Below are 576,716 nucleotides of genomic sequence, written 5' to 3' on the forward strand. Positions count from 1 at the left end.
TTGTTTTGCTTTTTTTTTTTTTTTTTTTTTTTGGCTTGTAGTTAAGTCTCAGCAAAACCAATTTAAGTATTACAGGATTCATGTTATATTGCTGTTTTCAGAGCCTATAAATTGTGTGTCCAGGAAGAAATAAGAGGAATTGAAGGGCAGAATGACCAGCGTTTGCAACCAAGACATGCTACAAAAAGATGCTGCAGATTTTTACTTTCTTTACACACAAAGAGATGACCTGTTGTCCAATCATGGCAGCTGCAAAGGGATGCAATAATTCATTTGACTTTAAGTTCATGCTGGGCTTACTGCATTCCTGTTAAATGCCCTCAGGCACATGGTGTAATTGTTAGGTTTGTCCTGTGCAGGATGGGGAGTTTGATAATCTTTGCGAATCCCTTCAAACTAAGGATATTCCATGATTCTATGCTGAAACTAGGCATGTGGCTAGGGCAGGGATTTTAGAAGTATAACACTCCTTTGGGTATTCTATGGCTCCAAAAAACCCCAAGGAATAGGTATTGTTGCAAAGCAAAAACATGGGTGAGTTGCAAAGTGCCCTCCTTCTTCAGCAGAACATCCATGAAGCCATGCCCAGCATGGACAACTGCCTTTAACTGGAGCATAAGTCCCTGTGATGAGTAAGTGGTCTAAGAATGCAGTTTTACATCATTGATACCAGAAGGTAAAATTCAGCTGGACTGATTACAGTTCAGAAAGCAAAGTCCAGACTCAGTCTGCAAGAAGTCAGAGGGGTTACTGTCATCAAAATGAATAGACATTCAAAGAAAGTACCAGGTACAAAGCTGGTCATATGCTCTGTGTGCTGTAGCTTCTGTGACAGAGTATGCATATTTCTTTCAGGTACTTTTACACACAAACTCTTGATGCTCAGTTTTTATTCTGCATAACTACTTGGAAATGTCCCATGCTGTTTCATAAAACCAGATGGTAACCAGATGGCTGCATGTGACTCTTTGGAAATGCTGCTACAGACAGGGACTAAGAAACTGAAGTAAGTCTTACAAATATCTCCTTCTCTTTTCCATGATCCATTGAGAGAGAGAAGATTACAATACTATATTCCCTCTGGTAAATAATGTCAGATGTTGTGGGAGTTTGCAGATCATACTCCCATTTTAGGAAAAGCAAAAAAATTTGACCCAGAGTCAAGACATTTTCCAATAATGACTAGTTTACTTACTTGATCATTGCCAAACTTGGGACAGTTTTAAAAGTTGAAATTACTATGAAAATCCATAAATATTACACTGTCTTCAAGAACACAGTAAAATCTGCTCTAGCTACTTCCTTTCTGAGAGCTCTCTCTTAGACCAATTTAGCAGCCACCCCTCTGTTTCCTAAAGGAAGAGGTACACTCTCACATTACTAACAAATGACATACAGCCTGTACTCTTCTCCAAGTCACCATAATCTTTTCTAAACATAACAGAAGGCTCTTATTATACAGATTTAGCATAACCTGTAACACCATACATCTCTGTCTCTCACACGTTTGTCTAGTTTGCTGTCTGTGAAAATATGCTGGCATGAGGATTTAAAGGTACCAACAGGGCCTGGAGTGTTTAAGCATTGTTATTCTAATATTGCTACAATGTCATGGGGAGTTAACACATCCCAGTTTCTACCTTCATGGAACTACTATGTTTTTGCATTAATTTCTTTTGGAAAATTCTTCATAGAGATTAATTTGGCTCTAGATGGATTGTGTCTGCTCACTCTGTTAATGTTTCCTAATGTTGGTCAGCTATTTACTGTAAAGTTTCTGGTTTACCCCGATTTTAGCCCTTCTATTTTACCCTAGTGCAGTCATCCCTTCTGTGTGATAAAATACAGTAACATACCTTCACAATGATGTGTATTTTCAATGTATCTGAGTTCATGGTACCAAAGCTTCTTGGCATCAAACTCTATATAATCTGTGAGTAACAAATTAAGTGACTTTCATCTCTATAGGCAAAGCACACACTATGTTGGTTTGTAGCTAAGCACATTAGATATTTATTGGGTCAAAACAACTGGATAATGTATATGCATTGATAGGAAAATGCACATGCATTACTGATAAGACAGAGAAGCAAAGGGATAGAAGGGATACATCTGTGGTGGGGAATACATTTGAATGCAGGAAAATATTACTACTCAGAATGAGAATAAAGACGTTCTTTTAAAATATCATAGTTGTTATTTTGATGGGAGAAGCCACTCATCATTGCAGCTGAAAGATTTGGTAGGAATTCACCACAATCTAGTTTATGCTAATATTTTTCTGATGTGGTATTTTTAACTGTTAACAAACTTCTGTCAGAAGGTTCATTGTTTCACCATTATTCTATTTTTAATAACACAGACGTTAATGATTTCCCCCCTCTTCTTGATTATTTACTCTCTGGGTGGTCTTCATTGCCCACCGTTCTGTGCTTCAAACTGCTCAGTCTTATTGAACACAATGCAATAAAAAGAATAGGGAAGAGCCAGTGGTGCTCTGGAAAGTCGCCACTGAAGCATTTATTTTATGTTTTCGTGCTGCCATCCCGAGTACAAGTATTAAAACTACACTTATTATGCACCCAGCCAGCCAGGCCTTTTCTTCCTGTAGCACATGATCTTGCATGCTTGAATGAGGGTTTCAAATATGGCCAAAATGAATCAACTGTGCACTTTATATACAGGGATGTAAGTGAGTAAAGGTAACCAGGTAAGGTAATCATCTGTGATGATTGTTGAGTACTACCAAAACATCATGTTGAACAAACAGAAACTGGTACCAGACATTAAGATATTTATTTGCTATGTTTATTTTCACCAAAACCCAGGAAATAAAACATTTAAGCATTATGTGTTTTCTTTTTCATCACGAAGATATTTTTGTAGGTCTCTGAACTCCAGTAATATGATGAGAGAATACTGGTTGGTAAGTACTGAACATTCATTCACCCTGATTTTCATATGCTCATATTTTACATAACACTCTGTTCTGGTCTTTTTTTCTGCCCATTTCTTCAGGAATTAAGGATTAACCCCACAACATCTAGCTTCCATTGTCCAAACTGGTTCATGATTTTGAGACTAACATGACCTGATTCCCAGGAAGTTTTTAGCCACTTGCTCTGCCTTCATACTGCCTTCAGGATAGCCAGACTGCTGGCTGAGGAGGCTGAGATAGTGGCTTAGTTAATTACTGCTTATGATTTGAATCTTGCTGCTCATAAGGGCCCATTGAAATGGTTGATCCCGTGTTTACAAGGACTCTTTCAGTGTAGCATGATAATGGCAATTCACTGATAAATGTATATAAGCATAAAGGCTTACAGTTCTTATGTCTCAAAGACCTAGCTGATGGTGTATCACCTGACATACATGAATCAGGATCTTCAGAGATTTCCAGCCATAAAAAGGGAATAAGGCCTATATTCTCTATGGTTATAGTGATTTGATAGAGCTTTTTGCCCTTTAAGAAGCAGTATTCATAAACAGATAATCCCTTTCAGGAAAAAAAACAAAACAAAACCAACCCAAATAACTTAGCTATATTAAAGGAAAGGCTTGTTTACAAGGAAAAACCATATTTTAGGACTCAAAAGATCAAAAGATTTCACCTGGCAAGTTCCCCATTTATCTTCTAGTCAAATATAATGACAGCTTTTAGAGAATGATTGTGATTTTTGTGGTCATTCTGACTTTGTAATAGACAATAGATAAACAGATATATTTTCTTAATCAGTCTTTCTTTGCTTAAGTGACACACAGAACTTAAATTACATTCATGTCTGCCTATTTTACTTGTGATTGTGCTTAAGGCAGGCACAAAATTATGATTAGACTTTACTCGTATAATCAGACAATCAATACTTGACTGAGTGGGAAGAAGAGACAGATTATATCATTATATCATTATCCTTATATATCCTTATCTCCAAAAAAGAGAAGAATAGAAAAATATTTTGGTTACAGGTTAATAACTAGGGACCACTGAAAAATCTTCCTGAAAGAAGACAACAGGCATTGTCCTAAAAACCTGTGGTGTCAGGTTCACAGCAATGGGTCAGATTTAGGCACATTTCACTGTACCTCAGAATCTGTGACACACCTTCAAATGCTCTTGTCCTTAATACTTTCATTTCAAAACCACCTATATTTTTTTTCATTTGCCTTCTTTTTTATTTTATCTGTTAAAAATTTACCTGAAAGTTAACCAATATTCTCAGTTTCCTGTATTTGAGAGTCCAAAGAAGAATAAGATTCTTAGAAACTGAATGCAAAGGAAGTAGTATAGTTAAATCTAAGGAAGCAAAATCAAATGGTTCAAATGAAGACTATCAAAATTATCATACACTGTGTAAAACAGCTTTTAGTAGAGAAGATGATAATAAAAACAAGACAATAATTTTTATTCTACTGACACAACTGTCTAATTAAGATGATACAGCACAGAAGCCCAAACATTCTATTAAATCTCCAGCATCTGGATAAAAATATCCCTCCTAACCCTTTCTCTTATTTAATTCTCTGATGTCTATTTGAGGACATACTGAATGAACAGTAATTTTCAGACAATTTGATTTACTACTCAGCAATTTAAATTTGGACAAAACGATAAGTTGTCTGTATATAAACACATTTCATTCGCATGGCAGGTTTTGGCTGTGGGGGGCTATAGGTGTGAGAAGCTGCTGGAAGCTTCCCACGTGTCCGACAGAGCCAATGTCAGCAGGCTCCAGGGCAGACCTCCTGCTGGACAAGGCTGAGGGATGACAGAGCTAAGAGAGGGGGAAACCCACCTGCCCAGCTACAGCTGGAGACTGTGACAATATGGAAGAGAAACAGCTCTGCAGACACCCAGGTCAGTGAAGGAAGATGGGGAGAGAGGCACCAGAGCTGGGAGTCCCCTGCAGCCCGTGGTGCAGCCATGGTGAGGCAGCCGTGCCCCTGCAGCCCAGGGAGGACCATGAGGCAGCAGAGATCCACCTGCAGCCCCTGGAGCACCCAACACCAGAGCAGGTGGATGCCCAAAGGAGGCTGTGACATCCAAGAAAAGCCTGGGATGGAGCAGGCTCCTGTCAAGATCTCTGGACCAATGGAGAGAGGAGCCCACATTGGAGCAGGTTTGCCAGCAGAGTTTGTGATCCCATGGAGCGGCTCATGCTGGAGCAGTCTGTTCCTGAAGGATTGCACCTTGAGGAAGGGATCCACACTGGAGCAGCTCAGGAAGATCAGCAACCCGTGGGAAGGACTCACATCGGAGCTCATGGAGTTCTGTCTCCCTCTGGAGGAGGAAAAGAAGCGTCAGCCCCAGAGGAGGAAGGAGCAGCAAAGACAACATTGTGATGAGATGACCACAGCTCACATTCCCTTGTCCCCCTGTGCTGCTGCAGGGGAGGAGATAAACAACTCAGGAATAAAATTAAACTTGGGAAGAAGGAAGGGGTGGACAGAAAGTGTTTTTGTTTTATTTCTTATTATCCTATTCTGAATTGATTGGTGATAGATTAATTTTCTCCAAGTCTGCTTTGCCGGTGACAGTAACTGATGAGTGATCTCTTCCTGTTCTAACCTCGACCCATAAACTTTTTGCTATATTTTCTCTCCCCATCTAGCTGAGGAGGTGAGTGACCGACCATCTCTGATGGACACCTGGCAACCAGCTAGTGTCAACGCTTAGCAATGAGGAACTTTAGAATGAAAGGAGGAGGTGCAATTCAAGAAGAAGCTTAGAGATGTACATTCAAGTGATCTATATATCTGTTTTCAGCATGTGCTGCAGATTCAAACCAGAACACTAAGGCCAAATTAGTTAAACATCAGGAGTGTGTAATCTACACTGGAAATGGCAGCAATTTCCCCTTTGCTGAGAGTTGGTGAGAAACAGAATCCAGCTAACCCCTAATAAAACTGCCAGGCTATGCAGGATCAAGTCAAGTCCTAGACTTCTACTCACATATGTTGACTCTTAAGTGACATAACAAAGATGCTATGTAGATTCTTTCATAGCATTTTTCCCCTGTGGAAAGACAGAGGCTAGGAAGTTTTGGAAAGGGAAGTCACATTAACACATGCTGTCTAAAATGTTCTGAATGATTTTGCTCAATACCATGCATTTCTAGGAGTAAAAAAAGAGCAGTATCACAGGTTACCAAGCAAAATAGGAAAATGGAGCTAACAAAACCATACACTAAGCAGCATCCAAATGCGCTTCAAACAGAGGGAGCAATGGAATAAATCTTTACAGGGCACCAGTGGGTAGGCCTCCACAGAAAAAAAAAAGTAGAGAAATATTAAAACCATAATTCTCTGCAGGACACTGTGGAAAGGTCAGTAGTGAAAAAGCAGTTTGTCACACCTGGAGACTGCATTATCTGCTCTTTATTTATATGCTCTTAACTTTCATTTTTGATGTGGAAAATTGATATAGATAATGGGGAAATGAGAAAGAGCAATAATTTTAAAAATCACTGGTCTAATTAGACTGTGTATAACCCAAATGTTATGTTTTATATAGAACTAGTTTAATTACAAATAGTTATCTTGCTTTACAAATATGAGAAATAAACTCGCTGGTGTTTTTGATTGAAGAACAATGTTTGTGGAATCTGTCATAAGAAGGGAACTGTGAAACATGAGTGCTTTCTTAAGGTAAAGTCTCATTTGACATTTGAGAGACATTCTATTCCTGGAAAACTCGTTAACACTATTACTGTCAGTAACATTATTCCCGTTTTGGAAGGGCTGCAGTGCAGTGCTGTGGAGCAGAGACACTTGATGGTGCTGTTGTACAGCAAGAAGCAGCTCCGGGAAGCTGCTCCTGCTCACACTCTGCAGTCAGTGCATCGGCGTGAGCCCAGGAAATCCCAGGGCTCCCACACATCACGCATAGCGCTCCCGTCTAATTAATACTTAATAATAATGCTACTCAGTTGTGTTAATAGCATTAATATTAATACTAATTAATACTCAATACCAATAATAATATTAATAAAAATAATAATAATTGACCAACCAATATGCTACAGACCCCGCTGAACAAGGAACAGTTTACCCTTAGTTTGAAATCATTTAAACAAATCCACTACCATGAGTGCAATGCCAGGCAGTTGGACATGGCTTCAAATTAGGGCATCCCAGGTATCATAGTGCACTGGTAACTGATGCTCAAAAATGTGCAGTTCCTGGGAGCAGCAGGTCCTGTAAAATCTCACTGAAACTGCATCATCTCCGTGTCTACTCTGCCAGACGAAAAGATGCATGATTTTTCTAAGTCATCGTCAGCCTCTTATGTTTTTTTCACATAAGGTGGTAAAAAAGGTGAGCAAAGGTTTAAAGCAGAACAGGTACCCAACTAGCCAGATCTGATGTTTTGGGTGATGTCTATCAGATGTTCTTGTGTTGCAATCTCAGTCTGAACATGCACAGAGGTCAGACACAAGTGTCTGAATGTTTTTGGATACCCTGTCTTCCACTGAACTGATCTCCATTTCCTCACAAGTCATCATTAATAGGTGAATGACTGAGCAAAAAGATACCTGGTTTACTTCACCAGCTGTTCAGTTGCTAGCATGTTCCTCCTAACCAGAGCTCTAGACCTGAGCGGGTCTGAATACCTCTTCTGCGTTTAATAGCAAGTTGATAGTAAGTCCTGGACTACTGTTGCCAGACTAAATCTTAATCCAGATAAAAGTGAAGATAATGTCAGATTGTGACAAGATAAGGAAAAATCTAGAAAGAATTTCTATGATTTTATAATACAGCAGTACATTATTTTATTTTAAGTCCAGGTAGCTGCTTGGTCATTCTTAGGTGGCCTTGGATGACAAAAGGTCCCCCTAAAGACCTCTTTCTAACTTTGTGGCTACTTTTGGAGTAAATTATGTTCCATAATATGTTAGGATTTATGGAAACCCAAGAAATTCTGTGGGCTGTTTAGTCAGAAAGTCTGTGATTTACTAGAGTGGATGCTTTGTTTGAGGGCACATTTGAAGTACTTTAAATATTTTTCCATACCAAAAGCTACAATTGTGAGGTAGAGCTACCACCAGATTTGTTTGCAGGTCAGACTTTTAACCTCTTTCTGTCCTAGCCAAGCACAGAGTTTATCCGCCCCATCGGTTTTAATCTGCAATTCTTACAGTGGCGTGTGTTGTATAGTAGGTCTGTATTGTAAAACACAACTCTTCTGAATGGTATGGTTTACACTTTCAATCTTAAACTGCAGCCAGTTAAATTTTCACACATTGTCAAAAGAAGCCACCACAATGAAAATAAATTCCCAGCAGCAGCATGCTATATAGACACAATCTCCTTTGCTGCTTTAAGCACAAATAAACTTCCATAGGAGTCACTTTAATTTACTGGAGTCCAATATCTAATTCTAGCAGCAGCCACTAGGAAATATTTCAACTCAATCATGAATCCCTTATTCTGTGTGAATTACTGCACAGAAAGCAAGTAAGCTTGCAGTCCAAATTCTTTTACAGACTTTCCCTCAGATAATGCTTTATTGTCCAGAGGGCAGTCAGGGAATCGAACAATCAAACTAAAAACCACAGAGCACCCAAGGCAGGCAGAAAGGGAACACACTCTTTCTAACCCTGCTTCCCTTTTCTTTTATAATCCATCCCCCAGCTATTAGGACACACTACTGGGTCCTAGCAGCCATCTACTAATTGGATGCTGTTATCCACTATGTTTCTCAGAGAGGAAGTTTCTTTTTAATTGTAAAGGTTTTTTACAGTCATAAACTTTTTCAGCTTCTCTATAATTCTGTTATCTGATTTTGAGAACAATATTTTCTTCATTTAAATCTAATGAGCAGAAAATGCTCATTTTCCCCAATTTCCTTTCTTTATGTTCACATCACTAAACCTTTTCTTCAGGCTTGACTTGATCCCACCTGACCCTTTTCCTACCTTTCCTTTAAACCCCTTCCTCACCAGGACTTTGCAATGAAGACAGAAAATAATAAGTAATGGATGATAAAAACTCTCTGATCAGTTACATAAAAGCTGAGTTTTACAGCCTATGAGGAAAGGGTTCCATATACTACAAAGTTTATACAGAAATATTTGCAGCATCAATGACATTGGTGATTTTGCAGTTTGCTGGGGGAAAAAAACAACTACAGCAATATTTTTCTTTAATTTGATATAGCTCTATATAGAGCCTTTACTTATTGTATCCTTGGAAAGAAAATGAGTTTTTTAATTAAAAAAATATAAAAAAATTCAGAAAATGTAAAAATCCTCAATTAATTGGGATAGAGTTTCTTTTTATTACTTGTTAAGTAAATATACCTAAATGTAAGTATATAAGGACAGAGGCAGTTCTTCTTCTGTCCTTATGTTAAAAAGATTTTCAGTTCTATTGCTATAAAATGGACTGAAATTCTTCTGTAAATAAACTAAAAATGTATGAATATTACTTAATAATTACAATTAGTGTAGTTTAATATCATAATAATGAAATGCATAAACCACAGCTATCAAGATTGTGTAATAAGTAGAAGGTTCCTTTGGCATGTTTTTTCATGCCGTTGTGCCTGGTTTAGCCTTGACTTAGGCTCCCAGTGGGTTTCTCTAGCTCTCCTTTACTTTCTTTTATATTGGATTTTTTCCTTGAGCCCATCGGTGGACAAAAAGCAGTCTCAGAAAAAATTGCTGCTTAACCCCAGGTTAGAGCTGCAGCTCTCATCTGCAGAAACAGAAAGACCTCAAAAGACACTGCCAGGAAATTGGAGCCATTATAGCATTGACATCTCACTTCCCCAGATGTATGACTTGCTGGTGGATGGTTCCTCCAGCTGCTGACTGAAGGCTGACCTTGCTGGACACCTACCAGAGCTTAGGAGGAGCATGTAACACAGAATCATGTAACACACATCATATAACACAGAATTCTGTGATTCTCTGATTTCCAATTCATCTGACTTTGCCAATGGATTTAAATTTGATCGAGAAACAGCTATGTACACTATCTGAAATGTTTTAATTATTAAAAAAAGTTGCTTTAAATTTGCTGGTAGCTGTGGTGAGCTAATCAACCAGATGACATTGTGATACCTTTGCAACCAATGACTTCCTCAATAAGTTGTCTGCCTGCTTTTGGTTTATGGGCTTCTTAGGAGTGTCAACTGCAGTTTCTCTAGTCCCCAGTCTCAGCTAACTTTTAAACCACCTTGTGTTAACCATTTCCTTGGTTTCTTCACTTTTCTTGTGTTGTTTACCTGGGGTGGACACAGCTCCTTACAGCCCGTGTTCAGGGACAGTGAAGCTGCATCCCCCAAGACCCCTATGGCTTTGTGGTGCCAAACAGGGGCAGCAGCAGCTGACTTTGCTCACATTGGTCTCTTGGACAGAGTAAGAAAGATGCAAAAAGAGGAAAGGGCAAGCCTCTCATGATTTCAACCCTCCCAGAGGTGCAGGAAGATGGCTGCTCTTTTGTGTAAAGGAGTTTGTGAAATGGAGGCCAAGACCAGGAGGGCTGCCCACATGCCCTGGTGGTAGCGGCCTCAGTGTGAACTGTAGGCTGGTGCTATCCCGTAAATGCTTTATCAAGAAGTTGAATTAATGAGAAGTAAACCGCAGGAGTTACAAGGAAAGGCAAGTTTTCCTTCCCTGTTGACCCCTAGTTAGAAAATTTCAATTTCTTAAATGACAACCCTCTTGCAGCAGCTTGACCTTTGTTACAATACATTGATTTATTGGTGGGCAGGGCTGCGCCTCCCTTTCCAAAGTCTGTTTGAATTTATGTTTTAGGCAGGCCTTTGAAAAACAAAAAAAAAATAGATTTCAGAAAGTGTTTAGGTCTTCTTTCATTTAATTACCAAAAAAACCCCCAAAACCAACAAACCAAACAAACAAAAAAACCCAAACAAAAACCAAAACAAAACAAAACAGAAAACCAACCAAACAAAAAAAACTCAACCAACCAAACAAACAAAAAAAAAAACACACCCAAAACCCCAACAAATGAAACAACTAATGTTTTCATGTTTTCACAGGGAAGGTTTATCACAGATTTCAAGAGAAAGAGGCAGGTCTAGTGCAAGTGCTTCTGAAGGTCCTGTAAGAATATTTTGGTACTTGCTGCATGTGTCTGCCCTGCACAATTCAGGGCATGTTCACACAGGGCTGCTGTCTCTATAAGAAAAGTGAGAAATAATGGAGCACCTGAAACTCTATCGGTGCAGTGATAAAACCTGGAGTATCATTTCCATGTGCCTGAGATCTGTCAGCCAGAGCTGCAGCCGGGGAAAGATCTGTTGCTCAATCTTATACAATGAAATCCAATTTCACTTTGAAAATGGCTCCATTCAGAAAGCTTGGAGAAAGGATTTTTGTTATATGCCTGCAACAGCTTGGTGCTTTTCCCCAAATTATCCTGGCATATAGAAAATGGTACTGAATGTGTATGAAGGGTGTCATATGTGTCTAGTGTAGTCACACTGGACCTTCTGAGTCTGTATTTGATGTTGCCTATGCAGATTGAATCAGCACCATGAACACAGACTCTGACTGGAATGGCTCATTGCTGACTCATGTGTCAGGAAAGAATTCTGTATATACTTTTCAACAGATGTGGTTGAGACTTCTTTAAATTTACATAGGGAAAACCAAATCTCTCCAAATTCAGGCTCTCCAAATCTTCTGAGTAGGCACAAATCAGTGTCTTCCTAGTGTCACAGATACTATCTGCTGCGATCTACTTCAGTCTGCCCTAAATAAATAGCTTCCTCTGTGAGGCTTTTATAGGCTGGAGGTTTACAGATGACAAAGATCTGGAAACCAAAATCTGTTTAGGTCAGGCTGTTGCTAGTTGAAGGTGGGAGGGGCATGGAGGAGTTAATTTATTTATGTGGGAGCACATATAATCTTAAGTTATGGTGGATATTTCTGGAGCCCTAGGTAAAGGGTGGGGAAAAAAATTGCAAGACTTTGCATTTACAAGGGCTCTGTCTCATAATGCTTAGTCTTGTATGCCTGAACATGTGCTTTCCCAGGTTTATTGAGCTCCTTGAAGTGTTATTGCTACTGCTGGCTAAAGCTGAGCTTCACCTGTTGCCCTCAACACAGTGAGATGGCACCTGAACCCTTTTCTGGCCCCACCATCCCTTTTTGGTAGCATCCTGTGGTCCACAAGAACTTCCTGGGTAAGAAATGGTGTAAGGGAAGTAACTCAGGAAATACCTGGATGTTTGACTTCCTTTCATTTTATGTAGAAAACCAGATGTGCCAAGAAACTCACTCCAGTGATGATGATTGCAGTACAGCAGATAAGATACTAAACCCAGAAAAAAATATATAAAAGAATGGTTTTCTACTGATTTAGTTGCTATAATTGTCTGGCTTTACAGTCAGAAAAGATCTTGTGCTGCCCCACTGAAACCTCTGGAAATGTAGGTGGCTGGCTGAAAGCAGCCTCAAATATCACCATACATTGCTCTAGGGGTGTTGAAATAAGGAGTTAGTGCAAAGTAGCAAATATAATGAAATTTATACCAACATTTGAATTCTGCCAACTTTCCTATGTAAAAAAGTCCCAAGATTATTATATATAAAGTTCAAAGAATAGGTCATAAAAGGTGTAAGCACCAAATACTGTTTGACTGATTCTCACATCTAGTTAAATTATTAGTAGATAAAACTGTCCTGTCTGTAATCTCAGCTAGGGAAAGATAAAAGCAAACAGGAAAAAAAGCCCCCAAAATAAAGAAAACCAAAGATTTTTTTCTTTTAAGATACTGCCTTATTTTCTGTTCAGTCAATGAGAAGGATATACAAACCTGTCACAAATCCTATAAAACAGAAAAGTGAAATTGAGGTAGATACTTCAACAGACTGGGGAACCAAAATTTTATATTTCTGTCTCCAAAGGAACACTTTCTTGCTACACAGTGTTTATTACTGACACTACACAAATATTCCATGAAATATGAGAAGTAAACAAACACAACAGCTATATTAAAAGGGTACTGTTCAAAAAATCTGAACCCCATTGGAAGTGGCAAACAAAAGCACCCAGTCAGCTCCATCCTACAGCAGATGAGTATAATATTAGTTGCAGGTGCTCAGCTTTTCAGAGTGCTCAGTTTTTCAGTCTCTCTCAGCCTGATGTGTCCTTTAAGAGGCAATGGCACACATTGCTGCACGTGTTCAGTTGTTCTACCTTTGTGCTGCAGTTCTTTACTCTGTAAAATGTTCTTCTCAGTACACAAAAGCAGCTGCTGAAGAAACTGCTTCAGACCGAGGGTGAAAGAACTGATGGCAGGATCACTAAGCAAACTCCAGTAGAGACTGAGAGAACGAGACGGTGCAGACACCGAAGGAGCTTCTGTGAAAAACAAAAATACAGCATTATTGCCTGTCATCTAACCCCAGGTGAGACTGAAAAGCCACTAGAGCCTTTTTGGATGTATATCTATGGACCTGAATTATGCTTGACTCAAAGTGGTTCACCTTAGATGAAGAGAAAGAATACTTTGCAGGCATGATACCAAAATATTTTTCTATTTTCTTTGCTTCACCAGTGATGATTTTTACCCTAGGAAAAAGAAAATAGTCATGGGGGGACTTGTATTCTTTTAAAAGTTTCATTGCTCAATGTTTAATTAATTAATTAAAAATTCCAATTGACAGAGACTTCAGGAATGTCTATAGCTGGCTAAATTATCCAAGGACTACATTAGTGCCTCTTGGAAATGGTGGCAGAAAGCCAAATGGACAAAAATGGATGCTTGGCTACTTAATTTACTTTCGTTAAAATATATTATATAAAAATATAATCATTTGTAGTGAGAAATTTACCCTGGAAGTGCCCCAAAATCTTTATGTGAAACATGCACAGCTATTTCTGTTAGTGCTTTATTTCAGGCAAAGGTTTTCTGCATTGCTCTAGCCATGCAGCAATCTGTAAAGGGAACCTACTCTGATACAGTTTGAAAAGTGCATTTTGTACTTGGCTCTCCCTTTGATCAAATTAATCTGGTCTTTTTTGTAGTTCTAAATGAGGCCTATGGGCTGACAATGTAGCTGTTTAAAGGGGATTTTAGGGGATAATAGCCAATGCAAATAGTGCCATGAGAATGGCAACTTGCTTTTGCACTTTCAATCACATAATAACAACAGAGAAAGCTTTTAAAATGAATTGAAATTTTGTGGCTTGCCATCTGGGATTATTTGGGGAAACAGTTCTGAATACTATGGTTGTGTAAAAGAATGGTACTATGGGACACTCTTAAGCTGACATGTTTCAGATGGCACCCTTATGCTAACTGCTGCAAAGTTGGCTAGCATTTTTTTTTATTATTTTCTTTCTTCTGGATTATCTGCAAAAAATTCTCTTTGCTGGTATTTGGGGCTGAAAAACTTTTCTATTGTTAAAGAATTCAATTGAAACCCCTTGCAGCTGCTGATCCCTTTATTGTTCCAAACGTTATGTATACGCGTCTTAGATGAATGTAGCCAAGCCTTTTAGTGCCTTAATAAGTGTCTGTATAAAGGTCATTTATTCTGCAGTACTTGTTTTAACAAAAGTTTATACACAAACAACAACTACAGCTAAAACACTCACATTAATCAGTGTTCCTTGAAGTGTAAAACGCAGAGGGAAAGAGCCTAAGTGGAGAAAGTAAGTCTAAACACAAGAACTCTTTCCTCATTTAATTCTGACGGAGCATATATTTTAGACTCCATCATCAAAAACCAAAGGAGAAATAGCTTCAAAGGTATTCTGAGCAAGTATTGGCAATTCCAGACTTTTCAGGAAAAGTGTAGTTTTGATGAACTGAAAGTTATTATACAGAGGAATCAGTGAATATAAGGTATATATATATATATACATATACATATATATATGTGTGTGTGTGTGTGTGACTTCTTCTCTCCAATTAGTTTTGGAACTGAGCTTTAGGCTAGCCAGCACCTTGACATTTCAGTTGTCATAGTTGCCTTCCTTTCTCTTCCTATTCCTTTTGTCTTAGCTCCAACTGGCTGCCCTTATAAATGATCTTAGAGGAATTAGGGTGCATATCAGATGTTTCAGATGAGAAGAACTGAATACACTTCTCTGGCACACAAGATTTTTCCTTTTATAGAAATATTAAAATACCATCTGTAAGTTTTAGGAATGTAGGTCATGTCCATGGAGAGTTGCAATTTGAGGTTATGACAGATGCTGGGTGGTAAATTAAATAATTGGATCCAAGTCTGTAAATCAGCTTGGTTCCATCGACTTCCGTGGAGTTAGTTCTGCTGACACACATGGAATGAGATCAGATTTTGACTATCTTAACTTCTCAGTTGAGCTCAGCAGAATATAAATCTATCAGTGATATGAGGGATGAGGCATGTCAGGAAAATAATGTGCAAGCTATGTTGGGGACACATAAAGAGCAGGACCAGAGTACCCCAACTGCTTGATCTCGGATAGAAGAAAATAGAGAAAAGAAAAAATAGAGAAAAGAAAAAATAGAGAAAGCTATATTTCCTTGTTGGCTGTTTAGTATTTAGTATAAATGTATAACAGTGAATTTATTAGTGTTGCTATTAGGGGTGTTATTATATACCATGACACAAGTCTGTGTCAAGATTTAAACATGGATTGCAGTAATTCAGCACTAAAACCTGAAAAATCAATTGTTACAGCAGAGGTTTGTGAAAAATTGACATGTATTCCACTGTGTTGATAATTTGATCTACTGCTGTGGGCTCTGCCAGATGGGTGTGGACTGTTCTGTCAAGGATTGCAGTGAGACTGCCCTGTCTCCAGTCTCAGATTCCAAGCAAGCACAGCTCAGCTGCTCTAAAATGCTATCTCTGCCACAGAGACAGGCTGTCTGTGGCTGCCTCACACATGGCTTGAAAGAGTGTCACTTCCACTTTGCAGCCATATGAAAGTAGGTGGAAAGTTCAGTGTTGGGAAAGTTGTACTGTGTGCCTCAGAGCCAACTCTGTTAATCTCATGGATAACTACATACTGCTCTAGCTGAAGCTTCCAGGTGGTCTTCAAACCAGCCACACATATAATGTATTGTAATAATCCCATTTGGCAACAGTACAAACTCAGCTAACTGTGCCTAGGTCCTCATCCAAGCAAAATGACTGCAATTTTGCCAGAGAAGACAAGGTGCCAGTGCACTTGACTGGTGAGATGACTGGTCAAAATCCCGTATCAGAAAATGCAAATCCTTCTTGCTTTGGCAGGTAAATCCTATTGCTATAAATATTCTAAATATTTCATAATAACAGCTCAGTGATTCTGTGGGTGAGATACAGAGTAGCCATGGCATGTCACCGCAGAATCCACTAGAAGAATAGCAGGAGGGATAGGGAATGCCATTTGCAGAAGTGGAGGGAAAATTTCCTCCTCACAGTAAATATAGCCTTAATTAGACTAATAAAGTATAAGGAACTAATAAACAAACCCAAGCAGAATCTGCTGTCAGTCACAGGGGCATGTTTCCTACATGGGAAACAGAATTTTCTGCTAAGTTCATCCCACCCTGAATGGTGAGGAGCACTAGGCAGTGTCCATTACAGAAGCAGCAGTCCACTAATCAGCTGCTTGGCTGATCAATGCTCAGTTCCACTGAGAAGTAGCAGGCTCCGGCCAGCAAAGCTGCTGCTGTGTGCAGAAACTCTGGGAAGGCAGCATCTGGCACCAGCTTCTTGAGGACATTCTTAATGAGGTAGTTTTTCCTGAGAACAGGAGGAAATCCAACACTATGCTTTAGATTGACATGATCATGCCATTTGGTAAATATTACTCTTCTATTTTAACTCAGGCAATGGCTTCATCAACACTGTTAACCATATTCATTGTTCTGGATAGCTTAGTATAAGAGCATTCACAAAATAATTTGATTTTTCTTAAAAAGGTGAAATATTTGCAGGATACTATTGTGCCCAAATCAGGTCCAATTTAATAAAATGAGTCATCAGTCAAATATCTAAATGGCTTTTGAAATGCATGTGCCTTTTTGCAATCTGCAGATTGCAAACCTTTAGCTGGTTAATATCCTTTTACCTTGCACTTCAAATTGCAGACCTGATCTCATGAATCTCAGATAATGACTCTTCAATTTTTTCCCCTGCTTTTTAAGAAATTCTGTTGCTTCAATTTCTACCATATTCATGACTGCACGTATGTGCAAAATAGGTGTTTCCATCAAATTAGTGTTTAATACTGCATGATGCAGCAGGTATAAGAGCAAAATGCATCTCTGTTACCCCTGAGCAACACCTACAGTCCTTCAGCTCGCTTTACCCCTAAATCAGCTGTAAGAGGCTTTATAGCAACAACAAACCAATATTGACATTTAATATTATATTCTGAAGTAGTGATTCTGACTTAAAGGCTGGAGTGACCACTAACAAAAAAAGTCATGGATCATGAGGAAAGCTGGTCATATGATTAAGAGTTCAAAATAAGCAAGGTTAATAACATCACCAAGTGCTCAGAAACATGAATTTACTGATTGGTTTCAGGCAACTTTTTAATTTGGTGGACGATCTACAACAAGAAAGTTGCATTCTTGTGTATCAACTCACACAATATTCTTAATCTTTGAGAGCACTCTATTCTTCCTGATGCAGCAAAGTTAGCAATTATAATACAAAAATAGCTAAATACCCAGAATATATATAATTATTTTGTCACTCACAACTCAATTATTTTAGTTCAGCATGAACTGTGCATTTTGCCTTTAATACAGTACTTGCAGAGTTGCTTTACTAAAAACCCATAACCTCAAACTCAAAACCCTGTGACAGTAAATGTGGTGAAAGCTTTTACACAAAAGACCTACACCAATGTTTGTAGTGCTTTGGAGGAGTTGGCAGGCTGTGCAAGAACTGCAGAAGTGCTGGGACTTAATATCTTCACTGGTTTAGTGTCTAGATTCTCTGATTAGATTTGTAGATAAATTATGATTGTAGCTGTTTCACAGACATGTAGGAATACATGGTCTCTGTACCAATGAGTGTAAAACTCTGCTAATGTTGTCAGTGTGTGTGAGGGTGTTTTCTCAGCACATAATCCACTAGTACTTTTCATGGGAGATATTACCAGTTGGCTGGAGATTTTTCAGTCTTTCCCCAGTTTCATTTGAAATGTTTCTTCTCCTGTGAAAGAAGCTTTTTTTTTTTTTTGTTTGTTTGTTTGTTTGTTTTAATGGGCAAGGTTAGATTAATAGGTTTGAAGTTACTGACTCCTGTGATTTGGGGCTGGAATGCCATGTTCCCTTGTGACTCAGAGTTATCATGCTGGATCCATATTTACCAGAATACACTTCCAGTATAGAAATAAAAAATGAAAGTGGTTATGCCATTTCTCTGTCTTTCCTTCTGTTTAACTAAACTTAATATTTTATTTGTCTGGTGTCATTCCTAGATACTATACTCTAGAACTCTGAAACAGACTGAACTACAACAAAGAAAATCTTGCTTGAAGTCTTTATCACCTTGAATTCAGGTGAATCTTAGCCATTTTGTACTTCCTATCTCAGATACAAATGACTAGCACAGACAATTACCTCAGAATAAATCAAGACATAGCTGGGAGGGGAAGAGCCCTGTGAGATGATTAAGCCTAGATCTCACACTGAACACAGTTCAGTTTGGCTAATCATGGTCTGCCAACCTAACATGCTTTTTTGCTAATTTGAATATCCAGGCTGATCCTATCCCTTGTTTTCTTTCCTGTGAATGCTGGCATCACAGTAGTGCATAAAGCACATCTAGGAGTTAGTAATGTGTTGAGGAGATATAATAATCTTTGATCAAGCCACCACTCCTCTGAGCAAAGAAGGGCACACAGGTCACAGGGAGAATGCTGAAGGCCATACATGACACAAACTGGGAACTGGAACGTTTTTTTGACCTCTCATTTACGTTGGAAGAAACACAACTTTTTTAACGTGCTGAAGGCTGAATTAACTGTTGAAAAAGAGCCTACCAATCACCAAACAAATAAAGACAAGACTGTTGTGACCTTGACTGGCTACAGGATTTACTGCCAGTTCAATTTAGTGTTCAATTTGTTGCTAATGTTACTTCTTTCCAAAAATGCTGGAGCTATACAGTAGAAAACACAGGGCATGTACTGAAACATTGCTTCTCAGGTCAGCAAGAGTTTAGATGGCTGTTACTAATGTGTCACTTTGCTTTGCTAAATACACTCTGGAACAGGGTCATGAAAGTTGGCTTTGTCATTAGGTGCTGAACTTAGCCTCAGTTCTCAAATCACACAACTCTGTTCTGGGGTGTAATTATAGTAGGTGATTATAGTAGTAAGTCTTTATTGTCTGTGAGGGCAACCCATAGGGCAGTAGAGAAGCTAGTTTTTACACTAAAAAGCAAGCAGATCCAGTTGCCTCTTTGCCTGTTTTTTTGTAAAGTTTACCTCCTCTTCTAGCAACTCTTCATAAAAAGCTCAGCCCACTGCTAGGATAGGAGGAATGCTGCAGTACAACTTCACTCTTCACTCACCTCACTTTTTTTGTAGGAAGGGAGCAATGGAAAAGATACCAAATTGCTAGTTAGTTCTTAGACAGCTTTCATTTAAGCTGCTGTTTTCCTGAAGTCTGGTATTTCATTTCCAGGTTCCATCTTACCCTTCAAGCAATCCAGATGGAAAAGCTTTTGTGTTTAAATTACACTAAGTCTTTCAGTGCTTTGCAGGATGCATTGCTTACTCCGGTTGACATGCGGATCTCAGGAACAGTCTCTAGACATGCAATATGTGCTGGTGTCTATTTATTTGTTGGAACTGTTGTTAGACATCAGCTGCACATGGATGTCAGCAGATATGGATATCTACTTCCAGAAAGACTGGGCATCTAATCTTTACTTCTTGTCTTGCACTTGGTTCTTCATATCCAGGTGACTTACACGTGGAGATGTAGGTGTATTAATTTAGTTTGAACTCTTGGATTTTCTGAAAATGTAGGACTGTAAAGATGCTGTCACGGTTTGGCACACTTATTACCAACAGGTGTCAGTGTTGTAGTGTGCTTTTATTGCCCAGGGTCTGCTCCTGCTCTGCTTTGCCAGAGAAGCTTTGCTTCAGATGCTTCAATAACACACCACACTGATGCACATATGGCTTTGGCACATCCTGTCTTCAAGAACTTCTACAAAAAGAAGTAGTTTTTCCTGGTCATGCATGGTAATGAAGGCTATTTGGAGAATGTTTCATGATGAAGATTGCTAAATTAAACAAAGCCCATCTAGTGATACAGTAATAGATAATGTCTGTTTGGGAAGTGAAAGGAAGGATATAAAGCACTGTAAGTGTAGCTGATGGCAAAGAAACTTGCAGTACTGGCAGCTACTCTCTTCTTAAATAAGTGTTAAAGTGGTCTATAGTCTCTTGGTTTGATGCTTCAAAGGAAAATGGTTAAGTATGTTGCTTTGAGATATAATGGAAAAAACAATTTCCTTATTTTCTGTAAAGCAACAAGTAAATATTTTTTTCTTTTATTGATAGTGACAAAAAGAATCTAATCATAGAGACTTTAAAGTGAAGTTAAGGCTACATGTGACAGGACTAAGATTTGCCTGATCATTTCCAAATGTCAAAGCCAAAATATTTTAACAGTGGTGTCTAAACTAAAGATCAGCCTTCACAGTTAAGCCCATAAATAATAGATTTATAAGGAGTCTTCATCTCTTCCTCACAAATATTTGCCTTACTGGGTCTTCATACAACTCATAGAGCCTCTGATTAGTAGCAAAACCTGGTTTGGTGCCTACATTTCTGATGGACAAGAGCAGGTAAATTCCCATATTAGAACAGCTCAGCATCTATTTCTGTCCAGAGGCCTTCAGAATTCACACACTGAGTGTCTGTATGCCACAGACATGTGGTAGGGATGTTCTGAGCATATCTAGCCCACACTGGCATCACTGAAAGAAAAAGATAAGGACATCCTCATTTCACATATTTCTTATATGCACGAGATTTATTTCTTCTTTTTTTTTTTTTTTTTTTGTTTTCAGGGACAAAAGAATTTTCTCCTTACTTCATCATCATATTGAGACACCTTTCCTCATTTTTAATCCCATCTGCTATGACCTATCAAGCATTTAACAATCTTCTGTCTAGATGAGTCAGGGTACTATTAATTTTTCAAGTTTTATGACTTGCCGAGGGTACTGTTCTGAAAAAAAGACACAGGGACACGTTTCTTTAAGATATTAAAGACTGACTTTGGAAAATCCTTGGTGGGGGTAAAAATGGGAAGTTTCACTGAGTGTTGTGCATAAAAGCAATATTTTTAGTACTATAATATTGCGAACCTAAGAAGTGTGAAAGCTGCATCTAAGAAAGTATAGACTCTAAATAGTGTCTGACTCAGAAAAAGAAAAATGTTTATGTGTAGTACATTACAATCTCAGAAATTATTATTTTCTCAATAGGTCTTCCTTATTTATGCAGTTGGGTGATGCAGGACTGTCAGTCTCAGTTGTTCAAATTCTAGAAGCTGAGGTCCCAATGCTTTGTCTTAAAATCATGATTTAAAAGATAATGGGTTTGTTGTGGTTTTAAGTGCAACTGAAGATGAAACACCACACAGCTTCTCACTCACTCCCCCTTTTCCTCCCACCTCGGTGGAATGGGGAGGAGAATCAAACTAAAACTTGTATGTTGCAATAAGAACAATTTAATAATTGAAAATAAAGTAAAATACAGTAATAAATGTAAATAACAATGATAATGAAAAGGAAAAAATTCCAAGTGATGCACAGTGCAATTGGTCACAACCCACTGACTGATGCCAGATCCCCTTCCTGAACCCAGATTGGCCACCCTTGGGGGTAACAAGGTAACCCCCCCAATTTATATTCTGGGCATGATGGTCTAGGGTGTTGAATATTGCTTTGGTCAGTTAGGGTCACCTGTCCTGCAGTCCCAGCTATGCTTCCTCCAAAATTAGTTTCTTTATTTGTGTATCTCCTCACTGGCAGAGCATGAGACTAGGGACAAAAAGTGCTTGACTTAGAATAAACATGAATTAGCAAAACCCCAAAACATCAGTGTGTTATAGCACCATTCTCACTATAAATCCAAAACATAGCACTGTAAGACCTCATGAAAAGAAATTAACTCTACCCTAACTGAAGCCAGGACAGGGTTATATTTGCTAACTTATTCAAACTTTTCTTTGTCCCTTTGAAAAAGAGGATTAAAACAGCAAAGTGCAAAGCAGACAAGATACCTTATTTCCCCCCAGAAGTGGATAAACACACAAGAGTAAGATGGTGGATATCTAGTTAAATTTGCCTTTTCCAGGAAAACTGTTGTATTTGGGAGCTAAGTAATCACTACTGCCTAAGAGTTACCTGCTGCAATGTGCTGACCAGGTGCTGTATACAATAGTTATAAGGAAGTAAAAATCACTTTATAAAATAAAATAAGTAAATGTAGTAAAACATGTAAATGCTACATGTGCACAGTGTTCTATTTGTTGGCTCCTTGGACAGGAAAGGTAGACAGCCTATTGCATGTTTGTGTAAAGTAAATGAATAAATATCTCTGATTCAGTGCTACAGAACATGTGAAAAAGCTGAATTTGAGAACAGAAATTGATAGCAAAGGATTTTTGTTGCATTGTTTAGTGTAGATGTCTGTGAAGAAATACATGGAATGAGTAGGTTTATATTGGTACTGCTGATGCAGAGCATATTTGCATTGTATACACTAAAGAAACCATTTAACAGAAGTTAACTAATGAGAGTCTAACACTGTTGCTAAGTTTAGCAAGAAATCAGTCACAGAAATGTTGGCCTTGTGACACACCTGCAAGTGTCTTACTGAGTTGATATAATGGCAGCTGTTGCTGTTTTGTGTTGGTGGTAGAAACAAACCCAGGGCTGAACTGTAGCCCAGTATCAGAGTTGCTCTGGCTTAGATGAAGATCATAAAGCTTATGCAGTTGGTTGACCCTAGACAGCAACTGAGAACCCACTCACCTGATAGTTTACTCCCCTTTCCCCATAGTATGAGGAGAAATTACACAGTGGAAATACTTATGGATTGAGATCAAAACAATATAATAGTTGAAGCAAAAGCTGAATTTGCAAGGAAAGGGAAAAAAGGCATTTATGCATTACTTTTCTGTGCTTGAAAAGCAGAACCTCAGCATGTATAATGCCATACATACAGATGTCACCCTTTAGCCTTTCTTACTTGAGATTTATTGCTGAAAATAATTTTCTGTGGTAAGGAATATCCCTTTGGCTAACTCAGGTTGGCTGTCCTGGCTCAGTCCCCTCTTGGCTTCTCACTTACCAGTAGCCTTCTCACTGTGCAGGAGATGTTCCGCCAAAAGTGGGACACTGTTATGTCATCAACTGGTTTAGTCAGAGATCCAAAATGCATCAACATACTGGCTGCTATGAAGGCAGATAACTCTATCATAGCCAGACCCAGTATGAATTATCAAGACAGAAAATGTGGGGCATGAAGGTTTAATTAGAAATTTGTGCCCTCATTTCTCCTGCTGCCTGCCCCTCCCTCTGCTTACTGTCTGTTGCTTTAAAAATTAGTGGTCTGGAGAAAAAAAAAGCATGGTCCTCATCACTACCTGTCACACTTCTCTGACAGAAAGTGACAGAGGACTATATACTGGTTTGTTGTGGCAAGACATCCTGTTTGCAGTCATCTAAATTCTTTCTGCAGTATCATATGTCACAGCTCTTCTGAAGTAATTCCATAGGAAATGCTGAAGCAAATTAAACAAGAGTGTAGGTTCAACTTCAATAAAAAAGATGGCAACAATGTTTGAAATGTGTCATACTTTATATGGTGTATGAATGAATATCAAATACCATCTATGACTTCAATTTATGTCACTAGAAGTTACAGACAAAAAACTTTTCAAATGCTCAGCACAAGTAAAATGCATCAGTTATTTAATTCTATTAGTATAAAAGATGATTGGCATGGTATTAATGATTATTACAGATGATTCACATTAATATAAAAGATGATGAAGTGTAAGTTTCACAATTTAACAGTAGGTTTTATTTATTTTAAGGTTCCAAATACCATCTAAATCTTTGTACAGTCTATTAGGGCATAATGCACCTCATGTCTGTAGTGAGTACACAGTTGAGTGTAAACACAGGAAAATCATTGATATCATGAGAATTTAGCATAGGACTATTTTTAGATGACTCTGCTGGGAAATGGAACATGATATAATCGCCAATGTAGCATGAGGGACTGAATTTCCTTTCTCAGATTTGGGTCTGCCACCCAGGGCTTCCCTGATGGCACAGAACTCAACATAACCTTGCCCTGTTCCTAGAGTCTACCATTGGGCCTTCCAGATAGATGTTCATCTGAGGTTTCAAAATGCATCCTCCAAACAGAAACAGAGCTGATTCCCTGAAATTCACATTCTAGGAAACATTAAACTTTTTTTTTTCTCAAATTAGCAATTAAATTAACTTGTTAAAGCTGATGTGAAGACACAAGTTCACAAGGCAAATTGCTGATTGATGGTCTGTTGTCTGTTCCTGGCCCCTGATACCTTTGAAGTTTCAAACTTACAGTGAGGTCTGTGAAGTGCTGCTTCTTAAAGCAGGGATCACCTCACTCACAATAACCCTCAAGTGTGTAAACAGTGTCTCCTGAAACCAAAACTCTCTGGATATGAGTAGCCAGGAGCTTTGTGCTTTTGCAGACGCCTCCTTCAAGGTGCTACCCATGAGAGTTAGGTTGATTCTGTGGATATTTGCCATTGGGATCAGTGCAATACATTCCTAACTCCTGTTCTGTCATGTCCACATGCTGGCCTTGAATCATGTCAAGTAGAGAGCCTGATCTGTCCCATTCATCTAGTTTTGTTTGAAAAGCTAATTTGACAGGTAATGCATTGTTTCTGGTCAGCAATTTGTAAATGTGGACTAGTTTGATTATTCCTTCTGGTTTTAGCTACCTTAAAAAGTTTATAATCATCTACTTTGACCAGGTAAAAATTAAATGAAACATTGAAGACGATAGATCGAAGACAAGATGAACTGGCTGCAGAGAAGTACAAGGGAAAAGGCAAGAAATTAATTTAAAATGTCAAGAGAAATACCCTGAAAGAAGGATTTTAAAGTGTTTCAGGACAACAGTTTAAATAACCCAGAACCAGTGCTCGTGAGGGGCAGAAAGCAGTTGCACAGATAATACCTCTAACTCCAGCACTGGGCACAGAAACCATGGCTTAACCTGAGATCTGTTGCAGAGTCTACCTCCCTTCCAGCCCCTAAAGCCTCCAGCAACAACATTTTTTTTCTCTTACCTGCTGGCATTGAATGTAAATGTTATTAATGGCTTGGCTGCTAAACTTGCAGTGTCAGTAGTGGTCCTCCAAAGGGCTGTACCGCACATGCAGCTCTCAAAACATGCACAGCTCACCTGCTAATTGGGAGAATGCAAAAGGTCATTGGATGTGTGTTATATAAACAAGAGTGATGTGAAACATGAAGTCAAGGTGCTAGGAAATGAGCTATATTCGGAACAGTCTATACTGAAATTTGTACTGGCACAAATTCAAGCAAGCAGAGTTAATGCAACAGAAGAAATAACAGTTCATTCTCCAGTAAGTTACTTCTCTTCACAATTCACTGACCATGAGCTCTTAGTCTGTTACATTGGCAAGAACAATGGTTTATTTAAACTTAAATGCAATCTTTATGGATTAAACTGCCACCTGAATAGGTCACAGCCTTAAGAGACTTTCATCAGATGACATATATTTTAAAGATTAATTTCCTTGCTGAAAGAAGGTAACAGTAATACTGTTTTTAAAACTTAGTTATAATTGAAATGCTTTTTTTTCCTATGTATCTTGGTTAATATAATTTTCTTGACACGTCTTCTCATCTTGACTATTTTTAGAGTGTATAATCCTCCATAAGTCATGCAATAACTTTTTTTTCATGGCTACAGACTGTGACATTAAAAACTTGATACTGTGGTCTATTAATGTCATAATCTGATGAAACATATTATAGACCTGCCAATTAAAAATGCAGAATACAAAAATCAATTAACCTGAGAACAAAAACCTTTCTTCACTTACAAAGAAATAAAAGAGTTTTTTTTACAATAATCAAATATTTTTCAAAAGGAGGTAAACCATAACAATGAGATAGACATAACAATTTCCTGGATAAAAAGTGTTCAAGCTCACAAGATGTTACCATAGCTTTTCTTGAGACTTTCATTTCTTTTCCAGATGGAACTGGTAAACAGGATTCTCCCTTTAATTTTGTTGGGCATGTATTTTAGGTTAAAGAAAGAATCTGAAGGGAAATCTATCTTGTAGTGCATAAAAGATAAATTGTGAAATAGGTGAAAAGGGAAGGAAGAAAACATTCTCCGTATTCATTGCATATAAGAAATAGCCATAAATGCTAGCAAGGGAAATTTGGATTTATCATGGAGAAATTTTTAACAGTCAGAACAAATAAAACCCTCAGAAAGTTGGCCAAAGGCACTTGCTGTGTTAGGAATTTTTAAGTATGGGCTAAATAAGAGGTTTAAAGAAGTTAGACAAGATTTTAAAGATGAGGTTAAACTACTGTAAGAAATTATTTGGGTACAGTTGATTCTGCTGAAAGAACTAGCTTGGGTAGGTGGCCAATTTCAGTCTAAAATTATTTGTTGAAAACGCTTCCAGACAGGCCTGTTCTGTCTATTACTGTGCCCTTCCAGGATAAGACTTAATCAGAGGCTCCTTCTCTCTGGGCTTAGGACTGGCCCTGGAAATCCCTGTCTCCCTAAATGAAAGTAAAATGGGGATATTTTTGTGCTGTCTTTGACCCAAGACAGGCCAGCAAAATGTAAACCAGAATATGGGACAGATTTAAAAAGAAATTAGTTTAATCTATAATGTGTCATAGGCTAAACCTACCGGAGTTAAATATGTTTAACCAATACTGCATTATTTCTTTGATGTTGACAATTTGCACTGTAGGAAAGAAAATGATCTTTATCTACCACCTTTCATTCTGCACAACAAACATGCATGTTTGGTTATTGAGAAATAGAGTCACCCGTAATGTAGAAATTTTCAGCATCAAAATTTTCCTTTATTTTCTTGATGATATGATTTTTAGAGAAATTGGAGATCTTGGGGCCTGGTAGCTCGAGAGCTGAACATCTGGGCTTTTTTCTGAACTTTTGTGTACTCATACTGAGGAACAGAAAATTCAGTGAGCTAAAACTCCTGTCTACTTCCTCTGAGGATATTTTTTGAGCAAATGAAGATAGAAGTTACAGCAGTTTGAACATTCCTTGACTTAAGTGACTTCCTTTTCTCCAGACAGAGATTTGCTGCTTATGCATTTATTCTTCCTGGGCAGGTGGTATGACTGCATGGTGTAGAAGAAATTATACCACAGGCGTGTTAACCCCAATTTCGACTTTTCTGTGATCCTGCCACCAGTTTCATTTTAGTAATGGTCTTGCCACTGGTAGGTGACTTAGTTGAAATTCTCCAGAATTTTCCTGGAGAATAATAGGGAAATGAGGTAGATTCTAATTTTTTCTATAATTTTTTTCTTGGTCTTCTAGGGCTAGCTGTTAATTCGTTGGTAGCTCAGTGCTGATTTTATTTTTCTTGTTCTAATGGTGTTATTCTAAGTATTACCCCTACTCATACCACATATGGATAATTCTGAAAGGAAATGAGAAAAGGAAAAGGACAAGTGAAAAAGTTATCCTTATGGATAAGGGATTTTTTTCTTTATCATATAATAATAATATTAAGTCTGGTTCCTTTCTTGGGCTTCATCTAAATTTCTGATTTTCTTTGATGAAGACCTAAGATCTGCTTTGCTTCAAGGAGGACGGGTTTACATTTTAAATTCAAATATTAAACTTTGAAAATAATGCAACCTTAAAAAATACACATTTTCCTACCTTCAGAAATTTTACAAATTTTCCATTCCTAAATGTAGGGTACACCATGTACTCTTGAAGAAAATGGCACCTGAAATCTTCAAAAAAATGTGTAGGAGGGAAAAACTATAATTTTAATTGTCAAAGCACATTTGAGTGCTTCAGTATTTAACTGTATCTACAGTGTACAGAAAGTGAGTGTAGGGAAAGCAGATCATTGCTCAGATATTTTCACATTATTTATATGCCTTTTTCACTTAAAGTTTAGCATTTGATGTTAACAAATATCTCACATCTACTCCATAAATATATGGTGAAACTAAAAAGTGGAAAAAACTTAAGACATTTTTGTTGCTGGTGCCTTGAGATTATTTTCTGTAGTCTTTTGAAAAGGCATGAATGTTCACAGAAATGTTGTTGGAGAACAACAACAATCTATGCTTTGAATTTGCAAGTAAATCTTCACATCACATTCTGGATTCTAAGAGCAATACTCATACTGGCACAAGTCAGATCCAATCACACATGACCTACATAAGCATTGAAATTTAATTGAAACTTTTAAAATTGCAGATGTTGGTAAGAGCTGCTTGGGTGAGCCTTCAGAGCAAATATCATTCATCTAATTATCCACTGAGTGACTCTGAGCAACGAATATTATTGTACAATTAAAGAAACTGGAAGCTACTCTTCAACAGCTCTTGAACAGAAACAAGATTGATCCGTCCAGTTATTCACAATGTATTTATTCAACTGTAAGAGAAGTGGCATCTGCAGAGGTTCCCTGCAGCAAATTATATCACCACTAATATGATGGCCCCTTGCCTGCTAACTTTATTCATATAAAGCTTCTACTAATATTTAACATGTCCAGAGAAGGGCAACAAAGCCAGTGAAGGGTCTAGAGAGTAAGTTGTGAGGAGTGGCTGAGGGAGCTCTGGGTGTTTAGCCTGTAGAAAAGGAGGTTGAAGGGAGACCTTATTGCTCTGTACAACTGCCCTAAAGGAGATTGTAGGGATGGGGGTGTTGGTCTCTTCTCCCAGGCAACAAGTGACAGGACAAGAAGAAATGGCCTCAAGCTGTACCAGAGGAGGTTCAGATCAGACATCAGGAGGACTTTCTTCACTGAAAGGATCGTCTGGCAATGGAATAGGCTGCCCAGGGAGGTGTTGGAGTCACCATCCCTGGTAATGATGACTGGACATGTCATTTAATACTACAGTTTAGTTGACGTGGTGGTGTTTTGTCAAAGGTTGAACTAAAAGATCTTGAATTTTTTTCCAACCTAAATGATTCTATGATTCTATGATCTTCTAACGTCTATAGAAATCTGAAGCCAAGGCTGGGGCCTCAGGTGTCGTGGCTGTGGTGGAGATGTGCAGAGAAGTGTGCAATGTCTATTGCTGCACAGCTTTTTGTGCCTGTGAATATGAATGCAATTTGTATTCAGTGACAGATTATCAGGCCTTTCTCAGTGTGCGCTTCACCGTTACAGATATTATGAATGTTCTTCTCCTTGCAATGTTTCCATATATCCTGTTTTGATTCTTTAATTATGTTATATATTTAGCACAGGCCTATGGGAATTTCTTGTGCTTTCTATGGGTGATGTATGAGTGATGAGTCCAGTCTTTGAGATCATCAGGTCCAAATGTCATGCTCAGCACACTTGGGCCATGTGGACCCACTTCTGTACCTGACCTGCAGGGATCCATGTGTAGGATGTTTCATTCTTGGTTCCTGACTCTCGTTATAGGTCTGTCAGCAGGACTAAATCTGCTCCAACTCCAAATCATATAGTTTAGTGTGGACCCTATCAACTTTCTGCTATTTTCCATCATATCAGAGATGCACCTCACACTTTCATATTTCACTGTAATGGTATTTATTCTGGTTTATAAATGTTTAGATCATATAAACATATAATTTTCTTATCATTTCAAGATAACATACATCAACTTATTTCATTGTTACTCTCCTTGGTTATCTTGTCTGGCATCATGATCTGAAGCCTGGTATTCATGTTCATTATTCCTGCCCTTTAATTCCCAATTGTTTTCATTGTGACAGCATTTGAATGGAAATTGTTTTAATCTGAGAAGGCAAGAAGCTAGTCGTGTTGGCAGCAGAAAACATTACTTATTCTGGAAGCTCTGAGCTGTCCCAGGTGCAGGTGCCCAGCCCCTGGCCATATGGGCTGTGGGGTGGTGTCTGGGAGCAGAGGCTGTGGCTGAGCTGTGATGGACACAAACTCCTCCAGGTGCCCCCATCTGATGCAAACAGGCCATAGCTGAGCCTCTCAGCCATGCTGGCAGTGCCTCTGGGAAAATGTATTTCAAAAAAGGGAAAACACTCTGTGGCAATGAAGAGTGAGGAGAAAAGTGTGATGAATAGCCCTGTGATATCATGGTTGAAGAAGGAAGAGGGAAGGAAGTCCATCAGGTGCTGGAGCAGAGACTTTGCAACCTTTGGAGGACCATTGTGGAACAGATGGATATTTCCTGAAGGATTGCATCTTCTGGAGAGCCCACATGGGAGCAGATATTTCTGAAGGAGTGCAGCTCCTCAGAAGGACCCACATTGAAACATGGGGAAAGTGTGAGGAGTAAGAACTGGCAAGGAAAAGCTGTTCTGGTTTGACTGTGACTACAGCCCCCAGTTCTCCATCTCTGTGCAGCTTGAAGGTTAAGATGGAAGAATTGGGTATAAAGGAATGAAGCTGAACCTAGGAAAAAGGTATGGGTGGGGAGAAGGTGTTGTTTTAATTTTTTAATTGGCTATAAACTAAATTTCTCCCAAGTCAAATGTGTTGGGCCTGTGATGGTACTTGGTAAGTGATCTCCCTGTCCTTATACAGACTCTTCAGTTTTCTTTTTTTCCACTTAACTTTCTTCCCTTGTCCTGCTGAGAAGGAGGAGGGTGAGAGCACCTGGATGGGTGTCTGTTAGGTAGCCAAAGTTAACTCACCATACATGTGACCTCATGAAGCTAAAGTACTTTCAATTATTTATATATAATATAAGCATTTTTTCTGTAAGTAATGCTGAAAGTAAAATGATGATGGCTATTTTAGAAATATACAAAAATCTGCATACCCCTAGGATCTCCTGTGGATTGTGTGGATCTTCCATGATTTCACTTTCCACTATATTTCTCCCTCTTGAGTTATCAGACTTCTTCAAGTTTATGATGCTACTTACAAAAGAATTATAAGTTTCTCCTGTATGAATTGTTCCTCACTTGGTTCTGTCAATGATTATTTGAAGACCTGCTTTCAAATTAAAATACAGTTGGCAAATAAGGGCATGCCTTTCCACTATAAAACCTACATGACTTTTCTTCATTGTATATTGCAACATGGGGTTTGCTACATTCTACTGACAAGAAAATTTCCATGTTGAAAATCTCTCTGTGATGTCAACGAAAGCAGGAACTGTGAAGAAAGATTTACTTTCCTGGTACAGGAAAGAAGAAGAAAGCAAGAACAAGAGACTACCTCCACTGACTCTGAATACTGAATCAAGGTATTTTAAGAACAACTGCTGTAGGCCTAATTCATGAGGTAGGTGATCCATTATTTAATCTGTATAAGATTTTATTTTTTAGTGTTTGTAATTCTTGATTTCTATTTCTTTTTCTCTGTTTAGATACTTTTTGTAATAAAGAAGACAAGACTGGGAAAACAAGGAGATGCATGACTGCCCTGTGAAAAGCACATTTGGGAAGGGAAGAAGAGAAATCCTGAACCTGCTAGAGACTTGAACATATATAACATGAATATGTAATTTCATATGATTTATGCCAACTAAGCAACAATTAGTAAGATATTCTCTTCATACACTGAAAAGCTTGATGAACTGGCAAAACCCACCTCTCTGAAACATCACAGACTTTTCAAATATGCCATAGGGCTACCACAGAAATATATAACTTATGTAGTATGTTATATATGTAATATGTAATATATTTAACCTGCAGTCCTCACAAAGACTGACTTTAACAAGTTTTACAGATCTATTATTACACTGGTATAATTGCAGGTATAAATAATGCAACTACTGGCCTTGAAACTTCTGTTTCAAAGCCTTATTGTTCTTTTGGATATGGACTTTTTCATTAAAAAAATTAAACGTTACTTGACTGACTTCCTTTTCTTTTGCGCCAAGGCCATTTTTTATAGAATTACAAATGGTGCTGGATTCTCTGTGTGGTTTATTAATTAAATGGCTGGAGGATATTTGACAAAAGTCTTGCTTTATAAAAAAAAAAAATTGTTTGTATTCAGAAATATAAACTATGATAGAGTATAAGCTTATTGTCAGAAATGCAAAGTACCAAATCTTTCCCTCTGGAGTTTGAAAAATGCTATGGTTTGATAAAAAGCTCATCAGTTAAGAAGGTGGTATATAGGGTGTTACAAATAATGTAATTCTGCTTTTTCACTCAGCCTGTGAACTCCTTAGTGTGACACCAGTACTGGCTTTGTTCATATAAAACTGAAGGCATTTATGCATTAAGGAAGAATTCTTATATCTGGTGAACTGCTGCAGACACCTCATCCTACTGGAGCTAGTGAAACAGATCAGAATCACACATGGTGTACCCAGCTCCTGGCCTAACTTTCAATGAAAGAGTATTTCATTTGGTTTTACTCCTGTGAGTGGTGTTTAAGCTTCTAAACAGTAAAGCCAATAAATACTATAAAAAAAAAAAAAGAAAAAGAAAGAAAGAAAAAAAAAGCCTATCCTTTGGAAGAAAGGTTTTACTCAAAGTATACACATTGTTTGGGAGGAATCATCAGCGAACTCCCACTCCACCGTTCCTTGGTAACACCAAATCATCCTTGTCATTTAGGTTTGGGAAACAGGCTGGATGGAGTCTTGAGAGGTATCACAGTCCTTAGATTTGTAACGATTGTCATCAATAGAACTGAAGTAAAAGTGTTGACAACTTGTGTCAAAACAGTTGAGTGATTCTGTAGAGCCTTTGTGCTGCTGTATAAATAGCAAGGATATCAAGAGATGTGCTTTCTGCTTTATATACTATAGATGTTGTCTGTGCACATTTGAAAAGTATTTATAATGAATATTGGCATTTAATAATCCCTGATACTTCCTTATGCGGCCCTTTTTCTGTTTAAATTCAGGAATGTAGTGTACAGCTCTATATTGCTACAGTACACAGGATTCAGGGTATCTTAGCTGTGGTATGTGTATTTACAGATGCGCTCTCTAAAGCTATCAGCTTCCCCTGTATTTTTTTCATAAATGAAGTTCTGCAGCACAAGAGCAAATGGAACTTGATGGTGGAAATGCCTCATAAGTTTAAAAGAAATTAATGGAATTTTTCTTCATCTTCAGGATAAAGGATAGCATTTTGAACACTGTGCAGGATTAATTTCTGTAAATCTATTGCAAAAAAGATGTTGACATTTTTCAAAAATTAAGGATAATATAATCCAAGGAGACCTAAGGCTTTATCATACCTTTTCTTATCTGGGTGCTGAGCAGGGGCTAAACTAGACTAGGAACCCCACAGTGAAGCCTATATTGTCCACAATACACCACAACAAACATCTTTAGGAGCTGCAATTAGTTTTGCTTTAGTTTTCAGAAACTCAGCACCAAATCAGAAAAAATCTTAAAAAATTGGTGTGATTCTGTTGAAAAAAAAAATTATTTTATACATATGACTGGCTCAAATTCAATTGGGAGGTTATGGGAAGCAAACATAAACTCTGCCAGGATTCAGTGTAAGAATGCATTACATCATTTTGAAGAGCTATAATATCCTGTATCTTTCAAAACATTACTGTTCATTTGCACAGAATAAAAGCACAGAGCTTTATAAGCTTTATGCATGCTTATTTTATGCAAACATCTTTTTGAGAATAGCATTTCTAAGTTAGACTGATCTTAAAAATTAGACAGGACTGTCTACAGATAGGCCTGAGGTGCTAGTAACTCATAAGATTGTACTGTTCAGGACAGTAATTTTGGGTTTTTCTCAGGTAAAGTCAGTAAAGAGCTTTTCAGTAAAGAGCTATTAAGAAAAGGCTTTTAAGATACTAAAGGTATTTTCCTTGATGCGAGCAGCAGGCATGTGTGCTGATTTTGTCTGGGATAGAGTTAATTTTATTCTAGTAAGTAGTATGATGCTGTGGTTTGGATTTATGCTGGAAACAGTGTTGATAACACAGGGATGTTTTTATGTTTTTGCTATTGCTAGGCAGAGCTTACACAGAGTCAAGGCCTTTTCTGCTGCTCACCCAACCCTCCCAGCAAGGAGGCTGGGCATGCAGTAGGAGCTGGGAGGGGACACAGCCAGGCCAGGTGGCCCCAGTTGACCCAAGATATTTTGCAGACCATATGGTGCCATGGTCAGCATATAGAGCTGTGGGGAAAAGAAAGGAGGAGATGCTGTTTGGAGTGATGTTATTTGTCTTCCCAAATAACTACTAAGTGTTATGGAGCTGTGCTTTCCTGGGAATGGCCCAACACCTGCCTGCCCATGGGAAGCAGTGAATGAATTCCTTGTTTTGCTTTGTGTGCAGCTTTTGCTTCACCTATTAAACTGTCTTTATCTCAACACACGAGCTTTCTCGCTTTCACCCTTCTGACTCAGCCTCCTATCCCACTGGGGGAGTGAACAAGGGGCTGTGTGGGGCTGAGCTGCCAGATGGGGTTAAGCCACACCACCATGGAATACATCAAGACCTGGCTTCTGCCAACATCAAGTGCAAGAGTTTATGCTCCATAAATTTCAAATTATGCTTAACTTCTCAGTCCTGATTCATGGATTGTTATGGAAGGTGTCCTTTGGGCTTCAACCACAGAATGAGTTTGGCTTTTGCAGAGCATATACACAAAAATGTGGCCAGCTGGCCTGGAGTTCTGTTATGTCTCACATTGTCTAAACCCTGCACATTGCACATTGTGCTAGGGGAAAGGAGGCTGCTTGTAGACAGAAACATTTGGATTGCCTTTGAAATTCAGGCCCTTTCTTGCAAAATGGAGAACATTTTTTGATTTTCATTACAATTAAAAAGCATTAAAGAACTCAGCACCTCACAAAGTGTATTATGACAAATTTCAAAAGAACTTTTATAAATGAAATTTAATGTGGAAACATATTGCCAATGAGCATGCAGAAGATTTCTTGGGTACCTCCTATGGCTAATCTGGTCTCTTTCTGCCTTTCTCTAGGTTTGCCTGGGTTCTAGGTTCTTCCCTCTATTGAAGCCATTGGCAGGAGCCAATGTATCCTCTCTCATGCACATCATGCTGACACCTTTTTTTGTCCACTGTCCTTGTACAAATCAGAATACCAGATGTGTCTGTAGTAATATCCCTCCTCTGACTAAGGAAATTCTAGGGTCTAAACAAATCCCTCAAACTGTGGCTATATATTAATATGCCAAGTTGCAGCAAAAGATAACATTTTTTATTAGCTCAATAAATGTTAGTACAAACTGATAGGAAATGCCCAGACATTTCTTCAAAATCAAAGAGGGATGATACTTCACTCTACACTTCAGAGACTTGTTTTTATCTTTAGGATGTCACAACTACTGTTTCTGCTTCTTGCGGTGTATGCTTACTATTATAATGTCTTTTATATTTTAAATAGTCCTAACATGATCAGTTTATGATCTAGACTGAACTTTTAAAAAATACATAGGATTCAAATAGTACATGTGTGTTGTGCTAATTCGTGATATTAGGTAAATTTAGTCAGATATTACATTTGTTTGAAAACCTCAAGAGACTCTAAAAACAGCCACAAAGGGGCAGCAGACATTTGCATTCAAATGTTATGATGCTTGTATGCTTTTTTCACCAGTTCTGTTTTCTGTTTAACAAAAAACTCTCCAACAATTTGGGAAAACAGTGCGGCTAGGCTTTCCTTTTGGTAAAGACAATATCCACTTTCTTCCTGAAAATATCATAAAAAGATGCATACTTGCAGGCAAAAACCTTTAAAATATTTTTTTTAGTGCTTTTTTTCAGCCATTTTTTTCCAGGAGGTATGATGCCTAATATTCAAGACTAGGCCTATTTTATTGCCCCCCTATCTTTTGATTTTCAGAGATAAGGTTAAAAGAACACACAAGAAATTACTGGTCCTCACTGGAAGAGAAATTGATAACTTTTGTTGTTTCTGCACTAAAGGCATCAAACAAGAGCTCTGAAAACTTGTGGAACAAGCAATTTCCTCTATAGTAGATGATTTTTTACTATTGATAAGATTGGATGTCAGTTCTAATATAAGCCTTCTACAGTGTAAGAGAAACAACAAAAAAATCACATTTCTGAGCAACACTGCCTATTTCCTGGTTTTCAGGACAGAATTTGCAGATATTTTAGTAAACATCTTGCACAGATATACACATAAAATTTAATATTTATTATGTGTTTTCTGTCATTTTCATTGTGATTTCTTTGTTATACGATTTCATTGTGATTTCTTTCTTTGTAGAAACTCCAATTTTCATTAGTAGGCATGCAACTAAGATGTTATTTAAAAGAATTTCAGATAATGGCAGCCCCATTAAAAAGAGTAGCCTATGTACATGTATATGGAAGTATCAGTAGTCTAACTTGATAGGATCTTATAATAAACTTCAATTAGTATAGCAGCTTGCATATCCTTTTCTGAAACAGAAACAATTGAAACAGCAGACATGCAACATTTTTTGGTTTTGTATGTGATTTATTGCAAAGTTTGTATTGCAGTTACAGATCTCTGAATAAAAGCATCCTGGAATTTTAGTCTTTCATTTTCAGCAATTTAATTTTTCCAGAATGTGACTATATAAGCTAAAATTCTCACATTTGTTCCCTCAGATATGCATATTTCTCCAACTTTAAAAGGAAATACATTCAGTTTATTTTTAATTATCTGAATATTGTGAAAACCCTATGGTTTTCATATTTACAGAAAATTGTTTAGTTGTTTTTTTCCTCCTGGATGATTCAGAAATGTGTTAAATGTAGTTCTTCCAATTTTCATGAACAAAATTACTGAGCTGAAACATGAAGTTTACTAAATTTAAACTGTGGCAAACCCCTTCAAACTCTGTTTCCAATATCTGCATCTAACACATTCCACACACTCAGCATGTAGTTTTTTACTAATATCTTCAGATTTTGATTCTGCAGGCACTGATACCCACATATTGATGCATGACAGAGTCATAGCTGTGCACAGAGAGGCAAATAGTAATCTTATTATTGCTCCTGAGCAGCTTGGCTGGTAGAGTTCTTGCGGTAGGTACTGCCCTTCTCTTAGCAACAAAATTACACCATAGGTATTTCCCCAGTCTAACTGTCCTCATTTTTGTGCTCCCCGTATAGAAACTCTGTACAAGCTAGAAGAAAGGAAAGACTTACTAAGAAGGACTTTCACTCTGTTTAAACTCTGAGGATCCTGACAAAGATACTGACAAAAAGGAAGAAAAGATTCCTTTTCCAATACAAAAAAGAGTTAGCTGTGCTGAAGGTACAACTTGTTTCTGGTATTTTCCCCTCTATTTTTTAATACAAAAATCACACCACAGTCTAAATGTGATATTGTACCACAAATTAAAAGACAGGTGAAAAATCAAGTGATGCATTTCTCCTGACCTGCTTCAGAAGGGTTGTTTCAAGGTTTATCTTTGCTGAAAGAGTCAGTTCAGATAAATTTAACTTTCTTCCTCCAGGCAGCTTACCTACTCTAAGTAAGGAGCAGTGACCTACACCAGCCTTGCTAAAGTAGGAGTCACCACATTTTGTGATGATGCAACTAAACAGAGTCATTTGATTAGCAGCTCAAAACCTTAGCAGATGGATTCAACTAGCCCCTGTTGGTACAACCCCAGTACGTGCATCCATATGGATACATCCATATGGACTTACTGTGCACCTGCTCCTCTGCAGTATATCCATGAAATGATTTCCCAACCTCTGTTGGTTTCGCACTTGTGCTATGACTCTGGCTTTTTTGGTTCTCATGGTAAACCAGGCTAGTGCATTGAATAGCTGCTCTTTCTGCCAAATTGTATATCAATTACATCAGTGAACCAGTCCAGTTTCTCACACAGCCTTACAAAACATTGGGTCGGTACAATGAAGAAGATAAACAAATGTCTAAGGCTGGTGAAGATGATTCTACAAGGCCTCATTGCTGCATGGGGTCACACTCCAAATGAGCTTTAAAAGCATGAAAAAGCTGCCAGCCAAATCCCATCAAGGTTATGGCACCAACAGACACATAAATGATAACTTGATGTATAAAAATGGAGCAAATCACGTTTGTGGCAGCTGCTTACAATAAAGCTGTGCATCTGAAAGCATGAGAAATAAACTGGCTGTGTCCTTAGAGGCATACAATTAAAATGTGACAAAATTACCTCTGATTTATCCAAAGGTAAATTTGTCATTCCTAAAGCAGGGCCACACTTCTTCTAGAGGATGGATCTTGTTTGTGGCTTCTAAAAATTTGGACAGCTAAACTAGTATTTTACTAGTTAATCCATTCAAATGTTCATGGCTTCTGCTGGATCTGTGGATGCTGTATTAACCATAGGAATACTAAATTACTGGTAAGGTAGCCTAGCCCAGGTACTTTCAGTTATCAGGGCATTCAACCAGTGATTTTGTGAATGCTATCCAATTAAATGCATATCCAGCAATTTTAGCTGTTGTTAATATATGGAAAAGCATCAAACAAAAGGGAAAATTGCTTGCAGCTAGAAGTAAATGGAGGAGGTGCTCAGAAATGAAGGGAAAAAGTAAATATTACAGAAAACGATGCAAGAAGTATACGTGACTCCATATATTATGACTTGTGAAGGAACATTAATACTCAAAGTATTTCCAATGAAGAAATTCAGTCCAAAGCCCTCAGTTTTTATGCATCAATATTCAGAATTAATAGAAGCAGAGGAGAGGTTTGTAGATACAAAAAAAAAATAGTGGTAATAGAAGATCTCACATGCCTATAAAGTTTTCTGGTAGGAACAGGAGCATGTTTTCCACAAATGCATACTGGTCATGAGTGGGGCATGCAAGTGGGTTCACTAGTTTGAGGATCACTGCTGAATCATAAATGGTAAAAACAGTGCTACTGTTATAGATAATAGATATAAATAATGTGCATTTGTTCCTGAATCACTTGCCATTCTTTCAATATATACATGTTATTTACTAAATGGCTTGGGTGAAGAGATTTTATTGTACCTTGTTAATAACCTATTCAAACATTCGTTGTTAATTGCTTCATATTTGTGAGAAACAAGTTTCTTCATTACTGTGCCACATGATAACTGTAACTGTTTTACAAGTTCTTACCAGGAGCAGCCATTTCTCAAATACCGCCATGAATAAAAGTTCCTTTCCTCAGATGCTAAGAAACAGTTAATAACAAGGGGCACTAAATGCATCACAAAATCCAAATGTTTGGAATTTAGATGAAGACTCATGAATACTGCCTTACTAAATGCCATGCCGCATTTATGACTTCAGGGCAAAATATATGAGCACCAGACAATGTGAACATATTAATTAATGCTAATTACATCTCTGCAGTACAGATGGGTTCTATTCTCTTGACATGAGTATGTAATATGTTTGGCATAAATGTCAGTTAACATATTTATGCATAAAAACCCCTGTAGTTTGCAAATACACAATCATCTGTTTTCTAATTGTGAAGACATTATGTGCTACCGCCCATACACGTTGACCTGCAATGTGAACGGTGCAGATCTTCACCATCATGTGAGCTTTTTTACAATGGCTCTTGTGAATCCTTAGGGTTTTTGCTGCTCCTGCTAGGTGACTCCTAGTACAGCATGGATGCACGTGAGATATAGGCAAGGTTTGCATAGCCTCCTCTGTACCACGTAACTGAGGATGGAGGGGAGGAAAGATTTTCTCCTTCAAAATTCGCTCTGAAATCCACCCCTGATACACATACTAAGAGTAACTCAGAGTATATTCCTATGCCAGAGGCACAGCTGTTTGTGCCAGCTGGTTATACTCACTGGTGTGGATAGGAGGTAGGATTTCTGCTTCCACCCCTCTCATCCCTCTAGAGTTCTGAGCATCACCATTAGTAACCTCCAACAAGTATTCTACTCATTCAGAATCAAAGGAACACAGAACCATAGAACCATACTGTGGTTGGGGTTGGAATGGTCCTTTGAAGGTTATCTAGTCTAATACCGTACACTGTAAGCCAGGGACATCTCCAGTTTGGTCAAGCCACTCAGAACTCTTTCCAACCTGACCTCGAATGTTTCTAGGAATGGGGCCTCTACCACCTCTCTGGGAAACTTGTTCCAGTGCTTCATCATATAAAATATCCGAATAAAGCCTCTTTTAGTCTAAAACAATTTCTTCCTGTCCAATTGCTACAGGCCATACTTAGAAGTCTGTCCCCATCTTTCTTTAAAGACACCTTTTAGTACTAAAAAGCAATAAGATCTTTCCAGGATCTTCTCTCCAGGCAGACTAACCCCCATTCCTTCAGCCTTCCTTCATATATGAGGTGTTCAGCCTATGCACTGACGTTCCTCCTGATATCCTTCATTATAGTAGAGGTGTTCCATCCCTTTGTTCAGTTTTATGGCCTCTTCAGGACTCCCTCCAACAAGTTCACATCTTCCTGTGCTGGCAACACCAGAGCTGGATGCAGCACTGCAGGTGGGGTGCTCAGGTGTCCCAGAGCAGAGCAGTGGGACAGAAACACTTCCCTGGCCCTGCTGGCCACGCTGCTTTTGATGCAGCCCAGGACACAGTTGGCTTTCTGTGCTGCAAGTGCACATTGCCAGGTCATGTCTGGCCTCTCATCCAACAGCACCCCCAGGTTCTTCTCAGCAGGGCTGTTCTCTGTCCCTTCATCCCCCAGCCTGTATTGATAATGGGGCTTTCCCTGACTCACACGTAGGACCTTCCACTTGCACTTGTTCAATCATGTAAGGTTCACATGGACTTGTTTCTGGAGCTTGTGCAGGTGTCTGGATGGTATCCCATCCTTTGGGAGTGTCAACGGCATCACTCAGCTAAATGTCATCTGTGCAGAGGATCAGGGACTGCAGATTTGTGCAGCAGATACAGTCATTTGCATGCAGATACAGTCTGGTTAAAAGCTACCTGAAAATGAATTTAGATAAAGGCCAAGAGAAAAAAGAGTCATTTTTACAGTTTACTTTTCTATTTTCTAAGGTTTGGGATTGGGTGGCTATTTCCTATGTGACTGAGGGCATTGACTTTCATCTTTATTCCAGATTCTGCCATAAGAACATACACTAATTGTCCAAGATAATTAATACTGTTTCAAGGGAAACACCTTGATTTTGAGACAGAGGTAACCAGTCCTTGTCCCTTGCATACCATCTTCCACCTCAGTCCCTTGTTAGGCCACTTCAGAGCTCTTGCATAGTCCTGGAATTTGTCTAAAGCTTTCCACTGGGAAACACCACTTTCTAGCTCAGTTAAAGAAGAAAAGAAGGCAAAATCTCATGGGATTAGGGAAGTTCCTGCATCTGATGGGGTAAAGGCAGTGCTTTGAGCTGCTCCAATATTATTGTCTGAAGATTTCCAGCTTATAACATTATATTTCTCTATCACATTGCAAATATTAACGGCTCGGGCTCCAATTCTCAAATTTTGTTGCCTAAGACTGACTAATAAAAATCTTATATTATCAGAGGAAGAAACCTTTTGTTACAGTTATTTCTTCAAGTCCTTGGTGTGGTGAGAAACAAAACAAGGATAATTATTGCTGTAACCTAATTCAGACCCATTCTGCAATGACTAATGGGATCCTTAGAAAACTCTTATTATGTCTTGCCTGCCAGTCATCCTACAGTTCTACAAGTCTTCTTACTCGACCACTGTTGGCATTCAGTTTAAGGAATCCAAAAGTTTGGTTATTCTTGGTAGAGAATGATAGAAAACAAACAATAAACAGTGGGAAACAGTGCAGGAAAGAGAAAGAAGGAAAAACTGGACTGGTCTGATGGGACAATCTTAGGAAGTTACTTTTACTTTCTGTCTCTGTCATATAATTAAATATTATCCAAGGCTTCTCTTATCTTACATGATCATTAATTTTGCATTTGTTTTCTGGATATTGGACTCGAAGCACTGCAATTTAATTTGAGAGAGTGCCCATAGCAACCTCTGAAGTTAACAAATGCACTTAAAAATTAATGAAGTCAGTATTCTGCTGCTTACACTAAAAAAATCACATCAGGAGAGTTTCAAATTGACTAGTGAAAATTAGTAAGTACCTTTGACCTTAATGTCTCTGTGTATTTAATAGTTGGTAAAAGAAGAATAGTAATCTCTAATCTCATTTGTTTGGGAAGTATTCAACTCCTATACTGATGTTATTATGGAAGAAAGAAAATTATTAATTCAGAGCAGGAGTTGAATTGAGTACAATAAGTAGGGCACAAACTACACTGCACAGGGAGGAGAAAACAGTCTATTGGAGATTTGGTTGTTAAAAGAGCTCAGTGCATTACAGGCACTGGGTGCACACAAGCTTTGCAACTTCACTGTTCTGCTAATGTAGTTTTTATGTTTAATATCTACAACAGTAGTCTGTAGTACATCTAGCAGAATTAAGCTCAGGGCTTTAGAAGATGATATTAGAGTAGAATAATTTTACATTATAGAAATTATGGTGGATAATTTCATGACCTGTTTTACTGTATGGAAATTGCTATTTTATACTGTAAAAGCAATTTCTGAAATCCCTCTTATTGTCTATGCATATTTTAGAGTTTTGTGATCTGTGCAGAAAACCAAAGGTATTCCTTTCTCTTAAAAAATTCAGAGAATTATTCAGAAAAATAATTTTCTGAAAATTTTCTTAGTTTCATCTACAGAGACTTGTAAGTGAAATTATGATAAGTGAGAAAAATTAAACAGTCACAAAGCAAAGGAGCAGTTTTGTTTCCATTTCTTTCTTTTACTCTTTTAATCTTGTTGTTTACTAATCCCCATTTACATAGCTCCAATAACAAATATAGATTCAGGGGAAGGTTTGATGCCTTTTTACATTCTCTCTATTCTACAGCAGAATCAGGCAACACCAGGACTGATATTTATATTGCTAATTTGTCAAAATCACATAAAATTAAACAGCAACAAATGTAGTTAAAAACATTTCAGGACTAACAGGGAGAAAACCCAATAAAAATATTTATTAGCTTTGAGAGTCAACATGAAGCAGTGGCTTGGATTTGATGTCTACAGTTACACTTTTCCTGGGCATAAATGAAAAGAATCAGAGGCCTGCTTAGGTCAGCTCCTCCTCCACTGTATTTCAGTGATTATAGGGTTGGTTAGTGCAGCCAAGGAAAGAAGGGGTGCCATGAAACCATATGGGACATCTACAAGAACTCTAAATGAAATTGTTTTTTTAAAAAAGGGGTGAAAACACTAGGTTAAATAAACCCAGCTTCACAGAATCAAAGAGAAAACAGTCAAAGACCTTGATCATAGCTGCCTGCAACAAGGGAACAAATTGCAAAAAACTTTAAACCTCTTCTGGCACAACAATACCACTGCCAATCACCAAAAGGCAGAAACAGCATATATAATCAAGGAACATTAAGCATGTCAAAGGATTATGTACATTGAGAGGGACGACTATAAAAGGTCCTTCTGGTTCTCTAGTCTGGTGATAGTATTCTACAAGGTAGAATGATAAAGGTTCAAGTTTGATGGCTCATTTCTGATACCAATGCAGTTATCTTGGACTACTCTTGGTCTACTTGATCCCTCAGAGCTATTTTGCCCTCATTTGATGCATCTGGGCTTATTCTAAGGGGAAGGATGAAGTGACACATTTCTGAACAATCCTATTGTAGTTTAATGTGTCTCCTTACCTTTGTTTCTAGGAGATGAGTTCATCACAAGCCATTTGAAAGCTTTGTCCAATTATGAAGAAAAAGATATGTGACTTTAGAAACACTTTGGAATATAACAGGTAAAGAGCTGTAACCCACCTGATACTACTGCACAAAAAATATAACTTTGTTGGTTTAAATGACAGTTTGTAAAAATGACACAGCTCACTCAGGCCTTTACTCTGCAGACAGGTCTGAGTGAATGGATAATTGTTCTTTCAAATAATAGTCAAGATTGTAATATATATGAATAATTTTTTTGGTCTGTCAGAGCTAGAATTTCAGAAAGCAGGGATGAATACCTTTGAAAAAGGTATCATCTCCTCATCTCCTTTAAGGGTCTTGCATCCAAAGGAAATAGCTAATGTTGAAGATTCTAGAAAGGTTATCTCAGGTTTTCTTCTGTGAAAGAAGGCAGGATGTGCATTTCCTCCTCTGATGAAACATGGGGCTTGCTTCTGCTGCTGGACTTTTGTACTCTTATATCTGCTGATACAAGTAATAGGAAGTAGACTTTCCTGGAACATCCTGTGTGCTCTGCTCTAGTGATCCATAATCCACAAAAAAATTCATCCTGTTCCATTGAGCAGATGTGAGCATACAGAACATCATGAATACTAGCTTGCTAGGTTCTCAAAACCCATCAGGTATTTTGTTTGCAAGCAAGCATTTAATTAAGTGTGGACTCAGGTTTTAGAACTTTCTGGAAGAAGAAATCTGGTGCCTGTTGAGGACCTCCTTGCCTGGTAAGGTTCTACCTGCATGGGCTGGCTCAGCCCCAGGCAGAGAACAATGTGCCTCTGTGGAAGTACCATGCTAAGAGAGTGCAGGGTCTGCTGTGGTACAACCACAGGTGGCAGCTGCCAGTGTCAGGGATAAAGAAGCACATATAGGTCCTTGTCATTTTGGCTCCTTGTTCCCTGCCTCATCCTCAACTGCAACCTTAGAGTACGAACGCTGCTAACACATTGCCCTAAATTTAAAGTAAAAAGTATTTCTCCTGCAAGCATGATTAAGCAAATATTTGGGCAACTTGACCTGAGCTTTTCACCAAAGGAATAAATATTTGTTGAGAGAATATATTGAATCAGGGGATGGTATTGATCTTAGTATAACATGCTCAATTGTTACATATCACGCTTTTAAAAATAAATAAGTAAAAAGAAATTTGAAATTGTCCTTATAAAAATGAGAACAAATTACCACTGGCTGTTTGAAAAATGAGCTAGGAGAACATGACAAACATGGGGAATGACATTAAACAGTGAGTGTCAAGCCAGTGGAGAGGGATTTGACTGTGAGAAACAGTTGCTGAGCATGTAAATAAAATTATAGATGATTAGAGGTGGAGTGAGAAAGAAAATAAATATACACAAAGACAGCATGAATAGCTGCATGCCAGCATGCAGTCAAAATAATATGAATTGATCACACACATTTCAGAGAAGCCATTCTTCAAATGTCAGAAAAGAATAGGACTCCAGTGAATGTAGAACACATATAGCCCACTTACTGCAGTCAAACTGTAAAGATATGAGTCTAACCAATGTCTTAAAACCTGAGGATGATAGAGATTCTACACTTCCTCAGTCAATCTACATAAGTATTTGGGATCATCCTGTTAAAAAATACTCTCTGTGGCCTAGCTCAAATCTTCTTTGTAACAGCTTTCTACATTTTACTCTTTATTCTTATGACCCAGTAAACTTCTTTTCTTCCTTGTTAGATTCTACCTAATACATATGGAAAATTTTCAGTGCATTAAAGATCTACAATGCTTTTCATGTTTCTTATAGATCATATTCTTTGGACTATTTTTATGGTTAGAGATTTTTTTTTTTTTGCTGGGCAATTTTGCTTGAAACACATTGCCAAAACCTAGCCAGTTTTCCAGCTAGTGATTTACCAGAGTTGAACTGAAGAGAAATATTCCTTCAAATTCATGTCTGTACTTCACCATTTGATATTTTCCATTTCCCTCTGACATTCCTGACACTTGCTCCTCTTGGCCCACACTAGATTCCCAAGAACCTTTCCTGCAGAACTTCTGTGTAGAATATCACAAGCATTTCATAAGGATAAGTGGCTTCTGTGCTTGTTTGAAAGGCAGTGCAATCCAGAACCACATTCAAAGCTGAAGCCAGAATGCAAAACTGCCAAGAAAAGCATGACAGTGATCCTACCTGTAATGTCTTCTCCGTCAAAGAGCTTCCTGGACTGAAGGCCATAATATTTTAGAGCTACAAATGGACTTTTCTGCATCCATTTATCCATCAATCCATCACTTTTGGAATTCATTTGTCCTTTTAGTTTCCCAAGTATTCTGTGACAATGAGACCCACAATTTACTCAGGTAACATATTAAGATTTTGTAATGTTTACATTGCTCCAAGATAATGTCCTTAAGGGCTTGATTTTGTGAGCTTAGAAATGATTAATAAACACTCCTTACTCATCTTATTCAAGCCATTTAAAATTTTATAACTCTATACCATATCCCTCTCTGGGATGGAAAGTCTTACCACTTTTTCTTGTCCCTTGTACAGAAGCTGCTGCTTTTCTCAGTGACTGTCCCTCTTCTGTAGCATTTTTAAAAAATTCTCAAACACCTCTTTTCAAAACATCTTATTAGGTATGAAGTGTTCAAAAGGAGGACCAGGATGAATTGACAGTGATAAATGGGATTTTCTGTTTTGTTCTCCCTATACCTAGCAATTTCTAACATTCTCTTTATTGTTTTTTCCCCACCTCCAATGGTTTCAGATCTCTGTCTGAAAGATAATAGATGCCATACCTAGAGGCAGCTGTTATATATTTATAATGACAGCATTTTAACCTCATGTGCATGTTATTATACTTGTCCCAGTTTTATGTGATTGTTTTTACTGAACAGACTTTCAGTATTTTGAGACTTCCATGGATTCCTTTACAGTCAGTTTTATGTTGGTCTAACATGCATAATACTTCGTCATCTGAAAATTTTGTTCTTTCACAATTCCCTCCTTTTCCAGATGGTTATGACTGTTTTACACACCAAATATTCTAACTCAGATTTTAGGGGGATCTCTGCTCATAGTTTCTTCTAATTGTAAAATCTGATTATTTAACTTTATTATTATTATTATATCTTATGTATAATATTGTAAGTTATTTAGGCACTTTGGATATCTATAAAAATATTAAGCTGATGAGAGCTATCTTATTTCCTTCAGAAATCTCTAACAGATGACTCAGAAAGCATGACTCCCAAACAGACATTCTGCTGGTTGTCTGTCAGTACGTTGCATTTATCTATGTATCTTCTTGTATAATATTTAATTAAATAGAAAGGCAACTGATTGAAAAGATAAATCAAATTTATGAACTAGCAGTATACAGAATTTTTCTTGGAGCCTGTTTTAATCTTGGTGTAACATTTTTTAATTGTCCAGACCACTAGGACTAAGAGGCTGAATTAAACCACAGGTTATATATTTGAATACTACTGCTCAGCAGCTTCATGTTTGAATTTTGTTACAACTCTGGGCTGATAACCATCTTGTCCTTGTTACTTAGGATGATTAATTTAAGTGGTTCACTCTAAAGACTTTTTTGTTAATATTTGAATTGAGACAGTTCCTCAAATTAATCACTTATAAAGAGGGGTGCTAAGAATTGAAATGACCTTCTCTTCAGTGGAAACTGATGCAAAGAATTAGTTTAGCTTTTTCTGATATTATGTCTGTTGAGTGGTGCCTGTGATCACAGATCTGTTGCACTAATGGTCTGCTCAAATGTTTCCTTTCAATGGGGTTAAGATGGCTGTGAACATCTATCTAGGGCTTCAAAATAGTGATTTTGGACTTATCTGTGATTATACCTTTAGCATCATAGAAATTATTAATCTTGTTTTTCCCCCCTCATGTAGGCATGACTACATTTTTCAAAAAAGTTATTTCTATATTTCAGTATCTTTATTTGTAGCTGAATCACAGCAATACTATTTTGGTTTCAAATGCTTTTAATTCTTTTGATGTCTTCCTAGTAAATGGTGTTTATTGACATTTGGTGTATAGCATGATGTTTTCATAGTGTCCAATCCAATGTAAACTTTTTTAAACTTCTTCTTTCAAGTTTTTAATTTCTTCTTAAAATTAGAATGTTACTGTTGGAGAAGTCTTGTCTCATTTTCACCATAACCTTTACAATCTCAAGGTGGGCTATTCACTCCTGATTGCTGGAAATCTTAACAGCATGACAGCAGATAATTGAAGACTGCAATTTTTAAAATTTTTGACCTCACTAATTTCTTCATCAGTTTGTGGTAATGGTTACCATTCTGGTAATATGATAGACTGCAACACTAGTATTGTACTTCTTTTGGGGAATATAATTCACAGAGGTTCACGTACACACATACTCTTAGCATCCTTACCTAATTCCTCAGCATTTTTTTAAAATTACTAATGCCTGCTTGCCACCCACACAGTGTCTATTCTTACCTGAGAGCAGAATTTCACATTTCCAAACATGAAATATGTCTAGTGTCAAGAGGATAGAGCCAGGTTCTTCTCAATGGTGCCAAGCAATAAAACAGGCAATGGGCAGGAACTGATGCAAAAGAAGTTCCACCTGAACATAAGGAACAACTTATCTACTGTGTGGGTGATTGACCACTGGGACAAGTCGTCCAGAGAGGCTGTGGAGTCTCCCTCACTGGAGATATTCAAGAACTGTCTGTACATAACCCTGTGCCATTCTGGGATAAGCTGCTTGAGCAGGGAGGTTGCATCTGATGAACCACTGTGGTCCCTTCCAATATGACCTATTCCATGACTCTGTGGTTCTTTTGTGGACTGCTCTTTGAATTAATCAAAATAATTTTCAGTTCTCATGTTGTACTTCTGCATGCTTGCAGATCCTTCAACTTGAAATAATCTGCAAACACACACAGTAATAAATAAACAAACATATTTAATGGTATTCAACCAGGACAGAGTCTTAAAATACTTTTCTTATTTGTTAGCAAACCATTCTTAAATTCTCTTTGCATGTAGTTTTCTAATCACATTAACTTGCCTATGAAGGAGAATCCCACATAACAAAACATTAAAAGTCTTCTTGAAATCCTGTAAGATTCCATTTTTTGGCTCCTTGAGGCCTATTACTCATTAAGAAGGAAATTAGGTAATCTGTTGAGTACTTGGCAGGCATAAGTTGGCTTTTACATATCCCCTTTAACTTCTAAATGCTTAATAATAGTGTCTTTCACTCCTTGCTTCGTTATCTGGAGGGACCAAAGGTAAACTGTCAAGTTTGTTAAATTCTTCTCTTGTCTTTTTCCTCTTTTTAGAAATATGAATACTGAGTTCACCCTATTCCAATGCTTATATCTAATAGTACAGAAAGAGTTAACATCAATAATGAATTAATGGAATCCAACCACTCTTTTGCTGTGCAATAGCCCAGGGCTACCACAATCCTCTATGGGCTGTAGCTTATTCCTTTGCACATAATGAACTGAACTCACTAGCTGTCTAGGATGAAGTCTGCGCTACATAGTCTATGCGACAGTAAAAACTGTAAGACAAAAATGTTTACCAGACTAGTGATAAGACCAAATTCACATGGCTTTCAGAAACATTTTCTAATATCTATACTGCTTAATACCATATGATTACTAACTCTGCAGTAGTTCAAGGAGATATGGTATAAGCAAAATAAATGACAGAATTAATTCACCTGAGAGGCAGCTGGCATGGTGCTTGGATAATATTTTGAGTGGCCAATTAAATATCACATACTAAGTTAGCTTGAAAGAAATAACAGAAAAGCTTGCCAAGCTGATGAATGAAAAATTATGATCTGCTCACCAACTTTTTCTTTAACACATTAAAATACAATTAGTAGACGTTGCAGGACAAGAAGTTTTAACAAGAGTCATGATTGACAAAATATCCTGTGCCAAAATATCCTCTGCCAACCTCAGTTCAGTTCAGTTTCATTAGAAAAAATTTCATTCACTCCAGTACTGTCAAAATGTGGAAGAGAAAGTCAGTACGTCAGTGTCAGTGCAGATCAGTCCTGCTCATGACAGGGATTGATTCTCTGTTTGAGGTTTGATTCCTTGGGACTGTTTGTCATTGCCATCCATACTCAGCTTCAATGGAGGTTGCTGAAATATACTGACACCTATAGAACTGCTCTTTTTTATTTCTGAATAGTATTTATGGGAACATACTGAATAAAATACTGAATACTATTTATGCAATCACCTCTTAATCTTCTGATTCCTGATCTTCTAGTGCATATGTTTCTTGAGCGTTTGTGAATTTTGAACACTGAAATAGGAGTACCCTTGTGTCACAATCTTGTCTGTCGCATTTGCTGCACATTTTCTTTTACCCAGAATTGTGTTTTGCTTTGTATCTCCCAGTTTGTACTTTTAGTTAATTGTGTTGTGCATTGGACTTCCCATTTGTACATTTAGGTTACTGTCATTGACTTCATTTTGATGAATGTGTCCTTTATTTTGGATTTATAATCCAAATTAACATGTCATGTTCTGCCATCCAAGAAGCAAATCTAATTTGTGGTGCAAATGTAAACTGCATTTAGCTTTAAAGTAGTGGCAATCAACAGGCTATCTATATCTTTTTGCTCTTCAACAGGTTTTGCCTCCCTTCATACGGAAGCAAAATTTACTCTGTTGCACATTCTGTCAGTGAAAATCTTGTAATAAGCTTTGGAACCTTCTTGAAAATTTAAAATTATTTTGACAGTGCTCAAGGTCTCAGTGTTACAATATTCCCACAAACTGAGTAGAACCAGGCAGAGTGTAGAAACCCAATCATCTCCCACTGAGGGCAGAGCTGCACCACTATGTATTCACATGGATATTCTCTGCATTAGACAATGCAGACTAGCTCACTAGCTGCCTATCACCAGTTTTCTTTAGGCCATGAACCCTTCATTTTTCTTTCAGTTCATTCTGTGATTTATCATCTGTAGTCTTTCTTTATACAAAATAGTAATTTTATGCCGATTGGGTTACTTGTACATTGCATCACTACAAATACTTGTTTTTGGTACTTTTGACAGTATTATTTCTGGTGCAGATTGCCCTTTTTTGTTTGTTTGTTTGTTGGTGGTTGTTTTGTTTTGTTTTGTTTTGTTTTCCTGGCTTGTCCTCAGAGAACTTGAAATATATGCATATGTTCCTTGATACTGAATAATATTGTATGAGTTTACTGCTGGAATCATAATATCTCAAAATTTGAAGGATTCTTATTGTCCTGCAGTACAGGACTTGATTTACATACAGACACATACATAAATGACCTTACAAAAATAGTTGCTTCTTTTTGAATAGAAATGTTCTTATTCCAGGATTCTATAAGCATTTTTGCCCTGATTAGACCCAGGACCTGGATGTTTATGTTTACACTTCCTTGCTTTTACTACAAAGCCTAAGAAAATGGTCAGCAAATGGGAGACAATCTCATCGCAAGTCATAGAACCCCAGGAAACCTGGCTTAATGAATTCTACTGCTTGCTTTTTTTCTTGACTTCCTACTTCTACCTCCCCTTTTCTGCTATGCTTCTTGCTGTCAGTCTTGCCTGCATTACTTTTCAGCTACTACACCTTACTGCATCCTTTAATTCTGAATCTTTTCTGTGCCTTCCTTCTCCCCTCTTCTCATGAATATCTGTCATTCTCCCTTTCCTTATCTAAGCCTACTTCCAGATATATTTCCCTCACTCTCCTATTTCTCTCACTTACCTCTCTCACTCTACTGCTTCCCATCCCTCCCCATGCTATACCTTTACAGTTGTGTGCAGACATACACCACATATGTATATACAGAGAAACTGAAATCCTTGTCCACTTTTCTGCAGGACCTTCCCCTCACCAACACATTTGGAGATAAATTTAGGAACGTGGTCCTTCACATTTTCTTCTGAAAGACTTAGAAATTCTTACATCTTCTCTTTACACTCCTCTCTTCTGTCCTTAACAGTTTAGATCCTTTTCCACCACCTATCTAAGAAAGAGACAACTGGCAACATTTTATTTTAAACTTCACTAGATTCATAATTAGGAATAGGTTTTAAATACATTATTTGGTAGAGAACATGTTCACATTGTGACTCAGCATGCTTGACCAGGTCTACATTTGGCTTTGGTTTCCTTATCCAGATGAATTATCCTCCATTTCCTAATGCACATCATAAAGCCTTAGAATATATATGCCTCAATTAAACGATTTCTGAAAGCATGAAACTCATTTTGTTGCATATCTGTATGTGTTTTGTATTAATCAGATTAATCAGGGATGAGAACATGAATTAAATTAACTTTATGTTCACTCTACAGGAAGAGTGTACAGGAAAAAACCACTGGACTGGAAGAAAACTGAATGTGGTAAGAAGATGCAAATTCATTATATAATATTGTAAGCAAGTCCTTCATTTTTCCTAATATATTTTGCTAGATTAATTATTTTGTTAAGTAAACTTTCTGTCCTGTGAGAAGCATACTTTTTTTTTTTTTTCCCAGCCAGGGAGGTAAGCAAAAAAGGCAAGAGTATTTACACAGAGTAATGGCTTTCTCAAGGAAAGGTATGCAAGATAAATTATTTTAAAGTGGCACATTATGCAGGACTTGCTAGTGATCTATAAGGAAAGAAGAACACTTTAACTTCTTGGCTAGTTGAAGCTGAGTTCCCAACAGCACAAGTGTCCAAATCCCACTTAAAACACCCAAACTATATAATCAATTCAGTTCGACTCTTCCCTGTCACTTCTAGGACAGGGTTATTGGCCACACTGATCTGATGATGCAGAATGTCTTCTTGGGGCATTACAATGGCCAATTCTTGTCACCTCAGTTGTTTCCAGCTGCACAGACTTTTTCTCAAAAAGAGGATTTGCTCCGTATGCTCCACAACTCCTCTGCCAGAACCCACTGTCAGAAGGTACACCACTGAAATGGGTAGGCTGGATTCCAGCCCCCAGGTAGCCTTGCTGATGACTGAACCACCAGCTCATACTTTCCACAGAACTGCGGTAATCACAAGCTAAATACTTTTAAGCCAGAAAATTTTTCCTGCCTCTCTGTGAAGCTGGGTCACTGTGCAGCCAGGAATCAAAGCTGAAGGGTGTAAAGGGAAAACAACAGAATAGGTTGAATCCATGATCAAATGATGACAAGGACCTCCAGGGGAGAGATGCAATGCAAATTGTTCCCCTTGCTAAACTTTATAGTCATGCATCAGAAAGCACAGAAGGGAATTAGACCTCATGAGAAGTCTAATTAATTATGAGTTTTAATAACTTTGTAAATAAATGAATTATGGGTAAGACAATACACATAGCAGGTTTATTTTTTTTTTTTATCCCAAGAGTGTAATGAAGATTTATGTTAATTGGGGAACAGAGCATGAAGATGCAGCTCCTTGTTATACTGGAATACACATTGACTAAGATTCAGAATTATTCTAGCCCAAGGATTTTCTGTAAGATATTGTCAAGGCTAAGGTATAAGAATAGTGTAAACATTGCAATTATGCAAATGTGGATTTGATGCAAATATAACTGAATTTAATTTTAAGATTTCAGCAAAAGCATGAAGCACATAAGTATGTACAGTTTAAATACCGTAAGCAAGTTGCATTGGATTATAAAATTATAGCATGATAACCAGCTCACATAATTTCATTTCTAGTGCATAGAAAACTTTTAATGTACTTTTTTGAGGTGACTGATACAGGAAAAAGCAACACAGAATTGTCTCACCTTTATCTGAAAGTTAACATATCCATGCTCTAAAGGCTAGTTTATTAATTTCCCATTAACGCATCTTTGGATAGAAAAAAATAAAACTTTGGGAATTGCAACCAGAACTCAATACTGTTTTTATTAAGTTCACTCACAGTAGAATCAGGCTGTCTTTGTTAATTTCTCTACAGTCCCCCAGCTCTTGAATTCCTGATTTAACTATGGCTTGTACTTAAAAGGGGTCTCAAACTTATAGTTTAGAATTTTGAAATCAAGGTATTCTACTTCCTTGGCAAGTGTTCTACCCATTTGGCCATCATTGTCAGAGACTCAAACACAGGAATCTTAATGTTCCCAAATCATAGAATCATAGAATATGCTGAATTGGAAGGGACCCATCAAGTCGATTGAATCTGAATCCTGTCTCTGCATAGGATTGCAGAGAAGAATTGCACCATCTGCCTGAGAGTGCTGGCCAAACACTTTTTGAACTCTGTCAGTCTGATGTTGTGACCACTTCCCTAGGGACCCTGTTCCAGTGCCTGATCACCCTCTTGGTGAAAAACTTTCCTGATATCCAACCTAAATCTCCAACTCAGTTTCATGTTATTCTCTCAAGTCCTGTCCATTACTTACAAGAGTGAAGAGATCAGTGTCTATCCCTCCACTTCCCCTTGTGAGGTTGTTGAAGACCATAATGAGAACTCCCCTCAGTCTCCTTCAGGCTGAAGAGATCAAGAGATCTCACCAGCTCCTCATGTGACTTCCCTCTCAGAAGCTTCACCATCCTTGTGCCCCCCCTTTGGATGCTCTCCAATCTGCATCATCTTCTTTAAAATGTGGTGCCCAAAACCGCACACAACACTCAAGTTGAGGCTGCCCCAGTGCAGAACAAAGCAGGACAATCTCCTCCACTGCCTGGCTGGAGATGCTGTTCCTGATGAACCCCAGGACACAGCTGGCCCTCCTGGCTGCCAGGGCACTGCTGACTCATCCAACTTGCATCAGCCAGGGCCCCCAGGTCCCTTTCTAGCTGCTCTCCAGCCTCCTGTTCCCCAGCCCATGGACACAACCAGAATTGCCCTATCTCAGATGCAGATTCCAGCACTTGCACATGTTAAATTTAATACAGTTGGTGATTGTCCATCTCTCTAATATGTTGAGATCTCTCTGCCCTTGGAGTTTGAATTTCTCTCAGGCTTCTATGTCTAAGTTTTGTTTAACACGGAGTTTCTGAATATACAGTTTTCATGAGATGCTTTCAGTAAGGACATTATATGAAGCCACATCAGTAAATAGACTAAGAGTGATATATTAAGGAATGCTGGAATATCTGTATTTGCTGTGAAACTCTTTATGACTATGATTTGTGATACTTCTTGATTAGCACATATTACACATGAGATCATGGTTAATGCAACTTTGCCTCTGCAAAACTGAACTCTGCTCAGTGCAGCATTGCAGCATTAACTCACTCCAACTTACAGTTATTTTCTCCTAGGAAAAATGGCTATGAAGCCAGGTGCTTCATCCAAAATGCATCTCAAATACAGAAAAAATGTTAGTGGTCATAGCGTATAAGGAAAAGTTTAGTAATCAAATCTTACATCTCTTATATGTATAAACAGATGGCAAGGTGTCTCAGCAGGTGTTACCACCAGCCCTTTGGCAAGACAAAACCTCTCAGTGGATACTAAACCTACTATCACAGCTGCTTGAGATAACGCTTCAATATCCTCTACCAAAAATATACCTCCCTTGTTAGAATACTTCGTATATTTTGGAAGCACAATCCAGTAACTAAGAGAAATTGTTCTGATTTTTTCATTTTTCAAAGCCATACCCACGACTGAGAAACAATTAAAAAATAATTTGATCATGAAGCTGTAACAGAAGCCTCAAATTGTCCAAAACTTCTCACCAGCTACCCATCATCTAGAAGACAATGAATAAAGATTCTACTTCAAACTCTGCTGCTTGACAACATTAGCCAGAGAATGAAAGCTAAACTTAAACCTCCTCCCCTAATAATATATTTTATGCCTAGAATTTACCCTAAATTGATCAAATATTTTCATCCTTACCTTTGTAATACACAAATACATCCTCTACATTTTACACTGTATTTGGTTTCACTGTGAATTTCCATGTTCCCTGGATACAAGCTAATTGTGAATTATATGAAGAATTGTGCATTGTTTTAGAAATATTTTTCATTTTCATTGAATCTTATCTACATAAGACAAAAGGAAAGTTATTATAAATTTTAATTATTCATATTTTACAGAGGAATACTCTATTTTTCAAAGTCAGGCAACATCATATGCTTGTTCTTTTTTTACACAATGAAAACAAATTGGATCCCAGCTCCAGTTCAACCTCCTGGATGAGCAACAGCAGCAGTGGGTTGTGAAGTGAGCTTTACCAGAATCTTTGCTACCCGGATCCGAATTTCTCCTATTCAATGGCCGGCTACTGGCTGAAAGGACTCCACTCTGCAAGCACCCTCCTGAAGGCACCTTCTGCTAGGTCAGATGGAACTCCTGATCTGTGCTGGCAGCTTTTATCAGTCCCAGAGAAGCTTTGCACATGACTGGCTGACTGGTCAAAATTTGGGTGTGGTTGTTTGCCCAGGTTACTAATTAGTTACACTGTAATTGTAAACTACCTGCGGAGTTCAACAGCAATATACAGATTAGAGTCTTCCACCCACAAACCGGCTACAAGGTTAGCTAAACCCCTAAGATTTACACATGCATGCAACAGTGCCCATTTAAGATCTTCCTTTATGTGGAACACAAAAGTTATGAAAATGCATTTAAGACAGAATAAGATTTCAGTTGCTGTTTGGCCATCTTCCAAAAATACACATTTCCACCTCCCAAAAATACAGCAAGAGAGAACTTGACCTTAGTTGGAATTTCTAAAATTGGAGAGGGGGAAGGTAGAAAGGCCCATTTGGTATAACCTTTGTCATGGTCTTTTATGATGAAATGAGTGGCTGAAACCGGGGAGTGTCTGACATACTGGAGGACAGCTTGAATAAGATGAGAACGTTCTGACAGGATAAAACCTCAGGTTTTTGCACCCAGGGCAAAAACCCCCAAGCAATGGTATAGGCTGAAGACTGACTAATGAGATAGCAGCTCTGCACAAAGAACCTGTAGGTCCTAGTCAAAAAGGGAAATGAGGGTCAACACTGCAACTTTGGGGTAATTAGGACTAATCACTGTACTGCGCCCCATCCACGCCACAGAGGGTGAAGGAACGTGATTATTCTCTACTTTCATCTTGCAAGGCCACATCTGCAACACTGTGTCCAATTTCGACTCCTAAGTAGGCAAGGAATACTTAGAAGATGAAAAGTATCCAGAAGAAGGTAACCAACAAGGCTCCAGGGAGCATGTGGCAGAAGGAGAGACTAAAGGAACCCCGATTGTCTGTCGTGAAGAGAACATTGAGAGGAGATCATAACCCAAATGCTTCACTGAATGGGGGGTTATTAAGAAGGAGGAATTTGACACTTTTGTGGAGGCGAATAGGAAAAGGACAAGAAAGAATGGCCATTGGCATTGTCTGGACGCCAGTTTCCCTCCAAAGCTGCTCTATCCCTTCTCTCCTCAGCTGGACGGAGGAGGGAAAATATAATGACATCTTATGAGTTGAGAAAAGGATGGGGAGAAATCTGTCACTGTCACAGGCAAAACAGACCCAGCTTGGAGAAATAAATTGAATACAATCAAAATCAGAGTAGGATAATGAGAAGTATAATGAATTTTAAAACCACATTTTCCCTACTTCTCACTCCTTCCAGGGATTAACTTTATTCCCAAATCTTCATCTCCTCCCCAGCAGCAGTGCACGGGGGACAGGTTACGGTTACGGTCAGTTCATCCCATTATTTCTGCTGCTGCTTCCTTCTCAGGGAGAGGAGTCCTTCCCACAGGCTCCAGTTCTTAATGAACTGCTTCAGCGTGGGTCCTTTTCATCAACGGGAAAATCCTTCAGGATCATACTTCAGGATCCAGCATGGGTCCCCCATGGGATCACAAGTCCTGCTGGCAAACCTGCTCTAGCACGGCCTCCTTTCTCCACAGGCCACAGATCCTGCCAGGAACCTTCCCACAGGGTCACAGCCTCCTTTGGGCATCCACCTGCTCTGGTGTTGGGTGCTCCAGGGGCTGCAGGTGGATCTCTGCTGCCTCATGGTCCTCCCTGGGCTGCAGGGGCACGGCTGCCTCACCATGGCTGCACCACGGGCTGCAGGGGACTCCCAGCTCTGGTGCCTCTCTCCCCATCTTCCTTCGCTGACTTGGGTGTCTGCAGAGCTGTTTTTCTTAAGTATTTTCACTCCTCTCTTCTCTGGCCACAATTACCTCTATGCAGCAACATTTTTTTCTTAAACGTACTTTAAAAGAATACATTGTGTACAAATTGATGGCCACAGGTGGTTAAGCTCTCTCCGTGTCTGATTTGAGAAAGTGTGAGACATCTTACTCTCGAACAGACTGTAATGTGACTTGGAACTTTGAAACCATCAGACCTATCTCCATTAAGTGATGTTATTACAATACAGAGCTTGACAGATTGTTTCTGTGTTAGTACTATCACTGCATTTTTCCTGTAATGGTGTGCTTATTCCTGACATTACCTTACAGAGTTTTCTTCAACGGCAGAAGTTTTTCCTGAAGTCTAGGAAGACTTAATCTTACCCTTCTCTTTGGCAAAAGCTAAGTATCACCATTTCAACAACCCGAGGTGCCCACAGAAGTGCACTAAGAGAGCACAGGAGTAAGCAGGACCCTGTGGAAACGTATCTGGAGCCACCGGCTGCCCTTCCACTCACTGCACTGCACCGACGTCCTGTGGGAGGTATTTGCCATAGAGAACGCACAACTTTCAGAACCCGAGTTTTTCCTCCAGGTGTTCAAAACATTAATGTATCCTTTTCCTCGGTAGGTCTAGTAAAACAGCTGGTGGTTTAGTTCATTTTCTTTTACACCGTAATGGCTGAAAAGGGGGCAGAAACGCCAGCTCCAGGGATGTCGGCTGCTCCCACTTGTCTCCGGGCACCGGTGCCCTCAGGGCAGCGCTGCGCATCACAGGCGCGCGCGGCGGTCAGCGCGGGCCTTTCTCCCCGCCGGGACAAAGGCGGCGCCGGCTCCCGCCGCGCTCTCCGCCCGCCGGCTCGGTCCCGTGGCAGGCGCCGCGCCTCAGCCCGCCCGCCTCGTCCCGCGGCCCGGACCACCCCCGCCCCGTCCCGCAGCCGCCGCCCAGCACCTGTGCGGCCGGGCCGGGCCGGGGAGCGGCGAGCGCGGCGCCTGCGCACTGGGCGGGCGCTCGCCGCCAGGACCGCAGTCACTTCCTGCCCCCGTGCCCATCCGGCTCCGGGGTCAGCGGCCGCCGCTCTGGCGGGACAGGGGCGAATAAAGTTTAATTCGGGGAGGGAGAAGCCGCCCGTCCTCTCCAGGTAGGGCCGGCCCGCGGCACCCGCCCGTCGCGCCCGCCGTCACCTGCGGCCGCGCGCCCCTCCCGCCCGGGCTGCGCGTGGCGGGCGGCGGGAGCGCCCCGCTCCGTCTCCTGCAGCCCCGCGGGAGCGCCCGGCCCGGGCTGTGGGGGACGCGGCTTTCCCCTCGGGAGCCCAGGGACGCCGTGCCATCGGCGGGGCCGCGGGACGAGGCTGCGAGGTGGGGACGGAACGCGGCCGGGCCGCCCACGGGAGGGGGCGCGGGGCCGTGCGGCCGGGCCGGGCTCGGTGGGCAGGGCGGCGGCCGGGGGCTCTCCGCGCCGGCCGAGGCGCAGGTGGTGGCGGGGCGGGAGCGGGGCCGCGCTCGCCGCGGCCGTTGCAGAGGGCGTCGTGAGACCTGCCGAAAACAATGGGAACTTTCTCCTGCGCCAGGGGTGCCGCTGCCTCCGGCCTGCCCGGCCGTGATGCCGTAGGAAGTGGGTGTGCGGGGTTGGCGCGCTCCTGAGGCGCCTGTGCTTCGGCGGTGACAGCTAATTTGCTTATTTTAGCGGAAACGAGCTGCTGGATGTAGAAGGAAAGTAGGTCGTGCGCACGGAAAATGCCTCTAAGGGACAAGTGTTGTCAGACTGACCACCATCACCATGGATGCTGTGAAACAGGTATAGTGGTGTGTGATGCTTCGGCTGTTTTGCATATCTCCTGCATTGAAAGCTCGCAGAAACTGTTGTGAGGATTGCTAATGTGTATCATTAGTGTGAGCTCTGGGTACAAGAAGTTTCTGAGTTTTGGTTGGAAATTTTTTTTTTTTTTTGTATCCTTGAACTGTCACCTTAAAATCATTTCAGGAAGCGAATATTGTAGTTCCTGGATGTGGGACAATCCTCAGGCTACCACATGGGCATTGTATGCAGTCAGCAGAGGAAGGCAAGCAGTTGTATGAAACAACTGACCATTTTGTTTCCAAACGTGAAACAGTGTTCTCAGGTTTTTTTATATAAAATGGGGTTTCTGACAATCGTTTGTGTTTTTTGTTTATATTTCTGCTCTGTCTTCTCTGGTGAATTCTGGTGAAATTGAACGTCGTATTCTCAGAGGAGAAAAATTCCACGAAGTCCCAGAACAACTCCTTAACATTTTGTGCCTGCATGAGGTGAAAGATGCCATCAGTGGAAACTGTAATGAATATTCTGGAGATTCAGCCAACCTATTAGATGCTTTTGAAGTTATTCTGCTTATTGTTATAGTTGGTATTTTTAAAGGCAAATTTATTTCTTTTTGCCTTGTTACAGAGTTTATTTGGATGCTTTCACTTACATTTTTGAAAGAAAGGTGCTATTTGGATGCTTTCACTTTTGTTTTGGGAAGAAAGACAGTTTGGGGAATTGACAGATGGAAGTGTGAGCATAGTGACTTTGATTATGCCCCTTTAGGGAAATGTTATTTGAGTGCAGATATTGTTCAGTTAGTAGAAACATTTCTTGGTGTTGATGAAATGGTTTTGAGTTGTTCTCATGCTTTAAAAAAGTGAAAATATTTTTCTTGCCTGACAAATTAATAGTGATGTGTTAGGTCTGCTTCACCAGTATTACTCCTCTTGATGTCAGTAGGTATTTCACATGCATGTTAGAGACCGTATGCAAACCAAAATGTTTTATTTTGAAGTGTAGGGAGTAGGCTAGTAGAATACAATATGTCATTGTGTTAGAAATCCCCAAATGATTAGTTGATTTGTTGTGATTATTATGTGTTTGTATAAATGATATATTACAGAACCAGCATAGTTGGGTAGTGTTCATTCTGTTGTCCTTTTTTACAGTGCTTTGTTTTCTGATGTTCTTTTCAGCTAGAATTTATTTATAACCTTTTATCTTTTAGCTCAACGTTCCTGTCAAAATTTGTTTAGTCTTTTGCACTTATCACCTCTAAATAGTTTTATACTATGCCTCAACTGGCCTTTATTAAAAATAGTTTTCTTAGAGATCTCAGTGCTTAATTGAGAAATTAAAAGCCTAAAATGGGGTTAAAATCAAGCTAGATTGTTAAGATGGGAGCCAGTTTATGAAGTGCAAGGCTGGCTGTTTAGTCAATAAGAAATAGAAAAGAAAACTTAGCTAATAAATTTGCATACACATGTTTAAAGGTGTGTTCTTATTCCTGCAAATGTGGGTTTCCCTCTGGGCAAAGCTTAATTGCCATACCTATATACAGCAGTGAAGGGCTATTAATTTTCATGTGCATAGATACTGCATATTGGAATGGCTAAACATTTTGATTAATATATGTTTTAGTTTCAATAACTTCTGCAAAGAATGTGATGTGGAATGAAACATCAGAAATAAAGTATTCCCTCAGCAGTTTATTTGAGCCTGAAGAGTTTATTGAATGTAGTTTTAGTGGTTAAAAATACTATGGTAGTATTTTTTTGGAATATGCTATGTAGCTATGCGTTTTTCTGATCATTGCTACTTTAAATTTGGCTTCAGTGTTTAGGTGCATACTGGTAACATTGAAATAATATAGTGTGCTGTGAAGTATTTGGTAATGCTGGTAGTACAGTATTTGGTAATGCTCATTTGGTTTTAACAATGGGAGTAAAGTAGACTGTTCTAGGAAATTATATTAATGGACAGACATTTCTAATGAGTTAATTCGGTTTTATGTATTTATGTTTCTGTGTTTCTAACACCTAGCTTTGAATACATGTTTTTTTAGGTGATCAAAATGACAGCAAACTGTCAGATGTTATCATGGCTGGAAAATTCAATGTTGAGCGTTTTTTAATTCAATATAAGTTTTAGAGTAAGGCTACTTTTACTTACATAGAGTAAGTAGTCCTGACTGTTCTTTTTAGCTAGCTTACTGTATGTATGGAAAATTCCTGAATTACAGAAATCACCAGAGTGTTTTCTAATGGCTCATTACCCTTTTATGTATTTCAGTGCATCTGTTGGAACCTGGTGATCCTCCATTATTACAGCAGCCTCTGCAAACATCAAAATCTGGTATTCAACAAATCATCGAGTGTTTCCGATCAGGTAGGAAACCATGCCTGACCCTTAAGAAGTTCATTACCTTGTTAAAAGAGTTATGTTTATTTAATATATTAAAATAACCAGCACCTGACTTTATGCATATTTGTAAAATATTTGTAGATTTTTGGAATGTGTTCCTTTTAATAAAGGTTTTCATAGAAAGTAATGAAGATACAGTTACAGTTATCCTTCAAAAACCTTGGAAATTAAGTTTGTTGTTCTGCTTTGTGTAATTTCTGCTGCTGTTGTCCATGAGTTTATCATAGAACTCCTGAGGTGAAGAAAATATTTCATTTTGAATGTCTTAAATTGCTTTATCATATTACTTTTAAGGTGTTCCTTGATTGATTTTGGGAGTTGAAATACAATATAATAAACAATTAGCAATAAACAGCTAAGCATTTTGGGGGGCATGCCAGAGAGGATTGAAACCTTCAGAGATATGGCAGCAAACCAAACATTTTATTTTCACAACTCTTGGTCTTTAGTGCTACTATCTATGTGTTTCTAGATTTTTTCACATAGAGCTTTTAAGTATATTAAATGTGTCATGTATAAAAACACTGCTGCTGTGTAATGAGATGCATGGCTGGTCTGAATCTTGTAAAAGGGCACAGTTTTAGTTGTCCACTAGCATTTCAATAGCTTAATAGAAAAACAGAATGAGAGATTATTCATTAGTAACCTTTCTTGGTTTGCTTGAGATTGCTTGAAGCCTTAGATATGAGTGACAGGCTTCTTTTGCTTGAAGCAGATTAAAGGACTATGTACTGGTAGTGGCACAAACTAGTTGCATGTACTTTGTCACTGAGCTGCTTCCAGGTCATCCTCACTGGCACGTGTTAAGTTGGTAGCTTACTTTGATATCATCAGTCACCTGCATCAGGGAGATTGGACAAAAGGCAAGAGGACTTAGACAAAGATTTTACCAGCTAGTTTTGAGCAAGCAACATTTCATTATGGAGAGTATTTGATTCTTGTGGTCAAGGAATAGAAATTTTGGACAGAGTATTGTACATAACTGTTTAAGTAATTTTATCAAAGGATTCTGTCATTCAAAGCATTAAGAATAAAAAGTGAATTTGAATCTATTTTTTTGTAGAAAAGAAACTGCTTGCGGTAGGCATAAATTTAGGTATTTCTGATAGAGAGATATTTATTGCTGGTGTTCCTGTACCAGTTTCTTATGACTTTGATGTTATTCATCAACGTTTACAAATTTTAACAGAATTTAAAAAAAACACCTGCGTTCCCATCACAATATACAGTTAAATGTAACTGCAAAATAGAGAAGACTTCAGTAAGTCTTCTCCAGGAAGCTGGAGGCAGCATGTACTGGCAGAAGATTGACTTGTTGCCACTGTCTGCCATTGGTGAAGAATAAGGAGATGATTTTGCTTTCCTCTGCCTGTTGTGTCCGCAAAATCAGTGCATGTTTTAAATTTTTGCTGTTTCCAGAAGTTTCTGAATGTTTGCAGTTTAATTTAAAAGGACCAATTATTTTTCTTTACTCCCACCTGTGAAGTTTCACAGTTGTATAAGGATGATTTGAAGCCAGAGTGACTACCATGTCATAGAGTATGATCTCCAATATGTCATAAATCCTTTAATCTTATCCAGTAATTCTTAAATCCAGTAATTTGTACTGGAAAAAAACATTTCAGTCCTGAACAGGAGACTGAATACCAATGAAACAGAAGAGAATGGAGAATGAGGAGCCTGTATGTCCCTTGATTGGGTAGTAGTGGAGATTATTTTATTTTGAGACTGAGGTTTGTGGCTAGGGCATGTGTGAACAGCATGGAATTTTATCTGCATGGAGCATCTTCATCTTTGTTCATCTGTATTTTCTTTATATGCAGAAATTCAAATGTCTGTTTATGAGATCTGAGTAAAAAACTTGATTTTAGGGAAAACTCAACAACAAATAAAAATTGTACAATATCTAAATATTTGTCCAGTCATCTGTTTGTAAAAACACAGGTCAAATGAAGGTGAGGTTAGTAACACTCAAAGAAAGCAGTGGATATGACTTGGGCATAGGAGGGGACAGAAACTGTGGTAGCCTCAGATGGTCAAGTTTGGATACCATTTTTAAGGAACTGTTGAAGAAGACACTGTGCTTTGCTGAAACTCAGATTTGAAAAGCTTTGTAGTACTATTATTCCACCAAGAAATATTTTCTTGGTAAGGTCCATTTGTATTGAACTATTACTTATTATGAAATTATTAATATTTAAAATATTTTAATTTAGAAAATAGATCTGGAGTGTGAGTTTGAGCTTTGAAAGGAATTCTTAAGAGTGTGATGAGTTGTCAGAACACTTGACCTTTTAATTCAGTCTGAAGAATGTCTTGATGCTGCTTTCCTTAGGTGTTTGATATTCATGGTCCCGTTTTGTTACATTTTTGTTTGTTTCATTAGTTTTGAGTGATTAAATTCTAAGAATAATCAAGATAGATAAATTAGCTGAATTTGTTTAGTTAGTGCTACTTTCTAATTTGGAGTGGGTAAGTATCATTTAGTAATCTATTGTTAATTTTAGGCCTTACATTCATAATTTTCATGAGATGAGAAATGAAGGAGTAAGTTTGAAGTGTAAAAAAATGACAGGAGCTGGAATACTTCAACAATGCTAGATCTAACTATCTTTGTATACAATGCATAATAGTCTGGAAAGCTGGCGTATTTTATCGTGCTCTCTGTGTTTTAATAGAGATCTTTCAGATTTAAGTTCTATGTATTTTCCTTTCATCAGGCTGAGAATATGCCTACACTTCTACTATCTTGCCTAAATGTCATCATTTTGGACTTGGGTCAGATATCTGTGCATAGTAACATTTCTTGACCTGTTGGTTATTCTCATTGATCTATTTTATATTTTAGTTTTTTGCCTTATCAGGTGCCATTTCTATGTGAAATAGCTGTATGTGTCTTGTTTCCTTAGAACTGTAGGGTAACCCTAAAGAAAAAATACTACAGGCTTCTTTACATGCTCTAGGTGCTTATTCTTTCCTATTGGGCAATTGTATTGCAACAACCAAATACCACAGTAAGAACTCTTTTCTAATGTTAGATGTTAGTTTTTTATTGTAATTCGTTGCACTTTCTCTGTAAACTGTAATGTGTATCATCCTTGAGGGGTTTTTTCATTATAGTCTTGTCTTCACAGTGAAATTTGGAGCATGTATCATAAACTTACAGTACAAATGATGAAGTAGCATTAACAAAAGATAAAATGCTGTTATAATTACTCATGGTGTAAAATATTTCCGCTTTCATAGCATGATGTGCATTAAGAGATGAACAGAAAACCTTCCTTAAGTGTAACATTTCTTTTATTACAGGAACGAAACAACTTAAACATATCTTGTTAAAAGATGTGGACACCATTTTTGAGTGTAAATTGTGCCGGAGTCTCTTCAGAGGATTACCAAATTTAATTACTCATAAAAAGTTTTATTGTCCTCCAAGTCTGCAGATGGATGATAGTAAGTATTATTAATTTAAATGTTTAATAAAGCTATGTGGATTTGAAAAACTTATTTTTCTTTACCATTTACACAAATATAGCTGAAACAAAAATGGAATTAAAAGATGGGTCTAAATTTTTCTAGAAATGTATGTTGATCACTTTTATGTTATTGGAGGAGCTGCAGCAATGACTTTATATGAATTAACAACCAAAAGCCATGCAAATATCCTAATTTGATAGCTAGTTTATGCATCTAGCCTTTTATTTGTCACTCTTAACACTTTCCATTCCTTCATCTACTTTTTCTTTCCCATCTGTACTTTATTGTGAAAGATACCAAAAACATGTCAAAGGACTGGGAAACTCATCTCACAGAAGACTGGCTCTAACAGGGTGTTTTAGTTTTAGTCCATCATAGCTCTAATGGACTTCGGCTGCACCTGTGAAGTGACCTGGGTCAATATTCTTAATATTCTCCTCTACTGAGGAAGCCCTTACAGTGGTTGTGTCATGGATACAGTATTTTGGTCTTAGTCAGTATGAAACACCCACTAAAAGTTTACCCTTTTGTTTAAGGGTCTGTGCTTGAATAATGCTGTCTCTTTTCCCTTACTTCACTGTTTGCTGCTTTTGCATATGTTATATGATCATGCCTAGCCCAACATCTTTGTTGTAGAAAATAAACTTTATTATTTAAAGAAGTAACTTAAATGATGACGAAATAGACAACAACTATATTTCTTATGTAAAAAGAAATTTGTTACAGTCTCATTCCAGTGGTGACTTTTTGTTAATCTGAGTAAAGTTGATTAATTTGGAAATGTGTCAGCCTTCAAAAATATTTTGTGAAGCTAATTATCTTGATCTCTTAACTAGATCAATATAGGTGCAATGAGGAGTTTTCTTTCCTGATTAATGCCTTCCTGCCTCAATATTTCAAAAATTAGGAACAGAGATATACTTTGATGATTCTTTTAGCACATAGTGTCAGCTGAAAGGAGAATGTGAAAAAGGCTGGTACTGTCACCTTCCTTAAATGAGTTTGCTTGGCCAGTAAAGAGTCACAGAGCTTCTGTGTGAGAAGTGGTGACTTGTGGCTTCATAGTGAGGTTAGAAGTGAATGTGACTTTAGATGCAAGAGTTTCTAAGCAAAGCAAGATTACCCTGAGGAAAGACTTAATGTCCAGCTCCTGATATTCTAGCCTTCATTTAACTTTCTGATTAACTTTAATATGTTAATATGAAATAACATGCAAGCAACATACAAATAAAATAACTTCTACTGTTCACTATGAGAGGTGCAAATAAAAGGAATAATACTGCATGCTCTGAATAAAACTGTATAAATACTTGTGCTTTATATGAAATTGATTGTAGTTACTGAACTAAGTGGGAGTTTTTTAATAAATATAGGATAGTGAACAAGAGGCAGGAATAAAAGTTCAGCACACGGTGGTGAAAAAATTCATGCGCTCAGTATAGTCATGAAGTAGTCTTAAAAGGTGGTATGAAATAGGAAGGACTTTTTACTCTTGGTGAAAACTACACAGGTAGGCTCCTTTGAAACTGACTGTAGAAGTTGTTAAAAATTCAGTGTTATGAAATGGGTTTGGAGCAATCAAGCAGCCTATTTTTTTTTTGTACTGCCACTTTCCATATATTTCTGGGTGTGTGGAAGGAATAACTGACTGTGGTTTTTTAGTTAGCTGTTACCAGGACTCACATCTTTAAAATTATCCACAATAATTTGAACTGTGTTATCTCACCTTTTTGCTGTAGGACCCTGGCTTCCTAGTTGTGCCATTGCAGATGCTTTGAGTGTCACACAGGGAACTAGAGCAATGAACTAATTTGGCATTTAAAAAGAGAATATTACTGAGAGCTGTAAAATATTATCTACTTATATCTTCATGCAGTGCTCAGGTTACACAGATGTTTCATTCTTAGGTGAGGATTGTTTAGAATTCACAGAGAAGAGCTTATTTCCAGAATTAGGTTCCTTTATTGAGAGTGCCTATAATTCCGCAGTAGGAAGACTGGTTTTTAATGATACTTCAGGCTTAGTTGCACACCTGCAGAACAAGCTCAGTTGAATGATGTTATTTTTGCCAATTGACACTTTTTTTAAAGACCAGCTTAATTCCAGTCATAAAAATTTTTAGTTCAGGTGGCTTTCACATTAGCACGCAGGAGGTGCTAATTCTGACATTGACTTTTAATGAAAAGGCAACTTGTAATGATTATTCAAAGCCTTTGAGTGGTCAGAGAGTACAAAAGAGGATTTGTGGAAATTTGGATACTGAATTTGTGTAGTGGCTAAAATCTACTTTGAAATTTAAGTAATTGGAAATTACCAAATCATTAAAAAATACCTTTTCCTTTCTTCTCAGACCTCCCAGATACAAAAGATAAGCAGAGTCAAGCCATAAATGACCTTCTTGAAGCTATCTACCCAAGGGTAGATAAGCAAGAATATGTCATTACATTGGAACCTATAGAAACTAATCAAAATGCTGTATTTCAATATGTGTCAAGGACTGATAGCCCAGATGAGAGCACAGAAAGTAGCCATACACCCGATCAAGCTCCGCTACAGATACAGGAACCCAGCACTGAGCAACCCAAGACTGTTTCAGCTCCAGCCCCAGTCCCAGCTGGGGAGACTGTAGAATTACCTCCTGCTGATCCTATTACAAACAAGGTGATACCTACTCCTGAAGAACAGCCACCAGCAGTAAATCCTGACTCGGACTCTCTGGATAGTTCTGATTATGGCCACCAGTTGATTTGTTGCCTATGTAGGAAGGAATTTCATTCAAGACGCAGTGTACGCCGGCACATAAGAAAAGTACACAAAAAAAAGATGGAAGAGCTAAAGAAGTACATAGAAACAAAAAAGAAACCAAACCAGTGCTCTGCAAAAGGACGAAATAAGAATGTTCTCGTAACCTTAGGTAGAAGTTGTCCTGTGTGTTATAAATCATTTGCCACAAAAGCCAATGTAAGGAGGCATTTTGATGAAGTTCATAGAGGATTAAGGAGGGATTCCATTACCCCTGATATAGCTACAAAGCCTGGGCAACCTTTGTTCTTGGATACAGTTTCTGCTAAAAAATCTTTTAAGACCAGAAAACAAAAGTCGTCTTCAAAGGCTGAATACAATTTAAGTGCATGCAAATGCCTTCTGTGCAAGAGAAAATATAGTTCACAAATAATGCTGAAAAGGCATATGCAAATTGTTCACAAGATAACTCTTTCTGGAAAGAACTCTAAAAGAGAGAAAGGACCCAACAATACTACCAATGGCACAGAAGTAAACGTTGAACCAGCAGATTCTGTAGAACCTTCACCCCCTTCCATTGCGCTTTCTCCACAGAGTGAATTAAAGGGAACAAATCATTCAAATGAGAGAAAGAACACATCGTCGGCACAGAAAAATAAAGTCAAACAGGACCCTGAAAACCCTAAATCAGCTTCTAAATCAACCACTAAATCAACCTGCAAATCAACCACTAAATCAACCCCTAAATCAACCAATGCATCTGCTGCAGGTGGCCAGCAGAAAACCAGGAAGCCGAAACTTTCAGCTGGCTTCGACTTCAAGCAGCTTTATTGTAAACTCTGTAAGCGCCAGTTTACTTCTAAACAGAATTTAACAAAACACATTGAATTACACACAGATGGAAATAATATTTATGTTAAATACTACAGGTGTCCACTCTGCTCTTACGAAACGCGTCGCAAGCGCGATGTGATAAGACACATAACTGTGGTTCATAAAAAGTCACCACGCTACCTTGGGAAAATAACTGCAAGTTTAGAAATAAGAGCAATAAAGAAGCCAATTGATCTTGTTCTAAATAAGGTGACAAAAAGAGGCTCTCAGAGAGATGAAACAAAACAGATTGGTTCAAAACAGGATGTCACCTCTAATTCTCCCAGTAAAAAGTATGAAGGAGCTGATGTTGGCATTGAAGTAAAAGTAACAAAAAACTTTTCTCTGCACCGATGCAATAAATGTGGAAAAGCCTTTGCCAGAAAAGCTTTTCTAGAACATCATAAGAAAACCCACAAAGCAAATGTATCTCATTCACCTGAAGAAAGTAAAACCAAAGGCAGAAGTACAAGATCTAAAGCTGTTGTCTGGTGAGGAAAAAGAAAAAGTCTTTTGTCCTTTTTTTTTTTTTTTTTTTTATAAAGAGAAAACCCCAGCAATACCACTGCATTTATTTTGCTTTTGTTGATTTTTTGCGGAAAACATATTTTCCCATAGATTTTGTGGTTTAGTGGCTTAAATGCAAAAGTAGATGTCAAATTTGTTTGGGTTTTTTTTAGCATTTTGGAAAAGAGTTAAAATCTAAATTTGTCATTGTAGAAAGGTGGAATGTAGACTAAACTGTACTAAGTCAACTCTTTAATCTGTCTTAAGGCATCTGTTGTAATCAAGCTAATATACATACATTTTTAAAATAGTAATTTTTTAAAATTAACAGTAATTTTGTTTGGTTTGAATAACTTAACTCTAATTAACTTTGCTGTGACCTCTTGAAGAAGTACTAAAAGTACTAAAGTAAAAGCTGATAACAGAAAAAAAATCTCTATGAATTTATTGGCATTAGCATTTGTGAATTTAAATTTTTATTTTGTATTGTCTACACACTGTCAACAAAAGTGCATAGAACAGGTTTTGTAAATGTAATTTGGTTGCTTCGTCACTTTGATTTAAAATAATTTTGGGTTAGGTGCCTGCAAATACCTTTGAATTAATCAAATTTACAATTTCATTTGTTTATTGCTTATTCATGTATAAGCCTGGGTTTGGAGACTTGTGGTCATTCAGTTTTTTTAAATTGTTCAAATCTTATCAAAGTTTTTGCTTTAAACACTGATATGTATTGAAGTCTGGCCTAGAATTTTTTAAACTTCTCCTTATGTGGTACTCTGGAAATTTTTTATATTTGGAGGGGTTATATTTGTAGTTATTCTGTTTTCCATAGCCTTCTTAAAGGTGGCCTATTTTTAGAGGACCTTTTAAGAAAGAAAATATTTGTGTGCAGTCACTTTGTATTTCAAAATGACCAACTGATGGCTGAAGTTTGGGGATTGTACAAAAATATAATGGAGACTGTAGTGATACTTGTAGGAGTTTTCAACATACTTACTCAGAATCATCTTTCTAGCATATTTGGTAAAAAGAAAAGTAGGTATGTGTGCCTTGTTCTATATTTCAACTCTGGTGCTGTTTTCTGGGAGGTGACTTGATTTGAGTTCAGCTTTCACAGTGAATAACCACCTAGTTATGTTAAATTGTGATGTGGTACCTTTGTGACTTTCTAATAAATCCTGACCAAATTAGGCAGAACTTCAAAAATGAACTGAGTTCAACCCTGAATTTTGCTGAATTCTAGAGGGGGAGTGACTTCTGCATTTTGAATAATTAAAAATTTAACCTTATAAATTATTTATGTTGTGTAGTTTAAAACAATTATATGGGTAAACTCAAAGTATTAATTTATTCCCATTTCTCTTCAGATAGGTTCAAGTGATGTTCGGGAAGTTTGAAGTTCATTTGAATGAAAAAGACTTTAGTTTGTTGTTGGAACTGCTAACTGTTGATAATGGTACTATAAGGAGGAAATACTTTCATAAGCTGATTTTTTTCATATTACATTAATCATTCTGACTGTTTGTAGGACAGTTCAGCTTCCTAAAACACTGAAACAGTTGAAGTGAAATGCACATGCTTCTAAATTTTCAGTTATCTCTATGCAGTTTTAGTTTGACCCAGTGTAGAACAAACTTCCTGAAACCGGAAAAGAGTATACCAGAGACAAGTTAATGAACAGCAGCTGTGGAAGAAGGTGATCTTTCCCCCCTTAGGAGATCTGCAGAAAATTCATCATGCATCCTGGTCCTCCCTGTTAGTGCTAATTGATGGACAACTCAGACTTTGATGTGATATCCTACTTTGGTACATGTTGTGTTATATACTGTTTTAAATTTATTACAAATGAATGTATAAGAGCAAACAATGTAGTGTTATTGGCTGAATTCTACTAATTTTTAGTATTTGCCATAAATTCAGTTTGTTCCTATTGACTAATTTCCCAGTTCAAGGACATTCTGAATTTCACTGTGCTGAAGTTGCTTCAAAGACCTCCATTTTGTTTCCATATGTGATTCGTAGGAAAACTTTGTAAACATCTAGGAAGTTTACAAGAATACCCACATTCCTATATTCTTTAATTTTTTAAAAAAAATTATACACAAGCACTTTAATGATAGTTGCAGTTTATTTTTTCAGTTTATTTTTTGAAAGATCAACACACTAATGTTAATATGAAGGTAGTGAATATTTGCTGATGTATTATAGACAATCTGTGCACAACCACTTATAATGTTAGCTTATTTCATTAAATATTAATAAAAAGGGAGGATAGTTTGGGAGAAACTCAAATTATATTTTCTCTCAAAATCATAAATGACCACTGTGGGTATCACTTGACCTTGTGTAATTGGAAAATGTTTTAGATACCTTTTTTTTAACCTTTTAATCAAGATTGTAGTAAAACAATTGCATGCCTACCATTATGAAGTTCTTGGCAGGTTTCATGCGATCATGGATTTTGTTTGGGGTTTTTTTTTGTTGTTTGGGGGGGGTTGTTTTTTTATTTTTTATTTTTTACCTTTTAGAAAATATTTTTGTTTAGTGATTTGTGTCAAATTGCTACAATTTGAAAGGTATTGTACATCAGAAGAAATACCATGTTTTTTATATTGGTTCACTCCCTTACTTAGGGAGGTGCCTCGTGTTCATATATACTTTTTTGTATAAAATATATCTAAATGTTGATCACAAGATCAGGAGTAAAAATGCTTTTTTATGGATAGAGAACTATTTGGCCCTGTTAGTGCTTTGCACTAAAAATACTGTGAATGGGAACTAAGATTGTAGCTTTGCTCAAAATGTTCTATATTGAATGTACCTGCTTTTGTTTGGATAAATGTACTGTATCTGATGGAAAATAAAGCAGACTGGAAATGAGTTTTTAAGTGGGCATAAACAGAAAGATGCTGTGTTTGTAAGCTTGGGATATCTGTCACTCCACAATTGAAAATTACATTGTTTGCATTTTGTAAAGTTTTGTTGATCATTGAAGCTAGTTGTTTGTAATATTCTGTTGTAATAAATTTTTTTTTTTATTATTAAAAAATTTGGCACATGTGGAGTGAACACTTCACACTGGTGGTCAACCTTTGCTGTATTTTTGGCAAATACTGCTCATACTGGCATTTTGTTCTTTGTAAAGAAATCTCCTCCTTAACTGAGGAACTTGTTACCCTTTCAGAACAAAATATTGAAGACAGGCTATGCTGAATTTTGTTTACAAGAAAATATGATTACCTAGTTTTCCATTGGAAATAACATTGATGGCTGCTGAAGGTTCCTTGTTTCCATGTTTGGATATAAAAAAGAACTTCCATAACCATTGTTCATTCTTTTGTAAAAGAAGACATTAGGCTATTAATATAAGTTCATTTTAAATCATATTCCTGAGTGCCTGCAGATTAAGATTGGGAAATTAAAATGCAAACACAGGGATAGAATAACTGTTCTTTTCTCAATTTATCTTTGTAGTTTCTGCTGTCTGTTCTGGGTTAGTGTGTAATTTGCATGTTGAAATATGTGAAGATGAAGTTATTCCTATATCAGAGGTATGCTTTCTGCTCACCAGCACACTGGATATGAGTTTTTAATTAACATGCAGTCTTGCATCATTGATGGGGCACACGGTTTGGCTTCTTTCACTTAAACTAGCCAAAGACAAATGCAGCCTCTTTAGTGGACCTTCAGAATTAATGCTGAGTCTTGTTTAAAGAGTTTTTTTATTTAGAGTGAATGTGAGATACTTTACAGAAGACTTTTGGTATTATCTAAATATTTTGTGTGCAAGTCTGTCTTTTTTCAAGTGATACGTGTCTTCTAATGCTCTGGCTTGAGGGGCTAGCCTTCAGGGACATGAACTCCTCTACCAGCAAGGGAATCTCACTAATAATGGTGGCACCAGTCTTGCTGAAGTCTAATATGGTGTTGTGTGTCTCAGAATCATCTTTTCTTTAATAGTCTCTCAGCTGAGGTTGCTGGTCTTCCTGTTTGGTTTTTTTTGTCTTTATTTTTAGAGTGGTTTCTGGTTTTACGTTTTATGTGTCTGTTCTGTCTGAAATGTTAGATTTCTGTCTAAAATGTCTGAAATGTTAGGCTTGAAGTCCTTGTCGTGTTTAGTTTCCTCAATTTTGTAGGAGAATAAAGAAATCCATCTTAGATAGTTGATGGTCATTACCACCATTTGTTTTTGATTGGATTCTGTTCGGATGAACTTAAATCTACTGTGTGATGGATTTGTGTAACTATTCAGGTGCTTGAAGTACTTAGAAAATAAGGTCAGTTTTGAGTGGTGGCTGAAAGAGCTGCGGGCAGTTATTGTACATAATTCCTGTTTGGTAAATAGTGAAACAACAGTTGGGTAGCCAGAGGTAGAGCAGTGTTGTTTGGAGCGTGATGGGTAGAGAACAGGCCCCCAATGATTTTATTAATGGAGAAGCTGCGGTGTTTGTATTAATGAGGAGACTTGCAAGAGGGACTGCTGGCTGGGTATAATGGTTCTCTGCTCATCTTGAAAAGGGCATCAGAGGGGAAGCTTTGGGTCCCTCTTTCATGTAGCTTGCTTCACTGTATCCATTAGTTACAGTCTTAAAGTAGTAATTTCATAGACACAAGGTGGGATGTAATTTGAAAAGCTAGTTGTTTGGGTTCATCCATCCCCTTGGGTATTGTCAAGGTACTGGTAATCTTAATAGAAATGTATGCTTGAAATAATGTCTCAAATTAGGAAACAATATCATTGACTTTGGATGATTTAGTGGGAAATAAAGATCACCTGAGCCTTTGATAGTTTGTGGACCAAGCACATTTTTCAGCAAAACAGATGAAGCTATGTATAGTTTCACTGCATTGCTGTTTCAGTGTCACGGTTGTTTCAAAGTCTGGATGGATGGGGAAAATGTGCTTTTTCATCTTGCTGTAATATTACTCTTCAGAAGTAGATTTTATGGTGGTTTTCCCTCAGTTATAGATAGGATTGAAGTTCTCTGTGTCAGTAATCTACTGCACTAAATTTCTTAGCATCTGATAATACTGATATTTTTTTGTTTTGATGCTTTCCTGCCATTTCAATCTAAGGGAACTTGGATGTAACTGGTCTGTATTCTCAGTGTAAGCCTTTCCAGTGCTAGCTGGTTCAGCTCTCTTAGCTGAGCTGAATTTGCTCTTTCACATTACTTATGTGCTTTGAGCCTGAGAATAAGCTCCTTTATTAGCAGCAAAACAGTCTGCTTTGATGATTTTCAACAGCTTGATGTTATCTGAAAGAGTTGAGGGGGCTCGGTGGCAGAGCAGAGACCAAAAAGCACAGTCCAGGGTTTGCAGCAGATCTTACGTGTACATGTGCTTACATTTTTTTCATTCTGTTACTCAGATGTTTTCTTCCCCAGGATGTTGTGGTTTTGCAGTTCTCAGCTTGTGACTTTCTGCAGCAAACAAAGAGATTGTTTGAAGTTACTGTCTTGTGGCAAGGCAGGTGGGATGAATCTTAGACTGAAATAGATGTGTAAATTGTAATCAGTTTCCTTCATAACATACATCAAAATTTCAACTGCTACTCTCTCTTTAAAGAAACAGCTACCTAGGACTGAGCAAGCCTAAAATAGACTCATCATCCTTTAAATATGTGAAGCTGCATTTTCCATCAAAAATACATTAATGATACTGACAGATAAGGAGTTCACTAATTTGTGTCAGGTATAAAAGTGGTAATGGCTTTCCAAATTCAGTGAGACATTTCTCTGCAGGGTGCCAGAGTGGTAGTAGATTAGGTGGTGACTGGGTTGATAATGCCTAGGGTTGGGTGTCTGTGCAGTTTCAGAGTACTTGTTCCCATTAGTATAAGCAAGGAAAACGAGGTGCATGACTTGGTTGATCTCGCTCAGAACTGAACAGATTGTAACTTCGGTCTTTTTTTATTAAATCTCAATACATAAATATTGGCATTTGCTTCCTCAAGAACACTTGCATATGCAAACAAGTTAGGCATTGTAAAAAATGTTTGACACTAAAAAGATTGAAGGGACTGGTTTTTTTTTTAAGTGACAGTAATGTCCTGAAGCTCGGGCTGGAATTGGTTTGGTTTGTGCAAGTCATTGTTTTTGCAGTGTAACAACATGCAAACATCTCATAAATTATACTTCATCTGGCATTTGCTATTCTGAGTTACTGTTTATTTATCATTATTTCATTATTTTAACTCCAGAATTTGCTTTTCTGCTATTCAGAATGATACTGGACATATTAACTTTGAAGAGTTATTTTCAAATTTTTGTTTTCAGTAAGTTGTCTTTCAGTTTAGTTACCTTATCTGGGTGCAGTGGTAGGATTTTTGCTTTCCTTGTTTTCTCTCTGTGTAAATATTGAGGCAAATAACTAATCACAGCAATTCAGAGTCAGGTACTCAGTTATGTTTTGACTGAGACTTTCAGAAAGAAATTTTGTCTTGGAGGAATGTATTGAGAAGTGTGGAGGATGCCTTTGAAACTCTTGAGTGCCTGCACAGCTGTGGGCTGACCCACAATGGTTGGAAATGGTCAGCAAACTATTAGCATTCTTGGCTTCAAAACAAGACTGATAGCAAACAGACTGAGATACTACTGCATCTTGAGAAACAGAAAAAAAAGTTTTTGTATCTTAGAGCTAATTTTCTCATCCTAGTAGATTGTTTGCCTATGCCAGTATAACACAGAGGAATATCATCCAAATGTAGTAGAATTCCTAGTATATTTTTAAACATTTTTGAGGGGTAAGGCTTAATACGCGAGTAATGTTCTGTTAAAGAAGGAAAATGCAAAACTATGTCACTTTGATAGCTACATTAGCACAGCTAAAAGACAATTATCTTATTTTTTCATAAAAAAAATCTTTACCCTTGTGGAAGGTGCTTGCTGTCATTTTTGTTTCCATTATTCACCTGTGTAGTTCCCAGTTAATTTTTTAATATTTTACTGTTTGGCTGTGGCTCAGTTATCCTGAATTATCTATGTGCTTATCATGTTAGCTTCTTTAAACCCCTAATTTTTCAAGTAATTTTTTTGTTTGTTTCTGTTTTGAAAGCTGATTCAAAAACGCTTGGCATTTGATAGTGCTGGGTCAGTGTTTTTGGGTTTATTTTCCTGGAGGATGTTGTGATCCAAACATCACTGATTTAGGTGTTCAGATGTTAGTTATGGAGTGTTCTAGAGGGTGATTTTGAAAAAGAGATCTAGGCAGGAAAAATGTCGATCCTGTTATATTTATGCCTTTAAAAATAGATTAAAGAAACAACTGCCAGAAGTAATATTTCTCTCCCTGCACTAGGCACCTGATAAATGGCTCAAGAACTTCAGGCTCTGTCCAGTTAGTTCTATTTTCTTACTATTTCTGTGTGCCTGAATTAGAAGTGAAGTGTTTCTTTTTCTTCTCTTGTGTTGTTGTTTGTTTGTTTGTTTCCCTTTTGTATTTGCAGTTTGGTGTGCTTGGATTGTTTTCTCCTTAGTCATTAAGTTGTTTGGAGAGGTTGAAGGTAACATGTAACTAAATTCAAATAATTTCCAGATCCTGGTGTCTGCTACAAAGGGCTTGCTGCCTTTGGAACTACACTTTCTAACTTTGGAGTAAAAAATAATGAATCAATCAATAAGAGTAACAAGGTAACAATGGTAACAAGGTAACTCATGAAAGCACTTGAGGCTGGTGCTTTTGTTTTGAACTGCCTTATACTACCTGCATGTGAGAGGAACAGGGTAATTCCTATAGCATTCACTGCCTTAAAAAACAATTTTTGTCTTTGCCTTGGTATAAAGAGTGAAATGCTTTGGGCAAGTGTTTGTGTGTGGACAGGAAGGGCAGTAGGGCATACATATGTAAGTATATATGTTATATATATACTCACATAGACAGAAGTATAGTTATGGCAGTGTACAGTCACAGCCTAATAATAATGGCACATCCTCTTCCCTGGACCAGGGAGACTTTGGAAGAGGAGTCAGAAGACCCTGAGCCTAGAAGAAATCTCACTTTTGGAGTGGTGGATGCAAACAGCAGCAGAAAGAAAATCTTTCTGTAGGGGCAGCTCCGGGTTGGTGAGGAATAAGGTTTTTCAGGTTTGCATTGGCTTTTGAGGAGGGAGCCTGAGTATCTCCCTGGGTCAGTGCCAAAGAAACACAACAATGCCCGGAGCACACCTCGGTCCTTTTCTGGGATGGAAAGGATGAGGTGGGCAGTCACCCTGCGCCGCCTGAGCTGCTGCTGCTCTGGCTTTCGGAGAACGGAATGCACATCGGTGATCTCAGTTTGTATCGCAGCTGTTTTCAGACAAGGCCTTTCGGATGTTCCCTTTTCCCTTAGTCCGGCTGCCGGCACCGCGTGGACGTGCGGGGCTGAGCGGGCGGAGCTGCCGCGAGATGGCAGCGCGGGCACGGCAGGGGCCGGGCGCGGGAAGGGGCCGGGCGCGGGAAGGGCCGGGCGCGGGAAGGGGCCGGGCGCGGGAAGGGGCCGGGCGCGGGAAGGGGCCGGGCGCGCGGGAAGGGCCGGGCGCGCGGGAAGGGGCCGGGCGCGCGGGAAGGGGCCGGGCGCGGGAAGGGGCCGGGCGCGGGAAGGGCTGGGCAAGGCGCGCCGCGAGCGGCTGCGGTAGGGACTCCTTCTGCAGCCATCCTTGGGAGAAGAGCGGGCATTCAAAAAGCCAAGGCAGGTCACTGGGGAGAGGTTGGCCTTAGGCCTTTGACCCAGGACTGAGTCATTAACGGGATGTCTGTAAGCAAGTTCGTAGGTTGTGACATTTGAAAATCTTGAATGGTGTTTGTAAGGGTGGAGACTCAAGGTTTGCTTGATTGCGCTTGCCCTTTGTCCCCAAGGCTCTGGAATAGCTGGGGACGATGCACTATAGTGGGATTATGTGTCATCTACCGAGATGCTATCTCAAAATTAGGGCATCAAAAACTCGTGCAGCTCAATAGCACCTCAGCTCTGTTTTTGTTATTTAGTCCCTTACTGAATATCAAGAGAGAAATTGTACTTTTCTAGTGTCTTTCACCTCCTCTAAGCTTCATTTAACCTACCTTTATATTTAAAAAGCAAAATGCTGAACACAAAATTACTTCGACCTTTTAAAATGCAGAAACTTTACCTTGGGAATGGTGAAAGACATATTGTAAATAGAAATTTCTGCACTATTACGTTATTCAGCATTTGTTAATGTGTTGTTTTCAGACCCTAAATCCTAATCTATTGCCAGACTTATTGTTTGGAAAGGAGAAACATGGGTCATGTCTACAGATAGATACCATCTCTTTTATACTTTTAGTATAGACGACCACCTAATTTCAAGTTAATGCAGCTTCTGCCAAAAGAAAGAGAATATTATTAATTGAAAAGCAGTTAGTGTGTTTTCCAAATGAGCATTTGTGTGGTTTTGGTATATTATTTTGTCTTGAGGTGATTGTTGTTGTTGTTGTTGTTACTGTTGTTTGTTTTTTTTCTTCTTCAAAAAGGAAAAATTATCCATATCTCATATTCTGAGCAGTGACTGCAGGGAATACAATACTATGTTGGTAGATATAATGAGGCATATACTGGTCAGTATACAGTATAGTGACTGTTCTGGACTGTGTTTTGGATGATGTCTTAAACCAGTAGTGCCACATCAGAGCCCCTCTTTTTCACAGCTTCTAATTCTGCCTATAAAGAAATTTGTGTGTATACTAATCAAAACATCTGCAGTGAATTTGGTTATTTTGGTCATACACAGTCAAATCAGACCTCTTCAGGACTTACATGATTTAATGTGTAGGTGGCAACCTGTTGTCTGTGGACCCATTTATATGTGCAAGTATTCTGTAGCCCCTTGTGTCAGATTTATTGGATTCACACAGTGCACAGTTTAATGTTCATGTGAAATGATGAGTTTGCAGCAAATGAGCTCTCTGCAGTGGCTATTTCTGCAATTCTGAACATCCAGAAGTCTTGAATGTCTAAATTTCACACCAAAACCTAGCATGGCATGGGCACTGTGAGAGTTCATTGAGTCCACTGCCTAGCTCACTGGTGACATGATCACTCCAGGTCCCAGCCTCTGTGCTGGGGTGTTCCTGCTGTACCCCAGCTCTTCCCTGCATGCAGCACCTGCAATTAATGCAATATCTTAGCCAGCTTCCTTGACACTGTGACCCTTTCTGAGCAAAAGGAAAGATGCATTTTATGCTATTTCCAGGAATGCCTTTCCTCTTTTGACCTTTTTATGTCTGCTTGCAGACAGCCCCTTTCAACCAGGTCATATCTATTGCTCTTCATAAGCCTGGAGGCAAGCAAGTAGCTCAAGCTTCAGCTCCATAAAGAGTATGCTGCAGGCTCTGAAGAATTTTAGATCATTCCATCCTCATATCCATCCCCGCTTTGCCCCTGTACAGCTGCTGCAGTTACACAACATACACGTAACAACCAGATGTCTCTTAACAGACATCTGACAGCATAGAAAGCTATTTGAGTTTCATCAGTGCTGGATTCGTTCATTTTCTTAGTGCAGTCTATATGTTCTTAAGGTGAGCAAAATGCTACCAGTAACACCATGCCATGAACTTCCAGTCCTTTGTGTTTGCTTGGGATTTGCAAAACTTTCTGTTTTAGCTGAAAACAGCAGCTGAGTCTTATAGATAAGTGGCATCCTGCAATTTTTTTAACAAAGATGACACTATTCCATTAAATTCTGTTGTGTCTGAAGAGAAAAGAGAAATGATGTGAGAATAGGCCCTTCTTTTAGGGCTATTGTTGTGAATCTGGTGATATCAATTGTAATATCAGTGATAGCCAGATAGAATTGTTAGGGAGAAGCTGTTCGTCCAACATACAGACTATTTTTATCTGCAGCAGAGATGAACTAACAGGATGCTGCACCTGCCAGATTGACTGTCAAGTTTTCATGGTCAGCTGATCCACTAAATTAGTCACTATCCTTAAGGAACTCTTAGGTTTTGATGATCCCTGAGAAGCTCTGTGATGCCAGCTTTCCTTTCAGTCACTGAGAACACATGAGTTGCGGTGAGGTGCACAACAGCACCTGTTTTAGGATGTGGTCTCTCATGGAGCTACAGGCAAATAAATCCATCCAAGGTGTTGTAGGATGTGTTCATCAGTGCGGTTCACAATTGCATCTTTCTGTCAAAATGGATTTTTAAGTAGCTCTAATACGTAATGTAATATCAGTGTTCATGACAAGACCTTTGACAACTCTAGCAGTACATGTCAAAGGATGTTGGGACCCCCTGGGACTTACTGACCTTCTAATGAGTTCATAACTCCCTTTCTGACCCTTCCTGATCCAGCAGTTAGTAACCACTGCAAGAGAAGACTTTCAGATACATGCCACCTTTTGTGGGGACAGAAGTAAGCCAGTTAAGACGTATTGCAATTTGTCATAGGGCAAAAGGCCTGGTTGTATGAATAAGTTGAGACTTCCACCTCCATCAGATTGTGCCAGAATATAGTTTGTTAGATCCACTCAGTCAGAATTGTGCTATTTTTATGGCTTTTAAATAATGTTCCAGTGCTAGAAATCTGTATAAGGAGATCATGTGTTACAAAGCCAGGGTTACCCTAAGGTAGGAGAGTCAAAGAGGATGGTAATTTTGGCAGAGTTGTCCTGTAGTCTTTCTTCAGAAAGATGCCAAGCAGCTACTCCCTATGAGACATAGCACTTCCTGTAAAGACTGATAGAGGGATAAACACTTGGCTAGAGAAGTCAAGAATAAAGTTAGTGCCTTTTGCATATTTCTTTTTCTGTCATGATAATAATGTAAGGGTTTTAGTTCAACTTAGATTTAAACCTTTCCTTGATTTTGTGCTTGGTGTTCACTTTTGTCTTTGTATATGTGTAATTTAGATTTATGAGGGGGAAAAGGACCATTATGATCAGGTAATCTGACCTGAACAGAGTCCACAGACTTTTGCCTAAGCCTGTGCTTACGTTACAGTTATCCCCTCTGGCTGACTTCCAACAGGTCAAAGAAAAGATCTCCAGTTGTGATTTTAATGTTAACCTTCTGTTGCTCATTCTCTCCTTCTCTGCCCCACTTTTGTTATATCCGCTGTTACCTGTCTCCTGCTCCTTTTGGCAATTTCTATCATGCTTCATGCAGATGGAGCCCCTTTAATCTTTAGTTAATTGCTTTCCTGTTCTTCTAATAAAGCCTGAAGACTCCCTTTTCAGTAAGGAAAAAGGATTTTGTGTTAATTAGCCTCTGTGCATATGGTTAGAGAAAAAAATACTAATGTTTTGTGTGGTGGGATAGTAGGAGTCTGGAATCTAATCTGTGCTGTATGTCAAAGATTCATGAAGCTTTTATATACCATAATTAATTTCAACTTTTATTTTTCGTAGTAGGAGCTATGCTTTTATTATAACCTGAGAAATGAGAACTAGTTTTTTAAAATAGTGACCCAGCTTTAGAAGAAACTGTTTTTTTGATTTCTGATCCAACTGTCTGATACCAAGTGTCCCTGCCTGCTGAAATAATAAAAAATTTAAATACTCTAAATTATCACTTTTCTCCTTGATAGCTACACATGGAGTCTGAAATGCTGCCTCTTGAACATACTTTCCAAGCTCAGTAAGTTTAAAATATCTTGCCCAGCTGCCCCCCTATTTTATGTTTCAATGACAAGCACATCAGGACTCATAAAGGTGGTCCTAAATTCCCTATCTAGTCAGCAAAAGTGGATGGCTTTGACAGCTTTTAGAGAAATTGTCTTTGTCCTAAGTTTGGCCATTTAAGTAATCCACAAAGTACAGTCGGGCACCTTTCCAGACAGGCAACACAGCGATGCCGACTTGGGACACAGTTTTACCAAGTGAAAATAGAGGTTTAAGTGGAGAACAAGACCATTTTGTGTAATGCAGAGGGGTATGGTGATTGGACTTGATATCCTTTACATGTTAGGCAAATAAGGGGCTTGTGTTTTCCTTGAAGTAATTGTTCAGAGTCTCAGAAAAAAAAATCAAGTTTTTGATGTCATCTTTTCCCATAAGTGGGAGCCTGTAGGTATTTCACAGGCAGGCTGGGTTTTTGAAGTGTGCAAAAGTTGCTTATAAATGCTAGATCCTTATTTTGACACTTAATTTACATAACCACCATATGGCAACAGTCCATCTACCACATACTGGCTGTAACTAATTTTAACATTATTATTCATCTTTTTTTCCAGCAACAGAAGGAAAGAACTTCTGCCATTTGGAATTGTATACATTACCTAATGTGTAGTAAAATGATGTGTTCTTCCTTAGATAAAATGCAGTCTCATCATTGCAGAGCAGAAAACTGGAAAACAAAACACACAGAACTGTAAAATAGGACTAATTCTTGAACTGTTTCTGAGTATTTAGTGACTGTTTTGATTAAGTTTTAAGGTTTCTCTGCTTACCCATCGGTAATGTGATGGAGATGATCTGTTGAGTAAAGTGGTGCAACTTGTGAGTAGTTGTCTGAATAGATGGTTGATAATGGAGAAAAATGACTGAAAACAGGAGAGATGTTGAGCTGAATATTCAGTCTGTCTCTTGGAAAGAGCAAAGAGAGCTGGCCAAGGTCTAGATTAGCTGACTGATCTATAAGATACAGTTTCTTATTCAAATCATTAAGCCTTGAAAGATCCCCATTAATCATCCAGAAAGGCTTTAGTGTCCTCTCTAGAGCTTGCTCAGGGAAAAGAAAGACAGCCCGGGCACATGCACAGGGTACCAAGAGAGGAGGGAGCTGCTCCGGACAAGGCACAGCCTGTGTGCTGATCTAGGGAAGGCATAGTTGTTTCATCTGTGAAAGAGGCCAGCTGGTCATGATGAGGAGATTGCTTTTAACAATGCAGGATTCTAACTCTTTGTCTGACAATATTTAGGCAAGCTGAGAATGATGGGGGCGCAAGGAAGATGTGGAGCCTATCTTTACTCTGAGGCAAGGTCAGTTGACTTTTTCGAGGAAGAGGCCTCCTCTTCAGGCAGTTCATTCTTACATTTCATTATTCTTGCCAACAGAAAATTCTCTTGGCTTGAGGTGGAAACCTTGCTGTTAAAATGTAAGCCTGTTAGTTTTTTCCTTCTCCTGGATGAATGTAGGTAACTAACTGTTCAGTCTCTCCCTGTGTGTTTTATATGTTTGAGGGCTGTTAACATGTCCTGTTTAGGTCTTAAGTTGTTTGGACTCAAAAATTCATTGCTTTGTGTTTCCTCCAGGGTCATGTTTCTGGAACTGTTCTTGCAACTCTCCTATGCATTTTTTCCAGTTGGTCCACTTGAATTTTTATTTATTTATTTATTTTTGTATTGTGAGAACAAGGCAGTATCGCAGCTGTGCCTTGCAGGGCAGAGGGCTTTTACGGATTTTGAATTCCATATTCTGGCTGATGAATATTTCTGTTGATACCTTAAGAAATCTGCTATAGCTTGATGTTGACTTCTGTTTGGCTTCTCTTTTATATCATTCAAGGTCCTTTTCTACATGACTGATTTCTAATTGGCTATCTTGTGTTCCGTATTTGTGTGGTTGATTTGCTCTTACACTATCTTTGACTCGTCCCTGTTGAGATGCATTCTGTTTTCTTTTTCCCAGATATTATTGTCCTTCTTTGTCCACAGTATTTTTTCCTTTGCAATAAGTTAATTTCCTTCTAGGTTCTTGCCATCTGTAAGTTTAATATGCACTCTCTGAATCATGGAGTGTGTTGCAGCCAGGACAGACCCCTGGTGAACCCCATGTGACACATCCTTCTGTTCTGATACTTACACATGTATGGTAATGCTCTGGGAGAAAATGCAGATCTAGATTCCCAATTTGAGAATTTTTTGGCCACGTGATTGTAATTTTTACTTTCTCCTGATTTTATGTATTACATTCTCTCTACTTAGTTTTGAGAAATATGTGTACAGTAAGGTTATCTAAAAGAATGCAGAAGTTGAAAACTGTTACTTGCTATTGCATATTTTTCAGGTCTGTCTGCAGAGGAAATACTGGCTGATATATTGAAAGAAAAGGAAAGAAAGACTGTGATGCTGTACTTTCCCCCAGATATATCTTTTTTGAGGTACAGTTTATCTCAGCTGGCAGCAGGCCCTGCAAACTTAAATGAAGACAAGCTTTGTGATTAAAGAAAAAGGCACTTGTTAACTCTTTTTTTGGTATAAACTAATTCTTTTAATGTTAAAATCGGAGTTGCACCAACAACAACTGTGCTTACCTTACAGCATTCTAACTTTCATTTTTCATGGGGAGATCAGAGGCATTAGAAACTGCTTTTTAAGAAGCACTTCTCGTTTCAGGGTGCTGAGGGTTAAGGAGGAGTTGAGCATTTATGCCATCTTCTGTTTTAAAAATTTTTTTAAAGACGGTATTTCAAGACAGACTACTTTTGATGTATGATGTGTATTTTTACCATTTCCAATTGCAGTGGAACATTTTTCTCCAAATTTATCACTTGTCTTGGGTATTCTCATGTCATCTCATGAGGGCAGTAGCTGTCTCATTGCTCTGGGACTCAGTATCACAAGAACTTGATTGACTCAGTTTTGGATGATGCAGTTGCCTGGATGATGGGAAGACCTTCTTGGGTAGTTCTGTTTTTTTTTTTTTTTTTCTTTTGCTACCAGCAATGTCATGATTCCCAGCTTTCCTTTATCCTTCATTTCCCTTTTGACTGCTCTTTGATTTTCATCTTCATTCTCTTTTGTTTGTTCTCTTTTGCACCTGTCTTCCCTGCAGGAGGACATTTGGTGTGTAGGGAGGTGAGGAAGCCTGTTACCAGTCAAAATACCTTGTATTTTTCCACTCCTTTCCTTCTTTCACACTTCCTGCTCCACTTGTGACAGCAGTGACGCTTCCCAGTGTGAAAGCCTCCCTCCTTGCTCTCATGGTGTGGACAACACTAAGGGCAGTCATCTTTCCATCCCTGATAGGACTCTGCATCAGGCGGTCTTTTTTTATATTATGCTGTATAACTAAAGTTGATTTTTTTTTTAATTTCAAACAAGGCAAACTTTATTTGAATAAAAACTAGAAAATTAAGTTTTGAAATTGAGAAAACTTACTCTTAAGAAAGGCAAAGAGGAAGTTAATCCCTACAATTTCTGCTCTTTTAGGTGAGTTTTTGCTTTAGCCAATTCAGTAACTTCCTGAGTTACAGCAAATTCTATCCAGGCTCCTTATGCCTGGCAAGTTCTTTTTGTTCTTCCCTGAGCTGGCAAGCTCCTTGGTGCTCCATGGCATGTTCTCTTTCTATGCAATGATTTCATTGCTTCATCTGTTGCCTTAAGCATCCCATAATCACAATAAGCAACTCTCCAAGGATGTCCTTCCCTCTTCAGTTCTGGCTGATACTGTGTTTTCAAAAGAAAGTAACAAGAACTTAGAAGCAGTAAATAGAAAAGAATCTGTTACACAGCATTTGAGCAAGAGAGATTGTCTTGGGCATGGGTGAGTGCGTGGGGAAAGAGTAGATGAGCAGGACATGCACATTACAGTTGTTTTGTTAGAAGGAAACTCCTGATAAGATAAATGTAAAATAGGATTCTGAATATCATTACTCATCTGGGATTTTGGAAGAGGAACTTCACAGTTAAATCAGAGTATAATTTTAAGTGTCCCTAGTGACTGTGATGTCATTATTTATTTATGCCAGTGTCCACACTTAGCTGACCACTTTCTGTACATTCAGGAAAAGGCAGTCCCTGGCCTCAGAAATTGCAGTCTAAGGCTGGAGAGAGGTGAATATATACAGATTAGCTATATTTGTTGAATTCCTAATAAAACAAGAAGATGGCTGCTTATCTGATACTAATGGAAAAAATGTGCTTAGATTGATCTATACGATCTAAGAGGAGGCGTTTTTACCTAGATTAAGAGAGATTTCTTATACTGTAATAGTGTTTTACAATTTGATCTGTATTTACTAATTGGTCTGCTTTCATGAACCATGGGTTATGCAAAGATTAGCAGTGTGCAAAACTGTATATCTTGATCTGAAGCCCTAAGGTAAAACCATTATTGCTATGGATTTAAGAGGAACAATTTATCAGGCAAGCTAAGGTTGCGGTTAAACTTGCAGAAAAACTGATTGGCAGGGAGGAATACTAAGGTGCTGGTGGTCTATATGGAAAGGGGTCTTTCTTGTGCTGTCAAATGTTCAGTGTGTTGGAGGAGGGTGTGTGTTGATTCTCTTTCCCTTTTAGTTCTCTGTACTTCAGGTTTTGGCTTGTCCTCTGCTCCCCTGGAGACATTACTGAGTTGTGAACTGAAATAATTCTGCCCATTGGGTCCTGCTCAGACAAGTTTCCCTATAATCTGATTTGTTAACGTTAAAAAAAAATCTGCTTATATATTTTTTTCTTTTTTTAGCACTTGCATAGAAAGGTTAGGTGCTTTGCCCATAGTATGGTAGGTGGTATGGCTGTGCATGTTTCTCAACATCTGTGCACATCATCTCTTGTCTTCAGTGAGTGCTTCACACTGCAGGCCATGGCCCTTTTCCTCCCTGTCAGACCCTTTGGTAAGTGATGCTTATTCTTGCAAACATGTATTGGTTACAGAAGCCAGCTGCCTGACCACAGCAGTGACCTGAGAGCTGCTTTTTTTCTTTTCCCGTGCTCATGGGCTTAAACCCAGGAGCTGTGAGAACCTCCTGCACAGTTCGAGCTGCAGGACATCCCTGCAGAAATTCAGTATTATGTTTGTAACTGAGCTGCAAGCCTGCATTCTAGGAAAGTATGTCATCTGAGAGGCTGCAAAAATTAGTGATTTACAGTAATCTCAGTTTAGTTGTTCCAATGGGTAATAAATGTTCCCTTCATTTTATTAGAATTCCTTTGGGTAGTGATTTTCATGTTAGGTTTTGTTATGTTTCTGTTGGTCTAATAAACTAAGAAAACATCTAAACGCTTGTTTCCAAACTGTATATTTAAGACAATACAACTTTGGAACCTCCTTGTGGTTTGTTTATAACATTTCTTGGCTTTTTCTCTTTCTAAAATACTGACATTGGACTCAGGTTCCAATATCTGAATCTCAGCTGACAGAATGTATGGATTTTCAGAGAGTCTTTCTCCCAAAACAGAATCGAAAGAGAAGACATTGGCAACTTCTATAAGTTCAAAAGTAATCTTAGAGCAAACTTGAGGCATTTCATTACATTTTTACTTTTAATAGGTTTTATTTTTTAAATTTTTATTACTTAGTGATGTCACCAAATATGCAAAAAGCATATTAAATTTAAAACCAAATCACATATATTTAAAAATACAAGAGAAGTGTCATGAAAATCAAAACAGCTTCATCTTCTTTTCTAAAATTCTTTTCTTATTTAAACTTCACCTCCCTCTGAGAATGTTGAATTTTCTGGGCAGTATCCAGTTGTCATACTTGTAACAGATTCGTTCTTATTTACACATCTGAAGACCACATTATCCCTCATAATCACATGGTCATGTTATGAGCTTTTTTTTATCCCCTTGGCTACTTCTCTTAAGCCAGAGTTCTTCTCTAAGTTATTGAATTACAGGATACTGCCTTTCCAGATCAGGATGTTTGACCTATATTCTTTGTTTGAATGAAACCAGCAATTCAAGCACCACAGCCTCTGTGTGGAGCTGACCCTGTCTTATCACTTCTGGCATGCTACTGGAGTTTGTACACTAGCTGCAGTGATTCTTTTGTATTCAGGGTATTTCTTATAGTTGAGCCAAGAACAGAAACTCTGGGCAACACCATTTGAAATACTTCTGTTTAGAAATGTATAAACCAAATTTTCAGTTGAAATCCATTTTATATTCAAGAATCTGCAAGTGGGTGATGGCTCTTCAATACTCATGTGGAGTTTTTTCATCTTATATTCTCTATACTTGTTTTTAAACAGAAGGTCCTTCACCATGATGTAAAATAGTTTGTCAAAGCCTGTTATGTCAGTATAATTTACTTTATCACCTAAACTTCTAATCTCTTGCAGTAATGGTATTTGTGTGACAGAGCCTGTTTTATATAATTCTTACTGAATGACCTTAATTATGCTACTATACTCATGGCAAATGGCATCCCTATCAGCCTTCCATCATTTTGTGAGCAATCAATACCAGTCTATCCCTTTAGGTCATCCCTTTTAACCTTCTTAATATCTAATTAGCTTTTTGCCATTTTTTTTCTTCTTTCCACATTATACCAATATTTCTTAAAAATCAATGTTAATCTTCTGTCAAACTTTCTTGTTTTTTTTAAGAAACTCAAGGACAAGGCTGTTCTAGCTCCTGTGAAATGCTGAGGGCTGTCTGAACTATTCACACATTCTTAGATGCTGGGGGGCTGTTTGAGCTAAAGTTGTGTTATACCTGGACATACTCAATGGGCAGAGGTGTACCTTTATCTTTGTTTGACTGTAATTTGGAGAAGTGGGTTAGACTGTAACCTCTGTAAAGTTGTAGAGTGGTCTAGGTGAGACCTTACACGTTTGCTTCTCATGTTTCATGGCATGTGATCAGCTGGACAGAAGGGTAAAGCAGCATGAAAGGCAGCCTGTGGTAAGTCCATGAGCATGGCCCCAAGCTGGGAAGCAAGAACTGCCCTGTGTCCCAGCTCATTCTGCCATGCCTGTTTTGTGTACCTTGCAGGTAACAAACTTGCTGCTTCCTTTTCTGAAAAGCAAAGGATGGAATCTCTGCTTGTTTGTAATATATCAAATAGCTGAAAATTTTATAAATGATTTTACAATTTTTCAAACAATTTTGCAGTTTAAAAATTGTAAAATTGTATATCTACCTCTTAGTCTGGTCGGGCTTCTGAGCTACAGCCCACTACCTCAGCTATGGCAGGAAAATAGGGAAAGCATGCAGTCACTAAATGTGTGTGCATGCTTGGAGAAACCTGGCTGAGGATTGTCTTTCACAACAAAGGCATGAAGAGAGTAAGGGAGAGGAATTTGCTTTACTTTGAGTTTCAATAAACTTTGCAGCTTCGAATTTTGTTTGACCCACTGCAGCAAGGACCTTTGCTGTGGTAAGTTAAGGTATACTCACTGTCACCTGCAATTTGAGATTGGTAAGAAGATGACACTAAAAGGACACCAGGTAGCTGGTGGCCCTATTGGACTCAAGTATCAGAATGGATATGTTAATAAAATAAAAACCAAACGTACAGCATGAAGTCACATGGCAGAAATGTACAATGATTTTCCACTTTTCTTATTGTTTTAATGAGCTGTACATATACAGGCTTCTTAATCTCCTCTGGCCTGAGAAACTGGATTTGTGACTTGTTAAAACTACAAACAATAAAGTTTGTTAAGTAAAACAAATCCATTTTAGTCATAAGTATCTGAATTGATCATAGCATCATTTATCATTTATATGACAGTATGATTGACCAGATAAAGATTACATGCTATGCTTTGGACTTCAGAATGTGCATAAAATGCTGGCTTTACAATATCCAGGATTTAAATGTTCAGATCTTCAAATATCCAATATTCCTGAAGCACATGGGATTAAATTATTGTTTTAGTAAACTGATCCCCTTCAAGACAACAGGAAAAAAAGCCTTAGGCTAGTTGGCCAAATTCCTGTTGGTTTCCAGCTGGCAAGTTGAAATCATCTCCTTCTTCCTGCTTTTACATAATGCAGTCACTAAAAAATAATGTCTTGCTTTCTGTTTTGTGATTGCATTTGATTTCTCTGAGAGTCTGTTATAGCAAATGTGTGCAATATCATCCTTTGTGACAAAAAAGTCCAATTTTCTTGTATAAAGTTGGATATAATTGCATCTTTGATTTCACTATATCACTAATACATATCTTTAAAAGAAATGTGAGATTTTTTTGATACTTTGAGGGCAATAGTATGCAAAGCTATCATTGTCACACACTATTTCAACTTGTTTTATTATACTCTAGTCTTCCACAGCCCATTTTATATCAGCTCTGGAACTGTGTGTGTCATCTGGCTTGGGAATGTATTTGCTGTGACTACCCTTGCTGTGGGGTGTGCCAAACTAAACAGCAACTGGCAAAAGTCTTCTCCGTCCTGCATCCAAAATAAACAGCCTGCTGTGGTAAGCACTTAGTCATGTCATTATTTAGATGCTTATTTTGCTTACAAATCTCATTGGGTGGGCTTTCACTCTAAAACTAGTCGATTTTCTCAGGAAGACCCATTAACAGATTTCTCTGTCTGTACAGCTGTAAACTTGTGTATGGTCTGATTGGTCTTAAAAAGAGAGTGAAATTGGAGGCAGCCACATCTATCTTTATTCTATTCCCACTTCCCAAAGGCTTCACAGTGTGAAGCTGCACAACCAGGTCTGTGCTTTGGGATGGAACGTTTTCCATAGCATTTTATTCATGTAGTAGAATATATAGGTGAACTCATGTTTTCAACTGGTTGTCACCTCTAACTAATTGGTATTTACTGCTGCTGACAGTATCTTCTCAGTGTACCAAAATCCCAAAAGCAAGGTAAAAATTTGCTCTTGCTAATGTGGGATTTGGTTATTGTATAGGCTTATTTCAGTTGCTAAAACTTCGTCACCTCTTTCCATTTAAGATGCTACAGTGTACCTGTTGGCCTCTTGCTGCCACTCCAGAGAAGTGAATGTCTCCTGCATGGCCAGTAGTGATCTCCCACCTGCACCTCCCTTGGACAGGACAAACATTCCTAGGCACCTTTTACAGTTGGATAACTGGACCGAGCTCTTGGTGCCTTTTATCCAAACATCCTTTCCAATGGCTGCTTAACCTTGAAGGTTTCTAAATGTCTTCAGAGATCTTCAACTCAGTCTGCAATGCTGCCTCTCTACCAAAGCTTCAGTGGATCCCAAAAAGTAGGCAGAAGAGCATGCAAAATCCCTTGAAATGAACCTGCCCGGCTCACTGCCAAAACAGCTCACTGCCAAAACGGTGTCCCTCCCTAGTAGTAATTACCTGTAAAGTGTTTCTAATGGAACTCTTATACCTGTAGCACTCAACCAGGAGGCAGAAACATGCATGACATGCTCTCTTCCAACTGAGGGACTTCAGGTTCACAGCTGTAGCAAAGCACTGTAGTCATGGGGGAACATGAAAAGAACATTTTCTCCTGGAGAAACCAGGAGAGTGTAGCTCAGCAACCTCACAGGGATGTAGCTGTGAAGAGGCAGCATGCAGTGGAATGGGGAGAGCAGGGTTCTCACTGCTCTTCAGGAGTCTTGTTCCCCACTGTGTGACCTATTTCAAATTATGGAAGGAACTCAGGCATTTTACTCTGAATTTCATTCTGGGAGTCTGCCTAAAAGTTAGGTGTTGGCACCTTTAAATCTGTCACTGGATCTAACCCGAAAAGGTAGAAAAAATATCTGAACCATCCTTCCATACTTCTAATGATTTCATACGTATCTTTGCAATTGTGCACCCTGTAATGTTGATGGGTAAATGTCAATGCTGACAGCTCTTGTGATTTAAGCCATAACTCTTGTGAAATATGTGACCATTTGTAAAGACCTGGAAGGTGGATGGAAACCAGGATGCACTAAGTTACCATTAAAAAAATAAAAATAATTTTTTCTTTGGTTGGTATAAAAACCTTGGGAATTTTTCTTCAGTGTAAAGCTGAGGACTAGAAGATAAATATGACTCCAAGTGTAATAAATGACCAACATTCCTAATTTCAGCTAATACAACTCTGAGCCCTGACATGACTTTTTGATTGAATTGTAGCTGCAGAACTGAACCTGGCAGAGTTATAGAACAGTCTGCTGAACATTAGAAGCAGTAAATGGATGGTATGGGTATCAGACTGATCAGGCTTGAAAACAAGAAATCTCTCAGGTCATTCCAGAATAGATCAATTATTCATTCACCTGGCATTACAGATCACTTAATCATATATAAACTACTGTCTAGAAAACTTTTAAATGAGGCTTTATTGCAAGCCTAAAAGGCCTGTTAACTTTTTCAACTCTAAGAGAATATTTCAGCGTGATTTTTGCAAGGAGTCAACGTCCACAGAAAAATTCTCTACTTTTCCCCACAATATTTTATATAATTTTCATTTCATGCTTTTTTCTGCTGAAGAACTATTGTGTTACATGGCACATACAGGCACCATGATATCAAATACAATGCATCAGGATGGAGTAGTCTTGTTGGTACCAAGTATGTCCTCAATAGCTGCTGATGACTGCATAGCTTGTAAATTAAAAGAAAAAAATGCTAAACCCCTCTAGTCTTTATGCAAACAAGTAGTACCAGACGATTAAAACATGTTCTTTTAGCAAAGCTATTTCTCAAAGTAAGGCTGTTAATAGATGCAAATGTAATAACCTGGGGCTTATTTTAAGTTTTTAATAAGTTGTATGTGTTCTAAACACTCAGTGAAGGCAGTGCTATTTTGAAGGGGTGATTGTTAAGAAAAAAAAAATCTTTGAGCAAACATCAAATGTATGAGAGGAAAAAAAATCTTAATGTGTCTATTAGCTATTCATTTAATCCTAAAATTAAAATTGGCTCCACTGAGAACTTTAAAAATTACCTACGTTAACCAAATTAACTTCTCTAGAGATTTTAAATTTAATTGTAAAAGCATATTTTTAACTGGCAAATACCAGATTAAATTACTTTTTTTAAGCAAATGTTTATATGTTTTAGTCTTAACTTCCTTTCAGTCAATTAAACTCCTTTCATGGCTGATGTGACAACTTTATATATTTCAGTTCAGAAGCAGATGCATTTCAGAATCCCAACGAGGTGTGCTTGAGTCAAACACAAGGCTGCAGTTATGAGTGTTAAGCATTAAAATCCTTATTTTATCCAATAGCTAGTTCATGGGATACAGCTGTATTGCACTGAGAAAACTGGACCCAAATGGAACGCCTTCTGGAAATCTTCTACAGAATATGGATGTGTTGTACACCAGCATAAGCTTGCTTCAATTTCTGATTCCTCTCTGGAAGGTGGTGTGCAAGATTTTCATGGCCCCTGTGGGCTTGCAGGAAGAAAAACTCATGTGCTGAAGCAGGGTAAAACCCTGTTTCCAATTAAGTTTTGTGAGTACAAAAAAAAGTTTTGTGTTGGTATTTCCTTTCCCCAGAGTATGTGAGGCTGCAGAACTCCTCTATTTCAGCTGTGTGAATACCAGTATATCTGTGGGGACAGTGCTCTAGATTAGGCAGAGGCTGGATTTAGGTGGAAGTGATCAGATAAGATGCCTGCACTGGCACAGACACTGATGGCTGTGTAATCAGAGCACACCCTGCCCGTCTGTGCAGTGGCAGCCCCAATACCCACTGAGACCCTCTTGCTGGACTGACAGGTGTGCCCCATGCATGGTTCTGGTGGTGCTGTGAGTACTTCTTCCTAAGCTCCTGGAGGAGAGGTAGCCCTTTCACATGAAAAGGCAGAGAAACCAAGGCTCAGAGCAGGAGCATCTGAGCTTTCTGTTCTGAAGTTATGGAGGGGGAGATTGAGAGCAGTGAGGTCTAGTCTAAAGCTAATGCCTCTCTTGTTAGTCTCCTGAGACTCCCTCCCTCTGTAGTCAGTGGAGAGAGACTGTGACATCTGTCAGTCCATTTACCACCTTTTGTAAGTCACCTGTTTCGGGATGAAGTGATTCCTCTGGAGAGGACTATTTCTCCTCCTGGTTTAAAAAAAAAAAATCTTTGAGTTCCTGTTACATGCTTAATCCAATAGGGCATGTGAATTTTGGCTCCTGGACTTCCTGGATGAGCTGCAAAACTTTGTCACAGATCATGGTGCACTATTCAGCTTAGTGATAAATACCTTTAGCATCTCATCACCTGTGATCTGCAAACCCCAGCCTGAAAACCACTGATGTAACCAACACTTGTTAGTTAGATGTTGTAAAGGCAGTTATTTTGTAATATGGACAAGCTCATTCAATGTGTGCTAAAGCTACTGAAGTTTATTTTTGCTCATTGCTTCATGTGTTTGAAATTTTAAACAAGAGTCTGTGCTAAGGTGTTAAAAGCTCCTAAATAATAAAGATACATTAATATGCTGAACATATTTTAATCCAATCTTACTGCATTTAAAAATGAGCATGCGGTGCTAATTTTGTGTAAGTGTAACTTCAGATTTTAGTGAGTACAGTTTACACTTCTACTGGAATACAGTGTAACTGCAAGAAAGAAAAGTGATTTTTAAGTCTTTGACTCATAAATCCAATGAAATAATATGATTAATAGATCAACAAACTAGTATTTTTATACTACTATATACTCTTTATATTATTTTCCCCCTGATATTAGGAAATAGGAGTGGCAGAAGTGATTTGCAGCCATTTCTTCTATGGGCTCTCATCCAACACTTATCAATAGTGCTTATGTGGATCTATCCCCACAAATAAATGATTGATATTTTAAAACACATTTCTTTTTTCTTTTTTTTTTCTGATTTAGAATGAGTACAATATTTTAAATTTTTCTGTGAAGCAAAAATAATGAAAAGAGATGTTAGTGACACGTCAATACATAATAATTGCATGATAAGATATCTCTCCTGGCCTGAAACTGATTTAAATCTTCATTATTTTCTCAATGTTTATGCAGCATTTCTGCAGGTGAAGGGAACTGGGGCATTATCACTACAGCCTCCTGAGCTGCTTGATCAAAAGACAGAATATTGCCCCCAGTCAGCACATCTGTTTGGGTTCATTCTTAAACACACTCTGCCCCAGTGGGTGTTTTTTCACCTGAAGCAGGAAACTGCGCAAGAGAGGAAGAGATGTGCAGAGCAAGTCACTTAGCATAACAGGAGCAGATCCATGGTGTGGGCACTGGGGCCCTGTGTCCACACTGTCCTTGCTGCAGGGGTGTCACCTGGGACTAGGACTGGTCTGGGGATGAGGTCTGGCTGCCCGATGGAGCTGGGCCATGGCTTGTGTTTCACTTTCATCCAAGGGGGTGATCCTTTTGGTTTGGTCCAAGACACCTCTGTCATCCAATCTGAGTGGTGTGAAAAAATCTCAGCAGTGGTGAAAAAGAGGCTTGCATCAAAGTAACAGCCCTAAGCTAAAATGCAAATATAGACATGTGCAATGAAACCCATCCTGGAGCATGCTTGATATTAGGGCAGTTTCTTGATGTCAGGGTGTGCTGGTTTCAGCTGCTGGGTGCAAGGAGTCAGGAAAAGGATGCCTTCATATGCTTCTGTCATGGCAAATGAATGGCACAGCTACAGGGTTGGAGCTCCCATCAGTTTCTCCTCCTACATCACTCCAGCCCTTTATTTTCAAATTTCATTTTTTTAAGTGTTGAATACAGACTAAAAAGAAAAAAACAAAACAAGATAATAAACAATCCAAACCAGCAAAACCAATAACAAAGCAATGTAATAGCACCTAGGGTAATAAAAAAACAACAGAAGAATAAATATTTTTTGTTGGATCCTCATTTATTTTATGCTTATGTCATTCATTACTTATTTCATCTTCCTTCAAATGTTTGAGCATTCCCAATTTAGTCTGCCAAATAAGATTTAGACTATGGACTTTCTGACTAGATCATCCCCAGTCTAAATGCAGAGATACTATGTTCCCAGAGGAATGTTTTATTTCTTGAAAGCTCTTGGCTGGATAGTTGAATTAATTCTTCTGCTGAGGGAAAGGGCTTCCGTTTGACTTCAAAAGCTTTTTCTTCAATTTTGCCTATTTTACTGGGCAATGGGCACTCATATTTCTGTAATAACACTTTTGTGGGCATTGAGAGTTAATATTGAGGGCAAACACAAGGCAATATGGGAGAAGCAGCTAGAGACATTAATAAATACACAAAATTTTTGTCAAGTTTTACAAGTAGAGTTGCTGTAGTAGTTGTATTTCACGCTGAAATAGCTCTATGCCATTCTCAGGTTACCCAACAACACCAAAGAGGTAGCATTTAAGAATCTGGAAATGTTTCTGCTGCGAAAGCATCATCAGTGTCTGGTATAATACTCATCTAATTATACCATTAGTGGTTACCTGTCCTCAGGTGAGAGTTAAGCAGTGAAGCCCAGGAAAATAAATCATTTACCTTAATAGCAATGACATGACTAAGTGGCTTTTAGATATCCTAGGTTATCTCTTTTTAATACAAAAAAATGCCACTATCATAAGAGTACATTACAATTGCTCTTTCTTGATTGAACTACTACCATTCATTGTTTTGTACTTTACTTACAGTTTAAACAATAAAGGGTTTTATTAAGATGACCATCATGATCATTGACAAATGAATGTAATTCCCAAACTAGAGATGCAGAGCAGAACACTGGATGAACGTTGTGTCACTGTACATTTAATCTTCCCCCCAACAACATTGATAGGGAGTTTGTTGCTTCAGTTGCACAGAACCTACAGCAAGTACAGTTGTGCACAAGTTTTCTGATCCTCCAGTGTATTAAAAAAGTTCTGCCTTCACTTTATAAACACAAGATAGAATTTGTGTACATTATTTACAGTTGGTAACTATTAAATGTAGTTTGAAACTTCCTCATGAAACATGCCATGCATCATGCTAGCCTTTAATTAGTTACAAGGTCTAGTTGTCTTAGAGCTTCAGTGCAGTCTTTCAGCTCTGGCCCTCAAGGCAATACTGGGACAGTTTTCAAAACTGTAACCTCAGTCTGGCATGGGCTATATATATATCTTAATAAGTCACATGGGCCAGCACAGGTCTATAGAGCAAAATATTTGGTGCTGATGAGTTGATGACCACATCATATGGATCACCTTGTATTGGCTCTAGCTTGGTCTGCCAGTGATTGTAACACTTTGGGTGCAGTCCTGGAGTGCAACTTCAGCTTCTGTTTTTCCTTGACAGGAATCCAGTCCATGACCCCTTATGCTCCTCTGTTACATCAACCAAAGCACATCATAAGAAGGGACAACTGGAAGGTTTACTTCAAAAGTGTGCTCATGATGAAGAGTTCATGTTTAACATGATCTCCCCCACAAAGTACCATATGGATGTAAAAAGTCATCATGTGTGAATCTTGAGCAGCAGCTTAACTACATGTTGTACATGTAAAGGTCAGCAAAAAACTGAACCCTGACTTTTTTCACAGGCAATCAATTAAAACTATTGCTTAATTTTGTACAAATTCAGTTTTAGGTAAAACTATGCAGAATTGTATCCTTATAAATATATAACTTCTTAATAAATACAACTTTTTTTGCTAAGTATTTTCCACTTTTAAATACTTGGCACAGAGTTGATTGACTTCTAAGACAATTCTGAATATCTGTCAGCAACTCACAGTGGGAAGGGTAGAGGAAGGACTCATTAATGCTGGAGCATTAGCTAACACCAGAACAGGCACGGTGAAAAACTACTCATGGACTGGTGGTGTGTACTGCCAGACCCTAAGCCTGACCTGTTGTCTGTCTGCATCTTCCCATACTCCAGTGGTGGATATACCTCACCTGACTTTGATCAACTACACTGCAGACATTTACATCTGAGCTGGTTGTTTAAACTCTTCTTATAGTTCATGGAGAGAAAAAGACACTTCTGATGCATGATTTACATGTTCTATTTAGGCATCTGTGCTAGGATCAGGTGACTCACTGCCTGAAAAGGAGTTATTTCTTTTCATTTCCATATTTTTATTTTACACAGAGGAATGTTTTAAATACAGGGAGTTTACATCTTAGATGTTTGAGAATCTCACCTGAAGACCTGTGTATTTTGCCCAAGAAAAGTCATCTCTGAGAATGAAAGTATATTTACATGATTCTTACCAAACTATTTCAAGAGGAATTGGCTAATAGGGCATGCTCACATGCTTATTCCGATGGATCTGGGCACATGAAGTGGCACTATAATGTACCTAACATCAGCCTTGTGAATTTACATACCCACTCAGAAAATAACTTCAAGCCAAATGAAGGGCTGGATATACATCTACTGCCTGTGTGGACACTGTATGGAAGCCATGGTTTTAGGGGAATTCTCAAAGACTCATCAAAAATCAATCCCTGCTGCATGAAAATGGGTCTTGCAACATTTAAACTCACAATCACATTTAAGCAAAGTCTTTTTTTGCTTCAAGTGAATCTTCATTCATGATTTTGATGATTCCTCAAGCTACAATTCTGTTGTTTCTGCAACAAGCCATGAAAAGAAATGGCTGTGCAAAATAACACCTTGAAGTCTAGACAATGGATTAAATGTTTGTTTTCTGGTTGTCTAATAGGCAGTATTAAAAGTAGAGTCAAAGTTTACTTTATATCGAGCCTTGAGTTTTTTTATTTTTATCGAGGGAATGCACAGAGACTTTGCATACTTAGCTTAGAAAACAGTCTTCTGCCAGATTCTGCTGTCCACAAAAAAATGATAGGAATACCAAGGTTGAAGATTAGCTAATTACATGCATTGCTAAAAGCCAACAAGGTGGCTGGAATAAGGCAGAGCCTGGTCAGCTCCGCTTGCCTTTTTACAAATGACATTGTATGCAAATAACTTATTTGTTAAGGTGTATAAATACAATTTTTTTTTTACAGCTATGTAAAATAGCTGTATTCATCTGCTGTCATTTAAGAGGAAAGGTTATGGCTCACATGTTGAAAAGGTAATGTGGCTTGGCTTTCTGATTTATAAACCTTTTTTGTACCTCACCTCAAAGATGACAGCATTTCAAAGGCTGGTGAAGTAATCACTAAATATAGCTTTTTATCAGTTTTTGTAAAGTGGCTTAGAATGAAAGGTACTCTTAAATATGATTTCCTTTTTCTTTTACTAAAGGACAAAATGATGGATTAGGGGTTTAGAAGCAGCTGAACTTAGTACCTCTGTAGGCACTTGTCATTATACTAGAGGACATGCTAGTGGGGACTGTCCCCATTATAACGGTGTAAGAATGGATAACTCCGTTTGGGGTTGTTGCAATTTTTAGTTAATTAGCATCAAGTCTCTTCTCTTTAGCAAAAGTTTTACTTCACAACCCTCTCTGCTGACTCCAGTGTTCTGGCTGGTACGGGAGAGTATTTTGCAGCCTCATCATCCACTTGTATTTTGGAAACACTGTATCTGATTAATAAATATACTATACCCTTCACTTGAATGTAGTATGTAGCCACCATTTTTGGCTTCCAGATATGTCTCCTTCACATTTCAATCACATTTAGAGGCAAATTCTTATACTGTGCATTAAGAAAATCTGTCAGGTTTTGTGACGTGTTTGGGAGAGATGTGTCACTGTCATCCTTCAGCTCTGTGCAGAAAAAGGAGACGTAAGAGAATATGACACAAGACTTTGACCACTATATAAATGAGGGCTAAGAGCCCTACTCAGCTCCCATGGCTTTGGCAGCCAGTGGTAAAGGCAACTCAGATGTGATGCAATGGTGTGACACTGGGTGAGGCTGCTGAGGAGTTTTTGTGAGAAAGCTGCAAGGAATCTCCTTTGGGCTCCCCAGAGCCTTTTAAAGCTCTAATATCCCTTCTTTGCCCTTTCTGGAGCTGTTTCAGCCATGCTTTTACATCTCCTGTTCACTGCTGAAGGATTTATTTGAAATAAGCCTCAGTTGGGACCTTCTAAAGGTATATTCTATTAACAGATGGTTTCACACTTTATTTGGCCTCCAGATAATGCTTTCTGTCATAGTTACTGATGTGAAATGTCTTTTCTCCACCTTTTCTCTTTTCTCCCCATAATAAAATTTGTAAAAATTTATTAGTCTTAAAGAAGTACACACAAAGCACACAAGTTTCAAGTTCTTTTCTTTAATGATTATGTTGGTTGAAAAATTCAAACACACTTTTTCTGTAGCACCTTATAACTCAGAACCTAGCAGTATCCACTATCACTTTAATGGAAGTCAATGACTTTGTGGTTCTGTATTCTTTAATGGCTATTAATCAGCAGGCTTTTGCTGTACAGTGTTTATTCAAGAGGTTTTATTGCCTTTGTGGGTTTAATTCCCATGTTTGAATAACTCAGAAAAATCACATTTCTCACCTAAGTAGCAACAAAAACCTCATCCAGATCTCAGGGTCTTACTTCACACCATTTCAAAGTTAAAAAAAAAATCAGCTCCATTTGAATGTCATTAAAGACTGTACTTGTGATTGCAGTTACAGATGAGGGCCATTAGAACAAAAGCTGCCTTGCCGAAATCACTGCTTGGATACACAGGAGTTCAACATTTTCTGTGTAAGAGAAAAAGAGGCACAGTGATTGACTGATGCATTTGGTTTTGCTTGGCTTTAAAGAGATGTTTACGGTAAGCATTTATACCAGGCAGCAGTTAAACCTGCAGCCTCTCAGGCCATGCCTCTATGATGCCATCTTAGCATGGCCCTGCCAGTCTTGTAATGTATCAGATGCTGCCCGTGACAGTCAGGAGTTCACAAATAAAAAAAGGTAATTTAAGATCTCTTTTATGACAGCTTGGTCTCCAGGACTGGATTTCTTGTCTTCCAAGTTACTTGTGCAGGTAGTAGTTGTCATCAGCCCTGACATTAGCCTTCTGTACAAACTGACATTAGCTACTGTTGGGTTTGAATCAGAACGAATCCTTCTCAGAGAATCATGGACGTGTTTCACGTCTCTTCTGTGTCATCTATCCTCCCAGAATGGCCATTTTCATGTGAAGCTTCTTATTATCTTCCCTTACTCCCAATTAATTTTCTCTGTTTGCATTCAGTTAAAGCACACCTATGCATGTATTTATCATATTCCCACGAAAACGTTATTGTGGTACTCACTGTAAATATAAATAAAAGGTATACCCTCAATGCCCTCAAAATGGTGCTATAGAAAAGATGTGGCTAGGAGAAATAGGGGGAGGCATCAGGTTACATTCAGGTTGGTGGCAAAGCTGGAAGCACATTGGAGGCTTCTGTATCCTTGTCTTTTGGTCTCAGCCTGCTTCTCCAGCTGCAAGACTCACAAGAGTTCAGGCATCACCTGATGCCCTCAGGACATCACTTGGTTTTGCTTTGCTGAACTTTCTGTTAAGATGCTGGAGAGGCAAAGTATAAATGCAGTTGGAAATTGGTCTATCCAACCCTGATTGACCACTGCAACTCATGCATGGCTAATTTTCCTGATGGGAGTAAAGGAGGAACGGAATTTAAATGGAATTTTACTCATGGTTGAACATCAGGACATAGACTCACCTATATGACTATATTCCTGATTTCTGAGATAGATCATTGAAACATCTGCATCTTCTGTCATGGAAGGTTTTGAGAAAAAAACAAATGCAAACATGAGATAACACATCCTTCCTGAGACCTGGCTGTTTTCCCAGTGCCATTTTGCAATTCTGAAAGACCTTTTCCTTAAAAGAAGTTACAGGCTTGAACGACTCATCCAGCATGGCCTGAGTCCTATGGTTTGCCTGGGGCATACTTTTAACATAAATACAAACAGTAACACACAACAAAGATGATCATGGAAACACTGGCTGGATGTACTTGAGCACTCTTGGAATTCCTCCTTCCAGCAATGATGTTCTAAGTGAGACAGCCCCGGGCAGAGCAAAGCAAAAGTTATTCCTTGTAAGGAAAGTAGTTCAGCCTAGCGGTAAATGGGAAGATGGAAAGGATGTGGTTGAAGTCAGGAGCCGGACGAACCGGCCCTCCCGCCCGTGGGGTTTGGAGCCCCGTCCTCCTGCGCCGAGCCCGGCCGAGCCGTGCGGGGCCGGCGCCGCGGGTGCAGTTGCGGGCAGCGCCCTCGAGGTGGAACCTTCTCACCGAGGCTGAGCGGGGCATCCCGAGCCTTGAGGAGCGGAGCAAACTTCCAGAGCCTTCCGGCGAGGTGCTCCCGGCAGTGTCCCTTACCCTCCGGGATTGCCCCGGCTCCGCACTGCCGAAACCTCCCTGGTGCCTGGGGATAAATGGGAATTCCGCCACCCGGCATCGAGCTGCGAGCCAAAACCGGGATCTCGTGTCATCGGTCCTGTGGCGGGGGACACGACTCCTCCGCCCGCGGAAGGCGGGACGGGGATGGGGACGGGGACGGGGATGGGGATGGGGACGGGGATGGGGATGGCGACGGCGATGGAGGCTCCGCACCCTGGGGGAGAGCGCGTTAAACAGACCCGGCCCGCGGCGGTGACCCCCTCTTCGTCCCCTTCCTTGCGTTCGCGCAGCCTTCACTGGGCTCCTCCGCTCAGAAATCCCGCGGCACGCGTTCGCCGGGCACCGCGCCCCGGACGGAGCGGGTGTGCGGGGAGGGCGGTGCCGACCGCGGGCGGGCGGGCCCGGAGCCGCAGCCTGCGACCAGCTGGGGATTCGCGTGGAGCCGAGCCGAGCCGAGCCGAGCCGAGCCGAGCCGAGCCGAGCCGAGCAGCGTCGCCTCCTTCAGCACCAAGAACAGCTACACGTGTGGCTGCCCGCCCTCCCGCTGTGCCGAGCCGAACCGTGCCCTGCCGCGCTGAGCTGTTCCGGGCCGTGCCCGTCCTGCCAGAGCCGCGGTAAGCGCAGGCAGCGTCGCTCCGCTCCCGCCGGCTCCCGGGGGTTCCGAACCGTGGGCTCCTGGCGCGGAGCGCTCCGCCGGCGCGGGGCCCGGGCCGGGGGCGGGGGGCTGGGGTTGTTTTCTTACTTGGCTGTGAACGGCTCGGTGCCGGTGCGTGTGTCCACCCCCGCGACTGAGCGGCAAGGCAGCGGAGGGTTGGTGTCGTCACGGGAGCTGACCGACTGACCACAAAAAGTTACCTTGTGGATTTTTTTTTTTTTTTTTAAGGCGAGGGGAGGAGAAGTGTGGAAGGAGTCAGTGGAGCAGGCTCAGCTTGGCTGTTCGCGAGTATTAAACAGCATGACTGAAACCGCTCTCCTGCATACCTGTCCCGGGCTGAGCTCTCGCATATTAAGCTAACGCTGCTGAGGGAAGCTGTCTGAGACGAGGCTTGTACAGAAATTATCTCATGCTATTTCCGATCGCCACCGAGTATAATTCCAGGGACCTCCACAGTAACATGGATATGCAACTCTTTTCGATCAAGGTATTTGTTTATCTGTGTATGTCGTCTTTAATTCTTTTAAGCAGACTGGAGAAGGCAAATAATGTGCGTTTTGCCCAGTTAAGATTTTTGGACTGGGAATCCCGGACAATCCAACCCGCTTGCTTCGTGGCGCCGGGAGCTTTTATTTTTTTTGCGTTAATTATTTATAATTTTTATTGTCGATATCCTCCCCCAATCAGATCTACCGAAAGAAATCCCGCTGCCGTCACAGCAGCGAGCAAAAAGGAAGAATCTCGGAGCTCCCGAGCAGTGAGTGAGGTCTCCCCCTGGCCGTCTTAGCCGGGTCTTCTCCCACCCCCAGGGGGAGGGGGGCACAGGGGTTCCCCCGCGCTCCCATCGCCTTGTTCACGTTTCGCTGGCCAGGAGGGAAGAGGGGGCCGGGGCCAGGGCCAGCCCTGCCCGCCGCCGCCAGGTTCTCGGGGGCCAGGGTCGGGCGAGGTGTCGGCCGCCCGCCCATACCTTGCCGGGTGGGCTCAGCTTCCTTGGCTCCGCCGGGGACACCCCCGCGTCCCTGGGCAGGGAAGGGGCAGGAGGATCCCCGCCGAGCTCCGGGGACTTCTTCCCCAGAGGAAAGCGAAAGGCTGTACCGGCTCGAGGCAAGGGCTTAAGTGTCCTCGGCGTGGAGCAGCATCCCCAGCGCTGGCATGTGCTGGTTGCAGGAATGCGAAGTGTTGGCAGGTGAATGTATGGCAGGGTTAAAAAACCCAAACGAAACAAGACAACCAGCAGCAACAGCAACGAAAACCAGAGAAATAAGAAAACCAAACCCAAAAAGCGTACAACAAAACTTAAGTAATAAAAATCAATCAGTGACCCAAAGTGCATGGAAATACGGCGTTGGCATTTTGGAGTTGGCAAGCTTCTGACCTCTGGGACCAGGGATTCATTAAAAGAGACTTAGGTTTGCATCGAGGGGGGAGCAGAAGCGCATTAAAGCTGACCGGTTAATGCAAGGAGAGGAGGGAATCACCGGCGGCTGGAAATAAAAGGCGACGCTTGTTTTTGCATCGGCCCTGACGGAGGTGCAGAGCTCCCGGCCGGGGACCAGGGTTCGGAGGGGACCGGCGGAGCCCTGGCTCCAGCCAGGAGATCCACATGTGCTCTCCGTCCCCCGCCCACGGGTCGCCTCGGCTGCAAGGCCGCGGCGGGAGGCAGCTCAAACCCGTCCTACGGCCGCTCGCTGGAAGGAGCGAGCCTGCGAGGAGAGCCGCGACGAGGCTGTGCCGGAATCCTTCCACAGCACTCGCCAGCTGGGGTACGGATGAGCCTGGGAAGAGACGAAAAATACTAAATCGCTCGGCTAAGTAAAGTGCAGAACAATAGGGGGCTCCCTTCAAAGGAGAAGCGCAGCGGTGATGGGCGATGGTCGCGGAGTTGCGCGGGGAGAGCCGGCTCGCCCAGCCCGGGGGCGCTCCCCGGGCCCCTCCGCTGGGCGGGGCCGGCCTGGCTGCGGTAGCCCTTCCTCGGACCGGGAAAGGTGCCGAGCGCGCGATGAGCCGGGAAAGCACGGAGGAGCCGCGCGGAAAGCCGGTGCGTGGCCGGCTGCCGGCTGTCGGCGGTGTGCGCCGGAGGCAGGCGGAGCGGGGCGGAGGGGCAGAGAGCGGCGTGCGGCGCGGGGCGGTGCGGGGTCCGGGGAGTTGTGCGGTGTGCTGTGCGGAGGGCGCGGGTGCGGTTCGCGGAGCGCTGTGCGGAGCGCACGGGCTCGCCATGCGCCAGATACGGAGAGCGGGATATGGAGAGCGGGATGCGGAGCGATGCTCGCCCGGGCCACTCGCCGGGGAACTCGCCCGGTCGCCGGGATCGGGCGTGGACACAGTGGGGGACTTTCCTGCAGGGTGCCCCGGGACGATATCGGCGGGCGGCTGCGTTTCTGGGGGCAGAGCCGTTCTTGCAGAGCACCGGACTGCACCGGCAGAGCCTGCTCTGAACACAGCTGTGCGGACTGGGGAGGGAGTCTAGTGGGGAAGAGGGTCAAATGAAAGCAGAAACGTCAGAGAAAGCTCTCCTAGGGTGCCTGGGAAAATCTCGATTTGCTAGACCAGGGGTGAAACCTTTTCTAGAAGGTGTTAATACTGATGGGATTCATTAAGTTCTAAGTCCAGCCAAGGGCAGAGGAAAACATTCAATGTAGTTTCCTTTTAAAACATTGTAGGCTTCTCTTAGTCTCACCCCAGCAGAAGGACATGTGCTGGATTTTCACAGGTTAGCTTGTTTGGTAAATGGATATTTGCAGGGTAGGAAGTGAAGGCAGGTGTTTTGGGGTATCTGAAAAGGAGCTGATCAGACTAAGGGTAGACATCAGACTGCACAGGGAAGAAATAGCTCCTGTAAACGAGATGCTGAGAGTGATTCGCCTTGAAGTCCTGATTATTGTGTAAAGGTTGCCTTTGTGGCAGGGGCACAGCAAACCATTGCAGAAGAGTAGAGGTAGATAAGACTACTTACATCAGTGAAGAATTCTCTTGCAAGTTACGAGTTGCGATGTCAAGGCCAAAGGTTTTTCAAATTCCCTTTTGTTGTCAGCAAAACCTATTAATCTTCTATATGTGTCAGACTACTGTGTGCAGGTGGCAACTTTTTACCTGTTCTGGGTGGAAATTCAGCTATTTGCTTCCTGTGGACTCTGTACAGGATAAAGAAGCAACTTTGTGAACATTGAAATGAATGTTAGCAAGATAATTCTTTCATAGTTCAAAGGTGTCAATAGTAAAACATAAAAAAATAAAATTTGTTTTTTTTTTCTCCTCAGAACTTAATAATGGATTTTTTTTTCTCATTCAGTAAAACCATATCAGTTTTGTATTGACCGGACAATCTGATACTTTGTGAATGGGTTTTCACTCTAGAACTTCTCGTATCCTAATTCACAGAATATTTGCTTTATTCTATCTTAGTGCAGTTCCAACCATGCTCTAAATCTAATAACAGATTAGTTTTTTGGCTCAAACAAAATTTTAAACATTTTTTCTGAGGTATTTTTTCCCCTCACTTGATAGCTTTTTTTGTTCCTCAGTAAAGGGTTCATGTATGTCTGCCTAGCAATGTCAGCTGTAAAATGCCCATCCTGTCTATGCTGCACAGAGTATGCCTTGCTCCTGCTGCTGTCTGTAATTGTGAGATTTTAAAAAACTCTATTTTCTGATGAACATATTGAGTCTTTTTACACGTTTTCAGCGAAAACTTCAGTGCCAGCTGAAGATGGCTCTTTCAGGAACCTCGTTAACAAAATAGAAACATTTCCTATATTTATTTAAGTATTTATCTGTCACTGAAATAATTCTTTAGACCTCTTCATTAACATAAAGAGGTTCCATAATGAGCCTGTCTTTTAGTGCAATGAGTCTGTGGCTGGAGTAATGACTGGACTGGGTTCATTCTGATGTTCTGGTTCTGGCAGTGTGGTACAAAAATACACAACCTTGAATGCCAAATATCTGATAAAGCTGAATGATTTTGTGAAGGAAGTAATTTCAGAACCAGACACTACATGCAGAAGTTTCCATCTCCCCTGTCTTGCAGTACTCCGCCTCCTTAGGTTTAAAAATAAATATATATTCTAGCAGAACAAGTGGAGGTTTGTGCTGAAATACTGACTTTAAAAATAGCAATATGTTCTGATAATGCCAGATATTTTTAATGAAATAAACCCAAGAGAAGCATGTATTACAAGGTGACTGGAAGAGATGCTTTGTGATGTGCTTACTGTTGTGCTGTGCTGGGGAAATATATGAATTCTTTCTCTGAACTCAAGTGTTTAGTGAACACCAACTACTACAGTGGGGAGCCTGGTAAATCATATAAATATACTTGCATTAATTCAAACTTTTATGGTCGTTTGGAAAAGGACAGCATTTCACTTCAAATGAAATCTCTACACATGAGAAAAGTTCATTCAGGCTTTATAGCCCAGAGGCCTATGCTTTTTCACTAACATTCATTGATAAAAATGGAATTAATTTAGATCATATGCTTTCTGCTTAGCTACACAGACTTGAAATATTCTGTAAAAGGTAATGTTAATCAATATATAAAAAGCAGTGTGCCATGAATAAATTAGGCAGTATAATAGAAGCTTTTATTTCTTAGGTAACATAAAAAAAAGACTAAAAGGTCTTAAATTTTTAAAAAGAACACTTTAAAATTTTATTTCTGTTTTATAGACAAGCAGTGGACACTTGCAGCTAAGAAACATACTTCTTCAGGAAGCCATGCAAGCTGAGGCAAAGCAATTAATGCTTATGACGACTATAATGTTGAAAAATGCTAATTGCCAATTCATTTGATTTTCAGTCGGTTCCAGATAAAGTATTAGACTGATGATCTTGGGCTCACTGTAGCTTCTCTGTTGTTGTTAGTATTTGGGTTACAATAGCTGAATTCATCACTATTTGTTTGCATGAAGACTGACACTTGCTTTGATTTCTGGACATTCTTTTGCTGTAAGGAATTAACCTGCGGCTGAGAAAGAGAAAAAACAGCATTTTTTTCTTTCAGGGATATTTCCCCTTTGTCAGTGGTGCTTTCTTGTTGCCCATATAGTGTTAAATAAGAGTAGTTTTTATCTTTTATTCCCTTAGTGAATTTCTCCCTGCCCGGTTTGTACATACATGAATGGACTAATGAGTTCATTGTGGAGCCATACAGCAAATTGCCTCCATACCTATTTTAGGTCTATTCTTTATTATTTTGAACCCATAACTGTGGTTTTTTTCTACTAAAATAATCAAAACAACATATAATTGTGGCTAGTTAGTGGTTCAATCTTTTCTCTATAGTGTGGACCGTATGAGAAACATCCTATGGGTCTGGATCAAATTGCACTGTAGTGTGAGTCAAGTTCAGTTTGTGGATGACTCTGAGTTTGGCTCACAGGGCTGAAGCCTAGGCAGCTTTATAAACTCTGTGCCTGAAAAGAGCCAAGGGAGAATGATGGGATTATCTCATAGAACTGCACAGATTTTGTACCACTTGGATTGAACTGTGAGCCAAATTCAAGCCAAACTAAATGTCAAGAGACATGGAAAGTCCTGTGTGATGTTATCAATTGCAGTAATTTTATTCACACCCATTAAACATTTCATTTTAAACTGGTTCTAATACCAGATCACAGTAAGATAGTTTCACATTCAGTAAAAGACTTTCCACTGTGAATATTTTCAGGTCTTCAAACAGCCATCATTTGAAGACTCTACTTTGTGAGCTTAGTGTTTTCATGTAAGGAAAACATGCAACAGAATTAATGTTAAGAAGAGGATTATCAATTTAGAGCATTATCAAAGTGCATTTTGAGTTTTTTTATCACACGATATATAAGAGTTTTGTGGTTTTGTCTGTAGTTGTCTTCCCCTGTGGTCATATTTTTGATAGGAACCAGTCAGATCACTAAGGACAAAGGAGATATTTACAGATGAGCCTGATGTCTGGATTTTCTGTAGAGGCATTGATAGAGGCACTTGTTCAGTGTGATCAATTTCATAGTAAGTAAAACTTCTGCAAAGAAAAGGATGAGGTAAATTGTACCCTAGGATGTCCACTGCTCTCCATAGCCTGTAACAGATGTATTGAGAGATTGGTTCAGATGCAATTGCCCACAGTGTGCCTATCTATCAGGTAAAATTAGTTCTCCCTTTCTCTTCTCAGAGGTTTAAAAATTCATTTAGGCATGTATAATTTTGTTAAGAATTGAAGTAAAATAAATGCCTTCATTTGAGAATTAAAGTGTGGGCAATTTGGAGGTATTTGTAACAGTCAGTCAGGTGTTTAGATATGTAGGCTGAAATCCTCCTCTCCTTAAAATCAGTGGTATCTCTCCAAATGTCAGTGCAGGCACAACATTGTTCCTATTTAATGTGGTCCAAATGCAAGCAGAAAACAGAGACCTTGTTAAAGTTAAACCTCAGCTCAAGTCAAATGTTGGAAAAAGAATGTTGGATGTTCAGCTGGTTTCCTAACATAATATGTTGTGCTCTTTTTACTTGAGAAATCAGCTACCTTTTCATAAAAATAATTTAGTGTTAGACATTATCTTGAAGGAGATTTAGATATATAGTTAGCCACCTCCCGCCCTCCTCCCAAAGTGAATTCCATGGGAGAAATAATCAGTCTAGCATCCAAATGAATTAAACGTGCTTGTACTGCATTGGATGAAGGGTGTACTTAAATTCAGGAGCCCTGATTACTCCATTGTCATAAATGGGACCTCTTCAGGAGCCAGAGCGTAAGTGGTTATTGCACTTCTGTAGGCTGGGGCAGAATAATAAAGTTGAACAGAATAATGCAGGCAAACAGAAAATACAACACGTTATGGATCAGGTCTGTTTCGGGGTGTCATGAAACACGAAGGTAAATATGGATTACTGTTCAGAATCTGAACACCAAGCTAAGTTTAGTTCCCCTGATTCGGCTCTTGCTCTGCTGGCATCATCAATTTCCTGGCTTATAGTGCAGTGCAGCCAGGTGTTCAAATTCACTGAAGGCCAAGATTTGCTAACTTAAAGAACATTGAAAGTAAAACCTAGGTGATGTAACTGCTATTCAAAAGTAAATACACTCTGTGAAGGTATAAAAGTGCTGAAGTAAATGGTATTTCTCACTGGTTTTTAATTTATTTTTTTTTCAGAAGTACCTCAGCTGTAGGGCAAAATACAAGGACATAAGCTACTGACCTCCTTTTAGCATCAGGACCAGTTATACTACCCTACTCCTCACCATCATTTAAGAGCAACTGAAAAACCGTCTCAGAAAAGCTGGCCAACCCATTCCATCAGTGGACATCTTTTGTAAAACACATTTTATGTACTTCTGCTGAGATCTTTTTTTCTACCTACCTACCCCATGGTTCTATATTACTTATTGGGCACTGATGGTAGCCTCCAGAAAGTGCAGCTTCAAATGGTCAGCCTCATCCTTTAGCAAGAAGAAAACCTGGATACTGGATAGCAACGTCTTCAGAGAAAATGGTATACGAAGGCAAACGATTGGTTTCCTGCCATTGTTTCTTCCTGTTAACAGCCAAATTCTACTGGATACTCACTCTGATGCAAAGAACTCATGGCCAGGAATATGCCCACTCCATTCGACTGGATGGGGACATCATCTTGGGAGGACTGTTCCCCGTTCATGCAAAAGGGGATAGAGGGGTGCCTTGTGGGGAGCTCAAGAAGGAGAAGGGGATCCACAGACTAGAAGCAATGCTGTATGCAGTAGATCAGATTAATAAAGACCCTGATCTTCTTGCCAATATCACCTTAGGTGTCCGTATCCTTGATACGTGTTCCAGGGACACCTATGCATTGGAGCAGTCCTTAACATTTGTGCAAGCATTGATAGAAAAAGATGGTTCAGACGTGAAGTGTGCAAACGGTGACCCACCGATTTTCACTAAGCCAGACAAGATATCAGGTGTGATAGGTGCTGCAGCAAGTTCTGTGTCCATTATGGTCGCAAATATTTTAAGACTCTTTAAGGTAAGTAGCATTTTATGTCTTCTTTTTAAATTTCAAGAACAATGAAATAAGTGAAGCAGTTGTGTTGTCATGCCTTCATAAAAGACACTTTTCACATTAAAATATCTGAAATGACTGGTTCGCCCTTTCACAGCAAAGGGGGTAAAAATACCTAAAAGCAGTGTTTGCAGACCCTATTTTAAGGTGCCAAGTGCTTCTCTTAAAGTTCTGAGCAATCTGTGCACATTTTAACTCTTTAGGGATTTGTATCCTTACTTCTATACTACTCATATTTGCTCCATGTTGAGTATTTATGCTCATCAAGTTTAGGTTGGGATTAATTTCTCAAATTTCTAGGAGAATGAAAAATAATATTTTAACACAAATAAATTTTTTGGAGGGCCAGATAATTTCCTTACATAGAAAGATATGCCAGTAATATTATAGTGCTATTGATGTGCATGTCTAACCAAATGAAATGTACTGTAAAATCTTTGATTTTCTTGAAATTTTACCTCCTCCATATTTTCTGCAAGGTGGTATTTTTTTCAGACTTTGTTATCTTTTTGTGAGTGATTATTTTTAGGCAACAGTTCTAGTGGCATTTGTTTCCAAATACTTTATGAAGCTCAGACATTCTAGATAATGGAAAATAAAGCTGCCACCTTTAAATTTGCTAAGTTAGATGGGAAGATGAACACATTCTAATCAATCAACTTGGATAGAAATGATCAGGCAGGACACATTTAATTTCTAATCCTTTGCAGTGGCAAACAGATGATGGCAAGTTGAACACATTTCTGCGCACAAAACAATTGTAACTTACGTCTGAATGTATTACCGTCCTACCACCCACTGTTCTTTTCACCCATTCAGAAATCTCACCTTATTTCATACAATTTTGCAATCACCAAAACCCACTTAAAGACCATTTATTTGACTTTGGTGCAGAAGATTCTGGTAATGTTCAATATTGCTGTTATGTGTTTTGAAAAGTGTTGCACTTGTTTTCTAATTGTTTTTCCTGAGATTGATTAGTAGTTGAGAAAGATTGGTCTTTTTTATGGTTTCTCAGCAAAGTGCATTTCAGTTATTTGAAAGGAGATTTTAGTCCTTCCCTTTGGTTCTCCCTCAAAGGAAATAAGGAACTGGATTTACAGTTCAGTGGAGGAGTAAAATGACTGCTGGTTTGTGGTCAGGTGGTCCTTTCAGTCTCAAAACTGATGCTCAGCTGCAGTTATTGCACAGGTTTGAGAGTAGGGGACCAGTTCTAGCCATATGTTTTACTTGTGAAAATCAAGTATACAAAACTGGGCTAAGACTTAAAAAATGTTCCATATGGACAGCACCTCTGTAGTTGTGCTTGGTGGGGAGGTTTATTTGTCCTGGGAACCATCAGGCGTGTTACAGGAGATGTCTATTTTTCAGTTCTTCCTTTTTTGAAGTTGTGTTATCCTATTAACTAACACATATTTCTGAAATACTGATAGACTGAATGGTCACTTTAATACCCATTGTAATGCAGGGCCATGTAGACTATGACTTACACCCCGTTTTGAGTTGAATAGGGTTCTATAGACTGATTTAAGAAACTAAGCCTGGTAAGACATGCATTAACTGTGAATTAAGAGCAGCAAGAAGGAAAGAGGCCTATGAATTGTCTAAGATAGCAGCAATTTGTCTTCTGAAACCTTGACAGCTACCTCCTGATTTACATTATGCAATAAGATTGCAAATAACATTCTACTGCAGTCTTAATCAATAGAGGGTCATGTGATATCCCCTCTAGGGAAAGATCTTATTTACCCATTTAATTGATGTAACACAGCTGCTGGCAAAAGGAGGAGACATCTCTTTTAGTTTTAAATATAGATCCTGTACAAATGTTCTTAATAATGTAAAAAAAGGATAAATTATACCCTTTAATGTTTGATGATGGGCTAGCATGTGAAATCTGTTTTTACTCTTCTCAGAAGTGAGTCTCTTCATGAGTAAAGGCTTCTGGATAAGGCTCTGGGTTAGAAGCACAGTAGAAACCTCTCACAATGGTTCTAGTCAAGAGGATTAGGAAATTAAGGGTCATTTTCCCAAAACTTAGATGTATAATCCAGATTGGTTGTACTCAGACCAAAGACACAGGCTGAAATTCTCAGCTGATTCATCCCCACAGCTTTGTAGCTGAGAACCTGGACCTTGGCTTGTGCTCATAGAGGCTCGAGGCATGAAACTGTGTTTACTGTATCTTGGTGTATGTCAAGGTGGAACACTCAGATGGGCTAAATATCTGTACTTTCGGTGGAGTCAGCAATCACCATCATGCTAATGCCTGTTTCCATTTTATCCAGGATGAGTGTGATTCATCCATATTTCTGTTTAACAGTACTATGAAGAAAGTTGAACCTGTAATTTGAAGTTCACTACTGCTTTAATACCTGCTCTGAAGTTCCTAAATTTCAGGGCTACATATTTTAAAGAACATTATTATCTGGCGAAATTTTAATTTGTAATGAAATTGTGAGATATATCTCTCAATGTGAATACACAACCATAGCCTAAGAAATGCTGCTCTCAGCAGCTTGAAATTTCATGCTGCTATTTTTCTTTTTCTTGCAATTTTCTTTTTCTTTCTTTTATCGATTTTACAACAGAAAACATACAGGTCAATAGTTCTATCTGATGATCTGGTGGATAGCATAAACTGATAGTAAATGTATTCTTTTATCTAAGTGTTTCCATGAGAAGAGGTGGGGGAGGCCACCGCAGAAAATTACCTCTATCTATAGCCTTTCTCCTGATCAAATGGCTTGCCTTGAATTCTTCTCTGTCCTTTCTCCTTCTGTGAATTTTCAGGTGCCTTGCTGCTTAATGGGTGATTTTCCATTGGTTTTACCCTTAGCAGATCCAAAACATTAAGGTATGAATTCGGACACACTAAATTTCACCTGTTGATGGTTTTTGACTTTCCAGAGGCACTTTACATACAGAAAACACTGGAGCATGGAATTAATTATGTGAAAGCGGACCTGGACTTGCCATAATTTTAAGTTGTTTTTATCAGTAAACATCAGGAGTGGGCTGCTTCACAAAGAAAACAGACAAGGCATTGGTAGAATCTACTGAAGAGCTGGCTGTCTCAGTTAAGCAGCACTCACTATCATCAAGGACACACTTCTATTGACTCAATCTGTCAAAATATTACTCTTAATATTACTCTTCCTTTTATTTGTTTTACACAAATTCTGTTTTCCTGTAGACAGCTTAGGCATGACTAGATGGGAACTTTTATCTGTTTTGTGTGATGCTTATGAGCATCTGGGTTGTTTCCCAGGCCCCCCAAACTTGGCTTGCAGGTAACAAGAGACTGTGCAACTTAGCTCACTTCATGAGTTGTGCTCCCTGTAGTCAAAGCTTCTACTTGTTCAATGTCTGAATAACTTATGTCAATGGTTAAAATCTGCTGGAAAAAAGAGAGGCGTTTGTTTATGCTTGCGTCCTCACATCTAAACCCCACGTACTATTTCTGAACTCCTTGGTACACTCCATCTGTCACCTTCACACATCTTCTAGCTGGTGTCACACTGGGAGCAGCCTAGGGATGATGGTTTGCATGCAAATTGAGACGGGTGGACAGTATGCTTGGTGAATTGTGATTTCAAGCTTTCATGTATATATTTATGTACGTGTGCATGAGGCCAAATATTCATCAACAGCTTTATTCCTTCCTTGCCTTACTTACTACAGACCTTGCCAGGCCTTTCCTTGTCTCGCCTTCTGTTTTCACCAGTTTCCCAAGGCTAAATTACTTATTGCCTCTTCTTGGTCAAATTTCCTTTTTGCTGCAGAGCTGTAATCCATTTTCATAGGTGCTGTCTGAAGGGACTAATATTCACTTCATGCATATTTGCCTTATACATTTCATACACGTTTACCTTTATAGAAGTACAAGTACAAATGACATTATGGAGTTACACTTTCAACTTTATGGCAACCATCCAAAATGCAAGAGATAGTTTCTTTCAGTAAATCTAGGAGTGAATATATTAGTTCCACTAGCATTTCGCTTATTTGCTTTAATTGTTTCATTGCCTCATTTTGGATTTTAGTGTATATCTTTCCCTGGTAGCTTTGCACAGCTACTAGGGCTATTCTTGGATGATGCTATTTTTATGCTTAGTTGCAGGTCTTTTTATGTTTGGCTTTTTATGTTTGCCATTTGGCACTTTTGCTGCCTTGTGTTCTAGACATGCACAGAGCAGCAGACAGGCCTCCCAGAAATGAGGGCATTACCATAGTACAGAGGCTTATCTCACTGAACTTCATAAATGCTGGGCTTTCGATTTAAACTGTGGCAATGGAGTGCATCTCCTGAAAGTAATATGATGTAAATAAAATGTGATACTATTTTACCCCCTAATTTCAGAGACCAGAAACATATTTTTGTGAGGCAGCCTGAGGGATACACAGATCCTGGTCTAGACTCTATATCTGCAGAAATGTTTGCACCTCATGAACATTACAGACTTCAAAGGCTCTAGGAAGATGCAGGAGTCAGTCTGTTCCTTACGTGACTGTGGGCCCTTTCCATAATGCAAAAGCTGTATTATATACTTCAAAGAAGTAAAGAAGAGTCTCAAGAATTTTACGCAACATATTAGTTCTCATTAATAAAAAAATGTGCTGCACTGATTAAAATATATACATTTTATGTTTGCTGTGTCCTGATACATGTGTCAATATTTTCCACTGTGTACCATTTGAAATGTGTAATAGGATGATTTTTTTCCTGGTGGTTAAAACATATGTGGAAAATTTTGTGTAAAATATGAAGAACATTTGTTGTATGTAGGGAGAAGATGACTAAAACATTTGGAAACAGGTTTCAAAGATGAATGTATTTATTTTTACTTTTGTTCTAGGTAGTATTTGCACTTTCTGAATAATTTTTAACTGTAAAAGAAACCAATGCATTCAATTTAATTTTACAGTGCTTTTTTGTAGCTTACTACATGCATAGATCTGTTTAGTGCCAGAGCATCTTGTCTTGTTATTGGCTGGAAAATATCTTTATTATATTTTTTTCAAAATTGAACTTCTTTTATATGGAAGAAACATTCATCTCTCTTTATATTTCCATGGCAGTAGACACTTGATTATGCAGAAAACCTCTTTTAACTCAACCATGATTCTTCTGTCAGTATCAGGTTAAATGTGTGTGGTCAAGAGAGGCAAATACCAGGTCAACACCAAGATAAAATTATAGCTACAAGAGGTACTTTGCTAGCATCAATAATGAAATAGTTGCCAAATTTTTTAGTTGCAGCCAGAGGAAATAATAGGTTTTCAGATTCTGTGAAAACTGCTAGTACTGATTAGCATCAAATTTTATTTGTGCTAAGCTGCTTGAGGCAAGAGAGTACAGAACCAACTTGATGCATTCATTCATTATTTTACAGTATATTAGTTCCTTAAATACTCCTCTAAAAGTTCAAGAATTTCGGTTTCTCACATTCCTAAATGGAACTATAACCTGTGGTTAGAGCAAAATGATAATCTGCTTTTTTGTGTTACTTTCATTTGTTTTTCATTGGTTTGCTAAAAGGCTTGAGAAGCATCTTCTGACCTTTTTGTTCTCTTTTGTCATTTTGATTTGCTTGCATTTAAGCATTTCACAGGAACAATCAGAAGCTTGATTAACATTAGTTAAATGTTTGAGATGTCTTCCCTGCTTTTGTAGGCATGTTGAAACTGCCTAAAATGTTGAGGGTTTTAGGTCATTCCATAAGTACAATACATGAACACCTTTCAAAGAGTGCGTAGGTGTTAAAGACAAACAATCTGATTTTCTAATTCCCTGAGGGTAGGGAATACATATATCTATATATATATCTACACATGTTTCCCTCACATGAAGGGAACTGCATATGCAGATAAAATGATTTTGCCCTTTAATGGCTGAGGTCAGGTGACACAGACAATCCACACCCATATCACATACTCCTTTATTCCCCCAAATCATGGATCTGCATGCGGATGACCAGACGGGAATGATTTCTGACCCATGATGACTCCTGAAGCCTGTCAGAAAATTAGGGGAAACTTGGCTGGCACAGGTCATGGCCAAGTTATGGACTGTCCTGACAGTCTGACAATGGAGGTATCTGAGCTGTTGCTGAGAGATGTGCTCTGAAATGATGTGATTTACGACCATAGACATTGCTGCTGATTTATCAGGATAGAGCTCCTCTGCTCCTACATCACACTGAAGGGAAGCCAAGGCACTGCAAGGATCATTGACACTTTTTCAATGCTTTACTACAGTAATGTTAGTTTTATTAGCTACAATGAGAACCAAATTAAGACGACTTTCCCCCCCTGGTGTTTAATTGTTTCAGTACAGTAGCAGTTGGGCAATATGTATAGTCCTGCATTCTGACTGTCATCAGAAACCTGGCACTATTGTGTTACAGCCAAGTGGTAGCTTTTGTGTGTTTGCTTATTTCCATTCTCATTATTTTCCCTAAAGCATGTTGTGCTTTTAGGATTAAACTGGTTTAGTGTGCTTAAATGTATATCTTTGTGCTTCCTAGCATTTATCAGAGAAAAGTAGTCGTCAGAACAAAAGTCTTACTGGAGGACACTAATTCCAGGGGAATGCATTAAATAGCCAAAAGCAAAAAGGTTCTTCTGGGCTGGAATCTGTATGTACTCCCAGCAAGATATTATGTCCCCTATCTCTCTGACAGGAGAATGAAGCATTTAAGTGAGGCCTTAAATTAGGAGGCTGTTGGCCCTTGGCTGTATGTGTCCTCAATAGAAAGAATAAAATGCTTTCAGAAGGGGACAGGATCAGGTCTTTGAGTGTGGATGCATCTTTCTTGTTTACAGAAAGGTTATGGGTCGATGCATGCTTGCACTTGCATCAGAACCTCTTCTCATTGGAAGGCTTTGGAAACCTGTGGTATAAGTGGTAGGAGGTTTTGTAAGATCTCAGACACCTGCAAGGGTGGTGCCAGTTTCTTAAAGCCTTCCTCACTTTTCTTTGGAAGGAATTTTACTCATCTCCTTTTCTCTTTCTTTTCCCAACATTTATTTCTTTCTTGAGTTTAATTAAGAAGAGCTACTTTTTGACCGCTGTTGCCAGTATTTTTCAAGTGGCTATTTCATTCCATAGTCTTCAACGAAAACTTTTTCAGACTTGCTTAATGAGCAAGACTCTGACTGAGTCCCAGTTTCTGCAGTTTATGAGGTTAAGTGTGTCAGCAGGAGGAAGAACTGTAAATTAGGAAACTTATGAGAGGGATCTATCTATGGGGATAACAGGAAAAAAGGGAAATGCTTGTTGAAAGATCGAACTCTAAAGGGACAACGGTCTCTATCTTTTTGTACCTCCCTGTAGGATTTCTTGTCTGGCACTTCAGATAGGTACTGAGCTCTAACTCTTCTCTGAAGTAAACTATTTCTGATAGCAATGCTGAGATAGTCCATGGTATTGTGAGATCTCTCTTCCTATTGTATTTCTTTTACAGCTTGGGAATATGGGTCACAAGCGAAAGTGATTTTTCTGAGCTGGAATAATTCATCTTTTCAGTTTTGGCTTATGTTTTTTTCACTAAAGGTGCCTCCAGCATTTAGTTTTGTAGCAATGGTATTTGTAGAGGCAGAATCTCTATTCCTTCTTCACTAGTGCATCTTGCACATAACTCTTCTAGAAATTGGGAAGTAGCAAAAGTATGATAGCCCATTTTGGGTATCATTCTATGAAAAGTGCCTAACAATTTCCATAAGATTTTTACTTTGAGAGTGGCTCTGAGACATTTAAAATGCCATCACAGTTGTCTTCCAGAGAGGGCACAATTTTGTTAAGCAACTCCATTGCATTACAGGAGCACTGATCCCCTAAAGTGATGGTTACTCTTATTCAGATAAAATTTCTTTGTTTTTTACTTGCAGAGTGCTGTGAAATATTAAGGTCTATGTTCAAACTTATGGGCACTGTTTTACTTAGGCAATTCATTGGAGAAGCTATTGATCCTACAGTGGTTCTCTAGGACTGATGCTTGGGAAACAAAGCCTGGGAAATGAACTGGTAAAAGGGCTGGTTTTCTTGCCATTCTGGTTTCTTTTCTGGGTTCCATTCTTTGGTTTTATGAGTAGCACTGAAATACAGAAAGTGTCCTAGAAGAGTTGACTTCCTTGAGGGCTGCCATCTAGATGAGGACTTACCAGTTGAGAAGGTGTGCGGTGTGAATGTAGGTGAGGTTGCAGGAGGTCTCCAGGCTGACCTGCCTATTTGGATGATATGCAAATGGACTATTTAATAAAGTGGAACATGTTGAAATTCAGTGCTATATTAAGATAATACCTATTGGCTGATAGTAGAAAAGAGAGAATATATAGTGTGTATATGAGTGCTTTTGTAAAAGATGTTTGCTATATTGTTATATTACTGTAAATTCATTGGCTGTGGACCACATAGTCCAAGCAACCTTTCAAGACAGTGCTGTGGAAGAAGAGAATATATCTTGGCAATCTGAGACAGGAACAAATTTATCATTAGGAACAGCATAAAAAAACCTGGGGAATTCGGACTGTGCTTACTGCTATGGTGTCTGGGACTAGACCAAAACCACAGAAAGAGACAAATAGGCTGTCAGGGCTGGTATCATACACTGAACAGAAAGTGCAAAGGCCTTGGAATCCCAAGGCTGTGGATGTCTTGCTGCAGGGGCATGACTTGTTTTAGGATTCAGATTTCTGGCTTGTTATGTGTTCATGAGATGCAGACAAGTAGTGTAATGGCTCTGTTTTCCTATAGCTGGCTGGATAGGACCTACTTGTTGAATTCTGCTTACTCCAAAGGGAAACAGAGTCTGATTTTTGTGTGACTTTTAGCGTTGCTTATGTGAATAAGAATCCCTGAGAGAACAATGAATTATAAGGAAGCCAGTGAATTATATCACTCTTAAACTGGAGGCAAATAATGCCCTATGTCCATTAAAATATTGTTAGTAGGCTTTGTATTTGATTAGAGTTTGTCCAGCAGGCACATAGAAAAAGTGAATAGGGATCCTCTGTTGCTTTATGTAATTTTCAGATATGATCATGTTGATCCATTATTGGTAGCAGTCTGAAAATAGTCAGGGATATGTTCAATTAAAAGATATTATTCTTTTTTAATATGGGACAATAATTATCTTGGGGGAGCTGGCAATTTGATCTCCACTGACATGCTTCTCCAAATAATTTTATAATATGGATAAACTACAAACCTAAAACTCCAAATTCTAATCATTAAGAGGAGTTTGTAGAGCACAGACATATATAGCTAGAGCTAGGATATTGTTTCAGGGATGAAAATATGGGCTGATTATAAAAAAAATTGTTGCCAAGAAGTACTCTTTTATATGTTGTCTAAAGTTTAATCCAGTTGTGTGTGATGAGAAAAGTGCCAAATTTTCTACTTCTAGCTTTCTGAAAATTAGACTGGATAGAATCATAAAAATATACATTTTTTATACCAGTAGGAAAATGATCTAGGTAAAGTAGCCACTGGTTTCCACTGCTAAATTTGATGGTTCTGCTTTCCATCTTTTGCACAACAAAGCACAGGATTTAAAAGTTACCAGCTGCTATATTTGCTTTCAAAAGTGTGAAGAAAACATGTATTGTCCTGAGGATTAAAGGGCTGATTGTCTTTGTGCTCAGTTCAGGCAGAACTGAAGTGTTTGTAATGAAAGTAAAAGCCATTAAAAAGCATGAAACATGAGAGAAAAATAATGTGTTTATGTCTTCTTTGTTGGATAGGATTTGATGATGCCCTTAGAAAGTTTTAAGTGTAAACATTTGCCTTATTACCCAGCATCTCTTTGTGCATGTTGCAAACACTTCCACTTTCAAATCCTAAGTGCAGTCAGAGCTGTTGTTTCAACCCACTGGGAAGTGTTTTGCCAAATACCATCTGAACAACAAAAACTCATAATCTGTGAGCTAGTTCACATCTCCAGTACTAACCAAGCAGCATTTTGGAAACTGGATTTGTAGAATATTAAAGACTGCAAAGAAAAAGTAATATTTCTAGTGCTAGTTTTGGTGACTGGAATAAGACAGGAAGGTAGCTGTGCTGTGTATGGGAGCATGAAAAGCTTGCAGTTAGAACAGATGCTGAGAGTGCCCTGTGACTCAAGGTAAGATTTCCTGCCATTCCTGCCAAGTTTCAAAGCTGGTAGATTTTCTTCTCTCCTTATTTCTATTTTTGGGCTGAATAGCAAAGAACTTGTTCTTCGGGAATGAAGATCACCATCCTAGTTATACTTATTTTGTTGTGTCTTTGCATGCACATCAAATACTTATTCTGGCCTGCAGGAAGGAATGAGAGTAAAGATGTAAAAAGCTGATGAGAATGCAGGGTATTTTTGGTATGGATCACATAATCACTTGGCTCAGTGGCAAGCTGCAAAGCTTTGTGTGAGTGTGACAGGCTTCCCTTGCTGTGTGGTAGTGCTCGTTGAAGCCTTACGTCCTTTGTCTTGCTTCAGTACAGTTTTTCTCTGTGACCTTGGGCAAGTCACACAGCAGTGAATCCTCAGCCTGACGGATGATGCCCGTGGAGCTGAGCACCCAGGGGCTCTGGAGGACTGGTGTACTGGGCTCACTGTCCCTGCTTCCCTGGTTAGAGAACTTGTGTGGCTGAAGGGATTTGTGAATATAAAGGCTCCTTGATAATCAGATATAAGAGTAAGGGGTGGGGGCATATAAGTACTTCAGATAGCTAGTCCTTAATGAGGGATTCCTTGTATCCTCTTACATAGTTCTCTCCCCTGGGTTTTGCTATGAAAGGAGATTATCCAACTCACAGTATGATTTAAATATGCAAGTCATCAGTCTCAGGAGCAAGTGGTGAAGCCTGCCTGACCTGTAATCAGAGGCTGTACATCCCCCTTAGGAACCATGACAGTCAAAGAGAGCTCCAGAGTCAGGAAAAGATATTGCCCAATAATATTAAAATTGTTAAAATTCATATCTGCAACCTATATTAGAGTGATTGGGAAAAAACCCGAATGTCTATCATTCTTATGACAAAGCATGAGATTATGTAGTGTAGGATTAAAGAAAATTAAGATAGGTGTGTGTGCAAATATATGTTCTACTAAGTTGAGAGGATGTCTTGTGTTCTTAAATGTTTGAGAAGAGAAACAATAAAAACAGTTTTGTAAAAGACTTGCTGGCTGAACATTATGGCAGTATGTTTCTTGGTGTCTCAGGGACTTTTTTTTATTATTATTTTTCATGATGACTTCATTAGAAGTTTGTTTGCTTATCTCTAAATTGAGTTGCCTAAGAATAGGCAACTTCTGGCAGCTCTGTGGTGAATAACTGTCTCATCTATTTACCAGGATGATTCCACCCCTTTTAGAAAAGGTGATTATTAATTTTGAATGTCGTCCTTTTTCACTTGTTTTTAACCTACCCAAAGCATGCGTGCAATATTATGAGCAAGGCTCTGCAAATAATTAGTTAGTTTAACAGCTGAACTGAACATAAACATTCATTTTATTCCAAACCAAAATGATAATAATTTAATGAAACTTGGAGGCTTCTTATTTGGGTTGGGTTTTCTTTTTATTTTTTATTTTTTTTTGTTTCTTTGTTTTCTTTATATTTTGGGGATTTTATAATGTAAAATAAAAGTGATAGGTTTGAAATGTCAGTCTTGGGTACCATTCATTAAGTGCTGGTGCTCCTCTTACCCCACTGTTTATTCATGACTTAAACAAGGTTCTTGGGCAGATTCTTTTGGATTCAGAGAAGGAAACCAAGTATAATTTAGGAGATGGGATAGCTCAACTCTAGTCCCCACAGACACAGCTAAGACTGCTTTATGGTAAAATTATAAGTTCTGGACACAGAGGGTGAGAACTCTGTAAAAACAGGGCTGCCTGGGCATGCTGTGTACAATGAACTTCCACCCTGTGACTTCTTTCTGCCAGAACAGGTCCTGTCAGTCTGCTGTGGGCAGGACTTTCCCTGGAGAGCTCTAATCTCAGAGCCGTTTGTTAAAACAGGTCTCTAATGGTGCATCTTCTTGAAAACTCTTGCCTGTTCTTCTACCTCTATACAGCTGGATGCATGTGAACGTTGCTGTTGCCAGATGCTGTCTATTCACTGATGATAAGCTTTCGCAATGGGAAAATTTTACTTCATCCATGCTAAAATTCATTAAATGTTCATTAGAGTAATGATTTGAACTTAGCTATTTGCATTCCTCACTGAATACTGGACTATACAGTGAATTACTCTCAGGCGGGTCCAATGGAAGTTTAATTGTTTGTGAAAACATGAACAGCTTCAGCAGGAGAGACTTTCATGTCCAAAACCCCTATAACTCAATAGTTAGTTGTTCCCAGCTGGGTACTTTAACCACCAGGCTATTAAGTATAATTCAGGCAGCTACTGCAGCCTCATTTTTCCTTTTGGAATATACTTGTGCATTGAGAGGATAAAGTGCAAAAAAAAATTATATATATGTGATGACAGAGACCAGAACCAAAGAAAAATCTTTTAAGAGGTCCTGATAAATGCCATGGGGAGACTTAAGAGTAAAGCACGTTTGAATATGAAACATTCCATTATATGCTTTAGCCATGGATTGCCAAGATTTCTCTTAAAGACTTAGCTTGAAAGTCTTGGCCAGAGCAGTGACAAAATTCATCTCACTCCCATCTTCAACTGCGTAGTCTAACACAGATCTCAAGGGCAGACCCTTGTATTTGTATGAATGACTGAATTGTCCCACATGAGTCTGAAGTGAAGTGGACTTCTGGAAGTGCCTGTGTATGTTTGCTAGTCATTAATGAGGACACAGTGATTTTCAAAGACTGGGAGTTTCTAACCACCTTCTGCTATACAGCACTAGCCATCTCAGTTCTGAATTGCCTAAATGCCAAGCAGCTCCTTCAGTATTTAAGCCTGATATCTCTGCAGTGCACAAGTTTTGCCATGAACTGTCTTATTTACTTACTCTCATAAAATGTAGATGGTTTTTGTTCTTGGCATACAGGCTTGCAATTACATTTGATTTGTTTTACATGTAGGACTTCATAGAAGGAGTGTAAAAATTTTTATTTTTAATAGAGAACATTGGAGGACACTCCCACAGCAGCTATTGAGAGTGATATTTGCCATTCTTTCCTTCTTCAGACTGTTGTGAATGTTGTAGTTGCTACAGTTATTTAGGAAGACTGATTCATAATAATAAATAAGGTATTTAATTTCACAGTTTTATTTGCAGCAGTGCTCCAGATTTCTCCCTATAATACACTACAAACCATTAAAATATTGGAACACACAGAAAATGAATCATAAAAATAATGCAAAATGGAAAAATAAAATAACTGGACTATGATGGAAGCTTTTTATTTTTTTTTCCAAATCTAACATACTAGTCTTTCTAAGCAGTGATGTGGCACTCCTTAACTGAAGACTCAGGATGTGGAAAGGTCAGGAGGAGGCAAGGGCAGCATACAGCCAACATTTCTGCAAATCCTAATTAAATAAACGACGTTAGGAAAAAGTGAAAGGAATATTTAAGTCTTTTCATCACATGGGCCAATGTACCACTTTGCCGTAGATGATGATCATAAGAATGACTTAAAATTCTCTCTAACAAACCTTCATAGTAATACTGCAAAATGCAAAGTGCAGCTACAGACTTGTCCTAGAAAATCTTAAGAGCATTTAATATATTCTTAAACAAAAGATTATCAAGTAGGCACCAGTAGAAAAGCAAAGTTAGTAAAATTCTGCTGCTGAAAAAACCCAAAGTAACATTACTTCTATGTATCCTTGATCATTTTACAGTGCTACATGTGGGGGGTTTTTTTGGAAATGATTTAACTTGCTGCAAATGATGTCTGAACTGGCCATCTATCACTGCACAGTTTGTCTGCAGTGCTTAGGAATTAAACACACAGAATGACAAGTGTAATTACATGCTTGTGAAACATATGCCATAATTTATGGATATTAAGCAAGTATAAACAAGAGATCAAATCCTAGTGTAAGCAGTCATCCAAGAAATCATCTTGACATTTATTTCATTAAAATCTTTCTTTCAGTATGACAGTGAGAACATACCTGAGTTGCACTCACAACACATCTGCAGATACTTGCCAATTATTTCATGTTTGCAAAGCAAAGGATCAGATACATGCATGCAACTAACATTTAATTTTCAGTTACATTTTACACATGTAGTTATGTAGGTATTTATCATGCTTATTATTATCCCTTATTATCATCGTCATCACTATTATTACATTATTATTAATTTCCCACAGGTGATTAATACACAGGACTTAAATAGCAGCAGCCCTTTGCACCTGTTTACACTGTGTGTTAATATTCACTGTAATTTAAATTAGAAAACTGAGTAAAAAAGACTAAAGCCCTAGGGAGCTGGTGATTTGTTCACTTGAGATCCTGCTAGGAAGAGAAGTAGAAAAAGGAGTCAGATGTGCTGGGTGAGATGTCCCCACAAGATTGGTGCTGTATGTGTTAGGCATGCTCACAGGTGTGAGCAGGCTGGGCACTCAGACTCCCAGCTGGGGTCGTCCACACCCTCTGTCTTACTGCAGTGCTTAGAAGGCAGTGGGGTTGCTAATATTATGTAGATTGTAAAATTGATTTTTATTTCCTGTTGTCAGGAAATGTCTTTGTCTGCTTTATCCCTTCTGCTAAATGGTGCTTTATTCCATGAACACTGCCAGGGACCTAGAATAAGCCAATATTTTGAAAAAGAGGGAAAAAGAAGGTGGATCTGGTACCAGTCCCTGCCAGGGGCAAATCAATATAACTGATATAAACCAGTATTAATGTACAATGAAGTGTCTTGAATGCCAGTCCACATGGAGGGATGGAAAACAGGTTTTGCAAAAAAACCCTCAAACATCTTTTTAGCAAGACTTTGAGTTGTAAAGGTAACAGCATTTACTTCTGTAAATCTCAGAATCACGTCCTTCTGTGATGAATACCTTAAGCATACTTTACTTAATGAGACCATCATAATTCTATTTATATGCCCTTTAATTTTTATTTATTTACTTTGATAGTGAATTAGGTAGCTTGGGGTTTATCTGGAAGAAGGTCCATTGGGAAAAGTCTTTCTCTGCTAGCTACTGCTGATACTGCTCTTATGCCAATGCCTGTTTCTGTTAAGGAAATATTTTCTTGCCAGGTTGCCAGTGCTCCTCTACAGCCACTCTAGACACTCTTTTTCTGATTATGATCCAGAAACTGTTGGTTGTTGCAGCCAGTTTTCTTTGAAACATTTTACTCATCCAGCTTGTTTCTAAGGTTTTCAAGGAATATCTGTGAGACATAAACAAAGCATGCTGCTGGGAGCTGAAATCTCTGTATTAGCCAGAAGGTCTCCGATGGCCTTCATGTGAGATGAGTGATTGGGAGGAAGAAGAACATGTGAAAGGCAGGAAAACAAGACTGTGTCAGGGAGGAAACCTACAGAGAAAATTACAGCAAATATACCTGGTCTCTGTTGGCTGTGCTATCTAACATTCCTGACATCTGCTTAGCAAGGTGATACCAGTTGTATCATTTGAATGTATTGTTTTCCTGTTAGTTCAGTCACCCAAATTATTTCAAGGTATGCACACTTAGACAAAAGAAATAGAATGTGTAGGTCAAGACATGTTATGTATCCTGCAATAAAAAATACTGTCTCTATAACTAAAACCAAAAGTAATTTAGCAAATACTGATGTGATCCAGAAGTTGTTGCTAAAATTGTCCTGTAGTCTTATCAAAAACATGATGATTTATCATGAGGTTAAGAGAACAGCTACTTCTTAGTTTGTGCTTTAATCCTAACGATTGGTAGTACATGCAGAGTTGTAAAAATGTAGTCTGGAAAAATATTTGAAAATTAGTCATAGGATCACAGAATTGAAATTCACTGGATAGAAGGCAAAATTTTCATGGCACAGTACTGTCAGGGCAGTGCTATTGCAGCAGGAGGCTGAGGACAGAAGACACATCTGTTTCAGCTTGCAACCACCATGTGAGCAATACTAACTTACTACTGCAATATTGTGGCCTGCAGGGTCCCGAGCCAGAGGACCATTTAAAAGATTAATTGGCTGGAAAGCATTCGGCACCTGAAATCTATCTCTGCTGCTTGACTTTCAGATAGATAAAGTCTCAGGCTTCTTTGCACTTGAAATGTCTTTTTGGGCTGGAATCACTCCATTTCCCCAGACAGACAGAAAGTATACTTGTTTATAATGGAATATAATATTGTAAAGGATGTAATGGAATAGCAAGATACAAACTCCCATGCTTATTGTTTTCTTCACCATACCTAGAGTCTTGAACAGATATACTAGGCATCAGAAAGTTATTTGCCCTGACATTTTCTACATTTATTGGATGTTTTCAAGAATACAGTTATTCCTGAAAAGGGTATTAACATCTCATTTGATTATTCATTTCACCTGGGAGGTTTCTGGTACGTGCAGGGTGATGGGAAGATAGGAGGTTGCAAAAATCATAGTCCCCCCACAACTTTCTTTTGCAAGGGAACAAATACTATTAATGTGGCTGTCTTAGTCCATTCCCTGTAAGATTATAATATCAGCCCTTTTCCAGTACCATGAGCATTATTGGAACAAACAAAATTTGCTTTGGGATTCCCTAGCCTTAATAGGGCCTACTCATTATTCTTCAGCTGTTCTCCTAAAAGCTGTTGGGCTTTAAAGCACTTTGCACCACTCTGGATTTGGATGAAGAGCAATCAATCATGGTATAATTTGCCACCAGGGTCATTACTTTTTTGGTCTTCAAGATCTTTCTCAGTTACACCTGTGGTATGCCCCAGTATTACTTTTAAGAAATCCATGACATGAGCCATGACTGGATCCATCTGTATGTGCCACAGTTTGAGTCTCACTGCAACCAAGTGCATGACAGTGATGCAATAATTATGTTCAGAACATCATCCTGTATTTCAGAAGACTCAGAGGCACTGGTGTATGATGGGCTTTTAAATACCTTTTTTTCTGCTGAAACAGTGTTTAGACTTCATGGTAATAAACACTGAGGTTGTTAGGTAAAGAGGAGATTGGTCACAGACAAGTATTCCTGTGTGATGGGGGACCTGCTTTTGATCTTGTGAAAATCTTGGCAGTCCAAAATTTCCAGAATCCCTGTTTCAGACATGCAGTTCATTTTTTTTCCGCCCCTTTTCAGTTCAAAAACCTAAAGAAGCTAGGAATTAAATCTGAATTTAAAAATCAAATACATACTGCAGTATCTATACAAATTCACCCTTGCACTATTTACTAAGAAATCACAAAAAACTGTTCAGTTTAACTTTTCTCATAAGCCAAGGAAACTCATAAGTCTTTATACCTCTTTATACCAACCTTTCCTATCTTTGATCTTCAGCATGGTTTTTAATGTTTGCTTGCTTTATAGGACCCATTTGAGCAGCTTGAGTAGCAGAACGTCTTTTTTTTTTTAAGTTTTAAAAATGAACCAAACAAATACTGTCTGTTTAGTTTGTTCATGGAAATTTATACATGAATGGAAAAGAGAAATTTCAATGTATGTGACTAATAAATTAGCAGTCTGTGGTCCAGAGAGAAATGGAAAATTGCAGCAATAAATCAATTTAATATGATAACATAACAAAACAACAGATTGTTTGGGGTACTTGAGGTAACCACCTTTCCCTGATAATATATGATTTTCAGTAGCACTGAGCAACACATTCTTCATCAAGTTTATAGTGAAAATTTCTGACAGTGGCAGGTGAGGAATTAGTTTTGAGGATGGTGTCCTTCTGGTGGCTCATGCTGAGAATGATATTATTTATATTAACTGGCAAAATAGCCTGGCAGCACACAGGCAATTACCTCAATTTTATGTTTAGTGCTCTTCTCATAAATCTGTGTAATGATGGCATCTCTGTTATGAGCTTACATTAACTTACTGGTTACAGTAATTCTATTGAAACAAGTAGATGACCACTCTATGATGAAGGTAGTACAATTATGGTATTCCAAATAAATAATTGCTTGAGCTATATATATAAGAAGAACAGATCAGGACCTTATGAAGGAAGCATTAATTGCACAATTAGGTAGAGCTTTGGTAGTGATTTTTCTTGCATATGTGTGGATTTTGTTCTCTGTAAGGTTTTTTTACTTGAGAAGGCAAAGTGCTAATTATTAATTATTTTTTTTGGCTGCATCCTGTCCACCAAAGTGGTGTTTAAAGTCATTCATGGAGATGAAGCAAAATGCAGTGTATGTCCCCTTGGTATTATCAAAACCCCTTTATTCCCCATAATAGCTTAGTCTGAGATGATCAGTTGAGATGCAAAGGCAGAAGATATGCTGATTATCTTGCTCTTTCATGAGGTGTTTGCTACTGAACAGTGCCCAAGAAAGACCTCTGGTTTGTCCCAGCGTGCTACTGTAAGAGGAACTGCAAATGTTTTGTGTGTGATTTGTGTTTGGTACGAGGCTGGATTTTATGAGAGTTGAAATCCAAAGTATTAGAACAAGTAGTTACTGGAGTCACAAGTAAAATTAACAGATATTAGATATTAGATAACAGAGAGGAACTTTAGCTTCAGTTGTCTTAGGGGAAAAGTTAAGTTCCAAAAATATTTTCTTCTTCCATGAACATGATAAATTTATCTTAACGTGCTGACCTTGGCTGTGCACGCTTAAAGCAGATCCATTAAGGTAAAATTAGCTTACGAATTACCCAATCTGATAGACTACCTGACCTGCTAAGTACCTGGAAATATTCATTCAGGTGTTTCTTGTCCAGAGTGCTTCATTATCTGATGATAACTGCTTGGGCTGAGCTGTCAAAAGATTTTAACAGATAACATTAAAAAAATTCAGAAATCATCAATTGCAGGTATTTGACCTACAATTCAAACTTGGCCAAAACCTTTGCAAAATGAAGCAATGAAGTTATATTTGCCACAGGCAGGGAGTGAGACAGACCACTTGAAGACCCTCTGCCTAGACCTAAAAATAGTGATAGTCATTTACTTGTGAGTGCTCCTGAACAGATGGTTTTTACGCTCTTGAGATGAATTTTTAAGTGTGGCATTTGAGCAGTACTGCAGTTCATGGGTTACTATCAATGGGAAAGGTTTGGAGTTGCACACTTTTAATAAGCAAACCCATTTTTTCCTTGCCAATAGCCTCAGGTGCATTTCACTGTTCAGTAACAGCCCTATTAGGATGAACTTCTGGCTTGATGCAGTAAGGGCATTTGGTGTGGCTGGGAATGCTCTGTCATCACCTAGGGTTATTCTGAAGGGATTGGAAGCTCTGGAAGCAGTGTAGGAGCCTCAGGTATTCAAACATGTGAAAGGAGTTTGAAAGCTTTTGCTTTCGTCTTCTCTCAGCCTTACAGTTCACATGATGGCTTTGGAAAAGGTACAAACCAAAGATGCTGACCTCTTTTAGAGGAATGAGTATTAATAGGGATTTTGGCTATCGCATGTGTCCAGGACTGAAATTCTGGCTGTTATTCACTTTCTGGGTGGCAGCTGGCAGATGAGTGAATCATAGGACCATGCTGAAGGGTATGTTCTGTATTTCCTGGGCAAGGTAGCTTCAAACATGGAGAGGAGTGAGAGAAGATGAAAAGAAAAGCAGTAAAGAAGAGGGAACACATTTAAATTCACACATCTTAGAAAACAGTGGACAATTTTTGGTTTACTCCTGTCTGATGATAATGATAATAAAAATGATAATATTACAGCTGCAGTTTACATGGGAAAAGTGTCACTGTGTCAAATGACATAGCTTAGAAATTAGTTACTGATGTCTTTGACAGGAGTGAAGTTTTTTCCTTAAAGGGTTCCCTTTTGAAAACAGATTTATCTCTGCAAAAGCAGAAAAGAAGATTTAATATCCTACAATATTCAGAGATACTGTGAGGTTATTACAGTAACTTGTTTATCATTTCATCAAGAAATGTTATTCACTGAACTGTCTGGGCTTCTTCTTGTCAAAGGAGTTTGTCTCTGAAATAGAAGCACAATGGGACTCGCCAAACTCTGCTTTATGCAATATCTGGTTCTTCTCTGGTTTTATTTCTGTTGTGCTTTTCTCCCTAATCAAATGAAAAAGTCTTCCTACACTAGGAGATCCTTTCCCATAAAAGATCACTTAATAACCTTAAGCATTCCGTATTAGTCAAGTGATTGGCTTGTACCTGCATTACTGCATGTGATTTGAAAAGTTACTGCACTTTCTACTGTTGATGTGCCTAGAATCTGCCAGTCTCACAAATGAAGTTTTTTTAAAACTCTTTTGCTTTTTTTGACAATCATGATTTCTGGGAAACACCAATACAAAGACAAAATTAAGGGAAAGGGAGATTGTAGGCAAGTGTTCTTTGACTTAAGATACTGTACAAATAAGACAGGGATAATAGTATGTGTTACTAAATACCTGTAAATCCCTGACATCTATTTTGGAGCTATATTAAATTGCATTAGCTTCATTATTACCTTCACCCTTGCCAACATGTCTGTGATTGCTGCGGCACAAAAGCCCAGACTGGTGACAGACAGTACTATGAAATAATAAGTAAAAGGTGAAATAAAAAGAGAGTATTGTCTGGAGTAGTGGTTGCCAAGCTGGAGAAGGGAAAGCTTTTGAGCTGAGGATGGCATTGAAAGATAAGCAGGTGAATCTTCACACATGAAAAGTAGAGCAAGAAATGTATTCCTTCCAAATAGCATAATTGCTTCCAATTTTCGAGTCTGTGAGATCCTAAAAAATGATCTAAAGTAGAAAAAATAGAGAATTGGAAGGGATAGCTATCCAGTTTGACTCCCAGAAATGACTCAGAGTTATACAAGGTTTTCCAGAAGAAACTAAGATAACTTGAAAAATAGATTAGAGACAAAGGGAGCTAAAAAAATAAATAAGACACATATAAAATTAAATGTGACCTAAAAATACTCAGGGAATTGAAGTCCTTTCTTAACGTTGCCTTTAGCAAGAAATGGAAAGAAAAGGAAGGCTTGGCAATTAGAAGACATTTGTGATCATGTAATAACAGCTACTGATAAAAAAACCAGATTTGGGAGTACTTGGAAAATGCAAACAGAGACAAATCAATCATTGCAGATGATATGTAACCACTGAGAGAGACTCTCTAAATGTCTGATGCCTTACAAAGACCACTAGCAATGGGGATGGCTCCAGAGGCTCAGGAAAAGAAAAGGCATTGCCCAGTACCAGGACAGGAAAAAAAAGGGATGAGTGACAATAGTAACTACTATCCAGTAAGGACAGCAAATAGATAAAGTGGGCTGTGTGATAAAGCTATAGAAAAGAACAGGGTGTTTTCATTGTGCTCTCATGAAAGCATCACAACACGGAGGATAGAGACGGTAGTTTATGTCAAAATTTTGTATGATCTTTCACCTATATTCTTCTTACTATGTGAACAAATCAGAGCAACATTTCTAAGGTGAACAACAGAAATTGTTGTGGTCTGGAGAAATCATTGTTAGGAAAGATTTAAAGAGTTAAAATAGTATGGCAGTTATACAGTGACTGAGAGGGGAAAATGAAGCAAAAAAAAGACTACTTGGAACATTTGAACACTGAGATGAAAGAAGAACAGAGCTATGTCACCTTATAGGAGCTTATATTACCATGAGTCTTTGTCCTGGCTGAGAAACAGATAAAGAAATTCTGTAAATCTTATCCATTCCTACTTTCAGTAGGTCATATCTCTCAATATTTAGTTCAGCTTAACCAGCAAATATCAGGATTGAGCATAAATCCTGATGGTGAATGAAATTGGATGATCTTGTAAAATATGTACAAAATTGGTTTGGACCATTTCTCTCTGTTTTCCAGTCTTTGTATTTTTATCTTTGTCCTCGGTGCCAGTAGCTCACACCTATACAGCAAAGTATGGTGCTCTGGATGGCCAGCCTGTGGCCCAGGTTATTCTCAAGTTAAGACTGATCACAGCTGGTAGCTGTTGAATGAAGCCGAAATTGTGCCATGGGACTTGCTGTGGTTTCTACCATGTAGGTGATTGTATACCAGGACGAATCTATCCTCAGCCTTGTTATGTCTATTCCAAAATTTGCAAAAAGACTTTTAAGTAAGAGGAACTGGTATAATAGCATCCGGATTTTGGATGGTGCTCGAGCACCCTTTGTGTCATATAGCTGCTTGACTCTTGGGGAAAAAAAGGAAGGAATTTGTGGTGTCTGAGTGAAAGAAAAGAAATTGTATATGAGTGATGAAGTGAGATAGATCCACATAAAGATAGGGTTCATGTTCTCTCTTTTAGAAAGCTGCTGGGAAATCCATATGCACTCCCAAAATGGAGACACTTTCTACCTCATTCCTCCTGAGTCTCTCAGTGAAGACTGTTGTATCTCTACTGTGCAGCAGATCTGCAGTTTCCAGTTTAAAAGCCTAAAATAGTATTTAATGGTCTGTAAAACTGAAGAGATCTTGTAATGACAGCTGCACAAATTTGTTGAACTTGGCAAAACTACAGCCTGATATAATGAATCTTGGTATTAGTAAATTTTCTGACAATGTCTCATGAAATCCTGATATTCATGCTAATTTGAATAGTCTTTTGACATAAGTTATAAATATTGGTAAATAATAATAACAACAATAACAGTATAATAAGTGATAATAAATAGATAAAATAGTTATAAATATATCACAAATATATTTGAAAATATTATAAAAATATGAAAATACAATACATATATTAGTTATAATTATACATAATAAATTAGGGGTAATTGTCTAGGAGAAGGCCAGAGATATTATGAAAATGAGCATGAAAATGAACGAAATTAGGTTTCTTTCCCTAGTTCTCAAACTTTAATGGATTCCAGTTCAGGGAAATATACTGGTATTCTATGCGATGTAAAGCAGAAGAATGACAAGATTAAATAAATACCTTGGAAGACACAAGGATGAAACAGAAAGCAAATCTGATGAGTGATTGCAGTGTTGGAAAAGAGCAAAAGCAGCCCATACAACATGAGACTGAACAGCATCAAACAACTCAGGGGAGTATGATGTCTCCTTTTCTGGTCCTGTTTCAGCAGTGTGGCTGGCAGCCTTTCCAATCATGTTGTCTTCACAAGAGACTTGCACGCACAGAAGCCCCAATTAAGAAACAGGAAAAGATCATAGAAACAGAAAGCTAATCAACTTGAAATTAAAGTTTACAGGAGTTTATAGGCCTGAAGAGTGTGTGTCAAAAAAGTCAGTCATTGCAGGCTATATTGAAATTGGTTGGATGCAGCAGTAATTCCAAGAAGGCCTGTGACTGAATCCATGTGATGGGATGAGATTTTGGCCCTTTTTCTTTATCAACAGGAAAGACATGATTTCATTTTATGTATATATTTGCAGAAAAATGATTCTGAATGATTTAGGGTGGTCTTAGAGTTTATAACAAGTAATAAAATGAAATAAAGTAAATAGTCATTGACCTTGACTATCTTTTTTTTTTTTATGTCTGCAGTATTTTCTGAGACCAACTGGCCTTCTCAGGAAAGAATATGTCATATCTCGTGTGACATCTAACCTGGACTGAGCAAAGTGGCAGAAAATGCCCTTTTAAAAGATAATCCTGGCCTGACAGATGGGTGGACTAGATAGATAGTAATAGTAATACTTTTATTGATATATGATCTGCTTATAACAGATAATAGCTCTTTTTGTTTTTAATTTGTCCAAGTCTTACAGTTCAATATAATATAGCTCTTGAAGTAGCAGAGGATTGCCCAGGCAATCCCAAGGACAGAATTAGGCCCTCTTATTCTATCCTGCTTCTTTTGTTCACTCTAGGCACCTGTCTCAGTGCTTACAGTGCTTAAATTGAATCATATTAAGGCATGTACTTCTCAACCTGGTTGTAAGAATTGTCTGAAAGCACTAGATCCAGAAATGATCAATTTCGAATCAATTTTAAGAAATAAAAATGCCTTAAAAAATTTGGGAGTGGGCTAAAATACCAGCTCAAATATAATATAAAATACCAAATTTCTTTTAAAATGTTTCAGTATTTGAAAACAGCATGACATGGGCTAATTTATTTGTAAATTTTAAGCCTTTAAACTGCACCAGATATTTGCTCACTGTCAGTCTCCCAGAAGAGTTATGTCTGTTTCTCACAGAAGGTATGTACATGTCAGTAGTAGATCAGAGAAAACAATTGTGAGTCATGATGTGGGGGAAAGGAGCTGTTGGCTCTGCACTTCTTTTTGTTTAATGATGCAGAGAGTAGAGATGTGGTTGAAACATGAAGTCTGGAAGACTCTTAGAGTTGATCAGCTTTGCTCTGAGGTTGCTCACCTTGCTAGTAAAGCTTTTATTGGAAATAAGTGTGTATTATATACTTGAGATTAAAGAAAGAAATTAGAAAGTGCAGTTCTGAGTATTTGCAGATGCATAATTACATGAATTGCTTTAATTTCTTCTTTTCTTTTTTTTTTTGAAATTGGAATGTATTTATTTGAATTGTTGAACAAATGTCACAGCAGAGAGGATCTAAATTTATATGGTCTTAAGAAGTTAAATCTTAAGAAGTTAATTCTTAAGCAGCTAATGTCTAAGCTTTTTAAGTTTCCTAATCAGAGTGGCTGTAGACTCTGTATATAATGGAAAAAAGCTGAAGGAATATGTGAATAGAAACCTTTCTATTGATCACAACAAAATCCAGTAATGGAGGGAAGAAATCCTAACTCTCAATTGTTTGAGGAGTCTTACCCAGCAGTTTACATAGCTTTTGGCTTATAAGCAGTAATACTTCTAAAAGAAATATTCAGATGACATTTGGGCTTTGGATTCTAAAATCTCACTCTATCATCCCCTCGAAGTGTTCTCTTCATAAACTTCAAATTGAATGTTGAGTCTTGTGTTTCTATGGTGTTGCCATCGTAGACAAACTATCTGCAAGCAGCTGGGTTGTCTTCTACTGGGACTTCCTTTTTCTGTCCAGATAAATAAGGTGGCTCATTCTGAGGTGCCTGTGAGGGAACTTGGAAATTTAAAGAGAAGCAATGCCATTTATAAGTAGATAACCTAAACCAGGGACCTCAGCTAACCTCTTCTACGCTAAGTAATGTACCAGCTACCTGTGAGCGTGTATGTGGGACGTAACCAGAGTATCTGCATCCACATTATCTGGAATGGGCTCAGCACTGCTGCAAGAGGAATATTGCCAGTTACTAGGTACCAGACAGCTCTGAAAATTGGCTCAGCTTTCAAAGTTTTGAAACAATCTTATGAGAACTTATTTGGAGTCCTTGTGAGTTATATTTAGAACAAAACAAAATATCTTTGGGTGTAACAGCATCTGTGATGTACAGTATTTAAGAAAATCCATTTAAACTGAGGGGCAAACCGTCTGGCCTGATGAACCTGCTAAACCCTGCCTTTGCTGCAATATGTTCAGGAAGAGAATGTTACCTGAGATAAACTCAGCCAGCTGGTACTGGAGCAGCTAGGAGGGCCACCCGCACACCCCTCAGCCATTGCCCATCTCAGCCACACCAGCACACATCCTCTTATTAAAGCTCCATCTTGCCTTTGCTGTTCCAGATGAAATTTGTGTTTCCCTTGGAGATTTTCCTGATGAAATGCTCAGGGTCCTGCTGATGTGTGCAGTTCTGTTCTGCTGAGTCTTCCCTAGCACAAGCATCTCACACAGTTTTAAAGCAGAAGGCAGTTTTTTTTTTTACTGTAAGGCAAAGGTTTAACATTACTTTGTAAAGAAATTCCCCAAGCAAAACTTGCATGGTATGATATGGATGGGATCCCCCATAATTTTATGGGTATTTTAAGCTCCTGTTTATATTTGCTATAACAAGCATGCCTATACAGGAACAGATCACAAAAAAAAAAAAAAAAAAGAAAAAAAAAAGAAAAAAGAATGTTTTTGCAACTACTTATAAGCTTACAGAAAATATTTCAAAAATAGCTGTATTTATGTTTAAAAAATTAGCTGTATTTGGGAACAAATATAAAAGATAGTGTTTCCAAAAATGATCTCTGTGCATATCTGCTGTGGGTAACATTTAAAAAAGAGACACTGCTCCCATTTTGGAAGATACATGCTTATGTTTTACTGTCTCCCTCTTAAATTTGAAATAGCTGTTCATTCATTTATTAATTTCATGTCAAGGGAAATAATTGCAATTTTAAAAATTGCGATGATGTTTATAAAAATGCTACTGGTTTTACAATCATTGCATAACATCTACTCCAATGTCAATATTCCAGAAACCCCAGATACTAGATCACATCCTAAAGTGCTTGATTACTATTTTTATGCACCGTAATCAATAGGAATGTTGCTTGCACTTAAGACTCTGTTGGCATAGCCATAATAAAGCATATTCGATTGCTGAGAATGACAGAAGAAAACCATCTAAGTTGTTTAGCTGTAAAATTAAAAAGTGCTTTCCAAAGTGCAATGAGCTTATCATTCTCTAATGAAATGAAATGAATAGCACTAGGAGATGACAATTGTTGTATTTCAGGATATACTTGGAAAAAAGATTAGTCATTTGTTGTAGGCAATATAATATTAATAAAATTTATCTGATTCTGTCATTCTGTGTTTGTTGTTAGCCTTTGTAATTGTTCTTTCAAAAGGTAATTACATTCACAGAAATTGAGATTCAATTTAAGTATGCCACATTTTAGAACACTTGGACAAAAACAAACTGCAGGCCGATACCTCACATCTCTGATTAGTGCAGTATATGAAGCTTAATGCTTTGATACTTGGGCTTAGATAAAATGGACAGCTTTTGGTACAATGTTGGTTTAATTAATAAAACCATATTTAAATTAGTAGTAAGAACAGCTTAAGCTTACAAGTGGTGTGAACACAGAAGGCAGTTGTGCAACACAAAAAGTGTCTTCTGACATAAATAAGTAACTGCTTATGTGAATAAGCATTAAGACTGGAGGATAAAGATCTTACCCTTCCTTTAAGGAAGGAGTTCTCCATCCTGTTTCTATCTTCTTTAAGAACTCAATAAAGCCACTTGATGGATTGGAAAGATCATAACCTTTACTCTGTCTTGCTTAATTTGACTCCTTTCTAACATAGACAACTTCCTAGATGACCCATTTAATGTATTTGCTCTGTCTTGCCTAGGATTCTCATTTTTTTTTCTTTTATCTCCCCTTTCTGTAAAATATGTTTGCTCAAGCTGCCATTTCTATTATTTTCTTAAAATAGTGATAAAAATCTATAATTACAGTGATGGAATGAAGTTAAAAGAAAAAGCAATGAAATTGAAGTATTCATTCCCAAGAAAATTAGTAGGCTAAGCCAGCCTTTAAGCAAGAGTCTTTAAAATTTCCCATGGATAAATGAATGTATGTTGCTAAACTCACTCTGGGATACAGATTCCCTGGGAGTTTTCTAGGTGCAGGAGTGATGCTTAGATAAATTGGAGACATAAAGGGGTGTTTGGGAACCTCACTTTCTGCGCTGAGCCTTAGAGATGCACTCAGCTGCAGTGGGACCTGTTCAGGTGGGCTGTGAGAGAGGTGAGAGGTTCAGATCATTCCTCTCCTTTGCTGTGTCTACAGAACAGTTGTGACTTTTAACAAGGAGCCAGCCTAAAGGGTCTCTCTTGCTAAAGTGTCTGTCAAATGATGAGCAACCACGATGTCAACAGATGCTTGGTGAAGATTACAGAGCTCGTATTAAAGATAGGTTGAAGCCTTCTGGTATATGAGATGGTGGTCAGCAGTGTGCTGTGCTATGTGTTTTTTTACCAGTCTTTGCTGACACAAAGGCAGAGCGTGCATGTGGACAGTCTGTACGACAGAAGGAAGTGTCCTTTCTGAACCCACTCTTATGGCACATGGACAGAGCAGAGTGAAGGAGTTATATTTCTCTCTTCCTCTAGCACAAAAAATCCCTCTTCTTACCCCAGCATCCCAGGCACCATCAAAGTAATTGGCCCTTGCCTGTGGGTGGGCTGCAGGAAGCCTGTGTGGCTGTTCCCCGTACAAGAACCACTGTTAGATTGGCAGTGTTGCTTGATTTTGTGCTTCACATCCATCTGTAGGGCTGTCTAGAAAAAACAGCATTCTCAGACACAGATATAATAATGCATTACTATGTTTAAATTCTACGCTTAAACTACTTTTGATGAAGGTAATTAGGTGCTGAAAATGAGCTTTGCTCCTGACACTGAATTAAGGTAGGTAGTACACTTCATGGGTGTATATTCATACAAGTTGAATTTGAACTAGAGAAAACTCTCCTAAAGGAAGAAAAGCTGCATCTAGGTTAAGGATTTAATAAGAGCCTCTATCCTGAAACTATGAAAGACAGGACCATACTATTCTCCATTTATATAAATATCAATGAAATTAGCATACTTTACGATTTTTAATTGTACATATGCAATAGTGGATTATTGTCCCTATATACCCTGCTTAAGTTTTGATGCTTTAAAAATGCCATTTTGGCCACCAGAGGGCAATGATTTCTTCTATTCCTGAACACCTGAAGTAATCTACTTGGATTGAGAGTCAGATGTTAATATAACTCCCTGACATTTTTGAGCTTTGTAGTATGTGCACTTTCACCTCCAAGTTCAAACTGGTTGCTGTTTGTAGTGACTCGGAATTCTTCACTTGTGATAGATAATTAGTGTATGTGAAGTGACCACGGTCTTTTCGGTTCAGTTTTTTAGATGTCTACAACACAGAATTGATAGTTGGCCCCTGTTCTGGCAGGTCATTTAAGATCAAATAAAAACATTTATGGGAAAAGTAGGCAAAATCTAAAATCAAAAACAGCCTCTCAACACCAAGGATTAAAAGTGTATGTGTGTTCCTTGACTCTTCTTTATCCACAGGACTTACATTTATATAGCTGTCTATCTAATTGCACACAAACATCATCTAAGCTTTTTGTCTTTACACTGAATAGATATAATTTTTTAGTAAAAACTGTAGTGAAATTATTTTCATTTGTAATGTCTTAATATGAATTAGTTTGAATAAGATTTATCCTTATTATGCTGCCCATTGAGTAATTTTTTCAAACTGGATGTTGAGACATTATCAGAGCTTAAGTTTACAATTTCAGAAGAGTAAGTTAGAATTATTCAGAAAAAAAACCCCAACAATTGAAGGATGTCTTGTAAACAAATTTCATGCCAAAACGAAGATTTAGTAGACAGGCTGCCAGAAGGCTTCTGAATTTTTTGCTACAAGGCTTACAGAGATACCACTGAATAACTGGGGTCAGCAGGCTTGCAGCCCTTTTAGGTTTTTAAATTATTTTGGGTGAAGACACTCTTAAAGCATGCATGATTGATGGATTCATCTTGACCAATGTCTATTCTTCTTGGCCTGTTTTGCAGAGTATCTGAGTGGTTTGCTGTCCCATTGTGACGACCAGGCTTTCACAAATCAGACCACTGATCTGAAGTGGAACATATATATGGATGTCCTTTGATACAGGTCCTTAGTATTTTGATGGAATTACGAACTTAAGATATGTGGAATAGATATAAATAGGACCAGCATGCCCCTGCTGTTTCTATTTGCACCATCTACTAGGACCTCTAGACAGAGGAGTGTGTCTAGCTTTAGAAAGCTTTAGCATCTGTTTCAGAGCAGATGCTCAGCATCATGTGCTACCCAAATTAGCTGGCCACCAGCCTCAACCTTGCTGGAGTCAGGTCCTGTCTTAATATATGAAAGAACAATCCTTTGCAGTAGGAACTCTTGCTGAGTGACCTGTGGATTTATTAATTACAAATCAAGCTGAGCTGTCACATGAACCTTCTGTTCCTGAGTCCAAAGCCATAAAAGTTTTCACTTAGTAAGTATTGATTGCAGCTAACATATTTTGTGACATCATTCATAGGTATTATTCCTAAAAAAACATTAGTGATACCAAGAGAAGTTTGGAAGAGTATTTGGAGTATTTGTCATATAAAAGCATAACAGATTGCAAAACCAAACCAAACCAAACCAAACCAAACCAAACCAAACCAAACCAAACCAAAAACAAACAAACAAAAAAACCAACAAAAAACAAAACAAAGGAAGAGGGAGTAAGCATTTAGACTGTTATTGATTTTGAGACTTAACAAACAGTGTAGTTTGTAGCTGATGCATCAGGTTTGGAGTCTTTAGCCTTCTTTGTTAGCTCTTTTGTCACCTTGAGACTCAAATCTGTATAAGACTGGTTGGGTCATCCCCAGCCAGACTGTGTGCCCAGTCTCAGGGCACATTGATTTAATTTTATACAGTGGGATTAATAAATTTTCCTCCTAGCACTAGCTCTGCTCCTGCAGCAGAAAGCTGACAAAGCAGTAATGAACGCTTTGCAACTATTTTGAAGGGAAATCCCCAAATGCTGGGAAATCTCTTCCAGGAATGCAGCTGTTTTTCTGCTTTCATGTCCATCCCATGATGCTGGGAGTACTAAACACCAGTGCCCTGGTAAGAGTCTGCTGCAAAGGAGGCAGGCAGAGAACAGAGAGGACTGTAGGCAGCAGAAGTTATGACAAATTAACTTCTGAAATATATCCTAGTTTGTTTTACTCTTTCCTGGGGATGGGAGCTGGTGGGATTACAAGCATGAAAAATGAGGCACCACAAGTCTGTCTTAACCTGGTAAGAACTGTCCACATATTTTCTTTTTCTTCATATTTAGTGGTTGCCAAACCTCTGGCATGGTTGTCAAGCATTGGAGCAGACAGCCCAGGGAAGTGGTTGAGTCACCATCCCTGGAGTTATTTACAAGGTGTGTAGGTGTTGTGCTTAGGGATATGGTTTTAGTGCTGGACTTGGCAGTGCTGGGTTAACAATTGGAATTGGTGATCTTATAGGTCTTTTCCAACATAAATAATTCTATGGGGCAAAGCCATTTCAACACATTAGAGTGTGGTCCTTTGGGGACTACCAGTTTCGTAAGGCAAAAGGAGCCTCTGCAAAGACAGCTTGATTCTAATTGGAAGGAGTTAGATGATGCTGCGTTTATTTTTTATGTATTTTTTTTTTCACCAATGGTAATGTCAAGCAAAATGAATAGAGAGCTACCTTCCTGAGCTGCACCCTGCTAGACAGCCTACTGACCCCACCTGTCCTCTTTGTCAGTGCCCTAGTGCTGGGTGGCAAGGGCACTCACCATAATGTACAAGCTGTGTTCAAACCTAGTCACACTGATTACGCTTGAGTTCAGCAGGTACTAGAAATGTATGTACACCAGTGCCTAAATTAGTCATTCTGGGGGTGGGTTTACATTCTATAACAAGAAAGGAGCAGATTAAAATAAATCAGTGTAGAAGTAAATTCAGAATATTAACTATGCATTAATATTCCAGATGCTTAATTTTAATGAAGGTTTTCTCTCAAAAAAAAAAACCAAAAAAACAAAAACCCCCCAAAAAAACAAAAAACAAACACAGAAACCCTCATGCATTCCTGGAACTTTTCCTAGCATTTTTTAATGATAGGAAAAATGCACTAAAATCTGAACTAAAATCGGTTTTCAGGAATTGGTGATGCCAAGAAACCATGGCATACTGATGTTATACCCACTATTATTTTGGTGTATAGGCATGAGAATTGTAACTTTTTCAGTCTTGTGGGAAAGTCCTTTGCTATGTCTACAAGTTAGCTTTTGTCAAGGATAAAATGGAAAGTTTTATTTCTTTTCAATGTAAGAAATGAATGAAAGAGAAATTCTGTAAGTGATTTTTTAAAATGTTTTTCCAGTATCATATAAGAACTCACAATTTCCTAATAAGATATTATACAGTTAGTTTATACAATGCATATGGAATAGACCCTTTTAATAAATTACTTTTAATCTCATGATTACTGTGGTCTAGTGTTCAAAGTGGGAAAAAGGTTTCTCAGGTGAGGTAAGCCCTATTCGTTTTTGAAAGATTCAAAAGGGGATACCTCATTAGTTTATGAGTCATGATGCTAACTACATCGAATTAGATATCTGGTTTGAGTGAGCACCACAGTCTGAAATTGACTGTAATTTTATTTTGATTGACCAATGATTCACTTGTTACAAAAAAATAATAATAATAAAACCCACAAGGATAAAACGAGTTAAGATGAGTACTCCATCAACATTTGGATACTAGCAACTACTCCTTGCCTGGAATTTTATGATGAACATTTCCTTTTTTCTTTGTAAATTGTAACCAGTTAAATCAAAATTTTTAATGCAAGTGTGTAAGTTCACTAAAATTCTCATCTGGAAAGTTTTCCAGACCTATTAAGTAGTTTCTTTGCTTATAAATACATATAACTTCCAGATAGTCTCCAATCCCAACTTTTTGGTTGCTAAGTAGTTATTTAAATTTTGATTTTACACCTTTTAGAAACATCTCCTATGTTAAAATAGAGATTTGTTTTATTTTTGGTGGAAAAGTTGGGCATGTTGTGTTTCCATCCTCATGCAGAACAGAAAATATTTTGAAATATTGAAATTATTGTTGGGGTCAAGAAACATTTTTCCACCCAGCTCTGATGGCACCTAGTTATAAACTATTTGAATAAGCATGTGTCTGAAAATGCTGTATTCATTGTCTTTAGTATTTCAAAGCACTTCCTTAGGGTTTTTTTGTAATTACCTTCAAGTTTCATCAGTGATACTTCTGTTTGCAAAGATCTCTGTGCTTATAATTTCTTCCTGGTATTTATACACTAACAACAGAAAAGAATGGCACAACATATACAGAAAAGCAAATAGACAGTGACCATGTAAGAATAACATACTTTGGAGTGTCATTAGGAAATATGAGTGTTGTAAACCTGATGCTAGGAATCGAAGTTCCTTGCATTGTGAGGATAAATGCTGTTTTCCCAAACAAGGTCATTAGAAATAATAACAAACTATTTCATGATAGATATGTTCTAATGGAAGACTTACTTCAAATGCCAAAGAAAATTTCAGACAAGCAGAAAAATACTTAAAGGATTATGCTTGCAGTTTGGAGGGCTGGATTGCTGTTGGAATTATAAGGGAAATTTGTGCACTTGCATTCTGGTAGGATTTGGGAAACAGGATCTGGCCTCAGGTCTAAACTATGATGTGACCAGGTATTCCAGGCTGTCAGCACATGTTAACACTTTCAATATTATGTGCAGAAAATTCCATATATCAAATATTTCCAGATTGATCATTAAACAGATATGCAAACACTTTAGGTAGAAAAGTTGTGAAAAGGCCTAATCTTTTGTAAAGTTGTACTCCCTGCCTTTCCCCAGCCTGCCTTTTACTGCAATGCTAAAAAGCAAGTGTTGCAAAGCTCTTTATATGATAGTGACCATTGTGAAGAGACAAGGAATCTGAAATAGTGGAAATTGATCCTATTAGAAAGTTGTCAGTTTTCTAGCCCTAAAGGGTTTAATACAAAAAGCAGGGCTACTAATTTTAGTTATGGAAGTATGCTTGAAACATGATCAGTCTATTTTAAAAGAATGACGTTTTCCGAATATCTGTACAGCATGTCTACGTGTGTGTGCGCTCTGATCTCCTTATTCTGTGCTCTAGTGAGTATAGTCGCTTCCTACTTTTTTCTTTTCAGTCTTAGGTGGCACTCACAGGGACTGAAAAGGCTGTCCTCAAGAGATGTAGCCACAGCAGGAGGATAGTGAGAGAGTAAATAGATTAGTGAGGAAGAGGGGAACTACAGTAGTCTTGTTTGTTGTGAGCATATGATTTATGATTTCTGTGGCACAAGAATTTCTTAACGGATACACTTAACAGATAACACAATGAATGTGAAAAACAAGATGAAATTTCCACACTAGTGTAATGTCAGGATTTTTCAGATTACTATATACTCCTCAGAAGGAGCTGTCTCTCAGACAGGCAGAGCTCAGAGCTGCATGTGTATTACTCCACATTTGTAATCACATATGCAAATCCTTACAGTAAGATTGGTTGATGAGGAGTAATTTGCATAACTCCAGTATGATTATTTCTCAGTTACTCTGTCACACATAAATCCCTTAGTTCTGACAGTTATTTGTCACTATTACCTAATCAGAGTATAAATATTTGTAATAACTGTGATTATGGAAATCTCTGGCTTTATAGTCATTGGGATACAGGAAGTAATTGGTTCCAGTTTTTATTTTTCTTGGTTAGAGACAGTAGGTATCCCACTGCTGGGCTGCGCCTTGCTGTGATGAAAGCCTGGCTTTGGACACTCTGAGAGAGAGAGCCTGGGTTTTGTCAAGAGAGTCATCACCTTTCAGAAGCATTTTACCAAAAGCATTTTGCCAGAGGCATTCTTAGCAGGAGATTTGTCTAGGGAGACATTCCCTGGAAGCATTTTCCTTGCAGGGACTTGTCTGTAAAACTGTTCCCCTGAGGCTTTTTCCCAAGTAGAAAGAGTTATTTGTGTCATAATTCAAATGTTTTAACAACTTATTATTTTTGTATTTTTAAAACATATTTTTATGTATGTCAATATAAAACAGACTAGCTATAGTCTTAAACTGATGGATGTAATATGTGTCACAAACAGGTTTCTCCAGCTACCTTTTCAATAGTGATATGCTAGCTACAAAAATGGCCACTTCAACTTCCCACTTCTTTCATTTAGAGCAAATTTACTGCTAGCTTCTCACACTCCAGACGGCATATACAGAGCCAGACTTGTTCTACCCTCAATTCACATACGTAGCACTCATTTCTGCTGATGGGAGTCACACATACAGTCCAAGCAGGAAGATACCATACTACATTTAGTTCTTTCAGGCATCAGAAAAAAAAAAAAAGAAATCATGGTATCATTTTGGGCTTCTGATTTTTCTTGTAAATGATCTGGGTGAAATCTTCTGTTGCATTTTGCCGTTTCTAGAAACTCGTCTGTCACCTTTTAGTGAATATGAAACATCTTTGCTGTGTTTTTACCATTTGATGCTTTGCAAAAGCGTGTATACATGTGATGACAATTGTTAAGCAAATCTTTTAAGTGAAATGTGCACCTGCTGTATTTGCTTGCTGACTGCCTTAACAGAGCCTTAATCCACTGATTCCTACAGACTCACTCTTTATTTACACCCTTACAAATGGAGAATTGAAGATTGCTTTCAGAGTAGGAAATAGGCCATCTCTTTTGTAGCTTCTGGATCACCTGAAATGGGTCAGAGGGGCACATCTTTCCTGTATTGAAATATGTGAAGTCTGGGAGAGGACCCATGTGCTTAGAATGTGTGTAGAATCAGGTAGCTCCTACAGGTACCTACTCTTTCCTGGACTGGACTCCTAAGAGTTTTTGACTCCAGTCCTTGAAACAGTTAACTGTAGATAATGCTTTAATTTGGGAGACAAAGTACAGCCAAAAGTAAGGTAGCTCTCTTTTCAGTGTGCTGTACGGGAGTGATGTTTTAGACAGCTGCATCTTTTCATTGCTGCACAGTATTTACCACTTTCCCAAGATGCTCTTGCCCTATTTTTCGAAGTTTCCCTTGAAGTACTACTGATTTTCTTTGGCCTTTAATATTATGCATTATAAATATGATTTGCTTGGAAGTTTGTAATGCCTTTTTATCAGTGGTTGGTATGACTTGTGCAGCTGTTCTGCAATTATATACTATGGAGCTGAGCAGAAACTTTAAGACATGAAGCATTTCTATGGAAGTTTGGTAATTGAAAAAACCTGGCTTGAAAGTGAAACCTCAAATACTGGAAAATGGAAATAGACTTGTCTCTGAAAATGTTATGATGATTTTGAATGTCACTGCATTTGAAGGAATATCCACAAGGAGAGTACTAGGCTCAGGACCGATTTAAATCATGTTCTCTCCAGTAGAGAAAATTAGTTTTAAATGTCATCTGTTTAATTGTTTGTTATGCCTAATTAAAAACGGTAATTTATTTGATTTATTTATAGCATAGTTGGTATGTTGCTTTATTAAAGAAATTACAGAAGTTTGATTTCTAATTACAAAGACTGAGGGTTTATTGAAGTATGTATTTTGAAATATTTTCCTTTGGAAAAAAAGGAGACCATTTTATTAATACAGAATTCTATCATTCTTGAAAAATGGATAATGGGCAAAGGGAACATTATATTTTTATGAGATTATTCCTGCTTCCTGGATGGTAAGCAAAATAGCAAGTAAATGCTCTTTCTTACCTGCAGAAATATTTAGCAATCAGACCCCTGACTTATTTTCACAATGGCTTAGCCAAAGAGCTTTTGTTGTGGTCTAGGACACACAGTGCAAGGGAAGGCTTATCATGGTGAGGAGGCTAGAGCTGAAGTGGCACTTGTGCTGGAATGGTAGCTGTATATGATGACGTTGGAAAGCAAAATAAATCTGTCAGTATGTATTCTGGAGGAAGAGATAAATGCTCATGAAAATTAATAAATTTTTTCAAGAGCTTTTAAATGTAGCAGTATTTAAGAAAAATAAATTGATTATATGAGATGGACTTTTTTACAAAATAAAATCTTCAAAATCATGAGGAAAGGGGAGAAATACAGATACAGTTTTTCATCCCTTTGCTGCAGTGAAATTGACCTTTTTAGCTAGTTGGTGGAATTTTTTTTGTTTCTTTATATTTTTTTTTCTTTCAAATTCATAAAGAGCATGTTGCTAAAGTATCTTGAGTTGTCTGTATGGTGGAGACTCATTCTCAGTAAGACACTGCTTCTGTATATAAAATAGAGAAGGAAGATGTGGAAATCATCTTTCACATTCCTAGAGGTCTTTAGGGCTAGTGGTGCCCCTCACTCGTGGGAGAGCACCATGTACCTCTGGGAGCTGGACCTTAGCAGAGAGAGCTGCACACATGCCTAATGTTATTTCTCTGCCCATGTTATAGTATCAAAATCAGGATGCATGAGAATGCAAAAAGTTCCTTGGCATTGTGCTAGTGAGGAATGCTGCAGAGACAGTTACCACTTTTGCCAACAGGAAGTGGACCTCACTTTTTGCTCTAGTTTGTTCTTACATGTGCATAGATGCATTTTTAGGTAATCATGGATGTTTATTTCTTGGTTCAATGCAAATTTCCCGTTTTGTGCTGTCATAGTATCCTATTCTTGCCCATACAGTTGGAGCCTCTTTATTTACTATGAAAGCTTCAATGTGTGTTTGATTTTTAAGGTTAAGCAATATTTTGTAAACTTCCTTTACAATTTTCATGATTTACTACATGACATTTTGTATACTTTCTTTTCTGCACAGGAAGTCTTAGAGAAAGTAATCCCAAAATCTGACTGCAGCTGCAATTCCTAAGGTAGCAAAAAATCTGCATAGGTTTAGGTTCTTGCATATTTTCAGTGACTGTGTTATATTTGCTTTCCTCTGTTAGGACATATCAAAGGACTAAAATTAGGTCAGATGATGCCTACTTCCATTTAACTTCGATATTTAAATGAGAATTCAAGGCAAATATTTGCTGCTTCTTTGGTACACAGAAATATATCTGAATATTATTGAGGCTGTGACTTTAATCTCTACAGTTCCTGGGGACAAATAGGTCTCCAGTAGAGGTTGATTAGTCCATTTAGATGTGAGCTGCACAACAGAGGTTCTGGTCTCTCTTCATGATCTACAGAGAGCACTTAAGTCAAAGCTCAGTAAGGTAGGATAACCCAGGCTCCTGCTCAAAGCAAGGTCAGCTATGAGATCAGACTACTTGTTCAGGTCTTTATCTGGTTGGGTCTTGAAAACCCTCAAGAATGGGGAGATATTCCCTGGGCAGTGTGTTGCACTGTCTGACTGTCTTCTTGTGGTATAAAAGTTTCTCCTAATGCTAGTCTGAAGTTTTATTGTTTCAGCTTTTTGTCTGATGTCTTTCACACTGCCACCTCGTAGCTGGGAAGTCTGGCTGTATCTTCTGATGCTGAAGGACTGGTGTTTAGTTCCTCTGGAGCCAGCTGGGCTTCAAGATGAATAATCCCACCTCCCTCAACCTCTCCTCACAGGACAAGGATTTCAGCTCCCAAACATTTTGGTGGCCTTTTGCTGAATTTGGTCTGGTGTATCCATTTCTATCTTTTACCTGCGTACCCAACACTTAGCACAATATTCCAGTGTGCATCATCATCCACCATGATAAATGGAGAGTGATAATCCCTTCTGTGTCCTGCTCCTGTTACTACAGCTCAGTATATTTCTCATCCTCTTTGCTGCCAGGGTGCTGCTGTTACCTTCAGGAGTCTTTTCTGCAGAGCCTCTCCCCATGCATCAGTTTCCAGCCTGTGTCATTGCAAGGACCATTTCCTTCCTAAATGCAGGGATTTGTTTTTCCTCTTATTAAACTTCATAAGGATTCTTTTTGGCCCTTTCCTCAAACCTGTATAGGTCTTTTTATATGACAGCCCTGTCCTGCAGTGTATCCACTGTTTCCCCCAGTTTGATGTGAAAGTGCAATCCATTGTCTCAGAAACCCACAGACCACTGGTGAACATGTTAAGCAGGATGAGTTCCAGAACAGACCCCTGTGGTAGTCAATTTTTTAACCAGCCTCCAGATGGTAGTATGGCCCCTTAGTCATGACCCTTCCCAAATAGTCTGACTGGATTTTTGCCTCTCCATTTGTTCACCATCAGACTTTAAAGTTGTAACTTGGACACAAGAATACTGTGTGAGACAGTCAAAAGCTCAAGCCAATGTAAATTATATATCCTGCTCTGTCCTTGACTACAGACTCCATTACTATACTCTAGAGAGACAGCAGGGTGGTCTGGCATGAATTGTTTCTAATCTCCTGTTCCTGGCCCCTCCATCCTCCTCCTGTGTATTGCCTTTTTATCTTTCTATGCCATAAGTTCCCTCTTCAGTCATGCAGATTTTCTGATAAATTTGACGATCTTCCTGACTATTCTTGCTCTTACACTTATATGACGCTGTCTGACAGAACTTACCAATTTCCCTGACCTCTTTTACTTCTCAGACTTGCCATAAGATCACACCTGACAGTTTCCTGAGTAAGTGAAAGTCTGCTGACCTGAAGTCTGGACTCTGTACTCTGCTGTTTTACAAGAGATATCAAGTACAGTCCCACAAAGTTTTGCTGTTATTTGTTAAACTCAACATTAAATATCTTTATCTTATTTCTAGTCCTAATATGCCTTCTTTTCTCATTTTAGCCATTGGATCATGTCATGATTTTATTTTTATAAGGAAATAAGTTTTCTGTTCAGTGGAAGAAACTGATATATTAGATTTTCAAATCACCTCTTGATCTTTAATTGTTGAATTCACTCTTATCTCAGCTGCAAGGCACTATCATTAAGAAGCAGCTGTACTAACAGGTGACTCATACAAACAGGTGCAAATTATCTCAGATATAGGACTCTCTCCCTCAAGCAGATATAATAAAGTATTAGAGTAGGGATGGTTTTAGGGAGCTGCTGTGGCTGTAATCGGTGGAGGGAAGCTGAAGTTTTTATTTTGTTATTGTTTGAGTTAACAGTAAAAATCAAAACTCAGGGAGTCAGTAAGTTTGGACTCTGTAGAACATCTATTGACTAATCAAAGCAGGTATTGCAGGCTCTACCTTCCAGCTGTTCTTTAGATGTAATATTTGCAGTCAATAAAAAGGAGAATCTAGTTTTTCACATTCGGAGAGAAAGTTCAGTATTTAACATGCTGCTTTTTGCATTCTGAACAGATAAAGCAAATTAATATGTTCTGACTGCACACCAAGAATTTATTATTAATTGGTAAGTTTGAGCATTTCTTCTTAGATTTCATTTCTACAGCAAGTATGAGCTGAAGTAAGATAAGATGTGGAAATTGATGTATTGTGAGAAAAAATCTCAAGTTCTTATTTCTCTGAAATATGTAGGTGAGGATATGGAAGTTTTTTTTTAAAAAAGATGTGTGAGACGATTACATTTCTGATAATTTGTTTTATTTTGATCTTTTAACTGCTGCTTTCAGGTGAAGTTCCACATCTGTGAAAAGCTTCCTTGATCTTAATAAAGACTTAAATAGTGAAATTAAACAGTTCGAGACTTGAGCATTTTATTATCTGTAAAATATAGGAAAATTACATTATTTTGTTTTATACCTTCAAGGATATAAAGGAGAGATTAATGCTTACATTATATGAGAGCCTGATTCTTAATTATCTTTCTGGAAGGTTATTCTGTATACCTGAGACTTCCATAGTCTATGACAAAATGGTAGCATGAGGACAACCCAATAGTTCCCATGCAGAAAAGCTGCTTCTGCTTTTTTTATTGTGTATCCCAGATGCATGCAAACCAAAGCAGAGGTCTGAAGAGGGTTTTTCTGTTTGCTTCTTTTCTCGCAGGAAAAGATGTGAAAATAACACTAATAATAGCAATGATTTGCAGTTTGAAGTGAGCACTCCTCTTGTGGGAGGGGGGAAATAAAAATCACCATGTGGAAAAGTGGTGGCATAATATGGTTTGTCTAGCTCCTGTGCAAAGATTGAAATAATCTCCTGTCTAGCCAGCTACCAGTAATTGCAGAGCTTTTTTGTGCCCCTTTGACTTAGTCTATAAGCCTTAAAGCGATGATACTACCCGTGCACTAAGTGACTCATTCTCACTGCTGTATCTCTGGCTAGAAGGACGTGTCCCACAAGTGCTGTTTCCTTTCAGCTCTGCAGATGTGAGGTGCTCCATAGTCCCACGGAGCATCTCTCTGCTTTGCACAGCTCCTGGCTGCAGCCCCTCAGGGCTGAATGGAGGGGAACCTTCCCCAGTGCAGCAGCTCAGAGGGAGGGTTCCTTCCCAGGATGCTGAGAGAAATGCAAAGCCTTTGCCTGCACTCTAGTGGGGTAAGCCGTGCAGCTCCAGCCTGCTGTGCCACTGTGGCTGTGCCCTGCCTCCAGGCAGGCTGTGCTGGGATGGGCATCCATGTGCTGCTCCCACCTGTGGTTCTGCAGCTGCTGGCTGGGAGGGCGCAGGGCACCAGGGCCTGGGTTTCTGCAGCCTGTCTGAGAATCGGGTTTTTCTCTGCAGTTGGCTGTGTCCAGCAGGCTGTGCAGAGGGTCAGCTCTGAGGGTGCCCTTTGCTTTGCCACCAGGGTGGCAGAGGGGTTCTGGAGCTATTGGCTTCCAGCACAGGCGCTGGAAGTATCTCTGCTTTTGCTCTTGCGTGTTTTGCACAAAACTCTCCTCTGTGCATGCAGAAGTTCATTTGAAACAATTCACTCTTTGTTAGTCTGATTGTTGTAACACCTGTGTACATAAAGCTAAAATTTTTCTCTCTCAAGTGAAATTTTGTTAATTATTGGCTCAGCTGTCTCAAGTGAGTGGAAAGGATATCTGCTATAAAATGGAAAAGGAAAAATGGTCAGAGATAAGAAACTGATTGATGTACACACATATAGAAAATAACTTATTCTCCTAGTACAGGGAATTCTGTCAGACAGAAATTATCTTATTCCAATAGGGAGTGAAATTGCCATTCTTTAGAAATCTGACAAAGAAGATTTGCAGGTTCATTTTGAAACTGCATAATACAACTGTATCCCTTAATTGTTTTCATAATTCTGAAGAGTTATATTTCGACTATCAAACCCAGGTAGAAAAAAATAAGACCTCACAGAACCCTCTTACATGCCTAAAAGGGCACTTGGGCATCTCAGTCTGTGATCTGTAAAGATGTTTTTGGATCTGTAAAACTTTTCCTGCCTGATTTTGACCAGTGATTTTCTCTTATTCTGTGGTTGTATTTCCTCATGGGGGCTGTTACCTTACTTCCTGCATATCTGGCAAATATTTTATTCAATGTCAAACACGCCTCAAGAAGTCAAGGCCAGATCCTGGCACCTGCACCAGGTCAGATATACAATGAGCCTCTGCAATTCTGCACTTGTCTTCCAGCTTTATGGTACCAATCCATGCAGGGCCTTGCCACCATGGAAGGTGAGAGTCCTTCCTATCTCAGTCTGGCCAGTGTCTAAGTGTTACAGCACCCTTTGGGAGATCTGGCTCTGGCTGCATGCATGCTGAAGGTGACATAAGTGCCAAACTCTGTCCCTAGTGGTTTCTAACCTAGAGGAGAGGGACTTGATGATCTCCCATTAGCCCTACAGAGAAGAAATGAATCTCAAGTGAAGATTCAAGTGTATAAATGTGGGCTTAGTGGCAACTAACATTTGTTAAGAAAAACTAAATATAGTTGTCAATGTTATCCTCATCTCCAGACTTCTTGTTAGAAAGGATATCTGAACCACTCTGATGTGTTGAAGATGACTTTGTGCTACAAAAGGAATATGATCTTGGACCTCTTGCTTGGTATTTTGATTGGCTAGCTCAGTAAATATCATATGAATCCCATTCCCAGGTAATGAACTTCTGCTGTGTAGGCAACCCACATGTTGACAGAACCCACAAATTCTGTTTCAATAAACCTCAGTGCTTTGTAGCCTTTGTGATTAAAAAGTAACATCTACAAGCTGTGAGAGAGAAGACAAACTAAAAACATCAAAAACAAATACTTCAAAGTTGCATGGGTTGTTTGTTTTTTTTTCCCCCCACTCTTTGAAAGATATGTAGATGACATTGATATTCCATGGGAAAAAATGTGTTGATATCTTTCAGTTGGGAGTTTTAAACCAGATTTTCCAGTGCCTGAAACTGGATAGGAGATGCTGATATGCAGAAATAGATTTGTGAAGCAATTTCAGTAAGCAGATACAATTCCTTTTCTATCAGGCTCAGCACAGGCTGGCGTTCCCACACCACTTGTTGTCAGGAGCATCCACTCAGGCTTTTGATGTCTCCAATGTTTATTCAATGCACTTGACACTTTCAAATCTAGTTTAGTGTAATTTTGCTTTTGATGGGATCTTTTAACATATGCAGCAACAGACTGAGGGAGGACAATTTCAAAATAAAAGATGTTCACTCATCAAAAGCTGCTGTAGTATTCAGAAGTGGTACAGTGGCACTTTAGTCCCTAATACAAATAATTTGTGCGCAGTGTACAAGAGATTTCCAGAAACTACACTGATGCACTGCATACAGTACTGCAGGCTGAAGCGCTGTCAGGAAAGCATGGGGTTATCTTCAGAAGAGCTGTACTAAAACTGGGTTTAAATAGCAACGTTTTGTATCAGTCATAGTAAAAATCTTGAACAGCTGATGAGTATTAAGGTTCCCAATATTCAGGCAGAGCAGAACCAATTGGTTTTGTATTCTGCTAAAGAAAGACAGTTCTGTGAAATACACTGGGCTGAAATGGGTATTTCAAGTGCTTCAGGTGGAAATAAAGAGGTTTATGTGCAGCCCAAGGCCATAGTTTACTTGGCTGCCAGCTGAAGCACTGCCTAGCCATGTTGAATGGCAAAGGTGAGACGATCCCTGCAGGTGGGAAAGCAGGCAGCAGAGCTGCATCTCAGGGCACAGGAAAGTGGTTATCAGCAACCTCTGCCTGTGACTACTGACATGCTGTCAGAAATGTGAGTTGTTGCTGGGATTGCTGAAACGGGAAAAAATTTGAGTGGGGGAGCTTTTGAACTTATTGAAGACTCCTCAGGCCCTCTTCTTTCATCATCCTGCTGAGCTGCTGAAGTAGGGTGTTGATGGTGTGGCCAGACTTACAGGATCAAGTTAACTGAGAAGGACTTTCAAGAACCTTCAAAAGGACTTATATATCATTCTGTATTTGGACTTAGAGATATTGGAGAGTCAGAGCTAGGGAGGAAATCTCCATTACACTAGCTAGGAAGGCTAAGGTAAACACAGTCAAACAAGGCTGTATGGTGGTGATAACAGTGAACTGATTTGTAGTTAAATTGCAGTGAAGACAAATGGGGAAAAGGAGAATTTGCAGAAATTGTGAAATGCTCATCCAATATAGGCTTTTTTCCTATATCAAATACTGCTTTTGCTGACTTTGTGCATGTGGTCCCAATGCAGTTGGAGAGCAAAAATATGTATTGTGGGAAAGGAAGCCTTACTCAGTAGATGAGAGTGAGGAGTGACCCTGTCCAGCCATATTTTACAGAAGGTGAGTTCCCCTTTGCCCTTTCCAGTGGGTATCTCTGAACATGAGTTGCCGAAGAAGAGAAGCAGAGCTCAAACTGAGTATCCTAAATCATTCTTTAGGAACCAGCTACTGTCTATTTTTTTTTTTTCTGAGTTCAGTCAAGTTGTGGTTGAGGAAGAGAGTGAGAAGAGGTAGGGAAAACAGATGTGAAGAAAAAAGGATAATCTGGGAAGAAGGTGATCATGTAGAGAAAATAGAGAGAGCATCCTGAAGGGAGCAGGAGGGAACTAGAGGCTGTTGAAATGTCTGAGGAAAAAAAGTAAGAATGAGATATAAGAAAAAAAGGAGAAAACATCAGGTATATATAACTATATATAGAAATAGGTTCAATAAGAAATAACACTATTAAAAATATTTCCTCCACATTCTAATTATTTATTTTAAATGGAGAATATATTGCTGTGCGGGTAAGAAACCTCTGGAAGGTTTCTGTTTCTTCAGGTGATCTTATTCCCCTTAGGCTGTGCTTTTCTTAAAGCTCATCTTGTTCAATTTGAGTCGGCAACAATATCAGTTTAGAAATAAAATTTGGGTAGCCTCCTAAGGGAGGAAGTATAAACCAGTAATTACTCTAGAAGAAAAAAAATGGACCCAACATACATAAAGTACTTTTATATAAAAATATAAAATATATTTCTTCTTAATTCCTGACTTTTATGGCAATCATTACTTTTTGGAAACTTTACTTGTGGCTGCTGACAGGGTCAAAACATGTGGTGGATAAGTTCAGACTTCAAAGGTATCATACCTCTGACCATGGGCACTCCTGTGCCATGAGCCTCCTTGTGTTGTGATCTGTTTGTGTGTGTTGAGTATGATTTGTAAAGCTGTACCTATCCTATCAGATGGTTGATAATGCAGTTACATTTGCTTTTCTGTGTTGCAAGCCTGGGATTTTCAAAAGGGACAAGTAAGATTAGCCCCTTGGCAGCTAGGTTGTGCTTTGCAAAAGTTAAGACACTGACACTGTTAGGTAGGAGGAAGGAGAACACTAGGTTTTTCCTTCTATCTGAATCATTTTTATCACATGATTAAAACATTTTTGCTTTGTTTTCCTTCCCCTCCACCTAATTCTCCTCCATAAATGTTTTGCTTTTTTCAACTGTTCTACTGGTAGCAACTGGACTTAGCATTTCACTGTGGTAATACAGGAAATATTGAATTTTTTGGAAATCACTTGGCACTGGCTTATGTTTTATAACTTTTAAGGTTAAAAACTCAAGGTAAAATTGTTTATCACCAAGTCTGATTTAAGAATGAAAGAAAGTTCATGTGGACACAAACAAATCAGAGATACTTTTAATTTTTCCTTCTTCTAAGTCTGTAGCATAGAGGTTTAAGATGATGCTTTATAGTCCCATATGAATTGTATGCTGCAAAAGGAATCCATAGCTATGGTTACTCACAGGGATTTTCTTAATGCATTCTGATACGTGGTATCCAAGTCTTTAGCATGGGACAGAGAGGTTGTTGGAAAGCTGGGCTTTCTGAGCCATAGCTGAAGTGTAGGCAGGGTACTGTAGAACATGTGAAAACACCCACTAAAGCACTGCACATATCTCTCTGGCCAGCTGAGCCCTGTTTGCATATTTTCATGTTGTCCACAACGGTTGAGAGAGCTGTCAAGAATACAAACTTTACTTTTCATGATGTTTTTTGATTGCTTGTATCTCATGATATTAAGGTGGCAGCACGGGTAGCAAAAGGGCAGCGCTACTGCTCCGGCAGTGGTGTAAGCTGGAGTGGCCTTGCAGCAGTAAAAATGAACTCAAAGATCAGAGTTGTTCCTCTAGCAGAGCATCCCATCTTGCATCCTGCCGAGAGCACTCTCCACAGAATCGTTAAGGTTGGAAAAGACCTCTGAGGTCATTGAGTCCAACCTTTGATCACCACTCTCTCAACCAGAGCCCAGCACTTACTGCCATGTTGTGTCTTGAACACCCCAGGGATGGTGACTCCACCACCTCCGTGGGCAGCCTATTCCAATGCTTTTCCCTTTCTTCCTGCATCTCATACTTCCTTCCATAGTGATGGTTTCCATAATCAGAAAAATTTCCATGGATGAGTGCATGTCCCCATGGGCAAGTCTCTGAAATTACTTGCTCTGATCTCTATGGTACAAATTATCAAAAAGACATAAAGGAAACCTGGTTTTGGCCGAGGGATACTTTGACCTACTAGGTAAATTTGTTACTGCTGAATAATAATAAAAAGTTGTCTTTCTTAGTTCAGACTGAAAAGAATGCACATTTTTGTATATTTTTCTCAAACTCATCAAAAGAGATTAGCGTTCCAGACACTGACATGACAAGCTCTAATGAGGAAAGTAGAGCTAGAAAAACTGAAATATCAGAGTTCACACTGCTCTCAGCAGTCTGACACAAGTCTAATATATTGATACACATAATTAAGCGTGGGTTTCCCCGACAAGTAGAAAGGGAATTTTAATAGTTTAAGAAGTCCCTGAAGCTATCTGACCATCCTTGGCTTTCTGTTTGATCTGATGATTGGAGAACAGAAGGTTCTGTAAAGGAAGAGCTCCCAGCAATTCCCAAACTCAAGGTCCCCTCCATCCCCCCTCCTTGTGATTTGATCTCAGTATGAATATTTTTCATTTGATCTGCTGCTTCTTCAGTTTATCATTCAGTGCCTGGACCTCAGCTGGGCTTAAAATATTTAGAAAGAGCCTGCCTAAAGATGGTGGATAATTTAATGTGCAACTGCTTAACCTGGTTGGTTTTAAGAGAGGAAAACCTGAGGATTTAAAATTATGTGGAAATACTGATATAGAACTCTCATACTGAGGAAATGCCATTGTTTAACATTTATCAATAGACTCCCTTGCACAGAATATTGATGGCAATTCAAGCTGTGCTTAGATGGATTCTCATCCTTCTGGAGTTACACAGCGTTGCACAGTGTGACTAGATGTACTTCAATTAGAAAAATGTTCTTAATGCAGAAATATTCTTTTAATGTTCTGCCCTAAAGTGCACCCCATACTTTCTGTAGTGGTGAATATGTTTTGTAGATGCTGCATCTATTGTGGGATTTGAGGTTGGGGTATCATATTATTATTTTCTATAGTGTACCTTGTGTATAAGTAAAAGTAATGACTTCTAATGAGTCCCTGACCTACTTCAACCCACTGGAATGAACCTAATCAAATTCAAACACTTTTTATTAGGTACTTTATATTATACACGCTCTTCCTTTGTCACATCCTCTTCTACCAGGGCAGAATGGCAGGTCATAAACTGAAATACACTTGCTGTAGCATGTCTTGTTAGACTTTGTGAAAGATACTTTCTGACAGGTGGTGATGCAATGCAGCTTTAATAGTTTATCAGCCCATTATCTGTCACTATACAATTACATGTGTTAACTATAAAAATTACTTTTACTAGGGTAATTCAGTTTATTCAGGCTACTGTAGTTGCCAGTCCATTTGACCACCAGCAATAGCCTCAGAAATAAGTATGATAGATAATTACTGTGTTTGTAGTGGAGAGGGGAAAAAAAAAGAGAAAATCAGTACTGAAAGAGGATTTGAATGTTTGATTTTAACCCCGTATTTCCACCAGGCTAGCAATTGCATCTGTCTGCGATTTTTCACATACCAGACTAGCTTACAATGGTTGCAGAAATAATTTTGTTGGCAACAAATGGAGCTGCATTGATCCTCATTTATGTGCTTTCATGAAAATATCAGTGCTGATCATTGAAGTTATATTCTGTTCAGGAATATGTCTTCAGAAGGTAACTGGCAGCAGGAGTAAACCCAGTGGAAGCCAAAGAGAAAGAACAAAGTAAAATAATCTACCCGTTCCAGCTCAGAAGCATTTAGGGATGATAGATCCCTTTTCTTTCTGTTTTTGGGGCAAAAAACAGCTATGTTGCATTTTGTCACAAAACCTCATATCTTTGCACAAATATTTGCGAAATATTTCAGGTGACCTAACTATTGCCTCCTTATCATTAGGTGTATGAATTGCAAGCACCCTTGCAAGCAGTTGACAGGAACTGCTGTGATATTTACTGCAAATAGAATGACTTGGAATAATTCAAATGGGTTTAAGAAAATCCTGCCTACCAAGTGAAATCAGCTAATGACAGCTTTCTGACTGTACTTTTCTTCTTTCTGTTTCCAAAGCTATTTAAATTCTACTAAACCTTTTTGAACTAAATGCATTTTAAATTGCATTCATCTGGGTGAAAAACATATTTATGTTTTCTTGCTTTTGCTCAAGTAAATATCAACATATTTTTTGGGGGGCGAGGTAGAAATCAGTGGTAATTCCTGAATGACACACATTATTGTTCAGGAACACCACATGATAAATATTGTCATTGAGGGTCCTTAACATCCAGGGAGAATGTATTCATCTAAATAAATATCTATTATAATTGCCTGAGTTTATAAATACAATGAATACATGAATTTATCTACTGGGAAAATACATTGTTGTAGATTATTCCTCCTCACAGTAAAATCCATGCATGGAATGAGGCACATTGAAAAAAATTCATATGTTGAAACTTTTCCATAACATTAGCTCTAGCAGAGTTGATTTGTAGCTGGTACAGTTGTTGAGGTGTCCCCCTGCTCAGCTGCTCTGAACATTGCATGGGTTGTCTCACATCTCCAAAGACATTGCTGAGTCTTAATGTGCTAGGTCTTCACAGGGTGATTTAATATTGGTTTATTCTGAAGTGGATGAGACGAGGTATCTAATGATGACATGGGTGACCTCTCCAGTGTTTGTCATAGAGGGAAGGATGAGGACATCATAGGAGGAAGTTGAATGTAAGGCATCTTAATAATCATGTGTAGCCAAAGTGAGTGGGATTGTGAGATTCAATGGGAGACATGTTGCTGTTTATGTTATTGTTCTGCATAGTGTGTAGAACAGTTGAATTAATCTCCCAGGGTCTCTTTATAGTCAGTGGAGAAAAATGTTCCAGGGTGCATTTCACCTTCTCCTGTAGTTAGCAGTAATAAGAGAGATTTTCACTATTGTTTGGTATACAGTAGGATGTTATTAAGCTTTATCATACTCTTTTGAATCTTGAATGTCTTTCCTGAATGACTTTGGCATTACTGTGTTGAAGATTGATGTTTTTCAGAAGCAAGAGCAAACTAAGTTGGTGTTCTGGCTGATGGCAATTTAAAAATTTTACTAATGGCCCAGGTATGGTAATCTTGGCTCTCCTCCTGCAAATGTTCAATATCTAGGCCCTGAGGATTCCTTTCATTGCTGTGAATTTTTTGTACTCACAAATAACTCTTTCTTGCTGTACAGAAAAGGGAATAAAAATCTCGAAGAGACAGGGCCATTAATGATTAATGACAGACATTTAAAATTCAAAAAATCATCAAGTTGAAAATATGTTTCCACAGTCAAATTTTGTTCGAGTACTTTAACTCATTTGCAAGCTGTATTAGTTGGTAGTAAAATTCCAGTTGATATTGAGTAATCATTAGCTTAAAGTTTATTGACTTTAGTTTTTTAGTTGCAATTATTACTATTTTTAATGTGCTATTGCTAATATACCTAAAAAAAAGAAAAAGAAAGATGGCTCAGTGATGAAAGAATGGAAAAGAGAAATAAAATGCTAGTTGATACCTTAAAGTCAGTAGGAAAAGACTGAGTGGGTAGTGAAACTGAAGATGTGAGTGATTTAAACCCATTACTCTGGGTGACTGTACAACATAGTTACTGCTGTGAGTGTAACTCATAATGTCTAATTTTTAAAATTGATAGTGATTCCTTTCTCCAGTCTTTTTCCTTATGAGCTTTGCTCATTTCACTGTCTGCTATTTTGTTCCCAAATCATGCTTTCAGCTGGAAGGCTGTGTAAAGGAAGATGGCATATGAAATGGCCAGCTGATGCTTTACATTGTCAAATGTAGCATGCAAATGGATTTGAAAGCTCAATAAAAGGGTTCTAGTGAACTTTTGCCTTAAACTTGGAGAGCATGTAATTCAAGAGAAAGCATGCTAAAAACTCCCTGCTTTGGTGAAGACACTCTCCTGGAAGGGCACAACTAGGTCATGTTGTTTCCTCTGCCATCCTCAGTGCAGCTCTTCTGTATTTTAGGGTTTGGACCCCAGCACTGGACTCCCCAGACAGATTCATAGGAATGTTCCTCTATAAATAGTCCTGGATTCAGGAGTAGTGGGTGGCTTTTGTTTTCAGTGTATGAGGAGCTGAAAGTGGTTTGCCACTTGGCTGAAATAAATGGAAAGTTACAATAGCTGCCTTTGACACTCTTGAAGTTGTCCACACTTCCTCCACAAGGAAGTACAAGTCTGTTTTGTACTAACACTTGTCCTGTACTGATGTCATTCCTCGTTTGAAGAGCTTCCACGGCCACGCTTGTGGATGGTCACTTCTGCCTCTCTAATCCTTTTGGAAGAGGAGAACTTTAGAAACAGGTTTTAAATCAGCTAGGAGATCTATTCAGATAGATCCACTAAAAAGAGACTCTTCTGGACTACTGCTTTTGACTTGAACATATCTTCAAGGATTAGGTGTTCTGCTTAGCTATCAGCAGTTTTGTGTGTGTGTTTGGTTTAGTTTAGGTTTTTTGTTTTTCTCAAAGTTGTTTTATTTTTTAAGCATGCTGACTTAGTTATTTGATGCCAATGACTGAAGAATAGAATGAAATGAGCAACCACTGACTTAGATTAAAGGACTGAGGGATCACGAGTTGTTTCAGTAGTAGTTCAGGATGAAGATCAGTATGAAACTAATACTGGATATTGTTTTAAAACATCACACTAAGATTTTTTAGTTTTCAACATTTAATAGACAGCTTAAGGTTTAAAAATAATAAAAATAAGGCTTCTATGAATTAATCTATATAATAATTTCAAAGACTTAAATCTGTCACCATCTAGAAGCTGAGTTTATCAGCAGGTTATAGGTTATTGGATGACAGTGGCCAAACCATAGGGCAGGAAAGAAGAATCATATCAATGAACAGTCAAACATGAATGCTTTTAGCAACTGTCAGTGAATGTGACAGATGTTGTGCAAGAACCAATTCAAATGTGGTTATATAATCAATATTTTTCCCCCAGGAGAGAAGGAAATGCACTATTAACACCAATATATACTACTTAAATACAATGTAAACGTTACAGGTATTGTATTTAATTTTGAAAAATTAGATGGAGAAACCTAGAATGAGAAATAAAACTCCTTCTTTGCAGGTTTCTTTCAAAATGTAAATTTATGTCTCAAGAGACTAGTGGAACTTAAAGTAGAAATACAGTCTGTATTTAGGGAGTTTTAAAAACACACATTACTGAATTGATAGAGCATAACAGTTCCCTTGCTTAGGCAGCATTATGTTCCATCTTGTAAAATGTACTTGGGGAAATGTAAAATGCTTTATTAAACCTACAGTCCATAACTAGAGTTGTTACATTTTAATGTATATATTTTTCATTCATGGATTATTGAACCACTAAATCCAAAGAATTTGACCTCATGCCAAAAAATTTCTTTAAGTCTCATTCTGAGTTTTCACTTCCTAAGTAACTGGAGCATAAACCAAATGCTCAAATTTTAAAACTATTTTCAGAGCTCGCCTATATAAAATTGTACTTTTAAATGCAGGAAAGGAAGAACGTTACTATTTTCTTTTGCATAAACTTCTTTCAAGAAGGAAGTCCATGAAGTATTTCTGGGTGGGAGTTCTGCAATTTTGGGGAGAAATTCCTTGAAGGTGGTGTTGTTTATAACCATGAGGGATATATACAAAAAGAAATGAGGAAAATAATTATATGTTTCTTTGTAAGAACCATTTTTTTCTCCAAACTTAAGGTTGGTTTACTGTTCAGAGAGTGTCCTTCTCCCTACTTTCACATGGCGTATTCTTTCCTGCTAGTAAAAAGCTTGCAGATGTTATAAATCAGCTTACTTATTTAAGCTTACTAGTGTGCCAGTGATTTTAGAGTATTGTGTTTGTGTTGTATTTGCCTTCTGTTTTCTTCCACTGTTATTACAAATAACTCTGGGGAAGAAGTTAGAACTGCAAAGAGATGAAAAGTAGGAAAGGAACATCTCTCTTCTTTGCATTTTCCAAAAAAATGATATTTGTAGCACATAAAATATCTCTATTGATCTGAAACATCTCATTCCTGTGGTTGATTCTCTCAACAATTCTCTTACAAACACACATCTAGGATTTGTTATTCATCTCATACCTGCAGGAAAACGAACTGAGAGAGTTAATGGGTATAACTCTGTGGTCTAGTTTCAAGATTTTCACTGCCAATGTATCAGTCCAAAGATTTCTTACTGGTGTTGATTGTGTTGACATTATTGATGACATAACTTTCAGCAAAGGATCAATGACTTAATATTTGTGTAATGGAAGACCAAGGAGTAAAATGAGTAAAATCATAAAGGTTGTCTTTGTTGTTTTTGCATCTGTAAAAAGAAAGGCCTGCTTTAGAGAGTAATAGAACAAGTTTAGAAAGGCATTGATATGTCCTCTAAATATGCATAATTGTATTATTACAGGCCAAAAATATTTTGTCTGTAAAGAGGTAAAGATGTTTCAAACACTTTATTAAAGAAAGGGAATTTATACAAGGCAAATTTTGTAAGAACAACTTATCCTTTAGTTTTACTTGGCGTAATTTTTTGTGTTAGTAATATTGATTTCCATGAAATATAACCTCTAACTATTTCTGTGATCCTCCCTCTCCTTTTCATTTGTGTTCTCTTTTGTTTTTATTATAACAACATTTCAGATCTTTATTCCAAGACATTTCCATGTGTAGGAGATTTGTTAAAGAAGAATACAGCCAAGATACATAAGAGTTTATTTTGTTAGCTTCTGACTGAGAAATTATTGTGCTAACACTTAGGCAATTAACTGTTTATTCAGGCTGTATGAATATATCTGCACTGTCCATGCAGGTTTGGTTAATGACCAGACTTTCTGAATTCCTTACATTTGCCCCAAATCTGTTATTTTAGTTTGTATAGATGAGGAAGCACTGTACAGGACATAACAGTTACACTGAAACTTTCTACTCTAACATCTGATATGACAGAGAGTATTCACCAGATCACTTGCTGCCTGGTGCTCTTCAGTTTGGCTCTCAACAGAATCAACTTAGGAATTCTGTTCAGATTGCTTTCTTGAAGACTTATATATTTTGTGACATGAATTAAGCATCTTTTATTAATATAGATCACAGTGCAATGCAATAATTGGAGTATCTTTTATTTCAAGCTAATGACTGTTTAATCAGTTTTACCTTTTTAAATAAGAAAATAATTATCTTTTTAAGTTATCATAAATATTAATTAAATTTTCTTCCCCAAAAATATACTTCAAAATAAGAGAGTATTGTTTACAATGTCTCTTGTGGACATTGCTGAACCATCTGTATAAGACAAGAGTTAACAGAAATTCAGCCTTGTTTTTTTTTTCCTAATATAATAATAAAGCATTTTATAATGCATTCGAGTTATTTAGGTTTGTTTCTACTAAGAATGTTGAGATGTTTTCTATAAAATTTACTACCCTTGGAGCCTTTCTCCTTCTGTATATGGGTATCATATACAGGTAATTTTTTTGGGTCTGGGTTTTTTTTCATCAGATAGCTTTTGCTATTTAATACATAGCCTTTGTGTTCTTAAATCATGCACAATGAACTATTAAAATTGAAAAATGAAAAACCTTTGGCAGAGAAACCTTGAAAAAGTTATAAAATAGGAATACACATCTTCATGTACATGAATAAAGCAAAGAAATGGAAATAACCCACATTTTACTTGTCAAATTTCAAGAATAACAGTCATCATAACTGACCTTTTCATTTTCTGTAGTAATAGTAAGAATTCTTCCCTTTTCCCCCCCATTTTTTTTTACCTTCACTTATTTCTATTAGGACCAGAATAAAAAGAAGTTGTTATTTTTACATGTCAAGAATCATGACATCTGGAGCAAAGCTGAATGCATTATTTCTTGGTGAGAGTGTTACACAATAAGGCTTGACTGACATTGTACAAAATCCGAGACGCTTTCTGATCAGCTGATTTAATTAAAGCAAGATATTTGGTTCTGCACAATGCCTGTGTATAATCTATTACAAGCCTTTCAAACGTACAAGTATGTGCTGTAAAATGTCATGAGATTGGCTTGCATGACTTGTCATTCTGTTTGCAGATACCTCAAATCAGCTATGCATCTACAGCTCCAGAGCTGAGCGATAACACCAGGTACGACTACTTCTCTCGAGTGGTCCCACCAGACTCCTACCAAGCACAGGCCATGGTTGACATCGTGACGGCCCTGGGGTGGAACTATGTCTCAACGCTGGCTTCTGAAGGCAACTATGGGGAGAGTGGTGTGGAGGCGTTCACCCAGATCTCCAGAGAAATCGGTGAGTGTATTTTTACCAGATTTGGTATTTATAGGTGCCGAGTTACAGAGCATGGCTGAGTTCTGACTAGGTGCGTGCACTGTGATGAGAACACCCCTGGGTGTGTTACCCGGACTCAAGTGGGTGATTTTGCTTCTTGCATGTATGTCAAGGTGGCAATTCTGGCAGCTATTTAAGAAGAGAGGCAAAAAATATATGTCATTTGGCCCTTTTGGGAAGGGGCATCTCCTTGATGACTTAGAGGCGAAAAGCAATGAGATGCTGAACTACAGCCAGATTTGAGGAAATGCAATTTTTGATCAGGAAAATTATGGTCCAGTGAGAGCCTTCTCCATGTTTCAGCATGGATAAACCTAGAGGTTTTAATTTTGATGAATTTTAAAAACAAAACCCCTGAACAAGGCATAACCTTGCCATTTTTCCTTCATAATAAAATGTGCTGTACAAATACAGGTACTATGAGAAGTATATTTAAATCCTTTTTATCCTTTAAAAATTTCTTTTTTACACTTTCATGTGTTTTTTCTGACCTGAAAAAATAGCTGTTTCTCAGGAACAGTAGGTTTTGGGCACCAAGGAATAAAATGATGAGTAGCAGGTGGTTTGAAAGAGGGTAAAATTGGTATTTCACACAGTACAATGTTAAATGACAACACCCTCCCCCCTCCAAACAATTTTCTTGTCCTTCCTCAGAAAGCTGGTTCAATCTACTAGATTTAACTTTCAGGAAATGTAAATATAAACTTTGGTTGTTTTGAATCGGCTTGGGTGTGAAAATATAGTATCTCCCACTTTCACTAGCTGCCTGTGAATATAGAGAGCATCTCTGTCATGTAAGAAGGCACAAGTGTGTGCTTCAGGTACTTATGTTTGAATTGTAAAGGTAAGTGATTACTTGCAACAGCCCGGTTGTAGAACGAAACTACAGCCATTCTTGACATTAAGGAACCAGTGTATGTAATATGCTTACTTATTTAACTGATAAATGTTCCTTTTCTAGCTTCTCTTCATTGCTGGCAGCTCCTAGGTATCTTCAAAGACAAAGCTGTCTACTGTACGTTACTTTGTTCCGGGGTTAGTAAAGGCATGGATAATTCTTTCACAGCCCATATCTAAAAGAAATGGTTCATCTGTGGCAAATAGATTGGTTTCCCCAGATACTCACTAAATTAATTGGCTGGAAAATAATTTTTTTCCTGAAACCATCTGCAACACAGTTCTGAAAGCAAACGAATAAAATTCAGGACTTTTTACTGTTTCCCATTTCCAGAAGTATGAGAGAACTTCAGATGGGTGCAAGCAAAAACCTTAATTAACTTATACTCACAATTACTTGAGTTTGTCTCAGGTGGATCTTCACTGATCCTGGAAAAAAATAAAGACCATTGTAATATGATAAATAGTTAACGTGAATAAGATAAATTAAATAAATGTTACTAACAGGATTGTGAATTCAAAGCAGTTGGACTCATGAATAGGTGTCTTAAACATTACACAATCCAGTGATTGTAAGTTGTGATTTGTGGTTTGATTTCTTTTTTTTTTTTTTTTTTTGTGATTTAAGTTTCTATTAGAACATTTGATTTTTGGCAACCTCTGTGCTCCCAGCAACTTACCAACTATTTTGGGTATCAGGGACTCTCATGGTTCTGAAGAAGGAAAGCAGAGGGAGGCAGGACAGACAAGTAATTTTTATTTCCTAGAAAAATACTTGGGTAAACAGTCAGGTAAATAATATGTAACCACAGGGACATGATTGATAACCAGTGCAGAATTGTCAAGAAGAAATAGTATCAAATCCATCTAATAATTTTCTTTGACAAGATAACAGCTTATAGCTGGAGAAAAGCACTTGATGTGTCACATCTCTCAAATTTTGTAGTGTTATCTCAATTGTCACATGCGGTATTCTCCTGAGCAAATTTGGCAATTGTGATCTAGGTGTAAATAGGCTGGATTCAGACTTACTTAGAAAACTTTTCTCAGATCAGAGAGCCATTAACAATAATTTCTGTTTAAATGAAAGAACGTGTTGTGTGTGTTTTGGCAGTTGTTTAAGCTGGATCATGTACTGGCCAATATTCTCATGTTTAACCCATATGGACTTGGAATGAAGGTTACTTTAAAATCTGGAGGTTACTTTAAGGTCAGCAGGACTAAGACTAGGACTAGGAGAGTATCTAGAAGAAATCCTTGTAGTCCAAATCTGAAAATACTGTCTGGAAAAGGACAAATTTAAAACACCAGCAAGGCTTCTGCAAGAAGGATCTGTGCAATGAGGAATTCAGACAGACTGATCAGAAAATACTATTTTAAAAAATTATGTAGGGTTGATACTAAATAATAACTTGCATTCCTCATGTTTTGATGGAACATGCAGGTGGACACACCATCTGTAAAATAATTTGAGTAATCTTCCAATTTGCCTGTCAGTTGTGGAATGTTATTTTTGACTCAGGACAGGTTTTGTCCCTCACTTCAGAAAAGGTGAAACTCTTCAAGCAAGCAAAAACAAAGACAAATCGCAAAAGCGTGGTCTGTGAGGAGCTGCTGAGCGGGGGGACTTATTTCACCTGAAGAAGAGTTAGCTAAGAAGAGGTGATAGAAGATAATGTTTTCAAAAAGGCTTTTGCAGAGAGGTAGAGGACCACTTGTTTATCAAAATACAGTGTATGTAAACAGAAATAATGGATATAATCTTTAGCATGATTCTGTCTAGGTTTGGAGAAAGCAAGCCCCTTTTAATGTTTAAGACATTAAGTATTACTCCAGCTTGCTTGGGGACATTTTGGAATCTCCATTGATAAGGATACACGAGAATGCATTAGACGAACACCTGCCCACTGATTATGTAAGTGTACTTAGCTCTTGCTTGGGGCTGGGAGGTGGAATGGATGATTTCTTAATGTCCCTTCCAGCCTGATCCTATTATCCATTGTCTTCAGACATTTCGTCTGAGCCATAGGGCTGGAAATGATTTTAAAATGGAAACTAAATAGCATCTAACTCTGAGGTCTGAGAGTATAGAGTCTACGTAGGTTTACAAAAATCATCTCATAGGGTAAGACTGCACACAACAGCAAAACTTGCCAGGTCTGTGTTAATAACCTGTGTGTTGAGAGAACCTGGTTGGGGCACTGTGCCTCTTGTGCAGCTGACATACAAATGTACAGGACAGCTCAACTCCTTGTTGAGTAATTTGTGTCCTGCTTAAGATAAGTAGCCAACAACGGGAAGCAAAATGAATGTGAAGATCAGCATAATGAAAAGCAGAAAAATTGAGGAAAGGATGTGAAAAATACTGATATATTCATTTCCAAAAAAAAAATACTGTATGAGAGGACATGTGAGATTGCAGATTTGAATATAAAAATAGGAAAGCTAGTTTCTTTGGTTTATTATTTGTGCTGTTTTATAAAGGAGAGATGAAAAAGAGCTAGGGTTTTACCTAATTTTAATAGACAGATTAATTTAATGTACTTAATTAATATCATTTTTACCCTCTGTCTCTAATTTCAGTTTGATTGGCCCTCTGTTCAACTTCTATTTCTTTATCAGTAACAGAAGCAAAAGGAAGAAACAGGCTCCAAAATGAAATGTGGAATACTGAAAAGGTCAAAGTGGTGCCACCCTGACATGTCACCACATATATCTCATATCAAAATCTGCTCTCATTTTAGTGACAAAGACCCTGTCTGGGAAAAAGCAGAACTGGAAATTAAATATTTTCCATGACAACGATTGGAAGGAGATTATTCCAACTCATTCTTCCATGCATTGTTTGAAGACAATGATTAAATTTATAGAATTTTCTACTCCCATTATAAAGTTAATGATACCACTGTAATCATTTTGACATCATGATCAAACCATTTTGGTACATTGACCAAAGGAATGAATTAATACTAATTCTTTAAGAGTTTAAGCATGAAACTGAAACTTGACTTACAGGTACAAACTAAAATGAGGAAAACAAGAAAGCACATTTTACCAAGTCTTTATTAAACTGTCATGCTAAAAATTAGTCTTCTATTTACCTTCTGTTCATTATCTTTGACCAAATAAATGTTGGAAAGTTTCTGATCCAACTTTCTTTTAATGGTTAATTTTGCCTGTTATTAGAAGCAAATGAATTTACCATTAGAGAAAAAATCATGGGATGATTTTGTCCCCTCCCCACCCCCCTAAAATACAAAACCACTTGATTCAGACAAATCTCTTTGAGTTCAGCTTACTTGCTCAGTACGATGTTTGTGCTGCAAAATGTAACAAATCTACAAACAATAGGTGAAATGCTATGTGACAGATTTTATTCACTGCTGTTGGTTGGCTGCTGATAGCTATGGCAGTGAAAATTATTAAACTCTTAGAAGAGGAGGTACAAATGATTAAGGCAGATTTGCAGAGCTGATCATTAAGAACAGGTGAGAAACTTCAGCACTGCTTGCCCCTTTTTGCTCATAAGTTGATTTTTCATGTCTTGACAGAGGTGTAAAGAAAACAGCAAAGGGCAGTTAACAAAGAACATTTTTTGATCTTTGACTGGTCAAAATGACATCTTCATAGCAGCAGTATTCCAGAAGAGAATGATGCATTTAATATCAGGGTGTGACCTTGAATAAATGTTTTTTAGGAACAAGGTTCTGTAATTTTAGCTACTTATTTTATACTGGTAAATTGCAGTTAACAGCATTTTTCCAAGGAGGGACTACAATTAACTTTTAATTTCATAATATTGTGTCATTACAGTGACAATGAAAACTATATACTAATGATAATGAATGCATGAGCTGAATGAATGCTACAGTAGCTTTGTCTGTTTCAGACTTCAGCACAGGTATCTGTATTTTGCTTACAGAGGGAATGGTCTGTGACATTTCTTTGACATGGTTTTTAAATCATGTTTGTCTCTTGTCAGTTCATTCAGGGTGTTTACGGTTGTGCATTGTACCTCTGCTTTTATCCAAAGTATTGGATTACTTCTTTGCAGAAGAATCATAGAATAGTTAGGGTTAGAAGTGATTCTGAGGATAATCTAGGCAAACCCCCTTCCAGGCAGGGTCACCTAGAGCAGGTTACAGAGGAATACCTCCAGGTGGATTTTGAGTGTCTCTACAGAGGCAGAATCACCTTTCACAATTTTTGGACCTTCAAATTGTCAGTGGGGAAAGTGGAAGTCTGTTGGGAAGTGGGGTGGGAGCTTTGAGCAGGAAAATAAAACTTAAGGGGTGTAACATTTCCTTTCCACTTAGACTTTGATTGATAATTTAGAAATGGGTTGTTGTTAAGATTAGTTCACATTTCCTGCAGTAATCATAACAAACCTTTGATATAAACCTAAAGCTTTTTGTATTTTGTTAAGTAAGATGAATGGACTTCTCTCACACCCCCAAGATAGCTTTTAATAGAAGATTAAAAAATCTTGCAACATGAAGATGAAAGAAACACAATACCTGAAATGTAACCTTTTCTCCAGAGATATTTCTGCTTTAAAGTCTGTTTTCAGGCATAACAAATTAATTTTAACAACTAATAATATTCTAACATACCCTCACTAAGGGTAAACAGTTTAATTCAATTTTAAGTTTTATTTTAATATTTATGCAGATAAAATTCTATTGATAGCACTGTATTTCAAGCTGCAAGCTGTAATTAATAATAACACTATATAATTAGTTACAGGAGCTTCAAAGTAAAGTTGAAAAATTACAAAATCAGATGGTAGGTGTATTAATATTGCAAAAGCCTGAAATTACTCCAGCAGTTTTTAATATTTGTACCAATTAGTACCTAATAAAGATCAGTATAATTTATAAGTATTTAAAATGAAGAAGTATTTTAATTTCTCTCAGTGGTGCTAATCAATGTGATAGTCTTTAACTATAATTATTTTTTTTCTCTATAGTTTTAGGGAGATATCTCAGAGCAGTAAACATACTTTCTGTCTGTGTTCTCTGACCCCCCAGTAATTGTAGGAAGAGAGCCTTTCATATTCTTGAGGTGTTTCTTCTTCAGTCAATTAGTTAAGTCACTTTTAAATGTCCTATAGGAAGCTCACTAGCTGTTGAACTATAAGTACTACAGAAGTCTCTGTAGTAGGACTTTTTTTCTTCCTTTTGCTTCGTGTGAACACCAGATGTTTGCCTTGGTTGTGAACACAAATGAGAAGAATAATAAAGATGTCCGTGAACGTTTTTTTCATCAGTGCTTTTAGTGCTATGACTTCTTTGTAGCTGTTTCAAACCTCTTAACTTAGTCGTGATATCTAGTTCAATTTTTTAAAATGTATAAATACAAACAAAATTATAAATGTGATGATGCTACCTTTTAGCAAAGTCTTATTAGATTAAAAATTAGATTCAACAAAAATATATATTTTTTAAATATAGTATGTGATGCCCATAACAAACATGCTTTTTCATGAAGAAAACTGTTCTTCCAAATGAGGAGCACTTTCCTCTTTGCAGACTGAAAAGTCTTAGTGTCTAAGCTGAAATCAGTAGTTTTAGGGAAGCCATTTCAAAGAAGATGTAAGGTGTGCTTTTTAATATTAGATGTGAAAAGGCATTTTAAAAGTACTTAGGAATAGTGGTATATTTACTTGAGGTTTAAATAATTAGGTAAAATCTTTCTAAAAGGAAAGGGCAAATTTAGAAATCATTGATTAAACTGTAGTCTACATTGTGCTTAAGACATCTATTATTATAAAGGATCTTTTCCGGCCATATAAACTGTTATTAAAATTCCTGAAGTAAAGCAGATAAATACATAGGTTTTAAGCTGTCATCCAATCACTGAGATGGCAGGAATAAAATTTCTCGAGTGTTGCTCTTCTGTGTATTGGTATGTATTACACTTGAGCCTGTAGCTCCTCACAGACTTTGTGGCTTTTTTTGCTTGGAGTCCCAGAGCAAACAATTCACACAAAATTAAAAAGACTCATGTCATAGCAATGTTAGGAAATGTCTAAATCAAAATGTAGTCATTCTAATTGTTTATGACCAAATTTCACATAGTCCCATTAACAGGAGGGGATTTTAAACTCAATTAATACCAGTGGATTTTCTTCTGTTAAAGAAAAGTATTTGTTAAGTGGATACTAGAAGGATAATCAAGGATACACAATAGGATTTGTGGTCTGAATAAAGCTACCCATACTTAGTTTTTGTATTATGGCGTTTTTGTGGTGAAAGAGGAGAACTGTTAGAAAAAAATTGACAGCTTATCTTCCATGGTGGTTGTGCTTAATTTTTTAAAAAAAAAATCAAAAATCTCTTTATAATAAGTCCCAGAAGCTTTACAGATTTTGCCATAAGTGAGATTCCCCTCCCATGCACCAGCCCTTAATGGAGAACTGAGTTCCTCATCCTCTATTTTTATGCAGAAACTTCTGTTACTGTCCATTCTGCAGAAAGCTTGTTCTTGCACAAGATTCAGCCAAGCACCTTCTGTGTTGCTGTGGTGTGAATGAATCAGGGATCAAACAGGCAGACTATGGCATGGCCTTGATCAGAGCTTGTGTGACTCAACTTTGCCAAGATTTAATGGTTTTGCTTTCCTGGCATGCAGACTTTTGTAAGGAAAGCCTGTATTTAAGGACACCATCTGAGTAAAACTGACTGGAAGAGAACCATGGTGATGTGGACTTGGGCTGTATTTACATGATCCTTTTGTTAACAGATCAAAGGGTTCACAGCATTTGAATTATAGTCTTGGTTATGCTGCTGTCAGGAAGAACTGTTTCTGATGTCACAGAATGTTCTGGGTTGGAAGGGACCCACAGGGATCATACAATCAATTTCTTAGGTGAATGGCCCCTGCAGAGATTGAACCTTCACAACCTTGCTGTTATTAGCAACATGCTCTCACCAGCTGAGCCAGTCTCAGGATATTCTGTGATCGAGAATCAGTCTCAATCATGTTAAGAAGGTACACCTGATAAAGAAAAATTGTTGAGGCTCTTGAGTTTTCTGAGAAAAATTATTTTGTCTCTCTGTGTGTCTTTTTGTCTTGAAATGGTTTTTATTAGTTTTAAATATTTAGCATTTTTTTAGAAGGCTGTGCTTTCTACCTGGAGAACTTTAAGTTTTAAAAATTGTGTGAGCAATGCCTCATGATCGATAATAGCAATATACTCTCAGTATCAGCTCATTTGTGATCTGTGGCTGCAGTTAAAACCAAGAAGCACTGGAGCTGTCAGGCTGAGCCAGACACTGCAAGTCAATATCTTGTCTCCAGTGGTGGCCTCAATACGTGGAACAGAAAGACACCAAAATATTACTTAGTCACTGGCAGAAATACTTATCCAAGGAGTGTTCTGTAACCCCAGGTCTTTAGTGGTGGATACTTAAATTTCCTGAAGCATGAAAATATATATCCATTATATTTTTTTTCTGTTACCATTTTAACCTCACTTGTTAAATATTCTCTTGTTTGGATGCTGCGAATGGTATGTAGGAGAATCCAGTTAACCGCCTTCATAATGTGCTTTCTTACACTCGGGGTTATAAGATATGAAGAAATTGCAGTCTAATGGCTTCTGTTGTCACTTCCTGGATCTTTTATTTAATTTATATCTCTGTTAAGCTGTGTAGCCATGACTGAATACTCCAAGCAAAGCTTTGCTGTTGATTTATATAGTGTCATTGTAATTTCATTTTTATTCTCAGCCCCAATCTTTATGCATCATGACAAATGGTAAGCTTTTTCTGTTGGCTGCTGGGTATCAAGCAAATTATTTCAAAAGCAATCTGTTCTGACACTCAAAGTTTATTAACAAATGTCAACAGCTGATTTAGAACCCAATGATGTGTGTGAACGATTCCAGGTATTTCTGCCAACCTGTTCTTCACTGTATTTGTCAATAGCCAATGTTTTTCTGTGACATACTTGTTTATCTGTCTTTCGGAATACTTTGTCTCTTCTCTCTGCTCTTTTTTATTTCAAATAGTTTTATATGATTTTCAAAATTTCCAGTCTTTCTATTCAATACACTCCCTCTCCTTTCAAAGTGAGTTGTGTTATACAGATCAAACCCTAGCAGGCATTTCTAGAGCACATATTTATTAGCCTTTTCCAGTGCTAAGTTTTGGCTGTTTCTGTCTATTCCTTCTACTCATTGTTTTTGATCCATGGGAGTCCCTTCCCTCTCACCACTGCCCAATTTCATCCAAAAGTCTTCTAAAAACTTTATTATGAATGTTAATATTCATAAAGACGTAAAGATGATACATCGATTTTGGTAATAACTACTATCTAAGTACTAAGAGCAGAATGCAGAGAGATTTGAATTTTCCTTATAAATGTATCTTGTACAACTGTCTGTCCCTCCTGAATGCATTTGTTCTTCAAGGTGCTTTAAACTGTGTAGGATCATATCTGCTGCTAAGCCTCTGGTACTGGTAGTTTGAGGGTGAAGGTTAGTAACTTTGCTAAGTTGAATTTTTGTGATCATCCAGCTGCACATGAAGCCACTGACTCAGTCACATAGCCCATGATCTAGAATAGCCCTAAATGCAACTTGGAATTTCTCTTTCTTCAGAACTCTTGACAACAGACAGTTTATTAATTGAGACAGGGGGAAATTGCATTATGATTTTTGTGGAAACTTCTGTATTACAGTTGAAACATATTTTGTTCAGATTTCAGTATCATTTTAGTTTTCAAAGCTATAAAATGAAGCATAAAATGAGTATTTCATCTGATGGCTTTGCAATTATGCCTTCTGATATTAAAAAGAAAAAATGAACAAATGCAACTGAGACTTTGTTTTCAAGATTTTTCAACAGTTTTGTCTGAATGGTACTATCTGTCAGAAAACAATAATCTTAAACCTCAGTGCTACCCAATAATTATCTTTCCTTCCTTCCATAGCCTGAATGTTGTTAATAAATGGTGTATGTGCATGATACATAGTCTACTTTCCTGGCCAATCCTATGGATATCTGGGAAACAATTAAAGCAGACAATGCTGTTTTTTGTGTGTTTTAAAAATTTTGTTGTTCGGTTTTTGTTTTGTTTTGGTTTTTTTCTTTTTCTCTCTGAAGAGAAAGCAAAAGTGAGAAAACAGCTATTCATCATATTGTATGTTTAAGTAATAGGTATGTGACTTTGTGCCCACTGTTATTTACTGTACTGTGATATATCTACCTTGATAGCAAGAGATGCCCACTATTTTTCTTCCTTTATATTATGGTAAATTTCATGTTCTGGGCTTTACCAGTGGGATTTTCACTTCTCATTTTACTTCTTTATGACTTTCCCTACTTGTTCTGTTTGTGTTGTCACTGGCTTCTATTTTTAATATGCCATGCTAATGCAAGATTCTTGAGTTTTGTTGTTCTGAATGATGTAGGAGGGTTGACTGAGTTGAATGTTACAATGCTGACAATATTCTTGCAAGATTAAATGCAAAGAATGTCTGATTTTAAATGTCAAAGAGATATTCTTGTTTTCATTTTACTTATTTTCTTTCTGTTGTTGAAGGGCAGGGGCCCACATTGTGCCCTGAGTCACAATAAGCATGTTTGCTATTAAACATGTAGTGGGGTAGCTTAGCAATAACAGCTCTCCCTTGGATGTTCACACTGGGGTAACCCTTCAGGTACAAGTCATTCCCAGAATTCGATTAGCTAATGAACTTTCCACAGAGTTCCAGAGAATTCTTTTCAAATAATAGTGTTTCGAAGAATTGCTCTTACTTGTTTCAGAAAAAACAGCCATATGTGTATGCCTCACTAATATTTGGAAAGATTCCTGCATTGATTTTTTTCCATTATAAATGCATTATTTTTATGCAAATTGCAAGCTGTGATACCACCACTTTAAACTGGGATGGCAGAAATACACATATTGTGAAAACTCACAACTTATTAAAAAAAAAAGAAATTATTTTATCTTGCCAGAAAACAAAGTGTTACTTAGGTCCTCTCAAGGACAGTTTTGTGTGATGAAAACAGAGTTGTTTATTTTTCTACTTTCTTAAATACATAATGATTAGAGACTTTTCATCAGTTTCTAGAAGAAACAGATCTTATTGTTTAAAATGCTGACATTCTAACAAAAATGGGCACCAGTCTGTCTTTAATATTCTTCATAAAAGCAGGATATTTTGACTAGACAATTAATCAAGAGAGAGAATGAGTTACAAAACAATACCCTTGAGTAGCACAGGTGTCATGCAGATAAATCCCTGTGTTGCTGTGTCTGTAAGCATCCCAAAATTTTCCTGCCACGTCCATCTGGAGCATACTCTGCCATAGTGTACAGGAATGCAGATTGGCCTTCTCATGCCTGCGTAAGTCATCTTCTCCTTGGGATGCTTGCTCAAGTGCTGTGATTGGTTACCATAGAGAGAGGAACAAAATTTCAGCCTCCTTGCAAACACAAGAACATGGGGCTGTAGATTTCAAAACTGAGGACTGAGTCCATTGAAATGCATTCATCTGTGTAATTTGTAGATGTTAGGGGAGGGATGGAGGGCTAAGAAAAGCAAAATATATCTCAACATTTTGATGATTCCTGCAAACATTTGTGCTGGAAATGTTTAACTGTCATTAAGTGATCCATGAGAATTGTATGATGTAATTTATCCTGGGGATGTTAAAGCTCTCTAAGGTAAGATCAGTGACACCTGTTTACAGGAGTACCAAGTCAAGATCTGTTTTCTTTTAAAAATAGGAGCAAAAGGTCTTAACTAAACTTGTGGTAAAGTTCTTTATTTTATGTAGTGATTCCTATTTTCCTTTTAACCTATTTTCCTTTATTTTGAGAGTGGGTGGGTGGATGTCTATTTATCTTCAGCATGGACCTCTTCCTTTGATACAGCATGCGGATCCCAGGAACATCTTGGGCCTCAAAATGATGAGAGAGAATGGTATTTTGTAGTCCCAGGAAATAAGCAACCTTCATTTTATAAAAGTTTAAGCTGAAGTTTGGTATGAGTACCATGAAACCCTGCTTTCACAATAGAATGGGAGGCTATATAACTCATCAGAGCCTGCCCAGGTATTTGGTGACTTTGCAGAGGTCCCATGGATAAGGGGAATAAGGCACAAACTGAGCCTCTTTTTGCTGCTCCGTTCAGACAGGAGCCAGATGAAGGCAGTACTTCTGTACAGAAGTCTGCCTGCACTCTGCCACGTGTATCGTCGTACATTCTGCTGGCCTGTTGGATTTGCTGTGAGATGCATTACAGCATTTCCTAGGGCCAGTCAATTGAGTTCTATGATTGTAAATATTTTACCTAATATGGTAATGCACTTAATAAAATGCAGATAATAATTCTGGCCAATTTATACCTATTGTCAGACCTCATAATTAATTCCATTATATTGTGGTATTTTATGGATTAAATAATTTCAAAGCTTTTTCAGGAGGTAGAAATATTAATAATCTTTGATTAAAATATTTTGATTAGTTAACATTTTTGATTTTTTTTTTTATGGAATCATTAGCTTTGTAAACTATAATTCCCCTTCCACAGAAGTGAAAAGTTGGAGCCAACCTGAAGATATTCTTTCTCTTGTTAAAATACATGCAAATTATTTGTTTTTTTTTCTTTTCTTTTTTTTTTGTTTTTTTTTTGTTTTTTTTTTCCTCCAGTTAAGTGCAAAGAATTTGGTTTAATAATTAAAATGTAACCTCCAGAATGGTGTTCATGGCATAAGACTTTGCAGACTTAGTTAGGAAATTTTTATTGCAGTTAATGTGCATTTCATTGTTAAATCCCTTAATTGTTTCGATATTTTAATTAATCAGATGTACATGAGTTGGCAGTGATGACTGCACAGAAGTTTTTAAAGCCATGCAGCTTTGGGGATGCTTTTCTTCCTATGTGTTCCTTTGCAGAATCTAAACTCTAGGTCAGCTGGGGAGAGGAGGATTTCATGCGATGGGAAATGTTCAATTGAGATGTAGAACGACTTTTCAAAGAGAGAGCAGTGGTAATGGCCAGTTTTTCACAATAATGTCCATGAAATTGTAAGTTTCATTAACTAAGGTCAGTTTAACTGGGGTTGTCTTATCTTTTCTTGTCTTTCTGTGATAAACAATTTCAAAGGCGGCAGCTTTTTGGAAGAGGACATTTGGATGTGTTCAGGAAATGTGTTAGTGATGGAAGAGCATTAGTTCCCATATGTACACTTGCCACAGGCACCGAAAGCTTGTGATAAGCCCCTCTGGGCTACCTACACATCAGGTGCCTCTCAGAAGGAATGGTGAAAGGCATTCAAGGACATCTGTGCTGGCTAGAGAATCACTTTCTGTTTCCTTCTAAATAACTCTTTCTGCTCATTTGTTATTTCAGCTGTTACACAGGCATAGAATACCTTGTGTAAGAAAAAGGTTATGTACAGGCTTAAATGGCAGAATACATAGCGTTCAAATGCTTTTTTCCCCCTAGTCCAATTACATAGTTTACACAGAAGAAAATAGGGTAAATGAAAAGTGAAAGAGAGGAGAGAAAGAACATAAAAAAATAAAAATGCTTGGTAGATATCTTCTGTTATCTGTTATCAGCTTTGTGTTTACATTATGTTCAGTCTAATAAAGTGCTTAACAAAATACAGTTATGTTAGGAAGTGATATTCTAGGCAGTGTAATATATTCGCTATTGAACAGGCAAGTAAACCCCTGGATTCTGTCCAGTTTGATTTGATTTATGCACAGGAAGGGAAGGAAAACAAAGCAAGATTCAAGAGTGGACTTGAGCAGTTTGTGAAAAGGACTGTTCGATGCATTTGCTTGAGACAGAGCAGAATCAGATTCAGAAACCCAGATGATCCTTTTGCACACTCTCTTCTTGGTCTTAGGATTTGCTCAGGCTGAGGGGCAGAACAGTTGTGCAGGCTCAAAGCTTGAAAGTTTTGTTTGGGTTCCCTCTGTCCCCTCAAATCATCCTTTCTTGCTCAAGAAATCTATCACTTCTTTAGGAAGGTATTTTGATTAATGACTCTGTAATTTTATCCATTTTAAATGGATTTATTCAAATGAAACACAAGTCTTGAGTAAATGTTTCTTTTGATGGTGCACAAAATCCCTATGCTCTACCTCACTTTGTCTTAAATACCAGAAATGAAATGCATCCACAAATATTTTATTTTCACTCCAATTTTGAGATATAATTTTTCAATCCAATTAAAAATGCACCTTTTAGCTTGGAGAGTGTGGTTTATACTAAATCATGGTTTCAATTAGAAAAGGTTGCTCTTGAATCTTTTGTAGCTTTATGGGTTATTTGGTGTATCAGATGCTTTTTTTTGAATTCTGGTTAATTAATTTAAAAACCCCATAAAACAATAAAAAAGGTTAATGCAATATCAAACATTCACCAGTGTAACTGAGCTCGAATCTTAGTTTGTGCAAAAGCTCCTTTGCTGTCTCCAAAAGAGAGGAATCCCAGTGTTAAGGGATCTTCATGACTCACCATTTAGCAGACTGTGCCATGAGCAGTTGTCAGCATGGTGAGAGAGTTTGCACAGTGCTGTTGCTTTTGCTTACCCAATATTGTTAATTCTTTGCTTCTACAATCAATGAATTCCCCCACCATTCTAATTCATTCCTTTCCATACTTCTGAATAAATAGATTTTTGACAATTAAACAATTGAAAGAAGACTGACACCACGAAAATAATACATGATGAGACACCAGTATTAGCCTCAGCCCTTCTCCAATTAATTTGCTCCATCAACATTTTATTCTTACTGGAATCATTGTTCACTTCTAACCAGATCAAAAATAAAGCAATCATTCTATCACAGAGGCAGTGGGAGGGGATGGAGGGCAAGGACCTGTAATTTTTTTATTAAAGTAATCCTAATACCACTGAATCTGTAGGAATACGATAATGAATATAACAATGCTAAAATGGTATGTATTCATCTTATCTTTTGCATTTACTATAAGTTAGTTATAAAACTTTACATTAGGTTTAATCTCTTGATTATTGATCAATACTATGAATCAAGAGGAACAAAACTATTGAAGTGAACAACTTTTGGAAGACAGAAACAAACCTGGTATTTGTCCATTTCAGACTTACGAGAAGAAAGGAAGTAAAGGTATCTCATGGACTTGCACTATTTTACTACATTAAACTAGTGGCATTTAGTAAATGAAATGAGAAAATAGTTACTTTTGATTTAGTTTTAGATGCAACATAGTATGTTTTTCAATAACTGAGTGGCTGCTGCTTTTTCAGGTTTATTGATTGTGTCGAGTTGCAGAACTTAGGGTATGTATATATGCATATTTGTGGTGGCAGTGGGGAGTAGATTGAGTGGTCCTTGTATAAAAGAAGAGAGAGTGATCAAAGTGCCAAAGCTGATGGCAGAGTACTAGGTGAAATAAAAGCATTACAGATGCTGTATGCTACCACAGGATCTTTGTGGGCGGGGAGAAAACTTTTAAAAACTTCTCATAACTTGCTCATGAGAGCCTTTCAGATTAAGAAAGGGGAGAAAGGGAAAACAAGAGATGCAGTTGCTTGATGATAAAGGAAAATTAAGGATGAATAATAGATAACTAATTATGTAGTATGACATGAGGTCAGAGCCCCAGATAGCCTTCCAGCTGTCATTTTTTTCCAACTTAACTCTTAGATATCCAAATTAATTCCTTTGAAAGTTCTTGCTTGAGGCTTCTGGTAGCAAGCATTCCATATCCTCAACACTTCAAAAATCCTCAGGCAAATCTGAAACAGTGGCTGTGATCAGGAATTTGATTTACATCAGTTGATGATGTGATCATCATCACAGTGATCATCTCTGGGGTTACTCTAGCACCAGTGGATGCTGATTTTTGGAGATGTGTGAATGACCTTCCTAGGCTGACTGCATCCAGAGCCTACTAGTCAAGAATGGTGCCTTTACCTGTAGGGTTGCTCACATGCACCCTCACAGAAGGTGCAAAACATAAAAATTACTTGGGGAAATTTTTTCAAGTGGTTCCTTTTAATTTGAAATCCCTAAGATTGAGAGTAGCAGGTGAGCAGGTTTAGACCCACAATTTCAGATATACAAATAGAAAAACAATATTTGTAAATTCAGAACTTTATCTGGCAGAAAATAAAATACAAGAATACAAAACTACAAACTTACTTTCTCATAGCATGCCTTAAAAATAGTTGCTGTTTAAAAAGGGTTTCAACTATGAACAGACTATCGCATCTGTAGTCAGTCTTTTGGTAATTTAGCTGCTCTTAGTCTGATCAAACAGGAGTTTTCCAGGATTACCTGTGGTAAAGGAGTTAGCCCAAATGTGGAAGATCATCCAATTGCAGTTTAAAGAAACTTAAAACGAAGACAATTAACTAAAGATACAAGTGTCTGTGGGCATCAGGAAAAGGGAATGAAAAAGTGTGGCATGGTTTGTGTGAGAGCAAGAGCTTCTCTTATGTTTGTGATTAAAACAGGGGGAATTATCCTTCTTGATTATTTTTGGAGTAATTGAGGTCCCTGGTGCTGGGACACCTGCTTGCCTTCCTTCCTTTCTTTTTTTACCTCTTTTTTCCCATTTCTCTCTCAATTTTGCTATCAACAGACACATAGGAAAAACTGAAATTTGATTCATATGGAATGGTTTTAGATTTATGCATGTTAACACAAAGGGATCAGTGGTGTGCTACAGAAGGAGGGAGGTGTAGTAGGATAATGAAATTTTTCTCTGCATTTTCTATTGACTTCCTAAACTCTTTAGAGAGTAAATTTCAGTGGGCTGAGATGTCCCCATTTGGGTCCAGAAACTTAAAGTTTCAGTCAGAGAACGCCTAACTTGATCATCCCATTAACAGGATTGTATTTCATCCCATGTGTATTCTGTGACAATGGAAGAACTATTATAGGCAGGAAATCAGGGAGTTTTGGGCAATCCTTTATTTAATATTAAGGAATGTGGACAGCATTTCATTTAAGGGATGTGGTTGCAAATACCTGATTTTTTCTTGTAAAAGTGGTCAGTGAAATTTTATTATTATTAAAATAATTAAATAAAAATAAATTCTAATTATTGAAAATTCACAAAACATAAGTGCCTTAATGCACCTCAGCGGGGTCTAATAAAGGGTCCAGAAATTTCAGGTCTCTGTCTGTGGCAAAGGCATTTTGTAGAAAAAAAATCTCTAAGGTTTTATATATGTAGATATGTGCAGAAACTGATTCACCAGCATTTCCTAGACCATGAAGTGTAGTTGGGCCATTTTATTTAAAGCCATTTGATCAATACATGAATTTATTTGTTCTTTTGTAAAAGACTGAGCATATAGAAGGTTTTGGGATTTTCTAAGCTGCAAACATCTCTGGTTCTAAAATTAAACAAAGAAGAATTTTGATGAGCAGGCGCATAATGTAATCTTGTTAGCTATGGCTTAATATGTTATGGTTGAATTGGGTGAGAATTTTTTGATTAAAGTTTTATCTGGTTTTGGAGCATTTGAAGTAACTGTCCTGTGTGGATGCTATGGTGTCTACCAAAACCTGAAATTAGCCTTTCCCCAAGGGATACCACCTAACCGAATCTCGTCTCTAATCAGCCTTGTGCTTTCACAAAAGATGAATGTACTTAATAAGCTTTTGGACCTCTACCTCTCTGTCAAATTTGGCAAAACTGTGAAAAAAGCTGGTAGAACTCTTGCAATATGCCAGAAAAAAGGTACATTGATCCACACAGAATACCATAGCCTTAACTGTATAGGTTTTATTTCTTTAAGAAACAAAGAAAGAAGAAAATAACTGGAATGTACAAAGCATACCGATAATGTTGTCAGAACTCAATTTGGGGTTTTAAATTAATACCCTCTTATTTACCTCTGAAATTAGGGTTCTTGCACTAAATACCGGGTTTTCCCCTCTTAGAAATTATCGGAAATAAAAAGAGGAAAAAAGTTTCTTTCCAAAATTATCTCCCTCCTTGCTCTCCCCCTCTTGCCCAAGAGAAAAATAAAGGCATCAGGCAAAGACTTTTATTTTTGATGATTTATACGTTGTTTATAAAACGCCATCAGTACCTACAACTTTAATGAATGGTAATATTTGCCTTCATATAGTATTTGTAACATTCAGAACTCAATGTGGTAAACTGCAAAGATCACAGTAACTGTAAGTACTGTGTGTGGTAAATGTCAAGATTTTAATCGCACCTAAGCCATAGGCTTCTTATTGCTTTTTTGGAGGAAGCGTGTAATGAGCATCTCCCCAGGACGTTACGTGATGAAGGGATTCATCAATGTAGTTTACCTGCTGCTTCTCTAAGAGTGGAGTAGTTAGTGTGTAGCTTGAGGCTGTAAAAAACAGATCCTGAGAAAAAGAAAAAGGATAAATGTGTTTCTGTGATAGTATCTCTCCTACTTACACAGCAATTTAATATCACCACAGTTAAACATATTGTCAGTGCCATAATGTGTTTTTTTGCCCAGGTGCTGTCTAACCTTTGCGAGATATAAATAAAGAGGCCATTGTCAAAGACTTCAGATAGAAACAAATAGTGAAGGAATTTGACTCTCTGCACTATTTTCAGCTGGTTTAAGAGTGTTTTCTTCAACCGTGAACAGAAATTATTTCTTAGTATGCAAGTCCGACACAGTCCCTCACAGTTAGGGCATTTGTGGGCAATTTTCACCAAAATGTAGACAGCCCAAGACCTGCCTGAGGAACTGGCTGATTTGGACTAGGACAGGTAAAAGGTCTCAATGATGTGCTAAGCAAAAGCTTCCACATCAGTTCATCCACTGTAGTTATCAATGCCCAAGATGCATTCATTGTGGGGGTGTGCTTGACATGGAGCTGTAGCAGGTTCAATGTTATCTCCTTCCTCTGGCACCACAGATTAGAAGAGAAAATACTCTTTTATCTCAACCATTTTTACAGCACCCTTCTCAGTCTTTTCCTTAATTCTGCAGCACCAGGGAATGTAATGGTTTTCCTCTGGATGGATCTTGTCTTATGCAAATATTTATTGAAGGGCTAAAGTGCTTAACCCTCTTCTCCTTCACATTTGCCCAGGATGTGCTGTTCAGTGTTCCTGTGCCAGCCGTTCATACATGCAGCCTCAACTCCTGCAAAGCAAGATTCGGAGTGTTGAGCTATGGACCACCAGTGGATTATTTTGTGTTCGCTGTGACACAGCATAGGGAGAAAGAGCTGAGTCTTCTCCCTTGAGGGTGTTTCTTTCCCTGCATATATCTCCCAGTTATATGAATAGAGATGTGAATGTGAATTAGCTCTGGATGTAAGAAAACACAGACCTGAACCAGAGCACAAAGATACCCTAGGAAGCAAATTTGCTACTGTGCTGTTGAAAAAATTTTCCCTGAAAGCTCTCAAGCCCTGTCAGTGGGTTTTAGGTATTAATTTCAGAAGCAAGATTGCTCTGTAAGCATTTTATATTCTGTTGCATTGTGTGAATTGCTGTAATGTTTGGCTGATATTTCTTCAGCTTCCTGGTCTTTTGAGTGTTTGGAGACAGGCCTTAAACTTTTGGTTGTTATTGAATGAAGGCCCAAAGTGATGTTCAGTGAATCTGTTGCCAGACAGCCTGCTGCCATGGGAATGGGCTTGAGGACCCATCCAATTCCATCTAATATCATATTCCTGTGCACTCGAGCGTAGTGTCCTCTGAATGACAGAGAGATTTAGCAAAGCTGTCCTTTTCTAGGCAAGCAGAGATTTTCCATCTTTGTTAGGATTTCTCAAGAGAATTAGTCTGTTACAGGTGACTAAAGAAATACTTATGTTGGTCATATTTTCCAGTTAGCGTTTTATGAGACCTTTCATAACATTAAAGTGATAGTATTACTCCTTTTTCCAGAGCTCTTAATTGCATTATACATTATCTCACTGCATAGAAAAAAATATGCTGAAATCTGGAAGTGGATGAAATGAATGCTTGAATTAGTCCCACAACAAAATCTTCTGTTCTAGAAAGAAAAGAACGTCTTTAATTCTTTACACCGCAGGAGAAAAGGAAGAGATGGTTTGGATTTACATCCATTATAATTCTGCCCCAGTAACTTCAGCACATTGTATTGTGTTAGGCACTCAAGTTCAATTATGGAAATGATGCTTTAGAAGGAGCTTTTTTAATAAAATGCATAGAAGTTATGAAAGAAACAGGCTGATGATCACTGTAAGGTGACAGATGGAGGGAGAATAAACAATTCAGAAGTAACATTATGGTATTCTGTGGGTTACAATTGGAATCTGGGTCATAGACAGCCTGTCTAGTATACATATTTGAATAGGCTTTGCAAGTACTTCTTGCTGTTGACTGCATAAGGATCACAAGGCAATGACAGCACTGAAGAAATTGGCCAGACAACTTGGATGTGTCTGTCTCAGTTTTTGCAGACCAGCAAGTATATCCTGCTTTTCAAAAGCTAGTAGAAACAGAGCTGCAGTATAAAAGTAGGTACTGCTTAGTTTAATTAAGAATAATTTTTGATGCTCAGCTGTCGGGGTGATTTTTTCAGACTAATTATTCTGGTAGTGTGAAGAACAAGAGACACAATGCACTCTTGTGCTGTTCCAAACTAGATACAAGCACCTCTAATAGTCACTCTCTAGAAAGCAATGTGTGATCAAAAGGGCCTTCTGAGCCTTATTGAAATGAGAGGGGAAAATTGGTATCTAAAAGCCTTTCTCAGGTTGTCATGACGGGATCCAAGCATGGCAATGAGTTAAAAGGCACATCCTGCAACTGCCTCTTAAAGGCAGCACGACAAATGTTAATGATGATATCTCCTGACTTGATAACTGCAAAAGAGCAGGCATGTAACATTAATTTTCCTTCCTGCAGAGACACATAGTATTATGTGCAGAACCACCTATTGCTTTCTTGAGGATTGTGACCTCTTGATGACAGCAGTGACCTAACTCTACACTGGAGTTTAGAATATCTGACATCATGAAATGGGCCAGACTGGAAACATTTTCCTTCAAAGCTTGTTGAAAAGAATCTGTTCCATCTGCCTGTTGAAACTCTGATACTGTGATATTTTCAGTAAGAACAACTCGTTTGCAATCTGCCTATCAAGAAATAGTCAGGAAAAATAATTGGATGCACCAGTTTTGAAACATGAGTCTAAGAACTGCACACTAATTGTGTCAATGTTCAAGCACAAGAAAATATAAAATTCAGTGAATAAATGATTCATCATTAATTACTGCCATTTCATGGGCACTCAGACTATGATAAGGATATAGAAAACTTTGCCCAAAAATCATCTGATAAAAAAGACAATGTTCCTGATGATTGCATGTATATTAGGTGTAGGCCTCATCAGCAATGCAGTAGTAGCATTTATTTTTGTGAGAAGTTTGCATTAGCCTCTCTTCAATCTAAATCTCACAGTTATTCTCTAAAGTCCATGATCTCTTTTGCCTCACCCAGCCGAATATGGTTTCTTCTAATGTGCCCACCTGTTCTTTCAAAGTCCCTCCTGAGATATTTCTGCAATTCTGTGAGGAGTTCATGCCTTCAGAACCAGGGCAATGTAGCTCAATGTGCAGTCTTTTTTGTGGATGTGGGAGAAGAAATGGGTTTTGCAGATTTATGGGATACTAGCCTTGTGTGTCCACCACTGCAAAACAATAAGAGAGTTATCTTAATAAAATAATAATTTTGGAACCTTATCCATGTCTTTGTAGAGATTAATTTATTTGCCATTATATAATAAATTGAAAGATTCATGCCCTTAATGAAATTTCTGCTCTTGAAATCTCTGCATTTGTATAAAGTGGTCTCAAGACCCTTCCCTGATAGCAGGTACAAGGTTACAGAACAGAAATGTCACAAATTCCAATATTTCACTGTCTTTAATGGTACTGTCATTTGAAAAAAAATGAACCAACTGCATGCACTTCAAATGTGTACCACTCTGTAGCATTAAATTTTGTTGTTAGTGATTACAACAGACAGTGGATGCAGTGATGCCATGTGTAGCAGCTGTCTCACAATATCATTGGGAACAAATTTTCCTTTGACTGTAGAACATGAACTGCAGCTAAGGAAAATGTGGAGCTGAGTGTCTGGAACAATACAAACTGGGATGTATTTGGACAGTCCTTTCTGGCAGTCAGAGGAATTGCACACCTGTTGTATCTTTTAATTCAAACTGAAATTTCTTTCTGGATGTACTACATACAGATGATTTACAGCTTTATAATCTGTTATGACAGTCCCTGAAACAATTCAGTAAAGAAGCAGAACTGGTTGGGTTATGGACTATGATGAAAGAAGTTACATTATCTCAATTTTAAATCCTATTCTTTCAGTTTAATTCTACAATTAAGATATAAAGAACAAATCGAGTCAATGTTTTAAATCTGTGTTGAGACAGCTAAACTGTACCATAAAAATGACTATGGAAGGAGATGTCATGGTTAAAAAACTACACTTCTTCATGGGAGTGAATTTTAAGAGATATTAAAGACTGTTGGACTGTATAAAACTGAGGTCGTATCTGCTACTGCAGAAATCAGCCAAGGTGCCCATCTGTCAGACCCACTGGGGTGACCACAGAGCACAGTAATAACCCAAAGGTTTGTGTGAGCTGCAGCTCAGTTTGTTGGTCACTGAGCCAAACTCTCCACTACCAAATTTGAAGGATATCTTTTTAACAGAAGAATCAGCATGTAGAGCATATTCATGTTTTCTCTTTTTTTGAATAATTCGGAATGCCATTCATCCATTGCTTGCAGAATTCAGAAACATTATAAGGGTAAGAAGTAACTGTAAATTTTTTTCTGAATTCAGAAGATCTTAGGTTTTTGATGATTATTGGCCTGTATCAGGGTAATAAATAGGGACCTTATTATGAATCCCACCCCCCCAGACCCTTTTTATTAAATTTTTTATTATTATTATTTATTTTTTTTTGTTGTTGTTGTTAACTTCTGGATTATAGAACCCCTGGGTTGCGTGAGGATATTTAGACTGGAGGGAATCCATCTGAGTAGGATGGATTTTGAGTAGGACTGTGAGAAGACACTTGACCATCTTGCCTTTGCATCTCTATCTCTTTATTCGCTTATAAAAAAACAAAGCTTCCAACCCCTTGGCCTACTGAGAATATTTACTTCCTCACTGTTTACTGAGAGGAAAAAGTGGCAACCCGCTGTGTGTAGGAAATAGTGGTGGTTTTGATATTTGTGGTTGTATAAGGCTTATAGAAACTGCAGCTAATCACAGATAAGTTGTGTCTGTTGTAGTTACTTCATGTTTTCCCAAGTTGCAAAGAAAAAGCTGAGGTTTCAAACTGTACTTCAAATATGGTGAAGTTTTAATAATACTAAACAGATCATCTTTCTTTGAGGTGAGAAAAGTCTGTGAATGAAAACAAGCACTCTTACAATTACTGAAAAAGGGAACTTGAAATACTGGTAAAAGCTCTAATATTTGCAAGAAAATACCTTAAATTCTCTGAAGAGCAGACCATACATGTGTTCTTACAGTATGTCACCTGTTGATAGGATAACTGTTCTTTTGAAGATAGTCTCTCCAAAACCAAACTGCTAGAAGATGCAAATTGAAATGTCTGCAGGTATAGAGGTGAAGTATGTACTGAAGACTCACTAAATGCAAAATCTTCATAGTGGTCCTTGTGAAAGCCTAAAATTACCTCTGTAATTTGTTAAATTCATTAGTCCTTTTTTTTCCTTATTTCTTAAAATATATTTGAGAAAACAAGCCATGTGATATATGTTCATTTTATAATTATTTTAAAATTATTGCTAAGACTATTTTAATCAAGAGGGCTATTAAAGTGGGCATATGAACAATGAACAAAGGCTACAAAGATTCTCTCTGAGAGAAAAATGTAACTTGAAACCTAAGGGATTTGTTATTTCAGTTTTACTTGTGGTGTGTTACAGGAAGCTACAAAGATATGAATTACTGAAGAACATGAAAATTTAGTTATAAATGGTTTCAACAAGCAAAAAAATTTAGGCTGTCTAAGCATAACGTTACCTGTCTTATTCAAGTGGAAGTTTTACCATTTGGGCTACCTTCTGTTACTCCTGGCTGTAGATCTTCAAAGTGACACACGAAAATTAAACACAGACAGTGCTTTTAAGTTCCCTGAAGCAAAACTAACTGATAATCTGTTTTGAGAACATCTTCTCTTCAAAATAGGACCTTTAAATATTTTCTGAAGTATTGTGATTTTTTTAATATGTTTCATGACCATATATAGGGCTGCCTCCCTACTGGAATGTTTTAGTCTTTTTAATTTGCAAGAGGGCAAATTTCTACATTTCCAGAATGCAGATACTTCAGGGGTGGAACCTGCCATGTTTTAAAAATTAGATCACCTAAAGCAATGATTTAGGAGGAAATGATATCTTATACTCTTGTGATGGGAAAAAAAATCCTGAAGCAATGGGAGAAGTGCTTTAGCAAAATTTGGCCGAACTACTTGTTAAATAGGTAACCTAATAGCATATATTCAAGCATATATCAGAAGTATAAAATAAAAGCTACCTGTTGAAAGAGGATAGACAATGTTATTTCTGAGGTTGAGAGAGATTTTTAATTAAAAAAAAAGAATAATAGGAAGCTTTTGTTTTTAAAGGTCTAAGGTAAAAGAGCACTCTGACCTTTTAGGTGCATGACTACTGCAATTAATACCATTCACGTGGCAGTGAACTGGCAGCAGAGTAATAGAACTATTAAAGCTGAGACATGAAAGAAGGACAAAATGGTTCTGTCTTCCTTAATATTTGGGTATTTAAAACTTTTATTATTTTGGCTTCACTGTGTTAATAGTATTAAAGTATTGCCAAAAACTGAATAGAAGTTGCAGCAGTGAAATGAGAATTGAGCTGCTGTGGGTATTGAGAATATCTTTATCAGATAAAGGCATAATTTACATTGCAAGAAAGAGGAAAAGATGCCTCAGATAATATGAATAGTAAATAGGTCTGTTTCCCAAGGGACATACTTTGGCTGTTCCAACCATGCTCGTGGTCATCCTGATGTTTAGAGGGTGCTTGAGAGTGGCAGGAACAGCAGTAGACCAAGCTGACAGTAGACAAAGAGGTGTCTGTGATTATATCCCTTTTCTCTATGCTCAGATCATAGGCATATTAGCAGAAAGGTCTTCTGCACATCCTTCTGGAGCAGACCTGATATCTGGAAGTGCCAGAACTTGTCTTGCCTGTAGATGAAAGCCTTTGTTGTGTGATAGAGAAACCCACTATCAGCCCACTGACCGTTCATTTCACTGCTGGTAAGAGGCTGCTCTGAATGCACTGAACAGTGAAATCTGATGCTTTCATGTGACAGACTGTGTATTTATTCCCACGGGCTGTCTTGTCCTGTTATTCTCACTGCCTGTCCTTTCTCTTGCTCTTTCCTTCCCTCATTGTCCTCCTTCCATACTCTTTAGCTTTCTTCTAACTTTTCTTTCTCCTCCTAACTGGCATACCAGAGGCAGTTGATATATCACTAGGCTGTTTTGTACGATGTATAAATTCTCCATGTTTTTGTTTTGATACTTTTTTTTTTTTTTGGCTCAGGAGTTGACAAGGCAGATAGTTTGTCCAAAATATACAGTAAGATGATATAATCCTGTAGATGTTACCAAAATGTAAATAATAATTTGAATACTGGTTCCTCTATTTCTTGTCTAAAGGTCAGAAAGCTGTGATCACTGTGAATGCACAAGGCATCTGTCTGTGTACTGATACTGTTAGTATACAATCTATTCTAAATCTCAAAATTAATTAAGAACTATAACAGAAAACAATATGAAAACAGGGTGACAGTGACAAAATTATAGTGGTAGCCTTGTTTTTTTTTTTGTCTCATTGGTGTTCCTATCAGGAGAATGTAGGGTGTTGTAGTTTAACCCCACCTGCAGTTAAGCCCTATGCAACTTCTTGCTCACTCTCCCACCCTGCAGCAGGATGGGGGAGACGATATAAAAGTGAAAATACTTGTGGGTTGAGATAAAGACAGTTTGATAGGTAAAACAAAAGCTGTGCACACAAGCAGAGCAAAACAATTAATTAATTCACCCCTTCGTATGAGTGGGCAGTTGTTCAGCCATACCCAGAAAAGCAGGGCACCATCACTTATAACAGTGACTAGGGAAGCTAAATGTCATGAGTCCAAACATCCTTCATTTTCTTCTTCACCCAGCTCTAAATGCTAGGAATAGCTCCATATGGTAGGGAATGTCTTTTGGGTGAAGTGGGGTCAGCTTCCTGCCTGTGTTTCCTCCCATGCCCTTATACATCCCCAGACTACTCTCTGGTGAGCTGGGCTGAGGAGCAGAAAAGGTCTTGACACTGTCTAAGCAGTGCTCAGGAATAACAAAAGCATCCCTGTGTTATCAATACTGTTCGTAGCACAAATCCAAAGCATAGTCTCATACTATGGAAAAAACTCTACATCCTAGTCAGAACCAGCAATAGGATAAGAAATGAAGCTGCTTATATATATAGTGAGCATTTTCAAGTTTAAGTTGCATGGCGTGTGCAGTAGAACAGGTAGGCAGGCAGTGTGGTGCTCACCTGTCCTAATTTAAGGTTTCAAACACTGTGTATTTATGATGGTGTTTGTTATCATGACCTGCCTAACATTCAGCTTAGAAAGATGAAGGCAGCTTCAGAAACCAATTTATTTGACTTAAGTATTTGAAAGGGGATGAGATTAGCACCACCCTGGTAGGGGCTAGTTTCTGCCCAATGATAAGAAACAGAGCCTGAATGGCTACTTTGCATTTTAACTTTTAGGCACTGAAATTTCGGTGATGCTGTTGTCATTTGTGATTATCTGATTTATATATACTTTTTGGAGAAGAGACAAAATATTCAGGCCTAAGGCTAGTGGAAAATTTTGACAGTTTGTTTTTGCTCCCTATATGGTCTCATTCAACTCATACTGCTTCACAGCACAATGAAAATAAGGGCAATGAGGTCTACATGGAACAATCACATGAGTGCCTCTTGGCACTAACAGATGTTCAGTAGTGATTCTGATTTTGATTTGCTTAGGATGCACTCTCCTGCTTTCTACAGCTGTCTGCCCAACCCTACTGCTGTACAGCACAGTACCCATAATAGAAGTAATAGAAAGGGCTGTGTTTCAGGGTCTCAGTAATCTCTAGGGTACAATGATGCCATATCAATAAATTTCTGATAAGTATACATTGTATTTCTATTTTATCCCTGTAGTGAGTGGTGTAACCATAGCACAGACACATGTTATCTAGCAGAGAAGAAGGGTGATCTAATGCAGTGATCTCCAAAGTGGGGTTTGCACACCACAGAGGGTATGCAAACCAACCTGTTGGGGAGAAAAAAGATTTTTTTTTTTTAGTATTAATAAAATGTAAAAATATAAAACCCAAACACCAAATGTAACAGTAGTGTTATATTTCAGCTTTAGCTTACCCTTTTAAAATTTTTGTTTCTGGGTATTTTTATAATAATGATAATAATTCAATATTATTAGCAATAATAGATTATATAAATACACACAGCACAAATGTAGACATACAGTAGGACATGTATATAGTCTATAAATAAATACATATTGGGATGTGTCCTTGAAAATCTTTTATTGATAAATGTGCATGATCAAAAAAATCTTGGGGACTACTGGTGTAATGGATATGAAAATATTTAAAATTTGACAGCAAGATTTGCTAGAGGATGTCTGTCAGAGCCCTTCATGGTGTTTTTGATGGTTTCATGAAACTAAAGACTTCTGCTGTTCTCATCAGACGCAGAAATTGTCTCCTGTTTATTTGTGGTAAACAGAACCTTGAGCAATGTATTCTCAAGGTGATAGACCTGTCACCACTTAATGGAAAACACAGTATGGCCTCTAATGGACTCTAGACAGAGCAGAAGGTAGGCACATTAAAGTAGAAGTTTTAAAATATATTTAAAGTGTGAATCATGAAGAAACAGACCTTTCTAAGGAGTCCCTGTTATGAGGTTTTAAAAGTAACAACTTAGTCTTCTTATTGAGAGGGTTACCTATGGGGCAGACAAAATCAATTGGGAGGCTACCTGCACCTCTGTCATTTCAGACAGGCAGGCTAGCATCAAAATGATGCCAGTGGTTTTTATCTTCTTCTTTGTGGATTTAAGCTGAGGCTAAAACTTGGTGTTCCGCCTTTTTTATCACATTATGGGTTATCATAAATTATTTGTGTTTAAAGTTTGGGAACTAGGACCATGCTGGGATCAAATAGGCTAGTAAAGGATGATAGGAAGTGGTGTGTACAGTTCTTATCAAGTGTCAGAAGTTGTCAAGAAAAATCAGTGAAGCATCTTGGAGGAAGAATAAGAAGGGTACACACAGTGGTTCTGTAAAGTGTGGTAAGTTGTCACTGAGCTATTTGTGAGTTTGCCTGTGTAGGAGGAGTTGTTCTGTTCAGCCAGCAGCAGAGCCTATCAGTCCCAGTTTCCTACCAGGACAACTGTCAACCATGTTGCATAGCTTTCCAGTCTTCTGGTGTAGGAAGAGACTGAATTTTTTGTAACAGAGGAGAATGTACCTTCATATTGTTTTATTTAATGTAATCATAACATTTTTAGAGCAGTTTGGGATCTTTGAATGGTGTTTGCAGGACTGATTTTCAGTCTGAGAACTTGAATTTTCAAATGAAGCCTTTAATAGGGATAGAACTTATCTAAAGGTCCTCAGGGATCTGAAATTCTCGGAGTTCCTTTGTGTGTCAGTCATTAGTTTTGTTTATTTCTTTAGAGTTTATTTTTTTGAAGAATAGTTATAAAAGGACTGCTTTCCTCATTTGGGGTAGTCTCTGCATTTTATCAGTAATCTACTGTTTAAAGCTACAGGATGTTGATGTGGCTCAGGAGCCATTTTCTTAGAATCATGGACATTACTTTTGGGTTGTACTTGGAAGCTGATAACATCCGACAACCTTTCCTTAGGTTACTTCTGCAAATTTCCCAGCTCTGCCTTCATATCTGTTCAAATTTCTTAATTGTGTTTTTCAAGATTTGAATGATAAAATTCCACCTGGAAGAGTTGAAAGCTTTCCAGCAAGAGTCTCCGTTTTTGTAATTTCATCATTACGAGATATCACTTGAGGTAAATGCACATTAGCAAATTATGAGGGGACATAACTTTAGTGCATCACTTATAATACTACAGCATCAGCCTCGGTATGTTCTTCTCTCTTACTGTGATGTAGCTTGTCTCCAGAGCATGTATGTGAGTATCTGTTGTAGAGCAGTGGATTTTTTTTTTTTTTAACGTGAATGTACCAACATATCTGATTGTAATTTGTCTGTGTTGCAGTTCCATGGATACCCAAATGACCTGTACAGTCCAAGCCTGAACTTTTTGTATGAAACTGTTTTCACGCTACTCAACTCCTTTGTTTTTAGTGTCATGATGGCTTGGTTTGGATTCTAATTTTTGCTTGGCACAGTTCTCTTCTTGAAGTGAGAAACACTCATTCTCTGTCTGCATCTGTACTGGGGAGCACTGATAGCATCTGTGTGAGAATCTGTAGATAGATAACACCAAAAAAAAAGTGGGGGGTGGAATCAAAGACTATGAAGCAAAAAAGAATCTTAAAAATGCATAAAATACACATTGAAAGAACAGCTGACAAACTTTATTGCTGTTCTGAGTTCTGTTGGAGGGTATTTAGGACATACACTTGGTTGAAGTGTTTATGGCTTCCATTTGCCAAGTGTGCTCAGGGATCTGACATTTCGTATTAACACATTTAACCCAGGTATGAAATGTACTGTGTATAAAGCAGTGATGGAAGACACGGTTAATGTAATCTGGGAAGCAAAGTGCATCTTAACTTGGCAGTTGTCTACCCTAGTCTGTTCTGAGCCTCTTCCAAGTCATCCACACCCAAGAAAGATCTTCATGGTATGTTTTTATGACATTTATGCATAATCAAACTGCTGGTTTTCTTGTGTTGCTTCATGCTTCATAAGATTGCAGTCTTGTTTTTTTTTTTTCCTATCTTAATTCTATGAGCTAGTTTTAGTTCTTTTTTACTCCTGATAACTCCCAAAGGTTTCAATAAAAGTTAGGTTCCCCACATATAGCCTACTGTATTGATGAACAGAGAAGGTGCCTGTCCAAAGACTCCACAATATATGGAAACAGGATGTGAATTATAAATCGTGGCTGGATGAATTATGATACTGAATATTGAGAAATATAATTGCTGTCACTGAATTTCAGTTCTTTTTAGCTAGATATAGTCAGATAATCCTTTCTACTGAGATTTGCATTGGTAATCAACATGATTTCACAGAGGTTGTAGCAAAAGTATACACTGAGAAGGTCTGCCACAGGGAAGAGGGAGAAAGTTATTTGGTTTTTTGCCTTATGGAGAGGTAAAAAATATAATAAAATTTGGCTGAAGCATTTCTTTTTAGAGTGGGCTTTTAAAAAATGAACAGCAAAATTTGGATGCCTTGCTAGAGTTGAGAAATTAAAAAACATTCAATGCCCTTTTTTCAGAAGGTACAGACTGTCATTGACTTATTCTGAGTCTGCCCAGCAAAAATGCTGCCATTTTCTACACTCATTACTGAAGCCTCAGGATGACCTGAATCACAACAAGGGTCTTGCAGTGGAAATCTGTAAGGAAACTCTAGTTAAGATTGATTTTTATGCTGCATTATAAGGCAAAAATTGATACATGGTTTTCTGCAGAAAATTTTAAAACTTTAATACTGAAAAATAATTTCACAAAGTTCAGAAAGGAAATCACAAGTAAATAAAGGAGAATTAATTATCTTGTTTGTTCAAGTTGCAGAGAAGTTAGAAGGGTAAAGCTTGAAATCAAAATTGCTTTGCCAGAGAGATTTGTCAAAGTAATACATCTGATAATAATATCACCATGTTGAGAAACAACTTAAAAAACCCCAACCTGTTAAATCTGTTTCTTAGAGTAGGTTGATTTTGGATCTTTTTTCTTTTCATATAAGTATGCATGTCTCCAAAAATACAAGGTTTTCACAGTCCAAAAGTAAATAAATAATCAGAATTTGTTTTGCAACAGTAAAAATTTGACTGATTTTACATTGCAACTACAGGGGGTCTTTATGGAAATGAGCGTGCAAAAACTAATGTGTTCTGTGTTTCATGGTGTTAAATAGGATTCTGTATATCTTCTGAGTTTCTAAGTAGGAGGGTTCCAGAGATGAAGGGACTATCTGGCTCAGCAGTTGGTTCTCTCATTCCTTGCTGTTACTTCACAAACCTGTGGTTTTCTGGTGTGGCTTTCTCAGCTTCTTGCTTACTCAGTGCTGTGCCTGCTGTGACCTGGTGATAGGGACAAGGTCATAGTGCAAACTTAGTGTGGGCTGAGCTGTGCTATTCACACAAAGCCTGAACTCCTCTGCATGTGGAAACTACAGGAGCAATCCCACTGGTTTTCTGTAATTCAAAAAGGTGATACTGGTGGCAAGGGACTTTCTAATCCTTCTCTATGCCTTTGAATCATGATTTTCTGTTCCTCACTAAAGAAATTATCTTTATTTTACCAGGAAAGAATGAGAAAATGGCAATTATACATACACAGACTCTATGGACTTTTTCATGTAAAACCGCTGAAGAAGCGTTTCACAGAACTGTACTGGCAGGATCCTGGAAAAGATTTAAAGAATGGGCAGGAAATAGGATTGATTGTATCTGGAGAAAAAGTAATCCCAAACAACAGGAAGAAGATTGATGGAAATCAATAATGGTGAAAAGCAGACCTATGAGCAATAATAGACAATTAGATATAAGTTTGTTATAAAATATGGCAGCAAAAAGTCAAAGCTGTTTAGATTTAGAGGTATCTCAGAACAGGAGGTGACAATGCCCCTTTCTGCTAACATGGCAGTTAGAAAAACATGTTACAGCTCTGGGTACTTTTGAACTAGAAGGGTACTAAAAAAAATCAGGAAAGTGGCATGGATAGACATCGAGGTCTTTAGGAACCCAAAATTATTACCTTGGGAAGGAACACTAAGGACTGAAATTTGTTTTTGATTAATACAACTGGAAAATTTGGTCTTTATTTGTGGTGGTTATGATGGCTGTTGGTGTTGTTTCCCCGCCCTCAAAAAATAGCTTTATAGATGCTGAAAAAAAAGGTTGATATTATGAAATCTTTAGTTTTATCAAAATTCATTTTTTATTTTCCTCCATTTTTTGCATCTTTATACTTTAATTTTGTTGGAGTCATATATATCATTACTACATTAACAGAAATTGCATTGATATGTGCTGTTTTTATTTGTAATGTTGCCATTTTTTATTCTGCGGAGTGATTTCCTATTATCAGAAAAAGGGCAAAGTTCAGTGGCTCAAAGAAAGGTTCTTAGTGATATTTAGGTATTTTTGGGTAGGTCATTTTGCCTGCAGCGGTGGCTCCCAAAAGACATGGGTTGCCTCTTGCCCCTGTGCCACCCCTGCAAGGGTAGATTTGGTACCTCAGGTGCTGCTGTGCCCACAGGAGAGGAGACATTTGCAGCCCCTAAAACAGCTCTGGATGCCCATTTTTGTTGAATGAATTCTGCATACAGAATTTAATAAAAAAAAAAATCAATGTTTTCATATTTTTTACTTAATTTCTGTTCTTAGAGAAGATGGTTAAAAGAACCCTCTTCAGAGAGTAGAATTTGTCTCTATTTGTGATAGAAATATAACAAAAACGTATAAAGATACAGAAAATAAGAAAGGGTAAGAATGCAGCATAGAATCAAAGAAGGATGTCTAAGACTTGAGAAGGATTTTGATGACTGTCAGGATAGCTTTAGAGATGCTTACCTTCCTGGAGTATCAACCTGTATGTTAGTTGCTCAGCCACCACATGGAAGAAATGCTGGAATTAAATGACTGTTTTGTGTTTCACTCGATACTTCTACAGTAAGCTTAGAGCATGCCAGCCAAAGCAGACTTCAGAGGTGGATTTACTACTGCTTTAAGGTGACATGGGACCCATAACTGGGTCTGAATCAGGCACGTCCCACTGCTTGAGCATGATACACGTGTTCAAGAGGGATGTAATTTTAGAAATGCAAGGAGTTTTGATCTCTCGCTTACAGGACTTGGTGTAAGACTGGTTTTCTTAGTTGCAGTATTTGTACTTGAGATACTGAGTGCCTAAAATCTCAGTATTTCAAATGAGGATGATATAGGATAGCCTGGCTCTTGTTCAAAGTGAAAGATAAGATGAGGCTAGGCACCTCATCTACAGTTGCCCTAGTTTTTTACCTGTGAAAAATCCAGAATATTGTTCACTGATTCTTTGACAAGCATTTCTGGGTGACTGGAAGTGGACACCCTACTGCTGTATCTGTAATATTCCAGTGTGTTAGAAGGGAAGAGATCGTAACAGTGTTATCAGGAACTTAGTGATAAAGAAAGGAATTAAAGGATATTATATGCACAGACACAAAATGACACCTTTTTCCTTTTTGTTACAACTGATCTACCATGTAAAATTGTCAATTTAAGAACATAGGTTTTATGAAAAATCCTTCAAAAAAGCAGCATAGCATCAGCAAATAAAAATGTTCTGAGAAATTAATTAATTATTCAGAAACAAATTGTTCTCTTTCTCTCTCTGTAACTGAGTTTCTCTGTGTAACTTATGTCCGCTTGAATTCTCTATGTGATTGTACTCTTGAATGTTTGATCCTCTTTACTTTAAATGGAATTAAGGTTGATCCTGATTTTTTTTTTTTTTTATTTTGGTACCTGAATGAAAGGTAGTAAATTAATATTAGCAGCATATAAACTTGTTTTCTTGAAAATCTTGAGGCAAATTATTATAACAGAAGTTACTTAGACTAACTAGCACTGAAATATTTGCTTTGGACATTAGAAGTCATATCTGCTAAATATCTTTAACAGAAAAATATTTCTCCAGTCAACAAATCTTTCCATGGATGAGGACTGGAGAAGAGGAATAAACTGTGATGAAAATAGAAATGTCTTTTCCAATTTTGCTGCATGAAACGCTATTAATGCAAGGAAAAAAAATATTCATGTTGGTTTAAAAAACATTTAAAAAAGCATCAAGATGTATGATGACTTGTGACAAGGTGGCCAACTGAACTGTAAAAATGTAAAGGAAAAAATGTAAAGGAAAAAAATGTAAAAATGGAACGTATCTCTATTTTGAAAGTTTTCATGTACATAACAGCAACTGGAAAAGCAGTTGTTTTGTTATGTTTGTGTGTTTTGTAATGTGCAACATGAGCTGTTTATATAATCAGACTGTACAATTGTTGTAGTTTAATCCCAGCCAAGAGCTATGTACCAATGAGCCGCTCACTCCTTTCCCAGTGGGATGTGGAACAGAATCAGGAGGTAAGAATGAGAAAACCATGGGTTGAGATAAAGACAGTTTAATGGGTAAAGCACACAGAAGCTTTACTTCCCATGGGCAGGCAGCAGTCCAGTCATCTCTAGGAAAGCAGAGCCCCATCACGTGCAATGGTTGCTTGGGAAGACGTAATTCCGCATGTCCCTCTCACTTCCTTCTTCTTCCCCCAACTTTATCTGAGCTGACCATGAGGCCACATGGTCTGAAATATCCCTTGATTCAGGTGGGGTCAGCTGTGCTGTGTCTCTTCCCTCCCAACGTCTTGTGCACCCCCGGCCTCCCCACTGGTGGGGTGAGGCCAGAAAAGGCCTTGACTCTGTTTAAGCTCTGTTCAGCAATAACAAAAACATCTCTGCATTATCAATGTTTTAATCACAAATCCAAAAAAGAGGTCTATATAGCTACTATGAAGCTCATTAACTCTATCCCAGCCAAACCCAGCACAGCAATATAAAAAAATAAATATGATTTTACTTATAATTTTTGACAATCTGTTGAATTACTTACAATTTATTCACAATCTGTTCATATAATTTTATGTAACTACACCAGACTAAAGATCTGCAATGCAGCATACAATTATTTAAGGTGCTGGTAAGATCATTCAGCATCATCAACTCCCACTGACATCTTCTCAGCTTCAGGAAGATTCTCAGCTTAAGGAAAAACTGTAAAATGCTGTATGCTGCCAGTCAGAATCACTGGGATGAGCAAGACTAGGAAGATGTTGAGAAACATAGTTTTTTTGGAAGTTTTAACCTTACTTTTTATCTTCTTTGAATAAAACCAAACAAAAGTGTATTTGCTTAATAAATTCTCCATTTCTATGTCTTTCCAGTTTTTTTGTGGTTAAACAAATGCTCATAGATGGAAAGCATGTTTGTAGCACTTAAAAAAATCCTGCATGTGCACATGTAGTAGCTCTTAGTTCAAGCTCATAGCTTGCTTGAACAGCATTTAAGCAACACTTTAGGTTCCTCAAAATGAGTAGACTTGTATTTAAGAGTTAAAATAGGAATCCAGAATTGGGAGAACTTGTCAGGCAACCTTTCTTCCCAAATCTAATTCAACTGTGTTCCCATCATGAAATGACCAAATATGTTTCCTGAAGTGCTGACATTGTTTTGATCAGGTGAATAATCTGATATATAAAAGGTAGTTAATAATGTGTATATAAAAGGTTTATAGTAGATAACATCAGACCCCCCTCCCCCCAGTGTAATTGCTTAAGCTTAATTGTCAAATTCCACAGAAATGTTACCATTCTGTGTGTGTGTTTGTGCACATAAGCACATACACATAGCACAGGCATTTGCAGATATTTTGACTGTGTGGATATTGCAAGAAGATTCTTCAAATATACTAATCAGAGCTTGAAATTGGAATTTTCATTCCAATATGATTAATTCAAAGACTTTCAAGTCAGAAAAAGTACCAAGAGGATTTGTCTTATTAATAAATTGTGCAAAAATTGTATAAGAGTCTGGTGAGACAGTTTTGTGTTCTAGTTGTTTTTATGCTTGGTGTTGCCTTTTGCACCTCACAGTGAGTCTCTTTCAGACAAACCCTAACTCCTTTCTCATCCAGCTGCAGAAACAGGAGCGCAGACAGTGCCACAGAACTGTGATACTACTCTATGGATGTCTTGTCGCATGAAATAGACTGCAGGTGGAGGTAGGATGAAGAAAGGAGAATCCTGTGGTCCAACTTTCATCATGTTACTTGGTGAAGGTGCAAGGCTAATCTTTCAGGTGGCTGTGAAGTCTGGAAAAAAATCTGGTGTCTTCTGGAAGGTCTTTGGTACAGAGAGTTTAGCCCCCTAGATGGAAACCTTACACTGGTATGTAAACTCAGACATTATGCAAGGTATACAGTGTAAAACTGAAAGGGCTATAACCCACTTAATTAATTCAGTGAATAAGCTATTGAAAATTTGTTATAAAGACCCTATGCATGATTTGGACAGAAGGCGAGATGTATTTCCCATGTATATATATAAAATATTAAGATTGAGGTGGGCAGGACTTGTTGGGTGGGGAGCTGTTCATGTTTATAAGTAATACAAAGGATAATGAGATGGTAAAATAAATTATAGAATATTCAGAACAAGTTATGCCAATGACAAATATTGATCAAACAGAAAATATGTATGCACCTAAGCCACATGATTTTGAGACATTTAAATGCAGGGTAGTACAGGGAGAAAATATCCAGTAAGGAGCTTTGGCTAGTTGGGTTAAAGGCATTGTTAGGTGTATCAATGAAGTATTAGAATAGCAAAGAGATATTTCCTCTATATGTGCTAGTGAGGCCAATATTGAAATAGTGTATTCAGTTTTGAGTCCTGCAGTTAAAATAGATGGTTCAGAGAAAGAAAATATTTAAGAGTTGGAAAGTATATCTTATAATGGGAAACATAAGAAGCTCACTAAAGAGAAGGTCAAGAGGTGCTTTGAACTAGTCTGTGTTTCTCTTCTCAGGAAGTGAAGATATCCTGTGTAGAACAAAAACATTGAATATTTAATAGCTAAAACAGTGCTGCAGAAATTCAGGAAGGCTTTTTTAATCAGTGTTATTATCTAAGATATGAAAAGTACAGCAAATATAAGATAATTCCACCTCTGAATACCATCAGTCATATCAAGAAATTTCTTTACTGAAAGCTGTAGACTGCTAGTAGTGTGGTAACTTGTGCAAAAAGATGATTTCTGCATGTAGTAGTATGAGTTTGAATTGGAAACTTTTATGTGATGTAGAGTATAATGTGCAAGAGATAATACCAGGTGTTAATGATAAATTCTAGATTATCTTTGAATTAAAATATTTGCATCTCATAATAAGAACTGAATGGAAAAGGTCATATAAACATTTTCATTTTACAAAACATTCAATACTGAATGCTGAAAGAAGAGAAAGATCAGACATGAAAATCTTTCTGATCAAGTAGGTTCTCTAAATAAAGTGCCACACATTCTCCAGTTACCTGGAAGAGGCCAGAATGCTGTTTCCACCCAGAATTTCCTCAAGTACCCTGCCAGATAGGGGCATAACATGGGGAACCTCTGTACAAAATATCAACGTGACTCAACAAGAAATTTGTAATACAATTTCTTTCTATTGACATAATTTCTATTCAGAGATATCTGAATCAAGAAGTGGTGCTGTAATATGCTGCCAGGTATTAATTGTCCAGGCATCTGTCCAGGCATGAAATATTGTATTTGGTCACACATTGTGGCATCAGAATTTATCCTGGACATAGTTGAAATCCAAGTAAAAAAGCCCTCAGGAGGTGGAAAAGGCAACAATTGGGCACTAGATAAGTGGGTAGAATTAGTATACTTTGAAGATGCTGTAAGCTAGGTTCTCATTGCTTTAATACCTGTGCTCATGAAAACAATTTCTTGTGTCATTACATTCTATGTGGATATCAAGAAAGGGAGAATTGGATTAATTGTGTATAGGCCAGAGTTCCTCTCCTAGCTCCTCAAATGGAGATCTGCAGTGACATGCAGACCATGTTTACATGTACAGGTTTGGACAGTTGTGCTCCTCTTCCATCTGTGCTCTCATACAGCTGAAAGCAGTCCAGCAGCATGTGTTATCATAGTGCTAATCCTAAAATAATAACCAGGTAACATGGTTTTGTAAGTTTTGGACTGGAGTTGGCCTATATCCAGCCAGCTCAGACCTCAAGTGAACAAGTAACTGCATCTGCTTCTGTGGATGTGCTTGTACAATCACACAGGATTTCATGCATTCCCAGGATGTTCATATCTTTTGCTTTCTTTCCATTTGTTGTTGAATTTAGGTGGCAAAAGCAGGGCAGGAAAAAAAAAAAGAAAAAGGAAAAGTCATTCACTAATGTTTTGCTGACAGTAACTCAGGTATTCCTAAACTTTTTATTTTTGTGCATTATGCTTGATATTAAGTATGGTGCATTTCATCTCAACAACAGCTCTTTATCATGCTTTCTCTTAGTGGAGGAATAGGAGAGATCAATAAGCTCCTGGTTATCTTCGATTGTCAATGAGCAGCAAATTTCTAGGTCAAAATATTTCAAATTATGTTCTTGGAGATGGAACGTGAATATGTACACATAAAGGCTGCAGATTTTGTTTATTTTTCTTTTTTAAATTGTCTGTTGGTAGGGTTTCTTCAACTGAGGCTGGAAGAATTAGTGATGAATAAAGAGGCAGTTTAATCAAGGCACATAATACAGCTGCTTACTTTTTTCTTCTCTAATATGTGGATGCAGAGTAGTTTTTCTTTAGCCAGCTCTAAACTCTGACCTCCAGTGAGAAATTAAGGCTTTTGCCTTTAGTCTGTTCTGATCATCAGCTGTCACAACTGGGCCTGGTTGATGACCCTAAAGTGGTTCCCAAGATAGGAAAAGAGGGTTTTTAAAAGGTGTAGAAGAGAAAAGCAGGCAACCAAATAACTGTGCATTATGTGAACTGGCTTACAATCTTCTCTGCATATCCTTCCACGAAGGTAAAAAGGGTCATCCCCGGAAGCAGCAAGGTAGCAGGTAGAAGAAACCATATGAGTATTAACTGTTTGACCTCTTGTTCCAAAAAGAAGGAGAGACTGGGCTAGAGCATGGGAAACTGAAAAGTCCTGGACTTAGGGTCAGCACTGCTTAGCAGCAACTAAAACATCAGCACATCCTCAGCATTTACTGTTGTACTGAACCAAAATGCAGCACTATACCAGCCACTAGGAAGAAGTTGACTCTCATGGCCAAAACCAGAGCAATACATATTTCAAGTCTTTTCTGTCACAGCATGAGAAAATCTGAAAGCTCGTGTCAGAGAAGTACTGCAAGACTTAGATTAACACACTGACTTATGCTAAGATATCCCAATTAAGGAAAGTTACTATCCCCATTATAAAAGTCATTGCCAATGAATGTTGTTGGACCTAAACGTGTTCACTGGGAGACATCCTGATTAAGCAGATCTCCTGAGTGTATATCCTAATTAAATAATGCATCCAATAATAGATGTTGCCACAGGTCACTGGCTGGGTGACAGGATATTCCTCCTTAGCAGGAATCTTGAAGTCAGGTTTATTCATTCATTATGAACCACTGAGAACAAGAAAAAAAGTCATACTATATAATGAATTCTGAATTTCTCAGAAAATATTCCAATTTCTTTATTGGATTCAGTGCATTCATAGAACTTCATAAATAAAATAGAGAGAAACTTCTAAATTAGCGATTAATTATGTAAGAAGTTAATAATAGAAATTTCAGCCAAAAAGATTGACACAAAGTGGTGAATCAGCAATAACAGACATGGTTGTTAATAGGTGGGTGGAAAATACTGATTTTACTGACACTACCTGTTGGGAAATGTAGAGTAGGTGACACAACTCAGGTAGTAAAATATTGATTTAATACATTTATAGAATTTTGAGGTAACATTTCATGGAAGAAAGTTCAGAGCAAGATAGAAGGAAATCTCTGTGTTTTGCAACTTTCATTGGATGTCACAACTGTCTGTTACTGCTTGCTCCTAAGTACTGAGGGAGACAATGACCCAGATCCTACCAGAAGGCTGAGTGCCACCAGGAGCAGCACCAGCCCCAGCAGGCTTTTTCTCCCCCAGAGAGAAAAAACTATTTTTTCTATACTGTGCTACCTGATTGCTTTGAGATTTCTCTCTGTAAAGAGTTAGTTATAATAGAATAAGTTTTAATGTTCCTGGCCTTTTTGAGTCTGAGAGATGTAACTTCTTTTCTTATAGCCCTGTAATACGGAGAAATTCTTGATAGATCCACCCCAGGCTCTGCCACATGAGGAAGGAACAGCAGATGTTTCTTCACATTTCCAGAGCTCACACTTAGAACAGTTTTCTAGAAAACAAGCAAGTGGAAACAGGAGGAAAGAGGGAAGATATAAATTGTAAAAGCATTTCAAAGACAGAGTGGTAATGGAAAAAAAAAAATCAAATATTGAAATAGAAAAGTATTTTGAAGTGAAGCACCTCCAAAACTGTTACAAAGTGAATGATGAGCAATCGACCAAAAAAAAAAAAAAAAACAACAAACAACCCCCCAAAAAACCTCCCAATATTAATCTTACTACTGCAAGCATTAGAAACCATTAGAAAAGCATGAGAAAAATGAAGGACTTCTAAGTGAAGTGCATGTTTGCAAATGAAAGCAGCTGCCTTCTGCTAGAGCTGCTTGCCATGGTTTGCAGAACTTGAAAAAGCAGCACAGTTTCCTTTCCCTGTCTGGTTACACCTTTTTTTCTTTCTTTCTTTTTTTTTTTTTTTTTTTTTAAATTCCAGATTCAAGAGGTTTCTATTCTTCTTCAAGCTACTTGTGCTTTTGATACTTTCTGCTTGTCCAGAAAACTGTAAAATTGTTTGAGTCTATCTTTTCCACAGTACTATTTTCAGGTTTTAAGGATCATACCCTACCTATATTAAATCTTCTTTTTGTTGTAAAAAGTCTTTTTAATGCATTCAGGAACAAGGTTTCAGAGTGTTATTTTTTTTCATTCTTATCCATTAGCTGAGGTATACAACTTCAGCTTTTTTATGAACTAAATTTTTCATGCCATTGACATTTCCTCTTTCCTAGGTGTCTGGAATATAACGTATTGTTGTTTTACTAAAGCTGTTGTGTTTTAGTTATTTCTTATAATTTACTCTTTTACACAGGGTAAGATGAAGTGAGCTGTTTATGATGTCCAAGGAGTTCCCCTTTTAGCTGACATGAAAAGGGAATGTCCTCATTGTCCTGATAGGCCTGTGCATCACATACTACCCACGGTGGGAAGTTAGGTGAAGTTTGCATTGTTGATCCTCTGCTCAGAAATATGTTCAACATGGCAATGAATAAAAAATGCAATTGAAGAGGTATGGGTCTGTTAAAATACCATTTTCTAGGAAAGTGACTTTGTGGGTGTAGTGCGCAATTAAGCTGAGAAAATTCAAAGGATAGAGTATAAGTTTTCTTACACTTTTAACCTGCAGAGATCAGCAGAAACTCTCTGTGCATTTCTTTTTCCTCCCTAAAAGAGCAAAATTTTATGCTTATTACAGAAGAACATACTGTAGTTCACAATGTGATGAGGCATTCCCTGAAATATTCTTAATGTAAGTGCTGCTAGTTTGAGAATCAACAAAACATCTTTATTAGAGTATTTAAAGTAGTCAAATTAATTTGGATCTTTGATCAACTCATCTTTAATCTTATCATTTCTCTAATAGAAAATCTAACATTTAATTATAGAGGCTTACATTAAAGTATTAAATACCAGAGTGTTTTACTGATCTTTCCATGTGGCTTTGAAGATTGGAACCTTGCTTCTTTTGTAACTGTCATCAGAGAACTTTTCTTAGCTTCCTTGTCCCCATAAAGCAGGCAATTTGTCCATTAATCTTTTTTTAAACACAGAGGTTAGATGTCTTTTCTTAACTTTTAAATCTTATGGACTACTTTGTAACCTGAAAATAGAGTTAGAATTTGATTATAGCAGCTTTTAAGTGGCGGGGGCTAGAGTAGACTAAAAGAAGTAATTTTTTGCTGAATAATTTTCAGTAAAATATTCTGAAGTGATGAAAGTAAAAGGGGTGTTATGTGAAAAGGGGTGCACGTGGGGATGACTGCACAATGGTGATTCTCTTTGCCAGAGTGGAGCAAGCTGTGTGATTGCTGCCGTGGTGCTGTGGTGCTTTGGCTCCCTGGAACATGGATCCAGATTTCTCTGGATTACTTCTCCTCCTGGATATGTGTGTGCTTTTAAGGTTCTTCTTGTCTTACTACATTTCAAATGTTTCTGATATTAAAATATGTAGCTAATGGTATGAAGATAATCCCTGGAGAAATTGAAGCCATGAGTACAGGAGATATGTCTAAGCTACTTTGCTATATGTCAGCAGCATTTTCATTAATATTTTAATGAGATTTTGCTGTTAAGAATGAAAAGAATATTAAGAAATGTTGAACTATGTAACTTTTCTTTATAATTCTTTTCACCTAAGCCATGTGACTCACAACTTTTATGAGTTTTAAAATCCCAACTGGGCAAGAAGAATAAAAGTGAATGTCTCATCACTTGTACTGCTGGTTATATTTTATGCTTTTACGTTCCCTTGTATTGTACCACTTTCTTCTTAAGAAGTATCCATTCCTGAGGGATGTGCTTTTTGTTAACAGGTGTTTAAAGTATGAAGTAGGTTCTAGAGATAAATTCAAATAGTAATTTAGATGGTAGCATAAACTTTTTTTGCCTGATTTTTGAATTTTGTATTTTCCATGCTTCTTCTACATTCTAGAATGTTTGCGGTAGAAAGGAGTACAAGAAGTTACTTGTCTCACCCACAGCAAGATTGACAAGACCTGTAACACTTCAAGGGATATTTTTGTTTATGCTTTTAAGTATTTCCAATGACAGGTGTGTCACAGCACCCCTAAGCACCCTGCTTTGAGTGTTTTAGGTGCCCTGGTTCTTTGGATGATTTTCCTGTTTCTAACCTGAATCTTTCTTGCTGAAATTTAATCTCATTGCTTTGTGTCCTTTATACCATAGGTGTAGAGAATATACTGTCTTTTGTGTAAGATGTTTCATATAACATTGCATTTCATCTGTCATTTAGAATTGTGAATTAGCAGATAGGTGTAAGCTTTTTAAGTATGACTAATTTGATTGGAGGATTATTGATTTAAATGTCAGAAGGAAAAACCAGTAGGCAAGATATCTGTTAAAACCAGGAGACTTACATGGACATTTAAAGATAAGAAATGCCACTGGAAATGTAAGATACTGCTGTTTGACAGAAGTCTGCATGATAACAAATACTATTAAGAGTATCTTGTACTTGACCCAAGTAATTTGCTGGGAACAGGAGAGAGTCAATACAAATATGCAGTCATGAAGGGAAAGAGAATTTGGCTTTTTTGTTTATTTGCTTTGTTTTTATTGTTATTAAAACCACTAAATACGTGTTTTCAATAAGTAGCCAATGTGAATATAAAAGATAATATACACACATTTGATTATTGTTGAGATGTTCAGACATAAATTGTGCTACTATAACCCACACCAAGTTCTCTTTCATTTGTATTTTCAATGGTGGAAGTACTTTTACCAAAATTGTCATGAAAATTTGTCATTTCTGATGTGTGAGCATAGTTGAGCTTTTTAACACTGGTGATGGACAAACTCCTTTGTAGTGGTTTCAAAAATACCAGTAAGATGATTTGCCTACAATGCTGCTTAGTTGTTCGAGGGTTGTAGAACACGCTGCAGGCAGACAGTGAATGCTGCCAATCTCTGGAATAGATTTTAAAGAAAGAGCAATTGATAGCAAAGAGCAGATTAAATGTGTGTTCCAAGAGTTGCCTTCCCTTGCAGTCGTGGTGCTGAAACATGCCTCATCACAACTTGGCTTGCACAGTGGAGCTTCTGTTATCTGTGAAGAATAAAAGTAACTGGTTTATTTTAAAGTCTGGTGAAGGGATAGTTTCCGGCAATTTTGCTCTTAATGTGATATTTTCAGGAGGCATTGTGGATCTCACAGTTGTGTTCAAAGATAAAAGATCAATTATGGGGTTGTATAGTTAGCAAATTTTTTTTCTTTTTATTTGATAAAGAATTCTACAGCACTTCTGCAGAGCTGTTATGAAGCTGAAAGGTTGTTCATCAAGAAACATTGGTCCATTTCTGCAAACTGTTGTAATTTCTTTAGCTCTACCATGCAGCTTCACAGTAGTTTTCCTGAGAAAGCTGAAAATAGTTTGTGGAGATATTTCTTGTGCTATTTCTGTTTTTTCTGCTGATGTGACACTGCTTTGATGTCCCCTGGTACATAACAACTTAATGTCATCTGCAATGACTTCCCAATGCAGAGAAAATACGGAAGTTTGCAATTGTTTACCTGCTGTGCATATTTGATGGAAAGTTTGCACTGAGTTAACTCATTCTGTTTGTCATGGCTTCCATTAATCTGAGATGCACTCTGCAGCTGTGCTGGCAGCACTTCAAGCAAGGGAGATTCAGACCTCTGTAGTATGAAATGAAATACTGAATTTTTGCTAATAATATAAAATTATAAAGTAATGTAATCTTCATTAACACATTTCCAGCATGCATTTTATGGAGGAAAAAATAAATAAAATATCTGAAGCACTTTGCAAAAATGTCACTGATTATGATACCTGTGTGGGTGCTCTCACCTTGGAAAGGTGATAAAGCCAGTATATATTAACAATGAGGGAATCGTTTTGCTATGCAGCTCTGTTTTAATACAGTGCTGACAAATGTATTCAACATATTTTCATGCTGTCCTATATTTAGTGATCCTCTGTAGCATTTGCAGCCAGGAGCTGTATGCCTTTAGATATGCTGTGCAGAAAAGAAAGGAAAATATGAAAGTAAGGAAGAAGACATTTTTTTAAAAATAAAATTTCTTAATGGAAACAGAACAATTCTGTGATGGTAAATGGAGCAAATGAAAGTGATGTGATACAGAAAGATTGTTCTCATCTCTCTTGTGCATTTGCCTTTTTAATTAAAATAAGTTAACAACTATGTACTATTTAAATCTTTTCTGCACATGCCACAGGGCTTTCAGTGTCCTGTCATGATGAATCATCATGTATTAAAACATTGCTATGTCAGACAGACTTCGCTGTTTTGTGATAGTGTTGATTCAGCAAATGTAGAGTTTGGGGTCAAGCAGTACAGTACCATTAAAATATAAACCAACTCTTTTCAGAGGTGCAATGTCACCTTAATGACATGAGCAGCTGGCAGAATGGCCTTGCATTCAAAATATGAGGGGTAGGTAGTCACTCAGTCATCCTGTCAATCCTGACTCACACCTTCACAGGCCTCATGACATTCAACTCTTGGTGAAGAGTGTGTTCTCAAAATAAGGAGCAAAACGAATTATTTCAAGGATCAATATGTTTTGTTCATGTATAAGGAATAGAAATGCATTGACTCTACAAGACATAATGTTGACATTACCTACCTCTTTTTTATGTATAACTCTGTGGTGTTAAAAGAACATGAGTAAAATCTTGAGATATGCCTAGGCACTTCTCTAGCAGTCGTACTTAAAGCTACCCTACTGCAATGAATTTGCTTTCAGATCAATAGATAAACTGTGACCTAATCATGCATAAATATAAGAGTATGTGTGCATGTTGAGATAATATAAACTCTGTGCTCAGTTTGGGGCACTGTGATTGATATCCCCATTATATGACACGTGTACAGCAGAACCTGGGTTTATGTGTCTTTGGCAGCACTCCGATAGATTGATTTAGTGTAATTACCATCATCTGTGTAATCAGTGGGAGTTTTATGTAAATAAGAGAGAGATTGAGATGGACAGAGTGTGAAGAAAACAATTTTTAAAATTAATTATGTGATTAAGGTTGAATTGCTCTGTTTTTATGTCTTCTGCATTTGCTTTCAAAAATGCTGCACTGGACATCATGAGTACCCATATAGAGAGCAGCCACCAAAATCAATGCTGTGATCAAAGTAGAGGTGTGTCTTGTATGTTAACCTATAACAAGGTCAGGAAATTACATGGCACAGTACACTGAAAAAATAAAAAAAAACCCTGGAGCAAAAAACAACTAGAGATGACTTTATATCTTTATTGCATGAATACTGCCATGGCCTCCTATTTCCTCTGACTTTGACTTATCTGGTTAAGCAAAGCAGAAACATTGCTGTTTTTCTTTATGCAGCAGAGCTGCTGAAAGGACCACACAATCTTCTGTTAAAGATCACACATACTTCCAGAACTCTTAAAAAATTAAATAAACTGATAAATAAACATGGCCACTGACAGTCATTGACTTTTAGAGCAGACATGCAGAGAAAGAAGCAGATGTATACAGCTGCCCTGTTTACCAAGTGTGATTAAAAATGCAGAAAAAAACAGTCCTTCCTGGAAATTTCCTCAGAACATAAAATCATTCCTCATCATAAAATGTCTGTTTGTTTAGCTCACACTGCTTCACTCAGAACAATGTTAGCTTAAAAATTTTTGAGTGAATACATTTTTTAGCTCAAAAAGTTAAGGTTCATGCCTAGCTTCTTGTTGGACTTCACTGTTGTAAACTTTTGGGGTTTATAATCTCTGATTATGGGACCAATTCAGTAACTGGACTTCCTCCCTCTTAGAAATGACTGCTTCCTGAGAAAATGGGCCCCATGAAAATGCTCTTCACTACTGCTATTAGCAGTAAAAATGGTGGGAACATAAGTTTCACTGAGCAGATGCACTGTCTGTTCACAGTAAGCAAATATCAGCTTCAGCCCCAAATTTAGATAAGAAATTTAAATTTCTTGATAACCAGACATATTGTGTTTATCTGTCTAGTCTCAGCTCCTGTCATTAGAGTAAGTATTTCAGATAAAAAGAAGCATGTGCTTTCCATGTAAATAAGAGATTAATGGCAGGTTTTCAGTTTTGAAGATCTTCTTCAGTTTGTGAAAGCAGTCAAAGTGCTCCTGCAATTTGACTTCTTAATATAGCTTTTCCTCTCCCTCTTGTTCTTCCATTTCCTCCCCTTACAAATTGAGTACAAGTGTCTATGGTTTGTACCCAGCTAAGAGCTCTTCTTCAGATACACTTGTATTGAATGCAGTTTTTCTAGAAGAGATTAGTCTCAGCATATGGCTGGAATGTACGAGTTCCTTCCCATCATATTTAGCAATCCTGGTTTTATTTGGCATTAATCTAAGTGTTGTTTTCCTGTAAGGAATGTTTCTTTCTTCTTCCGTCTCCATCACAAATGTTTTTATATTCCTATGCAATTTACTTAATTCTTGGTCTACAAGATAGTGTGGTTTGTTCAGAGGTTGAATACTAATTATAAAAGTTTTTCATTAATAAATGCTCAGTTTTCAGGAAGTTCAGATGAATAACCAAATCCCAATATTCAAGAGCTATTCCATTGATAGCACTTGCTATTAGTCCTGTTTGTGATGATTTTGTATTTGGAATAATAAAGTCAGTAGTTTTGCTCCCAAATTAAAGCATGTTGGCAGATTTTCTGGGTGCAAGCTGCAGTTTTACTGAGTTGCTTATGATATTTTGAATTCTTCTTTTGCATGAGGTCGAATCTGCAACACAATCTGTTCTCAGAGAGAGATACATTAAAAGCTGCCTCTCTTTTCTCAAAATGGGAAGACATTAACAGGTATAGAAGGCTGCATACTTTATTGCCAGTTCACATGGCAACCAGTTAAAACAAAACAAAAGAAAAATCCCAAACCTGAACATAACATAAACTGAAGGAATGAAAAAGGAATTTAGCGTCTATCTTGAGGGATAGTCCATTGTCCTCTGCCACTTTATTCTGCTACTGTATAGCATGGAAATATTTCTGAATGTAAAAATATATTTCAATTGACAGGAGCAATATGCAATATAACCTATTCCTTGTAGTAACAATGGAAATACTAAGTTTTGGAAAATTAGGAAAATAATGAAGCTTAAACAGATCTTGCAGGACTGCTTCATATTTCTCAATGGGATTATTAATAGTGAAAGGAAAGAGTCTATACTGCAGTCACAGCAGAGAGCTTCTCATCATTTACAGTGCAGGGGCAGAACAATCAGAAGAAATTTAGAACATTAACTAAACTGCAATTGAACATATTTTTGAGATTTGCAATATATGCTGAAAATATTAACAAGAAAATCCCTTGAAGTTTATTCATATGTGAGTATGGTTGGTGGTACAGTGAGTAAGAATAAATTGTTTAGAAAAAAATCAAAGTTTGTATTTTAGCTGCAAATACTTTCCCCTGCTGGCAGGAGCTAAAATTAGAGTAGATACATTTATACTGTTATATAAATGCACATTTTGTAACAACTGCGGATGCTGTCTGTCCTTGCAGCAGCTCAAAGAGATATCAGTAGGTACATAGGATGGTTAGGGGAGTTTGCATATGCTATGTGAATTCCAATCAATATTACAGAATTATTCTGTAGTTAGGAAAATTGCTGTATTGTGAATATTTCTTGGCAAATATTTATCTACATTTACTGACAAGTTCTCCAAAATATACCCTTCAGCCTCGGGACAATACTTAAATTTTAGTGACTGTCCCTTGACCAAAAATGAATACACTTTATCAATCTGCAGGAAGAAGGTAGAATATGATTAAACACAGAATAAAGAAGCCAAAATTTTTATATCTAGAGAAAATCCCAGGATCACCTCGAAAACCTGTCACAGAGCACTGCACGTAAGAAGGGATGAACTGTGTGTACATGGTCTTGTTACAGGACTCTTGGTCTTGCTAGGGTGAGCTGGACTGAAAAGGCTCGAGGGTTCAGAAGTAACTAAAGATGCACTGAGATGTCATGAAGATACTTAAGGTACAGCTTAAAAGGATGAGATGCTCTGCATGTTTGCAAGACTTACCCATCTCCAGATTCATGCATTTTTCATACTTACATAGCGAACAGTTTTGCTTTTAATTCTATGTGTTGAATACCTCCAGTGCAACATGGTTAGGTTGAGGAATAGTTCTGTCTTTTTGGCATGCAAACTGGGGAGACAACTGGCTGTGGAGTTGGTGTAAGGTTAGCACAGGGACACAAGAAGGGAGTTTAATCATCAGGCAAGTCCTGGATGATCCCTGGAAATATGAGAGGAGGGAGCAGCCTGGTGGAAGTCGTATGAAGCAAAACTTGATCAGATCTGGTGGAAATAGCATGAAGCAGAGCTTGATCAGACCAGTGATAGAGCTGGCTAGTGAAACTACAAATGCTGAAAGCTTGAACGGCTCTAAAAAGTTAAGCTTTATGGACTCTTCATGATTTTTGCTAGTGTTTATTTATCAGTCAAGAGGGTCAGAAATATTCAGTTAACTTGTATTTCTTAGTGAAGATTTGTACTGTCTCCACACCTCAACATCCTGTTTTCTGTAAAAAAGGGGGACACTTACAAGTACTTGTTTACAGTACTTTCCAGCAGCATTTTCCAAAGTGTTCACTCATTGCTTTACCCTGCTTGAGTAGTGCTTTCTGATAGGATGAACATACTGTGTTTCATGAGTAACTAGGCTCAGTGGGGTGGGATGGTGAGTCTGTAGCTCTGTGATTCACCTGGGAGAGAAGAGGCTTTGATCTTAGCATTTTCTCTGCTTACCTCGATACATAGAAACGTGTATGCACCTGGGCAAAACTGCATAAGTCTTGTTTGAATGTGCACTGGGGAGTGCAGGGGGCTAAAGCAGGTTGGGCTTATTATACTGTGTTGTTATGGTGTTTGCACACAAGAATTGGCCAGGAAAAGGCATTGAGAACAGTAAGCAAACTTCTGTAAACACTGGTTGTCTTTGCAAACTGCGGCAAGTGGGACTGTCAAATTGCTCTCGTTCTGCTTTGAGTTCAGCTCATCTCCAAAACAGTGAATTCTCATCTGAATTACCTTGATCTACATGTGAGACAGACGGATGTCTCGCATCTCACAGTCTCATTGGACTCTGTTTGAAATCCCAATTGTCTTCTTTTCTGAGACTTGCAGCTCATACTCGAGGAATAGGAAAATACATTCTGAGCAAAAAGTGGTTGGGGTTTTTTTTGTCCGTTTCCAGTTGTGGTTGGGTTGTTTTCTGTGGTTTCTTTTTACATAAATATATATATTTATTTTTTATTTTTTAATTTTCAATTTTTTTTATTTTTTTGAGTGGGAGGAGAGCAGAGTAGAGGTATGGTATGGTTCGTTTTGGTTTGGTTTGATTTCTGGTTTTTGTTTGGGCTTGATGGGAGAAATATCCGAAGCCTTCAAAATAGTTTTTGATTTAAAGCCGATAGATTATAAGTAGACATAGGTTTTAGCTTTTATTTTGCATGTTTTCCTGACCAATAATCAGATGCTATTCACTCACAGTTACAGACTTCAGCGTGATTAGCACACAACTCTAACACCATTCAGGATCCTCTGTGGTTGCCTGCAGCACTGTTTAAATGAAAAGAATGGCCTTTTACAAGGTCACAAACATTTTTTCACCTTTCTTATGTAAACTTTAATATGCAGAGAAGGTCATTCTTCTCAATACCACCTTCACTCAACAGAACTAAGTCTTAAGTGAATGCTTATTTAGCCTAGTACCTGAAGCTGAGCCAATATAGGAGTGCAAGAAAAAAACTCCATGATGTGTGTCTCTGAAGATGAAGAAAATAGACTGCAAAGTTTTTCTTTTAAAATTCTACAGTAAATCTGATGTTACATTGGCTTATTTAAATAGTATTTCTTTTTTTAATAAAATTGTCTAATGGTGATATGAAGCACAAGAGCTGAAACTGCTTGCAGAAATTAGCTATTCTTGTTGAATCACATTTTTGCATTTCCTTCAAAGACGTATAGAAAAATTTTTGTAACGTAGTTAGTTGGGCATTCTTTTTTTGGTATACTAGTATAGTGAGTATGGGATCTATAAGGTTATTTGATTGCTGGCTTTCTCACACATTGCTATCCTTACATAAAGGTGTGTTTGTATGACTGACTGTACTTAAGACTGCTTATTAATGATTAAAATTGCATTTACTCTGTAGTGGTTTAACCCCAGCTAGCAACTAAGCTCCACAGAGCTGCTCAATCACTCCCTGCTCCAGCAGGACAGGTGGAAGTGAATTGGAAAGGTAAAAGAAAACTTCTGGGTTGAGATAAGAACAGTTTAGCTATTTTTCTTTTAATAATAATGGTAATAGTAATGAAAAGAAAAATAACAGAGAGACAGGAATAAAACTCCAAAAAGACAAGTGATAGAAATGGAAGCAGTTGTTCAGCACCAACTGCCTGATGCCCAGCCAGCCTCTGAGCAGTGGCCCCTCAGCCAACTTCCCCCTAGTTTTACTGCTGAGCATGATGCCATATGGTCTGGAATATCCCTTGTGTCACTTGGGGTCACCTGTCCTGATTGTGTTGCTTTCCACCTTCTCATGCACCCCTGGCCTCCTCGCTGGCAGGACTGTGTGAAAAGGCGTTGACTCCATGTTAAGTACTGCTCTGCAATAGCTAAAATAACTCTGTCTTACCAATCCTGTTTTCAGCAGAAACCAAAAACACAGCCCCTAGTAGCTACTATGAAAGAAATTAACTCCATCCACGCCAAAACCAACACTCTCAAATGTGTTTTAATTATATTTCCCTGTGGGCCACACTACAATATCAAACTATATAAGTCTTTCGTGGTCTTCTTTTGTTTAATTAGCAGAGTCAAAGTCTTTAGCACAAATGAATTACAATTCCCAGTACTAGATGAGACTGCTTTAGAACCACAGCATGCTTTTCTTTTGTTTGACATCCCCTTCTCGTCAATGTTTTTCTAATCCTATTATTTCCTTTCTTCAGAACTACAGAATACAGTAGTTGCATCCCTTAGACGAAGGGACAGACTGACAAGATGACTTTTTTTTCTTGTGCTGAATTGATAGGTTGTTTAAATCCTACATTTGTAATGCAGATGGAAATAAACAGTTTCTGAGCAAAAGCTGATTAAAGAATTTAGTCAGAATTTTGTATTCAAAAGAAATTGCTTATTTAAACAAAATGAAAAGATTGATGGGGCCCGAGTGATTAACCAAAAATGCTCACCAACCCTCCCAGCAACCAAAAACAAACCACAAAACATCATAAAACCTTGCCAGATGCAAGACCCCCAAATGACCACTTTCATGATGAAGTCACTAAACGTTACTAATTTAACATAAGGGTAAAGGATTTTAAAATACTGACACCGTTGTATCACATAGCATTTCAGAGACTCAAATGTCAGTTCTGTAAAGGCAAGGAGGCCTTATGTTGAGAATTACTTAAACAAGCCCCAAAGCAGGATGTGTTTCAAGGTAAACAATCCAGCGAATCAGTGTTCAAAACAATTTTCTTCCTTCCTTTTCTGTTGTTATGCACATGTAGAAACTATCGATGTAAATGAGATCCTCAACTGCTAGTTAGAGCTAAACCCTTCTATACTCTTGACCTTTTGCCAACTTTGGGCTTAGAGTCCAAATCCGACATTCATATTTTGATTATTTGAGTTAGACTTGATTTCTGTATGGGGATAAGAGAATTACAGCCACATATTGGTGTGAACTCTTATTAGCCAGACAGTGATCTGTTTTCTAAGCTGTTGTTTCTGCAGTGCTGTCTACTCTCCACTAACTCATCAATAAAGCATATTTATTGAATTTAGTCTATTGTCTTGAATTTTCTGTGGCCTTCCATTCTTGCCAGTTTCTGTGAATTTATAATCTTTTGTGATAAAGGTCTGTTCTTTAATATATTGCCTTTGGCTTATTTAGAGTCATCCTCTGAAATGCCCCACAGGGAGCTGTAATTTAACTTCACTTTCTAGAAACAGAAATCTGAGTATCCTGTTAAAAGTGAAAGTTTAAACACTGGAGGCAATCTGTGAATTTTAGGCTAACAAGCTGGATGTATGACTCCAACTGCAAAATATGTATGAAAAAGTCTTAATTGAATAATATACTATAAAATCAGAGTTCATAGGAAAAACACAGAAGAGTGTAGACCCCTTTGGGTAGCAGCAGATACAATTTATACATTGCTTTTTTTGATATTTTGGCTGACTGTTAAATACAGATAAGCTGCCTACTAATCCCAATGCTTTCTTATGGGGATGCAGTCATCAGACAGCATCCACCAGGCAGTAACAAAGCAGCAGACATGCAGTGTGCCAGCACCTGAACTAAAAAGAGGCTGTGACGGTGTCAGTGGCAGAGCCATTGTTTGATGTAGCAGCCAACAGCAGCTCAGTGCCTCCCAGGAGAGCAGGTGAAACTGATTTTGTTCCACCAGAGATGGCAGAAGAGCCCTGGCCAAAGTCGTGCTTCTCTTGGCATGGGAAGGACTGGAGGAGGATGGAAGTGAATCAGGAGGCAGGGGAGAAAGACACAGAGAAGTAACTGTGCTTCTCATGCTGGGGGCTGTGGGAGGCAGAGGACAGCAAATCCCATATGTCCAGAGGGGTCCAGTTCTGCCCTCCAGCCTGACCCTCCCCCCTAACACCCCCACAGACACAGACAGACACACTCCCTTTCCCCTCGGTGCAGCAGCCGCAGTGCGGTCCAGGCTCCAGGCTGGTCTCAGTAGGCAGCAGGACCACAGGCACTGCGTCATCCCTGGCTGCCTCCTGCTCTCTGCTGTGAGCTGCCTCACTTGCTGCTCTCTGTCCTCTCAGCAGTGCTTCTGTCACCTGGCCTGGAATGCAAATGCCTCATAGGTGTGCTAACAGAGCTGAGGAGACTGTGCCCATAAAAATGGAGATTTTGGAATTAAAAGCATCCTGTAAAGGTAGTTGAATGTTTGCTGTTACTCTGGTATCTTAAATCCATACAGTATTGATTCTTGTACCTACCTCTGGTGGTGGTAAGTGTTTATTTCTGTCACAGATGAAAAGCTTCTGGGATGGTGATGTGCCTGAGGAAACATGAGAGATGAATAGCAGAGCGGTGAACTGAATCCAGGTCACAGTTCAGCTCCCTAGCCAGGAGCATGGCCTTTGTTAGCTTGCAGCATCACAAGTCCTCCCAGGTCTGCAGTGAAGGACTATGGTTCTCTTGTACTGCTTATTTATGAAGCTGACTTGAGCTCTGGGAACATCTCTCAACTCTGTGAACGTACCTGATTGAAGAAATTATGGGCACTGATTAGAATGGTCAGGATGTATGATCCCATGCAAAAAGTGTCTTAGATATCTCTTAAAACCCCTGGGCTTTATTGTTCTCCCTAAATCTACTGAAATAATCCTCTCTCTTTCACAGCTAATTAAGAAGCTTCTAATTTCTAGCCTAACCATGGTCATGCCTCCTTTTCTTCATGTCTTAACATTATAATTTATGTAAATAGCTCTTTTGTCTTGCAGTATTTTTTTCTGTCACTTCTGAGAGAACCAGATTACCATAGTAGGACTGAATGTGAGTAGTTTAATGCAATACAGAACTTTATCCTGAGTATTGTTTTTGCAACTGTTATACAGAATTTGTGTAGACAGAGATCTGAGGTACTTCAAAAATATTAATTAGGATATCCTGTCAGCTTCACCCTTTGGTGGGTAAGTGTTTTGCCATTTCACAGAGTGTGGTCAAATGCAATAGTCTCGTGTTCCACCCTTGAGAGGCCTTCCGTATTTGACTTTAATGTGCTGCATTTTAAAATATGTAACCTAGAAGCATAACAGAGTACAAGATTTGAGTATAATTTTGTACCTGGTTTTATGTTTATTCCTGCAGTATATGACCTTCTAAGGTCACTGGGAGTCTGAGTCTTTTTTGCATGCCTCCACTTTCAGGGTTCTGAAAGATGTCTTAAAGAAGAACCTGACATTAGAAAACACTTAAAAAAGCTTTGTTCACTTTTGCAGGTGAACTACCATCTGTCTTGTCTTTCCCTCTCCTAATCTGAAAACATCTTGATGAATACAATCAAATTCTTTCAGGCTATGATTTGATTCTAAGAATGCATACAGTGAGATTGGATTGTTATTTCCATCTTCAACCAATCTAAAAAAGTTACATTCACAAGTGTGTTATCAAACATATCTGTGTTGACAGTCAAGGAGCTATGTTGATTGACACCATCCAGGCTTTATTCCTGTTTTGCCTAAACAATACCAGTGTAGGACTTTGCTAGAAACTTAAAGAACTTCTTCCCTGCTTAGACTGTGTTTGGTACAATACAGTCCTCCATGAGGGTGGCTGTCATGCAGTAATCATGCATTTGAAGAATTATTAGAGCAATGTAAACATCTTCAACCTGTGTTATTTGGCTACATCGGCAATGTCAGAACCCTGGAATTGTTTAGACTTCTTTTTAATGACTGCAGACCATAGACTGTATTCTGCACCTTGATAGTTGCTCATAATAAAATGCAGCTCTGATAGTGAGAAGGAGTATAATGCATTGAATACATAAATCTTTAAAATATTTTTGGCTATTGTTGTTAGTGTTGAGGTCTTATGAGTTTAACCTTCTGATACCAGCAGGACTTATTTTAAATTTAAGAGTGTTTCAGGGAAAAAAATTGTTAAAACAATCCTTATGGCAGCAGATACAGTATTATTTTAATATTTTAGGGTTTTCAATATAAAATATATTATGTATTAAAAAACTATATAATCAGTATAGTTTGTAAGGTATTTTGAAAGAAGCATATTTGATAGATTCTGATTTATTAGTTTAACCCTCCAGCTGTTGGTATACAAGAAATCGTAATGTAATGTAAGCACACTTGGATCCTGGTTTGGCTTCTACATATTGCCCATAGGTGCAAAACAATTTCAAACAATTGAAAGGAAGAAGCAATGTAATGAGGAGGCTCCTAAATTATGCAGTGTTAATATTCTTGCTCCCAAGATTTTGTGTTGCAAGAAATTTGCCAACTGTGCTAAAGCAAAATTGGATGATTGAGGGAGACGTGACTGGGAGTGAAACTTTCCCAGAAGAAATCCAAAACAAGAGGGAAAGGTGAAGAAAATAAAATGAAACACAAAAGTTTTGGATGTACAATTAAACTGTCCCAGGAGCTGCTTCTCATGGTGTACAATGATCACTTGTCTAAATCCTGATGCAAACTCATCTGAAATGTGTGAGAGTTTAGCATGCATATGAGAGACAAGATTTAGCCCCATATGGCTTTTCGCTTTGATCTTCAAAGGTCAGTTTTGTATTGCTGAGCCAGTATTGAATAAGTCCCCAATTAATTAGGAAGGGAAAACACTTCTGTTCAGAAAAAAGGTGCATCTGCTCAGTGTTACTTTTTTTGCAGCAGAGAAATTAATGACTGCAAATAAAACAATGTTTCCTGTTCCATTCCCTCTGTCCTTACAGAACAGCAGTAGTGCAGGATGCACTCTCAGTACCTATTCTGAGAGTTTCATCATCTACCCTTCCTGAATAACAACAATAAAAGGTATAAGCCTTGCATGAGGTGGACTTCGTTTTCTTTGGTAAAAAGAAATTAGATTATTCTTTGCTTGTTGTATAACATCTTTCATGTAAACTACATTCCAAAAGATATTCTAGAGGAAGAGCAGCAACAACAAAAAAAGCAAAAGGTAAAATAGCGAATACTAGCTATAGACGAGAGAAAATGCAATCTAAAAAGAAATTGTGTGTTAATGAGATTGGATTTCAATTCCACATGACAGAAAAGACATTCACACCTAGAAACAGTAACACTAAGTGAAGAAGCAGAGAGACCTGTGTTAAATGAGCTGAGGAAAAAGAGAACTAATAATACCTTTCGCTGTATTTGTTGTATGAATAATTAAGCAAAACCCCTTTGAAATCTCAAAATCCAACTCACCAGTACCTTTCTGCTATATTGCAATGCTCAGGTGGTTTCTGTGGTGGCACAAAATAAGCCTGGGAAAAACTGAGGATTTGTTTTGCTGGTTATTATTTTTTGTTTGGTTGGTTGTTTTTTTTTTAAAATTCAGATGAAGAAGCTCATTTACTAATATTTTTATTGTGGATACTCTATTTCGCTTCTATAGCATCAGAATTCAACAAAACTTTAGTCTGCTTGGTCTACAAGTGAAATAGGAAACACTGTTTTCTTCTACAGACAGAGGAAGAAAAGGATATGATTCTTTAGAGTTGCTTATGGGTCAGCTAGAAACACATCCTCAGTGTTTTGACTGGAATGACATGAAAAAACAATTTCTTCCACCACAGATCACTCTCCCAATTGGTTTTGCATGTCATGTGAGTGAAAGAGAGGGTTGTTAGCAGATATATTTTGCATTTAAAAAGCTGAGAATTTGCATTTTGTTTATGTCAGACTGCAGAATTTCGACTTTAATGAAGCCTCTGCAGGAATCCTCATGCACTGCAAGTCAACTTGAAGCAATGGCCTGAACAATAAAAGCTGTAGATTTAAGACCCATTCAGCAGGAGACCGATGTGCACATTACTTCAGATGTACTCAGAATCCCACAGATGCTTCCAGAGCCTGCATGTTCACATGCTGGGAAAAGATCAAATAAGGAAGTCACTTTGAGATTTATGACAATACCAGTACTGCAGACTTCAGAAGGAGTGGTGCAACATGTCCTTAACATTATGCTTAAATTCTCAGGAAGAAAATACTCTGGGGAATTCTGTGTAATCAAGGCCTTTGGTTTTCCTTGCCCACAAAATATGTAGGGAGGAGTAAAGGGGATCCAGGTGGATTAAAAGAGAACATTCACAGTTCAACTGAGCACAGCTGGCTGCCATAGCTAATGTGATTTACTCTAACCATAGATATTTCAAAGAAAGGAATTCTAGGTCCTTTAGGAGGCATTTAGCAAAAAGATTTGACGGCAATAGGATTTTACTAATTATTATTATACAAATTGTTGCTAAAAGAAGAATTAAAAAACCAATGCGGAGCAAATGCAGAAATAAACTGAATTTTGAACCAGTGGAGTCCTTGGGTTTTTTGTCTTTTCTTTTGTGTACTGTATACTTGCCAGGAACACATGGGTAAAAAATGAGCTCCTAAGCACAAACCATTTTTGTATGATGTGAATGTTATAATGATGAATCAAAGATAATTTGATTCATATGGCATTTTTCCACACACCTACTCATCTTGAGGAAGAAGGAGAAACGAATCTGCCTTTCCACCTACATAGCAACACAAGGCGCCTGAACTTAGGTAAAATAAGCTCCTAGTGTTGATATAGTTGCTTGGATAGATATATTTATCGTGTTCTAAGTAAATGTGAAAGAAATGGCAAAGAAAGAATTTGCTGTCCCAAGGACAGGTTCAGAAATACAAAATGTCAATACCTCTCCTTGTGCTTTCCTTTCATTTACCATTGGCAGGATAATATTGGATTTTCAGTAAAAAAAAGTAATTGAATAAGTTTTGTTTGTCATTTGTCATCATACTGGGAACTCTTTTTTGCTATTATCATTAATTGTTCTAAACCACAGTGAACCTAAAGAAGGGTCTTTCAACCTCTTTTCCTTAAAACACAGCTCTGTGACAAAGGCTTTCTGTTATTATTTAACAGTGTTTTTGCATTACAGTTCAAACGGCAGGATTTGCCCTAACTTCAGAGAGCTATGATTGCACACTGTATACCAATGAGGTAGAGTAGCTCTTTATAAAGTAAGTGGGTATCTCACACACAAGGGTATTTCAGAAATTGAATCATGCTGCTTCATTCTGAAAGCAGAGTTTTCTTAAATACCATGCAAGAATCACAATTAATCAAACACATTCTGTGTCTGTGCAGCATTTAATTTTTTTCTCTTACCGGGCAGAGCTTAACGTACAGTCACAGAAGATTTTCCTGATTTAAGCTAACGAGCAGTTTATGCCTGGGGACTTGTTAAAGCAAACTTTTCTTATTCCTTCTCTCAGAGGAGTCTCAGCTCTGGGGAATGGGAAAGGCTGCAGGGTAAGTAGGTGTCTGCAGACACAGTCTCCAACCTTGACCCACCTGGACAAGGTGGATTTTCTGTCTCTGGACAGGATTGGGATGCTTCCACGGCAAGTGTCCTGCCTCTGTGGTATGTGCCTTCTGAGGAGGCAGGGGGGAGGCCAGTGTATGGCTGTCACTCCTGACACCTCAGGCTGCTCCTGTTCTCTATCTTGCTGGAAGTTCATGCTTGTCTCTTCATGAGGAGCTGGCACCAGCTCATTTGATACTGATGAAATGGTCCACAGGACCTGCTTCCAGCCCTGTCACCCATAAAAACCAGCTGCAGTGATTACTGCATGGCTATTGGATAGAAATGGGATAGAACTGAGGGATGAGAACAAATTCCCTGCCTTATTTATTGCATTTAAAATTGGAAAAACTCATTGTTTTCTCCAAGAAATGAGGAGAAACAAGAAGAGTGGATGTTTCTGCTTCTAATGGCCAAGTCTTCACAGTTCATTGTGCTGCAGTCTGAGTCTGAATTGTGGTTTTTCACTATATTAAGTGAAAGGCCCTTATGTTACTGCGTGTATTCACTTTGGAGTCTCATGGACACTTTAAATCACTTTCTGCTTTATTTTTATTCCTTTCCCACTACGTGAAGCTGAACCTATTTAGCAGGCGTAAACCATGACACAACCCAAAGGGGAAGGAAGTTATTGATGAGAAGTTTTGTGAGATATATTCACTGAAAAAATGTTGCAAAAATGTAATGATGTTAAATGATAAGGTACTTGGCTGGTAAATTGTGCTTAAACAAATGCAACACACCTGTAAATTAAAAGGACAATCAGAATAATGATCACTTTAGAGACAGTTAGATCTTGTGACTTGTAAAACCTCTTTAATAGTGGTTGTGGTGAGCAAAGGGTTTTGCTTATTCCAACATTTTTTCAGAAGTGTATTAATTACAAGGTAGATAATTGTATGTATTTTATATGTTTAGCATTTCTACATTTAAAAACTATTTTCCTTTATCTCCATTTACTGCAAGTCTTGGATAAACTTGATCAATGCAGTTTTAGATATTGCACATAAGAGTCCATGTGAAAATGAGGGAAGAAGATAATTTATGCTTTCAAATGTAGGTGTATTGCAGGGTGGTATATAAAGAATGAAAGCCATACACAGAGGCTTTGCCTTCCTCACTTGAAACAAAATGGTCATTTCACACCTTAAAGAAAAATGGTGTAGGAAATAGAATAAAGTAAAACAAAGAAGTAAATAGGCTAGGAAGCACATTTTAAATCCTAAAAGACATCATCATCTAGTTCAATTGATGTCTGACTATGTGAACTGTAGTGAGAGCAGTCTGGACTGAAAAAGATTGCTGTGGATGTCACTTGAGCAAGGGTGGTAGGAAGGGAGCTGGTTTCACAAAGATACAGGCAAAGAAATTGTGATACCATATTTTGTCCAGTTTACAACTGAATGGATGGTTTGATGGAAGGTACTTAACATTTAATTGTATTCTCTTCAAAATAATCTGTCCATGAGCAAAGCTTCTGCCTAACCCTATAAATTACTAGTTGGGTTATGCCCTGGAGTATGAGAGTTTACTGCCCTATGAAATTGTTTTTGTTCTATTTACTGTAGCATAGTTTATTCTCATTTTTCATATAAATATCTAATGAACATTCCAAACTATGAAAAATGAAACACTTTCGGTGACTTCAGAGGGAGCTATGCCATATGAAATAGGACTTCTAGAAGCAAACTTAATGGAATTGGTGAACTCAAATCAGTAACCAATTTTGCCTTGTTAAATTTATTGTTATAAATACAGTTATTTTAGGTGCATGGGAAATGATTTTTCAGCATCTAATATGAGAACTTTAAAATAATACAGTTACTGTATAGGTACAGACAGATGTAGGAAATCTATATTTGAAACTATATTTGAATATATAGCAAGAAGGGGTTTAGTGTGTACCAGATAACTGCTAAGCTATTGTAAAAATCACTAAGAAAATGTATCTGGGATTATTCCGTAACTAGTGTTTTGAATCATTGATTAAAAAACCAAAAAAGTCCTCTTGATTCCAGAGCACTGAATTGCTTGTCAGGTATATCTGGTCCTTGATTTCAGTTGTCCTAGAAACTAAAGAACTTGTTACTTCAAAAAGACTTTCATACAGCTTTTAGAGATGTGTGTATATGCCTGTACATTCAGATTCTTGCATATGCTGTTTTTCTTGGCCAGTTTTCTGGGGTCCATGAAAAAAAATCTGCAGACGCACATATGGGGATATAAAAATATATCTACAGTTTTAGATTACTAGAATATTCTGGGAAGCTACATAGAAATGTATCTAAATATACTTGGCAGATCTGTTCCTAAAAGAGGGCGAAAAGTGGTGGAGATATATATGATGAATAAGACCACCAGCTTAACAAGGAGGTAAAGCTGCAAAGTACTTGCCACATTGGGAAGACTTTGCCATGGCATTAGGATCAAACTATGTTTTTTGGAGCTTAAGACTATAATAATGAAAAAAGTAAAAGGAAAATTGATCTTTAGGCACTGTAAATTTTAGGCTTATTGATGTTGAGGGAACCCGTGGACCACATACTGTAGCTTTTACACACAGGTTCAGGGGGACTAAGTGTACTAATGAAGAAAAATTCTAGCAAGGGCTTTTCATGAGCATAAGGGCACCTTCTCTCAAAAAGCCCTTGAGCTGGAGATTATTGAAGGCTAGAACCATGTGTCAGTACATATGTTTATTCTTCCACTGTAAGTCATAGCCAGAAAAGGACTATCAGGGAAGATGAACCTTTGGTCAGACCCATAACAGCTCTTCTCTGGTAGAGATTCCCTTGCAACTGGAAATCTAGTGATCTTGGTTAGTAAAATTTAATTAAATAACAGCTGGCAGGGAACTTTCAGTCACAAATCGGGGGGGGGGGGGGGAATAAAAAGGAGATATTTATTCCAAATATTTATATTCCAAGTAAAAATATGGAACTAAATCCTTCTGCAGAGATGCAAAAATGTATCATGTCCTGTCATAGATACAATTTGATTAGAAGAAGAGAGTTTTGTCCATTCTTGACTTCAATCATAATAATAATATTACTTTTTCCTTGTCTCTCCAGTGACAAAATGCAACAAATAATTTATTCTTTGAATTTCTCCTTTTTCATTATTAATTATCAACAAAGTATGTAGAGGTGATTGCTGCCCATATGTGGTCTGAGAAGCGATGGTGAGAGTTTTCATCTTTTTGTGAAGATTCTGTAAAATCAGTGAAGGAATGAATTTATGCTCAAAATCCACTGTAACTGCCCAGGGACATGCTGCTTTCCCATAATGAACAGGGTTTATTTCTGACAGAGTATTGGTATCCATCTCTCAGTGGGGTGGAACTCTTCATACCCAAACTTACATTACAGTGATTTCTTTCCAGTTGCATCCTGTCTGTGAAAACTTGATTTTGGATGAGTCATTTAAGTCCCACCGTACTGGTTCATGCTTGGAAAGGAGGACCCTGGCTTTGTAGACAGAAGTAACTGAGAACTGAAGAGAGGATTTGACAAATATTCTGGAAATTGTTTGAAGGTGCTCAATGGGAAAATACCGAGAGTCTAGGGTATAATTAAAATATTTTCTTATCCCCTCCATTACTAGTCACTAGGTTTAGCACTTGAGAGAACCTGGGCTTCCTCCTGACTAGCTCTGAGAATAAAATCTATGTTATCTATTAAGACATGATCTTGATAATTTCTCAGAATTTACAACTTCAGAAGGCAGCTACTGTGTACATGTCATTGTGTTAGTTTTTTGATAGGTCCTTGCTTGTTTAATTTCACTGCCACTGTCTCAGGGACCTAGACTGACTGTAAATCCTCCAATGCTGTAGGCATCATTTTACTGTTTCTTGTTAAAAAAAAATTGTCTGTTGGCTTTGATTTTAAATCAGACTCTCACTGTGCCTTAGTCGAGCTTGGCAAGCAATGCCAATCTGAGGCATGCAACTTGGAGGAAAGCATAGCAACACTGTGAGAGCAGGAATGCAATTTAGGAAGTCCCATGTGGCATTGCCTCTGGACTTTTGTCATCTGCAGCATTGCCCTTCAGCTTCTAAAGGACTAACCTGAGTCTAACAGCCACACAGATGGTTAAAGGTGATTTCTAGGCTATTAGTATATTATTTTCCAATAAAAAATCAGCATCAAAAGAAGCCGATCAATAGCTAATTCTGTTGCACAGTTTTGTGCTATTAATGTCTATTTTCCAGATAGGATTTCACAACAAAGACTTGCTGCTGGAATCCCTTTAGGGCCATGACAGATGTATTTCCTTCCTTGTGTAATTTTGGTCTCCATTACAGTTATGGTGGCAAGGAGACTAAGCATTCCTGTTCTGTTTCACACGTGACAGCATAGGACAGTTCTTTCTCATGGGATGGGAGGAGGTATGGTGTGAAACACACACAAGGTCTGTGAAGCACTGGAAGTCTTTTGTAGGTATTCTCATGCAGAGAGAGTGTCCAGAGAATAACATGGTATTGTGAATGTATTTTTTTGGAGATGAGAAGCTGAAGTCCCTTTGAATCCCTTTTCTGCTCCTCTCCTCCCTACCAACTGTAATCTCATGCTTCATGGTTTTTTTCCTATGCAAGGCATGAATTGTAAGTCAAGGGAGTAGAAGTTTCACAGGAGAGGAAAATCTGTGAAAGTCTAAATGGAAAATGGCTAGACTTTGGTTACTAGGATAGCTATGTGCTGTGTAGTTCACTTCATATGGAAAACCTGACAATCATTAGTTTGTGTATCAAGAAGTAAAACTGTCATTGTGAAAAGTCTAGCTCAGGATAAACATTTTACAGTTTTACAAAAACTCAGATGGGTTATATCTGGACACTGAGGTCCTTATGCATTTACCCCAGGAGCCCAAATCTGAAGCCTGAGGTTGGAGCATGTCTTGCAGATTGTACACAATGTCTGGTATGGGTTCCAGTAGACCTCGTGTGCACATGCCATTGTGTGGAAATGCATGAGCACAGCAAGGTCACTGTCCCTGACTTGTTCTGTAAACGGGTGTTCTACACAGTGACTTGGGTGTCTTTAACTGTTATATGTATATAATGTTGCTGTCTTCATTGGAATTAAATTTATTTTCAGACAAGCTATCAGGAGCAGTATTCCACAGTTAATATCTTCTTTTTCCCCTCCCACATTCCTTTTATTTTCATTTTTTTGGCTGCTCTGTTCTAAAATAAGTTAGTCCCTCTGCAAGAAACAAGCACAAGAAAAAAGAGAGCAGAAATTATTTGTGCTCTTCAGAGCTGTCTTTTGCTTTTTGTTGTTTGTTGTGGTTTAACCTCAGCTGGCAGCTAAGCCTTGCACAGCCCTTTGCTTATTCAGTCTTGCAGTAGGGTGGGAGAGAGAATCAGAAGGGTAAAAGTGAGAAAGCTCACGGTCTGAGATAAGGACAGTTTAAAAGGTAAAGCAAAAGCACATGCACACAAGCAAAGCAAGGAATTCCTTCACCACTTCCCACAGCAGGCTGGTGTTCAGGCATCCCCAGGAGGGCAGGGTCCCATCATGACCTGAGGAAGACAAACACCAGTACTCCAAATGTCCCTCTCCTTTTTTCTCCCCCCCAGCTCTATATGCTGAGCATGACATGACATGGTCTAAAATACCCCTTTGGTCACTTGGGGTCATCTGTCCCTGCTGTGTCCCTTCTCAAATCCTTGTACACCCCCAGCCCCCTCCCTTGGGGTGTGAGGCAGAAAAGTCCTTGGCTCTGAGTAAGCACTGCTCAGCATAATGAAAGCATCCCTGAGTTTTCAACATTATTCTTGTCCTAAGTCCAAAACATGCACTTCACAGTCCACTGCAAAGAAATTTAACTCTATTCCAGCCAAAACCTGCACATGATGGAAACTGATTTCCTTCTTTTCCATCTTTCCATCACTGAAAACTTTCTAAATGGTGGGAAAGGGATGGTGTCTCTTCAAAGACTGAATCCAGTGGAACTTTGTACATCTTTGGCTGATTATGATCTTTCTATTATAGAGAAAAATATTCTTAAAGTTGTAGTACTTCGGCTGCTAACAGAAATCCAAATATGAAAAAGTAAAAATTTTAATACTTAAATTTCTGGTAACTTTTGTAGTATTCTTCTGGGATTTGAAAATACGCATTTGACTTGAAAATTCCAGTGCAAACTCTCAAGGGTTTGGAAGACCCTTGTTCCTTTACTTTTTCTTATAGCAGAAGTATGCATGTCACTGGGGAAACTTCTTTAAATAAGCAGAGCAGGAAAGTTCTTTGGAAGTTTGGAGAATAAAGGATTTGTTCCTATTACTTTTTTCTTTTTCCCACTTCAAAACCTGACAGTGATTAATCACAAAGCATTGCAAACAAAGGTGTATTATTATTTTAGCAGTAGGCATTTGCCAAAGATTTTGTTTTAGGATCAGCGCTATTATTTGTGCATTACACTGAAAAATGAGTGATTGTAGCACATCTCTCCAGTCCTTATTCCTTTGTTATCTTCTCGTTGTCTTCTGTGTTTTCTTCATTTTTTTATCCTCACTTGCTACTTTTGTCAAAAAATATAGAATGGATTTTTTAGTTACTGAAAGGTGGAGTTTCTTTCTCACGAGTCCATGGGGCTAATCATATATCTTTATTCAAGGTTTAACCCAGAGTAAACTTAAGGTCCTTCATTTTCCCCATTACATCTTTTGACAGATTTGATGGGTATTACATTCCAGAATTAATTAATTTTGAAAACATGTATTTCCATATTTTTCTTTTATAATGTGGGAGATATAAGTGCTCCATGAATGATAGATTTTTGTCTGGTATAATTTTTGATATGGAAATCTTTTGGGAAAAAGAAAAACATAATGGAGGATGCTTAAAAATATTACATGGGATGAATTGTCTCAAATTACTGAAACCACATGATCAGATGAGTAGTGTGGACAGAGAAAAATCCTTCAAGCCCTTGATAAGATAGTTTGTTCATCAAAGGTCTTTGTGGAGGAGACTAGATGCACACTGAAATAGGCTTTTATTTCATATTGTATTAACAGCATAATAGCGTCCACTATTGTGCCATGCTCATAAAAGCAATTTTGTACTTGGTGACTATATTTTTTGTGTCATTGTTGGCATGATTTTTCATCTCATTCTCTGAAAAATATGGTGGATCTATCAAACCTTATATTACAACGGGGGGAAATGCGGACATCTTCTGTCAGTTGCTGTATACCATGAATACATAATCTATGACAAAGCAACCATTTCGTTCAGTTTCTTTTACAGCTAATGGTGACTTATGTAGTACAGGTATTATTTGCACTAAGAGTTAGATCTGGAGTATTCTAATACTAAATCAGATGGAAATAAACCTATACTGCATTTGCAAAGTTTTCATCTCTGGTAAAACAAAGAAGAGTTCTGCTGTGTGGCAAGGATTAAACTGTGGTCCAACCACCTTCCTAGAGTTTGAGCTATTTTCTATGTGTTAAACCTTTCTTCCATTTGATAGCTACATTCGTAGAAATATCTGGATTTCCCTTGTACTGTGGTGTTAATTCTGAACAGAGCTGCATTCATTCATCTGATGTCACTGAGCAGCTCGGCTGGGGCTGCGTGAGATCCATGTATTCTAGCTGAGACTTTCCAAGTTTTGGCTGGGAGAACAAAACCTCTTCTTCCCACTGGCTGCCATTGTTTCCAGGGGATTTTACTTTAGCTATGCAGTTGCATGGAATGAGCAGGTTTTTCTCCTTCTCCCAACATGGATAGCAGCTTTCTTGCCATGTTTTTCTGACTTTGAAGTTATATAGAGCCTTTGTTCCTTTCATGATGTTAGTGAAAAAGAAGCCATGTTTCTGGCATCCAAGCAAAGGATAGGTAAGGTTAAAACCTGTCCTAGTACAACTACTGACAAACTACATAACATTTGATTCTGTTTGCTAGTCCTTTCCCAGTAAGGCATCCCCACTGTAACACAAATAGTTATCTGTATCAGATAACTCATCAGATCTCCTACCCAGAATCCTTAGTACATGTCTGCTGTATCATTTAAAAGGTAGGATTAATTCCGAAGATTAATTTGATATTTGTGTCCTCAAACAAAAAAACAGATGTGATTAATTAGGTATTCAATAAAAGTAAACACTCCTGTATTTCTGCAATTTATTTTATATGTTAAGGAAACTTTCCTGTCTGGCCATCCCAGAGCCTCTCTGGCAGTCACAGTCAGACGACCTGAGCTAGGTCTGAAACACCTGCACAGAGGGCAGCTCCAGGATGCCCTGCTTCACATACTGTGCTCATTCCACAGTCAGACAAGGATTCCTCACCTTTTATATTCTGAGTGCCCAGTCACCTGGCAGTGACACGAGTCCCCATGCCCTTTGTTGTGCAAAAGGTTGGTACCAGCTCGATGCCTCTTGGCTGAGGCTCCTGCCCCATCCTGCTCCACCTGAAGCTCTCTGCAGCTGCCCAGGGAACCACCTGCATTGTTGCAGGTACATAGTATCTTGTGTCCAAGAACAGGGACCTACCTATTCAGCATTTGTTATACTCCAGAATTAAAACTATTTCAATGCTTTTACTCTTGTCCCAATGTTTCTGCATTGTTGTTACATGCCTTACATGCCTGTGTTCAGTTTGTAGTCTCTCTTTGCATGCATGAGCTTGTGTTCATCGAACCATTTCCAGTGGTTTCCTTCAGCTATTAATTCTCAGGCCTGTTGCAACTGTCTGAGGATGTCTCCTGGTTAGCCATTTATGTCCCAATGCTTTTTTTTTTTCTCTAGGCCTTTATGAATTCAGTTAATAATCCTTTATCCCAACATGCTCCAGGAAATGACCAATTATCTGCTCTGCTCACTCCTGAACTTCTCAAGAGACATTTTACCACTTGTTACTAAATGCATAGATACAGAAGGCTCTTGGTATTAAATGCATAGAGACAATGCAGCAAACTTTCTTAGATCTACAGGATCTGTGCGGCCAACTTGAATTCAGTTACATTTTTAAAATTAAGGTAGACTTCTGTAAGTTTATATATGTGGATGACTGCAGAGTCACTAACTCTTTCATTTTACTGCTGTGTTACAGAAGAAGAACTGCTGATTCTTAATATCACTGTATTTTCAACTGGTGTACAGAAACATAAAGATCTGAAGCAATATCTAAGATTTTGCTTTATTCTCTCAATTTTTTGTTACCCACAATGATTTTACCCAAGTGTCCAGCTTTCAAAGAACTTTGAAGTCAGATAAATAATTAGGTGCTAACGTCAAAATAGATATATATAGATATATGAATTGTGAAAATGTAACTTTCAGTCTAGATACTTTAATGAAATAAAGCCAGCCTTCATAATTTTTAATGTAACTTGATAACAAAATTATATGCAAGTTATTGTGCTTGGGAGAATGAGAGAGGTGGATGTCTGTTTTTGATGAAAAAGATGTAACCAGACTGAGTTGTTTACAAACTGAAGTTAGAAACATTAAAAGTTAAACTGATTAAGAGAGGCTTTTTTTTTTTTACTTCAGTAAAGATGATTCTAAATAATTTCAGAAACTTCTACAGCAGTGTGGGACACCCTTCATGCCATAAAATGCTTATATTTTAAAACTATGTACACTTCACCTCACATGGAAACCATTTGATCCTGACATTTCAGGGTAGCAGTCTTTGACTCACAACATATGCAACTACACAGAAATTGTATTTCCATTATATTGAAAATTCGGATACTAAAAATAAATTAAAGCAATTATTGAAACTTGTTTTGTGAAATTCAGAAATATATAGAGAAAGCAAAACATTTATTTCTCAAGTATTTAATTGCTTTGTCTCAGAAGTGCTGACATGTTATTATGTACTGAGTTTAAAAAACCAAAAAAAAAACAAGTAACAAACCCTCAAAGCTATCCATAAAAAAAAAATTAAATATTATCTTAATGTTTTAACATTGCTAAGGTAAGAAATCCAACCACTAAATTATTTCATACTTTAAAATATTTTCAAACAAGTGCAAAATATTTAATTTTTAATTAAACTGCCTTTCCAAAAGTTAGGCCTTTGAAAAATATTCTGATCACCCTTGAGTGGAAGAGGCCAAGGTAGATGGTGACAATTGTCCCTTAGGCTTGAAAAGATCTCTTCTAGTCTAATTGATGAACTGAGCCCTTTTTATGTGATGCCATCTCTGTTAGATAATCATGATTTAAAAGGCAACTTCAGCTTGTTCCTGCATGGAAGAAGTCATCATGGCTCCTGATGAAAATTTCCATGAAAGTAGGCAAATGTCTTGAGCACCAGGCTGCAAGTGGGCACTTGAAGAATGTTACAAAGGGCTTAACTTCCCTGTAGGCTATGCAGAGAATTTATGCAGCAAACCCCATTTTATCCCTGTGCATCTTCATTTTGTTGTAGGAGACTGTGAATCTATATCATATTTAATTTCTTGGCATTAGATTTACCTACAAGATTTCCCGTCAGAAGTGATCCCTCCTTGCTTTTCCTCACAATTTTGTGCCTGTAATTTCATGTTGAGAAAACCACAGAATTATCTTTTCGCAGGTTCAGAAAAAGAATTAGACAACGGTTATTTTTTGAGGCTGTTTTTTAAAATTTCGAAGTTGAGGCTTCTTTGGAATATCACACTGAAGCTCAAACATGACTAGTCAAACTCAGACTTCACTGAAGTTAAGTAATACTTTATATGCGAATCATTTTGATAGTTCAGATTACAAGAAAAATATTTGAGATATTAATAGAGATAACCTAATCAAAATAACACATACCTAATTTTAAGAATATTTTCCTCATATTGAACTTTAGGGCTGCAGAAATACGTGAAGAAAGATGAAAAGTGATTTTACTACATATCTTCTTGAAGATAGCAAAAATCAGAAGGGATTTTTTTTTTAATACTAGAGAATTGGGATTATTTTATGACCACAAAGAAGAAGAATGTCTTCATAAAGCAGACCAAGAAGTTTCAGGGGGAGAACATTAATCACAGCTGCTATTTTTCTTCGAAGGCATAATTAAAAGTAGGGTTCTCCTTCCTATGTACATAATTTCAGTTCAAAGGAGGTGACTGAATGTAGTCCCTGAACACCATTACAGATTAAGAAGTATGCAAAGGAGAAGTAGGGTAGCAGCCTACTATTAAAATCAGGCAACCCAGAACAACTTAACTGAAAACAGTCTTTTATACCTCCAGTAAAATATTTAAAATAAACAAGGTGGGGAATGGAATAAAAACTGATAAAGAGGTCTGCAGGGAGAAAAATGTCATAAAAGAAGAAAGATTGTATTTATTTAGAAGTAAATGTTTTAACAAAATTCGGGTCTTCTTGTTGTGGGCTTTCTTTTCCTGCCTAAACATATTAATAAGGAATGCTATCAGGTCCTGTGTCATCTTCATGATCTTCTATGAACTATTGTGTATTGTGACTTGGGACCTATACTTGGAAGCAAACTGATGATTTTTATGCCTGAACTTTGTCTAGAATTTCTTTGAATTGGTTGTTAGCATCTTAACTACCCAGAATATCAAATCCAAATCTTTGCAACTAGTCAGGCCCATTAATATGGGGAATTAGAGAGAAATGGAGGAAAGAATTAAGGCCATATTTAAGAAAATTTACTTTTAGAGGACAATACTTCATGTAACCACATGCCAGGCTTTGAGCTCATGCAGTTATTTTTACATAAATCAGAACTGATGTTACTTTAATAGCACAATTTGAAAATATTTTAGAATTCATGAAATTTGTTTTCATCACCTAGATTCCCTAGATTTTTAGAAAAATAAAACCCTAAAATATAGAGGGCCTTCTTTCCTCATTATGAATGTACCTGGCATGTAGCCAGCAAACAGAAAATCACCGTGTATTTCTTTTTTCATATTATGCCTCTATGAGTTCTAAATCTGCAAGTAGCAAGAACAGTGTTTCCCTAGAGGGAAATATTTATATCCACTGTGATGATGAAAAGACATAACTATGAAAGTATTGCAACAGCTGACCAGTAAATGTAAGTGGTGGCCTATTTCAATTCCATTGTTTTGGAGTTGATGGGCATCCTATATCCTTTATGAAGTAATAATCCAGGGAGTCACTGTGGAGAGGAAACATCCTTTCTCACAACCTTCTAGGATTCATTCTTTTCAGATTCTTTTTTTCTGAGTGGCTAGGTGATTTTTACCCATTCATAAACATCTCCAGATGTTTATGAAAAATCCAGAGATTTTTCTTTTAGCCTTTCACTTTCAAGTATGAAAGTTTGCTTTCATGTACACAAATAGCACTAAAAATCAAAGAATATTTTTTTTTTGTTTTTTTCAAATTTGAAAAAAAAATGATATGTAGGTCTGGAAATGGTGATAATATTCTTTGCAGTTATTTTCCATCAGATGTTGGTGTTGACAGAATCTCTAGTGCTACATTTGGAACTGTTTCTTCTGGGAGGAAAAAAATAATCCTGGAAAAGCAGAAAGAGAATGTTTTACTTTTTAGAATGGAAGTGCAAAATAGCAGATCTCTCCTGTTTCATGTCACCTCAGAAGCTGATAACTGAGGCCAGTAGCCAGTGGTTTCGTGTAGTGGCAGAGCTGGATTATTCTCTCTTCCTTTTCTTTTTTAGAATTAGCATCTGCTTCAACCACAGTGTAAGGATCTGTGTGAGCACATGTGCTTGTGAAATGCATGGCTGTATGCCTGTGAGCTACACGTAGAAATGTGAAAAACAGGTTCAAAAGGAATGGGCGAGTTGAATTTATTGGAATGTTTTGTGTTCATTCATGGTCTTGCTTATTGCTTTCTAATTTTTTTTTTTTTTTTTGCTAAAGTGTTAGGAAATGTATGTCCCAACAATAAACCCTTTGCTAAAAAGCCTTTTCTAAAACACTATGATAAAAAAAAAAGACTTTGATCTCCTAACAGCTGTTAATTTTGAATAGAAAAGCTCATAATTTTACCTGACATGTTAGTGAAAAAGCATCACCAACTTCCTTGTGCAATAAAAAAATCTTTGTCATAAGTATTAAGGGATTTTGGGGAGATGCAGTTATACTTAAGTGAAGGAAATAAGATACCAATATATGGGTTTGAAATGCAGAATGTTTTTGTCTATTCGAAGGATATAACAAAATCTTTCATCCTCCATTATATTTAAGTGTACTGGATATTAAGTGCCACTTCTGTCAATTTAGAGTAAATTCCTGTTTATTTTACTTATTTAAAAAAATTATTTTCTTTCTATTACCTTACATCAAAAAGTACTCCCACTGTTGGCTGAAGAATTAACTGCCTTTGCAGAAGTAATTTTCTGCTGAGGTATTTGGTGATTGTCTGGGGAAATGAAAAGCTGCAAGAGTTTGGTCTGTTTCTGTAGTACAGGTAGCTTGTGACTGCAACAAAAGAGGTGCACTAGAATTGGATTTTATTTAACCAGATTTGGACATGAGTAGCAGGCAAGATGCCATGGCATTTGCTTTGGTGGAAGCACAGAACATGCTGAATGCTCAGGTTCTCACTCGTTAAGCTAAGTTACCCTGAAGCCCACACAGCAGCATCAGTGAGAGTATCATTTGGATTTGTTAAGTAAAGGTAGCTCTGGACAAAATGCATAGCTGCATTCAGACCTCCCAGCAACAGCCCTTTGGCATTAAGGAAAATTTTAATTTTTAATTATTGCTTGAGAAATTTTATCTTCGACCTGTATCTTCCTAGGTGTCACTCCCTGTTGACTCATACTCTAGAAAATTATTCTTAAGGGAATCTAGGGACACACAAGAGGATACAAGGTTGGTTGTAGTTTAAATAATAATTGCTAGAGTGATTGATTGTCAACACCAGTAAAAGTCCCATGCAGAGCAGTTGCTTACCTTATTTTTCTTTAACATTCTGATTTCTTACCATCCAAGTTTGAGAAATAATGAACTCTCTGCTTAAAAAGAATGTCTTGATGGATTCACTAAGTGACATACGTATTCTAATTTTTGTCAACAGAACTAGAGTTTGGAGCATCCTGTAGTTTTTAGTATCTTCAATAATCTTAATATTGATCTAGGTTATTGGCAATTGGAACATTCTTTCAATATAACTGGGTCTAGATTTTCTAGACTTTCAATATAACAAATGGAAGGCCTGGAAGAGGAGGAGAAATGCACTTGTGTGTTTTCCCTTATGTTCTTCTGTGTCATGTCATATTGTCAGAAGTGTGTAGTCTTCTGTCAGACAAAGGCTCTGTCTGCCTGCAGCAGCACCCTGTGGGTCTCACAGGAGTTTCTTGCTGAGGCTTTTTCTGAATCTCTGACATCTGTTCCCCTACTTGGAATAGGAACTTATCTGCCTTCACTTATTTCTATAGTGTTCTTTGGAAACTTTCTGCAGACCTACATTTAAATTTTGTTGGCCTAATGACCTATAACTCATAGTAAAAAAAGACGTGTACTTGAAGGCAGCTGAGAAATTCCTGCCAACTAGGACTGGATCCCAGATATGGCCTGGCTATCTGTCTTGAGCTTTTCCAGGAGCAGTGTGATTTGTGATGAAGCTCTCATGAAATAATCAACTTGCAATGCTGTGTACTGAGTCAGGTGAGGTACGCCTGCTTATGCTAACAAATAGGTTGTCAAGGTGCATAGCTTGATCCCTTCCCTGTTACAATGGTGAGGCTATTTATATTTATGTGGGGAAATAGTTTAGAGGGTAAAATGGTTTGGAGTAGTAGAGTTGAGGTCCCAAAAGTGATCACTTGAACTGAAAACTGTCTTCAACTTTCTCAATACAAAAACAAGGAGACCATTCTTACATATCCCACTTAGCTGATTATAATGTAGTGCTGAATCCTAGCTGGGGTGGGAGATAATTCAGCCCTTGTATTTGCATTGAGCTTCACCATTCAGTCTATTTTTTAAGGAAATTTGTTTGTACAAGTTTTCTACCAAGTCTGCTTGCTAATTTCTGAATACACTTTCAGTATCTTCTGACACACCAATTCATATAGTGAAGTATTTAATGGTTTACAGTCAGCATGGCATCATGACTTCAGAACAAACATAGGCAAAAATCAGTATTTATTATTATAAATATTATTATGTTTACCTACTAAAATTATGCAGGTACTAGCTATCCATTTTCTTTTCCATTTGTCTCATTGTTGTGACATCACCAAAAAAGGGTTATTTGTCCACTGTACTGGCAATATCTTCAAATATCTCACTTTTTTTTTTTTATTTGTTTGTTGGTTTGGTTTGGTTATGTTTGTTAGTTTAGTGATAACCTGTGTTCCCACAAGCTATGTTTTACAGAGTACCTGTAAGCAGAGCAAGCCGAGCCTGGAGCGATTTTTTTAAGGTGTGATTTCTTTATCTCAACATAGATAAAAACGTGTTGTTGTAGTCCATGTCAGATTATGTTTCTGTTTTGAAAAGCACATGAATTTCCAGCTGTAACCATGGTGTGGAGTGGCAGCTCCTGCTTTGAGCCTGATTTCCAGCTCCCACCTCTGCTCTTCTTCCCTTTATCATCCCCTTGCCCCAGGTGCAGGGTATGGCACTTCATAGCTGCTGGACAGAAGACAAATGGATACTTGTCATCATGGACACAAGGTAGTTCATATTGACTGTTTTATTCCTCCAATCAAGCTCTGGGCTGACTGAGGACAACCTTGGCTTTACAAATCTTAAAACAGGTGAAAGAAGCTTAGCAGAATTTGGTGGTAAGACTTTATTTTCCTCCCAGTAGCCGAAGAACTACTTTACTTCAGTGTCTTCTTAATGTCTTTGAAATGTGTCATTGATGCAAACTCTTAATTTTGTCTCCTGTGTCATATATGAATTAGGGAATGGGTACCATAATAGTGGGTACAATTACTGGTGTCTGTAGCAGCTACCTGAAATGAGTCTGTCTGGCTGACTCCCTTCTTTACCTGAGTAACTTTTAGCGCAGCGCTCTCTGAAGCCTCATCATATATCCTTTTAATTGATGAGGTTTAAACATGTAATTTTCTTTTCAATAAGAGGAAAGTTAGCTCTCATTTCCTTATACAAATGTTAGATTTATCACCATTTTAGCCAAGGGAAATTTAGATCAATGCGTTTCTTTTTAAAGTACATCACCAGACAATGAAGAATCTTAGAAACCAGCAACAGAGACAAGCAGTCATCACGCCATATCAGTCAGAAATGCTGACAGAGTGAAACACAATTTGTTCTTATAATTCAGAGCCATAAATTCTCTTGAGACCTTAGATGTCTGAACCATCTGCCCTTTGGCACCTCTGCAGCAAATGGTAAATCCATTGTATCCCGTATGAGACATCTGTTCTCAAGCCCTGTTTGTTCTTGATTTGGGGAAATCTCTCTTGTTCACACTTGATGAAATTAATCCTAACTACTGGCCTTAAACTTGTCCTTTTACTACCTCTGCAACTTATTTTGGAGGAATAATTATTAGTTATTTAGTTTGCTGGCTCATAGGCATTCTTTTCCTAGGCGCTTATCTCTGTCTGTGTCTGGGCGCTTAGCCCAGGCTGTAGATTTCAAAGGCAGCAGGGTGCCAAGAGGTTAGACACTGTGAATACCTTTGTGGGTCCAGAAATTCATCATTAGCTGAAAATGTTATTTGTTTGAGCAGCAGTTTATATATGCAGTATATAGGCAAGGATGTATACAAAGTGTTTTGTGTGTTGGAGAGAGCCTACACAAATAATTATAAATGTAGCAGCAAGGCTGAAGTGCGTTTTATTTTGTTCCTGTTAGTGCTTAATACATTCTTCAGTGCAGAGATGCCAAGATACACAATACAGTCATGACTGAACTTGTGGCTGCAATGTTGGAATGATGGTTCTTCTACACTATTTTTACAGAGAATAACCTTTTTAGAAACTGAAGTTCTTCATTGCTTGATATTTCACACAAATTGTAGATGGATGTACACAGTTTATTATATATACGCATTTTGTAATGTTATTTTTATGAGGGTAGAATGATTTTTTTTTCCTTAAGGGCCATTGCATGAGTAGAATAGTCAAAAAATGCACTTACAGAATGTATGAGGTAACAAATTATTCCTTTATATCATTTTTAGGATCTGTTTTACTTTTTGTGCTGAATGACTTTGGGGATAGCTGAGAGCTTGGAATTTTTTTTTAGCATTTGTTTTTAACAGTGTATTGCTTATTGTAAAATTTATTAAATATTTCTTGTAAATTTCTCTGAAATTTGCTAAATATTTCTTACATTTCAGCCCTCATAGTTAGGAAAGAAATTAAAGGACTTTGAAGTGTCTATCATGATAGTCTATATAATATATAATTGGGTAAAGATTTTCACAGTAAAGTGTCCATCTTTTCATTATCAGGTTCAAAAATACCTGGTAAATATAAGGACCATCTGCTATAAAAATTTATTTGTTGTTATTGGCAAATTAGCTGTCCATCATGGGGAGACAGGATATTTGTAAAAATATGAAGAAATTTGTTGCCAAAAAAGGTTCTGTATTCCATTTCATAGCAGATAAGAGTAAATTACTTATATTACATTGCACTATTATGCACTATTTATGGATGGTAAAGACCTATATACAAACAAATTTTTTAGAAATGGCAGGTATTCTGACTGGAAAATATTTCTTTCATGTAAAGCAGAGAATTCAGGGCAAGTCTGCACTTTAGAATTAATTTCTCAATCAAATAAAATAATAATATTAACTTCCCAAGTAATTGATACATAACTGAAAGAGGCTATATGCTTGCCTGTGACTAAAACTGGGTGATGTAATTTGAAGTTGTTATTTTAACACATTTATGCCAGGTCTAAACTTGATTCAAACTTAGGATATGCCTGTTCAGAGAGCTATTGAAGTCAGTGAGATTCTGAAAAAGCTAGCACAAAATCTGATAATGAATTCCCAGCATTTTCTAAATATTACATAGAATAGAATAGAATAGAATAGAATAGAATAGAATAGAATAGAATAGAATAGAATAGAATAGAATAGAATAGAACTATTTCAGTTGGAAGGGATCTATAATGATCATGTAGGCCAGCTGCCTGACCAAATCAAGGCTGATCAAAAAGTTAAAGCAGGTCATAAAGTGCTTTGTCTTAGCACCTCTTAATCACTGACAGATGAATGGGGCAGCTTTGAACCATTCCTACTAATTTTTTTGAATAAAATAAAGAAAAATACCTTCAGACATACCTTTATTTTGTTTCTTTTGCTTAAAGATTAAATACATTAAGCTTAAGAAAGCTTACACAAAGGACTTTGGTAACACCTTTGTGTAGATCATGCCAGGCTTCAACTGCCTGGACCCTTGTTTTTGTTCAAATCCTATCACTGAAGGTGTGCATCAACCTAGTTTATGAAGTACTTTGGAAAAACAGAATTCTAACATTTTGATAGGAGACACAAGATGGATGAGAAATTTGGAATGCCTCCCGATACACAACACAGCCATCTAACTGTGACTTCAGTTGACTAACTGCATTTAATGAAATGTATGTATCTCAAATGATATTATACATCAGAAGATACATACCAGCATACATTAAAAATAAAATACCTCTTTTAAAACTCATTAAAAATAGAACATCTCTTTTAAAACACATTTTTATTCACACTGAAAACATTCTTCACTGTAGAAGTATTTAGATGTAGGGATGCAAAACGTACAATTTGCTTGTGTTTGTCTAGTAGCTTGTCACATTTTGTCAGAGCTAAACATTTTTTTTGCATTTTCTTAATTTTCTGGGTTTGTTAGTGATTAGATTCCCCACAATAGGATCTTATGGCTGGAATAACAACATTCAAGAACAAACACTGGTGGGCATTAGATGTACTAATGAGAATCAGGCAATAGTACTTAGAAAAAGTAATTAAATAAGCAAATCAGCAAACAATCAGAAAGATCACCTATGGTATTGGAAACTGGTAGCAATATGGGACTCAGTCATTCTTGAAATAGGCTCAAGGAATTTTTCTCTTGCATGCTCAAACACAAATATCAGTGTAGTAATTGGAGAATGGAGATTGCCCTGGGTTGGTCTATGAAAGCTATTAGAAATCATTAAGTTTTCTGTAGAAATCAGCCCTTTTTACTTGGCAGGTAAAATATAAAGATTTCAATCAGCATCCTCTGTCAGGAAGGAATATAAATATAATCTCTGAGTTTGTGTTCATTTGCTGATTAGTAATTTAGAATATTCAGTGTCAGCTTCTTAAATAATTAAGACAACTCATTTACAAATGTCATAATAGCAGTTAAAAGTGATCTGTGTGCATTCTCTGCTACATACTCTCTGCTGACAGAGCAGAGGTGTGTGACAGTACCTGATACTGAAGAGCCACATGATGAACATGAGGTAACTAAAACTGTAGATCCGTGCCAGCTGCCATAAATTAGGTAGGTCTGTGGAACTCGGTCCAGTTGAGCCAGAGTGTGGTGCTTGACAAGGGCCTCAGAATGTCATTTAAAAATGTACTTAAAATATAAAGTAACAGGTAATTCTGTTATATTCTTTAAAGCAGCATTAAATGTGTAAGCCTGTACAAAACACATAGATAATGTTACTTTTGTCTGTGCTGTTGTATTTCAGATTAGCACCTTGCTTTCTCTGCTTGCCTGGTTAGCTAAGAATTATTTGAAATGTGGATGTTTAGTGTGTTAAAATTCTTTTTTATCCTTTTTATTTTTCCTAGGAGGTGTTTGCATTGCTCAGTCACTCAAAATCCCTCGGGAACCAAGACCAGGAGAATTTGAAAAGATCATTAAACGCTTGTTGGAAACTCCAAATGCTCGAGCAGTGATCATGTTTGCGAACGAAGATGATATTAGGTGCCTGTTTCCTAATTTTATGTTTTGAAGATGTTCTTCTTCATAAGGGTGCTTGGTTGGTGGTGGAAAATAGACTAACAAAGAAGTTTCAGATTCAATCCTATGTAAAAGTTCTTGGAAATCTGATGATAAGAAATTGAGTTGTAATTAAAGAGAGTGCTGGTCCTTTATTCTGTGCAGTTCCAGACTTCTCCTAGCTCCTAGGAGTGCAGTGCCAATAGATAGTTATTTGGTAACTGAAAAGGAAGAAACCAATAAGAGTGCTAGAAAAATATGGCTAAAGATGAAACAAATTTGTGTATTACTGTATCTTGAGTTCAATACTGCTGTTGTTGAAAATGACTTAGACTGTGAAAACTATAGATTAATTAGTTACTGTAATCTTATGCATAACCAAAATAAATGCTGGGTTTCTCAAGTTGTTTGTAAAGGGAATTTGTTTAATTGGTCATTTGTTGTTTGTTTGCAGGAGAGTACTGGAAGCAGCCAAAAAAGCTAATCAGTCTGGACATTTCCTCTGGATTGGCTCAGACAGTTGGGGGTCAAAAATTTCACCAGTCCAGCAGCAGGAGGAGATTGCAGAAGGAGCAGTAACTATTCTACCCAAAAGAACATCCATAGATGGTAAGGACACGGGGCACAAACCTTTCATCTTCTGTCAAAGTTCAAATACTTTAGGTCCCTATAAAAGTAATTTAAAAATTACGTAGTCTTTGGTTGCAGAGAATTCAAGGAATGTTTTCCTACCAAGTTACATGAGTTGTATAATTTAATATATCTGTTAAGATGAGGAGATGCTGAATGTGCAATTAGGCAATCCTGTAATTGTCTAAAAATGATGCCACCTGAAGTTGAGAGCTTCTTAACCATAGCCTGGTCATTCTTTGGGACAAATAAAGAGAGTATTGGATGAATGATAATGAATCAGATTATTCTCTGGGGAGATTGATCTGTGCCCTGATTTCCACTCCTAAATTTACTTTGAGAAGCTACTGTATTAAGAAAGATTCTTACCTGGTGAATAAAGTGGAAGTTAGTTTGCAGTACCTTATTGCTGTGAGGGCACTGGATACAGTAACATCTCTTAGTGTCTGGGTGAGTGTGCTAAACTGGTAATTGATTAGGAAAAATGAACACTGTGGATGTTACATAGAGAATTTAGCCACAGGGATACTTGTAAGGAATCTAACCCAGAAGGGATGTGTTAATCATGATTTCATTAAGACAGCTGGATTGCAGGGGTAAAGGCTGGTGATCATCAGGTTTAAGTAGGAATCTTATATAATTTTATATAATTATATAACTAATTTATATAGTTATATATATTAACCATATAAATAGAAGCTGAATTATAGGTGTCCTGGATGTCCTCTTTTTTCAACAAAGAACATGATTTTATGTGGCCTTGAAATCAAATCTAATCCTTAGATGCTACTATGCTCATAAAATAGTTTGTGTCTAAAGCTTTTTCTTGTTCTTGTATTTATAAAACATCTGATACTGTCTTTAAATTCCTATTTTTATACCATATCATATTTTAATGCTTCTTTCACTTCTCTTCTATGTAGGATTTGATAGATATTTTCGGAGCAGAACACTTGCTAACAATCGAAGAAATGTCTGGTTTGCAGAATTTTGGGAGGAGAATTTTGGATGCAAATTGGGATCACATGGAAAAAGAAATAGCAATATCAAGAAATGCACAGGTAACTGTGAAAGTAAAACATTATCTGTAAATTGTTTATAGGAGTGCAGGAAAGGAGCCACTTTCTTTTCATCACTTTTCTGTCTCCCTTCAGTTCTCCAATGCATATTGCTGAGTTGTAAGAAAAGTGTGACATTTTTTCTTAAACCTGAAGAAAAAATTAATGGGCAATGTATGAGAAATTTAGTAGTTAATTTGCACAAATACAGTGATGGTACAGATTTTATTAAAAACCAGCAGCAGTGGTTCAATTCCATTTATGTTTTCAATGACCTTCTCTCTCACCCCATCTGTAGTTGTCAATATGATTTTTTTTAGCAAGTGTGTGCATCATGGCAATTTTCGTATTGTTAACCCTGAAGTATATACAGTGAAAATTAAATTTCTGTTTAAACTATTGAGGTCTTGAGGATAGGTCAAGTCTTGAACTCCTTATTTAGTTTACAAACTATGTTTGAGGATGAAGGAAAAAGCAAATCAATACATTCTTATTACTTGTCCCCATGTGTAAAAGAAGGATCCTATATCATATTATAAAACCGAAAGCCTCTATAAAGTTTGAGCAAAAAACTTGAAGTAATTGTCGCTACTTTTTGCAAACCTGCTTGCTCAGGCTTCATACCCAGATGCAATTGTCATGACACCTAATACAGCAGACACATCAGCAGCTGACTTTGATCTTCTCTATGAGATGTTGTTTTTTTGCTGTTACTTAAAAAGTTTATTACAGGAGTGTTACTTTCTGTGGCTACTGCAGATTGCTTATGTTACTTTTTGTGTAGATGTAGACGCTTTTACCTATTGTCAGGGCTCCTTGTGTCATTTCCTTAATTACTGCCACCACTCCCAGCATTACTGGTTGTGACCACCATCTATCTCTGTGAGCAGCACCAACAGCAGTACACAATTTTGCTGCACTACATACATAAATTTTCTGTGATGTGCCTTGATTTTCCTGGTGATGTCTTCTTTCACCAAATAATATTTTTCCCATGCAACGTGAACTTTGTTTTTTTTTTTTTTTTTTTCCACTTGCTCTCCCAAGATTTCTGGCTGCTTGCTGACACTTTCATGTAGCCTTTGTTATATAGGGGTGCCCTTCTAAACTTTCTGACACCAGCACCCCACTTCTCCTGGTCTTGTCAGACAGAAGCACAGTGAGCTCTCCAAGAACATGCATTCCTGCACTTTCTGGACCATCAGATTTATTGTATGTCTATTGTGCCATCAATTCAAACACTTGCTGCATTTTGCTTCACAAGTCACAGATACAACTCACACAAATATCAGAGCCAGGCATTCACTCATTCATTCAGCAATGCCTTGTCTTCTGCCTTTCACCACATATTTCACAGAGAAAGGGTAATATTCAGTTCCTCACCAAGCTAAATGATAGCTCATTACTCTAATCCTTTACTCCTTGGCCTTGATTCATGTAGCTGTAAATCACGGCTGGATATTTACTGATGTCTGGAAAGGGATTATTTTGCTATTACTATTTTAAGTGGAAAATAGATGGGTTTTTTTAAGGTCTTCAGGTGGAATGACTGGTGTATGTGTTGTAGTTTGGGAAGCTCTAAATGTTACCACAGATGGTTGTATGATTTATCTCAGCCTCATCATGTCTGTCAAACTGAATTACCAAGTGAAAAGCAGTATGAAATGCATAGGCTATATCTTGATCCAAAATAATTTCTAATTTGAAACAGATATCTGTATATTTTATGAAAAAAACAACCCTATGGTATGTTCTCTGAACCTGAAAATAGATAGAAAACATATTTTCTATGCCCAAAAATTTAACATGGCACCAAGTGGTAGGACAAAGACATGGGAGGTCTCGTATGACAGTTGCACATACATTTTAACCATCAAGGGAAAAAATAATTAATTCTTCTGTAAAGTACCTATGAGTGATAGGACTCTTGAGTAAAACCACTTAAAAGTGGCTTGCCACAATAGAAGTCCCCATTTGAACAGAAGCAAATCTGACAGAAACTGGCAATTCATCTTGATCCCTATGCTTATCTAACTCAAATTTAAAGGGTTGGATAACAAAAATACCCAAAATATGTTCATTTTAAATAAACTAGATAAAGAGATGGTGGTGGTGGTGGTAGTAAGTTCAAAATAAACCTCCTGTGATTTAAGCAAAATGATAGCTGGAGAATGGGCAATGACTCCCAGCACAATTTAGACTCAGAGAATTGCAAATGATATCTTGACACACCTCAGTTCATTTGTCAGGGCCTCTCATACACAAAAGAGAGGCAGCAATGAAATCTTGTCTGGTTCTTCATACCACAGCCCTCAAAATAGTTGAGTGTGTACTATGATCTTCTATGTCTGCTAAAGGTTAGAGAATATCCCACCCATGAATTTTATCTTTTCCTTGAGATCCCAAAGTCTGCTCTGAAACAATGGTGGTAAGTGAAAATAATGAATGAATCCCCAAATTTCAATAAGAATATAAGAGCTGTTACATTTAGTTGTTTATAACTTAATATTGAATACCTTGAACCTTGGCCTATCCCCATTGGCATTTTTCCTTGCAGTGGGTTTTCTCTGATATTTTATGTGTAGTTTTTCAGTCCTGATTTTTAGCTCAATTCTTAAAAGGCCTGCTCAGGTGGCCGAGCAGAGGAGCAGGTTGCCCAGGGAGGTTGTGGAGTCTCCCTCACTGGAGATTTCAAGAACTGTATGGATTCAGTCCTGTGCTACCTGCTCTGGGATGGCCCTGGCTGAGCAGGGAGGCTGGACCAGATCATCCACGGGGGTCCCTTCCAACCTGAGCCATTCTGTGATTCTGTGCTTCTGTATTCCCATCTCTAGTTCAGAACTTCAAGACTGAAGGTAAAAATACTATTTATTCTAATTCTCCTGTAACTTTATCTGCACTGCAGAAAATAAGATTCTCTTTTTTGCCCTCAAGTCCAATTCCTGTCACTGTCTGTATCTAAATGTTCAAGATATGTCTGTATGTGGCACTTTGGCATATGGTTTAGGGGTGACTATGGTGGTGCCAGTTTGACAGCTGGTCCAGATGATCCTGAAGATCTCTTCCAACCTTGATGATTCTGTGATTCTGTGATGTTGTGATGTCAGCAGGCAGTAGTACACTGAAAGAAATCCAAAAGCTCAAGATACAGTCACAATCTGAAAATCTCTCTCTCCAATGATACTAAAAGGCAAATTGATAGGTATAAAGTTCTCTCAGGCTTGAGGTGTATTTTATTATGTCTTCCTGTTTATCTTAGGAGGTGCTTGTATCTTTTTCTCATATAACATTTGTAATTTCCAACAACAAAACTGATATCCCTGTCCTCCATTTAGTCAAGTTTTTCATAGCTTTAAATGTTTGCTACCTGCAGTGAGGATGTTACTGATCTAATCCAATTTCAAGCATTTTTTCCCTATGAAGATACTAGAAAATGCTTAATAGTGAAAAACCTTTCTCTTTTCTGCATAAAATGAACAGTCTTTTAAGCACTGGAAGTCTGAAAGGAATTTATCTTCCTTTAAGGTTAAGAATTACGCAGGGGCATAAACCTTCTTCTTACTTTCTTCTGTTCTTGTACATTACTGACTATTGCAGTCTAGCATGGTACTAACTTGAACAGTTTATTTGAATTTTAAAATCCTGTTTATTTGTGGTTGCTGTTGCTTCTTATTCCTGAAAGAATTTGTGCTCTGGATAGAAAGTAATAAGTTTATTTTGAATTTGCCTGTTTGTTTCTTTTCTGGTTTTTGCCTTTTTAGAGAAAGCAATGGTTCACCTAAACTGAAAAAGTAATTTTTTTGCCACTATTGATTTGAAGCTAGCTCTGTGTGTTTCTGAATGTGAGTATACATTGATCAAATCCTTAATATTATAATAGTGCATTGAAAAATATTAGAGATTTCTTGTTCTGACTTTTCTGGAAATAAAAAAATTATCAAATTGGGCCATTAACTTAGTAAGCATGAAACAATAATTCAGTGACTACCCTCAAACTGTTTTACTTGGGAAAGAAGAAAGGCATTTGAAGAGAAAACTCATTTGTTTTATTGCAACAAAATGGAAGAGAAAGGAGCACTGTCAAGATTAAACCGCATGTAGAGGTCGCAAGAAGCCTTACTTTACACATTTATTCAAGACATAGGTTTTCTATATTCAATAAAAACATCTTTAGCGAGACACGATCCTTTCAGGGATCTTCAGTAGTTTTTCCTCTAGCACTGGGTTCTCTGTGAGGAGGAGAAGTGAGGAGATGGAAAGGTTTTCAGTCATTCCTGTGCCCCAGCAGAAAAGTGTAAAGGCAGAGAGAGTATTCATTCATCCCTTGATTCCTGTTGATTCTTCAAGAGGAAGGGCTTGCATGGCAGTTGCAGGAGATGGCAGAGACTTTGTGCCTCTTGCTCTACTTTAAATTTAATATTCTCATATGGAATTTTTTCCATAGAACCCACAGCTTCCCAGTTGACTCTACCAGGGGTCCAGTTTTTGGTAGTTGAAGTTTTAGCATGACTTAGAAATACTGTGGACTGACCAGTCTTGTCTTAGCTCCAGCTCTTGGTTGTTGAGCTTTTACTTATCAGTCCCACCTTAATGTAGATTTCTAGATCTTGTCTTTCTTAAGAAGAATACAAAATGATGAATACAAATACTTGAAAATCAAACAAAGATATTGCAGAATACTCTTAATAATTGTATTGAATAGAGACAATACACAACATCACTCTTTCAGAAAAGCAAAACAGTGGTAGTAAAAGAAAGCAGCATTGATGATGAAGTGTAAAGAGAGAAGGGTGAGAATTAATTGAAATCTACTCAGATTTGTTTCCATTAACCTCACAGACTGCTAATATCTGTTTTCAAGCTAACAAAAATTTCTGAAGTTCTCTTTTTGTATTTGTATGTATATGTTTGCTTGTGTTTGTATAAGAAGATATGTGCTTGTGTTTGTACACTTAAGCAGAAAGAAATGTAAATGAAATGAAGTTGCTTATTATATCATGTTTTAATGGGAAAAATCATAGTCTTAGCTTCAAATCTGACAAAAGAAGTCACAATTCCATTGGGATTTGTTCTGGATTTTGCCCACAGAATCCCTTGAAGGCATCCATTATGGTCTTTGAACAGCAAAATGGGGTCCTTTAATAAAACATCAGTGTAATGTGGTGCTTTCAAAACCTCAACAAAAATGTTAATTATAAATTTTCTTCCTGTGCATCTCCGTAGAATGAGTCTCTCCTCTGTTTTGTGTGGTTAGAATTCTAACTACTCTGCAAACCTAATCAGCCTTTAACTGCCTATAATGTCTGACTGTGCTGCTAAAAATAAAGATGGAGTAGTTTCCAAAAGTATAGAGACCTGTGTCAATTAGCCTAATTTCAATTTGCTGTATCAAAATTATCTGTTTTGTTTCACTGAAAAAAATAATCATGATGCAGCATAATAAAAACCATGCATACCTAGGAACTTTGCAGAAATATTTATTTTCTTAACTAACCTCTTTGAAATTACACTTGCCCCTAAAAATATTAATAGAAAGAAGTAAAATTACTTGTGTGTATGCAGTCATATTCTGAAAAGTTTATAGGACAAACTGAAAACCAGAATGTGAATCTTTTAGAGGCACACTGACTTGTTATTTTGTTTGAGTAATGGTTCCATTACCATCAAATCACTCCTAAAGTAATTTCTTTTCTAGATGAGACCTACAGAAAATTAAGAAAACCAGCACAGATGCAGTTGAGATACGTGAATTTAGCACAGATCTCAAGAGACACTAAGGACGGACTTTTTTAGGGTTCACAGAAATAGCTGTTGTAGTCCCTCTTTGTGATTTGTCATTTGTAACTGGGATGTTTAGGCATAAGAATTAGGAAGGCCAATACTTAGTCTTTCTATTCTTTTGTTGTTGCTTGCCATTTTCTTGATTCCCATTTGAAATGTATCTTCTGCACAAACACAAAATACTGTTGACATTTTATTTTTGTTTCTGAAAAGTCTGTTGCTGTTTTGTGTGAGTACAGTAATCTCACATAAAAATCCTGGTAGTCAGATTTGCAGCATGAGCAGGAGCCAAGCTGACTGTTGAATCTTTGCTACCAGTCACATCCATTGGGCACAAAAGGCTTTGAGGTAATATGGAGTGACCTGCAAAATGAACTGTTGATGCAAAAGTTCCCACAAAACAGTATTTTCTCTATTAGCTAGTACTTGGTTTACAGGATATAAGAAATCTTAAAAAAAAGACAAAAAGGGCAAAGCAAAGGGTAAAACAAAGGAAATTATTTATCTTTCTATTGTGGTCTCTTTACTGATTAATTACGTTTGATATTAAAATATTAATATATTAAAGTAATATATTAATATATGTTTGATAGTAAAATTAAAATACTAAAATATTTACTTATGAATACCAGAAGTAAAAGTATATGTTCTAATAATTTTATTAATTTTATAATATAATTAAAATTGTGAACAAAGTTGCTTAATCATTTCATCAAGTAGTAACGTAAATACCTAGAATTGCTTTTATATTATTAGTACTTTCAATATATTTAATATTTATTCACCCGTGTAATGCCCCTGATTAACAACTGGTCGCTCATCTTTTGTGGAAGGGAGTTCAGACTGGTCATCTGTAAACAGAGGTAGATGCTTTTAAATCTACTAAGTAGAATTTTATTGCAGAAATAGTCCCTGCAAAATCAATGGGACATACACAATGAACTTTTATATGATTCTGTGTAGGAAAAGAGGTCAGAATCTGCCTTGCAATGGTCAAGTGTAGCCATTAAATGTACCAATTTTATTTCAGTATTTTCAGAATATTATTTGTATCCGATATTTGAGTTAGCTGTTTTTGTATGAAGGGCTCTTATGAAAGGTCAAGTAGAAGTACAGGTGTGCTTCTACCTTCCTTAATTTGTGTTATAATCAGGGTAGAGGGGGGAAAAAGGTACATTTGTTATATTGAGCTTACATTGGTTTAACTGCATGACAGAGCATAATGATTTGGACTCTGGACTAATGTATATTTAGGGCTTGCAGGCTTGCACTTGGAAGGAGAGCCTGAGAAGGGATTTACTTAATTCTCCAACTTCTGGCAGGCCACCTCCATATGTCACAGTAAACTGCTTAGACTGATATGACTTACCTTTGAGGATGCCCATCTCTCTTTACAGATTGCAAATAGTCCTAGATGACTAAATTGGATCAGGTGTCCCACTTCTGAATTGTTCAAACCAGCTGAAATGTCTCCCATTCCATGGTTACGCTGATCATCACTTTCACAATAAATCAGTCTTCCTTTCCACTTCCTGTAAGATCCTGGTGATAATGCCAATATTTTTTTATAGTAATTATGACTCCATTAGTTAAAGAGATAATTTAGCATTCTTACAGGTACTTTCACACATAGAAACAGAAGGACAGTCAATACATGACAATCCTCTGTACAGAGATGATCAGAAAAAATTCCTCAGATCTCAATAAGTGACCATTTACTTGTTGACAATACTACAGATTTCAAGGATGCATTATCCTATGGACTTACATGGACAAAAGTCTGCATCCTGCAGACTTATGCAAAAATATTTTAAGATTACTTGTTGAAAAATATGTACATTTTTGTTTCATATTTAGGTTTTGCTTAAAAATTAAATATTTAATTATTCTGGCTTTAATCCTTTTATGCTGTGAAGAGATGATACCAGGATACAGAGAAATTAAGCATTTTAAATCTTTGATGAATCTACATAATGTATGTGATGTGTCAGTCAGGCAAATACAGCTGGTGCTGTGATCTCACATACCCTGTGCAAAATAAATTACTTTGCGTTTATTAAAGCAATACCATGGAATGAGGTGTGCTTCCTTTAGTGGTATCTTTGGTCACATCAGTAGACAATGGCTGTTTAATGCTCTGGGGATTTTCCTACTGTGACTTCAGTATTTATTGAAGTTTTGGCAGCCAAGAATGGTCTTGGTTGATTGTTTACTTTGTTAAAATGTAGAATAGTGAAAGTCTGTGCACTACATATGTTCCATCTGACCCCACAAAATTAGAAGATCCAAATGCCTTCAGAGGTCTGCAGTGATGGGGCAGGTGGTGTGCTGAGATCATGCTCTTCAGGGTTCCCTTGCTTCCAATCTGTTCTTTACTTTTCCATGTGCTTGAATATAATATATTTGGGCCAGAGATTGACTTTTTCAGATTTTATTGTTGAACAGTATCTCCTGTTCTGTTCTTTCAAACCAAGAAGAAAAGAGAGGGGGCATTTGCCCATCATAAACTTGTTTGTAGGAGTCCACTGGAATTTAAATGCCACATAAGCATTGCTTAGCTCAGAAAGTACAGGTGCTTTTTCATTCTTAATGCTGGATTCTGACAATTGGCAGACTTTTTCTTGAGCCATACTCTAGAAAGAACAGTTTTTCAGACTCTCAGGTACAACAACAACAACGATTTTCTCAGTCTTGAAATAAACAAATAATTTCCAGCACCAAAAGCACTTCAAGGTTACTTTTTAAATTGACTGTGGCTTATGAAACTGTAGCAAACAAGAAACAAATTTATTTTATTCCTTTTAAATTTCGAAAAAATGACCAGTCTCTAAAAGTGGCAGTTTTAGGAGCATTCTAAGTGCTGGCTTGAAGTGTGATAGAATAATCTCTGCAGTTCATAGGACCACTGTAAAGAATATATTAGAAACACAGAATCCTTAAGGTTAGACAATATCACCAACATCATTAAGTCCAACCTTTGGCCAAACATCACTGTGTCCAGTTGTTTCAATTTCAATGATCTGTTATATTTCGTATAAAAATCTGAATTTTTTTAAGGTCACTTTCCATTTTATCTGAAATATTTTTAGCCATTCCTCTGTGAAATAATCTTACATGTAATTTAAGATGACAATAAAGGAAGCAGGCTTTGAAACACCAGACCAAAGATTTTGCAACTTAATTTTGTAGTGATAAAATACAAAGGATGTGTAGTGGCCAGATCTTCAATGCTGTACATGAGTGTTGGTTTATTGACATGAAGATTTATGAGATGAGAGGATATGGCCCCCCAAATGAGAGCAATAACTTGATTTTTTTTGTGGAAATCACAGAGCAGTCAGTAATCAAAGGCTGAGTAGGATAAGAAAAACTTTAAAGGAATGATCAGAAAGAAAGCTACATTGCTTTTCACTTCAGAAGACACGAGTTAGATCTTATGAGTAGCGTGAAAATAAGCAGAGCTTTGTAGTCAAGTTGAACAGAACCTGGAAATAGATACAAGAAGTTTGAACATCCTATGAGAAGGGTAACCAACCAAGAATTTGATCTCAGCTATACTATATATATACACACACAGACATATATATATAATTTCTCATGAATCTCTCTTCTGAAAATATAATTAAAAGTTCCTGTAACCTTGTTGGCAAGCATTGGTAGGTGGCAGGAGAACTGTTCCCAGTCCCTTCTCCCTAGTCCCTTTCTAGTCTAAGGTGAAGGAAAGCATTTAAAATTACTGCTGTTATGCATTAAGAACCTATTTTGGAAAGTGGGAAAAAATGTAATTAGGGTCAAAACCTTTATTCTTAATTTATTATTCAGGAAATCCTCTTGAGAAGCAGGACTGCAAAGAAGATCAATCTTCTATTTTAAAAAGGATTTTGGCATTTGGAATTGAAATTAAACCATTCCACTTTACAATTCAAAGAAAAGAGAATTAAACCTTATTCCATCCAATGAAAACACTATGGTATGTTATCTAACACAAAAATCAAATAAATGTAACCAAAAGTTTCAAACTTGTCCAGTTCTAAAATGCAACAGTCCCATTTTCAACATAGTCCTGGTATTCTCTACCATTTTCCTTACCCAAATCTTGCTAAGTCTTTTAGAAAGTGTATTTACTGTAATGGAACTACATTCCATGGTGAAGTGTAACTCTGTAACAAACCCTCACCATAAGTCTGTAGCTTATGATGAAGACAAAAATGTATGATTTGGGACCCAGGGAAAAAAATATCAGAACAGTGTATAATATTTGTGTTCAGTACATGCATGAACAGTAAATACTTATCTAGCACATGGCTGATGAAGACAATAATGATAGAGTGTATGAATGACATGCTGATTATGAGGAATCACACAGACAAAAGCATTGACATCTAGTAGTTTTACATGTCTCTGGACAATGGATTTATCCTTCTATAGGGCTATTTTTCAACAGAAACTATCTAAATTGGGCATTTGACCTCTTCCTCAATATCAAACATATGATTGTAGAAGTAGAATGTCAGGCAGGAGCTGGTGAACTCACCACTTAACAGTTATGTATTTCCTGAAACCCAGCTATATAAATTCCTACAAGAGAATGAAACACTGTGAAGAATTTAATGCTCTTATAGAACTTTTTTTTTTTTAAGCATTTCCAAAAATTGAAGCATTTATGTCTCTTCTTTTATATTGACCTATTATCCCTTAAAAAACAAATAGGATGAAAACTTTAATGAGTAACTGCACATGTATACTGCACAGTGAGGTTATGCAGCTTTTTTGAAAGACTAATTTTTGGCAGTACAGTGACATCAGAGATGGAGCATATTTGGCTCCTGATGAGTTATTATTCAAGAAAGATGTGATTTCCTTGGTTTGTTTTTAATTCAAAGTATATTAGTGATTGTGGAAATCTCATCTTTAACACAAGCTTTCCTAGTTCAGTCAATTTCTTAATGTCCTCTCCTATTTGACGGGACTGCTGTGTTCAAAGATTCACAGAATTGTTAAGGTTGCAAAAGTCATCTGAGATAATCTAGTCCAACACTGCCATATTCACCACTAAACCAGGAACATGTTCTTCTCATATTTATTAAAACCAAGCCCCTCTTTCTGATCAATAGACTTTTCTTGGCCAGGTGTTAGAGCAGCTCTTTTTTAACTTTACATACAACAGACAAATTCTTGGTTACTGAGGTAAGAATGGACTCATCTATGTGGACACAGATACCATTCCAGCTGTGAAATTATGTGAGCTGGCAGGCTTTGGTGGAGGGGAAACATCTGGTGACTGGAGGCTGAATGGTTTTCAGGGCTCAAAACAAAGCAAAGTCTTCAGTCAAACATACAATATTTCACTTTTTGTTAGGTCTTGTACAAACTGTGAGATTTTTTGTTTCTGAAACTTGCATTGTATTCATGCCATGAGGATTCACTGCCACGTAGAATTGATAATTTAGGGTTCCCACATTTTAGAAATAGTCCCTCAATTAACAACCGGTAATTCAAATACAGACAGATTAGTAATATAAGCTGTGAGAAATATGCTGTGCAAACTTAGGTCCATCGTCCATTCATACCTTCCAAAAAGGAGAGAAAAAAAAGGAGATGAAATGTAGCTTCTATCCTGTCCCAATTCATGTGTTGCCTACCTGCTTGATTGTTTATCTGTTGCATGCAGTGGTTTGTTAATTATACTGCCCCATAAAAAGCTTTTAGACCTGTAGATGCTGCCTGGCCTATCTTCTTCAATTCTCTTGGGCAATGTCAGTTACATAAATTGACCTTAATGAGGTGATTCTGAAATGAATTTCCTCTTTTACAGGTTAAATATTTTCAATAGAACTCAGTTGTGATAAAGCTTAAAGGACTTGAATGGAGATGGCAGCCTGAGCCTTGTGTGGTTGTGTATCATACCTCATACTTGCTCGCATTGTGCTGGTAGGCTTTTAGCTTTGGGAAGTGGATCTATCCCTGGTTTTACCTTATTTTCAGTATGTTGCTTCATGCTGTTGCAAATTGTTCTAATCACGGGGGGAAGGCATTAATTTTCAAACTTGCTTTTTTGCTTGAACTTTCCAGTTTGTTAAAAAAGCCCATTCGGAGAACGGAGGATGTGCAATTCATAATTCAGGTGCTGAACTTTTCCTTTGAAATGTGAGTGTTTGGGTACAACTCTGAAAGAAATGGAAATTCTGGCACCATAGCACTGAAAGATGTATACAAGACAGAAATGCAGACAATTCTGACAATGAAGGAGGAACCCCAAACCTCAGAGTTTGACTCCTGAAGAAGAAATTACTAATTTACCTCTACTGTGAAATATAGGCCTTAGAACAGATGGAGAGAACTATATGCATTTCATTGTGAGAAAGAAAGAATTTTATTTTTATATTGCCTGCTTATTTAATGGTTTAATTTCTTTTTTATTTTTATATCTTTTCTTCACCTTTTGCTTGTACCATAATCCACTCTTCCTCCTTTTCATTTAATGTCATCTGTCAAGTTTATTGGGCTATGTCAAATCACTGTGTAGAATAAACTTTTGGATTAGCCCGTTTAAAGTATAATAATTACGTACATTCAGGTAGGATTGAAAAGGACCAAATGGCACGAGTTTTCACAGCAACTATTCAGTGTGTCACTCTGATGTGTAAAAATAATTTTGACTTTTCTCACTTACAGGTGCCAGTAGTCTTTTGTGGCAACTGATCCCTAGTTGAGACTTACTCTCCTTTACAGCTTGAATGCTTGACTTGTTTCCATTAGTGCTGTCAGGGTGTTTAAAATCGACTTGCAATTTTGTTTTACCTACATGGTGACTCAGTGGTAGAATGTATTAATAAAAGTTTAGAAATAATAACAGTGTTTACCCTTGAATTTAGAAGACTTTGATGATGTACCTTAATAGTGCCACAGAACCTGTGCAGGTTCATACAGGAATAGATTTATTTCTTATGCTCTGCTAGATTTCCTGTGGAATGCTGAGTGCATTAGGATCCATGGTAACCAAGCCTGCTGCAGCGCTGTATTTCTGTGCTGTTGATAATGCAAGTCCATCTAATTAGCACCAAATGTCAGGGTACTAAGAGGAGCAGGTGGCACCATTTGTATCTGAAGTAAATACAAACACAGTATTTATGTGCGAAACCAGGCAAAATAAAGCCTTTTATAAAGTCTGTTATAGATGGTTTGTGTGATTAATAAGGTCTGAGAGAGAAAAGATAATTATAGACAGTGACCCATGAATGGAACTGATAATTTCAAGTCCAGGTTGAACCAAATGCTACTGATAGGAAATATTTTGGTCTTGAGCCCTTGAAGACATAATATCTATTACTTTAGGAATACAGACTGTAATATTTGGCATTTTTAAAGTCCATGGTTCATTTGCATTTTGTGTTATGTTCTAAAAGTTGTTAGGAATAATGAAAATTGTGAATGAAAAGAAGGTGGAAAATTTTAATAACTTTGATTTTATGAAAGATTAGAGACTGCAAGCAAGACCTCCTATTAGTATCTTTAGGTGACTTTAAGGTGACTAAACCTCTGTGTGACTCGTAATATACCTAAAGACTGTGCATAGGTCAGAAGTGAAAGAGAGCTGCTATTGATCTGTCTAGATGCCTTTATAGACATAAAGGAAGACAAATGCCTCCAGAAATCTAACAAAAATCATTGTCTGGAGGTGCTTTACACTGTTGTCAAACAAGGAATACATGTCCAGGAGAGATGCAACTTGTGGGCTCCAGTAAAAATTTAACTGTAATCCATAAAAACTTAAGTGTAACCCATGCTTATGCCACAAAGTATTGCAAAGCTAGGAGCAGGAATAGGACTGAAGATGCATTCCTACCTCAGAAATTTTGTTTCACCCTTGTCAGGTGTCAGTTTTTGCCAGGAACAAAAATAGTCCAGGATGCTGCGATCTCTTGTGTCTCATACCTGATCATATATATCATAGAGAACTTGATTTCCAGGGTAGGAACCCTGGGTGGGACCTTCCCCTGATGCAGCCAGGGTGCCAGATTCCAGCACAGAGCTAAACTGGTGCTTGGGCACCACTTTTATAGCTCCATGGAAATTTAGAAAGTAAAAACCTGAAAGGTATGGGAGCCTTTACATGGCTGATTCACACTTGGCAAATTTTTCCTATGATGACTACATTGTCAGCCTGAGTGCAAACACTAAACTTAATTTTTATTCTATATCAGTCTAATTAATCATTTCATACACAAATATTTGCAAAAATGAAAGATACCATCTATATTAAAATTTTAAGCTTTTTCTGAAATAGCTCAGTGAATCTGGCAACTGATACATAAATAAGACTTGAAATTCCATCCACACTATGAAAATACTGTGCTTTTTCCATATTAAAATTTACTTAAATAGTGTGCTATCTATTAACACATTATTAAATGTATTTTATTCCCTTCAATTAACAAATTAGATATTGTCTTTTCTTTTTCTTTTTCTTTTTCTTTTTCTTTTTCTTTTTCTTTTTCTTTTTCTTTTTCTTTTTCTTTTTCTTTTTCTTTTTCTTTTTCTTTTTCTTTTTCCCATTAAAGGAAATTAGATGTTGAGGCAGAAAAGTGAGGGAAAATGTGATGGATGAATGCTTTAGCATATACTGTGAAAACCCCAGAACCTGAAACATAATAATTTTAAGAAGGTGAACATTTAAGGAAAAGTAATTAAGTAAAATTAGTGTCTATCGGGTTTAGAAGTATAGAACATATTGTACAGAGCAAAAAATAAATAAATAAACTTCCAGATGAAAAGAGCACCCAAACATATCCAGAAAAGATTAAGAGACTAGGGTAAGTAATAAAGAAAGAATATAAAAGGCAACATTTCCAAAAATAATAGCATACTCCTCCTTGCAGCTATAAAGGAGAGCAAAAGAGCCAAACAGTTTAAGGGGAAAAAATGTAGCTGGGCTTAAAAAAAAAAGTAAAGCTATTATTTTAATGTTAAAATTCTCCTCATAAACCAAATCTTTCAATTCAAAACAATTGCAGAAAGCCATCAGATCCTTAAAAATAATATCCAGAAAGATCATCTTCAGTACAAAATATCAATTGGTTAAAAAGGAAAAGAAATACGGCTAGTTTTTTACAGCAGCATAGCACATTCCGATCATATTGTCTTACTCATCTCCTTTGCAGGGTAGCTGGCAGTAATGTGTCACTTGTTCTCTGGAGCAGTTAGAGAGAGAGCAGTATTGTAGGTCCCAGTCTTTGTTCTCTTTTTGTTACTTTGGAAAGACCTTTAACACCTGCTGCTGGTTGAAATTTCTCATGGTATCTCCAGTTTGTTGATAAAATCCAGTACTTGAAGTGACATTCCTCATGTCCCTGAGTACCTTCATATGTTTCTGAGTCCAGAGAAACCCAACTTCTTTAAGAGTGAAGGTACCGGTGACTGACTGCACCCTGCTTCTTTGTGAGGGAGTATTTCCTGCTGCTGGCAATATGAGGCACTTCTACTTGCATAGGGTAAATGAGGGTCTTACATCCTTCCAAAGAAAAGCTTCTGTTCCTACTGGAGTCCAACTCTGAGGCTGTCCAAAGTAACTCTTTTGCTACAGGGAGATGTTAAAAGACTATGAGCAACAGTGGCCTTCTTGCCTCAGAGAAACAGTGATTTCCAACTTGGTTTGTCCTACGGCACCCTTGGAAACTTACAGAGAGCACATGATTACTCTTTGGATAAGATTGCTGATGTTACTTGGTTCCTGTAGTCAGTCTTAATATAAATGCCTGTCCCTCCAGCCCTGAAGAAGTCAATGATATGTAGATTTTCAAAATAATAAGTATGATAAGTTGTCATGCAACTGTGTGCTAATTTCACACAGGCCAGATCAGTCACTGGAAATAAGTGTGATAAATACACTCACTCCCACTCACTTTATTGTATGTGTACATGAAGGAATGTGGCTGAACAGCAGGCAGCAGGAAGGCTGTCTGAGATCAGTGCATAGATACTGATAGGTAGGTAGGTAGGTAGGTAGGTAGGTAGGTAGATAGATAGATAGATAGATAGATAGATAGATAGATAGATAGATAGATAGAGAGATACTGCTACAGCACCAGTATCATGGTACCATGAGTTTCCCCTAAAGAAGGTGGGGAAACTGGTTCTTTTTTCTGGGGATAGCTGAATATGGTCATGAGGGAGAGTGAGATAGGACAGATGGGGAGTGATAAATGTCATGAGTGGGGATGCTGCTGCACAACAACAGGCTGAGAAACTCCTGAGGGGAGCATAAAGATGGAAGAAATTTGCAGGAGGGCTTGCAGAAGCTTCTCTGAAGGAAAAGTAAACTTGATGGGGACCCTGAGAAGACCACAGAAAATTTGCTGCAGTCCAGGAAGCTGATAAAAATTGTTGGCCTAGAAAAGAAGAATGGAAGTACCTACTGTGTGAGGTACAGTGAATAAGTGAAAGATTTGTTTGCAAACCCTTTTATTTTACTCTGTCTCACCATATTATACTTAACTGGACATGCAAAAGTCAATTGTTTTTAGTGTGTGTTTTAATAAATCATTGATGCCGCAAGCTGTTTTAGTGTCATCAGTCTGGTCACTTCTAAGGGAAGAGTACAGTGGTTCCAACTTCAGAGTTACAGCCAGCTGAGAACCTGTCACAATAATTTTTCAGTCACTCTCTCTCCTGTCCTGCTCACTTGCACAAGGGCAAATAGCAATGGCTTTGCAGAACCTATTAGCCTCTTCTGCACTGCTTTAGTACACTGCCTAAAGAAGTAAAGGGAGCTCTTTATGACTCAATATTTATTTGTGTTTTACAGTGCTGAAATATAACCATCAGGCTTTTATATGGATAAGAATAAACTTAACTGCATGCAAAGTCACATAAAGCGATCTTAACAGGAATGTAGAAATGTTTAGATTTTCACTGGTATGTGTTTGTTCTTTGAATTAGATGAATGCAGACTCTGAATATTGAAAATTACTAAACTGTAAAAGATAATGGCCACTTTTTAGTGTCAGAGGAAGTCACTAATCTGTCATCTCTGTGAAAAATCTAAAAATGTGGTTTAGATCACAGATCCATCAAATTATTCAAAAGAAAATTACTTAATGAAAAGAAATATCTTAGCAATCCTGAAATCTAAGTTGAGGACCTACAATGTTCACAAAATTTGAGGGAAAGAAGAAAATGTTGGGTCCCAAATCTGTCATTTGTGCTGCTAGCATTTCATGTACAGACTCTTTGAAGATTTCATAGTGAATTCAAATGTATGAATCTAGTAACAGGCATGTCACTTGTTCCTTCTATGCTGAAAGTGATCCTTCTTGCAAAGAAGTCTGAAACAGGCAGTATGTTCACACTTAACACAGTAAATAGAAAACCTCAAAATTGTCTAGAAGGAGGGATCAGAAGCCTCATTTATTGTGCAAGTGACAGAATTTGTACCAGGGCAGGTTTAGGTTGGGTGTTAGAAAAAGGTTCTTTCCCCAGAGGTGGTTGGGCACTGGAACAGCTGCCCAGGGCAGTGGTCACAGCACCAGCCTGATAACATTCAGTGCTCTCAGGCACATGCTGTCGTTCCTGGGGATGGTCCTGTGCAGGACCAGGATCTGGGATCCATGATCCCTGTGGATCCCTTTCAACTCAGTATATTCAGTGATTCTGTGAAATTTTATAATCCATCTCCAAAGGGAAGCAGGAGAGAAACTGGGACTGGAACTCTCTCAGTTCAGTACAGTTAGCTGTACTGGAACACTAAGTGGCTAGCAAATTAGTCTTAAAAAATGTCACAGTTCTTTGATGGCAATGGTGTTTGCATTTGAAGATGCTGTGACTATAATTTAGATGCTTATAATTGGCAAGCAATTCTTCACCTGAGATCCTGGAATCACACAGCCCTTTTCCCTTGCAAAGAATGTTAGGTAGCTAAGATGGTACCTGTAGAAGGGTTGATTCTTATAACCTGAGGGTAGCAGTTGGGTACTCAGTGTGGACTGAGGTTTCACCAAGCCTTGTTCCTCACAACTGATTTTTTATATAAATCTTGACTGCTTATCCTGCTGATAGAAGACCCAAATGGGTCGAAAGACAAAGAAGGGCGAGTATCTCTGATGAAAGGTGATTTTTTTCAGAGAAGGGTCTGTTCTGTGCAGACCTGGGCTGAAGGCAGCAGGTTTGCAGCCTTAAATTCCTCAATAAGACACTAAAGTTGTACAGTGGTCAAAGAAGGAGATTAGCCAAGAGATGCAGTATTTCAAGAGAAGGTGGTAGAATTGTTCCCAAGTCTTATCACTGATATACATGCACTAGTTAATAACTAGGAGAAAACAGTCAGCTGACTGTTAAGTCCTAAGAATGTTTTACATATTTTGTATTTACCATTTTCAAAATTTTATTTCCTACTCTCAATGAAGTATCTAACATTTTGCTTTGCTAAATGAAAGCTTACCAATAACTAGTTGTAGAAGTTATCTAACACTGAGACCTCTCCTGCTCAAGGAGAAGCACAAATTTAAGAGTGCCACAGTGTGTATACTTGCTCTGCTTGTGATTTCTGAAGGGTCTCAGGAGTTGGCAATTATATTCTTAGAAAGCCGTGGGAGTCAGCTTGAAGTCTAATAATACCAATGGAGAGAAATTGCCCTGAGTGGATGAGTATAAACAGTGCACAGAGGAACACAATTTCTGATCCAGGGATTAAATCACAGGCATCAAACATTTCTTTCAATACATTGATATCTGTGTCATTCCTACCATGTCACATACACAAGGTGACAATACAAAAGACGGGAGGGAGGTAGGATGACTGAAAACAATAGATGAATTTAACACTTAAGCAGGCACTGGCAAACACTATGTACCCCTCTTCTGGAAGAAAACTGGAAAAGTTTCACAGAGCATGAAGATTTTCAAGCACTTTAGAGTAGATTTTGTGGTTTTTTAAATAGAGAAAAAAAAAAGATAAAGTATTGATTTTAAAATCCATGGCAAAGAGAAATCGCAAAAGGAACAAATAAAACTATGAAATGAAAACTTTTTTATTTTTTAATACTTACTTAGTTCAACTCACTGGACAGGAAATAGAACTCTTAATTTTTACAGAGGGTACCTAAGGTAGGAGTCCAGTTGATAAACTCTTGCAAAAGATGATACAAATATCTGATGGCTTAAAGTGGGTAATGTAAGCAGTAATTAAAGAAGTATTGTAACATAACATGTATAATGCATTATAGAATAGTGATTATATCCTCTGCATAAGAATTTTGTCCTGAACAGGTTCAGTTCAAAAGCACTCATTTACTTTTACCTGTTTGCTTTCATCTATAAATAGTAACTGCCACATGGATACAGAGTACAGTAATTACATAGGATGACTTTTAAAGTGCCACAGCATAAGACCAGTCATTTGTGCCAATACTTTTTTTAAATTTTTCTATTTCCAGAATATTATGTTCTTATTTTATTATTAAGTTCTCTTATTATGTTCTTATTCTGTTTCATTAATGCCAGTTCTGTACCTGTGTCTAAAGGGCTCATGAAGAATTACTTTTCAAACACCTTTTATCTGCCTACAGGTTACTGTAATCTTCCACATTCCATTAGCAATAGCCTTCATAGTCCCTTTTCTTAAAGACAGTATGGCTGCCCCTGCAGCCTTTGAAGCACAGCCCTGTGTACCTTTGATTTTCTGCAATACTGCTTGAAAGATGGAAATGTCAAGCTGGATGACAGCTAATGAACTGAGTGTTCAGTAGTCCATCACAGTGGTTTTACCAGAAGTCATTTAGCAACAAATTTGAAATAATTATCTTTGGTAGCATGAAATCACTTGCCTTCTCTGACAGAAGAATTGACACCAGTCAGAATGGCACCTGGCACTGGAAGGGGCAAATCTAACTGTGGAGTCACAGTGTTCTGTGAAAAAAAATACCTAGCGCCACTGGGGATGAATTTGTAATGAATCTGATCTCTGCACCTTTGGCCCCAGTGAAGACTCAAGACATCTGCTCTTCAGCTGTTCTGAGTTACTCTTGTTGATTGATTGATTTTTTTTTTTTTTTGGTAAGGAGTTAAACTTGTATGTGTTATTTTAAGACAGGGCAACCCTTCACAGCTTATCCAAGCTTGTGTTGGAGATCTAGTCCACCTCCGGCCAGCAGGAAAATGGGATTTGTTTCAATGCTAAGCACCTGTGTCTGAAGAGGTAAACACAACACCTTGAGTACTGTGAGGTGCTTCTCTCAGGAGAGAGAAGACTTTTGTTTTTCTAGATAAGAGGTTTACCAAACCATTGTCTGCATGTTCCCCAGACCACATGAATCATTCCTCTGCCTCCATTGGCAGAGATTGCAGCTGGGAGTGTTTTCCTGACTCCAGGCACCAGAGCAGCTGCTACCAGCTACCCCTCATGCATGTGAGCAGTGTCTCAGCTCTTCCTAGAAAGAGAGGAAGAGGTCAGGCAGAGGCAATTTGGTGCTGTGTGTTCCTTTTCCAATCAGGAAAATAGCTGGAGTGGCTGCAAGCAGGAGTGTGTGAGGAAAGGATGACATTGTACTGATCTCCAGAAATATTTTGCTTTTAGTTTTCTGTTACACTTCTCTAGGGGAATGCATTTCCAGTAGCCTGTTGCTCACATCCTTTTCTACTGACAGAACAATGTATCTTACTCAATACCAAGACTGATATGACTCCTAATGGGACAATATCATTATCTTCCTAAATGAATAAGCAGATTCTGCCTATCATGTCAGTTTTATGGTCACAGAACATTGTGAGGGAGACTACAGAATCCATCTTACACATGATTACAAGAAAATGAGGTAATTGAACTGAAATTTTGTTTGAGGTACCTTAATCAAAATAAAAAATATGATTCTCTTATTACGTTTACCTGACATTTTTCATAATTTTATTTGGAAAGCAGACACTGATTTCACACAGTGAAAAAATGTTTTTATTAGAAAGGCTTGGCAAGCCTAGCTAAAAGAAAGCATACTAAGAGAAAATTATACTTTAAAAGAGGCTGTTCCATGCACTTTCTGGTGCATTGAGGCCTGATGTTGAACATTTTCTCATTTTATAGGTTGGAAGCTCTATGGATAATTATCAAAAGGTATTTTTCATTTAAATTTCATTCTTCACAAGATCTACTCTGTAGAAATACAAAAATATACATCAAAGGCAATGACCTTACATTATGCTGGTTCCTTTTTTGTGGTATGGCAGCAGTCCTCAATTACTCATAACAATCGGAAAAAAATCTATGTAAGATAAAAGCTCAGAAGAGATCTCATGGGTCACTGATTTAAATTCCTGGTAAATGCAGACTCTTAGATCACAGAATCTAATTTATGAATTTAATGGTTTGTTTTCAACTATAAAGTTTCCTCCATCTCTCTGTTTTGCCAGATCTGGGGAAACCGGATGTTGGAATACTCCAAACTCAGCCCCCCTGGACAAAGAAAATCCTATTTTCAATTTTCTATATTTTATTTTATGACTCATTCACTCCCTGCTTCATGGGAGTGCTTTTCTCCAGGTGCAAGAGTTTGCACTTCAGATGAGTCAAATGAAAAGAATAATAAACTTTAGGAATGGACAACACTCATTTCTATTTTTATTTATCTAAAATTCTGGAGCAAATTTCCTGTAAGATTTTGGCATTAAAAATGTTATGCTTATTTTGCTGATCAATGGGAAAATGCTTGGAAAGGGTGTCAATGAATATTAAATTTCTATTTTCTTGCTCTTTTTTAGGCACTTTATTTAGGTGGAAAAAAAAATCAAAGCATTATAGAAAAAATTATGCAGCTGCACTACCAAAGAAGGGATGTATGATCCCAATTCACTTTAGGAAAGAATTGCCCTGTCATCTACAGAGATGGCAGAAGACTTTTTTTTTTCCATGTTTCATGTTCAGAACAAGGAGGGATGCATGGATTTGAGTGAGACTAATAGAGAGTGATGCAGTTCCTTTCTTCAAATTAACACTGGCACATTCAGAGCTGGAATTTGTTCTCAGGTAATGTAGATATAATTGTGCAGGTACAGAGCCGTTCCATTCACATCATCACTGCCTATTCCTGCTCATGATACTACTGTCACATTTGTTGCTTTGTCTTTTCTTTCAACATTGAATGTTTTGAAAAATATGATCACTATAGTCATGTCCTCTTAAAAGTCATTATTTTTCTGGTTTTATTTCCTTTAGTTACACGGGTTTTTTTATGCCCCTACCCTCCAGTTTTTTTTTTTTTATATTTCCTTCATCCTACCTGAACCTATTTTTTCCTGATTTTATTAGAGCTTTAGGACTGTCTAGGTTGTGTAGATATTAAATGTGCATTGGCAAAGAAATAGAGTGGGGTGTGTGGGTGCGTGAGGAAAAATCAAGATCACTGAGTATAGTATTTCTAACTGCATTAATGTTTGAGAAATAGAAATAAGGAAAATGTGATATAAGTCAGCAACAATCGAAGAACAGAATTCAGGGTGTTAGATAATACAGGACACCAAACCTCATCTTTGCTTGCTTTCCCTTTCCTTGAGTGTGACTCTGCTCTTTCCATGATAGTTGATTTCAATGCTGGAGCTTAAATTCATTGGAGTTATCTGCATGTATGGACATTAATTTATCTTTATTTCTTTTTTTAAGCTCTTACCAATGAAAGTCCCTTTTTAAATGGAAGTTAAGATTCTCAACTCATAATGTTCTGCCCAGAGTTGGTGCCCTGATCTCAAACCTATAGCCCATAAAAGCTAAGCTGGTCCTGCTTGACATAGTAGTTTTGTCTTTTGTGTTTGCTTTTTTCTTCAGTAAGATAGTTCTATTTTAACATGTAGATGATTTGCAAAGCATGAAAAAGCCATTGCTACAATTCAATTTGTGTTTGTTCATGCATTTTAATTATGTATTCCTTAGTTCATAAATATGAGAACTGTAAAATGAGAGTTATTTTAGCAGAACTTTGTTGTTGGATTTCTTTGGGTTTTGTTTCGCTTTTTTAAAAAATAAGGGTAAATAATTAGCAGTATTTTTCAAATTTACATAATGGGTGCTTTTTCATTTTATATTTTCTTGTTGCTATGGTTTAACTTTTTTCAGTCTGCAATATTTATTTTTACATTTGAAGCAAGCTTTGCATCTCTTGTGTGTGTATACCTGATACTCATAATAAAAAATAAGTCAAAGGAATACATTTTTTCCCTTGGAATTCAGTTGTCTTATAAACCGCTGGAAATTCTGATCTGTAAATTTATGCAGGAATTATACTGTGTTTATCACTGGCAAGAGTCTTTCAGACATAGCAGCCGCTTGTCTTCTTAATGATAATTCCTGCTTAAAAGCACACTCACAGCAGGTTGGGAGGTATTTAGAACTCCGCATTTTTATGATCTCTATAGCCACATAAATGAGTAAGTTTAATTCTCTGAACTAAACAGGACTAGTTACATGAATGAAATTTCTCTCTGGAAAACTGCCTGAGTGATTAGATATGATACTGCCCCAAATACTGTATGCTTGCCCTCTTTTTCAAACTCACACACTTCTGAACAATTCATGTTCTTTCTGCTCTCATCCTACTGTCTTAATTTTCCTTCTTTAAGATGACTTTTTTTTGTGCGCACTTTTTTGTTTGTTTGTTTATTTAATTTCAAAGTAAGGTAGTTTTCTGGGAGATTTTTCAAATGCTTAACATATACCTATGGAACAGAGGCACATGAGTTAATAGCTCACCAAGAAGTGGGGACAGTATACCAATATTACTCCTGCACTGTGGCCTAGATGACAAACTAATAAATTCGAGGTCATCTCCCAGGTGAAAACCTGGAGATTAAGCTACGGTACAGCAAGGAGCAACAGCACCACCACCAGGTGTTGAAAAAAAAGAACAGTTTTAGACTATTCGACTTTGAAGACGAAGCAAAATGGAAGAAGATGCCAGTGGACAGCTCTGGCTCATTCCTGAACTCAGTGTTGTAATTGGCTACTGCTGCTTTTGGCAGCTGATAGTGTTTATAGCTATTGCAGATTTCTAAGTGAGCTGTTTTTAAACATTAAGATCCTGTATATTCATCTATCTGGGGATGAACGTGGTTATATTAAGAGGCTGAGCATTTTGCTGGGCATATGAGGATTTTCAAAGGGATATACCACTTCCTGAGATTTCCTTTTTTAAAGGCTTTTTTTTTTGTTTGTTTGTATGTGGGTTTTTTTTTTTTGTGACTCCAAGTATTTTGTACTGGTTTTAAGTTCTAATGTTGTGTGGCACTTCACAGCAATAATGTAATCTGAAAAAGACCAGTTTACCAGTAGAAAGAGGTTCTAAGATAGAAAGTGTCCCTCTTAGTAAAGGACATGGTATTTTTACCTCAGTTCTAACAAGCTGTGAATCAGAATGGCAGCATTCATATAATTTAAACTCATGCAGATTTACAACCACTAATTTCAAATGTTTAAGTAGAACAGAAATCCATAACACCATCTAGAACTACAGTACTCGAGAGTTTCTCCCACTGTCAGATTTATCCTTGCTGCTGTTCTGTTTGCTCTTCAGCCTCACAGTACATTTCTATTTCTTCTTCCTTCTTCCACTACATCTGCTACAATCCATCTCTCATTAACTTCTTTTCTCCTTTTCTCTTCTCCTCTTTAGCATCCTGCTAATGACTCTCTTCATTCCAGCAGTCTCTCTACTGATGAACTGACTGGCAGATTTTTTCCCTGAAAGCTCCAGACTAATCTGATGTGCACAGCCAGCTATCATCAGTATGCTCTCAAGTGCTGCATGCTGGGTGCCAATGTGTAATCTGTGCAAAAAGTACCATTTTGTTTTATGTTTTATATAGACTAGAGAGTAGAAAAAGGCAAAGGATTCTCAAAGATCTGCCAATTTCACTGAAACAGTCTTAATAACTGAATGCCTTCTGGACTTTATTTCATTGCACTTATATTTTTTTTCAGATTTTTTTGTAACTGTCACATTTTGGGGGGCACAGAGCTTCCCATAACACAGAAAGCTGCAGAAAGAGCCCATTTATCCCCTCCCCCTACCCTCTTAATGTTTGAGTCTTTGCATTTTGCTATCCTAAATATAAAGTACTTTGGTAATAGTGCTAAATGTTATCCATCACTAACAGTATCTGTGCAGCACTACTTGTTTGACCTTCAGATACTACAACTTTCAGGATTTAACTGAAAACATATTCTGTACTTTTAATTTTATTTATTTTTATTTTTATTTTTATTTTTATTTTTATTTTTATTTTTATTTTTATTTTTAATTTTAATTTTAATTTTTATTTATTTTTAATTTTTATTTTTTTTTAATTTTTTTTTTCTTTCAAACTACTATAATTTCCTGGACCTTGGATTTTTTTTTCATATTTATCTTTGCTTCTTTTTACTTTGATGATTGAACTTATGTTATTACATACTAATATAAAAGTGACACAATGAATGTCTTACAGGGCCTCTATCACTGAAATGACAGATAAAGACTAGTGCTTATGGGGGCAGGATAGATACACAAAGTTATCAAGATTACTTTTCTTTTGTCCTATTTATTAAAAAAATATACCCAGTAATTCAGCTTCTGTGTTGTGACTCAGTCTTTTCAACATTTATTTCCATCCATTTGTTGCAGAAACTATAATTTCCATTCCTCATGAAGGCAGACCAGGTTTAAAATCATACTTGATAGCTCTGTATTTTGTGGCTGAATTTCTTGGAGCTTCCTTTGAGACCTGAATATCCAATTCCCAGCAGAATGGCTGGTCATGAGGCTTCTCTAAAACAACCTGAGGTTTTACAGATGTCAGTCTATATGAATGAGAAGACTGAACAGTCACTCTGAATTTTCAGAGCAAGGTTATGGTTCTTGAGTGAAAAGATGTCCCTGTGGGGTTAATTTCCCATTTTTCCTTTAATCCATAGCTTTGGACAGGTTAGTGAGGTGGTTGATGGAGAAAGGTTATATGTCAATTTGGTTTATGAAGTATCTTCATTGATGTGTAATTTCTCTGATTAAAAAAAAAGAGACAAAATACTACAGAGGGTGAGGTTTGTTAACTTAGGGCTGCTCAGGAGGTGCCTAGAGTTTCACTAAAGTGATGCCAAAGTATTTTTGTTATGCAACATTTTGTGCCCAAAGTAACTTCAGCTTTTGAATCAGCACAATGTCATGTTACAGCTTTGTATCACAACAATAGTGACATTATAATTGAAATAGAATTCTCCCTTAAGGAGAGGTGCTCACTTAAAAATCCAGTCTTGCATTAGATCAAGAGAAGATAAATAGTAAAAGTGCAGAGAGCCCCCACTTCAGAAACTAGTCTCAGGTGCAGTCGTGATCTGGCAGAGATGTGAAAGCTGCCAAGTTCTGTCAGTTCATTCAAATGGCATGTTAGCTGAACCCCACAGAGCCTCACCAATTCATGCATATGCTGAAGATCACTTTAAAATAAAAGACTTGGCATCCAGATGGGTCTGTAATTTACAAAATGTGATTGCCGTGTGTTTATTAAGAATTTCAAACTTCATACAGAACTTTGATAAATTAGTAATTGATGATAATCAATGCCATTTGGCAAAAACAGGGTTCTCTAGCTGATCTTAGAGTGAGTCAGGACAAGAAGTACTACATTATTTTTGGCTGCCTACTTATCAAAGATAGAATATTAGTGAGAAAAGTACTTTATTTAACATTTAAGTGGGGTGAAAATTGAAATATTTTATGTTGAAAAGGACTAATCCTTGACCTACTCTGCCGCTCACCCCCATGAACAGGGTAAGGCTGACACATTTGGTACCAACATGTCTACTCTCAATAATTACTGTACTATTAGCCCTCCTACACACTCATCAGAGATGGTTCTAGAATCATCACAATTTTCAGTTGCCACAATTAATGTGTTTCCTTCTTCCATAATCATAGAAAAATTAGAAATTCTTTTGAGATGAATAATAAACAATACTAGTCAGTATGTTTGAGATGGTTAATACCTTAGTCAATTGTTTTGATTAGCTCTGGGTCTTTGCAAAGAAAGAGAATATTATCTCTTCACTTAACCTTGACAGAATATTCACATATTGGTGTTCAGTTTGATTTAGTTATGCATGGCTGAGCTTCTTTATCCCTCTATCAAAGCTAAATGGATGGCACTAGAATTTTTGCAAGAGCTTTTGTCTGCCTCAGGTACCATCACTGCTCTGCAGTAGAAAGCAGCCATAAACTCATCTCAGCTAGCTACTTATGGGTTCATCCTACAGAATCCTTAGGATGCTACTGAGACAACAGTATTTTTCTTGGAATGAAGACTTGGGGAAGGTAAAGTGTTCACGGGATACTTCTCATTCTCTGGGTACCTAAACATAGGGCAAACAACAGTAACTTCATAGTTGTGCCAGACCAATGTTTTTGGGAGACCAGAGAAGCTGTAGGGGTTTATGGGAGTACCTCAGCTACTGGGGATCTAAGGCTTGTTTTTTAATTGTCTTCTTTTTGCCCTAGTTTGTGTCAGTCTGAATAAGCCATACAAGATGGGAATAGGGAGGAAAGGAATGAAATTCATCACTTCAATACACTAAAAAGCTATGTGCTTAATACTCACATTGTTTCTATATGTAGTACATATACAATGACTTTTACAGGCCTGGAATCTTTACACAGAATCCTGTTATAAAAAGGCAGGTTAATGAGACTGTCCTTCTGCTAAAAGTCCTTATTCCTCTGGGAGAGTACACAGGGAATCAGAATGCAAATGTGTGTGTGTATATATAATATGTATATGTACATGTATATGTACATGTATATGTATATGTATATGTATATGTATATGTATATGTATATGTATATGCATATGCATATGTATATGTATATGTATATGTATATGTATATGTATATGTATATGTATATGTATATGTATATGTATATGTATATGTATACGTATACTTACTACAGCATTCAGAGTGCCGTGGCTGAATTCTCTAGACCACTGCATCTGAAAGAAACTTGTTAGTGAGGAAGGTGGGCTATTTTGAGGATATGTCAGATACCATAGAGGGTTTATGATGATTGCTGCAACCATAATTCAGAACAGTCTCTTTTTCTCTGCTCTCTACTGATCTTCCATGTTACCTGTAAGTCTGTCTAAGTCTGTGGAAGTAATGAAATGGGGATAGTGTAATTGCTTTCCTTAAGCCTCTCCTCTTGGCTGTGAACTTGAGATGAATCCAAACCAGAAATATATGTACTAGCCTTGTAGAGTAAAGACAGGTGAATTGAAATCCGTCCCACCTGAAGAACACCTTGTGTATGTCTTCTGGCTGGATACTGTGGATACACTCAGGCCTGTATCACTGATATCTGTAACGTGTTCTTGGCTCATTCTGGTATTGCAAAGGCAGACACTAGTTTATTCATGACGAAACTTTGATTCATTATCAAGTCAGAAGGAAAAACAGATAAATTTATATGGCTGAGTACAATGTGTGGGTTTTGCCAGTTTTTAACTCTTAATTCTTAATCTTCTTTTCTTCCCTGTACCCATCACAATCTCTGAAATATGTGCCTCATTAAAAACCACAAAAGAAGCTAATATTGTGGTATAGATGAGAAAGAACCATGATGCTTTCTTTTTGACAATCATATTTTCCAAATCTCAAGTGAAAGTGAAGCATAGCATGCTTCACATGACACTCCATCATTAAATAAGGAAGTTCTAATGAAAATAATTGTGCAATGGCTGCCCTTTCTGTGTCGGTTTCGTATGGCCCATTAATTCTGGCAAGTCTGTGTAAGAGTCACTATTATCAACTTCACAAAGCATTAATCTTAAATCAGTACTTCATTATTTTAAAACTCATTTTATGACCAGTGGGTTGATTTATATGATCTAATAGGGTGCTTCTTGGTTTTAATGAGTGAGAAATTTTACATTAGAACTGAATGAAATTAAAGACCTGTCAGTATATTTTAGTAATGTTAATCTTAGCACTTAGTAATTAGAAATTACTCTAAGAGAAAAAAAAAATCATCTTTCCCTGTTTCATTTTGGAATGGAGAAATAGTATCCCTCCAAAAAATTCTCAAAATATTTGTGGGAATTAAAGCTGAAGACATTTGAGTAATAATTTCAGTAAAAGCTGAACTACCTGCTGATTGAACATGTTATTCACAATGTTCACATGTAAATGGCTGGACTTGCTGTTTATTTTACTGAATTTGTCAAAAGTGTGTCACACAAAGGCTAGCTAAAATACAGCTAGTAAATCACCTAAACTCAGGAATTCTACTACTCATGCAGTGTGCTGCAGTATACTGAAGTGTACTTGATAGAATTTTATTCCCTAGAGGTGTCATGCAGTACTTAGATAAGACTGAATCTTGAAGTTTTTTTCCCCCCCACATATTCTTCCTAGTAAAGACCAAATTTTGCTCATTCTAGAGCAACTAGACAACTTTGAACAACTTTTCTAGAGAAGCTAGACAACTTTATTATCAAATTCTCAGTCAGCCTTATGAGATTATTTTTGGCTTCTTATGGCTACTCATAACCAAATGTTTCACTGGGCAACTTGAAAAACTTAAATTTTAAGGAGATATGGTACTAGTTTTATTTTATTTCCCTGAAACTGTATGACAGATATGTGCTGAAAGACCTTGGAAGCAAAATTTCTAAAATTTGCAAAGCCATCTCTATTAGGGCTTAATATAAACTGCTGTCCATATTTGAAGTTGTTTATCACTTCTTTCTTTTGAGGTATAAGGTCAGATGTCTTGATGAAATTGTTCTGGCAGGTTGATAAAGTTGTAGGCTTCTGAGGAAGGACACTATTCAGCAGACTGCATAGGGATCTAAAAGCTTTTGGCTCACATGTTCACCAGCTACCAATGATTTCCCCCTTCATACCAAGAAACAGGCTCTTAGATTAAGAAATGAGGACTCTGAAATGAAGCTAAATGCAAGGTCTCTCTGGCTTGCTGAGAAAATATACGTATATTAGTAATACATTATATCTGTCTTACAAAACTTTTCGTTTAATTGAGTGTTATTATGACTTCACTAACAAGAATATAATCAGAAAATATCTGCTGAAAGGCAATCCCAAGCAATCCTTTGGAATTGAAAGAACTAAAACATTTCCTGTTTTCTGTGAAGCTATCAAGCAATACTTTCATGGATAAATGAATCATTGTCTCTCTCAATAGTGAGAGAGACAATTTACTCTGAGAACCAAAATGTAAATTAGTTGAATCTATTTCCATTGTCCAAAGTAGCTGAAAAATGAAAAGCAAAAGCTTAAATGAAAACATATAGTCAGAAATGGGAAATTACATATTTATTTTTAAAATCTTTGTATTGTGTTTAAAATATTCTGATAAGTATTTATTGCATTTATATTTGATGCAGCTTGGAAAATCACTATTCTACAAGGATAGTTATATAATGCATTGCAAAATAATTACAAATTCAGGTGACTTACAGTAGATGAAGATTCACCCCTTGTATTGTATATAAATGTATTGTAGCTATACAGAAACAAACCTTTATAACATTTAATGGTGTTGGAAAACCATAAAACACATTTTTGAAAAGTTCCAGTCCTTTTCATTAGAATAGGTATTTTTGATACACATCCAGAATAGCTATGAGTATATTTTTAAGTGAAGAAAAAAAAACCTTTCTTATACTGGTAGTTTACTGACAGTGTTCCATTTTTATTGGAACAAACAGTAGATTAGATTAATGCAGTTTTTCCTCTTTCTAGAATATGTTCCATCACTTAATTCAAGTGTTTGTATGCTTAAGCTTATTTTGTCCCTAAGAGGGAAATTAATCTTCCAGGCAATGAGGAGTGACCTGGGTAACCCCAGAGAGCAGGGAAGTTGACACTAACCAGTTGAGACTAGTAGTAATCTCATGCTGTGCAGAAGGTCTAAGTGAACAGTCTGCAAGGTTAATGTGTTAGTACTTAAAGACGGTGTCCTAGGGAAAAAAAAAAAGTAGATAATTAACTGACCCAGGGCCAAAGGCTATTTTGTATTCCTACTGTCATTATGATGATAGAGATAGACTAAACAGACTTTCTGCTTTGAGAGTCTGTGCTGGGATGAATTATAAAGGCTCAAATCAGAACAGTTGCTCCCTGTGAACTTAATGCAGTTAAACAGCAGTAGAGCAGAAGGGTGTCCTGAAAGTCTTACCTGGTGAACTGCTTTTGTCTCTTGGTAGCATGTGTGGTAACTTTGCCTAATGTGCTGCTTTCCTAGCATCAGTGGGACAGCGCACACCAAATTTACAATTTATATTAGTATTGGTATTAATAATTATATCTACAGTCATGTTGTGGTTGAATGCTTGGATAAATATGTTATGTTAAATTAGATTAAAATTCTTGGTAAAAGAATAAATGGTTAAGGTCTTTAAAGAGAGACTACAGTTGTCCTTTAGGAGGAGTCTAGAACAAAGAGAAATAAAATAGTAAGATGATTTGATTGTACTAATAAGGATGATAAAATTAAAAAAAAAATAAAAATCCACAGTCATTGTATTCTCTCTCTTAAACACTGAGTTGTTTCAGGAACAGCTATCAGCAGTGGAAGCTTAAAAAGGGATGTGAATCTTGTGAACCATTTAATTCAGCATGTGTGTGTGTGATGTTGTCAAAGGAAATTCTGAGTGGTGTTGAAATTAGAAGCTATCAATATTCTTGTGACATCAAGTTCATCAGGTTGATTTACTGACGGACATAATTATTTTTGAGTCAGCAATTGAGAATGGTGGCTTGGAAAAAAATTAGCTTTATCTCAATCCCATGAAGCTGGAAGTGATGCCAGTGAGTCCACTAAAACAGTAACATCCTAATAGCATGGGGGGACTGATAGGACTATTAAGAAGAGTCATCAGTCTTTTTGCCACAGTTCTCATCTACACATCAAGTCTGTGTTTCAAAGAAGGCCTCCTCAGCCAGAGCTCTCCTTTGATGGCATATTCATGTATAGCCCTCTTGTTGGCTAGAGGTTTGGCTAGTGCTGCCATTGTTCCTATTTAGCTGCCTTCCTTATATAGCCTTCCCATATGATATTATAAATTTCTGCCTGCAAACTTTCTAAAGGAAGCAAGGGCAAGATAACACCAAATATGAGCTAGGCAAAGTCAAGTTCTGTTTGAAGACTTGTCCACACCTCCCCAACCTGCCAGCCTGGAGAGCCAAGCTGAGAGTTACAGGAAACAGTGGCTTCAGCTGAAAATATGTGAAGCCATTTGTGGTTATGGCAAATGCTGCTTTCATCCTTTTCATCTGTTGGGGACAATGTTAGGAACAAGGTTAGTGTTTCAGAGCTCTACAAGATTTCTGTCGTTTTCTTTCTGACTTTCTGTGGTAAAAATGGCTCATGCTGGGGTAGCAAAAATTGGTTCTTGCCACTTGGTTGCCTTGAACTAGCTTTTAACACTGGAATGTCACATGCCTCATCTATTCAATCATTTTTCTTCAAAAGCAGCAAGCATTCCATCACTGATGTCTGGTCTTCTGCACTGATTAAATGCAAGCACCTTGTTCAGTACAATGTCAGGCCTCTTTAGTCATTTTGTAATGGCAATTGTATAGTTAATGCACAGCCTGCCACATTTTCTATGTCATGCTGGCACACATGTATTTGAGTATGAGCTTCCTCACAGTTCATGTCCTCATTCTTATCACATCTAGCCATACTTTCATTCTTATCTCAACAATTATTTCCAGAAACCTCAAATAATGTAAAATTAATACAGGTCAGATTCTGCCACTATATATGCAAAGCTGATTTTTTGATTTGCAAGACATTTATTGTTATTTTTTTTATATCTGCTTTATAAAATAATTTCCACCAAAAATGCATAGTACAGATATTGTTCAAAGACTCTGAAGCTTAAAAAATGCTTAATAAAATCTACTCCTTCCAGACAAGAAAAATTAAATAAATAATCAATATATATGATTCACTGAATTTGTGTGCATATATGTAATGTACATTTAATTTTCATATTTTTGAGAAGGGATCAGTCTATCATAGATGATAGTGCCATTTTCATCTTTATATCTTTGCATTTCTAAGAATGATTTTTTTACAGTGGTGGAAAAATGTGGTGGAAAGCTGACTACATCCTGCTTTACCGATCACCAAATAACTAGTTTTAATGCTCTCTATGTAGAGTACATTTTGTTTCTTTTTATTATTGCATTGAACACTGATGATAAATGATAAATATATCAGTAATAAAAAATACGTCAATAGGCTTATTAACTTGAAAGAAGCAAATAATCATTCAACTATCACTGTTTTCTGCAAATATTATTGGCCAAGTCTTCCACTGATAAATGTGGAATTGCATCACTGGGATTGCAGTAAGATTTCATATTTTCTCTTCAGTGTCTAGCAAGTAATATGTATAAATCAATGGAGAAAATAGAATTCTGAAAATGTTCTTTTAATTGGAAGGACCTACTTATAAAGTTCCTGTCCCTCTTTGTTTAACAAGGTTTTCTCAAAGTCAAGGCATTACGAGGTTGAAATCATAGTAGAGGATAAGTGGATGCCTTTTTCCTCTTGAGAAGCTGTGATGCATGTTTATTATCAAATTTTGTAAAAAACCACCCAACTTTTATTTTTTGTTTTCTATTGATTTATTTCTCATGCACAGTATGGAATCACTTTGTCCTCATGCCTTGCCTTATTTAAAATAAATAAATAAATAAATAAATAAATAAATAAATAGATTAGTGATTCTCCAGGGTGCTTTTTTAAGTAAACTGGCTTCACCACAGCATTACCTCTGGCTTGTGTCACTGATGAAAAGAGCTGCAGCCTAAGAAATACAGATTTCCAGTTCCATAAAGCCAATGAAGATAAAAAACCTGAAGAGACCACAAATTTTTGGCATAGAGCAAGGCACTATTTTCTATCTGGTTTTTTATGTGTTGCCTTGTTTGTGGGGCCATAATTACCTACTGATTACTGCCAGAAAAAGGATTCTCTCCATCCTGAATGGTAATTACTGTATTACTGTGTTTCACTCCCATCCCTTTCTTTTGCTCTTTCTGGCCATTATCAGCTCTAATTTAGAGTTTTAACATGGCTTTTGGGAAACATTAATTTCAAAATATTGTTTACATTCCTTAAAATGATGGTCATCTTGTGAATTATGTATCAGCTAGTATATATTACTAACTAATTAACTTAGTGTAACTGTGCATGTACCTATGAGACTGGAGAATGTTAAAATGAAATGCTGACTACAGCTTCCTTGAGCTACATGATCTCAGTTTTGTTTAAATTTTTATCCCTTCAGGTGACTTATCCTTGATTAAATTACGAGACCATCAGAATCATTCTCCTGCAAGGAAGCAATAAATATACCTAACAGAAAATAGTTCAATTTGTCTTAAAAAAAAATCTTTTCTTTACCTCTCTGACATTCTCACATTATGCCGGATTTTGAGACAAAATTGAAGGGACTGTGAATCACCCTTACTCAACTGACTTCCATTGAGCTGATTTAGGTCAGTGCCAAGAGCTGTGAATGCATTCAGTCATGAAACAAGTCATTGCAGGTCATTAGGATGGCTTAAAAAAGATCTTACCAAAGTAAATTCTGGATTTTTTCTTTCTCTTCTTTGAACCTTTGGTATCCGCTGAGGTGACAGTGAATGAGCTCTCTACTGATGAAAATATTTGAAATGTATTAAAAAGAGACCAAAGTTCACACCACCACTTTCCATCAGTAAACTTTTTTTCTCTGTCACAGAATTCCAGGCTCATGAGACTGAATGTAAAAGTCAGTCATATAATTCTTGCTCTAAGTGGTATGGATGTCTTTTATTCACAATAAAAGACATCCAAACTAGCAAAACTAAGTGCTGTGTACCCCCCATCTATGTAAAACATCCTTAAAGATGCAGATACCTTACCTGGTGAGGTCAAATGCAATATTTTTTAAATGTTAATTCATCTGGTTTTCTCTTTGCTTTGAACTGTTCTTAATCACCTGACGACCGAGAGAGTAATCAACAAAAGTCCCCAGAACTCCCATCTGTTGTGGATTTCTACATGCTTGTCTGCAAGAGCATGTGCACCTGTACAAATGCACATATGCATAGGCACTTGAGATTGTTCAGTAGCATTGGCTAAGACATTTCTGGTGCAGTGGCATCTTAATAGTGGATCACAGGATATTTTAGGTTGGAAAGAATTTCAGTCCAACCTCATAGCTCCAAACAGGATTCTAATTTCCATCCAGGCTTAAGCTACAACACAGGGTCAGCATGAAGTTGGATCTGTGTAATTTAGGACTTTATCCAGTCAGATTTTGAAAACTTATGAGGATGGGGAGAAACTGTTTATCTTCTCTGGAAAGCCTGTTCTGTGGTCTGAGCAACCTGACCAAAAAAATGCTTTTACCAGTCTAAAGCTCTTGTTTCAAGTTATGCCCTTTATGTCCTGCATCATACACCATTGTGGAGAGTATTGGTTCATCTCCCTGTTTGGATCTGCTCTTTGAGGGACTTGACCCACCATTTCTTCTCTAGGCTGCCCAAACCCTTATCCTTCATTCTTTCCTCACAGGGTGATTCATCCCCATTAACATCTTGATGGCTGTCTGTTGAATTTGCTCCAGTTTATTGATGTATTTCTAATATAGAAGGGCTCAAAACACATTTACACATCCAATGTACTGGTGAAACACTTAAATGGTTTGGGGAATTTTCCCATCAGTCTGCACACTAAAGCTTAGGATACAAGTTATAAGAATAAGGAGAAATTAAATAGCCTTGGTAAAATGAGTTCAAATTGCACTTGGTAAATTGGAACATGAACAGCACAAGATTTTAGCATTCTGCAGAGCAGTTGGGATTTCTTCAAAAGTAAATCCATAACTGTAAAATATGTTGTAAAAAGTAGATGGAAACATTTTAGTTCTGTTCAAGATCAAGACTTTTGAGCAGCTTTAGGTTCCTAAAATAAGCTTATGACAACATAATGGTTATCATGGGTGGTCTTCTTTTAATTATAGTAGCAGAATACCAAAAATTTCAGAATACCTAAAAACTTCTCATTTGATTTCTGAATGCATCAAAACAACCAAGCAGGTCCTCACTGTCTCAGAATTACATTGACACGTGCACTTGATGGAAGATCTGCTTTTTTGGGGTACATATTGCCAGCAGGCTTAGAATACTGTTAAAAGATTGCACACTGAATTGCGAGACTGAAGGCTTACTGTGCTGATAGCTGTTCATACTAGGGGACTTGCTGATTTAAGTATGCAAAATACAGCAGTGTGTCTACTTACTATAAGGAGAAAGACTGTGCTTTAACAGTACTTTGCATATTATTATTATTATTATTATTATTATTATTGTTGCTGTTGTTGTTGCTGTTGTTACTATTGCTATTTTTACTGCTACTACTACTATTATTATTACTACTACTACTATTACTGTTAGTGTACTAACACCTAAAAAGGAGAGATGTGACTGATGATAAAGTGCTTAATAATTAGCATTTTTAGGCAGAAGATGAACGTCAATCAGGTGCCAAACCAAGTGTGAATTTGGTGGACTCAGATTTATTTGTTGGATTCATCCACTGTGAGGGATTAAATTTGCTTGTGTCATGAATTCTTGATGGCCTTTGGCAGAGAGTAAAATCCCCCAGACTCTCAAGCTGACTTTGGTTTTAGTTTTGTGAAATGCACACTTCAGATATTTTGGTAGAATATTGAGTTTTGAAGATGTTTTTGTGGCTAAACACGTTTTTGACTACTTTTAAAATTAGACGCCTAAAGTATACTGTGGGGACCTTTTCTGGATGTTGTTTGTTGCTTAGTCACAGGCATCTTGTTCAGCACCATCTAATTTAGCATGTCTCAGCCAAGGTAATGCTCAGATTTGCTGCAAAAGCCCTGACAGCATATCTATTTCCCTCAACTCCAAAACACCATCTCCAGAGAAGCCTCTTTTCTCTCTCTTCAGCCCTTTGTAGATAACTGTCCTGATTCACACAGGGAGAGCAAGTAGAGCAGATTGATTCTTTCTATCCAAAAGGGACAGGACTGCCCATAAGGGAACTTTTCTTCGTGTTGCTTGCTGTCACTGTTTTGCCCTGGTGAGGATGGGATGTGTGCAGCTGTACGAGTGCTGCCAATGGAGTGTGCACAGCCAACCTGCTCAAGGAGCAAGCGTCTATGATGTCCCTAATTTAGCAATTTTAGCAATGAAGCCAGTCAGTTCTAATTAGCTTGTGATTAAAGAACTAGCTATCTTCTAGGCTGTGTGGAGTGTTGGGTAGACTGTCTTCCAGTTTTAGACTGAAATCCCCTTCCAGAAGGCAATCGTCCATGTCCTGTTCATGCCATCAAGCAGTCCATTAACTAGCTGCTTAGTTCTAATTGATGGTGCTTTTATTTTTATCAGGTCCTGAAAAAGCACCTTTAATTAGACTAATGAGGAAATCACAGATTTTCACCTGTGGAAATTCATGTGTTTCGGCTGTTGTCTACGCATCTTGTAGAAGAAAATTATGTTTCACCATCTCCAGAGAATCACATAGGTTTACTTTCACAGTAATGCATGATAAAATGATAGCCTATAGCAATCCAAAGTTCTTGAACCCATGTTTTCCATTTTGACTGTCAAAAATTACCTCTTGTCATACAGAAAAATATGACACAAAAAGGAAATATTTAATTTTCTGTAACCATGTAACATCTTTCCTACTGGCTACACAAAGTGAAACCTACTATTTCTTTTCCTCCTCATGCCCTACTTCTTGCAGTGTAATGGGTTCATTAAAATGGGACAGAGAAAGAAGAGACAGGGGATAGGGCAAATGCAAAAGTTAATGCAACATCTTCTTCAGCTCTTAATATTGAAAAATCTTACTATTGGATCTTTTATATGCTTAAACTCATAGTTGTTCCTTTGCTGTGAAAAGTATGCTTTCAGTGCCTTCCTTTTTTGGTTGCAGTTGAAAAAATTCTCCTACTGCTCCTTCCTTAACAAAACCCACTCTTTTTTTTTCACTTAAAAATTCTGTCATGAATACTTCTATCTTGTCTAGCTCTAAAAATTTCCTCTTGAAAGTTTGATACTGTGAAACCCGGCAGCAACTTTGAGTGAAATTATTTTAAGATTCATTATTCCATTTATTTTCATTCTACATTGGTTTTTATTACATTGGTATTGAATTTTTTTACATACTTATCTCCTTAGCAGTAACATAGAGCCCTGGGAATTAATTCAAATGTGACCTATAGCTATTGTCAGTCCTTGCAACAATTGTAAGAAAGTAGAACAACTTAATTTTTTTCTTATTGTCGTAGCAGCTGATTAAACAGTAGAAAGTATGCGATAATACTGTTTTAAACTAGCATACATATTTATCTTGCACAGCACTAATTCTCTCTTAGTTAACTATGTAGTTTAAGGTAGTTACACAAGAAAGTCTATTCAGGGAAGCACTTCAATTTGTTTTCCTAAATTCTTATTTTTGGAGAGGGTGTTTTCATTGGAACAAAAAAAATCTTTTCTTTAGGTTAGACAATTAGTTGTTAGATCACTAAAGCTGCATGAGATTCATCCTACCTCAGCAACTAGCTACAAATACACAGAGCTGATGAAAGCTCCCTTCCAGGAGCAACCAAAGTTATTCAGTACTTCATGTGAATCATGACTTCAAAACACTTAGTCTGATTGGGAATTCACAGTACATTCCAAATCTATATTTAAATTCTCTGCATCAAAAAGCTATCAAATATTCATTGCAGAAATGGCCCTTTTAGGGTTGTGCTGCCCCTTAGCTTGCAGACTTCAAGCCAAGCCAGAACAGACATCCAGCCCACATTACCTTTGTAATTCAGCCCAGCATGCTGATACCAGAAAAGGGACTCTTACATAAAGCTCCTTCCATTGAATGAGCTCCAGCTGAAGAGGCCTTGAATTTCTACAGTATCTATAGGTGATGAAAGGGGGACAGAAACACCATCTCAATCTGCTACTTTGATAAATAGCTGACCACAAACAGTTTGCAACCTGCATAATTCTGCTCTTTTTGGAACTTCTCATCAGAATAAACAAAGTCGCTTAAACCTCTGTTTAAATAGTAGTTAACATGATTATTTTAGATGTTGCAATATTTTTGGTGAAGACTTGGTACAACTTTGCTCTTTAGTCTCCAAATAGACCCATAACAAATATTGGCCACAAATGCTTCAGGAAGTGATGTTTGGATGCCTCTTTTTCTGTACATACTTCCAAAAAGTGCTTTCTAATTACAAGAGTCCATTCACAAGGACGCTTTCAATCAAGTTCGTAACTAAAAATAATACTCCTGAGGACAAAAGTCCCTTCAGCTGCTTGTCTGAACCTTAAATTTGAAAGCTCTCATGGTCAATAAGCAGAAGAAAGGATTTTTATGCACACTGCTGTATGTGCTGAAGGTCCTCTGAGTTTAAATGCTAGCAGAAAGTGAATAAATTCAGTTGGTTGTACTGAGTCTTTACTCTTGCTGATAGCCTTTGCTGTAGGCTTTGCAGTTGTACACTGAAGTCTGCATAGAATTGCTTGAAGCCTGTGGGGTTTTAAAATAGTACCAGTTATTTTAACCTATATTCCTGGACTAGTTACACTAACAATTTCTTCCATAGATAGAAATTCCCACGGGTAATTTATGTTAGAAAATGTAGATCCTATCTGCATACTTACCTCGAGATATAATTTGTGTCAAACTTGATAAAATCAGTAAAATGTTTGGTTGCTTATTCATGCTAACACTAATACTGGAAGTATTCTGAGAGAGAAATAAATCACCTAAAGTTTGAACAACTTGCAAAATTTTTTTGCTAAGGAGGTCCTGTGTTAGCAAACACTAAGCAAGTTTTGTCCTTTATCTTCATGTTTTTTTTGTTCAGAAATAACAAAGATAAAACTTTTGAAGTGGTTTTATTATGAAAAATGAATGTCTTTTTATATTTAAAACATTTTCCTGTGTTGTTTCAATTTGGTGAAAAATCAATAATGCAACATTTCATATTTACAAATCAAGCTGAAAAAAAATTGATGTTGAATTTCCCTCTTTCTACCTAGAATTTAAGGAATGTTAATGGTAAACCTGACCATTTTCGATTTGAAGCATAATTTCATGTGCTACTATATATTGATACATGTACAATAAAATCTTAAATGTGACACCTATATATGTTGGCCTTGTATGTTCCATTTATACTTTTACAAGTAAAGAAAAATAGTTATAATTAGAGGATTTTAAAAAGTGTGATACTGTAATAAGATAGAAACTATTGCCTAACATTTAATGTACTAGTTTTACATTAAAAATAATAATAATAAATATGTAATTTTACTACATATTAATGTACGGAGGAATGAAGGAGACAGTGGATCACAAATACTTCTAGATGATATATGGTACAAAATTTACAGAAGTATAAGAGTCAAATAAAACTGATACATCTCTGATTTCAGTGTCTTTCCTAAAATAAAAACAGAAGAAGCAAGAGGGGAATGAGTGATATTTAAGTGACCATGTAAATATTTAGGGAACCTTCAGAATACATGTAAATATTACACAGAGATCTTTTGAAAAGTTGGCTGTGGTTTGCTCTCTGGCTTAAAAGTGGGAAAAAAAATATAATGAATATTATTGTGATGTCAGATTTATTCATTACTTTGCATTTTTGCTTAGTAATGAAATAGTCTCTCTCTTTTCCTAAGAGAAAACACTAGTAAATGTCACATATAGTAATAGGAGCAAAACACTCCAATAGAATAATAATGATAAATAATGATATAGTAAGGGTTTAATAGTAACCTGTCATAATGGCTTAATTCCACTTTGGTATATATTACTGTGCATTTGTTAGAAGTGCTTTGCTGAAACAAGTGTCCGATTTACTGTGAATATCAGGAGAAAGATTATATTTCCATTGAAAAATGTTTGTGGGAAGGCCAAGAATTTTTTAGATTCTTCAGTTACAGGATGTAGCAAAAAGATAAGTTAGTTTTCATTTACGGCGATGTTAAAGTGAAAATTATTAGAGCTTATTCACTTAATGTGAAATATTCTTTCTGCTATTTTGTATTTAAAAAGTGTTTAAAATATGTGAAGTTTCAGTCCAGTTTTGAATAGGAGATTCTTAAAAATATCTGTATAATTCTAGGCATTGAAAAACTTTTTTTCTCAGACTTTTTCTGATTGGTCTTGCTGTCTCGTAGGTTTGTTTTTTTTACTTTGTTGTGTTGGCGTTTTTATGAGTCAGTGTAAAGGGCTTTAACCCCCAAAAAATTACATCAAGGAACAATTCACTAAATCACAAATCCACATCCATCAGTTCCCAGAGAACATCAGACAGTTCAACTGTTTCATTTCATTGTCTCTGCTTCTACATTCTCAATTTTCTTTTTGGAATGGCTGAGAAAATTGATATAATCCTTGGCTTCCTCCCTGAATTGCTTCCTAAACTGACACCACACTATTACAGAGAAGCCGCAGGTTTCGTGATGCTCTCTGCAAACTAACTCATGCATCACTGTTACCATACAGCTATCAGAAAACTCAACTCCCCCACCATAAACATATATCATGCCCTTAAGTTTCACTAACAGAAGATGATGATCTGCATTATTTGTTCAGGGAGATCAAACTCTATAATGTGTGAGGAAAACAGCTGAATAATCGGGAAGACTTCAATAGGAGCAACATATGCTCCTGGTGCTTCCTGCTGAGCCTGCTGAAATAGCTTAGTTACAGATGCTGGATTTCTGTGGAATAAACTCTTGCTGCAATGGTGGGGAGTTCTAACCAATTCTGGAAAACAGAGGATCATCATGCCTAAGCTGAAGAGTGGGAGACCACTTACAAATTACTGTGTTTTAGTTGTGATTGGGATTGGCCCACAAAAAACAATCAGTTGAACACAAATATTTATTGTTGACTTTGTTTCCAAGTGCAGCTTAAGTAAAACTGTTTTGAGAGCCAAGTAATGGGGATAAATAATTTTGCAGTAAGCAAAAAGAATGTGAATTGCAACTGTTAAATAAAAATATATTATTAGATATCCAAAATCCAGACTTATCAAAACAGAAGTTTGGAAAAATACCTCAACTGTTGTAGAGATGGTCCAATTCTCTTTGAGCAGTAATTCTGCAAAAGTGTATAAAAAAGGCAGGTGTAAAAACAGACAAAAGGCATAAAAGGTGCTCATGAGAAAGCATTCTAAGACCATTGCAATTTTTTCTCCCCTCTTCCACATTACTTGTCCTCCTGCCATTATCCTAGAAAGATTTCTAGGAGGGAAAAAGGAAAGGAGGGAGAAATACAGGCTCTAGATAAAGATCTTTCCTTGCCAGTGAGAAATCTGCAGTTAGGAGATTCTTGGCCCTCCTTGTCACTGCTAAGCAAACTGTTCTCACTGGCTGAAGTACAAGACATGCCAGTCTAATATTTTGTTTTGTTCTGTGTTTTTCTTTAACATTTTACTTTTCCTGATAAATATTGATTTTGGACCAAGGTTACCAAATGTAAGGGTAAGATACATAAATCAAACAGTCACCAACACAAAAATAAGTGGTTCAAAATAGAAGAAAGGTAAAACTATAGTTGGCAGTTGAGTTTGTAAAGTAGACATAGAATATGTCAAGTTTTATTATTAGTCCATTAATATTCCGTTGCTGGGTGTATCAATAATCACACAGAAAAATCTCAAGTATAACATTTTTAGGTTAGCAAAATAAAAGATCTAGCTATAACAGGTGATGATGAAAAAGTAGTTTCCATTCTAAGTGAAAGACTATCACACATTGGAACAAGTGAAAGTTTTAAAAAAAGAACATTTCTGTAACTTCTATCTGAAAGTTTTCAGAGAGGAAGGCTGGAAGTTTTCTGTGATTTTAACTTTGATTTTTATAAGATTTTGAGAATTAATACCCCAAAGTAATGGAAGAAGGCTTACAGTGACCCATTATTTGAAATGAGAATGACAAGTGATCTGTGCGCTTTTGCTCCAATCAGTTCTAGACATCAATAAAACAATAATGAAGGAGATTGATGAAGAAAAAATGGCCATTGACTAGAGGTTAGTAGACAATACCTTGAAGCATCTTTCTATTTCCTACATGGAGCTCTACCTTTACGTTCATACTGTCTTGCTTGCAGTATTTTTCTAACCTTGGAGCATGAAGCTTTGATGATTATTTTGTCAATATTGTATTACTGTTCCTACTCACACTGCATCCCCATACCAGCTATCTCTACTCTTCTGAACCTTCTGCATCCCAAAGCTATCTAGCACCCAAAACCTTTCTCAAACCCCACACTCTCACACCATTGTTCCAATTTGAAACTCTAAACAGCTGTTGTGTACAAAGTCCTTGACTTAAGCCTTTTGTTTTCACGTAACATAAACTAAGATTTTAACTAAATATATGGGATGGAATCTACAAAATATCAAAATAATCATGAAAGATAAGGTAGGCTGCATTTTTACATAAATTGCTTTCAATAATACAAAATGGAAACAGATTTGTGAGACAGAAGGAATAGGATTGCTCTTAAATGTTAGGAGAACTGGTGATTTCCAGAAATGGGGCAATTAAATAAAAGGTGTTGTTTTCCCTCTATGTCACAAGTTACAAGACAGGTATCCTTTTGCTTTATTTAGAATTTTTTGTATTCTTAAGATAAAAATTTCTAGAAACTTCACTCTGAAATTTTCCTATTGTCATGGACTTATATGTGTGCAGATGTTATTTCAATGTGTGCTTTAAGATTATCATTAAGAATAAGTTTTCTAAAACTTGGATGAATTATGCAACATTTATCACCCAGCAGATTATAGCCCTGCTGGTGAGTTCAGCAACTTAAGTTTTGATTGTTTAAGATATCTGTTTCTCTCTCACAGGTGATATCATCACCCATGTATGAATTCATTACCTCAGCTAACATACATTAATCTTCATTTATTTACTGCATGATCTTAAGTTTTTAATGAAGATACATTTTAATTTATTGTTGTAAAGGCCTAATTTATCTTGATTATGTTCCCTGAAATCTCTAATCTCCTGATTCATACCCATGGAATTGACAATACCACCAGCTTCACCTTCAGACTAGTAGCCTAGTCTGTAGCCCAGACTAGTAACCTTCACCTTCACCTTCACCTTCTTCCCCCTCAGACCAGTAGCCCCACTCACATCCCTATCCACTTAATCCATGTCTCACCTTCCTACTATTATGCTTCTTTCCCCATCATAGCTGAGATACACCATCCTGATTAGATATACATTTTTCCTTCCTGCATAAGAAATAGAGGATGAAAAGGGGAAGGAGATTATGTGCATGGAGACAATACCTCCAGCACCAGTCCACCTTGTCACTCTTGCTCAGGAGTTGCAAGAGTACCTGTAGCAACTCTTTCACATTTACAGGCTTTATAGGATCATTCCTGTGGCTTGCTTTAGCATTCCCAAAAGAGATTTCTAGTGGATTAATCCAGGAACAGCAGACATTTCCTGGGCTAATGTCATTGCTCTCCTAGATCTTCTCAAGCCAAAGATGATAGCATTAATACTTAGGTCTACACACTTTCTTCATTGGTCTTAACATCCTGCTGATGTCAGGTTTGCCCTTTTCAACAGCTGGATTGGGAGACCTGCTGGAAAACACTGTGGCACATTTCCCTGGATTTCTATTGTTTTGGTGATCAGAAAGAGATGGTCAGGAACTGGTGAGCCCAGTTCTCATCTCAGTTCTTGACCCACTGTGAGACCATGGGTCTGACCACAGCAAGTTTGAGAACTGGGAAGACCTTCTCACTCTTTTTGATAATGACACAGCTTAAGCAATTCTTCCAGAGGAAAACTTGTAGGATAAGAAAATGAAGTGATCATTAAGGAAGCATTAAAACATTTATTTTCTAAGGTACAATTTTTTTTGTTCCTTCAAGTCACCATTGTGTGTGGAAACATGCCTTGTAGAGCTGAGAGGCAAGGTATAAATGAAGCAATTATTACTTGGCATACAAGTCTGAAGAAAAATTATAATCATGTCTTCCAATCAAGTAATATTATATCTGTAGGAGCTGACCATATTTATGGCTTAGAACATATGCATAATTTTGCTGATATACATTAACATCTATTTAGAGTAGCGCAGTGTAATTTAAGTTGATGAGTTCTTGTCATCCTTATAAATTGTTAGTTTAGATGTTTGAGAATTCCAGAGAGAGGAAATGAAAACTCAAAGAAAAAGAGCACATAATCCCATTTGCAGTGTTTTTTGCTTATGCAAAGCACAGACTCCTCTTGCCTATTGCCTTCTGGATTTGTCTGATTCAAATATGACAATTCTGTGATGGTCCTTACCCCTTTGTATGTATAGAAACACAGACCAAATAAATAAGCTTTTTCCTCTGTAATTTATATAATACATTTGTTTATAAGAATATAACTGTGAAGAGTAAAGGTAAATTCTTAGGCCATGGAAAAAATCTGTGCAAAAATGTTTTATGCATTTAAGCTACAGTATAACACAGGAAAGAATAACTCTTTTTTTTTCCCAATTTTAAAATCTATCACTTAGCACAGTATGCTTTCTTAAGTCTTTGCAACCATTAGTGTTTTATTACTTAGAATTTATTACAGAAAATATTTCCACTCTGTTTTTCACCAACTCCCCACCCCTCAGCATACACATATATCCATTTATGTGATGGGAATTACATTTGTCTTGGCAAAAAAAGTGGATCTCCTTTTAACTGCTCCTGTTCTGACCATCCTGTTTAGGGAATGTGGAAGCTCTGGGAGTGTGTCCAGGTTACTGACTGCTCTGTGTCTGCAGCAGTTCTGTAAACTCTGTCCTTGTCCCACAGTCCTTAACAAGGCAGGAACAATTAAAGAGGAGAGCATGAGCACTACCCATCATTTGCTGTTGGAAGGTAGTTACCAAAAGAAATCCGTCAGTACATTTGTAAACTAATTAAGCTTCATGTTTTCCATCCTTCATGCCTTCTTTTATGTCTGGGCAATACACTGCAACTAATTGTGTAATTTTCAGCATGTTCAAGGAGAGATTTTCCCTGTTTATTTATTTGCAGTACAATTGCAGTATTCACTTATTATTTGTCACTCGTTAGAGAGCATGTCTTAAAAAGTGTCTGTAAAGCTACTTGTACAAATCACAAAAATGATCTCTGCCTTCCTCTTCAAATGGTTTTTAGCTTTTCAAGAAGTGGTGATTGTATTTTTTTTAACTAATCCCTGAGGTGAAATAACAGCACACCATGATTTTTCGACACTATCTATCACTTCCAGTGCTCAGATGTGTTTAAAGCACAAAGCACTACTGCTTGTCAGATTACAGATTTGTTCATATGTTATTACTGGAGTGCAAGATGGAGGTACTGAAGTGCAGCAGACGAACACAAGAAAGGCTTCTGAGTATGCTCCCTGGCTTTTTTCCCTTGTCATATGGGCTTGCATACTTTGTCTAAGGAAATATCTTGTGTCCAGTATATTTTCAGGCACAGTGTACTTTATACATTTGGGTTCAGTAAAATTGAAATCTTGAACTGATAAAATCTGGTGTTTAGATATAAAAAAATGAAACATTAAAAAGAAGATGGAGAGGTTTTTTTTAAAATTATGCAACAATTTTGTCTCATTTCTAAATAACCTTAAATAATAAGATTGGATTATTTTCAAATTAGTTGATAAACTGATAGATAACTTAGGGATCTATTCTGTTCACTAAGGCAAGAGGAATTTTATAGTCGATTTCAGCAGGGCAAATTTCACATCAAGATTTGCCGATCACTCTCTTTTTCCCTGGAAAATGAAGATTTGAACTTTTGAAATCAGCATCTGAATTTTTATATAGGACATGGGATTTCATGTTGATTCTTTACTTAAAATATATTTTTTCTGAGCTTTATTTTTAACAATTCCACTAAGTAATAGCAACTATTAACATAAAACTTCCCTTGTACATAGATGGACATAGATGATGAATTTGGGCAATTCCTGCAGAATAAAAATTATATGATGTATTGATTTGCTCTGTGTTCCCTCTGAAGGATAAATGTCCCTGTAGGAAACAGCGAAGAGTACATGGTTCTCAGCATGAAGCATAACTCACTAGTAAATATAGAAAAATATCTTAGAATGAGCACTTTTCACTATGGAGACAGATGGTCAAATCACTTGGCAAGCATTCAGCTTTTTTCCCTGAGATGTTTAAATAATGTTTATCAAACAATAGATAGGGATAAAACTCAAGATAGCCTTAGATTTATCTAAAACAGAACAGCAGGCTGCTCTAGAGCTCTCCTATAAATAACAATAAACAACTCTTGAATGAAAATCAATAAGGTGGAAAGAGAAGTTTTCTATTGGACTGTAGAAATACATCTATCTACATATCTTTTCTTGTAATGAAATATCCTGTCCTCTGTCCTAGCCTGGAAATCAACATACTGTTTAGATACCTGGCAGAGTGTACAATGATTAGAGGCAAAAGCAGATGGCCATATTTTTCCTTGTCTTGTTTATTTAGGTGATGGATAGATGAATCCTGACTTTGCCTGTCAATCCAGCTGTAATTATTTATGTTCCAATGTGGATTTTTGCATGCAAGTGCTCATGCAGGTGCACACTTGTGCACACACAAATAGAAGTAAACTCTTTCTCTTTCTTCTACAGGTTTAGAAAGAATTGCGAGAGATTCAGCCTATGAACAAGAAGGAAAAGTTCAGTTTGTCATTGATGCAGTATATTCCATGGCCTATGCCCTGCACAACATGCATAAAGATCTCTGTCCTGGATATATTGGTCTGTGCCCAAGGATGAGCACAACTGATGGTAAAGAACTACTTGGCTATATCCGAGCAGTAAATTTTAATGGTAAGTTACATGTACTCTTTTTTTGCCCCTCTCTTCCTTAAATGTTCCATAAGTGTCAAGTGAGGTTTTATTCTTTATATAGGATACTTCAAGGCACAGTGGAAAACAGGATTAAAAGCAGCTCTCATTTAATCAGAACTGTGAGTTTTTCCACCTGCTCTGAAACCTCCAGTGTATTTTTCATCTTAATATTTTTCATCCTAACATTAAGGTGCTCCCAAAAGAGACAGATGTTAAAAATATGAATCTGTCGATCAAAATATTCCAGTGAAAAACTGCTATTATGGAAATAAATTGAGGACTTGTACAGTCTTATTGACAGAGTAAAATCATTTGATGGTGGTTGCTCATGTGTTTGCAAGAGAAAGAAGTAAAAAAAATGCATCCTTTTGAAAATGTCCTTTTTCTGAAATTAATTATTAATTTCCTTACATAAGCAAATAGTGAAATTACTTTCAATTTACATATTTAAATTTCAATTAATACACTCACTAGAAGTTCCAACTTCTTTTCCATTTCATTGTTCTTGTCTGAGTAATTTAATGAACTGAAGCAGAACTGCAGTATATATTTTTAAACAACTACATAATATTCTTTGGAGCTGGGATCTGCCTGCTGAGCAAATATAGTTACAGGTGCTTATGCTGTTAACAGTAGAGGCCTATAAAAAACAGGATTAATTGATGAATGTAGGTTAGAAATGTGTAGCACATACTTGTTGGTGAAATAAAATTGCCAAAACCCTAAATTATTTCATCAGAAGTCATAACTATTATAGAAAATATTTGCCATTACAAAGAAATGGAGTGATGCACTTTGCTCTGTTTTTGGTTATTTTTTTTCCCCTTGCTTGGTGGTAATTAATGTACAGCACATGCCTTCTAACTATGCAGAGAAAAGCACTCTCTATCACAATTTATTCCAATGACCTCAGCTGCAAGCACTTTTGAAAAAAACACAAGGTCATTTTGAGTTTAACTTCTGAGTGGAAGATTTTTTTTTGCTTTAGGTAACACACCAGACCATTTGGTTGATACAAATGTTGGTTGTAGTTCACAGTTTTTTCTTCCTATGCAATTTTCATGAAAAGGGAATCCCTGCCTCCAGGAATATAAAGTTAAAAGTCTTAACGATTCTTTAGTGATTTTAAAGAACATCTGGAACAAAGTATGTTGCTGGGAAATGGGAAATACTGTGATGATGACAAAGGTAGGCAGCATACTGTAAGGTTTGCAGTAATAATTACCTACATTTCCAGTAGATTTTTTTTCTGGGTCTGTGTTGTTAAAGCACAAAGTGATCTATTTTCATTTGGTGAGCATGAAAGTTTAGCGTAATAAGATAAGCTGTACATTTTTATATGAAAGCTTCCACTCCCTAGATAATTACATTTCATCAATACCTGTCATAATTTCTGTTGCTAACTCTAAATATGGCAATAAATGGACATGAAAGCATTCTGGACACTAACGAAAATGTATTTGATTTTGAAACAATGATTTACTGAAAGAGAGGAGAAAAAAAGATGTAAGAAGAAGAAACGTTTATTTGAGGTTAATTTGCAGTCCCATGGGATATGTTAAATAACCCCTGTACTAGGCTAACTAACCCACATTATGTACCAGTGTACCAATTTTTTGGGTGCGTTATATGCCCAAACATTTTATTTTCTTAGTCATGCATTCAGAGGCATGAGGAGAAGAAGAGGGTCTTAAACACTTTGCCTTTTCCTATTAATCCACATTTCCTTTTCTTCAGGGCAGCACTACTGCTGTTTCTGACAGAGGTGAATAATTTACAAGACTTCCTGTGCTGGGAGTAAATAGTAATGCTGTGTGTCAATTTTGACGTGTATCCTAGCAACAATCAGTAATAATGTCTTATATCAAAAATTAACTGATAAATGAAAGGAAAACCCTGGCTTTCTTAGCCCTTCAAGATACCATTCTTCTACCCTGGCAATCACAGGATCACAGCACATCTGAAGCTGGCTAGGACCTCCACCTACTCCAATCCTCTGCCTAGATCAGGATCAGCATAATCAGGTTATTTAGGACCATGCCCAACCAGGTTTTAAATATCTACAGAGGTGGAAAATCCTCCAAAATTCTCTCGGAGTAGTCAATTACAATATATAATTATATTCACAGTAAAATATATATATATATATATAAAAAAAAGTAACTGGAATTTTTGAGACAGGCAGTTTATCCTTTTCCTCAATATTAATTTCCCCACATGATCCTTATGCATGTTAAACCAACTTGTCACCCCACTACACATTCAACTTTGTGGTTTCCACCTCATGAAGTGTGATCTGTCTGTCTTACAGAGGGTATTTGCAAGGGTAAGAAAACACACATTTTTGTTTATTGGAGTAACTTATTTGCTTCCGATAGCAAGAAATCACTTTGAAGAGTATTTATTTTTGTTTACTTAGTTTATTTTAATTTACAAATTATGAAGATTTGCTTCCCTGAAGGATTAATCTGTAATATTCCATGACACCTTCATGGCTGAAGGGTGATCATAACCACCAGTGCACAGTGAACTGATGTGATTGCTAAGACATTTGTTTCTGCTGAGATATTCTTTCACTTGTATGCTAAATGCAGAAAATCTCATAGTTCATCATGGTTTTAAATGGGATAGGTCTTGATTGGTAAAAGAAATAAAGAAATTTATTTGTGCACAAGATGTGAGTTACTGCTGACTGTAGATTTCTGTTTTACTGTTGCCTGTGTTTTTCATAGGAGAGCTAGGTTTAATAATGGTTTCTGGACTCAGTTAGTTTTAATTTAAAATGGGCATTTCAAAATTAATTTATTTTAATAGGAAAATAAACTTCTAACATGTAACTAGTACTGCTTATTACTGTGTACATTTAAAGTGCTTTTAAATGAAAATAGACAAACAGTGTTCTGAGATATGGCACACTTAGTACCTTGGGTTCTTGATGGTTTTAGTAGATCATAACCAGCCCATCTGTTTCTTTGGTCAACAAATATTTAGACCTTTTGAAAGTTTCATGGTTCTATCTATCTATCTTTCTTTTTCTCAGGAAAAAAGTGAATACAATCATTTAAGATGTTTTTATTTAATAAGTTGCCACATTTGAAAGATTTTTCCTATCACTGTTTGTATCCAAATGAGATATTTATGCAAAACTGGTGTTTTGTATTTAAAGTTTTGTAAAGAGAAGAGTTTTTCTGTTAATTGTGTTTATAAATGGTGATGTGCACCATAGTGTAATTGTGGCATGATTCTCCCATCACATTACTCTAGTGCTCTCATTCTATTTAACTTCATTATTCTGTCTACAAAACAAACAGGCGTTTTCTAAGAGTTTTTATCCTGCCATGTGCTGAGTGCTTCATGAGAAGCGTTCTGTTGAATTCCACATAAGTACTCATCAGTTAATGGGAACAGGACTTGAGCATTCATTTGCAGTGGATGGAAGTGTTTCAAAGGTGGTTTTGTTTTCATTTTAAAAAAAAGTTTTATTTTTGCACTTCCTTCCAGGCAAAAAAATTGCAGCATGGATACAGTGCTTTTTCTTGGATGGAAAAAAAACTCCCTTTCTTCCTGCCACCTCTCTTGTGTGTGTGCATGTCTCCTCTCAAACTCTGTCTCTATAGGACAGCTGTTTTTTGCCTACCTTTAGTCATACATTTGTATTTATATTTTTACATTTACACGTTTTAGAACTTTTACGGATAAATGTAACTCTGTAACAAAGTGGGTTTACAGATATTACAATTCAAGCTTTACACTTATAAAGGTAAGGACAACACTTGACATCTACTCACATACTTGAAAAGAGACATCTTATTTGCTTAGGTGGGCTGTCTATCCTGGGGAGTAATAGGGATACTTGGTAATTTGACTTTTTTTTATGTAAGAAGGAATAATTGAGAATGGAGCAGTGAATAGGTAGAAGCACTGACTGCCCTTTGCCATCAGTACTTAGGTAAATGTTTTCTGCTTCTTCAGGAGGTCACTTCAACATCACTTCCCTCTCCTGGTGAAGAAAAGACTTGAAATATATTCTAAGGTCGCAGCCTTTTCTTTGGTCTTCTCTGGACAAAGTACAGCAACTATATTGGTTTCTCAGATTTTGTGACAAATCTACAATAACACTGAAACAAGCTGCTTAAAAAAAGTTGTGGAATCTCCATCCTTGGAGACACTCAGAACATGGCTGGACACAGGCAGCCTCCTCTAGCTGAGCCTACTCTAGGAAGAGGGGTTGAACCAGGTGATTTCCGGAGTTCCCTGCCCATCTCAGTATTGCTGTACTTCTGTAACATTACCCCGTATTGAAAAAAAGAAAAATATTACCACCTAAACCTGCTTTACAATGTTTACTTTATTCTTCTGGAACTAATTTCATAGTCTGAGTGGACAAGAAAGCCTTGCTGTTATTTGTTTTTTAGATATGTTAATTTAATGCCTTTGAGAAAAGATTAATTTTGGCTGAACACACAGAGACACAGTGCAGCATTAACCCCGTTTAAAAAGGGAACATCAAAAAAATTCGTTGTGAAAAGGCAGAATAATACCAGAGAATGTGAATAAAAGAACAGAAGATAGCAGGCTAACTCAAAATAAGGTGTTGACTAAAATAAAAATTAATGATCACTTTGCATTGCAATATTTTTTTTTTCTGAGAAAGTAACATCTATATAGAACATTTAAAGAAACCCCAGAAGAATGAGATTTTCCATAAAGAATTTTGAACCCTCTAGAGAATCATTATTGTGGAATCAGCTGTTTACAAAATTAATCTTCTGCTATCTTTTGAAGTTGCTAAGACATCAATCTATGAAAAACTCTCTTGATTTAATATTCAGCTCAGACTGTTTCAAATGTTTTCTTCAAGAAAGCTGACACCTCTCTATTCTTTCACTGAGTACAAAATTTGCATTTTCAAATCATTATTTATCAATCATTAAAACAGAAGCTTTAAAATGGTGCACTTTCAGGCTGATAAGTTTTGACATCTTTTGAGGCATTAAGCACAATAGACCTAAATGTCCCCTTAAAATATACTGGTGCCGTGCTCCTCACTCAGGTTTTTAAAATTCCTCCTCTCATGTCTACAGCTATCCATAGAGGAAAAAAAACCTTTTAAAAAGAGTTTAAATTGGGCACATCTTGCTTTTTATTTTTTTTTTTTTTTTGCAAGTTATGAGTTCTTATAGGCAGCTCATAATTTAGAACTTTTTACTGTCAGAAACACTTAGGATAATATGATGCCACTGCTACCATACTCTGATAGGGTCAAAATGCTATCCAAGTATAATGTGAGATAATAGCAGATGAGTAGATCAGATATGGACAAATAAGATTAACCATGAGTTGGGAAGGGCTGAACTCTGCTGACCTTGCCAGGACTCACTGTGGTAGCAAATCTAGTTTCACTAATCTGTGCTGTGCTGAAAAAATAGATACAGCTTTCAGTGGCAGGAGTGGGAGTGGCAGGGGGAATGTCTGCTGGAGTTTTATTAAGATCAGTGGTGTTTTTTTCTGTCATACGTACATCACATGTCATAATTCTGTATAATTTTTTAGACATCTTGGTGGCACAAAGAAATGTTTGAAAACATGGCTAAAGCTTAGACAAGCATAGACCTGAATTCATAAAATTCAATTCAGAATTATTTTCATGTACTTTTGTCATAGTTTCACAGGTGTCTGACTTGGTCTGCAAATGTACTGGAGACTATGGCACACCATTTGTAACAAAGAATCCTGATGTCTAGTTTCCTGAACCTTTATGTTAAATGAATTAAAGAGTTGTTACCAGTGTTAATTTATTATTGGGAATTAGCAGGGAATGATTTCAAATAAATTCTGCTTTGGCATGCTAATTATTTTAATGGAATTAATCCAGGTGGCTGAACAAGAAACTAAAATTGCAGAGTGATCTGAATCACTTTTAATGGATTTAAGTAATGTACTACCATAATGTAAGAAGGCGCAGGGAGCAGAGCTTGGAGCTGCTGTGATTCTGAGGAACATCACAAATCCATGTGATTAAAATCAGTGATTATGAACATTCTTGGTGTGAAATTAGAATGTAGAACCTGAAAGCAAGTGCAATTTATAGCTGTGCTTTTGCTTATGTACAGATCTTAAGTACTGATTAATTGAGCAATATATATGCTCCACATACAAAATTCATGATGCAGAACTTGACTGAGGTCAATTCTGCTTTGAGAAACAAGGTCTAATTCATAAGGTATTTTAATAATTAATATGAAAGGGATGGTGATAAAGGATTTACTCTCATTACTCAATGAAAATTGATTTGAATCTCTTGATAGGTAAGGATATCCAGATATATCCTTTCTAATACGATCAAGTGAAAAACTCAAGCTGTAGCAAAGAGGCAGAAGAAATTAACCCTTGTCATTCCAAGCAAAAAAGTATCTGAGTGCAAAGAAATTGTGGGTGTTTTTTTTTACCTCTTAGTCTGTGTAAGATACATCACAGTTTCAGTTCTGTAGCATTCTTAAGCTCTTCAGATAGTCTTGCCTTTATTAACAGAAAGAAGGCCCGACACATGTTTTGTGGGAAACAATATCTTGGAAAGTTTCCTAACTTGAATGTTTAAATTTAAAATCTCTGAAATCTATCAAATCAAATGAGAATGTTTGTACAGATTTCTAATTTTCCATTTATTGATTTGTGACCTGTTTGGTAATACAACTGTTCTGCAAGCCATCAGGACAGATGTGAGGGGAAATGGATTAGTTTAAATACCTATGTAACTGAATAATTTGAGCCTTTTTTATTTTCCTACAACATTTACTTAAAAATGAAATAAGACACATTACAGAGAATATAGAATAAAAAAGGGAAAAACATTTTTAAATGGCATTTGAGAGCATAAATAAGCTGCATTTATAATTAATTTATGTAAAAAATGATCTGTCTAGTAATGGTGTATAAGTGACAAACTCAAAAAATAGGGTAATTATTTAGGACGGTTACTGTCAGTGAAATTGTCTTGACAAATCTTACATTCTAATATAAAGAGAAAAATTCAAATTTCTGTATATTAAAAATAGTGACATTGAAATCATGTAGGTTAAATACTGCAGCATAGGAATTACAGTGAGGAGAGAATAATTTTAAAATTAACAGACACTACATCATCACATGTCACTATTTAATTTTTCTGCTCTAAAGAGATATATTTGTCAGTAATCAACCAAGTTCAGATGTATAATCAAAGGAGAACTGGATTCAAGAGCAAGGTAGATGTGTTAACCCCTGTTACCAGATGTGGCCTCAACCAAAAATAGGGAGAATCTGAGGAAACTAAGCAAGGTATTGAAGAGGAGAGAGACAGGATTCAGTTTATCCCTTACAGGCCAATTGCTTACCCTGTTTCAGTAGCTGGTGGATTGCAATGTAAGTGTCTTTTTCTTCATATAACTGGGGAAGGCTGGTACCTCTCAAGGCTACCAGAGGGATCCCAGATCCTGTTCATTTGCATTTCAGCACCATAGACACTCATTTACTTTTGTATGCTTTCTGCAGTCAGATGCGAGTCAGAGGTTTTCTCAATGGCTGGTTAAAGCATATGTAATAATATGAAATATTAATTATGTGGAAGACAGCATATCTTAGAAACTTCCCTAACCCAGCAAATGAAGTATTTATTTTTATTTCTAAGGATTAAGGTATCCAATAATTTTGGCCTCATAGCACATCGTTTTATCTTGAAGAGATTGGACCCAAAATGTTATGTCTGTTCCTGCAGTACTTTTTTGTATTTGCAGTTCTAGGTATATGCTAACTACAAATCTCCTTGTAACATTTTCCCACATGTTTTAACTTAAAGCAAATAAGGATTCAAAGTTGCTCAAGACATTTGTAATTAGAATTTACCAATATAACAAATAATAAATAAGGAGAAAATTGTTCTATTCAGGTTAAATTAATCAAGGAAAAGTGTTAGTGGTTGATTGCAATATTTTTATCTTAAATCTGTGTTCTTGTCCTACAAACACAGTCACATTCAGATATCACAGCAGACAGAAATTGGTTCTAGTTACTACTGTTCAGAAGTTTCCAATGCTTGGAAGAATTAAAACCCAGCAGGCCAACCTGAATGTTGTGAGATTGTGAGTATTTAACTGAATTGAATTGACTCGCCCTTTTTATTTCGTATTTTGAAATGGAGTAACATCATCAGTTTGCACAAATATTTCTTGGAAAGTAGATATTAAATTTTGCCTGTTCATTTTGTAGTTGAAAAAAGGAAAAATCTATATTCCAACCAAAAAATCTCAGAAATTAGGTTTCTAAAGTTTTAGCTGTACTATATTCAATAGAAAATTTAATGTTTATTTTATTTGGTCTGGAATACCAGTGTTCATCAACCATAGTGGGCACCAGCTATTAAAAAGTCATCACTTTAACAGCTTTAAAGGATTCTTAAAAAGATTAAAAAAAAAAATCCAGGTCAACTGGCAAGCAAAGAGCTAGAAAAAGGTTTGCGTTTACAATTACTTATATTTATTATGGGTATCATCTAGTCACTTAGATGTGACTTTGAATTTGAGTGTTGACTTGCTGTATACTGGAAGATAGTTCCTAAGAGCTTGGAAAGCATCCTAATAACATAGTGGTTAGCTGAGCTGTCTTGAGAAATACAAAATATTTTGAGATTATAGATGTGGCCTCTTGCCACGTATGTGTATTTGCAAGAATAAAAGAGTGGCACAGTGCATTTGCTCTAGCTTAGGTCAAATTTAAGGAGGGAACTTTCAAAGGGGTCCTTCCAGAAAGCAGATACAAGTGTCCCCCACCCCAGCTGGTTTGGGAGGTAAATCTCCTTTGAGAGAAATGAAGAAACTGTTTCTTTAACAAGCAAAGTATTCACAAACATGAGAAAATGAATAACACTAAACAATGGAATCTCTCTCTTCTGAAGAGATGGCAGATTCAGAGACACAGTCTTTGTCGTGGGTGTAGCTCAGCTCACTCAGCTCTTATCAGTCCCTCCAGCTCTGGGAAATGCAGCGTCCCAGCCCTGGTGGGACACAGCTGTGAGCTCCTGGTGCTCTTCTGGGTTTTCAGTCCAATGCAGGTTTGAACAGTTCCAAGAAAAAGAAAAGCCACTGTCTGGGGAACTTCTCTGCCTCAGCTAGCTAAAAATCTCACCGAAAGCAAAGGAGAGATCTCTCCTGCTGTCTGTGCTGCTGACAATATGCACCGAGAGACAGCTGAAGCTCTTATCTCTGTGTTTTTGAATACAGCTGAAAAAAACCCCACCGCTTTGCCTTCTCCCCCCTTTGCTCCCAAATCTAATCTTAAGAGCATGAAACTCAATATTTAACATAAGGAAAGCAGACATCTAGGGATACAGACATCATAAAATCACCCTAAGACACACAGTAAGAGATAGGCCTTGACATGCACTAAATGAATATTTCCCTGGGAGCTCTATGTTTTTCAGTGGAAAGACAAGGGAGTTTGTGCTTACTTGTAGCAGGCTGAGGATAGAGTTTGTACAGACTTGGTGGAACAGATGAAGCTATAAGTCACCCAGTACTCTGCTGTCTGCTCAGAATATCTTTTTTTTTCAAGGTTTGTCATACATGTACTCATCAAACACTTTAAGAAGAGAAAAAAAGCAAAATTCTGTATCTTACGGGGACCTAAGTAATAGATTTCTTTATTTTGACTGTTAGGCTGAGGAAACAGATAAAAATCACAGAAGACACATTACTGCTCATCCTGAGCTCCAGCTGGATCAATGTTTGGTTTTCCTGTGTAATTCTTGAGCTACCCGAGGACTACCCTGGACTTGCTCCAATATAGCTTGATCCTGATTTGAGACAAAAATGTATTGGCAGTGTTCCTGTGTCACACATAATAACATTTTATAAATATATCCCTAGGTAGAATCAAGTCACAACTCATAATATGGCCAGTTATGGTAGCTGTGTCCCACTTTTTAGAGATTATTACTATGCATTTTAAGGGGAGGCAGAAGTGATATATGGAACCTCAAGTCATCATCTGCATGCAGGAAATGCAGCTACAGGGCAGTCAGACTCCTCAAAACATGCCAGACTGTGCAAACTTGAAAGGCTTATTTAGTGCAGTCTCTGGTGTGGTTCTTCCAAGTTCTACCCAGAGATCTGAAGAGAAAGCCTCAGGATATTAGAGTCCACTGCTTATCATGTTAGAGAAAAACAACTAAAGGTGCTTGAAAATAATCCTCATATTGATATACAGCCGCTGTGGGAAGGTTTCTGCCAAGCCAGCCAACTTTTAAAGGCTCCAGCTTTTGATAGTTACAAATTGTTGTATTGATCCTCCTTTATGCACGGACTAATTGCAGCTCAAACACTGATAATTTTTTCTGTCTGTCACTTTCACCATTTCTAACCAGGAAGGGATATTGTTTATGCACAATGTGCTTAGGCATAGTTTCTTTCTTACCCAGGCATAAAATGCACGTGGTTTTAATAAGTTTCTAGTTTTAATAAGTTCTAAACCTTGTATAGTGAAACAGAAAATTCTGAGGAATGTGTAAAATAATGTTCAAGCAGATGTTCCTATACCCAAGTTTTTAATTCAAGCTCCTAAGGCATGCATCAATTTGCACAGCAAATTCAGAGAGATAAGGTGTGGTTTAGATATAGTGCTTTAGTGAATTATTGTGTGGTACATAGACACAACTGGCTGTTGTGTTTGGACAAGGCTCAAACCTTGTGTCAAGGTACTGCTGGGACAGCAGAGCTGAGAGTTGCCTCCCTCAGCATTCAGGATTCCTGTGACTTTGTAGCTGCATTTCTCTTGATTTCTGTTCAGAGGGGACAACTCACATCAGAGAAACAGGCAAAAACTAACTGTGCCTCTCCCTCTTGGACCCAAGGTGCAGTGTGGGTGAAGACGATGCTGTGTGTCTCACTGGGTGAGCTAAGGAGCCTCTGAAAAGGGGAGTGGAAATGCTGGTACTTCAGTAACTTAGAGATGAAAATTGGTGCCACATGGACAGTTCTCAGATAATTAAATTCGACTCAGATCTTGGTTGCTGAAGTCATCTGACCATCAAAACAGTCATCTGGAGTCCAGCCCTTCCTGTTGTTCCTTGTAAAAATGTCATCCTCTTTTATATAGATGATTCTCAGATTGTGAAGTCCTTGGAGTCTGTGAAAACACAGTCCTTGTAAATGTCCATGTACAGTGGCTAAATGGGAGGTGATCAAAATAGACAATAATTCTCATGGGGTTCAGTGTCTTCAGAGATGACACATAGATCTTTTATTAAGGATCTTATATGAACAATTCATACAGATCTATCTACCTTTGTTTTCTTGATTTTTTATGTCCTGCCACTTCTAAAGTTGTAAAGATGACTATAAATTTTCTTAGATTTTCTTCCTTGCTACTGCCACAATTGCTTCTTTGTCCTTCCTCAGAGATCTCTCTGTCAGAATCAATAACAACCAGATCAATGAAAAAAACCTTCAGAAAATGTACATCTTTCATCTTCATGGTCCTGACTTGATAATGGTTTTTAATGAAGTATTAAATAGGTATGAGCACATATCTTGGTATGAATTGCTGGACAGATATGTAACAAGAGGGTTTCTGAGTAGGGAAATGTTGGAGGATGATGAAACCTGACAATAATAGAAGACTGTGGGAAAAGCACTGAGGGTGAGAACAAATGGACATGACTCCTGTAGAGCAGGGTCACAAGCCTGTGCCTGAACCATATGATTTGTTGCTAGGAAATGGAAAGTAATAAGGTTAGGCACAGAAAAACAGAAGGGCTTATAACTTCAGCAGATTGACACACTACAAATATTGAACAGTACATAGATTAGAGACAAGGACTACTTCTATGGTATTGCTTTTTTTGTTTTTTCCCCCATGAGAAATAACAGAAACAGTGTAGACACATGATGATGTAGGTGATAAAAGGTGAAGTTTTTCTTAGCATTGTGAAAGGTTGTAGCAAAACTACTATGATGTACTGGGTTTCCCTTAGGGTTTTTTGTGTGAGTTGTGCAACTAGATAATGTGGAAGAGGGGACAGGTATAGAAATGGAATAATACAGGAACTTAGAGACTTTAGCTATTCAAATAGCCAAACAGTGTAGGAACAGAATTCAGTTTGTGTCACTTTAGTTTTGTTGAGTGCAGCTGTCTACACATGAACTAGTTGATTACAGAGCTTTTAGAATGAATGGCAAGAAAGTCATTTAATTCTCTAAAATATACCAGATTAATTGCTCTGTATAGATGCCTCCAATGACAACAGAGAAAATCTATAAAACTCTGTGAGTTTTACTTATCTATTTCCATAAACAGGTCAGAGGACTGCAATTTTATTCCAGGTTTTTGGAGAAAAAATGAGCTGGAGGATGGAAGCTAGGAATAAAGTGATGAGTTTTTTATTGTAAATCACTTGAAAGATGTCTACCAAATAAAAAAAAAAAATGGCAGGAACTTAGAATATGTGAAAAAGTCATATAATAACACTACTTTGAAGAGAGATATTAATCTAACTATCAGTAACAAATGCAGTAATAAAAAACATAAATTATTTATTAATATAATTAGATTATTGTTTTGTGTCTGCTTTAAAAGCAATCAAAGGAAAGCAAGCCACATGGAATTCTTCCTTGCATGCACAGAGGTTGTATAGACTAATTAAGACAACCAAATGCTAAAATCTCCTTACAGACAAAACAGTTAACCTTAAAAAAAAATGTTTAAATGCACCTTGTGAAACAAGATTTTAAATTATACCAGTATGAAAACACCTTTGAAACTGAAAATAATCTGTCATTTGCAAATCTTACAAAGGGAAAGGAAGATGAAGAAACAATTTCAGAAAAATAAAAATAAAATTGGTCATAAAAAGCGTACCAAAACTGGTAGGAAGAATTGGTGGTTAAAAAGATGTAAGCACAGACATTTGTGTGTCTGTAATACATTTAGAAAAGTTAATCTGACAGTAAATGACAGGAGTTTGACAAGGCTGGGGAACTGAACATTAAACAAAAAAAAAGTGCTTAGGAGCAAGCTACAGTACTTAGAAAGGTTTTTATTATTTGGAACTTAAGCAGACTGGAGAAGCTACCTGGGGAAAAGGACTGAGTGTGGTAGAAGAGTCTTCTATTTAATTCTGGAGGCTCTGGGGAGCCCAATGAGATAATGTTATATTTCAGTTGTCATTTGTCAGCAGTCTGCTAAGAAAGGGAGGAGCTTTGATAATCATGGGTAGAGAAATGAGATAGAGAAAAGAATTATATAATTCATTGTTCTGTAGCATTCACCCTTTCCATCTTTATGGGTGTGGACAGTATCTGTCCACGCAATGCAAAATGACCAAGCATTTCCAAGAAAGAATACAGCATATTCTAAGAATATATGTAAAATCATTTGATACACGAGCGAAAAAGAAGTAAGAATGAAGATGTATACAGAAAGCTGGATGCTAGATTTAGAAGAGATTAATTAAAATGTTTAATGGCAGGTTGTCTTTCATGACTTGATATGATGGCCTATTCAGGGATCTGAGGAGTTCTATATAAAATCACTGCAAGATTTAGAGCTCTGGCACTAAATAAAGAATAATAAAAAAGGTCTACACAATAAGACAGGAGAAAAGTTTGCATAATATAGTGTATCCCAATGTAATTATATTAGAGATAGAAAGAACTTTATGGCTTTACAAAGGTAGGTCATAAATCCTTAATTTGCCTGAAGAAAGAGACTGAAGAGAAATGCAGGACTGTAGCGTGAGACTCATCTGAACTGTTGCACATTTTGTCTTCTCTTGTTTCTAGAAACACAGGCACACTGTACTTCTGGCAAGGTTCTTGTTATTAGCCTGTAAATGCCTCAGGATACACATATAATCTTATTTTTACTGCCTCAGTCCCTAAGATTACCCAAATTCTGCCATGTGGTGTTTGATCTCATTCCATGTTACCAGTGTATGTATCCCATCCTTATTCGTGCTATTGTTACTTTACTTTAGTTCATACATGTCCCAAAAAGAGAATTTTTTTCCCCTTGAGGGCATAGTCACTGGTGAAAACACTAAAATTTTCCAGAATAGACTCTGAAGAACTGCACAGGGAACCTACCAATACCAGGATACTTTCAGCACAACCCGTTTGTTATCCTTTTTGATCCATTTTAAAGTCTAGCTTCTGATGTCCACCTTTTCAATTTTAATCAGTCTTCTATGGAATACTTTTCTGAAATCCAGAGAGATTGTGTCTGTCAGGCATTCCTTGTAAATAAGTAAATAATGTCTGTCAAAGGGAGACACCAGGATATTTGGCATGATCCATTTCTGAAAAATTTATGTAGCTTTTATCCTTATTTGCATTTCTGTCTGTTTTGTCTACAGAGATTTTTATATGGGTGGAATAACTATTGATCATGAAAATATAGCCTGGAAAAACACATCAATAAAGTATAAAAAGAGGAATTAAGAATCTGTTTGAAGAAATAAGAGATTTACTTGTAGATAAGTGATTTTGGCACAAACGTTATTCTAGGTTTTGTGTTCAGAGTTGCCTCTTGAGAATATCATGGGATTGTTTTGGGAATCCGGTCAAACAATATGTCAGGAAATCTGACCTCAGTGATTTTTTTCAGAGGACAGCAGGCAATAAACAGGGTTTTCTCAAGCACTAATTTCAGAGCTGACTCTGCCTGTTGGCAAACTGGATTTAACTAGGGGTATCTGGAGACATGTTAATGAATTTCAGATTAACACAAGTGCTAAACCTACTGCCATAATTAAGAAAGGCCTGCCAATCACTGCCTCGTTTGCTCTGGCACAATTTATTCTGTAGATTTCTGCTGCAATATTAGCATCTAGTGAGGAGAGTAATTAATTACTAAATGATTCCTGAAAGAGCAGTTCATAGGAATGAGGAAAATGACTAACAGCAGATTTTTGCAGCCCATTCCACTGTGTATATCCTACAGTTATATAATTTTTTTGCCTTTTCCACATTTACCTTTAAGGTAAATTACCATATACCCTACCACATTTCCACAAACCCGCATTTCCATTTTTGTAAATTTTCCACATTTGCCTGTCCAATCTCATTCTGGAGAGCATGTCTTTTAAAAGTAGCACTTCTGAAAAAATTGTCTCTTTTAATTAAAATTACTTATGATGATATCTGGGAATATTTTGTGCATTAGAATCATAGAATCCTTAAGGCTAAAAGAGACCTCCATCTGTAACACACCAGATCTGTGAAACTGTAGCAAAGGTTTTCACTCTCTCTGTGTTACATGCATTTTTTTCTTAATTTCATCGGACTTCTTACATGTATTGTATTTTCTGCTTCTTGCTCTGTTGGCTCAACTGAAACTGCAAGAGTCATTGTAAACTTCATTTATCTGTGATACTATCTATGTTTTATATGTTTTCAAAATTACAAGAAAATTACATATTAGTTTATAATTATAATCTAAAGCTGCATTTTTTACAGAGAGATTTGTTTCCATTTACACATATGTGCAGCTATGTAGTTTATTATTCAATCTTACTTACTTCTAAAGAGAAGGTATTATAAATTTTCATGCCAGAATAAACATAAGAATCACGCGAATCTTGAGTGCCTTGAACACAGGTGCAATTTTTTAAATGTCTGACTCTTACTAGTTCCTCGAACATAAAGCTATTGAGGGCTGAGCTCCTGAAGCCTTTTCACCAGACTGACAACAATTAATAATGTGTGTGTCTCATGGGTGGTCTTCCATTTTCATTCAGGACTGTGCAGTCTGCATTTTACAGGTTCACACATAAGAAAACACATGCATAGAATCACAATGTCCTTTTATTTTTAAGGATGAGGCTCATGAAAAACATTAGGTTGATTTTTCAGATACTCCTTGTTTTGTATTTACTGGCAGGAAATGGGTCATCACAAAGGGTTTTCTGTGGCTCTTTCACACCTCTCTTGGCTTGGTGGTGCAGTCAAATGGTTGCAAATATCATGTCATTGTGATTGATCATTTGCAACTTTCTGAAAATCTGGGATCACTAGATCTCAGAAACAGTTACTGCTCACAAAACCAAGATAATGCTCTGGAGATGTTTAGTACAGCCCTCTCTGCTCAGAGTAGACTGAGCTAGGCAGCAGCTTGCTCAGGTCGGCATCCCGTTGAATGTGGAATGTTTCAAGGGATGGAGACTACTCAACCTCTCAGAGCAATCTGTTCGGCTTCTTGCACACCAAAAAGTTTTTTTTGTTTTTTTGTTTTTTTTTTTTTTTAAGGTTAAACATAACGTGCTCTGGTTTGGCATGTGGTCATTGCCTCTTGTCCTGTCTCTGGACATGACTGAGAAGAGCCTGCCTCCACAATAAGATATTTATACACTCTTATATAAGATTCCCTTCTCAAGCATTCCCTTTTCCAAGCTGAAAAGTCTCATCTTTGTCAGCTTCTTCTTGCATAAAAGGTGTTAATTTACCATTATGTGACCTTTTGTAGCACTCACTCCGGTATGTGTCTCTTACTGTTGAGCCCAGAACTGGTGGACGCAGTGCTCCAGCTGTGGTCACACCAGTGCTCAGGAGACAGGAAGGATCACCTCCTCAACATGCTGCTCAGACTCAGCACCTCGTCTGCTACCATCACACTGACCCTTCAGAGAAGGAACTTTTTGCCTACATTTGTTAAGTCTCTGGCTTGGACATGCTGCAAGCAATCTGCACCAAATAAGCACAGACCTTTCTTGTCCCTGATTTGTCACAGCTCTCCTTTACTTGGTGGATTCCCCCTCAGTAAGGGGCCTGCAGAGATGCATCATCCTCCTTTGGGAGCCTGGTGTCTGATATGCTGGGGTAGCTGCTCTGGTGTGTGCCTGGGGCCATGCTGTGTCACTCCCCCACTGCTGACACACAGATACTCTCCTCAGCAGCAGGGTTTCCAGGTAGCTTTTGTACACCATCTGCAGAAAACGCTTCTTTGGGAGCTTCACGTTGGGCTGCCCCTTAAACTGACCTCTCCCAGCACCTGCTGAATGGATGCTTGTCTCTCCTTACTCAAAGCTCAAAGCACCCTTTGATCATAAACAGCCTCATTGCAAGCTGCTGGAAGTCACAAGCCCCATGGTTGCTTTTTCCAGATGAAGCGCGTGCCCTGACACTCCTCCAGGAGCTCCCAGAAATCCCTGGATATCCCAGAAGGAGTTCACAGATAATTACAAGCAGAACCCTAAAAACCCTGAGCATCTGTGTCTGATGCCTGCCTCTGTTAGCTTAGTTTGTCATTCCTGCTCCCTTGGCTGTTTTTTTTTTCTCCTCTGAAAAGATGGAAAAAGAAAGTGGTATCACTTTTTTTATATGGTTTAAGACTCTTCTGTGTTGCTGAAGCATTTGAGTTTTGCATGTATATGAAGAGGACATGGTAACTGTTGCCTCTAGAAATTGCAGGACATTGCTAAATGGACTTTTACTTGCATGGAAAAAACGGAACTAATTCTTTACTATCAATAGAAGTAGCCTTATTGACAAGGATAGAGGTCTTATTCTAGAGGAGCAACCAGGTAACATACATATTTAGATTTTTGCCTATTATATATTTCTGATAAAATGTTAGGACACAGCAGTGCTGGTACACAGTGTTATTGTTTTGCAGTCTTTGACTGTTACAGTGGTATCATGATAATTTATTTCACCTGATAAATCTCTTAATAGTCTTGAAGAAAAACTAATATCAAGCTTTTTTTGAGAAATACCAAATAACACATAATCAGATTTTAAAATCCATTCTATAACCTTTAAGCAAGCATTTAAGAATCTTCTTCAGGCATAAAATTGTAGTTAACAAGCAAGCCATCTATTGATTCACTGAATTTAGTGGCACTATCCCTGTAAAGTTATGCATGTGTCTTAACTGTACTGTTAGTGTCCACCTTAATGGAATTGTAAGGAGCACTCAGCAAGCAGAAATGTGATTAAGATGCATTATAAACATGATAATAACTATTTTTGACATAAAATAGAAATAAATTTGACAATATAAGAGGTTTTCTGGAGGCAGTGATCTGAACATCTTTTCTTTCAGGAAGTTTTAAGGAACAAAAAAGATACATATAAACAGTAGAGATGACACATAAGCTGTAGAGATCATTATATTATTTCAGTTGACAAACACATAACCTTTTTAAAAAATGTGTCATCTGCTCAGTATTTACAACTAAAGAACTTTAATCAGAGTTAAAATTATGCCCTTTTATTAATTTGCTTGAGGCTCTGAAAGGTGCTGATCACTGAAGAGAATTGCATTCATTTGCTGTTAAAGGACAATGAGGTTTCCTGAGTCAGAACCATCAAATGCAGGAAGAAGGAGTAGAGAGCCCAGTGAAAGAGGGGAGGAGGGAAAGCAGCAGCTGTAAATCAGTGTTGCTGCTTTGAACAGCCTGTCTAATGGCTCCTTATCCACTGCAAATCTGAAACTGGCAGTGCAGTGAAGGCTTAGCAGTTTCAGATGTTCTTGGATATTTTGCCAGTCACTGTTTTCTGCAGGCTTGAGGAGTTCATCTTCTGAAAGAGGACATGAGCTCTGCTGTTGAAAGAGAGAACATCAAACTGTTATTATTATATTAGCATTATTATATATTATTATTATATATAATATATATTATTATATATTATTATATAGCATATTATTATATTTGCATTATCTTAATAATGCTCAATATTTGTTCTTGTTATATAAATACTTTATAAAAATGTTTGTGAAAGAGTCACTTAAACCCATTAAAAAAATAGATGACCAAAAAAGTGACATAATTAAATTTAAAATTCCTATTGATTTCAGATGTATGATATTCAGCCTTGAGTTTTAATGCAAAACACTTTTTGCACAGACTTACATATTTCCCCTGGGCTCACCTCAGAAGAAGTGTTTGAGTTAGTAGTCTGGTTATGACTGAAATCTCATTCAGAATCACTCTTAAAACTTGTCAGACAGGTTTCTGCAGATTATGATGTGAGAACTGGAATATTTCTGTTTCCCTTCCAGCCACATAATATTGTGAGTTTCTAAATATTTAAAATGAGAAGAAAAAAGAGGGTTTGGGTTGGTGGCTTTTTTTTTGTTTTGTTTTGTTTGTGTTGCTTTATTTTTGTTGTTGTTGTTGTTTTTTAAATATTGGTTGCTTGGTTTGGGGATTTTTTTTTGCTTGTTTGATTTTTCTTGTTTGTTTCTCTTATTTTAATGGAATCAGTATTACAGTACATTAAGCAGTAATGTGTGAATGTAAGCCTAAAGAAGAATGACATTTTTAACTGCTTTAATAGAAGCCTGTTATATGTGATTTTAAATTCACATCATTACTCTTCACATCTATATTTAAAATTCAGACACTCATTTCATGATTTTTATCGTTTCAGTAAATGCTCTTGTCAAGTTTCACCACAAGCCAAGTCTAATTTATCTGTTCATTTTAAACTCAGATCCACAGGTGAAAAAAATAAGAACTTTTGCTTTCTCATTATTCCTACCTTTTAATATTTTTGATATATCATATTGTTCCTCAGTCTCTTCTTCTCTGGACCTAACCAGCCTGCTTCCTTTAACCACTTTCTGAAGTTTTTAAGTTCTTCATATTCCTCTAAAACTTCTCTTGTTCCATATCTTTCCTAAAATGCTGTTCTCAAAATTTGGTATAATATTCCACTGAAGGTCTCACTTGTATTGGATAAGCTGGAAGAGTGTTTTAAAAATAATCTTTGTAAATTTCAAAATTCTATTTTTAGATACAATTTTGTCATGTTCAGCTTATGACAGAACCACTGGTACTAATGTGATGCCATTGCTCTCTGCCAGTTTTTTCCCTTCTGCAGTGAACTGGTGAATTTTTCTACCATGACATGCAGGTCTTGTCCTTAATTGTATCTAATTTTCTTCAGACATCAATCTGTTGAGATTATTTTAAAACAATTTGCATTTGCAGTTCTCTCAGCATGGTGTCTGTCAACTTCCAGATGTCATAACCCTACATTTGATTTCTTTATCAAAACTTTTGAAGAATGTACAGAATGCACTCAGACCCCTGTGGAACAGTACTGCAAACCCTTGTCCAGCCTGACAGTGAACTGTTCATAGCAACACTCACTGATTCCATCCAGGGAGTATTTCCTTGATTTGCTCATCAAAAGGTCATGAGAGAGAGCATCGGGCAGCTTTCTAAAGGAAGGCACAATGACAATGTGCTTTTCCTGCATATTAACAGCCTATTTTGCCGTCGTGAGGAAAAAAATATTTTGACATGACTTGTTCTTGATGAATCCACTGTCTCTGTTGCTCATCTTCACAACTTTCTTATCTTGTCAGTGCTCAAACAGTGTTTGATTGTTTGTTCTACCACTTTTTAGGAACTGAAATTTAACTAACTAGCCTTGAATTTTTGTGGCTTTTCTCTCTTTCTCTCACTTTAAAATAAGAACTGTGTTTATCTAATTCCATTTTCCTTGAATTTTAGCTTTCTTCTGTCCCTATTAAGAATTGTGTCTTAATGAGGAAAAATATGATTTATTGAAATTTGCTAAAACCATTAAATTACGTAAGAGCTGACATTACTACATTAAAACTCATCACTCTTTTGTAGTTGTATAAAGTTTGCCCTCAAGAAATGTGGGTAAAATTTGGAGGCATGAACTAATGTATCCATTCTATATAGAGTATTGCTATAATTAATTATAAATTATAAATTATTTGGAAATTCGAGAATTGTTTTAGAACTATATAAAATTTAGGAGAAATCTAAGAATCAAGGAAGATATAGTAAAAGGGCCAAAACCAAAATGCTCAAATCTTGCAATATTAAGAATGACATTTAAGATGTAATCTTTAAAAAGGCAGAAAAATCTGCTGTTCTCATAAAACTATCATGAATTTGATTTTTGTGATCAACAGTTTTTAAATTGTTCCATGAGAATTTTTTTTTTCTCAGTCCTTTGCAGAAAATTTCAGTGCTATTTTGCTTTTTAGATTCCCTACAGAGAAGTTCCAGGATATTCATATTTAATGCTGATAAGTTGGTAATGCAGGATAATAAAAGGCTCAGCAATGGCCAGTTGGTCCCTATGAACTTGTATATTTTTATGGCATGTAATAAAAAAAATAATATTTCTTGAATGAACTGTATTTTTTTTTTTATGGAGGAAGCCTAAACTTTAACAATTCAATAACATTAGGAAAATAAAATTAAAATGGCAAATTTATTAATCAGTAATTAAAACAGAAAACAAGGCAAGGTTGGTAACAGACATTCTGAGAGTACACTGAGTTAGCAAGTGAGTGAAATGACTGACACCCAGACAGTGTTATCATTCTGCATCTCTCCAGTCTTCTCAGGTACTGTTTGGAAACATATTCACTGCAATATTTCAAGTGAAAATTAGTAGGAATGGAAAATAGGATTTCAACCACCATTTTATTTCTTTGCTGTGGAACATTAATCCTTTTCAACAGAGATGCTCAACAATATTTTGAGGCAAATTGATAATGCTAAATGATCATATGAATTAGTTCCATTACAAATCTGTCGGTTAAAAAATCAACTAACTAACCAATCAACCAACCAAGCAACCAAACTACCAACAAACCAACCAACCAAACCTGCATAATGAACATCTGGTTATCCTAAGCCTCATTTTATTCTAAATTTCCTTATTAGTTGCTCTTCCCTATTGCAAGTCCTGTGATGATAAATCCTTTTTGTGTTTCTTGTGGTTGAAAAAGAGAAAATTAAATAGCAAAAGGAAAAAATATTATTCATATATTATTATAGATTAATAATTATTCCTATTCCTATTCCTATTCCTATTCCTATTCCTATTCTTATTCCTATTCCTATTCCTATTCTTATTCCTATTCCTATTACTATAGATTACAATTATTACTATTACTATAGATTAATATTATTACTATTATTAACTGTTATAATGAATTTGTGAGACTAAAATCATTAAAATTAATACCTTTGTCAGAAACACATTACATTGCATGTTCAGGACCTTTCTGGCTTGGGAATTTTCATATAGGAGAACAGTTGTGGTCTATAGCTGTTCATGTATCTGTGTGAGAAGTGGTGGTGGAGTGAGGGTGGGGTGGGCGGGGAATGAAGTTGCATTAATTCATCATATTAACAGTATTTAAGATAACTGAAGATTTCTGTTTATCCAAATCATGTTTGACTAGAATTTCAAGTATGAGTATAACATCTGAGCTTTTAGAGACCTTTCAATGTGAACAACTGGGTTTCAAAGTATGACTGGGTTTTTTGTGAAACCTTCCATGTAAAATGTTTGCTATGCTGTCACTGTGATATAACTGATGCACTAGGAACTGGAACCAAGAATCATTTCATTGTACAATAGATTGTCTTTAAATACATTTTTTCCCCTATTTCATGTTCCTCCTGTTTAGTTTTCTCTAAAAGTTATAAACCTTTGATCTCTGCAAAGGGATAATTATAAAGAAAAGAGAGAGAATGAAACCTGGTTTAATTGTAGGGCTGGAAATTGCTTCAGATAGATTTTGGAGCTGCAAATTATTCTTAGGTGAATGTTTTAGGAGAGTTTGCTTGTATATTGTCTGTTTTTTGACAAAATTATTAAAATAAAATAACATATTGGATTTCTGTAGGAAGCACTTTATAACAGGTACACTTCTACTGTTGAGCTGATATCACCATTAATAAATTTCTTAACTGCCTTCTATGCTGTAAATTTTCACAGGGTACTGCATTTGTACTCCTAAAAATGCTAGTTTTCTGGAAATATACATAGATGAGATTTTTAATGCTTTTGTCTCAAGCAAAAATTAATATGTAAGTTTTGCATATACTTATACTCACCAGGAAAATCACATATGTGAGGTATATGCCTGCTAGATTTTTACATGTGTCAAAGTAATAAAACTCAACCCTTTAATGATTTACCTTTTACTTGTTCCATTCCTATTTAGCACACATAAAAGTGGTGCAAAACCAAAAATGTTTCAAAAGGATTAGGAGCATGTGGTCAGTATGAATGCCAGGCTTTAATCTCCCAAAAGGTTTAAAGAACAGTGATAAAAGCCAAATCCACTTTCTACAAAAGCTAACAAATAAACAAGAAGGAAGCTATCTAGAGGAGGAATAACCCTATTTTTTTCCAATAATAAATTGCTTTGCATACTAAAAAGAAGACCTGCTAGCCTGCTGGAGGTGAGGAGGGATTAGCATCAATTTGTGTTTTAGCACTGCAGGAGGCTTCTAATTCTAGGGCAGCTCCTGTCAGACTCGACCTAGCAAGCCAAGGACTGAAGAATTTTTTCCTACCTAATTCATACCAAATGGCAGACTCTTGTAAATAGAAGCAGAGGAAAAGAGTCACTCAACACTGAGTCAGCATCAGGCCTGTTTTTAAAAGTCTATTTCATCCTGCTCACAATGATGCATGTTTTCTTCTTTCATTGCCATGAAAATTATTTCTCAATAAATTTTGGATTCTGTGTATGCATCTTCACCAAAGAAGTATTTTCTCTTGTTTCTCTTTGGCTAGTCAAAAGAGTCTTCTCCTTTGAATAATTGGTGATCTATCTGACACAGCTGTATCTTTTGAGAGGAAAAAAAAAAGAAACTATAAACCCAAATACACCAATTAGGTGCCACAAAAGTAGTGCTGTATTGATACTCTAACACTTCAGCTGATCTCTCTTCTTTTGCATCTGGGTGGTGTTTTATCTGAAGAATAAACAAGCTACAAACTTTCAGTCTACGCTAGCTTTTCTGTTACCCTGAAAATAATGAGACAAGGTGGCTTATAGAAGTCAAAGGTGTTAGGATATTAAGGTAGCATTGCAGTTTACTTATTTTAAAAATAACTCATTAATTAAATGTGTCAGATTCAATACAGAGTCTCAAATAGACAGAGATTAATAACAGCCCTTAGGCTCCTGTTTTAGGACAGGGTGTTTCTTCCTTTTAAGACCTTTCAGTTTTTAGCAATGTATCAATCCTTGCCTAACCTTACTATGAAAAATTCAAGTTCCAATTTCCCAGGATGTTTTAGTATAGTCACTTCACAGTAAATGCAGATGGATAAAAATAATAGAAGGGGGTGGGATGAGGAAAAGTCATGATGTACAGATAAAAAAAAATTACTCCCTGACTGGAATGTGTGAGACCTTGGTTCAGAGAAAGACTTGAATTGGTGTTATATTGGGATCCCATAACACTTAGCTGCTCTATCATGCTTTTTCTAAAGATTCCACAATCCCCTAAAATTATTCCATTTTGTGATAGATGTGAATGCTGGAATCTAAAATGTTTTCATAAAGTTCATGAAGTTTTAGCCAAGCTTACTGTCAGAGGTTTAACTGCTCAGTGCTATAGCAGAGACTATGCTCAGGTCAGTACAGCTCTGGAAAGACCTTGATTTAATTAGCCATTTATGCAGTATTTGACAGAAAGGTATTCTCTGTAAGAATAACCCTTTTTACTCTTCAAAATACTATGGCACTGCATTAATGCTATATTAGAAGTCCTAGTACAATTTTGAAGCTAATCAAAGCTCCGTGAACAAAGCTCAGTTTGAACAGTGCTAATGGTCATATGTGGGGAGTAAATCCTTATTCCTTACCCAATATACTCCAATTCCATACTCCTCACACAATCTAAATTACTAAATACAGAATGCAGTTGTTTATCCTCTGAGTGTTACAGAAAATCAAGTTTTAATGAAATATTAATTGCTAAAGATTTGCAACACTTAATTGTGTTTGTGTAAAAAGAATGTAATTCATCTTCATTATATAAAGACTTTGAAGGAAGGGACAAAATATATTTTGTTTTGAGGAGCTCAATCTAAGTTCATGTGAAGCCCCTGGTAAATTTTTCTGGTGTTCAGCTATATGCTGTTGAGATGCCTCATATCATTTATGTCACATTGAATAAAAGAACAACAATAATATAACTGGATATCCTCATTGTCCTAAATTCAGAAATCCAACGTGACAGGAAATGTCTGAAACAATCTTGGGGTGGGGGGAATCAATTATCTTGTTCCAAATTAGAAAGCAGCTTTTCTGATCTTGTATGAGGGATGTGAATTGCTCAAGCACTCCTTTAGCATTTTAATGGTTATGTGTGACTGATATTAGCTATCATAATTCTGTACTTCTCATAACATACTTTGATTTTTTTCTGTTTTCTCTTTCAATATTTAGATCCAAATTCTCATCCATCTGCACAGACTTGTGCATTGTGCATGACTTGTGTACTAGAAGTCTTCATTTATGAAATGGTGCTAATACTTGGAAGACGCAATTTTCTTCTCAGGCTGCAAATGGTATTTGCAGATCAAACAGAAGACAGTTTTTGTAGTAATTTATAAAAATATTACTTGTGTGGTTTTTTTGGCTTGATTTTCATGGTCTGTCTCCTCACTGTTCTTTTAAAGCTGCCTCTTGTTGTTTAGAAATGCCTGTCTGTCTGTAGGTTTTTTGCATTTGAAGAATTCACATTTGAAATCGATGGGTGTTGCTCAGAGGGCACACACTCAGATTTGCCCGTGCTTGCAAATACTTTTAGTTTGCATATGTGCATCCCACAACATCTGTCCTTTTAAACATAGAAACTGATTTTTGAGCATCATTTTCTTTAGAAACCTTTAGCAATAGGTGGGTAACTGCACTTGCAATGCAGGAAATCCAGAGATTTCCCCCATAGTCATTAAGGATTATCACAGTGAATGGATTTGGTAGTGAAAAAAAAACCTTATTCATTCAACTGATCTGTTACCTAACTAAATACGTACATTTCACCTGATTTTTCCCCTGAGCCTATAAACATATAACTGGCCTAATTTTGATCATGTAAATTTAAACTTGAAGTGATATTATTCAAGTCAAGAGTGTGATCTAGATTTTCAACTTGTCATATGTATTACATCTGACCATTTATCTTTAAGAGACATTAAATTAATTGCATTTGCTTTAATCAATCTTCTTCTCCTTTATGTTTGAAGAAACCCTTGGGCAGAATTTTGTGTTGTCAAGGCACAGAGATAATTGCTGTCATTAATTCACTACACAGAAAGTAAAAGCCTAATGTCACAGATAGGAAAAGGGATGTCAGCAGTGTCATTAATAAGCATTTTAGAAAACAAACTGAAATATGTAATAGTCATTGATGGAATAGATAGCATAAATAATGAAGAAACAGATATTAGAAACTGGTGTTAAGGATGCCACTGAAGATAATTTTATGAATGATTCATCATCTGGGACTGAGGTTTAAATTCTCCAAACTAGAAATCTCTGAAGAAAACTCAGCCATCTCACAATTTCCTTGAAATTTTTTCAGGCATGAGACTGTCTTTTACCTCATCTGGATCAGCATCTTCTTGCTGAAAAGTCACACCCACTTTTTACTGACATATGGTTGGCATGATAGTATGTTAGTACAAAGTTTTGCTGGTGGCTTAGGGATGTCACTCTAGCAGTTAGCAATCTGCAGTGAAGATGTGAAATAGCTGCTGGCGCCAAAAACTCTGTCAATAGGCTTTGTTCAAGCTGAGGCAGATGTGAAAATGTGTGTAGACTTGCTTGTGGGCTGACACCAGCATAAAAGAAAAATATAGTTATTGAAATCAATATGGTTATATCAATATTTTGTCAGTGCTGCTTGTTACAGGATTGTAAGGCCTGACCTTGTCCTATTTCTGCCTGTGATTTCAATAAGAACAATGACTGCAAAAAACTAATTTACTTGTTTGCTGTATGAGTTATTTATATACTGTGTATATGGCTACAATTCATTAAATGCTGTAGAGGTGTCCAAGATACCGAGTTCTATGAGGGAAGGTATGATAAGCTATCATAATTACTTTACTTTCCTCATCTATGTAATGTCAGCAAAGCTCAGAAAAGAGATGGATATTTTTTTATAGCAACGGAAAGCTTGGATACAGAAATACCCCAGTTGTTTTGCAATCACTGTAAATTGGCTATGGTCTCTGAAACACAAATTAAGGACTATTTTGATAGGTACATTTTTTTACTCATAGTGACAACAACTTCAATGATTTAAGATCCTACTTTGATGCCAAATCAAGGAATTTACAGAGATAGAAATTCTGAAGTCCTTTGCACAAAGTAGATGCCAATTGATTAATTTCTTTCACTGTTATAGACTCTTTGACAATGAGGAGAATTACTTACCAATCATTGTTAGTTCTTCTGAAGTTATGACAATTTACCTGAAAATATAAGGTTTGATGCACTTCTTTAGGCATCACAGTGAGTTTAAACAATGGCAATATGAGCCCTCTTATTTCAGTTTTCCTATTTCTTCCTGGCTCCTAGTAAGAATCCTCTTGTTTTCTGAAGGTTGCTTCCTTACCCACATAAAACCTTAAAAAACATTAAAATCTGGATCAACAGTTGCAGTTGTGTTTTCTTTTTGTCTTCTAAGGCAATGATGTCTTCATCTGAATTTTATCTCCTAGTAAGAAACTAATGTGTATGCTGGGCTACTCTGCTTAAACACTTAAAATGATATAAAATATTCTTGGAAATTTTAAAGAATGCAGGATTAATAAAGATGTTATTTACACTGGCCATTGTGATATAGTTTCTTTATGGGTAGATATTCTGCTATGTCTCCTTCATCTATGGGAATCCAAGGCAGTATTGAACACAGAGGAATAAAATTTTGAGTGTTATTAAAAGAAATAAGTATTTGGGGGTGTATCTAAGCAGTAGATATTTGCCTCTGTGATCTAAATGTGAAATAAAATAGTAATTGTAAACTTACGAATAATGTTTATGCTACTATCATTGTGTTTTTCCTTTATCATGTTCTGCATAGTGTGAGGTGATTCCTCAAGAGGTTCTTTACTCAATTCTTCTAGTACTGTCAGGAAAAAATGTGCTTAAAAGTCTGGCAATACCACAATCTTTACCAATATTTTTTTTTATTATTTTTCATTAATTAACAAATACCACAACATACAAATCATCCTTCTCTTTTCTCTCAGCCTGCTTTGACAATCTTTTACTATTCAAGTCAGAAGAACTAGTACCTGAAATACAGGTAGTACTCTGGACAGGCAGTATATGTTCTGTTTTTTTAAAAAATAAGCATATTTAAGTAGCTTCCTTAAAAAATATGGTAATGTTATATTAATGAATAATTAACTCCTTAAACTTCTTTTGTAAGCCCACTCTGCTGTTACTGTCATTTGGATGTCAAACCTTCCATTGCTACCAGCCAGGAGGAAGATATTAAAGTCTGCTTAAGACAGGGCCTTGAAAATTTGCTTTTGCATGGCAAATTTTATTTGAGTCAGAATTTTTTTGTTTCTATCCTAAGCAGAGAAACTACAAGAGATGTTTATATGTAAAAATTCTTACCATAATGACCAAAAAGTGGAAGATAGAAGTTTAAAAAAAAATCAAGAGCTGACAACTTTGACAACTCAGATTTATTTTCTTATATAACTCAGCTCAGCATGTCATTGAAATTAACTGATATTTTTATTTTAGATTGAAATTAAACCTTTCCTCTAGTTAAGTGAGGTCAGGAGGTAAAACTGCAGCACTCCTTTGTGGGATTCAGGCTACATTGTGCTGTACTTATTAACAACTCAGTTGAAGATTCACAATAAATGTGAGAACAATTTTTTTTTTTTCTTACATGCCACTAGTTTTACAAAATTAAATTTAAAAAAATCTGGAGAAATAGAAAAAGATCAAGCAGAAGTAAATATATGTTCTGATATATTGATATCTCTCTGAGAGGAGGTATCAAAAGCACAGCATTTCTGTTTCTTGAGGCTGCCCTGGCTCCCTTCTGGGAAGCTCATGTCAAAGCTAATGGAATTCTGTCCTAGGAGCCTCCTGTGCTGCGGCTCTTGCTCTCTCTGCTGCATTAGCCAGGGCCCTCATAAGCTTTCACAGAATTAGATGATGCAGAAAAACAGTGAGAGAAGCCACCAGGAAAACAGAGGGAGCAACAGCATAAAGCTCAGTTGACATTATTTCATTGCTTCCTTAAACACTTGGGGTTTTTACAGGTATAAATTTGACAGCAGATCTTGTTTAAAAAATATATATTAATATGTTATGCTTGTATTTTCCAGGTCTGCTAAATGGCTGATATAAAATATGTGTTTATTTGTGCTGTAATGATTTAAGACCTAATTATGTAGTTATCCTCCTAAAATAAGAGTTCAATGAAGTGCTCGGTTTCATAGCTCCTTTTCGTAAAAATGACTTGCAATGTGGAAAAATCTCATAAAATTCTTTGGCAATCACACTTGCCAGTAAAATCGATGTCAATAGTGCATGGTTGGTGTAAAATTTCTTACAGCAATTAATGGAGCATACTTCTCTTACTCACTTGTGCTTAGCTTATGATCAGACTGATTTCTCTGTGTCTGTACACATCCACTCACCATACTTCATAAACAAGTATAACATTTTCTTATACATACATATACTGATACATACACACACACACACACATATATGAATTTATTATATATATATATTTATATATATATAAAATATGGTAGTTCACCAGTCTCTAATTTCAGAGCTTTATCAAACAATGTTTTTCAGTTTCCTGCACTGATTGGGAATCTGTATCCCATTAACTAGCCTTGCAACTCTTACCTTTAGATTATTTTTTCAAAGTTTGGAAATTCTGCGAGAATATTACCCAAAAGTTTTTTCTTAATCACACAACAAGGAAAAGTATCCTGTCATTCTGCTGACTGGCAGCTTTGAGGTTGGGATAGTTATTTGCTGTTAAAAGAGATCACAAAACATGCACTCCTGAAATACTGTAATCTAAGCTTTCTTTTTAAAAGCAGCCTGGGAGCTAACCTTTGCTTGTATCCTGAAGGAATTAGGATGTTGTGCCTTCTTAATAAGTTTTTACAAATATTTAAGTTACTGCTTTCTTAGGGAAGACATTTTTAGTGCATCTGGAGAAAACAGATAAAGTGAGATCTATTAGAGCAGTACACCAGTCCTGAATTTCATATTCAGTGCATCTGACTTTTATATTTATTATTACATTTTATCCAGGAAAGTCATAATCCTTAAAACAGTAAGAATCACCATAAAAAAAAAAAAAAGAATAAAAAAAGGAGCAAAGTGCAACTCGGCATTTTAATAAATGATGGGCTAAACAAGATCTTGATTGCTTGTATATAATCTCAAATTAAAATCTAATTTTAATTTACAGATGTGTACAGTGCACTGAAAAATAGACCTGCGACTACTAGTCAAGCCGAGTGCAACAAAACTCAGAGAATGTAGTGGCTGGATGCCAGGCTCCCACCAAAGCCCCTCTCTTACTCCTCTCTGTGGCTGGACAGGGGAGAGAAAAAAAGTGGGTTCATGGGTTGAGACAAGGACTGGAAGAAATCACTCATCAAATATCATCATGGGCAAAACAAGCTCAAAGTAGAGATACTAGCTGAATTTTTTGCTAACAAAATCAGAGGAGGATAATAAGAAGTAAAATCAGACCTTAAAAACACCTCCCTCCCATGTCTCCCTCCTTCCCAGCTCTATTTCCTCCCTGCCAGAGACACAGGGAGATGGGAATGGGAGTTATGGTCAGTTCATCACGCTTTGTTTCTGCTGCTGCTCAGGGAGAGGAATCATTCCCTTTCTGCACTGTGGGGTCCCTCCCACAAGAGACAGTTCTCCATGAACTTGTCTAATGTGAGTCCATCTCATCCCTGCAGCTGCTGCAGCGTGAGTTCATCCCTCGGGCAGCAGCACCCCTGCAGCTGCTGCAGCACGGGTCACTCTCCCACGGGGTGCAGTCCTCCAAGAACAGGCTGCTCCAGCATGGGCTTCTCTTTCCATGGGCCTTCCACAGCCTCCTCCAGACACCCACCTGCTCCTGTGTGGGGCTCCTCCATGGGCTGCAGGTGGATCTCTGCATCCCCATGGATCTTCATGGGGGCACAGCTGCTTCTCCCTGTGTGCACCAGGGTGGTAAAAGAATCTTGGGCCTGGATCATCTCATCCCCTTCTTTCTCCACTGACCTTGGTGTGTGCAGAGTTGTTCCTCTCACATGTTTTCACTCCACTTCTTCTCCACAATTACAACTGTGCAATAACATCATTTTTTTTCTTCTTAAACCTGTTATCACAGAGGTCTTAGCACCATTTGTAATTGGCCCAACCTTTGGCCAGCAGCATATCCATCTTTGGAGTCACCAGGGAATGGCTTTGCTGGACATGAAGGAAGCTTCTGGCAGCTTCTCACAGAGGCCACCCCTTTATCTTCCCCGCTCCCAAAGTTTGGCCATGCAAATCCAATACAGAGAGTTGAGTGAAGCAGCTGCTGTTGGACATAACTTCCACTGTCAATTGTCTTGGCTGCTGATCTGCTGGCAGGGCTGCATTGCCCAGAAAATAAATTTCCTGTACAAAATGAAATTATATAAGAAAGTCCGGAGATGCAGAGTTACGTTCATTTGATTGCCTACTCCTTCTAACATTTGCAGCTTTTTTTAATGTATACTAAAAATATGTGTATGTATACTGTAGTGCTAATTTGCTTTAATTGCTATTAGCTTTTTTAATTAGGAAGATTTGCCTTTTGACTAAAAAAAATATTTGTGGGCCCCAAATGTCTCTTCTAACACTGAAAAATAACTGGTTTTTAGAAGCAAAGTAAATATCTGGGGGGAATCTGCAAAACTGGAAAAGAAAAATGGAGAGCAACCATGAAATTGGGATTTGTCATTAATGATTACCAAGACACAAATTTTTCACATTGTGATAACTACTGCTATATATAATGAAGGAAAGTCTTTAACTGATAAGGAGTTTGCTCAGTTCAAAATACCCTCTTGAAATTAAATCCTATAAAAAGAAATCAGAAAATATAGTATGCTTGAACCTTATCTTCCTGAATGGAAGTTTTCTTTTTCATCCACAGAAAAGAAAATGTATTTGAATAATTCAAATTAGCTTTTTGTTTCAAAAATAGATTAAGAAGAATTTTTATAGTTTTCAGGTTGGACTTTTTTTTGCCTAGAGAAAATTAGTCATATAGTAGGTCTAATGTGCTTTTTTATTTAAATTATTTTACATATCCTAACTATTCAAGGCACCCATTTTGTTTCACCTAACTTTAACAGCAAAACCAGCCATTCAGTTTAATTTAGCCATTTAAATTCTTTCAACAACTTACCAAAAATTTAGGAAATTTCAGAGTGGTATTTGCCCACTTATATTAAAACCAATTTTAGAATAACATGAATCACACTGGCTATCTCTTTCCACTTTATATATAACAATTAAAAATAGCTAAGTGAAATGATGTATCCTACTTATACTGATTGAGTCCATGCTCCCTTAACTAATTAATCATATGCCATATAGATGAAAATGCCTCTTCTGCCCAGCAGACACATATATGAGGCAGGTTTCTTCAAAGGCTTTCCTTTGATAGTTTCTTACCAAGGCTGTAATGTATGTGATGTTTTTAGTCATCCAGTAATTGATCCTGTTTGCTTTTCTGAACAACGTTAAAATTAATCAGTATATTGTATTTTATGTTTCGTATTGATTTAATTTTCTTTATGCTTTATATTATCTGCTTAAAGAAAACATTATATTGACACTCCCTTGCTGCAAGTACAGATAAAACAGGTAAAGCAAAGCTAGTTTATATTTCAGAGGAAAATGCAAAACTGTGGGCAAATCTAGTCATTCTTGAAGGAATTTTTTGGTTATGCTCTAACAGAAGCAAAAATATCTAAGCAGTCACCTTGGGCATTGAACAGGTGTATCTGTATTTGCCCCCTTTCAGTGTTTGCACTTCTATTATGCATCAGTGGAATCATTACATTCCATTTTGGTATGCTTAACAGTGCTTTGCAAGCAAGCAAGCAAGCTAATGAGTTCATCAACATTTTTGCAATATGCTTATGCCTCTTTTGATATAAAAAGACCCATTTCTCTCAGTTTACCAGGGCATTAACCAATTAGTAATTTTGGTTCATTGTTAACGTTGCTTAATGATTTATTAACTTCTGTACACTTATGAAAAAAATTACAGAAAATAAGCAAATTACCTCAATTTCTTTGATGGTTTTGTCTGTGATATTTTTTAATTCTGTAACTATTTAAAAAAAAGAAACCCTGCAAATATATAATTAATGAACATAATTTCTTTTCCTAAGGAGTGAGAAACGAGAAAACAATTTAGGACATGGGGACAGATAATCATCTGAATCTCAGATCATTGGAGAGAATTTTGGTAAAGAAACAATTATGATTCTGAGTGTATAAATAACAGAATGAAAAATGTAATTAAAATTACTGTCTTTGGCATTTTAGCGTTATCACTGAAAGTCATTGTCCATTTCTAGTCTTCATTGTTTAAAAATGATGCTTCCATATTACAGACATTTTAAAAAGTGCTACAAGATTCTAGCAAGCACTTTATAAAATGAGAAAGTTAAGAACTTTTATCTAATGAAAAGTTAAGAGGTCTTTGGTATTCTTTCCTGTCTCATGAAGAAATAAACCCGGATAAAGAAGAACTTAATTTTATGGCAATTTTGCAAGCATGGCAGGGTTTGAATGCTGAAACTAGACAAGCTGAAACTAGAAACGCTGTTATATTTTTAGAATGTGAAATTGTTTATACGTCCTGAATTTCAAGAAAAAAAAAAACAACTGTGAAGCAATCAGGTAAAAGCTGAAAATGGGGCAGTAAAAAGAACAGAGAATGTCTCCACAGCTGAAGAGGAAGGAAGCTGATGTTGAGGAGACATCAGCAGGGTTTGCCAGTACCTGGTAGATAAGACACATGGAGACAGGATGGGCAGACTGCAAAGGACTTGCCTGCTCAGTAGGAGAGAAGGTGCATCTTCCTCTGCTTGGTTGGACAAGGCTGGGAGAACAGGGGTGTTTTCCCATCACTTGAATTCTTTAACCAAAATCCAACTTCTGCCTAAGGAGCATGCTCCAATCCATAATTATTGATTTGAGGCAAGAATCACATGTTCAAGTATTCTGGTACTTGTGAGGCAGGATGTCACCCCTCTTTTAGTACTTTTTACTCAGTGCCACTTTCAAAATACCTTTCTTTTAATGCTGGTTATCTGCTGAGTGGATGTTTATAGCTCTTCCAGCTCTCTGTGGTGTGCATTTCTAAAGGAATTTTTGTTACAGACACTTACAGAATATTCCCCAGTGGCATACACTTTCAGTGGAAACTTGCTTGAGTAGAAGACAATGATCATGAAAATAGGTACAATTTCACTGCTTTTATTTTCAGACAACATGTTTTCAGACAGCAGGATATCTTTAGCTAAAAGATAATGGAGTGCATCTTATGACATTACATCTCAAGCTTGCTAAATCACTTCCATAGCTGTATTCAATCTAGGAAATAGGTTTCCATTGCTATAAATTAAAGGTGAATTCACTTAACTATCTTAACTCTATTATGAGAAGATTAAGAATGGCTTAGGCATCCATTTCTTCATTTCCATTCATCAGCTGTTGACTTAAGTTCCTAGGAAATTTGCTGTGGAAAAGATAAATGCATTACCATTTTACTCATTTATACCTCAATTCATTTTTTTTTTTTAAGGCAAGCAGAGGTAAATCAAAGTTTAAGCTTGGAAGTTATTTCCACATAGTAAAAATGTGACCCCAGCAAAGTGTCTTCCTGCATCTTGACTTGAGACAGCAGAGTGTAACTTAGGGGGTCTTTAGTGTTTTAAATAAGTTAGGCAAACCAAATCCTTCATTTCAGCGGGCTTGCATTTTGCCACTTGATTCCTTTCTGAGAATGGTATTTCAGACTCATAAATATTTAGCCTGAGCTGACAGGTATTTTAGTGTTAAAATGCCCCTTATGTCATAGGTTTTGTACCTTGCAGAATGGCCAGAGAGATGACAGAACTGTGGGAAGTTCGCAATTGCCTAACTTCCTCGGGTAGGAGTCAAAGTGAATTAAAAATGTGCCAGTTTTCATAGTAATACCTGTGGGCCACCTGTTTTAATATAAGACATAAAATGAAAGCAAAGTACCTTACCATGATACAGCTGAGATACAGAGATGTGTTCAGCAAGAGCAAGGGAAAGTGTATGCTAGTATCTCCCCTGCTACTTTCACTCTGCCTGTTTTATAGGTGCTTTCTGGGGGGAGGAAGAATTTCAATAATGTATGAAAGCCTCACAGTTAAATGTCTTGTACTTCTGAAATTTTAATGTTTGCCAGGTGAGCAGGAAATTAAGTAAGGAGCAAGTGTGAGTAAGAAAACCGCAAAGCAATGTATTTTTCTTTTGGGGTTCTAACAGGAGGACAGAAAAAATAAATTTATTGGCTAATGTTTTTTATGTTAATGATCTGTCAGGTTAGTGTCTGATGCGTACTTTGAATTATGTCAACAGTTTTGTACAACAGATTATACTTGGTTCTAAATGCAAAATTTATATATGTCCAACATGTTTGACTTCATTTAAAATAAAGTAATGAAAAATAAAAAAGAAAATTAGCTTGTGTTGACTTCAAGATTATTGAAAGCCTTTAGGTTAATAAATTGATTTATATGATAAGTATGCATTGTGGATACAGATGTAAAAATTTGGGACTTAAAGAAACTCCTTACTTTAAAATGTTGAGGTTTGGGTTTTGTACCTAAAATAAAATCATGGCACTTCTTATCCTGAAATGCCTGATATTGAACAAGTCTTTAATGAACTTTCATGAACTGCATCTTCAATCTGTTTAATACGTATGAGAAATGTTTTGATATATTAGCTCAACTTTCAACAGTTTTAATTGATATTTCCTAAAAGAGAATGCTTAAATAAGTATCCTCAATATTAAATTTTAAATTTTAACTTATTTCTTAAAATTTCTTGATCAAAATTATAAATTCTGCACATTTTTTGTGGTGGTGAAACAGCAATCTCCCTATTTCTGTAAAAAAAAAATCAATTCAAAACAAAATCAAAACTAATGAAAACAAAAAGACTTTAAAATACTCTGAGAATAATTTTATTGGTGATATTCTTTACTGTAGCCTTCTCTCTCCCTTTTCACTCAAAAACTTCTGGCTTTAGTTACATGATTTGTCTTTAAATCATAAATATTTGTAAAAAGGCATTAATGATGGAAGTAGATATTGTCCTGTCCTGATATCATCCTGACTTAATTTCTAAAATTTTCCATTTAAGAATGATGGTTTGGTTAAGACAGATGGTTTGTCTGGGGTAAAATCAATGCAAATACAAAATGACTACAAAATGTGGAGATATCCAGTATAATTTGAAATGTTTGTCTTTAAGCAGTTAATATTATCCTAAGTGTAAAGTGAGATGTTCTACCCTTCTGCTTCTCCTTCCTTTTATAGTTGCTTCAAACTTCATTGTAAAACAGGCAGTGTTTTTTTACTTGTTATTCAATATGTAGCAAATATTTTTTTAATTTGCCTTCCCCTGGAAGCAAGCAAAAAATGCTCACCAAAAATCATGGCTTTTATTTTTAAATAGCATACATTTAACTGTTCTTATAAAAAATAGGAGGTTAAAAAAAAAAGGGAGAATAATTTCACCTAGATAAAATTCATCTGATAACAAATTTGAGATAGAGAGCTAGATGCAAAAAAACAAAAAAACAAAAAAAACCAAAAAAAAACAAAAAAACCAAAAAAAACACCTGTATTTGACTTTGTTTCAGAGATAGAGAACTAGATGAGCTAGATACAAAAAAAAAAAAAACCAAAAGAAAACCAAACCAAAAAACAACAACAACAACAACAACAAAACAAAACAAAAAACAACAACAAAAAACCCCCAACCCTGTATTTGACTTTGTTTCAGTGAAATTGGCATTGTCCACAGTCTGGAGTTGGTTATGAAATCACATTTTGCTGCTGTGTGATGATAGAGTCTACGCTGCCAAATGGGAAACAGCTCCTTATTAGAAACTGGTTTATCACAAATTCTCTATTCAGGCAAACTTCTGATGGAAGATAATAGCTTTATCAGTTTCATTTATCCATTAAAACAATTTTGGGGAAAATACACCTATTCCAAACTCTAATGCATGTATTGTATCACAGTACATTTTTTTGTTAGTTTGTCTGGTCTTGCTGTTTCTGTTCACAATGCATCTGGTTCAGCTACGGTTTAAAGCCATCTTTCATCATACACAGATCAACCATCAGGGATGTTAGTCGCCCTAGCATAGGCTGCACATAAATATCAGTCATTTCCATGCATACATGGATTCACTCTCCTCTTCTCGGCACTGAACATGAAGTGCATTCTAGTCTCAGTATAAAGCTCTTCGTCCTCTAAAGCTCCAGGAAAGACTGTTTATTCTCTTCCCTGCTGTTGACATTGCCAGAAAAAAAGTCATTAGCTTATTTGGCAATCCCTGGAAAGTACAGTCTAAGGAGTGCTGCTTTGTCCCTTACTATACCCAGATAAATTCCACAGGATGTCTTTGAAACCGTGCTCAGGAACCAGTAGAATGTCTTTGTAGTACTATGCTGGCAGTGTCCTTTTGCAAAGAGGAAATATGCAGTAAATTTTAAGAAACTATCATGTTGAATTTTGAAGCCAATCTAACTAGGATATATTTTATTGGCTTTTCTGTGATATTTTTATGTGCCTATTTCTGCAATTTGGTATTAAATATATTGACATTAAAAGATAATATCAGGGAAAGGTTTTTTATTTGAACTTGAAAAATTGTACCTGAAAATGATAACGTTTTATATTTTGTTTTTATTTTGATGATTAATATATATTTTCTGAATTTGATAATTTATTGCATAAAAAACCAAACACTAAAACACCAGGAAAACCACACCCTTGGATTTCTCAATTAAGAATAAAATTATGAATTTATCATGGAATCATAGAATGGCCTGTCCTGGAAAGGACCAAAAGATCATCCAGTACCATCTCCCCTGCCATGGGCAGGACACTTGTCACTAGAACAGAGTGCTCAGAGCCCCATTCAACCTGACCATGAGCACTTTCAGGGAGGAGGAGGTATCCACACCTTCTCCAGACAACCTCTTTTATTGCATCAGCAGCAGCACAGGGAGTAGATTCTTTCTAATCTCTAATCTAAATCTATCCCCTTTCAGTTCAAAGCCATTCCCCTTGTGCTGTCACATGCCCTTGTTAAATGTTCTTCTCCAGCCCTCTTGTTGGCCCTTTAGGTACTGGAAGGCTCCAATTAGGTTTCCCTGGAGCCTTTTCTTCTCCAGTCTGAACAAGTCCTTCAGTCTGTCTCAGCAGGAGAGGTGCTCTGTCCCCCTGAGCATCTCCATGGCCTGCTCTGGGCTTGCCTTGCTCCAACAAGTCCATGTCATTCTTAGGTTTTCTTATGGTGAAAAGGAATTTGTTTGAGTAACTTCTGTTATACTGCAGAACATCAGGAGAGTGAACATTCATTCATTCCTTTTAAATTTTTTGTATAGTATGGTACATGTGACATTAATATGAAATGGTTTACTGTCATAGGTCTGAACAAACAGCTTTCACAGTTCAATAATATTAACATTCCTTGGGTGCTATAAGAAGGCCAGGAAAATGGACTCCGTGGAATTTAATGTCTCTGAACACTAATTTCTGTGTACTAATTTCTGATAAAATTTCACACAGATTGCCTGATGATTCTAAACTTGATAATAAGTAAATAGCTGTAGGGTTAGCTGATGTGTGTAGTTCAAGAAAGCTTCCAAAGTTTATTCTGCTTACTCTGAGATTAGCTCAAGCTTTTGCACTCTGGTTTGGTCTAGAAATCTTGGGTATGTGAGGATGAGGTTTGTTTGCTTGTTTTCTGAGGTGCATCCAGTCTTATCTCAAATAGATTTATTTTTCTTTAAATGTACACAGTTTTATACTAATTGATGTTATCTTAATAAAACATTTTTTAAAAATTCAAAGACCTTTAGATTTTCACTAAAAAAAAAAGAAAAATTTCAATAAAACCACAACAAGATTTTATTTGAAAAAGAGTTTTGGTTGGTAGTTTTCTTAATAAAAATACTTTTCTTTAAATCTATTTTTAAGTTCTGGTAGGAAGAATAATTTGATGGGCATTCCTTTATCTTTTAAAATATTTACTATGGGATTTAAAAGTAATCATGAAAAATTAGAAAGTATGAATTGAACAATAACATCCAAAGTTCAAAACTGATTATTGTTTAATTGTACTATTAAACTTAGAAGCCCTTAAACTTAAAACATATTGCTAAAGAGTACTTTTCTCTCGTCATGATATAAAGCAATTCTGAAGAAGAATATTTCATTTTGTACTTTCACAGATACTTTATGCAACGATTCACAGAAAAAAAACCTGAAATTTGCTCAGCAGAAGTAAATGGCAAAAATTTCTTATTTGTCAATAAAGTTTTTAATGTGGAAAAAATAACAGTTTATGTGAACATTGGGGGAATATTTATATAAGCAGAATGTGATTAATTAAATAGGACTTGGAGGCCAGTGTCTGCATCATATCAGAGGTGAGATGTATTGCTGCAGGTGTTAAAGGCTGTGTTTTCATATATTACCGTGCATCACTGATTAGATTTAGGTCACTGTATTAGGAAATGATCATTATAGACTTAGATGGATACTGTGATGCTCTCTTCATGGTGTTTTGAATCATTATCCTGCTCTTCTAAATGTTCTTCATTACTTCACATTCTCAGTCCTGGAACAGATGGTGTACAGGTGGGTTTTAGCTCCTATGCATAGCTTGACTGGAGAAAATTAGGATGTTCTTTTATAGAGCTTACAGTAACTATAGAGAGTCTGCATAAAAATTTGAAACCTTTTAATATGTTGAATTATATTTGTAAAGAAAATCTTCTCAATGACCAGACTTTTGTAAGTGCCTTTTTGCAAAATAAGTTTTTTGTTTGTTTGTTTGTTTGTTTGTTTATCTTGCTTTTGTTGTTGTTTTGGTTTGGTTTGTTTGGGGTGTTTTATTTTTAACTTCAATAGCTTAGCCTCTGGACACAATTTATAAATATGATACTGTGATTAAATTTTTTTCTGGACAGACTTTTCAAAGGGTTATGAGTCATCTATCAGAAATTATTGACTTTGCTTTTCTCAATAAACATGATTCTTTTCATTTGAATGAGTCCATGAGATTATCAGGTAGTGGAAATCAGTTTGGATGGATGGATTTCAGGAGACTATTTCTCAAGAAATAAACTCACCCTGATTTTGGTGATTACCTGTATTTGTACTTGCATTGAAGAACTTTTTATGAAGCTGACCTCTACCGCATGACACAATTTTGTTCAGACTAAAGAAACAAGCAGCAACAAGAAATTAAAGCAGAGCAGGAAAGTAGTGCAATGACTAGAAAAAGATTCTATAATATTAAAACAAAAAATGTCATAGTGAGAAAGAGAGTGGAAAAAGAGTGATAGAAGGCAAAATGTGAAATATCGTCAGACAGGTATGAGATACAGTCTTGCATAAACTTCAGGTGAGACTACTCCATCTGATGCTCAGCACGTGAATGCATATGCTCCCACTGCAAGAAGAAAGGTGAAGAAAGGTGAAAATTCTCAGTCTGGCACCTGTATAGCTGGAGGATTCACACCGGCTGCAAAAAAATAAACACGCAAACTCTGCAGAGGTGCATATAATACTTTCAGAGATCAGAGCCCAGGTGAGAATGCAGTCCTGTGGCATGAGGGTGCCTCACCCTGGCCCCGCATGATGCTGAGAAAGCTCTGCTGGTGGTGGAGGTTGTGCTGCCAAGGTACAATGCACTATATGAGTGGGTGTGTTGGCACCTCTGAAGAAGCTGAGGGATACCTTCCTCCAGGCTTTCCTGCCTAGATGAGTTGGGACAATCAGCTACAGAATGACCTAATACTTCCTTGGACTGTAGAAATAGCAAAAAAAATAAAGTGAATTGCAAGGAAACAGGATTTTATATGCATTACGTTATTTATTCAATTAATGTTTGCAACTACATGTTTCATATGTCAACTTATCCTCAAAAGCAACAAACCTGAAAGGGCTCTAGATAACTGCAGAGATAGAATTAAGAATCTGAAAAGGCTTTGTAATATTTTCCTAAATAAAAGGTTGTACTTTTGTTTTTCTAATTTTATTAAATTTTGATAGGTGATAAAGCCATTGTTCCAATGGGGGTGTGATATGGGCATAAAAAGCAGCAATATTTGAGTGGGCTGAAGTGTTGGAGATTTTACTTCAAGAGAAAGCAACAGAAATGTGACAGGCTGTGGCAATGGCAAAGTATTCTTTCTCTTGGGTAGGATTCTTCCTTGAAGCAATTTGTGTAACTCTTAGGCAGTTTCCGTAAGATCAGCATCTAGAGTCTTGCCTTTTTACGTCTTTGAGAGGGAATTAGTCTGTAAATCATCTTTTTATAAAATAATTCAATGGGATTAAAAATCTCAAATACAATTTATGTAGAGCAGTAGCTGTAGTTTGCACAATGGGATCATCAAATCCTAAATCTGCTTCTCTTAGGACTTAACACTACCTTATAAATGCACAGCTGTAACTGTGAAGGAAGCTTGTTCAAGGTGCAGTAATTAACACTGTGGCTGTGTCTCATTGCTGTTGCTCAGGCTATAGTAAGCAGAGATTCCCTCTATCACACACTTTTACTGTGTTTTTAATCACACCAAGATTTGGACAATTTTTTTTTTCTTTCTTATTTTTGGTAAGGGGATTTGCTCTTCTCTGAAGATTGCAGAGGCAATATTGATTTTTACTCTTACAGGATGCAGAAGTCCAACTTTCTCACAGGAAAACAGCAAAAGGAAATGAGAATCTATACAAGGCCCTTTCCAGTTTATGTCTGCCAGGTACCTAGTGCAATAACAAATTAGTACAGCATTTCCTCTAACCACCTGCAAGAATGATTACATTATTTTAAGCAGGTAGAGCTACATTTAGCAAATTATGGGGTTTATGTGGTCTTTGAAAGAATGGTAGCAGTTAGATGTTCATATTGCACCATAGTTATCAGTGAGAGCACTAGGTTTACTGACATTTAAAAAATCTGACTTGTATGTAATGGTAAGTAAGCACACAATGCTGTTTTCTGTGTCTATTATTAGAGACTTCACAAGCTGGCAAAACTCTGCTTATATTAAATACCTGAGAAACTATGGCTACATGAGTTCCAAAAACTGCACTGATTCTATCATTGAATCTAGGTACTAAATTTTAAATTATGAATTATTTTTAAATGCCATGATATTAGATTTTGGAATCCCAGGCATAAATGAATTTGATGACCCAATTAAAACTACCTTCAAGTCAGTCCTAGAAGCTGATTTTTTGAGATTGTGAATAGCACCAGAAGCAAGATGCTCTTTTTCTTTCCTTCATTTTTAGCTTCTGCTTATGTATGAGTCTTTTTCTCAACCAGGTATTGCTGGGCTCAGCCTGCTTGCCAGGCATGTCTTTTGCCAGCTCAAGGTGTGTGATTTCATCACTTGGCAATTCAACAGGTCCCTGCACTCCATGAGCTTCTGATAGGCTGACATTTAAATCAGATAAAAACAACCCCTTTGTGGCAAGCAGATAATCAGGACAGAGTCATTACTATGGTTGAGTATGCATTCAGAGAAGAATGGTGTCTGCTTTGCCCAGCTGTTAAAATAGTATCTTTATAAGGACTTCAAACAAAACCAGCATGTTAAATATTGAAAACCTTGATAACTATTACAAAAGGAAAAAAAGAAAAAAAAGTGGATGCATGTTTTTATGCTACCTTCATTGTACCGTGATAAATTAGAAAGATTTATTTTGGACATTTTGAGCCAAACAACACGTCTATAAAATATATCTCTAGGGTTTGAGATTTTTTAAAAAACGGTTTTGGTTTGTTCCATAATGAAAATCGGTTGCAAACCTGAAAACAGAATTAACTGTTTTCCTTATGATACCGAAGGAAAAAAACAGTATTTTTTGATGTATATGACTTTTAGTCATTACATTTTTAAGTTATATAGGGAAGATAATGCCAAGATTTGAAGGATGTCTTATGCTATCATTTTTCATCATATCACTTACTATAACTAAGTATTCCAATACCATGAGCTCAGATGTCTTGAACAAGAGCCCCAAAGAAGCCTTTAAAATTTAAGATTAAGAATAGTCTTGGAGAATTTATTTTGCACCATCTGGGTTTTTTTTGACTAGGAGTTTGACTGCAAAAGAAAACTTTTCTCCCTGGTCCTAAGGATTCAGATTTTTTTAAAGCAGGCTTAAAAGATTCTCTCATATTACATGAATTTACATGATCCAAAATGAAGTTTTTTGAGATTAGCCATAAACTTTCAGTAATGCTAACATTTTTAGTAGTTATTATTTCTACTGACATTTTTTAGTTTGTGAATTTCTCATACCAGTAGATGAGTTTGAGGTGTGCAGCCTCAAGCCTTACTGCATTAACAGTATGGCCTGTGTTCCCTAATATTAATACAAAACAACACCTGTGAGAAATATCTTACTGAAGAACACTCATCACCAGTCTCCTTGAATGGAGAGATCAGTTGTTCAGAGAATGTATTGTTCTTCTGATAAAGACCTGTTTTCCTGTTTACAAAAAAATTGTCCTTACTTGTCTTCAATAAAAGTAAATTACTGCCCAAGATATCAAAAACTTCAAATATGATCCAATTAACAAGTGAATAACGTATCCCAGGCAAGAGTCAGTGAAAAAAGTTCAGTTATGCTCCTTCACAACAACCATAAAGGTAAAAATTAGTATAGACATTGTGTATAAGTTTCTGAAAACTTAATACTGAAAGATTCCATGGGCTGACCTCCCAGATAGTCAGTATGATCTCTAAAGTAGGGTCTTTAAAACTGGGAAGTATTGGGAGTGAGTATATAAGTTATAGGTGTTTTAAATTACTTCCAAATTTAAGTCACTTTTTCAGTAAAACTGTGACCCATAAACAGATTGTAAAACATTGTAAACTAAAATTGCTTCTTAAATGTTTTATAGCATTAATATAGTTTTATGTCTTTGGAGATTAGTAGCTTTACAATTGCCTTAAAATAACCATGGCAACAGAATTAATTTGCAGTGGACATCAGCTGCTCACTAATGGTTGCAATTACAAATAAACAAGATGGCAGAAACCTATAAATTACTTATCCTTTGATTGCAGTGTATTAATTATTGCTGTACAGACTTGGAGGACTCAGGAATTTCAAACATTTGTTCCTTGCACATTAGGCATCTCAATAACTGCTTTGTAGTCTTCCCCTCCTTCTGGCAAAAGGTAATACTTCAATGAATAACATAGCATTTGTTGTGAATTGTATGAAATGGTTTTGCATTCTAGAAACATCAGAGAATAAGACATGACAAGGTTGTAAGGCTGAAATAACATTACCTTGGATACTTCGGAAAATTTAAAACTGTGATTCAGGGAGTGATGCTTCTGCTTGATGCCTCTCTCCAAATTTTTTGTGGTAATTGAAATGTGACCTGCAGGTGTGTGTGTACAGTTGTGTGACTTAGTTCATTTTTGATGTAGACCACACAAAAGAAACCAAGCTACAAAATGGTTTATGGATATTTAACTGTTCCTCTTCGGAGCTTTGTCCTCACTAAATGTCAGAATTTAAGCCCCAGCTGAAGCACTGGAAGGAAGGTTGGTTTTCATCCCTGACAACTGGTAGAAATCAATATTAGGAAATGCCCTGATATACTTTTAACCTATTTAATTATTTTAATTAACACGCAGCTGATTTCACTCCAGAAAAAGCAGGAAATAGCTCAATGTCAAATAAGAACTTGTTTAGCAAGATGAACTATCCTCATGGGTGACTGAGAGTACATTGGTCATAATAAGATGCATGTGAAGCTTGGTTAGACAGAGAAGAAAATGGCATTTATGTTTCAGGTGTCTGTTAACTAAATGTTAATGGACTAATGTCTGTTACATAATGACAATCCCAATGAGACAGTGTTAAGGACGCAGATGTGTCTTGTTTGAAAAACCTTAAATTATTTATGTGCTTTCAGAACATTCTTACAGCTAATTGCTTTTGGCTGTGGGTTTGTACATTGGGTGTTGGATTTTTTGGTAATCTAACTGCGCTTCATATAAGCCTTAAATGGGAAATTGTTTACTTCCTTCATTCTCTCTGCAATCCATTATTTCAATTATGATTATGTGACAATGATTTTGTTTGCCTGCTTTCTGTTCATTTTTATCTAGCAATATATCATATCTGGAAAAATAACGAAGGCTTAGAAAAGAAATAACAGAATCCTAAGATGTCAATAATGATATCTGAGAACTATGACCATGGTCTAGGACTTCCAAGAGCCTGGAGACAGAGGAGCAAGATCACAAATAAAAGCTCTCTTGGAGTAAGCAGAGCAATCCTTGTACTGGGGATGAAGCCTGTTAGCTGGACCATTTCCCATTTTGATGACATTTTTACAATTACTCTAAGGATGGTTATCTTTACTTACCAGGATGCTGCCTCGCTCCCCAGGCAGCTGTTACCTGAGGCAAAGAACTTTTATTTGCTTTTCACTGGCCTCAGGAACTTATTAATACAGAGCAGTTGCTTGAGGGACTGGACAAACTCTAAAAACATTTGTCCAAAAACACCTAGAAATATAGATGGCTCTTCAGATGCTCACTTTTTCTGCAGACAGCCCTTGCAGCTTAACTAGTTCCTGCACATCACAGTCTGCATTGATTCCTATAATAGTGTGTGGCTTTCTTTGATCATCTTCCTTGCATGAACCCCACTACCTTTTGGGCACAACTTTCACTGAGCTCCAATTTCCTTTCTCTTGTGTGGTTCCATAGCAGGGGGATTCTTCTGGAGTGGAAGGGGAAGAAATCTTTCTGTCTGAGACTGTATGTGCACCTGTAAGTTAGTAGTATTAACTAAATTGTTGACTTATCTGAAACATTTTATCTTGGTGTCTTCTGACTCCTGAAGTTCACTCCTGAACTCACAGAGTTCACGGAGGTATGTATGCATCCACTTGGCATGTTTTCATTGTGGCATGAAGTAAATACTCAGATTGGAGTTTGAAGTGGGGCAGCTGTAGCTCATCTCTGCCTTCTCCCATTCTGTACTTGCAAGCTGATGAGAAAAGTCTGGTATCATCTGTAAGACACTCTGTCAATTGTCAACTTGGTGGGCTCTTACCTGAAACGTGACAAAAATCTGTGACTGAAGTCAGCAGTGCTGAAATAAGTACATCTTTTTGGGACTAGTAAAGAAACCAACAAAATCCAACCAAAACAAAAAAACCAAAACAATAGCCTTCCCCTGCTCCCCCCAAAAAAATAAAAGGAAGGGGGGGGTTGAAGGACAGCAAAACCTTTACCAAACAAACAGAGCCACACAGCAGGAAAAATGGATGCGATAAGGAGGATCCTCAGTATCTCATGATAATCAATGGTGAGGACAGATACAGGCAGGGTGCACCCAAGCTCTTCATGCCATGTAGTTCTCAGTATATATTGGTGAGTTCTTGTACACACTGAGCTAAACTGATGATTTATGGTCAGAAGACAATTATTATGTACTTCCTAGGAGTATACAAATTAGAGTTTTAGGTTAAAACGTTGTAGAATATCTTGGACACTCCTGTATGCCCTCAATCTCTTCTGATCTCTTTTAATGGATTCATGTAGCTACAGCTTCTTGAAAGAAGTTTTTTTTTGGCCAGAAGAATAATGACAACATAAATAAATGGGATAAAAACTCTTTTAATTTGGGAATATATTGTTTGCATAACATGGTTGTGTTGCTGGGGTCCGCAGGTAATCCTGATTTAATAGAGAAATTCATGTCTACGTGTATTCATTTTGGTAACACAAAAAAAATTACTTGTGGTTGTATTTGTGGAGATTTCTCACACTTTCATCCCCACTTACATCCCAGCATATGTGTCAGCTTGTCAGCTATGTTTTTTTTTTCTTTTTCTTTTTTTGGTGTATATATGGAAAATGGAAAATTATAACCATGAACTCTTCTCAGAGGGGCTACAAGAAATGTGCTTGCAAAATATATTTTAAAAGTAAGAATGCCCAACCACAACGTTTAAAACCAAAATATGCACATGTACCTGATAACATTAAAATGACCATTTTCCACCAAAGAGCATTTGATCTATGCAGCCTCTAATACTGTGCAAACAAAACTTTATGCATCTATTCACACATTTTTATATGAGAAACCTAACCACCCTCTTACAACTTCCTCTTTTGGTACAAGCTGTTAGCTTGTACTAGATAATGTCATATCATCCTGCTACTATTTTAGTATGTTACTAGAGTAGTATTTATCTCTCAGTTGAATTTTGTACCATGTGTTGATCTTTAAGGGATTGAGTGATCTGTTCCCATTGCATGCAATATCCGTTCCCTGAGCTGTTGGCTTTTTTGACTTTCTGGGTTCTTCAGCAGTAGAACTGAATCAATCTTCTCTGGCACAAGATATATCCTGCAGATTTTAAGATGAAACCTGTCTCTTTTTTTTTATTATTTTTGAGTACAGAATAAAAAGAGGCTGTATTCTTTCAAATATGCTGGGCTTTTTGGCTACATGTAGTGAACAGCTAGGTTTTTGTCTCATTCTCTCCCTCCCCTCATCTCCTCAAAACCCATGTGTGGACAGAGCTGTCTCTTTTCCAGAGGTGAAAGGAACAAAGCTAAGGTGGCAGGGGAAGTTCAAAGCAGCTCATTTTCTGCCTTCAGTAGCTCCTTGCCCATCAGAACCTCATTCATCACATTCTTTTCTTGAGGGACGCTTCTGCTAAGGCCACAGTGATAATTCCTTCCTTGCTGTAGCACCTACCTGTGAAGTAGCTGATGTACATCTCCTACCCCTCCCTGTTAGCAGAGTAGGGAAGGTCATTGACATAGCATTGTCCCACCATTGGGAGGTCAAGGCACAGCCTAACTGAGCAGAGGATGGGCTGAGTCCAGATTAAAAACTGGGAGATGAAAAACTGCCTTCCCAATTCTGTCACCATAGCAGGTGACAGACTGGTGTCCACCAATTTAAATTTTTTATCCAGCAAAATTCAAAGTTTATCTGTGATACAGTTGTATTACAGGTATATGTATTTTCTGATAGTGGAGCTAGAGTTCTGTGTTTTAAAATTCTGGGATGAGTTACTTGTTAGAGGGTAAGAACAAAAAATTTCACCACTGTAGTATTTTTGCTGAGAGTGGCCAATAGCAGATGCTGGGGGACAGAATGTAGGGAACAAGGAAAATGTAGTATGATTTTTCTCCTATATATTCTCCTTGAAGCTGTAGCTGAAGGACTGCTTGAACCAGAGTTTGCATTTAGATCACTGATGTTAATAACCACTCTTACACCAACTAATTAATGATGGAGCAAATTGCTTTTTACTACTCCTATACAGTTGATGGCTAGCATTCAGTCTCATCTCTAAATTTCATTCATTTCAGGGTAAGTTTTATGATGCATATCTCAGTGCTTGATGTGGGAAGAAGCACCTATAGATTCTGTAAGGAAAAAATCTCTACTTGTCATTTTTTTATTTTAAAAACCATGTGCTTATGGTACTTGCTCTGGTTGATGTTATTATACAAGGGTGGAATGAACTGTTCCTTTCACAGAAATGCACAATTTTTATTGTTTCACTATGCTGAGGACCCAGACATCAAATAATTTATATGCTTCTGTGCAAAATCACAGCTTAAGTTCTCATCCATCAGCTTCAAAAATGTAAAGTTGTACTGCCTGACCTGGAATTGATTTATATCACTTTATTTCAATACCAAACTTTCTCTATAAGCCTTGTAAAGGGTACCACCATAATTTGCATTGCATATGCCCCAAATCTGTATATAATTCATTTCTTTTAGCTCTCCTAGTTCCTCTTTCATTCTATTTTATGCATTCATACATGAACAGCCAGAATTTGCCCTGTGGTAAGTAAGATGAATTGCCTAAACATGGGCATCAAATGCCATTTAAGATACCCCAGGGTATCCATCTGGCCTCCAGCTGCTGCCTCAGAAAGGCACAGATTCTCTGTCATATGCATATTCTGCATATCTGCCTGGATGTATCAAATATCTTAGGATATTTAAAATGTCACTAAAGGTTTGTGTTTACTGGAACTGGATGAAATCCTTGTTTATTGTGCTAATCTTGAACTGAGACATGTAGGGTAAGCATGAAAAGAAGTCTTTTGAGATTTTGAATAGGTGTATGACAATCATCGTTTTTTACTTTAGTAACCACTTTGCTCACTGTTTGAAAATGTCTGCTGTATGGAGATTGAGCAGATAATGGCTTAATTTATCACAAACCTCACATAGCTTGGTACACTGTATATTCTTTCTCTGATAGCCTGACAGTCACAAATGAACTTTTGCTAGTTCTGATTAGTTGTTTATAATTTTCTTGTTTTTTTTTTTATTAGATATTATAACAGCCTGTATTTACTCTTTCAAATTATTCCACTTCAACCTGTTCTATTTCATTTGTCTCATTGACAAGCATCTTGCTTGCTTTTTGCATGTGAATTTTTCTTCTCTGGGAGCTCTTGGTACTGAAAGTTCAAGTGGTAATTCTCCCTATTTTTACTTTCCTGAGAACAATTTAATTCATTTATATCTCTGTAGTACTTTTTCCTTTTAAAAGCTATTTAGAATGAAATGATCATTAAAAAAAAAATCAGAACCCTTTAAGTCTAGTACTTGAAACCATTTGCATGAATTAATGAAATAAGAAATGATCCTGTAAATCTGAGGAGTCTTTCCATAAAGCTGAATGGTATGAGATGGTGCATTCTGAAGTTTTGAAGTTTAACAATAGTTAATTGTATTATAGTGCACTAAATAACTGCTTGACTTCCATTCTCCTAAGCCTACCCTTGAATCCAGGCTTACTTCTTTAGATTCATAGATGATAAAGTAGTTTATCTGGAACAGCTCAAAGGATGAAGACAGCTTAAGTAAATTAAATCTCAGATTTAAAAAAAAATAATATAAATCCATAGAAATACTATTTCAGAAATAAAAAATTGTATCTGGTATTAAGCTTTATAATGAAATCTGCTCCACTAGAGTTGGAATATTCTGCAAATGGCAGTTGTGAGACTTATCAGTACAGCCACTTTTCTACACTTTTGTCAAGGTACTGAAGTAACAGGACCTCATAATAAAACATTTTTTAATAAGATTTTCATATAAGAAGAATTCAAGTGTGTTGATTTCATTTAAATGAAATTTTTAACATAAGGCTCTGCATTGTTCTGAATTTAAGAACTTTTATGTATTAATCACTTTTATATGCACTTGGCCAGTACTACAAATTAACTTGTGGTTTACAAGTCAGTCCAGTTCTTTTCCACTTCCTGAAGTGTAAAGAGAATTTAACTGGAAGGCATTGGCCAAGTGCAGGCTGTAACCTCACAGGGATCTAATATTACAGTCTGCAGTACAAGAGGAGATATTTTAGAATCCTGTGAAATGTAACTTGACAAAGTAGGCACATAAACGATTAGGTAGTTGCTGAGCAGCATCTCGAGAATATAAAGGTACATGTTTAAGGATTTCTTCACAAGAATGTGAATTTTCAAGTCCAGTGCTCAAAGGACCTGTACTACAACAGTTGCTTATCAGAAAGGGTCCTCCTTTATATCTGTTTAAGGCATTGAAAATGCAAAAAGGTCCATCACAGCCTTGAATCTGATTTTAAAACCTCATACATTTTACTATTTTTTCTTCTCTAAACAACTTTTCTGGCAAGTTTAACCAGTATTTTGAAAGGCTCACAAACAAGTGAGGCCACAGAAACATTCTGAATTGTCTAGCTGAGGTGCTAGTTTAATGGCCAGGGTTGTTTAATGCTGATTGCTGCAAAGTGGGAAAGAGGAGGGACAATTTCTTTCAGTGCTAAACTATTACTTTATACGTAAACATTGTAAATATATCCTTTGCTCAGCAAATAGATACTTCAGAAACAGGTGTCAAAATAGGTTAGTAACAAGGTTTTTATATTAAAAAAACTCCAACCCTACCCAAACCAAACCAGAAAAGATTGACACGGAGGGCGATGAAGAATGTAAAAGCTCACACATGGTTTTCCATAGTTATCCAAGTTTATTATGTATTCCAGAAATTCTACCAGGTACTTCTGTTTTAGACATCCATAATAAATTAAAAATTTAGTTAAAATGGTGACAGATTGAATACAATTACCTGAGACATTCATGAGTTACAATTACACATGGTAACATAACCACATATAGAATAAAATATGAAAAGTCTCAAAGACATAGTTCCTGCACTTCTTTCTAGCTATTTTATTAAACGATTGCTTTAAAAATATTTTAAATATTTTAATCAGTGATATTTTTTTTTTTAAAGTAGCCTGCTTTCTATTCTCTGTGGTGGTCTACGCTACCATTGTAAGAACATTTATCCTAAGAAAAAGTAACATTTTTCCTATGATGTTTTCCAATGAATGTGGTTCCCAAATGAAACTAGCCAAGTTCATTCTCTAATATAAATACTCTATTCAAGAACTGTTTGTTGTGGGTTTTTATCTAAGCTGGAATTTATATAGTCCTGGCTCACTACCTCAGGTCTTTGTTGTATTCTGTGTTACTTTCTCTCCAGTTTGTTAAATTTAAGTTTAGCAGACAGACCTCTATGTTCAATAAGAGGAGCATTTAAAACCCTCTGTCTTAAACTTGAACTACGATGCAATTCCCTGCAATGGCAATGATAAAGTGTATGTGGTAGTACCAGATATCGAGAATGCTCAGTTCTGCATATCTGGTTGTCAGAAAAAGCGACACTTGTATATTACTATGGCATTTGTTAGAATGCTGTACACAGAATCCAGGTAAACCCCATGAGAGTGGTTGTTATGGTCAGCTGTAGTGTTTCTCCAAATGGTTTATTATCTGATCTGTATACTGTGTTAATCAGTTTTTCCACAGACGTATGCACTTTAATTTGATGGACTATCCAACAAAGTATATTTTCTTAGAAAACCTTTTCAATTTGAGGACTATCCATTCTCAGATGTACTGTTCATTCAGATCATTCACCAGGACATATTTTTCTTGAGATAAGATTAACTTTTTTTTTAAAGAATACTAATTAAACCTTGGTAGTTTGTTTATAGCTTTGAGGCATCTAGTTTGTCTTACACTTTCATTCTGTTCTTACACTTTCAAGACTACTGCTGCCATCTTGCATTCATTATTTTGGGAACCACTAGTCAAATCCACAGGTTTTCTTCAAATGCCTTTACTTTCCTGGTTATACAGCTAATGGTTTATTAGCACAATCCAGTCACATATGCCTCCTAGTTATAGTTAATTGTTTCATTCCACAATGGAATATGAATATAATAAGACATGGATTAAAATAATAGTCTCCTTGTTAACAGAATGTACAAGTTATGGCAGCATTGCTAAAACACAATCACATATACTTTAGAGCAGGCACTGTGACTGTTGCTGTACTTTCTAAAATCTGCTGTTTAACAAAGAGGTGGTGTTTTTTTCTCAGATTTAGGGAGTGTAAATCTTCTGTGACTTATTTCAGCTTTCAGCAAGCCTGATTTTATTTACTTGACAAAGGTTGTTTGACTTTTGCCGCATGAGAAAAATCTTGCTGGACTCAGTTGGAGAGGCTGCTGAATTTAGCCAGTTGCTATGTCCTTGTTGACTATGGTGCACAGCATGAGATGCTGTTGTGCTCTAGCTGAGAACAGCACTACATCAAGAAAGAAAGATGGTTCTGGCCTGGAATAGTCAGTCTCTTTGTATGTGTGCTGTGGCTTAACCCCTGCAGCTGACCATCATACAGATTTGCTCCCTCCACCACCAGCTGGATTGGGGAGAGAACTGGCAGGGTAAAATTGAGAAAACAGATGGGTTGAGATAAAGACAGTTTGATAGGTGAAGCAAAACCTGCACACATAAGCAAAGCAAAAGGACTTCATTCAACATATGCTATGAGCAGTCAGATGTTCAGTCATTCCCAGGAAAGCAGGACTCCATCACACATAAGAGTGACTTAATGCCATCTCCCCAGATGTCCCCTTCTTCCTTCTTCTTCTCTGTCTTTATATGCTGAACATGATGGTATATGGTAGGGAATATCCCTTGGATCAGTTGGGGTCAGCTTTCCTGGTTGTGTTCCCTCCCAATCCTTGTGCATTCCTAGCCTCCCCGATGGTAGAGCAGGACAAAAAGCAAAAAAAGCCTTGGCTGTGTGTAAGTGCTGCTCAGAAATAGCTAAAACATCCCTGTGTTATCAACAGTTTTCAGTACAAATCCAAATCAGAGCTGCATACAGTCTATTATGAAGAAAATTGATTTTATCCCAACCAAAACCACCACAAGATTTTTCTAAAGCCACTCATATATTATAAGCTCACACTCCTACTGCTGAGCATAATAATGTTTTAAGTTCCCATTGGTCTTAAGGGATACCAAGGACATTTCATATTTATTCATAAAATTGACAGTTTTTCCGTGAGGTCTTCAAATGCTGCTGAGTGGAAAGATGAATTCTACTGTTACTAAAGAGTAATATTTCGAAGGTTACCTCCATAACTATGTACCAACAACAGCTGAGTATGTGTTTATTGGGTGGAAGGAGTTCATTGCATGAACCTGCTGTGTGAGCAGTGAAGAATAATTTCATTGCTTGATAGATTGTAGACTGGGATTTTTCTTGCCCTTCATTCTTGTCAAAAGAATTGGGAGCAAAGCATGAAGAGTTTTCCAAAATTTTCTGTTGAATCTCTTCTATCTTCATGGGGTCTTAAGTCTTTACCACACATAATTTTTGATATTCTTTTTCCATGGTTGCTCACGTCCAATTTTTGCAGCCAGAATTTTTCTGGCAGAACTGTGAAATTGGCACAGTATTTAATGTGCCACTTGTCACTCTCAAAACACTGTTTATTTCACTGGATATCAATTTTATATGAAAGCTGTTATACAAAATACAATGCTTTAGAGAACAAAATACTTTATGGGAAAGAGACAGACAGACAGACATGCAATAGGAATTTATGTTGAAATCCTGGAGTGCGTAGGCTGTTCCCACTTCTACTAGCTTACTTCTGCTCCATAGGTATCCAGAATTTCAAGCTTTTTTTTTTTTTTTTTCCATTGTCTGTAATCCACTTACACCTGTAGGTGTACATTAAAGTGTGATATACTGTAGGAATTTACTATGAACTGGCTATTCTTTTTTTGGATGTTTACATGAAGAAACATGAAAACATTTTGTGGGGATTTTGTGGTGGTTTGGGTATTTCCCCAACATGATAAATTTCATCTCCACTTACTGAAATAGAGCATAATCATGCTTGTATTTTTCTTCAATGGACCTCAACTATAAGTATGATTCACCTATATATAAAATTTAGGGAAGGGGTGTAGTTTTTGAAAAGCCTTTGAAGGAATGCAGGCCCTTGATGTTACCTTGAGGGAATCCATCAAAATGTGTTCTAATTTGGCTGGTCTAGCTGCCAAGGTAGATGTGTAGTTTTCAATCTTTGAACATTTTGTTGACTGAAGTAAGAACAGTGTCAATTTATAACTGCTGACAGCTTCAGCAATGGCCTTTTCTGTCAGGCAGTGTCATGTAGAGGAGAGAGCAACAAGCACAGCTGATGTACTTAATTTATATTGATAAAATTCTCTTGGATAGGTGGTAAGTGCTAGAAACAGCATACTAACTGTGACACAATTTAAACATTTGCATCTCAATGTCTTTTATCAGTATTGGCTCCTAACTTGATATTAATAATATTTTTGTACTTAACAGGGAAATTTTTAATGTGGTTCATTACAAGATTGTTATTTTTTGCCTACTGCCAAATATACACATCCTAAAGCGAAATTATCTCTTTCTTCATGTGAAAAGAAATTTCTTAATTTCTGTTTTATCCTAGAATTTCCTAATATTCTATAATACACACACAAAATACCCCAACCAAACAACCACACAACCAGAAAGACTGCAAAGAATTACATTTTAAAATTATTTTCATAGAATTATAGAGTAGATTTGTGATGATGATAATAACATTCATTTTGTCTTTGTGAGGCTTTTGAATTTAATATCATATTATTCTTGCATTATGAAGAACCTGTTCAATTTCTAGTTAGTATTTTTCATTTAATATGTATTTTTAAAATTGCTTTAAACGTATTTATTGCTTTTCAATATTTTTTTCAGGGAGTGCTGGAACACCTGTTGTTTTCAATGAAAATGGAGATGCTCCTGGACGCTATGATATTTTTCAGTATCAAATCAACAATAAGAGTACAGAATACAAAGTAATCGGTCAGTGGAGTAATCAGCTTCATCTAAACGTAAGTACACTGTTTCCCTTAGTATGGTCCTGCTGAAACTGGCTGCTCAGGGCCTGGATGGGCTCAGAGTTCACTGGGTAAAAAAAATGTCTGGAGGGCCAAGCCATCCTGAGATGACACTGAATGGAATTGCATACAGTTGGCAGCTGGTCACAAGTGGTGCTCTCTTGGGGCCAGTTTTGGGGCCAGTCCTGTTTAATGTTTTTATCAATGGTTTGGACAAGGTGATCAAGTGCCCCCTCAGTAAGTTTGCAGACAAGATCCAAATTGAGCAGAAGCGTTGATCTTCTGGAGAGTAGGAAGGCCCTGCAGAGTGTTCCGGACAGGCTGGATCGATTGTCATGGCCAATTCCATGAGGTTCAACAAGGTGAAGTGCTGAGTCCTGCATGTGGGTCACAACAACCCCTAGCAGCACTACAGTCTGGGAGCAAAGTGGATGGAAAACTGCCCAGTGGAAGAGGTCCTGGGAGTGTTGGTTGACACAGCTGATCAGGAGCCAGAGTGTGCCCAGGCAGCCAAGAAGGCCAATGGCATCTTGGCTGTATCAGAAATAGTGAGGCCAGCAGGACCAGGGCAATGATTGTCTCTCTGCATTTGGCACTGGAGAGGCTGCAGCTGATAGAATCTTAGAATCATTAAGGTTGGCATAAACATCTAAGGTCATTGAGTCCAACCATCAATCAAACACTGCTAGGGCCACCACTAAAACATGTCCCTAAAGCCACATCTACAAGTCTTTTAAATAACTTCATGGATGGTGATTCCATCTCTTCCCTGGGCAGCCTATTCCATTGCTTGACCACCCTTAGAGTGTAAGAAGTTTTTTCCTATTATGAAATCTAAAGCTGTTCTGGCACGACTTGAAACCATTTCCTTCTGTTCTATCACCCATTACCTGTGAGAAAAGATGGACTTCCACCTGTCTACAACCTTCTTTCAGATAGGTGTAGAGAATGATAAGGTTCCCCTTGAATACTAAAAGACATTGAGGTTCTGGATCATGTTCAGAAAAGGGCAGTGAAGCTAGTGAAGGGTCTGAATCACAGGTCTTGTGAGGAGTAGCTGAGGGAGCTGGGCTTGGTTATTCTGTTAGGTAGAAAAGGAGCCTCAAGGGAGAGCATACTGCTCTCTACAAGTACCTGAAAGAAAATGGTGATGGGGCAGGGGTAACTATTGGAAGTTGCACCAGGGATGGTTTAGATCAGACATTAGAAAAAAAAAATCTTCACTGAATGGGTGATCAAACAATGATTTGACTTGATGATCTTACATGTCTTTTCAATGTAATGATTCTCTGGTTCTACCAATTTCATTATTATACTGACATTGGAGAATATTCATTTGAGTATTAAATTATTTTAAATGCTTTAAAAATATTTATCCTCTGTCAGCTGTCAGAACAAAGCCCTTCCCCTCTGTTCTTGAGAAGACAGTAAAAGGTAAAAGGTAGCACAATAGCCTTAATCAAATTCTTTATATTTTCAAGTCAGTTGGGTTGTGTAGTTATCAGCTCCTTCTGATGATATTTTAGAATAATTTAATACCTGTTATTCCTCAGAGTGATTAATAAGTTAGGCAGGGAAATAACAACTCCTCCTTTAAAAAAGGTATCAGACAAAATGATGGGGACAGGTAAATTGCCCAAGTATTTCAAATAATATAAGAGGATGGAAATGTATTTCATAAAAAACAAGTTTGGATTCTAACCACTTCTTATTTAGTTAAAACATTGGGATGATGAACTACTGCAATAAAAATATTCCTTGAATATAAAGGAAGACTTTGGTGTTTTTCTGTATGAATAACTAGGATTTGTATTGTCCCTTATTACTTCATAGCAGAAGGAATAAAAATACACAATTTACCCATCCTTAGATGGTGTTTTTAATTGTTTTCTTAATGTGTTTTGCAAGTTTTTTGGGGTAGTTAAGTTCCACTTGTGCATGGAATTGTATTTGGGTAGAAAATTGCCATCCCAATAAAATTCAGAGGGTATATTACACAGTATTTGTATGAGAGATAGGCATCAAAGTTTAATATGAGAAATTTTTCAGTCCAAGGCACTTCTTTCTGGAAGATGATGTCTTCATGCAAAGAGAAGAAAAGAAAAATGAAGTTAATCTATTTCCTTATTAGATATGCAATATTCTTGAGTTGTGTTAGCCATTTGGGTACCTCTGCAAATGTGAAATATCAATGTTGTTTTGCTAAAGGCTGATGAGAAGGGCAGCAGTGTGAATTGATGACTAGATCCACCAAAGCAAGTTTATGCGGTGATCAATCAAATCACAAAAAGAAAGTTTCAAATATCTCTGGTTTTCCATGTGAGATGTTCCTGATGAAGAGTAACAAAGACAGTGTAGGAAATATTTACAAATTATTCTCCTGTTCATATTATTTTGCAATAATTACCTGAGTGCTTTCCACAATAACACACATGATAGCTCCCTATTTTCATCCACAGCTATTAAATAACTTTAGCATATCTATGATTTAATAGCTGTAACTACTTCTCAGGGACTCATTTATTTAGTTATTCTGCCCAAAGAGTAAAAAATCCTACCAACAGAAACTGCGTGTTGCAGACTGTGTGGCAGTGTAATTTCCTTTCACTAACCTAATACCTGTCTGTTGAAAGGCATGAAAAGAAAAAAATAGTTAAACAAATTTAATAAACATTAATTTCTGGAAAACACTACAGTTGGATCTTTATCATAACTATTATGGAATAAATTCCAAATTTTGGTAATTGCTACATTTTTTTTCTGAAATGTTTTTCTGAAATGTTAGTGTTTATTAAATGAACTCAAAAACTGATAACATACATTTTGCACAAATGCTAGTCCTAACAGGACACTTATAAAGTAATATCTAAAAGCTACCTAAAATTTTGCTTCAATTTTAGTTCCATTATGATCTGACTTTCTCTATCTCCCCCTAGACTTCTGAATTTTTCATTAAGTCTGTAGTTTTTCAGTCCCATTATTTCTGCCTCATGTATATGGACTCAGGGGAACTCTGAAATATGGTGGGATTGATGGGTACTCATATTACTGAAACCACACCATGGCTAACCATGCTGACCACAAATCTAACAGGAAAGGATTCATCTAAGAATGCCCCTCATTAACTCCCATCAGTTAAGGATGTGTTAGAATGTTGTTTGGCTCTTTTTTCACCTCCATGAGCTTTCGTGCTGGATAAAACTGATAGTTCAAACTGTCAGGAAAGCTCTGTCAAGTATGTGCAGATATGGCTGGGCTGGTACAGTGCCCTGCAGTGCAAGCTTCTCTCCCAGCCTTGTGTTGGGGTCCAGCTCTTGCTCCAGCACCCCCTGCTCTGCTGCAGACCCTCTGCTCACACAGGCCAGGATGCAAGCAGGCACACAGGGCTAGCTCGCCCTGTTTCTGCATTCACTAAACTCTTAGCAGGTGTTGATGGCAGTCATGACAGATTATGATCTGCTATAGCAAAGCTGTTGCCTCCTCTCACTAGACAAAATATATTAAACCAAGTAATCTTTTTGAATGATTGTCAATACTCCAGATCATCATATTGCAAATTAGGAAGTGCTTTTGATTGCCAATGAATCATAGCGAACACAGTGGATGTTTTCATTAGTTTCTGTGAAAACATCTATATTTATTGAAAGTGAAGCAGTATTAAGATGGCAGAGCAATTTTTACCCTGCTGCTCTTTAAAGGAGATACTTTTAAAATATAGTACTTTCCCCCCTGTATCCTTTCACCTCTAATTTCCCTTTAATGAAGACACGTGTAACTATGATTTTTAGTGAATATTTGTAACCTAGATATCCTCTGTAGATACCTCTACCCTGGTTTTTACAGGTATTTCCTTCCTCAAATTGTGTGGTAACATGTAGCTATGATGTGTTTATGATTATGTTCATCTATACAGCTAGCATTGTGTTTCAGAAAATTTATAGTTTTTATTCATCTGTTTATTTTCCCTGTCAGAAAAATAGATAATGAAAGTATGAGGATTTTAGTACAGTTCAACCCTTGGAACAATGAATTAAAGATAAACTAGCTAGATAACTTACTAGAAAAGTTTCCCTTTTCTATTTCTGATTGCCTCATTCCCCCTACTTTTCAATTTTTCTTTTCCCTAAGATGCTCTTTGCTAATTTATGTCAGGTTTTGGCTGCAGGTTTGTTGTCTGGACTGTGGCTTCTCACCTGGTAGCTGTCTCTGGCCACCCTCAGGATTCGAAATTGCTCGGCTGATGTCTCTGACTCCTAAAAGTTTCACTGACTCTGCAGGGTCCTTGTCAAGCTTCAGACGTGTTCCTTTCTCACTGCAGTGCTGGTTTCCCCTTTGGGCAGAAAGTGCTGACTGGCTGGATAAAGACTGTGTATCATGCTCCCTAAGGGGCTCTTTCTCAGCAGGCTTCACCAGCTGCAGAGACTCTTCTAGCTCTGATGCTGGTTTGTTCATGGAGACTTCAGTAACATTAATGCTCTCCTTTAGGCTAACTGACCTTTTAATTTCCTCTGAAGCAACTATAGCTTCCAGATACAGGCACTTCATGACTACTGATCAGTCCCGCTCTTGTAATTCTTACAAAAAAAAAAATCAAAACAAACACATGCATGACAATGATAATACGGTAGATAAATTAAATTAAGAAACAACAATGATCTTCCAAATTTAAATTTTTGCATGATTCTAGAGTTTGAACAAGGTGTGGCAGTCTTTTGCAGACAGAAGGAAACTCTGAAAGCAAATATTTAGAAGTGTCAAACAATGATCTCTAAGAACCTTATTGTCTCATTATTCTGACCATGTAAATTTACACCTCTTTTTGTAAAGTCCTTTTGCTCTCCAAGGTTTCCTGGCTTTAGGTGATCATAATGTACAGGAAGCAACCAGACCTTAAAAACTTTTAGCATGATTTTAAAGGAAGAAATAATTGCCTTAGAACTTCTGCTCACTGACGATACATTAACTGTCAGTGTTTTCTGTTGTTTACTTTCATCATTTTCTTTTCTTTATCAGTAGAAAAAGATAACTTATTTTTCAGGGAATTCTGATAGTTAAAATATTTTCTTCCAAAAAAATAAAAAAAATCTATTTTTTATAATGAATACTAATCCAGGCAAAGATAGCTGTTTCTGCAAAAGTTATGTTTTATTCATATTGTAACAGTATTTTGCATAACAGGTCACACGTAAAAATTCTCTACAAATGTGTGGGTTTAGCAAATTTGAGCTCTCAACCATGTAATATCTGTACAAGGAAAGTTGTTAGAAACAAGCTTGCTTTTCCTTGCACTTATGATTTGAATGCAAGTTCTTTGTATGATTAATAATGAATTCACCATTAGAAACTGTGTTCTGTATTGCATGTGTTATAAGTGCGAGACTGAGATGCTGACTGGTGGCTTTTGCCAGTGGTAGTAGATGGAAATAGTCCCAGTCCTAAAGTTTTAATAATGAGTTCCTTTCCTTAGAAACCCATTCAGTTTGTTCTGGTTCATTTCTGAACATCTTTTTTTTCTCCTCTTAAAAATGCTTCATTTTTAAAGCTAAGTACCAGTAGGAAAAGTTGAAATGTCAAAAAATTTTAAAATCTAGTATTTGACTTTTTTAAAAAATCCCACATATTTTTAAATACAGATGGAAACAATCTCAGATTGCATTTCAAGCTTATACATTGTTCTTGTCTACCAAAATCTGTGTTAAAGACCCTCATATGAAAGAATATGTAGATCTAAATCCATATTCTTCAAAGTTAGTGATTTTGATTGACAAGTCTTCAGGCAGCTGAGGCAGTTCAAATGCTCAAGTGAGTATCAACTTAAATAACACCACACCTTAAAAAAAAACCCCCAAAGCATCTGAAAACCCTGCACGTTTCCTTGGAGCTGTTCAATGTAGCTGCAGAAGAAAAGATTATAGGTGAGCTGGCCCCTGATAAGAAGAGGAACAGCCTTGCCCTTCATGGGTTGCAGCTGTGACTAATAAAGATCAGTGTGATAAATGGGGTGGCTTGGCTGCTTGGGGAGATAGTGGAGGAAGAAGGTCTGGAGAAAGAGGACCTGGAGGGGCCCTGAGGAAAGAGGAATGATCTAGAAAGCCATAAAGAAGAATGAAATAACGAAGAGAGCTGCTGCTGTAAAAGCTCTATGAGGTCAGTCTGTGTCTGATGGAGTTGGAGCCTGCAGTCACAGCTGAGCTGGGTGAAAGCTGAGTTCAGAGTCTGCAAACCAACACTTGCAGTCACAGTCCAGCAGGAAGCAGCCAGCAGTCAGAGTCTGCAGCTGGACCCCACAGTGGGAGCTCGCTGTAGTCAGGGTCAGGATGGCTGAGCTGTAAAGAAGAATAAACTGGGACCCTTTCCATGCTGTTGAATGAGAGTCTGTGTCTTGGCTCATTTCTACCCCTAAGGGGTGGTCTGCTGCAACAGTTCAGGGTGAGGCTGGATGGGGTTCTAAGCAGCCTGGTCTAGTGAAAGGTGACCGTAGCCACAGCGGAGGGGTTAGAACTAGACGATCTTTCAAGTTGCTTTTTTGCCCAGGCCTTTCCATGATTCTGTTTCAAGTGAAAACAGTTAATTTTAAAGACCTAATTAACTTTTATTGGTTTTGTTTGGTTTGGAGTTCCTGTGTTTTGCTTGTTTTTTTGCCAGAGCACAAAAATTCTGTTAAAAAAAGAAATCTACAATAACAGATTTCTAACATTCTTTTAGAAATAATAAGATGCATAAGCTTTCAGATTTATGGAATGTATGCGCTGAGGATCTAAATGACTCAGGGGTATCCATTTTTTCCATAATGATCTTGATTTATGACAAAAACTATAAATTAAAATTACACTGATGTGATGAACTATCAGAGAGACAGCCATAACCATCATCAGCCTTAAGCACAGTGATTGGTGAACTAGTAAAAATTGGGAACCTCACACTGACAGTGAGCTTTGCTTCAGGCAGCCAGATCATAAAGAGATTTGAATCAGTGTTTGATTTCTCTTCTTTTCTGGGCCTCATGTCTTGTATCTAATACTGAAGGAAGCCATCACAACTGAAATTTGTCAAATATTTTTGGAAGTTACAGATTCAAAATGCATTAGTTCCCTTTTTTGTGACATGATAAAAGAAAATGACTTAAAAACTACTGATATTTTCCATAACTGCATCAAATAAGTTTCACTCTTTGCTGTAGGCCACTATATTTCATTAAAGAGGTCAGAAAACCTCTTTTTTTTCCCCTGTGGAAGCTATTATATAATTGATTGATGTTTTTAAAATGCTGAACCAAAGCCCTGCGTTTCACAAGAGAACACAGCACAGTGAAATACACAACAGAAACACTTAGTGCTGTATATGATTATATCTATAAACAAAATATGACAGTCATATGGCCTGCAGGGTGTTCTTCTCCCTGCATGTAAAAGGCAGTAGAGTTCAAACATTCATTCTAACAAACCCATGTTATCTGACTGAAAATCGTTGATGCTGGGTTAAAAGTAAAACCCAATGAGACAAGCACAAGTGTTTTAGGCACTTCTATTCTTCTCAAAATAATACTGCTATCTTCCTTTATTCTACACAAGGCTGAAAATAGAAGAGACTAGGTTTCACAAAACTGTTCCTGAACTTAGCACTGGTCAAGTAGTATGACTCAGTATTTATTCTTTCCTACTGTTAGTGTCTTAGGTCAATATGAAAATAGCATCTGCTAAGGATCAATTCTAGATTAAAAAGATAAGTCAACAGGAGGCTGCAGTAGATGAGAAGTGGAAACAAGACAAAAAATACAAAAACCATGGAATGAAACTGGGATTTTATGATATTGAAGGGTTAGGGGTTATATTGTTATAAAAAGCTTTGTAATGGAGAGGAAGTAGGCTGAATATAGATGTTAAGAGCAGTAAATTTTTTAAGCAGTGCCCATATTAGACAGAAACTATTTCAGATGTGACTGAAAATCAAAACAGAACCTGGATTCAAGGATCTTAGAAGAACCCAAGAAGAATGACAACTTCCTTCTGAAGTTTTGTACTTCTTTGGTCCTAATAATTGTTTTCCACCTCAATAAAACAGACTTCTGATTGATTCTCTAGAGAAAAATAAATAAATAAACAAAAAATAAAATTGATAGAAGATAGCTGCTGAGAAAATATTCTGAGCTTTGATAACTATTTTCTTCATTAGCATGATAGTAAATTGCCAGTGAAACTGGTCTCTGCTTGAGAGTTAGGATGAATAGTGACTTTCTCACCTTGTTAGGGTGAGTGAAAGTCATCTTCCTCAAATGAAGCATGAAGTTGCAGTTGTGTGTTTGCCTGTGAATTTGGCACAGGATTCTTGAGTGGGTGGTAGATATTTTATAGCTTTTTGTGTTCATCCTTTGCAAAGGTGTTATGATTAGAATTAATTGCTCCTTGAATAGCCATAACCAACAGGACCAGTAGTATTCCTGTTTTTTCAACAAACTGGAAAGGAATGACAAGCATAGCGCTTAAGTTCTAAAATGCTTTTTTTTTCTTTACAGTGTAAAAGAGTGTGCAGTAATAGAACAATAAAAATTCAGGAGCTTTTAAATTAATTCCTGGACAGTTTTGCATTCATATATGGAACTTCAGAGCTGGGTTAGGTGCTCCCCTGGTAGAAGCTAATGTGAGTTTTAGCATTGACAAACAGCTACTTGGCATAGCAGGTAGTTTCATCAAGTCTGCAGTGAATTGTTTTGTGAGGTTCCAGTGTGAAACAGAGTATGAACATGTTTCATTCTCCCTTCTCTTTCCCCCCTACCCCACCATTTATATATGTCTTGTAATTTGAAAATTGAGCTGTCCTTTAAACCTTGAAGTAAGTTGTTTGAAAGTCCTTAAAAGCAAAAATTGAAGATTAAATTATTAAATTAATTATTGTTCATTAGTGTTGCACAATGGAAGTCTACCACTAAATTAGAAATCATTAAATGGAAAATGAAAAAGGCCTAGAATGGTTTTTGTATGATGAAAGAGAATAACCAGCAGTTAGCAGAACATTACTGTATGATTTTTTTTTTTCTGTTTGCTTTGCTGCAATTCTCTTCATCTTCACTAATATTATTTTAATTACTTTAGGACAGTCATCTAATATTTATCCAGGACTTTTCATTCTGATAAATCCCCAAACACTATTTAAAAAAATAATTACTTAAAGATAGGGAATTATTTGCTGAATATCCAAAATGGTATCACTAGATTTAGCGGTGATCTTAATACATGTTAAGGCAGGGAATGAAGAATGCATAGCTGATTTAATTGCAACTTCAGCTCGCAGTAAACAGACTTAGTGTTGAATATGCCAATAAAATATGCTTGAAATGACTCAGTCAAAAATTGGAGTGCTCTGTCTGGTAACCACAGGAACTGAAGTGAACTCCCCTTTCATGGAAAACTTTGGCATAGAGCTAAGCAAATAGCTTAGTTAACTGATTTGCATCACCAGAGGTTATTGCAGCAAGGAACTCCTAGACTTGTGATGTAATTCATCTGTTCTCTTCCTCAATGCTGTGAACTCCTTAGCAGAACTGTGACTTCACTTGGATAAGTAAGGTAGCTGGAGAGCATCCAGCTGCAAGCAATTATAAAGATCAGCCATCTATAAAAGCATGCCTTTAGGGAAAGATTGAGGGAGCTAGGGTTGTTTAGTCTGAAGAAAACTGCACTGAGGGGGGTTGTGTTAATCTCTTCCAATACCGAAAGGATTATTCAGGAAAAGAACAAACAGGCAAAATTAATTTGACTATTAGAGAAGTAGTGGACTTGAATTACAGTGAGAGATATATAATGCAGACATGCTGAAAGATTCTAAGGATGAAGATAATTAAGTACTGGGCTCCCCTCGGAGGCTGGACAATCTCCAGCACTGTGGGCTGGTTGGAGCAGGTGAGCTGTAAATATTGATTTTTCATAAGTGATTCAGAGATGGGGCCATCACTTCTAAAGTTTTCTGGCTTTCATTTGTTTGGTGGGTTTGATCTGTTAATAATACTCTCAGAGGCAATGTCCGGTATCCCTTGAGCAAATGCCAGGAGGCATAAAAGCAACTGGACTCCTATACTTGGTTTTGTTAGTATTCAGAAACAAGACTGTCTATGTCTTTAGCAAGATCTCCAGATGAAAGCCATGAAAGATTCATTGAGTTAAAACCCTGGTTACTCATTTAGGTTCTTCTTTTGCTTCAGGTTGTGCATCACTTTACTGGGTAAGGACAACTTCTCTGCCAGTTTTCCATTCACTCCAATTTGGACTTCTTTTTTACATGCTAGATGCTTAATCTATCCCAAACTCAGTTAGGTTCCCTTATGCGGGAAACAGTTTATTGTTGCAGCAGTGGTGCTTTCTTTTACTTAGACTTTCTTTCCCTAACACTTAGAGAAGCATTTTCCCTGTAAACAAAAGCAATTTACCATACAATATTTAAAATGCATCATTAATTATGTAAGACATAGCAAAAGTAGAGTCGTTACCATTTCTTGTTGATTTTATTCTTGTAAATATTTTTTCCTAAATATTCTGTAAAATCACAAAAGACAGCCTAAAGAATTTAGCTGCCAAGAGAATACATTGAAATTTTTATATTTTCCTATTTATTCAGCCTAGTTACGATATTTTTTATTTGTTCTCAAAATATTTAGTACCTGATATCTGCCTTTGTGTTACAGAAGAGAGCTAAAGGGATCTCAAGAGACTCTCTAGACCTTGGATAAAGTTAACATCTTCTACACTTATGTTGTTTTAAGGGTGAAGACTTTGCAGCATCAGAAGGCATTGTCTTTCATTCTTTAGCTACTCTTGTCTCTCTGAAGTGTCTTATAAATAGCTAACTTTGCTCCTTATTGCTATAATTTAAGCCTGTAGCTTATTTTATTCAGTGTGCATTGCGCACATCCTCATCCTTTTCATGTATTTGAAGACTGTTGTTTTACCTTCTAGGCGATGTTATTTCTCCAGGCTATGCAACAGGAATTTGTTCAATTTAGTCATATAGATCGAGTTTTCTAGAAGTGCTTCTGATCTTCGTGGATTTCCTCTGGACTCCCCATTTGATTCTCCTTCAAAGGGGAACAAAATGACCTAACCTTCAAAAAGTGTTCTGACTTGCAGTCTCACTAGTGCAGAGTACAGGAGAAACATAATTTCATGTAGTCATGAGTGGAAAGCAGAGGGGGAAGACTCTTGTATCTATCTGCATTTATCTGGCATTTGCCCGAGTTGCAGCATATTTGGATGACATTGATCCAATATATCACAGTCTACTAGAGCCTTGAGGTCTCTTTCTTCTGAAGAGCTGCTACTTCTGTCCTTCCTGATCCATAATGTACTGCTAGTTCTCCCTGTTGAACTATATGCTTCAGTTTTTCAGACTCTGCAGTATCATTTGAAATAAGTATTCTGACCTTCAGCATGGCTTCAGCCTTTTCCAGTGCTACTGCCCACATCTGACCACCATATACTTTATTTTATGATCCAGAGAAAATGAGTGGTTATTACAAATGTTGAATAATAGCAAACTAACAGTAGACCTTTCTAGACCACACCCAGTGCCATTCCTTCCCTTCTGACAGTAAATCAACTACAAATTTTATCTTTCCTCAGCTTTCTGATATACTATGCATCTACCCTTAGGGGCTAAATCTGTTTCACTATGTTGCTTATGACTGAGAGTGTAATTTGAGATGTTGTCAAAAATCTTTCTAATGTTAAGATAAATGACACTAGGCTGCTTGTCTCTCATCCACATTGACTGCTACCCTCTCACTGATGGAAATGTGACAGCTCATTGATGACAAATTCCTTTTGGCTGTTACTCGTTTGTTTTCTCTGTGTTTTTGGAATGTGTTTGTTTCTTTCAGGATTTTTCTTGGAATTCAAGTCAAAATGAATGATTGATAATTCCCTGTTTTCTTCATTCCCTCCCTTTTCAGCATGCAAGCACTAGGTTTCCCATTTGCAAATTCTCCACATTTCCCCCTAAAGTCTCAAGAGCTTTCTGTCTACTCAGTTCTGTAAATATTATAAATATTTTCAGTCCATATGAAACCCCATCACATTATCTCATTTTGGAAGTCTTCACCATTATTTCCTTAGTAAGAAATATTTTTAGATTTGGTTTGGGTTTTTTTCCCTTCAACCAAACATGTTGTGTAGCATTTTCTCTAGCTTAAACTTCCTTGTGCTTGTTTTGTTCCTGCCACATCACTAGGTCTCTCTGCAGAATTTTAAATTTAATTATTGACTCTTCATTCTAAGCAACAACACAAACTTGGCAGGGAAAGTTCTTCCCTGCTGCTGGGAATCTCAGTATAAAATGCAGTCTGTTTTCTGCCTATTCTGACTTAGTTCAGACTTCATGCTTTTTGTGTATGTGGTTTTGCTTCCTATCTGGAACTCTGTTTAAAGGGCTAGTGTGATTTCTTTTGTTTATGTACTGCTGAAAACTCAAAATCTTTAGCATGAAAAGATCTGACTCTTCATGAAGAGGAGATGGAAAATAAGAGATGTGCATTTAAAGTGGGCAACCATCTTAAAGTAGTGTCCTGGTGTTTAAGAGTTTGTTGTGTTTCAGGGTATAATGTACTACAGCTCCTCTTTCCTAAAAACAGGTTGGGCAAATGTGTCAGGAACAGTTTAATTGTAGTGCCTCTATTATTTGAGACAAGTAAATAAATTTGATCCCTATATCTCAGCTGAGTTTGTCTGCTCCTCTGTCAGAATCAATGAAGGTAGCTGAGGTGAGGGTAACTTTTCCCAAAATTTCAAATGCTTCGCTTTGCTGAAACATTTAGTAGAAGCTAAGATGCACAGGATATTTCAGCTTTGTTTTATGTTACTCTTCAAGAGGTCACTGATGAAGCCTTTGTGCTCTTAGTGCTGCTCATGCTTGGATGGCAAGCTCAGAAAATAGATCCAAAATTTCCCTGATTTCTTCTTTCAGTTATCTTGTTAGAAATCTTTTTTGGCAAAATTTCCTCCAAAAGCCCCTGTTTGATGGTATGATGTGGCTGCTGACTATCTTGCTTATCTGTGTTGCCTTATTAGTTTTAGGATGGTCTGTTCTGTATTCTGACAGTACTCTCTCTCCATTATCTTATAGTTTGACCGTGAATTCTTTGGGATTGTGACCTTTTTTTTTTTTTTTTTTTTTTTTTTTTTTTTGGTAGATGTGTATAACCCTTAGTTCAATTGATATCTTAGTCTGTGAGCAGTGTGGGAATAAAAAGAATATATTAACTGTCTGTTGGTACTAATTTGTAGGAAGTGTTGTGCAGGATGGAATTGAGAAGCATTCATTTTTGTTTCACGTGCACAGTGCCTTTTGCTCTGATCAAGAAATAGGACGTAGATTAAACCATTTTAAAATAATGGGGGAGGATTAAAACTAAAACTTATCATCATATTTTTTCTTCATATTGAACTGAGGCTTTTTGGGATTGGCTAATTTCTAGTTTTGTTATTGAAAAATAACAAAAACTGACAGGTCATCCCCTTAAGAAATAGTAACTTGATAGCATAACATTACTAAAATTACTGGGCTGGTGATCTAAACCAGCTGAAGGTCTACCCCCAGTACATTTGTTTCACAGCCCATCGTGAAGGAGTTTGGGGACAACAGCTCTTGTTTAGATAAATTCACCTTTAGCCAATACAATAATTAAAGGCATGCCATGGTGAGTATTTATCATGAAGCAATAGGATTTATGAAATTATGTAGTCTTAAAATTGAAGAAAATAATCTATATTAAATTCCTTTGAATTCAAAGGGCATCTTTGCTGAACCCCTTGTGTTCCATTTGTCTATGCTGAGCTGAGAAGTGGGGAAGAATCTGGGGACCATTGGGGAGGAAAGGCACCTGACACAGATTGGAGGGAAATAACAGTAGCTGTGGAGCAGTGGGCTTGGGAAAAGACAGCTCAACCTTAGGTAGCTGTAGCTAAAAGTTAGTACAGCTGCAGGATTTGGGAGGGAGCATGTTTGTTATGGGTATTGAAACTTTCATCAGGAAATGCAGCTAAGCTATTAAACTACTGATGGGCCTTGGGCAGAACTGAGGAGAGTCTCCAGGCACAAAGAAAGCGATGTTAAAAAACTCTTTGCCAGAACTATGCTCCTTTTCTCAAAGCACTAAATTTTTAAGGTATGCTTGCAGGCTATTTCTGCATGATGAACTGCAAGAAGAAAAAAAGTACTTCAGCCAATGGACTTAGTATTAGAGCTAATCAAAACCAATCAGTTGACAAAAAGTGTGATGGTGGAAGATTTCCTCTCAAAAGACCCACTTACTTCAAAATTTAGGTCTTACAAGTTTTTAGGGAACTTAATTAGTTTGATTTTGAGTGTTTGTGAACATAGAATCACACAATCATCTAAGTTGGAAAAGACCTTTGAGATCATGAAGTCCAATCTATGACATAACACCATCTTGTCAACTAAACTAGAACATGGCGCTTAGTGCCACATCCAGTCCTTTCTTAAACACCTGTTTAATTATATATACAATTATGGTGCAGTCTGCTTTTGGTAGCACATAATGACTTCAATCCCTGCGTGTACATCATGAGTTTTATTTATAGATACTCATAAAATTCTCTTTTAAATAAGGGCAGCAAGTGGAACATCTGTATGGTCTGCCTGAAGAATAACTTTGGAAACCTGATTTTTCAGTCTGTTACATTGGTACTAATTATATATTTTTAAAATATAGAAAGTAGACCACTGAAAGAGCTTTCAAAAAATCTGAGGTCTGCTATTGTCCTTTGGAATAAGATATTTGTGGTGGTGTGTTTTGGTTTGTTTGGATTCTTTGATTTGGTTGGAAATAATTTTTTATCTCCTCTGTAAATAAATAGGTTGTCTTCAAAAGCAAGTGCTGGAAAATTAATTGTGGTTCATGCTTTCAGTAAAGAAAAAAAAAAAAATCACATATATTGAATAGAAGTGCCTACTAGATTTCTGTGAAATTCCATTTGGTGGTTACACAGTGCAGTAACAGTAGCTGTTTACTTGATGACATGCTAATGATTGCACTTTGTGCTGTCTCCTCCCCAAGGCATTTGAGAATAAAATGATGTTTCCCAAGTATTCTATCCACATTAATGCTTCTTGTTTGGCAAATTGAAGAAAGTATTACATTGCAGCCCCTCCTACCTTTGTACCAACTATCTGCTAGGGCCAGCAATTCTGAAAGAATCAGAAGAAACCAAATCATGGGAGGAAAAAAAGTAAAATTTAAAAAAAATCCAAAAAACAAAAACTAAAAAAAAAAAAAAAAAAACCCACAACAAAAAAGCCTCAAAAAACAAAACACCCACCCCCCCCCCCCCCTAAAAAAAAAGCCAAAGCCAACTAAAAAGAAAAAAATGTAAGGTAGATCCCAAGGCATGTAATGGCTAGCATTTTAAGACTATGTAGCACTAATAACACTCTCTGTATATTGTAGTACTGTGGTATGATTATTCCGTGCTTTAGGTTAACAGAGTGTTTCTCTATGTGAGTATTCAGTAGTCATAGATTATGACTTAATTAGTAGGGTTGGTTTCTTTTGAGGTAAAATTACAGTATCAGCCCACTAAATAACACATTTGCATTAATAAAACAAGGCAAGTATTTAAACATTTCTATTTATGAACATAAGAATCTTTATATTTTTATAGTATTATTTTCAATTTTTATATATTACCTTAGAATACCCTTCCATATAATTATTTTTCCCTCTCTGAGAATGACTTTATTAATATGTTCAGAATAATAAAAGTGTATTGTCTTTATTCTAGTAATTCCAGAGACTGGTGATATTGCAGGCCTGAAAACTGGAGATGACAAGAAAGATTATGTCATCCTGAGAAAGCATAGAATTATGATGGTGTTTTTGTTATTGAGTCTTTGAAAATATATTGCCCGGTTTGGAAAGTAAAAGTTGTTTTAGTCAAACTTTCTAAACTATAAGTAACTGTTGGTCAAAAAATAATTTGCAACCTGAGAGATGGACATCAGTTATCTCCCCACTTGAACCCCACATTTTGAGCTAAAGTGTCTCCACTCCTATCTGCATGACAGCTTCTCTCCAGTGGACTGAAAAGCTGAGATTCAAGAAGGTTAAGTAATTTGTCCAAGGCTGTGGACTCAGACTCAGAGCCTTACAGGCTTGGCTTAGAGACCAAAGCTGCACCGCCAGTAAAATGACCTTAAATTTAACTGTTTTCCTTTGAGAAAGCTGTGAGATAGGCAAGTGGTTTACCTAGGAGGAAATTTGAGCAGGTGGATTTAAGGTTAGGAGAAATCAGCTTCCCTCTGGATTCTTACAAGCTATACTTCTAATCCTAAAGAAAAAGAGAAAAAATTGTCTTAGAGTATTTCAGACTGATTCTTTAATAGACATCAAGCTTTTTAAACTCCTGCTCAAACTGATACTAGACTGCATTAATTTTCAACCAGTACATGGTACAACCAAAGATATAATTCCATGTTCTTTGCAGAACTCTTGGAATATCTATGCCTAAAATTCAAAAAAATTACATCTTAGTTGTTAGGAAAAAATCTATATAGGGTGAATGGTGTAAGTAATTTACAGCAATTATGGCAAGTTTGGTAAAGATAATGATCTTGTACTGGCATAGCAATCTGAGGTAATTATCAGTTTTGGTCTTTTATTATAAATTGTATTTTTTAATTGACTTATTTGCCTTCTGCACATGCCCGTTTAAGTAGTTCTAAGTTTAGTCTGTAGGTATAGCCAGCTTTTCTCTAGTGGGATAAGTCTGTCTGGCAAACAGAATGCAATGATCATTATATTTAGACTCATCATTAATTCCTTTAGTTCAACTGGTTTCAGTTTAATTTTGGATTTTAATGATTCACGTTACTTAATTGCACAAGGTACATTAAAGACTTTAACTTTTGCAGTGAGAATAGATATATAAGACAATTTAAAAATCTAACTGCTAGACAAAATTCCCTTAATTCACTAATTTGCTATGCTCCTATGATGGACATTTTTGTCAGAAGGTAAATATTTCCAGGAACTTGAGACAAAAATAAGAAAAAATCCTAGTGGTAGTTGGAGGTGATATTTCAGTTCTTTGTCATTATTATAGCTAAAATCAGAATATCTATTAAAAGTCCCATGATTTTATATGTAAGACTCCTGATGCTTCTGGGGAAGTCTTGGCTAACTGACTACAAAATAACATGTCTATCTGCTCCCACAATTCTTATAATTACCACTTGCATTACTCTGTCCAGAACTCATACAATTCACTTCTTACAATAAGACAATTAAACATTGATCTTTCAGTTTTAAATTAATATCTGGCTCTAAGGTTTGAAAGAAAAATGAAAATTCTTTCAAGTGATAATATAGCATGATCAGAAACATTTAAATATTACCCAAGCAGCGTACTCTGAAAAGCCCTCTGAAGGCTGTCCAGGTGTCTTTTTGTTCATGGATTGCTGAATTATGTAAGTTTCTCCATGATAATTAAGAATGAGAAACAGAGTGGTTTTGTACATGTATATTGGACACATAATTCAGAAATTATATGTGGCCTATTAATAGCATTTTTGATCAGTCTCCTCCAGTTGCTGAGAGCATTGAAAAATTAATGAGCTGCCTGATTATTGGAAGAATGTGGATTCCAGGAATGTGAATGTGCAATTTCTACTGTATCATGTCAATCTTGTATTCTTTTAGCTGAGTTCTCAGATCATTATTTTTTTAGCTCTATAATTAGCTATTAGAGGGAATTGTATTTGTAATGTTCATGAAGGACAGAGGTTTTTATTTGGTTTTGATATTAAATGGCATTTGTCTATATTTCAATGTTTTGGTGAACTGGAAATCTTAATGCTGCACATTAAAGCAAATTGCAGCCCCATCAGGCAGATCTCTCATGTAGAGGTCATTTTTATGTCTATTGAAACAGCAATGAAGCCATTCTCTTTTTGTATCATGATGCATTTCATAGCAAATGAATATACATCTTACAGACATGCTGTCAAAGTATTTCTGATGTTTTCACTCTGGTAAGTATAGAAATAGTAGGAAATGGGAAATGTGAGGAAAATCTTAGGGAAATGTGAGGTATTTTATGATAGCACATCAACCTATCAGACACTTCCCAAATTCAGAGAAACTACTCAAAATTGAGATTATGTTTAGACCATTACTAATAATAGATACAGAGCTAGGCTATCCCAGTCCAGCTGAGCTAGATTATGTCAGATACATTTAGCAATGAGCTTTGCCTTGTAATATACTGTAGTGTACTGGATCTAGAAGATGTCCCATGAAAATAAGTTGACAAGTTTTCCAGAAACCATGTTTACCCAAGGCTACTTGACAATCTGAGGCCTGCTCAGCCTGGGTAGGATCTGAGCAGTATAAAGGATGCTGCAGACCCAGACATTTTAATCAATAAGAGCTGAAGAGATGCAGAACTTAATCCTTTTTCAATGTCAAAGACCACCTTCTTTTTTGTTTTTTGTCTTTGACCTCTTTGACAGTTTCTTTCCCCCATGAGAATCTTCTTAGAAATGTGTGTCTAAAGTTAAGATCCCCTGAAATTAGTTTGGAACACTTGAACTTCTGGATCACTTCAGGGCAAGTTGTATGTATGTAGGGCAAAGTAGGTATATTGTGAAAACTGCAGATGGAAACATAGTGGGATTTTCAAAAGCAGTTAAACAGACAAGGCACTTAACTCTCATTTAAATTAATTAGATATACTGAGCAAGTTCCCCTTGGCACTTTTGAAAGTTCCACTGCAAAGTGTTTATGTCTACATTAAAAAAATATAGTTTTCTGAAGAGGATGAGCATCCAGCAACTCCCTTTAAAGCTTGACTATTACAGGTTTTCAGTAGTTCTGGAAATTATACTAGTCCCTTGTTCTATGTTTCCAAATGATCATCCTTTGTTTTGTAGTTTCTTAACAGTTCCTGCTGTCATTTAGTGTATAATCTCAGAGAAGTGGGATCAACAAAACTATCTAATAAAGATAGAAAAGTAATGGCTGAATCTTCTGCACAAGCTCAGACTTGAAACTGGAAACTTTGATACATACAATCAGTGAAAAAACTGACAGAGATTTAAGACTACTGTGATTATGTCTTGGTCTGCATTTACTTATTACTTTTATATTATGTGAGGTAATAGCTCAAAAATACATTACAGGCAAAGACTGCTGCAGGTTGTGGACAGCTGGGAGTGAACCAGATGACCAGAATTAGCATGACTTTTCAAATATTAAGGTCTGCATATACAGAAACTCTTAACAGACCTGTTCAAGTGCAATAAAAACACTGATCACTCTGAGGTATAGTTTCCCCTATCCTATCCTATTCTCTGCCTCTTCAGAGGTACAATATTGTCTAAGTAGCAGTCTGAGGATATACACACAGCAGCATTTTGGTTTCAATCACGAGTTGGCTTGTGAAACGAATCTACTAATTATTCCCACTTAGCACACTTGCTCATTGTGGAGTGGGTCTTGGGCTAAGTGAACTGGGTTGCTTTTGGCTGAAATGAAAACAGAATATGCTTTCCAGTAGGGCAGTTAATCTTCATTAATGATTTCCACTCTTCAGTCCACTGAACTACATCAAAATTAGGTCAATACAGCCTTCTTCTGCAGACTCTAATTTCAAATACATACCAATGTGAACATCAAGTCCTCAGAATTAACAGCTTTGCTCTGTTGGTTAGTTCTTACTGTGTCACATTGCTTGTTAATATAGCTATAAAGTGAGTTGTCAGATGGTTGTGTTCATGGGGGAATCCCATCTTTCCATAAACTTCCAGAGTTATCATCCTACAATGCCAGCATTTTCTCAACTATACAAGTATTTTGAAGGGATTTTCAGCTTCAAATACTGGCCAATGTTTCTTGGGACTGACTATATCTCCTTTTTCACCTTAAATAGAAAATGAAATACAAAACTAGTGAGTAGGAACTCATAACTTTTTTTAAAACTTTTTGATAACTCTAGGTCACTCTAAATGTGCTTTTATGCATAGAAGATTATTCCAGAAAATACAGATTTTGAAACATAGGATTTATACCTCATAAAATCCGCCAGGCCCAACCATTCATTCTGGTTGTTTTCTACATTGATTTAGAACTTTTCGTTCTTTGAGATTCTATTTCTGTTTGATGTTTTTTTATCACTAACCAGTCAGTAGTGCTTATGTTCATAATTAATTTATTAGGGAAAAAAATTCTTTATCCAGAGAATTTTTCAACATTCATAACTTTATATAACTTTAAATGCTGGAAATTATATTTTTTTTAGTTTGTGTCAGATGTATCAGAGTGAAAAACGTATATGAATCTTTACCAGTTAGCTTCGGAAGTAGGAATTTGTTATTAGTCATTCCTAATGTGAGGTGAAACCTGAGGCACTTTAATGTTTCGCAAACCATGAAGAGATTTTAGGCATGTTTTTAGTGAATTAAAATACTGTCAAGAAAAAAGTATATAAAATCATAAATAGCTCTAAAATTAAAGTATTTTTAAAATTATTTTTTTTAGTAAGGTAGAAGCTCTAGAAGACAAAAGGGAATTCTCTGTACTTACCTGAGCCATTGATTCCCAATACAGTAAATGTGACCTTAGGATGCCTAATGCCAGATAAGGACCACTGTAGCCTCATGGTATTAACTACTGATCTGGTATAAACTCACCTTGCTAATTAAAATGTGTTTAAAAATTGGACACCTAAGCTTTATCCTGTCAGGCTTTCTGCCTGTCCATGCCATTCTACGTTTATGCTAGATAAGGTGTTGTCTGCTCTCCTGGTGATTCTGTATTGTGTGCTATAGTCTAGCCAATGTGTAGCACTGTCATTTTCTGAGTCATCCCAAACTTATCCACAGATCTGGATTAATGACCGTGGCCTATTGTTGCCCCCATTTCTGTAGTATGTGAGTAAATCACAACCTTTGTATTTATTCTCCTAGCAACAATGTGAAGGCAAATTGTCTTTACTGTCATGCTGATTTCATCATAGCATGTTTTTTCTCATGTCTAGTAGATGAAACAATAAGGGGTTATGTGAGCTTTTAGGATTTCAGTGATTAAAACCAGGCGATTGTAATAGAGGTGAATTTTTTTCTTAGTGTATCAAATGCTCTGCTCGAGCTCTATCAAAGCTATTTCATACAAATCTAGGTTATTCTTGTGCTTTTTAGGAAGCTAATTGCTTAAATGATTTTCTTTTTCATAGTCACCAGATGATATATTTTGCATAGTCATCACAGTCCTTGGTATAAAATCTGGTTGACTTCTGAGGATTCAGGGTTGCCTCCCACTGAAGTCCTCAAGTGCCTGAGGGTTCACAGAGCTGATTTTATGAATGATTCTTGTCTCCTTGTTACTCTGTGGTCCCTTGGAGTGGAGAGCATCATCAAAGTCCTACATGGAAGGGGCACAGAAGAGAGGAGGAGTCTGCTTGTTGCTCTTTTGTTCACCCTGTGTGGTGCTGTAAGTGATGCTCTGGCTCTCTGGGGAAGGCAAATAAGGCCAGCAATGCTACATTGTGATTTCGTCTCAGGTCTGTTTAAAAATTGCTGGAAAAAAAAACTTTAAAGGCCAAAATTACCCCTTTTTATAAGCTGTCCTCATTCTGTCCTCCTCCAGAAGGAACTGAAAACATTCCTGAGCCTGAAGTTTTGTTACTGGTGTTTCACTTAGGAATAAAGTCTCCAAATGAAATAAAAGTGCTAAGCACTGAATAGGCAAGAACAAGGAAAGTGCTTTGTCCTTAAGTGCTCACCACCTCACAACGGAATGAAAGGTGGAGTCTGGAGCAACAAGGAGTGGTTCTGGTGCCCACAAGGGGTTCTGCTCTAACCATGGCTCTGCTTCCTTCACTCAGTGACCTCTGCAGAGCAGGGCTTTAACAAGGGTGGGCTAAGGACAGCTGGCACCAAAGTGAGTGATAAGTTAAAGTAGGAAATTCTTTAAATCCAAGAGTTCCCTATTCAGATTTCATTCGCAGGGCATGTAGGAAGAATACATATGTGGATGAAAAAAAAGGTGTATTTTGCCAATGTGCGGCTGTGGAGAAAGCTAGGATTTCTAAAACAAGATTGCACTGTTTTGTGCTACAAAAGGATCCCTGGGCTTACAGGACTTATATTTCAGGAGGACTAAAGCAGTAGTCAAGACATCTTTCTCCATTATTATTCAGAAAGCAGTATATACTTATTTTAATTTTCTAGAAGTATAAGCAAAACACTTTTGAGCATTTCAAGGCTTCGAAGGTGGAAAATTATAAAATGTCCTCATTTGTGGAAGGGGTAGCATCACAGACCTTTGTTTTCTGGTACTCTTTATTCTGCCAGGGCTGATGAATGGAGATTTTAATCTGTTTCTTTACTGTACTAGAAATTGCTTTGAAGCTTACTCTGAAAATAGATTTGCTTTGTAATTAAATGTTTGAGAACTACTGATTCTTATATTTGCATGTGATTAACTTTTTACAACACTATGTATGGGGCTTTTTGTTTTTAAACTAGCCTGGAGTCAATAAATATCTTTACGGATGTCAATTTGGTCAGCAGTAAAGAGGTAAATAGAAACTAATGACACTCATCAAGCCTGTGCCATGAATGATTTATTGGACACAATAGTTTAACACTTTTTTAAAATCAGTGTAAGGGAAAGAAATGGGTTTCTTATTATGGTAAACTGTATTTGTGCTGTCAGCATGTAGTGATTTATGACAAACCTGTGGCCAGGATTAGGATATTATAAATGAAGGAAAATAGAAGTCTCATTAATTTTTTATACCCACAGGTAGAAGACATGCAGTGGGCAAACAGAGAGCACACTCATCCAGCATCTGTCTGCAGCCTGCCCTGTAAAGCTGGGGAAAGAAAGAAAACGGTGAAGGGAGTGCCCTGCTGCTGGCACTGTGAGCGCTGTGAGGGGTACCATTACCAGGTGGATGAATTCAACTGTGAACTCTGTCCCATTAATAAAAGACCAAATGCCAACCGTACGGATTGCCAGCTTATCCCTATAATCAAACTGGAGTGGCATTCTCCTTGGGCCATCGTGCCTGTCTTCATAGCTATTCTCGGTATCATTGCCACCACCTTTGTGATTGTGACATTTGTCCGGTACAACGACACACCGATCGTCAGGGCATCTGGGCGGGAGCTCAGCTATGTGCTCCTGACTGGCATTTTTCTCTGTTACTCCATCACTTTTTTAATGATTGCAGCTCCTGATACTGTGGTCTGCTCATTTCGAAGAATCTTTTTAGGACTTGGCATGTGTTTCAGCTATGCTGCCTTGCTTACCAAAACAAACAGGATTCACAGAATATTTGAACAAGGTAAAAAATCTGTCACAGCTCCCAAATTTATTAGTCCAGCTTCTCAGCTGGTGATCACTTTCAGCCTCATATCCTTGCAGCTTATTGGAGTCTTCATCTGGTTTGCTATTGATCCGCCACATACCATTGTAGACTATGGAGAGCAGAGGACACTTGAACCAGAAAACGCCAGAGGAGTTCTCAAATGTGACATTTCAGATCTTTCTCTCATTTGTTCCCTTGGATATAGTATTCTCTTGATGGTCACGTGCACTGTTTATGCTATTAAAACTAGAGGGGTTCCAGAGACCTTCAATGAAGCAAAACCCATTGGATTTACTATGTACACAACCTGCATAATTTGGTTAGCTTTTATTCCAATCTTTTTCGGTACGGCTCAATCAGCGGAGAAGGTAAGTGGTGATGTGTTTACATATCAAAACATTACTGTCTTCCTATTTTCATCTCTCAGTAATTACAGCCCTAAAACATTTTCACTCTTAGAAATAAGTAATTCTGAATGGCAAACAAACCATCAGAATTCACAGACAATAAAGTATATGTTTCAAAGTGTAGGTTTCCTATATGCGAACAGAAGAAACTGATTGTGATTGTTGTGTGACTGGCATAAAAATGTTGACAATTTCTTAATATAACCTTAAATGACTGTTTCTTCTAACTTGTTATTGCCCTTCAGTGATGCTGTGGCCTGTTACATGAAGCACTATCAATCTTTGTTATCATCCACAGATCTGATAGAACTGGTTGCATTCGACAAGTCTAAGAAGATCAACTTACATTTGTCAAAAATAATGAAGAAAAATGTCGAGGCAGAATGAAAAGAATTACTTTTGTCTCTGGTTGACACACAAAACTTAAAAAAAATATTAAAATAACCAAAAATAGAATAGGAAGAGATGAATGGTGAATAAAGTTTGTGTAAATTCATATAAGGAGCAATTCACTAATTATTATATCAGTGTAAAAAGAAAACAATTTCCTGATACTTTAATAAGAAATTAAATGGTTCATACTTGGATACAAAACATGTCAGATGTGTAACTTTCTCAGTTTTAATGAGAAGGCAGCGGTAAATATCGACTGTGTAAGTATTTATTGAGGTGACAGTGGTGAAAATGACGAGTTAGGTAGGGAAAAGCAATAATACTAGCATCAATCTTCAAAACTGCAAATATTTGATAAATGGAAAGTATAAGTAAGTAAAGTCAACAGTCGTTCACATAAATTCTTGTCATTTCTTCTAGCAGGTGTTTTGTATAATGTTTTCAAATATTCATTTTAGTTTAGTTGGAAAAGTCAGCATGTGTTCACTTATAATTGTGCAAAAGCTTGACATGTCTCTAGTTTAGAGTGCACCTTCATCTGTGGAATTAAAGAGCAGTTCTGTATACCTTGACAAAACACTTTCTAATTCAAACTGAAGAATTGTATGGTGCAGAGACCATGGCAGAAAAAACATTTTCCTCACTAAAAATTGAAGCAGGCTTACTGAATTGGATCAGGCTTATTTTCATGGCTTTTTGGATTAAGTCAGGGAAGTGAGTACCAAGGTAATGGCTTATCATAGATGGAGTAAGTTAAAAAATTCCCATTTGACATAGGAAAACATGTTTAGGTAAATCGTTTTTAAATTCTGCCTTTTTTTGTACTTGTAGGCTTAAGTCACAAAAATGCTTTGTTGTATAAATGTATGGTACTCTTAACAGCTTGGTCAAATCAGGTTTATGGCAACGATTTGAACCAGAAGAATTGAGTCTTGAAATAGGAAATATTTCTCTGCTGTCAACCATGCAGTGACTTCGATTTACACCTTTGGTTCACCTTGGTTTTTGTAGTAAAGGATGATTTGGTTTCTACCTTTAAAGACAAGATTAATTAACATCTCTTTTTCATTTCTTTTTTGAAACCCAAGACTGAACACACAAATGATGCTAAATCACACAGCTTCGAATACTAAATTCCTCTTTTTAATTGTCATTTTTCTTTCTAAATTATTTGTTTTTCTTCCCTCTTCTTTATGGAGGGAAAAAAATGCTAATGGAGCAGCTCTGTAATTCAAACAATTCTTTTCAAAATGCACCTTGTTTTTGCTGCAAATAAAAATGTGCTTCCACAGAGAGTATTACAGACGTCTTCGTAACAGTTTACATATTCCATGCAATTAAGGTACTTCTTTGAATGGGATAAAAATTTAATATCTTACTGCACAGATATATATGGTCTGAATAAACTTATAGTTTCTCAGTTAATGCATAACACCACAAGAAACATTTTAAAGACAAGCTAATGTACCCTAGAATATTTTGACATTTGATATTATGATATTTTTAGGAGGATGAAACAATTGAAAAACTTACATAGACTTCTTTTGGTCCTTAATCACATTGCAGTTATTTTAGAATCCTGAAATTACTTTTTTTTTTTTTTTAATGGCTTGAGCTTACTCAGAGCAGAGTAATAAAAGCTGGGGATTTTAAAGTGCTATTTTAAAGCGCTATTTTAAAGCAGTGTTTCCCTTATGAAATGTTGACAGTAAAAAAACTATCATGACATTTATTACTTGCCAGGGGTACTTCCAAGTGCTAACTTTAGATACACTTCTGTTTGACTAATGAATAGTTAAAAGTTTTCCAAAATGTTTTGAGGAATTTCAGTTTTCCTAGACCTTAGCAATGCTTACAATAATAGCAGAAGTTACTAAACATTTCTTGAAAAAGAGGTTGTACTTAAGTACTGAATTAACACTATTTAAATAACAAACCTACTGAACAGCTCTTATTTCAATGCTACTGATAAACACAAAAAAGTATAATCAATGCTCAAAATAGATGTCTAGATCCAAAACACAAAGCTCACCATAGAAAAGTGAGCCTTGGTAATCAATTCCCAAAAGTATGAACTTCCTAAGAGATTCTGTATAAAGTCTAGAAGAGTGTTAACCTGTAGAGTTGGCACAAGTCCATTGAGTGTTGAGTCTTGGCATCAATCAAACTTCAAATATGCATGAGGAAGGTAATTAAATAAGTACTTACCTGCAGACAGGCTAGGAATCTTGATGATGTGTTCTTGCTGCGAAGCACACAATGGGAAACTGCTCTCTCTGTTCTGGGCTCATGAAGACTCTAGCTGGTGAATGCAGCTGAGTTAAATGCCTGAATTTGCGTGCAGACATATCTGTAAGAAAAAAGTAAAAGCTAAGGTAACTTGACAAGATGCAATGGGAATATTTTGATTTATAGTCTTGACATTTGTAACAGTCCTTTATAACCAATGTTGTTTCTTTTCATTTTTATTATCTCAGTTTATATGTAAGTTTGAATTTGATATACAATTGATAAAATTACTGTATATTATTGAAAATATATATATATAAGTGGATAATTTAAAAAAAAAAAGTTAAAGTACCAATCCAAAATAACCTGGCATAATTTAAGCTTGGTGTCTTGTATTGATCTCCATGTTTACTAATTTGTCCTTATTTTCAAGCAACAGAATATAAATTCCCTATGCTATTAAACATGCTATTTTGAGATTGTAATTCTTACAGATGTCCTGCACAGAAAATATGAACACTGACTTTAGGTCCTGTGTGGTTTTTTATTTTTTTTTCTGTCTGGTTCATAACTTTGTCCATTCATGTTCATGCCTGTTTTGGCAGCTCCTTTATGAAAAGAAACTACTACAAAAAAATTATTTCAATGTGTCATTAAACTGAATGAAAAATAGTTAATGGCCCCTTAAGATATAAACCACTCATTTTCTAACACGTACATTTATGTCAATATGGTGCTTTAGAGGCAAAGGGAAGACATTCTGTGAGAAAGCATTCTGTGAATATAGCTTTCCTCTATGCTATGCCGATGTATATGGCAAAACACTGTCAGTACTGGAATCATCTAAGATAGAGATGTCTAAAACATCATAATGACCAGAATGCCACCAAAAATATATTTAATAGTTGAGTGATTAAAACAGGTGTTTGAATTCCTGTGTAAAGTTAAGTTAAAATGGCAGATTGCACTAAAACCTTCTGAAGATAGATGGCTGTTTGAAGTACAGCTCTATTTAAAAAATTGAACTTTGTAAATTTCATTCCTTTTAGTATTTTTGACAGGTGAATAAATCATGTTTATTCACAGATTATTATCACAAATCATTACTATCAGACATAATTTATTATATTAATCTGGAAATAATTTGCTTGAATGAGATGATGGATACTTATTCCCCATACTGTGAAAGAAGAGATGTTTCACTTTCTGCTTAGGAAAGACTATAAAAACACTGAATAATTTCTTCCTTCTCCAATTTCAAGGTGTAATCTAACAAGGCAGATAAATTTTAATGTATTTCCAATTATTCTGACAAGTCTGACCTCTCTTTTCATAACTACAATATAGAAAAATTGTAATTTTATAATAGAAATTTTCCCATATATCATCATCATTATGATCTTAATATTCCAGCTGTTTTCATGACAGATTTATTGTTCAGTGGATCTTATGCTTATATCCATCTGTTTGTTAGTAACTCTAAAAGAAGTTAGAAAGTGTTCCACTATTAATTTAACTTGTAAATCACAGCTGTAATTGTCAAGATAAGGAAATTCAATTCTCAGTGGGATGAAGAAGTAGTTCTGTCAGTGTAGTAGTATATGTTCATTAGCTTAAAGAAAACAACCATAGTTCAGGTCGAGACTTCTTACATCTCCCATATTTCTAAAAAAATTATACAGGTCAGTGTGTGTGTGTGTGTGTGTGTGTGTGTGTGTGTGTGTGTGTGTGTGTGTGTGTGTTTACACGATGAATTCTTGACTAAATATATTCCTGCAACTGCAACCAAACAGCATCTTAATGACTCCTCAGGCTGTGCTAATGAACATCACTGAGCTTGTTCTTCACCTCAAAGCATTCTCTTCTAATCCTGATCATATCTGGAGATTTAGCTTTGCAGGTAGTCCGTGCAGTACACATCTTAGGAAAAAATCCAGAATGGCAACTTACAAATTTAGCATTTCTTTCATTTTATGATTTATGTTTGTCTTGACTAAACTAGAATTTCTGCTGCCAACACTGTGCATAATCTGAGGAATATTTGAAATAATTTCTCATTTTCATTATTACAAGAGCAAAACTGCTGAAGTGATACATTCCACATTGAGCAGTTTATCATTGCTCAAAATTCCATTTCTGTGCTCCTCACAGTTTTTTATTCAGCATCTTTAGCATATAGGATTATTTGCAAGATTATAAAACACTATCAGTACTTGAGTTTTTGCATGTGTAAAGTACAAGATTCATAAGGAGCAGCTCAGAAAACTGGACTTGTTTAGCTTGTATTTACAACCTTCTTTAGCAAGGAGGGTGTTGCTTTTTCTCCTAGGTAGCAAGTGATAGGACAAGAGAAAACTGCCTCAATTGTGGCAGGGCAGGTTTAGGTGGGGCTTAGGAAAAAGCCTTGACCACTGAAAGGGTGGTCAAGCATTGAACAGGGAAGTGGTGGAGTCACTGTCCCTGGAGGTGTTTAAAAGACATACCTGTGAAACTTAGGGACATGGTTTAGAGGCGGTCTTGGCAGTGTTAGGTCAATGATTGGATCTGATGATGTTAGAGTTCTTTTCCAACTCTATTATTCTATGTCTTGGAACAGAAAATTAGTTAAAATTCACCAGATTATCTGATGGAAATATCCCTCCATCTCACCGGAAATCATGTTAAGAATGCAAAAACTGTTCATCCTTCTCATTTCATGTTTTTTTTCAAATGTAAAATTTCATGAGCTGAATTATTTCTATGCTTCATAATTTGCTCCAACTTTTGACCTAATCCTTGGCAGAAATTAGAACTTTGTTGCTCTACTGTAGAAGCAGAGTGTTAAAAAAGATGTGAACTAGAGTGTGACCGAATTGCAATTTATTGCCCACTCTTCCTCTGCTCCCTTTCTGTCTGAGAGGAAGGTCCTTGCTCCTTGTTAATCACTGAGACAGCACATTCCCCTCCAGCTGGAAGATACTCAGTGCACTGCAGGCCATGGTCATTGCTGGGGCCACCCACTGGCTGAACAAACGTTTTCACCATCCCTCAAATCTGTTTTCCCTCCCAGCCTCCCTTGAGCTGGTGCTAGAGGACAAAGGAGTAATTGTAATTCTCCTGGGTGGCAGTGTAAGCTACAAAAGGTACCTGTAATGAGAAACCAGTTAAATATAGAGATCCTCTTTTCTCTCAAAAATTCCTCTGTGGGAACCCGTTCCGTAAGTTATTTCTTAGGAAAAGACTGTGATTAAATTTTTCTTGTTAAAAAGTTTGTTAGCTGATAAGTGAGACAAAACTGATGGATAACGTTAATTTAAAATATTGTAGACGTTTCAAAGGTTTTTTTTTTTCTTTCAGTTTGAACCTTTTCTGTCCTTGTAAGTTTAAATTGAAATTTAGAAGCAGAGTTGTTCTGATATTTAAAGAGCATTATTTCACAAGTTTTAAACTGTTTCCACTTTCTTAAACTGAAGAATTCCTGGTCTGTTGACTATAGCACCAGCCTTGCATTTAAAAAAAAACACTTATGAAAATATTTTTCATGAGTTTTCAGGTCAAGTACTTTTTAAAAATATACTAGTTTTTTTAAATTTCTAGCCCCTGCTTAGATTTTTTTTTTTTTTTTATTCAGCATAGTGTGCACCTGAGTTTCAGCAAATTTTCTTGCTGAGTGACTGATTGTGCGAAGTTAATCCATATGTAATTTTAAAGACTGGACTTCATTGTTTTTAAGATATACCTATTGCTTTTAGAGTGAGATTTCATTTCCCTGTTTACTTTTATATTAATGAGGCTACAAGGATTTTGAGTATGTACACTGAGCACTGATTTTAATTACAGAATCACAGAATGAACTAGGTTGGAAAGGACCTTTAAGATCATCTAGTCCAACCTATGGTAAGTTTTCTAGGATATATCACGAAGAAAGACAACTCCAGTTCCTCCAAGACAGAAGTGGAGCATTTATTAAAATGCATCTTTAGTTTTTTTAGCCCAGTGAGGTGCTCATGTGTGCACCTGAGGGTTGCAAACCTTTTTCATTTCTGCACAGCTGCACGTCTGTTCCAGCATGAGCACTGAGCTGGCGTACCTAGCTGTAGACATTGGAAAGATGTGCACCTGCTACATAATGGAAGACACTGGCATTTTGCTTGTCTGACATGTTTGCTTCTGGCTCCATCATGAATGATGGCTTTTCTCCCAAAGTCAGGAATGAGCTGCCAAGAAAAATTAAATTTGCTGTGATCAGCTTCCTACCCCATCCTGGGGAATGTCAGAGAGTTGGTAACATGTAGATGAAGATGGAATTGCATGCTAAAGAATTTTAAATAGATCTTTTTGGCTACTTTCTGGCTTCTGTGATAAGTAGTTAATCCTAACTGAGAAGCAGAAACAATTTTTGACAGACCACAAATGTTTCATAAAGATAATATTGAATAAATTACACTTTTGCTACTATATTTTTAGGAATCAGATTCACTTCAGAAAAATATAGATCTTTTGGCTCTGATTTCTTCAGTGCCAAAAATCTGGTTGTCTTCACCAAGTGCAAGATAAATCCTTCCAGCATTTAAAAAATCTTAGGTTTTTGGGGCACTGTATGGGCTGGTTTAATTTGCATAAAGTAAAACCAGTAATAACACATATGGAAAATATCTTTAAGCAAATTTTTCACTTATTGAAAAATGTTTGTAAATAGAGAGGAAGAGGTATTTTTTTCAGTTAAGAATGGTTTGATAAACTCACATCCTGGGGGGAAAAAAAGCTATGGGTAAGAGAAAGTTAATTGGAACTACCTTTAACACTTATACTCTTGTTAAGACAAATAGAAAATCTTTAAATAGAACACTGTCTAGAAATCGTGTTGGAGCTGTTGCTGGGATGCTCTTGGGAAACTTCATGTTCTTGCTAGCTCTTGCCAAGTTGGAAGCAGTACATCAATAGCCTTTGTTGTAGCTTTAACAAGGCTTGTACATTACTGAAAGCAAGTAAACACATGTATGAAGGACAGAAGAAAGAAACTAAGCTTTTAGCTTGTCTCTGAGTAGATATTCAGCTTCTTGTCTTTCTTAACTCCTCCTAGAAGAATTCCAATTTTGCATAGGATTCATACCAGTATCAATATTTTGATCTTACAGATAGGATAAAATGCTGTGGGTTGGTAAATTGTCATGCATAGGCTTAGCCTAAACAGCAGTGTTTATAATCTCATACCACATCTTGAACTTAACACCAGCTCCCCACCACACTGATGAGCTTGATCCCCATTAGGTGATCAGCACCTAATGAAAGCCATATAACCCTGGATTTCCTTTAGAGAAAAAACTACCTGAAGCACAATTATGGTGACTCAACTAAAGTGTTTGCTATGTACAGTAGGTTGATGTATGTTTCAGCCCCTTGTGACCATTCTGTTAAAGAATTGTCATAATTTGTACAGCTGGGAAGGTGAGAGTAAATTTGACATCCTATCAAAATACAAGATCCAGACAAAAAAAATCTAATGACATATAAGCCCAGTAAATTTCATAACAGAATTGATAAATTCAATAAAATTCTAAAATTTCATGTAAGGGACAGTGAATTTAAAATTAATGTCTCATATGGTTAGAAATATCAGGAACAAGAAATTGTGGAAGTCTGATTTCACCAAGACTAGTGAGCTTTATGCTTACTCTTAAAACACAAAACTAAGTCTGTTATGGGATAACTATTTCATTAGATTGTTAATACTGAATATGCATGTGAGTGTGTGTACAAGTATTTGTTTTCACATAACTAGAAGCTCTCTATTGCATGAAATGAGAATAGCTAGTATAGAAAGCCCAGCAAAAGCAGTAATTTTAATACATATATGAGAAATTTCTGTTTTAAAAAATGAAGTGTTTAATTGGTCATATAAACCTATTTTTTTGTTTGTCTTTCAGTTTGCAGTGAATCTTCCTGACAGGATATGAAATTACAGTAGAGATCCATGTAAAATCATTCAAAATTTAACCATAGCAGAACAGGTTTTTTTTCAGGTTTTTTTTTTTAAATTTGGTTTGGGGGCTTTTTGTTGTTTTTTTTTTTTGTTTGTTTGTTGTTGTTTACTTTTTGTTGGTTTTTTATTTGCTTTTTTTTTCCATAATCCAAATGAAAATAGATTAATTATGAAATATTTGCTTAAGTTTAGACATATATTTTCAGTGTGTACATAGATTTTGAATTTTTATTTTCCTAAAATGATGCTTTCTAAACTTGAGAGTGTCTGGAAATAATAATAACAGTAGTAATAATAGTAACAATAGTAGTAATAATGATAACAATAATAATAACAATCATAATAATAACAACTCAGTTTACCAGAAACATGACCTTAGTAGAATGTCAAATGATTGTTTTCATGGTGATTACCAAGGTTGTGTTCATTTAATATTGTGAAGGATATGGATGGGATTGAAGTGGTCTCATCAGGCTCATTGATAGAACTGATGACACAACACCTGCATAAATCTATTTTGTACAGAAAACATCCTTATTTCTACAATTGTACAGGAAGAATAACTAAACAATGAAGGGAAGAAAGGCAAAGTACTTGATTTTCTCTTTTTTTTTTAACTCCAGTGAACTCAGATGGAATAGATTAAGGGCAGGTATTCACAGGTATTGTGAATGCCATTCATTCAGGCACTGCAAACCTCTTCCCAGTTACAAAACAGCAAGGTCAGAAGATTAGAAGAGAAGAGAAGAGGGGAACTACTTACAAGAGGGTATTCAATGGGAAATAAAGGAAAAGATTTTTAGCTCTGATGCTGAGGAACTCGCTATATTTTGCAAATGTCTTTCTAGAAAGATAGAAGTCATAATTGAATGAGGTACAGCAGAAGAGCTCACAGCAGGCAAAGCATCTATCTCCTAATCCAGTCATCAAAAAGACACGGTAAACCAATGTGGCATGATGCTGAAATTGGTCCCAAAGCCCAAAACTGCTTTACAAACAGTATCTGTAAAGGAATTGTTCCCACCATATGTTTTCCTTAAGACCTGATCTACTGAAAGGGTGCTTTAGATTATGGTACAAACTGAAGCAGCTTCCTCCAGAACACATCACCTCCTATCCTTTTGAGTCATCACACTGCATAAAATTTTATTGATCTACAAAGATCACATACCTCCATCCAGGCTTCCAGATTCCAAGTTGGAAATTTCTCTGCTACTTCTCCAAGCTATTTGCCTTGTCAATGATGCTTATAATTTCTTTGTCTCCAGCCACCACCAAAGATACAACCTTTGTCCTTTTCAACCTTCAGGTTTTTGCTGTTTAAATCCTCTTGTTTCGCTGCTTGCTTACTTCATAGTTTGTCCAAGATACAGCAGTCACTGCAGCCGGTGCTGCTTTTCTTTCTATATACCAACATCTTATATTCTTAGTCTCTTGTATCCAAATTCCTTGTTCTTTTCTGTGTGACTTAGGGCTTAAACTCTTAATTTATCTTTATGTCTCTCCTCCTCCTTTCCCTCACAGACATCAATTATGGCATTTTGTTATTGGTGTTTTCCATTTTTAGGTGGTTTTACAAGCTTTTCCTCCTTCCCCTTCTCTCCCCTCCCCACAACATTCTCAAATTTGTCCAAGTTCTGGTTCTTTTGTTTAGTGCTTTACTTCTGAAAGGTTCTGGTAAATCCACAATCAAGTGAGTGAGAGTTTTGCCAGTGATGTCAGCAAGACATTGATGCCTGTGCTGTTCCTTTTATACTTCATCTGTATGCATCCCATGTATGTTTCAAGCTACTAAAAGTTTTTCTAAAGGGACCTGTGTAAGTTGGAGTTTTGTGCATCTATGTTATATAAGAATATAACTGTGGAATTTGACATTGTATTTTTTTATTTTTTTTTAATCTAAAATGTAGGTCATATTTGACTTGGCTTAAAATTGAGCTGGCTATCCTGTACTTTTAATAAATAGCCCATGTGTGTTTGAATTCTCCTGCCCACAAGGAGAAGGCATAAAAAATGGTTATGGTTTTCTTAACACCCAAAACAGGGAAAGTGTTAAGTACATTATGTCCTTAAACATTGCTTTAGCGGAGAAGCTTTTAAGCACAAGGGAGGCATAAAAAATGGAGAGAGAAATATGTGTTGTGCTTCCTTCCATCTCCTAGGCACGGGTGTAACTCTTGTTTTTTTGGCCTTTCTCTTTGTACCCATGTAGCTCTGTATGGTCGTTTGGCAGGTATTTGCCAGACTGGGAGCAAAAGAGAATTGCTGTCACCTGGCATTGCTTCAGCTGTACTTGCTTTGAGAAGGTGGTTCAGAGCCAGACATTTTTGGATTTTACTGTATCAATTTCCTCTCAAGATCACCAGAATATACAAGGAAATGTCAAAGCTGCAGCTGAGCAAGCCTCTTCTGCGTAACATAAGTTAATGTGGTTTCTACACGTCACTGCTGGAAAAAGTTATTTGTGTTTCAAAACAGTGGCAGTAGGCTGAAGATCTACTTGATAGATTTTTTTTTTTTTAATTGCAGTGAAGAGATCTTTAAGTGCTGTCAGTTTCATTTTATAGAGTGCACTAATACCTTGCAGAGCACTGTTTGACTATAAGCCTAATTAGTAATTCCTGTCTCCTCTACATGAGTGAAATAAAGGCTTTTGTAAAATTATATTAGACTTTTAGCCTATTGAATGAAGGGATTAAGCCTGATTTTATTTGTCATCTGAATATTAACACAAGCTCTTTGGGCCTCTTTGCCTGTGTGTGAACACAGGCATTCCTCTTAAAGTTGTGCACACATGTTGACAGAAGACTAGACCCCTACAGTTGTAAAATGAAACCATCAGCACCTCTGCAGCACGTGTAATGCCTAAGATCCAGTGCCGACACCTATTTTTTACTGCAGTTAACACTACTGTGCTGTTTAAAATGACAGAGTATAACTTAGATCTAACGTGTCGGGTTAACCAACAGTGATGTGATTCGGAGCAACAGAGTGCTTATTTTCTCAGTGATTTTTCCTTTTTTTTTATTCTAGCTTTTTCAGTGCTGGTAAACAATATTCTCTTCCTCTTACAAAGCCACCCATGTGGGTGAAGTATATTTCACAGAGGCTCAAAACTCTGTGGCTTATTGTTGAAATCACTTTTTCAACATATTCACAGCTCATGTCTGCTTTTTCTTCCCTTAACCAAGGCCTTTTTCACATATTTTGAAGAATCATACACTCTTTCCTTGTGAAGTTTAAGTGTGCATGTTTTCTTATTCAGGTGATGACTATATTTTACTCACAATATAATTGTTATATTGCAAGTTACATCTATGTAAGAAAAATAAAAGAAAGCCCTCTGTTACATCCAAGTACTTAGATTTGTCAAAGAACATTACGGATACTAGACTGCATGTAATTTCCAAAGATGGGCCCTTGTCCTGTTTCTTCACTTACACAGGTCTCCCCCTGATGCAGTCTATTAACAATATACTTGTCTGCAGTTTCAGATATCATGTCTGCTTATTTCAGATGGATAAATAGCTGTCTAACAGGAAATGTAGCTATTTCACAGATACAGAACAATTGCTGAGGAAATATTTTAACAGGCTATGTTTAGGGAGCCATTGTGGCTGGAGAGAACCTTAACAAAAGGATCTAGTTTTCCTGGAAAGGCTAGAAGTCTAATATTTTAATATGCTCAAGATGTTCTGCTGTAAATTCAGCCATCTAGCACTTTATTTCCTAATTCTGACAATTTTGTATCTGCTAGATATTCACAGTTCACTCAAAGTCCAGCTCCTTTATATTGTTTGCTTATCTGTGCTCAATATGCAAAAATGTCATATTTTCTTGTCTTTGTTTTCATATATTCAGTTGTCTTCTAAGATTACTGAACAATTTTGAGAGGAAACAAAGTGTCCAGTAGCTGTTCTGGAAAGTTTATGGAGGCAGCAGATTTCTGTTTTCACTGAACAGCCTTCCTGGACTATTTTCAAATGAGTGACTAGCTAAAGATTGTTAAGAGAGGTCTCCTAGGACTGCACAGGGAGAATGTTATAGTAATGGCTTTCTTTTTTATTCCTGTGTTCTGATTTGGTTATGCAAATGAGGAGAAAGTGGCTGTCAGTAGATGGAAAATTACGTGTGGGAATATTGAATTAATTCTCAGCAAATGGTGTTTGGATCACTTATAACATTTATTAAGGTGGGCAGGACATTTGGTGGAATCATTGCCCTGAAAGTCTGCCATTTGGACAGACTTTCACATGATCACTGTACATAAAATGTTTCTGCTTTGTACATAGATCCCAATTTTTTTTTTCCACAGCATGAGAATGCCAGGTCAGTGATCTTCACCTCTGTTGCCAATATTCCTACAAGTCCAGGCATGAAGCTGTACTTTCAAATTTCAGTTTCATTAACAGTTCATTAACATGTTGGTTAAGGTATGTTAAGCCACTTTTTTGAGTCTCTCTGGAAAAATATAATTCCACGATGCTCTCTAGCAACTTCATGCTACTGTTCTGGGAAATATTAGACCAAGTCCCTCCATTCTAAATATGAGGTAAATGGTTATGAGGTAAAACAACAAAATCTTAACATTTATGATGTAGAAGGATGCCACCACCTCTTCTGTCTTTCATAGCTCTATTTGATTTTATCAGTTTTTCTTTGAAGGGCTTGAAAAGAAAATATATTTTGCAGTGATAAATAAAATATTTATTCATTAAAAATTGTTAACATTATTGTGTTTGTTTTTTTCTGTGAGCAAAATCAGAATAAAACATCTGATTAAATTTTTAAATGACAGCTTATTTGCCAAATCAGAGATAAAAAAAATGTTCACTTAAATTCATTATCCTGCATCCTTCCTTCATGGAGTGCTGTATACAATATTCTACACCAGTCCTAGGGGAAACACAGCCTTCAGCTACAGCTGCTTGCAAATGAGAACTGATGGCTAACATAGAAAAATTACACAGCTCCTTTCCCAGGAGATAAAGGATATCTCAGGATTTCTCCACTGAAATGATTGTTGCCCTTGAATCTGTTAGTGACATGAAGAAGTGTGACTAGTAGTCTTTGTTAGTGGTGATTCCATGCAGAATTCAACACAGTCATCTCTAAATCTGCTGGCACCCAAGGCAGTGGTTGTTCAGCCCTGCCTGGCATTCACAGGCAGTTCACTGCCTACATTCCTCAACAGTTTGATATAGCTTCATGATCAAAAATCCAGAATATAAAAATTATAAATATAAATATATAAAATCCGGAATATAAATCCTGAATGTAAAAATACAGAATGGGTGCTCGGCTGTAGTGAACTCTGAAGGGATTCTACTGTGGTAGGAGTTTGTCTATGCAATGGATAAGTGTTTTACTTTTATAATGAATACTGGATCTGGATGCAGAGAGCAAGAGACCAAAGTCTTGAGTGCCAGTGCACAACACCATGGTATGTTATACACTCATAAAAGTGTGGTGGTAGATCCCAAAACAACAGGGTTTTTTTTTTAATTCTGCAGATACACAGATAAGCCTTCATTCATCTGTCAGAAACAAAGAATGGAATGGTATTAAAAAAAAATTATAATGATAAAAATAGTGCATAGTATAATTTTTTTAGTGCTATAAAAATTTTAAGGGATAAAATATCATACTCGAGGGCTTAGCCTAGTCTCTAGAGATTAATAATGAAGATAAGGACTTCAAAGATTGTTTTTTTCTATGATTAGGTCTCTTTTATACCTTCCTCTAAAGCACCTTGCTTTGGCCACTCTAAGTCATGGTATTTGACCACATGGATCACACCTAATCTATTCTGGTAACTTCTACATAATTTAACATTAAAAAGAAAAAGAAAAAAAGGAATATTTCATTTTTTAGTATATATTTCTAAAAATATAAAAAGCTATTTGCCATAGAATAGAGCCGTATTGGTTTTCAAGTCCCTTTTTCTTTTCCTTCTTACTAGTTTCCCATTATATGGCATTGTTGTTAGTGTTTATAAGCTCCTGAAAATCTTTTATGAGCTTTTGAACTTTTGTTCCCTGTCTGTTTCATGCAACCCTGCTTCATGTGACAGATCTGATCAATCATTCCATACAAAAAATAATATAGTAAAACTAGACACAATCACCTTGCCCACAATCATTAAGTAGCTGTGGTTATAAAAAAATCTTTCATATAAAATCAAATCTTCATTTCTTCAAGTCTGAAATTTTTCAAGTCTCCGCAGTTAAAAAAATATGCATCTGTAAACTGCATCATATGCTTTGATTTTCCACTTGCATAGCCACAGTATACTTTTTACTTGTTTTTTTTTTTTAAGTGGAGACAACAAATGCTCAATTATTTGTGATTACTCCAAGATGCTTTCATCTGATAATGCAAACCACTGTGTTTAATACCTTTCAAATGAATAATGTATGACTTTTCATCCTAGTGGAAGCTTTTAGGTTTTATGCAGTTCATGAAATTTCCTAATTTGACATAATTGTTGTGGCACCAACAGTTTAAAAAGTACCTCTTCTTTTAGAGGAGTCTCCTAATCTACAGGGAGCCTGTTCTGACAGGGAAGTGCTGTGTGGCTTGTGGACAGACTGCTTAGTTACTGCCTTGGAGGTAAAATGGGGACAGTTAGCCTCCCTCACTTGGCCTTTCTCCTGGCTGTGTCTCTCTTACAGAGGTTTTTTATTTTCTTAAAGGGCTTGTGTCCTGCTTTCAGCTAGGGCAGAATTAATTTATTCTCAGTAGCTGTTACAGAACTGTGGTTTAAAAAAAATATATTAAAAATGTATAATTACTGTAGGTAAACCCAGTTTGCAGTGTATGTCAACAGAAAGGAACGTGAGATAACCCCCACAGTGGTTAATGGCCACAAGGTATTTGCTCCGAGTTGGTGGATAGAGCACAATGAACAAAGGAATACAAGATCACAGTGACCCCCTTTCAGGGGAGCTGGATAACGCAGTTTCCTCATGGCACTACTTGTTCTCCAGACAGATAAACTGGGATTTATTTGAGAGGAGGTAGACATGTAGGGTGTGTGATCACAGTCAGCCTAGGCTTCTAGTCAATGTGCTGAGTTCCAAGTCCAGGTTCTTACAAGAAATTGCGTTTAGAATGACCACAGAAATGTCAGTGTCCACCTGTCAATGCCTTGCCTGTCATCTTTTTGCATTTACAAGTGCAGTATATATCAAACATTGTGTTTATGAACATGCAGTGCATGGAAGCTTTCAAATATAAAAAATGAATGTTCCAATAGCACAGAAGCTACCCTTTTATATCTGCTAAAATGTTTAATATGTAGTGATTTCCTGGGATTTAAAAAATATATAACAACTGGAGCCCTTATACTCATGGGACTTCAGTGGTCTGAAATAGTGACCTTCAGGCAAACAAACACGGAATTTTGCAATAATTTTACAAAATATCTTAGGTATGTCAATTTTTAACGTTTGCATAAGCCATGAGCCATAAGCATCAACTCTGTTGCTTCTGTTTTTTATTAAAAAAAAATACTGACATTGTGGAATTCTTTCTCAGGAAACATTAGCTTTAAGGATTATTTCATTTTTTTTCCCCTTTTCTGATTATCGGAAGACATAGGATTTGATGTGATGTCCAGAAGACATTATTATGTCTCTATATGTCTCTGATATTCTGTATTACTTTGCTATGATAAGGTTTTTTCTACTATAAAGTACTATAAGTACTTTATTCCACATAGTTTCAATCAGTCATATTTGTACACATATAATCTGTCCCTTTAAAATCCTGTTTTTATTGTCAGATCCTTTAACAATGTGTACCTTCTGACAGTTTGTAGCTCCAAGTTATCTGACTTTTCAGTATTGACAATAAATAAAAATAAAAGTTAAAAAGAAAATGAAATAATGGAAGAACTCTGGTGGAAGAAATATGAGTAAGCTTTGGCAGAATGCTGGAGAGGTATTTTGTTGTCAGAGGGTGATGGTGGAAGTAAACTCCCAGTTTTGTTACCTGTGTATTCAGAAAGGCCTGACTGCTGCAGAGTCACAGGGTTTTGAAAGAATGAAAATTAGGTTACTTTTCATCCCCCAAAGGCATTGTCAGAAAATTCTTACAGTGTGGTACTCATAGGAAAATAAAAACTTCAAATGACAGCTAACTTGAAAATTTTTCACTGAGAAGAAAGGAGACAGTTGTGATTTTAAAGTACACTGTGAGCCATGATTGAGAGTTTAAAGAGGTATATGATAACTAATAGCATCACTATTCTGTTGAAACTTTGAGATTCAGAATGTTCTGAGATAAACTTTATCTTTATTGCTTTATTTAATTTCAATGTTCAGTTAATTGGTGCAAATAAAAATTTTTATATTCACACTCCCTTCAGTCATGCAATCAGTGCCATCAAAATCTTTAGTGTTTTCCAGAATTACAAATAAGAAATTTCAGAATCTTTACATAAAAACTTTAGAATCCCTAATTAAAGGAGTATATGTAGATAGCTTAGCAGTTATGTAGGCATATGTAGCTAGCTAAGCTTTATTTTGTACTTCTGTTTGCCTGAATTTTAGTTTGTCTGAGTAGAAGTGAAAAATATGAGTAGACATAGATTATTTATTTGGGGGAGCAGTTACTGTTTGTGGGATCATTTATAAAGTATTAGTAACCTAAAGCATAAACCCACAAATATAAGGTGTAAATTCCTTTAGTCTGAACAGAATTGTACTTTTACTTCTGTTTCATGGACATTTTTGTAAGTGATCAAGATCATCTGATATAACATGATCTAAATTTTGGAAGAAATCTGTAAGTCTATTATGAAGAAATCAAATTTCTGAATCATCTCTAGCCCATAGATTAGGAACAAAGACTTTTTCAAACATATGATTGCTTTATAAATTGTGTTGATAAAATATAAAAGAAAGCTCTTTTGGTCGACTTAAAAGTACATTTTTATTTATAAGAATGAAGTGGTACAGAGAGATATTAATGTAAAAATACCTATAGACAACATTTTAAACTATGGATTCCCTTAGATCTGTTCCTGTTCTTGGAAACTTTCTTTACACACTTCTAAAAATGGTAGCGAGGAGTTTTCTTCAGAAATCAGAAGTAAGGTTTACAATCTTCAGCATCTGCTGTTGCAGGTTGATTTGTCCTGAATCAGGATACAAAGGTAAAATGCATCATATTGTCTCACTAGTGTTCCAGTTTTTTTCTGGAAGGCAAGTGCACACCATGTAGTTTTAAGGGCGTTGTTTGAGTTGCATTGACTTCACAACTGGTCACAAATGTACAGCCATTTCCTCATCTCGTCTCTTCTGGTATCAATACTATATATACCCTTGTAATTGGGATCATCAATAATCAATATGGTGAATCAAGAAAGAAGGATGACCATGGATGACCATATGGATGACCATACCTCTGGTTTGTGCTTCATTCAAAGCTGTCCATCATGCAATGTGGTGTAAACAGTGTAGACATGAACATCCAGCATTTAAAGAAACAGCTTTAAATGCTGCATCTGAAATGCTGAAATTAGGTTGTATGTTGGCCAAGTGAGATAACAACATGGTAGTCTATCATTTAAAAAGATTCAGGAGTGTCTGGTTCATGTATTGCAAACTTTCACAGACAGGGTGCTTGCTAAAGAATCCACTAATTGGCTGAAATGTGTTGCAGAGGGTGATGTGGAGATGCAGTCTTTCAAACACAGTGGTCTGTCACTGACTAGGTCGTTGCAATGGCATTGTCATCTGGTTTGGGTAAGGTTCCCTGAACCATTTTTTTTCCTGGATTCACCTCTTCAGCAAGTTCATTAAAATTCTCCCATTTTGCAAGGCTGATTTTGTACTACTTGGGAACTCATAACTAAGTATGCTGCTTGTCTACAAAAACAGAGCCCTGCTTACTGAGCTACATCATGAGTATATGTGAAGTACTAACCTGAATTTCACCCTCATGTAGAAAATTAATTTGAATTCCACAGATCTTACCGCACTGTTAAATCTTTTCCAATTTTTGAGCTTAGCTACTCTCCATGAAATGCGTGTGAATGATGCACTGAAAGCAAAAATGGAGCAAAGCACTTCAGCTAGAACTTACATAATACATTGTGTTAAAAATCCTCAAATTCATTTTCCTGCCCTGTTGGGCCATGATGAAGAAGCACATATGGTGAGGAAAGCCACTTGCTGTTGGGAGATCTCTGCATTCCCTCTGCACAGGGAGGAACAATTTAGCTCATCCCTCACTCTCTTCTGTTAATCTGGCACAAATCAAATGCAAGAGACAGAGCGTGAATGTGGATAAGTGAGAAGATTCAATTTCCTGTCTCATGTGGCTAAACGTTTCTTGTTAAGTGTCAGGTTTAGAGCTGAGCAAACAGTGGAATAATATATTTATGGTTCTATTTATACTATTTGACTTGTGATTCAGTAAGCATTCTCCCTATCTTCTTACATTTGTGTTACAACTACAAAAACTGCAGTTTTGGATTTTTGGAGGATATACATGGAGACTAAATGGGTTTTCAACCCCTCTTCAGCAATACTGCTTTTTTGTAGATTTTGTATTTTAATAGGAGTGGAGGGAAATGATGAGTAATATGGATAAAAAATTGGATTAATGCAAAATATCTGCAACACAACATCAAATAAAAGACGGTTTATGTATATACAAGCAATAGAAAAATTACTTGTGTAGATAAAAAATGTATACCACCTCTTACCTCAATATTATGGTACAAGAGTTCTTGACCTGAGGGCGAATGCCCCATGGACACTTTTGATTAGCCTTTAAAAATGCCTTGGAATTATTCAAGGATTAAAAACCAGGGACTGCCAGTGATTACGGTGAATGACACTGGCAAAGGAAGGCTGAGAATGATGGCAGAAATAGCAACTGATTGGTAAGAAAAAGACAAGAGAAAGGGTCTGCAAAATTTGCTAAATATTGTATCTGATTTAGATTTAACTCTCCTTTTTGCCTTTTAAAGGTAGGAACACAACTAATATAAACTCTGGAGTTCCTATTTACAGCCCAAAAGAAGCAAAAATTGTGTTCTTGCAAGGGTGGGGGGAGAGGCTGTGGGGAAGGGTTGGAAATTATTTTTAATCTTCTAAGTGTTCCCATACTTCCTGTCTCCTATTATATGCTCCATTCTAAAGCACTCTTAGCCTTCACCTGAACAGTCTCAGGGCATTAATAATAATTTCATTCAGCAATCCTGTTGGCAAAAATTAGGCCATCCAATCAGGGAAGGCAGTGAAGGCAGGATACTGTGTCAGTGATGCAGGCAACCTGTCAGATAACAGCAATCTCAAAATGCCTTCAGAGATAAAAGCAGAAGAGGTTACAAGCTAGGACACAGGAACCAAAGCAAGTGTCCTGAGCTAAGGGTTCATTCTGAAAGGCTCACGAGGGAGACAGTGGCTAGGATACTTGTGGCTAGTAGAGAATTTGTGCAGCTGGTAAATAATACAACTTTCCTTTTCATGGATATTTTATCATGCACTGTATATTATTTTACCTCTTAGTGAAGCTCAGTAGATTGAATATGATAGGCTTATTAGATATGTAACACCAGCAAAAATATATTTTAGTTAGAGTTGTCGTGGGTCATCTGTTACTTCCATACAAAATATTGCCTAGTACTATAATAGTCTGTCACAAACACAATTTACACAAACTACTACTACTGCATAAAAACAATGGTGTGCTAAATTTGACTGGACTGTTCCTACTCCAGGCCAGTTTATTTATACAGTTATAAAGCTAAATAATGAATAAAATTACTACATACATCTTACTGCACCATGTTTATTCTTTCTTTGCTATTCGTGGTGATTTCCAAAGCATGAAAAAAATCCTCCATTCCTTTTGGAAAATTAATATTGTAGGTGCCTGAAATACAGGCTGGATTTACTAACCATTGATAAAATAACAGCAGCAACTAGTTGGTTTTCCAGATTTATGTTAATGATTGAAGGAAATAAAATAAAACTGGGAAGTCTGGCATAGGGATTGGTGAGGTTCTGCCAGATAGAATAAAGCATGGAAAGTGTATGCAGTTGTGTATCAGAAATATTAAGAGTGTACATATGATCAGCCCAAGTTATCTCATTTCCACCACAAATTAAAAAGAAAAAAAGTTGGTTCAGCCAACTTTTATGTAGAAGCAGAGTTCCTAAACTGACATCTAAAGAGACAAACAAGCTGTGGTGTGAGCTACAGTTGACAAGATATTATAGGATATTATCCCTCCTCTGCAGAAAAAACTATGAATAGTCCAATATAGGGAACTCTTCAGATAAAGACCATGGCATTTCTCATCAAACAGCTAGAACATCCAGTGAGCTGTTTTATTTTGACAAAATCACACAGAAATCTGTGGTCCTTAAGCATACTGTTTCTAATCTTCCAGGACATTTTAGTAAGTTAAGTACCTTAGAGATGGAAGATGTTGTTAGCTGCCATTTTGATCATTAATAGTAGTATTCTTAGGCCATGTCTACAAAGAATTGCTGACATATCTGGAGAGCAGAAAATAAAGTTAACCAACCCACATGCACATACCAAACCTGATTAATATAGTTACACTGGCAAAATCCCAATGTGTGGTTATGCCAACAGAGGAAAGCTAATGTTAGTTTTGCATCTGTCGCTCAGTGAGGTGATGTAACTGTGCTGGCAGGAGAGTATCTCTTTTTTGGCATACATTGAGGCAGTTTGACAGCGCAGCCCCAGCAGACTTGCTAGTGGTGGAGGCATTTTAGTTTAGACAAGCACTAAATTTTGCTTTGAAAAATGGGTGATCTGGCAAGATAATGTATTGAAGTCAGAATAGTCCAAGAAAGCAGTTAAGGGAACCAACAAGGTTGGGTCTCTTCTCTGGCCACCATTTTGTAGGATGCAGGCTGTACTCCAGCCCATTGAACCAGGTTCACTGAAAGCAAAGTAAATTGATCATCTCATTAGTTTAAAAGAAAAAGGAGTGTTGATCCCTGTATTTAGATGCATTGAAACCATAACTAACAAATCTAGTGATGGTCCTTCTTTTTTTAATGACAGAAAAATCCCTGTCTAGTGACTGGCAATTGAATAGTCATGTTCCAATTGGCGTACAACTGCTCTTTGTAATTTTGTTTTACAATGACAGATATTAATTATAGTTTAAGAGGAGAAAATTGCCTTTAAATGCCTTTTGAAATTTATTTTAAGGAACAGGAAGGAAAACTGCCTTTTAGTTCTTTCACTTAATTGAGTTGGTTTTCCTCCAGAGATGGAATGTCCTATTTAATCATTACAGCAGCTGGGCAACAACAATATGAATATATAGGAATATAAACCGAAGGGATTTTCTGTTTAAAACATTGGCAACATCTTAAAACATACAATCTGTTGAATTCTGAGTGGGCTTTGAGCAATGGATATGCAGTACTGAACAAAAGACTTCATGTTAATAAGTAACATTTATAAAATTCTTTGAGGACTTGAAACCCTTAATTTATGTAAAGTATCCAATTAAGATATACCATAAAATTAAAGATAATTAATTGAACTGATCAGAATACCATGTACTTTACACAGGTTTCACCATACTTCATTGTCTTACTTTGAATGTTAATTTATAATAATTATTGAGATAATTGCTATTTAGGTTACTTAAATATCCATAATTAGCAAATTGAATACAATTAAAGCAAATTAAAATATGGCCCTTATCTCAGAAGGGCTTTATTTGTTAAAGAAGACAGAAGGAAGGTCAAAATGTCAAACATATACCACAGAGACAAAGAAAGAAAAGGATTAATAAAGTCATTAGATTGTTCAGTAACACCACTCATCTTTTTATTTCAGCTATTCAGCAACATGTCTTCATTACTACTACTAGTACTACAGGACTTGTGAAGCAGAACCTGATTATAACTACTACTATTATCTAATTTGTGTTGACATATTTTCCTATTTTCAGATTAGTAACTATGTAGTACTAAATTTTAAGAGTGCTTTTGAAAGCTAAAAACATTTAGCTATACAAGTGTCAATTTGTATCTCTTTGGTCCCTGGAAAAATCATTGAGCAAGCCCTCTTATAACAAATTTCTGGTCTCATGCAGGAGAAGAAATTTACTGGAAATAGTCAGCATACCTAACCAACCTGATTGCCTTCTTCAATGGGACATGAGTGTTTGTGGATGAGGGGAAAGCCTGGGATGTCGCTTACCTTAATTTTAGCAAAACTTATGACGGTGTCCCCTGCAATATTTTGGTACCTAAGTTTAGGATGTTATAGTCTATCAAGACTGTGCATCAGATAGGTAAGAGTCAGTTTGGATAAAAGGGATCGGAGGGTCATGGATCCATGTCATGCTCTATTTGAAGGCCACAGGAGGTCTGTTCTGGGACCTGCTGAACATCTTTACCAATGGCCAAATAGTAGATGGTAACAAATTGGGGTATAATTGCTGATTTACTAAAGGAAAGGGTCGTCATACAATGACACCTAGACTGGATTGCTTAATTAACTAACAAGGCATGATGCAAAGTTTGGCCCATGGAAAGCTACAGGCCTTGCAATGCTACAGGGTGAGGATGGCTGACTGGGTAGAAATTCTGTAGAAAAGGCCACAAAAGCCTTGTAGACATCAAACTGAGCATGAGTTAACAGACTCGTGGTCACAAACAAGCTTCCTGGGCTCTGTTAACAGAATCAGATAGGTAAATTGAGGGAAAGGGTTACCTCTCTCTACCTAGTCCTCATTAGGAGACATCTGAAATACTGACCTCCCAGTACATATAGCAATAGACTGGAGCAAGTTCAGCACAAGGACTATCATGATTGTTGGTAGCTGGTGACCTTGCTCTGTGAGGAGAGACTGATGAAGCTGGGCTTGTTCAACCTGGAGCAGAGACAGCTTTGGACAGACTGAACAGCAGCCCCTCGTGCCTCTATCTTTGTTACTGAGAGAATGGAACCCGTCTCTTCACAGTGGGGATGGTAAGAGAGCAGGAATCCATGGACATAAATTGAAATGAAAGTAATTCAGTCTGGCTAAAAGGAAAAATGTTTTTGCCTCTGAAGGCAGTGAAGTTCAAGAGGTTGCCCAGAGAGTCTGTGCAGTCTCTCTTCATCCTTGAGGGTTTGAGAGACCTGGCTGGATAAAGAACTGAGACACCAGGTCTGTCTGCAAAGCTGACCCTGCTTTGAAGAGAATGTTGGACTAGAGACCCAAGGTTCCTTCCACCCTGATCTAACTATACTTATAAATAAAACAAAGCCATTTTAGAAATCAAATTATTCAGTTAAACTTATTTGGATTCTTGTAATGTTTTATGGATTTTCAGTTCAAGGGAGAAAAACAGGTCTTGATCTGTTGCAAAGCCTCTTTTTAGAACTCAGAAGTCTCACACAAGGAATGAGCCATTTCCCTCCCAGCAGTAATGCTGACACCATAATGTAACACAGTAGATCAGGGTATTGCAGATGTTAAAAAACTGAGGGATGATTTTGCACCAAGTTCTCATGGCTCAAGCCAACATATTCCCATGTTGAGAGTACGGTTTTGAACAGCTGGAAAATTATTTCAGGAAACTGAAATCTCTTGGTAGCTATTCTTCACATTCTGCTTTAATCTAGGTCTGTTCTGCCTGTGTAGACAACATCTTCTCAAGCTGACAACAAATCTCTCCTAGCCTTGTGGCAGATGATAACAGTGACTGTAGAGGAAGTATTTCAGATCTCTAAAGAAAAACACATTATTGGGGTCAAGGGTGGTCCCTGACAATACTTCTTAGGGTTCTCAGGTCTCAGGGCAAAAGTGGCAAAAATAAAGGAAGAGCGGTATGATGACCATGACTTAGTAACATAAAATAATAATAATGAAAGTAAATGTGTGACGAGACCTAAAAATCTGAATACAATAACCAAGGGGAAAAGGTCTCTTTAGGAGCCAGTGGTCAAAGACAAAGATAAAAGGAGGTTTAGGGTATAAATATGGGGCAAGAGAGGGGGTGAAGTTGAGGTTAGGGTCCAATGGATACAGGGGAAACTGGTGCAGAGGCAGAGTAAGGGAAGGTAGGGTCCAATGGGGTAGGCTGGGTGGAACACTGCATCAGCTGAGGGCCAATGGGGATACAAGGAGGGGAGAACATTCTAGGAACTGGGAGTGGTGATAATTAATTGGGAAATGAGGGTTAGGAATATGTGTAAGGTATTAATGTAGGCAATCCCATAACTCTTTGTAACTTTTTTCTGGGGTCACCACAACTTAAACAAATGCCTCCCAAGGTTTAGGGTTGGGGTATAATTCTTCTTTGGTGATGGTTGCCTTATCTGGAATACTGGTCAGGCTGAATCCCAGAACCCACTGGCTTATCTTCTCTGTACATGTTACCATAGCAAGAATTGATGGATGTCTGAATATCCCAGTATGCCAGATTCACCTTGTATGATTAACTGAATTTGTGAGAGCTAATAAATGTTTGGGTCACTCATATTTCCCCTGAGTATGTTACAGCCAAGGCATAGTAGAGTCATCTCTGAATCAGTCACAAGCCCACCTTGTTGTTGGTTCTGTAGTGCAGTTTATACACCTTTGCTGCTGCATACCTTATAAATTTTTATCTTCTGGCATTACTCCCAGAAAAGTTAAAATGTTAAGGTTTTTATTTCAGGGTTAATACTCTTGACAGGTAGGAATGACAGAGGAAAAGCAAATGTTGGATGCTGACATCAAAGATACACTATTGCTGAATCTAGTATGTAGCATTACATATTTTAATTACCTATGGTACCTATTATGCCATATTACCTATTGTAATAGGTAACAGAGATTGTAGCTCCTGAGGGTTCAAATATATAAATAATAATAATAACATATAAAATTGTGGAAGGACTACACTGTATTCATGCTTATTATCTGGGATAAACCAACTGAAACTTCACCAGAGAAGGTTGCAGTTAAATTGGAAAAAAAAAAAAAAAAACAACAAAAAACCCAATGAACCAACTCAAAATCTAATATTCAGTTTATCCTGAACATATAAATAGCAAAAAGAAGGTGAAAGTTAGAAGGATAGTTTGCATGGGCAGGGCAGAGAGGTGGAGGGGGATGTTATATATTTCATCACTGCTCTACCTTGTTGCTCTCCTGAGATCCTCTTCCGAGATAGCGCAGAGATGGTCCTCTAAGATAATACTGCACTTTTCTGTGGGAGTCAGCAGAATCCTGATTTGCATTAAAAATCCTCCAGGTAGACAAAGAAGAAATCTAAATCTTATCAGAGTAGCACAGAATAAATCATATTTAGCATGCAACACAGATTCATTCAAAAGTCTTATTTGAACACAGTTATGCTGAAAGTCTTTTACAGTGGACTTTGAAAGGGCTGTGGGTTAGTTGTAGCACAGAACATACCGTGTTTAGTATGCAAAATACCTACTCTCTGCACTGAAGCTAAGAACCTGGTACCTGCTTCTAAAATCCAGTTCAGGTTAGTGCATGTTTTTTCCTGCTCCAGAGTGTGTTAGGGAATTCAAAAGGGTCTTCTACAGGGAATAAACCTAACAGAAAATCTGTACTGGAGTAATGTCACAATCAATTACGGAACAAAATAAATCAAAATGACACCAAGGCAAGTAAACACTCAAGTGAGACCTTTAGAGATTAGCAGCAGCAGAGAGGAAATGGTTTTATAATATGCAGATTTTTAAGTCTAATTTATACTGCAATTCAGTTAATTTATTTTTTGCTAAAATATCAGAGAGAAAATTAATGAAAAAAAATTATTAGTTTATAAGTTTTAGTCAATTCATCACTTGGAGTAATACGGTGTAAATTCATTGAAGCCAAGACAGCAGCCATCAGTGGATTCATCTGGATGCCATTAAATTTATTCTGACATAAGGAATGAACACAACAAACATTTCTAGATAAGACTAGTACTAAGATTTCTGTTCACAAATTGCAATTGAAATGCTTGCTAAGGGCTGCAGGGACATGTTTGATTGTTTGTTTTTCTTTTTGTCATTCTGTTTTAGCTGCTTCCTTGCTCATTACACTGTTCCCATTAGCATAATGTATTGATTGTGTTTGCATTGCTTTCCCTGCCAAAGGCTGCCCTTCAGTTGTACAGCCATTGGGGTAACCAGCTGTTACTTACTTAAGCCTCCATCATTTTGTATGACAGAGTAACTTAATTATGCCCTGCTTGAAGATGCTAAATAAAATTACCTTCTGAACAAGTGCACTTCACTTAATATTTGTCTCTATCAGGTACTTAAACTCTGACACTTTAGCTATGTGCACTAAATAAGCAAACATATATTAAAACAAAACCTGGTAGCAAGTTAATTATTACAGAGTTAAAGGCTGTTTTGCAGTATTTCTAGACACAGTTATCTCTTTAGCTTAGGTATTATTCTTATTTAAAAGACTTCCAGAAAAAAAAAAAACAAACAAAAGAACAACAACTAAATGTAGTTAATAGTGTAATAACTTAGGTTTAACCTTTTTCTACGCTTTATGAGCACAGGTGTCTTCAGGAAATTAAATTGGGAACTTTAAAAAGATAGAACTGCAATACTCCGTATATTTCAAACCTGGACAAGAAAAAATTTCTACTCAGTGATATATTCTAGTTATAAGAATGTGTAAGTCAACATCAATGGCTTGTGTGTTGGACAGAACATTTAGTGCTTATTTTAATCCTGGTATTAGAATAAAAATTCAGACTATATATATATATATATATATATATATATATATTTAATCAACATCTTTCCTTAGTTCACTGTAAGGCAGTTTTCTTGCTTTCCCTTTTTCATCACTATACAATTATGCATATGAAAGCAACAATTTTGCTGTTGCCAACTGGGTCCTTGAGTGTTAAGTGTTCTGAAATGCAACACCTATGTTTTCAAAGGGATTATAATTGAAAATGTTTGAATTGACATGAATTTATTTTAAATAGTCTACCTGCCACATTTTCTAGTTTTCTAGCTTTAGGGTAAATTCAATCTGCATTCAAAGTAGACACCTGAAGACCTAATTAATGATAAACCATTTATATAAAATAATTTTTTTAAAAGAGATAAAAGTTCAAAAGTAAAATTGTTCTTTAAGTTCTGCTCCATCTTATCTAGATAGGTTATGCAAGTTAGAATGTATTTGACAAAAGAGAATTTTAATTTTGATGTATTTGAAAGTAATGTGAAAGTAATTTGAAGGGTCTTTGGAAATCCTATAATAAAGGAGTAGTTTTTATCAAATAAAGTTGGAAATAAGGTTTTATGGAGCATCCAGCTCAATAAATATGTATAAGGGGTTGTGTTGTTACTAGCTACAGACTTTATATTGCCATGTTATTGTGGGCTTTTGGAATATATTTTTAATATCTGGAGCTCATGATGGCTGTGGTAACAATTGTCCAGCACTGGGGACAGTACTGCCCAACTTGTTGCAACTTAGATCTTTGAATACTGTAGGTGGTAATGATCAAAAAAACCCCGCAAAACCACACGGTAGCAAAGTAACTGGGACTTAATTTCAATCAATAAGCAGTTAATGGGTGCAGATAGATTGAGGTTAGAGAAGTCATTCTTAAAAAGAGGAAATAAGGACACAGTATTAGAAAATATGTGAATACAATCTCAGCCAGATCCAAGGAATACCAGACATCAACATCAAGGACTTGGGACACTGGCTTTCCCCCTTCTTTCTATTTATCTTGTGGAGGGCTAAATCTGTTGGCCTTAGGAACCAGAGGAGCAGGGACCAGGTGTGTATCACTGGAGAAAAGGGATTGACACTCAAATGTTAGTGTGTATTCAGATTTAGCTGTACTATTTATGAGATTTCCCTGTAATAATTAAATAGTACAAAAAGAAAAGCTGGTATAATTGTATCTGGATTAATAATAAGATTTGCTATGGTTTTCAGTAGGCTGTTAAGATTTTAATTAGACAAATAAAAAATTCTTTGTTTAGCATTTTGTCAATAAAAAGATCTTAAGTGTAACACAATACACCATGAAATCCTACTTGTACATTATGTTAATGATTCAATTAATGCATAAATAAGAATCTGTTTAATTAATCTCATTTCTCAATTTTTCCATGAAGCACAATCTTTTCCATTATGCTTTTACATTTTTGGGTCTTTTTCATTTGTATTTGGAAGTTCTTTTAGCTTAGCTTTACAAAACATCTAAGTACTAAAGTAAGTACTAAATCTCCATTTGATCTTTTGGATTTCAGTATTCCTGAATATCAAGACTGACATACACATTACAGCAGGCATAATAGAGATTAGTCTTGGCTCAGTTACTGAAAACTGTGATTCTATTTCCAGTAAGGCTGATGAAAGGTATGCCTCGCATGGACTTTAAAAACTATAACGCTGCAACAAATTGTGTGCTGTGGTATATGCAAGCTGTATGATAGTGTGATATATGAGAAAAAATGTTATGAGCACATAGGAGAAGAAAAAACAAATCAATTTACATATTGGTATTTTGAATTATTTTGAAATTCTGCAAGGCAGTAGTTAGGATTTTCCATGACATGCCTGTCCTGAAGATGGACCACAGTGAAGAATCAAACTTCAGTTTATTAGTAGTTTAATATAACATTGTAATAAATGCTGCAGATGATGAAAAGCTGAACATTTCTTTCCCTTCAAAAATGTTATTTATTTCCAATGAGCAGAATGTTTGATAATGAAACACTTTTTTGTCTAATCTTCACCAACTTTTGCCAAAAACCAGCATAATTTTTTATGCCAGTGTTCTGTGATGTTATCTGTAAAAGTGCCTACAGGGGTTACCCATCAACAGAAAGCTTTTTGAAATTAGCAGATTTAGAGGAGCTAAAGCATCTGAAACTGGCATATTGAAACAAGTGAAGGGAAGAGAAGAAAAAATAAGGAATTAAACCAATAAAAAACCCCTCTTTTTCTAGAATGTAATGCTAAGAGATGACATTTGCCAGTAGAAATGACAATGGACATTATTGTCTGCCATGTTTAAGAAAGTCCTATTTCGCTATGAATCATGGAGTCATGGAAATGTTTGGGTTGGAAGGTGCCTTTAAAGATCATCTATCTCCAACCCCACTGCCATGGGCAGGGACACATTTCACTGGACCAGGTTGTTCAGGGCCCCATCCAGCTTGGTCTTGAACACTTCCAGGAGTGGGACAGTTACAGCTTCTCTGGGAAACCTGTGCCAGTGTCTCACCCTCACTGCAAAAACTATCTTCCTTATGTTCACTCTAAATCTGTCTTCTTTCAGGATAAGACACCTTCCCGTGCTGTCACTCTGGGCCTTGGTAAAAAGCCCCTCTCTGTCTCGTACAACCACCCCTCACCCCACTCCCACTTTACAGATTGAAAAACCAACAAAAAAATCTCATTCGGCCCTTGCCTCCTCCTCCTCTCCTCCCTCCCCTTCTCCCTACCTTTATAAATATTGCAGGTAAGGTCAAAATTAGAATTAAGTGGAAAATCTGAAGTGAAAGTTTCCATAATTCAGTTTTCTCATAGGCAAGTACATACATGTTCCACCAAGACTCCTCCAAGCTTTTATAGCTCCTCTCACATCCAAGCATAATGGAAGTTCATACTTTTAAAATGTAGCACTCATTTATTTTTAAATAAGTTATCAGAGATTTCCTTTCTTATAACTTTCTAAAAGCAGCAAAAATTTAAAAATAAAAATAAAGATTATATGTTTTCTCAGGATTTTCCTTCTGCTGTGTGAAGAATCACAACCTACATTTACTTCTTGAGATAATCAATTTACTAATGTTATATTTTCATGTTTATGAGAAGGCTTTCACTTTTCTTTCTTAAGCCTCATTTTAATGGCTAGTTTGGTAAGGAGTATTTTTTAAAAGCTAAAAGATATAAGTACTGTCGCTTCCCATGTTTTCTAACTGAACAAATGTTTGAAGAAGATTCATTCAGCGAAGTTTCTCTTACACCTGGAAAATAATCTTGTTATATGAGCAAAACAATGACTGACTTGTACCTGTTATGTTTTCCTTCAAAATTTTTTCTTCACACAGGTCAAGATAGAAAAGTATGTTTTGCAGTGAAAGCAATAAAAACCTATAGGTGTCAGCTTATAGGGTTCTGTAGAGAAGCATGAATCCTTTGGTTAGTTTTTGGCACCTTGCCAGCATTATTACTGCCTGTTTACATTGTCCTGGTTTCAAATGCATTTCATATATATTTGTATTCAGTCTTTTCCTTACTGCTTCTTTGTGTGGAACCCATTGCACGGCATTTCTTTCTAATTTGTGAACAGGACTGTGAAACATAATTTTTGCCAGCCAGTCAGCTCTTCAGCAAGCAGCAACACACACAAAAGCAATTGTAGTGCATGGCATGTGCATTACTTTAAAACAAGAAAAAGGGCTCTCTTGTTTCTAAGCCTTCTATGTTCTGCAGCACAGGGAAGATATCTACAGATGCTTTCAGTGTTTTCCTGGAAATAAAAAGACTCATGCTGTCTCCACCACAAAGAAAGAAGGCCCATTTTGCTGTCTTTCCCAATAAGAGGGATGCCTGTAGATACATGAGATGAATCTTCATTTTATGATGTATCATTTATCTCCTGGATAGAAATGATCTGGTGACAGTTTCTAGCAGCTGAGAATGAAGGGAAGAGTGAAAGGAGGGAATGACATAAAAAAAATCTATTGGGAAGCAAAACTTGCTGCAGTTCTGTCCTTATAAAATGAAACTGCCTGATACAGCTGAGAAGATTCACATAAGAGACATATAGAATTTGATATCAAGGATAAAGGAAAAATTAAATCATAATTCAATCTTCTGCTCTATTACTAGCAATGTGGGACATGTTCAAGAGTGCTGGTGTTTATCTGTCTCAGCAGGATGGTTCAAACTCCAGTGTTTGATACCAAGGCTATGGCCCTATCCTGTGGAGAGAGAGGTTTCTGAAGGGCAAATTGTATAGAATTAGCCAGTGACAGTCATTAGACCAGCTGTGTCTTTTCAAACGTCCACTCCTCTTTGGAATTCAAGTAGCTGAGTTGAGTTTATGCTAGGCACGCTCAAATTTTTGAAATGTACCAAGACTTCCGTCAGTGGTTTAGCACTTCACTCACTGTTGGGCTTTTTCATCTCTCTCACAGCTTCAAGGAGTTAGAGAGCTTGTGCCAAAGAGGAAAACAGATCAAATTTACTCACAATATGTTATATCACAATGGCCACATGTCCCGCCTTTCCAGGATATAGTTTTAAAACCAGATTAGGGAACAGACTGAGTAAATTTTACTTATTGAAACTGAAAAGAAGACAAAAATAAACAGCATGAGAAAACCAACAATTCTGGAGAGACTCTGAATATTATCTTGCATGTAAAAATAAGGGAGGACTCAAAACAAGGAAGCAGTCTGGACAAAGTTGTGACATTAATACTTTTTTTTTTTTTTGTCTCTTTAGTGAAAATACTTCGTTTGTGTTGAACTTTGCCTCAGCAAGCACCAAATTGATGGGACACTATTGAAGTCTTGGGGGATATTTTATTTCCAAGCAGTGAAGCCTAGCTGAGAGGCAGTCATTCAGCTACCTGCACTGGGACAATACAGTGCACACATGTGCTTTGATACACAGAAATTTTTTCAGGAGGCAATTCAGTTTCAGCTACTTTCAAACTGGAGGACTCATTAGAGTATTAGTGTTTTACTAAAATAGCATGTGTCATTGGCCCAATAATTCCTGTGTAACATTTTAGGTTTCAAAGTAGAAAGAGATACATAGTCCTAAAATCAATGGCCACTGTTTTAGCTGCAGAGTTGGGATAATCTGAAGGCTATGCTGCCAAGCTTGTAGGACTCTTCTGATGAGGAAAGGGTCCAAGTGACTTGTGGGATGGAGAAATAATGTGTCTGAGCGGGGATCTAGATCTTTTGCACAAGGGCCTGTCTATTGAGACGAATCCTTTGTGAATTATGGAGGTTAAAATTGTACATAAAAAATCTGGTATCACTGCTGGGGTGGGGTTTGGGTGGAGGATGGAGACACGAAAGTATTTAGGCCTCAGATATTTCCCATAGTTTAAAGGGTGTTTTTCCTTGCACTACGGGGATTTTAGTTTTCTGGCATATCCTCTGTCAAGAACAAGGAGAGTAGATAGCAGTCTTTGTTACATTTGTGAAAAGCATTACTGGGCAAAAAGTTTGTAGTTCAGAAGGGATTTTGGTGTGAGGAGTGCTGAAATTCATTTCTGTGTAACTATGAATCATTGTAAAAAAGGGACCTTTATTCTCCTGTAACTTGGAGTGAGCTACCACTGTGAGACACATTAAAAATTATTTAGAACTTATATCTTATTAAAATGAACTACTTTTGTTACTCCTTGATTTTTAGAGTTTCTAATTCTATAAAAGTTACAGGTAGTTATGTTCCCAGAATATTAAAAGTACCCAGAATGCATAGCCATAAAACATCATTGTCCTCTGGTCAGGAATAAAACAAGATAAGAGTCAGACAAAAGTCAAACCAAGTGTGTGTGGTATCCCGTTTGCTAGACTTGGGCTTCTTTAGGATGCAGGAATGGGGATTCCAGACAGGAAGGATTAAATGCAAGAGATCCTGTCCTATCCTGTCCTATAAACAGACTCTCAGCCTGCAAGTGATCACTTAAGAAAGTAGTAGGGCTTGTTGAGATAGGAAAAGGGTTTAAAATAAAAGATCCAGCCTAGTACTAAGGATTTTTTGTGATGAAGGGGGTGAAGCGCTGGAACAGTTTATCCAGAGAGGTGGCAAATGCCCCATGCCTGGAAACATTCAAGGTCAGGTGCTCTGAGCAACCTGATCTAGTAGAAGATATCCCTGCTCACCTCAGGGCGGCTGAACCTAGAGGACCTTTAAAAGTCACTTCCAACCCAAACTATTCTATGATGACAGTAGGAAAAGGAATCAGACTCAGACTGTCATGGACAACTCAGCCTCCAGCTGAGTATGCAATTGCATTAGCCTATGAAGTCAGATGGTTGTATGCAGGCACACAAAGTGCACATGTAAGGATATGTCCAAAGCCTTTCCCTCAAGGTCTATCAAGTGTCTTGAAACCTTTCTTTCTCACTGGCTTTATTAAAGGATAAGTATTAAGGGGGATCCATGAAAAACAGGATCCCTGAGTCTGAAACTCTTAATAGGCTATATTCACTGTTTGAAAACTGTCCTGTTAGAAAACTCCCAGTTCACCCTAGTGTTGATATTTCAGTAATTATACTGGCTGGTCCAAAAATACAGCAGTCATTAGAAACACGCCCCATTGCATGTGAGCTGTAATCAGCAATGTGAAATAAACTGTGATTTGGATTTTTTGAAATAGGCTGTTGTGCTGGTCATCAGTTAAGTACACAGAAAATAGGTTAGATGTAATGACATATGCCATGAAAAATGTCTGTGCTGATACCCATGGGATCTTAATTTTTCGGTGTATGATGAGATTCAGAGTTGTTTCACTTATGTAGCTTTAGAATGTAAATCTTCAAGCTGACATTGACACACTAAGAGAAACGTCTTTAGTATTTTTAAGATCTTGGCACTGTGGCACCTCTTACTGCTAGAAAGATCATTGAGATCTACTATAATGTATAGATTTGTTAATATTACTAATAAAGTAATGCATGGATTTTATCCTATAACATTTGGAGCTTTATCCTTTTTGTCATGTCACTCAACACTGAACCATGAGAGGAAGACAAGTCTTAGAACTTGACTACTTGATAATAAATAAACAGCCCAAAATATATTTAAATGCCTGGCATTGTTGCAGAATACATGGGTGAGGATTAGGCAGCACTTAACTGCCATAACTCTATTTAAAAAATGGTAAGGCTTCAAAAAGAATTTTTATGTTTAATGGAACTTTCCTACATAATACCATTTTTAAAACGTATTGCTTGTTTACAACGATTTCCATTTTGAAAATCTCATTAGGAAATATATTCACATTTAGGAACCAAAATACTTTTGCTTTTGGATGCCACTTAATTCAATGCTGAACCCTAAAATCCACTGCTGTGCCAATGTGTTTGGAGATCAGTCAATTTGATTCGGGGAGAAACAGACATGTGTTGGTGGTGTCTGCATGTGAACGTGCATCTGCACAGAGGTCCTTCCACAGAAGTCTGAAAAAAACTGTATATTGATGTGACCATTTAATGTTTTCATTAGAAATATTCATACACAGTATAGCTCTGCTTTCAGGTACACCACTGTCATTTTGGAGATTGAAAGGAATTATTTCACTGGTGTGAAATAATTATTTCACTGGTGTGAGAAAAGAGTATATTATGTCCTCAAAGTAGTGAATTGATGTATGTTTGAAATGAAGCAAGGTGTTGCTAATGTAACTTTCCTCAGCACAACAAAGACAGTCCTGACTGTCTTTTCAGGCTGGTGCTGTCCCTGAAAGCAGGTTCAGCTTATTACAGATTTTGAAAAATTGTTAGTGTTTTCTTGAAGAGTAGATTGGGCTATCCTTTTTATGGTAGTATTTGGCATAGAATTTTTATTTCTGTACAATTATGCAGTTACTTTATAAGGTCGTTCAGAATCCATGTTTTGTTCTTACCTAAGATTGCTTTAAGTGGGAGAGAACAGTTTATTTGTGATCTCTAAGGAGAAACTATCTAATGGAAAAACTTTGTAGGCTGAAAGACATTAAAAATATTTGACTATAATAGTGCACAACAGTTTATTATATCTCTACTTTTCTGCCAAGGGCCAAGTCACCCAAGGGCACTTCATAAAAATGATGGTCTGAAGCTGACATTGCAGACAGACTTACCACCTTATCTTCAGGTTAATGTGATAGTGCTGGCCAGTGCTTAAAATCATGCCTGACAATATCACTGAATCATCTGCCAAGGCACTCAGCATGTTTTACTTCAGTATCTCTTTTCAGTATAACAAGGATAATTGAGAGATTTCCTACTTAATACAGAACTGTAAAGTAATTTTTTATTCATAATATGGCTAATAAAAATAATTTCCTAAGAAAAAATAAATGTTGAGCAGAACTACAATTAATATTGCTAATATATTAGCTGAATACTTCTTCGAACAGAAATTTCTATCTGCTGTTCTTACGGAGTGATCATTGTAATTTTATTTTATGGTATTATGGAAGACCAGAATTGCCTTCTTTTTGTAGGTGATAACAAAAAATAGACTCGCTCTGAAATGCCAGATTTTTCCTTTGTATCTATAGGGAACTGAGGTCTTCTGTGAGTTAATTTCATGGTTCCTCAATTTTCTGATTTCTTAGTTAGGACCATGACATGTTAATAACTTTATTGTGTGCCAACAGAGCATTGTGTTTAGAATTCAAAAGTAGGGTGGATAACAAACAAAAAAACCAACTGCCCCAACACATTCAGGAATATTCAAGCATCACTATGGAAAACTAATTTTTTTTTTCCAGCTTGAAACTCACAGACAATATAAAAGATTCCATTAGATTTTGCATTATGCTGCTGTCAGTTGAGCCATGCTGCACACACTGTTGAATCACCATGTGGCATATTGGTGTAGAGACTTCTGTCTGTTAAAATAGATGACACAAGGCTAACTATATTGTCATTCCTATTTTATTGTCCAGACATACTGTTTTTCTTTCTAAAAATGTGTTTGCTGCAGCATCTTTGTTACTTTTATGAGAATGAATGTTCATGAATATAATGTTATTTATACCACCTACTCTTAAGGTTATAAACCCAATAGGAAACAGCCATACTTGGCTTAAATTAAAAACAACCAAAGCCAAGGGTCCTTTTGATGTTCCCTTTCCACCTAGTACTTTTAAGGTAACTATTTTGTTTTCCTTCTTATATTAAATCAATATAACAATTATCTTTATGTTGTTTCTTTCCTTCCCCAGATGTACATCCAGACAACAACACTTACTATCTCCATGAGTTTAAGTGCTTCTGTGTCTCTGGGCATGCTCTACATGCCCAAGGTTTATATTATCATTTTTCACCCAGAGCAGAATGTTCAAAAACGGAAGCGGAGCTTCAAGGCTGTAGTGACAGCTGCTACAATGCAAAGCAAACTGACACAAAAAGGAAACGACAGACCAAATGGTGAAGTCAAGACTGAACTGTGTGAAAGTCTTGAAACCAACAGTAAGTCATCTGTAGACTTGGTCAAGAGTGGCAGCACATCTTAATAGATGTACGTTGACAAGAATGCACTTTCTTTTAATAATAAACTTAATTATTTTTGTTGCTTGTCCTGCATGAATCCAGAGATGTGTCAGAATTCATATACTGCTGAATGCAGGAATGTCTAGAGTTGTCTCAAAGAAATTGATTTTATACAGGAGGCTAGTAGAGAAAAAAAAGCACAAGCAGATTTTGAAACGCCACATCTTTTAAAAATTGTTTGTTTTAGGTAGTGCTATTTTGATGTGTTGTACATTGCTGTGCCAGTGGTATGTCCTGACAGTCCATGAGATGTATCTATGGTCATCATTGTATATTCAAAACTCAAAAGCTGTTGAAAAAAAAACTGTAATGAAAACAGCTAACATTGTTTTTATTTTGCAGTCAGATATGGAAGTGAAAATAATGCTTTTTACCTTTCTACCTTAATATTTGTTGGACTGTTCATTTATCACAACTCATGAGTAGCACTTCCCAGCATAATGCTTCCCATCCAGGTTTTTGTTCTGGTTTTACTCATCTTAGTACAAAATCATGATAATTCATATGAAGCTTAATCATTACACATTCTTATATATCACAGGTTTTTAATGGAAAAAAAAAAATCTTTCCCACGTCAATAAAGGTGTTGAATCTTGCTACATCTCTAAATTGCTCTGGTACAGAAGAAAACAGAGGTTACAGCTCCCATTCCACCATGTCATGTCAGCTTCTAAACTGAACTTCATAATAACAATAATAATCAAAGATGAGCAAAGACATTAACCTTATACCCAGTGCTTAGAAATGGAGAATTGTTTTCAATTGAGAAGTTAGGTGTCACATTAGATGGACAGCAGCTGTGACAGCTAAGCTTTTCAGTCATTTTACTGCAAACAACATAGTTTGTTTTCAATTTTTATTGCTTTTGGATAATAGAGGTATTTAAATACTACTGTTTTGGTTAAGCATATTGAGACAAGGCAGTACCAAGTTTGCATTAAAATATTGTACTTATTTCTGAAAAATGAAACCCCCTCACTGAAATCTATCAGAGTTTGCCAGATTGAAGATTATATAAAAGTAGTCCAGACCTCTACCATACTGTAGTTGCCGAAGCATGGAGGATACCGAGTACAAATTTTCACTGGAAAAACTCATGACCCTTCAAAATGTATAAAACTGCTAGAGGGAGCTATGGGCTTATAAAGCTTCAGATTGTGACATGAAACAAATGACAAACAAGAAAAGCATAAAAATTATTTGTGGATCAAATAATAGAACAGGAATATGAAAGCCCCAGTAATTTTGCAACTCTTCAGAAGTCACCAAAAGAAAACTCAGAAGGAAAAGAGACATGGATTTTGCTGAGTGTGAAAAATTATAAACTTCCAAGGAGTGAGAGGATAAAGCAGGGTTTTCACAGTAGGGTGAGAAAGAGTGTTAATAAGAAAGTCTTAGGTATCTGATATTTATCTACTGTGCCTAATTATGAAATGCTGTGACTGGTATTCCTTAAAGTATGATTATGCATAATTCATAGAAACAGATGCTACTGGAAGCAAGTCTGCTTCTCCAGTAGTTTAGGATGATGCTTATTTACTGTGCTCTAAACACGAGTTTAACAATATCACATCTATATAATTCTGAGCTCACTAGGAGTACATCCTGACTAGGTTTTCATCCATCATAATGCTTCATAGGCAAAAATTCAGTCAAGTCATTTGCACTCCAGATAGCTCTCCCTATGTAACGGACTTCTAGGCTTCAAGATAAGTTTCTCTCTTCCCTGAAATAGTTCTTGTCAAAGTTTTTGAAGGTTCCTGTGAATTTTAAGTGCGCAATGCAGCATGAGTCCTTTTCACTGTGTTACTTGTAACAACCTCTCAACACCACAAAATTTCTTCTTGCACTGACTCCATGTGAGATAAATCTTTCTTTTCAGTGATGGCATCTGAAACTGCTTGCAAAATATGAGTCTACTCCTAGTACACCAGAAATGGGCAGTGAGTTTTTCCCCCCCATTTACCAAGCACATATACTAGTAATGATAGCAAAGCTCATAGCTAGGTGAGAGACAGGATGAGATAGTCACATAATCCCTTTTGCTTCCCATCCAGAGACAATTCTGCTCTATCTAGTTTGTCCTGTTCCATGTAACACACATTATTCTATCTTGTCTTCCACATGAATAAGTTCATGGGTTTATTTGTGGGAATAGGTACATAGCCAGTGGAAAAAAAATTGTCTCTGGGAAAGAGGATTAAAAAAAAAAAACCAAACATACAGGTGTCATTACAGAAGGCAATGACAAGTACATTAAATGAATATAGGTGAGATAATAATAAAAATAATAATAATAATTCTACAGTGCTTTAGATCCCCATTTATTTTCTTCTTTTTTTTTTTGTTTCATTCCAACCACAAAGTAGTAACTGGAGCTGTAAAATAGTGTTTATTCTCAGAAATATTTTGAGCCAAGTCCATTACTTTTTCTGGCTATCTAGGCTTGCCAAATGTGGTTCATGTTATTATTATGAAATGCTAACAGTCTTGAAGGGCAGGACACCAGCTGCTGAAGCTTTCAGGTTCCCAAACATGAACTCCAGACTTATTCCACAGAGCTATAAAGACACATGTAATATTTATAAAGTAAAAACCTACAAACATTGTTTGGAGATGAGATTAGTTTTAATATATTTCAAACTATTGTCTACATTAAATTCCTGTGCTATAATTTTTTAAAATAACAACTCAGAACTCAATTGGATAGTTTTTGTTTCTTGATCAACTCTACATTAATTATATCAAAACTGTTTAATTCTCAGATGCACAAAAATGTTACAACAGTTTAACATATTACTCTGTATCTTCTGAGGTATGCCAGCTATTGTTTTGTATTTTGCATTGTATTCTTGCAAATGTCCCCACATAATTCAGCTTACTGAGTTGTGATAAATCTGATTATGTTGCATTGCTGTGGGCTAAAAACATGCACATGTACATGAGTTATCACAGAACTTAACTCAGCTCATACAGGATAATAATATTATCTAACTTAACCTGATCAGGTATCTGACCCTACTTACAGGGAAAGGCAAAAAAATAAGCTCTGATCTTTCTGTCCTTTTGTTCCCAAATATGCAGAGTTTGCAGATGTGCAAACTGTTATCTGTTATTTATTAGCTGGGAAGAAAAAAATCTTCTATGTTTGTAGTTCTTGGTGCCATGTCATCAGTCCTGCATTATTTTTAGTAGGAACTTAGCAGGCCAAAAAAAGAAAAAAAGAATCCTCTCAGAAATCCTGCTGTGGGAGCATGAGAGAGATCAGGCGGGAGCAGTACATCCCATCTGAAAGATGTGAGAGATGTAAATAAGGCTATATTTGCTTCAAGTATCCCAATACATGCAAATAAAAATATTTCACGTTGGTGCTCAAATATTGTGATCAACTGTGAGAAAGACTTGCTTTGTGTGCCAAAAGCAGTCCTTTAAAGAGTTAGCTTTTTTTAAGACAGAAAATACTGGAACTACCTGTGCAAGTGAAAATAAGAAAGATTACATTTTGTAGCTTTTGTTTGATTATTCATTCTTATATATGCATTCTTAGGGAAAAAGATTATAGCAATGTGTGAATTAAATGGTCTGCTTCTGTTGTGTTTTAAAAAATGGCAAATGCAATACTAGATTCAATTAGATCCAGAAAATCTTATAAAACATAACAAAAAGCAAGAAGTACACTTATTTATACTTATCACTATTAATTGGCATCAATTTTAATGATCTTTTTTTTCGTTTAATCTATGATGCAGAAGACAGAAACTGTCATTTCTCAGTTTTAGTAGTCTGTTCTTCACAAATCATCAGATTGTTGGTCCGAATTTAGAAGTTAGCATGAAGAATGATTTTCCTATCGATCTCAGCTGTTCTTACCAGACTCTATATAGAAAAAGAAAGAAATTTAAGAAAGGTGTGGAAATAGAAAATTTGAATCCATAGACCAGGCAACATTTTTTGCTATCCTGTAATTTTCATCTTGCCAGCTGCAGTCTTCACTATCATAAGGAGAACATGTCTGTATTAGACAGAATATAAAACATATTTAGAAAGTAAAATTCCTCTTTATCCAGTATACCATAGACCTTATTATAGAGAAAAAAGAGACTCAGTCCCCCAGCAGTCTGATTTTCCACGTACCAAATTGATTTGAAATTAGAGAACTAACTACAAGACTTGATATAACCACTTTCCTCCTCCAAACGATATATTAACCTTGAGTGATATGACTTAAGTCGTATTTTTACAGCATGTTTTTAATATTTCTTAATAGCAAAGATGTAAGGGCTAGAACCTGAAACAAACTTTCATAAAAGATTCCTAGTTGTTCAGTTTTGCAATAGTAAAGCAGTTTAATTCTCTTAACATATTGCCTCATTCTGAACAAGGAGTATCAGCTTTGATCAAAAGAAGACATGATCAGCTGACCATCAATATAAGGAGACCATAATTTTCTCAAGATAATATGTTCTGTAGGGACTATCTGCTCAGTTTCTCTAATTTGGAGAACTTTGGTCTTTGGTCCTTTCAAGGAGCATAAGTCTCCCTCTAGATGGACAAACCACCACTAGCTGAAAAGTTGTCTTCAAACAATAGAAAAGAAAGAAAAAGACAGTCTCTAAAGTGTCTATATAAAAAAATGTCTATATGGAACTAAGACAAAATAATATCAGGTGTTGGAACTCTATTGTGGGTATGCTGAAACTACTCATCATTTTTCCTTTCTATTGACCTCTGCTTTCCCAAGTCATAAACAAAATAACTGGTCATGAATACCAAAATCGAGATCCATGTATACATCCTTAAACATTCTTTATTCCATAAACATGGACCATATTGTTTGGAAATATAGTAGGACATTGTCTGAGTTCAAATGCTAAATATGTTTTTTTTTCCTCCTCTCTTGATTCTAAAAATCCTGAACTTTTTTTTTTGTTTGTGTTTTTTTTTGTTTCTTTTTTTGTTGTTGTTGTTGCTGTTGTTGTTTGTTTTTGGTTTTTTCAATTTACAGCCTCCTCTACCAAGACAACTTATGTCAGTTACAGCAATCAGGCAGACTGAGCAGGGATGAAATTCACTGGAAGATCTGCAGGACTGGATCTTGCAAACATAGACTTTACCACCACCAGAATTCAGTCTTGAAAATATCAGTAGACTACATTCAAATCGATAGTCAGTCTCCTAAAGAACAAGGATTAAACAAAAGCAAAAGGCAAAAAGAGACAGGGGAAGGAAAAGTCCAGTTTTATAACATAGAGACAGAGTGTCAAGCTTCTGAACTGTTCACTCACAAAAGGAAGCAAATCACAAAAGGAAAACAAATGTTAGCTTGTGAAAAAAAATTCTGTTGAAATAAATCATGTCTGATGTTATATTTGTAAGTACTTTTTTGTGATTGTGACAATTTCCTTTCCTGTCCTACATTGTTCAACTCGTAAAAGAAGATGAGTTTATTTCTTGTGACGGCTGACTGGATTAAGTCCTGGGTTATGCTAAAATAAATGCAATGGTCAATGCATGCTAATTTTTATACAAAATAATTTATTTCTAATAATAAAGGAATGTTTTGCAAATGTTGAGACTTGTTTTGTTGCAGTTTTAAGGAAAAAAAGTCCTTACACTGTTGTCTATTGTTTGTTTAGAATGTGCAGTAAAGGTGGGTGTACAAATAAAATAATAATCATGGCATCAGAAGAATGCAGTGTAAACTCTAAGCATGTGTGTATGTATGCGTGTATGTGTGCACCTGTGTGTGTACATACGTGCATGCCTGCCTGCATGTGTGTGTGTGTGTGTGTGTGTGTGTGTGCTCTGCAGTGTGTGAATTTATTTGTTCAAAGCTTTGTGACTATATTTTCTAATGGAAGGATTTTTGCCCCTCTTATCACCCTCAAAGTAAGTTCATTTTATATGTTTGTAAAGTAAAGGAGTCCTGATAGTAATTATTTTGTACTATTGTATTATATTTTTGAGTCTCCACTAATAATTTTGATCATTTTCATTTCTGGAACTTACAGTTTATAAGACTTTATGACAGCTAGACTGGATTAATCTGAAGGTCTATTCAGCCTAGCATCCTGTGTCTGACAGGAGAATGTAGCAGATGCATATCTCAATAAAGGTGACTTTGAAATAACAGAGGAGAAATCAATGGAGAGTTTGGAAAGCAACAACCTAGTGAATATATGTACTTATTGCCTTATAAACACTTAAAATCAAAGAAATAAATGCCAATCTAGAAGCTAATCTTCTTCACATATTTTAATTCCCATCATTGTCTGTGGTTAGAAACAACTATGCAAAGAGAAGGAGAAAATCGCATTTATATCTATCATGTTTATGAAGCCCTCCAAATAATTTAAAAATACAGATAGGGACTGTCCCCTTTGTTACTATACTTGTGGTGGATGCTCTGTAAGACTTTTTTGCTCTGGTGCTTACCATTCATCAAGTCAATGGGTCTTCACATGCAGCTGATTATTAAATGTTATGTCTCCTGACTTAGCCTGGATGGCTCCTTGTGATTTTATCCTCACAGCAGATGTGTTTTTATAACATATCTTAAGGGAGTTGTAGTGGGTTCTAAATTACATGAATGAAAGTTGAAGTATCTGAAACTAAATCTCTTTCTATTACAATGCCAATACTTAAACTTCAGTGTAGTTGGCAACTGTGTGACACTGAGTTTCCATTTTCAAAGTATTTGATAAAATGTATTTAGCGTTTCCCAGAAATTGCATGTCTAAAGTATTATCTGATGATTGCTTTGGTGTAGTATGGTATTGTGGGCTTGGTATGAGTGATATTTTGTGTGAAATTTCTGTTTTGACTATGCCACAAGCACATCAGAGCCAAAACTATAAACTAACGTATGCTTGCTTTTAAGCATCTATATGCTGCTGGTAGTGCAGTGAAACCTGCAAAAAACCCCATAAATAAAACAGTTTTAGTTCTATTTTGTTAGCCAATATCTCATAAAATTGAAGTTTACTTGTGAAAATAGATTGATTAGATCAATTTTTAACAAGATAGACTTTCATGTCTAGGATGGATTTCCTAAAACAGAAAGAAAATCTGTTTTATCAGAAAAGCAGTATTTGGACAGAGTTTCTTCTCAAGAAGCCTTTGAAAAGTTTAATTTTCAATATACAATGAAAAAGGTTTCAAATACTTTGAAATATCTATACCTATTAACTTCAGCACAACCTTATGCATTTGATAAAGATGTACATGGGAGTTTTGTTTAACACACATTTCATATACACGGACATATGTTACATATGCATAAAGATTAGTATATGACATATAAATATCTTCCAGTTTCACAGTAGTCTGGAGAAAATATTATTGTGAAAAGATTTGTCAGGATCAATATACATTTTCTTTTGGTTGAACAGTGGGTTAAAAATGGAATGTAAATGAATTTGTGCATTTTTCTGTTTAATTCTGTATGAAACATGGAGTATATTAAAGCTAGAAGTCCCACGGGCATTAGTGTAACTAATCAGATAAATGAGCACACAGTATGAATAACTGAACAGCACTGGTCTACAGGTTTCACTTCAATAGGGTGGTTATGTCCAGTTCATGAAAATGCACAGAATAGTCCACTCAGATTTCACTGTCATTCATTAGCTGAGATCTTAAAGTTTAATAACTAAACTTCTGTGTAGGTACAGTATTTTTTTTCCATCTAAAATGATAAAAAGTCTTCTATAAAGTTAGGGTTTAGGTCTGCTCATGGAGAAGCAGGGTATTCAGTTGCTATTACTGATAATTTGTGTGTGATCATGCTGAAGCAATTGTATCAGGACACACAACTTTGTTTTACTGACAGCAGAAACAAGTCCCTAATGTTGTTTTGTGACTGCAAGACAGATACAATGAGATCTGAATGACTCTATGTGTCTGGTCAATGAACCAGGAACCAAACAGAACTAATGGATGATACTTTAACTGTTCTATAGAAAGAGTAATGAACCACTACAACTAAAATCCCCTTTTCCAGAAATGCCAAATAACAATTTTCACAGAAGGGTTTTTAGCTAATCACATCAACTCTCTTCCAATTAATAGATAATTTGTATTTCTAAACAATAGATTTGTAAATCTATTTTATTGGAAGGCAACTTATTCATTTAGGCATCTATTTCAAGGCAGAATGTGAAGGCAGAATTATGAAGACATCAAATGGTGTAGGGAGCAGTGGGCTTTGGCTTGAAAACGTACATAAATGATCCAGCGTATTTCACCATCACATCAGCCACTAAATAAAATGATAGCTTATAAACCTTTCAATTAACTTATGTGTCATGTGGCACATTTTGGAAATTACATATTCTGGTTGAAATTTGAAGAGCAAAATTCAATGTCAGAAGAGTGAAACATTTTTCCCAGTTTTGGTAGTGTCTAATCTAATGGCATCTTTAGCACTTGCGATACTGCAATTATTTGCATCCAGAAAACACCATAATACATGAGTGTTTCATTTCCTGTAGATTATTAATTCTTGCAGTCTAAATGTGAAAAGGTTTTTTCCTCAGCAAGATGTCATTTCTTTCAGACTTTCTCCTGAAATTTCAGTAGCTAATAGGAGAGCAAGGTATGTGTATCACTAATCCTTATTCTGTTTCCTGAGAAAGTAAATGATTGTTATTAATGGGTTACAGCAAATACAAAAAGGAACATCTGTGGACTACATCTTATGCTTCTGAATATATGTAAATTGTGTTGTCTCCTATTTAGCTTAAAATTTAGATTATTTCTTGGCTTAAATTTACTAATAAGATCATGAGAACTGAAAAATATTTTGGTGGAAGTAAATCTGTTACATCTATGCAATGACAATAAGCTGGCTGATGTGAAAGACAAATTAATGTGGAAACATTTTGGTTATAATAACCTAAAGGAAATTGGAAATCTTACTAATGAGTATATTAAAAGTTATATCAGGAAATGAACTACAAATTAGGAGTGTGCTTAGCTTGTTTCAGCAGAATCTTATGAAGATTTTCAAAGTCTGTTTTAAAAGGTTGCTGTAGAAGTCTTTCCACATTTCATATATTTTGATAACTGCAAATTCCTCTGTCACATTGAAACACGAAAATAATGGAGAGCAATACTTTTTCTCATTTGACATTAAAGTGTGACAGCAGGTCATTAGCTGCCAGAAGCATAATAGTTCAAGTTGTACAGCAGCAGGGAAGAGAAAACAGCATTGTGCCCAAAGCTGAAACAATGTTGGAAGTACAGTAAGATGCACAGTTATCCTTAATGACAAACCAAGCTCCTGTTTGTAGTAAAAAATACCTTGTCTCTTGGTAGAAGTGGAGTAATATGACATGCAGAGAAGTATGGAAATGAAAGAAAGAAAAAAAGAGCAGTGACAGAGTCACAGTGTCTAAAAGCCTTCCATAAGCAGCACAGAATATTGAAAAGTGCCACTGCTGAAGGAGTGTATCAGCTCCAGACACTGACCTCTGTAAAGGGCACACTCCATCTCCAGAGTGGGCGTTCATCTTACACACTCTGCAGAACTGCAGTGAGAAAACATGACAGAATAATCAATGCAAGCCATCAGAGTTAATGTTGGATGAGGTAGAAAATAACAAAATAGACTCATTTTTTCTTTAAAATTCAGCAAATATTATGATGGTGCCTAAGGAATATGCACAACTTCTGCAAAGACCTGAAAATACAAGTATTTTCACATTTTTTTCACAAGGTGTAAGTTGTGATCAAAGGTTGCAACATAAATAAGACAGCACCTGGCTTTCCACCAGTGAATGAACCCATTCTCTTTTGTCAATGACTAATTCAGTACCAGAATTTCAGAAAAACTCTGGAAATTTACTGGTCCATCATAACCTAGTTTGAGAAGGAACTGGATGATATTTTCCAAAATAAAGGGAACATTTCTCTGTAAAACTGAAATTTATTTACTTAACTTTAAATTTCCAGGTCACCAAAATACTGAACAGCACTGCAAGTTCACTAACTTCATCCTCATCTCAGAGGAAGGAAAATATAAATTGCATGGTTGATATCACTTCTTACTTCATGAACAGGTATCTTCGATGTTCTTTGAATAAGTGACAAGCCAAAGTTAAGCATTATTCTGAATTTTTTTTCTGCAAGATTGATGTCATTAAGAAGTGCTATATACAGTGCTACTTTGAAAGCCTTTTTTTGCTTCCTGTCTACCTGATACAGCATTTGCTCTATCTATTTGCATTGTTTCTGGAAGCCTAGTGTACTCCCCAAGTTAGCTGCAGTGTTTTTACTGTCTTTGTGATCACTATCACATCAATAAGTATGACCTTTAATAAAATAAACTATATTTATTTAACTTACAAGTTTTATTTTTCCTAGTATTGCTTGAAAGTTGATGAACTTTTCAACAGATATGGTTTGATTTATGACTGGTCACAATCTTCAATACAGTTTCTAGTAGTTCTGTCTTACTCCATTTAGAACTTTTTATTCAAATACTGGCTTTGGTATCATGGAAGAAAATACATCAGTAGAGCAAATACATGTCAAGAAAAGTACCATTATGAGGAATAAGAGGGTGACAACTGCTTAAAGAAGGTAACACAACTCTGGACAACTGATTTCTTTCTTTTGAGGAACAGAATAACCATCCATATCTTAAGTCAGTTTCCACAGGCTACAGCTGGAAGTCTTCCTCGTGGCTGTTTTCTTAGAACATCTTACCAATTGGATTAGACTTTGATTTTTTTTTTAAATGGAAATTTAATAAAATAAAAAAAAGAGAGAGTGAACAGGTGAAAATGAGTGTTGGGGAGGCATAAGATATATTGAACTGCCAAATTTTTGAGAACTTGCCTGTTACAAGAAGAGTAAAAATTATGTAATTAAAATAGTAAATCAGAGATGAACCTATCAATATTTCTATTTATCCATTTCTTTACATCTCTCATATATTACAGACTGTAAAGTGTAGTTCAGTATTACTTGTCTGCTCTTTTTAAATCAGAAGTTCAGTTCTTACTGTGTGCATAATTCTGGGAGGATGCAGAGTAGTAAATATAACTGTATCCATATATTCTGTCCTAGCTCCACATAGTTTTTCATCAGAAGTGCTAAACATTTCTGAAAAAAAATGTTATTTATTTCTTCATTTCTGTGGTTCATACACTACTTACCTGAAAATACAGAAGGATTTGCAATCATTTTGATATAGAGGTTATCATTTCTGGTGAGAGCTCCCATCCTTTGTCATTGTTTGCAGTGTGACACTGAACAAGGAATGACAGAAATATTAGTTTTATACAAAATTCAGGGTATTCTTCACTGAATGACAGCTATGGAGCACACAATTTGCAAGATAAAATAACAATAATGTGATTATTTCAAATGCCAGACTGAAGGTACTTTATAAATTACTGTCTAAAGCACTGGAAGTTTAGGATAGATGTCTGAAAGTGTGTTCTAGAGATAGTTTCAAATGTCTGTGTTTGAAGAAGCTGTTCTTTTGCTTAAGAAAAATGAGCTGTTACTTCAAGAGACAGACCACACATCAGAAAAGGGAGAAACAAGAGCGCTGGCAACATCATGAACATTTCAGGTGAAAGAAAGGAACCACTTCTTTTTTTAGAATGTCTGATTAATTCAGTGAATTTTATAGTTATGTATATTGTTTGCCACAAAACCAGAAATGAGATAGTATAGACAATATGTTCATGAAAAATAATTACGTCATGCTTTCTGCTTATTCTGCACACAGAGCAGAGCTACACATACTTAAAGTCTAATGACTTTCACCATGTTTTTTTTTCTTGAAGAATCATGCTCATGATCCCCTTGTAATAAGTTTCTTTAAAATAAATAATGCTTTCCTTCAAAGAACAAGGAGGGACAGCTGTTTGCAAGCAGACAACCCTGTGTGTCCATTTGAGGGAAGTAATTGTTGAGGCAGGTGCTTGTACTTTTTTCCATCACTGCATCCTACTGTATCCTATCTCTTAGCACCAAGACACCTGACTCAGCTCAGGACCTGTGTTTGATGAGGCTGTGCTTGAAAGCCAGGTTTTCCCTAAGCAGCACTAATGACAGCAGAATGTTGGGGTTTTTTTTGTGGTAGGAAAACATCACTGAAACTTTTTCCCATGTGGGTGAATTTCCCATAGATATGGAGTCAGGGATCAAAGTAAGATTTTTTTCTGGAGTGCAAAAGTGTAATGTCAGCTTTCCTGTTTGGTACAGTGGAGTTGAACTACCAGCTGCCAGGGCCAAAGGGCAGGTGTGTGACTGATGCAAATGAGACTCACAGCTCTCTGGTGTGGGGAAACCACACAAGTCATCTGAAGAACATTTGCATAACGTGGGACTTGCAACACATCCTGACCCAGGATGTAGAGGTCACTCTTTATCAGGTAAAGTGACAGTAATAGGTAGATCGTGGGTTTTCTTTCAGTGGGATAATGAAATTTCCAATAGATAAGCCCCTCTAACCTCACAGGGGAGTTTATGAGTTAATCTTACAATAAATGAACTCACAATTACTTGTACACCCTAAACTGAAGACTGGTATCAAGTCATTATCAAGGTTCAGCAATATCTTCACTCATCTGTTTTCATCTGAAAGCTGAATTTGGACACAATCAGTTTTGTAATACACAGCCATGATTGCAAATTTTACATTGGGTAGACTGAGTCAGACTTTCATAAAGGAAGTAAAAAATATAAAAATGTAGGTTGACTGACATATCAGGTATCCCTGCTTTCTATGCTGATATAAAATTCAACTAGAATGTGCTGACATGCAAATAGATCAAAGCATTCAGTAATCCAGGTCTTTGCTTAAAAATTAAATGAATCTATACAGATAGTATCCTGAGGAAAAAAAAAAAAGGCATAAAATCTCCTGCAGTAAGATAAAACAAATTATCCAACTTTCTGTGAAATAATTAGAATATCCTACAAAGAATTGCTGGCTGTTGGCATTTTGTACATGGTAATTTCCATATTTAATTTAAATACTGCTGAACCTGAGGAATATTTTAATCACAATAAAATATCAACCATTGTTTCCTACTATAGTTCTACTCTTCACTTACAAACTTTTAGCTTATATCAGCAAGTGACAGTACTGACACTAACAGAAGCCCAGGATATAGGCAGACGTAGATCCATATAGAGAAGAAAATTTTCAGGCAGCTACTTCCCTGTATGTAAGGATCAAGATAAAGCAGCATGTGCAAGGCAGCCCTCAGAGACCTCCAAGATGAGTTTAGAGATATCAGAAGCTGTTTCTAGCTCTCTCTTGAAGATGTCACTTCAAAATGTCTTGTTCTGGCAACAAGTCCCCAGTCTGCATGTTCAGAGGCTGATAAAGCACATATATCCATAGAATTTGTTCTAGAAAATACAGTCTCTAGGAAGTTGAAGAGGAACTTCAAATGAAGCGTGTACTGTTCATACTACTGAAATAGCTCATGGTTGGAATACTTGGCAGGATGATATATTCTAATTATTAGATAATGTTATTACCATTATTGTTATTAAAATTAACCTGTATTTCATCAGCCGTATCTGAAGAAGTCACTTGGATTTACAGAAAGTGCATCCAGAGAAGCACTACTGGTGAATTATTCTTAAAGATAATTGTAGCAGTACTGAGACTCTCAGATCATTTCCCATTATTCATCACTGCTGTAGTGTGTTGATTTTGATTCACTTTCTGAGGCCAATCTGTGATTTTACTTGATCTTGGAAGCATTCTAGCCTGCAAGAGAGACACAACAGATTTGCAAAACTCCCTGTGAGTTATTTGTAGAAAACAGGAAAGAAGTGATTGGCAAACATCATCTCCATTCTGTAACAGGATCAGAAATTCCAAGACAACCCAGGACTAAAGAATTTCTCCAAAGAAATACTGTATAGTTGGGCTAGAGGTGTGTGTCTGTCTGTCTGCCTGCCCATTTCTTTAGAACCACCTAAACTTCTCAGGCCACCGTGATCTATCTGCAGCAGACTTTTATTAACTGACATAGTAGCCTGTATTTTGATAATGTGAACCACTAACTTTTAACTACAATATGCAACATGAAGCTTAGGGATTGAAGAGTTTTCATCCTTCAGGAACTTATTCCTATTCAGAGCTCCAGTCTCCCCCAGGGAGCCATTCAATGTAATTGTTTTTTGGATGGCTTCAGTGATTTTACTTTAACAGAAATGCCCACTAGGATGCTCCATGTATCCATGGAACAATTTTTTCCATGAAAATGTCCTAGTAGTTTCTGCTTAGAGGTTTTTTTTTGTTGTTGTTGTTGTTTTTTGTTTGTTTTTTATGTTTATTTTTTTAAGAGGTTTATTTCTAGAAGCTAAGAAAAATTGAGGAAAAATTGGAACTTTGGATTCTATATATATATCACTTTTTTTTGATTATGAATTACTGAGAATTCTACTATAGAAGGGAATATGTTTTCCAGAATGCAACTAGTTTATCATTTCTGAACAACTTAATTCTTCTCTCTGTGGAGCTAATCCAGGGCTTTCTGTAAGATACTGGTGTGTCCTGAGAGATGAGGGCATCTAGTTCTTCCTGAAATGTCTAGGATATGAATTTAATAGGAAGTATATAATTTCCAGGCTAAATTATCAGTGTCTTACAAAAAACCAAAAACCTGGCTGTTGCAATAGCTTGCCTGCCACATCCAGATCCTGAAGTGATATTTTCTGAAGAGCTGGGAAATAGAAAGCGAGTGAATACCTGGGAGCTGTGATGGAGGTTATGACTTGGGCAGAGTGCCTGGTACCTGTGGCAGTGCCACAGAGTTGCTGCTGCTTTGAGCTAAATGCACAAAGCAATTGAGGTGTTACAGTTCTGCAATCAAAGAATCACACTGAGAATTAAAAACCACTAAAGTCCAGTTCAAACCTGCCTAAAACTTGTTTTTAAATGGCTCTGAACTAGAGTGAAGCTCTTCATTGAACACAAACTGAAGCTAAACCTGCAGTATTTCTCCAGTATTATAGTTCAGCCAAAAACATGATGATTCCAAGGGAAGATGGAACGCTTTCTCTGTGTGTATATGCATGTTTGTTCCAAAAGGTAAACCCTTTTCACAAGCAAAAATTTGCACAGACATTCCTTGATCAACCCTGTGGTTTTAATTTGTAACAAATGAACTAGTACAGGAACTCAAACTCTCAAATACCAAGAAACTGTAAAATAGTGTTCAACTCTCAAACAGTTGCATTTTTTCAGTTATACTGACAAAATTGAAATATCTTTTGTTCAGTAAAAATAGAGACTTGTAGACTGTGAGGCATCCGGAGAGCAAATCTGGTGCAGACAGATATTTCCATTGTGAATATAGTTATCTTTAATTTATATAGAACTTGTCAGAGTAAAAAAAAAGGGACAAGATATTCTTCCAGTAAGTGGAGCAGTTAAGGATAAAAAAATGATATTATAATTAAACTGAACGATAAAATGATGACTAAGAATAATAAAGCTTGGGAAACATATAAGAAAGTCTTAAATTTGACAAGAATGTTGATTATAGAACAAAAATCAAAAAATTAATTCAATTTGCAGGCCTACAGTGTGCGTTATTGTATCACAACTATGTTTATAATGACAACTTAAAAGTGCCGTTGGACACAAAAGTTACACATAATGTATAAATTACAAAAATACATAATGAACTACAAAACCCCCAAAGTTACCTATTGTGTATAGAGGTTTTCTTTATGAAAGTGATTATCTGCAATTAGATCTGAAATCTTACAGCTGTTACACAGTGAATTACCCAACTTTTCAACAACCTCTTTGTTATAATTTTGTTTAAAATGTTTCTTAAAAAATTCTCTCTAAATATTTCTTTAACAATAAAGACGAAAGCAATCATATAAAATAATGATAATTATAGCAGCACAACCCCAAACTTGTTACTAATCTACATTTACTTAGATTTTTGCTGCTAAATATTTCCTTACAAGCTCAGTTTTTAACGTTTTTTTCTGTTCAGTTATATTATAATTCATGGTGAAATTGAATACTCTTTATTTCAACATCATGTAATCCACTTTTCTGAATTAACTCAGAAAACTGGGGAACTAGAAGTTCTAGAAAGTACCAATTTGAACACAAAGCAAAGAGGACAGGACCAGGATCGTTCCAGTGGTGACCAGTGAAAGAAGCAGAAGCGATGAGCACAAACTGAAACAAAACAGGCTCCCTCTGACCTCCAGGAAACCCTTTTTTCCTGGGAGGGTGACCAAGCACTGGTGCAGGTTGTCCAGGGAGGTTGTGAAGCCTCCTGCCTTAGAGATCATCTGGTGCCATCTTCCTGGCCAACTAGCCAAGGGTGGCCTTCCTTAAGAAAAGGGTGAATCAGATCATCTCCAGAGGTGCCTGCTAACCTCAGCTATTCTGTGATTCTGTGAAACATTACCCATTACATTTTTACAGACCTGTTTCAACACAAAACCAACCTTTTAAAAGCCAAACAACTTATTGCATAGAGAGCTACGTGGAAAAAATCAATGTAGTTTCCCATGTAGATATGTGATAGGATTATTCCTGGGAAGAAAATGTTTTTTGTAAAATTTTGACGAGTTTTCTGTTAAAGCCTATTTACTTTTTTCTTTTTTTTCTCTGACTGATATAAACAGAAAAACAGACATCTGGCAGCTTAAAATTGGTTTAATTCTCTGGACTTCACCTCAGTTTATACTTCAAGATTTTGCTAAGGAATGTTGTGATGAAAAAATAAATTGGAATATGGAAGAGAATTTTTCTTAAAAGGTGGGAAAGTAGCAAATTAATTGTTGCTTTCTATAGTCTGCAGGAATTCATGTCTAAAATCAATATTAAAATCCCACCAATAAAAATACATATCAGCAATATTTCTGGCTGTTGATAAGCACAGAAGCACAAGGTTATGTGCAGCTAGTATAAGCAACAGACCAACTTCAAATTCTTCTAGTAAAAAAGCTGGGATTGTGCTAGACCTTGATCCTGTGAGATTTTTACCAAAATAAAATGGAGTACCCATTGAAACTTTCTTTATTCTTCTTCACATGCCAATTTTATTTATTTATTTACTTATTCATCAGAAGTAACCATAAAATCTTTAGAAACCTTGAGGGATCATAATCTGAATAGTTTTCATATGTGGAACAAAAGCCTTTAAGAATTAAATCAGCTAATAGGCTGGTAGTGGATAAAAGTGACCATGAAAAGCAGTAAGTGTGTTAAGGAAAATAAATGAATAGTGTCAACTAGTTATATCTATATGTACATAACTCCAAGGGGGTAAGTTGTTCCACTGAAGGCATAAGGAGTTGCACACTTACCTGTATGCTTATAAAAATACATTTTTCTGTACATGATGACATGTCTCAAGAAGAACATGCTCGTGTGTTTGAGATGTCCACTATGCCAAAAGGAAGAAAGGTGGAGTGCAACTGGATCTTGGACACAGAGATTAGAATCACAGAGATTAGAATACTACCTTGGGTCTTTAAAACTTATGCTAACTTGGCTTTATGGAAGGTACCATAGGCTGTAAAGACCAAGAAACCCTTGTGGAACTATCTGCTGAATTTTTCCCATAGAATGGACAGAGACACGTTTCTTTATCTTATGTGGATGCAGCCAAGGCAAAACCATAAAAGCTGTAAAACATTCTAATACTGTAGGAAGCGGGACTGTATAAATATGCTTTTGAATGGTCAAGGAAACTCACCTAAAAGAGGCAGCAGAATTATTTCACTATTGGGTATTATAGCTGAAGTCACAAACTTACCCAAAACAGCAGAAATCGCACTACGTTTTCCAGTACCATACAAGATATGTGTGAGTACTCAAATTATATGTGAAATCTTGAGCTTGACAGAAATTAAATTACTTATTTCAGATCCTTTTTTACATTGGTTGCACTGGTAATACTTATTTCTCTGCTGAGTAGCAATGCCTGTCTCCTTTCTCTTCTGGGAAGGTAGGAATTTGTATTTTTTTCTTTGGTGATAAGAAGTGGGTCAGGTTTATTTCTAAGTTTTTTCACATGTGCTCTGAGGACCTTTAGGAAGGTGTTCTCTTATGTTCTGAAACTAGGAAACATTAGTATATTCATTAAAAAACTCAGACAGCTAATTGCCTGTCTAGCTGGCATACAACATACAGCTGAATTTGTATATTTTAATGTCTCAAACACTTTATACTTAAGAGTATTAAAGATATCATAAATTTAAATGAGAAATAGTAATAAGTGTGTAATTTGTTTTAAAATTATTAGGTTAAAATCTTGTATAAGATGTTAAAACAACCAGACATTTCCTATGACTTCGAAACTATTGAGCTTATATAACATTAACTTGCTTGTTCTGTAATATATAACCTTTTAATTACTCTGTTCCTAATTCAATTCTTATTTTGGCAGAAGAGTTGAACATCTGGGAATACAAGAGGTTTCCTTCTCTTATAAACCTAACAGTTTATAGCAGTCTATAACAGTATGATACTAAAAGGGTACAGGAGATAATTTGTCCAAATCAAAGAGCAACAAAAATTCCATATAGAATCTTTTTTTTTAATGTGGGCAAGACATTACATAATCTTGATTATAATCCCATCTAGGAAATAAAGGTAAAAAAATGCACATTTTTACTTGCAACAAACTGTATTCATGCAACTCCATAAGCACTGATGAACCATGCAATGAAATGGTATATAATAGGAGTCACTTTAGGCTTTTTTCTCTGCAGAAGAATCTAGAAACCTAAATCAGCTGCACAGATTCCTCAAGAACAGAACTGGGAGAGTGACACTGAATGGGCCCTGTAAAAAGAAGGATTCTATAGGGGAACATGCCTACTAGGAAATGCATAAGACTAGAGAGTTTGCTGCCAAAATACTTATCATGGCAGCATGGGACCTTTCTGCTGCCAGGGATTTAAAGCTCTGGCCTCTCATCAGACACACTTCTTTAGGAATCTAAGATACAGAAGCCTAGTTAACATTAATCTTTCTTGGAGACATGAGAGAAAGATGTCAGTGCTGAGGCAATCACATTTATCAGTGAAGTAAGGATCCTGTCTTTGGAAGCACTCCATTCCACAGTGCCTCTTCACACAGTGTAACTCGTAGGCTATGGAGAGCTATGAACATAAGGGGAGGGAGGAAAGAGAAGGAAGCAAGATCAGTTTCTGGAGTGCTTCACTGTGAAGAAAATAATGATAGATTTGTTTGGTTTCATAGAGAAAATACTCTATGGAATACCTCAGGTCAAACAAAAGCAGCCACAGATGTAACCAAAAGACAGCTCTGTGGAGCATCCCTTTGCACCCCTACTGCAATATTGAGACAGTCTAGTGCTTCTGTAAAGTGCCTGTACACCAGTGTGTGCAGTATGGGGAACAAACAGGAGGAGCGAGAGGTCTGTGTGCAGTCACAGGGCTTGGATCCCATTGCATTTCCAGACACATGGAGGAATAGTTCCAATACCTGGAATGTAGTCATGAAGGACTACAAGCTCTTTAGAAGAGACAGACTATGAAGGCATAGTGGTGGACTTGCCCTCCATGTGAGGCAACTCTTGAAATATCAAGCTCCGTCTTGCGATGAATGAGCTGAAATCTTTTAGGATAAAAGGGCAGATTAAGGGTGACTTTGTTATGGGTATATTCTACAGGCTGCCTGAGCAGGAGGAGGAAACAGATGAGGTTTTCTGCAGGCAGCCTGAGGCAGCCTCACAGCAACAGTTCTTGTGGGGGACTTTAACTACCCTGGCATCTGCTGGAAAATCTGCCCAGCAAAGCGCTAACCATCCAGGAGGATCCTGGAAAGCATTGATGACAGCTTTGTGACACAGGTGGGGGAGGATCCCACAGGTAATGGGTGCACTGCTCAACCTCATACCAACAAGCAGGCGATGTTTGGGATGTTAAAGTTGGAGGAATCCTAGGTTGTAATGATAATGAAATTGTGGAGTTCAGTACTGGGCAAGGAGGAAGCAAGGTAGCAAGTAAGACTGTAACCATGCACTTCAGGACAGTTAACTTTGGTGTCATCAGGGTTCTTCTTGGAAGAAACCACTGGGAAGAGGCAGTGTAGGAAGGCTACATCCAAGAGAATTTCTTTATATTGATTGATAAGTTGGTTGATAAGGTTCACTTTCTCCAAGCTCAAGAAAAATGCATTCTGATAATCAAAAAGTCAGGACTCAAAAGAGTATAGTAATGACTAACCCAGCAGTTAATCTTCTCTGGGGAACATGGTGTGTCTCTTGGGGATAGTCCTGTGCAGGGACAGGAGTTGGACACAGTGATCCTCGTCAGACCCTTCCAAATCAGCATGTTCTCTAATCTGGTACGGGTGCTAGGGTGTAAGTAATTGTTTTATACTAATGAAATGTTTTATACAATGAAGAACAGTGATTTCATGCAGAGGAACCTTGAAAGGTCATCTTTCAAGGTCTTGTCATCTCAAAAACTATTTTCTCAATATATCCTGTATTGTCTTACCTTGTTAACTGTTTTGGAATAGAGAATCTTTCTTCCACGCTTGCCCAGCATCAACCATACTTAACATTTTAGCTCAGGTTCAGTCCTTCAGTACTATTTCTATACCAAAAAGAAATGAATACTATTAGGTCATAAATCCCTACAAGGTCTTTGTCTCCATCTTGCAGAACTGGTATTGGAACAGAGATGAAGGCCAAGCCAGAGCCATTTGAATTGGTATCAAACCAAAACCAATATAGGAATCAAAGCAAGACATCACTGATGCAAAATACATGAGAAGTATATATCAAGGGAAAGAAAGAATACAGTTCACAATATATAATATATATATATAATATTCTTTGGTGAAATGCAATGCAAAGCCTCTGAACATGAACTTTGCAAGAGAAATCTATTCAAGATGTGCATCTGAGGAGAAAAAAAAAGTATTCTAATGTGAAAAGAGTGATTAGATAATGGAATATGTAATATCTGTGTCCTGTAAATTATGCTTAGTCAGAATTTCAGAGAATTAAATTAATAAAAAAGGACAGCATTTTAATCATCATCTTAGATAAAGCTCATCTGAATGTGCTAGACTGATAACTGAAAAATCGGAGAGGTGTGGACACTCTGCATATGTTTAGACAAAAAAAGAGAAATTCTAGAAAAAAATAAAAATAATTTTAAATTATATTTATTTTTCATTATTAAAAAATTGACAAAAATAATGTCACTGAAAACTAATCAGAAACTCAAAGAATGTATATGCACTGAATCTCTGCTACAGAAATGGACTGTTCCTGCAAAAATTTAGATCGCTCTTTCCATGGTTATTTGAAAAGAGCAATTTGAAATAAGAAAAACAAATATCAAAATCCAGTCACTCCATCCCAATTTCTGAAGTGTCAAGTCTGATTGCTATATTTATAAAAGAAACTGAAGGAGCTTTTCTAGATAGCCATACAAAACTTCTTTCAGTTTTCCCTGATATCTGTAAATGGCAAAGCTAATATGTTTTGTTGAGAAAATAGCAAATCCATGTGCAGAATAGTAATTTATATATGTCCTTTATATAGAAGGTTATGAGATATGGCAGATGAAAACAAAGAGCTTTGTAAAGAGATTTCTGAAACTGATTTGTTGTAGACACAACATGTTATGAAATGAAAGTTGGAGGATAACAATGTCTCTGTATCAGTTCAACGCGTGCCTTTCTAAATAATATAAACTAAACTTTTCATGCTTTATTTTTTTTCCTGCTGAAAATTCAGACATGCATCTTCTTCAGCTTTTCCCTGAGATATGAGAAGTTCTGAATAAAGGCATATATACATATGTACATATGAAAATTTTGTTTTCATATGCCACATTAAGTAGTAATCTGATATTGACATCAATTCTTCTGTTTCTATGCAATTGGATGATTTTCAATCATGCAGGAACAATCTGAAATTAGCAAGCTGAGAGGAAAATATGAAAGGAAAGTATGTATTCTATGTGTAGTAGATTAGATCTACACAGAAGAGATTAAAAGGGAGCTATTGAATGGAAAACATAACTAGTGCAACAGAGTAGGCTGGAAACCTGAATTGAAACAGGCTAGTATGTTGAAGGTGGTAAGTACAGACAGTTGAGCTGATAATAACAAAGTAGAAAATATTCAAACAGATTTAATACTGTAATTATATCACAAGTCTCAATAACAGTATGGAAATAAATATGGATTATGTGTAGGAATGACAGAACTAGGATGCTGTTATTTTGTGGGTTATACAATAAAAAAAGATGGTTAGTCAGCCCAATAAGAAGAATCTTAGTGATTAAAATTAAATGTTGTTCTATCATCATAAGTCTATATGTAATAGAGGATGGAGTCTATCAAGAGGACAAATGGGTGGTTGAGTTCTATTGAGGTCAGCATTATTTGCTGTTATAATAATAGATTAATAGATTACCCATCAAGAAAGGTTCATGTAGTCTGACCTTCTGTGAAATGAAGGACTTTCCTAAATTAATTCCAGTTTGAACTAGGACAAGTCCTCTGGAAAAATGAAATAAAATCTTATTTCAGTTTAAAAAATCTGAGTGATGATAAATCTAGCTCCCCTCTCAGTAATATGTTCCAAAGGTTAATATCTTCACTATGAAAAAAAAAAAAAAAGGGATTTTTATTTTTTTCTTCTAACCTGAATATATCTATACTTTCTGCCTAGATGTGCTGGCACACTGACATCTCTGGTATCTTTGTGACTACTTATAGGCTGTAATGAGATTGCCTTTTAACCTCCTTCTAGTTAAGCTAAAAAGATAGAATTTCTGGAGTCTTTCACAATGTGACTTTTAGTTACTCTTAATAAGTTCTGTAATTCTGCCATGAACAAAGTATTATTTTGACTGTTCTTGAATGGAGGCATCAGATACAGACCAAAGTGGTGGAAGTCATTGCCTCAGAGACAAACACACAGACTATACTTAAACTGCTACAGATGTGCTGTCCAGGAGTGATTCCAGGCCTCCAAGCCAAGAGTTTCAGATTCTCCTGTGTCTGTATGAGTGATAAACCCTTCATCATGGAGTGCTGTTACACTGCACTGTACTGGACAAAAGCATCTTCTGGATTTCCTGTGATACACACTTAGCCTCAGGATGAAGCTGCAGTGCTTGAAAATTAGTATTGTTTCATTGGGTATCTGAAGTGATGTTTTGTGTTTCAGGTATAACATTAAGCATATGTAGAATATAAGTACCTATTTTCCTTTCACGAAGGAAATCTGAAGAAACACAGTAAGCCTTATAGGCTAAGGCAGTGTGAAGTAGGCAGAATTTTGTGCAGTTCTGTTCCTTTTTACATACACAGAAAAAAACTACTTTCCTGGAGCAAAGTCATGAGGGTCCTACATCTAGATTATATCCAAAAGCAATCAGTTGGTTTGCTTCAAAAGAGAATTCAGAAATGAATGAAGTTATATATAAAGCGGACCAAGGAATCAGACCCCTGGGAACTAAGCCATTTGACAAGGAAAACACATTCCCAATCTCCTGTCATTCATGACACTACTTGTGTGTGCAAGAATGGTATTGGTCTATTTGCACAGACAGAAGCTCCACTAAAAGTTTAAAATACTACTGCTTCTCTAACCAGCACCTCACACTAGACCCAAGAGAACAGTTTAATGTCTTCTGTTGAGAAAACTGATATTCTGTGTTAAAGCCTGTAGCTATTTGTCTAATGGAAAAATTGGCCTAGAACACTTTCCAGTTATTGTTAAATGGATGGATTCAGAGTGTTAGCCTCGTTTTTTTGGAAGTGAGATAAGATAGAAGAGCAACTGCATTATACTTTTTTTCTCATTTTATTCCATATAATGAGCACAAATATTACTTCTGAGCTGAAAATTATCCACCTAGAATTAATATTCTTAAGCCTTTCTGTTTAAAGGTAGACCATGCTGAAAGCAAAGACAAATCCTTGAGCTCTGTATATTTTAAGAATATATAATAATAGCATTTATTTAGCTTTTTATCATAGAATATTTAATCATAATTATTTTACAATAATATAACAATATATAATAACACAATGCAATAATATTTATAACAAGATAATAATCAATATCATAATTATTATTTTATTGTCATTTAGCACATTTTCAACCTTCTAAGCAGTTCAGTCATGTTATTAGGTCTTCTGGTAAATCATTAGATACTCAAGGCTATAAGAGTCCACTATACTTCATTGAGATATCAAATAACAAACACAGAAAATACTGGTTTCTGGCAGTAAAATACTCTACCCACTGAAAATTGAAGTGCATGGGGTTCTACGTCAATTTATGTGGCAAGAGCTGATGTATATGTCAAGGATGCCACAATCCAGCTATGCTGATGAGGGGTCAGAAAGTTGCTTTTCCTTCAGTTTCATCAAAGGCTAAAATATTTTGTGATGAATTCAGAAGAGAAGCATTTAGAGGAGGTCTTGTCTCTCAAACAAAGGAAAAAACTGACAGCAATATGTCCCTACCATAACTGCAGGATTTTGGGTTGCAAGAAATCCATTAACTATGCATGTCAGACAAAGAACATCATAATTTTGCATATCTAGAATGAAATTATCTCTAGCACAACTGTCGGTCTCCAGAGAAGAATTTTTTTCCTTCTGTGCAAGCTTTCATGTATTCCCTCACCTGTACAGCAATGAAAGTACACATCTAAGATTTGGATTTAGACCACTTGCAGATGTCAGCTTGTTCGCTTTTAAACCTGAGGTTCATTGCTTCACCGTAAATTGCCTCATTTTCTTTTTTACTACTGCTTTTTAATTTTGCTTACTAAAAAAAACCTGGGCTGTCAGTTTTAAGGACTTCTGCATTATCAGCAGGTTTGATTTGTTTCCTGTAGTATTTCTCTCTAGGTCATTTGTGTTACTTGAAGGTAACACAGGCCCAAAGATCTACACCTGCTAAGTTCAATTACCACTAAACCAAGTTAGATACAATTTCTATTCTTTGCCCTGTTTGCATTTTCTAACTCATACCTTCAAGCCCTCATTTCATTTGTAGTCTGTCCATGCTTTGCCAGAAATGAACAGTGAGAGCTGGGATACTGCTAAATTCTCAGAAAATTATGCATCAGAAGTATTTGCCTACTGAGGGAGTGAAACCATTCACCCGTATATTTCAGATTATTGGGTAATTAATGATGACAAAAGAGAGAAATATAGTTTCATGTGATAAGTTAGTAAGTTGTCTTCCCTTAGTTACTAGTGACCATCTCTTCTGATCTAATAGTGGGGGGTTTTTATGCCTCAAGGCTTGAAAATAAATGTTTTGCAGTATTTTCCCCTTTCTGGTATTAAACTCTGATTTTTAAATAATTTTATGTGGTTTTAGCATTTGATTTGGATATATATAAAGGCATTTCCTTGTTTTGAACCTTTGGCTAGAAAGTATAGGTATTTCAAAAAGTCAGCTGTTCACTGTCATACTCTTAGATGAAAATAGGGCAAAAGGTAGAGCCTATGCTCAAAGAGTAAGAATGGGTTATTTCCATGCAATTTTTTATTCGTTTTTATTCTTTTTTTTCTCTTCTTGCATTACTTATGTTCCATAAATTATGTCCTTCTAAGTGACTGAGTGAAAGCTCTTTCACTTAAATGTACTGTAAGATATGTGAAGTATACATCTACCCATAGATAAGGGTCGCATACAATTTCATAATGGATGCTTTATTCTTCACCTCACCTCTTGGGGAGCTGATCAGGAGCTTTACAGCAGAAAAACGCAGATTTTTGAATCCAAGTGTCTCACATGGACATTAGATTTGCATAAAATCCTGTATCAAAGGATCTGTTTCTTCCTCTACCTTATTCATCTGTTAAAACACAGCTCTTCACTAAAAGCATCTACCCCTCCATTACTTTTTTTCTTCCTTTTAAGGTAAAAACCTCAGCCATGTTTAGTGAAACTATTTAAATAGCGGTTTTATGACAAATCCACTCACTGCAATTTGGCAGAGGTCTTCCCTGCAATCTTCCTAGTTTAGAAATACATGTATATAGGTTATATAGGTTTCTAGAATAATTTTTTTTTTCTTTTGGTTTCAAGACTGTCCAAAGCCTTGGAACATGCGAAAACATTTAGATTCTGTGGGGGGTTTTGGTGGTTGTTTTTTATTTTCTATATATATTTTTTGTTTGGGTTTATGCATATATATATAGCCTAGTGAAGGTTTTCCTTGCTTTTGCTTTCCTTCTTGTTCTGCCTGATGAGTTTATTACACGATTTTCCCTTTACAGAGCACATGCCCTTGCTTTGAAGAATGATACCATTGTGTTTGTCCTCCATAGATTTCTTCTTGAAGTTGGTGCAAATACTGATCAATGCTCCATGTTACACAGCTACAGATTTCTTTCTCAGGATGCACAAAATACAACAAAATCCATTCCGTTAAGGAATCCAGAGTGGTGTATGAGGTGCTCTGCCCTGTTCAGACCATCCTCTTGCAGCCCCAGGACTGAGCTGAGATCCTTGAACCCAGCCAGTTCCAGGTGCTCGCTGTCACAGCACCACACCATGCAGGAAGGACGTGGCTCCCTCATCCTCCCTCACGGTGCCAGATGCCTGCACAGGGCAATTTATGGCTTTTGCATGCATAACAGTGAGCTGCTGAGACCCAACTGGAGGGAAACAACTGGGACAGGATGACATCTGGGCAAATGCCTCCTCTGCTTCAGCAGTTTAGATAGGATCCATTCCATCCCCATCAGTGTGCAAAATCATTTTTCTAGGCAAGCATAATTCTTAGTGAGTTAGAGGCTGGGTTTATACAGTAGCTTAAATGTTAGTCCACATTCCAGTTTTCAAGTGGTTTAACTGCAAAGCAATAAGGTAACACAAGAGGGAGCAAGTCTCCATTCCACCTGTTGAAATGAGAATGCTGATGCTTCAGAGCCCAGGCAGAGAGCCTGCAGGAGGAACCTACTGTAAAGTGACCAGCTCTAGGCTACGTACTGTTTCCTACTGCTTGCCCAAACTCCATAATCCAGATGAAGTATACCAATGATATTTACATCTGAACTGAAAATTCTATGTCTGCTTTTCCACATGCTCTGAGAGCTCTCTGCTCTCTGTATAATGCAATTCTCATGCTTATTAAAAAGTAACCAAACATATTCATCTGACAGAACAAATACCTTCTTCATTGTCTACCAGTGTTCTTGCTATATCATCTCAGAGTGTTTGTAATTTTGATTTTGTTCATATACTATAATAGATATATTTTTAAAGATTTTTTTAGCATCTGTATTTTACGAGATTTCTGTGAGAAATTAGTCACTTAAATTAACCTGTCTTACACAGAGTACAGCTGATACTTAGATCTGTGAAGATAATAATGGTGCAAAGATGGAAGAAAATCACATAAACCATATTATGATGTATCTTGCACTGTGGGAGTAAGCTTCCTACTGCACATTCTCTCATTGTAACATTTAATCTCATCCTCTATCAAAAAGACATGCTGGTAAAAATATCTTGTCCTAAAACCTATCCTAATCAAACAGCAAGGCAAGAGAGCTCCTGTCAGTACTAGGTCTACAGAAGCTGGAAGCCTTGTCAGAAATCTCCCCCTTCCCGAGCACACTGAGGGTGCTCATGGGTCATGTTTCAATAAAAGTTTTAAATATTTTAAATTATACAGGAATCTGAGATTGTAACATTGCTTGAGATTGCTGAAAGTATTTGGAATTTGTGTTCCTAACTATGCTTTTTATTTCATCACAGTAGCTACCTACTGCACTCTAGCAGATATTTAGTTCCTGAGAGATTATATGTCACTGTTAATTCCTTAGTAGTAACTGATCAAAAATTTATTATAATCACACATATTTTTAAAGTATGTTTGTACCCATTGAATGAGAAAGTGTGGTTATTTTTAGCATTAAAAAAATCTGCTAGTTGAACTTTCATAATTTTTAATTTTGTTGAAATGGAAACTTTTAACCTGAAAAGAAGTATCAGAGTTCACAGGAGAGAGTTAAAAAAAAAGAAATTTTGGTCACTGACCTCAATTTTTGTACCAAAAAAAAAAAAAAATACTTGTGTGTTTTTCATTATACTTTATTTTTTCTTTTCTTTATTTTTTCTTTATTTTTTTTTTTTTTTTTTTTTTTGGAAATGGACTATGCAGTCAGCTAAAAACATGATGGCTTGTGAGCTGTATCTAGAAATGCCAGGGTCAGTGTCCATTGTCCCAAGTGACCAAATATAGTCCCTGACCAGGGAAACTTGGGGCTGGGAGAAAAAAGCTGAAGGCTCTACCCCAAGGGCTGTGGTCTTCCCTGTGTGTCAGCAGCAAACACAGCATCCAGCACCAAAGGTCATTGTTTATAAAGGAAGAACCAGACAACTCTGAAAAGGTGAACCAATTATGGAAGTCAACTATTTATGAAACTGGAGTTCTCCTAATGGCACAAAGGGGCTGAAGCTTGCTTGGCCCCTTTATTTCCCAGGATAAGGACTTGTGCCTGGAAGTCAGTGAGCCCATGTCTGTTGCACTGCTAAGTGTGGTGCCAAGTGTGAAATGTTGAAGGATGATGGGAGTTTGGAGGAGTTCATTAAATTACCTCCCAGTTTATCATCTGCTCTCCAGCTCTGTGAGGCAGTTTAGTTTCTTTGACAATCTGACCTTTCTGTTTAAATAGGTTGGCCTGCCATGGAGATGGTCTTCTGGGGCTTTTGAGGCCAGAAATATTTTGTGCTTAGTAAGACAATTTAAGATTCTTGAAGTTAGAACTTCCATTTGTAGTCAGTCAGATTACTTCTTAGCTGTCATTCACCTCTTGCACTTATCCTTGCTTGTCCAGCCTTGCTCATATCTTTCTTGATTTTTTTAAAATGCATTTTTTGTCCAGATAACTTCCTGAAGAACAATCAGGATCAGAGACGGAAAAGTGCAATGCCTTTAGGCAGTTTCTCTTTTTCAGTCCTTTTCCCAGTTATCTGAGCATCAATCAAGATGTGCACTCCCTCCCTTCCCTTTCAGTAGTGCTCAGTAGCACCTCCAGTACCTGCCCCAAGAGGTTAATTCACCATTTTCAAACTCAAGAGTAAGACCTTACCTGTGTAATTTATATCTGGTTTTTGAGGTTAATAGATCTATAATAGATATACATATACAATTTTTTAATGCTCTATCTGTTTATTTGCTTGCTTTAAAAAAAAAAAAAACAAAAAACAAACTTTGGCAAATGTCTTTGTTCTATGCTTCATCTTTACAAGTTACTTCACCAGGAAAGGCAGGAAAAAAAAAAAGAAAAACCCACAAAAACTTGCAAAATAAGCATCACACAGTACAGCACATAAAAAATAAGAGCAACAGTAATTAAAATGTGGTCCACATGATTCCTAACTGCATCAAGTGTCAGAAATAGCAAGCAGTCCAATCACGTTTAGAAATAATTAATGGGAAGTCTGTAGTAAATTAACATAATAAATAACATTATAATTACAGGAATTATACATACAATTACTAAGAAACAATCAACATTAGCAAGAGACATTTGTTACTGCATTTGTGTTTACATAATTCACAGTTGCATCACTCACTGAAAGTTTTCCTAAGACAAATTGGCAGATAACTAGTATTAGAAAATTTCAAATCCATGTTCTTGGGATACTGGGCAGCCACAGTGGTGCTAAATGATTGATTTTTCCTCAGTGAATTCACCAAAAGACACCCTGTCAAACACAGAGTTTGGCTTGTCTCAAAGTTGCTGGAATTAAAGTTATAGTACTTCATGCTTCTTAGCATTTCAGAAGGCAGAGCTTTTGCTCAATTTAGGATAAATAAATGTTATATTTTTAATCAATACTTCATCCAATACTGCCTGCCTCACCCAAATGTGTTCCACCTTGTCTTGTTCTTTTTCTGTTCAGGAATTGAGTTAGTGGCTCCAACATCTCTGTTGGATCTATGAAGGCATTGCTTTTCTGCTTTCTGTGAGTAATTTGATTGTAAAAAAATTAGAACTCAGGTTTTCTACTTGTGTGTTCTAATCTCCAGGATAGTTCACTGTTCCATATGAGACATCTCACCCATACATAATTTGAAATTTTCTGAAAAGAAAGACTGTTAAACCTTTCACCTGAAGCAAAGGATCCCAGTTCAAATTTGTTCTCCCTCTAATGCAGGAGAAGGAGCAGAATATATACATATATTTTTGCATTCTGTATATTCTAGTAAAATTAGTTGAGTATTATGAGACATAATGCCCTTAATAATCTCTTAATGGAGTTTTATCTGTTCTGGGAAATACTTAAATAGTCATTCTGATACCTGTAGGAAGCTGGCTGGACGCTTGTATATATTACTGGCACTTATATAAAATCCCCATTTCCTATTTCTCAACAACATGTTTTATTTACTTCGGGCTTATGAATCTTCAATTTTTATTCAGTTCTCTAGTTATGTTGAAATTGTTATGCTTTCAAGACATTAAATCTAAAAGAATATACTGGAATTCAGCAGAGGCAAACACAGGATCACTTGTAAGATGTTTACTGCTATCTGTAATGAAGTTCTAGAGATGTAGAGGACTCCATGCCAAAAGCTGTAAAAAATAAGATTAGGTTTTCAGTTCATTATGCATTTAAACTTATAATTAAAATGTTGTCTATATTTTAATTTTTAATTAAAGAATTGAGATCAAGAAGAAATAAAATGGTTGCATCCATGGAAAGACAGCAGGCTTCTGTGTATTTTATGTAAAACACATTAACCCTATGGTCAACTCTGAATTTCCACACAGGAAAATTTATATTAAATCTAAAATATATTAAGTGTGAACAGAGAACACCTAGTTAGTGTTGATAGAATTGAAAATTAATTTTCCCACTTTGAGAGGAAGTCAAAATATGTTTTCAATTATATTAATGGGTAATATAATGCTGGTGCTCCTTAATAATTAAATCACGCATCAAAATTTACCATGCTCTGCTGAATTGCTTTGCCCACAATTGGAAATTCTCAAGTGGTTTCTATTGCTACAGTAGCAATCTTGCAACCTACTAGTTAAAAATATATATTATAGGTTCTATTGGCTTAGTGTAACTTTCACTACCTTCTTTAGCTAGGTAAGGTAGACAGCCAGGATCCCAGCACTGAAAACAATCCACCTCAGGATCCCTTGAACCACCCTCTGCAGGAACTTATTCCAACCTGCTGATGGTAAAGGCGACAGAGAATTTTTTAGCAAATGGACAATTTGGATGGCCAAAACTGAGTGGTGTCAATGCTTATCTCCCATTTCACCACCCAACATGAGCACACTGGCTCTATACACAACAAATGTCAAGTAACCTTTGAAAAAAACCTTGAGTTCCTGGTGTTTGTTTCTTCCTTGATTCCCACTTCCTTTTCACTGCAGTTTGCTAGAGGTGTAGGCCAAGAATTTAAAATTAAGTGGTTAAATTGTCAAACTGGTATCTAAAAGGATATTCAGAAGTGTTTAACTGCAGCTGGAGTTAAGAGATATATCTTCAAAGGAAGCTGTGAAGGGAATTTTCCTTTAAATCAGTGAAAATCAGAAAATTCTTGGACATCCCATGTATCATCCATGCTTTCTAGTTTCTTAAACACTGTCTATGAACCTGAACACTTCTACAAGTCTTTCCAACAGTCATTTGTAAAGGTTCTCCTTTCATGCTGTCATACTGATGTTTTCCACAGATTTTGCGAGAAAACAACTCCAAAAGTGTGTAAACTCCTTGGGATTATTTTTAATTTCAAAGATGTGTTTTCTGTGGCAGTATGAAGTATTTTATTATATTTTTGAGCAATGGGATTACAGGAAGATCAAAAAGGGGATATCAACAGGTAGAAAAGGATTATTTCCTCAGCATGCTAATGGGTGTGCACAGATAACACATGTATATCAAAAGCCCATTGAAACAAAACATAAAGTTTTTTACTTTTCTGGGACTTTATGTCATATTTTGCATTAAAATAAAACCAGTCATATTTTATTCAAAATCTAATCAGTACAGCAAATCAAATACCTCCTTTCATGTGCTGCAATCTTTCATTTGACATTTCTGTCAGTATTTGTTGCCATAAAGAATTTCTTGAGGGATTCCTCCTAAGCAATGTGGCAGCAGAAGCTTATTTTATTTATGTACCTAAGAGAAGAGCCAGTTTTGATAGTCTAACAGAGACATGCATCTTCTGGTTGTGTATCATTAGGCAGACTTGTCCACAAGAGAAATCAAATGTGAGTTTTAGTAGTGGCTATAGCAGTAAACTATTGACTTACCCAGTTCTCTGAGTACACGACCTGCTGGTTAGCTTCCAGAGCTTAGCTGACACTCAGACATGAAGGAAGGCAGTCAATCAGGTCAGAGGAAGAATCTTAAGACTGGCAAAGCAGGTACTGCAAATTGCAAGAAAAATGCTTAAGAATGCTCATATATTAGATTTATTTTGTCCAAATTTAATTTAAAAAAAATTGCTGCTGTGTAGAAATAATAGAAGAACCAGGATTTAGAAGGATTTGAGGTATGATTAAAAATTAGTAAACAATATTTTTGTTTTCATTAAATTAAAGGTGATGTGTATGTTGCTGCTTCAGGATGGCTATTTATGCTGTTAATTTATCACTGCAAAAACTCCCAGCTATCTGTATTTTGTTGAACATAAGGGTGGCAAATTGACACTCCTTCCAAGAAAATTCTTTTCTAGGGAGGCTTAAAAAGCATCAAATTCTTATGTGTCTTGAACTCAGAAGAATAACCAACTGCTCTAGACAGTATGAAGGAGCGATGCTAACTAGTTCAGTTGCAAGAACTAGTTTCTGGGTTGGTGATCTAGATGAAAAGGGATAGCTATGTTTTTCTGCCCAGCTCAGAAATAAGTTCCAGAAGCAGCAAATTGTTCCTCATTAATTAATTGAAAAATGGAGAGGGGAGAAAGAAGTACTGATTAAACAAATACTACAAGTGTTAATAAAGGAAAAAAAGTTCACAAAAATGTTATGTCATTGCTGGAATTCAAAAAGCAGATGGAATTGAGATTCCCAATAAATCATTATCCAGTAGCTGTTGAAGAATCTATTGGACTGAGAAAATAGGCTTCAGGAGCCAACCTCATTGTTTTCTGAAACTCACTCAGACAGAGCACAGAGAAGCCAGCTGCTGGAGGAATTATTCTAAAGGACTTTGTGCTGCTGCCATCACCCTATAGGTCTTTAAAGTGCTCGTGGCTCCAATTAAGAGCACAGAAAAAGCATGTTTCTTTTTTAAGGGTGGACTAGTGAGTATGTGTCCTTGCAACAGGGAAGCTTGAGATGTAATGAGGCCTAGCAGTCCTGTACTTTTTGTGCACAGTTTAGTTCTATATAACTGACACATTTTTTGGGGAAAATCTATAAGAAAACTGAGTGTCTGAACTCTTGTTGTTATCAGCTAGCACCATTCAGATCTCTGGGTTTTTTCCTTTCTTCTTTTTCTCTTAAGTTATGCCTTGTGTTATAGCTCATTAGCTGAAGTCAACTCTTCACTGCAATTACTTCAGTAAGAAAACCCACGTATTTTCTATTTTTTTTCATTCATTCTGCCTTTTTATCTGTACAGAAGTGATTATTCTGATCACGGAAAAATATTTTTATTTGTCCATATAATCATAATTGATAAATAATTCTGTTTTACCTTTTCTGACATATAAAGTTTTGCTTGGGCTGGAAAGTAATTATCAGTGATGGGCTTTTGTTAAAGGTAGTCTATTCTGCTAGCACTATTAAAAGATTTGTTAATTATTTTTTTTTTGCATTCCTGTGTTGCTCCTAAACTCAAAACAACCTGAAGTTATTACTGTTTAGAGCAGGCTTGCAGATTCCTGTGTACATCTATTATCCTATTAAGCCTTCTACCAAGAAATCATTTGGAGGAAATGGGGATTGAGGTGGGGAGTAAAGATCAAAAATAATAATGAGGGAGTAGGAAATTTAGATTAATATGTGTCAGGATTTCTGCATCTGACAAGGTGTGGGAACATCTACTCTGGTGTCATTATTTCAGCAAAAGCTAGTGTGGAAGTCCTTGTTTTGCAGTAGGTATTTAGGTCTATATCCAGCAAACAATTGAGTGAGAGAATGCTCAGTTGCATTTTAGGAGCATTGTATCTGTTCTCATTTTCACCACGATGAGGGAACTATGTACAGGAGGTACTAAAAATGGCCTGCTATATCTGCATAGTTCAAAAATGACATCAAGCATATGTGGCACAGAAATACCACAGAGGAGACACATAAATGGTTCAAGATTCAAAATAAAAATATTATTATTCTACTGAATGTACATTCTTACTGCAAGAATCTTGCATTCTCCTCTGTAATCATAATATGAACCACAACATTGTTCAAGTCATATTTTTTTCATGCCTTTGAGTCAGCTCTCCCAGTATGATTGGTAAGGAAATAAAATCAGTTGCAAATTTGTGTTTCAATGTGTAGGTATTATGCTTCTTTGCATAAAAAAGTTAATGCACTTTTTATTAAATAAAAATAGAGATAGGGGTTACAAAAAGATTTAATCCTTCTTAAAAATGGGGAATAGAACATAATTCATTCTCAAAAAAATGCTTTTATCACTAGGTCAGAGAATTAATTATCCTTATGAGTGTTCATTTGTCCTCTGATTCCAGTTAATCCTCTAGTATGCCAAGCAAAGATGAACAACTGTTTTATCTCTTTTTAAAAATATATTATAGCTTAATGGTTTTAGACTGACCTTACTGAGTCAAAAATATGTATTTAATTCCTGTCAAAACCAGATTTTGGATGCAGGTGTACAACTACCTATCTAAATTTCATAACTGTTGAACTGTTGGCTAAAATCCCTTGGCCTTGACTTGCAGAGAACCCTTGACCTCTGCTTTTGTCAGAGGAGACTTGGGCTATACCCTTTGCAGGAGGACTGAGTACCATAAGTGCTGAGTGAAGTGCAGTCTTTACAGCTCAGAGAAGCCCAGAGAGGGGGAGGATTTGTGCAGTGCCATTAGCCAAGAAGGTTAATTTGGACATTCCTTGTGCCACCTCAGCTTCTCCTGACAAATGGATGCAACAGGAGTTGGTAGGATTCTGACCACACAGAAAAGCAGGTGGGGGAGAGAGGGCATTTTCTGCTGGGGAGCACGTGCAGTCTTCCTTTGCTCCTCTGCAGGAAGGCAGAGTGCAGTCATCCTGGCACAAGCTTTACCAGGCTCCAGCTCAACCTGCGAGTTGGACCATATTAGAACGTCCTTCAGCTCTTGCTCACCATGTTGACTCCACAGGATTTTTTTTTTTTTTTTAATACATGATTCTTCCTCTTTATTGTATAAACTGTGTAGGTCAGGGCTCTGAATTTTGCTTTTATTCCTCCATATCATTTCTTTTCTAAATTTAAATTTTAGTTTTTTTCAGAAAATATGGTGGTTGGGCTTTTAAGTGTAATTGTTGCATCAGGTGTGCAACAGTGTGTTACCCTTGAAAAAAGAAAAGCTGCCATGAACACCTTTAAAGAGCAAGTATTGCTCATGGAATCATGAAATGGTTTGAGTTAGAAAAGACCTTAAACATCATCTAGTTCCAACTTTCTGCCATGGGAAGGGACACCTTCTACAAGACCAGGTTGCTCAAAACCCCACCCAGCCTGGCACTGAGTGTTTCCAGGGGTGAGGCATCCACGTCTGGAGCCTGCCCAGCTTCTCTGGTCAATGTAATTTCAATGTGATTCCTGCTGTGGTATATAAGGAGCAAAAAACAGATGGTAATTCTGCATAATTCATGAGTCTGATGGCAACTGTTATGATAGGGCAGCATGACATGATATTACAACTCCATACTCTACTGGTATGATTTGCCATCTAATCTATACTGGCACTTTCTATATTTTGATTTGCTAGACAGTGGTCTAAACATGTAGAAAAGTGAGAAAAAAGCCCCATATAATTTCTTCCTTTCCCTCAGATTCTTACACAGCTTCAGATGAGTCTTACTTTTTAAAATTTCTTATTTTTAATGAAGTCAGGTTTTTGTCTCATTTTCTTGGAAATTTCTCTTATAACTTCAAACATAAAGCATAACATTTTCCTTACCCCTTTTTAAGCTTCAAGTGGATTTTGATGTTCAAGAAATTGTATTTTCACTTCATGATGTGTAAAAGTGAACACATCATTGTCAGCACAATTATCTATTATCATAATGCAAATGCTAAAAAAATACATTAGTAGCTGACACTAATAGAAATACTCTACGTTATCTGCTTCTTGTTATCTTCTACTCTTCTACAACTCAGAGAAGTGTTGACACTAAAATTTACTTCTTTGCTACTTTGCTACTTTTTCTTTCTTATAGAATATGTTATTCTACAAAGAAAAAAAATAAATAAAAAAAATAAAGAGACCATTCTTAAGCCTCTACATTCATGCCATGTGTCTCCATCCATTTCTAAATCAGTGGAAGTCTTGAGTATGGAAAGTCTATAGCTCCTAGTGAATTTTAAAATGTTAAATCAGTGCTATTTCCATATTGGTCTTGCCTGAAACATTTACAGTAACATGTTATTTTCTCTGTCAGAAATCAAATGTATTCCACACAACATAATGAAGGGCTAAGTGTGTTGATTTCAAACTTAAAAGAAATTGTTCCGTTTGACACTTTGAAATATTATTTGTATGTATGAACCAGCAGAATATGGTATGCATAAACATAACACTATCTTTGCCAAAAGATAATCACAATCTTTGAAACACCACAGCAATAACTCTTTCCAGGATGCTGTGATTAGAGGCCTCCTAAGTATTTATGGAAAAGAAAAAAGACATTGCAGTTTAAATGATAAGTAATAATAGGTTCAATCTGGAATTGCTGAAAAGAAATAACTTTTTTATTTCTCAATATATATTTTCAATATTATGAAGTTGATGTTTATTTATCTGTACCTGAAAAAAAAAAAAATACTGCTATTGCATTTCTTCGGCAACTAACAATATGCCTTCATTAAAAATCAAGCTATTTTTTGGTAGGTTTAGAATTGTGTAGGGAGATACAGATCCAAACTCTGTTAAAAAACTACAGTCCCACAGGCACTCACGTTGTTGCTATTATGTGTGGGAGGATAATTTATTTCTGTATATTTGTATAGCTGTATGGACTGGGGACTTTGACAAGTTCCTCTTGTTTCTGTCCTTTCCTTTTTAGAAATGAACTCTTGGAAATACTAAATTTACGTATAAAAAAGACATGGAGACGATACAGGGCAGGGGGTCTAAAGTGTCCTTCACAAAATTACCACAAAGATTTTCACTTATGGATACTTTATTGATTTTTAGAGCTTATATATTGATGTAAGACATACACACAGAAAAACAAGTGCCTTTAAAATATTGTTGATACTGACAGAAAAGAACAGCAACATAGATAAATATTGATTAATTTCTTACCATTCTTAACTACAGTTAAGGAAATTTCCCAGGCTCCAAAATTATGTAATAGTATAAATTAATAGTCATAACTTCTACAGAACTGCCTAGACTGTATACATTTTGTGCAACTACTATGGCTGATGTAGGAAAATTGACTAAATATTCAATATTCACTAAAATATCTTTATGCTGGGTAATGGATGATTCTTTCTTTTAAGCATTCCAAGCTATATGTTAAAAGTACTTATTGTGAAATGCTTTCCTATGAGAAATTAATTTATTTCTGGTGTTATCAAGGCTTTTCATGCTTCAAGCTTGTTCTGTCATAAATGAAGTCCTGAAAATGGACAAATATTGAATCCATGATATATATATATTCAATTACTGAATATTCAGAAAAAACTTATTATTGCTAGAGGTGCATCAAATGACCTCAACCTTTATTAATAAGAAAAAAAGTGCATGCATAATGTGCAGGTGGGCTACAATATATCAAAGCAATTAGGTTTTGTATAATTCAAACTGTAAATTAAAAAGGATGGTTGCTGTGATTGCACTTCCACTCCACAACATCAGGTGACTATGCAACAATTGTCGTAATAATATCTAGAGCAATAGCCAGGAAAGTTTCTGTATTCGTTTGTCCAAATGAACATCAAAGTGGCTATATTGTCTTGGCCATTGTTGCATAGGTGCAAAATTGAAATTTATTATGCTGTTGTTGAAACCAGTTTTTTTTGCTTTATGGAGGAAGGCAGTTATAACAAATTACAAAATTGCAGAACTAAATAATTATATTTGGTTTCTTTGTCACTGAGAAAATTGATGAGGTTGACACTTAAAACTAGCTAAGATTTAAATTTTTAAAGGTAGAAAGTGTAGGCCAGACAAATTATTTGAGTTCAAAATAGAAATGATGGTTGTTCAGTATCTATTCTCAGATTGCAAGAGTGGATGTGTAAATTAATGTACACCATGAAGAGAAATTGTTTCATTTTAAAAGTAAACATACATATGGGGCGGTGATGGATATATTCAATCTCATGATACAATGCACTTATCACTTTATGAAAAAAAAGTGCTTCACTCTTGTACTGTTCTAAAATGGTTGAATATTGTACCATTGGAAATTTGATTAAACAAAGAAGATGGATGCCAATGTATAGGTCTTGAGTCTACTGTACTAAGATCAATAAAATAATAGTGGTATGTCAATAAATGATTTAAACACCCTGAGAACAGGTTTTTTTTTGTGGCTTGAGCCAAGCAATATGAGATTCATGCTATCACAGAAATAAGAGTAATGATCACATTCGAGATATTAAAAGTGCAACTCTCTGTATTTCTGTATTATGACCCCCAGGTCCGCAGGTGTGGACTTTATTGAAATGTTAACAATAGTCTGCAGTAGCTCCACAATAAAATGTGGCATTAGATTTCTTCTCTGTGTGGAATCAGAAGACTGATAAACTTCTAAAATGCATTTGTTTAAAGGTGCTTTTTTTATATACATCAGAATTAGAGTGGAACACTGTTGACCTTCTCTGCACACCATTTTATTAAAAAAAAAAAAAAACCAAAAAAACAAAAACAACAACAAAAAAGTTGGATTGAGGAAATCTCCCATGATTTTATGAAAATTAAAATTATTAAATCTATAAAGAAGAAATGCTATAAACAGTTTTAATGTCTTTGGAGGTGAGCATACTTATAGGAAACAGCCTAGATAATGTGATGCATGTATATGGTTGATAGCAATGACACTGTAACAAGCTGCAATATCTAAAATTTTTCATAAATGCTTTACATCTGTAACTGTGCATCAGAAATTGAAACAGAGTAGTGCTTCTGCTGAGAAAATAGACATTTAAAATAGAATAAGGAGTCTTGTGGCTCTTTGATATTGTTAATGTTTGATGGTTTTTTTCACTGTTTATGAAATTAATTTTCTTCAAGTAAATACATTTTTCTCTGATTGCTGAATCTTCTCTCAATTTATTCATACTGTAATAAACATACCTGATGTGCAACTATATTTTTTAGTGTTAGTCAAAATAACAGTTGCTGTGTCATACATCTCCCTGATATAGGTGAAAGAGGAGAAAAGAAAAACCTTGGACACAACAAAATCAATAAATGTTTTGCAGTACTGGCAGCTAGGTGACTCATGAGGGTCAAGAACAAAAAAAAAGGAAGGTTTTACCGCAGGCATTCTAGCTTGTAATCACTTAGTGACACTTTTTTTTAAGCTGTCCTTTTGCCTAAGGTATAGCTAGAAAGAACATCGACACTTGTCATCACATAGTCAATTTTTTCTGACAATTATAACAGTATTATATGAAGTAGAAAAGGAAAATTCACTGTACCACACTTTGAAGTCACTTGTGAGAGATTAACAAGTCTTCACTATTTGATTATCACTTTGGAGAGAAACCGATCAGATAAAACAAAGGAAAATCCCAAACAAACAAAGAGAAAATCCTATTTGCTTTGATTTATGACATGCAGTAGATAATTATATGTTATAAACTTCAATTTGGTCTTCTTGTTGTTAAAAAAAAAAGTAGAAAAATTATGTTCTAGTAATTTTTAGTGCTATCTAGAAGTGAGTATAACTTGAAGTTTAAGGCATGTTCAGAAGAACTCTCAGATGTGGTAGCACTGTGTTAATGATTCTGTGTTGCCTGATTTCCCACCCAATCCATTCTGTGTGTTACTACTTCAAACACAGAACAGACAGGTCAAGAGTTCATGTTTGTGAATATATTTCAAGCACATATATAATACTGACTTTTTTGATTTTTGAGGTGCAACTAGGCAGAGGAGAAGAAAAAATACAGCCAGATTAGTGTAATGTTCAATATGGTGAACTGGCTTCTGTCCTGTCCAAAGAAAACAATTACGAAATCTATATTACATATAGGTGTTCCTGGTTTCCAAAGCAAGACAGTCTCTTCTCACTATGCACTTGGGATATGCTGTATAATGTAGTCACAACTACAGTTCTGAGCAGGAAGATGCAATTTCTGTTTTGATTTGGTTGGTTTGTTTATTTGATGGTTTATTTGGGGTTCTTGTGGTTTTGGCGTTGTTTTCTTTTGTGTATCGCATTAATTCATTTTTCAATGAATATTGAAAGTAAAAAAGTATTTTCAATATGTTGGAGAAATATATTATTTTAAAAAATGTCTACTATATTTTTTAGCTTCCTCAGAATATAACAGTAAACCAATTACTGTCATCTAGCACTGTCAACAAGAAAAAAAAAAGAGTTCTCTGTCACCAGAAACTGACTTGATAATAATGCAAAAAAACCCTCACAAAACAAACAAACAAACAAACAAACAGAAACAAAAAACAAAAACAAACAAAAATACAACAGCAAAACAGAAGAAAAAATTTCTCTGCATTGATGAAAGTAACAAATGCATGTGCTTTTCATCCTTTTAAAAATATGCTATATTTATGCTTTCTCTGCATTGTCAGACTTCTATATCAGTGATAAGTAAGGAAAGGGCTAGAGGGCTTGGAGTTACATTGCTACTTATCCTATCACTATAAAATCAAAAGAGGGAGTTTCTGTTTTTTTACACAGAACCCAGATACATAGGAAAACTTACATAGAGCTCTGATTTCACCTTGAATCCAAGAGGTTTTTTTCAGACAGACAGACAGACAGACAGACAGATAGATAGATAGATAGATAGATAGATAGATAGATAGATAGATAGATATTGTGTCCTTATGATTCAGCTCTTTGTGATGCTCCCAAAATTTAAATATATGGCTACATTGTCTAATGTGGGTTTAGGATTCTCTATCCATTAACAATAACATCCTTTTTATGCATCATACTGAATTATATTTGAAGTGTTACTTCCATGTGTGTTCAAAAAATTTTTACTTGGAATTTCTGATTTGGTTCTAATTCATTGATTTCTTACTGGTCTGTAGATGGTGAGGACAAGTATAGTTTGTATTTATAAAGCTTCTGAAAATGAATACCATTGCCTTCTTACTCCATTTGAAGAGGTAAAGTTAACAGCAGTTTAATGATTTTCTGAAGGGGCCAAGGTCATTGAGCAGGTGGGGAGTACAAAACAGATTTCATGCACTACTCAGAGAGTGGCTTCCAGTCTAGATATGCCAAGCAAAGAGGATAATTCTCTTCCCAATGATTGTATGGCAAACTGTGATATTCTGCAGAAACAAAACTAGTAATAAAATTTAAATAATTCTTTAAAATTTACTTTTCTCAGACCCATTTTTAAAATATCACTCTTTGGAACAATATAACTTCTTCAATTAAACATAAGACTGGTGATTTACAAGATCTAGGCACTAAGAAAGATTTCAACTATTTTAGAGAGTTCAAAGCATAGGACACCTGGATATTTTAATCATATATTCTGGTATGTTGCTAGCTAAAAAGTGAAACAGCTTTTACCTTGATTAAAGCCTGTCTAGGCTCAAATTTTAGATTGTGCCATAGAGAGAGAAAATCAAGGACTATGAAAACATGGTTTGAAATAAGATGCAGCCAAAAAACTCACGAAAATGATCCAAGTTTTGCCGCTGAAAACAGCGATTTCTCTGCCAATCTTAAAGAAAAGTTGTTTTCATTCCCAGATTGGGATTTCATTGTGATCATAACTTGCTGATTTAGTCAAGGGAATGAAATTCTCAAGACACTGTTGTCTACATGCTGTAAACTTTAGGACAGTCCAATTAGTCTAAAACCTGTAATGTTTCACAGGGATAAGAAAAGAAAGAAAAGCTGGGTATTTCAGGTCAGTTCTGCAGGAAAAAATAAGGAAAAAATAATCCTGACTCCTGCAGGAACCATGATGAAACCATGAAACACAAGATTGGATTATATCCATGTGTATGTTATGTTTTCTGGCAGCATAGGTGATCATTTACTCCCTGGGGCCATGTAGAGAAACACTAAGGGGGACACAAATCCATTCACAGTGGTGAATGAGAGAAAGGTCTATCAGGAATACAAAAACTTATTCCAACCTCAATATTGTACAAATATTTTAACTCAAAACTTGAGTCCTCTCTTCCTTGGGTGGGAAAAAAGTATAAATACAATTTTAAATAATTCACAGTGCCTTTCCATGCACTTCAGTGAGAGGCAGTATGATTATACATTGAGAGTAGAGTTATGACTTCAGGGAGGATATGAGTATACCAGTGAATCCAATGACCAAACAGTATGCATTAGTAACCTTTCATTCTCAGTATTTTATATCCTTCAGTGTGTAATTTTCAGACTTTTTCAATTAAGGTTTTCTGTATTTATTTCAATCATAACAAGGAGTATTAAAGAATTAACCAAAATTCTGTCACTTAAGATTCCCCAGCAGAAATGTCCCCGCTCATTATTATCTCATCTTTTACAATTATATTTTGAGATATATCAGTGAAAGACTTTTCAGTCCCTCTGATGTGTTACTGATTAATCCCCAATATAATCTTATTAATAAAAATATTATGTAGAATTAAAATGCCTTGGATGACAAGGTGTGTCAAAGCAATAGAATTACTTTTTTGAATGTGTAATTTTGCAAAAAAATCCTACCAAAAACCAGAGACCTCCCTTTCATGAATTCATGCTGGCTTTAAATCTTTATTAGCACAGTGCAAAAACAACCATTTGGCTATTTTACACAGGAGTAACACCGAAATGCCATGTTCTGGTTTATCCTGTTTTATCTTTTTTATAGGCTTAAGCGTATGTTACTAAGCTTTTATTCCTTAGCATTGTTCTGGTTCACTAAGACTTGTTAAAACTGAATTGAGAAAGTTGTCAAAACTGAGCTCCCAGGGCAATTGTCTTATGATTCTTGACTGAAGTATCAGGGATTTTTGACTTAATGGGATGAAATCTTAATACCGTATGACTTCTTCCTTATTTACATAAGCATGTTGTATAAATATATCTTTTTTGCTTTATCTGAAAACAGAAATCAGCATTCAATCTGTGGGCTTTTCCCACACTGTTTTTCCAATGATGAAAACCTTCTATTCTGCCAGTGATAAATTTTCAGCTCTGTATTTGCCATTTTTTTGCTAACAGAAACAGAAGGGAGAAAAAGGGTAAAAGGGCAAATCAGCAGAACTACTGTTCTGAATTTTAATGAAACTCATACCACTTCTATGTCTTGAGGACAATTTAGGATTTGTAATGAGTTGGAGGTTGAAAATGTAGTTCAATAATCACAGTCATCATGACTTTAAGAAAGAGAGGTTTGGTCTTTTTTGGTTTCCTTGAAAAGATATCAACACTGAGGAAGCATAGAAGAAAAATTAGGGGCTTGGGATTCAGAAGCTAAAGGGTGTTTGGATAGTGATTGATAAATCAGGAGCGTTAATTCAACTTCTTGACCCTATGGCTTAACTCAGTTCTGTACTAAGAATTCTTTTTAAAGAGTAAAATTCAGATTTAAATTACTTTCAATAAATGAAATAGTGTATTTGTTATCTGTTTTTAATTTAATTTCCTATTTTGTTCAAAGAAGGTTATGATATATATGTGCATTGAGTTACATAAGTCACAGAAATCATGATTTCGCCTATAACAAACACGCTACTTTCTGCAGAGAAGGTCACTCTTCTATCAACACAAATCCTACTCTGCTTTCTGTGTTCCAGTGTCAGTTCCTGAGTACTTTATGAACTTCACTAAATATGACTGTTGCAAAGCACTATAATAGAGATGTAAACTTGATAAAAATTTTAAGATCGCTAGCCATAATAACATTATCTTGCTGTAGAAGCAAAAAGCTTAAATGAAGAATAGATACACAAGTATTCTATGTATGAATTTTCTTACCTACTGGTGATTGGATAGATCACCACATCAGTCTGATAGACATGTACCAGATAGTAATTCAAATTGTGTATCTGGTTCATGGAGATACATTCCATAATTATTAGCTACCATAGATAGATAGATAGATCACTAACTGACTTCACAATTTGGAAAACAAGAGAGTCAGACTGCTTAGTGCATTTTAGAGTGTTGAAATGAGAAAATCAAACCTGTGAAAATATCTTCCCAGCCATGGCCTCTGTGCAGTGATGAGCAGACTGTAGTGTCCAGTAGTGTTGCACTGAACACTAGATCTGTCTGAAAGTTTGCTGGCCACTTTCTGCATTAAAAAACATAACACTGGTGTACAGATATTTGGTGGTAGAGTCAAATTTTTTGTGAATCCGAAGAACATGGAGTACAAAGAGATGAAAAGCCTACTAGCAGATTCTTAACAGTGAATATTCAAGTGAGGAAAGCCTGAATGAAATCACATAAGGATTTTCAAACCAATAACTGTACTTAAAGACATACTTCATCAACAAATGGGAAGGAGGAAAAAATTAAGAAAAAAAATAATTATTTAAATATAATTATTTCTTCAATGCAATAGGGCTTAGATGAGTGTGTATAGAAAGCCAGTATCATTCATTCTTCATGTCATAATATTCATGGCATAATTTCTGCCATGAGGATAAATTGATTTCTCTAAAATAAATTGAACTACTTCACAGTAACTGTATATAACTTGTAAAGAAATCTTACTGGGTATCCTTATAACTAGTTACTCTTAATCTTAGAATCTTAGATTAATATTCCATTTTCTGAATCACCTTTAAAAATTAGAAACTTCATACCATTTGATGAGTCTATGAGGTTCAACTGTTAGCTGCTTTATCAGAAATAATCACCCTACTTTATTTCATTTTAAATGCAATATGGCACATTCAAAATATAATTGTTTTAGTGTCATCAGATGGAAGAATAAAAGTGACTACAGGACTTATAAGATCAGTTCTGCTTTCCTTACTCAGACAAAATTTGCATTGCTTTTCAAAGGACTGTAAAAGATGGAAAGTAAGTTTAGGTTAAGCAGCAATGTGTTACGTAGTTCGCAATACCAGAAAATTTAGATAAATTTTTTCAGTCATTCCCAGGAGGAGGTCAAATGTCCATTTATATGGAGTGATGAAAAACCCTTATGAAGTTAGTTTTCTGTGATGGCAATGATGAATAATTGGGCTGCCTCTTTCCTTCTTTGAAGTTCCCACCTAGATGCTACTCCAATTTGTATATAAATCCCAGCTGAAATACTTATTATTATTCTTATAAAGACAAAAAGCAATTAAAAACCCCCTATATGTATATATATATATATACATATATGAAAAGCTTCTCCTATTGGGTCTTTCATATAATGTCATATTGTGGTTTTCTAAACTGTAACCCTAGGCGTGACCCTAACCCTAAAAATATGCCTAAACCTAGGCAGAGCAGTTAAATCCACAGGAGGGTGAAGTTGGTGACAAGAAAAAAGATGTGAAGGGACCCATGTTGTGACAGTCTCATGTTCCACTTGGCAGGGCTTTTGAAGCTACAGTGTACTTGGAGCTCCGGGATTTGTGGTTTTCTAAACCCTAACCCTAGGTGAAACCCTTAACATTGTCATAATCCTAACCATTGACAGAGCAGTAACATCCTCAGGGGGAAAGGCCTGGTGATAAGAGAAAAGATGTGAAGGGAGTAATGTTGGGACAGTCTTGTGTCCCTCTTGGCATGCCTTTCATACATGTGGTGTGCTTGGAGGTCTGGGCTTTGTAGTTTTCTGAACTCTAATCCTTGGCCAAAACCTAACCCTAGGTCGAAGCTTAACCCTAGGCAGAGCAGTGTGTGCTGCTTGGGCTGAGTCTGAGGCCGATCAGAAAGCTTTGGAGGGAGCAATGTTCAGGCAGTCCTGTGATCTTCCTGGCATGCCTTTGGTATTGGCAGATACCCTGGAGCTCTGGGCTTTGTGGTATTCTGAACCCTTACATTTTGCATAACCCTAAGCGTAATCTTAATTTTCTGAGTTTTGACCCTTCATTTAATTCCCTCTCTTTCTGCTGATATTTTTTTGAAAAGGAATCAATACAAAATCATCCTTATCATAGGAACAAAGAGTGGTTGGTTCTAGAAATACTTGCCAAAGACAATGTGTCACAGCAATTCTCATGCAGAATTAAATTCTTTCCTCTTTCCCTTTGCCTTTAAAGAAGGAAAAAAAATCCCTTTGTAGACGAGACTTCCCATTCTTGTTTTGCAGACAGGTTCTACCCTCCTCAAGGTGAATGCTTTACAAGCCTTTTGTGGAAGATGCACCTGAAGGATTTAGAACATTCTCATAAGAGCCTAAAATCTTTATCAGTGAGTCATAGCGCTTATTGTCTTGTCTCAGAGGTACAAATGCAGAACTAATTAAAAAAAAATAAATTGTAATGTGTCTTGTTTGCATGATTTTGTGAGACTGGAATTTAGAAATAGAATACTCATAAATAGCTGGGTTTGCACAGAATACCATGGTTGGGTTATTCTGTATGAAAACATTTAAGCTCCAATATAGAACAAATTTTCTGAATCAGACCCCTCTGTTGCTGATTATTTGGACTCTTTTGTTGTGTTAGGTAATGTAATGTATAGCAGCATTTTACAGGTCTGATAGCTCATCATTAGGGTTAATTGAAAACAAAATGCTTTTTGTGAAGTCTGGAGTCAAGTATTTGCAATGTGACAAAACTGAAAGCACTACACCTTTATTATACTGGCGTGGCCTTAGGAGATGGGTGTTTGTAATGCTGTTGTAAATATATGATGTTATAATAAGCATAATTACCAGGAGAATCAATGCAAATGTAAGCTGGTTATAGAGCCATCAAAAGAACATACCACAACTGTTAAATTAATTAGTATAATTATTTCTAGAGTAAGAAGAGTCATAAACTTGTCCACCTTTTTTCCATCCTCCAGTCTCAAATAACAAGCAGAAAACAGCTACTTGAGATTGCTACACATTACCATTTAAAAAGGCTCTTTATATTTTTCAGTCACCAGTTTACATAATAAATAGATAAAATTAATTTTGGTACTTTTCAAAGCATGTTAGTATTATATACTAATAATATACTCTCTATATATATTAAAATGTGTTTTATACATATTCTATATTTTATTTGTATTCTTTATATATGTTTAAATAATATCTGGAAAACAATTTCATATCTCACAGGCACTACCTACTTGTAAGGGCAATACTCAGCTACATTAAAAAATGTCATAGAACGGTTTAATTTGCAAGGGACCTGAAGGAACATTTAGTTTCAACCCCTGCTGCCTTGGCCAGAAACACCTTTCGCTGGACCGGACTGCTACACCATCTTTTAAAAAATTCCTCTCTAGGTCTCTGGTAGCCCCCTTTAGGTACTGGCAGGCTCCTTTAAGCTCTCACTGGAGCTGTTTCTATGTTTTAAACATCTTTCACACCAAAGTGAAAATTGTTACTTAACTCTGGTGCTCCCAGGAAGGCCACAGTATGAAGTTTTGTGGATCATATTTTTCCAGTTAGAAACTACTGGTGCACACATTTGTACCCGAGCAGATGTTTTAAACACGCCTCTCATTACTTTTATGACACATATTCCAAAATCCTGTTTTCTTGGACAAGTAGATGAGGAATAAGCTACCTCAAAGGCTGCACATGAGACACCCATTCAGTTTCTCTACAGTCTGATCCAATAGATTTCAATTAACCTAACCCTTACACTCAGGTCCTCAGGTATCTGCCCTCAATGCACTCAATCCCTTATGTCATCTCAAGCTCTTTTTTCCTCATTTAACCACTGAAGACCTTTCTTGTCATTGTTGCTGTTATTAATTAGACTCCCATCTGTGATTTCTTAAATCTTTTACTAAACTTATTTATTTGAACCAATGAAGCACAATTCTCCTTCTATTCAATTAGTTGTTTTTAATTGATCTAACTGAAGCAAGTTCCTAACCAGTTAGCTAATTTCTTCAATTAATGAAACCAGCTGTCTCACAGTCATGATATTGATCATTTTCAGGCCTAAGCATCTGTTATCCCCGGCATTTTAATGGTCATTTCCAATTGCCTCAGATATCATTATACGCAATCATTGCACTGTCTTTTAACTAATTTAATTAATCCCAGCCATTTTCACTTCTCTTATTACTCGAACACTCCATCCTGTTATTCTTTAAAAATAACCTTCCATGGTGTGGAAATATAAAAGCACTGATTCTCATTTCTCATGTATTTTTTTTTTTCAGAACACATTGCTGACCTAATGCCTAGAAAGAAATCTTTTCCTTAGTAGGGCGCTACTGCACTTCAGTGTTAAACCAATGCTTCCCTCTTTCTGCCTTCCAACCTTTACAACTTTAGTTATTAAACTACAATATTTTTAGGATAAACACTCTCCCAGTAATAAATTTTGAAAACAATTGTTCCTTGGTTACTACTAGTGTCCAAAATATTCTGATGAATAATGTCTTACTATCTGGAACATCCATGAATTCAGGAGACAAGAATACAGACACCTTCTGCTCATGAAGCTCAATTATTCTGATCACTGGTCCATAAAAGAGGATAGAAAAAGTAAGTTTATATTTAATAACTTTCAGCAGTTTGAGACCAAGACTACCTAACTGTAAATCTCCTTTAGTCCGTGTTCACTTATCCAAAGAATGAAAAAAAGAAAAAGGAACTGCAAGAGCAGATTAAGTTATTATGAATGCTTAACCTCACCCGCAAAGTCAAAAGGATGAAATAGAGGAACAGACTGTGTGAATCTGGTATCTTGCACAGGGGTATTTTTTAAGATAGTTATATCAAAAGCGTTGTGGGCCTGTATCTTGCTTGCTTTTTTTTTTGCCTTTTTTTTTTAATTAGGATTCAGGATTAATCAATGATTAAAGTTGCCACTACTCTTTTAGAAAAATGTAAACCCAAAATCTTCTTTCAGCAGCCACTTGAGTATTGAAAGCAAAGATTAAACTCAGGTTCTACATGTTATTTAAGAATACATAGCATTTAAATTGCCTGAATAATCCTTGTAAACTGCATAGGACTGCAAAAGTAGTAGACATAAATACATTTAATGACTACCATTTAAATCAGAACTTGAAAGCAGTGTCCCAAGAACATAGTGGAGTATGTAACAACCTTATTTAACCAGCCACTGGTTATCCAGAGTTTCCAAAATAGATTGCTAGATTCTTTTTATCTGGTAGCCAAATATATAGTTATCTGACATTTGTGATGCTTATCAAATATTTTAGATAACAGAGGTTATAACAGAAGCAAAAATAGGCTCAATTTTTCTCTCATTAAAGAATATGGAACAAAGAATTAATTTTGCTGCATTTGTCTTAATGCTACTAGTGCTAGAAGAATGACACTGCTAATGCCTTATTTCTGTTAAAGAAACCCAGTGGACAGTTTGAAGAATCAAAATAATCTGTATTTTCTTCCAAAAAGAAAAAAAAAGAAGGGAAAAATTCTCTATGCGATAGCAACTGGGTAATACTTAGTGCTGCAGATAGTGTATGCGCTAGATGATGCCTTTTTTCATCCTATTTAATCTTCCTGCCATTGAGATGACCCAGCAAGGTGCTGAGTAATCTTTGGCATGTGGTGAAGGCTCCAAGAATTATTAAAGCACAAACAGGTCCTTTCTTCCAAAGCACTTCGCAGATTTGAGCTTTTGCACTTATGGACATCCCAAGGCACATCACTGACATTGTACTCTTCATCAGAGCCTCTAAAAGAGTCATTGCAGATGATAGCATAGGGTTAAAATGTTTCTAAAATCATGGGAATTGTATAGATTCAGGGGATGATAAGAAAGGTTGGGTCTGGTGGGCCTGGGAAAGGGAACTAGGCTCTGGGAGTAGGAACTAGGCACTGGGAACTCATTAGATCAGGTGAAACTGCACCTGCGTAATCATCATAAGATAAATGATACAATTGTTTGGTAGTTGAATATAGTTATTTTTTAATTGCAATAAGAATCATGAGAAAAGGTGTTTGGGGGACCTGATGAAAATGACAAGAATTCATGCTTGGATAAGATGAATGTATACAAGAGAACAATATGTGTTTAATAATTAATATATAGTTATATAACGAAAAATGTGTAAAAGCATGTTCATCTCGAATCCATGTCAGAGTCAGTTTTGGGTTTGTACCCCGGCTCCCAGAGCTCTTCAATAAAAGCATCTGCATATAATCATCCTGTGATTATGTGTTTCCATGCTAACACAGACAGTGCTCTCTTGCAAGACAGTAGAATGACCAATGAACTCAACTTGAGGAACAACACGGAAGTACAATCTATTTGTAGTAACTTTTCCACAAAACCAAGGTGACGTGTCAGCCAGAGCTGGACTCACTCTGCCACTACGGTCCTGTGCCTAGAGCAGGTCACACTCTGGGAACAGGAGGCTTTAGATGTGGCTGGAACTATGGCTCCACGGTCTTTTTGGCTGACAGATTGCGTTCAAAGGAGGCAAGAAGGAGGGAGAGGTCTTTTGCATAGGATAAAAAGGATTTATTACTTTGGGGAATTCACAGAGCAAAAGACAGGAATGGTGAAGGTGCAACAACTTAAATGTGGGGGAGGTTTAAGGGGAAGGTATAATGTATTAGCAAACCAGAAAAATTCTGAGGAGTAAAGGGTAGGGTTCACAAATGCATTGTCCAATAAGGGAGGTTGGGGGAAAACTGGGTCACATGGACTAATGAGACCCCGAGTTTTCGGGGATTTCCAAAGGGGAATTCCAAGCAGGGGGCTGGCACAAAGCAGGATTGACAGGTAATTCAGGATAGATTGACAAGGTGGGTGGGAGGGTATAATACTGGACAAAACCATTAACTTGGGCAATAACAGAACAGACCATTAACAAGAAACACACTGCAACACCAAGGACACACTAGAGACATTTGTTAATGCCTTCTCATAAGATGAAAGGGAAAAGAGGAAAAATAAGCAAAGTAATAACTGATTTTAGTTTTTGAATTTTTGCTTTTCCTTCCTTTCATTCTTACTTTTAAGGCTTCCCATTTTCATCATTTTGAATATAAATTTTAACTCTGAAAAAAATGGAAATTCTTGAATATTTTAAAAATATCCTTCCATTCTCTGAGCATATGCTAAAAAGTATGTACCTGTGTATGAAAGCCAGCACTGTGATACTGGATCTGAAAGGTTAAATTAATGCAACTTCAGCTGAAATAAAAAATGGAAAGTGATAAGAAAAACATATTTAGCATTCTTATAAACTGCAGTTTCAAGTGAGAAGTATCAAGGGTCAAACTGATCTAAGGAGTGGTCAGAATGACTCTGCATAGAAGAAACTGGGGGCACTTCAGCAAAATTCTGTTGTTCAATTGCTTTTGCAAATGCCCCTTGTAGATGCTCTAATATGCGGCTGATTGCAATGTGATATCCCCTAAGTAAAAGCTAATATTCTCCTTCCTGATCCATAGTTGCACTTGACCCTATTAAAAAGATGGTAATGATTAATTCTATTAGTGTTCCTTGCTGTTAAAGAGAACTAGCATGATCCTTTGAACTGAATGTCAGTAGCATGCAGGCTTCTGTCTTACAGTTCATGAGTTAAGGCATTAAAATACAGATGAATATTAATCTACACTGATTTAATGCATTGACTAATATAGAATTATGCAATATTTTAATGTAAATTTGCAATACTATTGAGTATTTATGCATAAAATTTCACTGGTATGTTCAATAAATGGAATAGACAGCTGGGTATTTTTCAGCTAGGAGTGTCAGATCAGTGTAGGTAAAAAATGTATAACTGTTAGTTACTGTTACTGATAACAAGTATCTATTTCTGTTTCCCACCATAGCCTCTACAATGTGTCCTTCAAATAATCCAAAGTCTAGTGAAGCAGAAGACTTTTGTCTTAAAAATTTTAAATTTCGGGTGTATAGATCACTCATGTTGAATTATGTTATTTTTTTACTCTTTATGTCACTTGTCTGCCATCCCAAATCAGCTGACAGCATTGCCTTGGGTAGAAAGCTCTTTGGTATCCGATGATGCACAGGAGCAAACACAATGGTAGATAGCAAACTTGTTAAAACCTTGTGGTTAACCTTTCTTGTTAACTGCAATACTGTAAAGCCTTTATGGCCACAGGAATTGCACAGCCTTTGCTGACACTGAAACAGGCAGTGGTTATTGCTAATGGCATCTGACCTAACAAAGCTTCTTTGGGAATAACAGAACTAGGATCCTGAATAAAATAATAAAAATAATGTGTTTTCATATTGCTTTACGGAGGATGTTTTATCCAATAGTCTTAGCAGCCTGTGAGAATATTCTGTTTATTAATATTTTTTTCTTGTATCGGTTTTTATATTGTCAAATACAAATAATTTCATGCCACAGTGTTTGAAAACATTTCGCATTGGATCCTATTCAATAAATCTTAACGAAAAACTAACAAAAAATGTGAAGTTTTTCCCCAAAGCAGGCAAAAAAATCAAAACACTGTTATTCTTTTCAATGAAGTGGTCTCATTTCTGTGTAATATTTTTTTTGTGTTAGTTACTAGTAGTTGAAGTTTCTGAGTATTAGAAAAAGAAACATATATCCCAAAATTAAACAGACTGTTTTTTCTTCACAAGACAGTCTCTAAAATTTGCAATGAAACAACTGAAAAATAGAAAAGTTAATAAATGTTGACTCATAACTGCTGTGTAGTTCTCAAAATGAATTTTGCACACAATATAACAAAGCAATTGCATACTTACAAAAAAATCAAATTTTAATTTGTATTTTTAAGCAAATTCCATTGTGTCATTTGTAACCTGCTTTGTGTTTCTGCTCACAAGTTTTCCAATGGTATATCAAAATAGCAGAATAAGTTGTATGCAGTGTGATAATGGAAGAGGAACAAGGCATGCTGTTTATGTAGTCTGTGATACTTTATGAGAGTGATTATTGTTTCACAAAACAAAAGGTTAAGAAAGAATAGAACAGAGTCAAGTAATTTGTCCTGATTTCAGAGATATTTCCCAGATGGATGTGATGTTGATAAACTTTTTTAAAATTAATAAAAAATGTGTAAGTTTGCATTTAATTTTTGAAAAATCTAAACAACTATGAGTGGTTAGTCTAGTGACTATTTATTTCAGATAATTCACTCAAACACACAAAAAAACTCTTCATGGCAAGACAGTCACTAGTTTCTTATATCAACAGAGAACAAGGACATTTTTACAAGCTTCTGAGTTTTTGTTCTTTTTTGCTTCTCCCTTTTCTTATTTTTATCATTTATTGTAGAAGTCAATAAATCATGTTGTCCTAGAAAACATATGGCTTTTCTTTATACCTCACCTCTTGTCTGCCTGACTGTAACATAAGCACATTTATACTCTGTTCTGGCAAATCTTGTAAAAATACTGCAAGCAACTCTCATTCATTTTGGGGAAAAAACCCATGGATGCTTTTCATACCATTGTAAGACTTCCAAACCTGTTTCTTTCTGCCTGTTTTGACCTTTGATAACTTTGCATCCATCACTAAGATCAGAGAAGATTATGGCAAAGGATTTCAGATCATTTTCAAGAAAAAGGGAAATTTTGAAGAGAGCTTGTTTTCGTTTTTAGAAAATTGACACATAAAGTATTTCTTCTTTCTTATTTTATGTTAATTCCAATTAATCTTTTTCTGAACAGCCCAGTGGTAAGTGTATTAATGGATGAATGTGTAAAGAAGTTGTTCATCTAAGTATCTTAGCTATTCATCTCATGGTATTCATCTCATGGAGCAATTTCATGTTGTTTTAAGCTTTGAGTTACTAATATGAAGATGATTGCTAAATATGTGATTTTTCTGAAGAATTTATTCTTCAAATAACACATATTAGTTGTTTTGATGAATTATCACTATTATCTGGAAATTATTTCCATATGCAAATTCTGATGGACATGGGATCCCTGCTATGGGTGTGATTCATGGGTTTTAAACTTGTAAAGTTGTCACTGGATCTAGTAATGGCATACATAGAATTTCTGGCACTAAATGTATTGCAGGCTGGAATTTTGGTCTATTCTCTTCACTTTTTAAAGGCTGGTTGAAGCTTTGCTGAATGTACCTAAGTAGAACATAATGAAAATTATATACTGATGATTTTTTAATTAAGTAGAAAATCTGTAAGCTGAACTACATGAATGTGTTGAAAGTTAAATTTCAAGTTGAATATCTTAATGCGTTTCCTCAGGAAATATAGCAATTAACTCTTCATGTATCAGAACTGACCAAAAAATTAGAGGGACCTCAGGGACCTAGTGCTAATCCTGTAATCTTAACAATGTCTTCTGCTTTAAAAAAATGCTTAACTGTGGAAGTGTGCAAATGCTACAATATTGGTGATATTTTAAGTACTCAAGGTGCTAAAAGGTTCTCCTTCTGTATTTGCACAGCACAGATTTCACACTGGCAATAATAGGAAACTCTTGTTTGTCTAAAACTGAATTATGTTATCTGTGTAGAAAGATATCCCATTGGGACAAAAATTTTCAAGTAGCCATTTTCTGAAATTGCTTGATACATGCTTTATAGATAGACACATAAGATGAGCATGGTCTTTTGTTTCCGTGACGTGAGTAGTTAATAGCATCAAAGATGAACAAGATATTAAAATATTAGTCTCTTATATTCCTGTTACTGTCCAAAGCAGAGAAAAATAGAAAATAAACAAACAAACAAAAGATAGAAACAAACAACCCCCCCCCCCCAAAAAAAAACCCAAAAACAACTGAAGCTGAAATAGATCTATTTCCTTTGTTTCAAATTTCAGTGCTTCTCATCCACTATTTCTATTAAAAACTACAATCTTATGTGTCTGGATTTGGTTTAATGAAGATCTCCTACACTGACATGCTCTATCAGGTATCATTCTGACTTTTGAAATACATGTGAAACAAACACAGCAATACTTCTCTTCAGAACTCTTCTTTGGCAATATAGATATATTTTTTCATCTCTTTGGGGTTTGCCCCCAACAATCTTTCTTCTACTTTGAAGTTTCCCTCTCTTTTCTATTGAAACAAAAAATACTTAAATACAATTAGCTTTGCAATCTCCACTTTTTGTTTTATTTGAGGTGAATAATATACGGAAGCTTATTAAAATTACATTGCAGCATAGTCTGAAACATGTTTTGCATTACTGCATGAAGCTTCTTTGCTCTATTTAAGATTAATTTGTGTTTTTATTTTATTTACCATTAGAGTAATCTAGATAGTGATGTCTGTCCATATTCTCAGACTAGGATTAAGTTCTGCCAATGAATACGTAAAATTTTGAAAGCATTAAGAACTTAACCTTAGTTTGTTTTGAAATTTCCATTTTCTGGAAATTTCAGTGTTTTCTTCACATTAAATAATAGACAAAATTTATTACAGATCCTACACCAGTAAGCAGCTTTGTTTTCTTGTTATCTCTTTATACTATTTGCCCTTGCCATGTTGCTTGTTTTTTTGTAAATATATCAAGAGCCAAAATACTGAGCTGTGATACAACTCTCTATGTTTTTTGACACCTCAGGATTCAGCATTTCTTGTGTAGCTTGTCTGATCAGTTGTGCCTCACTGAGATCCAAAATACTCATGATGTTTTGCTAATAATATTTGAGTTAGAAACATAATATCATATGTCTGCACTATGGAACAGTTTGTGGTACAGGAGAAAGATATCCTCAATGCTCACTGGTGTATGGAATAAAAAAACTAACATCCTAAGTAGTAGCTATTGTAATAGAAATAGAATGGAAGGCAAGGGCATTCTAATTTTAGAAATTATTATAGGATTAGAATAATTCTGTTTTTTAAAAAAAGTGTTACTGCATCTTTTTATGTTTGTTGCTAAAAAGGTTTTCCAAACCTTTCTGAATACAATTAAAAAAATATATATTTTGCACTACACATATCTACATGTTATTTGACAATGCTAATGAACTATATAGATGAAAAAGGTAAATAAAGGAAGATAGGTTGTCTTCCAGTTCATTAGCAAATCTGTAGTGGAAAATCAATATTCATTAAATAGAGTACAGGAAAGGTAAAAGAAAAATCTGTCTCAAAGCATCTTGCTTAAAAATTCCGAGTATGTTTTATCAGCAGCTGAACATACACTGTAGTATAAGTCAGCTATGTATAGTAAAGTCTTAGGAAACTTAGTAAAAGCTGATGTTCTTCTGCAGATTTTTAAAAGCCACTATTAATTTTCATGATACGATAAAATTTCAGTGATTATGAGGGTACCACAGAAGAATTATCAGTATGTCTTTGGTATATAAATTGGAAAGAAGTAGAAAGCAGCTCTTTGAACCAAGCTGAATTCACCCTGAAAGTTCCATCGTTTCATTTCCAGACTTGGGACACGGTTTTGTGTACGTCAAAATCTTCTCTGTAGATGTACTAATCTGGCAGGCATCAGTGGCAAAAGTCCAGTTCATTCCACTGAATTAATGATTTTATCCTTCAAGTTAAGTTTAAAGTTTAATATCTTTGGGGATTTGCTTTGTTTTGTTTTGTTGTAAGTCAGACCACATTAAATCCAAGCTGGATGTCATAAAGCTGTGCCCTAAAGCTAAGCAGAAGATAGTGGTTGGATGAGGGAATTTCTGTGTGAGATTTTATTGTCTTGATACAGTAGATCAGAATAGAATCAGAAAACTATTTTATTGTCTTAGGAAAACTGCAAACTATTTGTACTGGGTTTTATGAAGTTTTTACAGCAAAATCTTTTCATGGATTTCTTGAAATATTTTGATTTATCATCATAAATAAAAACCTAGAGGTAACTTTCAGAAATACAGTAAGAAATCAGTTTTCATTCAATTACTGCTAGGAAAAAAATCACTTGCCATATTAATAGTATTATCTTCATATAATGCCAGGTAATGTGATTTAAATGATTACTTTTTTAAAAAACAGTAGAAATAGCCATTCAGTGTAGTGTAAATCATAAGCAAATGAATGAAACACTAAATCTTGAAGCATATATCTAGGAAAAAAACCACATCATTGAAAACTGCACATGAATGAGTAGGACATACATTTTTAAATCTGAGAAAGAAGAAATCTATGTATTGAAAAGTCAGTCGCTGCAAGCATTAACATTTAATGTTAAATTAAATTTAAATTAATTTATGATACATCTGGAATGGATTTAAAATCAAGACAGATCAATTTCCAAAGCTTGACTCATGTATGTGTGTATGAGCTAAAATATTAGACATTTCAAATTCTGATTCTCATGGGAAGGTGAAACAACCACTTGAAATAGCACTCATGTCACATTTTCAGCCATGGCACTGTTGTGTCCACTGCTTATCTGTCTTCCTTTCAAAGTAGATAACACAACACAGGTACTTCTAGATCGAGATTCACACTTTCCTAAGCCATGTGTCTTTGGTAGGATGAATGATGTTTCGAAGGTAGCTTCTTGAGGGACTGGAATAACCTATATTGTGGCATTAGGAACAAAAAAAGGTGTGAATTTAACAGCAAAGTCTAGGTGAAATAAATAATACTTCAAGAGTAGTCATATTTTAAAAGGTGCTCATTTTTGCTTTTTAAAAGTGATTCTAAACAAGATTTGATAATAACTGATAACATATTCACAGTATGCCAAAAGTAACTTTTTTTTTCTTTTTTTTTGTGATTTCAGAGTTCCACTGGCAATAGAGATCTATCCTGTATTTAAGCTGGAGAATTTTGTGGTGTCAAAAACAGTTATTGGAGAGACTTGATTGTTTTTTGAGTTGTCAAGGATGTCATGGTTTAACCCCAGCTGACAACTAAGAACCACCCAGACATTCACTCATTCCCCCTGGCAGACCACAGTAACGATTATGAGGAGAATTAACTCTATCCCACCCAAAAACAAGCACAAGGAACAAGACCTTAAGGTTTTTAGAGAAAAAGCCATGATTAATCCACGTTTTGGACTTATTTTTCACCTAGCATAAACCACTGAGATCTGTCTAGGAGGTCTTTAGATATTGTTCATAAATCCTTGGTAGTGACATTTTCTTGTCATTGCAAGAATGATTACATTTTTGGAATAATTAAAGGAGATGTCCTGTTTCTCAAGGAATATTAATTCACAGTGCACTTTTCCTCCTTATATATATTTGAGGAACAGGTGACATATTTCAAATGTTGGTTATGTTTTAATTTTTGTAGTCACAGATTGCCTAAAATCAGGAAAGAAGAGTAAGAGCACAGCAATAACAAAAACGTACCAGAGTAATTCTATAGCAGATTATAAAAGTATGTGATATAATTGTTTGTCTTTTCTACAGATCTTTGGCCGCCATAAAATTATAAACCAAGGAAAAGCAAAATTGCAGATTTTTCTGTGGAACTTGGTGCAGAAAGTAACTGAAGAACTGCTAAATGAGATGTTTGGAAGAATATGCTCAGTTTACAAGACAAAGAAAGTATATTTTTTCTTTGTTCTAATAATAAAAAAGTTTAGAAAGATACAAGAGGTGCAAAATTTTAAAAATGGAATAGATAAAAGTAAATATACAAAATTATTTGTGATCTGAACTACTTTTTTTTTATTAACTGCAAAATACAAAACAAACCCAGAAAATCTTCATGTTTGCTTAGTTATTTCATTTGGGGTTTGGGTTTTTGGAGGTTTTTTTAGGTGTTGTTTGTAACACATACAGAAAAATAACTTTTAACATGGAAAAAGAAGAGAGACGGTAAAAGATTCCATAACAGAAAGCAATGTTGCATACAGAGCAAATTTAGAAAGGATTCATATTTCTTCTTTTTCTTACAGTGTCCACATTGGGGGTTTATCCTTTAAGATAGATAGCCAAATGAAGATAAACAGTGCTACTTCATTATTTATCCCTAGTATGAGCAATCTTCTTTTGTCAATTTTTTCTACTCCTTTTTCCATCCATTTTCTTTAGCTGCTAGTCAATTGTTATTGGTTTCCTTTGTTCATGACAGTGTTTCTTATTGCAAGTTTTCTGTTTTCTGCTGATTTTGATTCAGTTCTCACACAGATAACACTTATACAGGACACAGGAGACATGCTAAAATCTTTCCAAAAAATTGTCTATCCAAATTTGATACAGAAAACACACTTAGGAAAATGTATTTTTATAGTCCACTATCCTTCCAGTGGTTCTTAAATGATTGGGACAGGATCCTATCCAGTGGTTCTTAAATGATTGGGACAGGAAAATAAGTCACAGAAATTTATCTTATATAGAGCTATATAATATCATTAAAACAAAATATTAGTGATATGTGAGATGAATTATCAAATGAAACACAAATGCATAATTTCAACCTCATTTCATCCTAAGTGCTAAACAATTTTCCACTCTATATTCAGTTTGTAAATATAAATATACAAATGGCCAAACTGGTACTATGTTTTGGCTACAGTATCAAAAAAGAACTGAAAATCTCGGTGATAAGGATCATGAAACAACTTTATCTGCTGAATACTGAGTATCCCATCTAAGAAGTTTTACAAGGTATTTTATACCCTAAAGTATAAACTATATATATATAGTTTATATATATAAGCATGAAGTAGATGGGATTACCTAGTGTCTTTGTCTTCACTGATTCTATAGGGAGGTTTAAGTTGATGTTTTATAGTACATGTATTGAGCAATAAATGATCATACTTCTTTCTTAACACAAGGAAGGATATTTTGTGCGCTGACCTCTAAATAGAGAGATTGTACAATAGAAACATATTCATATTATGAGAATAAATTCAGAATCTTTCTGAAATTACAATTGAAAATAACTTTCGATGCATCTTCATGTAGGCCTTCCTGGAAAAAAAGATGTCTCCTTAACTTTCATATCAAAATCAATACATAAAAGCCACTAACTTTAGTATTCCTTCTGTCTATTTCAACTTCCTGTATATTTCAACTTTCTCTATAATTTTATAATAAAATGAATCATAGAGCTTAAGATTCTTCATTGCAATATTTTTGTGACTTTCTCTCTGTGTGTATATATCATAGTGTGGATATCCTGTGCAAACTCTAGAATTTTTAGAGGAATTATTTAGGAAAATAATTTAGAAAACATTTAAAACAGGAAAGAGTTTTGCTAAATTCTCTACAATTTCTATTTTTTTTTTTGATTGTACCTTTTATACCAGAGCTTTCTTTGTTTAATTCCCATTTCCCCCTCTCATTTTCTTTTTAAATTGGTGACTTCACCAATTTACTGATGGAAAAAAAAAATTCTCCCAAGTAAAAATCAAAATCTCAAACTCAAGTTCAAACCGCTCTTTGAACTGTGCATTGGACATCAATTCTTATTGAATAAGAGCTTCCCATGTACTTTATTTCAAGATGTTAAGTACAGTTTCTATTGGAAAATTTAAAGAATTAACACGACTGGGATTGTTAAACACTATTAGTAGCCTGTCTCTGCCAAACCAGAGTTAAGCAAGATTTTATTGATGAAGGTCTGCCCTTTCCTTAACCAGGGCTGGTTTTCTCCTATGCTTTACATCATTAGCCACAACCAGAGGAGGATGCTCTTATTTCCAAATGATTCTCATTTTCCAAAATGTGCTTCATATAAAGGGAATTTCATATAAACTACCTGCCCAATGCCAAATTATTCAACCCAGAATATTCTGTCATAAGAAAAATCAGTATCTTTGATTTTTATATTTTTTTTGACTGAAAAGTTCTGTTTATGTTCTCAGGTTTGTCATTAGGTTTTACTCTTTACTTGTCTGTGCTGCCTGATAGGATTGCATGGACAGCACTCAGCACAGCTAACCCAACTGAGCATAACGATTTTATAAACTGCTTTTGCCAAGAATGGCACCTGGCTATGCTTACCTTTCAACAGCTGTTTAATAGCACTCCCCAGCCAAAGTAAGCCATAGCCATAGCTTTACTGAGGAACTCTGGAGGAAATCTGTCAGGCACAGTGAGGTCTCATATCTCAGAGAGTTTCAAGACTTTCATGGAGACAGGTGACCAAGTAGATAGAAACATATTAAAAAAAAATTGTCATTGAAGAATGATGTGGGATTGGATCAAGGCAGGAAGAAGGAACAAAGGAAGATTAATGTTTATGGGAATTTAAAATTTGAAACTATGGTATTTGATATTTGAAATTTTTGATCTAGTGGTCTCTCTCTTTTTAAACGCAGAAATTGCTTATTGAACACCTTGCTCCCTATAAAGTAAAAACTGACATCAGTCTTGAGCTATACAAAAGACACCACAAAGGCCATGCCCTAGTATGTCTATTTGTGAAACTCTGAAGGGTGGTAAAAAGTGATTTATTTGACTAATACTGAATACATTATAGTTTTAGATAATTAGCAATTACTTGATATAAACCTACCTTCAAGTTTTGTATAAGATTAAGGGGTTTTGTAAAGGTAGTATGAACTACTGACCATTTTTACCATATAGCTCTATTCAAGCTCTATTCAAAAGTTTTGAAGAAATATTGACACATTTCCAGGGGATTTTTTCACATCTTTAAGAATACAGAAAACCATAGACTTGGCTTCCTGGATCTCCTAATAAAATGCCATAAATTGCCAATATTTACCCTCATCTTCATCAATTAGTTCTAGGCAGTGTCATGTTCAATGTCTTCAATTCAGACAACTCTTTGCTGGCTGCTCTGGACACATATTGGTCAGATGCATAAACAGGTGTTTTAAGCACTTCAATTACTGTTTGCCTGGCAGATGACAATAACATTAATAGCTCCTGGGTGGGGAGGAGGTCACAGAGTAAAAGCTTTAAATGAGAGCACTCTAAATATATTCTGACATAGCCTTCTTTGAAAATTGATGCGATAATAGTGAGCATTGGGATCACATCTACCTTCAATTATTTGTGTACTCCAGTTTAATGTTTTACTTTTATGCTGATCAAAGCCTGAGATACACATGCAGTTTGAAAATGGTCTGACAGACCAATTGGAAAGAAAATGAGCTATACACTTTCTATGACACAACACAATAGGCATGTAAAAGGGGAAAATTATATTATATTAAATTAAAGCACTTTCTTCCCCTATAACCAAATGATTTTTTTTGGTGGTTGTAAGGGGAAAATACATTTTATAGATGGCAAAATTATTACTACTATTACTATTATAACTACTACAATTATTTCCTTTCACAGTGTAGATTATATGTTTTGGTTCATGGTGATAAATTTAAAATTTAGTTGTTTCTGAGTAAATAATTTAATTGCTCAAGGGAGGCATTAAAATTGGCAGTTTCTTCTAAGCAATCTCTCTTTCACATAGGAGTTTCAGATACACCAACTAGAAATACAAGAAAAAGATGGTGCACATTTTATATTTATTATTCCTTTTATTGCTTAAAATTATATTGATAGTGATAATTTTGAATAATAGTTTGCTGTGCAATTCAGTTTTTTTTCTGTACCATAAATGTAAAGCAAAATCTAAGGTCTTCTCTATGAAACTGTAGTCATTTTTTCACTATGAATTGACTATGAATTTGACAGTTAGATATTAATATTCTCTTGAGAAAGAAATGTATTTCACCATTAATCCAGAAAAAAATTTCTTTGTTTTGTTTTCCAGTGTTTAACAAGGTTATTGGTGCTTTAATTTACCTTATACACTAATGGATACATGTAGATTCATATATAAATTTGCAGATAATATATAAATAAATCTGCATTATAAAGGCTATAAGGATTAAGTGAGCCATAATAGGTCAGAACAAGCATAGCTTTTCCATAAGTTATTTCTATTTTTATTCAATCTTTTAAGAAATTTTAGTTGTTAAACATTTCCATATCATTGCACAGAGAATAGATTTACGTAAAATGTTCTTTTGGGGGTCAACTGGAATTCATCTGTGCTGCTACCCATTTTGAAGTAGCCTAGTTTCTTCTGTGATAAAGATGTATAAGCAAATCAGATATAAATGAATATTTTCTCTGTGCATAGAAATGAACTCGATTAGTTTTGATTTTTAGCATTTCTGACCTTTAGGCATACTGCACTTGGCTACAACCTTGGGTCCTAAATTTAAAGGCCAGACTTCTTTTGCATAGTATAGAAAACAAGGTGTCTACAAGTAAGAGTCACAAAAAGCTAACAGCTGTTCACAAAATAAGAATGCCAAGATATGGGAGCACTCTAAGACTGGTATCAAGAACACTTGTTATTTTATATATTCACAAGAAAATATCTTCTTCAGGAAAAAAATGTCCAGCTCCAGTTCAGCTGTCTCATAAATCCTCTGCTCCACAAAAACTCCTTATTTTACTCTGCAGACAGGAGTTCAAAGCATTAGGAGAAAGGAATCTGTTTCCAAATATTTGTGCTTCCTGATTTGGGGTTCTGATTTGATGAAGGGGTTGAAATCAGGTCTATTTTATTTGCAAATAAGTATTCTAATCTTTGTGGTACTGGATCATTTTTTGTGAGTTTGTCTTGAAGCAATTTTATTGTGTATAAATTATTAAGTATTCACTGACATAGGAATGGAAAGATAGGTCTCCAGTATCCCATGGGAGTACCCTAAACATCAAGATATTGGATATCCTAGTGTGAACTCCTCTCGGTATGCAATTGGACCTATTTCTCTTTGTATAAATAATTAAACCCGATTTTGAAGCAGAAACTTATAATCTGACTTTCCTGTATCCCAAAGGAGAACACCAAAAAACAAGCTGTACAATCAGGTTTGCAGTTTCTCCTTCTTTTTCTCAGTCCCATTGAATGTTCAATTATTTAATATGGAGGGAAAGAGTCTCAGCTGGAAAAATTGCTAATCATGCTAGTTAATAGTCTAGATGTGAAGATATTGCTTTGGAATTTTAACTTATTTTAAATTCAGCTGTCTTTATAAATTGGACAAAATAGGAATTTTAAGATCCTAATTGACAGAACCTGTTTATTTCAGTTTCCTCAGAATAAAATCTCATATAGCTCAGGACTGAGCTAGTAGGAGGGAGGAAACTGTGGAAAAGACCTTGAACTCTCCCATAGGAATGTCTAAACCCATAGTGATTCTGAAATTGTAGAATAGCAACTTCAGGGCCCACAAATTGAATTTAAGTAGTAGAAAAGAAGTAAGGAAATTCAAGCAGAAAAGTACTTCAAAATACTGTTTTTTAAGATCAGGTGTTGTATTCAATACCTCTAAATATATGCAGTGAAAGTATACTTCAATAATCAGATTCTTTGATTTGTGCCTATAAATTGTAGGCTTGTATATGTGTATCTCAGTAAGAATGCCTGAAATACAAACAGGATGTTTGTACTGTAAAACATAAATTCTGTATATGAATGTGGATGAAAAAAAAAAAAAAGGCCTTATCAAGCCTGAATAAAGAGAAGGAAGTACTCAAAATTAGTTTTAAGCTATTGAGACTGATAAGTGATTTTCCAAAGCAGGACAAATTGTCTGGCAGCTTTATATGTATCAAACTCCTGTTTAATTGTCAAAGGTTCAAAAATTTGCCAATCCACTCATTGTAAAAGGTAAAACATGAAAGATAAAATTTTATACATAGGTAAAAATAGAAATTATAGCTGTAGAGGGTTGAATTACTGTTCCTAACTGTTTGTCTTTGGTCAGAAAAATGCTAGTACTCACTAAAGTGAATTAGGGTCTGTTGAAGTCAAGATCCTTGTAAAGTGACTTGCTTGTCCTCTGTCAAAAGAAGAGAAAACATAACCCACATTCCTTTAGTGAAAGTACAGAAGAATCAAGTTTCACATCTGGTGTTCCAGTGGAACCCAGCCAGAAAAAGATTTTGACTTGAGCTGAAAGAAGCAGACTGAATTTCCAGGGGAGATTGTACAAGTGGACCTAGTGCAGACAATTCCAACAATTCTGGAAAACAAAGAGAAGTTTGGAAATTAACTAGTGATTATAATTAATAGTAATTAAAATATTTAATAATAAGTTTGCATACTTAGAGCAGTGTTTCCTGAGTTAGCTTTAGACAGATATAATAGAACCATAGATTCAGATGCTTAATCACTGAGCTTTCCTTGGAAAGGAATGCTGCTCTGGCAGTTTGTTTATGTCACCTTGCATTACATCAACACTTAGCCTATTTCAGGCACAACAGCAACAGGTTCTGACCAGATTCCCAATGAGTTCTCTGAATGTCTTATAGTACAGATCTTTTTAGAAACTTTAACAGGATAAAGAGTGGAAAAATAAAAAATAGTTTGAAAGAAACATGGCTATCTAAAATAATAAAAATATCAAATGCCAAATATTAGGAAGGAGGAGGAGGTTCTCCAGATGCTGCAGTCTGTGGGGAAAACGGTGGCGAGGCAGGCTGTCCCTCTGCAGCCTGTGGAGGTCCATGATGGAACAGATATCCACCCACAGCCCATGGAGGTCCCCAGTGGAGCAGGGTTCCACCCGCAGCCTGTAGGACACCTCACACGAGAGCAGGTGGATGCTCAAAGGAGACTGTGACCCCGTGGGAAGCTCACACTGGAGCAGTCTCCTGCAGGACCTGTGGATGCATGGAGAGAGGAGACCACAGTGAGCATGTTTTCTGGAAGGATTTGTGAGCCTGCAGGAGACCCAAACTGGAGCACTTCATAGGAACTGGAGCTGGAGAAAGGGGCCTGCAATGGAGAAATCCATGGAGGATGGTCTCCTGTGAGAGGATGACAGTAACTTGTGAATGACCTCCATGTCCTTATCTTGACCAATGAGTCTTTTGCTATATTTTCTCTCCCCTGTCCAGCTGCAGAAGGGAGTGAGAGGCTTTGGTGAGCACCTGGCATCCAGTCAGTGTCAACCCACTACATCCAGTAGGAGAATAGGATCTGTGGCCCATAGCACGATAGGATTCACTAAAGAAATCATGGGCCTTTCCATATTTACTTGTTTGGGGTTTTAAGAATGGAATTTTTGGAGATATAAACCCAAACAAAAAAAAGTTATTTTCTTTTAAGATGTAATCCAAATATTTAATTCTTTAACCTGTAGGACATATCAGTTTATTTCCATATTGAGATGAAATTTCTCTAGCTCTTTTTGTTGCTATTTTTTGACTTTTAATGACCGATCTGGACTATTAAGACAACTTTTGGAAAACATGAACCAGCCAGCTGCAACACCATCAAATTCATAAATCACATTGCCTTGCCACTGCAAAGTCTGCTCTGCTGCTGCTGTAAGCAGAGAGCATATAATTTCCAGTAAGCTGCAGGGGAATAGATTTGTGCAAAAGCAGCAAACTGTTCTTTTAATTGAAGAACTTATGTTTCAGCCTGTCTGCCTTTCTTTCTGGCCTCACTTAATCAGACCTACTGAAGTCAGTGAATAATATGCCACTACTAAATTTTTTGCTATATTTCTATATTTTAGATGTTTCCAGAAATAAATGGTGCAATTTTATCAGAATATACTTGCATCTCAACTGTGCAAGTTTCAGATCACATTATAGGAGTACTTTGGAATTGTGCATGTGAATTCACTGCAAGGGTTGCATAATCTGAAACTAAAGCAACACTTGCATGTAAGGTTACTTGTAGTATCCTGTGAGGACTGAATACTCACTAAAGTACTGAAGTACTGTAGAGTTGCTTTTTACCAGTGGGAAATTCTGTCATTCAACTTGTATTTCTAACAGGACACATAACTTTACAGTAAAAATATGACTTCATTCTCAAAATACAATGGAAATGCTTATTCAATCAGGCTGTATAGGTAGTGTCAGACAGTGTAGTCACATCTAGCAGTCCTTCATATTGAAGAAGCTGAGTCTAAAAGGAACTTGAAACAATTCAGCATAAATTGAAACATATTTTGAGGTAAATTTGAAGGAAGAGTGCAATGTGGATGGAGATTCTAATATATGTTAGTTCCAGGGGTCTCACTAATGGCTTAAATGCTGAAAGAGGCCAAGAAATTAATTGTTAAATACATAAGGAAAGATGTTGCCAGTACAGCATAAATAGGAACAGCCTGACCTAGCTATAAACAACTTGGTTTGGGTGTTGACTAATACTGTGGTAGAATTCCCATGGGGATCAATGAGATGTGGGGTAAAAGAAATTTAGAAAAACTCCATGAAGAACAGATACTCTTCAACACTCAAATTACTTTATTTAGAATTACCTAGGATACTTCTGAACAACTGCAGTCTAGAAAAAAAACTAATTTAAAAATAAACCAAATCTTCTGATTTGCTTATTCTGTTCATTAAAGGTGGTTTCTTTCTTTACTAGAATATTTTTTGGCTGTTTGAGATAGCATTATATTCTTAAGTTCTTTTCTCATTTTTTGATATTTACTTTGAGACTAGGCATTGTGTATATGTCTTCCTCACGTAACTGCTGCTACAAACTGCTACACAAATTTTGTGTCAGGGTATTACACAATGAAAATATCACATCTTATCTTTAAAGAGAAAGACTGAGGCATTTAGAAGCCAAAGACTAAGTGCAGATACCACGTAGAAAAGAGTCGCTGTTAGAAGAGATGCTGTGGTAATGGAACCCCTAGATTACATCTGTGCACATGCTTGTGTTTGCACGCTGTATAATGTAAGCCTAAAAGCTTTTAGAAGTGCAAGAACCAGCAGTTGCCAAAATACTTTTGTCTCTGTTTGGGCAAATCTTTGGATATGGACATTGCCTTCAGTTATCCACATTTTTCACACTTGCTCTATAAGTTTCTGATGTTCTCTGCAAATATATCACAGCATACGTATTCAAAATATGCAAAAGGCCTACTACAAGTGCTCTCTACCTAAGTCATGTTTCTAGCTGAGGATAGGCTATGGCTGGTCTGGCTTCCTGCTCATTTTCTTGAAAGCTTAGCCTCATAAACCTCAAGAATATGCAAATTATGTCTCTATGTGACCCACTCAAGAAAGTTTTTAAAGTAGGAACTACATCACAGGTCTATGTGTATATCCGCAGTAGTCCCATGGACTGGTAGGCAACACAAGTCCTTGTCTATGGGAGGTGGCTAAGCACAAAAGTTTCTATTATCTGCAGAAATGAACAATGAAATTGTTAAGACCCAGAGTCAGAACATGTATGAACTAATCCTGGATCTCTCCTGCATCTTGATTGATGGAACAGATGGTGAATATCTCATGGGCTGAGGAATTAAGCTTTTGTGGTAAGGAAATCTGACCCCCTTACATCCTGAAATGTATCTTTCCTTTTGTTAATGTTGAAACAAGTATTTTTTCCCTATTACATGATAAATTTAGAGGCTTCCTTAGAGTCAAGAAGCTTCCAACATTTTATTGATGGTCTGTTAAATGGTGTATTTAGGTGCATAAGATCATTATATCTCTATATCCTTGTGTTCTCTTATCTCTCTTTCCTAGCATCATAGATTCATAGAACTCTGCTTTGAAAGGGACCCTAAAATTCATTTAGTTCCAACCCACCTGCCATGAACAGGGACATCTTCCACTAGACCAGGTTGCTCAGAGTACTGTCAAACTTCATATTAAACAATATCAAAGATGAAGTAACTTCTTTGGACAGCCTGTACCATGTATCACTGTTGTTATTGTAAAAAATGTCTTCCTTGTATTTAATCTACCCTCCTTCAGAACAAGTCCATTGTACCTTGTTCTATCACTATAGGTCCTTGTAAAAAATTTTTTTTCCACCTTGTTTTTATTCCCTTTATATATTGAAAGCCCACAAAAATCTCTCTCTGGAGCCTTCTCCAAGATGAACAATGCCAACTCTCTCAACCTTTCTCCACAGGAGAGATGCACTTGCCCTCTGATAATGTTGTGGCTCTCCTCTGAACCATGCCAACAGGTCTATGGTCTTTTTTTATTTTTTTTTTTTTGTCTGGGGATCTCGGCTGGAAGCAGTATTCCAGCTGGGGTTTTATAAGAGTGAGGCAGAGGAGAAGAAGAGCACATAGGGGGAGGGACTAAAGTCCTGTTGTCTGATTATACAAGGTTTTGTAGGGAACAGGATATTTTTGGCTTAGCTCAGCTTCTTTTGGCTTCTATGTGCTACTGAAATACAAATGAATAAAAATTAACAACATTTTTTTTATTTTGTTCAAGATATTTCATCAACCCAGCTAGTGACTCATGGAGGAGTGCAACAATTTTAAGGTATGTTTATGCAAGAAATTAGTGGTCTCATTATCATAATCACCACAGCCACCTTTTTCTGCAGCAGCTGTGTCATCAGAGTCTCTTTAGAAATATAGATTGTAGCAGCAATGACAGGTAACTGCTGACAAAGAGAAAAGAACTCATAACAAATGATGAACCTCTGAGGTTATGCAAAAGTGATTAGATGCTTAACAGGAAATATGGATGCCAAATGGGAAGTGAAGTTACATTTCTGCCTCTTTTCTGGTAAAACATCACAGGCAAATATTTGATTTATAGCTTGGTCTTCTCTGAATTTTTTTAAAAAAATATTTCTCTCGACTTTGGTATTTTTTGCCTCTCCTAACATTAATGTGGATGTTATCATCTCTATAAACAAATATGTATGTCTGAAGCCTGTAATAATAAAGTACATTTGTAAAAATATTTCAAAGCACATCAACAAAATAAATACATTTTATATGGAAACTTTGACCTTAAACTAGCATCATTTCCTGGCAGCCAAGTTTCTTTTTTTAAACTGAAAATGTTTCAGCCTTCTCCTCTTGAGCTTTTAGTTCCGGCTGTCGTTGGAAGGCATACTCAGGACAGGTACAGGGACATGGCTGCTGCATTAAGAAAGGCTGCTTTTGAAGCATAGCCACCTTTTTACAAGGTCCAGCTGCTCCTCATTATGAGAGGACAATGTTTAGCTTAGATTGTTGAGTCCTTCCCTACGAGCACTAGGGCGAAGGAAGCTCTCTACTGGCTGCATCCCAAGGTAATATTTTACTGCAGCAGAGTTGACACAGACCTTATGTGGTGGGATGAAGTGGAATCACGACTAGCATCAGAGTTAATCAGAGTTTTACCATTTTCCTGACTAGGCATAGCATTTCAACAGGAGATTTTGGGAAAATTTTTTCTCTGATACCTTGTTATTTTAAGCCACAATCTGGCTTTTTTTCTGCACTTCTCACTGTGAGGAAAACATTTTATTACACTTAGTGGAACAATAATAATAAAAATGGTAATGGCTACTTTAAAAATACAATCATAGTGTTTTGAAGGTGAAATTAAGAAGTGTTTTATGTGTGTGTGCACATGCTTTGTTTGATTTGGCTTTGGAAAAAGGAATAAATATGAAAAAAGTTAGACAAAAATAATAGTAGTAATAAAAATAACTTTCTAAATTCTGAAATACCAATTGTGCTAATACAGCACAGGGCTAAGTACCTGTGAGTGACTGGAGAAAGCACCCCAGGAAAATTGGCCACCACATCTGCAGTCTTCACTGCAGGTGTGGTGCTCTGAGCAGTGGCCCAGGCTGGGGCAGGCTGGCTGAGCCACTGTTGTGGAGAGCACCTGGGTGTGCTTGTGGGCAGTGGGATGATCAGGATACAGAAGTGCCTTGGCAACAAAGGTGGTCAACAGCTCTTGAGCTAGCAGGACTTGTCAATAGGTCAAATTAAGAAATGTTATTCTGCCTTAGTGGGAATTAATCAGGAATTTTTGTCTGAAGAAATAAAAAAAAAAAAATGCAGGAGGACAGTGAATAGCAGCCTTCTGATACCAACTACTGGGTAGCCAAAGAGACAGAGCCAAGATTTCTACTAAGGGACCTGGTGAAAGGATGAAATAGGGAATTGAACAGAGAAGGTTCTGAGAGCCTAGCTAGGAAAAAAAAAAAAAAAAACAAACCAACAAAACTGAAACAAACCAAAATCACTATCAGATTTAATAAGCTTTTGTATAGGTTGCCCAGAAAATCCAAGTTCTTTTAGTAACTCAAGGCTCTTCTTAAAAGAAGTTTTAAATCTCTTGTCTGAATTTAAAGTTAGCTCTGTTTTGAGAAGGAAGGTGGATTGGGTGACTTGTCAAGGTTCCTTTCAGTATGAATGATTCAGTGATTCTACAGTTTTTATGACTGTTCAGTAAGACCAATTTGACTCAGTAGCATGAAATGTCACGTTGTACTGTTACTCTGAATGATTATCAAAATATAAGCTGAAGGAAATCAATGAAAGTTGTATGTGTTTATCTTCAGGAATAGCCGAGTCTAATAAAGCAGCATTTATCAATAAGCTCCAGGCAACATGGCATTTTTTAATATAAATGTTTTATCTATTCTGTCACCTTTGCCTGGGATGTTTCAATTGAACTAGAACTGAGAATTTGATTTTCATTTCCTCTTCTCAAAAAGATTACATATGGCTTCCTTCAAGTTTAAGATGATTTCTTATGGTCTGTTTAGATGTAAGGCAACTCATTCTTGACATTATAGAAACTAAATTAAATTTTAGCTGTCAGAGTCTTTGAAGTGTCAATTTTACTAATACCTCCATGTGTTTGCAGAATAAGTTTTTTGATTAATTTTTAAATTCAAAGTAAACCTATATCAATGCCAAATACTACTGTTATTTCATACTTTTATATGTTTATGATATTCAGATAAATACTTAGCATATGTACATTTCAAGACTGAGATCCAGTCTTTTGTTCTTTTATGGACTCTGCATAAAACAGAGTGAGACACACAAGCTTGCAAGCCCAAAGGGCTGAGCTAATATCTAGACCCAGCACCTGAGGCTATGCCATGAGTTGTCACCTACCACATCTTCACTGGGAGATAAATTAACAATTGTTGAAGTTCTTTCCCTAAGGCGCATTGAGTCACAATACCTCAAGTTTATGTCCCAGACCTCATCTACTTTGCTCTGAACTTGGGTCTCTGGACATCCTCTGGACCTGGGCCACCACTTACCATATTTACATCTGTTGATGGACCTGTTCCCAACATCATGGCCCATACCCCTGGGGACTGTGCTCCTTGCTGAGGGCACAGGAAAAGCTGGGTTTGACCTATCCTCCTGGAGCTGCTGGTCCTTGCTGCTCCCTGGCAACAAATCTTTACTGAAGTGACATGTAAGTTCATATCCTGAGTGGTGCGTAAAAGAGCCCACGAGGCCAGTTCTCAACAGTTATCACAGTGCAGATGACTCATGGCTACACAAATAAAAATAGAGCATATTTCTGGTATCAAGAGGTTTCTTCATTTTTTCTATCAGAGACTGAGTCATAAATGAATGTCTATGACAAAGCCCAGGACAAGGCAAGCAGACAGTTACAATTTTTCTGACGCAACCTTTGAAAATTTGTGTCTGAAGTGCTTAAGACAAAGGTTTCTCTGAATCTCCTCAATGAATTTGTACAATTAGCTTCTGAACCCATGTAAACTTTTCATGCTTAACTTGTTATAATGAGCTCTAATTTCACCTTTTGTTTTCAACTGGCCACGGAAAACATGATTTGGTTCTTGCCTACTTTTTGAGAAACTGGGAATTAATTTCTCTCCTTCTCTGCGAAAATCAGACTGATACATCCCATTTTTTGCCAAACAAGGCCAAAGAATCTCTGTGACTTCTGTTTGCATGGAACTCACACTATAGCTGAAATTATCCTGTTTTCTTCCAGTTAAAGTCCTCCACAGTTACACCTTTCCAATAATATTCTTTACTTTCAGAGATTAACTGTCAAATATTTATATCTGTTATTAATTTATGTACTAGCATAATGATATTTCATATTTTATTTTCTGTCTTGTTGTATTGACTGCACAAGATTTGGTGATTTTTGCTTACTTTCTTTTGTTTTTCTTTATCAATACTGAACAGTCTTCCAAGAAGTATTATAACTTTTCTCTTTTGGTTTTCCTAAAGAGAAAATTCTTAATTTTTCCTAGTTCAAATACTCTTTCCTCATACACTTTAATTGTAGTTTACTGGCACTGAATGTCATCTGCATTAGAGTTACAATTATTAAGAAATCTTTGTACAGCTTCTCATGGCCATCATCAAACTTTATAAACTTGTTATTCCCACCATTTGCTAGTCCATTTATGACTTTTGTAAATAAATATACTATTCTGTTCTATAAATTGCTTCTTGAACCAAGTTTTATATGAAGATTATTAAAATTTTCCTTAAGATAAGTTTTTATGGGTGAAGGAAAATCAACAATGAGAACTGGCACAAAGCTAAATGGAGAATAAATGCAGTAGGTCTGAAACAGACTGTTTCAATTTGTATTTTATGCATTAAAGTAAGAGGAGATTAAAATATTTAAAATCATGATAAATGGGCTCATTCACAGAAACACATATTTAAATATATTCTAGCACGTGAAGTACTAACAGTTATTGAGATGCTTTTCAAATACAGTAAGCAAAGTTACTTGTTAGTAAAAATCTTACCATCACATTCCAAATCTGAGCAATTCCCACATACTTTAACTTTCTCCTGATGGATGAAAGAACTTTCCCTTGCAAGGATTTTAGTAAACACCTTTTAGTCAGTTGACACTTAATCACAGTGGTTGGACTTGTAGAAGTATGTCAATCTGTATGTAAGTTTAGGTCACTCCTCAAGCTGAACTTCAGTGGGTACATTTCTTAAAGATATAAGAATATTAGCATTTCAACCCTTCTTATTGTTTAAAGTAAAACCTTTGCTTATGTCAGCGACTTCTTACCAGAGATATCTAATTCTTCATTGTCTTGAAATTCTGGATATCTAATTTAGTGCATTACATTATAAAACCTAAGCCCTTTAGTACACACAGTCTTTAATTTTTTCATACTTTGAAATAGAAAAGATCTATAGCAGAATAATAGCAAGTGTTTCCACAAGGGGACATTCAGTATCCTGGTTAAACAGAAGTTACTGTTAAAAAATACCTTGAGAATATCTTAATCCTCAAGAGGTGCAATTAGTGTTATAATTACATGATTAAAGAAAAAGAAAAAAACTTAGTGAAACTAATCCTGATAAATACGTATCCCATTTAAGAAGTTTTACATTGCTTTATTTCCAAAGTAAATAGAAGATAACGTGAAAACATGTAAGCGTAGGAAGATGTGTAGAGAAATTAAATGTCATTCGAAAATATGGGAAGACAACTCTGTTGTGATATCAGAAGGAAATGGAGATAAATTGGTTTGTATTTAGAGCCAAATATAGCTTCAGAGAATCACACAATCATAGAATTATTGAAAGGCTCAGTTTGGAAGGGAACTTAAAAATCATTTAGTTCCAATTGCCCTGCCATAGCCAGGGATGCCACTAGCTAAATCTGGTTGCTCACAACCCCACCCAACCTGACCTTGAACACGTCCATGGATGGGCCACCCACAAGTTCTCTGGGAAACCTGTGTCTGTGCCTCACTACCCTCTGAGTAATTCATCTGTCCTAAAACTCAATCCAAGCCTCTATCCAAGCTATTCCCCCTTGTGCTGTGACTCTCTGCCCATTAAAAATCACTCATTTTTCTTAAGAGCCTTCTTTAAAGTGGAAGACCACAATGAGGTCTCCTCAGAGCCTTCTCTTCTCAAGGTTGAAGAAATACAACTCTCTCATCATCGCAGAACTATTCCTGTGTTTTAATTGTTTGCAAGGTACAATGTCTTTAATTACCTCTTTCTAGTAATTTTTAGCCTCTAGACTAAAATCTTCCTCTAGACTTTTTTTCTTGGATAGGCAAAACAGACTAGTTGATAACATATATTTCTTACTATTCTATCTTTGCAATTATGTGGGCTAAAAACAGTTTAACAAGAACGTTAACAACAACTTCACCCATAAATAGCATCCAGGGTTTTTATAAGTTCAGAATAATGTCACATCTTTCTGGAGTTAATGTGTAATGCAGTACTGATGCATCATTATGATCCCTGCACTTCTTTGCAACTTGCAACTGCTATAGCAAGCCACAGAGGGACAGAAGACAGCACGATTTTCTATGTTTCTGAGGCTGTCGTAGGAAAAGGACTGCTCTGAAAACTTATTGCTCTTAAAAGGTCTTTCACTGAAATTGAATGGCTTGCTGCTACTACACCATCAGCTGGAATTCCTCTTCATCTAGGTAGTTACTTACAATAATGGATGCATTTGTTTACAGTGATATTGCTTTCTATACTGAGTCACTACCTGGAATGCCTTTGCCATGCCAAGTTTTCTAATACAGATATCTATTCTCCATTTATTTTCACTCTGTTGTAAATGTCTCAGGTGAAACCCAAAGAACAAAATTTTGCTTTGAGATTTTTTACTTTTTGTAGTTAATTAATTTTTCACTTCTTTCTCAGTTTGCAAATTCCTATTACCAATAGTTTTCTCAGACTTCTTACGTGCATTTAGCTAATGAACAAACATTAAAAAAGTTTGAATTTATCTTTTCAAATGACAATTAGGAGACAAAAGCAGGATTTTTTCCTTTTTGTTTTTTTCAATAGATGATGCTGAACCCTTCCAAAATAGATTGTGCAGCAGTTTGATTGGTCTTCTTACGTTTAAACTTATTTTGATTACTAAACACATTGTGAGATGCTGGTAGCCTTTGCTGATAGTATCAGTCCTTATTCTCAGGAGGCATCCAAAGAGCAACTTTTGGATTTTCAGGTTTCAAGATGATGGAAATCTACTTTCAGCTTCCAAAGACAGAACTGTTTGTGCAAAAGCTCTTTTTACTCCTTTAATGACAGATGTCAATATGAAAGTATTTATATAGTGTTCACTTCTGTTAAAGGTTCAAAGTCCCTGACATGGGAATTTGAATAAACTTTAGAAAACAGACAGTTCGAAACTTGTCAAAGGCAGCATATCATAGATCAATTAAAAAATAAGCTTGAAAAAGAAATCACCTAAGTTTGCTTGTAAACAAAAACATATTAGAGACGTTTTTGCTCTTTTAAAATCTATGTAATCTCTACGTAATATGTTTTTATTAAAGTTCACATTGATTAAAATTACAATGTTAGGTTTGCACATTTAAGCTATAATATTTGGCAGTATGAAAAACATTTGGGCTGATATAAGAATATAAGTATTTACAGGCTCATGAACAGTAGCTGGGAATAAAAACCAAGAACACAAAAATCTGAGAGAGAATAATGATACAAATAATATTAAATTTAAGAATGTTAAACCAAACCAAGAATTCAGTTTTAATAACTGGATATGTTTTTCACTTCAAGACTGATTATTAACTACAGTAACTTATCTACAGCTGATCTTAGAGACAACAATAAATATCATAAGCATAACACAGACAATTAAGGCTTTTAGAAAGTTACTGTGCACTTATAAAACTTAGAAAAGCAAAAAATAAAATAACTACAATTGAAGAATTTTTTAAACTTTCAAGACCTTCAGTTTTTGGCATGCATGAACATGTTGTTTCTTCTACAAAGTTAAATTCAAGACATTGAAAGCAAGAATCCTTTTCACTAGCTTTTGTAGGCTTTGATTACTAGATGCATTGTGATCCTAAACTCCATGGATTAATGTTGCATGTAAAAAGCTGCATTGCCTATATGTGGATTTTGAAAGCAAAAACAGCAAAATAGATTTTTTTAGAACTTGTAAGTTTATGAGTCCGTGAATGTCTAATATTGTTACAAATATGTAACCCCATGATGTTCCATGTGAGTATACTCACAATTCACATATATTGATTTCATAATCCAGATAAACTGTTTTCAGTCTGTCATCTGTTTGCAAATTGAAAAGTTTGTGCATTAGTGCTTGTGATATTGTTTTTTGCTTTTTTAGAGATTGAATGAACATTTTCAGAGTTCATTTCAGAGGGCAAACAAAATGGGAACATTTCCTTACTCTTACATAAAGCTGAGAGTTCTCATGATCATCAATGCTTTTCAGTCATCACGTTTGAACCTTCAGTAACTGAATCCCTTTAATAGCAATAAATACAATTTAATAATACCGGGTATATAATTGTTTCCTCTTCCCCAAACTTATTTTAATAAGTTTATGCTATTAAATTCCTAAATTGTATTTTTCTCATTAATTCTTTGCAAACTTCTTCTTTAGCTCTTGCAAAGAACATCAAGAGCAGAAACTTCAGAAGTGTTTTAACTGTAAGCCAGGCACGTGTCAACTATTATAATCTGCTGAAAAAGGTCTTATCTACAAATTTTGTCCTTTAGAATGCAATGACCTGGGTTTGTTGAAGTTATCACTATACCCACATCGAGTTGGTCAATGTTTGGTTCAAAAAATGGGGAAGAATCAAAAGTGCTGTAACTCAGGCATATTTAAAGTGAGACTTTTCAATTGTTATTTTGAAAGATATGTATTTTACCATTTTTATTTGGAGGCAATATATTTTTTCATAAACTCATGGAACATAAAATCTTTTCTTTAATCCTAAATATTTCCAGTTAACCAGCAAAGTTACAACAGAGTACAAACTTCTGCAAGAACAGTCATATGTATATATTGGGTATAATTTGTCCTCGTATAAACCCATACATTTTTGATCTGCCCTCTTTTTCAAAGCATAAATCACTGAAGACAAATCTCTACATGTTTTGCTTGGAGCTAGTTCTATTGCATTACATTTCCTACTCAGTCAATGTGCCTTTCATCTTCCTTTCACATAGGTATCTCAAGTGAGTAGAAAATGTTGTTGATATTAAAACACCTGTGTTATACACTGAGCAAAGAATAAAACATTTCTGTGGTTCCCAGCTGCCACTATAAAAGTGAAACTACTGAGGAAAATATACTCTGGTAAGCTGCCTGCCTCAAAAAATTAAAATATATGAATCATACCAGAGAATCAGAAGGACCAACTGAATAAAAGGTATCCCTCATAAGTGAGATCTTAAAGAGTAGATGCTCTTTCAAAGAAAAAAAAATATATTTTGCACCAGAACACTTAAAGATAACACAAGAAAGCTAAATAACAGCTCTTTTATAGCACCAAAGGGAGCTTTAAGCCTTGATTGCAAAGCTCATTTTTCCATGTGTAGGTCTATATGTCATTGCCTTACATTCACAGTGTGCTCTACTCAGCTGTCCCTTCTGAACAGGCATGCACAGAAGCTCTCTATTTGATGATGATTCATCTGTGTCATCTCACACAGAATCTCAGTACCACCTTATTTCCTGTGAACAAATTAATCATGTTTGCTCTTAGGTGAACTGTGATTCATGAATGTCAGCATTTCTTTTTCTTCTTTTCCAGTTTAGCACTTCGTTACTCGCACCTTTCAAATGTGTAGCTACAGCAGAGTTTGTTCAGGCAGAGAAGTTTACTGCTGTAGGGTGCAGGTATACTGGGAAATATGGATCAAGAGTTTTACCTCTTTTCAGAAGAAATAAATAAAGTCCAAGAAAGTAGTGAAAACTGGACTCAGGTTAATAAATTTCCTTTCCTGAAAATCAAGGTTTGTGAGTATGTGATTAGTAGAACGGCTGTGCTAAAGCGATTTGTTGATGAAATTACTTAGAACTGAAATTTCTATTGAATAAAACTGAATAAAACTTACTTTTACTCAATAAAATAAAAAACATTTTTTAAATCAGGATAATATTATTATAAAAATGTGTAATTAATTAATCACACGTGTTAGTCTAAATGCTTATGATTGCTCTTGTTTGTATGGCCAGAACAGAAACTTGATATTCTGAAAAAAAAATACAAAAAAATAAGCCTCCTAGGATATAGAAATAATTGGAATAAAACCCAATTTTTTGTGTTTATAAATTTCTTTGCATTCCCCAAGAGGCACTAATGGTCATTATTTACCTCTTCTCAGCATTCTGTCTCAGATCTCTAGAAAATTGAGAGCCCTTTTTTTTCTCTGCAAAGGAGATTTTAGAGCAGGATAAGAGCAAGATTCTGACTCTAGAAGGATTAAAAATATTGTTAAATTACCTCGTCAGAGTAAATTTTTTCCAGATGAAAAGAGAGGTTGGGAGGTAAATGGATTTTTCATTACATGGTCATTATCCAGTGTGATTGTAGTCATGCTCTAAACAATGAAGGTCTGTCTCCCAACCGAGTTAGTAACTTTTAGACAGGCTATCAGGATAAAACCTAGTTTTCTTCTGCAATTACTGTGCACAGATAAGTGCTCATAACATCCTTTCACTGTGCTTAATTAAACTATTAGTAGATACTGCAGAAGGATATCTTTGTGTAATATATATACTTTGCTTAATGGCAGAGAGGAATTATCCCATAGAAGCACAGTGAGCCGTGCTGTTCAGCATTACCTTCAATTGCAGCATTCCATTAGTAATTGCCTGCTTCCTAAACTCTAGATAGATCTTACCTCAAAAGTCTTCTTGCAATTCACTACAAAAGATTTTTTTTTCCCCTGACTGAATATTATGTTTCTCCTAATGATTGGCCCCTGCAGGAAGGCTTTCCAGCATATTCTGAGGGGAGGTTTTTTTTTGTACATGTACGGCTTAGGATATCCAGACATAAAGATAAAACAACAAGCACTGCCAAATGTGTTTTGATCTGTATAAAGAAGGATAAAAGACTTGAAGCCATAACAAGGAGTGAAACAGGCTGTTCAGAGTCACTTAAACCTTCGAACTGAAGAAAATGTTTAACCTAAAATATTGAAAGTTTCCTACTTTCTTTTGCTGGTATGCATGTGCTTAGCCCTTCAAAATTAAAATGGGAATTTGCATGTAAGGGCTTGCTTCAATAACTAAAACAAAGTATTTCTCTCTTTGTTCCCGACATTAGAACAGTTGAATTGACTTTTTATATAAATGGCCTAAAGCATCTTGTGGATTAAAATATATATAATACAAAGTCAAGGAGGGTTGTAAGAAAACTTTGACTATTCAATTAAAATACTCATAAATATTTTTAAAAATCATAATTACAGTAATAGCTATGTCAGTTTTGCAAAGGAGAAACAGAACAAAAATACACAGAAACAGAACAAAGAAAGTAACACCACTGATAACAGCCTATGCATATTTTTTCTATAGCATGTTATGTGAAATGAAGCATAAAACAGTGAAAAATGGCTCTAAGAGTAGGACTGTATAATATGTCTATCTTCTCTTTTCTTTAGAAATTTATACATAAAATCATCACATTGACAATATGTTATCTAAATGGTAGCATTGAAGTTGAATCTAAAATATTGAAATATTAAAATATCACTATATGCTTTTGAAACTGTTCAAGTGATTTTTCACAGAGGATTCTGCATTTAGTGCTGCAACTTTCAGTTTGAACTCTCGCATTATTTATTTTCAGGTTTTAGGGAATCAAGTAATATGTAAACTTTCTTTTTCTTTTAATGCTGTTGTCATGCATAGTAATAGCTCATCACTCATTAACACCTTCAGAAAAAAAGTATTTTGAAGACTGCTTGGGACAATTTTACACAAAATTTCAAACTCTAGAAAAGTATGATCTAAGTTCCCAAATGAATTATAAAAGTAGGATCTTAGGAGAAAGTGGTATCTACAAAACCAAATCTAAGCTAGGGATCATGAATGCTTTCTTGTTCTGAGGTTTTGGTATTTCTTTTTAACTTTGTTGCACCACAGATACTAAGCTTGAATGTTTCATCGTTTCTGCATTTTCAGAATATACAAAGATGCCTTACCTATACAGACAGATGCATAGTAGAAAAGAAATGTAGAAAATGTTGAATATTTTGATTTGGACTGGGTTTTACTCCAAGTTATTAAGTACATCATGATAAATTGAGAAGTATGAAAGACAGAACAAAGTGAAAGATAACAACTGAGGTCCAATGAGCTTTACATATACAATTAAAATTCCTAGGTGATTGTATCTTCATGTTTTCATAGAAGACAGGTGATTTAATATTATTGTTCAAGAAAAAGGATCCATCTGGTAACTGACTATAAAATATAGTCACTTTAGTTGGGCTGATATGCAGCCTTGTTATGTGAATTATCTCCGTATTTGGGCAATTTCTTTAATAAGCAATTCACAAAATGCCTGTAAGTTTTTGGAGTCTCAGACAGGTGAGGCTGTTGAAGAGCCATGAAGATTGATATAGTAAAGAACTTTGGAGTGCAGAAACTCTAATTGTCCATTGACATTTGAATTAACTGACAAAGGGACCAGGGAGATGAAATATTTCACTACTACTGCTTCAAAGATTTCCAGGTTCATGATGACCATGAGTGCAGAAACATGACTAATTCATACTCCTGTGACATTTGACTTCATCTGATATCCAGGATTCAACAGGAAGAAGTGCTTCAGTAGGCTGAATTTAGTACTATTGAGTTTATTCCAACATAAATTATGTTAGAGCAAGAAACAGAAGGAGAACAGGCATATGACCCAGATATGTAAAAGTGTAAATATCTCCTCTTCTGTCCTGGACTCATTCCTGTTTTCAAATGACACTAAAATAATAAAATTAAATGTTTGTGCCAAATGTTTAGGCAGATAAGATGTCTCCATCAGAAACAATAGCTTGAGCTGAATTAAGTGGATGAACATCCTGCTCTTGTCTCAAATTCAATTTTTCAGCAAAACACTCTTATGCAATTTCTCTGTTTTATGGCAACAGCCTCTAATAAATCCGTAAGAAATGCTGAAATTTTGCCTAAAAATTCAGCAAGGATAAAGTAGCAAGGAAGTTTGATTTCTTGTGCCAATTCTATTGTTTCAGTAACTTCTGACAAGTCAAAGACTAACTGAATCCTTCTTTTTGTCCTCTCCTTCAGCTGTTTTCTTTTAAACTGTCATAATCCACTCCATAAAGACCAGTTAATTTATTCTCATCCAAAGACAGAATCAATTTTTGATCAACAACAACTCATTTCAGTCTTCTTCCAAGGTTAAACTTGTTTTTCATGAACTTGGAAGTTTGGAGAATCGTAGAAATTAAGGTTAGATGATTAGCAACATGCTTCTTATTTTTATCTTTCACACTGAAGAAATGACTCATTAAATACTTTGGGCCCATAACTGCATAGCACTTAAACACCTTCTCACATTTAAGAAAACCAGAATGTTTAAAACAGTGAACTTAAAATCAAATGAATATTTATATTTTTCAGAGTGGGATGATTATCCACCAGCTTCATTTATGTGCATGCTGAAATGAATATGCAAAATTATGCTGGGCCGTTGATATAATAGAATCATAGAATGATTTGGGTGGGAAGGGACCTTAAAGGTCATCTGGGTCCAACCCTCCTGACATAGCAGGGACACCTTCCACTAGACCAGGTTGCTCAGAGCCTCATCCAACCTGACTGTGAACACTTTCAGAGATGGGGCATCCAAAACTTCTCTGGGCAACTTGTTCCAGTGTCTCACCACCCTCATAGCAAAGAATTTCTGCTCTCGTTCAGTTTGAAGCCATTCCCCCTTGTCCTGTCAGTACATGCTCTTATAGAAAGTACCACTCCAGCTTTCTTGTAGGGTCTCATTAAGTACTGGAAGGTCACAATTAGGTCACCCTGTAGCCTTCTCTTCTACAGGCTGAACAATCCAATTCTCTTAGTCTTTCTCTGCCAGAAATGTGCTCCATCCCACTAATCAACTTGGTGGCTTTCCTTTGGACTTGCTCCAACAGTTCAATGTCCTTCCCCTGCCGGGGACCCCAGAGATGGATACAGCTCTGGACCATGTACATGAGTATATTAGTATTAAGTAAACCAAATATGTTTACTAAGATATTTCTAAACAGAATTTAGCAAAGAATCTCTGCTTGATTACTTGATTATTGATGAAATACATTGCAAGACAAAGGTTGCATCGATTTTTGTCAAAGCATCTGTGATGTTTAGCTGCTTGAATATTAGAAAATAATATTTATCAGATAAAATGTATGGGACCTCCAATCATGCATACATTTTGTAGATAAACTATAGCTGGGAATGTTTTTTTTTAAAAAAAACTGGACAAGTATGTCCTTAACCTTGTCATTTAAAAATATATACCTAAATTTCAATATTTAGTATTTAAAAAATATGTATTTAATTTAAAATATGGTCCAGCATTTTTCTGTATTTTGATGTCTATTCTTAGTTCTTCCATGTGGGTTGCTATCTCTTAAAAATGATATGGACCCGCTGAACAAAACATCAGTAAAATCACATTTTTGAGGTTTACTAAAAACTGTCAAAGAGGGGCTGAGGAAAGTTATTAGCATTGTGATACAGCACTTCTCTGGAAAACCGTCATGAGAACAATGAGGCAGAACATCTGTCATAAGGATAATTAGAATAATGAAAATATGAAATAATACAGATGTAACTGCCATCCATTACAATTCTTAAAATTAACTTGTCATTTTTCTCATCCTCATTGAGCAGTGTAAAATATTTAAGGAGACTGAAAAAATAAATATACAGAATATATATTTTGTAGTATTTAGTTAGATTGACATGAAATTTCTAAACCCATCACTAATCCAAGCTGGCAGCATGAAATTATGTTTATCAACCTTGTTGTTAATGCCTAATACTGGTGTTTGCATGTACGATGTGTAAAAAGCCAGTGTGCAAGCAATTAAATAATTATATAGAGTAATAACATAATAATTATGAGAAAGTTAGAACATTTGAAGATAAAATACTATTTCAATCTGAAAATATTTGCTGTAAATTTTAAATGAAAGTGTTGTTACTCTTCAGAACATAACCCTGTGTTTCAATTTTTCCAAAAATTTGCTTTGAATTCAACTTTCTGAATTAATTACTTCATGATTTTATTCTGCATAATAATATGCATAATGAAGCTGGATAATAAAATCACCAAAATAGTAAAAATTAAGGCTGAACAAAATTAGAAGAGAATTTTTACTCCCACCTCCTTTGCAAATGTTGGGTCAGCTGTACCTGTGCCATTTCTGAACAAACACCTTTACAACCTGTTCTGAAGAAGAGGATCTGAGGGAGTTGCCACCTCCTCCCAAGAAACAGCTATGGTACTGCACAGTCCTCACTGCTGCACATCCCAACACACACCTTCTCTTCTGTTATTTAAGGTCTCATCGGCAACCAGTTTTAAGAAGGGAATAAACTCCTTTAAAAGCTATGTTTTATGTATATGAACACTGTGACTGTCTTTTCCTTTCTTTAGTCTAAATATATTTAAACCTTTCATCTTCTTTTCAGTATTTGATTTTTCCAGACCTTTAGAAAGCTTGCTCTCCCTGAGAATCTCTTTAGTTGAACTACTCCTTTGAACTTGCACTGGCCCACATTTGAATGCCAAGGATTTGTCAGCTCTGAACTCAGTAAAATCACTGTTTTATACTCAACATTTCTACTTGTGGACCCAAGAATAGTGTTTTCCAGCTAATGCTGCAACCTGTTACTTTGAAAAATCCAGTTCTCTGCTGATTTTAAATTTCCTGTCTTATGTGGCTACTACTTATGTTATCAAGGGTAACAGGGGGAAGATGTTCTGGTTTGAATTTTCAATTTGCTTGCAATAAATTTTTTAGCAGAGATATGTATCCAAAACACTATTAATTCTTTTGTGGAAATTTTTTCTCATTCAAACAGTGGATATATTTGCTGAAACCTGTAATGTTTTATAGGACTATTTTAGCTATTTTAATCCAAATTAGGAGCAATTCGCTTTTGTGCTAACCTCTTCCTCTCAAACAAAATGCCAAAGATTTAATGCCAACATTTGATTGTGTCCCCCTTTTCAATGGTATAAGAGGTACAGTACAATGAAGTGCTATCTTGATAATATAAAGAGGTACACAATTCAAATGCTGTTCATTAAAACAAATAGCTAAAATGAAAAGCTCCTGAAGAAAATTTTAGTTTCTCTTCACAGAGATCAAGAAGTAAAATCATGGATAAAAAAGTTTAAAAGTGGAGGCACTGACTGGGACAGTAACTTTCAGGTGCCATTTCCCTGCAAAAGCCTTATAGCTCATTAAACTAAAATAGCAATTATTGTGTCAAAAAAGAAGCCCTCTGCCATTTACATTTAAGGGACAGGGTTTATAGAATGACTCAGCTACCTCTCCACACCAGACTCATCTATTTTAGTTCTTTGTTTACGACTGACTCATTCATATTCGAAGACAGAATAGAAGATCTCGGCTTTTAAATTAAACCATGCAGAGAGGACAAGTGCCTCCAAGCAGCTACTTTTACACCTGATGTTGTAAGTGGTGTCACAAATGAGCTTTTTGTAGCAGTGACAGAGAACTGTGCAGGAGAGGTGGTAGCTGTGTCCTTGGGGACTGCAGCTGATCGTCACCTGACTAATTGAAATTCCTCTGCAATGCCAGGTGATGCTGGGCTGCTGTGGAGCTGATGGTCCTCTTCACTCAGTCCAGCAGCTCCTGCTCGTCTCAGCCTGTGTCCAAGTGGAGCAAGCTCCCGACAGTCGCGTCCCTTGGGCCCAGCCTCGGCACCTGGTGCAGAGCAGCAGCGGTCTGCACAGTGGCCTTGGGAACTCTTCACCTTAGCTAGAAACAGCTCATCTCGTACATCCAAAGAGGGAATTAAATACATGTAAGATGCACACGAAATGTTAGGAGTGCTTACCTAATTAATTTCTGCATTTTCATTTATAAATGTCACACAAGCACTTGCGGGTAAGGGGTCCAACCTAGAAAATAAAGTGACAATTTGAAGAGGTTGAAAATGACTCATCAGTACCACAGTCTGAGAGTTTGTCTTTTGTTTGTTTTGATATCATTTCATTACATTTCTTTTTTTATGACTGCATTCCCTTGCTTGTTGAGCTATAAAAAACGAGGACGTATTTTGTCTGTTTATACTCTGCTCACTCTAAGATGTTAACTGAGTCATCAATAAGCATTTGTCTCAGCACTTCCCAGGCATTAACTCTTCACATTTGTCATGGAAAACAGGAAAGATTTTCTCTTTTCAAAGCTGAGCTCAAGGTTATTCTTGAAAACTGCATTCTGTTAAACATCAGCATTTCATGGAACTTGGTATTGAAATTTTCACTTTTTAAAATGACATTTTAATTTCAAGCATCTCTAAAGAATAGTTATTGTTGATGACGTCAAACCATTTTGGATTACAAATCTGTAACTTCAGCAACTGTTAATAGGAGTTGTAAACTGACTATGTCAATGTAAAATCAGCAAGTGCCATTGAAAATTGCAGTACTTTCTATTGGATTTTTAGTGTTAAATTTTGTTTGTGTGTTTGTTTTTGAAACAGCAAAAACACTGAATAAATTAATGGAAAAGTAAAGATAAAAGAATTGGGGCTTACAGAGCCCAGTATCTCAAACTGATCTACAGCATACATCCAAACTTCAGATACCAGGAGACCATATTCAGTATCTTCCTCTGCTGGAAGGAGGAAGATGAAATCTCTGTCCTCCATATGAATACCCTAACAACCAGATTTGGGGCTATAGAGAGGAAATACACATAACACACTATTTATGCAAACACATTTATGGATTCATTTGACTACAGAGATGAAACAGACATAAAATTATTTTCTGTGATCATGTTTAGTACATTATTTTAGAAATCATGAAACTTTTTGTTTGATGCTAAATTCAGAGAGTGATATATTCTTTAGTAAACGGTCACTGTATATAGTTTTACTGAATACAGTATTGAAATATCCATATTTGAAGTTGGAACAAAATTCAGATGTTTATTTGCAAAAATTAACATGTTCTAAAACCCTGTGTCAGTCTCTAATTTCCGTTTCTTTTTCCATATATTTTTTCAGGCTTTTTTTTTTTTTCCCTCAGTTCTGAAAATCCATCAGTTTTTCAGTGACAAAGGTTATAACTTTGCCAGGCAATCTGTTTAATGATTACCACCCTTATTATTAGCAAGATTTGCATTGTCTCGCTGCAATTTAAGATGTTTTTACCTCCCATCTGCCATGAGGGATTATTCTATTACTTTTTGAAAGCCTTTCCTGTTCTTGAAGTTGGAGCATCTTCAGCATTGGAAGTCATCTTTCTGTGTAGTGCATAAAGCAAGTCTTTCTCTTTTCTTTTCTTTTTTTCTTTTCTTTTCTTTTCTTTTCTTTTCTTTTCTTTTCTTTTCTTTTCTTTTCTTTTCTTTTCTTTTCTTTTCTTTTCTTTTCTTTTCTTTTCTTTTCTTTTCTTTTCTTTTCTTTTCTTTTCTTTTCTTTTCTTTTCTTTTCTTTTCTTTTCTTTTTTTTCCTGTTAATATATATCTGTGTGCTGCTTTTTTTATTTCTCAACAGCATGATACTGTTGACTCATGAGCTAAAATATTTTCTGAAGAACTGTTAACCAAACCAGTAATTTCCTGTCCGGTGTTTATGCAGTCAACACTTCCTGAGGACATCTGTGAGCTGTGAACCCTGCTCTACAGACCACCTGCCAGTAAATTATATGTTGTAATGTTCAATACCAATGCCAAACTACTTTTAGGAACTCTACATGAATTGTAGCATTTTTTTCACCTCTCCATATCAACACTGAATTGACTCTTAGGGAGTGTCATTCTGGACCTAATATTTTGCTATTTAACAAAATTTGCAAAAGTATAAGAAAGTAAGGCAAAGTGCGATGAATGTCTTTCCTGAAGATATAAAACACATCCAGAAAAGTAATCATGTTTCAAGTTCTTACATTTCTAATAGTCCAGTTTCTATAAAAACAACATGGTGATTTTACAGATGCATGTGGACAGGACTAATACAACACCAGTGTCCATTCACTAGTAGGTCCTGGTGCACTCTCCCTGAAGTGTGTAATACAACTCAGTGAAAAAGCTAAAGAACCTCTGTAAAAATCAGGCCTTGCTAGCTCCTTGTGGTTTTTTTACTGCATTTTATGTACCATGCAACCATCGTTGTTCTCTGAGGGAGTTCCAGTCAGTCCATGATTTGGAACAGTACAAATACTCTGTTGTTCTCTATATGTACTGGGAGACAGAGCAGTATTTTCTGGCTTGTGATCATGGATGTGGAACTGGATCCACTACCACATGCCAGCTCCATGACAGTAAACAGTTCTTTGCTGAAAGAAAATCATAAGCAGGAAGAGACTGATGGGTCTTCAGAGTATTCTAGGGGGAATGCTGACCTGGATACCTTCTCTGTAGTTTGAGTATACCCACAGCAACACACTTCAGTCTTTCAGTTCTGTCATTGTTCTAACACATGCTGCAGATGAGCTCTCTTTATACTCCTACTCACTCAAAACACAGAGAGTATTTCTGTTTTAGTGATTTCTTCTGCTCAAGCCTCAGTTTTACACACAGAATTTTTTGTAACAGCAGGGAGTGGTAGAATACAAGATGAACACTGGCAAAACCCCACAATAATTGCAATTTCACAGAAATGTGGTCGAACTTTTTATCAAGATAAAAACAATACAGGTTGTAACAAGGTACCCGAACTGCATGAGCACAAGATAATAGCAAATGCTTTGAGAATACAGGTGCAGATAAGCCAGGGGTTCTGGACAAGTAGCTGCAAATCAGAAACAGTCAATATTTGATCACTAGAGGAAAGCAGTCTGGAAAGCTGGGCAGAGTTGGTTTATAGAGTTATGAAGAGAACAAAAACCATACATGTAGCAAATGTAAATCACCCATATGTTGTCAAACAAATTTAATAACATGGAAGTTAAATGATGAGGCAAGGGTGACGAATGAAAAAAGGAGAGGAATTATAATTACCTCTAGCATTGCCCCGGTTTAAGGATGCCATGCCACATCAATGCCATTATTTATCTGCAGTAATTCTTCTCTTCTGTTTGCCAGACAAAGAACAATGTTTTTTTTCCCTTCATGCACTCTATTTTTCTACCTAATTATATAGTGTAATCTTTTACACTACAACTTGGTAAAGAAATTAAGAATTTTTAAAAGTTGACTATGTGTTTTGCTCCAGTTTTTATACATGATAAGTTGATTGATACCATAGAACTGAACCAGATGGGTGATGCCCTAAAGATAGCTAAAGCAATAGATATTTCAATAGATTTCTATTTTCCCTGTATTTTTTACTTATTGGAACAGAATCTTATTCTCTATAACTGGTTAACTTCACTGATTTACTGAAACTAGAGGGGTTTATTAAATACTATAGACAAGGAGAGAAGTAAAACTCAGATATTGCAAAAATATAATCAACATATATCAATAAGAAAATATTACTTATTCAATATTAAAAGAACCCTTCTATGTTCATATGTTTTTTAAGGCTGTAAATTAACAAAGTTTCTTGGAAAATACAAATCACTAAAAAACAAAGTCCATAATACTAAAGACAATTTCCAGGATTAATAAATTCCTAAGAATAAGAAATAGCTTTTCCTGCATGGATATTAATTTGATATATATCATTAATATGTCCACAAAATTCAACTGAGAATAATAATAAAACCTGAAACTTGAAATCCAGCCTAACTTGATGAAACTCACCCTTTGTGAAATGAAGCTCCTGCTGCTTATGAAATACTTGTGCAAGATTTGGCTACTGTAAATTTCAATCATTTATGCTGTCAATGAGGAATCTGGAATGTAATATTTCTCTCAATTGCCCTTTCAGCAATAAACTGAAATGGAATCAGAAAATCATGCAAATTGAAAAAAATACTCTTAAAATCATTGAGTTCAACCATTAACATAACACTAGCAAGTCCACCACTAAACCATGTCTTGAACATGTAAGACGTTTTGATGTTTAGTATTAGTATATCTAAGATGGGAAGGTGCTATTTGATAATGGCATAGAATTTATAATAAAAATAAGGTTTTTCTTCTATCATAAAAAAATCTGTATATACATTATGCACACAAATTCCTCTGCCAGAGAGCAGACATATGCAAGATACTGATCAACAATAATGAGAGACTTGATTCCTCACCTCCTTTCTTTTCTACAGTACTGCATTACTTAGAAAAACAGATTAAGTGGAAAACACTAGTATTTCATACTAGCAATGGTCTTACAGTCTTGCAGGGGAATTAAGCAAATAACATGTAAAGCAAAGAACATGTAAAAGAACAGTAAAAGAACATGCATTTCTCTGTATTGCAGAATACAATGATACAAACATTGATGTTTCAATGGAACTGAGTGGTCATAGCAATTTGAACGAACATTTTAATCATTGGTACTAGCACAAGGTACTGCCTCCAGTATTCAGTGGGATCAGCCATGAAGTAACAGCAGAACTAAATTGCTCCTCTCAGAATTATGAGGGAAATCTTCTATATGAGAAACTGGTACCAGACAATTATTTTTTGGACTGTGAAACACCCAACAAACCAGACCTGATCAGGATGGGAATGAGCACAACCCATGCTTCAGTAAATGGATAATCTGATGTTTCTAACTCCTTTTCTTTCTTTGATTATTTTGAGAGGATTGGAACTTCAGCAAAAACACAGCCTGAGTGTTACTAGAGTTTCTGAAGAGCTTCATAATCAAACCAGGTGTTATAGTTTGGGTTTGCCAATTGTAATATATTTACATTTTGTTGTGAAATAGAGTTAGGATTAAAAGTAAAGCAGGCCTAAAACTTAAAAGGGAATAAAGAAAAACTTTATTAACAACACAAAGAAAAATAATAATAAATTCAGAACAGATATTCAGACCAGTCCTTCTTTCTCCTTTGTCACAGCTTAACAACATACAGAGACACTTCAGTCAATTCCTTACTTAAATAATCTTTTTTCAGTTCACTTTAGGGAGAGGAGTTTTTTCTTGTTCAGTTATAAGGATCTTTTTCAAGAGGGCAAATAACCTCTCCTGACTTCACTTTTTTTCACGAATAGCAGCCATCCGGGATCTGCCGTCATGAAACTCCTCCTACCCTCACAGCCTTCCCAGAGCTGTGCTTGTGAGCCATGTCAAAGTCATGGGGTATTACTTTTAAGGATGAGCTACTCAAAAGCAAAAGTTTTCTTTAGTTCTCTTCTCTCTGTTCATAGTTCATTCCCCAGAACAGAGATCCCCTTTTTCCCTTGGGACAAAGGTTCTTCCAAAACACTTTACACCTTACCCCACCCTCCCATGTCTTTTTTCCATGGTTTAAAGGAATTTTTTCGTGAAATACAGTCCACTCCTATAACTTGCAAATAGATTTTTCAGCCAACCTTCATGGTATCTCCTCATTCTCCTTCCATCTAGAAACTTAGCTTTTGCTTCATTAACTTTGGTGTATCTTTTCTCTTCTTCCTCTCACCCAAGGAAAGCTGGAAAGACTGTAAGTCATCTGAGCATTGGAAAAAGATTAAAATCCCACACAGAAGTTTCAGGGGCTGTGCCAGGCCATGCCGGAGCTGTGTCAGGATCTCAGGGTGCCCAGGCCATGCTATAGGGACAGGACGAAAACTGCAAAGTGCACGCAGAGGAGAAATGGGTGCCAAGGCCGTGTGTCCATGGCTTTCCCCCGGCGCTGCCCGCCCCCAGCTCCAGCCCCAGCCCGGGGGTTCTCCCTCTGCCCTGCCCAGCACACAAAGCCCTGGGGGCTCTCCCGAACCGGGCCCGGCTGCCTCCCCCCAGCCCGTGAGCCACGTCCACACCTGGGGAGGGCGAGGATCTCAGCAATGGGATTTGATTCTTTTTGGTTATCGGGGCTCCTGGTTGGAAACGGGGCCCGGCAGCCTCTCGAGCCCAGCCCTGCCCGGCCCGGGCCAGGTCGGTGTCACCTTGTGAAGGGCCAGAAATGCAAGAGAGCTTTCCTGGCCTTTACTTGCTTCAAATGTGATTCACGGAGCGAACCGACTTTTCCAATTCGTTTCTCAGGCTGTCAGCAACTAAACCAGCCTCCAGTTGGTTCCATCAATTCACAGAGGAAGTTCTCATGGAGAAAAAACTTCCCGGTGTGCCCTCCCCCAGGGTAAAACCAGCACTCCAGGTAAACTACTTCAAATACTATTTTGGTTGCCAAGTTAGCATTAAAGCTCTGGTCTAAGCAGGAAGTGATTTTCTCAGTTGAGGAATATTGCTTGTTAGAAATATACTGCTTACACTCCCAACCTGCTTCTGGACTCTGGTGAGGTGTGACCACTTTCAACAGAGCATGTCCACCAGCCTTACAGACTCTGCGTGATTTGCCCTGAACTTAATGTTTCCCACATGTCCTATTCTCATACCCATGTTACTGAGCTAACGTGTTTAAAATTATTTATATTTATATTTATATTTAATTATTTCCCTCACTTATGATTTCTATGTGAAGCAAAGTACAGAAATAGTAATGTATCAGTTTGAGCTGGTGTGTTTTACAAAGCCATTTTCTGTCTACCAATCTGCTATATATTTATTTTTATTATCGAGTCTGTTATTGAGGGATTGTACAAGAAAATACCCAAAGAAGACCTAATTGTAAATTGCTGTTACTTTGCATGTTTTCATTTTTTATAAAATTATTTATAAAAATAGACATGTCCAAATTTACCCAAAGCCTTTTTAGACCTTAGCAATACAAGTAAGTATAGTTCTGGAAAATGATCTGTGAAAAAAATGCTGTATCATTCTGAGGATCCTCAGCTGTTTTCTATTCAGAGAAACATACCTTGACCTTTAAAAAGAGCCAAACTAAAACTGATAAAACCCCAGGAGTACATATTGTCTTGCAACACAAATACTGTATTATTTGAGCCTTACTATTCCAGTAATTCAATTACACTGTCAGAAAGAAAAGCTTTGCAACCTCCCTATGTTTCAGTCGCTCCACTTCAAGTTGTCCAGACTTTAGCATTATAATAATGGTAAGAGAAATGCTGATGACTATGGCTAGTCTCATTAAACTCTCACAATAAAATAAAATTTAATACAGCTTGACTACTAATTCGAAAGAATATTACTAGGCAGAATAATTGTACAATGTAGATAATAGGACAAGGAGTAATGGGTACCAATTGAAAGGGGATAATCAGGATATTAGGAAGAAAATCATAATGTGGAAGAAATTCTTCACTGTGAGGGTGATAGGACAGATTGCCCAGGGATGTTGAGAATGCCCCAACCCTGGAAGTGTTCAAGGCCAGTTTGGACAAGGACTCTCAGCAACCTGGTCAAGTGAGAGGTGTAAATTCCCATTGCAGGAATTGGGACTTGATGACTTTTAAAGTTCTTTCCAGACCATAACCTTTCACCAGTATATGACTTTATAACACAACTTTTGGCTTAGACACCCAAAAGTGCAGACAAGGCTAAACAATAGCTGTAGGGAGCTGCCATTTGCATGGCTGAAACTAGCTAAAACTGCATGAGCTGCTATCCATTGATTCCCAGGTTTTCTGCCTTCACTGTTAAAATCTGTCCAGGTTTGCAGTCTGGGAAAAAGAGTACTATTATTATACTATTTCTGTGTGTCCCTGTATCACTGGAGAGTTAGAAATTTGAAGATGAAAGTTTTCTTTTTCTTTTCACTTTTTTCATCTTGCTTCCTTTCATCTCCATTAGGATATATATACTCAATCTGATTTTGCTACCATGTTTTTGCTTTTGAATCAATGGTTTATTTTTCTTTTCAAGATGATCAATTTTTTCAAGCACTCTTGTCCCTGAAAAATAATTTGTTCTGTGTCAGTTCTGCCTGTTTCCTCAGGTCTTTTTCTACCCTATTGTGCTTCCTTGTTTCAATTTTCCCTCAATATTTTTTTTTCCTTCTACATCACTCAGCAGCTTGATAGCCCTGGTTAATTGGTGCTATCAGTACGCTACTATTATTCACTATTACTCTCCCATAGGGCACCAGCAACACAGAGAAAGTGTTGTCCCACCTTTCCTTTTTCTGCTCTTGTAACATCAGAAGGAATGGCTTCATAATATCTCTGTCCAGGTACTGTTAATCATATTTTGCAGATTTTGTCTGTTTGAGGAGAAAGTCTGCCAGTTTTTCATGAGACAAAAAGTATTTTATCTGAGTCCTAGGACTCTATGGACCTAGTTCTGACAGGAATTTTCTTGCTTTAGGATGATAAATTTCATTGATTCTAATGGGACTTGAGACCATAGTCCTTGATGCCCATGCATTCATCTCTCTATACCGACAGTTCATATTCACACTGCAGTCAAAAGCAGTCACCCAATGATGAAATCCATCCAGTCTAGTCATACAACGAACAGAAAAGTGCATCAGCAGGCATATCTAACATTGATATCTGTGTATATAAGTACAACAGGAGACAACAGTAACAGTTTAGAGGTAACTAACCAGTGGCACTACAATACTGGCAAGATCAAAACTTAATTATTTTAATCACGTTTCTAATTCCTTGTCTACAAACTTTCAAAGGTCTGATTGTCTATACGGACATTAATAAAGTGGACATTGTATGCGATCCTATGCTGTAAAGAGACAGTGTAATGTGATTTCACAAATCAAATTTGTTTATTAAAAGGTTAAAAAGAATGAATTTCATGTTTTAGAGGATTTCAGCTGCAAGTGACTGCAATCCCAATTTTGATAGAGACACACATTTACAGTCAGCAGGAGTCAAAGATCTCATATTGCTGTCATGGTATAAATTTTTTCCCTTCCATTTTCATTATTTAGCAGCACAAAACGCTTGAAGACAATAATACAATATGAGGAAAAGGGAAGAGTTGCTGGCTACTTAAAGACTAGAAACTAGAGTTTACATACTATATCACAACTCTGATGGAACAATAGAGGAAAAAAAAAAGTTGCAGAAGTAAAAATGTTGTAAGGAAGCACCAAAGTCTGATATTTATGCACAGATCTAGAAAAGTATTGACTGTTACCACAGGTAAACAGTAAGTTGTTTGGGTTTTTTTTTCATTTGTTTGTTTTTTGTTTTGTTTTTGGTTGTTTTTTGTTTTGTTTTGTTTGGGTTGTTTTTTGAAGGAAAAAGCATGGATTTATTTTCCAGAATCATAGAGTATTTTATGTTACAGAGATGTCTGGATTTTTCCTAGTCTGACCCTCCCCTCACAGAAGGTCCAATTAGATCAGCTTGCTCAGGCACATCAGTGACTGAGATGTCACCACTTTGGGCAACCTGTTCCAGTGTTTCACCATCCTTATGAGAAAAAAAAATCCTGTTGTATTCAGTCAGAATTTATTTGCTCCAACTTTTACCCACTGCCTCTCTTCCTGTCCCCGTGCACCTTGGAGCAGAGTCTGGCTCTATCTTCTCTTCACCCCTCATTGGTTGCCTTCTTTTCTTTAGGTTAAAAAAACTCAGTTCTCTCATCCTTTCCTTTCAAGTAATGTACCTTCAATCATCTTGTTAGCTTTCCATTGGACTTGTTCCAACATGACAATGTGTTTCTTGTGTGGGAGAGGCCACAAATGGATACAATACTCCAGATGGGGTCTCACAAGTGTTGAACATATGGAAAGGTTCACCTTCCTGGAGCTACTGGCAGCAGCTTGGCTTCTTTGCTACAAGGGTTCAACTCATTCAACACATACATCAGTTCATTTTCCTTGGCACAGCTTTGTATCCAATTTATACTGTTCAAGTGGCAATATCATCACAGATGCAAGGTTTTGCACTTGCCTCTGTAGAACTTAATGACTTTTCTGTCATTTTGTCAACTAATTTCTCCAGCCTAGTGAAGCCATTCCGAACCTACAGCATAGTGACTGCTCCACCCCATCGACTTTGCTGTCCTATTGAGAGGGTACTCCATCACACCACCCAATTAATGAGGACACTTTATCACAAAGGCTAAAATATAAAAAAAAGTGGTTTTTTACAGGAAAAGGAAAATGGAAAAATAGAAGGGCCTTCATAAGAAACAGCAGTTTCTCTGTGTAGAAAGTAATTCTGAAGCAGGATCTTTATTTGTCCATTTGAAAAGTCTTCAGTGAGTATTATTCTGATGTGATATGAAAGATAAGGAAAAAATTACTATTATTATTGTGCATGGCTGCTGTAATTAATTTTTATTTTGTTTTGGGCCTTAACAAAATGTATCAAAACTGCAGAGAGAAAAACTGAAGAAGTTCCAGGTGACTTTCATCTTTACACATATGACCAGTGAAGTGCCAGCACTGTTTAGACTGTGACAGTTAACATCATCTATCATCTTAATCTCCTGATATCACCTTCTAAAGAACATCTTACTGAGGAAAGGAAATTATTTTGTGACAGATCATCAACTACTGTTTTTATCCAGTATTCCCAGGATTTTGTCTGCCTGCTTTCCAGCTGGTTGTGTATAAAGATCTGAAAGATACTGAAATGTCATTTATTTAGACACCAGTTAATTCCACACTTTTTCCACTCAGTATAAAAGCTATTACTTGTATCTAGTTAAATCAAACAACTTGGTCTCTATGTGAACCAATGGTTTCAACACAAAAAAAAAAAAAAAAGAAAAAATGTCCTAGTGCAAATCATTCTTGCTGAAATATGAGTTTATATGTTATACATTTAAGGTTAAATAAAATACTTAAGAAAAATAATGAAGAATTACCATATCAGCATGTATTTTCTTTGCACCATTTTCCCACTAAGACGTAGGTGCTCTGAACTAGAACTGTAGAACTGTAGTTAAAGATTCAGAAGATTACTGAATTTTCCCAATGCATGTTAGGAAAATGGAGAGTCATATTTCCTAATATGTCTGTATTCTGCCAAGCCATGAAGAGTTATAGTTTTGTGGATTTTTTTTCTAGTAATGTAACTAAAAGGAAATATAAATTTTTATTTTCTGTGCTTTTTTTTTTTTACAGTGTAGAGCATTTAACCAAGTAATTTATTGTAATGCATCCTTAAGTTCACAGTGTTCTAAAATATTATAAAAATAGTAATTTTCAAGAAATTAAAAACTTCAGCTTATATATACATATATGTGTATATAGTGAAAGAATGAAAAAGCAAGAAAGTAAAAATAATAATTATTTTTTTTATTTTAGTATGTTTGACCTGAGAATATTTTGGCGTGTGCGAATGATCCAAATACAAAACTTAAGCAAAAATCCTCAGTTTGGCAAAAGAATAGAAATTGTTAGTGTATTTTTTAAGTCCTTATATTACAGAAGCTCTAATTCAGTCCACTAGTCTCCTGTAAATCATACTTCTTGAAGGACTAGAACATCAAGATGTAAGATAGCTTATTTAGCAGCAAAAAATACATGAGTAGGGTAGTAAAAGCAATGTCACACAGTTCCACTTCTGTTACAGGAAATGCAACCAAAGTGGAGAATTCTACTTTGCACCTGACTTTTCTGAGTTCTGTTGATTTGTTATAGGCAAACTGTAATTACAACTTTTTTTTTTGTCTTTATAAACATGGCAATAAAAGTTGAGAGAGACAATAAAAAGCATTTTTTCTCAAAAAATACTTTTTTTTTCCTCTAAGAAAGTCCGCTCAAAAATTATTGGATTTTAATAGTACAAATGAAAACCATGTTTGTTAAACCTACACTGTGGAGACTATCCAGAGGGTGGTGACATGACCTCTAAGATTACCCATGTTCTGGTTCTGAATTTAAGCACAAGTGCAACTTATCTACGTATTTTGTATCTTAATACCAAGTTCTCCCAGTGGACACTTTCATAGATTTCAAGACTGGAAATAATAGAGTAAATAAATGCACTAACCCATGCAACACATCATGTTGTCTTTTCTGTAGCAATCAATATCATTTGTGAATGTTCTTCAGGTGCAAATGTTCAGGGAAATTTAATTTCTCTCACTTTCTCTAACAGCTTGCCAGCATTTTAAATGCCTATTTATAAGGTATCACTGGCTATTTCCACATCTTGTAAGCTGCTTTTGTGGCTAAGCTGGTGTGACACTATGTAACTCAGACTTCAACCAAACAAAAAGTAGCTGAGCCATTAACTAAAAGCAAAGAAATAAATCATAAATAAATAAATTAAATGGAAGCTCTGAAAAATTAACAGGAGGAAGGAAAGTAATTAGACAAAAATGAAACAAAATCCCAAACCAAAGCCAAGAGCAAAATGATTTACTGTAAATACATATATTTCATATATTTCATATTCACTTATTGGAGGTATAAGTGACTTTTACATCAGTAATAAATCAAAGACAGAGCACTTTTAAGCCAGAAGAATTTTTTTGTGTAAAAATTCTTAATATTAGGGGATATTTAGATATTTATTTAATTCTAATATTTAGGAGATAATTAACAAAATGTTGATTGGAAAAATGAGTAGTCTTTCAAAAACTTCTTATTAAAGCATTTCCTTCAGTATAATATTTCTTTAAAAAATTCCAGGAAATAGATTCTTTGAAAAAGTAAAAAAGTGATACAGGAATATTATTTTAACAGCATATTAATAGGCTATTTTAAGTTTTTGTGCTAATAAATTACCTTTCTACTGCAGTTCCAAGGAAAGGAATTTCATGCCAGTGTTAAATGAATACGTGATAACTCACATGACACCAAGAAAGAGAGTTGTTTGCCTCTCAGGAAGCGTGATCAAGTGTTTATATAGTGCAATTCTTGTCTTTTTGCTTGTTCATGCACAAATCTTTGAGAATCTTGCAATGAACATGACCAAAAGATTGCTTCCATGCTTTCTAGACTGTATTTACACCAACCCCTTGGCTGTCCATGCGGCTGCTGGCCAGGGAGAGCACAAGGACAGCAGCTCAGCTTGTGTGCTGAGCTGGGGCTGCCCCTGGACACCAGCCCTCCTGGCTGAGCTCCCGGAGCTGGAGGTCATCTCTGCACCCCTCAAACATCTCTTCCAGGAGCTGGCATACCTGACAGCATGCAGAGGCTTGCTGCACCCAGAGCAGAGCAGAGGCTGCCACATGGCCGCTGCAGAAGATGCCAGCAATTGGGAACAGGAGGGGAGTAGGGTCCCACCAGCTGAATTTCATGCCTAAGACAACAAAATTGTTGGTCTGAGACTAGCACTCGAAAGATCTCACCTGTGTATAATGAAACCGGTGGCAAGCTAAGGATCTATCTCCAGGTATTCATGTGGGGAAATTTTTTAGTGAAATGGTTTTGAAAATAGAGAAAACAGATTTTGGAAAATCTCCAGTCTCCTTGTTCAGGGTGCCTGGGATGAGGCAGCTGAAAAATAAGGGTCCTTGGGAACTCAAGGATGGAGGATTTTGTTGTCCTACTCCTACGAAAAGGGTGTGAACAAGCCTAAAACTAACAAGCAGTAAGAAAGACAAGAGAACTAGTAAAAGCAGTTGGGAAAGTGGACTTCAAAACTGATTTGTCTTGTTAGCCGGTCTCATGGAAATATCGCGTTTCTCTGCAAGGTTGATCTCAACAAATTCTGGCAGAATAAGGTTGCTGTAAGAGAGGTTCTAGTGGTTTTTCTAGTAAGCAAGACAAAGAATTGAAGAATGGAGTTTGGGGAGTTGAGCAATGACCTATACTTACTGTGCCTTGAAGCTCCATGGTATGCTAGCCAAAATAGTTACCTGAATTGTTCTGGGTCCCTACAGTCTATGTGCTGCTTATGAGTGCCTTAAAAACCTGAATATTTTTGACAAAAATTCTGTTAAAATTAATTTAACTTACATATAGTATTTGAAGAAAAGTAAGGTGCAAAAAGCTAATGAGTAACTTGTTTAAATAGGGACAGAACATTACACTGCTCATTCCAGTATCTATCTATCTCAGTTTAACTACTGGAGAGCTAATGGAAAATTAGTGTTATGAAAGTGGATGTATTGATGACTTTCGAGAACTTCAGCATCCTAGCAAGTGATGAGCACCATAAAAAGTACATAAGGAAATTCTTATTCTTTCTTCAAATCATAGTTTGGATACTGGGCAGCAGAAAAATCTCTAGTCTTAAAATTCAACTTTCTCTGATGTTACCTGAATGAAAGACTAGGTAAGAAAATATGAAGGAAAAATGTGACCGTGTAAGAGAAGACTATAAAAAAGTGTAAGTACCTAAGAATTATGCTGTTTTTACTGCCATATAAATTAAATTTCATAACTTTTGAAAACATTTGGGGGGTTGAACTAGGTCTGTAAACTAGATCTGTGTACTAGATCTTTCAACACATGTGGTCTATTATTCTGTAACTGATAGCATTGCAATGTTGATGATGTTGTTTCAGGTTCAGGCTTTCATGTCTTGATAGATATTTGCATTTTTTTGGGGGGGAGAACCTAGTAACAGGCATGCTAATCATAACTGAAAGGAGGGATTAGCTGTTGGTAATACCTAACCATACAGATCCACATGTCCCCTCTAATAATTTCTCATTTGATGTTTTCATTATTGTTTGCATTTTCACTAATTCATACTAGCTGTTTTGTTTAGAATTCTTTATGAAGTACAGCAAAACATTTAAAAAAAAATCTGTTTTGGGGCTAACTTGGATGTTAGTGGAAAAATAGATTTCACACAAAAATTGTCAAAGCAGCAGGGAATTGGAAAGTGCTTGAAAGGAAATATGGAAAACTAGCATAACAGTAATATAGGAGATACCAGGCACAGCAATATCTCAAATTCTACCCTCATTTGACCTTAGATTACTGAATCTTGGGCCACCTACTATGCAGAGTACTGAGACATCTTTGGGTAATAAAAATCTCTTTGAACAGAGCATAATAATGATAGTACTGGCTTTTGTACATATCATCCAAGAAATGAGAAATTAAGGGTTTTCAAATTAATCATGAACTGCATTCCAGAACAATAATTACAGCATGTTATTTCTAGATATAAATAAAATAGAACAGGCTATCTGTAAAGGCCTTGTATATGACACTGCATAAAAAAGAACTATAAGAGAAGAAAAGGAAGTTCTGAATTCTAGGAACTGTTCAAGCATACACTGGCAACCTGACTTCAATTCCAAGGTCTTGCAATATTTAATATCTTAAACATTTTTGAAAATAGATATATTCAAAGATCACAGAATAATGTCTTTATCCCAAAATTATAGCCTCAATACTAAGTGATCAACCCTCCTCAGTGAAAGTATTAGACAATATTGTTGGCTTGGGAAATCTAGTTTTGAATCCTTTCTGTGCCTAATTATTTTTATCACTTACGTCTTCAGAGGGAGGAACTAAACCAAAGGCTGTTGTCCAACATGTCCAGATCTTTCATCCAGCTTGATGAAATCAGTCACGTTGTCTGTTCTTTTTGCTGAACTTTTGGCAGTAGCTTTTTCTAGGAAAGGACAGAAAAAGCCTCATAAATTGCCCATGATTTGGTGGCCATGTTGATTGATGGATCTGTCTGTCTTTCTATCTATCTATCTATCTATCTATCTATCTATCTATCTATCTATCTATCTATCTATTTATCTATATATCTATATCTATATCTATATCTATATCTATATCTATATCTATATCTATATCTATATCTATATCTATCATCTATACCTATATCTGTATAATCTATATCTGTATTTATATCTATATCTATCATCTATATCTATCTATATTTATATCTATCTATCTCATCTATCTATATCATCTATATCTGTCTAAACCTATATATTTTCTATCTCTAGCTACTGTAGAATCTGTTGCTCTCTATTTCTGTCTCTCTTTGTTGTTATCTACATGTAAGTGGGGAATCCAATGGTTTTGGATATTCTCCCATAGTTGAATGAGTAGATATTCAAGACTAAACAAGTCACCCCACAAATGCTTTACATTTAGAAAAGTGGGAAAGTACCTCCAGAGTTTGATTAATGTGATCCTTAAAAAAACCATATAAATTGGACTAAATAAATTTTGCTTGACTTTTCCTGATATTATTATTCATCCAAGGCCTTTAAAGGGCTTCTAAAACCAAGTCACACACACACACACACACACACACACACACACACACACACAGAGACACACACATATGTGCATATCATTATATGAACATGTTAGAGTTGATTATGGCCTCTGAATTGTTTTCCTTTTAGGGGGAAAATGCACTATTACATTTATGTATGTAATTATATATGGCCATAAATATATAAAGATTGATATAAAGTCCATATGTACAACTGAACTTGTTTTGTGCTTGGTTTTGGTTTTTTTTTTTTTTGTGTTATAGGGTGTATGCACATAATACACAAAATAATAGTGAAAAGAATTAAAATAGTCTGAGGTACCTCAGCAGCAACTAATTCCAAATGTGACATTTAAGGGTAAAGCTCATAGTAACAGCATTCATTTGGTCAATAAATTGCCAAAATCTTACAGCTATACTACTTATTCAAACAATAGCATGCTGTGATCATTATGCATTGGGGAGCATATAAAGTTGCTATAGTTATATACATATTGCTTCTCCCCAGATTCATGCTGTGTAGCATCAGTGACTTCAGCTTATTTTAACAAATATAAATTAGGTTAGACAATAGTTGAAGTTCAGTTTACTTACCTTTCTTGAGTAAGTAAATATCTGTTTATTTCTAAAATTCAATTTTTAATGATAGAGGAAGTTTCATCTATTGGATGAAATGATTCCTAGATTCTTAACATGAAAAAGGCTAGTGACCACAGCTTCCTGAAGGTAGGCTATAAAATGGTTTTATTTCCTTAGTCTTAACTCTATTTTGTGTGTATGTGTCAGAATCACAAAGTTCTACATAACTTTGAAAGCACCTTGTCCTCGAAGTAAAAAAGAATAATATTGGCTTCATTTTTTTCTATTTTATTTCTGCTTTTCCCATCCAGCAAGCTAGTCAAATAGACTCCGCTGCATGAGTAAAACAGATGACAGAGGAACACATCACTCTCAATGTCCTTGGGCATATTTTGTTGACTTTAAATAGTATCTAGCACTTCATGACAGAAAATCATTTCCATTTCAGAACTTTAAAAGCTGAAATAACAGAAGGATAGGTAGACCTATAGTGATTCACTAAATACACAGTAAGAAATGCTTCAAAATATGTCCTTGTCTGAAGTCTTTCCTGCATAATTTAATAAGATGATTGAATTATAGTTAATACTAAGATATAATTCTTTAATTTTTGAGGGAAAACCCCTATTTTCTTCTCTCTCCTACTGAACTATACAGTAACATGCTAATTAGGACAGTTCACATTTTATTGGTCTGAGAACAAGTATAAGAATCTGCCACAGCATGTTGTTCTAAAACTAAAAATTAATGAATGTGAGTTGACACTCTTGTTGTTTTAAAGACTTATGTATATTTGTCTGTTGAGGAAAAAGATTGATGGAATTTCCATTCCTTTTTTTTTCTTTTGAATAAAGTTCCTATGATGTGAGTTATTTTATTCTATCAAATTTGGAAGTATAACCTTTCCCATGTGATATAAGTAATACGCTGCAAATTGTTACCAACTGTTATGCTTGCACCTGGTTTATGACAATTAAACAATTTTCAGCCATTATAAAAATACTTTTTTCCTCTTCTTGTCCATTTTCAAATAGAGACCTTAGCTCACTTAAATTTAGAAAGTATCTGCATCCAAGAAAGTCACTTCTGGCACCCTTCAAAGTCAAAAAAAGCAGCATGATCTTTTAAGGTGTCATCTGATAGATGAGTATGTCCAGATGACATCACATTAATTTAATCCTAAATTGTTTTCCTGTTCCTATTGACTATAAAGGAACTTCAGATGTCAGTGTCAGACACAGAAGCCTCTATTTTAGTCTCTGCATTGGTCAGATTAATCCTGTTAAAAATGTCCACTCTCCATGTACAGGGTCAGTCAAAAGGAGCTTGGAAGAAAGCTGGAAGAAAGCAAATGGAAGAAAGAAAAAAAGACACTTGCTGGAAACAGAACTCGTGGCACCTACCTGGCATTCTCTGCTCTGCCTGCTGATGGAAACTTTGTGCAAAGCATATGCAGCTTTAGAGTTCCTGTTCCATCACTAGCCAAGACATTCACCAATATTCATGTGACTTGATTTCAGTGTTCTGAATCCTCACAGACAGAACAGTTTAAAGCTTTTCCCTTTTTGACTAATGAGAAATGAATTCTCAATGTGCTTTTTCTAGATAAAGCTTAATTTATTATAGATTAGAAACAGTGCCACATGTGTTTGCATGAATGGAAAATCAAATACCAATCAAAAGTCATTAATACTCTAAGATACTATTTCCAAAGAAATGCTAAGAAATATTGATATTTTGGAGAACAATCAATACATTTTGAGAAAAGTAAGATAATATAATCGAATAAGCAATGAATTATGAAGTACTTTTTGAGCTGCAAAATATCTTTAAAGTCAAGTTTTCCAGACATTTGAACGTTTAAATTAACTATTTTTATGAAGTAAGACACTTTACATATTTTATTTTGAAATTACTGCTGCATATTCTTAAATACAAAATTAACCATATGCTGATGTGCTCTTTTGACTAGTTTATCTATTTGATATGTGGGTAGACTGGAAAAAATACACGTGACAACATCTAATACATGACCAAATTTTCTACAGCGTCAAAATGAATCTCTATTGCAAAGTATCAGGTCATTAATAACCTACACCAATAAACATTAAGAGATATTTTGATATATATAGGTGGTTACTGAAAAACTGCTTAAAAAGTTATTTCTCAGTGAAAATGTCATTTCTCTAACTACCATACCTAATCTACTGCAGTGTAAAGTAAAATTGATACAATATAAAATGAAATTATTCAGAGTACAAAATAAGCCATTTTTGTTTCTGCTTTGAATATGTTAAGAATGGGCTGACATTCTGTTGCTTTTCATGGAATGAATAGAGATTTAAAGGAAAAGGGATCTATACAAACCAGGTATAAAGCAGATTGATTTTTTTAATACTTGGATAGCATTAGATAATTTTCAGTGCATCAGAAAATGTAAAAAATAGTGCTACCTCAATTAAGTCACCTCTCCTGCTAAGAGCAGCAAGCAGGGAAGCATTTAGCCTATTGTGGACAATACACAATAAAAGTTTATCTCAGTTGGCAGGATGGTTTCTCTGTAGAGAGCATGACATTACTTTTCCTGTGTTTTGAGCCTCTCATTTAATAACCTGTACACAGTTACAATGGTGGAACTCTTCAACCTTGGCCCATCAGCTTTGATCTCTCAATTGTAAATTGTTTCATTACAGTGTTAAAGAGACTGGCTGCCAAAAAAAACCCCAAAAAAACCCCAAAAAATACCCCCAAAAAAACCTCCACTCAAATCTTTATTTCAAATGAAATATAAATATTCAAGTGTATGAGAAAAAAAATCAAGTAAGAATAAAAAAACCAAATATAGTGAAAGATCACATTGTGGTTTATTTTCTCAACATCCACATTTTTAACCTTCTGAATTCCTGTCACAATACATTCCTGTCACATAGAAGCTTTGCAAAATGGCTCTTTCTGTCAGTAGTGGAACCAAAAATACTTTGATAACTGCAGGTTTTGTTTCTTTGTACTGAGGTTCTGTGTGGATCCTCAAAAGACTACTGTAGCTTTTTCTGTCTTGTAGTGTTGCCTGTGGGCATTAGTGTGTCTCTTCTCAGTATTTAGCCACTAGTTCTCATAAAATCGGCTGTAATCTAGTATTTTTCCTTTGTTTCTGTGACTTGTATTCCTCTGGAAAAAAAAAGACTCAAACTAGTCAAAGGTTCAAAAGGATCTGGGTTTTAAAATCTGGTTTGTGGAGTTTTTATCCTTGTTTTGGTTTTGGTTGTTTCTGAGGGGTTGGGGGGGTAAGTTGTTTGTCTGTTCGTTTGTCTGTTTGTCAACAAAAATTATACCATGGTGTAATTAAAATACTTTATTTACCAAGAGGGAGAAGGGGAAGGACAGACACCAACCCCCCTTGAAAACAGAGAAAAGATACCCACTATTATTACTGATGTTCTAAAAGCGCCAGTACTTTCCTTAAAAGCTTTCCTTAGTATGCTGATAGCATAAATGTGCATTTAGAGATCTCATTTCTAGAATCTGCAGAGACATCTCACCCACCAGTAAAATGTTTTAAATTGCATAAGTAAACACATAAGTTCTTTTTTACAAGCATTTGACAGTATCTTGAGGTCAATTATAATAAATCTGATTTTATTTCTGGATGACCCTCTACCAAAGGTGCAAAGATGTTTAAGCTGTTGCAGGACTTGGGACCCCTTCCTGTATGACTTATTCATCTTAAGATCATTCCTGGAGCAATCCTCAATTGATTTTATTTTATATACAATAGCAAAACATTTTAAATTTGTAATCAGACTTCTTTAGAAAATCACTCAGGGCTGCACTCTCTAGAGACACGACCTACATATAGGTCATAACATATGGTAGAATGGGGTGAGTTGCTGAAGCTGTGTCTACTGAAGCTGAAAAAATAAGCAAAGAAGTGATGTCTGTGTATCTGTATGAGCCTACTCTTTCCTTCCAAAATAACCACGAAGGAGATGAGGGAATAATCCTACAACAAATGGGATGTTGTATAATCATCTTCCACCTGGATCCCTAACACTGGGGAGTTCCTTGAGTGAGGAGGCAGCAGAGTCCCATAGGATTAATGTAACATGCATCAGTTGACAGATTCTTTGGCACTGTACAGCTGTTGTGCATCAGATCTCCAGCAAAAGCTGAGTTCACTTAATTATTGATTTCAGGCCCTATGGAAATGCAAACATGAAGGGATGTGATAGGGAAACATATACAGAGAAGTGGTTTGGGTGGTCTGTAGACTGCATCTAGACCCCATTTGATAGGTGGAAAAATGACAACTCTCTTAAAACAAGATTGTGGTTGTAACTGGGCTCAGCTGCAGAGGTCACACCCCCTGTACCACCAAATACCCCCAGGGGTGACTGAGTTGATCTCTGTCCCAGTGATAGGTAGTTGTAATTAATCTCTCCCTTTTGCTTGGACTCACTGACCAGCAACTCTAAATAAGTTGAAACAAATTTATGGTAACAATTTTAGTGTGCTTGTTTCTCAGAGCATGGCCCATGGGTTTTTAGGTGGGCACAGCTTGAAAGTTACTGAAGTTATTCTGTCGGCCTTACACTGATTCACTGATTTGACCAAAGTTGACAAAATGGCCCAACTGACAAGATAATGCATGCATTGAGGACCACACAGACCAGTCCTTCAGACTGGAATGACATTCTGGCTACACATTTGACCACAATCCACAGTAAACTGGTGAAAGACAAAATTGTTTTGATGAGATTGGAGTTCTATAACACTGTGGAAGTTGATATGGTGGGATATTCATCCCTCCATCTGGTGGGAGGGCTTGATCAGGTATCCCGAGGTACATGGGGCTCCCAACTCTGAATCTGCCATGGGAAGAAAGATCAGCCATGGTGGGGGAGAGTGTGAGAGTAGCAAGGAAGAGCAGGACACTCTCTACTTTTCCCACCCTGGTGAGCAGCAAAAATCTGGCATCAGAAGACAGCAGCGGGAAAGGTTCTGGACAGAAGTCCATCATGTCCATGCTGTGGAAGCCAGACATACTAAGTTCTAGGGAAAACTGACCATTTAAAAAGATGCCATGAGAGATTTTGTTTAAATGTGTAAAATGTGGGAAAACAATTGGAAAATATCACAGTGTTGCCTGCCATTTCCCCCAATATAAAGGGGTTTCCAAAATGGCTCCCATAGGAGAATGGACTTGTGACGTGTGTGGGAAAAGCTTTAAAGCAAAAATTGGTGTGGGAAAACATAAAAAATGAGTACAACCTGTTGTAATTAAGTAATTACTTGTTTTGAGAAGAGTTTTAATTCTCTTAAGTCCTAAAAAATTCTTTTCCCATACTAAGTTTGGAAAATATATGAGCCATTCACAAGAGACAAATATAAGGGTATCATAAATTATTGCATTTCAGCAGAACTGATTACACCACTTGGGATATGTGTGAGACAGTTTTGTATTATAATAAACACTAATATCAAAAGGCCATTTTTCCACACATAATTCTTAAAATAGCATGATGCTCTTCTCTAAAGAAAAATTGTCATAGTTTAGGAAATTATTTTTCTCATTGAAAAACACATTACAGAAAATAAATAATATTAGTATCACAACATCATTAATAAATTAGTAAACAAATCACTTGATAACAATGAAAATTGAAAAAATTAAGTAATTATTAAAAACTAGCCTCAGGATACACTCTATGTTTTCCCCTTATTCCAACTATCTGCCAGTTCTTTGAGAAATAGTTTGTTTAAATGAACTGATTTAATAATAAAACTAAAATTAAAATCAAGAAAATTTTATCTTCTTATGTTGGTTTTGGGTTAATGAGTAGATTTTCTTCACAGTGGCTTGCATGTGGTTATGTTTTGGATTTAAGCACCCTGAACACAGGGTTAATATTATAGAGACATTTTTGATATTGCTGTGCTGAGCTTACACAGATCCAAGGTCATTTTTGCTTTTTGTGCAGCCACAGTGGCACAAAAGTTGGGAGCGCATGGTCAGCTGGGAGGAGACACAACGGTGACAGGTTATCCCAGCTGACCAAAGGGATATTCCAGACCATATGGCATCATGCTCAGTACATAAAGCAGGGAAAAAAGGAGGAAGGGGAGGGTATTTGGAGTGATGGTATTTTCCTTTCCAAGTCACTGTCATACATGATGGCTCATGCCATCAGAGGATGGCTGAATACCTGCCTGCCCATTGGAAGTAGTGAAAGAATTCCTCTTTTTTTTATTTTATTTGCATGTGTGGGTTTTGCTTTCCCTGTTAAACTGTCTATATCTCATCCCAAAATTTTCTAGATTCTACTCTTGTAATTCCCTCCCCAGTCCCACTGCATGGGGCTTGTCTGTTGGATGGGATTAAACCATGACACTTTACTTGATGCTTAGGCTACATCCTGCAGTAACAGAGAACAGTCTCTGCCATTATTAAATGTGTAAGGGTTTAACATTCTCAGGAAATTAAAAATAGATACTGATATTTTGCATCATATTACTCATATAGTTGATGTGTGGAAACTCTTTAAAAAAATACTCATACCATCGCATACCATGTTTGCATTTAATCCTACAGGCACCCCAGAATTGGCTCAAATTTCAGTTTGTAGTTCTGTGTCATATTAAGCTTAAAGTAGATTGTAATAGGACACTCTTAATGAAGATGCTGAATATTCATTGTGCACTTACATGTGTTTGATTTTTTTTTAAATAGAAACTGTGAACTAAAATAATTGTTTCCCAAAAAATCTTGCCTAACATAGATCCTTAATGTAAAATATGAGAAACTTTCATATCCCAAAGGTCCTGTGGGACAGATAGATTAGAAAACACATATGTCTGACTAACTGTAATTTAAGAACCTTAAAAGCAGTTAAAACTAAGTTTATTCACAACAGTTAGGTTGTTGGCTCTAAAAGGAACATTTTACTCATTAAGAAGTTTAACAAATGGTGGTTTTGAGAGTATGCTGGTAGATTCTTCTCACCAGAATACAAAGATGTCAAGTTAACATTTGTCAGATTCATTTGTACAGGGATGTTTTACAAGCATTCCACTGACTCTGCCTAAATTTCCATTTACAACCTTTCTCTTGTGTTGAAGTGGAAGTTGAGACATCCACAGAAAAATTTATTCATAGCTATTTTCTTCTAGCAATCTAAAATCCAGACAATACATTCTCAGTAACAAGTACTGTTTCTACTGAAGAATCTGGGCTTGATTAGCTTTCAAAAACATAACTCAATTATGAAAATTTTATGTTGCAGATGAGTCTCAAAGCTCAGTGGCATAAACCTGTCTTCCACAGGTTCATAAGACACATGAATGTGCAATAAAAAATGGACAGGATAATTGTAAGTTTCATAAATTACTGGAATTCACCTAAAGAAATAAAACAAACTAATTGTGTGTGAAATGCATTTTTTAAAATGTGACCTCTAATTATTAGTAAGACCAGCAAATCAAATCATTTGAAAGTTGTAGCTTGTGTAATTAAAACTGGAAGAATCATGAAGTTTCTTCAAATTTAGGATGTAGATACATATTAAAAGAGTGTTTGATCTTTGCACTCATAAAAAGAGGAAGATATTGAATAAAAGAGAAAAAGTGACTAATGGAAACTGGGGTGAAGCAAAAATAATATTACTTAGTTCAGCTTAATAAAGAAATTTGGATTTTGCCAATAGAGAATAAGAGATTTAATCAGAAGCTTTATGACTTCTGTAGTTTGACTAGTCTCACAAAAAACTATTAATATGTGAAGGCTTAACAAACACAATATGAAATATATAATCTTGGTTTATAAGTCATAACATATTGTAACATAAATTATTATGATATTCTGGGCTTTTTTAAATAGATGAGACCTGCTTGTATTCTTCTTGTATTTGGACCAAAGGAGAGCATCTATTTCAAACCTTTATGGGGAAAAAAGTAGTGAAGATGGATTATACTTTAATTAAAAAGCAAAGGAAAAACAACCTGAAAAGGAGATGACAAGGGATTTTGAAGGATCAGTTCAATGGTATTTCACAAGAACAGTTTTTAGGACATATTTATTTAGCATTTTTACCTAAACCAGAAAGGACATGATTTGCCTCAGAGAACTTGCAATTAAATAAAGTTGGAAAATGTTGTCTAAAAAAAATAATTAACATGTACAGGAGGAACTAACTATTGGAATGACAGGAATTTTAAGATGCAATGTAATTGGCAAACATGCAGGATTATATGATTCAGGTTTAATAAGATAAACTTCTGTGGCATCAATCTAGGAACTTATCTATAAAAAAAACAGATGAAAGGACTTTAGTGCTGTTTCTTGATTACAGAATAATTTCCAGCTGCTAACTTGATGTAGCTGTGAAAAAGACAAAAAAAATCTTAGTGAAGCAGAACAGAGATTTCCAGTGGAGGTGGGAAGATATTTTTCCCACAGTAAATTTATGCCAGCTTAATCTTCTTGCAGAATGCATATACAATTCTTGTTACTCATGCTCATGAAAAAGAACTCAGAATGGAGGAAACACAGGAAGGCCAAGGAAGACACTCAGAAGTTTGACAGAAGGCTAAAGAATATGACTTTAAATTCATTCAAGGATGCTAAGGAGTTACCTGGTCGCTTAATATCAAGGTTAGTATCAAAAACTTAATATCAAAGTTGTTACTATTGAAGAATTATTTTCAGGTATAAGTGTAGCTAATAAGAAAAACTAAATGTGGTGACTAACTGTTACCTATTACATGTTACACAGGCCTGAGGAATGCTAGGTAACGCATACCTTGAAACATTATTGAGGGGAAAGACCCCAAAAGCCATCATGCAATTCAACTGTCCTAAAGTGGATTTGGAGAAAAGTATTTACTTCTAGTTAGATCTATTTACTGCTTAGCTTTTACCTATTTACATCTAGTTCAAAAGATCATATCAAATGAGTGGCTAAGACATTACAGCTGAAAATCTTGATATGGATTAATGGGCTGTGTAAATACAGTCTGGAGCTCCAAATCTTCAGACATCTCTATATAAAATAGATTGTAACACAAGTTATAAAGAAAGAAAAATTTGGCTTGTGGCATTCAGATTCTCATCACTGAAGTTATGTGACATTTTTAATCATTTGTCCATCATTTTGCCAAAAATTTGCTCTGTTATTGTAGCTACATTACCACAGTGAAAGAAACAAGAGCGATGTTTCTGGTGTCCAATTTAGTTTGGGCTTCTGTAATTCAAGGTGCCTAAATATAAATTATTGAAAATGGCAGACCTTGCAGAAAAGTATAACAGCTCTTATGTGGTGACTACCACATCACACAGAAATGCAAACTGGTGGTGAAAAACTTAATCTGGAGTGAGTCCTTAATGATCAGTCAGATGTTCAGGAACAGCTTGTTGGGACTGAGCGGAGACACAAAACTTGCAACTTGTGAGACAGAACTCAGTATGTTAATGAAAGGGATAGTGAGATGAAGTGACTAGAATAGCAGGTCACAATTTCACCCACATTTTTCCCCAGAATCTTTTTGTCTCTCTCTCTTTTTTTTTTTTTTTTGTTTGTTTGTTTTTCTTTAAGGAATGAAAGGATGAATTGCTTATTGATAAATGTAGTTTTTCATGCAGGCTTTTCTCCCAACTCCCTTTCACACGCTGTTACATTAATCCTTGTAATCCCTCATTAAACTGAGGCTAATTTTACTGCTTTATTGCTTCATCACTTTATGTATCTATAGTCCCTTCAGTTACCTCAATGTCCTCTCTGAAGTTCTCATCTGCACTCCCCATTTGGAAAAAAATTAGCATTTCAAGCAGAAAAAGCAAATCTTTATGAACCAGATTTGCACAAAACTGCTGAATTATATTTCAACACTGGAAATAAGTTCAGAAAACACATCCAACTCTTTTCTATCAAAAAACAGTAATAGAAATACGGATCCAATTGTTAGCAACTCTTTAAAATAAGCAACTCTGTTATTGCAAATGTCTATTTCCAGCTGTAACACACTTCCTTCTTAGGAAGAAAATTCAAAACCTTGGATATCATTCACGTTTGTGTAATACGATTTCATAGTCCTAATTTTTGTTAAAAAGATTTCATTGTGCTAAGGATAATAATAAAAAAAGAATTGAATAACATATTTCCTGCAGCTGGATGGACACCCTCAGCTAATCCCAAACTGAGCTCTGAATGTTTGGCTGGAGATTTTCATGTAATGCACAGAAGGAAGAACAAAAAATCTCACTGAACTCTTTTCATCTTTGAAGAATTCTTAGGGGTAAGAAAATATGCTGTTTAGACAGACCTTTTGCAATATTTCGATCTGGTTACACATTCTGGTTCTCTTCTAAGAAAGATAATAAAATCAGTTAATCTGTTCCCAGAACTGAATAAGGTAGTTTGGTACTTTCCCACTTAGAGAGAAAAATTGAAATTTAAGACTCTGGGCATTCTGTGACATTACTGATAAACCTTAAAATATATACCTGTCAGCACGTGTGACACACATAATTTGTTCTTGAAAGGGTAAAACACCAGATGTATCTTAATCAAACAACAGTCAGGAAGACTTTTATTCTAGAAGTAATTTTTAAACTTCTAGTGAAGGAAAAGAATTTCCCTTCCTATGATATCTTGTTTGGGCTTTATATTTGTTTGTTTGCTTGCTTTCCAGAAAAATAAATAAAAAGAAAGAAGAGTAAATTTTTCAACCGACCTAATTTCCCACTAGGGAAGTCAATAAAGCTAAAGTTAATATTACAGATAGCTAGAGGAAAGAAAAAGCTATATATATATATATATATATATATATATATATGAAACATAGTTCATAGATGAAACAAATACAAATGATCCAGGCTGAGGTAAAAGGTGATCTGACTTTTTTTATTAGATTTTGAAACTTCCTTATCTAAGCCCTTGTGCAGTCTACTTTAACATTTCTTTGCAGAGCTCTCTATCTTTTCTGGTTTTCTTTCCAGATTTTTCCCCTTGGCTGCACTCTTTTTAAAGTCTCTTTAAATCCATTTTAAACTATTAAAAAAACATGTAAGACTGAAGCAATTACTGGACAGTTTGAAGTGGGAAATAACTCCAACAGTAATAATTCCTGGATTATGTTCTTTGTGGTATTTACCATTAGTTACTTGAAAAATGTTGTTGTTTTTCCAGCATCACAACTTACTAAAGCTTTTCTATAATCATATTTCTCACTGTGAGAAAGGGTTAATTAATTAGATTTGATCTGACTTCCTACACTTAAATAGCATGAATATATTTTGATCCGTTGCTCTGTCTTTTTAGGAAGAAAATGAAAATTGGTTATTTCATTCTAATAAAATGAATGTCTAATAAAAGCTATTTAGAACTAAATGCATACATACTTATCTTTGTAGCTTGATACTGTTCAATGTTGCATGTGAATATATGGTATAGATGAATTTAGAACTCACCTTAGAAACTCACCTCTATTTACATATTTATCTTGTCACAGTTTACACCATAAGATTCTTCCTGAAAGCTGAAGTAGGATAAATGTCTCACAATTGAAATGATCAATCAGCTATATAAATACGCAGTGGATACAATAAAACACAATTTTCAAAAATTTTTATAAAACTGAAAAGTGAATCAGAGAATCTATTACAAAAGTCAGGGGCATGGAGGTGGGTGGGGTAGAATTAGTAGCTGAACTACCTTTAACTAAAACAGAGAAGTTAAAATAGCAAATCAAAGTCATATGCATACATCTCATACAGGTACTACACCAAAAATTTTGTTACATTTATTCAGTAATTTGTGAACCATTTTCATGTGGAAATCACTATATGCACAGGTTCACAATTATTATGATGCTGTGTTTCTTGATCAGTTTAGAAAAGTTGTAATCAAAACAAAGTCAACACACTCATGAAACTCAAAGGTGCACTAGAAATTCAACTGCTTTTTAACAGTGGTGCTCTTTGATACTAAGAAGTAGGTTTTTAGAGATCATTAGTGATGTACAAGCAGTCAGTTTGGATCCATGAGCTACGGGTTACTAAGCCCTTTACAGAAATCCAGTTGATTACTGAGTATTTAACCATGTGTCAGTATCTCCCAAATGCTGACCTAACTTGTTTACATTGAAAAATTAGTCATTAGTACGACTGATATCTTTTATCCTTCAAAAGGGTCAATAGCTGCACATGTAGTCAAATCATTTTGTAAGCCTGAAATGTGGGAACCTGAGAGATGTGGTTGCATAGGATGGCACACTTAGGCAAATGGGTTTAGTCATTGAGATAGATCTCAGTAACAGATAAGGAATTCTCTAGCTGCACTGGCATGATTTAAAAAGTTCTTTAGAAAGGTCTTAATGAAAGTCAGGCTCCATATTCTTCCTTCTTACAAACCTTGTAACAGATCCTTCTTCAGTTAGGAAAGGAAAGATTCATTCACTTTGACATAGCTTTCACTGCTAAATTAGAATGGAGAGCAAAAATATATAGTGTCTGTGGGAGGAGCTTGAAATAAAACTTTCATTTCATAGTCTCAATATGAGTGTAATGGAAACTTAGTCAAAGAAGAAATATTATGAAAATGTTATCAAAAATATTTAAATGATTCAAGGTGGTTTGGTATATTCATATAGATCATTAAGACTAGATAAGAAGACTTATCACAAGATCTACCTTGCCCTGCATTCACATCATTTAAATCCTAAAACTACACATGAATTTTCCTAGACTAAAACCAAACCACACCACGCCAAAAAAAAAAAGCAAACTAAACTAAACTAAAAAAATGTAAAAAGAGAGTGAAGCTGTCTACTGACTACAAAACAACTGAACAGTTGCTTAGTTTATGAAGGACATGATTCAGCAGAATGAAGAGAGGAGGGGACAGAAAAAAACTTTGAACTAAAAAATTGCACTCAAAAATGTTGTGGGTTTTCTTTTTTATTATTTTAGAATACAAGACTATTTATTGACACATTCAGGTAAAAGCTTTTAGGAATCTCTTCTATAATATGATCTGTGCAGCTTAGTGACAAAACTTGCCAGTGTGGTGGAAAATGCAAGAGTCATAAAAGTATTTCTAAATATATAAAACATTTAACTTGGTAACTAAGGAGAATTTTTTAATAACTCCTTTGATGTTGTCAATGCAAAATTTATTTCTTTATAATTCTCATTGGAAATTTCATAAGAGACAGAAAGAAGCTTTCCTCTAATGACCATGGAATACCTCGATTTTTTCTTGAAAGCAGAAAAAGGCAAAAGTAACAGGAACAGCCCTGTCTTCTGCTCTGGGCCTGAAAATGAGATTCCCAATATTACTACCTAGAGTTTTATCTCTATTTTGATGTTTCAAATTGCTCCACATACAAAACCTATTACTCATATTTCACAAAATATTCTCTGGACCAAATTCAAATGGAAACTAGAAAGAAATTAATGTTTTTTGCCTGCAGAGAAAATTTCTCACTGTTCAAAGATCAAAAATGGAAGATTGTCTGATGAGAATATTTATTTGTGACAGAAATCCTGTTGAAGCTTTTGATTTCTTACATGATAGAGGGGCTTAACAACCCAATTCTCTCTCTGTTCCCTGTGAAATGAGGTCAATATATTTGCATTACACACCTTTTCCTGCTTTTCCTGTTTTCCTCCTTAATTTTTCTTTTCCTTATTTCAGGAGACACAAGAAGCTAACATTCAAGTACTCATATATCAATCTGATACTGCAATTTCTGCAGCATGTTTGCACAGCATTTATGATCTTTGTTCAGAGTTTAATCCATAGTGTTACGTTCTCAGGGAAGGGTGCTTTGAACCATGGAAAAAAGGTCTAGATACTTGGAATGGCCAGATGATTTGACTGCCTTCTTGAAATGGACAGTCTACACCAGCTGAAAAGTAAATGTGATTCATAGCCACTCTACGAAGAAAAATAAACATCGTTTTGACTTCAATAAGTTTAGGGAACTAGAAGTTATGTAAGTGGTTTTGACTTCAATAAGTTTAGGCAACTAGAAGTTATGTGAGTGTACTGTGATTTTCTGCACTGGAAAATATCAGCACAGACCTCAAATTGCTATAAATGATAACATTTCTGGTGATTTCAGGGTATCTGATAGAACCAATGGAATCTCACTAAAATACTGTAAAGAAATCTGTACATTTGTTTGTGTCTTTTTTTCAGAGATCGGTTATTATCTCTGTTGTTGGACACCAGATATAATTAGGTACTAATGCACAGTAACTATTAAATTCAGGCTCACATAAGTGTTACGGCAAACAAGCCATAGTGAAATCCAAATTTGATCAAATGACGTAATTTTTAAAAATCAAAAAAATAAAATAAACCTCAAAATTCCAACAAAATAAGTTCTCACAGAAATGATAATTTTGGAGGGGGGAAGGGGGGGAGGGAGAGAGGAATGGAAAGCACTGAGACAGGATGTATAAAAAAATCCCAAAGCAACAATTCTTATTGGCTTTGAATTCAGTTCCTTTGTCCCTTTGAAATTCCCAGCCATAATAAATGAATAACACACAGTCCTTTCTAAATCCAGCATATCCAGACTTCTCTAGTGCAGTGACATTACATTTGTTTGAAGGATACACTTGAGAACAGCTGAATCTCTTCTGAAATACTTCCACTGTATTATCTGCTTTCATTTATGCTCCTGTGAACTATTTGAAATATGTTTTACAGATACAGAATATATATTTTAAGGTGTGTTTACAGAGACAAGAGATTAAAAACCCCACAGAATCTCAATGCCAATCTGTGTTTAAAGGGAGAGTAACACAATTATCCAAAGTTATTTATCACATTATGTTGTTCTCAGCTTATATAGAAAGATTTATTGAATAAAGTGAAATAAAAAAATGACATTTATTTTCTGAAAAGAATATCCTAAAAATATGACAATTCAAAAATCAAGACTTTACTAGACGGCTTCGGCTTCCTTTCTTTACACCTGTTGTTTCAAGTTATAGAAACATTGGATTAAATAAAGATCAATAGAGATTAAATAAATCTTATATTTATTTAGACAATTAAAAAGAGAAAAATGCATATTTTTAATGTACTTCAGTTTTCTCCTTGCAATATAGATGGAGCTTTTAATCTATAGAAATAGCTCTATTTTAATGATGGATTCATTAGCTGAATTACTTCACCAATGAAATCCTACTAGTGGCAACCCTTTCCAAATTAATGTTGAGAACAGACAAATATCTGATCAATAAGTGCACAAGCAAGCAACAGTATTCTCCATTTCAAAAGTGCAGTTGATCAGCCCTACAAACTAAAAATGTTAAAAAGAAGCCAGGCAAAGCAGCTTTTATTCATCATGCATGAAAGAATATCTGTTTAGTGTGCATTTTTTGTTTGCCAGTTGTACAAAACTTTATGTGTTTCCTGAGAACATTTGTTTTACTACTGAAGATCCTTACTTCCCAAATTTTAGACTCCAGAATCAGTGTTTTGGAAATTGTTAGATGGAGCAGAGACTGCAAATTCATCAAAACTAAAGTGCTTGCAGGAGACAGTTCAGTGTTGACAAAATTGTTGCAGAAAGGAGGCAGGTTTCCAACAATCCACAATCCCAGCTCACCCAGCTGCCTTTTATGAAGGCTCTTGGTGGACTTCCAGGCTACCACCCCTTCAGTATCCACAAGCATGCTGTTGAGCTCTGAGTGCTGGCTGCCAGCTTCCTCTGTCTAGCCTAGGCTTCAAGGCTCTTGGCTTCCTCTCAGCTTGCCTCCCCCAAAATTGCATTTCCAACTCCAAGTACCCAGCTGCTCAGAAGACAAAGCTACGCTGAGCTAAGGTCTGGGTCTACCTTTCCAGGTGTAGACTCAGATATTTTATAACTCCTAGGATTCTTAGCATCCCAGCCAAGATTTCTGCATTGAGTTTGCATGGCCAGGTTTTGATAGTGGAGGTGTTACAGGGGTGGCTCCTGTGAGGAGATGTCAGATGCTTCCTACATGTTCAGCAGAGCCAATTCCCAGTAGTTCCAAAAATGGACATGCCTCTGATCAAAGCTGGGTCAATTAGAAATGGTGGTAAAGCCTCCAAAAATAGTTATTGTGCAGATGTAATTGTGGTCAGAGAAGAGTGGAGTGAGAACATGTGAGAGGAAGAAGTCTGCAGACCCCAAGGAGGGGGAGGATCTGAGATTCCTCTGCAGCCTGTTGGTGCAGCCATGGTGAGGGAGGACTATGGAGATGTAGAGATCCACCTGCAGCCCTTGGAGCAGACTCACACCAGAGTAGGTGGGTGCCCAAAATCGGGCTGTGAAGCCACGGAAAACTGGTATTGGGTCAAGGGCCTGGAAAGGAACTGCAGACCTGTAGAGGGAAGAGCCCATTCTGGAGAAGGTGGATGTTTTAGACATCACAAAGAGACATCAATGACATTAAACTGCTTATTGTCACAGCTGTACAGCTCAGTACTCCCAGAAATATCGTTCTTTATATTTTCCATTTTCTGGACAATAACTTACGACTTTGACACTTCTCTAAGTGACATTGAAATACCAAGATTGTATTTAAGGTTTTAAAGAAACCAGCTTCTCTAATCAACAGCATATTCTTGTTCTGTAAATTGGTTTTGCAGTACCAGTCTTTGCCTTCATGATAAAAGACAAAAGGAAAAAAAAAAAAAAGAAAGAAATTAACTTGTGTCCTGTAGTTTTACTAGAATCCTGGCTTTTCTTTTTTTAAACTTAAATTAATACTCCCATTCCTCTTTCAGAGGAATATCAATTATATGGCAATGATACAAAAGCTCCTCTAACTCAAATTTGTTTCATGGCTTTTTTTCAATTGAAGAACCTACACTCTGTGAGAGCTACATGTCTGTTTAAGTAAAAAATAATTTGTCCCTCAAAGCTATACAACAGAAGAAGAAGAAAAAATGTCCCTCTGATAATTTCCAAATGAATCACTGGAAAAAAAAAGCCAAAGGCTAAGAACAGGTTTTTTTCTCTCCAGTTACCTGTGTATGCAGATTTTTCATCTCATACCTCATTCTAGCACAATATCATCTAGTTTCTCAGAGAGTATTTCCAGTCTGCTCTCATTTTGTTCTTCAGCCTACTACACTTTTGAGAAAAGTCCTTATTAGGACCTTCTAGCAATCTTTTTCCCTACTTGGCTCCTTTACTTCCTTTTACAATGTGATCTCAACTTAGGAATGACAATGGAATCCAAAAAATACCTTTCAAATTAATATATTGACCTAACAAATTCAGATCTGTTAGAAAGCTTTCTCTTACTTTCTTTTCTTGATTTTTCCTGACATTTTTCCCTATAATTTCTTTTAAATTTGCAGTTATTATAGTTTGAAGTTTTAGGAATGCTTCCTAGTTGGATTATCATTATTCATGTAACATTAGCGCATTAAACATACTTAGTTCTCCTGAATAGTAAAAACAGAAAACTGAGTGACAAAAAAATCTAGCTGTTTTTTTTTCTTATCTTGCATGGCAGTAGCACCATTTGCAAAACAATGAGACAGACCTCTTGCTTGGACTGCCTCTAATGCTGCTGCCTTCCCTGAGAATTAGAGCAATTCTCATGTTCTCATTCACTTTTTCCACATTATCTGTTTATCTGTTTCCACCTCTCACTTCTATCAGTGAGAAGTGTTAACTTCTGTACAGTTATGAAAATATGGGTATCATAGTTAGCTTCTTTTTTTCTCCAGCTATGAAAGAAGCATGCTGGTGAAAGGAAAGGATTTGGAAGACAAAGCAAAGTAGAAGATACCTAAAATTAATTTCAGATGATTCTCTGCAGCAAAAAGCAGAACAGTCACAGCTTGCTTGAAAGGAGAGGTGGATTCAGCTAAGCCACGGGAAATAGGAAAGACCATAAACCTCTGCCAGGCCACAGGGCTCTCTTGCTCAGTCTTGCATATGGGGAAATTTCAACTGATGTCAGTTATCAACAGCTAGGGAAATAGGGATTTCAAGAGACCTTTCAAGGATTGCTGGCTCTTGGGGTAAAGAAAGTAAACTGTGAATAAATCACAAGGCATAACTTCTACTATACTAATTAGGTAATAGAAATTTTTTGTTCAACATTCATTATTATTATATTCTCATATATCAAGAATTATTTAGCAGCTCTAATTATGCTTCTTAGTTTAAATCTTTGCTAAATTGAGAGGCAGATTTCTTTTAAAAAATTCCATCTTCATGATTATACAATTAAACATCTGGAAAATTGTGAGTATCAAGACTTTTCAAAACACCTTAATATTCTTTTTCTTAGTAGGCAAAGATGTAATAAGAAGGAAAGAAAGAGTAATAAGAGAGTAAGAAAACTTCATTACTATTATTTGAATCACAATCACTTTCAAATTCAAAAATGTTAGGAAGCTAATTTATGAGCAGTCTTTGCTGTATGACTTCTTCAAAACAGAAAGCTAACAAAATATGCATAGTTGCTCACTTTAACAGACACCTGTAATAGCTTAGGTCTTTCCCTCTGTTGCTTTTGGCTCAACGTGGCTTCTGAGTCCTGATACTCTGGCTAAAACATGTAAAATTTGTCAACTTGATTTTTCAGAGCTTAAATTAAAATGTACTGCCTTCGTTTTTAGAAACCATGTGAACAAATAACCCTTGCCAGAATACTCAAAAGCACTAACCCTCGAAGACAATATTGTTCAGATTGGTTGATTGATATCAGTATAATTCATTAGTGGCCATGTTTTGTGCCTAACATTATATTGTAATAGATTGTCTAAATATGTCATCAGAAGATAAGGCCGTTATATATTCTCCCACCTAGTCAAAAAAACCACAGTTCTTTATCATTTTCACTACCTCTCTGTGGCTTTCCTGTGGACTGCATCTTCTCTTATTCTGGTGTTACAGAAATACTAAGCAAACAAATAAGGAATGACAGCATGTCATAGAAGAAGAGAGAAGAATGCAGGTGATAAAATCTATCACTTTCTTCTTCTCAGCAAATGATTAAAAAAGGCAAAAGTTATTTTTAATTTTCTTACTTTAATTGAAGGCAGCTTTTGATATATTACCATTATTATTAATACTTTTTTAATTTTCTTACTTGTCTGTAAAATTCAGAAGTCTTTTGTGGATTCATTGCTGGTGCAATATATCTGTGAAATATTTCTCCCACTTTTTATTTACATCTGTGATGATTTCTTGCATTGTGTACAAAAAATTGGATGGATGTAAAGCTGCTATAGGTATAAAAATGTGAATTTTTCCAGACATTCATGGAAGAACTGAGTACTAAAGATATGTATCTAGTTTGCCTTTAAACATATGTGATGCATAAATACAGATAATAGCTAATCAGAGAGGCTGCTTCTGTTGAAAAGGAGAACTTAATGTTTCTCTTGTGTGATAAATCTAATCTATTTTAACTATTTAATTTATAATGAGATGAATTTGTTATTCTGATTAATCTCCACTTACATTAAAGGGAACCATAGATGACCAGGTGAGCTCTAGAAGTTATCTGTTTTACATCAGATGAATTTCAGCCTCAAACTCTGCTTTCTTTAGTTTCTAACAGGAATGCATCGTTTTATGATGTGAATGGCTTTGAAAAATATAATTCCACTACTTTTCTACAATCCTCCTATACTTACCATTTTTGATCAGATATGTGCCCTGTTTTAATAAAGCTAAGACTTCATTTGTAGCATCTAATCTCCTAGAACCCAAACCACATTCTTCCCAGCTCAAAGTAGTCATTGTTTAGTCTTGACCTTTTAACAGCTCTCATGGCTATGGTGGCAGAAACACATCCAGGGTAATCATATTCCATAAATTTTTCTCCTATCTTTGTGTTTAGTCTGTTTCAGGTTACCATGTGAACAGACAGAAAGGAACAGAGAGACTAAAGTTTTTATTTGTGTATTCATCAACCATAAATCTCCCACTTATCTTTAGCTACTGTTGCAACTTCTGTGGGATAAAATCATTCTATTTCCTTTTTAATTTCATAATGAACATCACATAAAACTCACTCTGGGTATCCATGTATCTTATGTGTAATATGAGTCAGTAGTTTTTTCTTTGCAACAAAGCTGGTGGCCACCTCTTCAGAGACTAGAAAATGAAACTTGGTTATCATAGTGTCTTGTGCTGCCTTCATGACACTGACTCATCAGCTGACATTATCCAGTAGTGAGTGCTGTGGGAGTTAAAATATAAATGGAGAATAAAATAATGGAGGGAACTAGAAAAAATGCAAATTGAAGTTTAAATTTCATGGGAGGTAATTTCACAGGATTGGAAATGGCTCTATGCTCTAAATCTGTAGTAACAACTTTAAAGCCATATGTTCTGTTGAATCTGTACCTCTCACGTCTTGCATTAGGGCTGAAATGTGAGATACTGAAGCCTTGAAATTTGCCTTTTTAAAAAGTCAACATACTTCCTTAAATTATAATTACATTATCAAGGCTCACAACGGGCTGAGTTAGGTGAATCCTTCTGGAATACAGGGACTTGTATATTTTTGATCCCTGACTATAATTCCTGAGTAGTCAGTAAGAGTTTATAAAACTCTTCTTTTATGACCAGAAAATACTCAGAAAGATCTCTGCCATTACCTTAATAAAGTCATAAAATGTTGAACAAATAAAACCAATTTGCTGATAATCATCTGTAAAAGAAAATAAAAAATCAACCCCAAAAGAAAAAAAAACCAACAACACATATTGAAAAAGGGTTATAAAAAGAGAGAAAGAGATATACAATGTGAAATACTTTGGTTCCTCTAAGAAGTTATGCAAAAGGGGAAAGAGAAAGAAGACAAATAGTGCAAAATAGTTATGGAAAACCACAAAGTAAACACAACAGGGTGCCTTGATAATGCCTTGCAATGTTTTCACTGTGATGTTGTATCAATACAAGAGTACATAAAGTCCTGTCAGGATGACATATTGCAAATATGTTGTAATTCCCTGTGACTGTTAATTGACTTAATCATCTCTTCATCTCTTCACTCTCGTATACCACTCAGTAAGGTATTCAAACCAATTAATGTCTTCTAATGTCTTTTAAAATTTTTGTACTCTGTGTGCTCAATTATTTTTCAAACCACTTTTTACAGAACTAGTTCTGGAATGAATTGCCTTGATGCTTGGGGGGAAAATGCAGTTCATTTTTTATTTTATAAAGCCATGAACACATGACAAATTAGGCAAGAATTGGAAGAGCAGGAAAAAAGTGCTTGAATGGAGTTTTAAATTTTTTTTATCTCAAGGAGCAGCTCTAGGTTAATTAGAGACATTCTTTAGAAAAAAAACCCAGAATTAATGGCATTAAGCATAGAACATTTTTTTAAAATGTCTTATACTTGGTATAATTTGAATTCATAGCCCTAAGAGAAAAAAATGTATTCTTATGAAGCCCACAAAACAAAGCTCTCATGGTCAAATTTATCCATGAGAATTATTTGTATCCCATGAGCATTTAGAAATCAAGAGGTATTTAATTTGTTTCAACAAAATAAAGTGATACAGGTCTAAGTGGTGACAGATAATGGAGCCATATGCTCAACAAAGTAAGAATAGCTCAGGCAGGATATTTCCTGCCAATGACTTACCCATTCTCTCATCTGCAATGATCTTGGTGGGAAACAGAAGCTGAGTAACATCCAAACTAACAGATGTCTCTCAAGAAGTGGCCTTTTCTATACTTAGCAGATCTACAGTTCAGAGCACAGTAATCCCTCTGCACCATAGACAAATGTGGCACCTAATCCCCTTTCTTTGCATAGATGTAACAAAAGGCATAACCAGTAAATATTCTCCTGTCATTAATCAATAATCCTCTTCAAAATTACATGCCATTACTATTCCAGCTTCAGAATGAGAGGAAGATTTAGCATTTCCTTGTCTGCAAGTTACCTGTTTAAAACAGTTCTTTGCACATGTTTTGCCTTCCTAGCAAAAGACATAACTTAGCCATTATTGCCATAAAATAGGTCTCACTGATGCAAGTGATATCAAGACCAAGTTTTCAACTTTTACAACAGCATAGCTTTCTAAATTGATACTTAGGCTCCTGAAAAAAAAATCCCAACTTTCAAAATTATTAAGAAGCAAAATCAAAGTCATTATTCAAGAAGTTATTAAGTAATATGGACAATTTGGCTTAGATAACATATGTACATATAAGTATTAACAAAATGTCATTCTTAGAGTATTTATAACAGTTAGGTTAATATTGTTTTTTTGTAAAAGAAAAACAGGTTCCTTGGCTGAGAAGATAGTGTGGTATCTATTTATCAGATGAATTCCTGAAGGAGACACAATGTAAGCATCAAGACAGTTTAAGGATGCATATATATATCTCTGTATCATAAACAGCTTTCTTTGAATTAGACAATATGTTATGTAGCAGGAATAGTGGTTTTTACATATGGAGTGAATAAAAGAGAGAAATTAAGTTTTTTGGAGCCCTCCATATATGTTCTATCACAGAGACTTGATATCTATTTTGTTTTTATAATCATTAAACATTACAAATTATAATCAACACAATTTTACAGTAGAAAATCCTTAGCAAGAAAAACTACAATGCAAATTACAATGAAAATTGCAATCAGCTATGCTTATCCTTCAGTGTATGTTCCTAAATCCTTCAAATAGTAATGAAAGTGTTGTACACATACAAATGGGAGAATTCAAACCTCAAAATTTATTGATGACATTTTTAATGGTCTTCAACATTTCTGTAAATTTTATTTGGTATGTATAATTATAAGAGACATTTTCTCTTCAATAGTAAATACTCCAGTGAATCAATACTCTTACATTATGTTGCAATATTATTAGAATAGAAATGCAGCAAATCCAGGCCTGTAATCAGTCAAAGTTGGCTTTAAATATGACTGAAACTGCCAAGACATATTTAATTAACTTAATTGCTGTGGATTTTATTTCTTTTCCTCTTTATTGTCCCCTTTGTTTTTACTTATCTGAGAAACAGGGTTTTGCTTTGGTTTTTATGCCAAAAGCTGGGGCAAATCATTATCAAATTTCTTTTACACTGATTCTGAATTCATTCAACTATGATACATAATTAAGTGTGTACTTTTCAAAATAATCCTCCATATTTTATATCACAGCAACTATGAGTTTGTTTCATGCAGTAATTCACAACATGGGAGCTCCTGTTAGACACAAACTATATTTTGAATGCAGAAATAGAAAATCTGTAAATTGCTTTGTCAAGACTCATAAATCATCAGCCATCCAAAGTGTGTAATTCACGTGCACTGTCCTCCCTTTGTGCTTTGAAACACACTTTGTTTTTCTGAAAAGAGAAAAGAGACATTAGATATAGCATCCATTTATAGAGTAGATTAAAATTATTGAGGAAGTAGTGGACTATGAAACATCAGACATAAACAAGGACAAGGGAAGCCACAGATGACTGAACTTGGTTGACTGTCAGGTTTAGCATTAATATACCAGCACCTTAAGAGAATTTTCACTGACTGTGCAATAAACTTGGTTACCATTCAACCTCTGTGTGTAACACACACCTAATTGCATTGGTATGTCACTATTTTAATTGGACTCCAAGTTCACCATTCTGACAGGCAGAAATTATCAGAATATGTGCATGTGGTAAGGGCATGCTCATTTATTCTGGAAGAAACCCTTAACCACAAACTTTGAAAGACATAACATGACTCCTGGTGCCAATTATCAGCTCATGCTGGATCTCTCCTATTAAAGGAGAACATTCAAGATAAACTTATCCTTGACTGGGCTTTGGTAATGGCAAGAACACAGTTAAGACTGAATAGCAATTATGAAAAGCATTGCCACTGAGTGTGAAAACTCTGTTTACATTTTGATAATTCTATATTATTTGAATTTCAATATAAGCTGCATCATATAAAAATATTAGCAATTAGCATTTGCCCTGTGCATGATACCTGGCTGCAGGAAGGACAGATGGTGAAGAGCAAAGCCTTAGTGGAATATTGTGGCACGGGAACTCAGTTGGCATCTGAACTTTTACTTCAGATAAATAAAACTTTTACTTCAGACCAATAAAAGCATGAATTCACAACACCCATCGTTAATTGCAATAAATCATTGCGTGATAATGCAAAACAAAATAAAACAAAAAAAAAAAACCCACCAAAAAACAATGAGATGCCAGAGAGGTACCTCAGCCTAATTTCTTTAGGAAATTAATCTTATGTCTGCTGCATTTCTACATGTCAGTTATTAGAACATCAAACCATCGCCCTCTCTTAACATTCCCTTGCCAGCATTAGGGAGAGCAACCCAGGTGCCTGAGCCAATGAGTGAAGTCAGATGCAAATGTCAAAGAAATTATAGATTGTTTTTGCTCTGCTGTAAATAGAACTCCACTGAATTTGTGCAGGACTGTTCAACAAGAACACCTTATAATCACAGCCATATAACTTACCATTTTCTCCTCCCAGGTTGACCCTACTTACCACCTTCATTTCCTCTGAAATAATGGCCATCTTCTGTTTCACTTTTCCCTATTTACCACAGTTTTATTGATTTTATATCTTGATTTCACATTTATCATGTAGTGTTCACATAAAAGCTTTATGCTTAAAAAATAAAGAAAGAACCTCCAAAGATTATCTGAATGGATACACTGAATATTCTTAGGACAAGAACCAATACACACCTGATCCTTAGGCACACAACTGCTGGAACAGGTTGCCTTTCAAAGAACTGAGTGCAGCTGGGCTAGCACATGACAAATGATGTGGTTTGTGGGAGGGAGTAGCAATCAAGTGAAAAAGGCAACTGACTCACAAGCTTGGTTTTGGGTAGTGAGCACCTGGTGCTGAGCTTACTGGAGTAGATGGAGGTCAATAGTTGGTAGGAGGGCACTTGCAGAGTTCACCTGCTCACTGAGAAATTTTTGCTATTGTAAGACAGGTTACTATCCCCACTGAGGGAGGTTTTCTTTAGAAAAGACTCAATTTGCTATTCTGAAGAGGCTTGAGAAAGACAAGATTGTACAGATAAGACTGCAATGATGCTGTTCTTGGTCAGAACAGGAATAAATCTTTAGAGTAATTTTGCTGCTAGAGTAACTGTAGATCATCAGTGATGAATCACACAATTTGAGCTCTCCTGTATTTAAATATGTACTACTGTGTAGTAGGATAAGACTTCTACTCTTGAGAAAAAGATGTAGACAACTCTAGAAAGTGATTGATCATGTTCTAAAATGAATTTCTGAAATCAGTAACATAAATAACTCTGTGGAAGCCCATTTGTCTCTTAATGGAGCCTTAAGTCAGATGCCTATATATTTAGCTAAAGTTTGCTAAGAGGAAACTCACCCAAAGGATGTTTTCTATATAACAGTATAATTGTATTTAAACTAGAACTTCATATTCTGAAAATTCCTAAGACATAGGTAAGCTTAAACTTAAATATGAATATGAAAGATAGAGACTGTCTATCTAAGGAATGATTAAAATAAGGTTATTATATAGGAACAGCTAAAATATTAAAAATTGTAAATAATAGAAAATAACGTATTGTGTGAAAAAAGATTGTGCTTAATAATTACAACAAAAATTAAGTTACCCTTTAATGACTTGGCTGGTTCTGTTAGTGTGGTATTCATATTAAAATACATCTTTGTGTTTATTGATGACAGTGGATTAAGTCATGATCACTCCCTGGTGTTGTCATAGATCAGCAGAATTTGAGGATTTAGCTTATCAGTGGAAAAGATTCTGTTGTAAAGAAACATCTGAATTACAATCAAATTTTAAATCTCATTTTGTACCTGAGTGTTGAAAGCTTGAAGCATTTAGTGTTTTGTTTTATTTTTTTTTCTGGTATTGAATTATTTCTTAATTGCTGTTGAACATATTTTCATTACTGTACTCTCTCTGTATGGGAAAAAATACTCTGACAAATTTTTAATTTTCACCCTTATTTAGACAGAATATTTAAAGCATTTGTCATTTCCTGTAAGATGAGTTTCCCATATTTTAGTGAGAGCTAATTAAGATATAAATACTACCTTCTTGTATCCATTTGCAAATGATGATTATTACTTTTTCTGAGAAGCAGAGGATAATATGACAGAACATAACTGTCATTGGTAATTCCAATTTTCAAGTTCTTTGCCTTAAAACATACAGACCATGTTTATCAAAGTAGTAGCAAATCATTTTTAATAATGTTGATAATATAATAATCAATTTTCTTCCATTATACTTGCTTGTTATTAGAGATATTTGAATTCACATTATTGTCAGTACTTAACTTAGCATAATAGCAGTATGAAAGAACACTTGCAATCTGCAATGGGGCAATTTACCTTCCTAAGCCCTGCTTTATGTTAGGCGTAAATGTGTTTTTTATTGCATCAGATTTCTTTTTCCTTGAAAAGACTCTTAGAAGCTCATATTTGTATTGGCTGTGAATAACACTGTCAACGGTGTCTCTCATTTACTGATGTCTGCAGAGGCATTTCTCCTGACACAAACATATGGTGAAACAGCATCTGTTTTTCAAAATAAGACCTTACCACTTGATTTTAGTTATTCTAATTGGAGCTTTAGGAAGGAAGAGAATTAACATTGAACTACCATGGTATGAGAAAAAAGATAAAGGTTTTCTTTTATGCTGTATTCTATCATGCAAGTTGTGCATATAGCATTGTGTGTAATTTATACTGTAAATATACTCCTGTTATTATTTTTTACACTTCAAATCTGGAGTTTACTGCAACATGACAATATAATGGCAGGAAAAGAAGTCTGATATTGTTTTTGCTGCTGTGCCTAAAAACCTCTGGTCATGAATAAAAATGTATCAACAGAGACTAAATCTGTGTTGAATTAATATTGTCTAGGTTCAGGTGTTCAAATGAGGCTCGAGTGTGCTGCTGATATTTAAGAGTCTACATAAGAGAAAGCAATGGACAGTCTGTGCAACTCCATGCATCCAAGATATATTTGAATTATGAGATCCATCTGAATAGTCTATATAAAACTCTATGAACTATGTATATAAGCATTTACAGGGTTATTGATCTTGTGCTCAAGCATCAATAGGCCATGAATATCTCACTTTACATACGGCTTGTACCAATGAGAAAATTTCTTCTGATCATTTGGCTGGGTTGGTGCAACCTTCTCTGTAGAGACACTTTTATTCTCATTTTATTAAGTATATTGGCATTGGAAATTACTTTTCTTAATCAAAATCAATATTAGGAATTCTTTAGCAAAATGAACAGTTATTATGCCTCTGGTGTTGCAATGAATACAGTTTTGAATTACATAGGAGGTCAATTTTTTTAGATAAGTATGGAGTGTAAATTTACAGATTCAGAGAATACAGCACAAAAAGCCAAGTGTTTCTAAATTGGGCTGGAATAGCCAAATTTTGGAAGTGTGGAGGCTACAAGGGCAGCTTTTGTGAGAAGCTGCACAATTTTCCCCCACGTCCAATACAGTCACTGCCAGCTCCAAGACAGACCTGCCTCTGGCCCAGGTCAAGCCCATTGTTGATAGTGGTAGCACCTCTGGGATAACACATTTGAGAAGGGGAGAGAAAACCCAATGGAATGGCATCAAAGGCAGCAATGACTGCAGCCAGAGGAGTTAGAATATATGAGTGAGAGATAAACAACTCTGGAGATACCAAAGTCAGTGGAGAAAGAGGGGGAAATTCATGATCAGCACCCTGCAGGCTGTGGTGCAGCCATGGTGAGGCAGCTGTGCCCCTTGCAGCCCAGGGAGGGGAAGAGACTCCTCTGCAGCACGGGGAGAACCCCACGCAGGAGCAGGTAGACATCCAAAGGAGGCCATGAGCCTGGGGGAAGCTCCTGCTGGATGGAGCAGGGCCAAGGCAGGACAGCTGGGCCCAAGGAGAGAGGGGCACATGGTAGAGCAGGACTTGTAACGCTGTGGGGGACCCACACTGGAGCAGCATTTAAAGAATTGTAACCCATGGGAAGAATTCACACAGAAGTTCATTGAGATCCCTCCTGTGTAGGAGGGACACGGCACTGCAGCAGGGGGAGAGTTTGAGGAGTCTTCCCCTAAGAAAGAAGGAAAAAAGTAACATGTGATGAACAGACCTCTGACCATTTTTCACACCCTCCTCTGCCACTGAGGGGAAGTGATTGAGAAATCAGGAGTGAACTCAACCTGGGAGTGGTGGAGTGAAGGTGTTTTAGTTTTCATTACCCTACCCTGGTTTGATCGGCAGTAAATTCAACTAATTTACCCAAGCTGAGTCCATTTTCCCCATGTTGGTAATTGGTGAGTGATCTTTCCCTGTCCTGGTCTCAACCCACAAGGCTTTTATGTTATTTTCTCTCCCCTGCACAGCTGACAAAAAGCAACTTTGGTGGGTGCCTGACATTCAGGGAAGCAAAGAGTTTCTCTGCACAAATCAGTGGATATGTTTTTTAACCCCGAATACTTGGCTAAAACAAAGATATAATTGTGAATTTTCACGTATAATGAGAAGTGCATAGGTGGCAAAAGATTACTGGGGGGAAAAAATTAGCATCAATATATCACAGATAAACCAAAGCAACCAAATCAAAGTTATTCCACCACCACTCCTCATCCAGTTCTCTTTTATATTTCTGTTTAAAATTTCCTTTTTAAATCTTCACTAATCTTTTTCACAGCTTGTGTATTACAAGAGGGAAAGACTGACTTATTCCTGTAACCTCCAAATTATTTAATGTATTATTTCATTGCAAAGAAAAACAGGAGTGGATTCCTGATAATTCCTCTAAGTATTATTATATATTGTGTTCTGAGATAATTTCTATTCCATGTGTTATATTCAGACTTGAAATGACCAATAGAGTACTTTCATTTTAGTTTCATTTTCTTTAATGAAATTATTAAAAAAATAAGTTCTTATACCTTTAGTAGCAAGCCTTTTCTGTGCAGATGAATCACATAGATTGATCTGCATCTGATGAAGCACTGTTTCTCCTATCTATTCAAGAACAGGGACTTTGAAATGAGGTCTAACTTCTGCACAATGACTTCATTTGTCAAAATCCCTAGCATTTTCTCACTTGTTTCTTTTTAAATTATGTTTTGATGTTCATTGATTCTGTTTATCTATAGATTTTTTTAATTCCTGAAGCCTCATTTTAACCCTTCACTTCTTAATGGGTTTTGAATAAGTCCTTATGCCTTTCGACTTATAATTTGCTGTTTTTATGAAAAATATCACTTGTTTATGTTACATTTTGTCTAGTAGCAGACTTTCAGGAGAGATTGGAAAATTGATCCACTGACTTTCTCACATTTTTCCCTCTAATTTTCTACTGATAAAGGTGTTAGTATATTGTTCTGTACACATCCTTGTCTGAAAGGTTTGTTTATTCTTCTGAGTTGGTTCAATTAAGGTATTAAGTCAAGCAGTGAATATAGAACAAGAATTTAAGCCTTTCTTTTCTGAAAAGGACAACTAGATACTCCTTTTATGAATAATCACCAGCATTCTTTTTCTTTTCAGTATTTTCCACGTCTGAAGTCAATGCAGTGAAATTGCTCATGCTGAGATTATGACTGTTGTGTCTGTGCTACCATATCTACTTAGCAGGAGGAGAAAGCCACACTTAGTGATGTTTTGAAGATGTGATATCACCTGTAGGATTTAAAAGCTTTTTTCACGCAGAGCAATGGGAGTATTTTCTAATGAATCGTTAATGTGTATGCATGTTTGGAGGGAGTGGGTGGGGTTGTGGTATTGTTTGTTTGATTAATTTATTTCTTTTGTCTATGAATTAATAAAGTCTCACGGTGGTTGGTGTCAGTTGTATCCTTACAGGTCAATATATTGTATATGTATGATAGGTGGCTTAAATATTTAAAATCAAGAATTTTGTATGATTAAGAAAAATGCCAACTAAATAACACCAGAAGTTTTTAGACCACAGGGCACTTAGATGTGACAAAGTGGTATTTAACAGATTTTTTTCTCTCATTATTATTCGTGGAAGATTTTTTTTTTTTCTCTGAGTGGTATCTGTCCAAAGAAAAATGTTTTTTCACAATCTTTGTCTTTGCTTTTTGAATGTGAAGATTTTGAATCAATACAGTACCTCATCTTATAGCTTCCAACAGCTTGTGCAAATACAATATGAAATTCATGTAACTATTTCTAGTCCTCTGGCAGTATTCTTACCTTTTTCAAATCCTGTATAAGTGGTGCTCATCACGAAGGACACAATTTATCTAGCTGTCTGGGCTGTCCAGAGAGGGGATGGATGCCCCATTCCTGGTAACATTCAATGTCCGATTGCATTGGGCCTTGGAAAATTGATCCAGTCGAAGATGTTGCTGTTGGTTTGGGGGGGTGGGGTGGGTGTTGGAGTAGATTACATTACATTTAAACTTTCCTTTCAACCCAAAATATTCCATGTTTCAACAATTTTTTTTTCTGCTCTTCCTCAACACTGAACAGATACTAATGATATACCTTATAATATCACATTCTGCTTACTGTTCTATTTTATTTACCTCTTGCTTCACGTCTTTTTCGCAAATAATCTACCTTTCTGTGATGGGTTTAGTTTTATGCAGTCGAGGCTTTATGACTCATGGATTTAAACCCACTGTTGTTAGCCTTATCAACAACCCACCAACTATAGGTTTTTAGATCATGATTTGTTATTTTCTCAGACCGTTGCTCCTTGTGCCTTGGTCCTATCCTCCTAATCTCACTTTGCAAGTATTTTTGGTCTTGCCCATGTAGTCAAAATGCAAATACTGAAGAATAAATGGGAAGAGTTTCATGAACAGGTCTCCAGCTGTTATCAGGAATAGCTAAGTATCAGTCTTTGGTGATGATTAGTGAAGTCTAAAAATTGCTGTTTCATTCTCAACAGTTTACAGTCTCAGAATTATCAAGATTTCCAAACAGATGTCAGAGTGAAAGACATTATTGTAATTCATCCATGTTGCCCCAGAGGTTTCTTTTCATGGATTTGACAGTTTTTATAACTAACTTATCAATCAGAATCTGAACTTTATCTCTTGTTTTATGTTTGTCTCTCCCAAGAAGTATCTTTGCCTAAATGGTTGTTGTAGTAATACTCTGAAATGAGCAGTGTGATGAGGTTCCTCATCTTGCTTAAACATGAGACAGGCCAGTAGTTCAAAACGTGATACTTGGCACTGCCCTGGAACAGAGCATTCATAGATAGCGTTCCTATAAATCCACCAGGAGCTGTGCTGGACTGGGTAAGGATACCATCTAGTCCTGGCACTTGGTATTTTGTGTTCCTGTTTAAATGTTGATGTTGAAAACATAATGAAGTGTCATTAGGTAACTACCCTTCTATGTTATCTCTTCTTTTTCACGGTGTTTGATCATCTCTACCAGCAGTGGCTGTACTTTTACCTCTCTGCCAATGACAGATTTGATAAATATTACTTTCCCCCTCTCTATTTTAATTTAACACATTATTTTATTTTTTTCTGAAAACAGTAAATATTGCTTCTTATTTTTATGTGATTATTATGACAGACTGTTTTGGGCTGGGACAGAGTTAATTTTCTTCATAATCACTCTGGGACTCTGGTTTGTATTTGTGCTGAAAACTGTTGATAACACCAGGGTGTTTTAGTAGATGCAGAGCAGTAGCACATATCATCAGTGCCTTTTTTGCTTCACTCACCACTCCACCAGCAAAGAGGCTGAGGGTGCACAAGAATCTGGGAGGGGGCACAGATGGGACAGCTGTCCCCAGCTGACCCAAGGGATATTCTCTAACATATGGCATCACGCTCAGCAATGAAAGCTAGGGGAAGAAGGAGGGGTATGGGCAGTCACAGGGCTTACCTTCCTAAGTCACCATGATGCTGCCCTGCCTTCCTGGGGGTGCCTTAACACCTGCCTGCCCGTGGGAAGTGGTGAATTAATTCCTTGTTTTGCTTTGCCTGTGTGTTTTGCATTACCCGCTCCTTAGTCTTTATCTCAACCCATGAGTTTTCTTAGTTTTGCCTTTCTGGTTCTCCTAATCTCCATGGGATGAGGCTGTAAGCAGACAGCTGCACAGTGCATAGCTGCTGGCTGATGTTAACCCTGAAGTGGTGATTAACTCTAATACATTCAGTGTATTTCTTTCAAGTTTTTGCTTATTTCCCTCTTCTTTTTAAAGTTATTATTTTCAACTTTTTCTTGTAATTTTCTTCTCTGAAAACAGTTTTCTATCAATTTCATGTATTTTTAATGTTATTTCATTATGTTATGTTATACAGTTTTTTCCCCTTAAAACTTGATAGATGACAATGCATCATGACTTTTATCAGATCTAGTAACTATCCAAAGGGTGCCACTCTCTATATAGTTATACAACATAGAGTTAGTAGTCAACAATTCCTGACTAGTCATTTGTGTCTTAGCATTCTTATTTTTTCTGTGAGTTGTTCTGGAATCACTCTCATGTCTTCAGAGATTCTGGGAAAAACACTGCTTATTCATTTCAAAGTCCTTTTCTGTACTAGTTACCCATACACTATATGGTGTTTTGAAAGAAAAGTAGAGGTTCACAGTCTGTGAATACAGTCATTGCCTAGGGCAGAATTTTCAGTGCAGATTGATCACTTGAGTTTTCATTTTCTTGCTTTTCTTTTTCCTGAGTACATCCCCATATTTCCATTTTTTATTTTTATTTTTGCCTGCTTTCGTATCTGTGTGTTTGCATAAATCCAGCTATTAAGCAGAGGAATTGGCTTCTTATCTTCCAATCAAAATAAGATAGCCAGAAAAAAAATGTTAGTTTTCATTTATCATCATCAAGATCTTCATGATGATGCTTGCTGTTTCAATATAGAGCATAAATGAAAGATATTCTACCTTTCAATCCATCTTACTAATTGTATTAATGATTGTGATGCATTTCTAAGTGCTCTGTAGGGTGTTTAGTATGCATCATAAGATGATATCTGAAAAGATAACAGTCAAAGAAAAAGATCAAAATAACAAATATTTGAACAAAAATGAAGAAAAATAATGCAAAATGGGGAAAACAAAAGTAATAGATAATTGCTGCAAGATTAGGATAAAATTTATTTTGTTTTATATGAAAGCTACCAAGATTAATAAGATTGTTCTTGGACTTTTTTTATTTCAGAAGCATGATGACCACCTTTTTAAGATTTGATAAGCATTATACATTTGGAATATTATCCACTGCATGTCTTTCCAGTGAAAAGCAAACTGAGAAACTGGCAATTCTAAAAAAATCATGACAAAAAATTTCTAAAATCAATGTGATCTCTATGAATTCAATAGGGTTGCTCTTAAAGCTAAAAACTTGAAGAATATGAGGCTAAAACTCATAGCTAATTGTAGTATACAGCTGACTTTAGGCAATAGAAAAGGTATTTGTAACCAGGATAGAGTAATGGAAGAGGAAAGATGAACAAAATTTTGGTAAATTATGGCAGTGATGCTGACAGAAATGAGAGATTGAACAGCAAAGCGTAGAGATACAATGGATCCTAAAGACAATAGAAGTTTTGAACCTCTTTTTAATGAAAAAGAACCAGTCAGGAAAAGGCCAAAGATAGAGCAGGATTTGGGAGTGGACATGCACAGCAAAGGAATGGAAGCATCCTAGGTGAGCCTACTTTGTGGGTCAGCATGGCAATGTGCATGTTTCTATCACTAGCACCAATTAATATCTAAACAGGGGGTATGGAGATCTTTCAGGATAAACAAACTCGGATTTGACCACGTTGGGCCTAAACTGAGGAGTGAACAGTACCATGTTGGCTGATGAAAACAGTGTAAGGACCCCAAAGGCTACAGAGTAGTCATACAGGAGTACAGAAGGCAAAGAAAAAGGTTGTCCATTTCATGAGGCAGAGATCACCTTTTTATTTTGTTAATATATTGTGCCTAATGCATTTGCCTATGACAGGAGAACTAACACTGTCACAGAATCAATTAAAATATCTATTTGAAATTAAATTAATTTGAATTAAAAGCTCTGTGTTTACTTTATGTTAGTTTAAATAATAAGCCTTACACTTAATTCAAATGTATTGGAGATACTAAAAAATGTTTCTTGTAGCCTGTGGTAAAGTCATTAAAGAATATTCTCACAGTTACTGCCTAGTGATTTTATAGAAAATTCAAAATATACTAATTTCTTTTCTTCCTTTATATCTTTGCTCTAAAAGTGCATCAATTTCACTTGTGGTACTATTTTCACCTTTTGCTACCACCTTTCATTTCAAGACATTGAAATACTGTGACAGAATACCAATATGTCAGTACTTAAGCACTCACACATATTGAGTGTAACGTTTTACAAACTTTTATTTTAGGTTTCTACATTGTCTGTAAAGCTTCCATGACATACCAGGACTCATTTTGCCACTAAAAATTCTGATCAGGAGTAGAGAAAACCTTCAAGACAAGCAGATGGAAGTTTCTTTGATGATTCAGTGGTTTTTTTTTCTTTTCATTCATTCTGCCTAAAGATAGGTTTGCACAGTTGTTTCTTGTACAACTTCCCTGTCCCACAGGGGACAGCAAAGCATTCCAGGAGAAAAGTCTGGCAGGTGAGCACAACTCCTTGTAGCCTTGTGGTCCTCAGTCCAGGGTCAGAGTTCTGGGCTCCCTTAGGGTGTCTTTGGTGCCTTATTTCTCTATTCTTCAGCTCCAAGGGCTATTTTCTCCCTCAACTCTGTTCTCATGCAACCCCACCCTGAATCCTGTGTCCAAATCTGGGGCCTCCAGCAGAAGGGGGGTTTGGACCAAGATGATCTGAGGGATGGGGCACCTGTCCTGTGAAGACAGGCTGAGAGAATTGGGGCTGCTCAGACTGAAGTAGAGAAGTCTCTAGAGAGATCTTAGAGCAGCCTTCCAGTACCTAATGGAGGCTACAAGAGAGAGCTGCAAAATGACTTTTTTGCAAGAGCAGGTAGTAAATTCCTGCAGGTAAGACCAATATATTTTACTAGAGCTTATCTTCAGCCTTCTGTGTGGAAACCTGGGTTTATTACACACACAGCACCTCAGGTTTTAAATAATTACTCAAATTAATATCATCACACCTATTTTGTTATCCAATATGTTTTCCACAAAGGTTATTAAAACATACATTCCCTCACATTGCATGGCTGCATTACAGCTCTAATTTCTTGCACTACATATGGTTTGAAATGTTCCATATCAGTAATGGGAAGAGAAGGGCATGGTACTCAGCAAATCATCTGAAACCTTTGAAGTTTAGTTTTTTTCTGCAGAGATTTCAGATTCCAATAGGCAGAATTTTTCATATTTTCCGTATTTAGTAGTTTCACATGAAAACATTACTATAACATAGATAATACAGACAAATTTGGGGGGTTCAAACCTGGCTATAAGAATGTGTTCTATTAAAATGATTTTTTTAATTCAGGGAGGATAAATTTCAGTGCAATGTTGTGTAAAAATAGTTGTATTATTTGAAGAAGAAATGAAAAAAAGCCCCATACAATAACAATGAAGAGTGTAAAAAGATATATTCAAGACTGTAGTTATTTGTTTGCAGTAAGTATATTGGTTTTGTACCTTTTTTTTTTTTTTTTTTTTTTTAGTTCTTGTTCAGTGTTTACTTTCAATTATTGCTGCCTACAGGAGACCAGCTTATCCCTGCCAATAACTTTGCTGGAACAAATTCAATAATCGGTTTGAAGGGAAAGAAATTGTTAGACCCAAACTTTTTTCCTCTTCAGAGGCTTCAGAAGAGTGAACTAGAGTTTAAAAATATAGCAGCAAAATAACATTAAAATCTGCTGTGATTAACATTTGGAATCTATCTAGATGAAGAGATACATCTTTATTCTGTATTAATGAGCTGTGTAACTGTCAAACAACAATTGATTTGTGCTTAAAGAACTGAAAAATCAAACAAGCATACAAAATAGGTGATATGCCCAAATTATGGAGGAAAGCAGTGATAGGGCTCCTGAATCCAAACCTTTTGCCCAATGCAGTGCCTTACTTGAACAAATTAAGTAAAACGACAGTTTTGCCTAGTGTCTTCACTTTAGTACTCTTCCTCCTGTCTTCATACATTAGCTGTCATGAATAATTCCTTTTCCTTGTAATATATAAAAACAATTTTATAGAAATATATATGGGCAAATATAAAAACATAATATAGGCAAAAAAATATCTGATTGTAATTGAATAGACAGTGCTCTATTATTTTTCTACCCATACATTTCTGGTGTCTACTAAGTGTAGATAAGTAAAGTTACATTGTTTTCAAAACAGAAAGCATGGTTCTGTATTTATTTTATTAATGTACCTGTAAAAATTAGTATTTCTTGCATTTGGATGGACCTTTTTTCACTTTGATTACTCTAGGTCTCAGTTTCTTTCAGGCAAGCTGAAAATTAACACAAATTATTAGTTGTAGCTATGATTAATGGTAGGAGCAGTTTTGTACTATGTTTTTAAAATCAGGTCTGATTATATTGAGGTAATTTCAATAAATAGTGTCATAATGGGATCACAAAACAAAGATAATGTAACTGATTTTTTTTTCATTGTATTAAAGTATTGCAACACAGAAAAAAATATAATACTTTTGGCATGGAAAGTGAGTTTCTTTGCCAGCATTAGTCAAATTTGAGTTACAACTTTTCTAAACTAGCATCCTTGTATACAGTACTGACAGTCTCTCTTTTTTATTAACAATATTTTCTCAATAAATTAAAGTTATGTAACATCCAAAATTATGTGGAATTATTGTAGCCTGTTGCATTGCAGCTCTCTTAATTGGCATCGCTTATTAAAGATTAATAGTAGAGGCATTCTCTCTTTTTTTGGACTTCAGTAATTAAGTCAGGCCAACAGAAAAGTATTTTTAAGTAAAGGTATCATACATCTTCACATATATTTTTAGTTCAGAGTATGTTCTTGAATGAAAGGTGAATCAATTATTCATATGATCCTGATGTGGGATTGCTTCTATTTTCTATCATGGAGATGAACTAATTCATGGTTTGTAATGCCAGTTTCATTTAGTCTGAGCCTTTTCTGCTTGTTTATTTTCTTTTCACTCACTATTACAAGATTAATTCTCAAGCAAATTTGTGATTCATGAACCTCTATGAAGGCCAAGACGAGAGTACAAATTCCTCCAAGTAACATTTAACTCAGATTACTTACATACATATGTATATATGTGTACAAATGTATATATATACAATATATATGCATATATAGAGATATAAATCCACACACATACACATGCACATATCTATTTATATAGCTATATGCATAAAGTTCCTGAACTGTTAGCTATTGATTCAGAACCTGGATTACTTTTAAAGTGCAGCAATGTACAGGCAGCTGGCTCATCACAGTTGCTCAAAATTAATGGTGCTTTCTAATTAAGTATCTGCTAACTATCTAATCCAGCTAGTGTGTTCACTGGCTCTTAGCTCAGCTTAAAAGTTCTAATGAAGAAGAATATAAAATACTTCCCTATTTCTCTGAACCACAGCTTCAGCAATTAATACATTTCATTCCCATCCTTTAAGTGACTCTTCTCATTCCAGGCTTCCTGATTAACAGTTAGGAATATGTAGACTGAGATCACACTGGATTTCCAGTTGATTATCCCCACAGTTAAGAAGAGCCCCCCTATCCCCACCATACTTTATCACCTGATGTCATCTAACCTACATGATCAGTAGAGTTCACCTCATCAAATGTTTCTAAATAATAAAATATATGCATAAATGCCTAAAAATATGTGATAATTTGCATGGAACTGCATATGATTTTTCATTCAGTTCTCAAACATGATGGCTGCTCTGGACCACAGTGTTTTCTTTGAGTGGCCAACAACCAGAATGGTGCAAAGAAAGGAAAGAGAAGACAAGAACATGTAAGTGTTGAAAAAAAAATCACATGAGAAATTACTCAGACCTAAAAAGTAGTTATTTCCATGATGACTTTAGGGAAATACAGCTATGGGCATCATATGTAAAGAAAACATACTTGTTGCACCCTCTGAAGAGTGAGAAGGGGATTGACCAAGGATATAACTCAAAAGGTAGAAGGTATCTTCAGGTTGAATCAACCAGTTTCTTTCAGTGTTTTCTGCTGTATCACATCCTAGTCTTTGTGAGACTTTGAATTACTGTACTCTATCTCTCCTCAAACTATAAACAATAGTCTAAATAATAATCTGTATGGTTCACACATAGACTGCAGGTTAGCAAAAAAAGTAATATCATAGTTGATAGTATAGCAATAGCTAAGTAAGCAGCAAAAACAAAATAAAAAGCCTACAAAATGCAGCCATGTTGAAAAGTACTGAAAATACATACATTACTGTATATGATCTTTTGTGGCAATGGCTTCCAGATCCATGGTTTCCTTTACTAATTTTGACACCTACGTACAGCCTCTGTTGTGATCCTACTTTTTACAATTTACTTTGAACCTTCAAAGTTGTATTTGTTAGTTGTCTGTTATTCTTTTTACTACCAAAATCCTTTTTCCTATTGTAAATTGCTGCTGAGCTATAGGAACATGGGAAGCTACAGTTCAAAGCACACCCCCCAATATGATCTGAAACATTTCAAATGACGGGACACCTACAGCATCTCTGGGCAACCTATTCCAGCATCTCACTTACTGTCATTGTAATAATTATTTTGTATGTCCAAACTAAAGTTACTCTTCCAGTTTAAAACCGTTGTCCCCAGCAGACGTAGAAAACTGTACTAAATGCTGAAAGGTTGCAACAAGCTTTCTCCAGAATCTTATCCAGGCATCTCCCTCCCTCTCTGCCTTTCTTAACTGGAGAAGCCTTCCAGCTCTCTGAACAGTTTTGTGCCCCTTCTCTGACCCATTCTAATAGGCCCACGTCTTTCTTGTATGAGGGGTCCTCAGAGTGAAAACAGTACTGCATGTAGGGACGCACCAAAATGGAATAGAGAGGCAAAAATAACCTGCCTTGACCTGCTGGCCACTCTTCTCATGACATTTCTGATGAAACAATTGGCTTCCTGGGCTGCAAGCATACAGTTTTGGCTCATTCATCAGTACCCCTAAGTTTTTCTCTGCAGGCTTTTTACCTATCCATTCATTCTCCAGTGTGTAATAATACTGGACATTGGCCCAGACTAGGTGCAGGATCTTGCACTTGACTTTGCTGAACTCTGTGAGATTTCAAAGAGACTCATTTCTCAAACATTTCAAGATCCCTGTCACATCCTTTCCCTTAAGTGAATGAACTGCACCACTCAGCTTGGTGTCATTGGCAAACTCACTGAGAGTGCCTTCAATCCCACTGTCTCCATCACTGCTGAAGGTATTAGGTAATATCAGTTCAGTGCCCTTGAAAGACACCATTCCTTATATGTTTTGGCTCCAACATTATAGAAACCAATATAGTCATTGACTATAACTCTTAGCACGTGAACATCCAGACAACTCCTTACTCACCTAGCAGTTCATCCATTAAACCAACAGCTCTCCAATGTAGTGGTAAGAATGCTGTGGGGGACTATATCAAAAGCCTTACAGAAGTCCAGGTGACTCTTCTCTTTGATACAGTCACTTTACCGTAGAAGGTCACCAGATAGATCAGTCACCATTTTCCCCAGTGGAGCCATGTTGGCTGTGACTAACCACCTCCCGTTCTTCCATATGTTTTGACATATCTTCCAGGAGGATGTGTTCCATCTGGCCACTGAGATTAGGATGGCTGGTCAGCAGTTCCCAGGATCTTTCTTTTTATGTTTATTGAAAAGTACTGCAGTATTTCCTCTTCTCCAGTCACTAAGAAAAGCTACTTAAATAAAGGTCTATTTTGGTTCCTCATACATAAAACCTAATGTTTTTTATTAAATACAGGTTTTATGTATTGGGAAAATGCATGCTGATAACAAAGGTAAAGGTTCAAATATTCACCTAGTGCAACAATAAGTTCAGCTGAGGTTGACAGGATTTGCAGTCCACTTAGCTTAAGAAAGCAGGCCAGAAAATCAACAGCAGTGGCCACCTAATGAAGAAAGAACATAAAAAGAAAATAGGGTACTCTTACATTTTTACATTCCAAACACGATACACAGGTACCTCAGTCTGTCAGATGTTATAATTGTCTGAAAATTTCAAATCTGTCACTGTCACAAGATGTGCATGATGCTTGTTATACTCTTTACTGAGTATTAGGAGACAGGTATTAATATGACACTAGTTAAAGGTTCCCTGATAAGAATAACAAATCTAAATTAGTTTTTATATGCACGTTTTCCCTTATTATCATTCACTTAATAGTCAGCTGGCATAAATTTTCAATATACTTCTGTGGTCCCAATACTAAAATTCAGTGATAAATTGCCTTTAAAGGAAAACTAGGGAGAAAAGTCCACAAACCAAACAACCTTTTTAATATAACCAGCTAACAATTAGCATTATTAAATAATTTACATACTTGTAGGAGGTTGTAAGAGTGATTTTTTTTTATGCTAAAAGGGCAAAAATTCTGGGAAAAAAAACCCAACTTGTTTTGACTGAAGTAATATGCTGTGCTATCAGATATAATTACTTCTGACACTGTGTGGAGAAGAAAAGACAAAAAATTAAAAAGCAGAAAAGTAGATTCAGGAAAAAGAAAATGAAGAAGAATATAACTTGCTGCTCAAGATTTTCTCCTCCCTAATCTTAAAGAAATAAAGTAGGAAGATGAAAAATAATTGTAGGCATCATATGTAGGCATACTTCTGCAGAAAACAAAGTCACACTGAATTTCAGCAAGTTTCTCTAGGCGCAACAAATTCAAAAGCTCTTCTCTTACATTATTTGCTCTTATCAATGGAGAGATTGACCTCCTCCCAGAGGTCAAAAATATCCTTAGTCTGAGGGAATATTTTCATTCATCAGCAATTTACAGATGTTAGAAGTGCAAATGTTACAGTTAGAAGCCTGCCTATAAAGGCTTTTCCTTGTAATAACAGTATTTTCATGGTAGAAATTAGTGTTTAGCATGATCAAGGAAATGTTCATGATTTTATCTTCTCTGTTTCTTCAGTATGAAATGAATTTAAAACGAGTGTAGCCTTTCATTATTCTCTTCCTCCTTAAGAAACTGATGAACTCAGAAAATATCCAGTTTCTGTCTTTTATCTTAGCCTTTCCAACTGCAGCTGTAAAGTTAAAACTATGGTTTTGGAAAAATATGCATATTTTCACTATCTAGACTTTCAGTCATACAATTAATTTTTAAAAATAACCAACCAATCAAAATGTTTATGATACATAATTACTGGTTTAGTATTGCATGTGTGAACAGATCTTGGAGCCCATGAGAAGCTTCTTAAAGGGAAGTGAAAAACTGCGATGCTAAACCATGTTTACAAAGAGCACAATCTCATGACCAACTAAAATTCTGTGATTCCCTCAGCAAATCAATAAACATAAAGTTCTTTGGCTCAGTTACTTGTATTTCTGCAGCAGTTATAGCAATGTCAGGAAACAGAAAAAGAATATGGACTAATATTTGCTTTACAGTATTGAATTTTCTGTCTGATGGAGCTTGAAACTATATATACGCAAGTTTCTGCTATTTTCTGGGGAGCAAAACTATGAAGGAGCAAGATATTGATATTACCAATAAATAAGTAAATACACCAACACACATATATAGCAGACCATTGAATGTGTCAGTCACTGTCTGTTTTGTGGTTGCATATCGTGTGTTCCCATGTGTTAGGAACTTGATGTGTGAGTGAAATGAATACTTCTGTCTGACCTTAACTCAAGCTGTGTTAAAACTCAAAGCTAGCTGTCAGGAGAAATAGATCAGCTAATAAATAGGGGTCAGAGAACACTACTTAATGCACAACAGAAAAATTGGCTGTAGAAAGAAAACAAACCTTGCTGTTCTCTTCTGGCCAGACTCTTCAAGCTTTACTCAAGACAAGAAATGCTTGCTAAATCTATTAAAGTCTATTCAGTGCAGCACCTTGAAAGCAACAATCTTGGAAAATGAGGCTTAGTAGAGTGTTAAAGGTTTGCCATTAAGAGGTTTGGAGAGAGAAGTGAATAGTAAAAGTCATCAGGCAAAGAAAAAACATGCAGTTGGCTGCAGCTTTATAGATAGATTACCAAGCTGGTCTGAACAGCTGCAGCAAGGATTGCTTCTGCTGGGAGAATGACTGTGCTACATACCAAAGATGTGTTCCCTGCATATGTATGTTTGTTTATATCCAACAGGAATAGGAATCCAATTATTCTTTACCCAATTGTGACTGAAATAAAAGATAATTTCTTTGCTTCACAATCTGCAAGGCAGAGAACTGTTTAACCAACAAATTGCACCTCCTAGCACCTCCTAACACTGCTATTGACAATTGCTTCTTCTGGTATTTCTCAGCTTCCAATATCTAAACCTCATCTTTTTGCAATTCAAATGCCTAATGTCTGCAAACAGCTAAGTATCTCACTCAATCAGGCTTGTAGATATAGAGAGAAACTATATTTAGAGCACTAAATATTACACTATGCCAGATGCATAAAACTGAACAGTCAGTGCATTGAGAAGGGTGAGATTTGTGCTGGCCATTTAGTGAGAAATGGGCTTTTAAAAACAGGACGCTTAGTTCCTATTTACCCAGAAAGTGTGACATAACTTCTTGTATTCATACCCTTCCTACGTTAAAAATTAGGACAACTGGAACTAAAATAAATTAATCAATTCATATGTCCAAGCCCTGTGTTTCAGCTAACTCTGATCTGCTATTTGTTTTGGATGATTATTTTATTACTTCCAGCTATCTTTGATACATAAGAAGACTTAAATGTTCCTTTCATTCAGCCTGAAACTGTTTGACAAACCCATTAGCTTCAACAAACTTTGTGACTCACTTGCTGACAGCAATTAGGACTCCTGAAAGGTATCTGGATAAGCCAAAACTGCAAGATTTTTTTTTAAGGTGAGAAGAAGGTCTTGAGATTTACTTTTGCTAAAAAAGGGTTTAGAATCTCCTGGAAAGAAAATAAATCTAAAATAATTAAAACTTCTGTTCTTTCACTCCAATGAAGATACCATTCCGTTCCTAAGCACCTGATTTGAACAGAGGAATTTGGAGTGTATCTCCCTACTCTTTTATCTCCTTCAGGTGAAATTTCCCCATTGTCACTGAATTTGCATTCATTGTTTTCAAGTTCTCTTTTGGAGAAACAGTTAACAGTTTATTATGTTAGATAAAGAGATAGGAAACTGACAGTAAAGACCCTTGTCTGAGCACTGTATCTGCCTTCATGTATTTGCTCAGAATGAATACAAAACTCATAACTTTACTCTGTTCTTTCTCTATAAATTTTATCAGAAATACAGCATAAATCCAGAATCTCCCCTTTGAAATCTTTTAACTACAGTATATTTGACTGTATATTAATTTCCTTTTAAAAAAATGTAACAAGTTTGATATAGACCACAGAAGAATGATATGACAACTATACGGAAAAAAGATAAACTCAGAAGAAATAACAATAAAAATATCATCAAAATGTCCTCAACTTTAAGATTTAAAATGATCAGGTAGAACTTTTAGTAAATGGAAAGAAAATTTTTGTCAGGTTTATATTTTGTAGTCATCAAGATCAGATATGCTGAATTTAACTTAATTTTACCTATCCAAGAATCAATTGCTTAAGTACAGCTCCCAAGCCTTTCTTTGCTTTTTGACATATAAGGAAATTGAGTTACACTTCATTGGTATTCTAATGTGTAAGCAAAATCTCTCTAATGCACATCAACCTGCATAAATTTTCAAGTTTCATACAAGATACACACCCCTTCTAATTCTTCATCACTTTCAATATTACAATTCTGAGAACAAATTTAATGACGTCAGGGTTATTTTAAACAAAACAATAACTTAAACTATTATGCATGGCTTCCATTGGATCTGAGGTTGGAGCCAAAGAGAAAGGTGTGAAAGGAGCTATGTTTTGGGAGTCCTGTACTCCCCTTGGCATGTTTTTTGTAGCTACAGTGCGCTTGGAGTTCTGAGCACTGTGGTTTTCTAAACCCTAAGTTATACATAACCCTAACCCTAGGCAGAACAGAACAGGTCTTATGGGGGTGAGATGAGGCTGGTGCACACCAGAAAGATGTGTAAACAGCCATGTTGCAGCTGTCCTGGATACACCTTGGCATGCCTTTTGCAGCACTACTGCTCTTCAAGCCATGGGTTTTGTGGTTTTCTGAACCCTAACTCTAGGTGTAAGCCTAACCCTAGGTGTAGCCGTAAAATCATAAAGGGGGTGAGGCTGAAGAGAAAGAAGAAGATGTGAAGGGAGCCATGTTGTAACAGTCTTGTGCTCCCACTGACATGCCTTTTGTATCTGAAGAGTCACTGGAGCTCTGTGCTTTGTGGTGTTTTGAACCATAAATCTAGGTGTAACCCTAGGTGTAACCCTAACACTAGGTGGAATAGTACATGCAGCTTGGGTTGAGTCTGACGCCAATCAGAAAGATGTGGAGTAAACCATGTTCTGACAGTCCTGTGCAATTCTTGGAATACTTTTTGTACATGTAGTGTACTTGGAGCTCTGGGCTTCGTGGTTTTCTGAACCCTGACTCCAGGCATAACCCTATTTTCACCTCTGGTCCCATTCTGTCTGGGCCAAGGGTGAATGCATGAGATATCCCCTGCTTGATCTGGGTGATGGCTTCTTGCCTGTCAGGGCCCCAGTGGAAATAGTTTATTTTGTGGGCAACCTGGTAAAGAGAGCTCACAATCTGACAGTACTGAAGAAAATGCACTCTCCAAAAGCAAAAGGCAGAAAAGAAAGCATCTGTTTCTATACTACTGGTTGTTGCAGACACTGGTGTAATCTCCTTGATGACATCAGTGGGAATTTGATTCTGTCAGTTTTGCAATTTTACTCCAAAGGATTGGATCCCCCCATGGATTTAACTGCTTTGCCCAGGGTTAGGGTTATGCCACAGGTATTGCCTACAGCTGCAGTCCAAACACTGCAAAACACGGAGCTCCACAGACTCTGTGGATACAAAAGACATGCCAGGGAGAGCACAAGACTGCCACAATATGGATCCTTGAACAGATTCCAGGTGTGCATCAACCTCAACCCAATGTGGCCATTACTCTCTGCCTAGGGTTAGGGTTATTCCTCGGGTTAGGGCTAAGCCTAGGGTTAGGGTATGAAAAACCACAAAGCCCAGAGCTTCAAGTACACTGTCACTTCAAAAGTCCTGCCAAGGGGAACACGAGACTGTGCCAACATTTCTCCCTTCACAACTTTTTTCCTATCACCAGCCTCACCCCTGTGTGGATGTCACTACTCTGCCTAGGGTTAGGCTTTTACCTAGGGTTAGGCTTTGGCCAAGAATTAGGGTTCAGAAAACTACAAAACCAATGATTCAAGGAAACCGCATGTACCAAAGGCATGCCAAGGGCAGTGCAAAACTGCCACAACATTACTCCTTCCACAGATTCCTGGTGTGCATCAGCCTCAACCCAATGTGGCCATTACTGCTCCATCTAGGGTTAGGGATATTCCTCAGGTCAGGACTGAGCCTAGTGTTAGGGTGTGAAAAACCACAAATCCCAGAGCACTAAGTACACTGTAACTTCAAAATCCCCACCGAGGGGAACAGAAGAGTTTTACTGCATGTCTTACTTCCCATCTTTTTACTCTGCACCAGCCTCACCCCCATGAGGATTGTACTCCTCCGCCTAGGGGTAGGGTTATGCCTAGGGGTATTCAAAATGTAAGGGTTCAGAACACCACAAATCCCAGAGCTCCAAGGTATCTGCTGATACCAAAGCCATGCCAGGAAGATCGCAGGACTGCCTGAACATTGCTCCCTCCAAAGCTTTCTGATTGGCCTCAGATTCAGCCCAAAGAGCACACCCTGCTCTGCTTAGGGTTAGGATTAGTCCTCATGTGAGGGTTGTGGTTTACTTTAAGATTCAAAAAAACCACATAGCTTAGAGCTCCATGTATACTGTAGCTACAAATTTGATTCTGATGGAAACAGAAGGTGGTCTCATAATTGCACTATTTACACTGTTTTCCATCTCACTATCCCCATGTCTCTCAGTATTTTAGTGTTCTGCCAAGGATTAGTCTTATGCCGCAGTGAAGTGTTGCAGTACAAATCAAATAGATTCCAGGCCTCTGCAGATAGAAATGGCATGATGATATGTATTTAAGAATGTGACAATATGCTTCCTTCCAAATTCTCCTGGTGTTCATTAGCCTCAAGCCAATATGATCATTACTGCTCTGGCTGGGTTTAGGCATACACCTAGGGTTACGTTTATGTATAAGGTTCAATATACCACAAAGCTCAGAGCTCCAGCATCTCTTCCAATACAGAAGGCATGCCATGAAGAATACAAGACTGCCATTATATGGCACCCCTCACATTTCTTGGTTCTGACCAGCCTCAACAAATGGAGGCCTTCTCTTGTCCTACTAGGGTAATGTTTTTTTCCTATAGTTAGGGTACAGAAAACCACAGATCCCAGAGCTCCAAGTACAAAAGGGATGCCAAAGGATTTTCTGAACCCTAACCATAGGCATAACCCTAACCCAAGGCAGAGCAGAAAAAACATCAGGGGTTGAGCCTGCTGCCAAGTAAAAAGTTGTGAAAAAAGCCATGTTGTGCAAGTGGTTTGTTCCACTTGTCATGTCTTTTGTAGCTGCAGTGTGCTTGGAGCTTTGAGGTTCGTTTTTTTTCTGAACTCTACCCTAGGCATAAGCCCAACACTGTGCAGAACAGTAATGTTCTCATTGGGTTGAGTTGATATACACCTGGCAGATGTGGAGGGAGCAATGTTGTGTCAGTCTTGCGTGCCCCTTGGAATTGCTTTTGTATCTGCAGAAGCCCTGGAGCTCTGTGCTTTGCTGTGTTTGGAGCCCTAACTGTAGGCCTAACCCTAGGTGCAACCCTAACCCTAGACAGAGCGGTTAAATCCTCATGGGGGTGAGGCTGGTGACAGGAAAAAATGTGAAGGGAGCCATGTGGTGACAGTCTTGTGTTCCCCTTGGCAGGCCTTTTATAGCTACAGTGGGGCTCTGGGCTTTGTGGTTTTCTGAACCCTAGCTCTAGGTGTAACCTTAACCCTAAGTGTTGTAGGAAAACTCTCTGGGGGATGAGGCTGATGAGAAGGAAAATGTTGTGAAGGTAGTCATGTTGGGACAGCCTTGTGTTCACCTTAGCATGCCTTTTGTATCACCAGACACCCTGCAGCTGTGGTTTTCTGAACCCTAACTCTAGACCTAATCCTAACCCTAGTTGGAGATTGAAAGGCCTCCTGGGGGTGAGTTTGGTCCGAACCAAGAAATATGGAGGGTGCCCTGTTATTGGTGTCCCTTGTTCTCCTCAGAATGCATTTTTTCACTGTGGAGTCTCTGGAGCTGTGGGCTTTGTTGGTTTCAGAATCCTAACCCTAGGCATAACCATAAATGTCAGTGTAACCCTAATGCTAGGTGGAGAAGTAAAGATGTCATGTGAGTGAGGTGAGGCTGGTGCAGACCAGAAAAATGTGGCATGACCCATGTTGTGGCAGTCTTCTATTTATTTTTGGCATGGCTTTTAGATTTCTTGCTTCAAAAATGCTGCTATTAAAGCAATGTGTTAGTAGTTGGCTTGAAATATAAACACACACCAACTTAAAATTGATCTAAAATAAAACTAAACAAAACGGAAAATTAATTCCAATTTACAATTTATTATTGTTACTAATGCATCTTTTATAGACTAGATTCCTGCTGGAGCCATTGACAACAAAACACCTCATTAACCACTGAATATGACCCCTGGGAGTACTGGTAGTCACAGACACACCAGTTCCTTTCTTTTTTTTTTTCCTCCTACAAAATCCTTTGGAGATGCTAGTTACTACATCTGCAAATGTGTGCCACAGCCTTTGTGTCTACACTATTAGGAGCTCCAAAGGCTGATCTCTTGCAACTAGGCCAAAAGGGGCAGGAAGTGAAGGTATTATTATTTTACACATATAATCTTCAAAAGCGACATTTGCCATCTCAGATAGAAGTCACTAAGCTTTTCATTCTCATATAGAGGAGGCTAAACTGATAATACTTATGGGATTACTCATTCTGCTCTGATTTTGAATGGCTAGGTACTCAGGTCATTTAGAATGGTTTTATTTTCTCCTATAAAGTTTATATCAAGATTCACAAGCTATAAATCAAACTGTAAGTAAAATCCATTTGCTTGAAAAGGAAACATTCTTGACTAGATACTGAGGCCCTAAGAATAACTGGTGTGAAGCAGGGCTGTTAAATAAAAGAAGCAGCCTGCCTCATCTTTCGCTGACAGTCATTCTTTCCCAGCCCTGCTTTTTCTGCTCTCCGTACTGCAACAGCCATTTCACTGTCTATCCAGTGAATTATTCAGGGAACAGATGCAGCTGAAAACTCTCCCAGCAAAACCACAATGGCTTTTATTCGTTGGGATCTGTCGTCCTAGTGTGGCTTGCCACAATGAAAACCAAATCTTCTGCTGGTGTTGAGCTGAGACTCAAAACAGTATGGTCTAAAATGCTTAAAAAATTATTAAATTGTAAAAAAAGAAAACAGCAGCGAAGTCTGGTCAGGATGTTACAGAAAATATTCTGTTTAGGAAGGTGTGATTGAAAATGTATAGAAAAATAAATAACTCATGAAGAAAAAATTGTCAGTTTTAACAATTCCCAAAATGTTAATTCTATTAAAGTCACTTGTCTTTCATGGTTGCTTCAATAGGAGCATTTAAAAAAAAAAAAATCTTGTTATTGGTATGGGGTGAAAAGTAAATTTCAAATAAAGCAGAAAGCTAATTACAAGTACTTTATAATAAACTGAAGAAGATCTTAAACATTGTTTTTCCAAGTTGTCTTGCATGCAGTCACATTACCATGACTGTCACCACTCATTTGAAACTGAAGTAGCATAAACAGGCAAAGTACATTTCTGCTTTGGATCCCTTAAAATTAGATTTATGATTTAATAATAGCCAAAACAATGTTCTTGCAATACATGTCCCAAAGACAGTAGCAGGTAACTCAAAGGTGTAATCAAAATTAACCAACACATGATGAATTTTAAATTTAAAAGGTTTTGAAAAACTGCTTTGTCTTATCTATACTCCAATTCATGGAGGATGTGCACTTTATATTATCTGTGAGTGGATAATCTTCAAAAAAAACCCCAAACAAACAAAAAAACAACAAAGAAAAATCGATCAAATACATTACAGTTATGAATTATTTGTTCAGCTCTAATTTTACCTTACTAATCTAACTTTATTAAAAATATGCAAGCACTTTCAATTTATAAAAGTGAATTGAACTTACAGTAATAATTTATCTGATGAAAATAGATCAAGTACTATGACGTAGGGAACTATCTTTTAACAGGGGTTAAAATATCAGAAGGATATATGTGTTTTAAACTGTGCTTTAATCCATTGTATAAATTCACATTCAGTAGACACACTGAACATACTTTCTGAGGCCCTTAGCAAAGTAGTTAGACTTTTTTTAAGTGGTGAAAACATTATTAGCATAGCAGTTGTCTGCTTTGATCTAAGAGTTTTAAAATTAGGTCTTTATTTCTAAACCAATTTACATGCACTGAAAATTATTGAGTGTTTCTCATAGATAACCTATCAGCTCCTAAAAGAAGTCCCTAAGACAGGAGAGCAGACATAATTATTTCCATCTCTTCTCATTCAGTAAGGCAGGGGTTTGTAGAAAAAAAAATTAGCATAAATTCACTGAAAGGAGAGGTGAAGGAGTATTATAAGAGCCATTTACATTCAAAACATTTGAGTGTATCATATTTTAGTTTTTAACAGCAAGAACTGTTTTCTATATTCATCTTGTAATACACCAGATGCAGAGATTAGCAAAATTCAAAGTCAAATTAGATTAACCTGCATTTTGTGTAAATTTGATCAAATTCTGAGTTTCTATTGAACAAAACAAGGCTGGATGCAAATGTTACAGGAAAGGAAACAAAAGCAGCGTTTGCCTGGATGCTGCAAGACAGAGCCAATAAGTGTTTAACGATTCTGCTAAAGAATTTTTTGTCTTAAAATTTCTCCAGAAGGTGACTTATTTTCAAAAGTATTCATCCCCCTCCAAAATATTTTTTGTGTGGATTCAAGTCCATGAAGCACCTGCCATCCACTATAAAGAATACTATATATCTCCTCTAGAAGGTTGTTTCATGCAGTGCCTCAGGAGAGTTTTTATATGAGATCAATAATATTTTTGAACTTCTGAGTGATTAAGAAATGTGTCCAAATTGCTCTCAGGGACAGATAAATATAACATTTACAGGAATAAAGAGATGAATATAATAGAGATAAAATGAAACATAACATCTAGAAAAACCAGTGTCAAGGCTGGTATGGCTATATTTCATTTTACAGACATTTTGGTTTATTGGAACAAAATCGTGTCCTGCATTCACCTCAACCCCCATACAGACTCACATTGACTACACTTTTTAAATCCTGTCTTAAATAAAGTGAAAATGCAGAGGAAAATAATTTCAGACATATCCCCAGTAGAGCAGGAAAGAGACCATGAGGAATGCAGGCTGCCATACTCACAGGCTCATTGCTATCTGTACAAATCCAACCTACTCTATCCAGATCCCTCTAAACAATTTTCTTGAAAATAAGTTTAGCAGCTTTATGATTTGAAAGGAGCAAAGTAACAATATTTTTGGGCATGATTTAAGGGAATCCCTTCTCTACTGCCAAGATGCCTTATTCTTAGATAAATTGATATGAAATAGAGTTGATTGAAAACAGAACAAAACAAATGTGGTCAGGAAATGCTAACACTGAAAACATCACTAATCAAAGGGCTTTGCTCATTCCTGGTGTTGGCCACAATGGTGGTGAGTGATGTTAATAGCAAATGCATGGAAGACGAATGTGATTCAAATTGTCCAGGAGAAAAAGGGGATAGGCAGCACCACATTGCATATGGAATTAGGGAAAGATAGCAAATAGGAGGAATAGGAATTTCTGTGCTTGTCCACACTGCTCTTAAAGAGATGTGAACATGGAGTGGCTTCCAGAAAACATATTTTCTTCCTGTGGTCTCCAGGACATTCAAATATCCTGGTAGAAGTGTTATGTCAAAAGCACACTGATAAGCCTGGTCTACCCCTGAAGGCTGACAACTTTTGCACAATAAAAATCTGAAACAAATAATTAACTTGATTTTGAAGTGCCTTAATGAATGCTACTTCAAACACAATTCAAATAGTTTCTCTGGTTTAAGACATGGTCTCTAAACAGTTTCTCCTTGAAAATAAGGTGGGGAGAGTAGAGTCTATATACCCTGGAATGCTAAAAAGATTCATGTTTCTTAGTGATCAAAGTATGCTATGAGTGCTCAATCCAGATTATTTCAGGGAGTCAGCACAGTGTGATCCACCCTCATTACTGTACCTCACCACAGAAACCCACAGGGCAGGGTATTAGAATTCACTTGTCTGGAATATTCCACTCTACATCATGGTGCTTCCACAGCCAGGTCTCAAACTAGAAAAGTGGAAAATAAATATTCAAAAAGGAAATTTTAAAATCAAAGCAAAATTATGTTTTTAAATAAATTACGTAGCAGAAAAATGCCCTCAGATCTTGTTGCTGTAAAATTAGAGAGACACAAAATAATTTTCCAAGTTTTTTTATAAATTTCAACAAGCATCCACTTTTTCAATTTGCCACATAGATTAGGTTACTAGAGACACCAAAAAAGGTAATCTTTAGTGCAGATTTCAGTTCTGTCTAATGCTTTTGCTGACTAAATCCTGTTTAATTCTAAATTAAATAGGAAGCCACATTAAATCAAGTCTAGTATTCCTGTCTTCTTCCCTACAGATATAATTACATGCCCCTTTAAGAGCTCACTCTAACCATTGCCAAGATATTTAGGGAACTATTTAGGGGAGTGGGAAAGTGGAAAACTTCTTATGCAATCACAGCATGTGGCAGCAAAACCTTAGTTTCTTAGAAGAAAAAGAGAAAATTTACTGGAGGTGGTTATGCAATTCCACCCATTGTTGGGGGTTGGCTCTTTCCCTTTTTTCCCTCTGTGGAATTTTCCCCATTGTCATGCTAAGATACCTGTTGACTGGGCCCTGGTGGCAAGGGGGAGGGAAGAGAGGAGGGAAACCCCTCGATATCCAAACATCCAGAAGAGCAGACGGAAGGCTCTGGCTTGGCCCATTTCCACCGCGGAGTTGAGACGAGAAGGACGATCGCTGCCTGTGTCCCATCCCTGCCATCCCAGCGTCGGGAGCCATCCTCACTGCTGTCAGACCCTGCCCTGCTGCCTTCTCACTGTAACCTGCCACAATCCAGCACTCTGCTGAGCACCAGGACCCACACTGTGAGCGGAGAGCTCTCTCTCCATCTCTCTCTCCCCCTGGGACAGCGCTGCCACCACCCCCAGCCCTCCTGCAGCTCTGTGGGACCCGCCCGCCCCCAGCACCGGGAACTGCAGCTCAGGGAAAAGGTGCCTGCAGCCAAAAAACACTGGGACTGAGTTACTGTTCTGTTTGTGGGTAATTTCATAGCTGTTGTTGTTCTTGTTTGTCGTGTTAGATATACTAGTAAAGAACTGTTATTCCTACCCCCATATCTTTGCCTGAGAGCTCTCTTAATTTCAAAATCATAATCTCTAGGAAGGAAGGATCACATTTTTCAGTTCAAAGGGAAGCTTCTGCTTTCCTTAGCAAACACCTGTCTTTCAAACCAGGACACCCATATAAATTCTAGATGATTCATGTGCCTGCTAGGCCTTTTAAAACAATCTCTTCAGCCATATCCTTTACTCTGAATTCACTTTGGGTCCTGTTGGATTGAAGCAACATCTTCAACTAGTGCAGCAGCAGACTTCTTGTGAAAGAAATAAAATAACCTCTGATACAGACAGTCTCTTTCTTGGGAAATTAGAAGAAAAAGAAATTGTGCAGTACCAAGCATTGGAATAAGTGGTTTAGAGATCTATGTAAACGTGCTCACAAAGTTTCTGAAAGCAAAATGCTCAATTAGGAGATATTAGTATAGTGAATAGATTTCTATACTGATTTCCCCCCATTTTCCTCTTTAATCGATTTATTTCTGTTTGGTCTGCAGCATATATTTGAATGTTTTATGTACTTGAAAATAGAACTGATATTCAGTAGACACAACAGATCATCATACTTCAAGTAATAATAGCAAAACTGAAAAAACCCTGAGCTATAAAAAGAGATTTGCCTAGAATGCTTTCTGAAAGTGATGAAAACTGGAGTGAATAGAAAATTGAGTCTTTCTTACCTAATCTTGAATTTACGTTTTGTGCTGATGCACTCGACAGACATTCCATAGCATGACTTGCTGGTTAGGCATAACAGCTGCAAGCTCTTTTTGGGAACAGGAGGCCAGGAAAGATGAGCTGTAAAATTGTAATGGAAATACAGTTTTAAAGGAAGGAGAAATAAAACAATTGCTATTGATTATTACACTAAATGCAAATTTGTAGGTTTAAGTCGTTGTTGTCAGGGTAATGCTGTGGAAAAAAAGGGAAGAAAAAGTTACCCAGATGGATTTATTTAATGATTTTGTCTGGCTAGCAGGTATTTTAATTCATTTGTAAAACTGTAGCGTGGTTTGTGTGTGCTCTTACATGTGCACATGAAAGAAAATATTTCTAAGTGGTGTATTTGAGAAAAATGGAAAATAATAAACTAAGGGAGAGAAAATGTGAAAAGGATAGTAACAGCATCTTTTGGATCTCATTTTATCCCAACATAAACAAGTCAAGGTAGAGAGTATAGGAAGCAAGGTTGTAGCGTGTAGTGGAAAACCCCAAACCAGCAACAAATAACCCACAACAAACAAACAAAACAGCAACATTTTCAAGTGTTACTAATAAAGTTAGGAGCCTGGATCCTATTTCTAAATATGCCATAAATGGTGGGGAGAGGCTTTCAATAGGACTTGGGACTCAGAAATCCAATTGCATTAACTTTTCTTCAGTTTTAGTGAAAATCTCAATCTGCTGAAGACCCAAAGTGAGTGCGTTAATGAAAGCCACAAAGGAAGAGGTTACCCAGGCTCCTATGACAGGTGATTATTTGTCAATGGCATAATTACACATCAGAGCCCACAGCTTTTTCAAGTATTTCTAAGAATGTAAATAAGACTTGTAACTCTCCTAGGTAGCATGAATATTTTACTCTTTTGGACTTGTGAGAAATTGTGCTTCTTTTACCTTTCTTACCTAATATGATTACAGAATGCCACATCAGCCACGAGTTATTTCTCAAAATGTAAAGATTCTGTTTAAAAAAATCCTGAAATCACATTAAAGGCATATGCTCTTACATAAACAACATAATTGCTGACTAATTACTTATTCAGATTAATAATCTTGGAGTTTACATATCTGCTTAAAATTGAGACAGTGTAAATGGAATAGTGTCCTTCAATATATATTTATTTCTAGTGTGTCAGAGGCTCCCTGTAAGTTGTCATAGTTCACTTCATATTAGAATATCTCTGAGAAAGTTTGTTGAAAAAGCTACTTGGTATTTCATGTAGTTCTAGAAAAAAAAAATAAAAATCTATTCTCTAGTCTTTCCAAAGTCCTAAGTAATATAAATCTTGACATAAAGAGCAAATGGCAGAAATTTTCTTGTTTTGTAGGATATAGCTTAGCCTAATGGGAAACCTACCTGTAATTTACCTATATTGACTATTTCTTTAATCTTTTATCTGTGATACACAGATGAATACATATCTGTTGGGAAAAAATCAGCCATCCAGAGCATCGTAAAATAGAAGAAGAATCAGATAATAATTTAAATGGATGGTATCCTGTCTTGAAGCTAGTGCTTATTTTGGTGTGGTACAACAGAATTAGAATATACAGATGCAACTTTTGAAAAAATTGACATTAATTTCCCATTGTATTATTTCTCTGACCATGAAGAAGGGAAGATACTTTTCTGTGGGAACTCTGGGTAAATGCTGCATGTGGATAAGTGATGCTATTTTAAGAGTTGTTACTGTTCAAAAAGGTTTTTCATTTCTCCATGGAGGGTTCTTCATCCTGTCAGTGATTTCTTTTTCTACTTATGTCTACAAATACAGTACTGTTATGTTTTGAATCATATGCAACTGTTCAGACACCTGCATCTACATGCTAAGCATAACAAATATTCAGTATAAAATAAGACCAAAAAAATCCAAGGACTGTATAATTGAATCTTCATTTAATTAAAAAAAAATCCTATCAAATAGGAAGTATTTTCTAATTCTTTTCTTGGTATCAAATTTTTACTTTATTTTACGTGTACCAGTCAGAAGGAGGAATTTTATAACATTAAAATTGTACTCAAACAAATACAAAATATAAATTTCTTAGCTAAGCAGGCTGCTATACTAAAGTGCTCTCTTGAATTCAGGAATCCATCCATGTGTTCTATATCTGTTAATATCTCATCACCCACAAAAACACCTTAAAATTTATAGTTCTTCAAAAAACCTGAACTACATAAGGCCTAGAAGAGAAAAGGTGTCTGAGTCAAAGAGTTTGAGTGCAAAGCAAGCTATCCCATAAAGTCTGTGGAATGGTCATCTTCCATAACCTCTCTCTCCAGTCTTCCTATAAGTTACCACCTGTCTCACTACCCTTATTCAGACTTAGGGCATTGTTCAGAGCAACTTTGAATCTTCTCCATATTTTTCATCCTTGCACTTAAAAGTGACAATAGCTCTGATTTGGTCAAGCCAATGTCGTACAACATACTTCAAAATCAGCTGAAAAATCAGGAGAAATTACAAAAATGTTGGTTTAGAGTATCTGCTCCCTGCAATTCATTCAAATAATCTGTCCTTTAGGAAATCAGATATCTAATGTAAAAGCTCAGCAATTAGGCCAACATAAAAATGAAACAGTGATTTTTCTCAATAGAGCTCTTTTTCATGGTCAGAGAAAAGCCAGAAAAACATCACAGACAGATGGAATGGATCATCCTCTGGAGATTCTTATCTCTCTTCATTAATCATGGAGGAGTGCAAGAGACTAATCAAAGTGGCTAAATGTTAGGAAATTGATGTTAGACAAGATGGAATAAAAGTCTAAATGCAAACATTGTTAGAAAAAAATCATGCACTTAAACTTTTTTCTAAGTACTTTAATAGGGACCTTTGTCATCCATCCTCTTGTGTCTTCACATCTATTACCTCTACAATAAACTAATTATTTTAAAATACTGCTTTTTAAAGTCTGATTTTTTTTCCTAACCTGTTCTATTTCTTTTTTTCCTGTCAATAAATGCATACTGGTGGAAATGGGAATGGAAATTTCATGTTTCAACGGAAACATGAAAATTAATAATGATGAAATTTAAAATGTTTATTGGTTCTGCACATTATTTTTCTTGTTTAGCTCATGGATTAGTTTATTTATTTTGAATTTTCCTCCAGTCTTTCTTTAATTCTGCTCATACAACAGATTGAAATTACTTAACTATGCTAAGTCCATAATTACAAGGTCTAAAATAGTTTTATACACTGCTCAAACAGTTTTTCATATTCCTAAGGAAAGACCAGGTCAGAATTCCATAGATCAGAATAAGAGCAAGATTTCTGAGGCATTCACACTCTGTTTATTTCCACTGTTTGTTATTAATCCACTGCACAATCACAACAAAAAACTGTATCACAGAATGACACACAAGGCTGTTTTATCATCCTAAAATGCTTGTATTGCTTCCAAGATAAAATAATAGCATTTTTGTAAGAGTACCTTTCTACTGACACAAGATCCTTGACTTCAAGGAGCTGGGGATAACTTAGCTGCTCTGCAGACAATCTGTATGTTTTAGCCCATCTCATCAACTCTGGAAACAAAACTCTTACCTTGCTTTAAATGAAACAAGGAAAGCACATTTCCTTTTATTCTGTTAACTAATCACCAAATAATTGTTTTGTAGATACAAGACACATTTTTGTATCCAAGCAGTAATTGATGCTAAGAATATGATTTCACTAATTTGCAAAATTATGTCATTCTTTAGCAGTTTGTCAAAGCAAAATTGGAAAAAAAATAGTCAAGGATTATTTTAGAGGAGGCAGCACCAGACAGTTACACATATGCAATAAATGTTTTCTTTTATTGAATGTTGCCACATGTGTCTTATTATGCATCTTCACATTGTGAAAATGAATTTTCCTCCTAATTTTAACATTTTAAGGAGAACGTTTACCCTTGTGGATATAATGCAAAATAATGCCCAAAGGAAAAACATGCCAGAAGATATTACCCAAAGATATTCCCCTATTATTAGCAACTGGATTGAGCTATTGGAACAATATTTTCAATGATTATGAGTTTACTGATAAATGCACAGAATTTGACTTCAAATGCATTCAAAATTCATGATGTTTGGCCTTAAACATTGAAAAAAAAGGACTTGATATTCACAAGATACATATTTAATGCACACTTGCTCAAATTCAAATGTCAGAATAAAAAAATAGGACATGTGAAAACACAGATTGTACTTGAAAGTTTAATATGGGTTCTGAAATATAAAATTTCTAAAATAACTAAATGCTGTAGAAGTGTTTGTTACAACAAAAAAGATATGGCCTTCAGACATTGAGCCTGTGAAGCTTGTTTTCTTCAGTTTTTTGATCTTTGCTACTTCTTTCTTGTGTAAGAGACATAGCACATTTTAATGAGGCAAATGTCAACACAACACAGTAAGGGATCAGTCCCAAGAAGCCATCACTACTTAATAAAATATACAAAATCTCTTTCAAAACTAGTGCTACGACAAATTTTATTAAGAAATATTATACGTCAATGATTTTTGTAATTTTTTTTTGTTAGCGATTTTATTTTGAAGTGCAGTTTTACTTTTAAAGTTATTTAGGTTTTAACCATTCAGGGATTAATGCTTCTGAGTATGTATAATTAGACTTTAGGGATGGCTAGTGTTTCACATCTGTAGTCTAAATGCTTTTTAACTCTACCCAGTCAAAAGGCAACAAAATAATCCGCATAATTTTCTTTTTCTTCCATCCTATCAGGAAATTGCTGCTTTTACAAAAACAACCACAAAAAACCCCACAATAACAAGACAATGCCAAATTTAATCTCAGAGAATATTATAATAGGAATAACAGCATCCAGAAACAAGGCTATTTTATACAAGGGTGCCTGTTTGATATTTGATAAGAGGTTAAACAACTTAGCATGTCCAAAATAGCGGATGTATTTCTGAGGACCCCACTCCTCCCTTCCCTCCTGTTCTTGTGCTTGCACTGGACTAGTACTCTCATGGCTCTCAGTCTATCTTTCCCACCATCTGACATAATGATTAGGATTTAAAACTAAAAAAAAAAAAAAAAAAAGAGTAATAAGCATAAATAGTTAAAACTGTCTTCATCTTGCAAGAGATATGAGAACCTATCATTCCTAGGTAGCTGCAGAAACATTTCTGGAAGTAACTATGCCATTGTTCCCAATCACTGCTAACAACTTCTACACATTCATTTCAATCTTCAAACACTTCTCCCAGCTTCACTCTCTTTTCATATACTTCTGTGTTGCTTTCATTTCTGAGGTCTCCTCTTTACAGGCACCTCTTTTAACGTCTTTTTTCTTACTTTGCACATATCTGGGAAATAGAAATGTTACTATTAAGCACATATTACTTACTGCATATTTCTTTAAAATGTTTTAAATTACATTGTGTATCAGTTTACTGCACAGTCATGATTCCATAAATGGATTGTGCCATTCTGCAGTGTTTTACAGAATAACTACTAATTATTGCTTTCAAGAGAAGAAATAAATATTTTCTTAATAAATCATCTAATAAAATTAGCTGCTGAAGTGTTTCTGTTCATTTCCAAGTTAATCAATGCATTTTTAGTACAACACAGAGCATTAGGTACATCAAGATTTCATCTCCAGGCCTTGGGGATAGACTATCCATGGAAAGGTATATTTGCCATTTCATGCTTCTTTTTGAGAAGGAGTTCCCAAGCAAAATTCTCTACTCTTCTTACTCTGTTAACGTTTCAACCTTTTTAGTGTAATTATCATTTCTTTATTATGCAGTTAGAGCCATTTTTCTCCATGTAAAATAAATACAAAATAATCAATTTCAGGGATTAAATTCATATCACTATAAAAAGGATAGATGCTGCCATCCATAGTGCTCTTTTTCAAAAGTTTATAGAACACTTCACCTCAGAAACAAGCAACGCATGTCACTGATTTAGAAAACTTAAAATTACCTTTTCAAATTCATAGTTCATAAACACTAATATTTTAAAATCGGTTGTATCCTTGGGTCATCATAGTTGTTCACATCAGTGTTACATTAGAATGAAGCTGGGAAGTCAGATCCACTGTTTTTCTGAAGAATGCTTCTGTATGGGAGATTCCTACAGCAATGTAGAGCTGTTGGGGTAGCTTTGCTGTACATAACTTTGAGCACCATTAGTGAAGAAATAGGTCCCAGGCAGAAAAGGTTATTGCCTTACTGCTACATCCTCAGGAGGTATCAAATAAGTACCTTAAATGTTGGGACATACACACATATTAGAAACCAGGCTTGCAATTTTTCTAAATTATGCTCAAATCATCCTTCCTGTCTCGCTTAAAAATTGTGAAATGCAAACATGGGTATAGATAGCAGAGGTCCATAAAATTAGCATACTTCAGTTGCACCTAAAGATCTGGGACCAGATCCAAAAAAGTATTAGGCAACAAGGGTACCAATGGGAGAAAGGTACTTAAGTACCTTTGTGTTTTCTTCTAAAGTTCAAAATGTTTTATCCCTTACATTTTACTCTTGTGTTCCTAATGCTCCCTTTTCACAACAGAATAATTTTTTCTCTGCAAATTTATAATTAAATTCATAATTACTTAGTGAATGAACCTAATAACTGTTGCACTTTCACAGCAAACAACAAAATTTTTCTCAGCTCTTATGTCTTTCTTCTATATTGTTCCTTTTGGCTTCCTCCATGGTCTTTGCTATGGATCAAACATAGTCGTGGAACACATAACATTTTCTCAAGTTTTGACAATTATGACTTAACATCATCATTCCTGAGAATTAGAATGCCAACAAATTAACAGATTTGTGCTTTGAATCTCCTTGATGTCTGCAACTGAAATCTGGATGCAGACATGCAAGTAATTTCCTTGCTTCAAGGTAAGACCAAATCTAATTAACTCTGCACTGAAGTACAAGAAATATAGTCTGAGGTGAGGTGAAATATAAAGCAGTTAAAAAAAAAATCTGGGCATGAAAATTTTTCATAACATCTCACTTTGGAATATAAAAATACATAGGTAAAATATTCAATTTTTGTAACTGTTCACTGAGCTTCCCACTACAAAACACAGAAAAAATAGTTTGAACATCGTGCTACATAGGAACTGAAATTCAATTACACTTGAAATAAGGCATTGTCACAGGTGGAACAGGAGCTTCAGACAAACTCTATTAGAGAAGCCCTCCTGTTGGGTCATGAGGTGCAGAAGGGACCCCATTGCCTTCTAAACTCCTCAAAGAGGAGCCTTGATTTAGTTGGATCTGCTGATTCCACCTTTATACAACTTTGTCCTGCATGATTAAGGATGGAAAATCAGAAAAAAATATATAAAAATGAATGATTGATTATGATAAATGATTGGACAAAGAACTTAATCAGAATCTCTTACTACACAGCATAGAAACTAAACCCACTAGGTATAGTGCACTATATCAAAGCAGTTATATTAAAGTCAGCAATAAAACCCCACAAAAATTAGGAAGAGATTAATGTTACTCATACCAGGGAGCATGGGCAACTCTTTTTCACTCAGCTTTGAAGAGTAACTCAGGGGGTGTCCCCACACAAGGGAGAACTTCCACGGGCACACCAAGAAGGTATGCATTAGAAGAACCTGCTATTTGAAAGTAGAACTGGATTTTCATACCATAAAACAATCAACTGTCAGATGTAGCAATTATGTCAAGACAGACACAACCGGCATCATCACCAATCCTTTATTAAAAGCTTCTCATGCCTTCTCTCAAGCAGCTCCAAACAGCACTGACTGCTTTCCTCACAGGCAGCTCCACACAAATCTGGCTCCTTCCTTCCTCCTCTCTACAAGCTTCTTCTCCCTTCTGCATGACTGCCTAACCCCATCTGTCCCCCACCATAACATGAGTCTATCTTGTCTGTCCCTAGCATAACCACACACTCCTTCCTCCTCACAGCAGAGCCAGCAACCCCAGACTCCCAAGCTCCAGCAGGTTACCAGCTAGCCCCCTGCTTTATACCACCCATCCTCACTGGGCAGGCGCAGATATTTCCACTTCTCAGTAATCAGTACAGCTGAAATTCACTGGGAGAGATTGCCTTCTGCACTATCCTTACAAACCATTCTCCTACAGTCAGAGATATGTCTCCAGATCAGCTGTGTCATCTTAGCATTTTTACATAAGGATATTTTATTGTATCTGACACACCACCTCAAAATCAGAATGATTAACTTTAGGGCTGATGAGTCAGCAGGGTTTTAGCATAATTCAACACCAAAAGCAGCACGACACTGCATCTAGGTTCACCCCGAGAGCTTTACAAATATGGCATTGTTACTGCATTACAGGCAGAGCATCTTTCTACAGACATAACATATGGACTCCTAGGATAAAACGCTTAAATTAATTTCTTCACAATTCAAGCATTTATAAAATATTTAACATAAAATGAACATTCATTATAATAGAGTTAAGGCAAAATATTTAAACATTAAACTGAGCTCTCTTTTTTATCATTTTATCTTGATTCTTGCTCTATTCCACTGATTAATACAACCACAGGAAAAATAAAATAAAATAGATTCACATGGGGTATCTAAGATATAAATTAGTGACGTCTTCTGGATGGGGCCAATTAATCACTTTCATTTCTTCCTTAGATACTGTGTACAGGAACAGCACTGTTTTGTTGTTGCAGTGTAAATATATCATGAAAGTGTCTATAAAATCCACAGTGAGTTAGGAGTTACTACTAAATATAAATTGATATACAGTAGAGAAGTTGATTTATAGCTGTTCTCATGCACTGTAGCTGCCAGTAATTTGGCTGTATTTTTTTCAAGACATTTTAAACACTATGTAGAAAAATATCTTTTCTGTAGTGCATATGTATTGTTCGTTTGTTTGAAGATAAATAAAATTTCATTGTATGTTTCATTGTCTTTTTTTTTTTTCCTTGTGAAAATGAAGTTTAAGATCTCTGGTATTCTTTCACATAAGGGTCATATACTGCAGCAGAATACTTCATCATCCAAGGCTACTACATGTCTAACACAGCATTTTCACAGTCCTCTGAGAAGAAAGTGTTTGCATCCAAAGTTTAAATGAACTAAATATCACAATTTTAGTTTCAAACAGATAATCTAGAATAATGTCTTCTAAAAGCCTATATTTCCATGGCTAACTTAACAGGTTAGTTTAAAACCCATTGACATAGGTAGGTGAAGTTGTTCAGTTCATTATTCTTGAATATTAAGCAAAAGCCCTGGCCCAGAAAAGTGTGTATAAAAAGTTTCAAGTACTTTTAAAACTACCAAAAGTGTGGCCAGACTGTTACAGACATCTGTTTCCAGTAATGCTGAATGAAAAACATAATAATGCTGAATGAAAAACATAATTCTTTTAATAGTAATTTTGTCCCCTTGAGAAAGCACAGCCAAAGAAGAAACAAGAAACAGAGGACAGAAGGTAAAATGATGCAGTAAATCTACCTTGCTGTTTTTCCCTTGTTGCTTGGTGCACTGTATTTTCTGAAGTATTCAGAGTAAATAAATTTGTGGTACACATGAAGGATTGTGGGAATAAACAGGAACAAACAGTGATTTGCACTCAATTTCTTCCCATCTAAATTATTGTAAAGAAATTTCAGCAGCAGAAAAGTTTTACTTTAATTTAAATTTATTTCTAAATATTCCCATTATATTTTCTCTGAGTTCTTTAAATCAAAATAATCTTGATTTGCAATGGAAGTAATGACTAAGAGCTGAAAAGTGGAACATATTTGAAAAGAGTGTTTTTGGAAGTTCTTCATGTTTTCGGTGTGTAGCTGGAATGGGATGCTAGGCACCTAAAATGGAAACATAATACTGAACTACAGAATTAAGGAAAACAATTCAAAGAACTCTTTTATGAAGAACTAATTGATAAGCTCCTTTAAATACAAGATATGTCACATGGCTTTTAGAACAGAAGGGTTTAGTAAACTCTCTGTGACCAAAAACTGGCTGATAATTTTGGCCTTGGAGTTAGCAACTATATAGTATTTCATTGATGAATTACAATATTGCAATAGTCATTGAGCTTTGCATATAAGCCAAAATGGTTTTGGCTTTTGCTAAAGTGAGTGAAGAACATTTGAGTGCAGATCTTGCAGATCATTTCCACTGAGTGGTTACAGGTCACCTTCACAGTTATTTTTGAATAGCCTTATGTCATAATGAAATAAACCAGTCTTTGTTTGTCATGATTCCTTTCAATTCCTCTTTTGTTTTTTTTTAAGAATGGGAAGAACCTGAGATCATCCAGAAGCCTTTATTGGCTGTGATAAAGGCCATATGCTAAGCTGCACAAATCCTTTCTAGCTTTTAGCATTTGGTTCCTTGGCATATCCCCAAGGAAACATTGCAGCAGCTCCAGAGTTGCCTGCAAAACTGTCCTATGATTTCTCTGTGAAGTAGTTGGATGCACTCTTTCCTTGCCCCTCTGAAGAAAAGTTTATTTTCATTTAGCTGATCCTCATGAAAATGTAACCATTTGCAGTGGTATTCATTTTACAGACTTTAGAGTGGTTTCTTTATTGTCCCAAATAAAAAGACAATAGTTTCTTTATTTGATGCAATGAATGAAGAGGGGCCAGTGAGAGAGTGGCTACCTTATTTCGTATTAAAATTTTCATTGTATAGAGTTCTTCTTTCCTCATGTTTATAAGAAATTTAGTTTCTTCTAAGTCTACGGTTTTAAAAGTTTCAGATATAATTTTCTTTTTCAATGGGTGTTGAAGTAGTATGTGTTACTACAAATGATGAAAAGAAAGTGATGGAAACTGAAGAAGTAGCTCAGCAAAAGGATTTTGAGAGAGTGAACAAATATATTCTTAGTATATGAACAAATTGTAGGAAAAAAAACATGACAGAGATTCCCTTCTATACATATATTTTCTTTTGTCAGTTTTGGTTTCACATTTCATCTATTAGAATCAATCTACCATATTTCAATGAAATTTTTATAGGAAGATATGGCAATAATTCCATCAGAAACATTATCTCATCTTCTTCAGGCAGTATCAGCATGTACTACAGAACTTTTCTTTAAGCACAAATTTTTTTGTCATTAATTCTTACTATATCATTCCTCTGCATAAAAAATTGCTTGATCT

The 576,716-nt window shown here is 36.5% G+C and overlaps 2 protein-coding genes across 2 annotated transcripts; both read left to right on the plus strand.

Moving 5' to 3' along the window:
• The first annotated feature begins 58,934 nt into the window (after positions 1-58,934).
• Positions 58,935-69,946, plus strand: ZNF800 (zinc finger protein 800). The gene is made up of 5 exons (XM_062491030.1): positions 58,935-59,045; positions 59,591-59,701; positions 61,982-62,077; positions 65,423-65,566; positions 67,941-69,946. The coding sequence occupies exons 2-5, from the start codon at positions 59,641-59,643 to the stop codon at positions 69,698-69,700; spliced, it is 2,061 nt and encodes a 686-aa protein (XP_062347014.1). The 5' UTR covers positions 58,935-59,045; positions 59,591-59,640; the 3' UTR covers positions 69,701-69,946.
• Positions 69,947-110,608: 40,662 nt separating this feature from the next.
• Positions 110,609-414,859, plus strand: GRM8 (glutamate metabotropic receptor 8). Its single transcript, XM_062491912.1, has 10 exons — positions 110,609-111,118; positions 165,366-165,582; positions 244,078-244,213; positions 244,683-244,837; positions 245,782-245,919; positions 293,441-293,641; positions 348,940-349,076; positions 371,890-372,825; positions 409,360-409,606; positions 414,693-414,859. Exons 1-10 carry the CDS (start codon positions 110,609-110,611, stop codon positions 414,740-414,742), a joined length of 2,727 nt encoding a protein of 908 aa, XP_062347896.1. The 3' UTR covers positions 414,743-414,859.
• The last annotated feature ends 161,857 nt before the right edge of the window (positions 414,860-576,716 follow it).

This window comes from Cinclus cinclus, chromosome 4, assembly GCF_963662255.1.
Source record: "Cinclus cinclus chromosome 4, bCinCin1.1, whole genome shotgun sequence".
Taxonomy (NCBI): domain Eukaryota; kingdom Metazoa; phylum Chordata; class Aves; order Passeriformes; family Cinclidae; genus Cinclus; species Cinclus cinclus.

Coding starts and splice junctions, on each gene's coding strand:
- ZNF800 (XM_062491030.1), top strand. CDS start 59,641: ATGCCTCTAAGGGACAAGTGTTGTCAGACTGACCACCATCACCATGGA. Junction 59,702..61,981: donor CCATGGATGCTGTGAAACAG/GTATAGTGGTGT, acceptor TATGTATTTCAG/TGCATCTGTTGGAACCTGGT. Junction 65,567..67,940: donor AAGTCTGCAGATGGATGATA/GTAAGTATTATT, acceptor CTTTCTTCTCAG/ACCTCCCAGATACAAAAGAT.
- GRM8 (XM_062491912.1), top strand. CDS start 110,609: ATGGTATACGAAGGCAAACGATTGGTTTCCTGCCATTGTTTCTTCCTG. Junction 111,119..165,365: donor ATATTTTAAGACTCTTTAAG/GTAAGTAGCATT, acceptor TTCTGTTTGCAG/ATACCTCAAATCAGCTATGC. Junction 244,214..244,682: donor GCGAACGAAGATGATATTAG/GTGCCTGTTTCC, acceptor GTTTGTTTGCAG/GAGAGTACTGGAAGCAGCCA.